The sequence below is a fragment of the Typopeltis vanoorti genome, chromosome 10 (assembly GCF_054136105.1).
Source record: "Typopeltis vanoorti isolate ZY-2024b chromosome 10, IOZ_Tvanoo_1.0, whole genome shotgun sequence".
Classification (NCBI taxonomy): Eukaryota; Metazoa; Arthropoda; class Arachnida; order Uropygi; family Thelyphonidae; genus Typopeltis; species Typopeltis vanoorti.
The window spans coordinates 127,619,976-128,107,562 of record NC_143558.1 but is presented as its reverse complement, the minus strand read 5'-3'; the positions used below and the strand labels follow the sequence as shown (position 1 = coordinate 128,107,562).

Sequence of the window (487,587 nt, the reverse complement as noted above, 5' to 3'; positions counted from 1 at the left end):
CGTGGATGATTTTGTATCGAGATGAGGCTCACTCTCACCTGAATGGAGTTGTGAATACCCACAACTATTGGGTATGGGCTATGCAAAACTCACCTGCAATCTAAATTACTTGCATTCTCAAAGTTACTATCTGGTGCAGATTTACAGCTTCATTTATGATTGGACCATTCTTCTTTGAAGATATTTGCCAGGAAGGTCCTGTGACCAGCTCAGTTACTGCCAAGAGGTATCACGATATGAGGAACAATTTATTGTGGCACAAATACAGCAGCACCTGTGTGCAGGAATTCAGCCATTTTCATTTAGGATGGGGCCCCTCCACACATTGGTCAATCTGTATAGGGGGTTCTTCAAGAACATTACACAGAAGGCAGAGTGATTAGCCATGAGTTTCCCACTGCATGGCTTGCCTCACTCATCTGATCTAATCCTGTGACTGATATAAGGGAGAACCTGTGACTTCTGGAGATTTCTCAAAGACGGGGTTTATTGGGATCATCCTGATAAATTGTCAGTACTGAAAGACAGTGTAATGTAGCATGTCTGAACATCAGTCCTGACAGGTGAGTTCTGCCATTGAAATCTGTGCAATGGATGCAGTTTATGGCATACTGGGAAGGGCAGCACACTGAACAGTACAGCCTGTGAATGCATAATGGAAATAAATAAAAATGTGATATTTATGCTTGTGCTGCTTTTCTCCTTAAACACACAGAAAAATTACATCATAGTTTCCCTGGTGGCGAATTTTGGAACTAAATCTTTTCCCCTCGGATATCGCTTCTGCATGATGCACATTTATTCCTGTAAAGTTTCCAAGCATTTAGATCACTGGGTTGCACTCCACAAGGCACAGGGATACCTTAATTTTAATCACCCTGTACATGGAAAGTTTGTATCATTACTAGCTTCCTATCAACAACATTCCTTCACATTAGCCTGCTATCTATCAAATAACTGATATTCTCAAATCTTATATTTCAGTCTTCTAAGGTATTTCTTATTGTATTGTATCAATCCAACTGGATCTTTGTCTTTATGTGGGTCTTCCTGCCATGCTGGAACAAATATCTCTTTTGCTACCCTTTCCTCTCCCATTCTATGTAAGTGACCATACTACCTAATATCTCTATCCACACATTTCTGAATGTAAACAATGTCTAATGTCTTACTGATATCCTCACTTTTAATATGATTCTGCCATTGATGTCATCTGTTCACTCCTGTCTTTGATCAAGTGTTTTATTTCTAAGCCCAGCTCTCAGATCAAAAAGGTAAAATTGGTTTAAACACCATCTTGTATACAGCTAGTTTAGTGTTTCACTAATTTTGATTATTCCATATAAATTTATTTAGTTTTTTCCCTATCATAGGAAATTAAATAAATTTTCTATGATAGGAAATTTATTTCTTATCATAGGAATACTATCTTTGCTAATTCTGTTATTTATTTCCATATTTAATATGCTATCTTCTCTAAAACTTGTGCCTCAACAGCTTAACAGTTTTAATTGCAGGTCCTCCACTTAGGATGCAATTGTTTTCTATGTCCCTGCCTATTTTTCACACCAAACTAATTACAGCAACAGCGCAGATCATATGCACTTTTGTCTCGCATCTGAAAATGTGATTCATGTAGATGATGACTAGCATTGGAAGTAACAGGTATCTTTGTCTCACGCCTGATTTAGCATTAAGCCATTTTCCCACATCTCCTTCAATTCTAACTAAAATACTGACATGCAACTCAAATACGGACTATATATTGCTTCGATACAATATCCCATTTACACCATATAATTGAAGCACTTTGAACAATTTTTCCTCTTGGCACCTTGTCATATGCCTTGTGGTTCTACAAAACTTAAACACAGATCATTATTATATTCCCTATGATTCCTCAACTATTTATCTTGAAGTGAATAACTGAATCTAACATTATGTATTTGGTCTGAACCCAGCTTGTCCTCCAGTTCTCCTTCCACTATTTTTCTTAGCGTTTTCTCAAGTATGTTTAGCATAAATCAGAGCTTTGTGCCATCCTTCATATTCAATCACTATAGGGAAGAAATTTTTGATAGTATCAATGAGGTGGAGAAAGTAAAAACATGAGGATGAAATACAAATAATCTTTGTTAAGCAGGTGATACTGCATGGATTACTCTGTGGGAAGGAGAAGAAAGACTGAAAAAATTAACAGAGGAAATAAATGCTAAGTAAAAAAAAAAAGCCCTTATAATGCAAAAAAAAAATATGAATGTTATCATTGTAAGTAAAGACACATATTAGAAACTTAAAAATCAAAGATGAAAATGAAATTACAGAAACAAACAAGTCAAATTCTATACTTAGAACATCTAATTACAAAGGATGGAAGATTTTAATAGAGAAACAGAAATAGAAAAAAAACTTGTAACAGAATGAAAAACATGCTGACATCATGATAAATTTCTACCAATCAAAACTAAACCAAAATTATTAAATACTTTATATGGTCTTCTTTTTACTACAGAGTCGAAACCCAGACAATTTATAAGGCAGGTATTAGAAGAGGTACTTTTCAGTTGTGTGTGAAGAAAGAGAAAAACAAAGATTTCTGCACTGGATGAGCTTGAATAATGCACAGTTTATAAGTTTATGGCCTGGTTTGCTGAGTGATTAGTGTAACTGCTCTTCAGCCAAAAGGTTGCAGGTTCAAATCCCACTGTGAGCATGGATGTTTGTGATTGTCTGTGAAAATACTAGTGGTGGTGGCGGCAGGCAGTAGATGAGTTGTGAACGGAGAGTTGTAGAGTAGGTGCCCTCCCCTGATGAATTTGGACTCCTTAGAGGTCTCACATAATAGTAATAATAATAAACTACAAAAATTTTGACTGACTATTACTACAGATATATCAAAATCTCAGCTGCAACATGACACAGGAAATATGCTTCATTCATTTGTTGTTGTGTGTAGGTGAGAATTAAGTAGTAGAGGAGACAGAGGAATGTGTGTAGTTGAGTGCCCTCCTGTGATGAGTTCTTGGAGGTGTCACACAATAATACTTTCCGTCAAGATTTCTTTTGAATCAACCTTAGAGATGTTGGTGGTACCTAGGTAAATGTTCCACAAAAATGTCTGTATACAAAAACAACTATCAAGGAAACATAACATGAATATGTTAGCAAGTTACCATTTGGAAAACTGATTAGAAGTACGAGAAAAGAAAGTTATTAATGAAATTTACTTCCAAAACGATTTTAAGTTTAAAGAAAATTAATTAAGCATTCAAATACATAATTATCTAATAATATGTATGTATAACTTACATATTTCTCTGTGGCACAGTCAAAACAACGTATGTCCTTTAGTTGAAACAGCTGAGATTTGAATCCTGTCAAAGATGCAATGAACATTTTCTAGGTCTCCCACAAAACAGACACACAGGGTATCAAATATATAACTGTTAGACATAACATACTAATGCTGCGCCTTATTAACACTGGCATTAAATCCAAACAGCATATCATCATCACATTGAATGCAGGTATTAAAAATATTCTAATTTCTTTCTGGGAAGAGAAGAATATTTTTTGAATTGCTACTTAATCTTTATGGTTCTGGATTCACTGCAGATACATAGATATCATTTTCATCAGGCACAAACCAAATAGCTATTTATGGTAATTGGCAAAGACATTTATCAACATTAAACAAAATAAATACAATAGCTATTCAGTATGAAAATGCTACAAAAATACTATGCCAGCGCACTGCTATCCAATGCATAACATACGCCATACACAGCTTGGTGTGAACACACAAAAAAACATTGTGTCAGGGAAATGAAAAGTATCTTTCACTAAAACCATGGAATTTTTTTCACTATCTGACAATGACAGTGGTATGGAGAATTTGGAAGTTCCATACCATCCCTTTTAATTTTCAATTTTAAAAACATTTATTGTATTTCTTATTTTAATATTTAGTAGCAAAGATGAGAAGCTACCAGTATCTGACAGGTAGATATTTGATACAGAATGTTTCAGTGACTTCTGAGATGTTCTGATATTAATCTCTTACTAAATTAATGAACATATTAAGTTATATTTTCATTCAAGCACAATACAGTATATTCAGTCATTTCCTAACAAACATTGCAACCTTGATGACCAAGAGGTTGAGACACTGTGACATGGGATGTTTGTGAAAGTCTTCAGGTGTTGATTTTCAATGCTTAATATTGCACCAGTCACTTAGCTGGATGGAGGCCTGAGCAGCTAGGAAAAATCATGTTTGGTCACCAGAGTTAGGATTCCTAACTTAATTAATTCATGCACAGTCCACAGTATACTAACATGCTATACTTACCTCCATTCTTTGAGAATGTGATTTAAAAAAAATACTTGAAAGCAACCAGAGAACATGTATAATAATCAAACTTCATCAATAAAATAATAAATTTACTTTAATCCTTTATCCAAGTGTGAGCAAACAAAGTTTGCGCCTGAAAGCATCTTCAGGACTGGGGAAAGGTAGTACAACACCGAACAACTCGTTGCAAAGGTGGAGCAAGCTAACATCACTCCTATCTCAGCATCTCCCATAATGCAAAACACATCTCCTTGCGGATATGCATAATATTATGCATTAAGGGGAGGGCCACTACCCAGACTAGTTTCGACCTTTATCGAGGTCTCTTCAGTGGGAGCCAGGCCCGGACATGGAGATACCAGGCAGAAGCAATAGCAAGGTCATCTCTACCTATACGAGTTGCCAAAAGGTGTGCCACCTTTTTATTAAATTACTCTGGATTTAGAGAAAGATGTTGAAAGTTTATTTTTCACTTCCATAACACTGTAATGAAAATGCTTTTTAATTTTACCAACAATAGCTGACAAATCTACAGAGCCATGTTGATTGGATTTTAACGGTATAGATGCGAACACAGATTGATAAGAAAATAACTATTTATTAACTTAAATGCTAATATTTCGCTGGTATTATATCCAGCATCTTCAGATCATACAAAGAAAGTCTGTTACAGCAGCGAGACAACCGCAATCCAGTGTAGCAGTGGGACTAGTGTGGGTAATTGTAGCATGCAACACGAAGACTAACGTCTTAATTAGGTGCCATCCAAGTATACAGAAAATAAAAAAAAAAAAAAATTTATTTGGTCTTAGGATGACATTTCTTTGATAGATTTATACAGCCATACTTGTTGAGGTTTTGAGTATGTTTCAGGACTTCTGTGCAGTACTTTTGTTTGTTTGTTTTTCAATTGATCCTATGTGCAGAGGTATCCAAAGCATGGTCTGCGAGACCATTTTTTCCTGACTTGCCATAGCGAAAGCCCACAGTTCTTCCAGTCTGTCCATAGTAGGCTCGATGACATGAACAGGGCACTTCATAGATTCCTGGATGCGATAAAGGAGAGAATCTGTCCTTAGGTGAATGGATGAGAGTTGCTAATTTCACATAAGTTTACATACAGTGCGTAGTTGGTGTTTGTTAAGCACCCTAGATATCTTTTCAGATGTGCCTTTAATGTATAGGATGGTGATAGTTTTGTCGTAGTTTTCTGTAGTAGATAGTGGGGGGGTGGGGTAATTTTTGGGGAGTATTTAGTACTTTTTCTATGTTATGGGAATTATAGCCATTGGTCAGGAAGGTGAGAAAGTTCAGCAGTGAGAGCAATGTCATTAGAACAAATTGCTCTAGCTCTGTGGGTTAGTGTTTTTAAGGTACCATATTGTTGAGAAGGGTGGTGGTCTGATTGTTTGTGTAAATATCTCCCTGTATGTGTGGATTTTCTATAAACTGAGAATGATAAGGAACCTCCTGGAAGACGTGTGATAAGTGTGTCCAGGAAGGATAGACAGTCATTGGCTATTCAGATGCACTAAAAATGTATTCAATATGTCTGGGCCATGTGGCTTTTGGTGATAGCTAGCTTTTCCAGATGTTCTATGTAGAAGATGGCTAATGGGGGGAGGGGGATCCCATAGCTGTCCCATCTAATTGTTTGTATATTTTCCCTTTCCATGTAAAATAACCTGCCTGTACTGTGAATTTAAGTAAGTTAAGAGTTTCAGTTAATGATACATTCATGAATAATGAGAAGATCGCAAAACTCACCATTAAGTCTGAACTTTTTAAGGTGTGGTTTTCTAAAATACTTTTTAGATGGGTAGAATTGTTTGTGCAAGTGGCTAGTAGTTTGGCTATATGTTTAGCAAGTTTATATGTGGGATTGTTTATACTATCTACAACAGGGCATAAAGGTGTACCTTGTCTGTGAATTTTTGGAGCTCCATATATCCTCGGTGTTTTAACGTGGAGGGGGTTTGTTGACTGTTTCTTTTTGCCAGGAAGTGACTTTTTTCAATAACTTGCAAACCTTATTCTTTTGTGAGTTGGTGGGATCTCTATCTATAATTTGATATGTCGATGGGTCTTGGAGAAGCGCATGCATTTTGCTTTCATATTCTGTTGTATCCATCACTACAGTTGTCTTTCCTTTGTCTGATTTGGTTATGGTAATGGGGTTATTATTGCGTAGCCCTTTTAGAGCCATGATTTCTTTATGTGGGGATATTATTTTTGGGAGACTTAGAATGGATTAGGATGTTGGCCCCATCTATTTGAATATTATTGGCCACTGTTGGAGACAGGTCGTATATCCAACGTTCAACGGAAGCCATTATTTTGGCTTTTGGAACTTCTTTAGGTGTAACGGCAAAATTGTGTCCCCGACTTAACGCACTCGTGGCTTCTTTGGTTAAGGTTACCGGCGATAAGTTCACAACGACGCCAACTTGATGTAATTGCTGCCGCTGTGTAGCAATGCATTGTTAGAGGTTATGCAGCGAACGCAATCACATCAAGATGGTGTCTTTGTGAACTTATCATCGGTAACCTTAACCAAAGTAGCCACGAGTGTGTTAAGTCGGGGACACAATTTTGCCATTACTCCTAAAGAAGTTCCAAAAGCCAAAATAATGGCTTCCATTGAACGTGGGATATATGACCTGCCTCCAGCAATAGCCAATAATATTCAATTAGATGTGGCCAACATCCTAATCCATTCTAAGCCTCCCAAAAATAATATCCCACATAAAGAAATCATGGCTCTAAAAGTGCTATGCAATAATAACCACATTATCATAACGAACTCAGTCAAAGGAAACGAAACTGTAATGATGGATACAACAGAATATGAAAGCAAAATGCATGCACTTCTCCAAGACTAGTCAACATATCAACTTATAGATAGAGATCCCACCAACTCACAAAAGAATAAGGTGTGCAAGTTATTGAACAAAGTCACTTCCTGGCAAAAAGAAATAGTTCAACAAACTTAAACCACTCCATGTTAAAACACCCAGGACGTAATGGAGCTCCAAAAATTCACAAACAAGGTACACCTTTATGCCCTATTGTAGATAGTATAAACAGTCCTACATATAAACTTGCTAAACATTTAGCCAAACTACTAGCCACTTGCACAAACAATTCTCCCTCTTTTGTTAAAAATTCTACCTACCTAAAAAGTATTTTAAAAAAGCCACACCTTAAAAAGTTCAGACTTAATGGCGAGTTTTGATATCACCTCATTATTCACGAATGTACCATTAACTGAAACTCGTAACTTACAAAATTCACAGTACAGGCAGGTTATTTTACATGGAAAGGGAAAATATACAAACAATTAGATGGGACAGCTATGGGATCTCCTCTTTCTTCCCCATTAGCCAACTTCTACATGGAACATCTGGAAAATCTAGCTATCAACACAGCCACTCTCAAACCTAGTCTCTGGCTATGCTATGTTGATGTTTGTTATTTGGCCACATGGCTCAGACACATTTAATACATTTTTAGTGCATCTAAATAGCCAACACTCTAAAATCCACTTTACAATGTAACTAGAAGCCAATAACTGCCTACCCTTCCTGGACACACTTATCACACGTCTTCCAGAAGGTTCCTTATCATTCTCGGTTTATAGAAAACCCACACATACAGGGAGATATTTACACAAAAAATCACACCATCACCCTTCTCAACAATATGGTATCTTAAATCACTAACCCATAGAGCTAGAACAATTTGTTCCAATGACACTGCTCTCACCTGCATCACACCTTCCTAACCAATGGCTATAATCCCCATAACATAGATAAAATACTAAATGCTCCCCAAAAATCCCCCCCCCACAACTATCTACCACAGAAGACTACAAAACTATCACCATCACATACATTATTAAAGGCACATCTGAAAAGATATCTAGGGTGCTTAACAAACACCAACTATGCACTGTATTTAAACTTTATGTGAAATTGGCAACTCTCATCTGTTCACCAAGGACAGATTCTCTCCTTTATCGCATCCAGGAGTCTATGAAGTGCCCTGTTCATGTCATTGAGCCTACTATGGACAGACAGGAAGAACTATGGACATCCACCTTGGTGAACACAAAAATTATATCAGGCACTTTCACTATGGCAAGTAGGGTCTCGCAGACCATGCTTTGGATATCCCTGCACATAGGATCAATTGGAAAAAAAAAACCAAAAGTACTGCACATAAGCTTTTACAAGTCAGACAGGTTGTTCCTGGAATCAACAAAAGCCCCACAACATACTCCAAACCTCAACAAGCATGGCTGTATAAATCTACCAAAGATTTGGAAGACAGTTCCAAAGACCAAATTAATATCTGTTTTTTTTTTTTTTTTTTTTTAAAACTTAGATGGCACCTAATTAGGACTTTAGTCTTTGTGTTGCATGCTACAATTACTCATACTAGTCCCAGTGTTACACCGGATTGCGGGTGACTCGCTACTGTAACAAACTTTGTTTGTATGCTCTGAAGATGCTGGATATAATACCAGCGAAATATTAGCGTTTAAGTTAATAAATAGTTATTTTCTTATCGATCTGTGTTCGCATCTACACCGTTAAAATCTACTCAACATGTGTGAAGAACACATAAGCCTTTCCACACGATCTAAAGAGCCATGTATTATTAACAAATTAAGTAGGGCGAGGCCATTTACCCCTAACTTTTGAAGACTAGTAAGGCAGCAAACTGATAGTCTTGGACTAGCAAAGAATATCTGGCACAAGACCTTCAGTGATTTTAACTAGCAATGGGGATGAGAGTGCAGAAGACAACTGTAACCATCTTGTGGTCCATAACACAACATATTATTGTTTGGAATTTTCTTTCGTTTTCGAGAGGAAAAGCCCACATATCCATACCAGAGATCAATTCATTTGGGAACCTCAGAAGGCATGAATTAAGGCTTAGAAAAAGTTCCTCTATTTGATGACTAGAACTTAGTCTGACAGCCTACCACTATGAATGTAAATGCTATTTCCACAGATTCCAGGAAATATATAAAACTTATATTATTCTGCATAACTACTATATGAATGTTTTACTTTTAATAAAAGATGCAATATCAGCACTTGGCAAAATTGTTTGAATGTCAATGTATAGTTTCTGGATCACTATTAATAAATAAATAACTTAAGGCAGATATACAGTATTAGATCACAGAATTGGTATAAGCACAATTAGATCCAAGATGAATATATATATATATATATATATATATTTTTTTTTTTTTTTTAAAATAAAACAAATGAACTAAAGGAACTATTTAGAATATTTATTTCCTTCATTCACTGAAATTTCTCCCAAATAATTTCTCAAATTTCAGCAAACTTCCACAGTTGTGAAGCTAGTAACATAAGGTATAACAGTATTAATATATTACAAATGTTTAGCATTAAGAATTTCTTGCACAGGTTTCAATTTGTAGCTTATTGTCAGATTTATAGTTGGACTTTTTTTAAAAAAATTATGAATATTAATTTCAATAAAAAAACAATTACAAACTTCTGAAGGTACCTCTTTTCCATGAAATACTTGGAAGAGGATACACACCTCTCCATTTTTGACATTACAAATGATATCTCACAAACTGCTTATATTTGACACAGTTTTATTTCATATGATTCCCACCCATGAAAGGTTGTAAACCTATGGTAAATTAGTACTGTGAGGGGTGGGTGGGAAACTAAGGTTTTTTTATTTACTTGGTTTGTGTATATATATATATATATATATATATATATTTTTTTTTTTTACATATCTGGAAAATCTACTTTAGAGATCAGACATTAAATTTTTTCAAGCCACTTGAGGCCTCCATGAAGCTGAGCAGCAGTCTCATACTAAATGAAATTCATTTCTCACCTAAAGATTAGTTAAGTACTTATTCTCCAAGGTGTGAACCTCAGTCCTAGATATTAGATTTACTTTTTGAATTGTGTTATAAATATCTAATGAACAAAATCCTGTTGTGTATAATATAACATTAACTATACAAGGCATTATCAAATAGTCAATTAAAGACAGCTCAAACAAAATGATATATGAAACAAATGTTTATGGTACTATTCATGATAGTACTTTAAAGTATAAATAACAAGTGATGAACAAAATAAATAAATATACTGATGTACAAATATTTTGCTAATTTGAAATCAGCATCCTCAGGGCTAAAATTAAAACTATGAAAATCTATGCAGCACTCAATTAGATTGTTAAAAAAAAAATTCCTAATTCTAGCTAAAAGTAGGTAGTAATATCCAACAAGACACCAAATGAAGTTAATTTAGAGAATTCAGTCAAACATGGTCTTAGAATCTATAGTAATTTTTCTGCTATGGAAGAAGACATCTGCAGAACAGATGTCTTCTTCCGTTTAGTCCTGTATGAAGGTGTATCCAGAACATGTCCTGGTTATGTCCAAAGAATGAGGACAAAACCAACCCTTCAGAGAACAGATAACACTTGCTAGCCAGATGGTTATATAGGATAGGAATCATTTGTGTGTACATGTAGCATGTCAGGGAGGAGGATGAAATACATGCAGTATTATTCATCATCATAACACTAATTACGGGTATAGACCATATTGGTCTGTTCCAGTCTCATTATCCATCCAATATCTGTTTTTGAGATCTACCCTGCCTTCTCTTTCCAATCGGCTTATTTATGTACAGGAATTGGTTATTTTCAAGACTTTTTTTCATTAAAGGACACAATCCTTTGCCAAAAAGCTTCGTTTATCTTGAAAAATGGTATGTTGAAAATAACTAAGTTGTTTGGAAAAGAATTATGTCAGTAAAGCAAAACAGTTGTGGCTTTGTGTGTTTTGAGGATTCTGTACTGTTGAGATGGATGGCAGTGACTGTTATCAAGTCCAGTGTATGTGCCCTATATATATAATGTAATGTAATATAATAAAAAGAAACATTTGGTGGTCATGTAGCTAGCATTGAAGGGAGAATAGCTGTTAATTTTTCTATAGTTAAATGTATTTTTGGATGTTGGTTGTTTGAATGCACTAAAAATGTATTTGAATGTATTAGGCAATGAGAAAAAAAAATAGCAAACACATAATCTGCATAGCCAGACTGTTCATTAAGTACTTCATAAACTGGATATTAGGAAGGTCCATTGCAGCACTTCCATCTAGTTCGTATATTTTTCTTTTCAATGAAAAATAACCCAAGCACATGGTGAACTTGAATAATTCAAAAATAGCTAGAAGAAAGGATGTGGCTTAATCAGGCCAAGAGTTTCTATGAGTGGTACAATGCAATAACAAAGAAATATCAAAAATGTCCAAATTCATTAGATTAAGATTTTAAAGTGAACAGAATATTTAATGGAGAGAGAGAGCTATGGGTTGAAAATAATTTTGCTAACTTCTGACAAAGGGGGATATTAGGTTTGTGAATTTCTGGGACATATATCTAGAGTGGTTTAATATAGTAAAATTTTAGTTTTTTAATAATTTCTCTCATTAATATCTCTCTCTCTCTTTTTTTTTTTTTTTTTTAACATTCAAATTAAGTGGATACTGATCTATAAACTGGCAAGTAGAGGAGTCTTTTAGAGGATTATTCATTTTATTATATTTTGTTTGGTCCATTATACCAACTACATTATCCTTATTGGTTTTGATTATAATATTTTTGTTGCCATATAAGTTTTTAACTGCTATTCTTTGGATAGATTGGGAATGTTGCACTTGAGGAGGGGAGAGATTAGATTATACCAGATTGCTGACCACATCCAAATGAATTGTTGCCAATGTGAGAGATAAATCATAGATCCAAGTGCAACACTGGTCATGATGTCAAAAACAGGTGTAAACATTGCAGACGTAAACTTCTGTGGCTAATTGGTTCAAAAGACATATTTCAGTGATTACACCACATTTTTTTATTATTCAGTTATATATAACACTGAAATAATAGTTCCCGACAAGTTTCGTAAATCGTAGGATTTACATCTTCAGGGGTAAACAGTATAACTTAAAGTTTAAACAAGAGAATTAATAAATACAAATCATAACCGTCTGGCTATTCATAAAACTCAAATAACAGAATGCAGATATATAATGTTATTGACGTTGAACAATACTGGACGATGTCATGTGTGCTTGTTCTCATTCATACAGTCCGAGCTCAGATTGAGGCTGACCACACTTGGAGAATTAAATCTTGATTTTTATTGCATTGGGTTGGGTTTTTTATTAATTTGGCTAGCTTGTCTGTAACATTTTTGATATAAGGAAGCAAGATTGCATTTTTGTAATCCTGTTTTATTGTGTTGTTAGCTGGAGGCATTTTAAGGATTCTCTTGATGGTTTTTGTTTCATATCCATTCTGTTGGAGGATTTGTGTTAAGTATTTTAATTCTTCATTACATCTTTCTTGTGTGTTGGAGATATTGTATGCTCTGTCTCGAAGAGTTTTAATTAAGCTTATTTTTTGTGAAGGATGGTGGTGTGAGGTTGCATTTAGAAATCTTCCAGTGTTTGTCGGCTTCCTATATACTGAGAAGAAGAGTTTACTTTCTTCATTAACTTCTAATAGAATATCCAGAAAAGGAAGTTTTTTTTTTTCTTGTTCTCAAGTGAATTTTATGGTGTTGTGCAAATTGTTGAGATAATCTTTGAAATTGATAAGTTCATCGGTTGTTCCACTGAATATGATGAAAATATCGTCCATGTAGCGTAGCCATATTTTTGGTTTTTTATGGTAATGCTTAAGAGCATTGTTTTCAAATTTTTCCATAAATAGGTTTGCTAACACTGGTGATAAAGATGAACCCATGGCCAGCCCTTCTTTTTGTTCCCAGATTCTATCTTTATAAGTGAAAAAAAGTATTGTTTATACAATGTTTAAAAAGATTCAAAATTTCTTGTGTCAGGACGTTTGTAAACAAGCTGATAATGTCGAGACTTGCTAAGATGTCTGTTGGACCAATATGTATATCTTTCACTTTTTCTATGAAATGTTTACTATTTTTTATGAAGGAAGATGTTTTTCCTATATGTTGTGAGATCATGTTGGCGAGGTATTTCGCCAAGTTGGAAGTCGGTGAATCTCTTCCATCTACTATTGGTCTCAAAGGTATATCTGTCTTATGGATCTTTGGAATACCATATATTCTTGGTATCAAAGGATGTTTTGATTGTAAGCATTTTTTAAGTTCTTCTGTCCAGAGAAGCACTTTTTTTTATTAGATCGTTTGTTTTTTTGTGTGTAGGCCAAGTCGGGTCTCTGTCTATGGGTTTGTAGGTGTTGGTATCTTCCAGGAGACTTTTCATTTTGTTATCATATTCTGTAGATTTACGAAACTTGTCGGGAACTATTATTTCAGTGTTTTATATAACTGAATAATAAAAAAATGTGGTGTAATCACCGAAATATGTCTTCTGAAGGTGTAAACATGTTTTTTACACCTTCAAAAGTTTGTTGGAGGGCTTTAAATTTTTTCAAGTTGATTGCTGGCTTTTTTATTTTTTTTTTTTAAATTCTTTAGTTGCTGTTTTCAGATAAAGCTGAATACATAAACGAAACTTAGGTTTAATTATAAACAGGCAGCATGAAGATTATATTTATAAATATAATCTTCATGCCACTTTCAAACAATACATCCAGCTAGCAATCTTCACATGTTCTTTGAAGAATCCGCCTTATCCTTTTTACACATCCTGAAATGTATAAGGTTTCATATATCTTCAACATAGCCTACTGTGGACAGACAGGTAGATTTGTTAACATCTATCTACCTCTAAGAATATAAGCACTACATTCATAATCATATATGGCAAATCAGGACTAGTAGACAATGCTCTTGATATTCCTTTATACAGGATTAAATGGAGAAAGAAACTGTGCTGCATATAAGTCACTATGGGTATGAAAGACTATTTTTAGAATCAGCATTGGATATGAAACACTCCCCTAATCTCAAATAAGTGTGCATTAATTTGTCTAAGCTCTGGGAGACCATCATTCTAAGATCACATTTAGCTTGAATTCTCTGAATTAATTTTATTTTTTATCTGCACCCTCCCTAGAGGGATACAGTGCAGAACATTAGAACTTATTTATTTATTTTGTTCTTCTGGTGTTTTTTATACTGTAAAGTACTATCATGAATAGTGATCAATGCTTAATCGTATCATTATGCTCATGGTACTAATTTATGTTTTTGAAAAGTGATGAAATCAAAATACCATAACGTCATTCGAAAGTTAGTGGGATGATTTAGTTCAAAAATGGTCAATAAGGAGCAAAACAAAAAAAAAAAAAAAAATTATTCTTGTCTCAGCCACAAGTAAGTCTGTAGTTAAGTTAATATCTTCAGTAGATTTTTAATCCTTTAATGTTAATGATAATTTTCCATTTCAGGTGCTATGATGAATTCCCCCACAAAGTAAATACCAATTTAAACAGTATGATGTAATGCCAGATAGCATTGAGAGTGAGATTAAATTTGACACGATTGAGAGAGAGAGAGAGTAAAAACGTTGAAAGAATAGTGTTGTAATACTGATGCAAAGAATGAAGGGTTGGCTGCAATGAGGGAGATAGTTCAGTTGTGCAAAGTGACACATAGGGCGAAGCGAGAGCTGGAGCGAATGCAAAAATGCCTGGCGAGTGGGTCAGCTGATAACAGAAAGAAAGAAATGTAAGATAAGAAAATGAGGGCTTGACCAAAGAGAAAGATAAATCAAGGAGCGAGTGTTGCAAGGGCGATTCATTCACAAAAGGTTTGATCGATGAGAGTTTGACAAAAATGTGCTTTCCTGGTGTGAAAATTAATGATGTTAGTGAGGCAATTAGAGCACACAAAAGGGTAGGGTCAAAGAAATGATCGTAGTGGCTGGAATGAATGATTTAAAAGGAGAAAAGTATGCATGAGAAAGGACGTGAAAGAATTACTGGAAGTAGCAAAAGAGAAGAGTGAGAGTTAAGATAGTGAGTTTGTTGCTGCGGTATGACAGAGTAGAGATGAGATGGAGGGCCATAATAGCGAATGACTTGATGCATAGGTTATGCAGGAGGAATGGTATGGAGTTTGTGGGTGGGTGGAGTGAGATTGATGGGCAAAAGGACTAATACAAGAAGGATGGTTTGCAACTGAATGGATTTGATGTTTGGACTCTGGAAAAAGTGTTGTTCAATGAAGTAAAAGTGAATGTGCAGAATCAGGAAAACTAGAGCTTTTGGGAGACAGTAAGCTGTTGAGTGGATATGCAGACATCAGTGAGGCAGTTGAGTGTAAGAATGTGTATAATATGCCTAAGTTAGTACCACTAGTAACAAACCAGAATGGGCTAATTAGTATAAAACGTCAGGATAGAGGTGGGGGCCTAAGGGGCTCTTGCACTTTATGTACATTAATGCAATGAGCATTTGGAATTAGACATAGAGAGAAAAGAATTGGGGAGGAGTGTTATTGATGATAGCCAATGAACTGCAACCAAAGAGAATAGAAGTTCAACTGCAGGCCAGTGAAAATAAGCACATTTGAGGCTTTCTGGTGGGAGACTGAAGCAGCAGAACAACATATACAGTTGAATGCTGCTATAGACAAGTGGATAATAAAGATGAGGGAGATAATATGCATCAGCAAATAGACTCAATGAGTGGAGGACAAATAATTTTTATGGGGGATTTCAACAGTGGGAACTTAGATTGGAAGGAAGAAAGCACACATAGGAAGAAAATGGAATTTATGCAGTTACTAAGGGATAATTACCTGAGACAGAATGTGATGGAATATACTAGGGATTCGAGAGTGCTCAATCTGGTAATTGCATTTGAGCATTTGTCTATAACGAATATGACCATGTTGCCACCAAATGGTGAGAGTGATCATAAGATTCAGTATATGTGAAATTACACAGCTGAAAGTATGATAAGCTTAGGAGATTGCTTGGATCTGTGCAACAGCATATAAAACTGCAAGGGCTGGATGTTGATGGTGCATGGGAAGTGGTAAAGGAATGTTTGAGGGAGGTAATGGCTAACTTCATACCTAGAGTCAGGAGAGTAAATCAAGTGGGAGTTAAATAGAGGAATATCATAATTAAGCTGGAGCTGCAAAAAAGGAAACAATTGTGGAGGGAATTTAAGGAGAAAGGTGACCTGCAAGCACATAAACACTACAAGGCACAGGCAACAAGGGTAACTAGTATGGTAAGAAAGGCAAAAGCAGATTATGAAAGGAAGTTACCAATGCAGGCTAAAGAGAATCTGAAACAGTTCTTTCCATATGCTGCAAGTAAAAGAAAGAATGTATATGGCAGAATGATTTTAAGGAATGCTGATGATAGGGAGGTAACTGAATCAGTCGAAATAGTAGAATTATAAGTGAACATTTTGAAAGTGTATATCATCCAGGTGGTGATATTGCAAGAATGGGACAGCCAAAGGCTTATACGAGAACTGAGGTAAATGAAATGGAGGTGCATAGCATATTACAGAACCTTAATGTGAATACAGATGTAGGATTGGATGGTATACCAGTTCGAGTTTTACGTGAAGCAGAGAGAGAATTGTCAGTGCCATTGACCATATTGTTTAATCTAAGTCGGAGCTCTGGGTTAGTCCTGTGTGTGTGGGGGGGGGGGGGGGGATAGTTCTATTCCGTAAAGGAGGTTCCATGACTGATGTAGCAAATAATCGACCAATCAGCATATCAGGATCTATGAAAGTATTGGAGAAATTGGTCAAGAGCAAAATATAGGAATGGATAGATGGAAATGGGATACTGTGTGTGTGTGGGGGGGGGGGGGTGAAGGGTAGGTCATGCCTAATTAACTTGCTCATGTTTTATAATACAGTGACAGCTGAGTTGGATAAAGATAATGGGTTTACAGTGATACTGCTGGACTTTACAAAGGCCTTTGACAGGATACCACCCTCCTATCCATTGGTGAAATGGATAGGAGGGTGGATGATGGAAAGATATCAGAAAGTATTTTATTCAGGAATAGAGTCCAAAAGAAGACCTGACTAGTGGCATACTACAGGGGTTCTGTTCTTGAACCACTACTGTTTAATTTGTTCATTAACGATATAGGAAAGGATCTGAGAGTAACTGTACAGTTATTTGCCGATGATGCAAAGTTGGGTACAGCAATAGTTAATACAGCTGATGACAAAATTTTGCAGGATGATTTGGATAGATTGGTAGACAGAGCTAAGGAGAATGGATATCAGTTTAATGTGGCAAAGTGTAAGGTTATGCATTTTGGGGTGAAAAGATAACCAGCTGTATACCACATTGGTGGAACTCTACTCCAAGAAATTGATGAAGCCAGAGACTTGGGAGTATCCTTACAAGAACAGGTTGAAGATTTGTGGGTTACAGGAACTGGTTGATAGGCAGAAAAGGGGTGATACGATTGAGACATACAAATTACTGAAGGTTTTTTTTACAAGATTAATTCAGAAGAAATTTTTCAGAACAGGAGTGTTGGTGGGAGAACTAGGGGCCATTCATGGAAACTGAATAAGAATGTAGTTAGCAAGGATGTTAGAACTAGGTTTTTTGCTTGGAGATAGTAAATGAGTGGGTGCCATGATGATGAATGAGTTCACTGAGAAAATGTTGGATAGTTCTTGACATGATGTTTAGGGCCTTCCTTGATAAGGACTCCTTGGAGTTGCCATAATAATAATAATAAATAGCATTCTGATCTTGAAAATATAGAAACGATGACAATATCAATAACAGAACAATTACTGATATCATATGAAATATTAGGTATAGGTTGGAATAGTTATTTTGAATTATAATAGAACTGTATGCATTTTTTGATTGCATGCTCTTCTGGCTGGTTTGCCTGCTCCTGCTTTTGGAGGTAAATTGACTTTTTCTTTTTGTGAGGGTGTTCGGCTGCCAATTAGATGCTAGTTGACAAGAGTATGAACATCTGCTTCAAATAAAACACACATCTTTAATGACAAAAGCAACTTGGGAAGTATCTTGGTAGTGTATAGAGTAGATCTTGCATGCTTCTCTCTCTCTTTTTTAATGCAAATCCCACCTAAAAATGGTTGTAAAACCTACCGTCCATTGGCACACTTGGGCTAAGGGTTAAATAACATAAAAAACCAACTCAAGAGACCAAAAAATTGAACTTTTTAAGCACCTCCATGGCTTGAATAAGGAGGAGTCTTATATCAGGCAATGAGATTTATTTCCCACCTAAAGCAAGGGTGGACAACTTGTGGCCTGCAGACCTCGCATGCAGATTTGTATAATCTAGTCCATGAATGTTTTCAAAATATACATATATATAATAAATGACATGCCAAAGAATATATATCATGAAATAATGTATGCTGTAATTTTTATTATATTCACTGTCATTAAATTGTTTTAAACATTTTGAGTGCAAAGTATGCAAATCATTTGAAATTGTGTCTATGTCATGACTTGAGTAAGCAGTAGCACTGCAAAATAGTAAGCAAGCATGACTTCTGGCAACACACATAGTCATTAATGGTTCCTGGACTCTTGGCTCTGCAGAATGTAACTAGAGTGCAAGTTTCAAATTATTTAAATAATTTGGAGAGAATTTACCATTTTATTTTCATGAAGGTATTTATTCAAACCTATCAACGATCAGCAACACCATATAAACAAAGAAAGGTAGAGACGACATGCCTTTCAAGAAAAGTGGACATATATAACTATATTGTGATAGAGAGAAATAATAAACCAATGCGTTTGTTTAGACATAATTTCAGTTAACAAAGACGTTATCAAAGGAAGCTATACAATAATTATATAAAGTTTATGGGACAAGAAAAGAATTATAAAAACTGAATTTTTTTTTTTTTAAATGTATAATTAAACAGAGGACTATTTTTAAAATTACACAAAAATCAAAAGCTATGGTGCAAGTACACTATAAATTGTTTTAAAAATTGCAAAAGTTTCATTTTTTTTTTTTTTTTTTTTTTTTTTTGAATGGTAAATTTGTTTAATAATGTATGCTAGTTGCAGTGTAAACGTATGCTGTGAAAATCAAAAAAATTTTTAAAGGTGCTGATTTAACACATGCAGCTCAACTATCTATTTTAATCAGAGGAAGAGACAGAAATTCTAATGTAAAAGAAGACTTATCATTTACTCAACTCTGGTCATCATGAATTTATGGAACTCCTAAAAGATGTGAAATCTGAGTATTCTGATTTTGCTTATTATTGCACAGTTCAATGGCTGCTGAAAGGAGAAATGTGTTAAAAAAGATTCCATGAAATGAAAAACGAAGTCAAACCATTCATGGATCTCAGAGGAAATCCCATTCCTGAGCTAAGTGATAAAGGAGTGGATTTGTGATTTTTTAGTGGATTCATTCAAACAAATTAAAAGTAAAATTATAAAATGAAATGAAAACCAAACTGTACAAAGCTGTGCAAGCATTCAAAATGAAATTACCATTGTGAGTAACCAACCGAAAAATAATAATTTCTCAATGTTCCCTTTGTTGAGCAATTCATGCAAGAACAATATCAAAACCACAATTTATTGATATTTTAAAAAATATGCATAAAGAGTTCTAAGAAAGACTCATGAGTTTGTGATAAAGAGACATTCTTGAAATTTTCAATGTCATTCAACATTCCCAATATTAACACAATTCTTGATAAATATCAAACTGAAAATACTGGAAATGCAAGAAAAAAGAGAACCAAAAATGAAATTTTTGATTTATCCTAACATGAAAATAAAAATTTAAAACAAGAATTTTTACAGGTGACAGATAAATGATGTGAAGAAAATACTAGCATTATTTGGAAGCACATACAGATGTGAACATACACCCACCCAGCCCACAAATGACATTGATGAAATCAAGAATCCCAAATTTATATTGAAAATTTAGAAAATCCTCCACATGTTGCTATGAGAAATATTGATCCAGATATCAATTCAGTGATAAAAATTAAATAATGCAATGTTTCTTATATATATTTTGTTTCTATAACTGTATTATTGTCATTTTATCTTGAATTTGTATTTTGTTTTCTTCAATTTAAAACCAATTATGTATTTATCCACATGTATAAACATTACAATAAATAATATAAAATTGTTCATGACAATTTTTCATTATGCACCATTTTAATAATCTTAAACATAATTCTATAAAAATGGAAAGATGAAAAAAAAATTTGGCCCAACACTTAAAAAGGATCATCATAATGACAAAGATATATGTTTTCCATCTATTTTATTTATATATGATTTTATTTTATTTATTTATTTATATTTATTTATTTTATTTATATATGATTTATTATATATGATTTCCATCATTGCTATAATTCAGTATATGCTGAATTATAGCAATGAAATTAGAGCAAATTAGATGTGTCTATATATTTACAGACACATCTGTTTGACCACAATATTCAATGTATACTATGGAGAGGCTGTACAGATAGCTTATTTATATATATACCTTAAAAAGAATAGGAAGGGAAAAATTAAAGAAATTCTTAACAAAACAACCTTTAAGCTTCCTGGCATTGTTTGTGTAATAATGTAGAAAATGAAAAAGGATTTGATATTTAACACTGATTGTTTAAAACCTATACGGCAACACTTAAACTGAGCCGACATTGAGCAATATTTTTTGAATAATGAAAACTATTTTCAATGCTGTCACTTCCAGACTGTATTATAAAAAGTATTAGGTGAAGCGTGTGTTTCTTATAAACACACTCTTCACATAACAAATAAGAAGAAAGCATCAAATTATAGTAAACAATTATAAATTTTTTTAAAAAAGAAATCCACAGATGAATCTTTTATGAATTAAAGAGCAATAAAGAAACAAAAGCATTATTTTACAATTCAACAATTAATTCAGGAGATGTTACCAAATATGCCAGTCGTGTTTCATTTACTATCAGATAATAATTACTAATTGGTATAAGCAAATATGCTTCTTCAACAACTAATTTTTTCAGTCAACTTTAAATTACAAACAACAACAACATACATTACATGAAAAAAGGACAATAATAAAAATGGACACATGTTACTGAGATTAAAATTAATGTTAAGTTAAAATATTTTACACTGAGTAATCAAACTTGTTATGCAAAGAATGCTGAAGCAGATATACATAAACCTAACATAAAACAGAAAAATGAAGAAAATATTTTTATGATCATTTAGATCCAGGATACTTCATTGGCACCAGGCATATTTCTGGCCCCAAGCATTCTGATTTACAACTCTCTCCAGTTTTATGCATAGGAATGAATATGTTTATGAGTCCAAATTGAGTGCATTTATGTATAAAACTTATCTGAAATCTGCAGAATGCATGCATAATATATAATATTGAAACAAGTTATTTTGTTAAAGATATTTTCCTATTTCCTATCAAAGTTATACAGTAATCCTAACAAAAAAATAGTAATAAATGATGAAAACTACAGGACATCCAAAAAAAGAAATGCGGCCAAAGGAAGAATTTTAGATAGGTAACTATTCCATTACTGAAAATGATTGGTTTGTTAATTGGAGATTTGATCGACATTTTTTAAAGTGTGTTTTCAAAAACGCTGTCCTTAACTTAGCCATATTTGTTTTAAATTGTTAAAAATAAAAATGGCACAGCCATATGCAAAATTATTAATTTTTGAGGTTACATTCAAAGTTATTTAAATATAATCTTTCTATATTTTGAAACATCTACCACACCATCTTGTTTAATACGCTTGTAGCACAGTCATTCCACAGAAAGTCTTCAAGAGGATTTTCTGTTAACTGAATTTTACACATTTCTTTCTGAAGTTAGAATGATATCAAAGAGATAATAATGGTCAACAGTGAACCTCATACTGTAAGTGTACAAAGCTTTGTAAAATGACAAAGTGACTCCTTTACAAGTCAATGGAACTGTTTGCATACCTAGCAATTTCTTGGCATTCTTAAACTTTGTGCTTCACAATCAGCTGATCAAAAGGATGATAGCTACAAAGAGGCATCGTGTTATATGGAGATTTCAAGAATACTATGTATTCAAATAATTCTAAAGGAGAGGAAAGGTTATAATTCAATTCATATGACAGTAGATGGCATGTTAATAATGTTCAATTTTGTCTCTACTAGCTGCTGTAGCTGGTTTTCATCAGAAACATGTTACTAAAAATTAATCATGAAACGCTAAATACAGTTGTATGTAAAGTAGCTTCATATTAAAGCTTAGAATAACTGTCACAAGTACAGATTTATGACTTCTACGAAAAATTTGCATTTTTTGGCATCTTCAGATTCATTAAAAAGAGAAAAAGTATATTCATTCTACGAAAAAATTGCATTTTTTTGGCATCTTCAGATTCATTAAAAAGAGAAAAAGTATATTCATAGCACTAAAAAATAAAGTGCCCATAGTATAGGATACAGTATTCACAGCAAGCAGACTAGCAACTAAGGATTATTGTTATCATCAGAGACCTCCCAGATTTATCAAAGAATGCCATACATTACTTGCACTAGTTGTCATGCCTTCTCTTCAACTCATTCACACAACAGATGTACTCACCACTTCAACAGGGCAAACTGTGTTACTCACTCTTCTCTGCAAGAGAAAAATCTACCTCTTATTCTTCTCCTTACCTTATATATAATGAAAAACTTCATCAACCAATATCCTATATAACATGCTTTCAAAAGTTTATTGGCCTTTATCATCACATACTTTTTCTCCTATTTACCAGTGTCTGCAATATCATCTTTGTAACTGTTTTTGTATCTTTGAGACCAAATCTGCGCACTGTAGTCCAGGTGCAATCATGTCAAAGACTGGTAACAAGGAAAATGACTTCCATATCATTTCAGTATCAGAAATTAATCTCTGAGTTGTATTTGCAATTTTTACTATATGGCTTTTGCACTTCAGCTTGCTATCCACCATTTCTCCATGCATAATCCAACAAATATGATGTTCCACTGGAAATCTTATCATGCCAAAGTGCATAACTTTACATGTACTAACATTGAATTGACAAACCCTTGTCATTTACCACAGTTTTCCAGGCCTATTCAAATCATTCTGAAAGTGTGTTTTATCATTTGCATCACTGATTGCACTATCTTTACATCATTAGCAAACAATTGAACATCTCCTATCAGGTCCTTCCCAGTAAATTAATGTATAGACTGAAAAAACAATGGTCCACGGAGGACTGATTACTGGGGAACACCACTGGTCATTTTAAATCTGGCCGAATTAGGACCCCCCCCACACACATACACTATTTCTGATACCTGTCCATCAGCCACCAGCTTATTCAACTCAATAGTTTATATTCTAATTTTATATCTTCCAATTTATGTAACAGCCTTTTATGTGATATCCTATCAAATGTCCTAAAAATTGAACAGTATCGGTGTATCCATTCCCTTTATCCACTCAGTCATAACATTATTACAAAATATGAGCAAACTGATCAGATATTACTTCCCTTTAGTAAGCCTATACTAATCTTTGCAAAGTACATCTTTGTCAATGTCTATATAAGCTCTTAACAACTTCTCTAAAATCTTCACCACCACTCCAGAGATGTGGATAGGCAAATAGTTATATACATCAGTTCTTATACCACCCTTGTACAATAGGACTAACATAAAATTCTATTTCTGTGTGACCTTTCCTGAGATGAGATCACAGGAATTATACAAGCAAAATTAGAAATTAAGGGATACAGAATAATGGAGGGCTACACATGGACTGTTAAGGTTTGTATACTAAAGCACAGATCATAAAAAATGGTACCAAGTATGTGGACTAATCAAGGTGGTATGCTTAAGGATTATTGGTTGTTTAGAAATGCTTATAACATTGAGTCTAAAAAGACTTCTGCAAAATAGGATTGTTTCATCATCAGTGCAATATCATGTGCTGAATAAAATAACACAAACATTAAGGTGTTATTAACCCCAGTCATAAGATGGCTTCCTTCTTCTGGTTACATTTTTTTCTTTATTTCATTTTTTAATACAAATCCCACAGTATACTGGTACTGTGTGTATAGTTCAAGGAAATGATGTTTTGTGAACAGCTGAAGATTTTCATACACTGGGGAAAATAGCACAAGAGAAGTAAACAGATTAAAAGAGATGAACAAGAAGTTTGTCTGTAACCTACCAATTTCTTATCCCTCTGTGAGAACAAAGCAGCTTGTATTTTAACAAGTTGAAGTGAAACGCGATGGTGACCAGTTCAGTGAAACAGTGCTCATAAAAATATCTACAGAAAAAAACAAACAAAAAAAAAATCATAACTTCTATTAGAAAGTGATTTGACTGAATATTTGAGAAACAGAGGAAGAGGGATTCAGCAATGTGTCAACCTCCTGAATACAAGATGAGGTACAGTAGGTTGAGTGCACACTGGAGCTTTTCTCTCAAACATTTGTAATATTCAGACTTCCCTCATCTCCACAACTATCTTGGCATGTTCATTTGAATGCTAAATCTTTAATAAATAGTCACAAGTTATAAATATAATGGGAGATGAAGGCCTTCATTCTGGCAAAAATTATTTCAGTTTTTCAGTCAGAGCAGAAACAGTCATAAATCATGGATGGGAGAAACAGAAATCACTGAGGTGATGTAGTTTGGTAGCATTGCAGCACAAAAAGATATGAGATCAAACTAGAGAGTGGTTTGGATGAAGGACATTCCAGAGAAAAGAAAATTTGCACAAAGTTATGGAGTAAGTGTAAGAAAGCCAATATGCAGAGTATATGAAAGAGAAGAGGTTAAGAAAAAAGTTGGGCGTGTTAGGAGGATGGTAAGGATCTAGTATTCTGAACAGATTTCTGCTAACAGTAAATACCTCCCTATTCCTTCAAGCTCGATTAATGAAATTACAGAAGGGACGTTTCAAATATGGACATTGAAATCTCCAAGGAAGATGGCCTCACTGTTTGGGTATTTGGACTGCAGAACATCAGGCTTCAGAGTAGGAATGCACTGAATATTTGTTTTGCTTTAGTGTATGATCAATTCAGCGTATTTTTCAGATATTCGGCTTCAGCTGAATCAGTAGATAGAAAGATTCAGTTGAAGCAGAAAAATTCCTGTGTGACATGCATCAAAACAAACACAAAGAATGGGTAAAAGCCACCCCTTATCTTGCACCACTTCATATAAAGACTTCTTGCATTTGCTTATAGGAACTTTCTTTGGTGTTTTTATTTTTTTATATATTATACATCTTAAAAGTTGTTATACTATGAAGTATTAAAATTTGTCTTAAAATATTTGAAAAGAGTAAAGTTTTGGCAATGAATAATAATAATAAAAGCAATATTTGGAGGTTTTACAATTAACGTGAAAATTCAAAATTTGCAAAATGTAAAATATGCAAACAACAAAATATTTGGGTGACACAGGAAAAAGTACCCATCCATAATTAATCAAGTAAAAATGCAAACACAGCAATGAATTTGTAAAACAAATGAAAGTGAAATATCAAACCACAATGCAAGAACAAGTAAGTAGTCAGAATCTAAAGTAAATTAATCAAAACAAATGTCATTTGACATTAATGAATAATCTATAAAAAAAAAAAAAAAGGATGTAGATGACAAACAAATGAAATCTTTACATTGGCTAACAGGCCATACTCAATTGTTAAAAAGGATTTCCAAAGCTAATGAATAAAGTTATTTTGCAGTACCATTTCTCAAGAAAATTTCTCTTAGCACCAGCTTCATCAAAAAAGTGTTTTAAAAGAGGAAATATTTCCCCCATCATAATTTATAGCAAATTCATTTTTGATTAATAAATCTATAATTATTCTCTTTTATTTTGCAATTTAAACAAATCCGTTAATATTTCTATTTTGTTATTTGAGAAAATAAATTCCATATTTGTTCTGATTTTTATTATGTACTTTTTTTTTTTTAAATGACTCCTATAAAATTCAATGACAGTTTTATTATACTGAAATGGAAAATGTTATGGATCCAACCATATTTTATAGCCACATGTAATAAGAAACTGAAAGTTTCAAAAATTTACCAGTGTTTATATAAGAGAACATAATCTTCAGCATAGGAACCTTTATATTCACCTTTTACTAGTGCGTGGATTAGGTTTCACTGGCCTCATTGGTGTTATGAACTGTTCATTCTCATCACAGACCATATGGAAACCTTAAAAGAGCAACAATTCTCTGTTAAATAGACCACAGAAATCCTATGTTAAAAAGTTTAATTCAACCTAAGTGAACTCTCACTAAGTGCATAATCAAATATTAAAGTATAAAGCAAAGAGGCTTTAATTCAGAAGAAATAAGACAAAATAATGGAGGACACAATGGATCCATTTATATTTTATAGTCAAATATAGAAAAAACTTAAAATTTACTATATGCTTTAACATTCTCTGGTAAATTTTTCTACATTTGGCTATAAAATATGGATTGATCCATAGTATTCTTCTTTCACTATCTTACCACTGTCAAATTGAAGCCTCTCAGATGTACTTTTAATATTTGACAGTTTTACTATATTTACGGAAAGCAAAAAATTTATTTTGCTTTTTATCAAAGAGCCTAAAAGTCTACATTTAAGCAATATAAAATAATGCTTAATAAACAGAAATAGAGGATATTAAAGATCCATGCTTATTTCACAACCGAATATACATAAGCTTCAAATAAAGACCAGATAATGTATGAGAATTCAATCATCAACAGTAGAGATGCCTTAGTCTTCTCTACTTAAAAAAATTTCAATATATCAGGGGCAAATATTCAGGGTGTGCAGTGCTTATCCATCGAATAGCAATATCACCGATATTATATTTTTGCATTTATTCCCATTAAAGACTCCCCAAATCGTTTCCAGACTTTACGTGATTCCTAAAAGTAATCACAATGCACTAATGCTTCATGAAGAGGATACTTTTTGATGCATAAACACTGCACCACATTCGCGTTAATAGCTCAGGTGTGCATTCTAAAATACATACACCTTTGAGCTTTGTAAAGATGTACAGATGGCACAGCAGGTCAAATTCTTAACATTGTAGTAGTTTTAAATCACTCAGAAGGTGAGCTCTGAGACCATAGGATCTAGAGGTGATTGGCTATTGTGACAACCAATCCAACTGAATGTTGTCACTTGTCATGAGTTGCTATTTTTGTTGTCTGAGTTTCATCTGTTTTGCGTACGTGAAGTGTGAACTGACACGGTATGCAAGTTTTTATATATAATATAGACAATTTTTAATATATAATTTTTATATTTTTAACTTTTTTTGTCCATATTTACAATGGGAAACAGTATTGTAGTCGAAGGAGGTAAGCCTCATCCTTCTCTTCCAAATTTTACATCTTTGGGTAATTCAAATAAAACAACCAAATATTCCTTATTGTTTTCTAATATACAGTATTTAAAACAAACACATTGTCTCCCAATCTATGCAGATATAGTTAAAATTAATTGATAATTTAAAGTATTCAAAGTTATCTTACAATTAATTGCATTAGACCAATTAATATGAGCAATCATACGGGTCAAACTGACGTGAACTTTGTAGTTTGGGTTGCATAAGCCACGACAACACACCCAACCGAAATAAGCACACGACACTACTGATATATACGTCTAGCTATGAAATATGGATGGATCTGTTTATTTTACAAAGTCAAAATGAAGATTTTTAGGCTCTTCTCTGATAATTACTCTTATCACCAACTGCAGTCCATTTATGAAAAATACAACTCTCTGACACAGGATTGCCTTCGTAGTGAATGAGGGCAAAGCCCTCATTCAGTACGAAGTGTGATAAGGGTGCTAACTGGTCTCTGAAGAGCACCAACAGTTCAAAACAGCTGTCAGGTCGGCAAAACTTTAATAAAAAAATCCTTAAAAAAAAAAAAGGTGAATGTAGATGATTGGGCAGCAATCACGTCTTTTAAGTAGTGCAAACTGAAGCAACTCTGATGCCATGGGATGCACCCTGATAAGCTCCCTGGTCTTTTTTTTGAAACTTTGCTGCAAATTTCTATACATATAGTTGGTTATGAAATAAGGATGGTTCTTTCTATTTTTGCATTTTCATGAAGGATCATTATATTTTTCAATCTTCCTTCATTCTGCAATTAGGCCAAAACACTGAATATTCAACTGAGGCATAGAGAATTATATTTTAAGCATTCTGAAATAAATTTTATGAACAAAAAATATACATGTAGCAAAATTACGTTATAATATCAGTAAATTTTATATTCATTTATATTCATAGGTGAATTAAATTTTATAAACATTTGTTTATAAAATTTAATTCACCTATGCTTTGACCATATATTCAGTGCTTTGGCCAAATCATGGTTTGGTGCAGTCTTCAGAGATAAATAATCAAAGAGGTCAAAGTTGTTATTAGAATTTGGAGATTCATAAAGCAAATGAATGGAGTAAGGAAATTTTCGGCTAGGGCAGATAAAAAGAGAAGGGAATACTAGGTTTGACATTCTCCGACATAAGGAATTACACAGGGTGTAGTTCAGATAGTCAAGGGGAACAGCAGTGGGTGGCAGCAGTTAACATTATGTTATAAATAACCTGTCAGAGGTTAATATATCTGTAAGGGATGATAATACTGTTTATATCAAGGCTACAAAAATGTTTAGAAGTTTTTTTTATTGCAATTTTTAATATTTTTTGGTTAAATTGCTGTTTTTATAATTTGAGAGGGGGGGGTATCTGTACTGAATTTATTTATAATATCTTTCATGGTTAATGATGGAGAGGAATTAAAGAGTAAGGGTATGCAACAGCGTAGGAATGAAAGTCTCATGAACATTCTCTCTTTCTCTCGCACACACCCACCCACCCACATACACAGAGGTAAAGTAAGTGGCAGCAGGAATAGAAGTCTCTGGTGCATTACTATCATTTCCAGTGCTATGCACCATTCAAGGCTGCCAAATAACTTTAATGTTTTTTTTTTTCAAATGGGAGAACTGACTCGCTACAATATGTATGCTGTGCATAGACTGCTCTGCAGACCAATTACAAACTTTCTCTCCAGGTCTCCAAGATGGTGGTATTCCATTAGGCAATGAGTCATCTACAATCTGTACATCCTTCAGAGAAAAAAAACACAAGTGTGTGTGTGTGTGTATATATATATATATATAAAACAGATCACGTTTGTGTGTGCACCTGTTAGTAAGTTAGGCAGAATTGCATAAAACAGACAGGAAGACAATATGAAGTATGTTATGTGAAAGCAGTAAAGATGCAAAATACAAAAGAAGAGAAATCAGGACTGCTAATGTGCCACCATATTTCAATAATATTCTAAAACAATTTCCAATAATGTTATCTAATTATGATATGATCTGGAATCTTGAAATAAAAGCAATTAAAAGATTACACAAATAACATCAAGTCAATCAATGATTCTTATTGATTGAAATACAACAACATGATGTGGGTCATGTGAGCAGAATGCATCAAATGAATCCCAACACAGAACTGAACTTGTGAAGAACGTAGTCTCATAGAAATCATTTGAAGCAAAAAAAAAAAAAAAAAAAACTACAAAGATACCAAGGCTGTTTCATATTGCACTCCATGTACAGAGTGTTATTTTGTGTATTTGTTAATTTACTTTTTTAGTAACATGATGCTGAGAAAATCAGCAAAAGCTATTTCCAGAATTATATGTTCATAATTCTACAGTGAAGAATAAAATCTGCCAACAAAGTAACTGTTTCTTCCATGGAATCAACATCTTTTGAGAAAGTAATATATCATAAATCATTCTCAATAAGCAGTTTTATAACCTACGTTACAGTTATCTTTAAACAAGTCACATTTTTAAATCTGAAAATCACATGGATTTTATACTTTAAAATTACATGAAACTTCATTATTAAAATTCCAAAAACAAAAGTAGGATAAGAAAATGGCAAAAATGTGAAAAAATTCTGTATCAGCTGAAACTAAACTTCTTGGATAATTTCTGCCCTGGAACGTTTTGCTTAATGTTGTTTTAAATTATTTTGTTAGTTCGACATCCAAATTTATTTTATCTTTTGTTGAGTTTCCAAAGTAAATTCCATTCACTATTTTCCCCACCCCCTAAATACAGCAGTGATACAGTAACATTAAGAAGAGTAACCTGTAAACTTTTTACCAATAAGAAAGCGCAGCTCTTTAAGAAGCAAAGGAGCATAATAATTAGTGAGGCTAGTTATAAAGCCCACTTTTCAGCAAACTAAATTATTACTGTGGTCATTTTAAGAACTGATGTTAAATATCTGGTGTTCCAATATTTTCTGGAAGTCACATTTTGCATTTAGCTTCAGAAATATTTAATTCAAAGACTTTTAACAAAATTTACAATGTGAAAGTACAAAACTTTCAATCTGCATTACACTAAATTGGTCATATTAATTTGTTTATTTTGGTGTAAAGGCTTTTTTGTTTGTTTGTTTGTTTCACAACCAAATTTTACAAGCTTATTCAATTTTTCTTTTCTTCAAAACTTTACAAATTTTGAGTAAAACGCTACAAACTGATTATTGCTAGTTGTTAAAAATGACCTGAAATGTAAAACTTAAATTTCAATAAGTAATAGGTTAAATTTTGTTATACTATTACAGTCTGCAAAATAAATGAAAGACTAATTTTCATATAATTTTCAGATATTATAGATTTTTTTCCCCACTGAATACTTACTTATACAACAGTTTTATAATTTTTAATTTATATATGCAGTTTTAATCCAGAGACATATGAAAATGGAATGCTCTTATTTCTCTCAGATGATTCACCTAAAAAAAAAAATAAAAAGAGCTAAACAACTGTGAAACATTAATGCCATGGAGAAGAGGGTCACTGTATTCTTGTAGGGCACTAAAGAGAATCTCATACTCTTCCCCAAATTATTCAATATACAGGATGTGCTGCCACTATTTCAAACCAATTTCCAAATCCTAATATTATTAAACTATTATTTTCACAGCACAAAAACATTTTGCTGTATATTGTTATAATTTAGTCACTTGTAAAATTCATTAATACAATATGCACATGCTAAAATTAAATATTTTAAAATGTCCTGATTTTATAAAGAGCAGCCTTTTTGTACACCTGATATAAATGGTTCCCTAACTTCCTCGTAATAAAAAAGTAATAAATTTAACAAACAAAATATCACACTCCAAAATGTGAGCAAAGATAACCAAGTAATGACAGGACATAAAAATGATGGTGCAAAGTCTGTATGTATGTATGCATGTATGTATGAAAGAAAGTGTGTGTATAAAATACATACACTAACACATACACAAATACACATATATATACATAATGTTTTGCAAAAGTATGAATGAAAAGCGGCTAAACACCTCTAAAAATCTAAATAAAATATACTAGTATGATGAATAAACTCTGCACATTTTAACTATAATTTCTATTATCACAATAAAAAATTTAGCGGAAATATAAATTCTTAACATCTGATATTTAACATACACCTTTAAATTTCTACATACACTGGTAGCATATAAATAAGGAATGATGTTCTGAAAACATTTTGCTGTGTGTGAGCCTTATTAAAAATTAACAGAATTTAAAGTGCAAATAAAGTTATTGAAACACTTGGAAGTCCTTTTATGTACACACACAATATATATATATATATATATATATACACACACACACACCCATGCATGCATGCACGCACGCACACACACACACACACACACACATATATATATATATGTATATATATTATACACACCTCATGTCACCTATACATTTCACATAACCACGGTTCAAAGACATTTACAGCACTAGATTACCTTATGGTATACCTGTCATCAATTTTATTCACTTGAATCATAATTTGTGAAGCAGCATGAAGGATTAGTGGCAGCACACTGTACATTTTTACACACCTTCAGTTGCAACAAGGCATCAGTCTGGGAGAGTGAGAGGTACAAGTGTAAACTTCAAACAACTGTCGAAAAAATTGCACAGACTGGGGCCTGTATCAGGAACAATAAATAGCAATTGATACTGCATGACTTATTTACATAATCTGCAAAACAAATTAAAAAAAAAGTGTTTCTGCATCACTACAAGTTCATTTACACTGTCATATGTGTCAGCTTTCTGCTTGTTTTTATGGCACCACACAAATTACATGCTGCCATACACAGATAGCCTGCTTGCCGGGGCAGTGTTCTTTTGGTATAATAAGTTAGTGAGTCCAACGACTTCTTTCAGATTTTTTTTCTTTCTTTTTTTCTCTTTTTTTTTCTCTATTTTTTTTTTTTTTTTTTTTTTTTTTTTTTTTTTTTTTTTTTTTACAATACTGCAATATGACAACCATCTCTTAAAAAAAAGGAGGGAGGGACTGGAAAGAAAAAGTGAACAGCAAGTTCTTCCAATTAAGAATGGAGACTGCAGTTTCCCATTTTAAATATTTTTTAAAACAAGCGCTCAATGATCTATTACTTATTTGTACTGGTAAGGAATGCAAATTTATAACCACAGCTCTGGTAATACCAAAGCTAAAAACTTCTATACATCTTTCTACAATTCCATTAACAGGGATCTTGTAACCAAATTCACACTAAATTTTTAGTGAAATACTGAAGATCCAGGTTAGTGGTTGATGTATGCATAACAGGATGAATATACCTAAGGAAATGTGTCAGTGAGTGGTTAAAGAATTCTGTTCCACACAGACACTAATCATAGGGGAACTGTCCCCTTCTTCGGACTGTTTCTGAGGTGTCACATCATGAGATATATAACTGGAAGCCTGTGGTGCTGTGTTTGAAGTGGAAGCAAGTCCAGAATCAGGAAAGTTTGTGCCAAGGTATGGAGGGTTTTGTCCACTATATACAGTCCCAGCATGTATTAAAGGCTGGTAACCTTCCAGATGAAGACTCAAAGAACCTGTCTGTGCACAATCCAAAGGTGTAAACAAATTACCCGTGGTACTGATGTCCATTGGCATTATTTCGGAAGACAAAGTAGCAGAAGAACAAGGTTGATTCCTACTGCTGGAACTAGTTACACTTGATGGTGGCTGGTACACTTGAAGAGGGTCAAGACTAGATGCACTAATATGAGAAACTGGTGCAGCAGTTATACGAGACTGATTAGGTAAACCTGTCTGAGAATGATGAAGATGCCGTCGGTAAGAATGACTGTGGTTATGTACGTGTGCATGTCCTGTGCCACCAAGGCGACTTGATGATGCACCAATGTGAACATGATGTCTAGTAGTAGCATTACCAGCTACCGACACAACCACAGGCACAGGAGTTCCTGTTGTAGCTGCTGTTCCTGTCATTCCAAGTGCACTCCAAGCTTGAAATTTTTGGGATGAACGGAAAACACTGGAAACTGCCACACTTACAACAGGACTCTCACATTCCATAACAGATGAGGGTGCTGTAGAAATGCCTGCTGACCCACTCAAATGCATGTTGTATGCACCTGTCTGAGTATAGCTGTGCTGCAGCTGTCCATGAGGATGCTGGTGAGTTGGGTCAGAGCGTGCTCGACCTATTGCATGTGATGGAACAGATGATGCTGTGAAAAAAAAATAAAATAAAATAAAATAAAATAAAAAATAAAATTAGGAAACAATTATACCCTAATAATAAAATATTAAAAGTTATATTTTGCATTATATTTTTAAAAATATATATTCTATGTGCATGTCACAAAATCTTGCATGTAAAGTATTGCTTTAGTACAGCTATAAAAAAGCATACAGTAAAAGTTTTGGTATGAATCCTATCTAGTCTCATATGGAGTTAGTAGGACTATTCCTTTTCCCATGGTTATCACAATCTACTTTTTTATATTTTATTATAAAGTTATATTATATATAAAATAAAAAATAAAATGATAAAAAGACACAAAATACAGCAAACATTTCTACAGTGCACTCTCTATAACAAACTACAGAAAAGTCAACCTAAAAATTTTACAACATAAAAGACATACCACTGAGTTAAGGCATTCTGTTTTTGAGTTACAGCATTGCACTGTCAATATCTATAATACCCATACTACACAACAAACAAATTTTCACCATCCTGTTTTCTGCACAGGATGGAGAATAATAATGTATTTAGACTCCTTAGGCCAAATGCATGGCAACTTCAGTTTTTTGATGATAAATCTATTTGTCTCAGTTTCTGTCTAATCAATCTGAACTCTAATTCTAAAAAAAATAATAATAAAGCTGAATTCACCATGCTGGATGCATTTTCCATTCTCTCTATGATGCATTTAAAGGATCCTAGGGCTGCATACATATTTATTTCACTTCACTTTAATGCAAAAATAGCATTATTCTGCATTAAAAGACAGAAATTTCTGAAAAGTATGATTACAGCAAATGCCTACACAAAAATTATAAGGTTAAGATATAAATATTTGTAATGAACATTGTTTTTTAATGCAGATAAAATTGATCAGTGACAAACCAAATGAAGCACTTTGTAAGTTCAAATATATTCCATTGAAGCACACTTTAATTGAAAATTTTAGTAATTGTCACTTTTATAAATGAAAAATAAAATTTTATTTCATTGGATCGAAAAGCATTACATTAACTATACATAATAATAACAAAAAGACCATTGAAATTCAAATACATTAATTTAATAATGCAGCCTACAAGAGTGATGGCAGTTAACAGTCATCAATAATGAAATAACTGTATGGAACGATAGGCAAATCATTATTCAGTGAAAACTGAGTTTCACAAAGCAACGACTAATCTGCCTATAAAAAAAATCTGCTGATATTACAGATATCACATCCAATAACTAGGGAACTGGCACAATATATGCTTCCATTTCTTAGCAGAAGGAATCAGAGTAGTCTTTTGCAGACCACATCAGTTCATTTAGTTGGACCTGATGAAAGCAAAAAAATGAATACCAATCCTCTTGCAAACTAATTCCTTTCATTCCATATTTTTAGAACTTTTTATATTTGCAATTTGCAATCTTAATTTGTTTTCATCATCAACAAATTGCTGAATTTGTGCTCTCAAGGTGTGTAGAATACTATGACACCACATGTTGGGGTCACATTATTACTAACTTCTTAACCGAGTTTTTGTTTTCATTTAAATATTTCATTTTTTTCCTTTGTGCAATGGTTAATTAGTACCTCTACACTTTTATTAACATTTGTCCTACTAGAATCATTCATTTCAACACCAATATAGCATAATTTAGGTCACTCACAGCAAATTTCATAATACTAAATTAATTCACCTACCAAAAACGATTTAGCTTCACATATTAAAGATGAAATTTCCCTTTATACCAATATAATACCAACTTCTTACCAATTTGCATGTAATTCCACATTTGTCGATGTTAAATTTTTACACAGTTTGAGTTCAAGAATTGCACACTAGTAAGAAACTAGTTCAGTTCAGAAGATCACAGCTTTAATTAATAAACTTCAATTGTAAAAAAAAAAAAAAAAAAAAAAAAAAAAAAAAAAAAAAAAAAACTTTGTCTCTGGTCAGACTAATATGGAATTATGATTCACCCAGATTTGACCCAACACATGGAATGTAGCAAGACTTATAACACAACAGTGCCATATGTGAGTAAGTGATTAAGAAGAAAGAACTAATTTATTAAAAAGTTTCTTGAAGAGCTGAGGATTCTACTCATCGGGAAAAACAATATGATGAGGACTGTTCAAAAAAACAGAGGTAGATGGAATGAAGGAAGATAACAGTATGTTGGGTTACCATGTTTGGAGTCTGGACTGCATAGGCATGCTGTATAGCAGCTACTTCAATTCTTACAAGGAAAGTGGAGAATTGGTAGTGGCCAATTCAGAAGAACAATGCCCATAAAAAAGCAATAATGCAAAACTGCACCTACATGGATTTAGTATCTATAATGCAGTATCTACGTATAAACACATTTATAATCAAATATCTTTGAATAAATTAATGTTTTGTAAAAATTTAAAAACGTTATGCAATTTGTCTGTGTCCTATAACATCTGCCTGAGTGTAAGAGTCAACCAGATAAGTAAATATGTCATTTCTCTCTTGTGTGAAGTGCTGACTAATGGTCAGATGGAAGTTGCATTTCTAACACATAGGTGGGTCATCAGACCTCAGTAAATAAGAATGTGTGAGATTACTGTGACCTATTTGGAGCCTAGCAAGAACAACTTCCTCTCTTCTGTTCCTACATTGACTAGACTGCAATGCTTAATCTCATGCAATTTGTTCATCAGTGCTTCCCACCAGGAGTACCACCACTGGGCAATTATTTTGATTTTATAAACTGTTTGTAGTTAGTATATGATACAGTCAAACAGTATGTCAAAAAACTATGAGATGCTTCCCTTAATTCTGATGTGGCTGGGAATCCAACGGAACCGAACATCAGTCTTTATTACACAAGAGTTGAAGCACCTCACAAAGCACTGGATGTGGATTATATACACTGGAGAGGAGTAGCCTGCAAAGAACTTAAAGAGTGTGTTATAAATTATACACTTCTGGTAGGAGTTTTCTTTGATATCCACAAGTGCAAGTTGAATGGCATGCAATCTTGTAGTATAGTTACTGCAATCGAATGGGATCTAGCTGAAGATTGTAATGTTAGGAAAAGACAGCAGCACAGCCAACAGAGATCTCTGATTTTGAACCATCAGTAAATAGGCAAGGAATCAGACTGGGCTGCTCTGTGTGCAATAAACAACTGAAGGTAGACAGATGAGTGTGTATGAGACTTCTGTGGTTGACAAAGTGAGAGGTTGCAGGATGAGGTGCAAGACTGCCATGGAGGAATGCTGTTTTGTTTATCAGCACAAAACAACACAAAGGTAATGTTGTAAACACTCATTCCAATAGCTTCCATAGCCTCTTTAACATGAATACCAAAAGGACAGATGGCAGTCGACATGTATAATACAGGACCTCCCAACGTAGAGAAAAGAGACAAGTCCATGCATGATGATCTGAAAGGGAGTTTATTTTTAGGGCATAATCAAGAGACAAATGTTTTTTTTTTTTTTTTTTCTCTAAGTGATAGAGGGTGTTCATTTGATTCAACATAAAGGCTTTGAATAGGTGATGTGCAAAGATCAGGGTAGCTAATCAGATGCCCTGATGATGGACTGGGTGCAACCAGCAGAGCATGCTCTCCTTCGATGGACTGTAAACCTGGAGCCTATAATCAAACATTGAATGTATAAGTGCACAATAAATGCTGAGCAAGGGAGAGCATGCTCTCCATTGCTCAGCACGAATGCCACATTGTGTGCTGGAAAGAAAGTTGTTGCCTTTCTAAGTACCAGAGAAGCCTTGCATTTACCATTTTTCAAGATCTTACAAAAACAGCTAGTCAGAACAATGAAACATTAATTGTTGGCCTTGGCTGGATCTTTGCCTGACTTAGGGAATAGCAATGCCAATTAACTTATGCCTGCCAAGAGAGTGCAGAAACTCTTCCTCTGTAAAAAAAAAAAGTCATTAGGCCAACTGTGCTAAGTGGGAGATGGTGAAAAAGCTCTTTTGAGTTACTCCTTAAGAAATGGCTGACTGTATGAATCAATCCCCTTGGTGCAAAAGCTTAGTCACTGTTTCTCTCGTTGTTCTTTTAACAGGAATTTAAAAAAAATTAGGAGAACAGGAATCTGTTGCCGAGATCCTAGCAAAGTTTTCTCCCACAGTGTCTGCAATAGCTCTGGGATCAGTTGCAAATACATTCATTATGATCCAAGGTAGACAAACAGTGTGTTCTGTATCTACCTTTCATCTTCTGGATTTTATCCCATACAATTTTTGAAGTGGTTGCTTGATTAATCGATGATGTAAATTTATTCCAGGATGTTTTTGACTCTAACATCTCACATAACGTGCTTTAGGCCGAGCATGTTTAAATGCTATTAAGTAGGATATGTACGAAATATATTCCAATGCTCTATCTTGATCTTTTTTAGCTGCTTGGCACTCTCAGTTCCACCAAAGCTTTGGATAGAGTAGAAATCGGGATGATGTTTCTGGAATTGCTGTGGTGGCTGCATGGACAATACAATCTGTGATATACTTCACTGCTTCATTAATAGGTGTATGGCTGACTGCTTCAGTGTTAAATTTTGCAAATTGGCAACTGGTATTCCAGTTAGCCTGGTCTATTTTCCACCAGCATTCACATTCACGTAGGAGGACATGGATTCTGTGAAGACATAGTGCTGATAAGAGGAAAATGGTTGCATCCATATATGTTTTCATCAACATCCCATGTGAGCAGTGAAAAAATGGCAGGGGAACAGCTTGTTAGATCGAATGCACATCAAAGTGAATGATTGAATGCACATGAAAGACAGTATTTACTCCATTATTAGTAAGGGAGAAGTCATGGTTGTCAAGCATTCGCTTGTCAATGATACAATTTCGTCTATTCGTGTTGGAGTTATCTCACAAAGTGTTATGTTCATTCAAGTCACCAATTAGAAGCAAGGGCCAAAGCAATTGCATAATGAGACTATCGAGTTTTCCATTTTATTTAATTCAGAACCTGGTGGTAAATATAGTGATCATATTGTGATTTTTGATTAGAAACCCCACAGCTAGGCAAATCACTACTGCTTCCAGAGCAGTATTAAGCTAAACATGATGTAAAGAAGTATGGCTGCTCATGAGAATAGTTACTCCACCACGTGCAGGGCCATCTCCAGTTCTGTCCTTTCATACAAGAATGATATTAATGAAGGTAGGATCTTCGCTGGGTTTTAAATAAGTTTCCTGCAAACAGAAACAAAAAGATTTGCGTTTCTGCAGCAGGTGCTTGATATCATTGATATTCTGGTGAAACCCACACAGTTCCATTGTAAAAATTTTCATATTGCTTAAGCCTTGTAGACTTGTCTGATTTCTGGGAGATTGAGGGCTTACCCTTATCTGGTTTGTATTTCTCTTCAGATTTTGAGAGGTATGGACAACCAGTGTCCATCGCTTCCTCTGGAAAAATATCCAATACATTATTGGATGTGTCAGGATCACTGGATAAGTTCAAGTTGCTTTTGGTGGATACTGAAGTAGCCATTTTTTCTGTGGAAGGGTCTGGTAGTTTGTCTTTAAATGATAACCTTGGCAAAATTTTTTTCACAAGTGGATTCTCATTGAATGGAACCATTTTCAGAGGAGGGACTGTACACTGCAATTGATGCCCTCAACAAAGAAACAGTTGCAATCATAAAATTCAGGTGAAATTATCAACTGGTGGAATAGACATATGAGTTTGTATTGCTGTAGACATTTTCTTAAGTGTTACCTTCTCAGCATTGGAGAATCTGAGAGCAGGTGTGGTGGTGATGGCTAACTTTCTTTTTGCATCCCAATATGATGTTTTGTTCTGTTCTGTTCTTTTTTTTTTTTTTTTTGTATTTCTTTCTCATCTTTCCACTTCTCACATGCACAGGAGTATGCTTGATAATTTTCCTGACAGCTTATACATTTAGCTTTCTTTGTACAGCAAGATTGGTTATCATGCTCTTTACTACCACTTCAGGCACAGGAGTCATGACAAGCACTTTAAGCTTGTCCATATTTTTGGCATTTTGAAATATCTTAGTGCATTAGGGATCTACAGTCAAACAGGACAACTGAGATACCCTGCTTTAACAAATGTTGGAGGCTTAGGAGTATTAAAAGTAAGGATGGTATTTCTGGTCCAGGTGACCATCAATGAATCATGATGCTCCTCGTCAGAAACATCTAGGAGATCCCATTCTGATATCACAACTCTACATGAATTGAGCATTTTATGGGATGCAACTGTTATAGGCATTCCACCCATTGATGTTGCTCCGAGCAGTTTTTCAGAATGTTGTCGACATGATGTTTCTATGAGGACATCACCAGAACATAGTTTTGTAACTGTTTTAGGAGAACCTGTCATTTCTTCTATACCTTTTTTGAATGAAGGAGGATGATATTTTCCCTATTGGTTTTTCACCTATAGCATGGATGATTATAAAAAACTGGTAAATTTATACTGGTATCATGTTTTTTTTTTTTTTTTCTTTTGTTTGTTTCTTACTTCTGTTATCAAAAGGAGTATCAATGGTATCGATACTTAGTTGTTTGGACTTTGTTAAGGCCCCTGAAACAATTGAGAATGAAGGATTCATGCTCGAGTGGTTTTTTTGTTCAGTGCCAGACCTCCCTACCCACCACAGAGCTACATATGGATGTCCACTATCCGTCAAGCAATGACTGTGCTTGGGAGTGAAATGCCAGGGTTATCGCAGATGCTATCTGAGCACCACAGCAAGCCTTGGGCCCTGTCCCTAGACAACAGGGAAGGAGACTGCAACACCCTTGAGCCTTAGAGGCAAGCCCATTATTCTACTGATCATGACCTGGCCATCTAGGACTGTCTCAACTTGTCAAAGCAGAGGCCAAAGTAGTGCAAGACTACCAGCCATGGATCGCACTGCACGGTGTTGGATCCCAGTGATAGTAGCCTGGAAGATAGTAAAAAAAGACAGGAGAAGTAGAGCAAAGAATACTTGCAGAATCCATACTAGCAATCACTAATTTACAGAAGAGCCCACAGTAATGATGAAGAAATTGGTTATTGATTACTGTCTCTATCGCTTTCGAAAGTAGAGGTGAGAGGAACTGGATAATGGTGTCACAGTGTGCTTTTATTTCCCCCCCCCATCCTTTTTTTTTTTTTTTAGGTACAAGCTGGATAAAGACTTGCTTCCCACTCTGCTAGGTAGATTCAAGATGAATATAACAGCTTAATATATGCAATACATGTGCACAAAACATATAACTATGATACATTTTAAGCACAACCAGAGGAATATCACCTGGACCAAGAGACATTAGTACCAAGACTAGGATTTTTGTGATGTCCTTCTACAAAAAAGACCAGAGGAGGCATGTGGTAAGCAGCTTGTAATACTGAAAGAGGCGATTTGCTTTGAATGTCTTAACTAGAATTGAAGGAAAAGGACTAATGGTAAGAGGTCTGTCTAATCTTTGGGTGATGATACCACATTATCATGATGTGTGGTGGTGCTGTGTGTGTGTGTGAGAGAGAGAGAGAGAGAGAGAGAGAGAGGGAGGGAGGGAGGGAGATGGAAACAATGAAAAGCAGAAGTTATGTCCAACAGTGAGGAACAAGAAAGCTTGACTGCCAGATGAGTAGGAGATAAACTTAGTGCATTTTATCCTTATCTCAATATTTTATTTATTTTTTACACTTGTTTCAAGGCTATAGTGTAGGTTAAGAGAGAGAAGTTGGAGTTTTGACTTGAGCCAGTGAACATATGCTGCATTTTTATCATGAACTGGAGAGGTACAATTTTTAGGGAACCAGGGTTTTAGATTGGCAGAGGAGGAGGGGGGGGGGGCTGCAAGTGGAGTGAGGAATGAAGGTCCTCACTCCACTTGCAGAAAAAACTTCCACTTCCAAAGAAAAAACCATACCCCCCCCCCAGGGGGTTCATTTACTACATAGGCTTCAATTTTTTCGTGGATGGGAGTTCACATAATCTGACCAAGGAAAAGAGGTGCAGAAATCATGGAAGACATCCTAAGTCCAAAGTTTGTTATATTTCTTGGTATGTATGTATATATATATATATATATATATATATCAGTTCCCTTCCCCACCCCCCCTAACAGCCTATAACAAAAGAGTGCCAAATGATTAAGGAAAAAGAAGGAATCTGTTGATATGAGGCCATGACTAGCTGGGAGGAGATCAATATGCAGAAAAGGGGATATGGATAAGATTATTTGCCGGCCTGGTTGGCTTAAAGAAACAGGCTGCAGGTTCGAATTTCACCATGGGCATGGATGTATGTGATTATCCTTAGATGGAAGATGAATTTCCACACCAGGTTAAAAATAAATAAATAAACAAATGAAGAATAATAAAAGAAAAAACCATACCCTCCCCCCCAGGGGGCTCATTTACTACATAGGCTTCAATTTTTTCGTGGATGGGAGTTCACATAAAAAAACATCTACATCTGCAATGTATCTGGAGAGAGGGCTGATTGGTAAAAAAGGTTGAGCATTGGAAGAATGATGACTGTTTGATATTCTGGTTGGTAGGTCAAGACTGATGCAAAAATGATTTGGGTTCCCCTCCAGCTTGATCTGTGAAGTTAGAGAAGAGCTAGTTTGTGTTATAAATGTTAAAGACATCTAGCTTCTTCATAATTTGGGTAATTAGACTGTATGAGATCAATTTTTAGAAATAAGAAGAGTCAAAAAGGGCAGCATGGTTATCTGAATTAGGAGAGCAGTAAATGAAAGCTATAGTCAGGTAAGAAAATTCTGACCCAGAGCATATTGAAAAGAAGAGATTCCAGGTTTTGAACAGATTTTTTTTGCAAGGAATATCCAATTTGCTATTTGACTTTGAAAATATTCCAAGACAATTTACTAGATGCATGAAGAACTATACATTATTTATATGACACGAGATATTGAGGTTTATTTATTTATTCTATTACTTTTTTTTTAATGTGAATTTCACCCACAAAAGCTTGTAAACACGAAGTATTGTGTATCATATACAATGTAACTAGCATTATTGAGGAGGGGGAAGCTGAGGTTAGATAATTTGGAAATCCTGATATAGAGACCAAACATGGAACTTAATATATATATATATATATATATATCAGCCCCCCCCCCCCACACACACACACATTGCTTTGATGGATTTTTATAAATTTTATTTGGTGGAAGAAAAATATATAAATTTACGTGCCTTTTCAAGAAAAATCATTTGTCTTTTCAGCAGCACATATATGTGTGAACAGTTTTTTTGAGGATGAAATACAAGAAATCAAAAATTCGGACAAGAATAACGGACGAAAACCTTGAAAATTCTATGCGATTATCCTTAAGTAATAGTAACGTCAATATTGATAGTCTCGTAGTTGAAGTACAAGGCCAAGCTTCACATTAAATTGTTATGTCGTTCATTATATTATAAAATTTATGTAGAGTTTTATACCAAAGCATTATATTATAAATAAATGAAATATGAAGTAACAACTTGTTTTAATTCATTTAATATTAATTTATTTTATTTAATAATTTGGTCTGGCCCTTGACTCGAAGACAGAATGATAATTTGGCCCCCTGAACTAGGAAAGGTTGCCCATGCCTGATCTAAAGCATACACTTGCATGCTTTTGATTGTGTATCTAATTCCTAATTAAAACATGCTGCTGATGATGATGATGCAAAAAAGGGTCTATATTCAATATTAAATAAAGAAATGGGTCTCGACAGTTGATTAAATGTCTTTATTGTATTTGGAATGAAAACAATATGCCTGTCTACAAATTTACTTGGGTATATGACCTGCAGAGAGAGAGAGAGAATTAAAATATATATATATGACAAAAGTGGGAAGAATAAAATCTTATGCATTATGGTAAAATCTGTCATGGATTGCATCTTGTTGTGGGGATTTCCTTGTGACTTTCTTTATGGGCTATTTGGAGTTATGACTAAAGCAACCAAACTATAAATCCAGCATAGCCATGTCTGTTAATTGTGTATGTCTTTCTGGCTGATTTGTCTGTTTTGCAACAGACAAACCAGCCAGATCAAGTTACTTGTGATAAACCCTTGCCACAGCTGTATTAGACTGGTAAGTCACCTTCAATTGAAAAGCCCTTATAGGGACTCTTTGTGTTCTAGATGTCACCCAGGTCTTTCCAGTCAAAGGGCATCATTATCTTTATGAGGTTCAGCTGCTATAATGAGTTTCTTGAGTTAGGTTTGGATAGGAACAGGAAATACATTAATTTTCCAAGAGTTGTTAATTTTCTACAAAATTTTTTCATGGTATCATTGTTTTCAAACAGATGCAGACAGTGTCTGCATCTGTTTGAAAACAATGAAGAGTCCTTTCTTTACAGAATTTGTTGAAATGCCTGTTGACAAATGCAGGTGAAGGGGGGGGGGTATCAGCTAAGCCATACTGTATTGTTATTTTAAAATTCCTATTTTCTATATTTCTGCCTTCCCAGTTCTATCTCTAGATTGATATGTCTGATAATGATCAGACATATCAATCTGATATTTCTTTCTTCATACATCGTAGAACTGTATGATGAGGTCTCGTAAGTGGAAGCTGGGTACTGTGAATATACAGAGAGCTAAATCAATGGAAGAAATAATTCCTTATATAATAGCAAAATAGCATTATCAGCATATCAGAGAGATAGTTGTATAAGTTTTTCTGCTGGATCAGAGAGTATATACTTGATTTAAATGCAAGCAAACAAAAGGCTACATGTATACAGAAGCAGCTGACTTCACTTCCTAGTAGTTTAGTCATAAAGATACTTCATGTGCAAACTTTGTTTCTTCATGCTTAGGTAAAAGATGAAAACAAGAATATAATTTCTTGTCAAGTATAGTTTTTCGGTGTGATTAGATATCCAATGTCATATTATATTGGTGAGGTCATACTAGAAGAAACTGATGAGGTTAGGGATCTTGAAGTGTTAATAGATAGGAAGTTGAAGTTCATGGCCATGTAGCAAAGATTGCAAATATAACTCAAAAGATAATTGCAATGCTGAAACGAACATTCACATGTAAAGATAAGGATATCATATTCGCTCTTTACAAGGCATTGATAAGACCTCACTTGGACTATTGTGCAGGTTTGGTCTCCTGGTTTCGGTTGTGATTCTGATATATTGGAGAGAGTGCAAACGAGTGTTAAAAATAATGTCAGTATTGTGGAATAGCGATTATGAAAACAAATTGAGAATTTGTAGACTGCAGACACCAGCAAACAGGAGAACGAGAGGTGATATGATTGAGACTTACAAACTTCTGGAAGGGTCATACAAGATTTCAGATAATGGAATTTTTATGGAGGGTGGAGGAAAGGACGAGAGGGCATCCTTGGAAGCTGAGAGAGTGAATGCCAGTAAGAAGGGGTAAGGGCTAGATTTTTCTCTCACAGGGTGGTGCATGTGATTGGAATAGATTGCCATTGGATGTTGTGAGTGCAAGCAGGTGAATGAATTCAAGAATAAGTAAGACAGATGGTGCGTATAGGATGTGGCCTCCCTCAATGAGTCCCTGAACATGGAGGTCTCACTTAATAATAATAGTTTTACTTTCTAAACCAACAAAGAAACTACAATGAATTCTCACATATACTGCAATAATAACATGATGACCCAACATTTGCTACCCATATAGGGAAATGTAACCTCTGCCACTGATTTTGTTCACATTTTCAATGGGTATAGTATGTAGAATTATCTCTATACCATAGGATTCATAGTTAAAAAGGAGTTAAAAATCTTATGACTGAAAGGTTTCTTTTAGGGTAAAATTAGTAACATGAAAATAATATCTTAAATGAAGATCGCAACTGGTTTTTTTGGCAAAGTGTCATCTATAAAATGAACAGTAAATGCAATAGCAAATTTTGTTATAGGTACAACATGGGGAACCATTTAGGGATACAGAGAAGGTACTTGCATTGGTTCATATGATTACCTGTGCAGTAATTATCCTCAAGCTAAATGTTTCAACTCTGGAGAGATCAAACATTTCCAGACAATCCTTCAAGAGGAGACAGATTGTGATGCAATATATAGAACTTTCACCTTTTTTCCCCTAGTTTGGTGGTTTACATGTTAAACTGAATTGCAAAAATAACCCCCACTCTAAATAAATAAAAACTCTACAAACAATATATTTCAACAAAATCCTTGAATTATTATTTATGTAAATATATTCAATATATAAGAGTGTATTTCTGCACACATTCTTTCCAAATGTTACAGTTCACAGAATGAAACTTATTCTCATAAACAAAGAATAATATTTTAACACCTACTACTACTCACATGAGCTTCCTGAACTGGATGTAGAGCCAGCTAAACTGCCACTTGATCCTGTGCCTACATTTCCCATTGTACCCTGTTCCATCGCTGGACTTGTACTGGCACTATGGGAAGTGTTAGTACTTTCATCAGTAGTTCGTTTAAAGAAACTATGCTGTAAAGCATGAAAAGGAGTAATACGTGTCTTAGGATCATAGTCCAAAATTCGCAAAATCAAGTCTTTAAACTTGAGATAATCTGAAACGGTATGACCAGGTTCACCAAGGCGACGGCCCCCAGGACCTCCTGTTTCAACACCAATGATGTCATGCAACTTCCTTGTACCAGGTGGTTTATACTGGAGGAAGAAAGATATAAAAGAAAAAGTAGTGAGCTATAAATTCAATATAAAAAAATAGTAGAAATTTCGATGTGAATAAATTCTTTATACAATTCAATAAGTAATGTAAATCATTCAAAGGAAATGGAATGATATATTTATGTATGTCACATGCTATATATTTCCTATAAAAGGAAATTTTATTAGCAGACAATGTAGAGTGCTTTGAACAATGATTGAACCACTGAAATCAGCAGCCTATTTTTTTCTCTGCCAATACTTCACAAACAATCCTGATCATCATATGAAAAGATGATCTACTTTAATTAAATAAACTCCAAATAAAGCTGAATGTCCAGCTTCAAATGGTCCTTATGCTTATTTTACACTATGTGAAAATCCTGTTAATAACAGGCTGGGAATTTTTACCAGATAAAATTCTTAAAACCACTGGAATGAAGATACCGGAAATCTTGTCATCTTAGAGAGTGAAACTGTAAAATGATAAACCAAAATTTATTAATCATTACAAAGATAATTTCTGTTCTCTGGAAAATAATAATAATATTGCATGCCAATTTTATAAATAATAATATCCAATAAGAAAATACAAATTATAGGGAGACTAAGTTAAAAGCATGCCACAAGAGGTATATCATTTTTTGTTTTTTTATTCAAGAAAATAATGAAGACTGCAACAAATCATGTTATCTGATTGCATGTATTTCTTGAACACTTCTAATTTAGCTAAATGAGATTTAATTCTTTAGCTAAAATCAATTAATGAATAACTGAAACAGCGATAAAGTGATGCTAGCCCTGCGTCCATCCACAAAAAAATAAAAAAAAACAGTACTTGTCTTAATTGAAACGCGTAGATTAAAAAAAAAACAAAAAAAGCAAACAACTCAAGAGCCACACACACACATGCTGAACGAAATGATGTGCATGTGTGTGTATATATAAATAGACTTTGCCAGTTCATGATATGTAACTAAGAGTTTATAAGGAATGAAGGCTAGGATGTACACCAGAATAAGATGATAACAATTGTTTTAATTCACAACAAGTTTCATTCTAATTGCACAAGATTTCTTCAGGTGTAAACATACAAACTAGTAAACAAAACAATAAGGACTAACAAAGTTGACTAAAAAGACTGATGTTATTTTAAAACATTTATTCATGTGTACATGTTTGACTAATGAAGGCTAGGGTACTCATCAGACAAGTTGATACTTGGGTTAATATTTAGAGTTTAGGACATAATTTTATTTCCAAAGACTCCCAGATTTTTTTCTCTCTGTTGTATTGGTGTAATAGTTGATTTATCCCATAAAAACTTGATGTCTCATTTGCAAAAGGTCAGCTGAAGAGAGCACGTGATGACAAAGCTGAGGCTTCACTCCTATTGTATTCAATTGATTTTTCTGTCTGTCCATAATAAGATGACCAGCAATTGCACCATAGCCGATAAACACTTGGATACTGAAGTGGGCTACATCGAGATTTTGTGGATCAGAGTAGAATTTTCATCTTGATAAAGGGATGAATACTACTTTGATTTTACATTTCTTAAGTATTTTTGCAAGTTTTATGAAAATAGAGCTAATATATGCAAGCGTAATGAATCCTCTGTTTTCTTCTTCATTAGAAATTTCTCTGGTCTCATTTTTCTAGTTTGACTCAGATGACTATGACTATAAAGTTAGATTGCTTATTAATACTGACACTTACTCCATCATGGATCATGACCCTACTAGAGAACTTCAAAACCACACTAATAACTTTTTGAAAACAACCTATGAGTTTAACAGAGAAACCAGACTAGTTCTCTGATCTCTTCATCCTCTTCCTTCACATCTATATGGGATGACCAAAATTCAAAAAGCAGACACACGTCCAATAGTAGAAGGGATAGATTCTCTGACATACCTTCTTGCCAACATCTAGCTAAACTAAAGGACCTGACAGGACAATCACCATCCTTTATTAAAAACTCCGAGTATTCTGTTTCAAGCATCAGTAATATTATCCTTGAATCTGTTTACCGATGTTCCTACTGATGATCTACTTGCACTGCTACAAGATAAATTCTCTAAGAAGGTTATCACACTCCTCAAACACTGTATTTCACCTGGATATTTCAAATATAAAAATACAATATACAAATAAAACTCTGGTTTAGCTATGGGCAGTCCTCTTTCGCCAGTTTTTATATGGAGCAAACGTTTATATGGAAACATTCAAAAACAAGGTCTAGAAGAATACCATCATAAACCAAAATTATGGAAAAGGTGTGTTGATGATATGTCTAGAGCCATGGTGTATCTTCACTTCTGCTTTTTTTTTTTTATGAGTATCTCAATCGTCAACACCCTAACATAAAATTCAACTATGAATTAGAATCTCATTGTTCACACCCATTTCTGGAACTTCTACTAAAAAATAGAATAAATTAAGTCTCTATATTTCGAAAGCCTAAAGCCTACACATACTGACAGATAACTACATGCCTTTTCCCATCATTATAGACCACAGAAATTGGGTATTATTTCCACACTAGGAGCAAGAACCTGCTGAACATCATTGATAAGGATGAACTAACCGAAGCAAGTTATTCAGTATCTCGAACATATTCTTCAATATGTTCGAGATACTGAATACCATAGGAGTGAAGCCTTGGCTTTGTCATAACACGTGCTCTCCAGGTGACGCAAAAGACACTTCACAAATGAGACATCAAGTTCTATTATGGGATAAATCTAGGAGTCTTAGGAATAGCATTCTTAACAGTAATAAAATTGTGCGTCGCAATCTCTAGAGGCGCGCCAATAAAGTGAAAATATCTGGTAAAGGAGAATTTGACATGGTTACCAAGGTAACGCATAGAGAAAACAGCAAAATATAAAAAATAAATTAATAATAAAATAACATTAAAATAGTAAAACAAGATTAAGCCGAAGAGAAGGTGGTCGTCCGTTTTGGAATGTAAATGATGCGTATAATATTTCGATTGCTGTTTTAATAGTTTAATTCCATTGTAGGTTTATTGAGTAAAATATAATTCTATCGATAGTCAATGTACTATTGTTTCAGCAGCGGTCTTCACGGTTGAACGAGAAAATGAAACAATTTCTAATACTTTCTCTAAACATCTAAATATTAATCAAGTATCAACTTGTCTGAGTACATCCTAACCTTCATTAGGCAAACACACATACAGCCTTCTGAACAATTAGAAATATTTTAAAATAACATCTGTCTTAATTGCATAACAGCACCTTTGTTAGTCCTTACTGTTTTGTTTACTAGTTTGTATGTTTACACCTGAAGAAATTCTGTGCAATTAGCATGAAATGTCATGTTGTCAATTAAAATAAATGTTATCATCTTATTCCAGTGTTCTGCCTTAGAAACTCTTAGCAATATACCCACCCTCTGTCCAAAAAAAAACCGAACTTTTGATAGAAAAAAAACAAAAAAAAACAGGCGATTTGAATAATTTATAATTATTCAAATAATTTATTTCAATCAATATACTCTCCCTCAGTTCCGATACAGTGTTTAGCATGGTCAACTAATTCGTTAAATGAGTTATATCGGTTTTTGGGATACTGTTGAGGGTCCTGGTTACTACCACTTGTACGTTTTCAATGGTGTCGTATCACTTTCCTTTCATCAGCAAATGAAGTTGGGGGAAGAGAAAGAAGTCACAGGGAGCTAAATCAGGTGAATACAGCAAGTAATCCAACACACAAACTTGGTTTTTGCTCAAAAACTATCTCACAATGTTCGAACGATGAGATCGCGCATTATTGTGCAAAAGTGACCAGCTGCCTGCATCACGATATTCATGCTGTATGCCACAAATTCTCCTATCAATAGCTTCAAAACTTTGAGATAAAACTCACCATTGACTAGTTGGCCAGGCAGAACGAATTCTTTCTGGATAATGCCCTTGGAATCGTAGAAACAAATCAGCATTGCCTTTACTTTTGACTTCTCCAAGCGACTTTTTTTTTTAGGTGCCCTTCTTCTGGTGATCTTCACTCAAACACTCTGGTGCTTTGTTTTGGGCTCATACTCAAAACACCATGTTTTGTAACTAGTAACGATCGTTTCAAGGAAGTTTGTGTCCTTACGAGCAGTTTTAATGAGGTCCTTACAGTGTTCAATTCGATATTTTTTTTGGTCATCGGTCAATTTGTGGGGAACAAATCACAAATTCAATTTACGAAGGCTCAAACTCTCAGTCAAAATGTTGAGCACAGTTGATTTTGGAATTCCTAATTCATCTTCAATCAATCTCATGGACGATTTTGGGTTTTCTTTGATGAAATTGTGCACTTTTTGGGCGTTAACTTCAGTCCAGTTTTGGATGTCCCGGCTTTTCGTTGTCCTCAAGTGTCTCACGACCATATCTGAAATCGCTTAAACCACTCGTAAACTTGAGTATGGGATAAGCATTCATCACTGTATGCTTTTTGAAGCATTTGATGCATTTCGGTAAACCTTTTACCAAGTTTAACACAAAAGTCAATTGCAGCTCTCTGTTTGAAACCCATTTTCCAACCATTCGTCAAAACAACACACTGTCACTCTTGGCACTATAACTTGGCTTCTAATGAAACAAATGTCATAAACAGTTGACACAACACTAATGAAAGTTGCTGCTTTCAACAACAAAAAGATACAACAGGTATCTTTGACCAGGTGGCGCCACTGGTTTCTTCTATTTATGAAAAATTCGGTTTCTTTATGGACAGAGGATGTATTACATGCACATACACCAATCCACCTTCCAACAAAGTGAAATGTTACTTTGATATTTCTTTACTAGTACTGAAAATTATTCATGTAATTCCAGTTAAATTTTCGCAACATACAAATTACTTATATCCCTTCAATAATTATTTCATTTTTCAAGAACAGTGGTAACAAGAATAATTATGTAACTACTTTTCTACTATGTATGCAGGTGTCTGATGAGAGTTCAGGTAGCAATATGTGAGGAAGGAAGGGGGGGGGGGGGACCTTGCAAAGGTGTTGATCAGCAAAGAACTTGTGTGAAATTCTCCAAATGTATGGCTTAGCAAAGAATTGATTATCGTATATTGCATGTTCTCCCAATTTCAACTCACAAAACATGAAAAATGCAGTGGTATACACAAATGAGATCTGGCACAAAAGCGGAAGTTCTGGTGATTGCAAAATTCTTGGACATGACTGCAAGAGACATAATTTAACCAATGAATTCAGGTGGCAAGCCACTGTAAGACTAGAAGCCAGCTAGTCAGGAGGAGGTAACCAGATGGTTGCATGTGCACTGTTTTGTGGTTCACAGAACATGGAACCAATTCCAACAGTACAGTCACAAACAGTATCCTGGAGTTATGCTGAAGGTGGATCAGAGGCTACAACCACAGTGAGTGACCAATATCTATGGTTATGGGCTCACCAGAACAGGAGTGCAATCCCTAATCAGATTGTAGGTGGCACAAGATTAGCTCCAATCTGATCTTGCACCAGCTACAGGAACATTAGTATCTACTTGAACTGTGTGCAGGAGGTTTCACAGATAGTAGTCTGCATGCACTTATCTCCATGCCACATGAAAGAACGTTGAGGAGCCAAGACCAATATGAGTTGGTACTGTTTACAAACAGTTCCAATTTGTTCTACAAAGCGATACCAGGTATGCTTTGATCTGGAGAGAACCAGGGACATGATATTATTCCTGTAATATCAGTGAAAGTGACACTTATAGTGGAGGTAGTTGGGGAAGGCATCTCATTAGGTGGATGCATTGGTCTGTATGTGCTGCAACCTATGGAGATGAGGTGGTCCTAGACCCTACGTTCATTTGTATGTGAATGAGATAAGAGAGATTATTCTACAAGATGATAACGCTTGTCCTCATCGAGCAAATCTCATGGACCTATATCTTCAAGAAGAAACTATCATATGTATGGACTGGCCAGAAATGTGTTACTGCTCTCAATAACCCCCCCCCCCCCATTCCCAAGAGAACTTTGCAGGAACAATGGCAATTACCAACTGAGCTCCTGGATACTATTATAAATAGTAGGAAACATTGAGTGCTCTATTCCAGTGAGGGATGACCACATTCCTTATCAAGGTACTTTGATAATTTCTTTTTGATCTCTTGTTTTTGAGACCATTGTCTTCATGTACGCATTTGTTACTGATTTAAACTATTTATTTACAATTTTTGTGAAAGTTTCTTTCACATCTCACACCAGACTGCTTTTCACTGAATTGCACAAAAATTCATCACATACAACTGGATATGAACCACAATAATGTTCATTTCCATTTATCTCCTTTTCCCACACAGAAAACACACTTCCTTTTTCTAAAAGAAAAATCAAATTTCAGCAATACTCTTCAAGTGTATTGAATTCAATACAACCTAGAAACTGGCCTATACTACGGCTCTATCTCACTTACCTCAGTCCTGTCTAAAGTAATGGAAAAAATCACCAATTCCCAACTCCTACACTGCCTTGAAGGCACCCATCTAATAAATGACTGCCAGTATGGATTCTGTCGCTGACGATCAACAGGATATCTGCTCACATATGTCACCCATCTCTAGACAAATGCCAGAGAAGTTTGGCAAATCTCAAGTGGTTGTGAAAGTTTCTTCCACATCTCACATCAGACTGCTCATTTGCACTTGATATCTCCAAAGCTTTTTACTGGGTCTGGCACAAAGGCTTGCTAAGCAAACCCCCATCATTTGAACTGTCTCAGGACTTCTGCAGCTGGATTGTCAGTTTTCTATGTGGATGCACACTGTGTAATGATAGGAAGTTCCTTTTCCTCTCACCAACAAACTAATGCTGGGTTCCACAAGGTTCTGTTCTCTCACCAACCCTCTTCCTTCTGTATATCAATAACCTACTTCAGTTGACCTCCAATCCAATACACAGTTTTGCAGATGACAGCACATTGCACTCCTTCCTTTCATGTGATCAACTTTACTCTACACAACTCACTTGAACCTACATAACATCAACCACCACTACCCTCAATTCTGATCTCCAAGCCATCCTCCGATGGGACTCAGATAACCTTGTCAATTTCAATGCTAGTAAAACCCAGTTCTGTCTTTATTTCTCACAAAAAAAGAACCATTTCCCCTCAGTATTATTTTTGATTAAATTTCTCTTCTTGGAATTACCCTGACACCAAGCCTCTCCTGGCATAAACACATCACAACCATTGCATCCTCAGCTTCCCAAAAAACTAGGATTTCTGTTTTGCTCAAAATGTTACTTCACCTCTGAACAGCTGGTAACCTTATATAAATCATAAATCCATCCAGCTATTGAATACTGCTCTCACATATGGAGCCCCCCCCCCCCCAAAAGCTCCCTCAAAATGCTTGACTCAATACAGAGGAGAGTAGTTAGACTTATTAATGACCCATCTCTTACCAACTCACTCGCCCCACTTGCATACAGATGCCTGGTTTCTGCAATATGTATATTCTACAAATATTTCCATGGGAAATGCTCATCTGAAATATCATCAATAATTCCTCCACTTAGTACTAAGTTCATTGGAACATGTGCAGCTACTGCTCAACATCCCTTCACAGTGCACCTTGAAACAAACAGAACAAGTTTCTTTTCCTCTTCCTTCATCCCTGCAACTGCTGCATTGTGGAACAGTCTTTCTCCTGTTAGGTTTCCCAAGGAATACAACAATATACCGTCTTTCAAATCAAAAGCAAACAAGTTCCTCCTTTCCATTAAGACAAATAGTTGAAGGTATTGACTCACCTACTTACAGCCTGTCTAAATACCTCACCATTTCCTTAAAACATCTCATTGGTAATTCCTCCTCTTATATCAAAAACTCTGAAGATTTCATTTCGAATACAAAAAAATTTAAAACTCGAGGATCTGACAGAATGGTTAATTTTGACATTATCTTTATTATTACAAATGAGCCAAGAGAAAAAGTACTCAATCTACTTAAAAACAAAGTTTCCAAGAAAATTTTTGCTCTATTAACGCACTGCATAAACTCCGGCTATTTCTCTTTTGAAGGAAAAATATACAAACAAACCAACGGCTTAGCTATGGGCAGCCCATTATCTCTGGTCTTAGCCAATATTTTTCTAGAAGACTTTGAAGAGGGAGCTATTTCAAACGCTACACTAAAACCTAAACTGTGGCTGCGATACATGGATGACATCTTCCTTATCTGGGAATATGGTCTAGAGGAGCTACAAAGCTTCCTAAATCATTTAAATAATCAACACCAGAACATCAAATTCACGTCAGAACTAGAGATGAACGGCGTCCTCGTTTTTTGGACTTAAAGATCACTAGAATGCCTGATTGCCTTAAATTTTCGATTTTTTGAAAAAATACTGACACAGATAGATACTTGCATGCCTCTTCTTCTCATCACTTCCCTCCACAGAAACGTGGTATTATTTCCACTCTAGCCCATCGAGCAAGATCTCTTATTTCAGTAGAAGACCTTCAAACAGAACTCAACCAGCTGAAAAGCACATTCTTAAACAATGGCTATTTTTCTCGAAGCATCACTAAACATTTACATCCACATATCCAACCTTGACAAGAAGATAACTCCAATCCCATTACTCGCATCCAATTGCTGTTCATAAGCTCTCTATCTCCAAAACTGGCAAAAAAATGAAGAAATTCAACATTAAAACCTACTTCACCACCCTACCAAAGCTTCATTCTTTTCTCAGTCACCCCAAAACACAACCAATTCAGTTTCCAGGAGTGTATAAAGTCGTTTGCAACTGTTGTAAACCTTATTATGGACAAACTGATAAGTCTATTTCACTACGTCTTGAGGAACACCAGCGTGACATCTCTTACAAATGAACCCTTGCAAGCGCACTCTCCAGTCATGTTCTTTTCTCTGCTAACTCTAATCTAGAAGAGCTTCAACACCAGATAGACTGGAATCTTGCGACCGATATCTATAAGTGCGGTGACAAACTTGAGAGACGCATTGTAGAATCAAAGGAAATAGTTCTGGACTCATCACACATAAACAACAATTTAAGCTACAGTTTGCCTGCCGCCCACAGCGCAGTGATTGAGTTCTGGCGCTCTGAAATAAGTTGCCACTCACTTGCAACTCCTGCCACGCGGACACCAGTTAAAATATGACTGTTGCCATTCTATTTTGTTAATTTGAGAAGTCTTTTTTTTTTACCTTGTCATTTTCCCAGTTTTTTGTTATTATTTACGCACCTGAAGAAGTCGACGTTCCAACGACGTCCTGTTATATTAAAGTTTTTCTTACCATTCTCGGTGTTCTTAGTCAGTATATCATTAATTTTTAAAATGTCAACAAGCCGAGTCAATGTTAGTCACAATATATATATATATATATATATACACACACACACACACACACACACACACATCTCAGAGGGAAAACTTAGATTGCCTTCTTTTTATTTTTTTTGAAATCTGAAAAATGAAATCTGACAAATCTGAAAAAACACCCCAACTCGACATCACCAGAGTTAAAGATCGGTACTATCAACACAAGAAGCCTGAATGGCAAAGAAATGAAGCTAGCTGAGGAATTAGATAAGTACCAGATCGAAATAATAGGGGTGACTGAAACAAAAAAGACAAAAACTGGTGAGATCTTTCTGAGCAATAAATACAAAATGTTATATCCAGGCAATGACAATCAAGGAAAAGAAGGATAGCAATTGTATTCAACACTAAATACGAGGCTAATCTTCTTGAATGGCAGGCAGTCTCAAATAGAGTGATGTGGGCAAATATCAGAATGGGGAACTGGACAATGAGACTTATTTGGGCCTATGGTCCCACAGAAGGTTCTACTAAGGTAGAAGTGGAGGAATTTTTTAATGCTTTAGAGAAAGCATCTGACACAATGAAAAAGGAAAAGTTGGTCCTTGTTGGGGATTTAAATAGCAGAGTAGGAAATGATTGTCAGACATACAAAAATATATTGGGAAAATTTGGAGAAAAGAGCAAAGCTAATAATAATGGCAAATACTTGTTGGATTTCTGCTCAGGACATGGACAGGTTATTACTAACACCATGTTCCCACATAAAAATGTACACAAATTCACATGGAGAGAAGAGGCAAGGAATAAGAAAAGTCTCACTGACTATGTTATTGCTGACAGTGATGTTTTCTCGGAAAATTCCTCTGCAATTCTCACATTCAGGTTTATTTACCTTTTTATAGATGGGTATGATGAGAGTTCTACTTCAATCATATGGAATTTGATCTTCTCACCATGACTTCTGGATTATGTAATACAGCAACTGTAAAATTTTATACCTCCATGTTTGAGCATACAAATATCATCTGCTTCACCTACCTTTTCACTAAATCAAAAATGAAATATGAATAAACAGTAAACAAAGAAGTTGATTTCATCATCCTCCCTGTTTCGAATATTCAATGAATTCCTTGTTTCGGCTATTCACTGCAGGTATCTAAATTTCACATAGCTGAGTTTTGTTCTCAACAGCTTTCTCATACTGTACAGTTTAACTCATAAGTTCAGCTCCAAATATCTTGTCACCTCTTTCTGTCCACTTTCTGAAACTGGGCTACTAAGTGTGTTCTTATAACCATTCCTAATATAATTTAAATTTTTATATTATATGTAAATTTGCCTTTGGTTGGTAAGGGAGATAGCTTTATCTCCAAAATATGCTTAACTATTTCCATCATCAACCTCTTGAATTATGCTGTGTGTGTAGATAAAATGGTATCTATTCCAGCTGTCTTTTCATATTTTAAATTTCTCACAGCATTGTCCATCTTTGATGATGAAATGGAATGTATTTAAGAGAGAGAGAGAGAGAGAGAGAGAGAAACAGCTCAGATTAGCTGCCTTAATTTGAGGTGGCACTGTCCAGTGTTGTTGGCCAAATGTTAATACACTCACTCACTCTCCAACCAACAAGTCATGGGTTCAAATCCCACTGTGGGCATGGATGCTTGTAAGTCTGCTCTGGATGAGCTTGTATAGCTCCTTGAGTTTATAAACATATTTTGTTTTAAATACATTTTTGATGGTTAATGATGTCAAGATCCTTCTAACTTAATTTTTAATATGATTCTGCCATCTACTCACCATCTTAATATTTCTTGGAACTCCCATACTTATGGTATTTAATCTCCAATAAAATGTTTTATCTCAACTGTAATTAATATGTTAAAATTTGTATGAACATGGTCCTTGAATATTGCAAATCTAAAGCTTTCTCTAATTTTTTTTTTTACTTCATATAAAATTATTCAATACGCTGCAGTTATATGGTGTCAATGCGGCATTATATCAAGCAATACTTAGTCCTGATTTGAGTTGTAAGTCAGCAGTTAGAATTGAAGGAAGTACAGGAAGATGGTTTAATGTTAAATCTGGTGTGAGACAAGGATGTACATTATCCCCTCTGTTATTCATTATCTATATGGATCACATTACGAAGGAAAGTGGTATTAAACATGATATCAAAATTGGAGATGTTAATGTCAGCTCTTTGCTTTATGCAGATGATGTTATACTTCTAAATAAATCCGCTACAAGTCTGCAAGATTCTCTGACTAAATTGAATAGCTATTGTAATAGATATGGTATGAAGGTCAGCAATAAAAAGACAAAGACAATGAAAATAGGCAGAATCATTGAAAATGTCAACTGTGTTGTGAATGGAGAACCTGTGGAACAAGTAAAACATTTCAGCTACTTAGGCACGATTTTTACTGAAGATGGTAAATTAAATATGGAAATAGAAAACAGAATCAGCAAAGCTGGTATGGTGGGAAGTCAATTGAATAAATTCATATGGAATAAGAGAAAAATTAGTCGGAACACTAAATTAGCTGTATACAAGACAGTGTTCAAATCAGTTTTAACTTATGGATCTGAGAGCTGGGTCAGAAGTAAAACACTTGACCAAAGACTAGAGACCGCAGATATGAGAGTCCTGAGAAAGATTAGAGGCGTGAACAGATGGCATCAATGGCAATATCATATTAAAAATGAGGATATTAGGAAAGAACTTGACATTGTCTGCATCCAGGAATGCATTAGCAGAGCTAATCTCAGGTGGTATGGTCACCTAAACAGAATGGGCGAGGAAAGATTAGCAAAACAAGTGTTCTCTACCAGGTTGGCAGCAAAACGACCCAGAGGAAGACCAAGATATAGGTGGATTGATAAGGTACAAAGTGCCTTAGACGATAGAAATATAAGATCTGATAATGTTGGAGTCTTGACAAGTAACAGACTGATTTGGAGGAAAATTGTAGATAGGAAGTTAGTAATGATATAATTTTTTCATGTAGTACTATCATATCCTGTACACCCCTTGTAGGTACATGGCAGGAATTTAATGATGAAAATTATTCAAAATGCCCGCCCCCCTTTTTTTTTATCAGATTTCTTATTCTTCTATCTAGTATTCAATCTGGAGGAATGCAAACATCCAGAACTGCATTTCTAAAGGATATTTTAATACTACTGTTCATCTCATTTAATAATCTTTCAGAGTACTCATTCCTGACATCTAGCATAATCTTTATCTTCGGTTTTTTAAGTCTGATTATAATTTTTGATTCCTTTTACAGTAGTCTTTTCTTTATTACTAAACTTTTTCAACAGTCCATATGTTGTTGAGTTCAAGATATTTATATTTTCTATATTTGTCCCAAAGCCTCATTACTGTTAGATAATTTTATAAGTAGAACAAAGAGAAAAATTTAAGAAAGCTAAGCTATCAGATTACATGAAGACTTAGAGCTCATAATTCAACCAGTCTTGATGAAGCTATTTAGCTGGAAAGACCATGGTTTGAATTCTGTCTAGGATGCAAAGAACTTTTACCAGGACTTTCAATTGAAGATGAGTTAGTATCTCATATAGGGGTGGAAGTTTTTCCTCCAAGAAAGTTGAGTTTTTCTTCTTACAACCATGCAAACTGGCCAGGAGAACAGATGGTTAGGCATGAGAGTAACCACCTTATAGTAAAATTATAGCTCCAAAAGCCAAGTAGACCACAGACCTTAAGGACCTGTAAGTACTATGGATTATATTTTCTATGAACTTTAGCACCACCTCAATACCACCCTTTTTAACTTCTTGAATCCATAACATGACATCCCGATTTCTCTGTTTTGAAAACAACTTCACCACATGCCTCCATGTCTAATTTAATCCCTTCCCCCTACCATTTTCATATTTTGCCACTGGATCTTCAATTATTTTCTTTCCTAAATTGTTATTTATTTTTTCTCCAATAATGTTTGCTACATTACATGAGGCTACAGCTCACTTCTGAAAGTTGCTTGTCTTAATTCATTTTAAATGTATGTATATACTTTTCTTTTAAATTTGATGCACATTTTAATCCTGAACCAGTGAGAAGATATCTTTCTGTGCATTTATGCACAGCTTTATATTGGAACTTAGTTATCAGAAATGACTAAAATTATTATTATAGTCAACATCATTAGCTTTACCCTTTTCTCCAAATTCCATCAAAATGTTTCTTTTTGTCTATGATTCATTTTCTATTCTGTTATTCATCACTCCAACACGAATCGGTATTTCCTTTTTCATTATGCCATTTGCCCTATCTAAGGACTCAAATAATCTCTCTACCTCTTCCTTCTGTAGCATTAAAATTTAAAAAGTTTCTGCCCAATTTTCCATTCTGAAATTTGCCTAGATCTCTACCTGAAAGCTTCAAGAAGTTTAACTTCATCTTTTAGTGCTGAATATGAACGCATACTAATCCAAATTCTGGAGAAATATTCAGTCATTGAGTGACTAAGAAAGAAACCACTTGAAGTAATTAATAAATTGAAATAGAACAAATTATTTGAACCAGAATTTTAAAGAAATACATATAAGTTCAGATCAGATCAGTATGATCTATTAATATAGCAGACTACATCTGTCAGCTTGGATTCCCATGAAGTTTCTCATCTGTGGAAGCCTAGAAGTAATTCTAATATATTTTCACATGAAAATTAAACAATAGCAAGACAATTAAAAATGTTTTATACACACCTTTTTCCCATCTTTACTTTTCTTTAGTACATAAGTTCCATCAGGAAGTCGATCAAAGTACTTCCTTGCTTTGTGGGCTTGGTCAAGGATATGATTAGGAGGCATACCTAAGACCTCCACTATTTTATTCATTTGATCAACCTAAAAAGGTTGTAAAAAATAAATAAATAAATAAATAAGTCTCTATAACTAAAATTCGAATGTTAAAAAACCATAAAAAAAAAATAATAAATTATGTGCTATGTATAACATCAATTTTGACATATAACACAGAATGTATATTGAAATAAATAATCTTTGAGAACAGTGTCTGATATTTTGCCATCATCGGAGACAAAATGCCCAACTAAGATGTTGTGAAACATATATGCAAAAATGTGTTATAAAATGTGATGTAGTGGTTTGCTGGATTAGCTTCTCAGAAAAGTTTCTCAAACAGAGAGAAATAAGAAAGCCATTTTTGTCTGTTTATTTCTGCAGACTTCTCAGAGCATCTCCATCTTTTTTTTCAAGGGATTCTGTTTTTAGTGAAAAATGACATGATCCCAAAGGTTTAGTTATTTTGGTTAATGACACAGCAATTTTGACTGAGATATGAATGTAAAGCCTGTCAAGTGCCTCATTTGACCAGCCTGTTTGCCTGTTTCAGAACAGTAAAAAGTTTCTAGGAGAAAACTCCTCTTCCCTCCACAGTGATTAGGGACTAACTATACCCAGAAAATATTTCTCACACTTTCATAGGATCTAAGCACATGATTTTTAAAAAGCTTTTTTAAAAACTTTAGGCGATAAGATCCTGTAATTCTTATTTCTGCTATCAGTTCAAGCCACAGTAAGAAATAACATACAGTAGATGCATGCCATAGTGAACACCACTATAATGAAAAGATGCACTAAAATTATGAAAAGTCCAATAGAACAAATTCAATTTTAAGCCCACCATTACAGACAGTAAAAGTTCAAAATAGCACTGGTTCCATGGGACTAAATTTCCTAGCAAGTGATATCACAATCAGTAGTCTAACGAAATGGTAGGAAAAACAAAACACAGGAACTGGAGAAAAAGAGAGAGAGAGAGAAAAGGCAATAGCATGAAATTGCATGCTGACAACAGAAACAGAGAACTGGAAGGAAACAAACATAAAGAACACAAAACAATGCATGAAAAGGTAGTCTAAATGAAAACAATAATAGAAAATATTAATGCCAGCTGTCCCTCATTGAGTCTCTGTCCAATGAGAAAGCAGACACGATCCCATCAGTTGGGTTAATCACTTTTCTCCTCCCCTTGTTTGTAAATAGAGGTGACCATTAATGATGGTTTCCACTGACTGATAGTTTCTTTATTTTTATTTTATTATGGAAGTTTCAGGTAAGTGACATTAATTAAAGCTAAAGTAATACAGGCATCCCTTGCTTAACACGAGATTTGATTAACGCGGCGAAATTAATTGCGGCAATCCCTTGATATACGCGGCGAGAGTTTTGATTAACGCGCCTTTAACCCTGCGGCATTCGCAGCTGATCTGATAGATACATGCAAAATGTTTAGTATAAATATTCTTACACAATTCAGTGTATAGCCTGGCGGTCATGGGTAGCTGTGCATTCATGAAACGAGTGAGATTCTGCACTGTTTTTTGCTGTCAGTTTGGTTTAACATGTTATGTAAAGGTTTGTGATTTTCTTCTTCCTCAACCTTTTGGTTCTGTCGACTGCTGGATGAAGGTCTCCCCCATGATTTACCAGATCACTCAGTTTTCTGCCTCTCCCACCCATCTCACTCCTGCAATTTGTTCCAGTTCATCCCTCCACCTTCTTCTCAGTCTTCCTCTTTGTCTTGCTCCATCCATTGATCTCTACTCTGTTTTTTTTCTAGTCCATCTCCCATCACTGCATCTGGCAATATGGCCAGCCCATCTCCACTTAGCCTGTTTAATGTATTTTACAATATCTATGACACCTGTTTGAGATCTTTTCCAGGTATTTGTCTTCCTATCTCAATGTTATTTTAAGCATACTTCTTTCCATGCGATGTTGTGTTGTTCTCAGCTTTTTGTTTAGGGCTTCTGTTAAAGTCCACGTTTCTCCTCCATATGTTAGAATAGGAAGTATATGCACTAGTCCAAAGCTTTCCTTTTTAGACTCATAGGGATGTCACTGCTGAATATGTCTCTCATTTGTGATATTTGACAGTAAATTGTATCTGAGAGATACCGTGACCTTCAATGTCAGTATAGTAAGTTTTTTTTTTTTTCCCCAATAATTTCGAGATTGTAAATGAAAATAAATAAACCATCATGTATTACTGAAATAGAGAGCCAAAGGCTTATTTATCATACATGTCCTCTAAGAGATGTGCTTTACATTATGGAAAATACTAAGGTAAGTGATCTGGAGCTTACTCCACCTTTACTATGTGTTGCCAATAAGATTGCTTATGCTTGCATCCACCGAAACTTTTAGTTTCTATATACTCGGCACAAAACTCTTGAAGTTTCTATATTCGGCTATGAAATAATGTTGGATTATATCCACTTAATTTGTACCATCATGTATTATATTTGCAGTGTTTTTTCTTTATGTTTTATTGCTTGTTTGCCAAGGTCTGGAGAGTCATTTTGCTTGTTATCGTAGAATTTATGCCGATAAGAAAAAAACAAACTGTTCAAACGATTCTTGATAACTTCTTTTGATAAAAAAATTGCATTAACTAATGTAGGTACAAGTATTTATTAAACATTTACTTTGCATTCGTTTTTTATCTTTCCTACAAGATTTGATTAACGCGATTTTCATATATGCGGTATCGTCGAGGGATTAATTAAGAGCGTTAATCGAGGGATACCTGTATTTTAATATCTAAATTTAAATTCTGGATTTTCACTTTCTATTCTCTTCTTTCTTATGTCTCGCATTATTGCAAGCTAGTAGAAATGAAATGTTCCACCAGCTTATAAAGGAGTACTTGAGAGAAAAAATGTTGGACTGCATTCCTGGTAAGGAAGATAAATTAGATGGGAGTTAAACAGTTAAGCAAACACATCTAGCAGAGTTGCATAAAATAAAAATGTTCTAAAAGAAATATAATGAAAAGGATATGTAATCATGCAAGCCAGAAGAGTGCCAAGCATTGTTAAAATGGGAAAATTATATTATTATTTTTATTATTATTAAGAGAGATCTCCAGGGAATCAGGGAGGCCACATACTATACACACCAGCTATCATACTTATTCTTGAATTCATTCACACTGCTTGCACTCACAACATCCAATGGCAATCCATTCCAATCACGCACCACCCTCTGAGAGAAAAATCTAGCCCCCTCACACCTTTCATTCTCAGCTTCCAAGGATGCCCTCTCGTCCTTTCCCCACCCTCCATAAATTGAAAAATTCCATCAACTGAAATCCTGTATGACCCTTTCAGAAGTTCAGAAGTTTCAATCATATCACCCCTCTTTCTCCTATTTGCTAGTGTCTGCAGTCTGCAAATTCTCAATCTGTCTTCATAATCAATTTATGATTGTGGAATATGAAGACAATCTGTCTTCATATTCCACAATCATGATATCGTTTTTAACTGTCCTTTGTACTCTCTCCAATTTATCAGAATCACAACTGAAACCAGACCTGCACATAATAGTCCAAGTGAGGTCTTATCAAGGCCTTGTAAAGAGGCAAAATAACGTCCTTATCTTTACATGTGAATGTTCATTTCAGCATTGCAATTATCTTTTGAGTTGCATTTGCAATCTTGCCACATAGCCCCTAAACTTCAACTTCCTATCTATTAACACTCCAAGATCCCTAGCCTCATCAGTTTCTTCTAGCCTAATCCCACCAATATAATACGACATTGGATATCTAATCATGCCGAAGTGAATGAATTTACATTTACTGACATTGAACCGACACCCATTTTCCCATGCCCACAATTCCAGCCTATTCAAATCATTCTACAAAGACTGCATATCAGCAGCATTCCTGATTACCCTAGCTATCTTTGCATCATCAGCAAATAACTGTATGTCGCTTGTCAAATCCTTTCCAATATCATTAATCTACAGACTGAATAACAGCGGACCAAGCACTGATTCTTGTGGTACACCACTTGTAATCTTAAACCTTGCAGACTCAGATCCCCCATATACCACTTTTTGATATCTGTCAGTCAGCCATCCTCTTACCCATGCTAATATTGTATAACCCAAACCCATTTTTTTCAATTTATACAGCAGTCTTCCATGCTGTATTCTGTCAAAAGCCTTAGCAAAATCCAAAAGCATCACGGTGGTGTATCCATTCCCCTTGTCTAGTTCAATGGTAACATTGTTATAGAATGTGAGCAAGTTGCTAAAACATGACCTTCCCTCAGTAAACCCATGTTGTTCATTGCAGAGTACAGATTCACCACCAACCCATTTCTGAATGTGGGCCCTAACCAATTTTTCCAAAATCTTCACCACCACTCCTAAGATACTAATTAGTCGATAGTTGGATACATCGGTCTTTGCACCACCCTCGTGTAATGGAATCACCATACATTCCTTCCATTCCTGCAGAATCTTCCCTGTTCTGAGACTCATATTAAACATCCTGGTCAAATGAATGGCCAGTTCAGCTGAACATTCTTTGCGCACACATACTGATATTCCATCAGTCCCTATTGCTGAATTTCAATTTTAGCAACAGCTCTAATACCCCAGCCTCATAAACCTGCGTTTCTTCATCTAGTGAAGAGGTAACAATGAGCTCAATGTTACGTTCACCAGGTTGATAGCTTTTAACGAAATGGGCACTCATTAACTGAACCTCTTCTACATCTGTAACTCTCACACCATCTGGATTTAGAAGAGTTATTCTTCCATATTCATTCTTTCTTTTACTTGCAGCATATTGACAGAATTCTTGTGGGTTGTCTTTAGCATGCAGAGCCAGTTTCTTTTCATAATCAGACTTTGCTTTCCGTACAACAGTTGTGACTATTCTAGCCTGCTGCTTATACCGTTCATAACGGACGTCATCCTTATGCAAACGGTATTCCTTCCACATCGTCCTTTTCTTACAAATCTCTTGCTTAATAAGATTACACATCGATTTGACTCCTACTCTATTTATTCTTCGATCTCTCGGGACACATTCTGATATTGCATCATTTAAGTATTGTTTATATGCTTCCCATGCACTGTCGATATTCTTTCCATCAAGCAACCGATCCTATTCCACTGAACTCAGTATACTCCTTAGTTGGTCATAATTTCCTGCTTGTAGTTCAGCATGTAACTTTTTCTGAATGGAACATTCATAAACTTAGTCACTTCCCAAGTGAGTACTGCATGGTCACTGTCACCAACTGGAGGCAGAATAGTTATGTCTTTAATTGAAACACCCTCTGACACTATAATCAAATCTAACACTCTTTGCCCTCGAGTTTCTTCTGTCACATGCTGCTTGAGGAAGTTGTCCCGCAACAGCTCAATAAATGCATTTTCATTCTTCTCATGAGATTCTACTGCTACCCAATCAATATTTGGATAATTAGTCTCTCATTATGATTACTCTTTTCATGCTCACCTTTTCTATTTGATGATACATTTCTTCATCACCAGCAACCGATCCCCCAGGTCTGTAACAACACCCCACTATGTAATTTGTCTTGTTAGATTCCACCTCACACCAGATGGCTTCAAACTCACTGCCAGATGAAATATTGTTAGTAGTATTACTACATTCATGGGTCTCAACTCTAACTGGATTTAAATCATCCAATATCATTAACAGCACCCCCTCCTCCTCCTCTCCTATCCACTCTATCCTTCTTAAAAATACTGTACCCATGACACTCGATACCAGTTAGTAGGTCTGATTCTGATAGATTATGAGAAAAAAATCACCTGGGCAGGCCAAAAGGAATCTTGGTGAATCATTTGGCATGTAGTGAGAAAAAAGAAGAATGATTTATGGAAGGGTAATTTTAATGAAATACAATGGTAAAATGTGACAGCAGCAGTAGACTTTTTGAGTGATCATCTTTTCAGAGTATTCCATCAAGGATAGAGTCATGATTTAATATGGTGTATATTACACCTAAAGCAATTAACACTATGGGTTCAGTATAAATAATTATTGTTGTATGTGTGTATTCATCTGGCAAATTTGTCTGTTATGCAGATGAAAAATACTCATTTTTCCAAGATAAAAAACCTTCCAATTTCCGTATGAGACTGACTGGCTAACTCACCTACTGTTATAAAAAATAAATAAAATAAAAAGAGTTTTACATCCTACATGGAATTTGAACTAATATTTGCCTTTTCCAAACAAAAAACATATTGTGTGGCAGTTTCATGAATAAACACATTTTTAGACAATGAGCTTTCTGTTTCAATGTGATCAACAGAGATGAAAGAAGAGACTGACTAGAAGGTTTGATTTCTAATGGTGTGCTAGCATCTTAAGCTATAATGCAATGCAAAATCAAAGGTTAAAATATATGAAAATATAACTCTAAATAAACAATGTCAACTGGTATATGAAAGAATTTCTAAGCTGTGTAAATATTAATGCAATATGTCTGACCTAAAAAATACTACACACAAATATAAAGATGAATTATTTTCATAGAAATTTAAATGAGTCAGATAAAATCTTCATGGATGTGTATATTGTTCATTCAAATTGGTAATAGCAATGGTAGCTACCAAACATTGGCATGTGAGAGTTCAATTAGCCATGGTGTGTAAGATGACTATGGGCTATGTGGAACTGAGCAGGGGCAACTTCCTCTTTATGCAGACTGCTACAGTACGATTTAGCTTAATCTGGTTAGTTTGTCAGTAGTCCTCTACTCCACTGATGCTTGCACTCATATATTAGTTTTTGTTTTATGATCAGCCTGTAATTAGTGTAGAGTATACATAGATAAAGATCATGTAGGGGATGAGCTGACTTAACTGCAGCCTTGTTTCCCTTGATCCCAGTGTGGTTTTGGATACAAGATAGACAAATGAACAGAAGGAGCCTCTTTATGTGATGGAACAGATGGATCTGAGAGAGCATTAGCTATGGGTGATAAACCACATTTGTCAGCACTACAGAATGTGTGGAGGATGTTGAATGCTCTCTGACACTTCTCTTAGCTGAGATGGAGTATGATTGTTAATTCTTTGTTATTTAAGTTCCAAGAACTTTACTGCTGTTACAAATGGGATCATATTTAATTAAAATTTACACAAATGGTGTTTTTTGATGACAGTCCTAAACATATTTGCAAGCAGGAGGTAGAAAACTGATCAAGGGAATACTGCAAATTATTTTCTATGACCCTCATATTACATGAATGACAAAAAACAACGTCATTAATATGGAGGGCAGTGCTTACAGCTGGAGGAAGCCAGTCTATTATTGGGTTAACTTTATGCCTTGTTAGATCACTTTAATTTAAATGGGCCTGACCGATGTCTTATCTATGTCATCTGTATGGAACATTCTTGAGCAGTCAATTTTTATTTATTTATTTATATTTCTTATCTCTAGTGTGTGTGGTGCATGCCTAGAATAACCAACTGTTAAACATGCCGATTAGTTTGCATTAGCTTGTTGTATTGGTTACACTAAAGATGCGCTACCTGATTTTTAATTATCATTAAGTTAACTTGATATATTTTATTACTGTGTTCATACATGCTTCAGATACTAGTGATAGTTAGCAATTTAACTCATGGATGCAACATTAATCTGCAACTGGAAAGAAAACTGCTAATTTAGCAGGAAACTTCTCTCTCTCCCCCTCTCAATTGTATAATTTAAAAACTTCTAAACAAGCATCAGATAAGTATATGTAATAAGTCAGGTTTTTATCAACCATCCTGTATTTTATAATAGTAAATAAATATGCCAATTCTAAATATTTAAATATAAAATTAATAAGCTGCACTAAGAGTCTACAAATATTTCCAATTTTCTATAAACAATACTTTTAATTATAATGCTCAACAGATCAAGTATAAAAAACAAAATTCAATTCTACCTCATTAGATCCACTAAATAAAGGCTCTCCAGTATGCATTTCTACAAGTATGCAGCCCAAACTCCACATATCAATAGCCATATCATATGGAATCCCTAAAAGAACTTCTGGTGATCGATAAAATCTGCTTTGGATATACTGGTATATCTGAAGGAGTATATATATATATATATATATATATATACATATATATATATATATTTATACATTAAAAAATTTGCATCCTATACACAGATTTACAGTATAATTTTCACACAGACATATACACTATTTTTTAAAGGGAAAAAAAAGTACATTGCAGAGCATCTCCAATACAGCTTGAACACTTTGTTTTACAGTATAATTTCCCTATTTTAATTCTTAATCAAAAAAATTGTTGAAAAGCTTTGAGGTATACATCATATGGGTAAAAACAGTTATTTCTATGATATTTAAGATATATCTAATTTACAGTCAATACTATAAAAAACCAATTATATGATAAATCACTTATTTCATTTAGTAATTTCTCCAATATTACTCTAACTCACTCCAACTTAGTGTACTATAATTAGTTACTTTAAACATGCCATGTAACCACTGGGGTAACAGTATTGGAAAGAAGACTGTTCCAGGCAGTAGAGGTACAGGGAATGGTAAAGGATAAGAAGTTGGTTAGATAATTTTTGGGGTGAACAGTATGTGGACATTGACTAGCAGCTGCTCATGTTCGTATATGATAAGAAAAATGGAGGGATGATAGTAGCCAGTTCAGTGAAGCATCATCCATGAAAAGACTTATAAAAGACATAACAGATTAACAACAGTTAGTGGAAAGTGACTGGATGGTATCAGTGAAAGTTCATCAATAAAGTGAATAGCTCGCTTCTGAATACAATCAAGCATTCTGAGGGAGGTCATAGGTGCACCGCTGTAAATGTGATGATGATGATAATCTAAGGTCAGTAGATTTAAGATTCATAAAGTATCAGCAGATGAGAAATACCATTTAAGAACGAACAAGAATACTAAACTTTCTGGAGGCTGATGAGGCTATCAGCACGATGTGCTTGTACTAGGATAGGCTACATTAGAAAGTCACTGCAACAAGGGAAAACTGATCATGGTTGGCAATCAGAATACCATCATAAGTGAAGGAGAGAATAAAGAAGGTATTTCTTCCAGGAAATGAGAGAGGATTGCATTCTTGTGACATTAAAAGTTATTACCAGGTTATCCTCAACCCATCTGAGAATGGCAAGGAGATCAGTGTTTAAGGTATTGGTTATTGAGGAGTTTGAAGCTCGAATCACCTGAACACTGCAATGTTTAGGAGAAGAAAAAAAAACAAACAAAAACAAAAAAAAAAAACATGGAGTGTACTGTCATCAACAAGGCTATGAATAGGACCGGATGTTGTAGACAGAAGATTACTGATGAATAGAAAGAAGTGTGTAGGTGATAGTACAAGGCCCTGGAATACACAAGCATTGACTGAAAAATCTGATGAAAGGAAATCATCCACCATGATCCACAATGAACAACTGGAGAGGAAGCAGCAATCTGCTCACAGAGAGTAGGAGAAATACCGTACGATGGCAGTGTGATAAAAGGGCCACAATGTGAGACTTGATCAAATGCCTTGGAAAACCAACTGACTTTGTCCAAACTTTTCCATGACTTCTGTTCTACAAGAGGTGGATAAGTTTAACTAGGAGATCTGCTGTGGAACAAGAAATGGCAGAAGACATATTAGTGATCGCTTCACTGGTGAAGCATTGACTGCAAAATCTGATGCAAAATATATCTTGACTTTTTTCATTAAGATATATTTTCCCTGTAAGAGCAATTGTGGAATCTTAAATGATCCCTGAGATTGATGATAAGGGTTCATCTAATTGCACTTTCAATGAAAGTGCACAGATCTGCAAAAACACTATATGGATATTTTCAACTCTTTTATCATGTAGTAACTGAAAACTAAATAAGCAAAGCTGGCATACCAGCTCTGCTTATTTAGTGGGGAGCCAGAAGAATAAATTTAAAGGGAATAAGATAGAAAGTAGCCAAAACACCAAGCAGTATACAAGTCAGTCTTCAAGCCAAATTCTCTCGTTCAAAGTCTCTAGCTTTGATGTAGTAAGGTTTTTTTCTACTAGAGGTCAGGCCAGTAGTTTTAATCGTTGACCAAATCGTTTTGACTTTATCATACCACATAGATTGTAACACAGCTTGTTTCTTTGTGTATGTGTGTGTACTCCAGATGACGATCTTAATATGAAGGTCGAAATGAAGTTTTACTATGACACCATAGTTGTTTTTGCATTCTGTTTTCACCAAGTTACCTCTAAACCAGGAGTTAGCAAACTTTTTCTGAGAAGGCCAGATAGTTAATATTGTAGGCTTCGTGGGCCAAGAAGTAAGATTGAGGGTATCACATATTTATAAGATAGAAAACAACTTCACAAATTTTTTAATTAAACAAATACAACACATAATTGTCAGCTTTTTGGAAAATTCGCAAGAAACGTGGAATATATTTTTTATGAGACAATAATAATATTTAATTGGGGTTCAAATTTGGTGTTTCCAATCATCAAAATCAATTGCAAATGCTCATCAGATAAGGCTTATCTGCAACAAGAATTTAGTATTTCATCTTTGAAAATGTCTTTTAACATGGTGATGTTCACCAACATAAACTTGCGATATGTGTGACTGAGAAATCAGTGGCATTCAAAACATTATCAAGTAAGCACTGAGTGCAAGTGGAACTGGTGACAGCACCTGGCAACAAAAACGGGCATGGCTGCTTCACATTAACACTATGGACACTGAAACAAAAAATTCATTATTCTGTCAGAACATTCATTTAAAAGACCTTCTTAGCTAGTAGCTCAGATCTGGCCCAATGATCACAGTTTGTCTACTCCTGCTCCAAACCATTCTACAGCATTTCATTAAATACAATCAGTTAAATATATAGCAAACGAATAGCCAAATTTCTTTACCTTAATAAATTTTTTTATTACAATGGTGTCATAGCTCTCATTGCTCAACACAGAAGAGACAAGTTTATTTGACCATGACAGAGAAAAACCTTAGCGTGCACTTTTATAGTTTGTTCAAGGTCAACCTTTTCTGTCATAGTGTTCCCTTTTCAAATCTGATTATCAGTTAAGTAACTTTATAACATCTGTCGATCTGCCATGATAATGCATTTGGATTCCCCATGAGCTTTAACAAATTTATATCCATAATTATTAAAATATTTTCATATAAACACTGATCTTCAAAAAAAAAAAAAAATTTCTTTAACTACCAAACTGGTTATAAATATACCACGAACTGTACTCTCCTTATGCATTCCAAAACTGTTGTGCACTCAATTGAGCCACTATTGGCCAGTGATGTGCAATAGTGGTTCATCAACATGGACAACTTTGCATAAGTCATCCTAGGTGGTAGACTACTTATCATCCAGTGGAATGCTATCAGCTTGCTTATTGAGTACTTGAAGTGGCTGAAGGCAGGCTGTGTAATTGTATGGGGAGAGAGGTGGGGGTATTGTCGATGCCATGTTATGGTTTGGAGACTAGATGCTGCTGTTGCCACATTTGGTTCCAAGAGCAAGGATTCAAGTTTTTGTCCTGTCCCCCCCCCCCCCCAGTCTTTAACATGCAGTGTGAGTGACACCAATCAAGGGCATGTCAGACATAGAGACCCAGAAGCTCCCCCATCTTCAAAGATACAACAGTAAAACTTCTTCAGACTGGCTGGCAGTTAGTGCACAGGACTGAACCAGAAGGTAATGTGTTTTAGGAGACTTCCTGTTCAACTGGTAGATAATCTCATTGCCATCTACACTGCCATCATGACTGGAGGCAGGCTGTGTAATTGTATGGGGGAGGGTGGTATTGTCAAGGCCACATCATGGTTTGGAGACCACATGGTATTGGTGACATCACATCATGTCAAGAGCATGTTTTCTCCCACTGCATGTTTCCCCCTTCTCTTTCTGATTCATCTTTGAAACATTAAATATGAGAATAAACCTAAATAATTATAGCAACTGCAGATAAACTATAAAAAAAGTAAACCACCTTCAAAAATTCCCCTAAAAAACTCGATTTTACAAAAAAACATTTCTATATCCACTTGACCAACATTTATGGTATCTAACTTAAATGACATCCAAGCCTGATGTTTTCCATTTCAGATTGAATCCCTAAATTTCCACTACTTCAATTATAGCGTATCTTCACTGTCCAAATTACATCCTGTGTGATTCCTTCTGTCACAAAGTGTTTGGGCCTTTGTGCAATCTCATATTCCTTACCAAAGGATGTCCAATCTAGAATTTCATTTATTTTTTTTTCTAATCTTCTGTGGCTTAACATATCTTTGTCACATTTTGTTTCATTTATCTGTTGTCTTTACTGTTCATCCAATTCTAAAAATCATTCCGACCTTTCTGACTTCTTATCGTTAAAGCTTGATTTCATTTGGTCCAAATTCCCAAACAGTGAAGTCATCTTTCTTGATTTTAATGCCCACAATTCTAACTAGCTTCCTTTCTCCAATTTCACTGACCAAGTGTCCATGCGGTTAGCCTAGTGGCTTTGCGCTTCACAACCATATGACTGGGGAAGGAGAGTCTCAGGTTCGATTCCCGTTGAAGATGTGAGGAATTTGAGGATCTTCCTCAGCCATAGCCAAGTTAGCCGGTCTTGGCTAGGTTTTTTCTGCCAGTTTATCTGGCGTTTTTCATCCCGCAAGCAGGCAAACCAGCCCCGTGAACACACACGGATCTACAGCCATAAATACTTAACCCCCATGAGGGGACTCAACTCACCCCAATAGGGACGAGGGAGAAAAAGGGAGGAAACTCCATACGAATAAATAAAACTGACCAAGTTGGAAGAGAGGTACAGATTTTTGCTGTATGCAGTGACCTAAAACAGATCATTCATCTCCCTCTCAGAATTCCCAACAATCCTCTTTACTCACCCCAATATCTTTTTTTAACTAGTTCTCCTTCCAGGTACCCTTTTTTAGGTGATGGCTCCTTCTTATAATTCAGATCATAATCTCAACTCTGGTGAAACATCCTTCCCTCAACCATTCCCAACTACCTCAAATACTCCAGCATTACAACAATGCCAAGTGTGACTTCCTTTTCATGGTAAAACTACTGTTTTTATTCTACAGATCCATATATTTGTTGTGATCTGTTATAACCCATAAATAATCCATATTGAAACTGAGGCTTTCATTCCTTATTCTCTCTAAAATTCCTACCCTATACCTAACCAAAATTTTCCAAAAAAAAAGGTGTGCTAGGGCAACCCAAGAAAAGAAAGCAGCATATCATGTCACTTGAGACCAAAACCCCAGCTTCCTTAATATCTTATACAGATGCCCACAGCACAAATAGACAAAAGTCTATTTGTGCTACCTCCTCTTTTTCACCCTAATAGTAACACTGTACATCACCTAAAGATAAGGCTGACATCATGGCTTCATCCTGATCTTCCAACTCCTCCGCAGAAGACCGTGGCAAATTACCTCCTCCTTTGCCTGGAATATTGCATTTCATGCCTCCTGTCACCTTCTGCCAAAAAGACATTGGAAGAAACTTGAATAACTTGGATAGAGAGACAGCTGGTCCTGATGGAATCCTGCCTATTGTGCTCTGGAACCCATGCCTGTTTTTTATTTATTTTTTTAAATCATCATCTATATATTATATTGCATCATCCAACTCAGGACTCATGCATCCACCCCACAACATGGGAAGAAAGTCCATATACAGACAATCCCCCCCCCCCCCAAAGGCGATAAATGTCAACCATTAAACTATTGACTTATTGTTCTCACTTCAAGCTTTATCCAAAGTAAGTGAACAAGTTATCAACAGTCAATATCTGGGGAGCAGAATGCTGATTAGTGACAACCAGCGTGGATGTTGCCAATTTCAATCCGTAGTAGATCACCAGGCCTACATCACCTACCTCAGGACTCATGCCATGGAAAGGTTTGGAGAAACTGTGCCATTCCTCAACATTTAATACAATTTTTGCATCAAGGGGTTCTCTTCCTCTGTTTGTAATTATATTGCAGATTTTCTCTTGGATCAATCTCTACATGTAATAGGTAATTGTGTTCCCTGTTAATGCAGGTGTCCCTCAGGATTCTGTCATTTCTGTCACATCTTTCTGATTTACATAAATGACCTGCTCTCATTTGACTGCAAACTCCATTTATAATTTTGCTGATAAAAGCACTTTTCATCCATCCATCCAGCACATTTCATCCACTGTACAAACATCTCAAGCTTCAAGATCATCTGCAATAAGTGCCCTGAATACTGATCTCCACAATATCCTTGATAGGGTTAAAAGCAACCTAATCCCCTTCAATGCTTCTAAAACTTTGCTGTTTTGCTGTTTACCCACAAAAAATGGCCACCAATCTTCTCTGCTTCCTTTTGATAATGCTCAGCTCAACAGTCTAGACCAAATCTATCTTCTTGGACTGACACCTTTCCTGGAATAATCACTTCACTTCTGTGTTATAGTGAGCTTCCAAAAATCTTTGATTCCTTTTCTGCTAAAGATGGTATTTATTTTCTAACCAGTTACCTGCTCTGTATAAATCTTGAATCCAGCCAACCTTGGAATACTGCTCTCATGTTTGGGGGGTGGTGCACCTAGGACCTCTCTAAAAATTCTTGATGCTGTTCAAGAAAAGGGCAGGTTGATTCTTTTAGAGACTCTCTTCAGCCACTTTCTTATAGAAGATCAGTTTCCACATTGTGTCTCTTCTACAGATACTTCCATGGCCACTATTTAGCAGAACAAGCATCCATTATGCCTCCCATTTCCATCTACAGAAACTAAAGCAACAGTTGTTAAACATTCATTATAGTCAAACTGCATACGCACCAAACCTGCTTCCATCATCTTTCATTATATCCATCTCAGGTCTGTGGGGCAGCCTCCTACATAGTAGCATTTCCAAAGGATTACTATCTCCAGATATTTAAGAATATTAACAGATTACCCTGCATTTGAACTCTGCCCACACATGCAGCATTTATTTGCTATCGTTCTCGTATGTGTGGTGTGTGTGCATCTGTGTGTAAACTTTGTACTCACATTTTGATTGAGATGTACATATCATTGCTGGTACAGTGGTTAAATTGGTTTACTATTCTGATCAAAATAATGTAATTTCAGCTTATCTATAGGTGCTGTGATGAGCACATAAGGAAGTTTAATGTATCTTAAAAGAACAAGACAACCCGAATACTTCTTCTATTGGCACTACAGTCCCATGTAGGGCCTTGGCCTCTTTTTTTTTTTTGATTTCATAACTCACTATGAGGTGGGGTCATTATCCTCATGTTCAACCATGTATAACTGTCTGTGAAGCATTGTGTTCTTAAGACTGGTTTGCCTGATTTGCAGGAGGAAAAAAAACCCTACAGTCCACGCCCAAGATAGGCTAACTTGGGTATATCTGAGAAAGATCCTTAGCTCCTCACGTCAGCAACGAGAATCGAATGCAGAACACTCCTTTCCCAGGCATATGGTTAGCAAGCATGTAACCACTCAGCTAACCGCATGGACAGACAACTTGACTTAAATCTTTTAAATTTGTTAAAATATACTCTAGCCTGCTGTCACAATCCTTCCTATGCTGTTTAATTAATACACTGATAATTTTAAATCTTCTCTATTAAATTAACACGGTATTCATTTATGCCTTCAAATCCCAAGAATTTGAAAAAAAATCCCTTAAGTAACATAGAATCAATACAAAAAGAACAAATGAAGGTTTCTCCTTAATCTTCTTCCTCTTTATAGAGCTTCTATCCCATCTTTGTGCAGGGTCTTCTATGATTATGTGACTGGGAAACCTGAACTGAGCTTGTCGAAGAGTTTAGCGCTGTGATGGAACAATTTTTATGACTGTAGATGTGCGTTCACGGGGCCAGTTTGCCTGTTCTGGGGATGAAAAAACCCCTACCTCCATATGAAGCTAGCTAACTCACCTTTAGTTGAAAGAGACCAGATAAAGGTTCCTCACTTCTTGAACAGGAATTGAACCCAGGTCTTCATCTATACCAAATGAGCTATGGAGGCTCGAGGGTTTCTCCTTAATATTACAGTAAAATGAAAAATTACCAAGTAAACCTACTTGCCTAAGTGGATAGAATACCTGCTCTCCAACTAATAAGATATGGATTTTAATCCCACCCTGTGGTCTTGGATGTTTGTGAATGTCTGGAAGCAGTAACTACCCAGTGTGTGATACCACCTCACTTACTGAATGCCTGAAGTGAAATGGCAGGGGAAAATAGCCCATGTTTCATGTACAAGAGCAGGGTTTTCTGATAAAACTTACCTTGCTAACAGTGTTAATACTAATGTACTGTAGGCTTTATAACTTTCAAGGATGGGATTCAGATAAAAAAAATAGCATCTTAAAAGTATAGATCAAATTCATTTTATATATGACAAATCAATAATCTGAAAATCCATTTTTCATATTCTGCCTGCGTGTTCACACCAAAATCTGTTCTGAGATTGGAAAGCTATCATTAAGAGTTTCTAAATAACATTTTAAACATCATGGATCAATAAAATTAATTAAGAGTTAACCTGATCAGTCAGAGGCGTATAAGGACTGTCATATTTACACATTGCTCCTACAAATACTCTAGCTATAGTACGTGTTTTTGATCCTTTAGGGCAAAAGATAAGATATCTCATGTTCATATGTGCTACAACAAAAATAAATCGTTCCTCTATCAACTACTGGAAGAGAATTAATAACATATGACACATTTTGAAATGGCTCCACTGTTAAGTGGACTGATCGATGGAAAGTTTAAACTCAAAAGCCATGTCATGTCTGACACTCATGACATAAAACATTTTCCTGTATTTAGTGAAATATTTTATTAACCCGAAATGTCCAGCTAAATTTTCTGGGTGACACTGATTTCACTGCACACATCTTTAGAACTTCTAGTACTTTTATTTTATAATCTAACTTTTGTTTATAGATAAAGATTTCCTTTTCACCAATAAACAAGTTATCTGAGTTGGTAAGGGTTCTCTGGGATTCTTCAAATTTGGATAATCTCAAACTTTTTCCTAAAATGGACAGTGACTAAACTGAGACCATTTGGTGTCTTAGAGTCCACAAGTTCTCAAGCTCAGCTTCCTCAGGTGTATTTTTCTAGAAAGCTTCCATCCTTTTCTAATGCCATTTCCTGCATTCCTTTAGATAGGCAAACTACAACCACATTGTTTTTTTTTCAGGAACAAGTTAATATTAATGTAATGTTTTTGGAATTTCTAATCCCTATCTAAGAGATCTGATTTTTCATTCTTCATATTTTTCAGAAAACATGACAGAATTTCAAGCAAGTGGGCATCACCTGGTGATGCCCACTTGCATGTCAAACTAGGCCAAGCACTATTTTGTCTTTTTCTTGGACTGCCATCAGTGAACCAGAACAAAAAGCGAAAAGGCATCTACTGGAACAAATCTCAACTCAACTTTCACAAAACTCAAGATTGTCACTATGAATATAAGATGTAACAAAGGCAAAGAAATGCAACTAGTAGAAGAATTGGATAAGTACCAGATTGACATAATACACGTTATATCCATGTAATAATCATCATGGAAAAGGAGTAGCTATAATATTCAACACTAAATATGAGGATAATCTTGAATGGCAGGCAATATCAAGTAGTGATGTGCACAAATATCAGAATGGGAAACTGGACTATGAGACTTATTTATGCTTTATGATCTCACAGATGGTTCTAATAAGGATCAAGTGGACGAATTTTTCGAGTCAATTTTTTTCAATCTGTGTAGTCAGGTGAAAATCAGAGTATTCAATTCTATGAGCTTCAAAGAGCTGTTGGTAGACAACAGGAGGGGTGGAATATTTTGGTAGCCAGCAGAAAGAAATCTGCATAGTGGTATTTAAGAGTGCCAGATGGTAGTGTGCTTAGTGGCATGTGGGCTGCATTGTCCAATATGCAGAGCTTGTAAGATAGATGTTATTTCACTAACCAAAGTGTTTTATGGCAGTCTGTCGAGGGTTTTTTTTATATTTGATTTTTATGGTGAAAAGACATCAAAACTCATACTGCACCAGGAACAGTCATAGCAGTACATATTGTAATTGGTTAGCAGGACCATCACAAATATCCATGCCCTTGGTAGGATTCAAATCTGCAGCCTTTTGGCAGGGGAGAGGATACACTAACCACTCAGTCAAACTTTCTCCGGCTCTGTTGAGTGTTCCACAGGTTCTCCTATCAGAAACAAAAAATAGTTGGTCTGGCATAGATTTTATTTTCATTGCACATAAGGAGACTAAGGTGCACTAAGGAGAACTATTGCCATTAAAGAAACAAGAGTAAATTCATTTACTTAAATTGTTCATTGCGTAGAGACTAGGAATAGGTGAAATATGAAATGCTCCATTTGTAATTCTGATGGCTTGATGGGTCCAGCCATCACAAAGTACTTTCTCTGGCAGAAGCATAGATTCGGGACAAATAATCAGGTTTTGATAAGTGTGTGTGTGATACACAGTTATGAGACAACTGTTTTAAGGCAGTTGTCTCATAACTGATGTATGTGAGGAAGGAAACTCATATTTCCTGTCAAACTTGAGTCCCAAGAACTTGACTTCTGATTCAACTGTGATTAATGTTTTCCTAGTCAGAGTTCTGGGTAAGGATGAAGACCACATCTGCAGCAAAAGTGACACAAACTGTCTTCTACAGTGAAAATATGAATCCAACTTGCAAGTGCTCATTTTGAGAGATGGTCGATGGCTAGTTTCAGCTGTCTTTCTATGACCCTCATATTACATGAATAACAGAAGATAGTGAAGTCAACCATACAAGGCATTACTTACTGTAAGGAAGTTGTTCTGTAATTGAGTTAACCATAATTGCAAAAAAGCATGAAAGGTAGAACTTCCTCCTCTTGGTTATATGATCGAGAGAGATAGGGGTTCTCGCTCGGACTTGGAAGATTTGATTAGATAAGAAATTCTTAATAAAATGAGGGGATGGGATTGGAGGAGATTTCCTCTAAGACTAAAATTGTTTACATCTTTCATTGTTACAAATTGCCAAGCAGTGTTATATGCTTTTTCCATATCAAAGAAAGCAGATACTAAATGTTAACAATTTTAGAAAGGCATCTCTAACAGATGCCTCCAGTCAGATTAGATCATCAGTGGTGGATGCTATTTTCAGAAGCCAGATGGTGTTCTGGAAATAATGTTGTTTCTTTCCAGAAACCATAAAAATGAGAGCTAACCATTTTTTTCTAGAATCTTGCACAAGCAGCTGGTCAGAGCAATTGGATGGCAATTATCTGGGGATTATTGCTCAACATATGCAATTAAACATATTCCTGGTTACCTGGCAAAAGCAATAATAATTGCCTTTTGCCAGGTATCCAGGAATATGTTCTGACAGAAAATTCTGTTGTAAAGGTGACACAGCTGATCCATGTTGGTGACATATAGCTTACCATCTCATAATGGACATTATCTAGTCCAACAGTAGTTGCATGTGGCACATTTCTTCTTTAGTGACAGCCTATTTGTACTCTTCAGTGTTGTTCAAAGGAAACTGGATTTGTTTTGCTTTTATGGCCAAGGAACTTGGGGAGGGGAGGGAGGGCACTGTTGATGTTTCAGCAAAAATCTCCCTGAATGTGTTGGCAATCACTGTTGGATCAGCAACTGTGCAGTCAGTGTGTTCAAAGATAGAGAACTGGTGATTGGTATATCTGCCCTTAATTCTCCAGATTTTGTCCAAGACTTCTTTTGTGTTGGTTGTTCTTATGGAGGATGTACACTGGATCCAGGATGCCTTTTGACTGACAGCATGTGTCTTCCTTGAGCATGTTTGAAAGCAATGAAGGTTGTTGTGGGGTATCTTCAAAAAAATTCTCCAAACATATTTTTTAGTTGCTGCGGAAATCATCATCCCATCATGGATTAGGGAAACATGAAACTGACTAATGTTTTAGAAAATGCAGTTTTGGTGGTTTGTGTAATATGCTCTGTCAGATGATTCTATGCAACTATGACAGAAGAGCTGACCATGTGAGCCAGCTTGCTCAATCTTCCATTGCGATATCTGTGATGATGTGCATGGTTGCCCATCCAGAAATGTAGATATTATGGGAAAAGTTCTCTCCAGTTTTGCACTTGGAGTGGGAAATGGGAGGGCAAGCAGATAGTTAAGCCAATGGCAGTGAATATTTGGATAAGCATACAGAAGAACATATTGCTTCCTGTGTTTAGTAGGGAGAATTTATTTGGAAGTAAATTTTTTGACTGTGGATTAATCGATGCTTCAATAAGTATCTCCTGAACAAGCTTCTTTACAGTCTTTAGAAATCCTGCTTCTGGATGGAGAAATGAGGCATTTTATGAGGACATTCTCCTGTTGAATGTATTATCAAGAAAAGTGGTGAAATGATTGCAACTTCTGTTTACTGCTTCTTATTCAGATTTTCTGTTGGTGTGTCTATGGTAAGGGCTTGTTGATGGCCCCTAATAAACAAGCAAATGAAGAAATGTTCATTCTCAGGAGGAGTTAAATTCAATGTCAGAACTCCCACCTATCACTGAGCCACCCATTCTCCAGCAAACAATGACTGTGCTTGGGAGAGCAGAGTGCCAGAGCTACCCAGGAAACTATGCAAGCATCACAGCAAGCCTTGTGTCCTGTCCATGGATAATGGAGAGCATTGTCTACTGCAACACTCCTGATCTTGCAAGCAAGCCTAATAAGTGATTGATCCTAGTAAGGACATCCAGGACACTCCCTCCCTTCCAGATGTCCACAGGTTGCCCACACAATAAACATGGTGGCAACACACTGGATGGTAGTAAGAGAGGATAGTAAAAATTACTCAGAAGCAGAGCAGGGCATACAGAAAAGAGTAACTATGAAAAGGATCAGTATCATCATGGAAGAAATTCAGAAGGCCTAGTCAGAGGGTACTTAGAAAAGGCTAAGGAAAATTGTGGAAGAGAAGCTTGAAGAATAAGCTCATTTCAGACCAAATAATAGAGGTTGTCAAGATCAGAATTTATTTTAGGACAAATACTTGATAATCGTTTTGTAGATCTAAAAAATGCACATCACAAGGTGCCAAGCAAAGGAAAAGCTCTTCAAAACTCAGCAGTTATATGGTATAAATGGGACATTATATTGAGCAATGCATAGTCTGTATTTGAGTTGTAAGTCAGAACTGAAAATTAAAGACGGTTTAATGTTAAATCAGGTGTGAGAAAAGGATGCACATTATCTCCACTGTTATTCATCATCCATAAGGATCACGTTTAAAAGAGTGTGAACCTGGTATCAAAACTGGAGATAGTAATATCCGCTTCTTTCTTATGCAAATGATGTACTCCTAATCAAATCTGGTAGAAGTCTGTAGGATTCCCTGACTAAATTGAATAACTGCTGTAATAAATTGGTACAAAAATCAGCAATAAAAAGAGAAAAACAATAAAAGTATCATCTGCATCCTGAATGAAGAATCCACAGAACAAGTAAAATATTTCAACTATTCAGGCACAATTTTTTTGTGAAGATGACAAATTCAATATGAAACCAGACAACAGAATTAGCAAAGCTGGTATAGTAGAAATTCAATTAAATAAATTTATATTTAATATGAGAGAAATTGGTCAAAACACTAAACTAGCTGTATACAAGACTGTGTCAAAATCAACTGTAACTTCTGGATTTGAAAGCTGTGTAAGAAACAAAATTCTTCATCAAAGACCACAGATATGAGAGTTCCAAGAAAGATTAGGGAAGTGAACAGATGGCATCAATGGCACTATCATATTAAAACAAGGATGTTAGGAAAGAATCTGACATTGTTTGTATTATGGAATCTCAGGCAGTATGGTCACATAAAAAGCAGAATGTGAGGGGAAAGGTTCAATCAGGATGGCAGGAAATAGACTCATAGGAAGACCAAAATATAAGATCTGGTAATATTGGAGTTTTGATAGATAACAGATTAACTGAGAAGAAAATTGTCATTAAGAAGTTAGTAATGATGTACGAGAGTGTGTCATAAGCATCCATGTGAAATTGCAAGTCATTCTATCAAGTAGTTTGTTTTATACAGCTGTCTGAAGCAAAAATGTTGTCTGTATCCCTTGGAATGGATAAAATTAAGTATCATGCGGTTATAAAATTCTTTATAAAAGAAGGTTTAACCCCAAAAGAAATTCATTCGAAGTTCATAAAAGTTTATGGGCACTCTTCTCCTTCGTTGTTGTTGTTGTTGTCTTGTCCTTTGAAGAGTCTTAGATGTTTCCGTGCGCTCTTTGTACTGCTTTGGCTATGTCTGTGATTTTGTTTGTATAGAGCTGTTGTTCAGGATTAGGATCTATTTCTTGCAAGGCTGCTGTAATTGCTGGACAGGTAAAGATGTGAGTGGGTGTCAGTTCCGTATTGGGGCAGTTGTTGCAGTTTCTATATGTTCTCGTATCATCTGTATTGATCTTCATTCCTCTATAATGTCCTGTTCGTAGTCTTGCTATCGTAGTGGAGGTCCTTCTGTCAGCATTGATCTCGGGAATTTGATGTTGTATCACTGATTTCAATGGAATTAGTTTAGCTTTTGCTAGTGCATTGGCATCAGCAAGAGTTATCATATGAGTTTCTTGGTTGAGTTCTCTGGCCTCTTTTGCTAATTTATCAGCTGCTTCGTTGTAATCAATGCCTACATGAGCAGGAATCCATTGTAGAATGCAACTTTTACCTAAACACTTTAGATGATTTAAGAGTTTATGGATGTCTTGTGTGAGCTTGGTATTGCCATTTTTGATTGCCTCCATAGCTGATCTTGAGTCACTGTAAATTATAATTCCTTCAGATTGTTGAGATGATGATAGATTTAAGTAGGCTTCTAGTGCTTTAATTATTGCGTAGAGTTCGCTGGTAAAATTGGAAGCGATTCTCCCAGATCCAACTTTTATTGAAAGTTTTTCACCTTTCGGGAGTAGAAGGAGAACACCAGCGCCTCCATTAATCATATTGGTGTCTGATGATCCATCGGTATAACAAATAACCTGTTTGGAGGATGAAAGAAGGTTGATGGTATTTAGGCCTTTTTCTTTAAGCATTTCTTTTGGTTCTTTTTTTGTACAGAGTTTGGTAAGGTTTAGATTTATGAAGGTATTTGAAGGTAAAGGACTGGAAAATAGAGGTTCTTTGTTTATGTGGACATTTAGCTGATCAAGACCTATTTCTTTCCTGATAGTGTCATCATATTGTAAAGTCGATGATCTGTGAAGTCTGCAAATTTGGTTCCAATGTTCATAGGTTTTTAGGGAGACATGATCACTTTGGTAGCTTCTGATATTATTTATGAATTTTATGGTGGCAAATTTTCGTCTGTCCTCCAGCAGGTCAAGCCCACATTCCTGTTGGGCTCTGATGTTGTTAGTGGATGAGACTGCACCAATGATAATCTTGGATGCTTTTGCTTGTATTTTGTCTAGGTTTTTCTTTACCGATGAAGCCGAAGGTGACCAGATAGGTGCTGCATATTCCATTATTGGCCTTATTAGTGTAGTGTAAGTAGTTTTGAGGATTTTTGGCTTTGCACCCCAATTTGTTCCACAAAGCCTTTTCAGTATATTTAATTTTTTTAGAGCTCTGTTGGAAGTGTTAGAGATGTGTTGTGCAAAACGTAATTCCTGATCAAGCGTAATACCAAGGTATTTTGGATTTGTGACTTTTTCAATTAGCTTGTTATTGATCATGACTTTGGGATTGTAGGAATGTCTATTTTTCCTGTCTGTACTAAATGTACTTAGTTTTGTTTTGTCTGGGTTGATTTTAAGTTTGAGTTCGTTTGACCATTTTTCTAATCCTCTCATGGATTTGTTTAGAATTTCCTCTGATTCTTTGATTTTAGCACTAGTGTGCCAGATGGCTATATCATCTGCATAGCAAGTTACTTTTGTGTCTTCTGTAAGGTAGGGATGAATATTATTGACATATAGAAGGAATAGTAAGGGACTGAGTACTGAGCCCTGGGGAACACCAGCCCAGGTTCTCCGCTCTTTTGATATTGCTGTATTGATTCTGACTTTGATCTTTCTTCCTCTGATGAAATCAGCAATCCAGATTAAAGCGTTTCCTCTAATTCCAATATCATGTATTGTTTGTATTAATTTTTTGATCCAAACACGATCAAAAGCAGCAGTCATATCAAGGAATATGGCAGTTGTCTTTTTTGTTGGTTTTTCCTGAAATGAGTCTATTATTGTTTGGCAGAAATGGAATAATTGATCTGTTGTCGAATGACGAGTTCTATAAGCAGTTTGGTAGTAGTTGATTTTCTTATTTTTTGTCAGCCAGTGCATAAGCCTGGAGTGTATGATTCTTTCAGTAATTTTACAAAGTATGCTAGTTAATGCGATAGGTCTGTAACTTTGACATTCTGCAGCATTTTTGTCAGGTTTCAGGATGGGTACAATAACTGATTTTTTCCATTCTTTTGGAAGTTTGCCCGTTCGCCAAGAGGTATTGAGAATGTCCAGAAGTTGTTCTTTGGCATTTTTGCCAAGGTGTTTGACCATATGACCAAAGATAAGATCATTACCAGGGGATTTATTAGGTGCAGTTTTCTCGATTGATGAATTTAGTTCACTTAGTGTAAATTCTTCGGAGAAGATGTCATTAGTTTGGTATGTTCTTGCTTGTTTTAGCATTTGACTTGTGAGTTTATTGAGGGGCTTGTCCTCTCTGTTATACTGAAGTTTGGAGTTGTTTGAATAGGTTTTTGCCAGTGTGTTTGCAATTTCTTGATCTGTAATAGCTTGTTTGCTTCTCCTTCGTTTTCAACAATTAAGAAATGGGCTTCCAAGTTTAAACGTGGTTTAAACTTGTTTAAAACAATAACAACGAATATTATTCCGATCTTTTAACCAGACTAGATGAAAAAATTCATGAGAAAAGATCTGGTTTGCTGGGGAAAAAAAATCATGTTTCATCAGCACAATGCAACTGCCCACAAAGGTGTTTTGGCAATGGGAAAATTAAGGGATCTGCACTAGGAATTGTTGGAACATCCACCCTATTCCCCAGATTTCGCTCCCTCTGACTTATCTCTCTTCCCAAAACTAAAGCTCTTCCTTACTGGTCAGCGTTTTTCTTCGAATCAAGAGGTGATTGCAGCTGTAGAGGGGTATTTTGCAGATCTTACTGAGAACCACTACATGGACAGGGTAATGGCACTGGAGCATCACCGGAATAAATGTATTAGTTTTAAGGGAGATTATGTTGAAAAATAATAATCATTTTGAAATTATAAATTCATTGTTAAGCTGAGAACTTTTCAGACCACCCTCGTAATATTTTCAAGTAGTTATGTGATAATATCCTGTACATCAATTGAGGGTACATATCAGGAATTTGATGATAATGATATTTTTCAAATAGGACATTGGTCTGCAATCAGAATTAACTTCAAAAAAAAAAGTTTTCTAAAGAAAAGACAGTGTGTGTGTGGGAGGGGGTATAATAACGTAGAGCAGCTTAGTATGAACTTATAAAAATTTGCAATAAACTGTTGAGCTGTCATACTACAGAAAGGTGGTTTCAAATTACTTATGGTTTCTACATTCAATTCATTGAAATTCCATTCCATCTTTGTTACTCTTATGACTTTTTTTTTGATAGAAAGATGTCATATTTTAAGCATTTATCATCATCATCATCATCAAATTATTGCCATGTACCCTCAAGGGGTGTACAGGATATGACAGTACTACATGAAAAAATTACATCATTACTAACTTCCTATCTACAATTTTCCTCCAAATCAGTCTGTTACTTGTCAAGACTCCAACATTATCAGATCTTATATTTCCATCGTCTAAGGCACTTTGTACCGTATCAATCCACCTATATCTTGGTCTTCCTCTGGGTCGTTTTCCTGCCAACCTGGCAGAGAACACTTGTTTTGCTAATCTTTCCTCGCCCATTCTATTTAAGTGACCATACCATCTGAGATTAGCTCTGCTAACGCATTCCTGGATGCTGACAATGTCAAGTTCTTTCCTAATATCCTCATTTTTAATATGATATTGCCATTGATGCCATCTGTTCACGCCTCTAATCTTTCTCAGGACTCTCATATCTGCGGTCTCTAGTCTTTGGTCAAGTGTTTTACTTCTGACCCAGCTCTCAGATCCATAAGTTAAAATTGGTTTGAACACAGTCTTGTATACAGCTAATTTAGTGTTCCGACTAATTTCTTTCTTATTCCATATGAATTTATTCAATTGACTTCCCACGATACCAGCTTTGCTGATTCTGTTGTCTATTTCTATATTTAGTTTACCATCTTCAGTAAAAATTGTGCCTAAGTAGCTGAAATGTTTTACTTGTTCCACAGGTTCTCCATTCACAACACAGTAGACATTTTCAATGATTCTGCCTATTTTCATTGTCTTTGTCTTTTTATTGCTGACCTTCATACCATATCTATTACAACAGCTATTCAATTTAGTCAGAGAATCTTGCAGACTTGTAGCGGATTTATTTAGAAGTATAACATCATCCACATAAAGCAAAGAGCTGACATTAACATCTCCAATTTTGATATCAGGTTTAATACCACATTCCTTCATAATGTGATCCATATAGATAATGAATAACAGAGGGGATAATGTACATCCTTGTCTCACACCAGATTTAACATTAAACCATCTTCCTGTACTTCCTTCAATTCTAACTGCTGACTCACAACTCAAATAAAGACTAAGTATTGCTTGATATAATGCCCCATTGACACCATATAACTGCAGCGTATTGAATAGCTTCTCTCTTGGCACCTTGTCATATGCCTTTTCCAAATCGACAAAACTTAAATACAGATCTTTGTTATATTCCCATGCTTTCTCGACTATTTGTCGTAAAGTGAAGATCTGATCCTGACAGCCTCTATTTGGCCTGAATCCAGCTTGTTCTTCATCAAGCTTTTCTTCCACAATTCTTCTCAACCGTTTCTCAAGTATACTGGCATAGATCTTGCCAGGAACACTCAGTAGGGAAATACCTCTGTAATTCTCACATTCAGTTTTATTTCCCTTTTTATATATGGGTACTATGAGAGCTCTACTCCAATCATCGGGAATTCGTCCCTCTGTCCAGGCTTTCTGAACTATGCAGTGCAGCCACTGTAAGACTCTTATACCACCATACTTCCGCATTTCTGGTCGAATATCATCTACTCCTGCTGCCTTTCCACATTTCAAGCCTTTGATGGCTTTTTCTACTTCAAATATGGATATGTATTCCTGACTGCATGCCTGGTCAGTGTTTTTTATCACTGTGCTGTCATCACTGCTTTTTTCATTTAGCAGTTTTTCAAAGTAATTACTCCATACTTCAAGGATATCTTTTTCTCCTGTTTTCATTTCACCTTTATCATCTCTAATTCCTTTTACAGCACTCTTTCCTCCATTCCTAAGCTTCTTCAACAACCTCCAGAATATTTTGCCACCTTCTTGATATTTATTTTCTATATTCTTGCCAAAGTCCTCCCATGACTTTTGTTTAGCTAGTTTTACACACTGTTTAGCTTTCTTACATTTGTCTCTGTATTCTGTAAGAGTAAAAGCTGACTTATTTGCCAGGAACTTTTGATATGCTTTCTTCTTTTCCTTCACTGCCTCTTTAACTTCCTGTGTCCACCAGGGAGTTCTGATTTTTTTATCTTTGCACACAACCTCACCACATGCCTCTCTGGCAGAATCAATCAATGTTTCCTTCAGAGTTTGCCACTGAATCTCCAAGGTTTGATTCCTGTTCTCAAACTCTTTCATTTTCTTTTCAATAATATTTCTGTATTTTAGTCTACAGTTTACATCTGAGAGCTGCTCAACTTTTATTCGCTTTAAAACTTTCTTACATGTTATTCTTTTCAATATGAAATTCAATTTTATCCTGCTCAAGACTAAATAGTGATCACTTCCAATTTCAAATCCTCTGTACACTCTGGTGTCCTGCACCAGGGAGAAAACATCACTATCAACAATAACATAGTCAATGAGACTTTTCTTATTCCTAGCCTCTTCTCTCCGTGTGAATTTGTGCACATTTTTATGTTGGAACATGGTGTTAGTAATAACCAGTCCATGTCCTGAGCAGAAATCCAACAGATATTTGCCATTATTATTAGCTTTGCTCTTTTCTCCAAATTTTCCCAAAATCTTTTTGTATGTCTCACAATCATTTCCTACTCTACTATTTAGATCCCGAACAAGGACCAACTTTTCCTTTTTCATTGTGTCAGTTGCTTTTTCTAAAGCCTCAAAAAATTCCTCCACTTCTAACTTAGTAGAACCTTCTGTGGGACCATAGGCACAAATAAGTCTCATTGTCCAGTTCCCCATTCTCATATTTGCCCACATTACTCTACTTGAGACTGACTGCCATTCAAGAAGATTAGCCTCGTATTTTGTGTTGAATACTATGGCTACTCCTTCTTTTCCTTGATTGTTATTGCCTGAATATAACATTTTGTATTTATTGCTCAGAAAGATCTCACCAGTTTTGGTCTTTTTTGTTTCAGTCACCCCTATTATGTCGATCTGGTACTTATCTAATTCCTCAGCTAGCTCCATTTCTTTGCCATTCAGGCTTCTTACGTTGATAGTACCGATCTTTAACTCTGGTGATGTTGAGTTGGGGTTTGTTTTCAGATTTGTTCCAGTAGCTGACTTTTCGCTGTTTGCCCTGGTTCCCTGGCGAAAACAACGGGGGCCTTGTTTAACCGGGCGACGCCCCAGCCGGCATGAAATTTTGTCATGTTGTACCATCATTTTTTATTTTGGTTTAACCAATAAGAATACAATTTGGTCGGCTAAATCCCAAATTGCCAGCCCATCCTCGTTCGTTCAGTATCAAAGTAGATACCCAACAGGGTGCACCACGAGAAGGTGAGGATTGGACATTAGGTCAGAAGCCCTGGTCGGTTCTCCGCATTCCTTTAAAGGCTATGTGGAGGTCTCCTCTCAGTTATACAACTTTGACCCTTTAAGCATTTAAGCTTTAGCTTAAGGGATCCCTGTATAGGAAGAACTTCTTATGAGAAGTTACTAAGATCAAAGTTAGATAAGAGGAAGAGGATTTCCCACAGCCAGTAAGGAACATGAAAAAATGATCTGTGAATTTCTAATAGAAAGCTCCATCTTCACCATGGGATTTGACCAACTAAATTGTTTTCTGTCTTGGCTTATTCCAACAACGAATCTGATAGTATCATTTGATGAAATGCCATGTTAGCCACAGAGTCACATGGTTAAAGATAGTACTCCCTGTTTTTGTCAAGGAAAGCAGTGAAAATTCAGCAGAATTGAAGATTGGCACTAGCAATATGAGAATCATCAATGAAACAGTGCATTCAGCATAACTGGTGTTACTGAATCTAAGACAAATAAAACAGGTGAGATACTGCAAATAACCACAAACAAAGGCAGATCAAGTGGGTGTCAGACCTGGTGGTTGCCAGGGCAGCTCAAATTCGAAGAGCAATTTTTTCCCCATATTATTCTAATATTTTGAACCACGTTTTAAAAATTATTCTAATTCTGTGAATGTTTTCAAATAACAGTTTTCTTATAATTTATATTACATTTTACATGGGTTATAAATAAATCTACAAAGTACATAGAATTAGATGATGCTAATTCATATTTGGTAATAATTACTTTCTATGCAATAAATTATAATTGCAAATCATTCAACACATATTTTTTGATTATTCTAATTTTTTGATTCAAAGGTAATATCTTGCATTGCAAAAAATGTAGATACAGCACGGAGAGGTGACAGCAGAGTATGCACACATGAATATATGTGTATGTTGGGGGTGGAAAGTTCTGATAAACATCTAGAACAAAAATGATATTAAAGTACTTGATATAACAACAAAAAAGAACAGAGTTATGAAGGTAACTTATGTTCTTATATTCTCATATGCTCTTTCTTGTGTTTATATCAGTTGCTTAATATCATTTTCATTCTAGGTGTTTATCATAACTTTCCAGATATCCCCCCCCTCCCTGTCGTATGTAAAATACACACTCACACAGATATACCACTGATCTTCCAGCAATGGATTATCTATTGCCTTGTTTAGTTCAGACAAAATGACAAGAGTGCACTTGAAATCCTTGTGGCGATCTGACTAATTCACTTCGGCTGCCACAAATGATGATGCATGTGGTGCACACTTGTTTAATTATTTACATCTGCACTTGATAGTGATTTCGATTTCATTTCTAATATTATTTTGCTTACATTTACACTTAGCTAGGGCTTCTAAACAAGGACAAATTCACAGTGGTACTGTCAAGCTTAAGCACAAGCCCATATCTACTTACAGAGTATCATTTACACTAATGCATTTCATTTTAACACCTAATGTTTCTAGCAGTCATGGTACTTTAGCAACAGCAGAGGTATAATTGGTGGATCAGAAGTGTACTGATGAATTATTATTATTATGCAACCTCCCTGGGTAAGGCAAGGAGGTTGCATAATATAAACCAACGTTGCCTGGAAATCAGTGGAGTACCTGGGTATATAGATACAGGTACACCAGGTACATACAGTATTGTGCAACAATATATATAATATACGAGTATGTTATGGAATACTGGTCGGTACTCCCCCCCCCCCCATACTGTATATATGTTTCAAATATCCTATTCAGAGCAATCTGTAGAGAGAACAAATAGGCTAAATACTAAATACAATTTCAAAATTTGGAAGGTATCTTAACCAGATCATGAGGGAGAGGTTTAGACAATAAAAAAAAAAATCAGTTCAAAAATGATTCATAGGGGAAATATGGTGTGGTGAGTGAGAGAAAATTACATTAATGTGAACTGGATGGTATGTGGTTGTGAAATGATTCAGATTACTTAAAATTATAATAACGGAATTAACTCACGTAAAATATTATTTATTAGTAGAATTTTCGCCCGAGTATCACAGGCATCTTCACTACATGCAAAAAGGCTAATTAAACAATAACTGACAATTCCAAAGGGCGGCATCTAAGTAGTTCATGTAAATAACTAAAACAGATCAATAAGTTTCCTAATTTATATACCGGTATATATATATATATATATATATATATATATATATATATATATATATATATATACACAAACACAGACAACCGCACATAAAAAATTGCACAAAAAAAGCCTAACTTATGTTGAAAAAATACGGATACGTTCCTTAATTTTCTAAAACCGCATAAAACTGAAGCAATGAATTAAAATAAACTTAAAATCGCATAAAATAGATTTATGAAAATTCAGGAAAATAAGAATGCCTAAGTTTGTTTTAAAGCTTTATCATTTAATTTTATTGAAAAGTAACAATTTTTTTTTTTTTTTATCAGAATTATCATCGCTGTTAGACACAATTCAGCAACGTTTGTGAACTGGTGCAAAATCACTTTCATCACCAGAAGAGATGGTCAGCACATCAGATCTGTATGGTAAGGGCAATGGTTCTTCACAAACAGAATTAGCTTCACCCTTTCTGTGCCTGATTTTTTTCTTCTGACAATGTAATAAGCGATAAAACTTTGCAATGATGATTTCACTAATTTTTTTATACAGCTTGTGATATCCAGACATACAATTCTTCAGCTCACGATGGAATTTAAAGGCTCTTTCAGAATTTGTGTCATTAATAAGAAAATGATTTTCCAATTTATTGCACAGTTCAAGACCTTCTCGAATTATATTTGCAGTGAGGGGGACAGGTTTTTCTTCCTCTTCACTATCGTTTTCTGGATCTTCGACGATATCTAAAGTTAATCGATATCCAATAATATCATTGTCACTTAAGGCATTATCCACAAACAATTCGTCTACATCGTTCTGGCTAAATGTATCAAAACCTTCTCCACCAATTTCATGTGCCAAAGTAATGATTTCCGCTGATAATGTAGATGTTTACATGGTTGCACTGTTTGCATGTGTGCTGTCACCTCATCTTTTTAACATCTACTCAGAAGCCATATTTCAAAAAGTCTTGAAAGGAAGAAAGGAAGGGATGTGTGCTGTCACCTCATCTTTTTAACATCTACTCAGAAGCCATATTTCAAAAAGTCTTGAAAGGAAGAAAGGAAGGGATTAGTGTAAATGGTGAAATCATCAGTAACATCCGATATGCCGATGATACAGCTCTTCTGGCTGACAATATTCAGGATCTTCAAAATCTTTTGGAACTAATAAATGCAGAGAGTGAAAAAATGGGATTAAAAATAAATATCACCAAAACTAAATTCATGGTCATAAGTAAGAAACCGATTCTTAATTTAGCACTTTCTTTAAATAGGAAACAAATAGAAAGAGTGGCAAAGTTTAAATATCTCGGATGCTGGTTAAATGAAGATTGCAATCCAGAAATGGAAATAAAAGTTAGAATTGAAATGGCAAGAAAAAATTTTCTCTTGATGAAATCAACACTGTGTAACCGCAGTTTAAACTTAGAGCTTAGAGTACGCATGGTTAAATGCTATGTATGGTCTGTACTGCTGTACAGTGCAGAAACTTGGACCTTGAAGACAACATCAATAAAAAGACTTGAAAGCCTTTGAGATGTGGTTATACAGACGAATGTTAAAAATCTCATGGACAGCAAAAATATCCAATCAGGAAGTACTGGAACAAATGGGGAAATCACGTGAACTTTTAGATACCATAAAAAGAAGGAAAACTGCATATCTTGGTCACCTACTTCGTAATGAAAAATATAAGATACTTCAATTGATTATAAAAGGGAAGATAAATGGAAGAAGAGGACAAGGAAGACGAAGAAAATCTTGGCTGGTAGATATCAGACAGTGGACTGGTATGAACTCTGAGAGACTGCTCAGAATAGCTGAGAATCGCTCAAAATTTGCCAAGGTGGTCGCCGACCTCCGATAGGAGATGGCACTCAAAGAAGAAGTGGGTCTTAGAATCCGATTTACTAGGAGGGGGTTTCAACATTCAATCTCCTGATGCATTGCTACAAAGTAACAATGTTACTCAATCTTTGCTTGCTTTAAATCCACTTGCTTTTTTCTCAGACTTTGCAATGTAAGTTCGACATTAGGCATTTTGTTCCAAAACGATCCTGTTTCATCAGCGTTAAACACTTGATCGGGACAATAGCCACTATCTTCAATAATTCAGACTAACTTCTCTTGAAAATTTTTGGCTGCTTCTTCATCTGCTGCTGCGACCTCGCCTGTAATCTTCATGTTATGAAATGCATTCCTTTTTAAAAACCCGGTTAATCATCCTTTGCTAGCTGAAAATTCTTTACCAGTCTGGGAAGCAGAAGTAGATGGCTCCAATTGCTTCATCTGTTCATAAATCCGAGAGCTTTTTGTTTAATTAAATAACCACTTATAGGAATTCTTCTTTGAGTTAATTCTTCAATCCAAATTACGAGGGCTCGTTCCGTGTTTTCTAATAAAGCATCTCTTGAGTACGATGATAATTTGGTACTTAGTTTTGTGTCAGAAATGACAATTTTCTTATTGCGACTTCATTCTTTTTAATTGCTCTTATAGTAGATTCGCCTAAATTAAAATGTTCACCAATCACCGTAGATCCCTCTCCTTTTGCTAAACGATCTAAAATTGCAATTTTCATTTCCAAAGAAATTGTTTTCTTTGGTGCTGTTTTTTCTCCATTGGGCCAAGTTTAATTAATTATTAATTAATAAAGAATGATCAATTATTAATTAGTAATAAAAAATCAGCTAAATTAACAATAATTATTAATTAATAGATTACAAAATAATCAAGTAACATGAAAATTTCAGGATTTGAGAAGTGTTCTGTCATAGGAAAAGTTTGGGAAACGCTGGATTACCCTATTATCGGAATGGATTCTCCTTCTGTTGACATGCTCAGAAGTGTCGAAAGGTCTCGTATCTGTGGGCGTACTATACATAAGTTTTGAAGTTACGCACCGCATAACTTCAAATCCGCATAAAAAGAGACACGAGTGTGTGTGTGTGTGTATATATATATACAGGGTGTTCGGGATAAATTTGACAGTTTCGTAAGGAAAAAGAAAATCTTCTTTGTATCTATTAAATTTAATGAATTGACAAAAAAACATTACAGGCAGAGTTAATTACAATACTATCAACAAGATTTACTCAAAATAACCACCATTAGCATCGATCACAGCTTCAATTCTGCTTCGGAACCTCGAACAACTGATGCTACAGTCTCCCTGGGAAGGGCCGCAAAAACTGTTTTAATTTTATCCATTAACTGGGCTTTTGTATTACTGGAAGTGCGATTGGTGTCTTTTTCAACTGCGCCCCATACAAAATAATCCATGGGGTTAAGGTCTGGGGAGTTTGGAGGCCAAACATTTGGACTGGTGAAGTCGTAGAAATTTTCAGACAACCATTTTTGACTTTTCCCAGAGGTGTGGCAAGGGGCCGAATCCTGCTGCCATACATACGGCCTACCATTGGCTACCCTTGTTATCCAGGGCTTGACTACAGTTAGCAACTCCACGAACAAAGCCCGAATTCCAATGCCAGGGTTCTTCAACACCTGTTCCTGCAGATTTGCGAGGAATTCTGCTGTACGAACGCAATCAGATCGTCTGCTAGGGATCTTTCTTCTTGCTACATCCTCGTAGTCACCATTGCAAGTCTCTAGTTCATTCCTGATTGTTTTTACTGTATTCAGGGAGCATTGGGCAGCAGTCGTAATATCCTTATTTTGATGGAGGGCACGAATCATCATGATACAAGTTATTCTCTTCCATGATTCAGGTGGGTTCCAGCTATCCATCCTTTCTGACATCTTGTATATGAATGAAGAAGGGTCCAAACTTTTAAATGAAGAGAAGTGTGTGTTAATACATGTAACTTACGGAAAAATATAATTAATTATAAATATGTCAAATTTATCCCGAACACCCTGTATATATGTCCAGACACACAATTAAAAGTTAGGAAAGATTAGCTGATTTAAAAAGTACTATCTCCCATATAGGGGATAGATGTAGACCATCATTGGATCTGTTTAAGTTGGGTGAGTGAAGTAAGGTTTCTCATGCTTCTTTATAAAACCATTCCATGGTGCCCTTTGGAATTGTCATTTATTGTTTAATTAGCTTTTTTTACATGTACTGAAGATGCCTGTGATACTCAGTAAAATATTACTAATAAATAATATTTTACGTGAGTTAATTCCGTTATTATAATTTTGAGGAATATGTCTACTCACGGTATTTCCTTACTGAAACAGAAATGATTCAGTCAATGAAAGACAAAGTATAAACATCACCATTTGGTGATGTTTATATTTTCTTTTTCTTCTTCAACTTATCTCCCCTTATGATGGTAGAGTCTCCTGATTAGGGGTGATGATGAATTGATGCAGTCAGCACTGAGTTATTTTATTCATTTCATAAAATAATGTAATATATAAAACATATTGCATAGAACTGAAGTTCAATGTTATCCTTTGTATGGCACCAATAGCTGATGCCACCATACAGCATTGATTACAGTGGAAAGCAACTGAACTGTCAAAAGGTTTCCCTACATTATGTGCGATTTTTTTTATTTCAAATCTGGCAAGTGAAGAATTTTGCATGAATACACCATGGTTTTGAGGTAACCGCGAATACCAAAAGTCACAGGGTTTCAGTTCTAGTGAATGCGTGGGCATTTTATAGAAAATTAGAGAATGATTACTCTGTGCTCTGTGAAACGTCAACACAATAATTACTGAACTTCACATCTTATATGAGGAGGTGCTCCATATCTTGCATCAATACAACAGTGATGATGCAAGTGAAATAAATATCAAATAGCTTCATTTGTCATTGATTCTGAATCATTTCACAATCATATACCATCCAGTTCACCTTAATACAATTTTCTCCTGCTCACAGCGCCATATTTCCCCTATCGGTCATTTCTGAACTACTACTACTTTTTTTTTTTTTTGGTCAAAATCTCTTCCCCATGGTTAGGGTAGCACCAAGTTTGAGCGTATTTTGTCCACTGATTCTCTCTACAAATTGCTCTGAATAGGAGTAGCTTTTTTTTTTTTTTTTTTTTTTTTGTGACTCATCAAAGCAAGGCTTTTAAGGATATTTTTATATTTTTTGTATTTCCATTTATTTTTAAATAGTGCAGAAACCCTGCTCTAGTGACCAAATATAAAACTTTTTCAAGTCACTTCAGACTTTCACTACTGTTTAATGAATGGTGTTTCGAATAAGCAGCTGAAAATATCATCATCATCAAATTCCTGCCATGTACCCTCAAGGGGCGTACAGGATATGATAGTACTACATGAAAAATTTACATCATTACTAACTTCCTATCTAAATTTTCCTCCAAATCAGTCTGTTATTTGTCAAGACTCCAACATTATCAGATCTTATGTTTGTATCGTCTAAGGCACTTTGTACTGTATCAATCCACCTATATCTTGGTTGTTTTCCTGCCAACTTGGAAGAGAACAATTGTTTTGCTAATCTTTCCACGCCCATTCTGTTTAAGTGACCATACCACCTGAGATTAGCTCTGCTAACACATTCCTGGATGCTGACAATGTCAAGTTCTTTCCTAATATTCTCGTTTTTAATATGATATTGCCATTAATGCCATCTGTTCACGCCTCTAATCTTTCTCAGGACTCTCATATCTGCAGTCTCTAGTCTTTGGCCAAGTGTTTTACTTCTGACCCGGCTCTCAGATCCATAAGTTAAAACTGGTTTGAACACTGTCTTGTATATAACTAATTTAGTGTTCCGACTAATTTCTCTCTTATTCCATATGAATTTATTCAATTGACTTTCTACCATACCAGCTTTGTTGATTCTGTTGTCTATTTCCATATTTAATTTACCATCTTCACTAAAAATCATGCCTAAGCAGCTGAAATGTTTTACTTGTTCCACAGGTTCCCCGTTCACAACACAGTTGACATTTTCAACAATTCTACCTATTTTCATTGTCTTTGTCTTTTTAATGCTAACCTTCATACCATATCTATTACAATAGTTATTCAATTTAGTCAGGGAATCTTGTAAACTTGTAGTGGATTTATTCAGAAGTATAACATCGTCCTCATAAAGCAAAGAGCTGACATTAACATCTCCAATTTTGATATCATGTTTAATACCACTTTCCTTCATAATGTGATCCATATAGATAATGAATAACAGAGGGGATAATGTCCATCCTTGTCTCACACCAGATTTAACATTAAACCATCTTCCTGTACTTCCTTCAATTCTAACTGCTGACTTACAACTCAAATAAAGACTAAATATTGCTTGATATAATGCCCCATTGACACCATATAACTGTAGCGTATTGAATAGCTTCTCTCTTGGCACCTTGTCGTATGCCTTTTCCAAATCGACAAAACTTAAATACAGATCTTTGTTATATTCCCATGATTTCTCCATTATTTGTCGTAAAGTGAAGATCTGATCCTGACAGCCTCTATTTGACCTGAATCCAGCTTGTTCTTCACCAAGCTTTTCTTCTCAACCGTTTTCTCAAGTATACTTGCATATATCTTACCAGCAACAGTCAGTAATGAAATGCCTCTGTAATTCTCACATTCAGTTTTATTTCCCTTTTTATATATGGGTACTATGAGAGCTCTACTCCAATCATTGGGAATTCGTCACTCTGTCCAGGCATTCTGAACTATGCAGTGCAGCCACTGTAAGACTTTTATACCACCACAGCATTTCTGGTAAAATATCATCTACTCCTGCTGCCTTTCCACATTTCAAGTCTTTGATGGCTTTTTCTACTTCAATTATGGATATGTATTCCTGACTGCATGCCTGGTCATTGTTTTTTATCACTGTGCTATCATCTCTGCTTGTTTCATTTAGCAAATTTTCAATACTCCATACCTCAAGGATATTTTTTTCTCAAGTTTTCATGTCACCTTTATCATCTCTAATTCCTTTTACAGCACTCTTTCCTCCATTTCTGAGCTTCCTCAACAACCTCCAAAATATTTTGCCTCCTTCTTGATATTCATTTTCTATGTTCTTGCCAAAATCCTCCCATGACTTTTGTTTAGCTAGTTTTACACACTGTTTAGCTTTCTTACATTTGTCTCTGTATTCTCTAAGAGCACAAGCTGAATTATTTGCCAGGAACTTTTGATATGCTTTCTTCTTTTCCTTCACTGCCTCTTTAACTTCCTGTGTCCACCATGGAGTTCTAATTTGTCTATCCTTGCAGACAACTTCACCACATGCCTCTCTAGCTGAAAATATATGTTCATATTTTCACAGGATTCAACAAAGACAAAGCCTTACAAGAGGTTGGTGACTGAATAGTGCTGCTGCTGCTGTTGGAAGCTGGGGAAGAAGAAAGCCTGGATTTTTCACAAGTTATGCATCTGGTGTACCATTCTAAGAATGCTTTTGATGACCTGGTTTCCTCTGTCTCCTCCAATAATCGTCCGATTAATGAAGCTACAAGTTTGAAGAATTATTCTTGCACCATGTGTTTCAAGTTGATCATTTCATTTGTAAATGCAGAGAAGTACTACATTCATGTGCTTTATTATAATCAGTGTACAGTAATTTTATGTTAGAATTTGTACATTGTATTATTTTGCTATACACAGAAAATAGAATGTTAAAATATAACCTACACATTTTAACATTCATCCATATAATTGTTAACATATCTTTATGGTTCTTATAGTGATTTTTGACTTATGATCTTTTCGACTTACAATATTGTTGGAACAATGTCATAAATTGAGGATTGACCATACAGTCAAGTGAATTCCTGCCAGATGTGCAACATACATGTGAGGCACAGCCACCAAGAAGTAAGTAAAACAGTTAACTAGCTGTTCTTGAGTTCCCTACAAGTTTGACATAGAGGCAACTCTATAGCTTAAAAAATTTAATGCCACTATTACAGTAGCATATGCTATCCACATGAAGAAGAATGAGGATCAGCTTTCTAAAAATTCATCTACAGTTTTTCCTGGTCCTTAAGCACTGATAATCATCCAAGGTATCCTTGGATTTCACAACCATGATTCCAAGATAAGGTGGTTAAGCCTATGCCTGTTGCAGGATGAAAAACTCAAGTTTCTGGTAGGAAAACCTTTCCATATCTGCATGAGACCAGCTAACTCATCTTCACTTGAAAATTCTTGATAAAGATTCTTCACATCCTAGACAGGATTCAAACCCAGGTCTTTCCAAGTGAAGGGCATTGTCAAAACCAACTGAGCTACAGAGGTTCCCATGCTTCTTAAATAACAATATTAATAATAACAATGAATATAAGTAGTATCTTTGGTGACCTCAAAGTAATAACATTGACAATGAACATGTAACTAGGTTTCCCAAAATATTTCATGTGAGTGTATAATATTCTAACTAAAGACTGCCATTACAAGATTAAAAAATTGAATTTAGTGCCTTGGGAGAAAATTTCAGATCTTGCCGCCTCAGCACATTAAATTCAGTCTGATGAAATATTTTATTAAGACTGGATAAAATTTTGATTTGTTGATCAGAAGACAACTTTTCATCAGAAGAAGTGAATAAATTTATCCACTTATGAAGGAGAGTTAGGTCTTCTGATGACATCATAAATGAAAATGATGAATTAAAGGCTTTCAAACCCTATTACTTCCAAATTTTTAGTGTCTGTTAATACAGTGTTATTTAAATACAAGTAGTATCTTTTGGTGACTTCGAAGTGATAACAATTACAATGGACATGTAGCCAGGTTTCACGAAATACTTTATGCTCTTGCATAAAATATTCTCATTATTATATGAGAATATAGTATATATATTTGCCATATGAGATTTGTCTACAAGTTCTGGCAGCAGATGGGTAAGGATATGTGTGACCAAGCATTTGTATTTAACTTAAAAATTTCTCTTGGAAATTAAATACAGTTAACTCAGAGTATTCTAAAGAACTATTGAAATAAGAAATACAGTAATATGTTTGTTCAACAGCAATTAAAAACTAATAGATAAGTAGACATATTTAAAATCAATTTAAAACTCTTCTAACTGCTTTCCATTAACCAAGTTGCTTAAGAAAAACTTTACTTACCCTTTGTCCAAGTTGACATGAGCTACCAAAGTCCACAATTTTTATGGCACTACGTTTAGGATTGCACAGAAGAATGTTTTCTGGTTTTAGGTCACAGTGTATAATGTTCAGATCAGGATTTGACAGAAACATTAAGGCAGTACACATCTGATGAGCAAATTTTCGTGTTAAGTTCAAAGAAACTCCTCTAAAACTGGTGTTCCTCAGAAGATCATATAGGTTATATGAAAGCAGCTCAAATACAAGGCAGAGATGGTTCCTCCACATAAAATGCCCTTTCAGCTTCACTAAGAGAAAATAATCCAGACAATTAACTTATAATCCCTTCTTATCGTTCATGTTTAAGTTCATTCACTATCTCGTAAATAAAAATTAAAAGTAACAACCCTAATTTTTCATCAATTATGAAAAATGTCACTTGAAATAACTAGGCTTGTTGCTCATTTCATGAACTTTAATGATGGTTGTTTATGTATATAGAATAGAAGCTCAAAAGCAAAGAGTTATAACAAAATGGTATGCTATTGCAATCATCAGAAGTATCACAGAAATAATGTTATTTTAAACTCGCTATTGAAAACCACTTAACCTACATTTATTAGTCAACAAATCTACCTATGCAACAATACTATCCAACAGCTGTGTGGACATGGTGACAAATGAGAAAAGAAATTATTACACTCTAGAAAGAAAGATAATTCCACCTAATGTCTACAGTGAGTGGCTACTAAAATGTCATGCTCAGAATAGTTTTATTATAAACAATATCTGAGCAATATTACACAAAGGAAAACAGAAATTTAACAAAGTTTTAAATCCCTAAACATATGGTTATGATATTACTTAAAAATTTATAACTGGTACCAGAATTAAGTGTAATAGACCTAGGAGGTTAGGTAAATCTACAAGAGTTTGAGTCCAACTCAACAGTTCTTAGCTTTTACCATTTATATACAGTTGATTATCACTATAACAAACTATTAAAAAGTTCTGACTGAAGCCTCACAGATACAATAATATGCTGAAGAAAATTCACCAGCAAACTACCCAAGCTGTTTCTGTTGTCCCTATGAATTGTTTATGAGAGTTGTAGGACTACAAAACGGTTCTAAAATCCAGACCTGTTGTGGGTAACGAGGTACAAATATGATCAACACAACTTTTATTATGTTTTAAGCTATGATATATATATATATATATACATATATAATTATATATATTAAAAATGAGACTTTTTGTGGTTATGAGACTATCGATCGGTCTTTATTAATATAATCCTGCCTACTAGTTTCGCAAGCGACTGTCTAGCTTTGTCAAGGCTGAACGGTACACACAAAAATATGAGAGAATACAGAAACTTTGAGTGACAATGTGTGCATGTGTTGAGAAGCTTCAGTTAGTTCTATTGGATACGTGCTCTATGCACACGTGTTACATGATTTTTCGCGTATTGTAGTTCCGTTAAACTGAGTGAGTTCAGTTTTTCCATATATCTTTCGGTAATGCACCCTGATTTCTGTTGAAGTTGTCACCCGTTCTTAATACCACTGCTGCTTCCTTGAAAATTCTGTAACTGTAATCATCATCCAAATACGGCATAGAGCTATTTTCCCAGTCAATGGTTGGAAGTTGCAAAGTGATGTGTTAAGCCTGAGAAGACTGTCCTGTTGTGATTGACATCCCCAACATGCTCCTTCTGTCTGATTTCCAGGCTTCTTGAAGTTTGCCCAATATATGAAAGGCTGCACGTACATGGAATTCTATAAACATCTGGATATCTGAAAAATGGTACACTGTCTTTAGGAGATCATAATACTTGTCTGATGATAGTGGTAGGCTTAAATACCACTCTGATGTCATGAGATTTTAAAATTCTTGCTAATCTTGAAGAGATTGAATCTACATAAGGGATGACTATTGTTGAAGCGTATTGGGTGACTGTTCCTTGTAGTTGGAGGTTGTCTTTATACAGGAACTTGATGATGTTTGTAGGAAAACCATGTGCATGCGGCCTTTCATATATTGGGCAAACTTCAAGAAGCTTGGAAATCAGACGGAAGGAGCATGTTGGGGATATCATTCACAACAGGACAGTCTTCTCAGGCTTAGCACACCACTTTGCAACTTCCAACCATGCAATTGACTGGGAAAATAGCTCTATGTCGTATCTGGATGATGATTATGGTTACAGAATTTTCAAGGAAGTGGCAGTGGTATTAAGAACAGGTAACAATCTCAACAGAAATCATGGTGCCATACTGAAAGATATATGGAAAAACTTAACTCACTTAGTTTAACGGAACTACAATACGTGAAAAATCATGTAACACGTGTGCATAGAACAAGTATCCATGATACTGACTGAAGCTTCTCAATACATGCACGCATAGTTTCAAACTTAACTGCCTAACAGTTAGCAAAGTTTCTGTATTCTCTCATATTTTTGTGTGTGTACCGTTCAGCCTTGACAAAGCTAGACAGTCGCTTGCAAAACTAGTAAGCAGGATTATATTAATAAAGTACTGATGGTCTCATAACCACAAAAAGTCTCATTTTTAAGTATTTTATGACCAAATATGTATAATTTAAATTATATATATATAATTACCACTGATTCTACACACACACACACGTGTGCGAAAAGCACTGCAAAAATTATTAGACAACAAAGTTACATCCTAGCCACCTGAAACAATCAAAAAAAAAAAAAAAAAGAAAAAAAAAACACTACTTATAATTCCAGTCCTCTCTGGACTACTAAAAATAAAAGTGGTCAAATACTTAGTGCAAGATTTTCTCTCTCTCTCTCTTCTAACATTAAAAACTCTGTGCATTTTGAATCTTGCTTCTTGATCTTAAAGATACTGACATGAGGTCACTTTTGGCATAGCCTCCCTATTCGGAAACATACCCTTAAAAGATACCCCAGAACTAATTTAGACCCTCCCCCTCCCCTCCCCAACACAGCAGTTGTATTTGCTTTTACTGGGAATTTAGGATATTTTATATGGCAAGGAAAATAACCTACAAGCAGACTGAAACACAGCTATGGGTCCCCTCCATCCCTGCAAATATTTTCATGGAACACTGAAAACATTGACCCACAGAGTCGCGATACAATGGAAATGCTTTTAAGCACACCTCAACAGCCAACACCTAAAGATCTGTTTCACCATTAAAAAGGAAAACAAGAGTTGTCTGCCCTTTCATGACACCCTGTACAGAATGGATCTTTATCCTTTTCTGTCAACAGAAAATCTATCCACACTGGAAAGTATATATACCACCTGTCACATGACCCCTCCCAGCAATATGGTATATCAAAACCTTAGCTAACCGAATTAAAACCAACTGCTAATACTATGCTAGTCTATTCATAAAAATTAATCACATCTGTGACATTTTTTAGCCAATGGCTTTCCACTTCACAAAATCAACAGAACAATCTACCCACTGCCCCATCCCCACAAAATTGCAAGCTTCTTCCAAAACTTTTTATTATTTCTAACTGATATAAAGAATCAAAGGTTTTCTCAAAATCTACGAAAACTAAACATGCAGGAAGATAATATTCATTTACCTTTTCCATCATTAGTGTGTGTGTGTGTGTGTGTCTCCTACTTTGAAGCCTAATTCGGTTAAAAAAAAAAAAAAAAAAAGATAAAAAATTGTATACAATTGTGAAAGTAAATAGACTTTTGTTATTGATTGAATCTCTGCTGCAATCATGTGACACATTAGATTCTTTTTAGTCTGTGTGGAGAGGTTCTCAAATACTATGAGCTACCAGAATTGCTGGCTGATCACCTACACACTTTCATGGACTTCATGAATCCTGCAGCCGATGACCTGTTTCAGAAGGACAATGTGCTGCCCCACTGGGCCTCAACCACTCAGGCATGGTTTGAGGAACATTCATTTGAGTGTGGCACCATCCAGTAGCCCCGGGGTCGCCAGATTTAAATCCGATCAAATCTCTCTCTCTCTCTGGGATTTCATACAGCAAGACATCAGATCCATGTATCCAGGTCTGATGTCTAAGGTGCAGTTGTGGACAATGATGCAACAGACATGGCTGGAATTACCTCCAGCATCTGCTGGAATCAATGTGCCCCAGAGAGTACAGGTTGTTATTCAGACTAGAGGAGGACCAACACTCTACTGTGCAAGTATCTCTAATGTTTTATCCATTGAGTGTATACCTGGGTATTAAGTGAATGAGCATGAGATGACAATCTGGGATTTAGCCAACGAAACTGTATTCTTATTGGCTTAAACAATCTAACATGATGGTGTAACATGACAGAATTTCGTGTCGGCTGCACCATCGCCCAGTTAAACAAGGCCACAATGTTTTTGGCAGAGAATCAGGGAATTAAGGAAATTTAAACAGCAGAGTAAGATATGATTACCTGACATACTGAAATGTTTTGTAAAATTTTGACCTAAAGACCCAAAGCTAGTAATAATAGAAGTAAATTAAAAATACCAAGAAATTGTATTCTTGTATTTTTAATTTAATTGTATTCTTTTATCCAAGTGTAAGCAAACAAAGTTTGCATGTGAAGTTTCATCACAACTGGGTTACTTGTATATAGAACCTTATTACTTCACATTAATTGCCTTAGTATCCCAAAATGCAAAGTTCAATTTCTTTTCCATCGATGCTTCTCTTGTTAATGGTCGCAGTCTTAACTCTGCTTATGCTGAGTTGGGGTTTGTTCCAGTAGCTGACTTTTCACTATTGTCCCTGATTCTCTGCCAAAAAATCCTTTTGGGTGTGTATAATAATGCTATGCATTATGGGAAGAGCCACTACCCAGAATGGCTGCTTACTAATGGTATCATATTCACCTGAAAGAATGCATGCTTTGCATTATGGAATGCTAAGGCAATTAATGTGAAGTTATTAGCTTCTATATAAAAGTAACCAAGTAAACAAGCAAACTTTGTTTGCTTACACCTGGATAAAGAATTAAACATGAATAGAATATAACAAGATTAAGCACAAAACTGTTTGAAATTATTCTGAATTTGTTGACATTGCTGAGTGCACTGATTTTTTTGCTGCTGAATTATAGTTAAATAACAGTTTGATAACATGGTGGAAGCTCATGGTAGTCATCCTCCTGGAAGGAGATGATACCTGACAAAACAAGACATATTCAGGTAGTTTTTAAACATATTTACTTTCAACATATTTAATTGTGAGATGTAATAGTTAAATATAGCTAATTAAGCCCCCCCCCCCCCCTCAAAAAATAGCACACATTTGTCTTATTTGTTTTAAAAAGACTGACGAAATTCATCCTACTCAAGTACTTCATCTGGTGAAGATGAAGTACTTGAAGAACAGAAGTAAAAATTCAGAAAAACAAAACATTACATTAAATATATATATAAACCTGCTTTAGTTTGAAATTATTCTGAACTTGACATTGCTGAGTGCACTGATTTTTCTGCTTTTTTACTGCTGCTGAATTATAGTTAAATAATAGTTTGATAACTTGTTGCTGAATTTTGCATTCACAGGATTAGGAATGAAAATCCCTGAAAACATGGATTTTTGTATCTTTATTTTAATCACATGATAACATCAGCATTAAGATCTTGGATACATCCCACCTTACTAGGTGTCTAGTAGATTAACTGGTTATCACTTGGATTTGCAGAATTTAGTAATTGGATAGAGATGCAGCACTTATCTCCCGTACGTGATGTTCTCTAGCATGCACCTCTATTTTTATTTGTTCATCATATGGAACACTGCAATCACACCGAAGGCAGCAAAACAATGGTTACATCAGGATGCTATATTTTGGTTCCTTTGAAAAAAGAAGCCACCATAGTTTGGTTAGAGAGATGAAGGGGTTTGGATTTAACTTGATTCTAACAGCTGATGATTGAGTGAGAGAGAGAGAGAGATGTAGCCTCTTATTTTACTATTATCAATTTCTTGGTATGCTGTGAATGGAAACAATCTGATAACAGTTCTTTTTAAAGCTATTCATTAGGAATGCAACTGAAAGAAACTCACGTTCTTGGCCTATTTCTGCTTCTTCATCATCATCATTAATGATGAACATAGGCTCAAGTTCAATGTTGATATGATCCTTAATAATGATGAGATTGAATTAGATTGAGCATGTAAATATCTGTTAGCGTAAAATACAATAAATCAACTACACATTAAGTTTTTAATTCAAAGAGCTGACATCACATTTTTATTATACACTCTGAATCAAGCAGAATACTTTATGATTTTTATTTGAAACTGAGGCTATTGCCCTAGCAGACACCATGCTTTTTGCAAGTGATACCTCCATCCCAAGCACTCTGTACTGATAATTTTTAAATCTTGATAGACAACCCATTAATTTCAATAGGTTCCTGCCTACCACTGAAAAGTGCCAGCAGTTGAAACCCGTAGTGTCTGTTAGTGGAACCTGAAAAATGAACTAATAAAACATGATTATATTGATTCTCTGGAAACAGTATCTTCTACTGGTTCAGCATGATGACTGCATTTTTAGAGTTACCCATGCCTCTGACTATAAGGTTAATGCACAACTCATATACTATTTCACTTTATAATTACATAAATTAATGATAAATGACTAAACTTATTTAAAGAAATAAGTTGAATATTTTCATTGAAGATGTTTGGATCTTAAATGGAATATTTTTGACAATATTCTCAGACTTGTGTAACATTACTCATAAGTGTTGTATATGTTCTAGGGATTCATGAATCCAAAAGTTATGTTATTTATAACATACAGTTTCAATGGCAACGCTTCCATCTTGTTTTGACCAGATGAGCTCTAAAACTTATAGCACAGTTACAAATGTGATTGCATGATGCCAAAGACTGGCTTGACTGAATTATAACAAAAGAAAATAAAGCTAATGACACTAGTATATTATGTTTGTTAATTACATGTATACGATGATTAATTTACTCATTTGCTGGATGAAAAGCTCTTCAATCTGTATATGAGACTGCCTAACTCATGTTCCGAAGAAAAGTCCTTCTGAAGGTTACTTGTATCTCAGATGGAATTCGAAACAAAGACTTTACCAAATTAGCTACAGTGTTAAGGAGACAGAAGTGGATAAGAAGCTATTAGCTCAGAAAAAGAAACAATGTTATGTGAAATAATATGAAATGGAATGATCGAAGCAAAGAGAAATGGAATTAAGATAATACAAAGAAAACCATTTTGTCATATTCGTAATGATGCTTAATGATATTAACAACATCAAGATTAAAAAATATATTTATTAAAACACTAATATTTCACTGCTTTTCTGCTCAGCATCATCAGAGCACAATGATATCTAATAGGCACACAGCACTAAATTAAGTAATTGTGGCATCGATTTAAATTGTAACTGACAATGTCCTTACGTGGCACCCTCTATGGGTCAGTTAGCTACAAAGTTACTTTAGAAAAGTCTGAATATCAGGTCTTAAAATGAGTCTTGATACAGCCCTTAAAACTGAGCTCAGTGACCTTTGCAACATCTCTTTTGCCAATGGCTACAGTCCCCATAAAATAGATAAAATATTGCCTGTACCTCCCTCCTACACTTAACACACAGGATCACAACAAAACCATTCCCATTCCATATGTTATTGTTACATCAGAAATAATAGCCAAAGTTCTCTGCAAATATGATCTCTGTAGCACTTTCAAACCTTTCACATTCAGCTAGCTACCTTCAAATGTTCTCCTAAAGATTGATACATCCACTTGAACATCCTGGAATGTATAAAGTTCCTTGTGTGAGCTACTTTGGACAGAATGGTAGATCCTTGAAGAATACAAAAATCTCATTCAATACCATATCTGTGTGGCAAATCATGCTCATGTTCCGGATACTCCTTCACTTAGGCTCAGATGGAAAAAAGCATCTATATTACACAGATGTTGTTATAGTTCTTGGACAATTTTTAGGATTAACATCAGCTATGAAACACTCTCCCAACTTCAACAAAGATCTGGGAGACTCATTTTAAGACCTAGCCAACCCACAGAGTGCACCATGTAAGGATATCAAGTGTCAGTTACAATTTAAATTGCTGCTACAATTATTTAGACTTGAGCTGTGTGCCTATTAGAGGTATTATAGCTCTTGGACAATTTTTAGGATTAGCATCAGCTATGAAACACTCTTCCAACCTCAACAAAGATCTGGGAGACTCATTTTAAGACATAGCCAACCCACAGAGTGCACCATGTAAGGATATCAAGTGTCAGTTACAATTTAAATTGTTGCTACAATTATTTAGATTTGAACTGTATGCCTATTAGAGGTATTATTGTGCTCTCAAGAAGAAAACCAGCGAAATATTAGTGTTTTAATAAATATATTTTTCCCCCTCTGAAAGCTGTTTATACCAGTAAACATTATTATGAATAATAAGCAACAACTAAGCCTTTCTTTACACATTCTGTCCTGTGTTTCATCCAACGAAGAAAAGTCCTTATTGTACATATTAAACAGTGCTTCAATATGACAACAGCTAATCAAGAAGGGCTTCACAAAGAGTCAGAACCAATTAGTAATCTTTCTTGAATATCAAATGATTTCATTACACATTCATGAATCCAAAAGTTATGTTATTTATAACATGCAGTTTCAATGGCAACGCTTCCATCTTGTTTTGACCAGATGAGCTCTAAAAGCTTATAGCACAGTTACAAATGTATGTATGGTTTCTTTCGGTACTAATTTCTATGAAGCATAATTATGGACGAGACAGAGTAAAGACAAACCAATGAAAAGTATGAATATCTATTATCCTCACAAAATATTATTAACATTGATATGACTGAGGCTTGCTTAAGGATCATCAAAGCCAAGTAACCAGGAGGAGAATTCCACATCACCTTTCAGGAATGATGAGAACAGAATGAGGCTTCTGACCTAATATCCAATCATCACTTTCACGAGGTGCACCCCATTAGTAGGTAACTACTAGGTACTGAATGAATGACAATGGGCTGTGAATTTGGTACTTAGCCAAAATATTGTACTCTCTACTGGCTTAAACCACAAATGCACATGATGGTACAACATGATGAAATTTTGTGCTGGTCATCATCCAGTTAAACCCCCCCCCCCCCGCTGTTTTCGTTGGGGCACCAGGATGAACAGTGAAAAGTCAGCTATTCGAACAAGCTCCAACTTAACATCTACAAGGAGAAGAATAAACCCAAAGTCAGAAGAACTGAAGATAGGAACCATCAACATAAAGAGTATTAATGGAACAGATACTGAAAGGATATTGCAGAAGAATTGGAAAAGTACCACGTGGGCATTATTACTGAGACAAAGAAAACAAAAACATGTGAAATCTTACCAAATAAGTACAGGTATCCCTCACTTAACACACTGAAATTAATTGCGACATCCCCTTTATATACACAGCAAGAGTTTTAAATTTAACGTGCCTTTAAATTTACTCCAAAAAACATGCAAGCCTCGAGGAGCATTTCCTGGCCTATTTTCTTAAAAAGACATTCTCAAAGGAAGTAGAAACAACAAGAAAAAATGTAATTACATTCCAAAAATTTTGGAAAAATTTTAACATTAAGCACGCAATTGAAAACATTCATGACTCGTGGGAGCTAGAAAACCAGTGTCTTCTAGCTGCATGAGAGCTGTTTGAAAAAACCTTTTGCCAGAATGCGCTAATGACTTGGGTGGTTTTCAAAATCGTGTGAACAACAAGGTTAAAGAAATCATTGCAATTGGTGAAGACCTTGGTTTTGATGGTGCTGATGCAGAAGATGTTAAAGAATTATTGCATTCAAATTCAAAAGATTTCAGGCACAATGATCTTGAAACTGAACAACAATGCACATGTGAAGACAACGAACAAATGGAATGTGAAGATGAGGTTCCAAAGGAGATAACAATCAAAGAACTGGATGGAATATTTCACAGTTTAAAATTGCTTAACCAGCTTACCAGCCATTATGGATCAAATATGCATCCTCATATGCTTCGTATCCATCATATATTTCAATGTAATATTCAATGGTATTACAATTTTAATATGCACTTCGCATCCATGATAACCTCGACGTCTTGGCTGGTAGAGTGGTTTTAAGCAACAAGTATTGGATATAGATCCAGATGTTAATTGAAGAATGCATGTTTGCCGAGTTCTGGAGAGTCAATTTGCTTGTTATCGTAGAATTTATGCTGATAAGAAAAAAACTAAAACTGTTCAAATGACTCTTGATAACTTTTTTTGATAAAAAAATGCAGTAACTAATGCAGGTACAAGCATTTATTAAACATTCACCTTGTGATCATTTTTTATCTTTCCTAAAAGAGTACCATATAAAATGAATTATTAATACAGTAATCGATCATGGACGAATTGTAATTTTTACCATTGATTATTATATTTGATTAACGCGATTTTGATATAAGAGGTAACACATCGAGGGATTAATTAATCATGTTAATCAAGGGATACCTGCATAGGATGGTATATTCAGGCAATAATGATCAAGGAAAGGAAGGAATAGTGATGAATGACACCAAAATGAAGATAAACTTCTTGATTGAAAGTCAGTTTCAAGTAGTGATGCAGACACACTTCAAAATAGGGAAATGGACAATGAAACTTATTTGTGCCTATGGTCCCACAGAAAGTTCTGCTAAGAAGCAAGAGGAAGAATTTTTCTAGTCATTAGAATAGGCACTGACATAAAGAAAATGGGGAAAAAAAATGGTCCTTGTTGGAGATCTAAACAGAAAAGTAGGAAATGACTCCCACAAGACATATAGGAATGTTTTGGAAAAATTTGGAGAAAAGGATAAAGCTAATAATATAAATATTCACTGGATTTCTGCTCAGAACATGGACTAGTTATTACTAACACCAAATTCCAACATAAAGATATGCCCAAGTTCAAATGGAGAGAAGACACAAGAAATAAGAAAAGCCTCGTTGACTACATCATTCTTGGTAGCGATATCTTCATGCTGATTCAAGTTGAGCAGTTTTTAGAGGTATACTGTAGATGTGATTATACAAACATTATTGAAGAAAATTTGAAACAGTTTGAAAACAAGAAACAAACCTTGGAGTCTCAATGGCAAACTCTAAAAAAAAAAAAAAAGACTGATTCAGCTAGGAAGTTCTCTATGTGGTGAAGTTCTCTATAAAGAAAGAAAAATAAGAACCCCATAAAAAAGCATACGAAAAGTTACTAGCAAATAAGTCAGCAGATGCCCTAAAAGAATATAGAGGAAAATGTAAGATAGCTAAGATAGTAGCTAAATAAAAGTCATGGGAACACTTTGGCAAGAATATAAAAAATAAATATCAGGAAGGTAGCAAAATGTTCTAGAGGCTATTGAAAAAGCATAGAAATGGAGAAAAGAGTATGGTAAAAGGAATAAAAGATAAATATGATATGAAAACTGATGATAAGGATATCCTAGATGTCTGGCGTAATTACTTTGAAAGAGTTGATAAACAAAACAGGCAGTGACAGAACCATACTAGAATGCTTTCTACAGGAATGCAAAGAGGAGGACACATCTTGATTTTACATCTAGTTTGGTCACCCTTAATTCATTACGACACACTTGTATCTTTCTTTCTTCCTTAATCCTCCTACCTTTTACAGTGTTGAGGTTTCTTATTGTTGCAATCACAACCATCTCGAGGATAAGGTGGTTGGCCCTATGCCTCCTGATGTGGTCTATGTCTGTATATGCACGTGTTCACAGGGCCGGTTTGCCTGTTCTGGGGACAAAAAAACTTGAATTTGTGGGTTAAAAAAATCCCCACATCCGTGTGAGACCAACTAACACCTTTCGTCGAAAGAGACTAGATAAAGGTTCCTCGTGTCACTGACGGGAATCAAACCCCAGGTATTTCTTACTAAAGGGTTTCATCTATAAAGACTCAGCTATGGTGGCTCCACACACTTGTATCTACCAGTACTATACAGCAGTCTAAAAGCCAGCAGCCAGCACAATAACAAATGCACATTTTCAAATAATTATCACCAGAAATGTTAAGTGTTATTACTTGCTTTCTAGTTTTAAATTTGTGTTTATTTCCTTATGAAGTGAAACAAAGTGTTTCACAACATTAGTCGAAATAAAACATAGCTTTAAAAATGTCCCACAGAAGCCTACACAACAAATATGAATAACTGCCATAATAAATTTGGTATGAAAAGTAGTAATAAAAAGACAATAATGAGAATAGGAACATCAACTGCATCCTCAATGGAGAATCAATAAAATAAGTAAAACATTTCAGCTATATAGGCACAATTTTTAGTGACACAAATTAAATATAGATGAAATGAATAAATTTATATGATAAAGGGAGAAATTGGTCAAAACACTAAACTAGATGTATACAAGACAGTGTTCATACCAATTTTATGATTCAACTTATGGATCTGAGAGCTGGGTTAGATGTAAAACACTTGATCAAAGACTGGTGACCAGTCTTTGATCAAGCCAGTTGTTCAACACCAAAAATGACAAAGTCAGTTCCATCAGCAGGAAAGGTCATGGCATCGGTATTTTGGAATGCTATTTGTTTATTAATCATCTTGAAAAGGGTAAAACAATAACAAGGAATATTATTCTAATCTTTTAACCAGACTAGATGAAAAAAATTCATGAGAAAAGACCCGGTTTGCAAGGAAAAAAAATCATCTTTCATCAACACAATGCACCTGCCCACAAAGGTGTTTTGGCAATGGGAAAATTAAGGGATCTGCACTATGAATTGTTGGAACATCCACCCTATTCCCCAGATTTGGCTCCCTCTGACTTCTTTCTCTTCCCAAAACTAAAGCTCTTTCTCGCTGGTCAGCGTTTTTTCTTAGAATCAAGAGGTGATTGCAGCTGTAGATTGGTATTCTGAAAATCTTACTGAGAACCACGACAGGAATGGGATAATGGTGCTGGAGCATCACTGGAATAAATGTATTAGTCTTAAGGGAGATTATGTTGAAAAATAAAAATAATTTTCAAATTATAAATTCGTTTCTTCATTTTTAGGCCAAGAACTTTTCAGACCACCCTTGAATAAATATTATAAATATAGAAATAAAGCACTTTGGATTGAGTGTTTTATTTCCAACTATCAGATCCATAACTTAAAATTGGTATGAACACTGTCTTGTTATTCTTGCATTGTTTATATTATATTCCATATAAATTTATTCAAATTTATATGGAACGTGCTGGCTACCCACCACGTCAGATTTGTGCCTGAATAGCTAAAATATTTTACTTGTTCAATAGGCTTTCCATTCAGAATGCAGCTGAAGTTTTTGATGTTCCTGCCTGTTTTCATAGTTTTGGTCTTTTTATTGCAAATTTCAAGCCCAATTTGTTACAGCTGTTATTCAATTTAGTTAGAGATTTCTGTAGACTTCATCTGATGATGCAGATAATGATGTACTCATCATCTGCATAATGCAAAGAGCTAAGCTTAATATTTTCAATTCTGATATCAGGTTTAATGCCACTTTCTTTCATAACATGATCTATTATAGATGATGAAATAAGAGCAAAGATAATGTGCATCTTTGTTTTTACATCAAACTATCATCCTGTATATTTCCTTCAATTCTAACCACTGACTTACAACTTGATCAAAAACTATGTATTGCTCTGTATAATGTTACATTTATCCCATATGATCATAGTGTTTTGATAAGCTTTTCTGTGGGCACCTTGTCACATACCTTTTCCAGATGTGCAAAAAATAAGTAAATATCCTCAACATATTTCCATGATTTCTCAACTATTTCTTGTAAAGTGAAAAGCTAATCCTGATGACCTCTATTTGGCCTGAACCCAGCTTGTTCTTCTCAAAGTTTCTCTTCCAATCCTTCTAAACCTCTTTTCAAGTATGTTGCATAAATCTTACCTGGAACACTTAGTGGAGACTAAGTGTTTTAGGCTGAATTCTCACATTCAGCTTTATTCCTTTTTTTTAATAGATGGGAAATATTAGAGTTCTCCTCTAATCAAGAACTAGGGGATGTGCCCTACTAAAGAGGATATTGAAGATACAGAGGATACAGAAAATGATTTAACCTCTCAAAGGTAAAAACAGATTATTAGACAGACATGGGAATTGCAGAAAATCAAGCAGAATTTAAAGAACATAGGAAGGATAAGAAAATTAAGCAGCAAAATAAGAAACAACGAAGTATAGAATCAGGCAAGTTATTGTGTAACGAAAGTCATTTAAGTAGTCTACTGAAAAAAGAAGGATATTATTTGGTATGGTGAGTTTCATAAAGCATGTAGTTGATGCCCAGATACATCATAAAGTTTTCCCGGAAAACAGAAAAGCAGAGAAAAGTAATTCAGTAGGCACAAATGACTTAACTAATGATAAGTTCAATATAGAAGATATGAAAGAATTGTTGGGAGAAGTGAGAGTGAAGAGTGAGAAAGTGAAAATCTTAAGTATATTATTATAAGAAGAAAGGGTATGATGGCAAACAATTCAGTGCATAGACTGTGTAGAAGGAATGGATGCAAGTTTTTGGATGTGTGAAATGATTCTGAAAGAAGAATGGATTTATATAATTAGAGGGAAAGCCTAGACTAGAATGTTTTTGGTATCAGGATCATTCAGAAATTATTAATTTGTATGAGACCTAACACACACACACACACACACACACACACACACACACACACACACACACACACACACACACACACACACACACACACACACACACACAGAGAGAGAGAGAGAGAGAGAGAGAGTGTGTGTGTGTGTGTGTGTGTGTGTGTGTGTGTGTGTGTGTGTGTGTGTGTGTGTGTGTGTGTGTGTGTGTGTGTGTGTGTGTGTGTGTGTGTGTGTCAGGGAAACTAGATTATGATGGGAAGAATGGTGAGAATCTATGTGTAAGAGTTGCCAAGTCATGTAACTGTGTAAAATGATAGGAATGGGTATTATCGTTGGAAGTTTTTCCACTTGGTTATACTATAAATTAAAGATACCAAGAAATTATATACTTGGTTTAATCCTTTATCCAAGTGTAAATGCATAGTATAACCAAGTGGAAAAACTTTCAACAACTTTCTCTAATCCAGAATATTTTAATAATATGGCGTGACACCTTTTGGCAACTTGTATATGAAAATATGACTTCTGCACTAATTCAACCTTAGTATCACCTTTAGGTCTGGTTCCCACTGATCAGACCTCAATAAAGGTCGAAACCTGGTCTGGGTAGTGGCCCTTCCCATAATGCATAGCATTATACATATCCTCAAAGAGATGTGCTTTGCATTATGGGATACTAAGGCAAGTGATGTGAAGTCATTAGCTTCTTTATGAGTTTCCCCACTTCTGAAAATAGTTCAGGCACAAACTTGTTTGCTTACACTTGGATAAAGGATTAAACCAAGTATATAATTTTTTGGTACCTTTAATTAATGGGTATTATCATGGATATGATTATGTTGAGAGCAATTTGGGTTCATCCTGTTCCGAATTACTGAGCATGTTTGCACAGTATGTGCAAACATGCTCAATAAGGCAATAGATAAGAACAAAGATCTACAAGTTGTACAACTATGTTATGCAGACTACAGAGATGAGTAAACAAAAAATGCATGCAGGTTACTTATTATGTCTGTACACAAATTATGAGTATCAGAAACAAAGAGTTGCCTTGGTGACTACATCTGGACCTCAGATTGTAGGCATTTGTAAGAATTGACAATCTGAGGCAGATATACTAACTAGTATTCAGTGTAAAGGATACAGTTATTTTAGGAAGGATGGAAAGGACAGGAGAGGAGGGGTGTGCTGCTAATGGTATTGGATGACTAAAATCCAGTTAGTGTTGAGACCTATAATTATAATACCAGTAACAGTTCTTTGTGTGGCAGTTAGTATGAAGCCATCTGCTTTGAGGTAGAATATAACAAAATCAAGTACATAGTGGGGTGTTTTTACAGACCTGGGGATCGGTTGCTAGTGGCAACCGATCCCCAGGTCTGTAAAAAAGGAAGATGCAAATAAGGAAGATGGGTGTGAAATCAGTAATCATAACAGGAAATAACTTCAAACATTGATTGGATGGCAGAAAATCTCATGAGAAGAATGAAACTGAATTTATTGGGCTATTACGAGACAACTTCCTCAGGCAGCATGGGACAGTAGCAATTCAAGGTAAAAGAGCATTAGATTTGATTATAGTGCAGGGGGGGGGGGGGAGTTCAGTTAAAGATATAACTATTCTGCCTCTGGTTGGTGACAGTAATCATATGGTACCCACTTAGGAAGTAGCTAAGTTTATGAATGTTCCATTCAGAAAAGGTTACATGCTGAATTACAAAGCAGGAAATTATGACCAATTGAGACTATGCTGGGTATTGGTTGTTGGATGGGAAGGATATCAACATGCTTGGGAAGCATTTAAAGAATGCTTCCCAAGCATGTTGATAGGGAAGCATTTAAAGAATACTTAAATGAGGTAATATTGGAATGTGTCAATTCCTAAGAAATAAACAGGGTAGGGGACAAAATAGATGTGTAATCATATTAAACATCTGTAAGAAAAGATAATGTGGAAGGAATACTGTGTATATAAGGATGATGTCAGCTATAAAAATTATAAAGATCAGGTCACAAGAGCTACAACTGTTGTATGGAAAATTATGTCTGAGTATGAAAAGAAAGAATCAATATGAAAGAACAATTATAATGAATACAGATGGTGTGTGATAGATGCAGATGACATTGTTCAACTACTGTGCCCATTTTGTTAAATGGCTATTAACCTGGTATATGCAACACTGAGCTTGCTGAACCTCTTTACTGGATGAAGAAACTCAGTTGTATGAGGAGGTACTAGAACTATTGCATAAACTGAATAAGATTTGATGGAACATTGGCATGGATGATAAAAGAGTGTTCAGCCGAACTAGCCATTCCTTTGAAGAGACTATATAATTTAAGTCTCAGAACATGGAAGATTCTACATAAGTGGAAAGAATGTATGGTGATCATAGTGCAAAAACTGATGTATCCAACTATCGATTTATCACTATCTCTGCAGTGGTGTGAAGATTTTGGAAAAGTTGGTTACTGCTCGCACACAAAAATGGGTTGACAGATAATCTAAGCTTTACAACAAAAATCATGGGTTTATTAAGGGAAGGTCACATTTCAGCAAACTACTCACATTCTATAATAATGTTACCATTGAGTTAGATGAAGAGGAATGGATACAGAATGACTCTTGGATTTTTGCTATGGCTTTTGACAAAATACAACATGAAAGACTGCTGCATAAATTAGAGAATGGGATTGGATTATAAAATATTAGTGTGGATGAGAAAATGGCTGACTGACAGATAGTAAGAGGTGGTATATGGGGAAGGCCAGTCTGCAAGATTTGAAGAAACCAGTGGTGTACCACAAGGATCAAGTCCTCGGTCTATTGTTATTCAATTTATACATTAATGACATTGGGAAGGATTTCACATGAGACAAACAGCTATTTGCTGATGATGCAAGGAGAGGAAGGATAATCAGGAATGTGTTGCTGATATGCAGTACTTGCAGAATGATTTGAATATTTGTTGGCATGTGAAAATGGCTGTCAGTTATCTAATCACACTTTAGGTGTGATTAGATATCCTATGTAATATCATATTCGTGGGATTATACCAGAAGAAACTGATCAGGCTAGGGATCTTGGAATTTTAGTACACAGGAAGTTAAAGTTCAAGGGCCATATAACAAAAACTGCAAATACAATTTGCAGTTTTTAGGATAATTACAATGCTGAAACGAACTTTGACACGTAAAGATAATGGTGTCGTCCTGCGTCTTTACAAGGCCCTTGATAAAACCTCACTTAGACTATTGTGTGCAGGTTTGATCTCCTGATTTTTTTTTTGTGATGATTCTGATACAGAACTTTCAACACTCTACTTTGCATGGAACAAATGCAAAGTAGAGTGTTGAAAATGATATCAGGATTGTGAATAGAGATTATGAAGACACAATAAGAATGTGTCAACTGCAAACACAAGCAAACAGGAGAAAGTGGACTGATGTGACTGAGACTTTTAAACTTCTGAAAGGGTCATACAGTATCAGTAGATGGAATTTTTTATTTTATGGAGGGTGGAAAAAGGATGAGATGGCATCTTTGGAAGATGAGAATAATGCCATCAAGAAGGGAGCACGAGCTCGATTTTTCCCTTATAGAATAGTGAATGATGGGAATGAATTTCTATTGGATGCACTAAATGCATGTAGTGTGAATGAATTCAAGAACAGGTATGAGAGCCAGTGTGGGTAATATGTGGTTCCTCTAAATGAGTCCCTGACTACCTGGAGGTCTCTCTTATAAGTTCCAAAACTTGGTAAAATAAAAAACAAACCTAAATAAAAGGGACAAGACAGTGAAATGATAATTCATATAATATACTAACATGAATACTACTGATAGATTAAGTAGGAATTATCAAGTTCATAAAAATCCAAGTATTCATTGACTAGTTCCCCTACCCCTCTCTCTTTTCAATGAACAAATTATCTCATACTTATTGAGATGGAGCTTATATATTTCAGCATCCTGGCAGCATCAATGATAATTGCATGGTATATAATATTATGGTGACATAACCGGTATGGTATTATACATTATCTGCTATGTAATCTGTTTTTAATCGAAACTTTAAACACAGCAGTGTCTATCTAAGTTTATGTTGCTCCTATCCCATGAAAGTATGTAAGGTATTTAAAACTAACCAAGTGAACAGTTACCTATTTTGTCTTTTCCTATCTGACAGTTACCACTGTCATGATTGTTCATAAGTTCAAGGAGCTTCACTTCAATTTGTGCTTGATTCAGAAATGGTTTTTTGTTCTTTATTATCTTGATGGCTACATAACACTGTTCTTCGTGATCATATGCTTTTACAACCTTAAAATAAAAATAACATATACTTAATGATTTAATAAGTTAACTATACATTCATGATCATATCCAATTTTCTATAAATAATTTATTAAATAGTTGACTCTCACTACAGAGCCTGTAAACACTAATTGGATATTTTTTTATAGGGGATGGGGTTGTATAACCTTTTAGAGCACTGATCATTGATGATACAGGGCTTTAGTCTGGTGCACTATAGTGTTATTTGCTGTACTAAAAATTTACCGTACTTTAAAATCCATTCAGGAGGGTGAGTATAATAAAATAAAAATACAGAAGCAGAGAAAATTAAGTTATTTAATTTAAACAAATGACTTCACTTAAATTTTAGTAAAGATCTTGTACAGCAAATTTCATCAAAACCCATTTATACACCTAAGCAAGAATGCTTAACAAAACAACAGTTTACTCTAATATTTTTAGCACACAAAAGTGTAATAGAAAACGGTTCAAATGAACAATTGCCTACCAGTGAATCAATTAAAGTTTGACTGATTCAATATCAGGGAATCCAAAGCTAACTTATATCATAGAGTAAATGGAGCCTGATAAGAAAAGAGGACTAGCTATTCTCATATATATATATATATATATATATATATATATATAAGAATAGCTAACTTATTCAGTGAAATTCATCAAGAATATCAGGTGTACAAATGGGCCAGTAAGAGGTTCAAGTGCTGGGTACAAGGGATTGTGCACCTGGATCTAGAAGGGTATCACAGGAAGAACATGGAAGTGGAGATATTGAGAAATATCACAAACCATACTGCATGGCTAAAAATTTTGGAATCCATTTGAGGAACAGTAAAATGAAGAGAAAAGTGAATATGGAACTGGGGGATGCATGATGTTGACAACCATTCACCCCCCACTCCTCAATTATCTCATGACTGAAAGTATGAAACTACCAAATATTTCTGGGTGCTTTCCAAAGAAGGCCACCCAACCAAGCTGAATTTTTCATATAACTTCACAGCATCCCTCAAATGCAGTGGTTCCCAACCTTTTTCCACCTGTGTACCCCTTTTAAACCCATTTCTATAAATTGTACCCCTTGTTTTTAAAATAGCAGTGATTCAAACTTAACATAAGGGGTGGGGGTATACATATCACTGGTTGGGAACCGATGCTCTAATGTAATCTTCTAAGTAAATACAGAACTTATTATATTATCAATATGCTGGTTTTTCATCTACACTGGATTATGCTTTAATCCAGTGATTACACTGATATAATTTAATTTTTATGCATTTTTTTGTTTTATCTATGCATATATTTAATCATTTCTTTTTGCTTTTGCATTCAATACATTGATAATTTCATAATAGTGATTCATGGTATAAACACCACCAAGAGAGGGGAGGAAAAATTAATTTATTGAACTTACTTATCTAACAGTGATACACCAGTTTGTCCCAAGTCAGCCAAATTATAACTATGACAAGCACACAGACATCAAATGAAACAATTCAAATTATAAATGAAAAACATGATGCCCTCTATGGGCCAGAAAAACCAAAAAATTAATTTGGAGAAGGCAGTCTACCTGGTCTCAGGATGACTTTCTCCCAGATTTTTGGCAAGCTGATGCTGATTCTAAAAACAGGCTTTCAGACCTACATTAATTTCTGTGTAGTACTGATGCCTTCATCCATTTAATTCTATATGAAGGAGTACCCAGAGAATGGGCTGCTAATCCCCAATTGCCACAAAGATGACCATGGATGTACTTTTTGTGTTCTTCAAGGCAGATAGTAAATAATCTACCAATCTGTCCAAGACCAAACTATTGTAGTGTATCTGTTTTATACACTTTTTGGCAAAAAGGTGCTGTGAAGGTGCCTGAGCTCAGATGCAAGAGCTGTGTCATTTGGAGAAATAGCCCTGGATAAGTGTTTGGAGGATGTAATGGTAGTGACTGCTTAAGTAAACACATTGCACTATGTTTGAATTTTCTGTCAAAGAAAAAGGATGATGTTTAGCCATTAGGAAGTCTTTTCACTTGTGTCTGAAAGGGGAAGACAACAGTCACTTTCTTTAGGTATTGTGAAGTTTATTTTAGGATGCTGGCTGTAGAGTTGTGTTAAAAATCTATCAGGTGTGTCTGGCCATGAGGCCAAATAGCAAACACATCATCAACATAATGCAGCCTGACCAATGGTTTAAGTGTAGCTGTATTGAGTGCAAGTGCTTAGTTTTCAAAAATTTTCCATGTAGAAGTGGAAGGCTAGTGGAAGGGAGGGGGGGATCCATAGCAGTCCCAATCCAGCAGTTTATATATATATTTCTTTTCCATAAGAAGTAACCAAAATAAATAATGTATCTGAATAACTGAATTATATCAGAGAGGAAATGTGGCTTAATAAGGTCACGGCTCTGTGACAAATGTACACTGGTGAAGTAATGTCAAGGCTGACCACAATGTCAGAATATATCAAAGTTATATTTTTTATTAAATGTTTTCAAGTGCAGTGAATTTTTAGTAAAAGAAGCAGAGTTGCCTGTGAGAGGACAAAGTAATTTGGATAAATGTTTGGTCAGTTTATAGGGAGGAATGTTTATGCTGTTAACTACTGGATAAAGGAGTTTCTGAAATACTTAATGTTGAACTGCAGTCAATTCTATAGACCATTTTGGAAAATGCTGTCATCGCTGAAGAATTTAAGTAAGTTAAGGATAACCATTTGAAAAAATTTAAAGCTATTCAACATCATAACACTTCCTGACGTACAGTAAGAATATGTTGTGGTGAATCTATCATCACAGGCACTCTGAGATGACAATGTTATCACGCTTAGTCAAAAGTATAATTTCACCATAACACCCAAAACAGTACCAGTTTCACTCACCCACAGTGGCTAATAACATTCATCTTCTTGTGGCAACTATTACAATGAAATCTAAACAACATTCCACTTAAAGTAATATCAGCACTTAAAAAGTTATACAGGAACCAAAAAATTACTATAATCAAAGCTAATAAAGGAAATTCTGTTATTATGCCAGACAAATGCTGGTCTGATTGGCAGAGAGGTTAGCATTCCCACTCTCCAACCAACAGGTTATGGGTTTGAATCCTACTGTGGGCATGGAAATTTGTAAAAGCCTGCTCTTGATGAGCTTATATAGCTTGTCCAGAGTTTATATCTTGTCTTAAAAAAAATAATAAAAAATCATTTCCCTACCAACTCTTCTACTTTCAACTTAAAGATTGGGATGCTACTACATCTTAAAGAGAAAAAAGTATACAAATAATTAAAAAAAAAGGTACATCTTGGCCAACAGAGATAACCAAAAAGACCTTTTCATGTCAAATCATCCAGGTGGTGTCCCAAAATTCATATATCTAATAACCCACCTTCATCCAATAGTTGACAGCACAGAGACAGCCCCACCTATAAACTGGACAAACATTTATCAAAATCACTTTTCCACCACACAGCAAATCTCCAATTTTTATTAAAAATTCACTGCACTTTTAAAACTTTAATTAATATAAATGAAATCTTGTCATATTCTGATTCACAGAAAATTGCAAAACTGCTAAGACCTCACGAGATCCGAGTGGCCTTCAAACCAATAAAGACAGTTCACAACTTGTTACAATCACAAAAGGACAAGATTGCTCTTGCGGTTTAAATTATATAGGACAAACTTCTAGAAGTATAGAATATAAGAAAATATTCTTATATTCTATAAAAATATTTATAAGATAAGAAAAAGAGAACACATTAGGGATGTTAATAACAACAGAGATGACAATTCCGGTTTAAGCTCTCCATTTTTCTAATACCAATCACAACACTAAATGGAATAAAAGTAGTATGCCGTACTTAGAAGCCAAAGACTTTCATACCCGCACATCAAAGCTGCAGTAGTGATCCATTCAAGAGGCAGCCTTAACAGAAACCAAGGGATGAACCTTGGCGACATATGGAAAACACTCATAAGATCACTCAACACATCAGAGTTCGACTTTGCAGCCAATTATAGAATGCACCTGAATAACAATGACTGATAACATACATGCCTTTGGTTTAATGTTTCATTTGAATTTTGATAATATTTAGCATTCAGTTATGTTTTAAGCAGTTTTGTTGCTTTTGGCATGCCCAGATGAAGTCAACAGTCAAGTCAGCAAAACTAGTAGGCTATATCTCTGTAAAAAAATCTCCAACCAATTAAAACCCAGTTTTATATGTTTCACTGTATAATATTCAGTGGTCGAAACTTGATGGGGAAATCAAAACTTCTGAATCAACTCACGTTTTTAAAAAGATGCAGAAACAACAACATTATTCACAAATTTCTACTTATGAGAAAACAGTTTCACTCTAGAAGAGCTAAACAGATTAAAAATGTCTTTAGCGTTATTACGCAAAAGGATACAACACACTAGATTTGTCCTGAGCCACTGAATTCGTCATGCTTTCATTATATACGTTTTTTCTAACAGTATAGAGGCTAACATGGTTCTATTTAGACAACATGATTAACGATAGTTTTAATAGGACATTTTTAATTAGCAAGAATAGACAGATCAAAAAATTCAACACTTTATAGGAAAAAAAAAAAAAGAAGCTGTAATTCAAGACCAAACCTTCCAGATAACAAATGTTTTCAACTTCTCGGACCACACTTTAACACCTACAGAAGTCAGCATCCTTAAAAAAAGGTTTTAACTTTGCACTCGCTCCAGAGTTTATTCCAAAAATAGATATTATGTGCAGAGTGGAGTAGGGACTTCATTCTTTACCCAAACCGGTTGGTTGCTAATGATTTGAGATTGAAGATCGCAATCATCCTCTTGTCTTCATGACCACTGAACAAGAACATCAACCCTTTAGAAAATAGAGCACTGACCAATTTAAAGAAAAATGAAGGAATAATTATCTTCAAGGCAGACAAAGGAAACTCTACCGTCATTTTAAACACCAGAGATTATACATCGAAGATCTCGGTGTTGCTCTCAGGCACATCCACTTATTGTGAATTAGACTCAAGACCCCACCTGGGCAAACCACACAGAAACAAACAACCTTTTATGCAATATGGACAATTGGCCGACAGATCTTAAAAAGAAATCGAAGTCGTTACATCTGTTAATTCCATGATTATATGGTTCACCGAAAGTTCACAAAACTGGGATACCTCTTCGTCCAATAGTAGATGGGATAAATTCCCCTACTTACTATCAAAATACTTAGCTCATCTTCTGAAAGCACATATTCGTAATACAGACACATATATCAGAAATACACAACATTACATTGAAAAGCTAAGAAACATCGCAATATCAGGAACAGACAATCTTAATAGCCTAGATGTAGTGTCTTTGTTTACCAATGTCCCAGTGAATGAAGTCATAACCATCATAGACAATCTATTTCCTCAAGATATTGTTCAACTTATGGGGAAGTCAAAAGTAAGGTATGTAGATTATGTATGTTGAAAACAAATTTATTATCTGGAAGGTTTGGTCTTGAATTACAGCTGTTTTCATATAAAGTGTTGAATTTTTTGATCTGTCTATTCTTGCTAATTGAGACATTGCCTCAATTCAAATTACTTCAAATGGAATGGAAAGATCTATAAACAACTATCAGGTCTTGCGATAGGTAGTCCTCTATCTCCTCCATGTGTGGACTTTTCAAATAGACATGAGTTTTTCAAATAGATAGTATCTATTTGAAAAAGATATCTTGTCACATATGGATCGAAAACCATCAGTATGGTAGAGATACGTCTATGACATTTTCATCATATAGAAACATAGTGAAGTAGAACTATTCAATTTCTTAACTTCAATAAACTCATTTCCTCAAAAAATCAAGTTTACCTTAGAACTCGAAAGGGAAAGAAAATTACTGTTTCTAGACGCATTAATCACAAAACAAACGGATGGTAATACTGATCTAAAGGCCGAAAGCCGACCCACACTGGCCATTACCTGCATTTTTCTTCATCATATCATATTTCACAAAAGTTGCGTACTATACATATGCTGAAAAACAGGACAGTTTGTATCATAAGATGACAAACTTTTAACAAACAATGGTTATCCGAAAAAATTGATTAAAAGATTATTTTCTCCAACCCCTCCCAATAGCACACCCAAGTAACTCACTACAGGTCTTCTATTTCCATTTCTTTTGCTGGCATAGTTTCACAGAAAATTGAAACTGCTAAGACCTCACAAGATCTGAGTGGCCTACAAACCAATAAAGACAGTTCGCAAATTGTTACGATCACAAAAGGACAAGATTGCTTATATCCTGGAGTTTACAACATTCCTTGTGGTTTAAATTATATAGGACAAACTTCTAGAAGTTTAGAGATAAGAAAAAAAGAACACATCAAGGATGTTAACAACAACAGAGAAGACAATTCCGGTTTAGCTCTCCATTTTTGCAATACCAATTGCAACACTGAATGGGATAAAAGTATTATGCAGTACTTAGAAGAAGACTTTCATACCCGCAACATCAAAGAAGCTGCAGTAGTGATCCATTCAAGAGGCAGCCTTAACAGAAACCAAGGGATGATTCCTGGTGACATAGAAAACACTCATAAGATCACTCAACACAAAGTTCAACTTTGCAGCCAATTATAGAACGCACCTGTATAACAATGACTGCTAACATACACGGTTCATGTATTTGGCGTAACATTTCATTTGAATTTTGATAATATTTAGCATTCGGTTATGTTTTAACCTGATACTTTAGCTTGTTTCTGTTCTGTTTTAAGCTGTTTTGTAGCTTTTGGTATGCCCAGATGAAGCCAACAGTCAAGTCAGCGAAACTAGTAGGCTATATCTCTGTAAAAAAATCTCAGACCAATTAAAACCCAGTTTTATATGTTTCATTGTATAATATTCAGTGGTTGAAAATAACATTATCAAGCTACATTTCCCCTCTGATGTAATTCAATTATTCAGATTCACTATTTATTCTGGTTACTTCTTATGATGGGACTGCTATGGACACCCCCCCCCCTGCCCACTAGCCAATTTCTTGGGAAACATTTTTTAAAACCAAGCATTCAATACAGCCACACTCAAACCAATGGTCTGGCTACACCAAGCTGATGATGTGCTTCCTATTTGGTCTCATGACCAAGAAATATTGGTTACATTTTTAGCATATTTCAACAACCAGCATCTTAAACTAAACTTGATGATAGAAAAAGAAAGTAACAATTATCTCCCCTTTCTAGACACAAGTGAAAAGACTTCTTAATGGCTAATCATTATCCTTTCACATTTACAGGAAATCCACATATATAGGAAGGTATTTACATAAACAATCACACCACCATCCATCCCAACAGGATGGCATCCTCAAAACAGTTACTCAAAGAGACATGGTTATTTGTTCTAACGACGTAGCCCTTGAAACTGAGCTCAGAGACACAGATAAAATGATACATACACTTCCCCAAACTTCCATCAATAAAAACATGCCAGAACATCCTATGTATTAAAGGCACATAAGAAAAGACAAGCTCAAGTTCTCTATAAATATGATATCAACAACTTTTAAACCATTTCTAACGAATCTTCATGCACATGGTAGAGGGTATAAAGTTTCGTGTCTGCAGTTTGCCATACTTGGGAAAGACTAGTAGATCATTTAACATAAAAATTGAAGAACACAAAAATTACATCTGTTGTCATGACTAGAAGACTTTCCAGATACTCCTTCGCATAGGATTAAATGCAGGAAGACTAGTATTACACAGAAGTTAATATAGATCTGAAAGAATGTTTTTAGAATCAGCATCTGCTATGAATCACTACCCTAACCTCAACAAGTATGGTCACATTAATATGCCATATCATTCTGATACCAGGCCTGACTTACACAAATTAACAGCTTAGAGAGTATGCCATGTTGGAACATTAGTTCTGTTTAAGTTACAATTTATTGTTTCTAATGGTTTCATTTAGTGCTTGGCGCTTTCATAGTTATAATTTGTACTCTGAAGATATGGGTAGAAAATCAGCAAAATATTAGTACGTTCAATAAATTAATTTTTTTTTTTTTTTCCTCTCTTGGTGTTGTTTATGCAATAGGTAGCCATATCTGCCCTGGTTAGGATTTGATAGATGACCAAATCTTCCTAGGAAGGGCAAAACCAGGCTGCAGAGCACAGGGATCTTCAACCAGGAAACCATCTGTTGGACCAGTGTTTTCTCCACGTGCCAGGTGTTGATGGTAAGGCAACTGAAGAGAGTTTGACCATGGACCAGAAAGGGTTTCTTGATTTTAGGCGAAGATTAGATGGATTTATAAGTCTGGTGCAGAGGCAGTTACTCATTACTTTGTTAAATACTTTAATCGAGGCTTGTCTTCTCCGTATATATATATATATATATATATATATATGTATGTATGTTAAAGATACCAAGCAATTTTAAACTTGGTTTTTACTCCATTTTTCCCAAGTAAGCAAACAGACAAAAATGTCAAGTTTGCGCCTGCAAGTGATGCAAGACAAGCTGATCCTACAGGTAGTGCAAGACCAGGGCAACTCGTGGAACAAGCTCCGATCACTAATCTTAATATTTTCCCTTAATGCCAAAACACATCTCCAATAAGGGGATGTATGATGTTTTGTATTAAAGGCAAGGGGCCACTACCCAGACCGGTTTCGACCTTTATTGAGGTCTCATCAGTGGGAGCTAGGCTAGAAATATCAATATCAAGATTTAGTAATACAGAGCTTGTAAGTATTTTACCAAAACAAGTTACCATAAGGTGTTCTAACCTTATTAAATAAAAATCTCAGGAGGAGATCTAAATGTACATCATACATCCCCTTATTGGAGATGTGTTTTGGCATTAAGGGAAAATATTAAGATTAGTTAATACAAAACATCATACATCCCCTTATTGGAGATGTGTTTTGGCATTAAGGGAAAATATTAAGATTAGTGATTGGAGCTTGTTCCACGTCTACCACGAGTTGCCCTGGTCTTGCACTACCTGTAGGATCAGCTTGTCTTGCATCACTTGCAGGCGCAAACTTGACATTTTTGTCTGTTTGCTTACTTGGGAAAAATGGAGTAAAAACCAAGTTTAAAATTGCTTGGTATCTTTAACATAATTATACCCAAGGTAAAAATACTTTCTACATATATATATATATATATATATATGGTGGAGCAATGTTAGATAGGACAGAGTGCTTCTCCATGTCTTACTAATTATGCGCATGGTAGAGTTTAACTGGTGTCCATAATGTTAGTGTGCACACCAGACAGGCTCATAGTATTCTGCTGCAGAGAATGCGAGGGCGGGCTAGTGCAGACGACCTTAAGGCATCAGCACCACAACCCCAGGTTGTTCCAGCAAGCTACGAGATATTATTTCTCATTTTAATTTTGCTGGATAGGTTGGTGATGTGCCTTTTATAGGTTTAGGCTTCTGTTCAGGCTCACTCCAAGGTATTTTGGGTAAGGCTCACACTCTACCTTTTTGCCACAGAAAGAGAGGTTGAGGTGTCAATTCGCCTCTGCATTGTTCAGGTGAAATGCTTTGGACACAATTTTTGTTGGATTTGGCTTCAAATACCACTGCTTAAAATACACCTCCAGGATGTTCAGGTCTGTGTTCAAGGTTGTTTCCAGGTTGGCAAAGGAAGTAGACTGGTGTAGGATTGCAAGATCATTGGCATATATATATATATATATATTTGCTTGAGCTGGTATGTGGTAAGGCTGACAAGTAGATGCTAAATAGTAAAGGGATAACACAGAGCCTTGTGGAAGGCCATTGTGGAAGATGGGTCTGCTCCTTTTTCCACCAATATGGACCCGGATCTTTCTGTTGGAGAGAATGGATTCAAAAAGGTGGAAAGTTGTTTTGCACCTTATGATACTCCTTAGCTTTAAGAGGAGGCCCCTTATCCACACTGTGTCATAAGCTGATGTTAGGTCAATAAAAGAGGCTTCGGATTTAAGTTTCTTCTGGAAGCCTGCTTCAATCTGTGTTATCAGGGCCAGGACCTAGTCACAGCAGCTTCTTCCCAGCCTAAAGCCAGCTTGTTCAATTGGGAGTGCTCTTTCGATGATGAAATTCTTTTAAGGAGAATTCATTCAAAGAGCTTAAAGGTGGAGCAATGCAAGGAGATAGGTCGTAGATTTTTGACATTATTTTATTTGGATCTTTCCCTGGTTTGGGCACAGCAATTATTTTAGCTTCTCACTACAGTTTTTGTAGTTGTCCAGTTATAATATTTGAGAAAAGGGTGGCCAGCCATGTTTGGCCTCGTTGGCCGAGATGTTTTAGAAACTCAGGGAGCATACCATCCACTCCTGCAGCCGTACCATTCTTGGTGAGTTTTAAGACTTCCTGTACTTCAAGAGAAACTGGCTGTACAAATTCAGGAAACTCGGAGGCCATCTTCAGATTTTTTCTGATGGAAGATTGCACAGTTATTTTATTATTAGCCCCAGCTCTACCAAGAAGTGGTAGAGCTGGGGCTAATCTTGGAGGTTTTCAGTAAATGATTAGCCATTTGATCAGGGTTATCTCTGGTGGTTTGTATGTTGTTGGTTCTGCTTCCCCTAATTTTCTCAGAAGTGACCAGCTTTTCCAGCTAGATTTGGTGAAGTCAAGTTCATGGATGGTTGAGATCCATATTTCCTTTCTGTTTATGTCGAGCATTGTTATGAGCTCCTTAGCAGTAGTTGGGTCTTCAGTTTGTTCATATTTGGCTAAAAGTTCCTGTGTATCCCTGCTCCAGGGATACAGAGGAACTTTGATTGTTATTGCCTAAATATAACATTTTGCAATTATTACTTAGAAAGATCTCACCAGTTTTTGTCTTTTTTGAAAGTTTATTTTTCACTTGGTTAGACTATAATAAATTTAGTTTAATCCTTTATCCAAGTGTAAGCAAACAAAGTTTGCGCTTGAAAGTATCTTCAGGACTGGGGTAAGGTGGTACAACACCGGACAACTCGTTACAAAGGTGGAGCAAGTTAACATCACTTCTATCTCAGTATCTCCCATAATGCAAAACACATATCCTTGCGGATATGTATAATGTTATGAATTAAGGGAAGGGCCACTACCCAGACTAGTTTCGACCTTTATTGATATTGAGGTCTCTTCAGTGGGAGCCAAACCCAAGTGGAGATACCAGGCAGAAGCATTAGCAAGGTCATTCAAATATACCAACCAAATACAGCAATCTCCTTAATTATTGTTTTCTAATATATCCAAAAACAAACACATTAGCTCTACCTCCACACACACAGATTTGATTACAATCTAAGAACCGCAAAGATACGTAGAACAACCAGCAATACACAAGCATGAAATGACTGTGGGGTAGGATGTTTTCTCTTGCCGCTGATAGAATTCTCACATTGCCATTCTCATGGCAATGTGAGAATTCTATCACCACACATTAAGTATCATAATCAAATAGAAAATCTTCAGCTTCATTCCCACTTAGTGGGTTTGATGCAGCAGATCAACTCCCTCTGCTTAGGCCATATTCTCCTATAGTCCAAGGTTTTTGAGATCCCCTCTCAACACTTCAGTCATCATTGTTTAGATCTCCCCTTATTTCTTTTGCCTGGTGGCTTCATCTCCAGCACTCTCCTTCCCACATAGCTTTTATTTCACCACATAACATGACCAAACTACCTTAACCTTGATTCCACAATCTCTCCAAATACTTGGGTTACCATCATTGTTCCCCCAATCAGTGAGTTTTTGATCTTGTCCAACCTTGTTGCACCACTTGCAAGTCCTAGCATTCTGATGAGACTTGCAATCTCCTCCTATCTCTGGGTAATCTGTCAGATCTCACTGCTATACATCAGTATAGGTCTTACTATCATTTTCTAGATCTTTCCTTTCAACTTGCTAGACAGTTTTGTATCACACAAGATACCTGAAACCTTTTCCCAGTTTATCCACCCTGATTGGATCCTGCAATTGAGTTCTGAGTCCAGATATCAATCCCTTTGATCCTAGACACTTGTGGCATGTCTGTGCCCTGCAATGTTATACTTCCTGCTGCTCCAAATAACTACACTACAAATAACCAACATGGTATATTTATTTATCCCCCTCCCACCAATGTTAGACAGGTTTCATATTCAGATAACAGGCAAAACTGCAAATGGATATCAAAAGTGGTTCTATGTTCAGATAATCATGATAACTGCAAATAACAGATATCAAAATGATCAATTCTCAATATGCTAGGTGGTTAATAAATGGAAGGTCACAAGTCATGTAACCCACTATAACACTTTTTGTTCTTAAATGAAAAAAGGTATATACATTTTAAATGAATTGTGAGACCACCATCCTGTTTACAGGGAATATCTGTTTTTTTCTTCAAAGAGCACCTTATTTTGTCTTCAGAACAGGGGAACCAGATTACCTGAACTCAGCCCATTCATGGCACTAAAATGCATGACAAGTTAACCAGGTAAGAATCACAATATATATATAATAAATAATAATAATAATCTCTTTTATAAATATACTATAAATCACCCCCCCCCAAGACTAATGGTTCTTGAATAATTATTTTTCTTCATTTCTAAAATTCAAATAAAATATTTCATCAAAACTTTTTTCCTATTAAAATCTAGCTGCAGAAGCTCACAGCTCAGTCTGATTTTCAAATACAAATTCAAAGTAATTTGTTTTCCTTATGAGTGTCCAAATTTTATGAAGATAAGTATCTTTCTTAAGAAAAGAATTTTGAAGATGACAAAATATAACGATATATGGTAAGATTGTTTTTATCACCTTGCTATTCTCTGTGAATAATACACTAAGTGAGAAAAAATAAAATAAAACACTGAGAACATGGATATGACACCACAAGGCTGAAAGTAGTTAGTTGTAAGTGTGTGGGATGGGATAGTGGTTGTAATACATATCTAATACATTAGATATATTATCCTTTACAGCACTAAGTTAATTAAACTTTTATTTTTCTCCTACTCTTTCTCTCCTTTTCCCAAGAAGAGAGGAAAGAGATGGTAAGAGCAGGTGAAAAATATTTTAAATTACCCACCTGGCCAAAAGATCCTTTCCCAATTAGGGAATCAATTTCATAACGATCTAGGAACTTCTCTCCTGTCCTTATAATATAATCATGGTTTTCATCATCATAACCATCATTATACAACTTCCTTTCCTTCTTATAATTGGAATCTTCTCCTTGAGTTTGCTGTGCTCTGCGTTTCTTTTTAGCATAATAAACCTATCAAATAAAAATAATAACAATAGTAATAATAAAAGCGGTTTATTTTCTGAATAATCTGAGCAATTATTATGTCAATAACTCAATATGAAAACAAAGGCGATACATGTAAAACTGTTTTTATAATGTCATAAAACTATAAACAGTGTGGAGAGACAACCAGATATTCCAATTCATTATATGCAATATTGTGGTAAATTTCTCATTTAGAGTGAGTCACCTATTATCCAACTACCAAAATATCATCCAGGCTGGTTAATCACAGGCTCCTCATAACAGCATTTCTTCACAACAGCTGGCTAGAATTTACATACACATGAAAACAAACAATATGCAATATCATAAATTAAAGATGCCAAGAAATTATATTCTTGATTTAATCCTTTATCGAAGTTTATCTCTAACAGTCAACATCTATCTCAACTCCAGAGTATTTTAATAATAAGGTGTGATACCTTTTGACTATATGTATATGAAAAATATACAAGGGGGTTTGGAAAATTCTGATAAACACCTAGAACAAAAATGATATTAAAGCAATTGATATAACCACAAGAAATAACATACAAGGATATAAAAATATGAGAACATAAGTTACCTTCATAACTCTGCTACTAGTATGTTCTTTCTGGTGGTCTTATCAGTTGCTTTAATATCATTTTTGTCTAGGTGTTTATCAGAACTTTCCGAATGCCTTCCCCTTGTATTATTCAACCTCAGTATCTCTTCTTGGTCTGGCTCCCATTGATGAGACCTCAATAAAGGTCAAAACTAGTCTGGGTAGTAGTCCTTCCCATAATGCTATGCATTATGGGATACTAAGGCAATTCATGTGAGGTCATCAGCCTCTATATACAGGGTGTTCTGGATAAATTTGACATATTTATAATTAATTATATTTTTCCGTAAGTTACATGTATTAACACACACTTCTCTTCATTTAAAAGTTTGGACCCTTCTTCATTCATATACAAGATGTCAGAAAGGATGGATAGCTGGAACCCACCTGAATCATGGAAGAGAATAACTTGTATCATGATGATTCGTGCCCGCCATCAAAATAAGGATATTACGACTGCTGCCCAATGCTCCCTGAATACAGTAAAAACAATCAGGCATGAACTAGAGACTTGCAATGGTGGCTACGAGGATGTAGCAAGAAGAAAGATCCCTAGCAGACGATCTGATTGCGTTCGTACAGCAGAATTCCTCGCAAATCTGCAGGAACAGGTGTTGAAGAACCTTGGCATTTGAATTCGGGCTTTGTTCGTGGAGTTGCTAACTGTAGTCAAGCCCTGGATAACAAGGGTAGCCAATGGTAGGCCGTATGTATGGCAGCAGGATTCGGCCCCTTGCCACACCTCTGGGAAAAGTCAAAAATGGTTGTCTGAAAATTTCTACGACTTCACCAGTCCAAATGTTTGGCCTCCAAACTCCCCAGACCTTAACCCCATGGATTATTTTGTATGGGGCGCAGTTGAAAAAGACACCAATCGCACTTCCAGTAATACAAAAGCCCAGTTAATGGATAAAATTAAAACAGTTTTTGCGTCCCTTCCCAGGGAGACTGTAGCATCAGCTTGTTCGAGGTTCCGAAGCAGAATTGAAGCTGTGATCGATGCTAATGGTGGTTATTTTGAGTAAATCTTGTTGATAGTATTGTAATTAACTCTGCCTGTAATGTTTTTTTGTCAATTCATTAAATTTAATAGATACAAAGAAGATTTTCTTTTTCCTTACGAAACTGTCAAATTTATCCCGAACACCCTGTACATGTAGTCCAGTCGTGAAGTGATTTCATATGAAAACTTTGTTTGCTTATACTTGGATAAAGGATAAAACCAAGAATATAATTTGTTGGTATCTTTAATTTATATGTCACTGCTTTTTGTTTAACACTCTTTCAAAGAAATTACTCCAGATATCTAGGATATTCTTATACTCAGTTTTCAAATCACCTTTATCATCTTTGATTCCTTTTTCAGTACTCTTTCCTCCATTTCTAATCTTTTTCAATAGCCTCCAAAACATTTTGCCACCTTTCTTATATTTATCTTCTATATCCTAATCAAAGTCTTTCCATAACTTTTATTTAGGTACCCATGAGGGAATTCACATACTACTCTGTTCAGCTATCTAACAAGTACTATTTTTTTCTATTTTCTTTATGTTAACAACCTGCTCTAATGACTCAAAAAATTCTTACAGTTCTTCCTTAGGAGAACCTTCTGTGGGACCATAAGCACAAAAACATTTCACCCCATTTAGATTTTGAAGTTTACTTACATAACTCTTACTTGAAACTGCCTTCCAATCAAGAAGTTTATCTTCATGTTTGGTGTTGAATGCTATTGCTACTTGTTTCTTTTCTTGATCATTATTGCCCAAATATAGCATCTTATACTTATTATTTAGTAAGATCTCACCTGTTTTTGTCTTCTTTGTTTCAGTGATGCCAATTATTGTCAATGTGGTGCATTTCCAGTTCTTCTGCAAGCTTGATTTCCTTTTCATTAATACTCATTACATTGATATTTCTTCTATTGTTGGGTTTGTTCTTCTTCTTCAAATTGTTAAACTCTCACTGCTGGTCCTGGTTCCCTGGGGAAAAATAGTGGGAGAATTGTTTAACTGGGTGATGTTCCAACTGGCATGAAATCTAATGATGTAATACATCATGCATATTTCTGGTTTAAGCCAACATAGAGTACAATTTGATCGGCTAATGCCCAAATTGCTAGCCCATCCTTATTTAGTCAGCATCCAGTGAATACCCACTAACAGGATATACCACTCGAAGATGAGGATTGGACATTGGGTCAGAAGCCCCCAGTGAGCTCTTCACATTCCTTAAGGCTATATGAAGGTCTCCTCTCAGTAATCTGGCTTTGACCATTAAGTAATCCCACAGGACAGTTGCAGAAAATATTCATGTGGCATACAATTAGAACTATATATCAATACTTGAGAGTTAGAAAAGGCTATCAGAAACCTGAAATGTGTAAAGGCAACTGACCAGAAATGCACAAATATAGAGGCATAAAAGTTTTACAGTGGATGTACTTGAATAATTCAGAAGGTCTCATCAGAAGATGGAATTTCAGACAATTGGAGTAATACTCTCATAGTTCCCACATACAAAAAGAAATAAAACTGAAATTGGGAATTAGAAAGGAATTTCCCTACTAAGTGTTACATTTTTTTCCCAATTAAGCATTAAAGGTAAAATTTAAGCCAGATGTGAAGAAGGAAAGAAAAAACTCTAGAAGGGAAAGTTAGAAAAGAATAAGCTGAGTTCAGACTTATAGAGTTGGTTGTCAGGATCATGTTTTTACTTTACAAAACAGTTAAGAAATCACAGTAATATAACATGGATCTGTACTGAAGTTTTAAAGATCTGAAAAAAAAAAAAGCATATTTGAAAGTGCAACAGAAAAACTTTCAAAATGCTATAATAATATGGAGTAAATGGAACATTATATGGAGCAATAAATAGTCTATGTTTAAGTTGTAGTCATCATCATCATCATCATCATCAAATTCCTGCCATGTACCCTCAAGGGGTGTACAGGATATGACAGTACTACATGAAAAAATTACATCATTACTAACTTCCTATCTACAATTTTCCTCCAAATCAGTCTGTTACTTGTCAAGACTCCAACATTATCAGATCTTATATTTCTATCGTCTAAGGCACTTTGTACCGTATCAATCCACCTATATCTTGGTCTTCCTCTGGGTCGTTTTCCCAGAGGAAGACCAAGATATAGGTGGATTGATTAAGTTGTAGTCAGCAGTTAAAATTGAAGGAAACACAGGAAGATGGTTTGATATAAAATCAGGTGTAAGATAAGAATGCACACTATCACTCCTCTTATTTATCATCTATATGGTTTGCATTAAACCTGATTCCTTCTTAATTACATTAGAAAGTTCTTACTGCATTCTCTAATCTGGATGTGAGTATCACATGGATTCTATTATTCATGAATGACATTTGCAGGGTATAACTAGCCAGTCTTTAAGTCTCTGATGCCAAACACAATGAAAAGTCCTGGAAATGATAAGTGTGGCAGCATGTGTTTCTCTAAACCTTTCCATGATACACAACCAGTATTGAGTAATGTAGGCTGAGATCAGCATGGATCTAGATTGAAAGAATCCATACTGGTAGCTGATTAATTGGTGAGACACCAGGTAGTGGAGAAGTTGAATATAAATGACTTGCTTCGTTATTCTGGAGAGAATCAAGGTGATGGCGACTGGTCAGTAGTTGGATGAAGTGTTTTTATCTCCCTTATGTGCTGGGCCGTTCAGGGGTACATGAAAACTAATCAGTAATGGCAGGAAAAAAACAAGTAAAGTAAACAAAATGTTAGTTATTGTTACACCTGATATCTTAAGAATATAGAATTCTCAGCTATCATGGTGTAACATGAAGAATAAATAAAATAAATTAAAAACCCTGCATAAAAGATAATAGTTGAATTGATAAAAAGAAAAAGAAAGATTCTTGCATCCAATAAAATATATATAATATAAAGGTCTTGTTAAACTAACTAACAAAAGAAATATATTAATATTGTGATATGATTTAAAAGAGAAAGTTTAACTAAATAAGACAGAAAAGGATTAGTCATAAGAGGTGGTATGTGAGAGGCTAGAGATTAAGTTATTAAGTAAATTCATAGAAAAATTTTGGAAGGGGGATTAAATTAGAGGCTAGCAAAAGAAAAACAACAGACTATCGCTCAGGGCCGATTCCCGGATTGAGACATCGTTACGGACTCGCTGATCAAAGGACGTTTGGCAGAAAAACGCCACCCTAATTGGTCGGTGAAGTAAAATCAAGTAGGGGGCGAAGAAAAGAAGTTAGAAAAAGTGCCGTTAGGAGAACAGGTATAAAAGGGTTGGAAACCCCCCCACGAGGCTTTTTTGGTTTTGATTTTGTTCCAGGAGAGCCCTTCGCAAGCTCTTTCGTAGGGATTTCACGGTGAATTCCTGAGTGGCGAGAATGGAGTTATATCTCTGACGCCACAACATGGAAACAAAGGTGAGCGGAATCTCGGTTCCGTATTTCCTATGTGAGAAGCGAAGAATGCCATATAGTCGAGGAAAAGAAAGCATATTCTTTGTGTTTCGACTTCAGTGACAACTACGAGAAGGGGAAAGAAGTAAAGAAATCGATGTCCACGTGGTGAGTTGCACAGCCGATATATAGATGATTCAGAGTGTGTCTAAGCATAGTTCAACTCAAAGGGGAACGTAGGAGTAGCAGATTATCGGTGAGGTTATATCAAGATAGTTCAATCAGAAGAAGGTAAAGATCCATATGAAAATCCCAAGAAAGAAAGGTACTGTAAAATATCTCTAATGTTAACTAAAAATGTGTCTGTGATCTTCTTCTCCTCTTCTTCTTCTGCAGCTTCTCCCACTTAAGTGGGGTCACTGTTTATTATGAGTCTCCTCCACACCTTCCTGTCTTGGGCTGTCACCACATCCAAGTTCTTCATCTTCAAGTCCTCTTCTACCAGCTCCCTCCATCTCTTCTTTGGCCGCCCACGCTTCCGCCTTCCTTGCACATCCATCTGCATGACCCTTCTTCCCACATATTCGTCCTCTCTCCTCATCACATGACCAAACCATCTCAACCTTGCCTCCTGTATTTTCGCTCCTAAGTTCGTAACTTTCACTGTTCCCCTGACATAGTCATTTCTCAGATGATCCTTTCTGGTCACACCGCACATCCACCTAAGCATTCTCATCTCTGCTACTTCCATCCTGCTAATGTTATTTTTCCTCAGGGCCACAGTTTCTATAGCATATGTCATAGCTGGCCTCACTACTGTCCTATAAATTTTGCCTTTCAGATTGATCGGCACCCTCTTATCACATAACACTCCAGCCATCTCCCTCCAGTTCCTCCAACCTGCTTGTATCCTGCATCCCACTTCCTTCTCACATCCTCCATCTTCTTCCACTGTCGAACCTAAGTATCTAAAGTCTCTCACCTTCCTGATGACATTTCCTTCCAGCTCCAGGTCTGTCTCCTGGCCACCGCCCACTGCACAACACATATACTCTGTCTTACTTCTGCTCAGTCTCATACCTCTCTCTTCCAGTACTTTTCTCCATCTTTCCAGTTTAGTTTCCGCTTCTTCTCTTGAATCTACACACAGCAAGATGTCATCTGCATACAGCATTGTCCAAGGTGCATCTTCTCTCACCTCCTCTGTTACCACCTCCATCACAATATTAAACGGAAACGGACTTAATGCTGACCCTTGATGCAAGCCAACTGTTACTTGAAAACTTTCTGTCTGTCCCAAACAGGTCCGAACACTTGTCTTCACATTTCTGTACACTTCGTGCACCAACCTGACATATTTCTCCGGCACCTTCTTCTCCCTCAGACACCTCCAGACTTCTTGCCTTGGCACTCTATCGTATGCTTTCTCCAGATCAATAAATACCAGATGTAGCTCCCTTTGTTTCTCTCGATATTTTTCCATCATCTGTCGTAACCCAAAGATAGCATCTGTTGTTGATCTACCAGGCATGAAGCCAAATTGTTCCTTTGCAATCTCCACCCCCTCCCTCAATCTACCATCAAGAACCCTTTCTAGGATCTTCATTGTGTGGGACATCAACTTTATTCCTCTGTAATTTTTACAGTCTTGTGCATCCCCTTTACCCTTGTAGATGGGAACAAGAGTACTCTCCCTCCATTCCTCGGGTATATTTTCCTGTTGGCAAACTTTCATGAACAGGTCCCACAGCAGGTCAATTCCCTCTTCCCCCAGTGCCTTCCATGCCTCCACTGGAATTCTGTCGGGGCCCACCGCTTTTCCATTCCTCATCCTCTTCATGGCCTCCGTCACTTCCATTCTACTGATGTTCTGCACCATCCCCTCAGAAGGCTGCCCATCTCCTCTGTGAGTCCTTGCATTTTCCTCATTCAGAAGTCCCTCAAAGTATATTTTCCATCTGTTTCTTATGTCCACATCCCTCCATAATACTCTTCCTTCAGCATCTTTGATCTGCCTCACATGTAAGATGTCCTTAGCTGCTTTATTTCTACATTTCGCTAGTTGGTAAATTTTTCTCTGTCCTTCCTTTGTTTCTAATTGATCATACAGATCTTGATATGCCATGGCCTTCGCCTGTGCCACAACTCTCTTGGCTTCTTGCTTTCTCTCTTTGTACACCTCTCTGTCCTCTTCCACTCTTGACTCATCCCACTTCTGCTTTGCCTTCCTCTTAGCTGTCACTGCCACTTGTACATCATTATTCCACCACCAACCCTCCTTCTGCTCTCTAATCTTTCCAGATGTCTCACCAAGCACCTCGATTGCACAGCTCAGGATTACTTTTGAATTATGTTTCCACCAATCTTGTACACTTTCCAGTCCATCCGAAATCCTCTCTAACACTCTCTCCCTAAAATGATTCCTCACACACTCTCTTCTTTTAAGCGAAACCACTTAATTGTCTTCATCCCATGGCAACCAGAAGTTCTTATCTTCGATCTTAATTTAAAGTCTGCGCACAGCAGTCGGTGTTGTTGTGCTACTTGATCTGTTGGAATTACCTTACAATTTGTCACAACCTTAAGATGTTTTCTTCTAGTCAAAATGTAGTCAATTTGTGAGCTGTTGTAAAGATCCATATGAAAATCCCAAGAAAGAAAGGTACTGTAAAATATCTCTAATGTTAACTAAAAATGTGTCTGTGATAAGTATCATTATTCTAATACTGAACTGATAAAGTGACCAAGGAAAATTTATACTAGGACTTTAGTATCTGACAGAATATATTAAAAGTAGGCTGGCTAGTGTTAATGTTATGTGAATAATTAAGTGTCCTGAGAATTTTGCATGTCTACTGTAATGTATTGGAAAGTTAAAATGTCATAGTTATGTGTTAGTACAGTAAATGGTTTAGTTAATCTACTTAAGTTTGAATAGTTACATAGTGTGAATTAATCTTATTTGTTCATGTCAAATGAATTTACGTGTTGAATATGTATGGCGGCATGATCGAAATACTAGTTATGTGTTAGTACAGTAAATGGTTTAGTTATTCTACTTAAGTTTGAATAGTTACATAGTGTGAATTAATCTTATTTGTCCATGTCAAGTGAATTTATGTGTTGAATTGTTATGGCGGCATGATCGTAATACCCATTGAAGGATCATAGCCTAATTACTTGTAATATGCTAGTGTTAGTTTGTAAGTATTTAGTTTAGCATTAAATTGAGTAATCAAAAAAAAATTGATTTGTACCATGTTAAGGAATTTAATAAACCTTTGTTCAATGATAAAAGAGTTGTCTGAAATTGCTGTCCAATGCACCACTTGAAAAATTACGAACCTAATCACGCGGGAAATTAATGTTAAGAAACGAGATAAAGTGTCACGACTGCAACATTGTTTCACTTTCAGACATATTTGAGTTCTTTCTCCTTGTTTTTGAATATAATATCTTAAACTAAATATCCTCCCAAAAGGCGCAGTATAAATACAAATATTAGGGGTACTAAGGGGAGAAATAACTTAGATTTTAGTATAAGTTTTGGTGGTATCTCGTGCATTGGTAATAGAAGAGCATAGATAAGCGGAAATTATAAAATAGAATAAAAATCGTAAAATGGACACAACATTATGGAACAATAAATGTTAAGTTTGAATCACCGCTATTTTAAAAACAAAGGGTACAAATTTATAGAAATGGGTTTAAAAGGGGTACACAAATGTTAAAAGGTTGGGAACCACTGCTCTAAAGCATGATGTCTGAGTACAACTGGAGTGATGGCATCGGAATTGGAGGATCTTTTAGTATCCAAGATATTTTCCTGTTTTTTTTTTTTTTTTTTGCTTAAAAAGCACAGGAGGTATATAGTACTCAGTTATTGGCATGGTAGGAGGTGATCTTTTGTCATCTTGGCAGGATTGGAGGAAAAGAGTGATGCCAGGAGGTTTGTTTAATCTTTGAGTGCTGTAAGAGTGGTGCCATTTCAATGAAAGAAGTAAAAGTGCAAGTAAGCAGAACCTGCATCAAATGGTCTTTTCAAGGGACCATAAAGCACAGCTTTTGCTTAGACAGCAGGCGAGTTTTCTATTATTGATTGTTATAAAGTCTGATTTGGATTTGCTGATGTTGTTTCACATTTATTGTGTGCTTCAACAGCGTGGCTGTGAATGAAGCTAGGGTTCTTATTGTAGCCATGTGCAATAAGCTCGGTTTTTTTTTTTTTGTTTTCTTTCAACAGCTCTCATACATCTGTTGAACCAATCCATGGAAAGTGAATGAGAATTTTGGGGAGAAGATGAAGGCCTTCCTAGTGAGAATAATTTCTGACTTGCTCAGTGCAGGTGTCTGAGTCAGAAAATCAGAAGCAATAGTCAGACCAAGGAATAGTAGTTGCTGAGAGAACATTCTGTGAGTGGAAGTTTGCACAAATCTTACCTGATATTTACCTTGTATACTCTTACCAAATTTACTACTTTGGTAAGAACACAAGATATCAGGAAGGTAGCAAAATGTTCTGGTTGCCACTGAAAAAGCATAGGAACAGAGCTGTAAAAGAGATAATAAAAGTGACTTGAAAACTGAAGATAAGGATATTCTAGATGGTTGGAGTGACAGAATGGAGGAAGAAAAAATGAACAGGAACACAATTAGGGGTACATATCAATACCTGAGGTAGAAAAAAGCCATCAAAATATAGAAATTTGGTAAGGCAGCTGGAACAGATTATATGAAATCCCTAATTTCTCTGGTCATCAACAGATACCATATGGTCACTCTGCACCAACAATTCTTGTCAGATGATCCCTACTGTTGGTTTTTCTTCAAGCTTCAACTCTCCAAAGACCAAATCCAGACACCATACTTCAACCTCACTGAATTCTACTAAATCCCTAATTTAGAAAAAGCATATGAGAATAAGCTAAGAGAAAAGCTGACTAAAATGCTACCATTATACAATGTAAATAGGATATTATGTCGAGTTATTCATAGCCTATGTATGAGCTGTAAGCAGTCAGAATTTAAGGAGATAAGGGTGCACATTACCTCTACTGTTATTTATTATCTACAGATCACATTATGAAGGAAAGTGACATTAAACATCATATCAAAATTGGAGATGTTAATCACGGCTCTTTACTTTATGTAGATGATGTTATACTACTAAATAAATCCATTACAAGTCTGCCGATTCCCATAACTACTGCAATTTGATTTGAAAATCAACAATAAAAAGACAAAGACCATTAATATAGGCAGGAACACTGAAAACCTCAACTGCATCATAAATGGAGAACCCACAAGCAAAGAAAAAAAATTTCAACAATTTAGCTACTATTCAAGTTGTGGAGCTAGGTTAGAAATGAAACACTCAATCAAAGAATGGAGACCAAAGTACGAGAGTTTTGATTAGACTAGGGCAGTGAACAGATAGCAGTAATGGCAGAATCATATTAAAAAACAAGGATATTTAGAAGGAAGCTGACAATGCATTCAGGAATGTGTAAGAAGAGCTAATATCGGGAGGTGTGGCTACTTAAAAGAGAATCTGGTGTTCCTTGAGGAAGACCAACAGACAAGTAGATTGATATAGTAAGAAGTACTTTGGAAGACTGAAATATAACCCCCCCCCCCAATGAAAAATTTGATAATGTAAATTGATCTGTCAGTCATGTACACTGCTTAGAACTAAGAAAAAAAAAAAAAAAAGGCAAGTAGTGGAGTCAACATTAATGACTGATCACAGAGTAGTTTGCCATAAACTGCAAGCAGTGAATTCCAGAATATATAGTTATTACCTTCAGAAAAAGCTGAGTAGTTAATCATGGAAGATTGGCAAATAAGTCAGAGATCACCAGCACTTAAACTGAATATTGGATAAGCACAAATCAATAAAATTACAAAATTGGGTTGCAATGAAATGCAATAAGCAGGTTTCAAAGATGTGGCGACGGCAGGTCAGTGAGCCCAACATGCAAGAGAAATTGGAATAAAGTGTATACACAATGGGTGTGCCATGTCAGTTGACTAGCAATGTGAAACACATTACAAAATGTGGTTGCCGATTGCTTTAATGCAACCAATGGGAAGGTAGTGCATTTCTTCATAAAATCGTGAACGAGGACGAAAGTTAGATTGATTAGACTAGGGCAGTGAACAGATAGCATTAATGGTAGAATCATATTAAAAAACAAGAATATTTAGAAGGAAGCTGACAATGCATTCAGGAATGTGTAAGAAGAGCTAATATCGGGAGGTGTGGCTACTTAAAACAGAATCTGGTGTTCCTTGAGGAAGACCAACAGACAAGTAGATTGATACAGTAAGAAGTACTTTGGAAGACTGAAATATAAGCACCCCCCCATGAAAAATTTGTTAATGTAAATTACAAAATTGGGTTGCAATGAAATGCATTAATCAAGTTTCAAAGATGTGGCGACAGCAGGTCAGTGAGCCCAACATGCAAGAGAAATTGGAATAGAGTGTATATACAATGGGTGTGCCATGTCAGTTGACTAGCAATGTGAAACACATTACAGAATGTGGTTGCTGATTGCTTTAATGCAACCAATGGGAAGGTAGTGCATTTCTTCATAAAATCGTGACTGAGGACGAAAGTTAGATCTATCGTTATGAGGGATGCAACTCCAAAATAAAAATTTAAGCTATGAAATATCACCATTGTATTCCATCAAAGGCCAGAAAATTCAAATCTCTTCTTCCTTTCCAGGCTTATAGGTCAAGTGGCCTGTTCTGGACTCAATTCCATCTTTTTTCAAGGTCTCCCTCTGCATCAGGTACCCTTTGGGTGGCAATTTAGAATTTGTTTAGGTATTCTGTTTCTATTCATTCTCAGTATGTGTTCTTTCCATTTTTCTCTATAGCAAATGTCTGTTTCATGTAGGAAGTTTGTCATTTCAAGTTTATTTCTGATTTCACTGCTTTTCATTTTATCCATTATTGTGACTCCTTTACTTCAGTGCAGAAATTTCATTTTGGATGATTCAATTCTTCTTTCATCTACCTTTTTTATTGTCTATATCTCACTGCCATAAAGTAAGGTAGGTCTAGCTACTGTATCGTAGATTCTTATTTGTGTGTGTTTCTGTACATAATTGGGTTTAAAAATTTTATTTATAATGCCTGTAACTTTTAAAAAGTTTGATAGCTTCGGTTCTATATCAGCTTCATTTTCATATGACATTGTGCATCCTAAATATTTGAATGTATTTACTTGCTCTATTATTTTGTTGTTTATTACTATTTTGCTTCTTATTGAAGGCCATGCCTTTTGTTTTGTCTGTTGATATTTCCATACCATATATTTTTATCAGATCATTTAGATTAAGAATCTCAACCTTGATATGAAGTGAATGCTGACATGGGGCAGTAAAGGTGGCATCATTAATGAGAAGTGTACAATGTAAAGGATGATAAATTTGCAGAGCTACGTGAAAACCCCTTGAACGAGTTGTAACAACAAATCTGACATATCCTCATTGTGGAACAACCACTGTAAAGATATTATTTTGAAAATAACAAACGGAAGTATTATCTGTTTGCCATTTCAAAAGTTTTAGAATAACAGCTTTGACAAATCATAAATGAAAATAGATACGTTTTCACTGAAATATCCTGGTGGGGAGCTACTACAATTCAGGCATTACTTCTAGAATGCTTTCATATTTTTTTCTGAGAGCAACTTGCATCACCGTTGTAGGACAAAATATACTGTAAATTTATTGATAACTATTTTGACTATATACCTGGATGCCTGGTTAAGGAGGCTTTTGCATTCTGTGGACACCTGAATCCAGTGAAATATTATCAAATTTATTACTACTGAAATGTTAGGCGAATGATAACTAATATCTACATCATGCTAAAGTTTTAAGGAAAAGCATGATAGGCAATTATTTACAATTAGGTTTACCTTCTTCAGTGAAACTTATGACATGAAGTGATTGTAATAATGATTATCTTTCAGACAATAACAAAAACTGGATACCAGATCTGCAAATCTTAACTTCCTAACCACTATAAGAAGATGACTTTTCAGAAAGGATGATAAATGCACCAAAGAAGAATGAAAATAGAATAAATAATGTCAGTACTAATTCTGACAATTGTTGAAGACAAAAATTTGTGCATTTCTCAACATTCAAGGTTCATATCAATGTTATTCTAATTACTGATTAAGTATGTTGATTATATCATGACAAACTTAAACCATATGGAATCAGCTTACCTCATTAATATGTTTGTATGTTTTAATGAGATCTATACTGAGTTTCCTTAATGGGGCAATGCTAGGGTCACGTGATTTGTATGACACTGGTGAATGAAGCACCATAAATTCATTTTGTGATCCCTGTGGTCCAGTTGCCATGGCAACCAGCTGATCCTGTGTGACCAAATGTCCATACATGGAGCTATTTTGCTTAGCAGACTCTGAAATTATACATCATAAATACTTTGTTATAGACTTAAATAATCACCTGCACAAAAAAAAAAAAAAATTAATTAAATAAATACAAGTTAAATCTTGCTTTTATATATAAGAGAAGCTACAAAAACAATGTGATACACATATATACAGGTATCCCTTGCTTAACGTGGGATTTGATTTAAGCAGTGAAATTAATTGCAACAATACCTTAATATACACGGCAAGAGTTTTAATTAAAGTGCCTTTAAATTTACCACACAAAAACATGCAAGCCTTGAGGAGTCTTTCCTGGCTGAGAGAAATGAAGTCGTGAACATGATGATGCCAAAAGGGCTTTGAAAGCCAAGTTATTTCTTGTGGGAGGAAAATGGCATATTTTCCTCCCACAAGAAATAACTTGGCTTTCAAAGCCCTTTTGCTTTTAGATAACGCACCTGGTCCTCCAAATTCCCTTAATGATCTGTGTGAGAATGTGAAGTTTTTTTTCCCACCAAATACATCATTGCTACAACCCATGGAGATGAGCGACATTGCAACTTTCAAAGCCTATTTTCTTAAAAAGACATTCTCAAAGGAAGTAGAAACAACAACAGGAGAAAATGCAATTACACTCCAACAATTTTTGCTGCATGAGAGTGGAAAAACCTTTTGCCAGAATGCACTAATGATTTAGGTGGTTTTCAAAATCCTGTGAACAACATCGTTGAAGAAATCGTTGCAATTGGTGAAGACCTTGGTTTTGATGGTGTTTATGCAGAAGATGTTAATGAGTCATTGGATTCAAATTCAAAAGACTTGAGATAACAATCTTCTTGAAATTGAACAACAACATGCATATGAAGAGACAACAAAAAATGGAATGTGAATATGAGGTTCCAAAGGAGATAACAATCAAAGAACTGGATGGAATATTTCGCAGTTTAGAATTGCTTAAGCAGCAAGTAATGGATTTGGATCCAGATGGTAATCAAAGAATGCTTGTTTGCCAAGGTCTAGAGAGTCATTTTGCTTGTTATCATAGAATTTATGCTGATAAGAAAAAAACTAAAACTGTTCAAACAACTCTTGATAACTTTCTTTGATAAAAAAATTGCAGTAGCTAATGTAGGTAGAAGCATTTATTAAACATTTACTTTGCATTCATTTTTTATCTTTCCTAAAAGAGTACCATATAAAATGAATTATTAATACAGTAATCAATCATGGATGAATTGTAATTTTTACCATTGATTATCATATTTGATTAACATGATTTTGATATAGGCAGTAACATTGAGGGATTAATTGATTGAATTAATCAAGGGATACCTGTATATATAAATGTTTAGTTTTAGTTTACAATCATATAACTTCTTAAAAAAGCCCTCAAACTTCATAAAAGAGTATGTTATAAAGTATTAAAGGCACTTCATTTTTTAAAAAAAGAAAACTACCCGAGTTTTAATGAATTTTTGTATATCTGAATGGTAAATGAACTTTTGACTAACATTTTTATAAATAAATAAATAATGGATAATTCATGACCATTAAGTCATACAGTTTCAAAACTGAAGAGCATGTGTCAGCCCTGTTTGTTATTCCTAGGTGGAACCTCAGTTGGCAACCTGAATTACTGCCCACTTCAATTATCCAAACTACAAACAAGGTTCTACAATCTTGGGAAAAGAAGGAACCTTGTTCCTTCTTTTCCCAAGATTGGGATTGTGTGCATTCATTAGGACTGGCATCCCATTACAAAGAACAGCAACTCATTGCATTTTCCCCCCAAAAGTGTGATTTGCTCCGACTCAAAATTTCTATATATCAACTAACTGAAACATAAGCAGACATTTAAAGTAAAAAAATCAATACAACTTAAACCTTTGTTTGAACTTTGCATGGCATAAAAATTTTCATATATCAAAGTATCAAGGTTAATCAACATGAATTCAAAATTAAACAAGGCACAAGTAACAAAGCTTCAACAGTATCCCATATCAATAAAGTAGAATAGCATAGTCCAAACTGCTCTTGTCAAAATAACATTTTTATATATGTTATAGAAAAAAGAAAATCATTCATAAAGGAGAAACTGTTCTTCATAATTCTTCTACTTCTGTATGTCATCAATCTATTCAGACTATAGTGATGCAGCTCTGGTTTCTTTATAAAACTACTTTATAAGAAAACAGCTTTTACATAGGACTTGAGTCTTTTTTCCCACAGAATGCTATATTTCAAAGAGATTGCATGCTTACAAACCAGAATGATCTGGATTCTGGTTTGAGACATAATTTTCGCTAAAGCATAATTTTCTTTAGTCCAAATAACCCAAGGCCATTTTCCTTGGTGACTGCAATGTTCATAACTCAAACTGATTTCCCTTTTTCCAACTGCATGGATCAAATGGTAGGAATACTGTGGCATTTGCTGTTAGCAATGACCTAACAAACTATCTATCCACCAGAATACTAGATAATTTCATCATCAGGAGTCGTTGTTGAGGTCTTGGAGAAAGTAGTCAAGGGTAAAATACAGGAATGGATTGATGCAAATGAGATACTGTATGGGGGACAGTATGGTTATGTGAAGGGTAGATCATGCCTCAGTAACTTGCTCAGGTTTTATAACACAGTGACGGCTGAACTGGATAAGGGTGATGGGTTTACAGTGATACTGCTGAACCTGGCTAAGGCCTTTGACAGGATACCACATGGAAGTCTAATCTGTAAACTGCAACATATGGGAATGGATATAGGGTTGGTAAGTTGGATAGGAGGGTGGTTGGAGAGATACCAGAGAGTAGTTTACTCAGGAGTAGAGTCCAAAAGACAGCCTGTGACTAGTGGTGTGCCGCAGGGTTCTGTTCTTGGACCACTGCTGTTTAATTTGTTCATTAACGATATAGGGAAAGACCTGAGAGGAATGGTTTATTTCTTCGCTGATGATGCTAAGTTGGGTAGGGCAATAGTGAATGCAGAAGATGTCAAAATTTTGCTGGATGATTTGGATAGATTGGAGATATGGGCTAAGAAGAATGGATGTCAATTCAATGTTCCAAAATGTAAGGTTATCCATTTTGGGGTGAAAAGATTAGCAGCAGTATCACATTGGTGGAACTGTACTCCAGCAGATTGACGAGGCCAGGGACTTGGAAGTGTTGGTGGATAGGGAGTTGAAGTTTAGGGGGCACATTGCAAAAGTGGCTAAATCAGCTAATCAAATCACTCGGATGCTGAAGAATACTTTGACGAGCAGAGATAAGCAAGTTATTGTTCCTCTGTATCGAGCCTTGATAAGACCCCATCTTGATTACTGTGCCCAGATCTGGTCACCTTGGTTTCTTCTTGATGGGGAGAAGATTGAGAGGATCCAGAGGTGAGTGACCAAGATGACAGCAGGTCTATGGAATGAACCTTATGAAAACAGGTTGAAGATTTGTGGGTTGCAGAAATTGGTTGATAGGTGGAAAAGGGGAGATATGATTGAGACATTCAACTTGCTGAAGGGTTTCTATAGGATTAATTCAGAGGATATTTTTGAGAACAGGACTGGTGGTGGGAGGACTAGGGGACATCCATGGAAGCTGGGCAAGAGTGTGGTTAGTAAGGGTGTTAGAGCTGGGTTTTTTACTTTTAGAGTGGTGAATGAGTGGAATAAACTGCCAGAGTCTGTTGTGGGTGCTATGACAGTGAATGAGTTCAAGGCAAAGTATGATAGATACTGTGTGAATGTCGAATAGTTGTGATGGACATGATGTTTAGGGCCTTCCTCGATGAGTCTAAGGACTCCTGCCCGTAATAATAATAATAATAACATTCTTGACCTTCCCTTCATTATCCCTGCTTCCTAACACAATGTAGATAAGTTTTAATCTTGGTAAATCACACCATAACCTCAGCCAGGCTTCCTTTACCATGGACCACCTTTCACCCAGCAATTCTCGGTCTACTATGTGGAATTACAATGGTGCCAATGATAACTCTAACTTCTGTTCCTTTTTTCCATAAGTATTATTACAATTTCCATTCTTCTCATCCAAACGCCTGCTCTGACTGAAAAATAGAAAGAATTCTAATAGTTATAAGAGGAATGAAAGCCTTATTCAGCATTCTACCCAAAATCCTCAACCACTATCCAAACTTTGGTTTTGCAATGAACGTACAAAGCAGTCCAAGAAAAAATTCAGCACACCAAAAGTGGCAGAAGTCCAAAACTCCAGTTTCATACTCAGCTTACACTGCAGCTCTCAAGATATGCAAAAAAACATTCGAATCTGATTTTGAAAAAGCCAATACAGAAAATCCCATTCGAATATCAGTCAAGCATTATAGTCCCTTGCAGAATCATTGGGTACTAATTCTGCCCATCCTTGCTCCCAGCCTCTTACTCATCATGATGGTACAATTGCAGTATTACCCAAAGAAAAGGCAGATCTTTTCTTTGGATATCATACTTCTCCTCAGGATCTTACACTCATGTTGATGACAAATTGTCATCCTGATTACCAGGAATAGCACATACCTGCCTCTTCTAGTCTTCTGTCGAAAAAGAAACTAGGAGAATGTTAAACAGCTTGAACACCAACAAGTCCTCTGGTCCTTATGTTATCTTCATAGTGTTATTTGTTTTCTGGAATAAGCACATTATATTTTGCAGAAGGTGAGAAAAGGTTTACCATCAAACTATCATCCAATAACTACTTTCACTTCAGCTCTTTCAAAAATCATAGAGAGGATCAATAGCAAACTTCACCACTTGAAGGTGAAAATGCTAAGTGAAGATCATTGCTAATCTCAGAGCTATCACCATATTTGGACAAACAGCATGGAAATGTTTGTAAAAACTCATGCAGTCACTCTTGACATTTGATCAGGTCTGACACAGATCAAGGATCTGTCTCAGTGAAAATATTTGATCTATGCAACTTCTTCCCTTTCTGAATCCATCTTGCTTATCGTCATCAGTCTTTTATCCTATTGCATATAATAACACAGAGGACTTGACCTGGCCAATAAGGTGATTCCCATATAATTCTCAAACAATGAAAACAATCTCCTTTCTCAAAAATGGGCACTGCTATACTTCTAGTGAAAGTCAGGGAACCTTACCATGTCCATGGAAAATGTTTAAGGATCTCAGTCAGCCAAATCACTCTCCCCCTCCTTTTAGCAAATGGAACTCGTCTATTCACTAATGATAACTGGATCACAAAACTAAAGATTGTTTAAAAGATTATCAAAATGCTCCACCCACCTTATCATGATGACATCTTGACCTTCAACTATGTTCTTATTTTTAATGAGCTCACTCTATTCTTCTTCCTTCATATCCTATTAATAACGTCATATAGTTTTTAATTATTCTCTCTAGCTGCATTTTCTGCTTTGTTGTTAAACCAGGAGTTTTTATCTATTTATAATAGTATTTCTTACTTGTTTATTAACTTCCCTGAACCTTAGTCTACTCTCATTATTTGGATGCTGTTCCAGCCTCTTCCTACACTCTTTTACAAATATTCTGTTTTGTTTTGTTTTTCAAATCCTAAAACCAAACACATAGTTTCATGAAAAGCCTTCTTGAAGCTATGCCATCATACTGTGCATGCGCACCCACCCACACTTTCTACATCATAATGTTGTAGGCTAGCTCTTTCATAATACATGATCAACTCACCTAAATCTAGCAGTATCAAAATGCCCGATGCTTCAATGTTAAAGGAGACAGTGCTGGCCTTGGGATATATTTTCACAGCTTCAATTGCAATATGCTCTTAACAATGTTCAGATTCCATCTTTGCACCTCTGTATGTTATGTCTTAAGGTGATGCACAGTACTTGCCCATGTACTATTAATTAGAACATAATCAATAATGTTCTTAATGATTCTATCATGTGAGACCAAACTGTACTTATAAATATCCTTATGCTTGAAATAGGTGTTGGTTATTCTCAATCCATTTAGCTTACATAACTGGATAAATCTCTCAACTATATTCACTGCAATCACCAATCCCAAACAGTTCAAGTTATTGGAATCAGCAGCAACCTTAATATTTAAATCTCCTGAAGTAACTGTATCTTTCTTAAACTGCCTAGCATATCTTTGTAGTTGGTTAAAGAAGCACTCTTTCTCTCTATCTTCTGAGTTCTCAGAAGGAGCATAGCAACTATCCATATTCAGAGCTTAAATTAGCAGTTAGCCTTGCATTTAATACAGTTATATCCAAGAAGAGCATTACTTGTATTTCTATTAAGTAACAGTCCTACTACATCTTGCAAATGTTTGTCATCCTCGCATCCTGGGTATATGAATCAAATGCTATCCTTCTGAATGTCACATTTTCCTACCTTACTTCTTGCATAACCAAGAATTAACTAGACTGTGAAATTCTTTTGTGAGGACATCAAGCAAAAAATCTTGGCTCAGTGTACTTATGTTCCAGGTCCTTGTGGAAAAAAAAGTTTTACTAGGTCCGTGAAAGACTTTTTTTTTTTTTTTGCTTGTTTCAGACCCAAATAAAATAGCTCCCTAATCACAAGCATGGAGACAACTGCTTATCTTCCAACTCCATGTAGCTTAAACCACATAAATCAATTATCAATGCCAAATTAGTTGAAGTCTGGTTATGCTTCCAGAAGATGACCTCAACTATGAATTAGCTGTGCTGATATTACATATCCCATGTATCAGTCTAGCTGAGTTGGGCAGCATGAGCAAACAAACAGAGGTACACAGATACGGTTTCTTGGTCACAAAGGCCTATCAGTGCAGCAGTGTTTATTCTACATCAAATATTAGGGTACCATTAATCTTGATAATTCTCAGATATCTAAACTTGATCAGATTTCTGTTCACCTGACTTTCACCAACACACACCTAGCACAAACACATTTCAACCAAACCTAGGTGAATCTTCTGCTCATGACACTACTCACCCCTACAACTACTAACCTGTTAAATCCACCGAACCTTGGATACCACTGCGCACACATTTGATGTTAATCAGATGAAGGCAACCCAACTTACTGACAGTGCCTCTTACACAGATTCACTTCAATATCTCTCTCTCACACTCATGTTATTTTTTTTTTTTTTTAATCTCTTCTATAGATACTTCCATGGAATGTTTAGCTGAAATGGCCAGCAGTTTCATCAGAATGGAAAAGTAAACAACGATTAAATTAAAAAATATATATCAGATGAACTGTTAGAATAACAATCAGAACATAAGAACAAGTGATGCCTGGCAGGCATCACCTATTTTCTAGAACTATCACTCGTAGAAAACATGAAAATCAAGTATGCTGAGAGACCTAATTAACAAGGAAATCACTTAAAACGATTCCCTTGTTTCTGTTGAAGGAGTTATGATTAATGACAGCAGTATATTTCTTATCTCAAGCTGAAAGAAAATGAAGTTGTCTTCTAAATAGAACAAGGCAAGAATTCAACCTGAGTTCTAATATCAACACAGTATTCTGTGCTTCCAGTTTAACTTTTTGAAAGATAATTGCTCATCATTATCAGGTTAGAAACCCCAGAAGACTGATGCCGTGACTTTGCTAGCTGATAGAACTGCTTTCGCCTTTTGTGGAGGCAGAGATTCAGGATGTTTCCATTGTTTTGATTCTTCTTGTCTCTAATTTGTAGTGGTAGATCCAAGTCTCATCAGTAGTCACAAATCTCCTCAGAAAATCAGATGAATTCTTCATGAAACACTCCAAAGCTCTTTCGAAATTTGACATCAAACATGTTTTTGTTCAAATGTAAAAAAACATGAGACCCACCTTGCAGACACCTCTGACATACCCAGTTTAGGGGTTAGGATACAGCTGAGATGACTATAGCCTCACCAATCTCTCACACTTTAATTTGTCATCTTTCAACACCATAGCACAGATTTTTTTTTTAAATTGTTTTTCATATGTTGCTGTGGACAGTCGACCACAGCAAGGGTCATCTATATCTACCAGTTTAAATGGAGCTGTTTACTTTCTTTACTGCAGATTCCCCTAAGTATGTTCCCATCTGCTTTAATTTAAGTTAGTTATACCATTCTTTAAAAAATATTTGATGAAAGCAAAATGCTCGATATTTTCTTTTTTTTTATAAAGCACATAAGACATTTAGTTCAATGGGCTACACAACATAACTACTTGACAGATGATTATGATTTTCTCACATGTTCATACTAAAGAAAAATTAGAATGCCAAAAGTGTTTTAGTGATTTTCTTGTCAGGCCACAAACTTTTTGAACAGCCTTTGTATCATTTTTATTCATTTTGCTTTGCAAAAGAGATTTCTCACATTTCTAGATTTACTTACTTAATCCTCCTCTTTTACCTTTATAGTGCCGAGGATTAATTCTTGCAAGTGCAACCGTACTCGAGGATAAGGCGATTAGCCCTATGCCTCCCAGTGTGTCCTATGCCTGTAAATATGTGTGTTCACAGGGCCAGTTTGCCTGTTCTGGGGGACTTTCTCACCCTTGCAACTCCCTTTTCTTTCTCTTCTGTGTGATACCAAGCACGGTGCATTTTTCCAACCACTAAATCTCACGTTTTGTTCTGTGGGAACTCATAAACGTGCTATCTTTTCCATTACCATCTGGTCATTCTCTGAATTTTCCACCATCTCTTACTTAGAGTTACTAATTCCACTTGTATCAAGTATCTCAAAAATTGCATTTTAAAGCATTGTGTCTATCAACTTACTGCTATCATTCTTCTTACTCACCTCCCACTTCTGGCACTCACTCAAGAAACACTTCTAACAAATGCACTCTCCATTTCAATTTTCCTTCCATAAATCGCTTCTTGTACAAATTGTATATATTTTGTATATGCTGCAGCAAACAAAATATGCATGTTGAAATCACCCTCCAATGCACAATACAGCATACAATTAATTCTCGGAGACAGGCTTATACGTTGGTTATGCATTACTAAATCACACTTTAATAAATATTTCCGATATTTCGGCAACATCACGTTGCCATCTTCAAAAGGAACTTACAAAAAACGCATGTGTGCATAGGCACTACAACACAGTAACTGAGAATGAAGTTATTGTTCTCCTAAAAGTCCTGAAAGGAGTAATGTAAGGATGCCCATTATCCCCATGCAACATATATCTAGAAGAAGTTGTACAGAAAGCAATAGACAATGAGCCTGGAATCAATGTCAACGGTTTAAACATAAATAATATCAAATATGCAGATGATCTCGTCCTTCTTGCAAGAACCCCAAATGAACTACAAAAGTTGATCAACAAGCTAAATGAAACCTGTAAAACATATGACATGACAATAAATATACAAAAGACAAAAGTGATGAAAATAGGGAGGAACAGAACTAACATCTCGGCAACCCTAAGAACAATTAGAACAAGTAGACAACTTCATATACCTTGGATCAAAACTAACAGAAGCAATAGATGAACTCAAAACAATCAAACACAGAATAGCGATAGGATGGACCACCATGGGAAAATTACAGAAAATTTGGAAAACAAACAAGATATCCAAACAAGCCAAAATCAAATTATATGAAGCAATAATTATACCAACAGTCATCTATGGAGGAGAAGCGTGGACAGTTAAAAAAAGAGAGGAGAAAAAACTGCAGGCATTTGAAATGAAATGCTTAAGAAAAATAAATAGAACAAATTGGATAGAAAAGAAAACAAACATCACAGTCAGACAAGAACTATTGTATAAAAAGACAATAATAGAAAAAATTAGAAAACAACAACTGAGATGGTTTGGACACACTGTACACATGGATGCAGACAGACTTCCTAACGTCCTAATCAATACTTTTCCAACTGAAAAAAGAAGACCAAGAATTACCTGGCTGAAATTAATAAAGAACATCTCGGGATGCAGAACATATAAGGAACTTTTTCGAACAGCAAGGAATAAAGAAGACTGGAAGATCCTGCTCCACCCGTCTTAGACGGAAGAGAAGAAGGGAGAGAGAGAGAGAGAAAAGTACTGATGGTGTCCCCTAGCGGGCTAAGTAGGTGTTCTTGGCTGTTGGGCTGAAGGTCTGTTGATGTAAGTTTCCCAAATTTGAGGCAGTCTCATACAACCAAATTTCTTGAGGTTTGGAGAGTTTCTTAGGGCTGATTCCATTAATAGTCTTTCGAATTTGTATTTGCTACAGCGTATTACTGTGGTTTTCTTCCACCATATTCTGTGGCGTGTATCCAGAGCATGGTCTGCAAGACCAGAGTGGCTGTACTTGTGAAAACGGATGTAGTCCTTGTGTTCCGAAATTCTGATATCCACTGTCCTGCCTGTTTGGCCAAAGTAAGACAGTTTACAGTTGCAATGGACCTGGTATACACCAGGTAGGTCTAGGGGATGTGGTTGGTCTTTAGTGGAGCAGATAAGGGATGCCATGTCGACAGATCAAAAAATTCGAAAAATTAAAAAAGAACTCTACCATCAATCCAAAACTTCCTACCAACACTGTAATCAACCTTTCTTCAGTCACACTGAAGCACTCAATGCGCTATCACGTGGCCACAACTTCGCTATTGCTCCCATAAAAATACCTATTCAGGATATTATGATCCAAATCGAACATGGAATCCGCCACCTTCTGAATCAAATTGCCAACAATGTAAGACTGGATGTAGCTTGTGTCCTCTCGAAAGCAAGACCACCAAAAACCAACATATCCAATAAGGAATATAAAGCTCTGCAGGAAATGAGGAATAATAAAGAAATAGTTATCACCAAAGCGGATAAGGGAAATGCAACTGTAGTACTTAACCAAAAGGACTACACAGGTAAGCTTAAGCTCTTCTATTAGATCGGGCTACTTACCTCCCTATCGAATACAATCCCACCAACTCACAAATCAGAAAACTTCACAGGCTCCTTAAAAAAGTCACTTCTTGGCCTGTAGAAGTTACCAACAGATTAAAGCTGTTTAACTATACCCCCCCCCCCGTATTTATGGACTCCCAAAAAAATAAAATAAAGAAAATGTGCCATTATGTCCCATAGTGGATGGCATTGATTCCCCCCACATACAAATTAGTTTAACATTTGGCCAAAGTGCTTACACTCTATACTGGCAACACACCATCACACATAAAAAAAACTCAGCCCACTTCGAAGTCAGCATAGAAAACCTTACACTCCAACATACTGACATAATGGTCAGCTTTGACGTCTCCTCCTTATTCACAAATGTCCCACTCAAGGAAACTTTAGAGCTAATCCAAGCTAAATTTTCTCCCGATATCTCAGCCTATTTCATTTGGCAGGGAAAATTCTACAAACAAATAGATGGGACAGCCATGGGTTCACCACTCTCCCCACCCTTGGCCAATTTCTTTATGGAGACCTTTGAAGAAAAAGCCTTAGCCTCTGCCCCACAAAAACCAACCATATGGCTTCGCTACGTTGATGATGTGTTCGCTATTTGGCCACATGGCCCAGATTCACTCCTCTCCTTCCTAACACACTTAAACAACCAACACCCCAGAATCAAGTTTACCCCTGGAAAAAGAGGAAAACAACAGCCTCCCTTTCCTAGACACACTAGTCACCCGCCAACCTGATGGAACCTTGGTTTTCTCAGTTTATAGAAAACCCACCCATACAGGCAGGTACATTCACCAACAATCCCACCACCCCCCTCCACAACAATATGGAATGGTGAAAACACTATACAACAGGGCTAAACTAATCTGTTCTAACGACAAGGCCCTAAACACTGAACTAAATCGTATCCTCAACACTTTCTCAGCCAATAGCTACCCCCCCCCCAAAAAAAAAAAAAAAAACATTGAAACCAACAAACCACAACTCCCCTCCACAACAAGGATTACTCTAAATCCATCACCATTCCCTACATCCAAGGCACCTCCGAAAAAATTACCAAAATATTAAAAAAACAGGACTTGACCTCCTGTTACAGACCATACAGAAAATTGGCATCCCTTATCTGCTCCACTAAAGACCAACCACTTCCTCTAACCTACCTGATGTATACCAGGTCCCTTGTAGCTGTAAACTGTCTTATTTTGGCCATACAGGCAGGACAGCGAATATCAGAATTTCGGAACACAAGGACTACATCCGTTTTCACAAGTACAGCCACTCTAGTCTTGCAGACCAAGCTCTGTATATACGCCACAGAATACGGTGGAAGAAAGCTGCAGTAATACACCTTAGCAAATACAAATTCGAAAGACTATTCATGGAATCAGCCTCAGCCCTAAGAAGAAACTCTCCAAACCTCAACAAATTTGGTTGTATGAGACTGCCCCAAATTTGGGAGACTTCCATCAGCAGACCCTCAGCACAACAGCCCAAAACACCTACTTAACCCACTAGAGGTTATCATCAGGACTTTTAGGAGAACAACAGCTTCATCACTTCATTCTCAGTTACTGTGTTGTAGTGCCTACGTGCGCGTGCCTTTTTTGTAAGATGACATCGTGATGTTGCCGAAATATCGGAAATATTTATTAAAGTGTAATTTAATTTATATTCTTATCTACATTGTCAATTCCATATGTGATTTAGTAAAGCATACAACTAAACAAAAATAAATGTTTTGAAAACTGCGAAATTAAGCACGCAATCCTTCCAATTAATCAGACAAACGCAAATATAACAATGCAAAAAGAATAAGTTAATTATTGATAAATACTTTCAAAAAGAACTTATCTCTATGGCACCAAATATCACCCTCTAGTGACAAATATACAAAGTCATGAATGCTAACAGTCAAGTTCCTTTCTATAGCTTCATTTTTAATATGATTCTGCTACTGATGCCATTCATTTACTCCCCTAATCTTTCTCAGAATTCTCATATCTGTGGCCTTTAATCCTGATCACCTGTTTTATTTCTAACCCAACACTCTGTAAGCGTGAATTGATTTGATCAGTGTATAGAGTTATTTTACAGTTTATTCACTTTTTCCACCACTATCCGAGTTTTGCTTATTCTGTTGTCTATTTCAACATTTATTTCTCATATTCACTAAAATTTGTGCCTAAATAGCCGAAACATTTTACTTTATTTCTATAGGTTCTCCATTAAGAATGCAACTAAAATTTTCTATATTCCTGCCTATTTCAATAGTTTTGGTCTTTTTATTGCTAATTTTAATGCCAAATTTGTCCAAGATGTTTACTCAATTCACTTAAAGAATCCTAGCGAGTATAACATCATATCTAAAGCAAAGAGCTAAGTTTGTTCATGTCACTTTTTTTTATAATGTGATCCATCTAAAGCATGAATAACAGTGGAGATGGTGTACATCCTTGTCTAATCCCTGATTAGTAAGATGAGGGCAGAAAAGATAAGAGTTCAGTTTGGAGAGAGAGAGAGCTAATGGTTAATGATGCAGAGACAATGAAATTATACCCAACTGTTTCTTTAAAGGTTACACTGTGATCAGCATTCATATTTAAGAATTTAGGGACATAAAACACACGTGTTGAAATGATTATTTTACTAATTATTAATAATTAGTAAATAGTAAAATTAGTAATTAGTAAAATTAATAAAATAATCATTTCAACACGTGTTTTGTGTCCATAAATTCTTAAACATGTATTCCCAACTGTGTTAAGTTGAAAAAAATTTCATTCACCTACAAGGGTGAATGAAAAAACGGATTTATTATTTCAAAATTAGGCAGAATAGAGCATATCCTGAATTTTTTGGAGTTTTCATAACAAAGAATTCCTAATCTTTAGAATGTCAGAAAATACCATAAAACAGTTTTGGAGAACTCGGACTTTGAAAATTGCACTCTTTGTGGTCCAACAACTCTTAGTCTTAAACATACTGCTTACTACTCTGAGATAAACTCTGGCCTCTGGCCAACTACTATAATATGCAGACCTAATACATTTATTCCAGTGATGCACCAGCACCATTATCCTGTCCCTGTAGTGGTTCTCAGTAAGATCTCCAAAATACCCCTATACAGCTGCAATCACCCCTTGATTCGAAGAAAAACGCTGACCAGCGAGGAAGAGATAGAAATCAGAGGGAGCCAAATCTGGGGAATAGGGTGGATGTTCCAACAATTCATAGTGCAGATCCCTTAATTTTCCCACTGCCAAAACCCAAAGCTGTTTTGGCAATGGGAAAATGGACCTGCCACCAAATAACTATTTTGTAGCAGGTGCATTGTCCTGATGAAAGATGATTTTTTTCTTCTGCAAACCGGGTCTTTTCTCATGTATTTTTTTCGTCTAACATGGCTAAAAGATCGGAAAAATATTTAACGGTTATTGTTTTACCCTTTTCAAGATAATTAATAAACAAAATGCCTTGAGCATATACAAACACAGATGCCATGACCTATCCTGCTGATGGAACTGACATGTGCCTGCATGTGTCATGCAGACTGCAATCAAGAGTATAAAAAAGAACATGCAGGTAGATTATTAGGTTTGGGTTCTGGTATGTAATGGTGAATCCAAGTCTCATCCATAGTAATAAATCAATGCACAAAATCAGCTTTATTCTTGTTAAAACGCTCCAAGCACTGTTCAGAGATTTTCGGGCCAGAGATCACGGGTATCATCTATTTGCGATCACTACAGAAGCTCAGTCATAGGTCGTGTGCAATGTGTAGTGTGTATTTTCAAATCGTCTGCTCAACTCGCTCGTCCCCCACCCAAGATTATCTTGAGTACTCGGTCCCCTCCAAGATTAAATCTTGAGTGCGCCACTTGTGCAAAATATATCCTACAAGTTCTTTTGAAATGCCTATAGTCTCAGCAATTTCACGCACTTCGACTTGCCAGTCATCCAATACCATATCGTGCACTTGAACAATGATTTCTGGTGTTGTTACACTTTTTGTACGTGCTTCTCGTGGATCATCTTCAAGGCTGGTAAGGCCACGTTTAAACTCAGCAGCCCATTTCTTAATTGTCGAAAATGAAGGAGAAAAGTGTCCATAAACATTTATGATCTTCGAATGAATTTCTTTTAGCGTTAAACCTTCTTTTGCAAAGAATTTTATAACCGCACGATACTAAATTTTATCCATTTCAAAGGATACAGACAACACTTTTGCTTCAGCCGGCTGTATAAAACAAACCACTTGATAGAATGACTTACAATTTCACATGAATGCTTATGACAGATGTACCAACTTCAGGGGGGGGGGGTGCCAATAGTGTTGCCATCTATGGCCAAGTCCTTTTCAGACTACCCTCGTAAAAACTAGTGTATCAAAAGATGCACTAGCTTTGCTTTGAGAACAGATCACGTCACTCAATATAACTTATCTGGTAGCTCCCCCCCCACACACACACTCAGTAGCATTCAGAACAGCTTTTCTCTTGAATTTGTTATATGCTTTTTCCAGATGTACAAATTTTTTCATGATTTCTTGACTAATTGTCTCAAAGTGAAAACTTGATTATGAAATCATTGATTGGTTTGAACCCGGCTTGTTCTTCTCTCAGTATCTCTTCTGCCATTTTTCATAGCCTCCTCAAGTATGCTTGTATAAATTTTCAATGAAACTGTATAGAACTTTCTGTAATTCCCATATTCAGAGTTATTTTCCTTTTTTATATATTGGGAATATGAGAGTGTTAATTCAATTACCCTGAATTCAACCATCTGACAAGGCCTTCTGAATTATGTAAGTGTAGTAACTATTAAACTTTTATTCCTCCATATCTGCACATAAGGTTGGATAACATTTACTCTAACTGCCTTCCACATATTTTTAATACCCTTTTCCACATCAAGTTGTTATGTACTCGATTGCATTTCTCTAAAATGATTTTTAACCAACATACTCTCTCTCTTCATGACATACTTAGCAATCCTCAGATATCTAAAAATCTCTTTAGTTTCAGTTTTCTTGTCACCTTTATCATCTCGTGAAATAGCAAAATTAAAGCAGATCATCAGAGAGAGACAACACAGGAATTACAAAAAGTCAAGAGGCGCTTAAATGAACATAGGGAGGAAAAGAAAATTAGGGCAGCAAAATAAGAAACGACAAAGCACAGAAACAGAAAAGTCAGGAAGCAATGGAAATCAGTTAAGTGAAGTTGTTTGTAAAAAAGAAGAATGTTATTTGCTATGGTGATTCTATAATAAAACATTCTACTCACAAATGAGCTGATATTATTATTACGTGACACCTCCAGGGAGTCCAAAGACTCATCGAGGGAGGATCCACTCCACAATGCTCCATCTCCATCACACAATCCACCAACTACAATGAACCGCAACTAATATCATCATCATCTAAATGTGTGGAATAAGTTTGAGGGAAGATTGGATTTGTATATGGGGGACAGCCTACATCTGAATGCATTTGGTATCAGGATCTTGAAAACCTAATAACTGGTATGAAAAATAACATACAGAGTCAAGAAAAATAAATTATAAAGGGAGGAGTGGGCTTTATCATGGAAATGTTGATCAGGAGAGAACAATTTTTAAATTGTATTTGTCCAGTTCAGACCCGTCAAACATGTGCAAAGATGTGTGCATGTATAAGGCATTAGAGAATATAATCTGCAAGTTGTCCAACTGAGTCATGCAAATGGAGACAAGAGTATAAAAAAGAACATGCAGGTAGATTATGTCTGTACTTGAATGTTGGAAGTATCAGAAACTAATCGACCAATTAGTATCTCAGGAGTGGTGGTAGATTTTGAAAAAATTGGTTAGGGCCCACATTCAGAAATAGGTTGACAGTGAATCTCTACTTTGCAATGAGCAACATGGGTTTACTAAGAGATAGTCATGTTTTAGCAACTTGCCCACATTCTATAACAATATTACCATTGAACTAGATGAGGGGAATGGATACACCATGACACTTTTGGATTTTGCTAAGGCTTTTGACAGAATACAGCATTGTCATAAATGACACAACACTAAATGTGTCATTTATGACAATGTGTCATTGTCATAAATGACACATTTAGTGTTGTAAAATTGTAATTTGTTACTCCATCTTTATGATATGTAAAATATAAAAAAATTCCATTTTGGATTTAATGGTGGCCGCGGTGAATTAACATTCGCTACAGGGGCTCCGCAACATACTAACATTCACTACAGGGGGTCCGTGACATCAAAAAGGTTGGGAAACACTGGTTTTAAGGTAACCAGTAATGTACCACAGTGCTTGGTCCATTGTTATTCAATCTATACATTAATGATATTGTGAAGGATTTGACAAGTGACATACAGCTATTTGCTGATGATGCAAAGATAGTAGGGTAATCAGGAATGCTGCTGATATGTAGTATTTGCAGAATGATTTGAACTGTGGGCATGGGAAAATGGATATTAGTTCAACGTCAATAAATGTAAAGTCATACACTTAGGCTTGATTAGATATCCAATGTCGTATTATATGTGGGTTTATGCTAGAAGAAACTGATGAGGTTAGGGATCTTGAAGTGTTAGTAGATAGGAAGTTGAATTTCAGGGGCCATGTAGGAAAGATTGCAAATACAACTCAAAAGATAACTGCAATGCTGAAACAAATGTTCACATGTAAAGAAACAGATGTCATTTTGCCTCTTTAAAAGATCTTAATAAGAACTCACTTGGACTATTGTGCACAGGTCTGTGGAGCAAAAGAGGAACCTGCTATTATCCTTCTAATATCCATAACAGAGACACTTATGGCAGAGACAGTGTGATGATTTGGGGTGGAATCACATTGGTGGACACATGACCTGTGCGCTTCCTATCAGAACCATGAATGATGCATCTTAAAGAGATGAGGTCCTAGATCCTCATATTCGTCTATATGTGAGTGTGATAGGACGAGCATTATCATCCTACAAGATGATAATGCTCGTCCTCATCGAATGAAGCTTGTGAATCAATATCTTCAAGATCACGAGTATTGTACATATGGACTGACCACCCAGGTCTGCTGACCTTAATTCTATTGAGCATATCTTTGATGCTCTAGATAGATGAGTTACTGCTCTCCTCTCCCTGTCCTCAAAAACCATAGAAGGACTTAGGAAAGCTTTTGCAGGGGAAATGGTTGTTATTACCATCTAAGCTCCCAGACTATTATAAACGGTATGAAACATTGTTATGAGTGCTGCTTTACTGCCGTGAGAGGTGACCATATTACTTATTGAAGCAGTTTTACAATCTCATTTTGACCTCTTGTTTTTGACCATTATCGTCATGTGCCCATTTGATGTGAATTAAACTATTTATTTACTATTTTTGTGGGTGTTTCCTTCTCCAGATTTGGCATTCCCTGAATTTGGAATATGAAATTTGATCAATATACAAATATCACTCTTAAGATGGAAGGAATCATTCAGAGTGTAGAGTGAATAATTGAGTTAGAAAGTAGATTATTAGAAATACACTAGTTTTCATGGAACAAAGAGGAAAAATCACGATAACACACACAAAAAAAGTTCATGATAAATTTTTATGCAAATCAGACATGACATAAAATCGTCCAGATTTCCTATTCTACACAATATGCTTTGCTTATTCTCATGTACGTATGACAGTGAAGTAATTTCTACTCATCCCTTTGATTGATTACTTCCTTGATCCAAACCTCTCTCTCTGATCAATTAACTGAAATAATTTCATACTAAAATAAACTCGTTCTTTCTCCACTACACTCCAAAACTGCTCGCCATTATCCAAGCTTAGATTTTTCCATAAAAGTAAACCTATACTCAGCCCAGTCCTCACCTCTCTCAATAATAATGGAGAAGGTCATCAACAGCACACTTTGCCACTAACCTACTAATGAAAATTCTGCCACGCTTGGTCTACAGCAGATCACCTACCCAACTTTAATCACAAGTCATTACAAGGATAAAAGACACTGGTGCAGTGATTGTTGATGTCTCCAGAGCACATGTCATAGCATAGACATCAGTCATTAGAGAATACTCGACTGACAAAACATTTGCAACTTTCACTCAACTTAAAAAGGGAATGGGTTAATTTTTGTTGTTTTGTATATTTGCATGTGTTCTTCTGACTAGTTTCCCTGCTTCATAGAATGAAAAACCTGCACATACCTGTATGAAACAACAAGACAAAACTGCATACCCATTATTCACACAATACCTCATACTTATTCATAGTTCGGGTGCTCATAACCGCTTCTGGCAATCCATTCCACTCATTCACCACTCTCCAAGTAAAGAATCTAGTCCACACACCTTTACTAACCACACTCTAAGGCAGGGATCTTTAACCTTTCAGACAGTGCAGGCAGCATTAAAAATTTCAATGAATCCGCGGGCCATTAAGCTATACTGCGGTATTTAGAATTGTAAGATGTTTTCCAGATTCACAAGGAATGCTGTGCATAAAATCCTATAAAAATAAACAAACTCAGCTTTAAGACCATAGATAGGAGTCGAGTTCATGATAAGTAAATACAATCAATACTTGTAAAAAGATAATTTAATGAAGAAAACATTCATTTTTTACAATGTCAATGGGCAACTTGGCAATGTTTTTCCTTGACCAGCTTGTCGATGTTAGCATTAATGTTGGAAGTCGCTATGCACAGAGTATTCTTGAGATGTTGGTCGGTAATCTGAGTTCTTGTCTTGGACTTCACATGCTTCACTCTGGAGAAGAACTGCTCACATAAGTATGTGCTTCCTAACAAAGCGCACATCTTCAAAGCATGCCGGCAAAGATTAGGGAATGCATCCCCAGAAATGTAGTCTTTGTAAAATGTAAGCAAAGGCACACTGAATAATATTTCTCTCAAAGAAAGAACACTGTTGATTATGAAGATCACTAAATCTCTCTTCGAATTCACTTCGAAACATGGCTAATTTTGTAGCGTAGACGAACAGTTGGACTCAGCGAGAAGCTGAAAATGAGTTGTCTTTTTTTTTTTTTTTTTTTTTTTTTTTTTTTGCGAGTTGTGCCTCCCAAAGTTTGAGCTTGGCCACAAAAGCTTTGATGTGATCAAACAGAGTGTGCACCAGTTGATCTTTGGATTGTAGCCGCGTATTTAACAACAAAAAAATAAAAAAACAAACTCGGATTTTTAAACACTTCCTTATTATTTGGGCACAGGATATCCCCAGCAGCGATGAGACACTCTTTCACAAACTCACCATCCAAGAGGGCTTTTGATTTTTTAGCAATTTTTTCAACTATTACACAACTTACTTTGATGCAGGCTTTGCTCTCTTCGTTCTGGCTTTTAAACGTACCTGGCTGGCATTTTAAATCAATTTGGAGACGGTTCACACACAAAGATGCCCTTGAAGGTGATCGAAATTGGATGTATGCTTTGTCTCATAGTGTCGATTTATATTGTATTCTTTTGATACTGACACTGACTCACGACAAATTAAACGTACTGGCTTATCGTCGATCGGCACAAAAAAGTACAAATTGGTCCACTCTTCATTAAAAACCAGACAAGAACACTTGATTTATGTTTTTTACTCGTAGATGCCATAGTGATGGAAGGTGAACCCAAAAAATGATCCAAAATAGCCATGTAATGGTTATTATCCACTGAATATGTCTCACACTAATGAAAAAAGTCCAATATAAAACCACAATAGGCTATGGCTGACATGAACGAACCTGCATGTGGTTATACACGAATATCACACTGCTCACGATTGACTGACTGACTGTGGATGAGATCCTCTTGCATTTATATGAAAATAACGACGTATCAAGAACCTTCGAGTTGTATCTGGAAGACACTAGACAGCGCACTCAAACAAACTACTGCTTCAGCCATCTACCTGCGATGTTAGTACTAGTACTTAAGTACCGCTTGGCGCTGGTAGGTGGCTGAATTTAGCATGTCTATTTAATATTTATTTTTGTAGGATTTTATGTAAAGTATCAAATGCACAGCGTTCCTTGTAATCTGGAAAGCATTTTACAATTCTAAATAGCACAGTATAGCTTAGTGGTCCGTGGGCTTCATTAAAATTATTTTTTATTTAATCACGTTTTAATGTTAAGTAGTTATTTTTTCAAAATAGCCGGCAGGCCATGGAAAAGAGCTCCGCAGGCCATGCGTTGAAGACCCCTGCTCTAAGACAACTTCCCTTGTGATACCATTACTCTTCATGTATTGAAAAATTTATTCTCTGTCAATCTTCTTTTTCATGTAGCTTCCTCAATGTGAGGGTGTAGTACTATGTCCTTCCAGTCCTCTCTGTTGGCAGCTCTTCTATTTGCTTCAGCATAGTCACGTGATCCTATATCATCAAACCATGTTGTTGTTTTTTTTAACCTCTTGATCCTCTTCCCATAATCTTTCCTTCTAAAGCTCTTAGTGTCCTCTGTCCTGCTGATCCCCTCAATACATGTCCTGCCAGCCTCATCTTTCTCTGGATCATTTCCTGAAATAAAGATTTCTGTGTTTTCATTCTCTGTAGAACCTCTGCATTTGTCAGAGGTACTACAGAGAATCTCTGTAGTATCTCTGACATCTCATGGTACCTCTGTAGTACCATGAGATTTTCAGGGCTCTTCTGTAGCACCATATTTCAAAGGCAACTATCTGTTGTCTTATTTTCTTCTTGAATACCCAGGTCACACTTCCATATGTGGAAACTGGACCAACTAATGTTCTTATCATTCTCTTCTTTGTCTCTATACCCACAGAACTTCTGAGCAGAGCTGTATTTTTCCAGAAGGCATCTTTAGCTATGGCAGTTCTTATTTTTATTTCTTTATCTTGTTTTCCATCTGCAGTAAAGTAGGTACCTAAATAATTGTATTCTGTTGTATACTCAACTTTTATATTGTTTATGAATATTTTTGGCTCAAATCTATTTTCTTTTGAGATTCTCATAAATTTGGCCTTTTTTGCATTTAAATATCTTTACCTTCTTCAATTAGTTGGCACAGTAATTTGATTAATTTGTTTCTGTTTTCTATAATTAGAATGGTATCATCAGCATATCTAAGATTGTTGTATTTTATAACATTGCCAATGATTCCTATATTTTGTTTCTCAATCTTTTTCATCACTGTCTCACTGTAAATATTAAATAGATTTAGTGAAAGGAGGCAGCCCTGTCTAACTCCTGTTTTTATTTTCACTTCAGAAGTCTCAGAGTCAAACAGCTGCATTTTCTGCTTGGAGTAAATCATTTTTATAAGTTATGTACATAATCTTCTAAGTTTAATTTTTTCTAGAAAATTAAACAGTTCGTGTTTTACTTGTTCGAAGGCTTTCTGAAAGTCTATGAAGCATATGTATATGTTCCTTTCAAGTGATCTTTCCAGTAATATTTTTAGTTCCAGGGTAGCATTAATGGTTCCCATTCCTCTTCTGAAGCTTTTCTGTTGTTCACTTAGTTCACCGGTTAAAGCTCTTTCAATTGCTTTGTTGACAGTGGTTAAAATGATTTTAGATGCATGAGAGATTAGGCTCACAGTTCTATAATCCTCACAATTTTGGGCATTATTTTTCATTGGAATTGGTATGCAGGGCACTGCTGTAAAGGATTCAGGTAATTCTATTGTTTTATAGATGTGCTGGATGGAGTCCACCTACTTAGTGGACTCCATTCAGCTCAGCAGTCAAAGCTTTCAGGTTCGGCAGGGATTTTATCACACTCAGGGGATTTATTATTAGGAAGATTCTTGATTATGTGTTGTATCCCATTTCTTGTAGGTAGAGTGATATTAGTTGCTGCACATAACCTAAGGCAATGTAAATCATTGCTCATGTTCTCATCATCACAGAGATTTGATATATATTCCACCCATCTTTCATTTATCTTTTCATTATCAATGATTGTTTCCTTCCCCTCTATGTCCTTGATGTTGTGAGATAGCATTTGTTTTGCTTTTCCATTAAATTCTTTCACTTTCAGGTGCTTCTCTAGTTTTGTTCTTTTTTTGTAACACCTCTATCTCACCGCATTGGTTATTTATCCATTCTTCTTTCAATCTCCTGCATAATTCTTTGATTCTCTTATCCATTGTTTTATATCTTAATCTTTCTTCTTCATTTGCTCTTTTTTTCCATGTTCTTCTTTCATCGATAAAGTCAATTACTTCTTGCGTTATTCATGGTTTTTTCTTTCTTTCTTCATGTTTACTGATGTGGTTCTTAGCAGAAGTTATGATAGCTGTTTGTAGTTTGTTCCATTGGGAAGGTTCACTTTCATTTTGTAACTGTGCAGCTAGTAGTTCTGAAATATTTTCATTAAATTTTGATTTTACTGTTGCATTTTGTAGAATCTATAAATCCTATTTATGGGTTTGTTTCCTTTTAAGGAAGATAACGATGAATATTTATCATCAGTGGCAGTTCGTGGCTTGAAATCGTGGGGGTGCTGCAACTTTTGAAATATACATACAATGTATATTTTGAAATATAAATATACATACAATGTATACGTGTTTGGATTTAATATCAAAATTACGATAAAAATTTTTTAAAAAATTAAACATGAAAAAATATCGTCTATTATCGATAAAATCAGACAGTTTAGTATAACTCAAAATTGCTTAAAAATAAAATGCATTATCATAAACCCCAATAATGTTCTAAAATAAAAACTATAACAAATGTTGTGTTTAACTGTAATGTCAAAATATTTAAAGAGACAGAGTAAACACGATAAGCACTACGAACACTCTCCTACTGGCGCAAACTGCATATAAACAACAGCGGAACTGCGCGATGGACAGTACCACATTATGCTAATAGCTCGCATCTCACTATCACATGCATATGCTCGCGCACATAGCAAATACTAGCAATATGGCACTGTGATAAACACAGTGCTGCTAGCGTCCTTCGCCCTCCTAAGTGCTATAAGATGTATTTTTATTATTTTTTATACAAAATAAGAGAATTATATACGATTGTTGATGATAAAATTAAATATTACAAGCAAATATAAATAAATTAATAAATATATTTATATATCAAGAAAAATTGGGGTTACTGCAGTTCCGCAGTGTCTATGCACGAGCCGCCACTGTTTATCATTATTAGGACTAGTCTATGGTCAGATTCCAGTCAGCACTTGGCATGACATTTCAGTTCCATACTCCATTGAAGTAACGCTTATTGATCATAATATAAACTAACTGATTTTTATATCTTCCATCAGGGCATTCCCAGGTGTATCGGCGATGTAAAAATTATAAAAAGCAAGTCTGATTTTCATACTTTTTGCATCGCCGAACTAAAGCCTTTTGGCTTTTTATTTAGTCAATTCTTTTAGGCATCGACTGAGAGTTCGCTTACGAAAAACATACCTCTCCGATGTTTCAAGTTCCTTACTATTGAAAGATAGTTTTTGTCCTCTTAAGGTTTCTGCCTGGTCTCTGACAAAAGCCAACCAGTTTGAAACAGCTGTGAGGCCAGTGAAACCTTATCAAAATGGACCAGTAGGAGGCAAATATATGGATGTTTGGGCATAGGGATCATGTATCCTATAAGGTCCAGCTAGGGCAACGAGTAAATGCCAGTAACTCTCTGGTCTAATTTCATACGAGACTTGATTTTTATCATTTTTGCATCGCCGAACTGAAGCCTTTTGGTTCTTTATTTAGTAAATAATCTGAGCTATTTTGTCAACTCTTGCACAGCGTGTCCACTGAGTTTCAATTCTCCATCCACCATCATCCCAACCCATACCCATATCAATTTCCTTTAATCAAATACCACCAATATGATACACAGTATGTAATCTTTTCATCCCGATATGCATTACCTTACATTCTGCAGCATTAAAATTACAACCATTGTCCTTTGCCAGTTTATTTAAATCATTCCTTCAGGATATCTAATCACCATGAAGTCTGCAGGTACCTACGCTCCCGTAGCATATTCTTGTTTCCTCGGAACCATCATCGGAAAATATAACCTCTCCTTAACCTGCGTCAGAAGCATGTTCTTGGGACCAGACAGCACTGGGAACCTACTATCTGGAGACAAAAAAAAAAAAAAATCCGAGAGCGAGACAAAAGCAGAAAAGCGAAAGCCCTTCTGGTTTGTTTTCGTCCCCCTTTATACAATTCTGAGTCCTTTGTTCTTTACCTAGTAGTTTACAGAATTAGCCTTCAGCGTGATGACGCCATTCTTGTCCCCACCGTTCTTGGTCTTTTTTCTAACATCGCATGACCTTGCAACCTCTTGATGTTGCCTCGTCATCACGATAATTTGGGTTAATCCTTTACTTATCTTTCTACATACAGGTCAATTTACATTGATATTTTATGCACTTTTACAACAGAATTATTTACTCGTTTGCATGCAATAAATTTTTAAATTCAAAATATTCAGAAAAACCCTGTAAAATCGAACGCAAAAGTTTTAACAAAAAAATTAATTATGCGAGAGATTTTACAGAGGCTGTGAGCAGAGGAGTAAGAATCGGTTTCTTTACATGGAGAGTGGAATGCATTGCCTGAGTGTGTTGTGAATGTAGACACATTGAATCAGTTTAAGGCACAGTTGTATGAGCTTTGTGTGCGATAGTTTGTACCTCCCATGATGGTCTCCGACTCCATTGAGGTCATATGTTAATAATAATAACAATAATAATATTCAGTTGTTTGCTGATAATGCAAAACTGTGGAGGGCAATAGCTGATAATAGTGAATTTTACAACTGCAATTCCCCAAGAGGTTCCTGAAATCTTCCGTACCAGGACCGCCAAAATTGTCCTAGCAGCTACAATCATGCAGGAACAGGACGCAATGTCGAATCGATACAACTAAAGGTTGTACTAACAGGTTGGACTGTCTATCCCAGGGTTTATGTAAGCAAGCACCGTTTTTGTTAATGTCAAGGGCTTACAAATCGATATTGTATGTGTGCTTATAGGGAATTGTATGTAACCAAGCGGTAAACTCAGTGTCTTTAAAGGGAGTTTAAATGTTAATTTGTTAATTTAATGAATGAATATGTGCTTAGTTGTGATGTAGGGAACTACTATTTGTTTAAATCAAGTTAGTTAGTATTGTAAATCGAGGTGACTAAGCAATGGGTGTATTGAGAACTTGAATGTTAATATTGCTATCCTAGTAGGTGAAAGGGCTTAGAAAGATTAATTCTCTTATTTGCACTTATCATACATTTTTTGCTTAGAATAAAATGTTTTGGTTTGTAACTACCTTGCCTGTTCACTAGCCAATGCACTATCTCCAAAAAAATTAGTGAACCTGCATGCATATTAAATTTTGGTTAGCCACGGCTTGCATTAAGGTAAAATTGTGTATAGTTAAAATTCCCCGTTTTCCTCACCTTAACTCTCAAACTATATTAATTTTATCGGAACAGTGCAGTCGATAAAAAAATAAATTTTTCTGATTGATTTGTGAATTGTTGGTGAACTGCATATATATTAAATAAGCTGACAACTTTAGGTCTGTTTAATGGCAGGGGAAATGAAATTAGACTTGATAGGATTAACTTGGGGGGGGGGGGGGATTAGCTGTGTTCTCCTACCCTGGTCTTGGCTGACTAGCCATCAGTCATGCTTGTAGCATGTTGAGCCTGGGATGGATTTCCGTGGTGGGCTGGCAGCCTACAACACGGTCAAAAACCCTGATGGAAAAGATATAGATGGCAGTGCCAATATTTCGGTGAAGTCTAGAGGGACCTCCACGTGGACTTCCCCGGAAACATGGTGTTGTAATGAGCCATGGCAAAGTTGACACTGAGCAAAGAGCTGGCAGAAAGCTATAAAATGCATCTCCCAAGACATTATGTGGCCAACATGCCACAACCCATCCACTACAATGCCGAGAAGAAGAAAGAAAGGCCATAAAGCCCATGGCCAGAATGGGCAATCACTGGATGTGACTAAATTTCCCCAACAATATGACTACTCTAATCGAAATCATTTATGGAGACCAGAGTATGATGCAGTGGGGAAGCTTTCCCAAATAATAAGCAATACTGGAATAGCCCAAAGAAGTCATATATATATATATATATATATATATATATAACAGTAATCAATACAATCCTCTTTTCCTCTATATAGGAACATTTAATTGTTGAACACTTAAAGAAGAGGAAGACCTTAGCATCTTACAGCAAGAACTAAAGCATATTAAATGGAACAACATAGGTTTAAGTAAAGTTTGCAGGCAGGATGAACATTTAATAAAACTATACTATTATGGGAAAACTAAAGGACAATACGGAGTGGGATTTCTAATTAAGAAAACAATTACACACCTTATAGAAGAATTTAATTATACAGATGAAAGAATAATAGAAACTGCACTTAAAATAAACTCTAAACTTAAAATCAGGATCATCCAAATATATGTCCTCCCACACTGATGAAGAGATAGAAGCATTTTATGACTCACTGCAGCACACTCTAGATAAAAAAAAAGAAATAGCAATCAAATCTTTACTATAGTAATGGGCAATTTTAATGCCAAAGTAGGTCATCCCATTCACCAAATAGATACAATAGGCCCATACATATATGGTACAAGCAGCAACTCAGGAATGGTTCTTACAGAATTCTCTAACAGTAACAAGCTTTATATTATGAATACATTTTTTAAGAAAGCCCTCAAAAGAAAATGGACATGAAGAAGTCCAAACGGAGAAATAAAAAATGAAATAGATTATATGCTGTGTAATAATAAAGAAATAGTTCAAGATACCTCAGTACTAAATCAAGTAAAAACAGGAAGTGACTACAGACTGGTCAGAGCCAAAATTAAAATAATCCCAAATTGGAAAGAATAAAATGGCTAAACAACAAAAAATCAAGAAGTTTTGACTTAAAATCTCTCGAAAACAAGAAGGATTATAAAGAAAAACTCAATCAAAAACTAGACTTAATAAATATATTTGAAGAAGTAGACATAAACAAAATTAGCAAAAACCTAATGGAAATAATAATCTCAGCAGTCAATGAATTCAAAAGCAACAAACAACAAAAAGGCCATAAACTTTCAGAGGAAACATTACAACTACTAAAAAAGAAATGAAATATGAAACAAGACAAAAAAATTCTAAAAGAGAATATGCAGAACTATGCAAAACAATAAGGAAAAAGATGAGAAATAAATAAGATCTTCTTATAATACTAAAAAAAAAAAAAAAAAAAAGAACAATTTAAAACAATAAAAATACGAAAATACTAAGAAAACATTTATCAGCTGACAAAAGTCAAATAACTGCAATAAAAGATAAGAATGGAACTACAATAAGAAACCAAAAACAAATCCTAAGCAGGCTAGAAGAATTTTATAAATATAAAATTCTTCTAGAATAAATATAATGTAGATAAATCAAATATAAATAACTCTTCTTCTCCATTGCATATGGAATTCATCCCCCCATTCACTCAGATGAAATAAAACAAGCATTAAAACAAATGAAAAATATAAAATGTCCTGGTGAAGACCAAATTCACAGAGAATTAATTAAATGGAGAAGAAACAATATAATTCACCATGTCACAAACTTACTAAATCTATGCCTAGAAAAGGGGAAGTACCAGAAAATTGGAAAAATGCTACTCTGATACTGTTATTTAAAAAAAGGGGACAAAGAAGAAGTAAAGAACTATAGACCAATTAGTATTCTCTCTAATCTGTACAAAATTCTCACAAAGGTAATAACAAACAGATTAACACCTCTTCTAGACTGAAATCAACCAGGATTCCATAAAGGCTTTAACACAATTGTTCATGTTCATGCAGTAAAACAAATAATAGAAAAAGCAGAAGAAAACTAACTGCCTCTCTATTTAGCCTTCATTGATTATGAAAAAGCATTTGATTCCATCAAAACGTATGCAATAATCAAAGCACTTCAGAATCAGGGAGTTCCTGGAGAATATACGGACCTCCTCCAAGCAATATACCTCACTGTAACAGCAATCATCCAACTTCACACGAGTAGCAATAAAATATCAATTAAAAAAGGTGTCTGACAAGGAGACTCTCGATCACCCAAAATCTTTACAGCAGTCTTTCAAGAAATATTTAATAATATAAACTGGACAAATCTTGGTATAAAAATTAATAACAGAAACTTAACACACCTAAGATATGCAGATGATATCATAATTTTTGCAAACAGTCCAGAAGACCTATATCATGAAAGCAGAAAAGTGGATCTAAAGATAAACAGAGAAAAAACTAAAATCATGATTAATCATTTTTGTAACACCAAAAAACATAATAATAGAAAACAATTTTTTGGAAAGAGTCTCTTCATATACATACTTAGGTCATCTCATTGATCTAAACTGTGGAATTCAAAAGGAAATAAATAGGAGAGTTCAACTTGCCTGGAGTGCATTCAGAAAATTGAAAAGCATTTTTCAAAACAATGATGTCCCACTATTTAAAAAGGAAGACATTTAACCAGTGTATACTTACAGTCATCTCATATGGTTGTGAAACTTGGTTGCTAACAAAAGCACTGGCAAATAAATTAACACAACTCAAAGAAAAATGGAGAGGTTGATGCTAGGCATCACATTAAAAGATAAGAAGCAAAACACCTGGATAAGAAGCCAGACTCACATTACTGACACTATTCATCACCACAAGCGATTAAAATGGAAATGGGCCGGACATCTATCCAGAAAAGAAGACGAAAAATCGTGTTTTGTAAAATTTTCTTAGCAATGTATTCCGTTTGGTGTTCTTTGAAAGAAAACTGAAAATATAGACTCCTGTCGGTCTTGATTTCTTTACTAATGAACCGGATTCCTAAAGAAGGGAAACGAGGCCGAGGACATCCTAAAAGAAGGTGGAGTGATGAATTGTCAAATTTTGTTGGGGAAAATTGGGCAACCATTGCCAAGAAGAGAAGGGTGGAAAGAACTGGAAGAGGCCTTCGTCCAGCAGTGGAGAGAAAATGGCTGAAAAGAAGAAGGATTAACTGGTAAGCAGGTTAATGTTTTGTAACATCGTGTTTTGTAAAATTTTCTTAGGAATGTATTCCGTTTGGTGTTCTTTGAAAGAAAACTGAAAATATAGACTCCTGTCAGTCTTGATTTCTTTACAGGTAGGTTACATCATTATACATCAGATAGCAAACTAATCTCCAAAACATCAATTTGGCACTTGGTCAAGTGATGTATAACGCCGTCCATATATAAATAGAGACATATACATTTTCACAATGACAGAGATGACATTATTTAACACCTCCTTATACAGTTTCATGGCTTCTTGTTCTTCTTCCCCCCTCTTCCATTCTATGAAGAATCTCTTCCATGTCAACAACCCCTGACTGGCTTATATGTATCCCCTTCCTCCTCTTATTCACGAGGCTTTGCAACTTACATTCTCTCTCAATCTGTCCTCGTATTCCAGATTCCAAAGACCACTTTTGGGAATCTTCCCTGGATCCTTTCTAACATATCCCTCATCACCGTGAAAACCCCATGACCAAATCTGTATAATAATCCATATTAGGCCAGATCAAAGCCTTATATAATGGCATCATCAGCTCCTTATTTCTACATATTAGGATCCTCCGCATCATTGTATTATCCAATGTGATGTCTTCAAAACGTGTGCAATGTGGCTCCTGAATTATAGGCCCTTGTCCAACACCACTCCCAGATCTTTCATCCTCTAGCTTCTTTAGAGTTTCCTCACCAAGTGTATGCTTTGCATCCTATCGTTGCTTACCAAATTTCAAAATCTTACACTTTGCAACATTGAACTGACAATTCCACTTACCTGCATATCCATGTAATCTATTCAAGTCCTCCTGTAAGGGCATAACATCTGCTTGACTCTGTACTACTCTCTCCAAATTTGCATAACCTAATCTGCATATTGCTAGTTAAACACATCCCAATATTATTAATATACAAATTGAACAACAATGGTCCCAAAACTGACCCCTGTGGCACACCACTAATGGCCTTCTTCTTTTGGGATATAACACCCCCATATACAAATTTCTGATACCTATCTGACAGCCAGTCACTGATCTAACTGAGAAATCTGTCATCCAACCATATCCGTTTCAATTTATTTAACAGTGGCAATCCATCAGAAGCTTTTGCAAAATCTAAGGATACCACTCTATATACATCTCCCTTGTCCAATACATTTGTCACCTTGCTATAGTACATAAATAAGTCAGAAAAACATGATCCTTCTTTAACAAACACATGCTGATAACCAGAGAATACTGCTGTTATCAATCCATTTCTGCATCCAACTTCTCACCAATCTGTCTAGTGCCTTCACCACAACTCTAGATATACAGATTGGCTATAATGTGTAGCCACAGCCTTATCACCACCTTTATGCAGTGGAACAATTTTACCTTCTTTTCACTCCCTTGGAACCTGTGCTGTTGTAAAATTCATAATGAACAGGCATTCCAATGCTACTGTCAATTTCCTGGAACTAATAACGTGTTGTCTACCTCTCTGTGCAGTCACAGCTCAGAGATAATTCAACCTATGCTCGCTGCAGCAACTTTGTCAGTTCATGCTCATTCCATGGAGGAGGATCAGAAGTTCTAACACCCAGTTCTAGCATATCCCGCACATGTTCAATTGGGTTACAGTCAGAGCGTGTGTGTGTGTGAGGGGGGGGGGGGGGAGACAATGTGCCAAATTCATTCTTGTGTTCCTTCAACTACTCAGTAGTCATAAGCCTGATGAATAGGTGCATTGTTCTATTGAAAAATTGGCACTGTGGTTCTGCAGATATGGATGGAGATGGTTGGCTAACAGGTCCCTGTAGCGTTGACCATTCAGTGTTTGTGGGATGATAACCAAGAGACCTAGCAGATGTCAGGGAAAAAGCTCCCACCTCCACCAGCCTGTTGAACCCCCAGCTATGTAACCAAGCATAGGACTTCATGCTATTTATGCCAAATGCAAACCTGGCCTTCAGCATGGTGCAGCAGGAAATGGGACTCATCACTGTAGGTGACCTTCAATCTGTCAAGGGGTCCGATTGCTGATATCACTTGGCCCATGCGAGTTGTTTGAAATGTCTGGCCACCATCATGGGTACGCTTGTTGGTCTCCAGCTGTGGAACCTCCAGGCAAAGCAAAGTATCATGCATGGTGCAAGTGGAAATGGGCCGAACATTTCTGCTGTTGAACTGGTGGGCGAGCTGTGTGACTGTTGCACATCATTGCTGAGATACTAGACGTGACATATAATGCTCACCTCTAGAATGTGAGCCCTTCTGCTGGATGTCTGTTCATGGGTAATCCAATCCTGATACCAACAAGTGTGACTGTTTCCGAAATACTGGCACTTACTCTCTGTGACCAAACTGTCTGTCTATAATCAAATCGGCTTACATCCAGAGTATTGTAGTAATAAGGTGTGATATCTTTTGGCTACTTGTATATGGAAATATAACATCTGCATTGCTTCCACCTTGGTATCACTTTTGTGTCAGGCTCCCACTGATGAGACCTCAATAAATGTAGAAACTGGTTTAGGTAGTGACCCTTCCCATAATGCATAGCATTATACATGTCCATAAGGATGTAGGCTTTGCATTATGGGATACTAAGGCAAGGAATGTGAAGTCATTAGCTTCTATATACAAGTTGCCCAGTCAAGTTTCTTTAGGCACAAACTCTGTTTGCTTACACTGGGATAAAGGATTAAACCAAGAATATAATTTCTTGACATCTTTGATTTACAGTTTTAAGTTATGGATCTGAAAGTTGGGTTTAGAAATAGAGCACTTGATAAAACACTAGATGAGACCTTTGATGTGAGAGTTCTGAGAAAGATAAGTGGAGTCAATGGATGGCATCAATTGCAGTATCACATTAAAAATGAGGATATTAGGAAAGAACTTGCCATTGATTAGCTCTGCTGACACATTCAAGAATGTGTCAGCAGAGCTAATCTAAATTGGTACAGCCACTTAAATAGAATGGGGATGAGGAAAGGTTAGCAAAACAGGTGTTTGATGCCAAGATGGCAGGAAAGCGACCCAGATCTAGGTGGACTGATATGGTCAGAAGCCTTAGAAGCTTGAAATGTTAGATATGACAATATTGGAGTACTCACATGTAATACTAATTTGGAGGGAAATTGTTGATAGGAGATAATAATGTAAATTTAATTGATGTAGTGTGTCATAGTAACCTAAAGACCCCCTTGTGGGTACATATTTGGAAATTGATGATGGAAAGGGTAACTGTCATTTAATTCAAATGAATTCATGATGTGAAACTTTTCTCTCACACTTAAAGTGTGCATGATTTACTGTTTCAAGGGTTGGATTAATGATAATGCGTAATGACAGCTCATTTTTCTTGCTTCATTAGTGAAATGAAAACTGGAAGTGTGATGTTTAATGGAGCCTACGTCAAGTGAATGGAACACTATAATGCTGCTGTGAATGAAACAAGAAGGATTTTTAGAACTTAATAGCAAATATTTCTCAGATTTTTCATATATATATAAAAAAAACAGTTGAAAGTTATCAGTTGTCATGATATGTCAATGACGACATAACTGTTGGGGAAGAAGATACCTCACATTAAATTTTCAATGACAATTTCTTTTCTCTCGTAAAAAGAAAAATAAAGTTCTGAATCCCTTAAAGGAGATAAATGTTTAAAGGAAGTGAAGATGACTGTTTTACGTTTTAGACTTTTAGAGAAAACTGGTGAATAAAATTGCAATTGTTTTTTGTGATTCTTTAAAAACGAATGCTGTAGTGTTCAAGTTAAGCATTTCAGATCCAGTAATTTTATTTCTAACTTTCTGGAATAAAACCTCTCTCTGATAAATTTGGTCACAGCTATTTCTTTGCCATTCAGGCTTCTTATGTTGATAGTATACCGATCTTCAACTCTGATGATATTGAGTTGGGGTGTGTTTTAGGGTTTGTTCCAGTAGCTGACTTTTTGCTGTTCCCCCTGGTTCCCTAGCAAAAACAATGGGGTCCTTGTTTAACCGGGTGACGTCCCAGCTAGCATGAAATTTTGTATTTTGGTTTAAGCCAATAAGAATACAATTCGGTCGGCTAAATCCCAAATTGCCAGCCCATCCTCGTTCGTTCAGTATCCCAAATTGCCAGCCCATCCTCGTTCAGGTAGATACCCAACAGGGTGCACCACGAGTAGGTGAGATTGGACAGGTCAGAAGCTCTGGTGGGTTCTCCACATTCCTTTAAAGGCTATGTGGAGGTCTCCTCTCAGTTATACAGCTTTGACCCTTACGCACTCCCATTTTATAAAACAATGTAAATCATACAAAGAAAATAGTAATTAACATATTTAGAACAAAGCTGAAAATTCACTCATCACTTGTCTCTTGATAATTTGCCTGTGATGGGTGGATTTCTGGAGTCCTATATATAGAGTCTTGATGTCCAAATAACCACAATTTTTAGGGATTACCTCCGTGTCTACTACTCCTAGCCAATTACAGAAAAATTAATCACTTTCAGTCTTTATAAAACTATTTTATTAACATATATTTCTATCATATCACCTCTTTTCTGCCTAACATCCATCTTACGCAAACTCACAAATCTTCAGAGCATTCCACACACTGCTTAGTATTGTGGTTCCTTGCTGCTGGATCCTTGCCAGCACTTCCTCAACTACAAGGAAACCCAAATGACCAAAGCTGTGCAAAACTAGTCAAGATGTGGCCATATTTCAAAGCCTTCTAAAGAAGAAGAGGAAGAATGATAACTGCCTTATCGATTGTTGGGGTGCTCTTCAATAAACAAGGGATTCTGTTAGCTACTTTGACCACTTTGCAGCATGCCTTGAACTTCAACTTTTCCAAATCTATAGCTTCAACAATTTCCTGCAGTACAGCTTTGTCATAGTAGTACATAGTCTGTAATCTTTCTATCCTGTAAATAACTTTACACATATCAACATTAAATTCTCGTCCATTATCCTTGCCCATAATGTCAGTTTGAGTCATTCTGTTCATCAAGTTCTTCCATCATCAGATGGAACCTACGGCACACTATTAGTCACTTTTTTACGTGTCACTGTCACTAACACCCATGAAAGATTGGTAAGCTATAATCCATAAGTACCGTGAGTGGACAGAGGATTTTTATTAAATTTATATATATACATATATATATACGAGGGTGGTCTGAAAAGTTCTCGGGTTAACTATGGAAAAACAAATTTATAAGTTCAAAATTATTTTTATTTTTCAACATAATCTCCTTAAGACTAATACATTTATTCCAGCGATGCTCCAGCGCCATTATCCTGTCCATGTAGTAATTCTCAGTAAGATCTGCAAAATACCCTTCTACAGCTGCAATCACCTCTTGATTTGAGGAAAAACACTGACTAGCAAGGAAGAGTTTTAGTTTTGGGAAGAGAAAGAAGTCAGGGGGGAGTAAAATCTGGGGAATAGGGTAGATGTTCCAACAATTCATAGTGCAGATCCCTTAATTTTTCCATTGCCAAAACACCTTTGTGGGCAAGTGCATTGTCCTGATGAAAGATGATTTTTTCCTTCTGCAAACCGGGTCTTTTCTCACGAATATTTTCATCTAGTCTGGTTAAAAGATCGGAATAATATTCCACCGTTATTGTTTACCTTTTTCAAGATAATTAATAAACAAAATGCCTTTAGCATCCCAAAGCACCGATGTCATGACCTTGCTTTCTGATGGAACCGACTTTGTCTTCTTTGTCGCTGAACAACCGGCTTCTGTCCACTGTTTTGACTGCTGTTTGGATTCTGGTGTGTAATGGTGAATCCAATTCTCATCCATAGTAATAAATCGACACACAAAATCAGTTTTATTCTTGTTAAAATGCTCCAAGCACTGTTAAGAGATTTACATGCTAGTGCGTTTTTGATCTGCTGTGAGCAAACACGGCACCCATCTTGCTCCAAGCTTTTTCATTTGCAATTCATCGTGCAATATATATCCTACACGTTCTTTTGAAATGCTTATAGTCAGTAATTTCACGCACTTGCCAGTCATCCAATACCATATCAGGCACTTGATCAATGATTTCTGGTGTTACACTTTTTGGACGTCCTTCTCTTAGATCATCTTGAAGGCTGGTACAGCCACATTGAAACTCAGCAGCCCATTTCTTAATTGTCGAAAATGAAGGAGAGAAGTGCCCATAAACTTTTATGATCTTCGAACGAATTTCTTTTGCCGTTAAACCTTCTTTTACAAAGAATTTTATAACCGCACGATACTCAATTTTATCCATTTCAAGAAATGCAGACAACACTTTTGCTTCAGACAGCTGTATAAAACAAACTACTTTATACGACTTGCAATTTCACATGGATGCTTATGACAACATACCAACTTAGCAAAAAAAAATCTTGCCTTCTATTGTCGAGGCCGAGAACTTTTCAGACCATCCCCGTGTGTGTGTGTGTATATTATTGTTTGGAAAGAAGTCAACTGACACCATAGAGGACAAACAGCCAATCGATGCCCACCTTAATAAGATATAGGCTCTCCTTTCACTTTGATGACTGCAGCAATCCTATAGAGCAGGGGTTCTCAAACTTTTTAAATTTTGTACCACTTAAATAAGAATCAAAAAATATATGTACCACCATACTTTTTCAAAATAAATATTAAATATGAAAACCTTTATGACATGATAATGAGACTCCGAAATTCACATAAAACTGCAATAAAATTTATTTGTTCGTTTCATTCTAATCGTCAAGCTAAATTCTTGGAACAGTCTACTCATTACAATATTAAAATACATTTATTTATATATCTTGTGTAAAAATTGTACCACCAAAAATAATGTAACATACCATTAGTGGTACATGAGAAACGATGCTATAGGGCATACTTTCCACAAGTGTATGATAGTGATCAGTGGTAATTTTGGGGCATTCTTCCTGTTGTCATGTAATGAGGTTCGGGACTATTGTGGGGCTTTTGTTCATTGACCTTGCCCAATGCAGTTAATTCTACAATTGTTCAATAGAGTTAAGACCAGTCAAGCATGGTGATGTTCATATCCGCAAACCATGCAGTTACAGTAGCAGCAGCAGCAGCTTTATGACACGCCAGATTGTCTTAATGAAAGAGACAATGCTTAATTCTGTAGAAAGCCACAAAGTAGAAAGCATTCCATTGTAGGAGGTACCACAAGCAAAGGTATGAGGCCAAACAAGGACCATACTATTACACCGCCACTTCTGAATTTCATAGCTGAGTTAAGCACTCTAGTAAGAGACATTCACAGGGCATCCGTGATGCCCTGTGAATACTTGCATATTCCAGTCCAACCATGGAAACTTAGATTGTGAGCCTTAGTTCTGAATGTCTTTGTGAAGATTCGTGTTTCAGTCGATGCCCAGAAAGCCATGCCGAATGGAGGATTTTTACATATTATCCTACGTAGCACCCTCCAGTCACATTTGGTGAATGTGGTGGGTCATCCACTGCAGGTAGCACTTGCAGTTGACTTTCTGCACTTCCATCACGGTATTTTATTGCTGATTGTTGACATGTGATAGTCCAATTTGTGAGCAGATAGGTTTGCAACATAGCATCCTATCACAATGCCTCTTTCAAACTCTGTCAGTTCCTTCTCGCAACCATTTTACCCTGACACAGCTGCATTGACTGGAGAATATCATATTACTCCAATTTATACCAGCTAGAAACACATGACCCATTATATGGCACGATGCATCTTGCCCATACCTATGTGTTTGTTGACTTCTTTCTAAGCACTGTGTGTGTGTGTGTGTGTGTGTGTGAAGTAAATTTAATGATTACAAGTTGAGAGAAAACAAAATAGAAAACAAAAAATTTTTATTATTTGAGTGCACAACTAGTTTCATTTTTTTAGAACACTCATTATGTGCATAATACGAAAAGAGAAATACAAAAATATACTTTACAAAAGGTAGCTATAAATTAACTTACAAACGTATCGGTGACTCTTGAAGCCATTCTGGATTTTTCATGCAGGCATGATATCCTGTATGCCAAAGTTGTATTAGCTAAAGAGTGACAATCAGATATGTTATAGCTAAGGTTAGTATTAAGATGGACCTGATTGAGTACAATTTCTGTTGATTATACAGTTCTTCTCTCCAGTTCATCTTAGCATCCCAAAATGTTTTGTGATTTGTTCCAGGTCATTGAATAAATGGTAGAATCTTCCACATTAGGGAAAGCAGAATTAAGAACGTCATTAAATAGCATTCTGGCTAGTTTTGCTTTATGTTATGTCTCTCATGTTCTTCCATATGCAACGTAATGGATTTCTCTCTCTGACCAAAATAAGGCACATTGCAGGTACACCAAAGACAAACTCCTGGGTACTTTAGGCTGTCATATTCTGGTTTAGGTGTACCAAGTAAGAAATGTTGAAAGTTTATTTTTCACTTGGTTAGAAGATGTATTTTGCATTATGGGAGATACTGAGATAGGAGTGTTAGTAGCTTGCTCCACCTTTGCAAGGAGTCATCCTGGTGTTGCACCACCTTACTCCAGTCCTGAAGATACTTTCATGCGCAAACTTTGTTTGCTCACACTTGGATAAAGGATTAAACTAAATTTATTATACGAGTAAGAAATGGGGTTTGGAAAAAGGAGTAATAGAATTATGGATTTAAAATTTCTTAATAATTTTACCTGGTGTTGCACCACCTTACCCCAGTCCTGAAGATACTTTCATGCGCAAACTTTGTTTGCTCACACTTGGATAAAGGATTAAACTAAATTTATTATACGAGTAAGAAATGGGGTTTGGAAAAAGGAGTAATAGAATTATGGATTTAAAATTTCTTAATAATTTTAGCTAAGTTTAGTGAAATGGAGCTGATATATGGTAGAGATATATAAAGCCCTTTACATCAGTACTATCTTCAGTACAGTGAGCAGGTGGATTAAAAAATAGCTTACCAACAGTCTGTATAGGATAGCCATTTTTCTGAAAGGTTGTAAGAAGAAACTAGTTTTGTGGTGATCTCTTCTTCTTCACTGAGAAGGGAGTGAAAACATTTACCCAAAGTAGAAATGATGCTAAGCTTTGGGGTGGATAACGATGTGATTGCACATGAAGGTATCTCGTGGTACGTGTGGGTTTTTTATAAATAAGAGATCATCAGTTTTTCTGCCGCACAAGTGAGTTTTACTTCCAGGAACAGGAGAAAACCATTAACTTCCAGTTCTGAGGTAAATTGTGTTCTTGGGCATTGACTGTTGAGATTTTTCAGCAACACTGAACTAGCATCCCCATTCCTATGCCCACTCACTCAATCTGTAAGTCTTCTTGTAAGGCACATCTACTATACTCCTCATAGTTTGTCCGAACTTCGCATCATCTGTAAATAACTGAATATCTCCATTCAAATCTTCCTCAATATCATTAACATACAGATTAAACAGCAAGTGGTGTGACTCAGGGTTCATTGTTATGAACCCTGAGGCACACCAGTGGCTTTCCTCATATTGCTTCCCCACACACGACTTGTTGATATCTATCAGAGCCAATCTCCAATCCCATGCCCTAGTCTAATATCCAACCCCATCTGCTCTAGTTTGACTAAGAACTTGTCATGTGGCAATCTATCAAAAGCCTTTTTGTGAAGTCAAAATATACTACTGTGTATCCATCTCCCACATCCAATGCTGCTGTCACCTTATTGTAATAGGTAAGTAGATTATTAAAACATGACCTCCCTTTAGCAAATCCATGCTGTCCATCAAAGATAATACCATTGTTGTCAACCCAATTCTGGAAGGAGATTCTCACCAGTCTTTTCAACACTTGAACCACAACATCTGACACACACAGATTGGCCTACAATTTGATGTTTGACTTTTGTCACCTCCTTTATGAAGCAGTACAACCTTGTCTTCCTTCAACTCCTTCGGAACTTGACCCATTAAGACTGATATTAAACAAATATATCAAGGCAGATGTCAACTCACTGACACATTTCTTCAAAATATGCGGTGATATATCGTGAAGTCCCACAGCCTTATTAATATCAAGTTTGCTTAATTTCCCATATACTTCTTCATAACCGCAGTCAGTCTCTCCTCTTCATCATTTACTGCTCTCAAACTCCTGCATGTTGTCTTCACATTCACAAGGATGAAAGATCTTTATGAACTGCTCATGAAATATCTCAAGCATATCCTCTGCAGCAGTTCTTTTACCATTTTTTCCAATCAGTGCCATTTACCATAATCGTTCTTATTTTTGCTGGCGACATATTAAAAGAAGCCCCTGGTTTTTTCTTTTTTTTTTGCTTCATTAGCTAACTTGCTGCTCACACTGTACTTCTGCAACCTTACAATCAAGTTGCCCTCCTTGCCTGTTCATTGTATTCCTCATGGAATTGATTATTACCACTTCCTATGTTGCTTCCATAATGCTTTTTTTTTACTCTGTATTGCATGCTTAATCTCTTCATTCATCCATTTCACACCTGAATTATTTAATCTTTTATCACTCATATATTACTGTCCTCATTCAGTATCCTTTACACCTCCATGATTATTATCACTAATACCTACATTATAAAAAATAAGAAATAACTGAAAATCAAATTATATAAAAGATATTGAAAGGAGAAAATGGCACGTGTGAAATGTAAATGGAATTTATACACTTAAGTATAAAGAGCTAATAAGCTTCATTTCGGCAATGAAAACATTACTTAAATTTAGGGGATATTAAATCCCACATAGTTTTAAAACTGAATGAGAAACTCAAAGATTGGAATCAGAGAGTTTCTTGCCAAATATAGTAAACTATAAAGTATCGGCGACACTAGCGTTAGCAAATGCAAGTGATCCTAGTACGTAGTACAATACCGGACGACTCGTTGCAAAGGTGGAGGAAGTTCAGATCGCTATTCTTACGTATTTTCCATAATGTAAAAACACATTTCCTAGGAAATGAATGCTGTTATTACATTATGGAGGGAGGTCACTACCCAGACCGGTTTCAGCCTTTTTTGAGGCTTCATCAGTGAGTGGCTAGACCTAATACCGAAGTGTATAGCGAAAAGAACTTATATACTCTGCGAACGAGTTTTCCAAACAGGTGCAACCATTAAGTTACTTAAGTATAAAGAGCTAATAAGCTTCATTTCGGCAATGAAAACATTACTTAAATTTAGGGGATATTAAATCCCACATAGTTTTAAAACCGAATGAGAAACTCAAAGATTGGAATCAGAGAGTTTCTTGCCGAATATAGTAAACTATAAAGTATCGGCGACACTAGCGTTAGCAAATGCAAGTGATCCTAGTACGTAGTACAATACTCCCTCCATAATGTAATAACAGCATACATTTCCTAGGAAATGTGTTTTTACATTATGGAAAATACCTAAGAATAGCGATCTGAACTTCCTCCACCTTTGCAACGAGTCGTCCGGTATTGTACTACGTACTAGGATCACTTGCATTTGCTAACGCTAGTGTCGCCGATACTTTATAGTTTACTATATTCCGCAAGAAACTCTCTGATTCCAATCTTTGAGTTTCTCATTCGGTTTTAAAACTATGTGGGATTTAATATCCCCTAAATTTAAGGAATTTATACAGTTAATAAGGGATAATTATCTGAAACAGCAGTAATGGAGGGGGACCATTAGTTTGAGAGTGCTGGATCTAGTAATAGCATCAGAAAATCTATCTATAACTGCAGTAGTAACTCTACCTATAACCGGAAAAAGTCACCATGCAGTCTTGTCCTGGGAGTGTGCTCAAATGTAGAAATTTCAGTCAAGAAAGGGTTTATGCCGAACTACAAAGCTAGCGATTATGACAAACTTAGTAGGCAACTTGGAGCAGTGCCATGGTATAAGAAATTACATGAAATGAATGTCATTAGTACATGAAAAGTGGTCAAGAATTGGCTGAGTGAGGCAGCATCAATGTGCATACCCAGGGGTCAGGAGGATGAACCGAGTAGGAATTAAGTAGATGTCTAACAATATAAAGCAGGAGCTGCACAAAAAAACAAAGCATTGTTGAAGGAATATAAGCAACAAGGTGATCTGCGAGCTCTTGAGCAGTATAAAACAAAAGCAAGAAAGGTAACTAGTGGTAGGGAAGGCTAAATCAGATTTTAAAAGAAAATTAGTTAAGTAGGCCAAAGTAAATCCAAAATAATTTTTTTGCTATGTAGCAAGTAAGAGAAAGAATGAATATGAAAAGATAAATATACTCAGCACTGATGGTAAGAAAGTTACAGAAGAAGAAGAAATAGTCCAGTTACTAAGTGATCACTTTGCAAGTGTGTATCATCCAGGTAGTGACATTGCAGTTACTGAGGTGACAGAGATTGATGTAAGCATTGAGATAGATGAAATGTAGGTACTCAGTATTTTGAAAAATATGAATGTGAATACAGCAGTGGGGCTGGAACAGTATTCAGTTCGTGTGCGACAAGAATATGCAAATGAACTAGCAGTTGTTTAAGTCTCATCTCTGGCAAGGTTCCAAGGGAGTGGAAAGAGGGTAACATAGTTCAATACATAAAGGTGGCTCCAAGACAGAAGTAGCAAATCACAGACCAATTAATATCTCTGGAGTGGTGGTTAAAGTATTGAAAGAGTTGGTTAAAAGTAAAATTCGGGAATCGGTGGATAGGAATATGATATTCTATAGGAAGTAGCATGGTATGTAAAAAGTAGGTTCTGCCTCAGTAATTTATCATATTTTATAATAAGGTGAAAGCAGAAATGGATAAAGGAAATGGACTTTTCAAAGGCATTTGACATAATACATACTGAATGGAAAACTATTACATAAGTTGGGGAAAATGGGAATGAATATAGTGGTGGGAGATGACTGATAAACAGATTAGAGGGTCTTCCATGATGGAGTGGAATCAATGCAAATGAGGGCAACTAATGGAGTGCATCAGGGATCTGTACTAGGGCCACTACTCTTTAATTTGTATGTTAATAATATAGTGGAAGATCTGAGGGGGGGGAATATTTTGGATCTGATCATTTCATTATAGGATGTAATTGTGTGTGGGATTTTCTCTCCAGTTGATGAGAGTGATCATGAGTGATCACCTGGTTTGTGGCTAGCTATATGCATTCTGTGAGGAATGGATATATATGGAAATATAAGGCTGGTGATTATGACAAGCATAGGAAGCAGCTTGGAGCTATGATATGGAAATAAATGCTGCTTGGGAACTAACAAAGAAATATATAACAGCATCAATCTGTGCATGTATTCTTAAGGTCAAAAGGCTGAATAAGGTGGGTGTAAGCATGAAATCTGAAAGAAGAAAGCACTACATGTATAAGATGAGGCAGTACAAGATGAATAATGGTAATAAACATGACGAGTATAGAGAAGAAGCAAGTGGAAGGGAGAATAATTATTGTTAGATGATGTTAATGGATGAAAACTGTAGAATGGTAACTGCTGCATATAAGGGTGTTTCATCCACGCCATGGTGATGCAAAACTTAAGTGTAGAGGACAATAAATCATGTAACTCTGTTACATGATTCGCCACATTGTTGACAGAAGATGAGCTGACAACCACAGAATCGAATTATGATAATGAAGAAAATGTGGACTGGTCAGGTTGGTCAATTTTCCATTGTTATATCCGTAATAATGTAGTGGTTGCCAGCCAGAAAAGGATATCATGGGAAGTCGATCATTCTCAAGTAAGTTGTCATCAATATTCCACTTACATAGTGGGGAATGAAAGGGTGAACAGAAGTTATGATAGTACCCAAACAATCATTACGATAGTAGTGAATGTTTGGGTAGGAATATGATAGAAGATTTTTCTTCCTTTGTTTAAGAGGGAGTGATTGCTGTTGCTGAGCACAACTCGAGAATTTGATGTTTGTTCAAGCACTACCACACACAGTGTAGTAGTGTGTGATACCACACATAGTGTTGCATTCGTTTAAATCCCCCTATTAAAAATAAGGGGGGGATGGCATTAACAATATGACAAAGTCATCTAGAGAAATATCTGCAGCAAGACAGCAGGGGCAAAGCTACATGTAGCATATTGTTATTATATTTTCAACTGAGAATCAGACAGCAACTTTTACATTGTTGTATTTGCTGGAAGAGGTTATGGTTGTCCACAAGGATCACAACTCCACTATGGTCAGATCCATCTCCTCATCTAGAGTCTTTACAAATGATGGCAACATTACAGAGAGCTTGATCATCACTCGGTTTCACATATGTTTCCTGCCAGCAGAAGTATATTGGATTGGTTTACACTTCTGCAAGAGAGCCTTGATGTTGTAGATATTTTGTCAAAATCTAAGACAATTCCATTGTATGAATGTTTTTATTATTTCTTTCTGGTCATCTTGCTTCCTATGTTTGAAGGTTTTTTTTTCAATAGTCTTGATTGTTTTCTTTTTTGAGAATTGTTAATGGCCAGTATCCATTACTTTTTTTTATCCTGGAAAAATATTCAAGATCTTATCAAATCTATGTTAGAGGTTTAATGGAATATTAACAGCACTGAGAAAGGATTAAAACTAATTTTAATACTTCCAATATTTCATCTCTGTCACAGAGGCGACTTCGGGGATTACAAAAACTTTCTGTAACAACACACACATACACAAATACAATACAGAGTGAAACTAAACTCCTATCTAGATGGTGCACCCTCTATGGGCATTTGCAGGTGGCATGGGATGTAAAGAGAGAGCTCTGATAATTAAAGTTTCCCAAATTGACGGAGACGAAATATTGGAAGTATTAAAATTAGTTTTAATCCTTTCTCAGTGCTGTTAATATTCCATTAAACCTCTAACATGAATTCTTCACAGCACTTAAGCCTCAACACACGTATTCTTATCAAATCCCATTGCCTCTAGGGCACAAGTATATTAATTGTTTTATCTTCCAGAGAAGAGCAGAGTATCTATCTGTTGACAGGCAATCTAATAAAGTGTTTGGAGGCATGTCTTTGATCCTCTATGGCGCATGCTCCATTACGTTTTTAATAATAGGGTTTTTGTGTAGTGGGACCATTTTTGGCCTGTCTTCAAGAGTGAGTCTGTATTAATTTTTCTCCTTAATTCACTCTAGGGAGATAGCGAGAAAGTCATATCTTTCAAGACTGTTCTGGTTTTGATTATTAATGCTTTATTATTATTCTCTCTCTCACACACACACACACACACACACACACACAGTCTTCTCCTAATGTGTTTCCCAAGGAATACAATATACAGTCTTTTAAATCAAATGTAAACAAGTTCTTCTTTTCACAACCCACTATCCATATATGGTACTAATGTACTATAGACTCAACATAAAAACACACACATGCGACAGCTTAAAAAAAAAAAAAAAAAAAAATCAAACCATCATTTGCATTAAAAATGGATCAATTTAAAAAAAAAACCCTACGAGGATCGAGAGTTTCAGATCTGATCATTTCACTGAGGATGTGATTGCAAGTTAGGTTTCGCACTTAGAGAAGTGTAAAATTGGCAAGTAATCATGAAGTGATTATGCTTGACAACTGGGTTATGGACAGCCATATATGAAAAACGTTGTAAGTAAAGGACAGACACCACAGTGTGAGGAACTAATAGCCATGGCGCCCACCTTAATAAGATGTAGGACCTACTTTTGCTACAATCACTGCAAAAATTCTATACTTTCCACAAGCATAACAGATCAATAGGCATTTTGGACCATTCTTCCTGCGGATACATATTCAGATCCTGGACTGTTGTGGGCGCCGACATCCTTCGACCTTAACCTCACTCTTTCATTCCATAGATGTTCAATAGGGTTGTGATCAGGGTTCTGTGGAGACTATTCAAGTGTGATGATGTTCATGTCCACAAACCACACAGTTACAGCAGCAGCTTCATGACATGGTGCATTGTCTTGCTGAAAGAGACTATTGTCAGTTCTGTAGAAACGTCACAAAAGGGAAGAATTGCACTGTCCAGAATATTCAGATATCTTTTAGAGTTCAATGTTCGCAAAAGAGGTCCAAGGCCAAACCAGTAAGAACAGGACCATATATTATCTCCAAGTTTCATAGTTGGGGATTACGTACTTTGGTAAGAGATGTTTGCCAAGGCATTTGCCACACCCGTACCCATCCATCTACTCAGGAGAAGGTGAAGTAGCATGATTAGTCACTCCATGGCACAGGTTTCTAAGCTTCCATGTCCCACTGTACACAATCTTTGCAACACTAAAGATGATACTACAAGCTGGTTCAGGTAATGTGGAACTTGCAGACCACAGGTTTCCGACAAGGGAAACCCATGTTGTAGTTCTCAGTTCTGAATGTTTTTGTGCAGATTCATGTTCCAGTCAATGCCTAAAACTCTGCATTTAATGTGTCAGCCAATGAATGCCGGTTTTTACATATTATCCTTCATTGCACCCTATGGTCATGTTCAGTGAGTGTGGTGGGTCATGCAGTACAGGTAGAACTTAAAGTTGACTCCCTGCACTTCCATCTCAGTATGGTATCAGTAACTGTTAACCTGGGATGTCCCAATTTCTCAGTAATTTGTGGAACAGATAGGCCTATAAGAACCCATCTTTCAACCTCCCTCAATCCCTACTCGCAGCCATTTCACCCGGAAGCAGTCACACTAACTTTGAAACATCACATTCCTCAAATTTATACCAGCTACAAACACGTGACTTGTAACACGGTATGATGCACCTTGCCCATGGAGGTGTCAATTGTCTGCTTTCAAGCAGTCAATGGACACCCCCCCCCCACACACACACACCACTCCCATGCAGAATTACAATGCTGGTGATTATGAGAGGCTTGTGAGATGGCTTGGAGCTATAGCACAGAATGATTAGCTGAACAGAAAAGAAATAAATGTTGTTTGGGAAATGACAATGAGATACTTAAGGGCATCAACATGTGAATGTATTCCAAAGATCAAAAGGATGAATAAAGTAAGTGTCAAATTGATGAACAAGGGGTTAAGCATGAAATCTAGAGGAAGGCACACTGGGGGAAGCACAAGGTGAATGATGATAATAATCACTTGAATGTAGAATATAAACTGGAGAGTGATTCAGTTGATAAGGACAAGAAAATTGCAGTACGAGTAGAAAATAGCAAATCAGGCAATGCCGCATATTAAAACCCTAGAGTTTTAATATGCAGCAAGCAAAAAGAAGAATGATTATTGAAAGATAGTGTTAAATGGATGACAGTGGTAGATTGGTAATTGTTGCAGAGTGCAACAAGGTATTCAGTGAGCAATTTATCAGCATGTTTCATCCTCAGCTGAAGTGTAGAGAATGAGTAGGGGTGGCAGAGTACTGGACCTGGTCATAGGATCAGAAGAGCTATCCATAACCAAGATAACAATATTGCCTCCAACTGGCGAAAGTGACTATGCGGTCTTGACTTGGGAAATTGTAAAACAAAAGGAATATTCCATCAAGAAGGGATATTTGTAGATGCTTAGGAAGATACTTAAATTAGTACCGTGGCATAAAACACTGCAAGGTAATTGTAAAATGTTAGTAGTGCATGGGATATACTTAAGGGTCATCTAGAGGAAGCAGTATTAATTGTATACATGGGGTAAGGAGGGTTAATTGGGTAAGAGTTAGATGGATGAATAATATCATTAAGCATGAGTTGCAGAAGAAGAAAAATGCTGTGGAAGGTACATAAAGTGAAAGCTGACTTGTACTCATGAAGAGTACGAGGCTTAGGCAAGTAAGTTGACCAACATGGCAAGGAAGGCAAAATCAGATTATGAAAAAAAATTAGCAAAGCAGGCCAAAGGAAATCCCAAAGATTTCTTTCATTATGTGGCAAGTAAGAGGAAGAATGACTATGGAAGATTAACCTCAATGAATGATGATAGTCATGAGAAGACAGTGGCATTGCTAGAGCTTTTGCCACCTGCGGTGGTCCATGAGTTTGCCGCCTCTTTCAATACTATAAAAAGTCAAAACAACGTATAGGGTAAGGTTCAAAGTGCCACCTGGGGTGGACCGTCCCCTCCAGCTACACCACTGCCAGAAGCGGATAAAAATAGTTGAGTTACTGAGTGACCACTTTGCAAGCACATATCTTCCTAGTGAAGTTACTGCTTTAACCTATGTGACAGACTAATGTGGGAACAGAGATGAATGAATTGGATGTTCACCACCACTCTCAAGAAACATGAGATCAATAGATGTATCAATCTCTGCAGCATCTTATACAATGGGATTATCATAGATTCTTTCCACTCCTGTGAATTTTACTCATATAAAATATATATATATGTGTGGAAAGTTTTTTAACTTGGGTATATTATGTATTCAAGATACCAAGTAATTTTGTATAAATGAGGTCATGTTTTGTCAACTTGCTTATGTATTATAACAAGGTGAGAAATGTAATGGAGAAAGGAGATGCATAAACAGTAGCATACTTAGATTTTGCAAAGGTTTTTGATAGCTTCCTACACCACAAGTTGGTAATTATGCTGGAGCAGGGATTGAATAATGAATAATTGAATGGAATTGAATAATTGAATAGATTAGTGAGTTAGATAGGCAACTGGCTCTTAGATAGATATCAGCAAGTTGTGCATGTGGATGCAATAACCCAGAAGAAGAAAGTCACTAGTGGTGGTCTGCAGGAGTCTGTTTTGGAACCATTGCTATTTAATTTGTATATTAATGATAAGGGGTGGGATGCTTAAGGGGCAAAGCTGTATAACTGAGGGAAGACATCCACATAGCCTTTAAAGGAATGTGGAGAACCGACCAGGGTTTCTGACCTAATGTCCAATGCTCACCTTCTCATGGTGCACCCTGTTAGGTATCTACCTGGATACTGAACGAACAAGGATTGGCTGGCAATTTGGGATTTAGTCGACCAAACTGTATTCTTACTGGTTTAAACCAATAAAATGATGGTGCAACATGACAGAATTTCATGTCAGCTGGGGTGTCGCCGGGTTAAACGAGGCTCCTGTTGTTTACTCCAGGGAACCAAGGTGAACAGCGAATAGTCTGCTACTGGAACAAATCCTAAAACACACTGCAACTCAAAATCACCAGAGTTCAAGATCGGTACTATCAACATAAGAAGCCTAAACGGCAAGGAAACGGAGCTAGCTGAGGAATTGGATAAGTACCAGATCGACATAGAGGTGACTGAAGCACAAAAAGACAAAACTGAGCAATAAACACAAAATGTTATATTCAGGCAATGACAATCAAGGAAAAGAATGAGTAACCATAGTATTCAACACTAAATATGAGGCTAATCTTCTTGAATGGCAGGCAATTTCAAATAGAGTGATGTGAGCATACATCAAAATGGGGACATGGACAATGAGACTTATTTGTGCTATGGTCCCACAGATGGTTCTACTAAAGTAGAAGTGGAGCAGTTTTTTGAGGCTTCAGAGAAAGCAACTGACACAATGAAAAATGAAAAGTTAGTTCTTCTAGTGGATCTAAATAGCAGAGTAGGAAATGATGGTCAGATATACAAAAAGATTTTGGGAAAATTTGGAGAAAAGAGCAAAGCTAATAATAATGGCAAATACTTGTTGGCTTTCTGCTCAGGACATGGACTGATTATTACTAACAAAATGCTCTAACATAAAATTGTGCACAAATTCACATGGAGAGAAGAGGCAAGGAATAAGAAAAGTCTCACTGACTCTGTTATTGTTGATAGTGATGTCTTCTCCCTGGTGCAGGACACCAGAGTGTACAGAGGATTTGAAATTGGAAGCGATCACCATTTAGTCTTGAGAAGGATAAAATTGAATTTCATACTAAAAGGAAGAACATGTAAGAAAGTTTAAAGTGAATAAATGTTGAGCAGCTCTCAGATGTGCTCTGTAGACTATATACACTAACATTATTGAAGAAAAAATGAAAAAGCTTGAAAACAGGAACCAGGAGATTCAGTGGCAAGCCATGAAGAAAACATTGTTCGATTCAGCCAGAGAATCATGTGGTAAAGTTTCCGTAAGGATAGAAAAATCAGAACTCCATGGTGGACACAGGAAGTTAAAGAGGCAATGAAGGAAAAGAAGAAAGCATATCAAAAGCTCCTGGCAAGTAAGTCAGCTTGTGCACTTAGAGAATACAGAGACAATTGTAAGAAAGCTAAACACTGTGTAAAACTAGCTAAACAAAGGTCATGGGAAGACTTTGGTAAGAACATAGAAAATAAATATCAAGAAGGTGGCAAGATATTCTGGAGGTTTTTGAAGAAGCTCAGAAATGGAGGAAAGAGTACTGTAAAAAGAATTAGAAATGATAAAGGTGACATGAAAACAGGAGAAAAAGATATCCTTGAAGTAAGGAGTAATTACTTCGAAAAATTGCTAAATGAAACAATTAGTGACAGCACAGCGGTAAAAAAACACTGACCAGGCATGCAATCAGGAATACACATCCATACTTGAAGTAGAAAAAGCCATGTAAAGCCTGAAATGTGGAAAGGCAGCTAGAGTAGATGATATTCGACCAAAAATGCTCAAGTATGGAGAATATAAAGTCTTACAGTGGCTGCACAGTAGTTCAGAAGGCCTAGACACAGGGACGAATTTCAGATGATTGGAGTAGAGCTCTCATAGTACCCATATATAAAAAGGGAAATAAAACTGAATGTGAGAATTAGAGGTATTTCTCTCTGAGTGTTCCTTGTAAGATTTACGCAAGTATACTTGAGAAACGGTTAAGAAGGATTGTCGAAGAGAACTGTAAGTCAGCAGTTAGAATTGAAGGAAGTACAGGAAGATTGTTTAATGTTGAATCTGGTGTCAGACAAGGATGTACATTATTTCCTCTGTTATTCATTATCTATATGGATCACATTATGAAGGAAAGTGGTATACCTGATATCAAAATTGGAGATGGTAATGTCAGCTCTTTTTTATGTGGATGATGTTATATTTCTAAAAATCCGCTACAAGTCTACAAGATTCGCTTACTAAAATGAATAACTGTTGTAATAGATATGGTATGAAGGTCAGCAATAACAAGACAAAGACAATGAAAATATCAAATGCATTGTGAATGGAGAACCTATGAAACAAGTAAAACATTTCAGCTATTTAGGCACAATTTTTAGTGAAGATTGGAAATTAAATATGGAAATAGACAACAGAATCAACAAAGCTGGTATGGTAGGAAATCAAATGAATAAATTTTTATGGAATAAGAGAGAAATTAGTCAAAACACTGAATTAGCTGTATACAAGACAGTATTCAAACGAATCTGTGTTAGAAGTAAAACACTTGACCAAAGACTAGATACTGGAGATATGAGAGTCCTGAGAAAAAATTAGGGGTATGAACTATAAGATCTGATAATGCTGGAGTCTTGACAGGTAACAGATTGATTTGGAGGATAATTGTAGATAGGAAGTTAGTAATGATGTAAATTTTTCATGTAGTACTATCATATCCTGTATAACCGCTTGAGGGGACATGTCAGGAATTTGATGATGATGATATGGAGGATGGATTTAATTGGGGATATATGGCTGTTTGAAGATGATGCAAAACTGTGGAGTGTGATGAGCTATCAAGCATGGCCTTATAAGACTTGTAGAGATTGTATGAGTGTACAACAATATGGAAAAGTCAGTTCAAAATTTCTCCACCAAGTATACAGTTTTCGTAATCCATAGCTTGATCAGCCATATGTGGATTATGGTGCACAGATATGATCACCTGGTTTTCGAGGTAATGCAAACATACTGGAAAGGATCCAGAATAGGCAACTAAGGTGATAACTGATATTTGAAGTGTGGGATATGAAGACAGATTGAGGGAATGCAGTTTGTAAAGCCTTGTGAATAGGAGGAAGATAAGGGATATGGTCAAGACATTGAAGTTGGTAATGGGTTGTTACCAGATGGAAAAAAATTTTTCATAGAATGGCAGAAATGTTAGAACAAAGGGAGATCTCTGGAAGCTGTATAAGGACGGTGCAAGTTACTTTTTACTTTGAGTGGAATGCACTGCATAACGTTGTGGTGAATGAGGATACACTGAATGAGTTTCAAGCATGGTTTGATGGGCTTTGTTTGTAACAATGTGTGCTTCCCATGATGAGTCTTTTTACTACATGTAAAAATGGAGTAAAAAGGTCTCGTGTTAAAAATAATATTAATCACAATAACCTGAGATGATCTGACAAATGGCAGAGATCTTAGATGCTAAATTTCTTTGACTTCCATCCAGTCAAACATAGTTGTCATTATCAATGATTTGGAACTTTTGCAACTAGAAATAGTCTGATTTAAACTGAATCCACTACCAAAGTTTCAAGATGTGACCATAAGATGACTAGTGTTCTGAATCTCTAGAATATCTACTTTTAGAACCTTATGTTCAGACCACTGTTCAGTAGAGCTCTGACAGGTTTGTAAACTGTAATGCTAACAAAACCCAATCATATCTTACTTCTTGGAAAAATAACGAAATAAAATTTCAGAAGGGGGGGGAGAGTATTAGGCCTTCATTTTTTGCTTGGAAAGTGGTGAATGGATTGCAATGCCAGCAAAATTCTTTTATTCTTACTTTTGACAATATCCAAATCTCTAGGCAAAGGTCATCATATATGGCAGTGGTGTTCAACCTTTTTTACTATGCGAGCTACTATTCTATAAAAAGTTATTCGGCGATCTACTCTCTTATATAGATCACGTTCCCCCAACCTGATATCTGATTACGCACAAATAAACAACTAAAAACTTTATTTGTGTATTTAAATTTATCACTTTTAATTATTTTAATACAAAAAAAAAAAAAAAAAAAAAATCTTGGAATAAAATATTTATTTCTCTATTTTGGAAAACCAAAGTTAGAAAAAACAACAGATCGATTACAAACTCACAAGTTACAGGAAATGCTGGTTGATTAAAAAAAAAAAAAAAAAAGTTAATGTGAAATTTGGCATTGTTTGGACCTCGCAATATTTTCATAGTCAAGTTGATATGAAGAAGTGGCCAATCGCAGACAATCATCCAAATGATCATTTGTAATTTGATTTCTTAATTGATTTTTTATGACGTTCATATTTGAAGAAGCAGATTCTGACAAGTATGTCGATCCAAAACACGACAGAATTTTTTGCACAATATCAGTTAATATCGGGAATTTTTCATGTGCATACTTCCAAAATGACTTCACTGTTCATTGATTTTAAATGTAAACTATTCTGAATGTTTATTATCTCAAGTTCTACTTCAGCTTGGTTTATATCAAACAGCCCACTAAATTTATTTGAAATTTCTGTGATGCTCAAGTTTTCTTGAAATGGATTATTGATAAAAGATACAATCATTTCAGTTTTATTAAAATCTTTAAATCTTGAATTTATTTCTTCCTCAACTAATTCTATTTCACGAATAAATTCTTTTAAATCATAGCAAAGCATTTCTTGATTTTGTTCAAAAAATTTTAATATGGGAGATGTCTAAATTTGCGATCATTTATATTTTTCTTTAGTAAAAGTTAAGTATTGTTGGAAAGTTTTTATTGAACTTAATTTGTCAATTAAATTTTTATCTCTACCTTGTAACTCTAAATTTAAATTGCTTAATTTCGTACAGAAATCTACTAAAAATGATAAGTGTAACAACCATCTTTTATCACTCAACTGTGGATAAATATCTCCTTTTTCATGAAGAAAAATTTTTATATCATTAATTAATACAAGAATTCTTTCTAAAAATTGCCTTAAAAAAAAATCAGCAGTTTTTAGAAAGAAAGCTTTCTAAAAACTGGTGAGCCAGCGAACATTATTGTACAACAGAAGTTCCCTATCATCATCTGCCTGTAATTTAAATAACCGGCGTTGCAGGGCTTTTCCTCGAACAGAATTTACTATTTTAAATGTAATATCCAAACCATATTTTGTGTTTAATCTTTTGTACTTGTTGTAATCTCACAATACTTGTTGGTGAATAAAACAGTACGTTAAAAAATCTGGATATTTTGTCATCATTTTTACATAATGAAATGAAGCCTGATTTATTACCTATCATTGCAAGAGCACCATCAGTAGTAATAGACACAAGTTTAAAATGCAGAAGTTTGTGTTGTTTCACAAATTCATCAAATGCCGAAAAAACTCTTCTCCCCTAGTCCTTCCCAATAATGGTATAATTTTAAACAGTTCTTCTTTACTTGAATAATCTTGAAATACCATTAACTGAGCAATATCAGTGAAGTCGTTTGATTCATCAAATTGTAATGAAAACGCAGCACACTGGTGAATGTCTGACATTAACATGGCCTGGAAACTTTTCTCCGACAATTGGAACTTTTCCTTTTGGCAATTTGAAACCTTGTCTGCGGCTTAGATGTAGTCTCTCTCTGTCTCTAGTGTCGTCTCAAACCGAGAAGCTCCTTTCTGGAAGCAGGAAACTCCTCTCTCAAGCAAGGTGGATCCGGGCAGTTTCTCTGACGGCGATTCTGGACTGGGCAGCCTCATCTCTGAGAGCAATTCTTGAACCGGGACCCTTTCTGCTTACTTCAGTCCCTTTCTATTAGGCCTCCTCTGAGAGCTTGCATGAAGTTTGGCAACCCCCAAAGAATCGGTATGAGTGTTTCATCTTAAGTTTCAAGTTCGGCACCCGTTTTGTTCTCCTCCGCTTTCTTTTGATTGTAAGTTGCCGGCCATCGGAAAGTTGTTTGAACTCTTTCCGACTGACTTCGGAGATGTTTACACTTAAAGCCTGCAAGCCATTCTCATACATACAAGTTTCAATAACAATCTTTTTAATGCTGCTATGTACAGATTCAGCGACAAAAACATTGCCTTTGTTTTTAACATTCTAACATACTCTTATTAAAGCAGTATATACAGTTAGCTTCAAAAGAGTTATTTACAAAAACATCTAACACAAACTATACCAAGGCAAACAAAGTTTATTTTCTTACAATATTCACATGGGACTTAACCTAAGTAAAAAATCGATGTAACGTGCTTTGGAATATTTAATATTTAAGCTACAATTGAGTTTTTACACTTTGCTTATAATCGTATTCACTCGGCTCGCTGTTTGACTTCCACTGATCCAAATTAATTCATTTCCCCAGACTTATAAGAAAATTACTGATTTGACAATTTTAATGAAAAATAAATAAACAATAGCAATACACTGAAAGCGAATTAAAAATAATACAAAATAATGATAAATAAAATATGTTTTCAGTTTTAATTAAATTTGTAAGTAAGGAGGAATACACAAGAGATCGACCAAAAATTCACTCCACGATCGACCGGTCAATCGCATCGACGGGTTGAACACCCCTGATATATGGCATCAGTAATATCCTTCTTCTGACTCTGTCCGAAGTTTGTTAAAACACAATGACAGATCCAATGCTCACCACCACCACTAGTATTTTCACTGACAATCACAAACATCCATGGCAGGATTTGAAACCAAAGACTTTTGGCTGGAGAACAGATATGCTAACCACTCGGCATTATGCTGCTCAGCATCTATATATTATTAACAAAAAATATTATTAAATCACTTAAGGAATTGAACAACGTAGATACGAATATAAATTAAATTACACTAATAAATATTTCCAATATTTTGGCAACGTCACATTGCCATCTTCAAAAGGAACTTACAAAAAAAGGCACGTGCACGTAGTAGGCACTACAACACAGTAAATTAGAATGAAGAGATGAAACTATTGTTCTCCTAAAAGTCCTGATGGTGGGGCAGTCGCATACATCCAAATTTGTTGAGGTTTGGAGAGTTTCTTAGGGCTGAGGCTCATTCCATAAATAGTCTTTCGAATTTGTATTTGCTACGGTGTATTACTGTAGCTTTCTTCCACTGTATTCTGTGGCATGTATCCAGAGCATGGTCTGCAAGACCAGAATGGCTGTACTTGTGAAGACGGATGTAGTCCTTATGTTCAGAAATTCTGATATTCACTGTCCTGCCAGTTTGGCCAAAGTAAGACAGTTTACAGCTGCAAGGGACCAGGTATACACCAGGTAGGTCTAGGGGAAGTGGTTGGTCTTTAGTGGAGATTTTTTTAAGATTTTGGTAATTTTTTCCGAGGTGCCTCGGATGAAGGGAATGGTGATGGATTTCGAGTAATCTTTGTTGTGGAGGGGGGGAATGTGGTTTGTAGGTTTTAATATTTTTTTTGGGGGGGGTAGCCATTGGCTGAAAAAGTGTTGAGGAAGTGATTTGGTTCAGTGTTTAGGGCCATTAGTTTAGCCCTGTTGTATAGTGTTTTCACTGCTCCATATCATTGTGAGGGGGGGGGGGGGGGTTGGTGAATGTACCTGCCTATATGGGTGGGTTTTCTATAAACTGAGAAAACCAAGGTTCCATCAGGTTGGTGGGTGACTAGTGTGTCTAGGAAAGGGAGGCTGTTGTTTTCCTCTTTTTCCAGGGGTAAACTTGATTCTGGGGTGTTGGTTGTTTAAGTGTGTTAGGAAGGAGAGGAGTGAATCTGGGCCATGTGGCCAAATAGCGAACACATCATCAACGTAGCAAAGCCATATGGTTGGTTTTTGTGGGGCAGAGGCTAAGGCTTTTTCTTCAAAGGTCTCCATAAAGAAATTGGCCAAGGGTGGGGAGAGTGGTGAACCCATGGCTGTCCCATCTATTTGTTTGTAGAATTTTCCCTGCCAAACGAAATAGCCTGAATTCATCGTGAACTGAAATAGGGCTGAGATATCGGGAGAAAATTTAGCTTGGATTAGCTCTAAAGTTTCTTTGAGTGGGACATTTGTGAATAAGGAGGAGACATCAAAGCTGACCATTATGTCAGTATGTTGGAGTGTAAGGTTTTCTATGCTGGCTTTGAAGTGGGCTGAGTTTTTTTTGTGTGTGATGGTGTGTTGCCAGTATAGTGTGCGAGCTCTTTGGCCAAATATTTAGCTAATTTGTATGTGGGGGAATCAATGACATCCACTATGGGACGTAATGGCACATTTCCTCTGTATATATTTGGGAGTCCATAAATACGGGGGGGTGTAGATTTAAACGGCTTTAATCTGTTGGTAACTTCTACAGGCCAAGAAGTGACTTTCTTAAGGAGCCTATGAAGTTTTCTAATTTGTGAGTTGGTGGGATTGTATTCAATAGGGAGGTAAGTAGCCCGATCTGATAGATGAGCATTAAGCCTTACCTGTGTAGTCCTTTTGGTTAAGTACTACAGTTGCATTTCCCTTATCTGCTTTAGTAATAGCTAATTCTTTATTAATCCTCATTTCCTGCAGAGCCTTATATTCCTTGTTGGATATGTTGGTTTTTGGTGGTCTTGCTTTGGAAAGGATACATGCTACATCCAGTCTTACACTGTTGGCGATTTGATGTGGAAGGTGTCGGATTCCGTGTTCGATCTGGATCATAATATCCTCACTAGGTATTTTTCTAGGAGCAATGCCGAAGTTGTGGCCACGTGAAAGCGCGTTGAGTGCTTCAGACTTCAGGGTGACTGAAGAAAGGTTGATTACGGTGTTGGCAAGAAGTTTTGGATTGAAGGTAGAGATCTTTCTTAATTTTTTGAATTTTTACATCTGTCGGCCTCATATTTATTTTTTCAAATTCTTTGTCTGCCACAGTACACGAGCCGATAAACACTGAACTAAAAATCACATCCTCAACACTTTCTCAGCCAATGGCTACCCCCCCCCCCCCAAAAAAATCCAAAAAATATTAAAACTTACAAACCACAGCCCCCCTCCACAACAAGGATTACTCTAAATCCATCACCATTCCTTACATCCAAGGCACCTCTGAAAAAATTACAAAATCTTAAAAAAACATGACCTGACCTCCTGTTACAGACCATACAGAAAATTGGCATCCCTTATCCACTCCACTAAAGACCAACCACTTCCCCTAGACCTACCTGGTGTATACCAGGTCCCTTGCAGTTGTAAACTGTCTTACTTTGGCCAAACAGTGAATATCAGAATTTCTGAACATAAGGATTACATCCGTCTTCACAAGTACAGCCATTTTAGTCTTGCAGACTATGCTCTGGATACACGCCACAGAATACGGTGGAAGAAAGCTATAGTAATATACCGAAGCAAATACAAATTCAAAAGACTATTTATGGAATCAGCCTCGGCCCTAAGAAGCTCTCCAAACCTCAACAAATTTGGATGTATGCGACTGCCCCAAATTTGGGAGGCTTACATCAGCAGACCTTCAGCCCAACGGCCAAGAACACCTACTTAGCCTGCTAGAGGGCACCATCAGGACTTTTAGGAGAACAATAGCTTCATTCTCAGTTACTGTGTTGTAGTGCCTACGTGCACATGCCTTTTTTTGTAAGTTCCTTTTGAAGATGGCACGTGATGTTGCCAAAATATCGGAAATATTTATTAGTGTAATTTAATTTATATTCATATCTACGTTGTTCAATTCCTTAAGTGATTTAATAATGCATAACCAACGTATAAGCCTGTCTACGAGAATTAACAAAAATTTATATTCACTATTTTTGTAAAAATTTTAATATTCCTGCATACCTTACGTTACATAATTCAAGTGAATTTAACCAAAAATAAAAAATTTATGAACCATATCAAAAACCTTAAATAGGCAGAAAATGGTAGAAATGATAATAAGTAGGACCAAAATTTAAAATAGGTTAATTCATCAGCAAATATAAGCGTTTGTATAGTTATATGAAAGCAAATGCTTTCCTATGGAGAAAGCAATGCTTTTTCCACAACAATAATGCAGCATAACTATATGTAATATCAGTGTTCTGCTTTATATTCAAGACAGTAAATGCATTTTATTACCATATTCATTATAAGCTTTTAGCTGTTAAACCTCATGTTTAATTATATAAATCTATCTAGTGAAACGACTACTTATAGAGTATTGTAGTACTTTCATTTACATTAAAAAAGGTTTGCAGAATCAACTGCAAACAATGACAGTGGTGGTGGTTGGGGTTGATGAAAATTTGAATACAGTTAGATGTTAAAAGGTGTGTTATATTTTTATGGAGTCGTTAACTGAACTGAAACACACCTAGCCAACCAAACTGTACTTTCTATTGGCTTAAATCACAAATGTGAAATCTCATCATGATGGTACAACATGATGAGATTTCATGCTAGCTGGGGCATTTGCAAAGTTGAACAACTCCTCAGCTGTTTTCATCAGGGAACTAGGGAGAACAGTGAAAGTCAACTACTGGAACAAGTTCCAACTCAATATGTAGAAGAAGAATCCCAAGGTAAGAAGAATTGAAGACAGGAACTATCAATATAAGGAGTATCAATGGAAAAGAATTTGAACTTGCAGAAGAATTGGAAAAGTACCACGTGGGCATAATTAGCATTATCAGAGATGAACAAAAAAAAAAAAAAAAACCTGGTCACTGCCTTTCAATCAAACTTCTTGATTGAAAGGCAGTTTAAAGTAGAGTGATGTGGGCACACTTCAAAATGGGAAAATGTACACTAAAACTTATGAGAAGGTATTGGGAGAATTTTTCAAGTCATTAAACAGGCAACTGACATAAAGAAAATGGAAAAAATGGTCCTTGTTGGAGATCTAAATATCAGAGCAGAAAATGAATCCCACTAGGCATATAGGAATGGTTTGGGAAAATTTGGAGAAAAGGGCAAAGCTAATAATAATGTAAATATTTGCTGGATTTCTGCTCAGGACATGGACTAATCATTATTAACACCAAGTTCCAATATAAAAACAGCCAGTTTCTATTCACTTCTGGACAATGACTTCACTCAAAATCCTCCATTCAGTCCTATCCCGAGCTTTTGTATGCCACTGAGTTCCCGCTATCTCTTTGGTTTTCATGAAGATCTCTTTCGATTTCTAGGATTCTGATACCAACTTTGTCCGTTTTTTGGGTCTTACTTCTTGCAATATCACCTGTCTACTGGCATTTGGATCTTTTAATGGCTGTTATATCAATCACCCTAGTCTGAGCTCTGATCCAAGTATTGTGCTTTCTATCTACAATAGTAATACCAAGTAATGATCTTTCCATTTTCCTCGGGGTAATCCACAACTTGTTGATTAATTTCAATGTCCATGTTTCTTTTCCATATGTCTTGATATATGGAAGTGAAACATTGACTTTGATTGTCGAATTTATTTTCTTTTAAAGCAGATTGGGATGTTTCATTTGAGTGCTTCACAGTGTTTTTCAAAAGGCTATCCAACCAAGTTGAATTCTATGTATAATTTCCTCTTTACAGTCATCCTGTACTGTGATCATCCCGTCTAGGTAAACATAGAAGGTTACTATATCAATTTCCTGATGTTCCATTTATATTGGCTTTTTTTTTTTTTTTTTTTTTTGGTAATGTATTTATTATACATTATTTTTTTTTTGTCCTTGTTTAAATTTAATTCTTTTTTGTTACTTTCTGCATTTAATTCAATGATCATTTGTTGAATTTCTTCTAAATCTGTAATTTTATTTTATTAAAAATATATTATTTATTTTCTTATTAGCCTTGTGTAGTGAATTAAGCCACATTTAAAAAAAAAAGAAAAAAGTCAACATTGACTACCAACACATGAGCCTTTCTACCCATTCAAACCTGTAACAATCATTTTTCTGTCAATCTAGTCTTGTGTGAGTTACCACAAGACACAGTAGTCATCCAGGTCAAGTGTTCTTCGACTATAGAAAATCGGTGCAGGTTTGAAAACCAAAATGCCTCTTTTTTTGGGGGCATTCCTACTTCGCCACATTCTTTATAAATGAGGTTTTTATTTTTAATGAAATAGGTAATTTCTGTATTATAATATATATACAGTACACACACACACACACACACAGATTATAGGGCTCGACAAATATATATGTGTATATTATAATATATATATGGTCCTTGTATATACAAACACATTATAGGCCACAACAAATATGCTCGTCCATGGCAAGTAGCTGTAGACTGGACAAAAGGGAAAATTTCTTTTGTTATAAAAATAACTTTCTACACAAAATCTTTTTAACTTTAAAAAATAAAGAGGCAGCACCAGTGATTAATTAAACTCCTAGATAAATTGTCAAGCCCTATATATACACAATCTTGCAATACTGATACAACCTTTGCACACATACCCATACTGTCCACAGAATTGTGCTAACTTGGTTCCATTAGTGGCACTGTGCGCAGCCAACATTTGGATGTTTATCAGTAGAGAGAGTGTTGTCGAGCTGTATGGGTTAAGATGCAGTGGGAATACATAAGAACCATGTAACTCTATTATCACTTAACAAAGTTGGAATGCAGCCACCTGTTATTTTCAACATGCTAAAAACTCTCAGGATCAGTGTATCAGACTATTAACCATTATAACAATAAAGGAGATGTATCTGACTGCCAAAAAACGGGCTGACCATGCTGATCATGTGGCTTTAGAATGTAACAGCTTGTGAGGGCTGTGAAGGCACGCCTCTCCCATAATCCTGTGAGAATGCAGAAAATAATGTCACAATACTTTCTAACATCACAACTTATGAAGCAGAGGGTGATAAAATCAAAATCGCTTCTCCTGCAGAACAAAAACAAAGACACAGAGATCTCCTCTTCACAGATGACAAGATTTTTACCATCAAAGAGTCATTTGGAGTAAGCATTTCTGTTGGATAGTATGCAAGCTGCCATTGATATGTGGCCTTGCAGACTTTGGGCATGCATGAAGGCAAAAGAGAGACATTTCAAACTTTGAATGCTGTTAAGTGCATGTGGTTTATATATGCTGAAAGCTATAAATGATTAACTGATAAGATTAAATTTATGTGCTGATCAAGTTTTAACAGTATTTATGGCTAAACTAAGTATATACATATCGCTGGCCTGGTTTGGTGAGTGGTTAGCATATCCGCTCTCCAGCTAAAACGCTGTGGGTTTGAATCCCACCATGGGCATGGATGTTTGTAATTGTATGTGGAAATACTGGTGGTGGTGGTAGACGGAAGATGGCGCTGGTGTAGTTGCGCAGTTCATCGTAGTTGGTGGATTGAGTGGTGGAGACAGAGTTGTAGAGTAAGTCCTCCCTCGATGAGTCTTTGGACTCCCTGGAGGTGTCATGTAATAATAATATATACACATAGAAACACCATATTCTGGGCATGAAAGAAGGCTATATCTTTTAATGCACTTTGTGATCCTCAGTAAACGTTGCTAATTTAAGATAATAATGGGAGGAAATCATTGGCATCACTCTCTTGATCTGATTTTGAGATTAACTATTATAAAACCAATGATACTAAATTAAGTAAGATGCTGTTTGACATTCTACTTAACGTAGTATTATTACATTGGTGTCTTCTTTATAAAACTGCATTTGTGAATCGTACAATTTTCCGAACATTGTATTTATATAAATTACCAAGGGGATAACCATGGTGGATGGGATTTCATTCCAACTACCACAAGTTTCAATTTCCCTACTGAGTGTTCCTGGTAAGATTTATGCAAGTATACTTGAGAAATTGTTGAGAAGGATTGTGGAAGGGAAGTTTGGTGAAGAACAAGCTGGATTCAGGCCAAATGGAGGCTATCAAGATCAGATTTTCACTTTACAACAAATAGTTGAGAAATCATGGAAATATAACAAAGATCTGTATTTAAGTTTTGTAGATCTCAAAAAGCATATGACAAGGTGCCAAGAGAGAAGCTATTCAAAACACTACAGTTGTATGGTGTCAGTGGGGCATTATATCAAGCAATACTTAGTCTTTATTTGAATTGTAAGTTAGCAGTTAGAATTGAAGGAAGTACAGAAAGATGGTTTAATGTTAAATCTCGTGTCAGACAAGGATGTACATAATCCCATCTGTTATTCATTTTCTATATGGATCACATTATGCAGGAAAGTGGCATTAAACCTGATATCAAAATTGGAGAAGTTAATCTCTGCTCTATTTTTATACACACAGTTATACCTTTAAATAAATCCAGTACAAGTCTGCAAGATTCTCTGACTAAACTGAATAACTGCTGTAATATATATGGTATGAAAATCAGCAACAATAAGACAAAGACAACGAAAATAGGCAGAAACATTGAAAATATCAACTGCATTATGAATGGAGAACCTATTCATTTCAGATACTTAGGCACAATTTTTAGTGAAGATGGTAAATTAAATATAGAAATAGACAACAACAGAATCAAGAAAGCTGGTATGATAGGAAGTCAACTGAATAAATTTATATGGAAATAGGAGAAATTAGTCAAAATGTTAAATTAGCTGTATACAAGAAAGCGTTAAAGCCAATTTTAACTTATCGATCTGAGAGCTGTGTTAGAAATAAACCACTTGACCAAAGACTAGAGACCACAGGTATGAGATTCCTCCATATCAAAAACGAGGATATTAGGAAAGAACCTGACATTGTCAGCAGAGCTTCTCGGGTGATATGGTCACTTAAACAGAATGGGAGAGGAAAGATCAAAAAAGTGTTTTCTCTTATGTTGACAGAAAAAAAGACCCAGAGGAAGACCAAGATATAGATGGCTTGATACAGTAAAAAGTGCCTTAGAAGACAGAAATATAAGATTGGATAATGTTGGAGTCTTAACAGATAGCAGAATGATTTTGAGGAAAATTAGTTAGTTGGAGGCAAGTTAGTGATGATGTAAGTTTTTCATGTAGTACTATCATATCCTGTACACCCCTTGAGGATACACATCAGAAATTTGATGATGATGAGGACAAATATACAATGGCTATACGAACAAAGAATTAACCAAGATTTAGATAAAATAAAACAAAATGTAGAAATAGAATGGCTTAATATAAAAACAATACTAAATACAGCAGCAAATTAAAGCTTAGGGAAGACCAAAAAATTCAATAAAAAGAAAAAAACTGAAGATATGGGACAATACAATCAAAATGAAAAAAGAAGCATATCATAAATGGTTAAGCAGTAAAAGATTGGAAGATGAAATAGAATATATAAGAATAAGAGCCTTAGCTAAAAGAGCAGTCAGAAAAAGACAGAGAATCATGAAACAAATTTGTTTCTAATTTAGAATATGATTTATATAATATAAGACCCAATGTATATAAGATTTAAGTATAGATACTAAAGAAGATGTAAAATTAAGCACCGAATTGAAATTAGAAAAAATTCTAAATTTCCATACAGAATTGTGGACAGATAAATATTTTAAAAAAGATAACTGACAAACATTTAATGGAAATGAAATAACTAAAGAAGAATTAGAAATTAGCCTGAAAGAATCAAGAAATGGAAAATCACCTGGAGAAGGTAAGTTAGGTTCAGAATTATATAAATATGCAGGAATAAGGTTCGAAGAAAGACTCCTATTATTTTTAAATAAAATGTATTTAACAAGTAACGACTAACAGCAATGGGGGGAAAAAAGCAATTGTGATCCCTATCTTTAAAAAAAGGTAGTAGAGATAACCCTAAAAATTATAGAGGTATAAGTATTCTAAATCCTGTTACAAAATATATTATTATTATCTAAGACCTCCATGGAGTCAAGGACTCGTTGAGGGAGGCAGTAAATTACCCAACACAGCTATCATTCCTTCCCTTAAATTCATTTACACTAGATGCACTCACTACCCCTTAGGGCAAATTATTCCACTCACTCACTGCTCTCTGGGAGAAAAAACTAGCTCTTACTCCTTTCTTGACTGTGAACAAACTTAACTTCCATGGATGTCCACGTGTTCTCTCCCTGCCTTCCATATAACGAAAAATTTCATCATTTGAAATGCTATAACACCCATTCAAAAGTTTATACACCTCTATCGTATCACCCCTTTCTCCTGTTAAGCAAAGTCTGCAATCTGTGCACATAATCTAAATCCCATAATCCAGATATAATCTTTGTAACTCTTCTTTATCCCCTTGGAACCAGGGAGACCAAATCTGCGCACAGTAATCCAGGTGTGGTCTTATCAAAGCCTTATAAAGACGCAAAATTACTTCCTTATCCTTACATATCAGGGTTTGCTTCAACATACTATTATCCTCTGAGTTGAATTTGCAACTTTGCTATGTGACCTTTGAACTTTAAATTCTTATCCACCAAGATCCCTTGCCTCTTCAGTTTCTTGTAGCATAACTCCTCCGCTAATATAATATGCCGGTGGAACTCTAATCACGCCAAAGTACATAACTTTACACTTACCGACATTAAACTAACAGCCGTGTTCGCTTGCCCAGATTTCCAGTCTATTCAAATCATTTTGCAATTGCTGCATATTAATAGCATCCCTGATTGCCCTGCCTATCTTCGCATCATCAGCAAACAATTGCAAATCTGATGATAGACCCTACTTGATGTCATTAATGTATATATCGAACAATAATGGCCGAAGGACTGAACCCTGAGGTACACCACTGGACCTTAAATCTGGCAGATTCACACCCACTGTATACCACTTTTTGATATCTATCTGTCAACCATCCCCTGATCCAAATCAATAGATTATATTCCAAACCCATATTCTCCAGTTTACGCAACAGCCTATCATGTGGTATCCTATCAAATACATTAGAAAAATCCAACATTATCATAGGATACACATTCCCTTTATCCAACTCGGCTGTAACATTGTTATAAAATATGAGCAAATTGCTAAAACATGACCTTCCTTTAGTAAACCCATGCTGTTCCCTCCAAAGTATAGAATGCTTGTCTACCCATTTCTGTATACGAGTTCTTACCAACTTCTCTAAAATTTCACTACCACACCAGAGATACTAATAGGTCGGTAGTTAGAAACATCAGTTTTTGCACCAGCCTTGGGCAATGGAACTATCATACATTCCTTCAATTCCTGAGTTGAGACTCAAGTTATACAAATGTGTGAAAGGCCTAGCCAATTCAGCTGAACATTCCTTTAGCAAAAGGGCTGATATTCCATCTGTCCCTATTGACAAATTCTTATCCAGGTTATGCAAGAGCTCTTCATCCTCATTTTCATGAACCTCTAACTCTTCATCCAATGTTGACAGATAAATATAGCAGAATTTTAAATAACAAACTAATAAAATATTTTGAAAACTTTATTTTAGAAGTACAGAATGAATGTAGAAAAGGACGAGAATGTATAGACCCAGCCTTTTGCCTAAAATTAATAATAGAGAAAAGCAGAGGATACAATTTAGAAACACATATTTAGAAGCATTTTATTTAGCATATTAAAAGGAAGACAAATACCAAATAATATTCTAAAAGCAATCATAACTATATATGAAAATAATCAAATGCAAATAACATTAAATTATAAGCTACCATGTATGAGAGATAAATGAAGAGTCCAACAGGGATGTCCACTTTCAGCAACTCTTTTTAATAGTTATCTACATGAAATAATAATAAAATGCAATAAAAATTTCCATCAAGGTATTAAACTTTCTCCTACTGTGAAACTTAAACACTCTCCTTTTTACTGACCACCAAATAATAATTACAAATTCTGAAGATAACTTACACAAAGGTATTTTAAATTTAAATGGGATAGCCAAAGATTATGGAATGATAATATCAACAGAAAAAAACAAAAACAATGGCATTTAAAGGACAAGATCCAGTAAGAACTAAAATAGTAATAGAGAAGATTTTGGAACAGGTGAATTTATTAAATACCTAGGATGTATGATTACATATAAAAATGAAAAAGATATAAACTAAACAATTTTGAAATATTTAAAAAATAACAGGTGTAATTAACTCTATATTTAAACCTAACCTAGTTCAAAAACAAACTAGACTAAAAGTATACAATACAGTAGCCCTATCAGTCCTATTGTACAGAAGTGAAATCTGGACAATAAGACAAACAGAGATTAATTACACAGCTGAAATGAAGTTTGTGAGAAAAATTGCAAAGGATACTCTATTCGATCACAAAAGAAATTATGAAGGAATTAAACCAGAAATCAGTAATAGAAAAAATTAAAAAATACAAACATAAATGGATGAAACATGTTGAAATAATGAAAACAGAAATATTATCAAAACAAGCCTTAAATTACAAACCCACTGGGAAAAAGAAAACCAGGACGTCTTCTTAAGAGATTCAACGATGACTTCTAAGGCCGGAACAGGCCAAATCCTTGACAAGTAAGATGATATCTAACGAAATTATTGAAATGCTTACATATGCCACATTCCTGCAGCTGCTACCTATATATACATTATTATTATCATCATCTGACTCCATAGATTTAAAGACTCATGGGAGGTAAACACTTCTGCAAGCAATGCTCAATCCAACCATGCGTTAAATTCAATGTGTCTACATTGACAACACACTCTGGCAATGCATTCCACTCACCAACCACTCTCCACGCAAAGAACCTGCTTCTCACTTCTCTGCTCATGCCTTCTTGTTCTACCCACCTCTCCCGTGTCAACCTGATAATAACCCGATTAGCTTATATGTCTCAATCACATCTCCCCCCTCCTCCTCCTCTTCTTCCTATTCAAGAGGCTTTGCAACTTACATTCTCTCAATCTGTCCTCGTACAGTCCATTCCAAAGACCACTGACCACCTTTGTGAATCTTCTCTGAATCCTTTCCAACATATCCTTGCCACCATGAAAATCTGGCAACCAAATTTGTGCACAATAATCCATATGACGCTTAATCAAGGCCTTATACTATGGCATCATAATCTCATTATTTCTGCATGTCAGGATCCTCTGTGTCATTGCCATTATCCGATGCGACGTCTTCACAACTTGTGCAATGTGTCCCCTGAATTTCAGGTCCTTGCCCACCATCACTCCTAGATTTCTCATCTCCTCCACTTCCTTTAAAGTTTCCCCACTAAGTGTGTACTTTGCATCCCATCGTTACTTATCAAATCTCAAAACCTTACACTTTGCAACACTGAACTGCCAATTCTACTTACCTGCCCATTTATGCAATGTATTCTCAAGTCCTCTTGTAAAGCCATAACATCCGCTTGACTCTGCATTGCTCTCCCCAGTTTTTCATCAATTGCAAACACCTGCATATCACTAGTTAAACCCATCCCAATATCATTAACACACAAACTGAACAACAATGGTTCCAAACTGACCCCTGTGGAACACCACTAGTGACCTTCCTCTTTAAGGATACTGCACCCCCTATATACAACTTTCTGATACCTATCAGACAGCCAGTCACTGATCCAACTCAGAAGTCTGTTATCCAGTCCTATCTATTACAATTTATTTATCAGTTTATCGTGTGGCAGTTTATCAAAAGCTTTTGCAAAATCCAAGTACAATACTGTATATGCATCTCCCTTGTCCAATACATTTGTCACATTGCTATAGTACATAAGTTAGAAAAACATGATCTCCCTTTAGCAAACCCAAACTGATAACTGCTGTTATCAATTCATTTCTGTATCCTACCTCTCACCAATCTCTCTCCAGTACCTTCACCACAACTCCAGATATACAGACTAGCCTATAATTTGAAGCTATAGCCTATTAACCACCTTTATGCATTGGAACAATTTTACCCTCCTTCCACTCCCTTGGAACTTGTACTGTTATAAGATTCGTATTAAACAGGTATGCCAATTACCTGGAACATTCCCTTAAGATGCGAGGTATATCAAGGTTTATTTATTTCCTCAAATACCTCACTTACAATTAAGCCATCGTCTCCTATGTCCTCTACACTTAAGTTACTCATGATTCCACCCTGATCAGGATGAAAAAACCCTTATAAATTGATCACTGAATACCTCAATAATGTTTACTGCAGCAGTTACCATTCTACCATTTATTTTCCATTAACATCATCTTACCATGATCATTCTTCCTTCTACTTGCTACATATCTAAACAACTCTCTAGGGTTTTTCTTTGCCTGATTTGCCAATTTCTGCCCATAGTGCACTTTGTTTTCCTTACCGAGTCACTCTCCTGGCTTGTTCTTAATACTCTTCATATAACTCATTCATCTTTTACTGCCTCCAAAGTACCTTCTTCTTTCAGATTTCATGTTTAAGCAATTCACTGATCCATTTCTCACATAATTCAGCATTTTGGCCATTGGAATACATTCACACATTGATGCTGTTATGTATTTTTTTGTCAGTTCCCAAGCAGCATTTATTTCCTTCCTGCTCAATTCCTTGTTCCATGCCATAGCTCCTAAGCTTGTCATAATCAACAGCCTTATTATTATTGTTATTATTACTTGATACCTCCAGGGAGTCCAAAGACTCATTGTGGGAGGACACTCTACTTTGCTAAATGCATCTCATCCTCTTCACTACTACTTAATTCGGAATGGAGAGATAGCATTTGGGAATAAGGAAAATGAATTTTTCTAATTCTTGAGAGATAACTATCTCAGGCAGCATGTAAAGGAGGGCACATGAGGATCAGGAGTTTTAGATCTGATCATTTCATCAGAGGATGTAATTGTGAGTGAGATTTCACACTTTCTTCCAGTTGGTGAGAGTGATTATGAATTAATCACTCATGTGAGGAAAGGTTATATGTGGAATTATGATGAGGGAATCCTTATATGGGCTTTATTAATTGAAGGTGAGTTAGCTGATCTCGATACATAGGTAGCAGGGCTTTTTTCTCCCAGAAACTTGTTTTTTATCCCATGTACAGACAAATCGGCCTTCAGAATACACACAATTTACAGGAAAAAAATACTGTTGTTGGTGATGGTGGGCGGTAGATGGTGTTGATGGTAATAGTATCTATACCGCCAAAATTAAAATCACCCATAATAATTATCCTTTCTTTGTTCACTAATCCAAGTTGTTTATACATTTCCTCATCCCCACTCTCCACATTTCTGGGACTATAGCAACATCCGACTAAATGTCTTTCTGTCAACCTCCACATTGCACCACACTGTCTCATAACCATTGCCACTATTTCCCTCTTTCATGTCTACCTTATGTGGATCTAATTCCCCTGCTATCATCAGCAGCACTCCTCCTACCTTCTTGTGCATTCTATCTGCATGAAAAATACTGTTTCCTGCCATTTCTATTCCCATGAGAATATCATCTTCATTCAATCATGTTTCACTTATTCTAATGATTTTGGGGCAGATAAACTCAATCAATGACCATTTCATCTCTCTTATTTCTAATACCTCTGACATTTGTAAACAAACAGTAATTCATTTTTAGATCAATAACCAGTCCTATCCAAACCATTTGGTTGTGATTTCTCCACCACACCTGCACACAATTATTTTTATCACCACTTACCACATATACTGCACAGTCTCAACTTCCCTGCTCATATCTCAATATACTCCATCTTCATAGACGCATTCACTGCCACTTTCAACATCCACCCCTCAATGGGACCATATGACAAACACTTCATCAACAGAGAATAATCACACTAGGGGCTCGTATGCATGCTTGTGTTGATGAAGTGCTTGCCATTGGGCTGCATGGACAAGACACATTGGATATGTTTGTCATCTAACTAAACATCCAACACTCCAAAATCCACTTCACAGTAGAAAAAGAATCTAACAATTGTTTACCTTTTCTTGACACATTAGTCACCCACCTTTCAGATGGATCACTATCTTTCTCCATTTACAATCACATCATCATCCAGTCCAACAGTATAGCATTTTAATAACACTTAGAGCCAGAGCCATTTTTTCTAACGATACAGCTCTGTCTACAGAACTCAAATATCTGTACTATATTTTCTTGGCCAATGGTTACAATTCCTACAAAATAGATAAAATACTGCACAGCCCCATTACTTCTCCCTCTTCTAATACACAGGAACACAACATTATTTCTATTCCCTATGTCAGAGATATACATCAGAAAAGATCGCCAAAGTACTAATAAAACATGCCTACGCACCACATTCGAACCTCATGTTAAATTAAAATTAGCAACTCTGATCTGCTTGCCTAAGGATAAACTTCACCATCTAGCACATCCTGGAGCGCATGACATTTTTTATATCAAAGTCTGCCTTGTGATAGGCTAGATGTATTAAATCAAGACATTTAATGTTTTTTTTTTTATATGGGACGAAAAAATACAAAATTTCGAGTTCCTTGTGACTTGGCTACTGTGGGCAGACAGGACGGTTTGTTAACATCCATCTGGAAGAACATAAAAAATACATTTGCTACCATTATTATGGCAAGTCAAGACTGACAATGCTCTGGACATCCCCTCCCTCACACACAATTAGATGGAAGAAAATTAATGCGCTACTTAGAAGTCGTTACAGATCCAAAAGATTATTTTTTGTCAGTCATGGCTATGAAGAATACTCCTAACCTGAACAAATATGATTGCATTAATTTACCAAAAATTTGGGAGACTGTTATCTTAAGAGCAACTCCCACATAGCTGTCATTTTATTTTATTTTATTTTTTATTTATACAACATTAGAGGGTGCCAAAATAGGATTTTAGATCTTTTATCTGTTACAATGTATTGTTTCACTTAATCACTGTTGCATATACATGTGGTGTTCTGCTCTGATGATGCTAATTTGAAATTCAACGAAATATAAGCAGTTAATAAAACTGCTTTTTTATAAACTAGTTTGTTTGGTGTTGTTAATACCATTAAAAATAAGTCATGAATAACCATCAACAACTAAGCTTATCTGTTAGATAATTGCTTTCACTGCCAAGCACTTCTGTCTCTTCAATATTATTCTTCTGATTTTTCACATAATCTCGTGCATGCATCACACACACACTGTGCTTCCATCTAGCAACACTTTCTCCAGTGCACTCACTCCAAAGCCAGTCAGATGCAACACATCATGCATGCAAAGAAACTTCTCCTCACTCCTCTGCTCACACTCTCCATATACAGTTTCCAGTGATGGCCTCTTGTTCTACCTCTCCCATTCTATGAAAAATCTCTTGCATCTCAACCTGATAACTCCTGTCTGTGTTCACTGGGCATCTACAGATGCCGTATGGTCACTTCGATGCTCGATGATGTTCCACACTAGGCCTCGCCATGTAGTCCTGTTGTTTGCCCTTCTGGCAGCCTCAACTCTCTGAAGATCAGTCATTCCACACATGCCATCCATCCATCTCATTGATGGTCTACCCCTGCCTCTTTTTCCAGGAACTTTACCTTCTATTACTGTTCTGAGAAGTCCTCCTTCCATCCTTTCTATGTGTCCAAAATATTTTAATTTTCTTCTGTCAATATCCTTAAGGAGCCTTAAAGTTCTACTAATCTTTTCTAACACCCATTCATTTGTACGCCTTTCAGTGTATGATATCCTCAACAGCCTTCTGTAACACCACATCTCAAAAGCAGATATCCGTTTCTTATCTGACTTCTTTAGGTTCCAAGTCTTGCATCCATAAGTCGCTATTGGAAAAACAACTGCATCCAAAATCCTCAACTTTGTTCCCATGGAGATAGATCGATCCTTCCAGATTTTAGACAGGTCTCTGACTGTTGTTTTAGCCATTCCTAACCTTTTTCTGACATCTTCTGAACAGCAATTCTTCACATTAATAATGGATCCCAGGTACTCAAACTTGCTGACTTCCTCAATACTTTCTCCATTAAGATACATTTGTTTCTCAAGAGCTTCTCTGTTTGTTTTTCCTTTGAGAACCATGATCTTTGTCTTGCTAGAATTGAGTTGAAGTCCTCTGTTATTACTGATCTTGTTAACTTTGTCAAGAATTAGTCCTAGTTCTTCCATGTCATTACAAAGGAGTACTGTATCATCAGCGTACCTCAGATTACTGATCAATCTACCTCCTATCGTAATTCCTGTCCTGAGCTCATCCAATGCTTCACGCATAATGTCCTCTGCATATATACTAAACAAGTGAGGAGAAAGTAAAAATCCTTGTCTAACTCCTTTTCCAACTTGAAGCCAGTCAGTCAATCCAACACCTGTTCTTACTGTGGCTTCTTGCTCCTTATACAAGTTGGCTATCAACCTGATAGTGTGTTGAGGAAAACCCATTCTTTCCCACAGTTTCACATGCTCAACACAGTCAAAAGCTTTAGAGTAGTCTAAGAAACACATTACCAGAGGGAGTCTGAATTCTTTATATTTTTCTATGATCTATCTAAGGCAAAGTATCTGATCTCTGGTGCCCCTACCTTTCCTAAAACCTGCTTGTTCCTCGGGCATCTCTGCCTCAACTTTGGCCTCAATCCTATTTAGCATGATCTTTAATAAAATTCTGCTTGCATGAGATATCAAACTAATAGTTCTATAATTCTTGCATGCCTTCATATCACCTTTCTTGTGTAGTGGTATGAAAACTGACTTCTTCCAGTCTCTAGGCCATGATCCTGTCTCCCATATCCTTGTAATCAATCTATGAAACACTCTTATCCCTCCATCTCCTGTGGCCTTAATTAACTCTGCTGGGATTTCATCTACACCTGGGGCCTTATTGCTGTTGAGCTGCTTAACTGCTCTTTCAACTTCATGCCTAAGTGGAGGAGGTTCCAAATCAATTCAATTCCAATTCAAATTGGTGGGAGTACTCCACATTTTCTTTATCCACTCTGCTGTACAGTTCCTCACAGTATTCTTTCCATCTGTTTTTGATTTCCAACTCTTCTGTTAGTAATGATCCATTCCTGTCTTTGATGACATTCAATTTAGGCTTGAACTTGTGCTTTAAGTCACGAACTAAATAAAACATCCTTTTATAATTATGCCTTCTCATCTGGAACTCTATTTCTTCACATTTATTAGTATAGAACTTTTCCTTATCCTGCTTGATGGCTCTTCTGATTTCTCTATGTAATCTCTTGTATTCTTCAGTTGTTGTGTCTCTTTGTTTTTCCAACCGCCTTCTTTTGATTAGTTCCCATGTTGAATCTGATATCCATGGGTCTCTTGGTTTTCTTATTGGGCCGAGATACGTCTTCGCTGTATCCTGTATTATCAGCTTGACTCTTTCCCAAAGCATTTCTGGTGAGATTTCCTCATTGGTCTCCAAAAAATCATCCAGCCGAGTTGATGTTTCTTCTGTGAATCCACTAGGAATTACTCTAACATCCAATCTAGTGGAATGCGCCTGACCTGGAAGTCTTCGGAGTCTTAGTCTTACTTTGGCTCTTACCAGCTGATGGTCTGTGCCACAATCTGCTCCAGGAAGTATGCACATCAGAAATGCTTGTCTTCCACTGCTGGAGAGCCAAGATGTAATCAATCTGGTGCCTTGACCTATCAATGTTGGATGTCCAAGTATAGGTCCGTCGTGGATGTTTCTGGAAACAGGTATTGGTAATAACTAATCTGTCAGCACGGGCAAATTCCAACAGTCTTTCACCATGGGTGTTACGTTCACCCAGACCAAACATGCCACACTCCAGCTTGACTCTCATACTCTTTCCCACTTTTTGCATTTAAGTCTCCTAAGATGTACAGTATGTCTCTCCTTGGTAGGCAGTCCAAAACAGTTTGCAAGTTTTCATAGAATTCTTCACTCTCTTCTTCAGGCCTATCCATGTGGGGTGCATAAACTACCACAATTGATACATTGGTAGGCTGAGCCTTAAGTCTAATGGAGAGTATCCTATCATTAATGGGGTTATAACCAAGAAGGCTTCTTGCCTGAGTTGTCTTCAGTATCACAGCTACCCCATGATGTTTTGAGTCACCACCTGAGTAAATAACTAGCTTACCATCCTGTCTTTTGAAGTGATCTTCTCCATTCCATCTGGTCTCTGTAATTCCCAAGATGTTAATTTTATACCTATCCATCTCTTTACAGACAATCTCAAGAGTACCCATCTGTAAACCCCGGACATTCCATGTACCTATGTAAAATTCTTTTCTAAGATTAATCTTATACATTTTGTGTTGCTAATTCACGGCATCACTGACTTTTGATGGAGACTGTAATATACTTCTTGAACAGGACCCTCTGCCTAAGCCCTTAACGCGGCTCTGATAATTCTGCGCGACAGCCAATGCAGCATGAGATGAGTTATTAGGCACAATCATAGTACCATTTTGGAGTGAAGTCACTGCAAGAAGAAAGTGGTAGGGTTGCAGAGACCCTTTCCACATAAGATGAAATAGCAAAATAGGAAAGATTCACCCCTAGCCCTCGAATACTCTAATAGCATTGGGGGGGAAGGTAGCAAGAAGAAACGAAAGAAGGAAAGAAAAAAAAGGGGAGGGACCAGTCTACAGATAATATACATGATAACTCCTGACTAGCTTATATGTCTCAATCATATCCCCCCACTGTTCCTCATATTCACGAGTTGCATTTATTTGATGAAACATATTTACTCATCTGTATGGCATAATTAAATAAATTTAATGACTAGAAACAAGACATACCAAAATAGAAAAAATACTATTCATTATTTGAGCATACAACTAGTTTCATCTTCTCATAAGACTTCATTGGGTGCATAACATGAAAAGAGAAATACAAAAATATATATTACAAGAGACAAACAGCTATAAATTAACTTCGTAAACGTATTACCAACATTTGAAAGCATTCTGGATGCCAAGGTACTGACTGTTAAGCACATTCAAGCAGGCAGATCTCATGTATAACAAAGCTGGATAGCTGAAGAGTGACAATCAAATAGGTTATAGCTAGTGTTTCCAAATTCCCGACATTTTGGAACCTTCGGGAATCGAGAACGGGAAATCGTATTTTCTGAGAATTCCCGAAACAATATTTTTTTAAAATTTTCGTTGATCATCTGTAATAACGGCTATAACAGTAAATGCTAATAAACAGAAAAGCCATAGAGAAGGTGGGGCAACCGGAGTTCGTAGCCCCAGTACAGTCTTTCAGAGGTTTCGAGACACTCCTATATGTAAAAGGTCGAAGCAAAAAATGAGTAAATAAAATTTCCTAAATGGAGGTCGACCAGAATGTTATATTTCAGGTTTTCTAAAAATATAAACAATGTAATTAATGCAAACTTTTTTTAACCAAACCTTATAGTATACAGTGAGTTTTTACATATATCACACAATGTATTGACATTCCCAATCTCATTTAAATATTTTATTTATTAAATTAAACATTAATAGAAAACAAATGCAAATATTATTCGTTTGAAAATTAAAAAATACTTCAAATAGTTTTTATTTGTTATTTTTAAAATGAAACTTTAAGAAACAGAGCATTAATTGCCCGATCAGAAAATCATGATCTTCGCTTTGTAACAAACATACTTGATGTGGAAAAATTTCTTTCATTTTCTGTAGACGTTGCTCGAATTGTTAAGAGTGCGTCTAAAAGCATCTTCAAGTTGGGAGATGCTTTTAGAGAGAATGCGTTGCTTCATATAAGCTCATTTCCTTCCTTAGAGAAGCAAATAATAAATTTAGTTTAATCCTTTATCTAAGTGTGAGCAAACAAATTTTGCGCCTGAAAGTATCTTCAGGACTGGGGTAAGGTGATAAAACACCAGCCAACTCGTTGCAAAGGTGGAGCAAGCTAACATCACTCCTATCTCAGTATCTCCCATAATGCAAAACACATCTCCTTGCAGATATGTATAATGTTATACATTAAGGGAAGGGTCACTATCCAGACTAGTTTTGACCTTTATTGAGGTCTCTTCAGTGGGAGCAAGGTCATCTCTACCTATAGGAGTTGCCAAACGGTGTGCCACCTTTTTATTAAATTACTCTGGATTTAGAGAAAGATGTTGCAAGTTTATTTTTCACTTGGTTAGACTATAATAAATTTAATTTAATCCTTTATCCAAGTGTGAGCAAACAAAGTTTGCACCTGAAAGTATCTTCAGGACTGAAGTAAGGTGGTACAACACCAGGGAACTCGTTTCAAAGGTGGAGCAAGCTAACATCACTCCTATCTCAGTATCTCCCATAATGCAAAACACATCTCCTTGCGGATATGTATAAAATTATGCATTAAGGGAAGGGCCACTACCCACACTAGTTTCGACCTTTATAGAGGTATCTTCAGTGGTTTTAATTATTTAATATTAATAAATAAATTAATAATTAGTAATTTAATGAAAAGGTGTCACACTGTTTGGCAACTCCTATAGGTAGAGATGACCTTGCTAATGCTTCTGCCTGGTATCTTCATTTGGGCCTGGCTCCCACTGAAGAGACCTGAATAAAGGTCAAAACTAGTCTGGGTAGTGGCCCTTCCCATAATGTTTTACATTATGGGAGATACTAAGATAGGAGTTGAAACGAGTTGCCCGGTGTTGTACCACCTTACCCCTGTCCTGAAGATACTTTCAGGCGCAAACTTTGTTTGCTCACACTTGGATAAAGGATTAAACTAAATTTATTATAGTCTGACCAATTGAAAAATAAACTTTCAACATCTTTCTCTAAATCCAGAGTAATTTAATAAAAAGGTGGCACATCGTTTGGCAACTCCTATAGGTAGAGATGACCTTGCTAATGCTTCTGCCTGGTATCTTCACTTGGGCCTGGCTCCCACTGAAGAGACCTGCAGTCCTTTGCTTGTGAAACTTTCCCTAATTCCATTATACATATCTGGAAGGAGATGTGTTTTGCATTACATTATGGAAGATACTGAGATAGGAGTGATGTTAGCTTGCTCCACCTTTGCAACGAGTTTCCCAGTGTTGTACCACCTTACCCCAGTCCTGAAGATACTTTCAGGCGCAAACTTTGTTTGCTCACACTTGGATAAAGGATTAAACTAAATTTATTACAGTCTAATCAAGTGAAAAATAAACTTTCAAGATCTTTCTATAAACTAAGAGAAGCAAATATTTTGTCTGCATGCATAGGGCTAGGCTTTGATGTCGAAATTGATATTGCTTTAGTCAATTCACTCTTCAGATCAGATTCTGATTTAATGTTAGAACTCTCTGTAAGGACATCCTTTATTTCTTTTATTGGAACTTCTGCTATAAATGTTCCTTTAAAAAGTCTTTGCATTAATGACTCCGCCAATCGTGCAATTTCATTCTTACTTCACAAGGCAAAAAATTCATCCTCTTCCATCTCACATAAACAACTAATGTTGCTTGTGTACTTTGTGAGAGACACAAGATCTCTATTTCAACGTTTAGCCAATTCAAATTTTATTTCCTTTAAAAGCATTTGGCTCATTGAAGAATTCAGTTGTTTCACTTTACTATAATAATTATGTATTAGTGTCATAACTGAAGATGGACTACTTGGCAACTGCAGTCCTTTGCTTGTGAAACTTTCCCTAATAAACTCACTTTTTGTGATGGTGTTAACTGATATCCCATTCAAGGCTGCTAATTTGCTTATTGTTTCTTCTAAATCCAGTCCCTTGACAAAATGTAAAATTGTCGTTTGTCTCTTAGAAAATGAAGGCATTGGCTCATCATTATTCAATTCAGATTTTTTTTTTCCTTTTCATTCCATGAATGTAGACCGCTGGTTGATGATGAAGGAATTCTCGCCCGGAAACCCTAGTTACAGCTAAGGTCAGTATTAAGATGGAGCGGATTGATGACAATTTCTGTTGATTCCAGAATTCTTCTCTCCAGCTCATCATAGCATCTACAAATGTTTTCTGATTTGTTCCATATCACTGGATGAATGACAATCATCATCATTACGTTGGGGAATTAAGAACATGATTAGACAGTATGCTTGCTCTAGTCCTGCTATAAACTGTCTCTCATATGTTCTTCAAAATGCAACTCAATGGATTTCTCCATCTGACCAAAATAAGGAACATTGCATTTACACCAAAGACAGTAAACTCCAGGATACTTTAGGCTATCATGTTTCAGTTTAGATGTACTGTGTACAGGATAGAGTAGGATATATTTTGCATGAAGAATTGCAAATGAAAAAGCTCTGTGCAAGATAGGTGCTGTGCTTGCTCACAGCAGATCCAAAACATGCTCGCATGAAAATCTCTGAACAGTGCTTGGAGCATTTTAGCACGATTAAAACTGATTGTGTGCATAGAATTATTACTATGGACGAGACTTGGATTCATTATTACACACCAGAATCTAAATAGCGGTCAAAACAGTGGACAGAAGCTGTTTGTTCAGCGCCAAAGAAGATAAAGTTGGTTCCATCAGCAGGAAAGGTCATGCCATTGGTGTTTTGAGATGCTAAAGGCATTTTGTTTATTAATTATCTTTAAAAGGGTAAAACAAGAACTGGAGAATATTATTCCGATCTTTTAACCAGACTAGACAAAAAAATTCCTGAGAAAAGACCCCGTTTGCAGAAGAAAAAAATTATCTTTCATCAGGAAAATGCACCTGCCCACAAAGATGTTTTGGCAATGGGAAAATTAAGGGATCTGCACTATGAATTGTTGGAACATCCACCCTATTCGCCAGATTTGGCTCCCTCTAACTTCTCTCTTCCCAAAACTAAAACTCTTCCTCGCTGGTCAGCATTTTTCTTCGAATCAAGAGGTGATTGCAGCTGTAGAGGGGTATTTTGCAGCTTACTGAGAACCACTACAGGGATGGGATAATGGCACTGGAGCATCACTGGAATAAATGTATTAGTCTTAAGGGAGATTATGTTGAAAAATAAAAATAATTTTGAAATTATAAATTCGTTCTTTCATTGTTAGACCTAGAACTTTTCAGACCACGCTCGTGTTTTGGTATTTCTCAGCTTCTAGTCATTAAATTTATTTAATTATATATACATATCCAGAAATATCATTTAAATCTACTAGTCACAAAAAAATTTTACTTGCTCATACTATGAATTCGGGTAAAACAAGAATAGCTTGTTCATTTCATTTTTAATTGTATAAAAGTAAACTGTAGCTGAGTTTTGGGGAGGAATTCAATTTTAGTCTACTCATCTCACATAATAGATGAATTTATTTTCATTTGAAATATCTGTTGAAGTATCTAAAAGAAGATTCACTAGTCAAGTCTTTGATTTCCTTAACTAATTTTTGTTTAACATCAGTAATAACTGACAAATTTTTGACATTTCATGTAATTTTGGTACTGTTTAAGAACAGCCAAATTAAAAGTAGGTGCAATAATTTGACTACTGGCCTTTTCAAAATCAATAAATTGATTTTGAATTTAGCTTTATAACAGCTGTATTAAAAAGACACTTCAGGTGATCAAACATTTTACAATCCATCTTTCTTTGGCAGTAGCCAGGTAATTGATTGATTGATTGATTGAGAGAGAGAGAGAGAGAGTGAGTGAGAGAATTGTGGCTCATGAATCCTGTATGTCTCCACTTGGAAAGAGCGTTGAAAATCTTGTAGTAATATAGAATTTCTTTCAGCTGCCGCAGAATACTATTTATACATAATACCTCATCTTTGTAGTACAACCACTTGAATTCCTTGAGCCACTTGTCTTGGAAAGCAAGTCTTACTGTTTTTAGCTGATGATACAACAGAACACAGTGATTTTAATACTTTCTGGCCTCTTACTTTACAAACAATTTTAAAATGAAGACTAAATAAAAAAAAGTGTAGTATGCATTTCCTTTCATTTAGTGCATAATGAAGGGTGAATTTATTTCAATTATCCATAAAAATAATTCAACAAAAAAGACATTATAAAACTTAAAACAGTCAACACTAGTAGCAACAGGCAGACTAACTTTTCATGATATCATGTTAATAACGAGATTTGGTCTCCAATTCAATTTTACAAGATAATTATGTTTCTTAAATAGCAGTACTGATTATAAAACCTTTTCATAATGTAAAATGTTCAAGCATGTAAATACACAAAGCTAATTCATTCATTCATAATCTTATGCCAGTATTACATTGCAACTGACTATCTATTTAAGAGTTAAGTGTTGGGAAAATAAGAATACAAATTTCTCTTATTTTGCATAACAACTGGTAGTTAAACAAATGAAAATCAGTCTTGTTTTTCATTTATTATTATTATTTTGTTTGTTTAATAGTATTTCTGATTTTTATAATGACAATAACTTACAAGTTATGTGAAATAAAATATATTGTTTGAAAACAGTTGACTATTTATTTAAAAATTAATCTATGGATGCAAAGTAGTCTTAAGTTTAGAAAAGAGGGTGAGAGATAAATAGCCTGTTATCATGGAGAATTACTTCAAATTTCAGAAATAGCAACAAGGTATTTGAGGATACCCTTGAATAAACTAACTTTGGGTATGGGCAAACAGTCTATGAGGAAATTAATTTATTAAATTAATTACATATGATACTATCTTCTGGTTAAAAATAAAACTATTGCATTCATTGGAGGCCACCTGTGATCAAATAACTTTACAGGGAATGTGATTTTTTAAAATGAAAAGAAAAAAAAACCATGAAAATTATGCAAAGAAAATAAGGCAATATATTTTGAGCATTCAAGAACAATGTTGAAAATTCACTCGCAACTTGTTTCTGATAACTAGACTGTGACAAGTGGATTTCTAAAGTCTTGGCTATAATCATATTAGTAATTTTTCTGGACTATATCTGATAATCTTCTATTAGCATGGTATGTACCTTAATAAAGTATACTACATGGATAATCTAATATCAGTCCTTAGTTAAGAGCACTATATATCAATGCTACATATTAAAAAAAGGCAAATTTTCCTGAACGGTCAAAGATTTCAGAATCATGAAATTTTTTTTTTCAGATAACAAGAAAAAAAAAAAAAAAAAAAAAAAAAGCACAAAAACATGAAATTAAAATTTACATGATATTCTATGTATCCTATACTATTTTTACATGTTCACTTTATTTAAACATGCAACCAGTCATGACAGATGATATAGATCAACCATCTTAGGCTTTGTAGCCACGTTTAAGTTATGTAAATTCACATCATAAACAGCAGGGTGGTTAAATATCAATGTATTTTATTATGTTCTACCCTTCTTTTGCAAATTAAAGTGATATATGCCAAAATGACATTGTGAAATATCCCAGTTTCTGTATGATGCTCTTTTTTTTCTTCTTTTTTGTTTTTACTCCTACCCATGAAAGGTGGTAAACCTATAGTATATTAGTACTGTGGGTGGGATGAGGATTTTTTTTATTTATTTATCTATTTATTTTTTACATAATCCTGCTCTAAAGACCATCTTGCTTATTGGAAGCCTAAAGTGGCTTGAAAAGGCACTTTAGGTTTCCAATAAGCAAGATGATGGTTTCACACCATGTGATGAAATTAATCTACCATCTAAAATCAATCATAAGCATTTATGCCTACAGCAGGATTCGAACTCCACAGTCTACTGGTTGTAGAGTGGATGCACTAACCACTTGGCCAAATGCCTTAAATGAAATAGAAAAACTGTAAAAATAGATAAAAATAGAAAAGATGCTTTAGGTGGAATACAGGACTTCTTCCTTGTGTTATATCCAGAATGATAATTTGAATTTCAGAAATCATCTGCATTATGCTGTAGATATCACAAACAGAATATATTTTTAACATCCTTACCATACAGTTTCATGGCCATCATCATGAACCCTACCAATGCTGTTTTACTGTCAGACCTTTTGCAGCAGATCATGAATGCTGTTATTTTTAGGTCAGTAAGACCAAGGCATATTTATATTTATGTCTTGGTCGTAAACGTAAATTCTTTGGCAGGTTTTCTGTCTTGAGGGAAGGAAAAACCTTGCTGCATTTGTGTCTAAAAGCAGATTAATAGCTCCTTTAAAGAGAAATAAAATATTCCTTTCATCACCAATGATTCTGATCATGGTCGCTTTTCACACAATGCATGATGAAACTATTCAGCCAAAGGAGTATCACTACAGCTTATGATGTAATATTTACAATAAAGCAAAATACTGATGAAAATATGCAAAAAAGAATAATTAAGTGAAAAATTCATTATATTTTTACATTAAATTCGTATGCAAAACATTAAGCAAACTCACCCACTAATACAAAACAATTCCATGGCATAAATTACTATGTATTTATTTATCTATTTGTTATTATTTTTATTTATTATTTTTTTTTTTTTTAAAAAAGCCTCATAAACTTGAGGAGCTACATAAGCTTGTCTAGAGCAGCTTTTAAAAACATCCGTGTCTTATGTGGGATTCAAACCCACATTCCAAATATCTTTCATAAAAAAACAACCAAATATAACATGCTTCAATTCCTTTTAAGGGAATTACAATGCATCTCAATAGTTGTATTTATATAACAAGTGCCTTAATGTTAACTTATCAGGTCTCACATAATGTAAAAACTGTTCAGCTCTATCTCATTTTCATTGACAGGAAAATACGTTCATGTTGCAGGATATTTTTGATACAATAACTAGCACAACATTTGGTGAATCAGCAGCCATTCGATATCAAGCTGATACTATTAACCAGCCATGTCATCAATCTGTCACTTGACAAGCTAGCATCTTGACAGACATAAGCTAGTCTGTCAACATTAATCACTAATTATATGTTTTACAGCACAAGAAAGAAACGAAAAGTTTGCTTTCCTATATAAACTTTTTTTTTTAGTATTCTTTGTTCACAGTTTCCTATTTAACAATTATGTGAATAGGTTTTCTTTTAATTTCATAAATACTACACACTGGCAATAACTACGTTTTCAAGTTTCAACAACTTTTTTTTTTCTGTGAATCCAACACATAAAAGGCTTTTTCACTATATTGATATAGGTATCAATATAGTGAAATTTTCACTATCAATATAGTGAAAAGTGAAATCACTATATTGATATCAACATTGATATTGATATGGCTATAGGCTATTTCACTATAAAAGGCTGTAAACCTTATTAGTACAAACATGATTAAATAATATGGACACTAAAGACTAAACATAGAACTATTTCAAGCTGTTTTACGGATTCCAATAAGCATGATAATAGTCTTACAGAGAAAGAAATTCATCTATTACTAAAAAATATTCACAAACCTCCGTGCTTGCAGTGCAATTCAAACCCACAGCCTGTTGGTTGGAGAGGAGATATGCTATTCAATCTGCCAAATAGACCAGCAATTAAACCCATACTTAATGACTTATGTTCTTAGGCATTTGAGCACAGTCATTTGTGTTTAAATGGCTACAATATTGATTACTAATCTGGATATATTTATACATAAAAATAATGTATGCATGGGATGACACATTTGAAAAGTGATTTAATAGAACAGAGAATGTCCCTGAAAATTGTATAAAGGCAGTTCTAGACAAAAGGAGCACATTTTATGATAGAAAGTGGTAGGTGAATGAAAAGCACTGCCACAAAAAAAAAAAGACGATAAGTACATATAAATATAAAAGATGTTCTAAAATGTGAGAAACATCTTAGAGGAACATCTGTTAAAGGGGGGGGGGGGTCTTTCACTATTAATCCAACTTGAATGCAATAATAAAAATATATATATCTAGGAAATTCTTCACAGCTAACTTCAAAAAATAGTACTTTTTCATTCTGCATACAAAAGAAAAATTTTTCTATTTGTATATGAACAATTTCCTTTCACAGTTTAATAAACCAATATGTTATGACAAGTCTGAATATTATATATTTTCAGGATGTTTTCATCATGTAATATAAAAAAATTTACTGGTTATTAAATGACAATCATTACAGAAATAAATACATGATAGAAAAATAGATTGTGAATTCCACAATTAAATTAGCAAAACACACACTGTTTTACAGCAATATTTGCACAGAGATTAGTAAAAGTCGGTATTGTGCAAAACAAAAAGTTTCTTATTTCCATACTAACAATTTCCTTTTATAGTTTAATGCACCAATGTGTTTTAACAGATGTAAATATTATCTGAACATTTCAATTAATATTAATTTTTACCCAATGGACCTAATTAAAGTTGATCATGTTTACTTCATAAATAATTTGAAGCTTAATAAATGTTCATTTCATCATCAAAAAGTCAAGAGTAATTTTGATAATGTGCCTCAATTATGCCAAATGATGGTTTGCTTGATTTTTGAAATAAAGTCTGTGTCAATCTGAATTCTGTGAGTATTTAAAAATTGAAAGGAGCAATTTACACAGCATGGCAAATTATATCTTTTAACTTATTTTATATTTATTATAATACTTTTGATGATTTAATATCAATATATATGCATATGTATTAATAAAAACTATCTCTAAACACAGTTTATCACTACATTTATGCAGATAAATACACAGATATTACATAGATATATATATACATATAGATAGATAGATAATAGATATAAATAGCATAGTATATATATATATATATTTGAAACTTACGTTTAGCACGTGAGGACTCCAGATAGAACATTTCTTGTTCGTTTTTGGCCCAGTCGGTCCGCTTGGCTAGCAGAACCGAGCTATCTGGGGCGTCCATGGAGTGCCGCCGCTCCGGAGCCGGGCCTTCAGCACTGACCAGCACCATGGAAGATCAAAGGAATCATTCAGTTTAAGTTCGTGTTTCCTCAAACAGATTTTATAATACTTCTTTAAAGATTCGTAATAACGAAAATAGAGCAGCAAAAGTGCAGTCGTAAATCCATACACGCTCATGAATATATCTCAAAGCATCGAAATCCCTAATATTGAAGTATAAATATTTTTGATAAAGATGAGTCCCAAACTTGATTCACTCAGAGTTCAAACGCCGTTATAAGATTCGAATATGGGATGACCGGCACGTAAGATTCTCATTAAAATGACGCTCTTCTTCTATTATTTTAAACACAATATGTTCAAAAATAATTGTCACCCACACATAGCAGTAACACAAAAATTACGAAAATACTGCTACGCCTAACATTTTGTAACAAGATGGTTATTTTACTATAACTATACATTTTACTTTTAATTCCAATCGGCTGTCAGATTCCAGACTTACCAGAAATGTAATAATACACCGAAATTTGTGATAAATTCTTAGTTTCAATAACACGCATTTACGCACTAAATCACACCTTATGAAACACACAATCCACTGCGGTAAAGGTCAGCAACCGTAGCCGAGGTCGCGCTTTACGCAGCTTTCCTCAGATGCTATCAGCTGACAGTCAACACAGACGAGAGAGAGGAAGAGAAAAAGGGTCTAACAGCCGCCATGCGAAAGAAAATCTTGATGGAAAACATGAACGGCAGCGTCGTTGCGGTGACCGACTCACCACGTCACCACAATGAAACGTGTTCCAAACTGGCTATTTTCACTACACGATCATAAAAACAACATCCGTAAAGATTTAAATCCAACCTTGATCTCTGAAAATTTGTAAAAACATGAAGTTAAAAGACTAAGGTAATGCAAATGACTCCCTATCGTCACAGCGACGGGTGCTGTTTTGTCTGTCTAGGGAAACAGCAAGAGTGATTATGACCGTGTATTTTTTTTTATTTTTATTTATTTATTTATTTTATTTTATTTTTTTGGTGCATTAAGGGCCGGAAGTGAAATTATGGTAATATAAAAACACCGAAAAGAGAAAAAAAAACGTAATTAAAATTTTAATAGACAAGGGGGAGGGGGGAAAGAAGAAGAATGGGAGCAAAAAATTAAAGAAATGGAAAAGGAAAACGGGGTTTTACATTTGTATTTTGAAAAAAAAAGCTCTTCATTGAAAATGATACTGTTGACCATTTTTCTGAGTAACTAGAACAAAAATTTACTGAAAACGCATCTTTATCCACACAATAACCATTAAGTTAAGAAATACTACAATCTACTGAATAATGCTCTACCAGTATTAAAATTTGGTCTAACTTGCTTATAATTTGATTAAAATGTACACATCAAATTTGAAACATTGCACCAACTTCAACATAATAAAAATACAAATAATCGTGAAGCAACTTAATCAAACCTTATATGGTTTCAGTGCCACTTTTTGCAGGAAACTGGCCCAAAAATGATATTCATGTGATAACATAAATTAAAATTATTCAAACGATTAATCTATTTCATGATATTGTGAAATTATCTTAAAATTTAAGCATCAGATATTCCATATAAAGAAAGAAATACAATTTTCAAATAAAAGGGAAAAGTAAAATTCATATCTATCAAATATTTGCCCCAATTCCTGAATGTCAAGTTACAATGTAGGATATAACTAAGTTACAAAATATGGTCATGAATTGCTCAAAATTAATACCTGCAATTGAAATTTGCAGGTATTTCAATAATACCTACAAATCCATGATTTACAGGTATTATTGAAACTAAGAAAATAATGATGATGAAGTATTTATATACTGGAGCATCTGATATATAGTTTGGGAAATCTGAAATCAGTTGAAATTGTGTAAATCTCTAACAAAAATGCAGTTACAAATTTTTGTTTTAAAAAATAAGTTGTGTTACAGCTTTACTATAAAAAGGCATGCCTTGATCAGGCTGGTCTTTGCAAGATTTTAACAAGGATGCAAAGAAGAGTGACTAATGTAATGTAGTTTGGTCTGCAATGTTGCCTATTAAGACACACTTAGAGAATGTCATATACAGAGTTGGCAGTAATATGACAGATATATGAGTTGGTGAGGAGCTAATACCAGCAGTGAAGAAAGACAGAGACATCCCTACAAGTTGATAAAGAGGCATGAGCAAGGTAATGAGCAGCAGGTTACTGCATGTAGATGAGTGGAAAACGCTGGCAGATAACCATCACCTGCAACGAATGTTTTGACTCCATGGAGGTCTCAGTGGCTTCAACACCTTGAGTGATTCATCTAAGGAGACACGACAAAGTTGTCAGCAAGGATAGAAAAATAAGAACACCATGGTGGACACAAGAAGTTAAAGAAGCAACCCTGGAAAAGAAGAAAGCATACTGAAATACAGAAAACAATGTAAGAGAGTAAAGATGTGTGTAAAAGTAGCTTAACAAAAATCATGGGAAGACTTCAGTAAGCAATATAGAAGATAAATACCAAGCAATTGACAAAATATTCTGGAGGTTATGGAAAAAGCTTAGAAACAGAAGAAAGTGCATGTAAAAAGAATCGAAGATGATAAAGGAACATGAAAACTGAAGATATAAGGATATTCTGTATGTCTAAAATAAATTACTTATGAAGACTATTAAATGAAACAAGCATGATAATAGGTAGAAAATATTCAAGAAGAATGAAAACAAGAGTGCTACCAGAAGCCTGAAATCTGGAAAGGCAGATGGATCAAATGATAATCTAACAGAAAGGCTCAAATATGAAGGAATAGAAGTTTTGCAGTGGCTACCTGCATAACTCAGAGAACCCAGTCAGAAAACGATGAATTCCATATGACTGGGGTAGAGCACTCATAGTTCCCATCTATAAACATAGGAATAAAGCTGAATTTCTCTACTAAGTATTCCAGGTAAGATTTATGCAGGCATATTTGAGAAGAGTCTGAGAAAAATTGTGGAAGAGAAACATGGAGAAGAACAAGCTGGGTTTAGGCCAAACAGAGGCTGTTAAGATCACATTTTCACTTTACAACAAGTGAAATCATGGGAATATAACAAGGATCAGTACTTAAGTTATGTGGATCTGGAAAAGGCATATAAGATGTTTGATGTAACATTAGACAAAGGTGCACATTATCTCCACTCTTATTCATCACAATTGCATTATGAAAGAGAGTGGCATTAAATCTAGTGTTAGAATTGGTGCTATCAAATTTAGCTCTGCTTATGTAGATAATGCTGTACTCCCAAATCCAGTGCAAGTCTCCAGGATTCTAAATATATTGAAAAATAGCTGTAACAAATGTAGCATGAAACTCAGCAATAAAAAGACCAAAACTAGAAAAATAGGCAGGAAATTAGAAAACTTCAGCTGCATAAATCTTACTGCATAAAACTTATAGAACAAGTACAATATTTTAACTATTTAGGCACAGATTTTAGCAAAGATTAGAAATTAAATACATATTAAATACATAAATTAAATAAATGGATATAGACAACAAAATAAGCAAAGCTGGTATAGTGAGGAGCTAGTTAAATAACTTTATATGGAATAAGAGAGAAATTAGCCAAAGCACTAAACTAACAGTATACAGGACAGTGTTCAAACCAGTTTTAAGTAATGAATCTGCAGTTAGAAATAAAGCACTAGATCAAAGACTAGAAACCACAGATGAGAGTTCTTCAAAAAAAATTAGGGGCCTGAACAGTTGACATCAAATGGCAGAATCATATTAAAAATGAAGACTTGAAAGGAAATTGGCAAGGTTTTCATTCAAGAATGTGTGAGTAAGGCCTAATCTAAGTGATATGATCATTTAAATAGAATGGGAGAGGAAAGGTTAGCAAAACAGGTGTTTGATGTCAAAATGGTAGGAGGAAGACCAAGATCTAGATGGATTAATTCAGTAAGAAATCTCTTAGAAGACTGAAATGTTAGATACAACAATATAGAAGTGCTGACAAGTAATAGACTAATTTGGAGGAAAACTGTTGATAAGAGATTAGTAATGATGGTAACTGGAAGTCTGATATAATAATAATTTCCAAAAAAAAAAAAAAAAACCAGTGCCAGTGTACTGCTTCCAACAACATAATAATAATAATACAATATTATTATTATTATTATGACACCTCAGAGCCTGTGTAGCTCAGTGGATGTGGAGTTTGCACACCACAGCGCTTAACCACACAAAGGAAGACTTTGTTTCGAATCTAGTCGTCGACTAGAGGAAATTTTTTTCGACTGGTTCCCGAGTTAGTCGATCTCTGGCACGGGCAAGCCAGTTTTTTCGTCCCGCAAACTCAACAAAACCGACCGTAGAACCCACATTATTTTAGACATTAAATATATTGTGTTAGGGACCACAAGATGGCGGCACTTGTTGAGCCGTCTCTCTTCACTGCGTGCTGCTTAATTAGTGATAGCCTTGGGCCAGCTATCTCTGATTGGCTGTCAGTGGAGATTGAACTGCCCACTCAGTCTCCAAAAGTTAGATAGGGCAAAACGGTCTCGTCTACTCCCTATACGGGAATAAAAAGGTGTTAGCCGATTTTTTTTTTTTAATGACACCTCCAATGATTGGGCTCATCATGTGAGAGAACACTACTCCACTAAACAACTTACTGTCTCCTCTACTTAATCCTCCTGTTACACTATGACACTACTACCATCAACACACAATGCCTTCCACCACCACCAACAGTATTTTGTGTCTGCAAATTATAAAATATATATAAAAAACAAAAAAAAAAACTAAGTCCAAATTCAAAACAAACTATAAGTCAAAGAATATTTATCAAAGAACAGCTTTAGATTAAAACAAAAACAATGATGATTACACATCAGTCATAAATTTTTGTTGAATGATACAAATACTATTATTTTTACAGCTATTTTTCCTGCTTTCATTTAGGAGTGCCCCCTTTTTTAACGTCAATTTAATGATACAAATACTATTATATATTATTTATAAGAGCAATCAATAGTATTCTATGTTTACCAAAATATCCATCAATCACTTTGAAAAATACAGGGTTAATAAGAGATAACAAGAGGTCTTGGAAGAGCGCCAAAGATAAAAAGTTGAATATTTGACCTCAATGGGTGAGTAGTTTCATCTGGTAAAACAACTTAGCCTTTGTGACCTAGGTTTAGTTTTCAAATGTTATCTACAAGAGAATTTAATTAGATTTTTAGACATAACCAGGATGGCCAATATTAGGAGATGATAGCTATTTTATTGTGCAAAATAAAAAATGCTGAATGATCATAAATGATCATTCATTCAGCAGAAATAACTGAACTGTTAGAACAAAACTCCATGTTCAAACCAGTTTTAAGTAATGAATCTGCAGTTAGAACTTAAAACCATGAGAACTTAAAGAACAACATCTTACAGATGAGGTTTGAGTACAAGAGCTGTGCTGGTGTTAATGGGCACAAATAATTTTGGCGAAGCTGGTCTAATTATTTGAAACGGAAATGTGAGTGCAGTAAATTTATATCTTTTGCTTGGATTTGCAAAGCATACAGAACTCCATAGATAAAACTAAAGAAAATTGTTAGGAGGCCAGAAAATAAAACAAAATAAAGACTTATTGTTACATAGACCATATATTTATAACGTACTTGTGTTCTCACAAATTGCCTACCGGTTTCGCTAGTAACTGACTAGCTTTCTCAAGGCTTGCAAAGTACAAAAAAAGGTAAATGCAAAAAAGGTTTAAAAATACAAAGAACCATTAGTATCTACAGATACTAACGGTTCTTTGTATTTTTAAACCTTTTTTTGTACTTTGCAAGCCTTGAGAAAGCTAGTCAGTTACTAGCGAAACCGGTAGGCAATTTGTGAGAACACAAGTACGTTATAAATATATGGTCTATGTAACAATAAGTCTTTATTTTGTAACACTTTATGACCAAAAATATGTACAATTTAAATAGGGCAGAAAATAATTACTAAACAAAGAGCCAAAAGGCTTCATTTTGGCAATGGAAATACGAGGTCAATTTATGAAACTTTCATAGTTTCTACAAGCATTCGGCTTTGAAATAATGTTGGGTCTAGTATCCACTTTGCCTATCTAATTTTACATCTTTTGACTCTTTCTTTAGTAATTACTTTTACAGACTGACTGAGAGTTCACTTATGAAAAATACATTTCTCTGATATTTCAATTTCCTTAGTACTAAATGAGAGTTTTTGTTCTCTGAAGGTTTCTGCCTGGTCTCTGAGGAGAACCAACCAATTCGAAACACCTGTCAGGCCTTTATCATTTGATAAAGGTTTCAACTGATTGAAACCTTTATCAAATGCATTAATAAAAGGCGAATATATGGACACTTGGGCAGTACAAATGTCTTATAAGTAGTGCAAGCTAAGGCAACTCAGGGATGCCAAGGATTGTATTACTAGAATAAAGCTCTCAGGTAAATTTACGAAACTTTCATAGTTTCTACAAGCATTTGACTAGAAGATCATTTTCTGGAACAGTGTATACTGAATGGCAGAGGTAAAGTATTAATATAGAACCTCCATGAAGTTCAACAACTTATCACAGAAGACCACACTATTGCATTATCCATTCAAGCTCATTTAAAAGTATTTTTGCCTGTTAATTATATATTCTGTTGACAAGGAATGACTATGGGAAACACTCAAACTTTATGGCATTCCACTAAAAATTATCAGGGCAATCACGGCACCTACCAGGGATATCAAGCCACAGTACTAGTTAATGGAGACAAAACAGACAGTTTTCCCATTACCACAGGAAGATACTCTGGCCTCATATTTATTCATCATAGTAATTGACAATATTTTTAAATTGATTCAAGTTAAATCTGGAATCCTCATCAAGGATCCATATATATACAGATACAGCTTGAAGACCTGAGCTTTGCAAATGATATAGTCTTCACTGATTCCAACATTACAGATGCCCAAAACCAATTTAACAGCCTTAGGAGAACAACAGAAATATTTGGACTAAAAATAAACTCCCATAAAACAAAGATATCAAAAAATCAGATAGATGAACACATCTATATAAATTAAAATGATCACCTTGATGAAGTAGAGGACTTTGTATATACCTAGGATCACATATTTCAGATTCCTTAACAGACATTAAGACAAGAAAACAGAAAACACTCCAGTTCCACAGCAATATTAATAAAGTATGGAAGTCAAGCCTCATCTCAAAAGAGATGAAGATTCGTCTTTACAAGTGCACCAGCCAGTCTATCTTTCTATACAGCTCTCAGACCTGGAACATCTCAACAAAAGCAGCAACCAATATTATAAATAGCTATGGAACTACTTGTCTAAGAAATATCCTGGATTACTCTTGGCAAGACCACATTTCCAACTCTACTATATTAGATGAAACCCAGCAAGATCCTCTAGTCAGCACTGTTCAAAGAAACTAAATAAAATGGCTCAGCCACCAACTCAGACACCTACCCACTGTACCTTTTGATGCTCTGGTCCTCTACACCCCTACAGATGGAAAAAGAAAAAGAGGCAGACCCTGAACTCAATATTGAAAGTTCATCAGCAATATTCTCCCCAACTCTCTGCATCAAAGCACATGACAGAGAAGCATGGTTTTCTTTCACATCATAAGAACCTCCAAGTTCTATCTTAGTGTATACAGACTACTTATTTGTTTTGATTAGTTTCCCTATTTATAATTGTAAAATTATGAATTATATGTGATGAATTGCTATCTTGAATTATATTTCTCTCTGGTCAGTTTGACTGTTCCATGGGACAAAAAACCAGTCACCTTGGTAAAGGAACACTTACCATCAAATAAAATCATGACATCAATGCAATCTTTATATTACGACAAGATTCAAACTAAGTTTATTTTTCCACATGGAAGAGTACAAATTGCAATGTCCTTTCAAATGTGAACCATGGGATTCAGGAAAGCCTTAAAAAGTTGCAACATCACAGAATCCGGGTGCTCTGGTTCTGGAATGATGCTTACTACATAAAACCACCGAGGTAGTGAATAACTTCAAATTTAGAATTTCGAAGTATTTGTTACTTCAGAAGCATATTATTATTATCCAGGCCTCCATGGAGTCAAAAGACTCATCGTGGGAAGTCCTTCCTAAGAAACACAAAGTCTATCAAGACTCACTGAAGGGAGGCCCCCCCTGCCCCAAGAAACACGAAGTCTATCATACCACTCCTTAAACTCATTGACCGTTCTCACTCTCACCATTCCATGGTTCAACCATCCTCCATGCAAAGAAACCACTCCTCACCCTCTTGCTCACGGTTTCCTTTCGTAACTTCCAGGGATGGCCTCTTCTCATTACTCCTTCCCGCTGTTCAACCAAGCGAAAGAACTCCAAACTATCCACCAAACTCTGCAGTCCACATTCCATCAGCCGATCCTCATAACTAACATTGTACAGTCCTGAAACCATCTTTGTTATCCGCCTTTTGTACCCTTTCCACAGTTAATTTATCCCCTTCAAATCCTGGGGACCAAATCTGAGAACAATAGTCTAAGTGTGGTCTGATCAGAGTCTTATACAACGGAATGATAACCCTTTAATCTTTGGTCAGTGTCCTTCTCATTATTGCAGCAATCCTCTGCGTTACCTTCACCATCTTTGCAATATGTCTCCTAAATTTCAGGTTTCTATCAATCATCCAGCCCAGATCTCTTGTCTCCCCTACTTCCTCCAGTATAACTCCTCCCATAGAGTATGCAGCGTCCCATCGATGTTTCCCAAACCTCAAGACCTTACATTTTGCTGCAGTAAACTGACAACCCCATTCATTTGCCCATCAATCTAGCTTATTCAAATCCTCTTGCAGGGCTACCACATCTGCACTATTACTAATGATCCTTCCCAGCTTCGCATCATCTGCAAACAACTGAATATCCCCTTGCAATCCACTGACAATGTCACTGATATAAAGGTTAAACAATATAGGTCTCAGTACTGAGCCCTGTGGGACCCCACTTGTAACTCTCTGCCTCCTTGAAACTGCTTCACCATACACAACTCTCTAATACCTATCGGACAGCCAATCCTGAATCCAGACCCATGTGCTGCAATTTAAATATCAGCTTATCATATGGCACCCTATCAAATGCCTTTGCTAAATCAAAGAAAATGGCAGTATATGCCTTTCCCTCATCTAATGCTCTTGTAACTATATTATAAAAGGCTAGCATATTGCTAAAACAAGAGCGCCCCTTCACAAATCCATGTTGACTCTCACAGATAACATTACCCTCATCTACCCAATGCTGTATACGGTCTCTCACTACTTTCTCCAAGATCTTAACTACTGATGACACACAAACTGACCTATAATTAGACACTTCCAGTCTGCTACCGCCCTTATGCAATAGCACTATCGTACCTTCTTTCCATTCCATGGGCACCTTTCCCGCAGCCAGACTTTCATTGAAAAGCCAGGTCAAAGGCACTGTCAGTTCCCTAGCACATTCTCTCAAAACTCGTGGTGAAATACCATCCAGTCTCACAGCTTTACTGACATCCAGAGTACTCAGTATTTGAAACATACTCTCCTCCTGTACCTCTAAACTGCCCTATCCCTCTAGTATTAAAACTGACTCCTCGAGGATGAAATACTCCAATAAAGTGCTCAGTGAACAACTCCACTATGTCCTCTGCATCAGTCGCTCTATTCCCATTTTTATCCCACAATATCATTCTTCCACAGTCGTTTCTCCTCCTACTGGCTGCATAGCTAAAAAATTCCCTAGGATTTTCTTTGGATCTTAGAGCCAATCTCCTCTCATATTCCAGTTTCGCCTTCCTTACCATACTAGTCACTCTTCTGGCCTGTGTCTTATATTCTTCATGCTTCCTCTCTTCACCCGTCTCCTTATATCTCTTCCATAGCCTCTTTTTCGCATGCAATTTCTGTTTAATATTGTTTGTCATCCACTTTACTCCAAATTGTGTCCTCTTCTTCACTCGTGGTATGCAACTTACTATTGCTGCTAACAAATATTCTTTCACAATTTCCCACGCACTAATGATATCCCAGCCTTCCAATTCCTCCCTCCATGAAACTTCCCCAAGTTGACGTCTTAGAATATTATAACACCTGCCTTATAATTCCACATACGTTCCTGTCTCTTTGATATTCCTGCATGTCTATTCATTTTCCAAGTCAAAACCATATGGTCACTCTCACCAACTGGTGGGAGAGATGTCATCTCAGTTATTATCAACTCTTCTGATGCTATAACCAAATCCAAAACCCTTGTACCTCTTGTTCTCTCTATTACATGTTGTCTAAGACATTTGTCCCTTAAGAATTCTAGAAATTCCATTGCCTTATTGCTATATGCATCTTTCTCTTCCCAATTTGTACTACTGTAGTTAAAATCTCCCATAACTATCATTCTTCTTGCACTTGCCAAACTCAACTGTCTAAACATCTCCTGTCCCCACCCTCTGTGTTCCTGGGTCTGTAGCAATACCTCACTAAATATCCTGTCATATTACTTCAGTGATCATGCATAATGTGTGCCAACTATCTCTCTCTCTCTGAGATATATATATATATGTGTGTGTGTGTGTGTAGAAAATATTTTACCTTGGGTATAATAAATGTTAAAGATACCAAGCTATTTCTTTTAAACCTGGTTTTATTCCATTTCCCAAGTAAGCAAACAGACAAACAAGTTAAGTTTGTGCCTGCAGGTGTTGCAAGTCTAGCTGACCCTGCACATGCAGGGTCAGCTAGACTTGCAACACCTGCAGGCACAAACTTAACTCGTTTGTCTGTTTGGTTACTTGGGAAATGGAGTAAAACCAGGTTTAAAATAACTTGGTATCTTTAACACACACACACACACACACACACACACACACACACACACACACACACACACACACACACACACACAGAGAATCAGTAGCATCAAAGATGTGGTGTCAGATAAAACAAGAAAATTAGGCATTGATTAAAAAACACAGAAGCAGTCTCAACTAGGATGGCAATGTCATGTTAATAGTAATATGTATGCAATTTCTAAATGAAGTGATACAGCTTTAGACAGTGATGAGTTGACTGGTGTGAATTTTATTCAGCTATTGAGAACATGTGTACTACATCTTAGGTTTAAAGCAGTATACACAAAATAAAATGTTACATAAAAATAAATGTATTCAGTAAATATAAGGAAGTAAATAAATTAATTCATCATATTTGTTGGCTGAGTGATGAGCATATTACTTTCCAACCAAACAAGGCTGCAGGTTCTAATCTAGCCATAGGCATGGATATTTGTGATTGTCTTTAGGTGAGAGATGCATTTCATCATCTGGTTTGAGACCACTTACTAGAAGCCTGAAGTGGCTTAAAAAAGTTCCATGTTTGATTACTAGAGCAAAGTTTCTAGATTATGTAAAAAATAAATAAAAATATAAAATAAAAAAATGTGGAAAAATATCCTCACCTCACCTACAATCGAGAGGGTGACAAAAAATTATATGTGATACATATCTGCAAGGATATGTGCATTGCATTTTGGGAATAATTAATGAGAAAGGCTGTTCCAGAGGACAAAAGTGGATGGAAAAAAAGAGGAAGAGGAGAAGCAAGTTTGGTGTGTTTGCAGTTGCACAGTAAATGGATGTTAGACAGCTGCTGCTCTTATATTAACAGGTGCAATAGAAAGTGGAAGAAAGATGGTTGCCAATTCACTGGAGCATTGAACATGGAAGTACTTGCAGAATAGACACAATGCCGAAACACTTTGTTGAAAGTTGATGAAATAATAAATTTAGTTTATTCCTTTATCCAAGTGTGAGCAAACAAGGTTTGCACCTGAAAGTATCTTCAGGACTGGGGTAAGGTGGTACAACACCAGGGCAACTCCTTGCAAAGGTGGAGCAAGCTACCAACACACCTATCTCGGTATCTCCCATAATGCAAAACACATCTCCTGGAGGATATGTCTAACGTTATGCATTAAGGGAAGGGCCACAACCCAGACTAGTTTCTAATTTTATTGAGGTCTCTTCAGTGGGAGCCAGGTCCAAGTGGAGATACAAGGCATTAGCAGGTCATCTCTACCTATAGGAGTTGCCAAATGGTGTGCCACCCTTTTTTAATAAATTACTCTGGATTTAGAGAAAGATTTGAAAGTTTATTTTTCACTTGGTTAGAGTATAATAAATTTAGTTTAATCCTTTATCCAAGTGTGAGCAAACAAGGTTTGCGCCTGAAAGTATCTCCAGGACTGGGGTAAGGTGGTACAACACCAGGGCAACTCCTTGCAAAGGTGGAGCAAGCTACCAACACGCCTATCCCAGTATCTCCCATAATGCAAAACACATCTCCTTGCGGATATGTCTAACGTTATGCATTAAGGGAAGGGCCACAACCCAGACTAGTTTCGACCTTTATTGAGGTCTCTTCAGTGGGAGCTAGGCCCAAGTGGAGATACCAGGCAGAAGCATTAGCAGGTCATCTCTACCTATAGGAGTTGCCGAAACACTACTTCTCTGAGATAGAGGATGAAGTGAATCTCTAAGAAAGGGATCACTTATGAGCCTAAATGTTTGCTCGTAAGTGATCCTCCTTAAATGCTCTGGACAGCATTTAAGGATTTTAAGGAAAGTTTTAGATGCACCATCCCAAACACGTGAGTCGTATTCTAAGCATGGGTGGATTTGGGATTTGTATATAGTTAAGAGTTAGCTGAGTGTAAAACAGTCTCTTGAACAAAAGAGAATGCCTAGTTTTTTTAGATGCTGAGGAGGATACTGATGTGATATGTTTATAACAGAAGAGACTGGAGGTAAACATTACCATATTTAACACTACCATATTTCAATAATAACAAGAATCAGAGAAAAACAGTTACAGTGGTATGGACATGTGTACAACATGCCTACTAAAAGATTTTGTCAAATTCTCCAAAACAGAGGAGTAGAGGGAAAGATACCACAGGGAAAACCTAGAAAGAAATATAGAAAACATCAAAAGCATAAGTGGTTTTGATGTTTTCTATCCATTTCTGTAAAGTTTTGAACTTTACATTTACAGAAAATTCTATACAGAAAAATTGTACATTTATCAAATATGACATTCCCCAATCAAAGATAATGCCAAACCCAGAATCTCTTATTTTACTCTACCCTGGCTTTAAATTTCCTTCTTTAATTCTGTTGCATTCATTTACTAACTTTGTCACTTACCAAAATCTGATACCCACTCTGATCCATGATTTTTTGCAATCCAAATACCCAAACAATGAGGGCATCTTGTTTGGATACTACAATGACTATAATTTCCCTTTTCCAATGCCACTGATCATGCTGGAAGAAACATTCAGGAATTGCTGTTAGCAAAATGATCTAACAAAAATTCATCTACCCACCAGAATATTCGATAATCCTCACGATCCTGCCAACATCCTTGACTGCTTCTGAATTTAATGTCTTCCAAATATCCTGTAGATAACTTGTCTCTTAATCAAGCCATTCATAGCCTCATCAAGTATCCTTTTCTATGGAACATTCTTCACTCAAAGATTCTTATAGTTTCATGTTATCTGGCATTACAATGATGCAAAAAAAGATGACTTTAGCAATTTGTAGTCTCACTGCTGTTGCCACTTTCCTGATTCAAACATATACTCTGACTAAATAATGACTAAACTTCATTTAGGCAAGAATTATTACAAAACTACAACAACTATCCAGGCCTTCATTTTTCAATAAGTGGGCCAAGGCTATCCAAGAAAAAAATTCCACATACAGCAACATAGAAAAATCCAACTTTGCACCCAGCCTACAATTTTGTCACAATAGTTGCTAAAAAACATCAACAAATCCAAATCCAACTTTCAAAGGACAAGAAACTCTTACTTCCTGCCACAAAGAACAACCATGTCAAGCCATCTGGTACATAGCCAAGACAGGTTGTGACTTCTGCCCTTTCATGCTTTCATCTCCAGATGGTATCAATGTAACATCATGAAAAGATAAAAAATAACCTCCACTCTTCTCTTACAACTCTTGCACCTGTCTCTGATGAATGGCTTTCATCCCCACAAAACAGGAAAATGAGCCAGAAGAACACCTGCAATTTACAAACATAATTATAGTGGTCTTACAGCCTTAGTTCCTTCAGCCATAAATCCAAAACAATCACAACTTCCAACTACTGCACAGATGATTAAGGCAAATCATTTCTCTTTTTCTCTCTACACACAAAAGTACAGCTCATTATAAACAGTAAGATACTAAGAATACTGACATAGTGTTTATTGTCAATTATATATTAACAGGATAATCAGGATGGATAATTAGAAAATAAGTGTAAAAATCTCAGTAGATTTTTAAAGTTATGTTTTTACACATAAAACATTTTCATTTCTATAAAAACATAAATGAAACATTTATGTTTTCCATCCATCCAATTCTCATCTGTTCAATAATTATAGATTTAACCGAGCCCCCTGATTAGAGGTTTTAGGGAATTAATGCAGCTGGCTTGCGATTTCTCTGCTGAATCCCCTAAGGGCAAATATTTATGACTAGATCTGTGTGTTCACCTCCATCCTTAATATGAAATCAGCAATCTGCTAACTCACCATTTGATTGAAAATACCTGATAAAGGTTCCTCACATAATAGATAAGATTCAAATCTGGATCATTCCAACCAAAGGGCTCATCATCAATACTAACTGAGCTACAGATGAGAGATATATCAATAAAGGTCGAAACCGGTATGGGTAGTGACCATTGCCCTTAATGCATAGCATCATACATCTCCGCAAGGGGATGTGCTTTACATTAAGGGAAAAATACTAAGGAAGGTGATCAGAGCTTAATCCACCTTTACCACGAGTTGCCTCAGACTTGCACTACGTTCAGGCGCAAACTTGACTTACTTGTCTGTTTGCTTACATGGGAAATACGATTAAAAAACCAAGTTTATATAAAATTACTTGGTATAGTTTGCCCACCGTTTGTAGATCTCTCCTTGGCATTTTACCAAGAATAGTTGATTCATGCTGAAGGGGAGAAAGAAATGAAGGATGTACGAATTGGTCGCCAACATGCGAAATCATGTGCTTTCTTGTCTGTCGCTGTACTAGCTCGATTTTTGATGTCACTTTTTTGCATTATTTTATTATTAATTTGTATGATAGATCCAGTACAGTCAACAAGTTCTGTTGTTAAACGTTTCAGTAGCTCTTGCAAAAGAATATTGAATAATGTGCTGACATTCTGCGAAAAAGAATCGTCTCCTTGTTCTGTTCCCCTTTCTCAAGTCATAAAACGTGCAAGTGCAATTGTGGGCGTATCGGGGTCGACTGTTAAAAGAATTCGTAGGGAATCAAAAGGTGAAAGTAAGCCAAAATTTAAATCTCCTAAAAAAAGCGCCAGAGTAAAGAAAACCATCGAAACCGTAGCTTTGAATAATTTTGATGTAGACGTTATAAGAATAACTATGCATGAATTTTACGTGGTCGAGAAAAGAGTGCCATTGCAACGTAACTGGAGATATTGACATGTCGAAACTTTTTAAGCTTTCAGAACAGGCGATTGAAAGTATTACAGTTCAAAACTGGGGAAAATATTGCTTTCATGTCACCTCATTGGAAAATATGTATTGGGACAGAGATGGAATTATCGAAGAATTATGCGAACCTTTGGTGATCAGTTTAAGTGAAAGTGATGGCGATTTGGACACCGATTCAGATGACTATGAAGATTAAAAGGATTTGATAATGGTGCTTTTTTCCAACCTTTTTTTGCACGGGTTTGTTAAAAGAGTCACAACAAGTCATAAATAATTAATCGGTTCAGGACATTAAAGTGTCTCAGTTCTCTCAACTGTAAGTTTAGAATATCTAAGTTCATTTGAAAAAATTTCTGTTTTTCTGTATAATTATTTTTATTTTATAGAAAACTTTCTTAAAAATAAACTTAGTTAAATTTTTGTTTTATGCTATACCTTTTTTAATTTTGTTAATACTCTACATACATTTTTCCAACTGTTATACAAGCAAAATAGTTACACTTTAAAAACTACAATGTTCGTAAAAGAAAAGCTAAATTTTCCGACCTGTATTAATAAACAAACACATCCCAGAAGACAGATTGATTACCCTGTTATCAGAATGGATTCTCCTTTTTCTGACATACACAGAAGTGTCGAGGGACCTCTAATCAGTGGGCGAACTATATCTTGAATATATATATATATATATATTATATTTTTAGTTTTATGAAGAATTGAATGACTAGAACCGAGATTTAAGTAAAAAGGTTTTAATACAAAAACACTACTAGTTTCGGCCTGTAACAGCCTTCTTCAGGTGACATTATAAAAGAAGAAAAAACACTAAACATTGAGGGTTAAAAGACTATGAACAACATAGACAGTCTCTATACATAATTAGCATGAAAACGTTGTAGTTGTATCTGAAGCTGATCTTTCGTTTGTTGCATTGTTGGAAGAGTGTGTGCTTGCGGCATCGTGTGAACTGGCATTCATGTGATGCCGCAATGAATGACTATCTGGGATGCGCAAATGAATGACTATCTGGGAGGTTGTAGCTCAAGTTGTTATTTAGATGAACAGGATTGAAGATGATTTCTCTAGATTCCACGATTTTTCTCTCTGGTTCGTCACTGCAACGGAAGATGTTAGTAGATTTTTCCCAGCAGACTTTGTGACTTTGGTTTTCATCATTAGGATTAGCCGAGAAAAAGATATGACTTGATAATGCACTCGCTCGCTGTCACTTGTAAGTAATATCTCTCACGTGTTCTTCCATACACAATTAGACAGATTTGTCTGTACGCCCAAAATAAGGAATATCACAATCACACAACATTTTATATACACTTTTAACATATATATATATATATTCATATTTATATATACTGACTATAACCGAGACTAGAATAACAATTAAATTTATTCAAAACGCAACATGTTTCATTGGATTGTCCGACTTCTTCAGGCGTGGGAACATAGAAAGCAAGTAAACACTATAAGAAACATCATATCACTATAAAACAACTATTATAAAATCAGTTTAGCTTTGAACTGTAGCTACAGTACGTGATAAAGTTCTATTGTTAAGTAGCTGCGTGCAACCAACCCCTAATAATGAAGATTATTAGGGGTTGGTTGTTCTTGTGTTCTCTTTAGGGAATTAAACTTTCTGATAAGCTTATGTTTGTTTAAGTTTTGAGATGTTAATGCCCGATGTGTAAGAACAACCAACCCCTAATAATCTTCATGCAAGAAATAAAAAATTAGTGATAAACCATTCATTATATGTTCTAAATCACAACGAAGAACAATTCTTAAAAAAGGTGTCAATTTTGTCCTTGCACTTAAAACTATTCCCAAGGAAATGTTTTTAACTAAGATGGAGAAAGCTGCATCACTACTTCCTGCCGCAGACGCCAGTTTACTTTGCATGGAAGCAATACTTGCGATTAATAATGCAAGATCTCCATCTGATAACATCTCCCTTGGCGAAAGGCTAGCAATAAAAAGTCTTAACAACAACAAAGACATCGTTATCATACAAGCTGACAAGGGCAACGCAACTGTAGTACTAAATAAAACAGATTACCATGAAAAAATCTTGGCATTATTAGAGTCAGATACATACTTGGAAATTGCGAGAGAGATCCAATGAGGGAGATACATAACAAAACAAACAACCTCTTACAAAAAGCCATAGAACTTCCAAGAAACATACGCTTTGCCGCTCGCTCTTTACATCCACTCATCCCAAGGTTATATAGTCTCCCAAAGATACACAAGGAAAACTACCCACTGAGACCAATAGTAGATAGTACTGACTCGCCTACAGCTTATCTAAGTTTCTGGCTTCATCTTTAAAAGGTTTTAGAGGAAATTCTTCTTCATATATAAAAAAACAGATTTCGTCTCGAAAATCAAAAACTTCAAACTCCAGTCTTCAGATATCATGGTGAGCTTTGACATGGTGGCTCTCTGTACAAACGTACCAATTCAAGAGGTTCTCGATATTTTAAAGAACAAAATTTCAAAAAAGGTTGTTTTCCATGCTATCACATCGCATTCGCTCCGACTACTTTCAATATGAGAAGAAAATCTACAAACAAAATAAAGGATTGGCAATGGGAAGCCCCCTGGCTCCTATATTAGCTAACATCTTTTTTGAAGATTTCGAACAAAAGGCAATCTCCTCAGCTACTCTTAAACCAAAAATTTAGCTAAGATTTGTAGATGACATATTTCTTATCTGGGACCATAGCACCGATAACCTTCAGTCTTTTTTAAATCATTTAAACAACTTCCACTAAGATATCAAATTAACAATGGAGGTTGAAGAAAATGGATCTCTTCCCTTCCTGGATGTAAGACTTACTAAGTCATCTGATTCTATTAAAATATCAATCTTTAGAAAATCTACACACACACAGATAGATACCTGCATGCGTCCTCACATCACTATCCTGCACAGAAAGTGGATATCATCTCAACCCTAGCACATCGTGCTAGATCTATACTATCAGATGATGAAGATCTAAAAAATGAACTACAACATCTACAAAGAACCTTCACAAGTAATGGCTACTCGTCGAAAACTATTAATAAGCATCTATACCACCCCCATCAAAACAACTCAGAAACACAAGACAATCCAAAAGGTTATATCTCCTTACCATATATCAGCTCGCTCTCCACGAAACTAAGAAGAATTTTAAGAAAGTTCAACATAAAAACCTGTTTCTCTACTCTTCCTAAACTAAGATCAATTTTAAGCAAGCATAAACAAGCTCACAACCATCTACAATTCCCAGGAGTGTACAAAATCACGTGTGACTGCGGGACGCAATACTATGGCCAAACTGAAAAATCCATCCTCCTACGTCTAGAAGAACACCAGAGAGACATTGCCTACAAAAGAACTAGAGCAAGTGCCCTGTCAAGCCATGTACTGTTTTCAGTAAACACAAATGATGAAGGCCGTCAACATGAGATAAACTGGACAACAACCTCAAACCTTCATGTATGCCGTGACGAGGTGGAGCGATGCATAGTCGAGTCTAAGGAAATTGTTATGGACCCTCATCACATAAATAATAACCTCAGCTATAACCTACCGGACTCTTTCAGCTCTGCTATCCGATATTGGCACACGCATGAAATCAGATGCACGCAGCTACTTAACAATAGAACTTCAACACGGACTGTAGCTACAGTTCAAAGCTAACTGATTTTATAATAGTCATTTTATAGTGATACGATGTTTCTTATAGTGTTTACTTGCTTTCTATGTTCTCACTCCTGAAGAAGTCAGACAATCCGATGAAACATGTTGCGTTTTTAATAAATTTAATTATTATTCTAGTCTCTCGTATAGTCTATATATATAAATATGAACATATCCCAGTACTGAGTTAATACTACAAATTGCTATATATATATGTTAAAGATACCAAGCTATTTTAAACCTGATTTTATTCCATTTCCCAAGTAAGCAAACAGACAAGTAAGTCAAGTTTGAGGCTCCAAGTATTGTAAGTCTGGGTGACCCCACACGTAGTGCAAGTCAAGGCAACTCATGGTAAAGGTGGATAAGCTCTGATCACTATTCTTAATATTTACCGTTAATGCAAAGCACATCTCCTGGAGGAGATGTATGATGCTACCCGGACTTGCAATACTTGCAGGTGCAAACTTGACTTACTTGTCTGTTTGCTTACCTTGGGAAACTGAGTAAAACCAGGTTTAAAATAGCTTGGTATCTTTAACATTTATTATACCCAAGGTAAAATACTTTCTACATCTATCTCTCATCCTGAGATTTTTATTTAATAAGGTCAAAACATCTTATGGTAACTTGTTCTGGTAAAATACTTATAAGCTCTGTATTACTACAATCTTGGTATTTCTAAGCCTGGCTCCCACTGATGAGACCTCAATAAAGGTCGAAACCAGTCTGGGTGGTGGCCCCTTGCCTTTAATACATAGCATCATACATCTCCTCCAGGAGATGTGCTTTGCATTAAGGGTAAATGTTAAGAATAGTGATCAGAGCTTATCCACCTTTACCACGAGTTGCCTTGACTTGCACTACGTGAGGGGGGTCATCCAGACTTGCAACACTTGCAGGCGCAAACTTGACTTACTTGTCTGTTTGCTTACTTAGGAAATGTAGTAAAACTAGTTTAAAATAGCTTGGTATCTTTAACATTTATTATACCCAAGGTAAAATACTTTATACATATATATATATATATATATATAAATATATGTAATCATAGACTTCTACTCGGTTGTTGTGATACATTTTTAAAAAATAGATTTAATGACTTAAACCAAGATAACTTATAAAGTTTTAATGAGAATAGTACAACTAGTTTCGGCTTATAACAGCCTTCATCAAGTATTCATTAAAGGAAGAGAATAGTAATAAACATTGAAGTATCTAAAAAACTGGGAATTACAGGTAAAAATTGCAACACATAATTGAAACAAAAACCGTATTTTTTAAGATGTTCTAACTAGCATGCTATTGTTAAATGCCTGTGTGCGTGCAGGCTTTCATGAACGCCAAAATTGAATAACTGCAGTATGGCTATTTGAGATGTTATAACTTAAATTGCTGTTTAAGTGTTCAGGATTCAGAATGATTTCCCTGGATTCTACAATTTTTCTTTCAAACTCATCACCACAGCGAAAAATATTTTCTGATTTATCCCAGCAAACGGAGTGACTTTGGAGATCATCATTAGGATTGTTTGAGAAAAAAACATGACTGGACAACACAGTTGCACGTGATCTTTTATAGGAAATGTCTCTCTTATGCTCCTCTATACGTGGTTCAATAGATTTGTTGGTTTGTCCAAAATAAGGGATATTGCAATCGCACCATAATTTATATACACCTGGATATTTTAGGTTGTCATGAATAGGTTTTTGGATGGCTGATAAGAGAACGGATTTTTGGAAGTGTGGTGAAGAACGTCCTGATGTTGTATTTTTTAAGGACCTTAGCCAATTTGTTAGAGACTGTGCTAATGTATGGGATGATGATGCCACCTTTAAAATTATTATTAGTTTCTGTGGTGCACTGCCTAGGAGGAATTTATATATATATATATATATATATTTTTTTTTTTTTTTTTTTAATGTAACTCCATCCACACACTTTTAGACTTATTATAGTATGATGGATGACCTAAGGATTTTTTTCTTCTTTTATTTTTTTTAATATTTTTATTTATTTTGTACATAGTCCAGAAATCCTGCTCTAGAGACCAAACATCAAACTTTTTCAAGCCACTTCAGACCTCCAATAAGAGGAGCAATGAAAATCATCTTCCCACTTACCTATATCAATGTCATGGATATGGGTAATGTCAATTACCCATATCCATTTCTGGACATGGATATTTGTGATAAAGACCATCACAAATATCCATGTCCAGGCCAGGATTCAAACCTGTGGCCTTCTGAGTGGAAAGCAGATATGCTAACTACTCGCTAACCAGGCCAATAATAACCTTCTTTCATTAGCCTCATAATTTTCTTGATCACAGCTCTATTTTTTTCATTTGAAAAATCCTCAGGTGCTTGAAAATTCCAAGCTTCAAATTTTTCTATAACCAATGCCTTAAATAAACACAAATCTCATTTCCATTCTCCAGCGATGCAAGGACAGCCCTGTGAATGTCGATATGACCCAAAACACAGTCCATCTTATTTCTCCGAAAATCTCACTTCACTTATCTTTGATGATGCACTCAAATCCACCAACAATGTCAGATTACTTTTCTTGGCCTGACTTAGGACTTGAGCCTTCTTATCTTAAGTACATCACATCACATCACATCCACATCTCCAACATAATCAGTGTCCTTTTTTGTTAAAGAAATCAATTCTCATCTGTGACACTTTTAAGCATCTAAGAGATGTTCTGATTCACTTTTATACAATTTTCATGAATAATGTTCCTATCAAGTGATCAACATCAATGTTCTACTTTTTCCTGAAACTTATTGAACACAAGCGGCTGCTGCTTAACACCCATTTACCATACATATTAGAGCCTAATGAGTCAATGTCTTATCCTCCTCTTTCATTCCATTTAACTCTGTTCTTTGGAACAACCTTCCTCACATTGCTTTCACTAAGCACTACAATCTCTAACTATTCAAAAATCATATCAGCAGATTCCTTCTTTCTCCATAAATATGCCACCAAAGGTGTTTACAAATTGTGGGGGAGAGGAGGGTGATACGAAAAAAAAATTGTTTTTGAGTCAGTTGGCATGTTTTGTGAAAGAATGATTTTTAGATGATAAAATGTCTAGCATCTTTGCCTAAGACCAGCTAACTTGGCCCAACCTAAAGAAAGTTCCTCCTGAAAGATAGGTTTTAAATTCAAGACTCTTATTAAGTAGAGTGATGCATGTGGAAACTATTTATAAGGAGTAATGGTATCACTTACATGAATATCATTTATACTTCCAGATGTAAGAAACTGTTTATTGTATATAAAATATCAAAACTTACCATTAGAGAAATGGAAGATTAAACATAGTCTTTCACATCACACAAATGTACCTTCTGAAGCACGGTTCTAGAAATATCCTGCAACAAAATCCATTTATATATATATACATGTACACATACACACAGATAAATTATCAGATGATATGTTGCAGACATTTATAATGTAATATAGAATTTTCCAGAAATATTACCTATCTGCCTAAATACCAGCCACTGAATTAGAAACCTTTATGCAGGTGTACGTAAATGTCACTTATGCAGCATACGTGCAAAATACTTAGTCATGTGTGTCACATGTTCTAAGCAACTATTTCAGAATGCTGCTGGCCAGTAATCATTCATAGTGTATTTCACAATGGGAAAAACAGGATTTTTCGGAGTTAAATAAATGCCATATTATGGGTGTCCATCTGGCTGGAGCCACGATTTTGAAAACAGCAGAGCTGACTGGCTTCTCAAAAGATATTTAATCGGTGAAAAAATAGTCCACATTGCTTGTTTAATAGGCATAACTGTGGTCCTATTAAACAAGCAATGTGGACTATTTTTTCAGAAATGAGCCTACCATACTCTGAGAAGGCTTGTACAGACAAACAGAACTTCCTGTGTGCAGCAATCGAAAGCATTTATTGAACACTGTTCACGACCTACATCTCAGCAAACCATGCATATAGAATTGAAGAGGATCGGTACTGGCAGTCACATGCCTACACAGAAACCACTGATTTCTGCAAAGTAAATAAAATTTTCTAATTCAGTGGCCAGTATGTGTATGATATAATACGCTTATAATATGTTTATTTATTCATGACAATACCGAACAGTTGACCATTGAATAATACGGAGGCTAGGAGTGCCAATCCCTCAAGCAGTTGAAAATCCATTTATAAATTTTGACTCCCCAAAAACTTAACTACTAATAGCCTACTATTGACTGGAAACCTTACTGATGACATAAACAGTCCACTAACATATTTTGTATGTTATGTATATTATATACTGTATTCTTACAATAAAGTAAGCTAAAGAAAGAAAATGTTATTAAGAAAATCATAAGGAAGAGAAAATACATTTACAGTCCTGTACTGTATGTAAGTTTACGTCACCTGTATACAAGATGAATTGTTTGTCTGCCTGTCAGTATCTACATATAATCATATAATGATTCATGCACTGATAACAAAGCAGCAGCAATATGATTGCTTTATGATAGCCTAGCCTATATATTAAAGAATGAAATGTCATAAAATTTTTATTTTATACTAATTAATTTTAACTAAATAATAAATTTATGCAATTATGATTTAATCCTGCATCTTTATGTTTGTTTACATTGCTCTCCATTGCAAACGGCACCACGTACGGTCTGTAAGTGTTTGTGTGCATAAGTTTTGATAAATTTTAACTTTTTATAACAGATCTATGTATATTTTATGGTAGTAAATGATAAAATAGACTAATACTACATATATTTTATGCATTCGTGACATACCTAACTTTTTTTGTTAATGTGTTTGATATGTCTATGCTATGCAGTTCATCTGCGAGTTTTTTCAAAAAATTTTCCAATAAATTTATTGAAAAAAAATTCTGTGTATAAATGAGCCTGTGCAGTTCAAAGCCATGTTGTTCAAGGGTCAATTGAATATATATGCTCCAAATGCAAAAGTATATGTGTGATGGCCAGTTATTAAAGACAATATGTTGATAATTCCTTAAATAGTGTACATAAACTACTATGTTACACTACTATATCACATATGACATAATTCCAGACAACATCATGGAATTTTTTTGCAATTTCTAATTTGCAGTTTAAAAAATTGCTTGGGTAATAACAACATTATCTTATCAAGTATGATCTTTTTGTATAAACTAGTTTCTGTGAATACCTCCACAACATAAGACTGAGCAATCTGAAAAGATTCACCAATATTTCGCATTTCCATAAGGCGTATTTGCATAAAAATATATGTATAGAATAAGTAATGCTGAAAACTCTATAATGTGGTTGGAAGTTTATTTTGCAGTTGGTTAGACTATACCTCGCTACAGTCCTGAAGATATTTTCAGGAGCAAACTTTGTTTGCTCACACTTGGATAAAGGATTAAACTAAATTTATTATAGTCTAACCAAGTGCAAAATAAACTTCCAACCTCTTTCTCTAAATCCAGAGTAATTTAATAATAAGGTGGCACACCTTTTGGCAACTCCTATACGTAAGGATGACCTTTCCTATTGCTTCTGCCTTAGTATCTCCACTCTGGGCCTGGCTCCCACTATTGAGACCTCAATAAAGGTTGAAACTGGTATGGGTAGTGTCCCCCCTTAATGCATAGCATTATACACTGCAAAGACATGTGCTTTGCATGGTGAGAGATACTGAGGCAAGGAGTGATGAGAGCTTGGTCCACCTTTGTTCCGAGTTGCACCACCTTGCTACAGTCCTGAAGATATTTTCAGACGCAAACTTTGTTTGCTCACACTTGGATAAAGGATTAAACCTAATTTATTATACTCTATAATGTGGAAAATTCCAGTGAGAGGGAAAGAGGGGGGGGGGGGGTGAAGAACTTGAGAAAGTAACAATAAGCATGAAGAATGAAATGATGCATGTAGTGGATGAAACTGGACATTGGAAGAACAGTGAATGACTGATGGCAAAAAAGTGATTATGATAAGGCAGAGTGATAAAATGTAAGGCAGTAAAGGAGTGGATATAAATATGTAACAGTGTTAAGACAGTAATCCAAGGGGGAGGGGGCATAGGATAAAACAAGGGAAGGAAGAAAGATGGTGTGGTGGAATGGAGAGGTTTGCAAGATCATGAACTGATGAGGCAATGTAAGAGAATAATGACTTATGCAACTTCACATGGACTCTTATGCTTGTGTACTAATATAAGGATTATCAAAAATAAGGGAAATAAGATTGGAATATCAGATCAGAAATAAGGAATATATGATTGTTGCAGTAAATGAATTGGTGTGTTCAGAATAACCAGTATAAACAAAACTTAGTTAATTGAGGATAATATGAAAGAGTGCTATAAAAGGAATTAGAGATGATAAAGGTGACATGAAAACTGGAGAAAAAGATATCATTGATGTATGGATAATTACTTTGAAAACTGCTAAATGAAACAAGCAGTGATGACAGCACAGTGATAAAAAACACTCAACCGATATGCAATCAGGAATGCATATGCATACTTGAAGTAGAAAAAGCCATCAAAAGCCTGAAATGTGGAAAGGCAGCTGGAGTAGATATCTGACCAGAAATGCTCAAGTATGGAGGTATAAAAGTCATACATTGGCTGCAATGCATAGTTCAGAAGGACTGGCAGAAGGATGAATTCCAGATGATTGGAGTAGAGCTCTCCATAGTACCCATATATATATAAAATGGGAAAGAAAGCTGAATGTGTGAGAATTACAGAGGTATTTTTCTACTGAGTGTTCCTGGTAAGATTTATGCCAGTATACTTGAGATACGGTTGAGAAGGATGGTTGAAGAGAAGATTGATGAAGAACAAGTAGGATTCAGGTCAAGTACAGGCTGTCAGGATGAGATTTTCACTTCGAGACAAATAGTTGAAAAATCATGGGTCTATAACAAAGATCTGTATTTAATTTTTGTAGATCTGGAAAAGGCATATGACAAGTTGCCAAGAGAGAAGCTATTCTACAGTCGCATGGTATCAATGGGGCATTATATCAAGCAATATAATGCCTCATTATATTGCTTGATATAATTAGTCTTTGTTTGAGTTGTAAGTCAGCAGTTAGAATTGAAGGAGGTACAGGAAGATGGTTTAATGTTAAATCGGGTGTAAGAAAGAATGTACATTATCCCCTCTGCTATTCATTATCTATATATACAGATCACATTATGAAGGAAAGTGGTATTCAACCTGATATAAAAAGGAGATGTTAATCTCAGCTCTGCTTTATGCAGATTATATTTCTAAATAAATCTGCTCCAAGTCTACAAGAGTCCCACTAAACTGAATAACTGTTGTAATAGATATGGTATGAAGGTTAACAATAACAAGACAAAGACAATGAAAATAGGCAGAAGCATTGAAAATATCAACTGCATTGTGAATGGAGAACCTATAGAACAAGTAAAACATTTCAGCTACTTGGGCATGATTTTCAGTTAAGATAATTTTTTTTTTTTAAATATTTTTTCTAAGGTAGTTTCATCCATGAAAGGGTACGATATGTGAACCTATGATACGTGAGCAAGTGTCTTGGGTGTGCTGAGGAAATATGGAAATCAACAAAGCTGACATGGTAGGAGACCAAATGAATAAATTTATATGGAATAAGAGAGAAATTAGTCAAAACACTAAATTAGTTGTATACAAGACAGTGTTCAAACCAATTTTAATTTATGGATCTGAGAGCTTGGTTAGAAGTAAAACACTTGACCAAAGATTAGAGACCGCAGATATGAGAGTCCTGAGAAAGATCAGGGGGGGGTGAACATATGGCATCAATGGCAATATCATATTAAAAATGAGGATATTAGGAAAGAACTTGACATTGTTAGCATCCAAGAATGTGTTGGCAGAGCTAATCTCAGGTGGTATGGTCACTTAAACAGACTGGGAGAGGAAAGATTAGCAAAACAAGTGTTCTCTGCCAGGTTGGCAGGAAAGAGCCTGAGAGGAAGACCAAGATATAGGTGGATTGATACGGTAAAAAGCGCCTTAGAAGATAAAAATATAAGATCTGATAATGTTGGAGTCTTGACAGGTAACAGATTGATTTCAAGGAAAATTGTAGATAGGAAGTTAGTAATGATGTAAATTTTTCATGTAGTACTATCATATCCTGTACACTCCTTGAGGGTACATGTCAGGAATTAGATGATGATGATGAAAGCAGGAATAGAAATGGAGGGATTAAGAATGTTCTTTGCACATCCAGGAAGATAAGGTCAAAAGGTGAGAAGAAATACTGTTACTGAAAGAAGACAAACTGTACAGGTATCCCTTGCTTAATGTGGGATTTGATTAATGCGGTGAAATTAAGTGCGGCAGTCCTTGATATATGCGGCAAGAGTTTTGATTAATGCGCCTTTAACCCTGCTGAGCTTGCAGCTGATCTGACAGATACATGCAAAATGTTTAATATAAATATTCTTACACAATTCAGTGTATAGCTTGGAGGTCATGAGTAGCTATCCATTCATATGATACGAGTGATATTTCGCACTGTTTTTTGCTGTCAGTTTGGTTTAACATATGTTATGTAAAGGTTTGTGATATTTGACAGTAAATTATATCTGAGAGATACCACAACCTCCGATGTCAGTATAGTATGGTTTAGTTTTTTTATTCTTTGTTCAATAATTTGTAGATTGTAACTGAAAATAAATAAACTATCATGTATTACTGAAATATAGAGCCAATGGCTTATTTATCTTACATGTCCTCTAGGACAGGGGTTCTCAACCTTTTCCAGTAGCATACCACTATATTTAATTCAAGATATTAGATGTACCAGTAAGGCAGTGGCTCACGTACCACAGGTTGAGAATTCCTGCTCTAGGAGACGTGCTTTACATTATGCAAAATACTAAAGAAAGTGATCTGGAGCTCCACCTTTACAAATTGCCCATAAGGTTGCTTATGCTTGCATCTGCCGATACTTTTAGTTTCTATATATTCGGTACGAAACTCTTGTAGTTTCTATATTCGGCTATGAAATAATGTTGGATTCAATATCCACTTAATTTGTACAATGATGTATTATATTTGCAGTGTTTTTTCTTTATGTTTTATTGCTTGTGTGCCGAGATCTGGAGAGGCATTTTGCTTGTTATCATAGAATATATGCCGATAAGAAAAAAAACTAAAACTGTTCAAACGACTCTTGATAACTTATTTTGATTAAAAAAATTGCAGTAAATAATGTAGGTACAACTATTTATTAAACATTTACTGTGCATTCATTTTTTCTCTCTCCTAAAAGAGCACCATATAAAATGAATTATTAACACACTAATTGATCAGGGACGAATTGTACTTTTTACCATTGATTATTAGATTTGATTAACGCAATTTTGATATATGCGGTAACATTCAGGGATTAATTAACAGCGTTAATTGAGGGATACCTGTATTCAGAAAAGAGGGAGAAAATTGCAGTACATGTGATGACTTTGAGGCATTGTGATGAAAAATTTTGAAATAAACAAAATAGTATAATTAACAGGATGTTGTTACAGACCTGAGAATGAGGTCAATAATTATTGACCACATTCTCAAATCGATAATAGACAAACAAACCGATTTGTTTAAACATTTTTGATTATAATCAGAAATGTTTAAACATATTTATTTATATGGAAAATTTTAGGTGTGAATATGGATTGGAAGAAGGAGATATTATGTGGCAAATGGTGAATTTCTAAAGTTCTGAGGAACATAAGCTTTCAAATGATGGATTTAGCGATAGCTTCACAGTATTAAATTGTGAATGAAGTATTAACATTACTACCACTTGGAAAGAACAATCATCAGGTACTAACTTGAAAGTTGACTAGGAAGGGGAAACTACATGAATGAAGGGATATATATGGAATTATAAAGTAGGTGATTATGGAAATCTCTGTAGTCAACTTACATCAATATCTTGACATGGTAAGCTGTGGAAAAAGAAGTTGAATAAGCAGAATAATTTAGAATGCAGTGTGCCAATGTATACCAAGCATCAAATGAATAATAAAGCAGGCATAAAACAGATGAACAGCAAAATTGAGCATCAGAAAAGATATCATTATGATAAAATGCAAGTTGGAAAAAGTAATGAGAATAATAAAGAAAGAAAAATGCAATATGAAAGAAGAGTTTCCAAAAAAAAAAAAAAAATCCAAGGGAATTCTTTTTTTTTTTTTTGGCAAGCAAGAGGAAGTATAATTACTGTGGTAGATGGCAACAGCTGCAAAGTAATCACAACTGAAGATGCAGTGGAGTTGTTTAATGAGCATCATATTAGTGTGTTTCACACCGCTATGAACAATCCCATGCAAGCCTAGAAGTGAAGCAAATGTTACAGAGGCTAGACATGAAAGATTCTTATCAAATGTATGAAATGTTCAGTAAGCTGCATCAAGAAAGCTATAGAGCAGGATAAAATATCATCATATATTCTCAGAATACATGGTCATATGTGCATTTAGAAAACATGAAATGAGATGGCTGTGCCCATGACCTGGTTAATAAGTCCTGCAGCTGTGATTAAGGTTTATCAAAGATAAGTTGATATGAACACATAGGACTGAATTGGTAGATACAAAAGCGTCTACAATGGCCAGAATGATTTGTAAAAGGTAGGACTTATATTTGCATTTTATGATAAAGTGAATGCAGCAATATTATTTGATAAATCATCTCGTGGTAAGTTGATGTTCAAGATGGGAAAGGTGGAAATGAATAACAGATTAGTCAGATGGACAGAAAACTAGGCTGTTTGATCAATATCATCAAGTTGAATATAGAGGAGGAATAGTATACCAAACCCAAGAAAGATACCAAATAGTATACTACACTTCTGTCTTTGCCTTTTTTCAAATTTACCTTATTTGATGATATTTCATCACTTGACAGCAAATATTATGAGCCCCCCCCCCCGCCATTGATGATGCAGAATTTATTCTATCTCTACAAAATCCAGTTTGTTTCAACATATTTAGTCACCATATTTTATTCAGTGAAATAGGAATACCAATGGAGGCAACAAAGATAGTGCTATGGATATACGTGGATAGTCTGAAAGGTTCTCGGCCTAACAATGAATTTATAATTTCAAAATTATTTTTATTTTTCAACATAATCTCCCTTAAAAGTGTTTTAAGAGCATTATCGCATCCAGGGATGGGATAATGCTCCAGCGCCATCTTCCCATCCCTGTAGTGGTTCTCAGTAAGATCTGCAAAATACCCTTCTATAGCTGCAATCACCTCTTGATTTGAGGAAAAACGCTGACCAGTGAGGAAGAGTTTTAGTTTTGGGAAGAGATAGAAGTCAAAGGGAGCCAAATCTGGAGGAATAAGGTAGATGTTCCAACAATTCATAGTTCTGATCCCTTAATTTTCCCATTGCCAAACCTTTGTGGGCAGGTGCATTGTCCTGATGAAAGATGATTTTTTTCTTCTGCAAACTGGGTCTTTTCTCACAAATTTTTTTGTCTAGTCTGGTTAAAAGATCAGAATAATATTCCCTGTTTATTGTTTTACCCTTTTCAAGATAACCAATAAACAAAATGCCTTTAGCATCCCAAACCACTGATGCCATGACCTTTCCTGCTGATGGAACCGACTTTGTCTTCTTTGGCACTGAACAACCGTCTGTTTTGACTGCTGTTTGGATTAGTGCCAAATCCAAATAGTAATGGTGAATCTAAGTCTCATCCATAGTAATAAATCGACGCACAAAATCAGTTTTATTCTTGTTCAAATGCCCCAAGCACTGTTCAGAGATTTTCATGCGAGTGCGTTTTTGATCTGTTGTGAGCAAGTGTGGCACCCATCTTGCATAAAGCTTTTTCATATGCAATTCTTCATGCAAAGTATATCCTTCATGTTCTTTTGAAATGCCTATAGTCTCAGCAATTTCACGCACTTTGACTCGCCGGTCATCCAATACCATATCATGCACTTGATCAATGATTTCTGGTGTTGTTACACTTTTTGGGCATCTTTCACGTGGATCATCTTCAAGGCTGGCACGGCCACGTTTTAAACTTGGCAGCCCATTTCTTAATTGTCGAAAATGAAGGAGAAGAGTGCCCATAAACTTTTATGAACTTCGAATGAATTTCTTTTGCCATTAAACTTTCTTTTGCAAAGAATTTTATAACCACACGATACTCAATTTCATCCATTTCAAGGGATACACTTTTGCTTCAGACAGTTCTATAAAACAAACTAATCGATAGAATAACTTGCAATTTCACATGGATGCTTATGACTGATGTACCAACTTAGACAAAAAAAAAATCTTGCCGAGTGTTGCGATCTATGATCGAGGCCGAGAACTTTTCAGACCACCCTCGTATTACTTGGTTCATACTTTGGTGAATATATGGTAGATGAAATATATTATTATTATTCGACACTCCAGGGAGTCCAAAGACTCATCGAGGGAGAGTGTGCCAACAGCATCGAACGATTGGGCCCCTTCCAACTACTAACTGCACTCAAACTTGCTTAACTGAGCCATTAGTAGCAGAGGCTCTACCAATCGACCAACCTTTGCCTAAGTCACAGACATTTCTACTGATCAGCACGACCAATATTCACTGATTCAATATACTAAAGCCATGATCTAATAAAATTATATTCACGCTATTTTTTATCAAATATATTTTGCAACATGCAATGGATGATAAACACATCAATAGCTTCCTCAGATTCTAAGAAACTAGGCAAACCTTTCTGCTCAAGATGTTACTTTTCACCCATTCAGTTAACTCTACAAATCACAAATTACCCATTTTAAGTTTCTCATCTGTTTTTTATCCAGTGACCTTTTAATTGTTCCACAGATTTTCTGAAATTTCTATATTTTTTCATCTATATTTTTATCTTTAGAAATGTTATCATGCAGCCCAAATAATTAAACTGTGTCATATGTTCTATTATTTTATTTTTTATCACTATTTTTGATCTAACATGATCTCAAACTTTAAATGCAATGTCTTTTGTTTTCTTTTGTGAGATTTTTGAATTGTACTGTTGGCTTATTTTGTTTAATTGCTAAACTGATTTTTGCAGGTCATCTTCATTACCTTGTACATCTGCACATAAAAAAATTAAAATAATAAAATCAAATACGTTGAATGATTTGCAATCCTAATTAGCATGTGGGCGTGAATTTGAGCTGTGCAGAAGAAAGTGATTTTTAATTGGTGAATGGTCCGTTTTTTGGAAGTTAGTTGCTGTCGCGATATAATATATTTTGGTTACCATCAGAATCGAATGCATAATGGTGGAAGACAAAACGAAGCTAAGTTTTCATTACTGTATTTAGTTATATTTCATTTTATTTAGTGTACTTAAATGTTTTGTTTTGCTTGTAATTGTTTGTACTTTTTTTTTTCTATTTATTTAACGGAATTTATTAATTGAATAATTAACGATTACGCTACTCGGCAGTAAGGAATAATGGCGGATTCAGCTGCAGTTGCAAGTGGCGTATCGCCAAGTCCTTCGCCATTTAAGAACTCGATTATAAGAAATATCATAAGGGACTTTGTGGCATGCAGTACTTGCGGTGTATGCGTCTCGAGAATTAGATATGTGGCTTGTTAAAGAGAGCGGAGAGTGTATGTGTGCAAAATGCAGGCAATGGGAGGAAATAAGTGTCGAATTATCAATATCCGACCTTGTTGCTCCAGGAATGGGGAATGAATGTAGGAAGACAAGTAGCATGATAGGAGAGAATGAAAAAAATATATGTATGAATGAGAAAATAATAGTTGATAGTGTGGAAGGCATGAGTGACTGTGAAAGTTTAGGGAATGGTTTTGTTTGGGAGAGTGAATTTAGATTAAGAGTGACTGACCTGCAGAGGGAGATAGATGAGCTGAAAGAGGAGGTGGAATGTCTTGTGAATGAGAGCAGAAGTATGAAAGATAAGATTAGGAGAATGGAAGAGATAAATGCAAGCCGAATCAGAGTTGGGGAGAGAGAAATTTGGGAGTGTTAGAAGAGGAGAGAAAGGAAAGAGAAGAGAGGGAATGAGTGAGAGGTATGGGAATGCTAGCAGACGAGAGGATGGAAACAGTAGGAAAGATGGAATGAGAGAGGGATATGGAAGTGCTAGAAGTGGAGAAAATGGAAACAGTAGGAGAGAGGGAATGACAGAGATGTATGTGAGTGCTAGAAGAGGGGGAGAATGGAAACAGTAGAAGAGAGAGGTATGGGAATGCTAGAAGAGAGAATAGCAGTAGAAGAGAGGGAATGAAAGAAGAGGGGAGAATGGAAACAACAGGAGAGAGAGAATGGTAAGAGGTATAATGTATGGCGACTCAATGATCAGTGGTGTTCAAGATAGGATGCGTCAGGAGTGTTTGCCAGGAGGAACAATAGAAAGGGTGGCTATGGCAATTAAGAGAGGTGAAAGGGTGGATGAGATGATTGTGATGGTAGGAACAAATGATTTGAGTGGTAATGTAAGTTGGGCAGCAAGAAATATGAGATTTTTGCTCGACGCTGTACGGAAGAAGACAGAGAGAGGAAAAATAGTGTGCGTATTGCCTAGTTATGATAATGATGAACTGAGCAGAAGAGCGGTGATATTGAATGGCATAATAGCGAGAATGTGTGACAAGAGAGGACTGGTATATGTGGATGCTTGGAGTGCGTTTGAGGAAAGAGAGGAATTGTATGCAAGAGACCGCTTACATTTGAATGAGGAAGGACATAGGCATCTGGAGAGACTGCTGTTCTGAACGAGTCGGTGTGTCCCAGGGAGGATGATAGCAGGGGTGGCCTCTTGTGGGAATGGATACTTGGGAGAAGGGAGACGATGTCATGTAGCACCGAGCCAAGTGGAGTCTAGAAGGGATAATGCTGGGGATAGAAACAATGGCATTTATATGTTTTATACTAATGCCAGGAGTATCCGGAATAAGGGAGAGGAATTGGTGGCACAGATAGCATCAGCCTTGCCAAAAATTATTGGGATCACTGAGACGTGGTTGACAGAAGGGGATATAATAACAGGAACAGAAGTCGCTGGGTATAGCATTTTTCATCAGGATAGGAGGGGAAAGCGTGGTGGTGGTGGGGTACTGCTTATGATAAGTGATGACCTATGTCCTCTAAGAGTGGAGGCTTTGGAAGGAAGTGAGAAAAATGATTTTGAGAGCATATGGTGTGACGTAGAGGTAGGCAAGATAGGATATTTAGTGGGGGTGTTGCTACAGACCCAGGAGCACAGAGGATGGGGACAAGGAGATGTTTAGACAGCTAAGTTTGGCAAGTGCAAGAAGAATGACTGTTATGGGGAATTTTAACCACAGTAGTATAAATTGGAGAGAGGAAGATGCATGTAGCAATAGGGGAATGGAATTTCTAGAATTCTTGAGGGACAAATGTCTTAGGCAACATGTAACAGAGCGAACAAGAGGTTCAAGAGTTTTGGATTTGGTTATAGAATCAGAAGAGTTGATAATAACTGAGATGACATCTCTCCCACCAGCTGGAGAGAGTGACCATATGGTTTTGACTTGGAAAATGAATAGACATGCAGGAGTATCAAAGAGACGGGAACTTATGTGGAATTATAGTCTTAGATGTCAATTTCGGGAAGTTTCGTGGAGGGAGGAATTGGAAGGCCGGGATATTATTAGTGCGTGGGAAATTGTGAAAGAATATTTGTTAGCAGCAATGGTAAGTTGCATACCACGAGTGAAGAAGAGGACACAATTTAGAGTCAAGTGGATGACAAACAATATTAAACAGGAATTGCATGCAAAAAAGAGGCTATGGAAGAGATATAAGGAGACAGGTGAAGAGAGGATGCATAAAGAATATAAGACACAGGCCAGAAGAGTGACTAGTGTGGTACAGAAAGCGAAACTGGAATATGAGAGGAGATTGGCCCTAAGATCGAAAGAAAATCCTAGGGAATTTTTTAGCTATGCGGCCAGTAGGAGAAGAAATGACTGTGGAAGAATGATATTGTGGGATAAAAATGGGAATAGAGTGACTGATGCAGAGGACATAGTGGAATTGTTCAATGAACACTTTATTGGAGTATTTCATCCTAGAGGAGTCAGTTTTAATGCTAGAGGGATAGGGCTGGTTTGAGGTTTAGAGGTACAGGAGGAGAGTGTATTTCAGATACGAGTACTCTGGATGTCAGTAAAGCTTTGGGACTGGATGGTATTTCACCACGAGTTTTGAGAGAATGTGCCAGGGAACTAACAGTGCCTTTAACCTGGCTTTTCAATGAAAGTCTGGCTTCGGCAAAGGTGCCCAGGGAATGGAAGGAAGGTAAGATAGTGCCATTGCATAAGGGTGGTAACAAACTGGAAGTGTCTAATTATAGGCCAGTCTGTGTGTCATCAGTAGTTGTTAAGATCTTGGAGAAAGTAGTGAGGGACCGTATACAACATTGGGCAGATGAGGGTAATGTTATCTGTGAGAGTCAACATGGATTTGTGAAAGGGTGCTCTTGTTTTAGCAATATGCTAGCCTTTTATGATAAAGTTACAAGAACATTAGATGAGGGAAAGGCATATACTGCAATTTCCTTAGACTTAGCAAAGGCATTTGACAGGGTGCCACATGATAAGCTGATATTTAAGTTGCAGCACATGGGTCTGGATGTCAGATTGGTCAACTGGATTCAGGATTGGCTGTCTGATAGGTATCAGAGTTGTGTGTGGTGGAGCAGTTTCAAGGAGGCAGAGGGTTACAAGTGGGGTCCCCACAGGGCTCAGTACTAGGACCTATATTGTTTAACCTTTATATCAATTACATTGCCAATGGATTGCAAGGGGATATTCAGTTGTTTGCGGATGATGCGAAGCTAGGAAAGATTATTAATAATAGTGCAGATGTGGTAGCCCTGCAAGGGGATTTGAATAAGCTAGATAGATGGGCAAATGAATGGAGGTATCAGTTTAATGCAGCAAAATGTACGGTCTTGAGGTTTGGGAAACATCGATGGAATGCAGCATACTGTATGGGAGGAGTTATGCTGGAGGAAGTAGAGGACACAAGAGATCTGGGGTTGATGGTTGATAGAAACCTGAAGTTTAGGGGGACATATTGCAAAGGTGGTGAAGGTAACACAGAGGATTGCTGCCATTATGAGAAGGACACTGAACTGCAGAGATAAGAGGGTTATCATTCCGTTGTATAAGTCTCTGATCAGACCACACTTGGATTATTGTTCTCAGATTTGGTCTCCAGGATTTGAAGGGGATAAATTAACTGTGGAAAGGATACAAAGACGGATGACAAAGATGGTTTCAGGACTGTACAAGGATAGTTACGAGGATCGGCTGAAGGAATGTGGACTGCAGAGTTTGGTGGATAGAAGAAGGAGAGGTGATATGATCGAGACTTTTAAATTGTTGAGAGGTGGTTACAGGGTTGACACTGGGGAGTTCTTTCGCTTGGTTGAACAGCAGGAAGGAGTGATGACAAGAGGCCATCCCTGGAAGTTACGAAAGGAAACTGTGAGCAAGAGGGTGAGGAGTAGTGGTTTCTTTGTGTGGAGGGTAGTTGAACCGTGGAATGCATTGCCTGATGGAGTGGTGAGAGCGAGAACGGTCAATGAGTTTAAGGAGTGGTATGATAGACTTTGTGTTTCTTAGGGGGGGGGGGGGGATCTCTCCTCGATGAGTCTTGACAGACTTTATGTTCTTAGGAAGGACCTCCCACAATGAGTCTTTCGACTCCATGGAGGCCTGAATAATAATAATTTATTGCCTAGAAAATAATTATTACCAAATATGAATTAGCATCATCTAAATCGGCATACTATGCAGATTATATAACCATGTAAACACATAAAAATGTAATATAAATTATAAGAAAACTGTCATTTGAAAACATAAAATTAAAATAATTTTTAACGTGGTTCAAAATATTAGAATATTCCAAATTTTTCTGATTAGTTTTGAGGAGTGCATAGAAATAGCATATATTTCAGTAGCTGCAGGACTGCCTCGTGTGTGAGGAATTGTTTGCACATGGATTTCAGTTAATCATTTGCTAAACATGGTCGAACAAGTGACATATCGAAAGCTAAGAAGTTGCATATGGTGTCTCTACACAAAGAAGGCCAAACTCAACAGTTTATAGCTAAGGAATTAAAATATTCTCAAGCAAGCATGAGTTGAGTATTAAGACAGTATTCTAATAACCAGAGTTTTCAAATTAATCACTGAAATAGCAGTCGAAAAGTAATAACTACATCAAGAGGTGAGAGGAGGTTGAAGGATATCGTGAAGAAAAACCACTTCCAAAGTGTAAGGTATTTTCACAGGAGATGGAAAGAACTATTTGTGAATATGTCTAAATCTATGACTTTGAGACAACCTCATAAATTGGGTTTTACATCACGTGCCTAAGATGAAGCCACTTATGACTTCCAATCAAAAGGCAGCAAGAGTGCAATGGTGTAAGCAAAGACTGTTGTGGGGTCACGAAGACTGGGAAAAGTTACTTTTTAGTGATGAAAGTATGTTTTGTGCATCCAATGAACATCAAGGGTGTCTGGCATCTTAAGCAAGAAGCATTTTATAAAGAACGCGTGAAATGTTTGGCGAAATTTGCAACCATTGTCATGGTATGGGCTTGTATGACCGCAGAGGGTCAAGGTAGGCTGTGTATTGTGTACAAAAGAGTCAATTCCAAAGTGTATCAAGAAATTCTTGAGCACTTTACGTTATTGGCATCAAAAGATTTATGCGATGGTGATTTCCTTTTCAACTTCTTGTCACATTTCCAAAGCTACTACTAGATGGGTCAAAGAAAGGCAAGTCAATGTAATTCCTTGGCCAGCAAACTCACCAGTTTTAAACCCACTGAGAATTTGTGGCGAATTATGAAGAAACATCTCATGACAAAAATGAACTCATTTCTAGTCTGCAGACCATATGGACATGTTTTGATAAAAAAAAGAAGACTGTGAAACGCTAGTAAATAATATGCCCAACTGTTTACGAACAGTCATAAAATATAAGTTGGGGGGGGGGGGGCAACAAAGTACTAATTATCATGCTTTTCTCTGACTAATTTTTGTGCATTTATTTGTGCATTATTCTAACCACGTTAAAAATTATTCTAATTTTGTGAATGTGTTCAAATAACAGTTTTCTTATAATTTATATTACATTTTTATGTTTACATGGTGATATAATCTACAAAGTACGTAGATTTAGATTATTTAGAATCTAAATCTACGTAATGCTAATTCATATTTGGTAATAATTATTTTCTATGCATAAATTAGAATTGCAAATCATTCAACATATTTTCTTTGATTATTCTAATTTTTTGATTTGGAGGTGTAATACAGTACAATCTGATGATCTGTATATCGCATTGTATCGATAACAGTTCTGCTGTTGAAGTGGTTACCTTGTTTTATTGTTGTTTTCCACATTTTAATAATCTGATCAATATATATTATTATTATTATTATTACATTATACCTCCAGGGAGTCCAAGGACTCATCATGGGATGGCAATCTACTCTACTTCGCTAAATACATCTCACCCTTCCCTCTCCACTACCACTTAATTCTCCTACTATAACACTATATGTTGAATAGAGTTGGAGATAAGCTACATCCCTGTCTGACAATTTGATTTATGTCAATCTTTTCTGTTAATTTATTACCTAACTGTATTTTTGTATCTTTATATAAACTTTGTATAGCTTGTACCAAATGTAATGAATATCCTTGTTTTTTCATTATATTCAATAGTTTTTCTTTGTGAATTTTATTGAAGTTTTCTCGTAAGCTATGAAGGCAATATGAGTCTCTAAATTAAATTCTGATCTTTTTTCAATTATCTGTTTTAACACATAATGTCTATACATGACCTTCCATGTCTGAAGCCATTTTGTTCTTCTGAGAGTAAATTGCTTGCAATATTTTGAAGTCTTTTATTCAGAATTTTACTGTAAATTTTGTAACCTCTATTTAATAAACTTATTCCTCATGTAATAAAAATAACTAACACTATGTTCTTCTGTAATTTCCACAATCATCTCTGTCTCCTTTCTTAAATATAGATATAACCTTAGCTTTTAACCAATCTGACAGAACCTCACATTTCCCCTAACAGTTATTTATTAATTTTAAGAATCTGTGATGTAAACATTAGAAGAATTTAAAGAAGTCAGGAATATATACAACTTAAAATATGCAGATGATACAGTATTGCTAGCTGAAAATAAAAAAGATCTTCAAAACCTACTAGAAGAGATGCTGAAGCTAATTGAAAAATATGGACTTAATTTCAACTTCAAAAAAACTAAAACCATGCTGGTAACAAGAGAAAAAGGGAAAATACCTGATATAAATATTAAGATCAGAGGAAATACTTTAGATCAAGTAGAGAGTTATATATATTTGGATCAACTAATTACAGAGAATGGAAAGTGTGATAAGGAAATATTAACAAGAATAGAAATTGCTAGATCAACCTTTATTGATTAGCATGAAAAACATTCTGACCTCAAAGGAAATTCACACAAAAACAAGAATTAAACTGTCCAAATGCTATGTATGGTCAACACTGCTATATGGAGCAGAAACCTGTACAATATCAAAATATTGCGAAAATAAACTAAAATCCTTTGAGATGTGGATCCTCAGAAGAATTCTTAGAGTCCCATGGACTGTAAAAAAAAACTAATTTAGAAATATTAAAGATGATTGGAGAAGATAGGAATCTGTTGAAAACCATTAAGTATGTGACCTACCTTGGTCACATACTAAGGCATGAATCCCTACAAAAAAAAAACTTCTAGAAGGAATGATACAAGGAAAACAAAGAACAGACTGGCTGAGAAATATTAAGGACTGGACCTTTTTTGTCCTATGAAGAATGCAATAGAGAAGCACAAAACCGCACATGGTGGAAATTCATGGTAGTCAACCTCCTGGAAGATGACATCTGACAAGACAAACATTCTCCACCATATTTCCAAAGTTCTGTATTTATGCCATCTAATCCAGTTGAGTTCCTATTTCTTGATACCTTTATTGCTTCTTTTAGTTCTTCCAATTTTATTGGTTCTATATAAGTACTGATTTCTTCATTATTATTTTCTGTTATTAAATTTGGATCATACCATAAATTCTTATAATGTTCTATCCACTGTTTCTCTTGTATCTGTTGATTTATGCTGTTTCTCTTGTATTATACTAATTTATGCTGTTTCTCTTTCTTTGTTTAATTTCCTTAATATTTTGTAGGCTATGTTTTGTGTTCCATGTATGTCTTTATTCCAGATTTTTAATGTTTTTTTTTTTAATATTTCATTCCCCCCCCCCCCAAGTACTTCAGAGGCGGCTTTATGGATAATCTTTATTATGGAAAATCTTTATGTTAAATTCTTCTATACCTTCACTGATTTGAGCTTCTTTTAAGTAACCTGTTAATCGTGATTGATATAGCATTCTAATGCTTTCTTCTTGTAATAGATATACTTTGTATACTTGTTCTATTTCTTATTTACTTCCTTTCTCCATTTTGTTAGTATTTCTATTTTAGAGACTGCTAAGTAATGATCTGAAAAAATTTCACTTCCTCTAAACATGTACATCTCTCACTCATGGAGCTAGTTTCTGATTAGTAAAGATATAATCAATTATAGATCTTGTTCCTCTGCCATTCCAAGTATATATATTTTTTTTTTTTTTTTGAAAAAAAGTATTGGTTATTTCAAAATTATTGAAAGTGCATAAGTCTAATAGTTCTTGACCATTATTATTCATGCAAATTTCTCTATATTTTCCTAAGACATTTGGGACTGGATTAGTTCCAACTCTAGCATTAAGAACGCCTGCTATTAATATATAGTAATTTTATTACATTTAACTGATTTCATAGTTCCTTATATGAAAGGAACTATGAAATCAGTTAAATGTAATAAAGTTAAATCAGTTTCCTACCTCCTTCAAGAGAATATGCTCCTATGATATTCAAGTAACTTCTATTTGTTATAATCTGATCATTTACAAAACTGTACTTTCGTATTCTATTTTTCCATTTATTATCGATTAAAATAGCTACACCACTAGAAGCTCTGATATGTTGGTCCACTCCACTATATAGCATACTACAGTTGTGGCGAACTTGTGGCATGCGTGCCAGAGGTGGCACGTCCGAGAATTTTGCTGGCATGTCAACGATGTACATATGATATCCATTTATATGCTTATAAATTATTCAACTTTATTTTAAAATTGTTACAATACATATACGTACAAGTTAAATTTTGTTTTACAGGAGAGAGCAGCTATGAAGACATGAATTTGATTGGTGCGGTATTAACAAGAGATCACACGACCCAAAGACAAATGGAACCGACAATTTTTGAGTTGAAATGCTAATTCTCTTCAACCGAATTCCATGACATCTGCAACTGTCATAACATTCACTATATATTTCTTAGTTTTAACACATTCATGACAGGGTGTTGTTATCGTTCCGACAGAACTTCTCATTACCGGTGGGCTCAACTCACACAAAATTTCAACCCTTGGTTGATTTTTATTGCCTTGTTTGTGTTTGAGCTGGAAGGGGAACTCACACAAGCATTATATGGCATGTTTCAATTCATGGTAGAATTTTATTTGAAGTAAGCATTTGTGATCTGTCATAATGACATCGAGAATTTCAAATGCAGTCAAACAAACACTTATTTCATGTAATTGAAAAATTACATGAAATAATAAAGTACATGACAATAATTTTAGTTAGATGCTATGTTTCCAGTGCAACATATGGTTTTGCTTGCCTATACAGGGTAGATTCTGTGAGAGGGGTACACGTGATTCATTAGTGAGCGCTGTTTTTATTCCAGCTGTCTCTAATTGCACTATTTGTTGAGAAATATACAGACTGCAAAAGCCTCTGTACCTTATTCAGGGATACAATAAAACTATTTTGTTTTCTTGCATCTACAGTATATTACTACTGTTGGGGAGGGCGTGTTGTTTTTTGTGTGGGAGGTATATATGCAAAACCTTTTAATGTCTGTTTTCGTAAAGTGAAATCAGGGGTGTCAGTTATATTCGATGATAAGCATCGCCGACAAGTCTGCTTCCTGCTCCACTGACTTCAATGGTGAGTTACAACTCATAAATATATTTCTTACTACTGTTTTTTTTTTTTATTTCAAACCATCATTAAAATCAATTTAATAATACAATAATCAATTTCTTTCACTGAATAATATTATAAATTTATATATAGATAAATACTATAAATAAAATAAATTATTATTTATAGAATATTATAAATAAATATATTATAAATTTAAAAATAAATTAATTAATTACTTAAGTTAGATTCATTTTCTATTAATTTTTCCCCTATTAAAAACTGCCCGGCACGTCAGCAACTCAACTGGTAAATTTTGGCATGCGCCAACATGTCAGCAACTCAATTTGTAAATTTTTGGCACATGCACATAAAAAGGTTCGCCACCACTGGCATAGTAAAGCCATCTATATCTTTGGTTCCCTTTAATTTCTTTTTTGTTTCTGTTATCATGACTATATTAATATTTTTAGTTTTTAGTTGTTTTACTAATTCTAATTCCTTTGTTGTTATGCTTTGCACATTCCATGTGGCTACTTGTAAAATGTCCGAGATTCCTAATCGGTTACCTTCACCCTTACTTGGTCATTTTCCAGTGTTTAGGTCTGATGAATTTTTCAGTTCAAGTGTCTGAGTTATAGAAATTTTTTACCTTGGAAAGGTAACCAGCCTTACACAAAACCCCCAACCTAGAAGACCAGTAAAGGGTATCTCTCGACCTGTCCAGCTATGGGAGGCCCTACCAGTAGCTTAGCTACTGCTGACATAGTTCTTGAGGTCAGTGGTGTGTGCACGAGTCTCCTTACCGTGTCAAGGTGGAGATATCATTAAGGAAATATCACCAATTCTACGTCAATAATAACAAATAACATAAAATTATTTTATAATCTGTCTTTAGTTATCCTGAATCTGTGTATATGCAGGATACCTGCATATCACTCACCTTCAACAAAAAAAAAAAAAAAAAAAAAAAAAAAAAAAAAAAAAAAAATCCTTATAAAGATTCCTCAATGATGAGATGAATAATTAAATCAGTATCATTCAACATGTCCCCAGACAGCTAAATTTGTCTTAGGTTTGTAAAAACAATGGAATGCAAATTTCTGATTATGTAAAGAAATTACGTGCTAAATGTTATGAAAGTTTTTTTTTTCTCTCACTTAATTATATTGTGAGATTTGTATAATAATGCTTTTGTGTCATAGCCAGACTGGATATAATCATTGCACTGTGGTATTGCAGTTCTAAAAGTGTTTACTTCGAGTTATTTTGATTAATATGGATATGCTAGTTAACACTGCAAAAATGGCAGCAGTCGCAGTAAAGAAGTGTATAGCAGCAATGCGGAAGATCTCAACTCAGATATAGAGTTTTGTCCTGGACTTTTCACAGTAGATACGATGCAACAATTGTTTTATGTATGTGTCCAAAAATATTAAAGATTTATGGAGTGTTAGATTAAATGATAAAAAGGAACATATTATATTATGTGAGAAGTGCAATGAAAGGTTAGGATGTTCCAAAAATGAGAATGGTATTACCAGGATGAAAGTGCTTCGGACGGTAATAATAGAAGTGATGTGGAAGAGCTTAAGCAAGAATTAATGAAAATCCGTGTGTAGAGGCTTAAGTGCTATGAGGACATCATGTTGGAGTCTTAATGGATTGTATACAGCAGTCAGAAAAAATTCAAACAGAATTTAACACTTCCCATATTTCTTCTTAGTCACTGAGACATCTTCAGGGATTACAAAAAACTAATGTAACATATACACAAATAACACACAATACTAAACACAACCATGTGGGTGACACTAAAGTCCTATCTAGGTAGAGCACCCTCTAAGGGTGGTTGTAGGTGGTCTGGAATGTAAGGTGGGATTTCTGATGATAAGTGTTTCCCAAATCTTAGAAAGCTTAATGGAAACCATATTTATTAAGATTTGGTTGATTTCTGAGAGCTGCTGCTGATTCTAAAAATAGTCTCTTTTTTGAATTTGCTGTGGTGGAGCATGGTGGTTTTTTCCCATGAGATCCTGTGGGTTGTATCCAAGACATGGTCAGCCAGGCCTGACTGACCATAGTCGTGGTTGCAGATGTGTGACGTGTTCCTCCAGGCGGACGGTTGCTGATCTGCCTGTCTATCCAAAGTAAGCCAGCTTACAGGAACAGGGTACTTTATAAACTCCATAAATATCCCTCCTCTCTCTCTCTCAGTGCCTGGAGTTTATAAAGTACCCTGTTCCTGTAAGAAGGCGTACTTTGGACAGACAGGCAGATCAGCAACCATCTGCCTGGAGGAACACAAGTCACACATCTGCAACCACGACTATGGTCAGCCAGGCCTGGCTGACTGACCATAATGGGAATGTGGATTAAGAGGTTGCTGTATAGGAAGAAAAGAGGGTTAGAGACCTCCGAGTCCATCCCTGGACGTTGTATGAAGATGTGGTGAAGAAGGGCATGAGGAGTAGATTTTTTGCATGGAGAGGGACCGATGAGTGGAATGTACTGATGGAGTGTATTGTAAATGCAGGCAGTGTAAATAACTTCAAAGCTCACTATGAAAGACATGTTGCTGATTGAGTGGGCCTCCCACGATGAGCCTGAAGATCCCATGGAGTTTACTACAACAACTACTAATAATAATAAACTATAATAGTTGGACCTGTGCACAAGCATTCATTGAGCCAGAAAAATGTTTCAATTTTTTCTGGCTCAATGAATGCTTTGTGAGATTTTCCAATATGATAGTTCCACCACTGATGCAAAACATATTTACAACAAATTTATTTCCTGAGAAAAGCTGGGAAACAATTTCATCTATTCAATGCTTGCATTCAATTAAGTTTTTCAAGTTGCCATCACTTTTACATCTTGTATGTCTTCATCCCTCAAATCTTCCTCCTTTTCATTTTTATTTTTATTTGGGAGGGGGGAGGGGGTTAAGTTGATGCTATTTAACTAAATGAAGAAAAAACAAAACAAAATGCAAAACAGCATCGAACAATTGATCCCTTCCAACTACTAACTGCGCTCAAACTTGCTTAACTTTTTGCGAGCCATTAGTAGCAGAGGCTCTACCAATTGACCAACCCTTCTCGTAGCCATTGAGGATTTTTACTTGATCTAGAGACCATCCTTTTCAGGTCGTACTAATTTCAAACTCAGAAGATAAACTTCAAATTGCAAATAACCATCTAAATGAAATAGCAAAAAAATATAAAATAAAAATATCTGAAACAAAAACAAAGGCAATGTGTGGAAACACCATTCAAAATGTCAAAATTATGCTCAACAATAAAATAAGTTACAGAATTCAAATACTTAGGAAATATAATCTCGCAATACAATACTGATTCACAATTGGAAGCAAGACTACAAATTTATAATGGAATGAATGGCATAATTAAAAGAAATTTTAGAAAACAAATGACTAAAGAAACTCAATTGAGATTACATAATATGACCTCTGAAGGTAGAGGAAATAAGAGATCCGGGGGTGATAGTGGATAAGGATCTAAAATTTAGGGGACACATCGCCAAAATTGTGAAGACAACACAAAGGCTTCTGGGAATGATGCAGAGTACACTGACGTGTAGAAGTAGGGAGATTCTTGTTCCGATGTATAAGGCTTTGATTAGGTCTCACATGGACTATTGTGCGCAGATTTGGTCACAGGGTTTTCAGAAGGATAAAGAGATGTTGGAAAGGGTCCAAAGGAGACTGACTAAGGTAGTTTCTGACCTCTGGAATTCGAGTATGAGGAAAGATTGAGAAGATGTAATTTGCAGAGTCTGGTGGACAGGAGGAAGAGGGGAGATATGATAGAGACCTACAAGTTGGTAAGGGGTTGTTATACGATCAAGCTGGAGAAGTTTTACAGAGAATAGTGGGAGATCAAGAGAGAACCAGAGGTCATCCCTGGAAACTGTATAAAGAAGGTGTGAGTAGGGGAGTGAGAGGCAGGTTTTTTTCATGTAGAGCTGTGAATGATTGGAATGCCTTGCCTGAGAATGTGGTGTCTGCAAAGAGTTTGAATGTGTTTAAAACACGGTATGATGAGCTGTGTGTGTGATAAAAGGACCTCCCAGATGAGTCTTTGACTCCATGAGGTCATGGGGTGATAATAATAATAAATCATATTCAAATTTGGAAGTGAAACCTGGATTCTAAAACAAAGAAACAGAAAAAGATTGGAAGCAATACAGATGAAGTTTCTAAGACCTCTCCTGGGACTCAGTAGATTAGATAAAAAGAAAAACACAGAAAAAAGTGAATGATCAGATACAAAAAACATCGTACAAGAAATAGAATATCAGCAAAATTGGCTACACCACATAGAAAGGATGAATAACAATAGGATTCCCAAACTAGCATATAAATATAAACCTACAGGAAGAAGAGAAGACCACAGATGTCCAAGACTAAGATGGAAAGACCAACTTCATTTGCAGAGCAGGAACAGGACATAAAAAGCCTATACCTCAACTGCACAGATGATGATAACGATTAAAAAATCAGGTAGATGGGCACATCTATATAAATCAAAATGATCACCTTGATAAAGTAGAGGACTTTGTATACCTAGGATCACACATTTCAGATTCCTTAACAGACATTAAGATAAGAAAACAGAAAGCACTCCAGTTCCACAGAAGTATTAATAAAGTATGGAAGTCAAGCCTCATCTCAAAGGAGATGAAGATTCGTCTTTACAAGTGCACCAGCCAGTCTATTTTTCTATACGGCTCTCAGACCTGGAACATCTCAACAAAAGTAGCAACCAATATTATAAATAGCTATGGAACTACTCATTTAAGAAATATCCTGGATTACTGCTGGCAAGACCACATTCCCAACTCTAGTATATTAGATGAAACCCAGCAAGATCCTCTAGTCAGCACTGTTCAAAGAAACCAAATAAAATGGCTTAGCAACCAACTCAGACACACATCCTCTGCACCTTTTGATGCTCTGGTCCTCTATGCCCCTACAGATGGGAAAAGAACAAGGGGAAGACCGAACTCAACAGTGGAAATACATCAGCAATATTCTACCTGTTTCACCCCAACTCTCGGCATCAGAGATCTGTCAATTAGCATATGACAGAGAAGCGTAGTGTTCACGTCATAAGAACCTCCAAGTCCTATCTTAATGTACACAGACTACTTTTGTTTTGATTCGTTTCCCTATTTATAATTGTAAAATTATAAATAAACGATGATGATGACATGGTTATATAATGTAGAAAGTACTCTATTCTTGAGAGATACTTCTGACATTAAATTAAGAAATATAAACATGCTAGCACAAGGATATTTTAATATTTGCCAAATATTTCGGTCTGAAATTAACAGACGATTCTCAGTGGCTTGATAGGAACAGTTTTTACAAAGTGCAATACAAACAATTGATCATTCAAAAGTAGAACGAGTCATGTGATGTTACATTGCTAAGCACTAAAGTGAAGTAAATTTAATCAGTGATGAATAAATTGTACGTATTAATTCACAATTTCACATAATACTCTTAATTTATAAATTCAATTAAAGATAACATTAGACTAATGTAGGAATTAGAAGGATTAAAAAAAAAAAAAAAAAAAAACTAGTGTGTTATCCAGATTAAACTTTCCCATATTTTTGAAGGATAGGCAATCATTTCGACTCAAGTTAGGGCATTGAAATAAGGCCTCAGCACTCTCTTTGAATAGGCGTTCGAATTCATAACGACATCTGTGTAGAAGGCGAGTCCTGGACCAGAGAATGTTGTGGCTTGTCTCTATCCCGTGCAGGCCAATCCAGACTTATTGGATTTGTTGTGAAGAATGTATGATTGATGTTCTTCTATTCTTTTTTCTATAGAGCGTCCGATTTATCCAAAGTACGACAGATTGCAGTTACAAGGAACTTGATACACCAGGCCACGACACAGTTGAGAGTTTATCTTTAGAAGGTGGGAAATATGTGGATATTTTGTTAATAGGGATATAAGTGACTGTTAAATCATATTTCTTCAGAATTCTTGAAATTGGTTCTGAGATTTCGGAAATATATGGAATTGAAACTAGACGTATTGATTCTTTGTTTTTCTGGATAGGATTGTAGGAATCAAACAGATGTTGACATTTAATTTCATGTGATGTTTGATAGTTGAAAGTTCTTTCTGTAATTCGTGGAGAGTTAAACAATTAGTTCTAGTTCGTCGAATTAAACATTTTATAATTCCTGTTTTTTGATAGGGATGATGGGCAGATTCTTTGAGAATGTAACATCCAGTAAAAGCGGGTTTTCTGTCAACTGTTGTTGTCAGAATACTTGAAGGTGAGCAGATGAGAAGGATGTCTAAAAAGGATAACTTGTTGTCTTTTTCAATCTCCATGGTAAACTTAATACAAGGGTGCAGAGAATTGATTTTGGCTAAAAAGGAAGGTAAGGAATCTCTGTTGTGAGGCCACACTGAAAAAATGTCATCTATATCTAACCCAAAAGGATGGTTGAGGGTATATAGATGAAAAAAGGAAGTCTTCTAGATGTTCCAAATAAAAGTTGGCTAGAGCAAGTGAAAGTGGACTTCCCATGGCTGTTCCTTCCACTTGGTTGTAGAATTTATTTTAACACAAGAAATATCCAGAGTGCATCACAAAACTGAATAATTTTATGATATCTTGTGGGAAGATGTCAGCCAGTAAATGAAGGTCTCTTTGAGAGGTAAATTGGTAAATAGAGATTCTACATCGAAGCTAACCATAAGATCAGTAGGTTGTAATGAAATATTTTTTAATTCGTTTAAGAAATCAGAAGAGTTTTTCCAAAAAAAGAGCGTGATTGGCCTATATGAGATTTCAATAATTTTGCTAAACATTTGGCTATGCGGTAAGTAGGTTAATCAATAGTCAACTATAGGATGGGGAGGAATGTCTGTCTGACATCACTCCAAAACATGGTATGAACGCAAATTTAAAGAAGCCTGTGAGATTCTTATCAACCACTCCAATCTGAACAATAATGATAGTCTAAAAATCCCAAGCACATGGAAGGCACATATGCTACCCACGGAACCTTTCTCCCTAAGAGTTAACTATAAATAGGACTGTAGATAATCCAAAATCCTAAATCTAATATAACAATTGTAATGTTAAAAAAAGGACATCTTTGTTACTGTAAGAAAACTATAAGAAAGAATGTTTCTCTCATGTTATCTTAAATAGAATTTAGCTTTGATGTAGTTTGTAAATAATTAATTTGTAATTTTATCTGTATTTTTTTTAAATATTTTTTTTTTAATTTAATTTTTTATTTTTTTCCCCACTAGAGGTCATGTCAGTAGAATAACCGGTGATAAAATCATTGTTTCTTTAGCTTATTGTGCGAAATGTAACTCAGCTTGTCCATGTATATTTGTATATACTCCAGATGATGGCCTTAATATGAAAGTCGAAATGTCGGGAAATTAAAATAGTTATTTATAACATGGTTATAAAATCCATAATGGCTGGACAACATCTTTTGGACAGATGACAGTTAATATACATCGAATTTGGACACAGGACATACAGGAGCAGTTGCATTCATCCCATCTCACTGTCTGGTGCTGCTGCTTCACTGCATCCATCATTGTGGGTCCCATTTTCTTTGAAAAGTAGTGTGAAACAAGGGGCTGTTACGCGAAAACGTGGTACTGTGCTTGCGGGAAAAAATGTTCTTCACACAGTCACATTCATGCAGCATAAGGCGAGACCTCGTATCACATCTCCCACGAAACAGTTTCTCATCAACACATTTGGTCAAGAACGACTCATCAACTGTATTTGCAACTCCGCATGCCCCCCCCTCGATCCCCAGACTATATCAATAGATTTTTGGTTGTGGGGCAATTTAAAGTCCCGAACGTACCTCAGCAGCCCATCTTCCTTAGCGGATTTAAAAGATGTCATTTGCCGTAAAGTTGCTTGCATCCACCCAGATATGCATCATGCTTCTGTAAATGGCATTTCTCATTCGCTTGCAGCATGCAATTACTTGTGCCAGTAGACACACTGAACAATTACTATACATGTTTCGGCATATGAATAAATAAGTTTTCAATGCCATTCTGACTGTCGTCAGTGGGGTCACCTCTATCAGTGAAATTTTAAACTAAAATTTATTCCCCACAAAAAAAAAAAAATCCCCCTCCTGGCAATTCACTTTCATCCAAACCGCACTCTATTATATCAATTTTTCCAAATTTAATGAATTATTGAAATATTTACAAATTTATGTAACACCCTGTATGTATGTATATATATACAGTGGTAACTTGAGATACGAGGCCCCAACATACGAGTTTTTTGAGATACGAGCCATCACTAGGTCGATTTTTTTGCCTCGAGTTACGAGCCAGAATTTGAGATACGAGCCTGCTTCGGTGACGTCACAACCACCACTCTGATCAGATTCCCAAGTCTTGCGCATTGTTCAGTTCACATGTTTACCTCACTGCAGAAGCATTTCTGTCGTGTTGAGTTTTAATTGTTTTTTTTTTGTATGTACAGTTATTTAGCTAATTTTTTTTTTCGTATAACCGATGGTGAGTGTAAAGAACAGTGGTGAGAAAAGGAAAAAGGTGATATCCATGGAATTGAAGCATGAGATAATGGACAAACATGAGCAAGGCGTAAGAGTAATAGACTTGGAAAAAGGACCGGCATTCACTCCACTGTCAGGCATGGTGAGGCAGCGAGCTCTGATTCTAAGTCAGCTGAGGAATTTGTAAAAACCTTTGCTGAATTGATCTAAGCCAAAGGATACATCCCCCAACAAGTTTTCAACTGTGACGAGACAGGGCTCTTCTGGAAGAAGATGCCAAGCAAAACTTACCTAACGGCAGAAGAAAAGAAGATGCCAGGTCACAAGCTCATGAAGGTTGACTCTCGCACTGTGTGCAAATGCGAGTGGCGACTGCATCAAGCCGCTGCTCGTATACGACTCAGAAAACCCCAGAGCCTTCAAGACACATAAGGTTTTAAAAGAAAAACTGCAGGTTATGTGGAGGGCAAACCCAAAGGCGTGGGTCGCCAGGCAGTTTTTTGTACAGTGGGTCAACTTGGTCTTTGGTCCTGCTGTTAAGGAATACCTCAAGGTCAATGACTTACCTCTGCAAGCCCTTCTCATCCTTGACAATGCTCCTGCCCACCCACCAAACCTTGAGGACGACATCCTCGAGGAGTTCAGCTTTATAAAGGTTCTCTACCTTTCCACCCAACACCACTCCTATCCTACAGCCCATGGACCAACAGATGATCTCCAATTTCAAGAAACTTTTTACCAAACACATATTCCGACGCTGCTTTGAGTTTACGGAAAGCACAAACCTCACCCTTCGAGAGTTCTGGAAGGACCACTACAACACTGTCATATGCCTCAAAATTATTGATATGGCCTGGCAGGGGGTTACAAAAAAGGACCTTGACCTCTGCATGGAAAAAGCTGTGGCCTGAGGCTGTGGCTGAAAGGGACTTTGAAGAATTTAGACCTGAACAGGAAGTGCTGGAGGAGATTGTGTCTCTCGGAAAGTCCATGGGCCTGGAGGTGGATGAGGGAGACATCGAAGATCTTGTCGCCGCACATTCCCAGGAACTGACGACGGAGGAGTTGACGGAACCACATATGCAGCAACATACGGAGGTTTGGCAGGAGATTGGTACAACCGCAGAGGCAGAGGAGGTTATCTCTTCAAGTGAGATAAAGAAAGTGTTGGCAATGTGGGAAAAAGTTCCAGACTTTATTGAAAAGAAACACCCTGAAAAAGTTGCAACTGGTCATGCAGCAGCGCTATTTAATGACACTTGCCTAATTCATTTCAGAAACATTCTAAAAGGGAGGAAGAAACAAAGCTCCTTGGACAGGTTTCTATTGAAACACCCTGCAAATGAAAGTGACGAAAGCGTGGCAAAAGAGAAAAAAACTAGTGAAGAAGAAAATTAAGTTAAGCAAAAGTGAAGTGAAAGAAAAAATTAATACCATACACTAATCGGCTCTGCCAACATCTGTTTATTTCTTTAGATTCTCTTTTACATGCATATATGTATGTACACTATTTGGTTTTATTTTATTTGTATACAATATTTGTTCATTATAAATACATTATTATAAAAAAATTGGAGTGTTGGGGCTGGTACGAATTAATCTCATTTTAATTAATTTCAATGGGGAAAATTGATCTGAGATACGAGAATTTTGACTTACAAGCTCGGTCATGGAATGAATTAAACTCGTATCTCAAGGTACCAACCACTATATATATATACATATATATATATATACTGCCCGAAAATTGGTAAATCCTAGCATTTATCAGTCAGGTAGTAAAAGTCCGAGAAAGGCTTTCATTTCGGGCTTTTACTGAACCATTTAGGTAAAACCCGAGTATAGACGGGTGTAAGCGGCTACAATCTAGAATCAGTTTGTTTTTGTGCTAATATATATATATATATTTTTTATTTCCTTCATGAAAATGAGTGATATGTTTTACGATCTTTTGAGTGAATCAGTGAATAATAAGAAGGTAACAATTTTTATTTACCAAGTGAGAGATGCAATTCCCTCTTGAATGAAGTGAAAGAAGCTAAAAGTGTTAAAGTAAAACAAGCAGTTCACTATAGACAGTATTAGAAGGCAAAGAGAAACTTATAGTGCCACTATCTGCAGAAAAAAAAAAAAAAGAAATCCTGTACTATGTTACTTTTGACAAGCCTGTTTTGTTTACATCACATATGGGCAACCCGTGGGCCGGATCCGGCCCTAATCTATTTCAGCGAAGTTTGTCTGATTCATGGTGGGAGATAACATGGTGCATTCTACTAATTCACATTAAACTGACGTCATATGACTTGCGCAAAACACACTGTTTTCTTCAACCAAGATCTCTTTCTCACTTTGACTAGCGGCGTGTGTGAACGTGTTACAATGTGTCAGTTCGGTACTTACGTTGGTGTTGTGTTCTGTTCGGTGCCTGCGTTGATGTTGTGTTCTGTTCGGTGCCTGCGTTGATGTTGTGTTCTGTTCGGTGCCTGCGTTGATGTTGTGTTCTGTTCAGTGCCTACGGTGTAGAAGACAGTTTTGTTTGACAGTTCTGAATATCGCTTATAAATGTGGGACAATGTCAGGGGTTATTGCAAAAAAAAAGTAGATGCTGAGAATCGTCAATTTCAAGACAACTGGGTGGGGGATTATTATTTTATTCTGAATAAAGGTTTGCTGTGCAACGAATCCGTATCCGTCAACAAAGAATACAACTTGAAGAGACACTTTACTTCGAGACATGCGGATCATTCAAAAATTGATGGAAAACTAAGAAAAGATGAAATACAGAAGTTGAAGGAGAACTTGGATACCCAGCAGCAAATGTTCAACAAGCAAAGAACGCTGCACCACAACATTGTCTAAGTCAGCTTTGTGGTAAGCGAAAAAATCGCTAAGCATTCTAAGTCATTTGGTGAAGGAGAATTTATCAAAGAATGTCTGCTAGATGTTGGAAGTATAATATGCCCTGAAAAGAAAAAAGACTAATAGAATATTCGTTTGTCGAGACGTACTGTTGTCCGACGGATAGAAATTATGGCTGATGGTATCAAACAAAGTTTAAAAGAGAAGATTACTAGATTGGAAGCATTTTCAATTGCTTTGGATGACAGCACCGATGCCTCCGATACAGCACAACTAGCAATATTTATTTGACAAGTTGATATGGATTTCAACATCACAGAAGAATTATTGGCGTTTCGGCCATTAAAAAGGAACAACTACCAGTGAAGATATATTTGAAACAGTCAATACAGTCTTCGAGAGATTTGGGCTTAAGTGGAGTTCACTATCTTTCATATGCACTGATGGAGCCCCTGCAATGGTTGGTGCACAGAAGGAATTTATTGGAATAGTTCATGAAAGAGCAATAGAACTACGGATCCATCCTGAAAATTTAACAAATTTTCACTGCATTATCCACCAACAAAATCTGTGTGCAAAATCGATTCAATTCACAAATGTTATGGAAGTTGTAGTAGCCAGTATTAACTTTATTAAGTCACATGCACTTAATCACAGTCAATTTAAGCAGTATTTGGCAGACCTATTCTCGGATTATGAAGATGTGTCGTATTATTGTGAAGTGAGGTGGTTGAGTAAAGGTAAAATATTAATGTATGATCTGAGACAAGACATTGCAGATTTTATGGACATAAAAGGAAACACAATTAACCAAGTAAAAGATGATGAGTGGGTGTGTGATTTAGCATTCCTTGCAGATGTCACCAGATACCTAAACGAACTGAATCTTAAATTGCAAAAACAAGGACAATTGGTTCATGAACTGCATGGACATGTTAAAGCTTAACATGTCCATGATAAGATTGTTGGAAAGTCAGCTAAGAGCTAAAAATTGTTATCATTTTACTACTCTAGCAACTCATAAAAATATCCCTTATAATTGTTACAGAGATGAACTGAAGGCACTAATAGAGCAATTTGATACAAAGTTTGCCGACTTCAAAAACAAAGACTCCATCCACATTCGCTATATTTGCTCATCCGATGGATGCTGATGTAAATAATGTGCCAGAAAACTTACAGATGGAATTTATTGAGCTACAAGCAGATTTAGTGCTAAAATCACAATTTAACAACATTGCTTTGATGGATTTTTATAAATTTTATTTGGTGGAAGAAAAATATACAGATTTATGCGCCTTGTCAAGAAAAATCATTTGTCTTTTCGGGAGCACATATATGTGTGAACTGTTTTTTTCCAGGATAAAATTCTATGCGATTATCCTTACGTAATATTAACGTCAATATTGATAGTCTCGTAGTTGAAGTACAAGGCCAATCTTCACATTAAATTGTTATGTTGTTCATTATATTATCAATAAATGAAATATGAAGTAGCAACTTGTTTTAATTCATTTAATATCAATTTATTTTATTTAATAATTTGGTCTGACTCTTGACTCAGAGACAGAATGATAATTTGGTCCCCGAACTAGGAAAGGTTGCCCATGCCTGGTTTACATAATTTACCTTTGTCAATTTAAATTTCAAAACATAATGTCCAGAATAACATTAAACATAACTGCTTTATTGTTTTAATACATTTAATTAATGTATTATAAGAAAATGTTCATGAAATAAAAGTAACTTATTAATCACAATTTCCTTCAACATTATCAAATCATAATTAAACTTATTTGTTACAGCAAGGTGTTTAATGTTATTCTGGACATTATGTTGTGAAATTTAAATTGACAAAGATAAATTATTATAATGTAAATAAAAGGGGCTTTTATCAACTGGTATTGGTAAATGGCATTTACTGAAATGGTTTGATAAAAGCCTGAAATGGAAGCGTTTACAAGCATATTTCAGACTTTTACCACCTCACTATGATAAATGCTAGGATCTACCACTTTTCGGGCTTTTACAATGAAGCCCGCGGTCCACTAAGCTATACTGCGGTATTTAGAATTGTAAGATACAAAAGGAACATGTATGCATTAGATACTTTACATAAAATCCTATAAAAATAAACAAACTCGACTTTAAGAGCGTAGGTAGGAGTCGGGTTCATGATAAGTAAATACAATCAATATTTGAAAAAAGAGAATTTAATGAAGAAAACATTCATTTTTTACAATGTCAATGGGCAACTTGACAATGTTTTTTCTTGACCAGCTTGTCGATGTTGGCATCAATGTTGGAAGTCGCTATGAGTAGAGTATTCTCGAGATGTTGGTCCGTAATCTGAGTTCTTGTCTTGGACTTCACATGCTTCATTCTGGAGAAGAACTGCTCATATAAGTATGTGCTTCCTAACAAAATGCACATCTTTCATGCCGGCGAAGATTAGGGAATGTGTCCTCAGAAATGTAGCCTTTGTAAAACGTAAGCAAGGGCACATTGAATAATTTTTCTCTCAAAGAACAGTTGTTTTAAAGTTCAAGCAACTCCATTTGTACTGAGCCTGGCATTTTGGCAGAACTGACACTGAATGGCATTGAAAATAAATCTAAAGACTGTTGGTCACGAAAATCACTAAATTTCTCTTTCAACTCACTTCGCAACACGGCTAATTTTGTAGCATATTCATCAAGAGACGAACAGTTGGACTCAGTGAGAAGCTGAAAATGAGTTGTCTTTTTGGCAAGTTGTGCCTCCCAAAGTTTGAGCTTGGGCCACAAAAGCTTTGATGTGATCAAACAGTGTGCAGCAGTTGATCTCTGGATTGTAGCCACATATTTAAATCATTAATATGCAACAAGATGTCAGTCATAAAGGCAAAGTCTGTCACCCACTTCAGATCGTTAAATTATGCAATCGGATTCCTCTTGGTTTGCATGAAATGCTGTATTTCGCTCCTTAAGTCAAAGACTCTTTTAAGAACCTTCCCTCTGCTCAAACAACGTACATCACTATAATAAACCACACCGCTGTAATCCGCTTCTCACTCTAGGAATTAACATTGATTCAATACTCTTGCCCTAATAATGTTGACGACAGTCACAATAACGTTCATGATATTCTCAAATCCAATAGTTTTCACGCACAAATTCTCCTGGTGGATTAAACAGCGGTAATGGACAATATTTTTTCCTTCTAGTTCCGGTTCTTTCCGTAGCAGTGCAACAAACCCTTCGTTCTTTCCCATCATAGCTGGGACACCATCAGTTACCACACCCTCGAGGTTGGTTAAGCTGAGGTCGAAACGCTGGAACGTTTTCTTGGTGGCTTCAAGAATATCAGTGCCTTTTGTCGTTCCATTCATAGGTACGAGCGCTAGTTGTTCTGTCACAATGAATTGTTGATCAATGTCACAGACAAAGATAGCCAGTTGTGCTGTATCCTTCACATCTGTGCTCTCATCTAAAGCAAGTGAATATGACATAAATATGGACAACTGTTTTTTTAAAGTTCCTTCAATGTCATTGGCAAGGTTCTTCAACACATTGTGCTACAGTAACCCCACATAAACTTGATTTTTTAAACACTTCCTTATAATTTGGGCACAGAATATCCTCAGCAGCGATGAGACACTCTTTCACAAACTCGCCGTCCTTCTTGGATGGTGAGTTTATGAAACTTACTTTGACGCACTCTTTGCTCTCTTCCCTTTAAACGTACCTTGCTGGCATTTTAAATCAATTTGGAGGTGGTTCACTTTGTCCACACGAAGCTGCCCTTGAATGCGATCGAAATTGGAGGCATGCTTTGTCTCATAGTGTCGTTTTATATTGTATTCTTTTGATAATGACACTGACTCACGACAAATTAAACACAGTGGCTTATCATCGATTGGCACAAAAAAGTACAAATTGGTCCATTTTTTTTTATTAAAAACTCGACAAGAATCACTTGATTTACGCTTTTTACTCATAGACACCATAGTGATAGAAGGTGAACCCAAAAAATTATTCAAAATGGCCGTGTAACAGTTATTATCTACTGAATATGTCTCACACTAATGAAAAAAGTCTGGCAATATAAAACCACAATAGGCTATGGCTGACACGAACGAACCTGTGTGCACGTATACATGAATATCACACTGTTCACAATTGACTGACTGTGAATGAGATCCTCTTGTATTTATATGAAAATAACAAAGCATCGAGAACCTTTGAGATGTATCTGGAAGGGAGTAGACAGTGCACTTGAACGAACTACTGCTTCAGCCATATATATATGGCAGAAGCATGAATCTGGAAAGCATCTTACAATTCTAAACACTGCAGTATAGATAGCCTGCGGGTTTCATTGAAATTATTTTTTATTTAATTGCGTTTTAATGTTAAGTAGTTATTTTTTTCAAAATTGGCCAGCGGGCCATGGCAAAGAGCTCCGCGGGCCATGCATTGAAGACCCCTGAAGTAAGGTATTCAAAGAACAGAGATAAACAGAATGACGAAAGATGATGAGATACTGGTTCTATATGTTCGGAGATTGTGTGTGGATGTTGACCAGTCTAGTGGAGTTCTTACGTGATTATAGAATAACAGAGGAATGGTAGTGGCCTGTTCCCAAGAACAACATCCAAAAATATGTACAAAAAAAGGATAATGCAGAAACAGAGCACATATGAGAAATTTTCTGAAGGCAGTCTGTGAGCACGAGGTCACCTACTGGAGGAATGCTCTCTTCTGTATATAATCAAGAATTCTTAGGGAGATTTTGGTGACACAATTCCAAATGTGAAAACAATATTCTAAGGTTGATAGGATTTGAAATTAGTTTCATGCAAAAAAGAAAGTACTAGTTTTTGTTTAAAACAGTACATCTCTTAATTATAGTAAAACACAACTTTTTTAGAGACTGAGGAGACTACTGATGTAATATGTTTAATATTATTATTATACAAGCATCTCCGTGAAGTCAGAAGACTCATCGCAGAGGATCCATTATTCCTACAATATCTATCACCCCCCCCCTCATTTCATTTAGCGATGAAGAACTCACAACTACCTATGGCAACCCATTCACCACCCTCCAAGCAAAAAATCTGCTCCTAACACCCTTGGTAATCACACTCTTATACAATTTCCATGGGTGAATTCTCTTTCTCTTCCCTTACTGCCATGTCCTGAAAAAAAAAAAAAAAAAGTCTACAGTGTCAATCCTATAAAACTCTTTTAATAACTACTTCTATCATGTCTTCTCTTTTTGCCTATCAGCTAGTTTTTGAAGCCCACAGACTGTCAATCATGTCAAAAGTCATAAGCAGCATTCCATAGACCTACAATAATCTTCGTCATTCGCCTATGGATCCTCTCCAGCTCATCTTCATCCCCACAGAATCCAGGTTAACAGATCTACTCACAGTAGTCCAGATGTGACCTTATTACAACCTTATCTAGAGAAACAGTAATTTCTCTATTCCTATTTGTTAGTGTTTTTTAAACAACCATGTAAGCTGATAAGCTGTTCTGGCTACCTTTGCAATATGCCCTCTAAACTTCTACTTCATGTCCGCAATCATCACAAGATGTCCTGCCTCAACAGTTTCCTGCAGTTCAGTTCCAACAATATAGTACAGAGCTTGTGATTGCTTCTTCCCAAAGTGCATCACCTTACACTTGGCCACATTAAACTGGCAGAAATTTATCGTTGCTCATACTTCTAGACGATCTAGTCTTCCTGAAGGATCTTTGAATCACCTTCCTTTACCATCACTCTTCCCAGTTTTGCAACATCAAGCTAACAACTGTATATTCCTTGTCAAATCATTTCCTCTAAACCACATCACCAGATTCATATCCATCCCCATTTGTTCCAATTTATGCAACAGAATTTTATTTGGAATCCTGTTAAATGTCATTGCAAAGTCTAACAATATCAGTTAGTAGCCATTTCGCTTATCTGACTACATTGTTACTTTGCTAAGGCAAGACCTATCCTTCACAAAACCATGTTGTGCCTTGTAAAGGATCATATTCCTATCCAGTCATGAATTCTGCCTTTTCACCAATTTCTCCAACACCTTACCCAACACTCCTAATATTGTTGACTGGCCTATAATTTGCTACTTCTGTCTTGGAGACTCCTTTATGCAGTGGTACTATTTTGCCCTCTTTCCTCACCACTGGCACCTTCTTTATACTGAGGCTTAAATTAAACAGCTTGGTCAGAGGAGGTGATAATTCCCTTGCATATTCTTGTAACATACAAGCCAATATACCATCTAATTCCAAAGCTGTGTTCATATTGGGATTCTGCAATATTTTAAGCACCTTCATTACTTCCACCTCTATTCTTCTATCAGTCCCTACAAAATGCTCCCTCAGTAATTCAACTACCTAGTTTGCATCTGTTACCTCCCCACCATCAGCATTTTTTAAAGATCCTTCCATAGTCATTTATCGTTTTACTTGTCACATAGCAAAAGAATTCTTTAGGATGTCTTTGGATCTCATCAGCTAGCTTTCTTTCAAAATTAGCTTTGGCCTTCTTTACCATAGAGGTCACCCTTCTTGTCTATGTTTTGTGCTGCGCATGGCCATACTGATCACCTTTTTCTTTATAATCCCTCTACAACTTTGATTCTAGGTATAAATTTAGATATTGCTTTCTTCAAACACCCCTTGATCATCTCTCATACATCACCACCATCTCTCCACCTCCAAATTCTTATGACATGGCACTGCTAAATGCTGACTACTCAGTTTGTCATAACCATCAGCTTGTAATTAAACGTATACCCTTTTTACTAGAAAATTCTGCATGTCTGAGCCACTACCCAGACCAGTTTCGACATTTATTGAGGTCTCATCAGTGGATAAGACCACAATAAAGGTTGAAACCTGTCTCGATAGTGGCACTTCCCATAATGCTTAGCATTATACACACCCAAAAGGATGTAGGCTTTGCATTATGGGATACTAAGGCAAATAATGCAAAGTCATCAGCCTCCATGTAAAAGTAGCTTAGTCGTGAAGATACTTCACAAGCAAACTTTTTTTGCTTATGCTTGGATAAAGGATAAACCAACAATGTAATTTCTTCGCATCTTTAATTTAATTTATAACCAAGTGAAAACGCAACAAAATATTTTTTTTCAGGAAATCTTACTAGGCCAGCAATTTATACAGTGTTAATTTATAGCACCTTAAGTAGAAAAGTACAATGAGTTTTTGTCTGGTGCAGAAGATATGGCTGAGATGTGCTTGTGTCATGAAAAGCTGGAGGTGTAGGTCAGTCCAAGAAGAGAAATCTGGTCATGTTTCAAATCTGGGTATTATCGAAAGACAATACCCAGATTTAGAAGTGAAATTCCCATCTGGGTATTATTGAAAGATAATACCCAGATGGGAAGTGAATGAGATCTATCTGTGAGAAATCAAACAGGACTGAGATTTGGTAGCAATGAAGTATAACAAGGAGATCAAAGTGTAGAGCAGTGGTTATGATTGATCTTGAGGCTTCTAATGACTGAGTGCTAAACAATTTGTCAAATTAAAAAGAGTAATGGAGCATACTGTCATTGGCAAAGCTATGAGTAGGATGTGAAGTAAGGGAGAGCAAGTCATTTATGTATAGGTGGAAGGCAACGGATGAGAGTACAGTCTTCACATACTCCTGGCAACCCAACTGCAAATGGCAGACCACAAGATGCCAGTTTACTCAGTAGAACTCTTATGACAAACGTCATCAAATGACTTATGGTTTGAATCCAAAGGTGAGTGGTGCAGACTAGAAGACCAACTGTGGATAAAGAGTGGCAAAATCAATATTACCAATACTAATTCATGCCCCATGATAAAGAAGTTTCATGTTAATGGACTTCTCCATGATTTTTTAAGTCAGTGAGAGGTTATATGTGTACAGGAGAAAGAAAGTGGATGAAAGTACAGTCATGGAATACTCCTGTGTTGATGGAGAAACTCCAAAGAGAAAAAATAACCTGAAATGAGAACAACTGGATGGTAGTTTGTTGGCTAACTTTTATCATCTGTTGTATGCAGATTTAGGCATACAACAATGATAAGCTTTAAACTCTGATTTCGATTTATTGATGGAGTTTTTGCAGTTACTGCAAGCTGCAATGTAGGCCAAATATGATGCTAGAATTCTACTTTCAAATTAATTTGTAATATGCTGAATTATTTTCTTGGATTGCTTTAGCACACTTAGTTGAGAATTTGGAGAGCAGTTAGGAATTTGAGTGGAATGAGAGATAAAGCCTTTATTCCAGTGAGGATAATTTCTGTTATTTGTCAGAACAAAACAGTAACTGGACCAGGGAAAGAAGGAGTAGAAGTCACTTCCCAGAGCATTCTATATGGCACCCTTGTATAGGGATTGAAATACCAGTAAACTGATTTACCAATAAATGGTGCAAAAATACAACAATTTACAGTAATTCAGTGCTTTCTACTGGTATTTTAGTAAGTCAGAAACATTTTTAATGTGTGTTGTAATAATTTCATTGTCGACTTCTTTCTTCTTTCATTACGCATTATTCCCGCTTCCTAGGCGGGGTCCGCGTGTTACTTAGATGTGACTTCTTGTTAGTACCACTCCCAATCGACCTGTCGCCTAGTCTGCCGCTGAGGGGATATATTTTGACTGTTGTCAAAATATATCCCCCAGCGTTTAAACTGGCAGAAAAAACTCTACTGCCTGCGCCCAAGACCAGCTAACTTGGCTATGTCCCTCAAGTTCCTCAAGCATTCGACGGGAATCGAATCTGGGACACTCCTTCCCCAGGCATATGGTTGCGAAGCGCAAAGCCACTAGGCCGAGTGGACAATTTTATTGTCGACTAATTCTGTAAAATATAATTCCCTGTATGCCTTAACAAGTCTCGTGGCTGTATAGCCACATGCCCATGTTAGCAGTCAACATTTTACCTCAAACATTTCATGATTAATTCAACTTTGTAGTACTAGTAACTTATAAAGTTAACATAATCATGTCAAGCTGATCAACCTGTCTGTACATAATAATAAAGGCTGCATGAGATTGAAATTCTATAAACTCCAAGATGAGAAGTAGATGAGATGAGATGTAGTAAAAAAACGAGATGAGAAAGTAGAGGATATGAATGGAAATGAAACGAAAGCAAGAGAAACTGAGAGAGTAAAAGAATGTAAAGATGTAGAAGCAAAAGCAACAGAAAAAGTTACAAAAAACAGAAATGAAAGTTGGAGAAATTGAAGGGGTGAAAGAATGCAAAGATGTACAAGTGAAAGTTAGTGATAAGGGAGTGAAATAAAGTATGAATGAGGGAAAGAAAATAAAGTGTGGCTAAACGAGAGGTAGCGAGACAGAGAGCGAAATTGTCAGAATGCAAGATTTAATGAAACAATTATTGGAAATGAAAAATGAAATGAAGGATACGTGGAGTGATGTTAGACGTCTAGTGAAAACTAATGAGAGTGTGCAAGAGAACAGAATTTAAGAAAAAAGAGTAAAAGAAGTGACGAGTAATTCCAGGATAGCAGTATATAGAGACTCGAAAATTAGAGGGCTAGTTACACAGAGTCCATAAATTCTGCTATCCGGGTGGGAGAATGAGTATGATAATTAAGGCGTTGGACATGAAGAAGAAACAAGCAAGAGATTTAGTTGCGATTGTAGGGACGAATAATCTAAGTGGACATAAGAAGGATGTGAGGACGAATATCAGGAGACTATTGAGAAGAGTGAAAGATAACAGTGTAGTAGGAGAGGATGTCAGTGTGTTACCCTAGATATGACAATGATGAGTTACGACAGAGCCAAAATAATGAATGGTATGCTAGCAGAGCTGTGTGAAGAGAAGGGAGTGGAGTTTGTAGATATGTGGCATGAGGGTAGAATGAAATTATATAGGCATGCCGGGCTACATTTAAATGGCTTGGAGTGAGTGTGCTGCAGAAAGTGTTGCTGGATGGAAGTATAGCGTGTGATGCATACCAGAGTGGGGAAATCACATCTAACACATGGCTTGGATAGGACTGGCTATCTGCTGTGTTTGTTTACAAATGCCAGAAGTATCAGGAATAAAGGGGATGAAATAGTTTCAGTGATTGAGTTTATTTGCCCCCAAATCATTGGAATAAGTGAAACATGGTTGAATGAAGATGATGTCGTAACAGGAATAGAAATGGAAGGGTACAGTATTTTTCACGAGGATAGAAAGGGGAAGAAAGGAGGAGCAGTGCTGCTGATGATAGCAGGGGAATTAAGTCCACATAAGGTAGATATGAAAGGTGGAAATAGTTTCAATGGTCATGAGGCAGTGTGGTGTAATGTGGAGGTTGAGAGGAAGACATATTTAGTTCGATGTTGTTATAGGCCTGAGAAAGTGGAAGGTGGTGATGACGAAATATATAAACAACTTGGATTAGTGAACAAGGGCAGGATAATTATTATGGATGATTTTAATTATGGTGGTATAGATTGGAATGAAGAGATAGCATCTGGGAATAAGGAAAATGAATTTCTCGAGTTCTTGAGTGATAACTATCTCAGGCAGCACGTAAAGAAGGGAATGCGAGAATCAAGCATTCTAGATCTAGAAGAATGATCATGGTAAGATGAAGTTAAAGGATTAAAGTGGTAGAATGGTAACTGCTGCAGAAGACATTGTTGAGGTAATCAGTGATCAATTTATAAGGGTATTTCATCCTGATCAGGGTGGAATCATGAGGAACTTAAGTGTAGATGACATAGGAGAGGATGGCTTAATTGTGAGTGAGCAAGAGGTATTTGAGGAAATCTTGATGTCAATAAGGCAATAGGATTTGATGACATATCACCATGCATCTTAAGGGAATGTTCCAGGGAATTGGCAGTAGCATGCCTGTTTAATAAGTCTTACAACAGCACAAGTTCCAAGGGAGTGGAAGAAGGGTAAAATTGTTCCACTGCATAAAGGTGGTGATAAGGCTGTAGCTTCAAATTATAGGCTGGTCTGTATATCTGGAGTTGTGGTGAAGGTCCTGAAGAGAATGGTGAGAAGTAGGATACATAAATGGGTTGATAACAGCAGTATTCTCTGTGGTTATCAGCATGGGTTTGTTAAGGGGAGATCATGTTTCACTAACTTACTTATGCACTATAACAAAGTGACAAACACCTTGGACAGGGAAATGCATATACAGTGGTACTTAGATTTTGCAAAGGCTTTTGATAGACTGCCACACGATAAGCAAACTGAAACAGATGGGATTGGATAACAGACTTCTGAGTTGGATCAGTGATGGGCTGTCAGACAGGTATCAGAAAGTTGTACATGGGGGTGCAGCATCCTGCAAGAGAAAGGAAATTAGCAGTGTGCCACAGGGGTCAGTTTTGGGGCCATTGTTGTTCAATTTGTATGTTAGATATTGGGTTGGGTTTATCTAGTGATATCCAGCTGTTTGCAGATTATGCAAAATTGGGAAGAGCAATGCAGAGTCAAGAAGATGTTAAGGCTTTACAAGAGGACTAGAATAAATTGCATGATTGGGCAGGTAAGTGGAACTGTCAGTTCAATGTTGCAAAGTGTAAGGTTTTGAGATTTGGTAAGCAACGATGGGAAGCAAAGTATACACTTGGTAGGAAAACTTTAATGGAAGTAGAGGAGATGAGAGATTTAGGAGTGATGGTGGACAAGGACCTGAAATTCAGGGACCACACTGCACAAGTTGTGAAGACATCACATCGGATAATGGCAATGATGCAAAAAACCCTGACATGCAGAAATAGAGAGGTTATGATCCATTGTATAAGGCCTTGATCAGGTCTCATATGGATTATTGTGCTTAGATTTGTTTACTGGGTTTTCATGGTGACAAGGATATGTTGAAAAGGGTCTGGAGAATATTCACAAAAGTAGTCAGTGGTCTTTGGAATGTGGAGTATGAGGACAGATTGAGAGAATGTAAGTTGCAGAGTCTCGTGAATAGAAGGAAGGGGAGGATATGATTGGGACATTTAAGCTAGTCAGGGGTTGTTATCAGGTCGACATGGAAGAAATTTTTCATAGAGAGGGGAGTAGAACAATGGGCCATCACTGGAAACTGCATAAGGAGGGTGTGAACAGAGGAGTAGGTTCTTTGCATGGAGAGTGGAATGCATTGCCTGAGTGTGTGTTGTGTGTGCAGACACATTGAATCAGCTTAAGGCATGGTTGGATGAGCATTGTGTGCAATAGTGTGACCTCCCACGATGAGTCTCTGACTACATGGAGATCAAATGTTAATAATAATAATGATATTTATCTTTTAGAGAATTCAATTTCCAAATTGGGCATAAAGAAACTTGAATGTTAATTTCATGAAGAAATCTCTCAATTCTTTCCAACACTTCTTTTACATATGGATTAGAAATTCTGGAAACCTCTTCTAGAGAAGGATTTGGATAAGGGCAATAATCATTAATTATTTTGTTTAATATTTTGGTGTTGTATCCATTGGAGATGAATATAGCTCTGATAAAGAACAGCTTATTTAAAAGAGAATAAGTAGAGCAGAGCTTATGTGAACAATGAACCAAAGTTTTTTTTTTTTATAATGCCATATTTATGACAAGAATGATGAGATATAGCACTAATGTATTTTGTTTGAGTTGTTTTTCTGTATACAGAGAATTCTAGACTACAATTAGATTGTCCTAAGATGAGGACATACATCCAGAAATGTGAGGCACTTATTTTCGTCTACTTTCTAATGTAAATTTATTTCTTGGGATATATTGAATCAATTTCCTCAATAGGTTCATGAAGCCCAACAAGGAAAAGTTCCAAACAGCAAATATATTGCCACCATATTGATATCAAATAGAAGGCTTAGGAAGAAAAATGTCTTAAGAATGTATCCCAATAAATAAATAAATGTCAAAACCAGCTTTATAAATGTATAGTAGGAACACAGCTGTTCCTTCTATACATTTATAAAGCTGGTTTTGACATCTAGCAATCTCATGATAAACAGAGAAAGAAAGTTACCACCACTTAGATTGCTGTTTTTGAAAACTTCAATTATTCATTTGACACTGATGACTTAAGAAATTTAAAATCAAAATAGCTGCATCTAATTTTTTTGCCTTTATTAAATTTTTTATTGAATACACATTTTCTGATTGTATAAGGATCATATAAGATAATCTTTCCATTATATCTACCACCATAGGTCTAGTTGACATTTTCTACAAACCAGAGAACATATACCACTGTGGCAGCAATACTCTGGATATGCCAGATTAACATTTGTGAAAAGAGGTTATACCATGGGAAGGTAGAGTCGACTTAACTTGAGTGTGAGAATTATATATTGTCAATCAACAGCTGTATGTTAAGGCTTAAATGTTGGAAGGACATCATGCTGGGGGTTTAAAGGAATATTAACAGTACTAGGAAAGGATTAAAAACTAATTTTAATCCTTCCAATATTTCGTTTCAGTCACTGAGACATCAAGTAGTACAAACGCTTGTCACACACAAACAAACAAACAAACAGAAAAAAAAACTTAATGAAACACGTGGGTGACTCTAAAGTCCTATCCAGGTGGTGCACCTTCTATGGGTGTTTGTAGGCGGCCTAGGATGTAAACTGAGTCCTCTGACAATTATTGTTTCCCAAATTTTGGGAAGTTTTATGCATCTGCATTTGTTTCAATTGGGTACATAGTCATCCTTAATGCAAAGGAAAATAAAAAAATGGATATTATTCTCCGAGATCATGCTACCTACTTCCCATTAGATCACGATCCCACAAAAACGCAAGTTAAAAAAATTAAAAAACTTACTTAAAAAAGTATCTTCATGGCCATCTAAAATCTAAAATCTACAAACCTCTCCCCCCTATAATAGATGCCACTGATGCTCCATGCTCCAAATTATCAAAACAGCTGGCAAACCCTCTTATCCCCCTCACTGGACTAATCACATATCTAATATAAAAAAAACTCTCATTTTAAAACCTTGATTGAAAATCTAACTTTTACTAATACAGATATATTGGCATGAATTTGGAGCAGGTTTCAACATTAGGAAAAAATTGTGGTTATCTCTGATCGAATTTGAAGCTTTTAATGAAAGAAAAGGCAAGCTAAGAGTAGAAGCAAAATGGTTCAAGATAACCTTTATTATTGTAAATTTATTAATTTATTTATTTTATTTTTATTTTACTTTATTAATTTTCATGTGCGCGCATCTACAGAAGCTGCAGAAGAACCAATAAAAGATGAATTCTATGAAAAACTGGAATTATACCTAGAAAAAAAAAAATCCCCAGCAGGATATAATTATTTTATTAGGTGATTTCAGTGCAAAAAGTGGAAAAGAAATTTATATAAAAAAAAAATTTATTGGAAACCAAAGCCTTCATGAAGAGACAAATATTAATGGAAAAGGATTGATTAATTTGACCACCAGAAATTCTAATAAGCACTATGTTCATGAGGAAGAATATACACAAACAAACAAACAAACAAACATGGAAAATCTCTTGATGATTTTCCATTTTTGGAAAATAGACCATATCATAATCAGTAAAAGACATAGAAATTGCATCCAAAATATCCAGAGCTAAGTGTGATAGTGACCATTTTCTAATTGGTGCCTTACTTAAGATTAAAATAAACAGTAAATATTTTTCAGCATAAGCAAATCAACTGAGATATAATATTACAAACTGGATATAATAGAAGAAAGAAGAAAATATGAGTGTGTGTTAAAATAGAAATTGAAAAATATACAACCGAAGAATGAAAATACTGAAAACTTCTGGAATCATATCAAGGATAGAATAAACATAGCAGCAGAAAATTCAATTGAATTCAAAGTAAAATACAGCATTAAAAATGGTACAATGAAGAATGTGAATGAGCAGTAAAGAAAAGGAAAAGATAGATGCACTTGGCTTAATAACCCAGCTGATATTCATGCCTCTCTGTGATACAAAGTGAGCAGCATGGAAACCAATAAAATAATAAGACAACAGAAAAGAAAATTCTTTTGTGAACAGACTGAAGAAATCCAGAAATACTTTACAGTCAATAATCACAGAAAAATTTTCCATGAAACTAAAAGCCAAAAAACAGGCACACACACATATGAAAACAACACTAATCAACAATAGCAATGGACAAATAAGTATAAAGCTGCTCAAAAACAACAAGGCACCAGGGTACTGAATGGAATAGTAGCCAAACTCATTTATGGGGATAATGAATTAACCACTCATATATATATGCTGGTAAATTTAATATGCAAAAGAAGAATATAAATATGAATTTAATATGAAAAAGAAGAGGATACCCACAGAATGGAAAGAATTGCTAATCATTCCAGTTTATAAAAAGGGAAACAAATATGAATGTGAAAATTACAGGGGAATAGTGCTACTGTCAGCAGGCTACAAAATTGTATTTAATAGTATACTAAAAAGAATCTTACCTTATGCTGAAGAAAATATTGATGAATATCAAGCAGGATTCCAAAGAAATAGACTGACAGTTGACCAAATTTTTACACTTAGGCAAATACTGAGAAAAAAATGGGAATATAATATGCAGATCCATATTTTATTTGTAGACTTTAGAAAAGCATACAATAGCATTCATAGGGAAGGACTATGGGGAATATTAGATGAACTAGGAATACTTCATAAGATAATACAGCTAATCAAAACTGCACCACTGACAGCCAAAGCATGGAATTAGATCTGAATCTTTTGATATTAAGACAGGATTGAAACAAGAAGATGCCCTTTCACCCATCCTTTTTAATTCAGGATTAGAAAAATGCATTTGAAAAATTATAAACAGAACAGTAATATTAGGATATGCAGATGATATATACCTTGTTGGAGAAAATGCTGAAAACATTAGAACAACATTTAGAAAACTCAAAATTGCTGCTGAAAAACCAGGATTACAAATCAACCGGGATAAAACTGAATATTTAAATGTATGAAGGGAAAATGAACATTTTATTGATAATAGAAATTTAAGTGCAACCTCCTTCAACTATCTTGGAACACTGATTACTCAAGATAATAAAAATTGGACAGAAATAAAAGCTAGAATACGTGCCTCAATAGATTTATCATTCAGTACATCATTTATTATCTGCCAAAATTCTATCAAGCAGAGTCAAAACAGAAATATACAAGACAATCATCAAATCTATTGTTTCCTATGGATCAGAAACCTGGAGCATAACAGACCAAGATGCAAAAGTGTTCATATCTTTGAAATTAAAATCCTCAGAAAAGTGTATGGACCTGTAATAGATAACACAACACAACATGACAATGGAGAAGAAGACATAACCAAGAACTATATGAACTCTATAGATCCCCACTTCTAGTTTATGAGATTCGAGCAAGCAGACTGAGATGGCTTGGACATGTGTAAAGAATGGGTGAGGAGAGAATGGCTAAACAATCATTCAAGATGAAGCCTAATGGAAAGCAACCCAGAGGTAGACTCTGGGTGCGTTGGAAGAATAATATCTAAAGACTAAGATGAGATGGAAATTCAGAACTGGAATGTAAATGCTATAGTATTCAATACTAAATACAAGGCTAATCTTCTTGAATGGTAGGCAATATTCACGAGTATTCCTCACATCTTTCACCAAACCTTTAACCAACTTCCAGGGATGGCCTCTCGTTCTTCATTCTTTGTATAATTCCTTTTGCATTAATCTGGTAAATCTCATTAACTTGAACATCTCTATCATATCACCTCTTTTCCTCCCTTCCACTCTGCTATTTATCTCAAAGTAAAAATTCCACAAAACTAAACATGAAAAGCATTATTCTGTATCTGAAGTATCCAATCTAAACATCAGCTCTAGGTATGAATAAATTATAATATTTATAATTTATAATAATTATAGAATGATTATAATTATAATATGATAACTAGTAGTTTAAATTTATTATAGGTGAATAAACATGTGTTAGTCTGCATCTCTGTATAATCCTTCTGGTGTTTAAAATTACTCTAAAGAAAAGTGAAGCTAAGAATATTATAATCAACATATACCCAACAGCATAATTTCTAGTTGCCACCAAAATACCTTTATCCATAAAATAAGGATAACTGCTCAATTTTCATAAGATCCATTTTAAATTTGTTACAGTTTATGCTAATTTTTACTGAATATCTGTTTCTTTCTTTAATTAATTTACAGAAACTACTTATTTCTGACTAATATAATTGCATTGAGAGTGAATGAGAGGATGGAATATACTGTCAGAAGAGTAATGATTATACCACTCACCAGTTTTTAAAGCTAAGTATGATAAGTACTACGATAGTTAGTGATGATTAGTCATTATGTGAGAGCAAATCTCTCACAATGATCCTGTCCACTTTAATAAAGTGTACTGTCTTAAAGTGAAGTTACAGATGGTCAATCAGAAAATATTTGACCCAAATTAAACCCACCTAGCAATGTTTCCTCTAAGCTGTGCACATGCATACTGTTCAAAAATGGGAGTGCACCAGGGTAGTAACTGTGCACACAAAATTTTTCATTTCAGAATTCCTAATTTACATTCAATAATTTTCAATGTACTTTAAAACGAATCATATGATAAATCATGCTCATTACTTATTTTATTTACTAATTTCTCCAATGTCTTTTCTAATATAACTCTAAATTGGGGGGGGGGGGGGGACAACCTGTGCTGCATGTGCCAGAAGTGGTACATTGCATCTCAATGATAATAAAAAGTATGCTTATTTATGCAAAAAAGTATTAACCAAAAACTGATTTGTAGAAAAAAAGCTAAAACTTAGTTATTATTTTTAGAAATTTTATTGTTTCATGCACGTTCATTTGTTTTACCCTGAGGCCCCAAGTGTCAGCAACAACAGTGCATCACAAGTTAATGTCAGTCAGTTTATAACTGAACACTTTCTCACATAAAGACATGATCTTAACAGCATTATAAAACACATCAGACTGAAATAGAAGGAAAGCTGAAGCTAGTGCTTGGGTCTGAGTTACAGAGAGAATATGTGATTAAGTAAATGGAATAAATCAAAAGAAGAAATATGGTTGCTAAAAGAAGTTATGAAAGTTTGGCAATGAAAGAAGCATCCTATGAAATTGGTTTGGCATTGGCCAAAAAACAGAAGTCTTCCTCTAATGGAGAAGAAATTGTTAATCCTTGTCTCCAAATATTTGCAAAGATGTCCTGGTGATAAAAAATATCAAAAGGAAAGTAGACGAAATTGCTCTGTCAAAGGAAAGAGCTACAAGACACACCGAAAAACTCTCTCATGATGTATCTGAGCAACTGAAAGACCTTATCTGTGCTTATACTTTCATTTCTTTAGCTTTGGACATATCTGCTGACATATGTGATGTAGCCCAGTTAAGCATTTTTATAAGGGGAACTGATGATAATTTTAATGTTTTTGAAGAACTTATCGGTCTTGAATCACTTCATAGAAAAACAAGATCAGACATTTGTTCAGAGAAAGTGAAATCATGCCTAAAAATCTACAAGTAGATTCTAGTAAACTCATCAGTGTTTGTACCAAAGGAACACTGTCAATGATAGGTAAGTCACTGAGACTATACTTGAACTTTACTTGAAAACGTTTTCTCATAAAATATCACTGCATTATACACCAAAAGTCACTATGTGGAAAAACGTTAAATTTGCAGCAGGTTATGTTACCAGTTATGAAATGTGTGAATAAAATTAGAGCAAGAGAATTAAATAGAAGACAATTCAGGAAATATTTGGAATATGGCAATCTCGTTCTTCATTGTGAGGCATGCTGGCTTTCTAGAGGATAGATTCTGAGTAGATTTTGGATACTGAAATATACTGTTCATAATTTTCTAGAAGAAAAAAGTGAGCTGTATGAGGAAAGAGCCCTTTTATGTTATAATAACTGGCTGTTTGATTTAGCATATTTAGTTGATGTTACCAGCCATCTCAATGATCTAAATTTGAAACTGTGGGCAAGAACATATCGTTTCCTAGCTTAGTAAATGATATCAATGTGTTCAAGATGAAGTCAAAACTGTTTACCTCCCCGTTAGAAAATGAGGATTTGAGACAGTTTCTGCACTTAAAAGAGCAGAGTAAATGTGCTAAAGATAATGGCAATTTTACAAAATATATAGAAAAAATCAGTTTATTGCAAGAGTCAGCTGAAAGTTGTTTTCGTGACTTTGCTAAAGAAGACGACTGCATACATGCATTTATAAACCCATTTTCACTTGGTGAACAAAAACTTATGAAGATGCCTAGTAATACAAATAGAACTTATTGACTTGAAAACAAATTCATTACTGAACATGAAATTTAATGAGCTTCCTTCAGTCCCAAATACTTCCGACATGATTAATTTCTTTTTATAATAGAGTAACAGCAGAGTTGGATAAAGGAAATGGTCTACATGTTGATTTTGCTGGATTTTACAAAAGGTATTTGACAAAATACCACATGGAACACTGTTACGCAAATTAGAACAAATGGGGATGAATGTGACACTGGTTAAGTGGATAAGATGGTGGCTGCCGGACAGATATCAAAAAAGTGGTATATGGTGGGGCAGAATTCAGTCAAAAACAGGTAGCTAGTGGTTTTCCGCAAGGTTTGACTGGGACCACTACTGTTTATTTGTAAGGAAACAACATGAAAGGAAATATTCAGTTGTTGATGCAAAATTAGGCAGAGTAATACTTAATCAAGGCAATGTGGAGAGCTTGTAAGGCAATTTAAATAGACTGTCAGTATAGGCAAAAATGAGTATCAGTTTAATATGGAGAAATGTCAAGTGATGCATTTGGAGATAAATAGATTACAAGCTGTATCACACTGATGGCACTGTACTTCAGGAAATAGATGAAGCTAGAGATTTAGGCGTGGTGGTAGACAGAGAGTTCAAGTTTAGAGGACATATTGCTAAGGTTGAACATGAGATTACTTGGCTATTGAAGTAGCCAAGTAGTTATTAACAAGTAGAAATAAGGAAGTTGTTATTTCTCTTTATAAGGCCTTGATACATTCACATCTGGATTACTATGCTCAAGTCTGGTCTCTCGGGTTTCTTGGGGATGAGGATGACCAAGATGGTGGGTGGTCTATGGAACGTTCCCTATGAGGATAGATTGAGGGTGTGTGAATTGCAGAAGTTGGTTGACAGGAGAAAATGGGAGGAATAGAAACATTTAAGTTGCTTAAAGGGTTTTATAGGACTGATGCAGGGGAAATGTTTCAACACTTGGCTGGAGGAGTCAGAATAAGGGTCCTGGAATTTGAATAAAGGTGTGGTTAGTAGGGGTGTGAGGACTAGATCTTTTGGTTGGAGATTTGTGAATGAGAGGAATACATTGCCAGAGTCAGTTGTGAGTGCTCTGTCTGTTTATGGGTTGAAGGAGAGGTATGATAGATTGTTTGGATAGTTTGGGTCTCCCACGATGGAGGCGCCTGTACAACAACAACAACAACAATAATATCAGTTAGAGAATCTACTGTATAGAAGATGCTGTCACTTGAACTTGTGCAAATGGTGATAACTTTTTTGTAGTAGCTATGTAGATTTAAACAAATCATTTTAGTGCTTGAAATTTTATGTTATAGATAGATGGTAGAAGGTAACATTATTATAGGAAATATTACATCAGTGATTGAAATTACAACAGAAAAGAGCTGTGAAATTGTTTAAATCTGAATGGCTAGACAATGGTGCCATGATATGTTTATAAATTGCATATATATGTAGTATAATGGGGACCGGAAAGTAATAAATTATTTTTAATAGTTCATTTTTAGCCGATTGTATTTTTTTAAAAAACACATAAATGATTAATTTTGATTTTTATTTAAATATTAGAATTACTTTATTTTAAAAAATCTTTTTTTTTTTAATTAAAAATTTTTTTTTTTAATATGGTGGACTTTAAAGTTGAAGAGCAGCATTTACGTCATTGTATGGTGTTTTTGTTTCACCAAGGAAAGAATGCTACCGAGGCTACCAAAATCATTTGCTCAACTTATGGAGACGTATTGCAGGTTAACAAATGTCAGCGATGGTTTAGGAGATTTGCAGAAAAAAATTTTGATCTCTCTGATCTTCCTCGATCTGGAAGACCTCTTACTCTAGATGACAATGCTCTTAAGACTCTCGTTGAATCAGTTCCAAAACAAACCATACAAGAATTAGCAGAAAAACATAATTCATCATGGTCAACTGTCCAAGAGCACTTACATAAGAGTGGCAAGGTTCTTAAACAGGGTGTATGGGTACCGCATGAACTGTCAGACAACAATAAAGCACAGAGATGGACAATTTGCAATTCATTGTCGACCAGACAACAAAATGACCATTTTTTGGAACGAGTCATAACTGGCGACGAAAAATGGGTGCGGTATAAGAATATTAAATGCAAAAAACAGTGGCTTTCTCCAAATTAAACTCCAATTCCAACACCTAAAGATGGACTTCATCCACAAAAGGTTCTGTTGTGCGCTTGGTGGGATATTCATGAAATTATTCATTGCGAACTCATGGAACAAGGTAAGACTATCACAGTATAAACAATACTTTGAACAATTAGAGCGACTACATCAAGCATTGTTAATCAAACATCCCGCTTGTCAATAGAAAAGGGGTAATTTTGCAGCAAGATAATGCAAAACCACATTCTGCAAGAATGACTCAAGAAAACATTAGGCAGTTAGGATGGGAACTTCTACCTCATCCTCCATATTCGCCGGATATTGCCCGTAGTGACTATCACTTATTCAGGTCCTTAGAATACAGCATAAGAAATCAAACCTTCCGTTCACAAGATGATGTACAAAGGAATTTGATGTCATTTTTTGCCTCCAAAGAAAAAACTTTTTTCAAAAAAGGAATTCTAAACTTAGTAGATTGTTGGAATAAGGTTATAATTAACGATGGCGATTATATAATTGAATAATGTTAATTTTTTCTTTAATAAAATTTATATTAAAAATGTAGTTCAAAAAATTGATTACGTTCTGGTCCCCCTTATATTTTAGTAGCTGAAGGAGCAAGCATTTAGGTTTTCATTAAAGAAATATTTAGCATGCAACATATAACAACATACAATTAAAAGTTTGTGGCTTGTGACTTTAACTAATGTGGGGAACATAAGATTGTGCAAACTAAATGTGTGCAGCCTGCTGCACACATTTAGTCTGAGACTGGAAACTTGTGAACACGATGTTTATCATGCACACATGGGGCAGCAAAAATTAGAGGGAATATTGCCACTAAGCATCTGCAAACAGAACTTCATGCACAAAATTATCATCATCATACCCTACAATCAAAAGCAAATGACAGAGTCTGCTAACTGTCACAATATTCACAATAACACTGACACCTATCACTTTAAAATTAACTTTTTGATCTCATATCAAATTATATAATTTACAAATAAATGAATTTTAGAGTTCACTCACTTGGTACATGCTTTCTTTTTTAGAATTTCTATTGACAGCCTACTGTTTTTGTTTCATCTTTTTGTTCTACCCTTTAAAAATATCCTTATGTAAATTCCATTGATTGATTGATATAGATGTGTGCATATCTCAACTGCATGAACCCTTCTCCTATTTACTAGAAAGGTCAAGTGACCTTTAGACCTTCTCTCCTGGATCAGGTAATCTTTATAACAAACAAGAAATTATATTCTTGTTTCAATCCTTTACTAAGCGCAAACAAAGTTTGCACATAAAATATCTTCAAAGTATTTTAATAATATAGTGATAATCCTACATTCATTTAACCTCAGTATCTTCCCATAATACATAGCAATATGTCTGAAAGAATATGTACTGTGTATTACAGGATACTATTAATGGCCTTTATAAAATATAAAATTCAATGCCGTTTATATACACGTAGCCTAGTCAAACAAATACTGCTTGCACTTCTTTAAAGTGAAAAGTTTCATCTGTGGCATAACTGTAAAAATAACTTAACACGATAACCACAGTAATTGACTTTAATGAAAGGTACAAATATTTCGTACTGAAATTAACAGTACATCATCAGTGTAGAACAAACAGTTAAAAGGAATGGAATACAATCCTTTCTTTTAGGCGAATGGAATACTAAGTACAAAACAGTCGGTGGATTACCAATTAAAATTGTTGCTGCGTGCTAGAAAATGAATATTAATAAAATATTAAATAATTCTTAAAAACTATTTCTCTGATGGTTACATAGGATAAGAATCTCCCAAACTTTTGGGAGAGAGAGAGACAATCATTTCGATTCAAATTTGGCCGATGTAAAAGGGCTTCGCAACTTTCTTTTACAACAGATCAATAGCCTTCACCCATGCATTCAGTTCACCATGGACAAAGAAAAGGATGGTAGTTTACCATTCTTGGACATCCTCTGGTACTTTATAACAAACCAGTCATATCAACCAGTGTCTATCGAAAACCTACCTTTACTGGCAGATACATTCATCAAAGTCTGCTCATCATACCTCTCAAAAAAATTGGTGTTATCAAGTCTTTAATTAATAGAGCACATAAAGTGTGTTCCTCTCCCTCTAGCTTACAACAAGAACTTTTCACTATAAAAAAGTTAATAGAATTTAATGGTTACAACCCTAATCAAATCGAGCAGATAATTGACACTTATGTCCCAACACCTCAGGTTTCTTCACCAGACCACAGGGTTCCAATCCCTTATATTTCCGGCATCTCAGTACCTATTGGCAGAATTTTGAAGTATCATCTCATTCCTACATATTTTCCTATCAATAAAATTTCTCACTCGTTGACATCTGCAAAAGACAAATTGGCACCTCTATCATTAGCTGGCATTTACCAGATACCATGTGAATGTAATTTAACATGCTTTGGACAAACAGGCCGTTCTGTGGAAAAAAGAATGAAGGAACATCAGTATTTAAATTAAGGGGATATTAAATCCCACATTGTTTTAAAACTGAATAAGAAACTCAGAGATTGGAATCAGAGAGTTTCATGCCGAATATAGTATAATAAACTATAAAAGTATTGGCGACTACTAGTGTGAGCTAATGCAAGTAGTCCTAGTACGCAGTACAAACTCGGGCAACTTGCAGCAAAGGTGGTAAGGTTCTGATCGCTATTCTTGGTATTTACCATAATGTAAAACACATTTCCTAGGAAATGTATGCTGTTATTACATTATGGTGGGAGATCACTACCCAGACCGGTTTCAGCCTTTATTGAGGGTTCATCAGTGAGCTAGACCAAAATGAATACCAAAGGGTATAGCGAAAAGAACTTGTATACTCTGCTATACGAGTTGTCAAAGAGGTGCACCCATTAAGTTACTTAAATATAAAGAGTCAATAGGCTTCATTTCGGCGATATAAACATTATTTAAATTAAGGGGATATTAAATCCCACATTGTTTTAAAACCGAATAAGAAACTCAAAGATTGGAATCAGAGTTTCATGCCGAATATAGTGTAATAAACTATAAAAGTATCAGCGACTACTAGCTCGGTTTTAAAACAATGTGGGCTAGTAGTCGCCGATACTTTTATAGTTTATTATACTATATTCGGCATGAAACTCTCTGATTCCAATCTTTGAGTTTCTTATTCGGTTTTAAAACAATGTGGGATTTAATATCCTCTTAATTTAAATAATGTTTATATTGCCGAATTGAAGCCTACTGGCTCTTTATATTTAAGGAACATCAGTATTATATTGAATACATGAAACCTCAAAAGTCTGGTACAACATAGTATTGACACTAAACACAATATCCAGTGTTGTCTTCTCCACAGATGTAAGTTTAAATATGAATGCCTTTTCAAAGAAAGTTGCGAAGCCCTTTTACATCGGCCAAATTTGAAAGAAAATTATTGTCTCTCTCCCCCAAAAGTTTGGGAGATTCTTATCCTATGTAACCATCAAAGAAATAGTTTTTAAGAATTATTTAAATATTTTATTAATATTCATTTTCTAGCATGCAGCAACAATTTTAATTGTTAATCCACCGACTGTTCTGTACTTTGTATTCCATTCCTTTTAACTGTTTGTTCTATACTGATGATGTACTGTTAATTTCAGTACGAAATATTTGTACCTTTATTTCATTAAAGTCAGTTACTGAAGTTATCGTGTTAAGTTATTTTTACTGGTTACACTTGGATAAGGATATGATTTATCTATTATAAATTACTTTGTAACCAAGTGAAAAAACTTTCTACAAGTAATCTTTGTTAGCTGATCCAGAACCTTTTCAAAAACTATCTTCCCAGACAAATAAATCTATGCACAAATTTGTGACTTGAGCAAAATCTCCTACTGCTTTCTTATCTCTCATTAATTGTCAATAATACTGGAATTATTCCAGACTTAAGAGTTACAGTTCATTACAGGCTACCTTATTCTGCACAGAGTGTTCAGTCATGCTCTCTCCACTATTTAGCTGATAGGCTCCTCTCAATCATATCACCTCTCCACTTCAATATGCAAAAATTATTCCCTTATTATATCTTACCCATCATTCCACAACCCTGAGACACTCATAGTCTGGTGCATTGCATTTCAGTGCATTCTACTCTCCAAGCAAAAAAAAACTATTTTTTGTTCTCTTGTTCATGCCTTCTTTATATAACTTCAAAGGATCGCTTCTTGCTCTCTTGTGTACAGGGTGATCAAAATTGAAGTATTATCTCTGTTTAAAGCCTTGTGGAGCACCATACAGTGATCCAAATGCTGCAAAACTTTGAAGGAAATACATTGTGTATCATGAGGAAGTGATATCTGAGAAACAGAAAAGTAGTTCCAAAATTCACAACCAGAGGCACTGTAAACACCAAATGCAAGGAATTTGCCTATCACACAACTCTGTAGATACCAGGAAGGTTTAAAAAGATGGACACGTGATTTTTCCTTTTATTCTGGTTGTTAATACCATCCACAGTGATGGCACTAACCTTGTCCCAACATGCTTTGCTCATGAAGCTGTACTATCTAAACAATTGTAATGCTCTTGCTGCACTACATGAATTTCGTTGCCTGAAATTGTGTTGATGAGGTCCACTATCTCCATGTGTTCTGTGACAAACAGCTATTCATTTTGAAGAAGTGGGATCATTGAGAGTTAGACCTGGCAGAGGTCGCAAAGCAATGAGTTCACAAGTTAATGAAGTTGTTGCTGCCGTTGTGGAGCAGGCCATGAATAACAGCATCGGTTCCTGCAGTACACATGCTGTATCATTTCCCCACAAAATCCTTCATGACCACAAAGTGTAGTTAAAGTGAATATCATTCAACTTTCAAGATAACCTTGAAAGTTGAATGATATTCACCTTGCTCAAGTGAGCTAAACACTGTGTGGTCATGGAGGATTTTTGTGGGGAAATGAGGCTCACTTTCACGTGAACGGTACTGTGAATACACACAATGGTCAGGTATAGGCTACACAAAACCCACATGCAATCCAACAAATTCCTTTGCATTCATCCAAAGTTACCATCAGGTGAGGGTTTACAGCTTTGTTTATCATTGGACTATTCTTCTTTGAGGACATTTGTCAGCTGAATCCTGTGACCTGCTCAGTTACTGCCGAGAGGAATCGCAATATGATAAATAATTTGACTTGCCACAGATACAGCAGTACCTGTGCATGGATTTCAGTCATTTTTATGCAAGATGGGCCTCTCCACACATCGGTCAATCCATACAGGAGGTTCTTTAAGAACATTTCACCAAAGCCAGAGTGATCAGTCTTGTGGTTCCCACTGCATGGCTGCCTCCTTCACCTGATCTGACCTCCTTTGACTTCTGGCTCTGGGATCATCCTGATAACTTTCCAGCACTGAAAAACAACATAACACAGCATGTGTGCAACATCAATCCCGACCTGTATTCTGCTGCTGAAAATGTGCAAAGGATGTAGTTTGGGTGATACCAGGAAGGCAGCACACTGAACAATACAGCCGTTGAATGAATAATGGAAGTGAATAAAAATGTGTTATTTATCACTTTTCTCCTTATACACACACACACACAAATTACTACATCTACATGTGGTCATACAGAGCCCTCGGCGGTGAATTTCCGAACTACTTCTGTATTCTCAGATATTGCTTTTGCACGATGCACAATGTATTCCTACAAAGTTTCACATCATTTGGATCAATGGGCAGTGCTTAAACAGCAATACTTTAATTCTGATCACCCTGTATCTCCCTCTACTATATGAAAAATCTCTTCTGTATTAATCTGTTACAAAAAACTCCCTCACTAAATGTTTCATTCCCACTGTGTAGATGGCATTCCATCTATCTGTTCTCATTTGTACCAACATTCCAAAGACATGATGTTATCTTTATCATCTTCTCCTCTCTAGACTCTCAAAAATATCTTCATCTTCAAAAACAGATGTTCGTATCCACTAACAATAGTCCAAAGAATCTGTGCAATGTACAACAATCAAAGCCTCATACATAAATTACATAAACTGACATATTCAGAGCAAAACAACATATAATTTACAAGTGAAGTAAGTGAAACGATTCAAATTTTAACAGACAAAAGATCTGAAGTCCTAAGTTGGTTACCTCTATGTTGAATAATGTTGAATAAAAGAAGTATTGAAGTTAAGTGGGAGTTGCTCTTAAAATGGAAGTCTCCCAAATTTTTGGCAAATTAATGCCATACTTTTTAAAGTTAGGAGAACGCTTCGTACTATTACTGACTCTAAGAATAGTCTTTCTCTTCAATCTAATCATGTGTGAAGGAGTGTCCAAAGCATGGTCTGCTATTCTTAACTTGCTATAATTATGGTAGCGAATGCATTTCTTATGTTCTCCAAGGTGACTGTTAACAGCTCATTCTGTCTGTCCATAGTAGGCTAAGTCACAGCTATAGGTAAGTTTCACATGGAACACTTTGAGAACAAACTACTTACCACAGCTATGTTCAAACCCTTAGCATGGTTATGCTTCATTGATGATGTGCTTGCAAGTTGGCCCCCATGGGCAAAAACAAAAATAATCCAAGGTTCTTTTGTAACTTACCTTAACAGCCAACACTCCAAAAGTCACTTCACATTAGAAAAACATCAAGAAACTGTTTGCCTTTCCTTGACACTTAGTCACTTGCCTTTCAGATGATTCACTATCTTTTTCCATTTATTGAAAGCCAACACATATACACAAGAAGATATCTACAGTGGCAAACAAATTAATCCAAACACTCACATTTAAAAGAAAAATTTTAATTTTGCAAGAAAATAAGTACAATAATTAAACTTCAACTTTACCTAAGAATTTATATGTGCTCCTCTGTTCCTAATAAGTTCATTAATTCACTTAGGCATGGATTCTACCAACGTAGAACACATTTTTCTTATTTCTGCATCATGAAACCATACTTTTATAATGGATTATATTAAGTTATCCTTTGCATCGCAATTTAATTTTCTAAGTCTGTTTTCACTATGGCTCGAATTTTCTATTGGGTTAATGTCAGGAGAGTTATCTGGCCACTAAAGCAATATGATGTGATTTTTAAGGAACTCTTTCACTTTTTTTGAAGTGTGGCATGGAGCAAAATCCTGTTAGTAAGACGAGTTCTTTGTCCTTCTGGATCCGTGGAACCACTCTTTTCTCCAATATTTTTATGTAATGGTCATTTTTCATCCTATCATCAACAAGCACAAGTGATCCTGGTCTATCATATGCAAAACAACCCCAAAACATCTTATTAGCTGGGTGTTTAGGAGCTTGTTGAAGGTAGGTGAGAGAAGTCTTTTCAGCTGGTGATTTGCAAACACAGGGTACTTGCTCTCCTGGGCCAAAGAAATGGTTCTCATCTGAGAATATGACCTCCTTCCACTTCTCAACAGTCCAATCTTTGTACACTTTTGCCCACTGAAACCTCTTTTTCTGCATAGCCTTCATCAACAGTTGTTTCTTTTTGGTCTGTGGGCAGTCTTTCCTGCTTCCAACAACCTTCGACAAACTGTCATGTCAGAAACATTAATCCCACTAGCTGCTGTTCCTATTTAAATCTACAACAGACAATTCTGGATTCATTTTGCTTTTCCTAACTAGCAAAAAATATTGAGTAAGTGTAGTTTTTTTTCCCCTTTTCTATCAGAAGAAAAGGTACCTGTCTCTCTGAACCTCTTTAAAATCGCATTAATAGTATCCAAACCAAAATCACACTCATTGGCAATTTGTCTTTGAGTCATGGATGAGAAAGAGTACATATTTTTGAATGCTTTCTTGGAGATGTATCCATTTTATAGCTACACAAAATGAATAAAACACTACGAATGCCAACTTGTTTACACTATTAAAAATGCACAACACTATTAATAAACATCATAGAGACAGTTAAAACGCAGCACTCAACCAAAATAGTGAACTAAAACCAAAACCAAAAATAGTAAACTAAAAAACCAAAACCAAAATTATTGTGACAGAAACAAAAACAAAACTAAAAACCTAACAAAAATTTGGTTTATTCGGATTAATTTGTTCACTACTGTATATAAACAATTGCATCGTAATACAGACCAATAGTATGGAATTCTAAAAACACTTATACACAGAGCCAGAGAAATTTGTTCTAATGATGAATGTTCAACTATCTTTGTCAATGACTACAGCTCCACAAAATAGATAAATTACAACTACAGAAGATCTGTTAGCATTGGCCTTGGAAAACATAAGAAATACATTCGCTAGCATTATTATGGCAAGTCAGGACTGCCACACCATGCTTTGGACACACCTTCACACAGAATTAGATGAAAGAAAATCAGCATGCTATATAGAAGTTGTTACACATCAGAGACTATTTTTAGAGTCAGCAATGGCTAAGAAGCTAGCTCATGGGCTCACTTTAGCAAGTAGGGGCATGGCAAACCTGAGGTACCTGATGTTGGAGCATGCCTTACTTCATGTAATGTACATCTGTTACATTATCTGTAGACTGGTCCTCTACCCTTCTTTCTTCTATTCTTGCTCCTTACCCCTAATGCTATTAGAGTATTCGAGGGCTAGGGGTGAATCTTTCCTATCTTGCTATATCATTTCGCCTATTGCAGCCACTGAAGGGGGCAAGCTAGCCCCAATAGGTGCCGGTCCCAAGCCTGGATAAATGGCAAGGGTTGACTTCAGGAAGGGCATCCAGTCATAAAACTTCACTGCCAGCTCTAGATATGATTAAATGAGTCGAAAAGAAAGTGATACAAGGGCTAGGGTGTACCCCTTAGGCGATGCGCAGCCACATCACCCTACAGATGCGAGTAGTGGATCAAGGGTGGTTGCGGTTAAAGAAGCGAGCCCAGCAAGTGAAGAGAATGTTGCGTGTGGAAACGTTGAATGTTGGAAGCATGACTGGAAGGGGAAGAGAGGGGGCAGACATGATGAGGAAGATGGATATTTTATGTGTGCAGGAGACAAGGTGGAAGGGAGAAAAGGCAAAGGAAATAGGAGACGGGTATAAATTGTTCTACTCTGGAGCAAATAAAGAGGGAAGAAATGGTGTCTGAATTGTGGTGTGTGGCAGAATGAAGGGCGAAGTACTGGAAGTGGGCAGGAGGAACGACAGGATCATGCGAATGAAACTGGGTCTTTGAGAAGAGCAACTGATCGTCTTATGTGTATACACTCCACAAGTTGGCTGTACAGCAGAAGTGAAAGATGAATTCTGGAATGTGCTTGATGAAGAAATGAGGGAACTGGAAGAAAACGAGATAGAGATTGTCGGAGGAGACTTGAACAGACACATAGGGAGACAGAATAGGGACTGCGAAAGGGTGCATGGTGGCCATGGAGCGGAAATCATGCACCAGGAAGGAGAGAGGATTTTGGACTTTGCAGTAGCGTTTGATCTGGCAATTGTGAACTCCTTCTGCAAGAGGGAAGAACATTTGATAACATTTAAAAGTGGCTACAATAGTTCACACATTGACTACATTTTGACTAGAAGAAAACATCTTAAGGAGTAACAAATTGTAAAGTAATCCCAACAGATCAAGTGCCACACCGGCTGCTGTGTGCAGACTTTGAAATAAAGTCGAAGATAAGAACCTTTGGAAGCCATGAGAGGAAGAAAATTAAGTGGTTTCGCTTAAAAGAAGAGGGTGTGAGGAACCGTTTTAGGAAGAAGGTGCTAGAGAGGATTTCGGTTGGACTAGAAAGTGTACAAGACTGGTGGAGACATAATTCCAAAGTAATTCTAAGCTGTGCAATTGAGGTGCTTGGTGAAACATCTGGAAAGATTAGAGAGCAGAAGAAGGGTTGGTGGTGGAATAATAATGTACAAGATGCAGTGACGGCTAAGAGGAAGGCAAAGCAGAAGTGGTACGAGTCAAGAGTGGAAGAGGACAGAGAAGAGTACAGAGAGAAAAAGTGAGAAGCCAAAAGAGTTGTACAGGCAAAGGCCATGGTATATCAAGACCTTTATGATCAATTAGAAACAAAGGAAGGACAGAGAAAGATTTATCAATTGGCAAAATTTAGAAATAAGGCTTCAAAGAACATCATACATGTGAGGCAGATCAAAGACGCTGAAGGAAGAATATTATGGAGAGATGTGGACATAAGAAACAGGTGGAGACTATACTTTAAGGGACTTTTGAATGAGGAAAATGCAAGGACTCACAGAGAAGATGAGCAGCCTTCTGAGGGGATGGTGCAGAACAACAGTGGAGTGGAAGTGAAGGAGGCCATGAAGAGGATGAAGAATGGAAAATAGGTGGGCCAGGACAGGATTCCAGTGGAGGCATGGAAGGCTCTGGGTGAAGAGGGAATTGATCTGCCGTGGGACCTGTTCATGAAAGTTTGCCAACAGGAAAATATACCCAGGGTACAACAGATGATGGAAAAGTTTTGAGAGAAGCAACAGGAGCTACATCTGGTATTTATTGATCTGGAGAAAGCGTATGATAGAGTGCCAAGGCAAGAAGTCTGGAAGGGTCTGAGGGAGAAGAAGGTACTGGAGAAATATATCAGGTTGGTGCAGGAGATGTACAGAAATGTGAAGACAAGTGTTGGAACCTGCCTGGGAGTGACAGAAAGTTTTCCAGTGACAGTTGGCTTGCATCAAAGGTCTGCATTAAGTCCGTTCCTGTTTAATATTGTGATGGAGGTGGTGATGGAGGAAGTGAGAGAAGATGCGCCTTGGACTATGTTGTATGCAGATGACATCATGCTGTGTGCAGAATCAAGAGAAGAAGTGGCAGCCAAACTGGAAAGTTGGAGGAAAGTACTGGGAGAGAGAGAGAGAGAGAGAGAGGTATGAGACTGAGCAGAAGTAAGACCGAGTATATGTGTTGCAAAGTGGATGGCAGCCAGAAGACAGATCTGGAAATGGAAGGAAATGTCATCAGGAAGGTCAGTGACTTTAAATACTTAGGTTCAACAATGAAAGAGGATGGTGAGGCTGAGAAGGAAGTGGGATGCAGGATGGAGGAACTGGAAAATTTAGAAACATTACTGTCATTTCAGCACATGCACCAACTGAGGAGAAAGAAGAAATTGATAAATATCGATTTTATGAGCAATTTGACAAAGTCTGCTGTAAGACACAATGATATATATGATTTGATATTCTATTAATCATGGGAGACTTTAACTCTAAGATTGGGAGAGATAAAAATCTAGTGGCAGGAATATTTATGTTACATGAAACAATGAAAATGATGATTTATTGATGCAATTTGCAATCAGAATTATAAAAGTATAAGTCTTACAGTGGCTGCACTGCATAGTTTAGAAAGCCTGGACAGAGGGATGAATTCCCGATGATTGGAGTAGAGCTCTAATAGTACCCATATATAAAAAGGGAAATAAAACTGAATGTGAAAATTACATTCAGTTTTCTGGCAAGATCTATACAAGTATACTTGTATAGATCTTGCCAGAGAAAACCTCTGGCAAGATCTATACAAGTATACTTGAGAAACGGTTGAGTATTCGTATTTAGAAGAGCCATTCTGGAAAGCTGTAAGTAATTTTAACTTAAAGATAACAATTGATAATTGTAATTTCAATAATCACTGCTTGTATGTTTTTAGTAAGTGTAATTCTAATACTGAATAGTTTTTTTTTGTCATAAGAATAATCATAGGGTACATATTAGAGTATCAAAATGGATACATTAGGAACTTTTCATGTCTAATGTGTGTGTATTTAAGGACACTATTATAATAAAATTATTCAGAAAATCTAATCACACCCACCATCCCGACATACTCTAAGAATTCCCAGCCTTTAACAGTAAAGAAATACCCCAAAATGTATTGGAAAATTAGTACAACCATCTATAGAAGAAAAAAAAAAAGTGTGTTTGAGTTACATTAGTATTATATATAATTAAATTATTCAGAAAACCTAATCACACCCGCCATCACGACATACTTTAAGAATTCCCACCCTTTAACAGTAAAGAATTATCCCAAAATGTATTGGAAAATTAGTACAACCATCTATAGAAGAAAAAAAAAACTATGTTTGAAGTGACATAGCATATAATTAAATTATTCAGAAAACCTCGAAACTGTGAATTTCCAAAAGAATTGTGGAAGAAAAGCTTGGTGAAGAACAAGCTGGATTCAAGCTAAATAGGGCTGCCAGGATCAGATCTTCACTTTACGACAAACAGTTGAGAAAGCATGGGAATATAACAAAGATCTGTATTTAAGTTTTGTCGATCTGGAAAAGGCATATGACAAGGTGCCAAGAGAGAAGCTATTCAATACGCTACAGTTATATGGTGTCAATGGGGCATTATATCAAGCAATACTTAGTCTTTATTGGAGTTGTAAGTCAGCAGTAAGAATTGAAGGAAGTACAGGAAGATGGTTTAATGTTAAATCTGGTGTGAGACAAGGATGTACATTATCCCCACTGTTATTCATTATCTATATGGATCACATTATGAAGGAAAGTGGTATTAAACATAATATCAGAATTGGAGATGTTAATGTCAGCTCTTTGGTTTATGCGGACAATGTTATACTTCTAAATAAATCCACTACAAGTTTGCAATATTCCCTGACTAAATTGAATAACTGTTGTAATAGATATGGTATGAAGGTCAGCATTAAAAAGACAAAGACAATGAAAATAGTTAGAATTGTTGAAAATGTCAACTGTGTTGTGAATGGGGAACCTGTGGAACAAGTAAAACATTTCAGCTACTTAGGCACGACTTTTACCGAAGACGCGAAATTAAATATGGAAATAGACAGCAGAATCAACAAAGCTGGTATAGTGGGCAGTCAAATGAATAAATTCATATGGAATAAGAGAGAAATTTGTCGGAACACTAAATTAGCTGTATACAAGACAGTGTTCAAACCAGTTTTAACTTATGGATCTGAGAGCTGGGTCAGAAGTAAAATACTTGACCAAAGACTAAGGACTGCAAATATGAGAGTCCTGAGAAAGATTAGAGGCGTGAACAGATGGCAATATCATATTAAAAATGATTATATTAGGAAAGAACTTGACATTGTCAGCATCCAAGAATGTGTTAGCAGAGCTAATCTCAGGTGGTATGGTCACTTAAACAGAATGGGCGAGGAAAGATTAGCAAAACAAGTCTTCTCTGCCAAGTTAGTAGGAAAATGACCCAGAGGAAGACCAAGATATAGGTGGATTGATACGGTACAAAGTGCCTTAGACGATAGAAATACAAGATCTGGTAATGTTGGAGTCTTGACAAGTAACAGACTGATTTGGAGGAAAATTGTAGATAGGAAGTTAGTAATGATGTACATTTTTCATGTAGTACTATCATATCCTGTATTTCATCATCAAATTCCTACATGGCAGGAATTTGATGATCATGATAAAGATGACAAAAAAGAAGTCTGTGTTATGGGACATAGATAAACTTTGTAATGATGTAAAGGAAGCTAAGAAATACCAAAATAACTTGAAAACTAAATTAAATAAAACTGAAAATAACATAACTGATGGATTCAATAGTATTGATGGAAAATGGAATAGAGTAGAAAATATGATTAAAGAAGCAGCTGCTGAAATGATAGGTGAAAAGAAAAGAACTCATAATGAAGAATGTGATGCAGCTATAAAAGAGAAGAACAGAGCCAGAGCACAAATGATGCAGCTAAACACTAGAAGTAATCGGGATAGATATAATGAACTTAGAAGAAAAGCAAATAATATACTGGAAAAAAAAAAAGAAAATGATTATGAAACAAATAAGTGAAATAGAACAACTTAATACTCAAAAATGAAAGCAGAAAATATTATGCTGCCATCCAAAAAATGAAAAAAGGATTTCAACCAAGAATTAGTGGATGCAAAGATAAGAAAAGAAATTTATTAGGAGAGGAAAATAAAATAGTAGAAAGATGGGCAGAATATTTTAAGTATTTATTAAATAGAGAAGAAAATGGGGAAAATATTCAATTAGAAACAAGAAAGGACATTGATGTAGAAGAGAATACCCCTATAAAACCACCGACTAGTAAAATTGAAACTAAAATACAAAAAAATAATAAAGCACCGGAAGAATATATAGTTGCAGAATTACTGAAACACGGAGGGGATTCGTTATGTTTTGTACTACAGGATATATTTTCGGCAATATGGTCCAAGGAAGAAATGTCAGACAGCTGGAATGTTGGCATCATCTCTCCTATTTATAAAAAATGAGATAAACTCGACTGTAGTAGTTATAGGGGTATTACATTACTTAATGTAGTTTATAAAATTCTTACATCCATAATAAATGACATGCTTAGAGATTACTAAAAAGAAAACAGGAGAATATCGGTGTGGATTTAGATCAAACAGAAGTACCCCATTGATCAACTTTTCATTATCAGACGGATGATGGAAAAATGTTTTGAGCATGTAATAGACCTACATATGTTATTTATAGACTAAAGCAAGCATTTGACAGTCTAAACAGAGATAGTCTATAAAAGGCTATGAAAAAATTAGAGATACCACCAAAATTAATTATATTAATAATGATGACGATGAAAAAACAAAAGCAAAAGTTAAAATAGATAATAAATTTAGTAACCCCCTTCGAATTTAATAAAGGTGTAAAACAAGGAGATGGACTATCAACAACATTATTTATTATAGCTTTACATTATGCAATTAAAGATTTAGATCAAAGAGGGACAATTTTTAATAAATCAAGTCAATTATATGCTTATACTGATGATATAATCATCATGTCAAGGACTAAGAAATGGTTAATTGAAGTGTATAATGAACTGGAAAGAAAAACTAATGATATGGGATTAGAGATCAATGTAAATAAAACTAAATATATGGTGATGTTAACTTCAGAAAACCACAGAATCTATAAGTTGGACAGAAAAGAGCAGAGATTGCAATGGTTAGGTCATGCAGAGAGAATGGAACACTTCTGTATGCCATGAAGAATACTGAAAGAAAAGATATATGCAACAAGGAAAAAAGGAAGACTGAGATTAAGATGGATTGATAACGTAATCCAAAACTTGACTACTATGAAAGTGAAAGGCTGGAAAAGACTAGTCAAGGATAGAAGATCGTGGAAGCAAGTTGTACAGGAGGCTAAGGCTCACAGCAGGCTGTAATGCCAGATGGTGGGTAGGTAGGTAATGGCTATAAAGCATTCTCCTAACCTTAACAAGTATGGGTGTATTAATCTGCCAAAAATTTGGGAGACTGTCATTTTGAGATCAACTCCTACTCAACTGTAATACTTCTTTTAATCAATATTACAGGACTCCAAATTAGGACTTTAGATCTTTTCTCCATTACAATTTGAATTGTTTCACTTACTGTCACATGTAAACTGTAATATGTTGTTTTGCTCTGAAGATGCTGGTTTTGAAAAAGAAATCCAGCAAAATATAAGCCAGTTGATAAAAATCTTTTTACAATTTAGTTTTGTTATTATTATTATTTGACACCTCCAGGGAGTCCAAAGACTCATCGAGGGAGGGTGTTCCAACAGCATTGAATGATTGTCCCCTTCCAACTACTAATCGCGCTCAAACTTACTTAACTGAGCCATTAGTAGCAGAGGCTCTACCAATCGACCAACCTTTGCCAGCATTTGTTTTATATTGTAATAGTGTTAATATTAAACTAAGTTATAACTTCTTTCTTTCTACACATCAATTTTCTGTTTATCACCACCATAATCTGCTGTGCTGTCTTAACAATTCTTGCAATGTGAACGATAAATTTAAGATCCTACCCAAAATTTACCTCATCTACCTTTTTTACTTCCTTCAATAAACCCCCAGCAAATGAATATATAGCATACTAGGATGGACTTTCAAATTTCCGAACTCTGTAACAGTGAACTAGCAATCTGCTTATCTATCCTGACAAACTACTCAAATTCTCCTGAAATGCCACAACACCAGTTTAACTTCATATATCTCTTCCCAGCTTTGATTGATCTGAAAACAGCTGCATATCCACATTTGAACTTCTTCCACTAATATTAAAATACATAAGTTCTGGTGATTAATGTACGATTTCCTGCCGCCATTTTCTTTGTTCTGTATCCTGTGATTTCTTTTATTCTGTTTTATTTACATGATTTTCTCGTGCGTTATTTCCTGTGATATGTTTTGTTTCATTTCAAATGATTTCCTTTGTCTCCTGATTGTGATGTCATTTGCTAGGAAATTAGCTCACTATTACAAACAGTAAAAAGATTGAAGGTTTCCTTTTTTACTGTTTATGACAAGCTTAAAATAGCATTGGTTCTATGTGAGTTTTTCCCATAGATCGTATAGCTCAATGTCTTGTTATAGTGGTTCACTATTGTGTGCATCTACTGCATAACATTTTTGTTGATATAACCTCTCCTTTTACCTGCCAAGGTCTACAAAACCACATTTCTCAGTTTGTGGTCATACTCAACATTCCAGTCCTGAGAAGTCATTCATCTCTGTTTCCCTTATATTCCATATTTCTACTTCTTTATCCATGCTTGTCAGTGTCCATCACATTACAGTAACAATTATATGATGAATTTTCATAATTTCTGCAATATTTCCCCTATATTTCAACTTCCTGTTCACCATCATTCCTCAATCACTTGTCTCATCCACATCTGGAATGGATGAGAATGGAATGCATTCCAGACTGAGTGCATAAACTCAGCTTTTGCAATGCTGAATTGCCAAAGTATTCATTCAATTCAGTGTTTATAACATGGATAAAACTGAACTGAAGGTTTACAGGGCTTACAGTAAGACAGATATCTTAACAAGTAAGGCATCACAACCCGTGTGAAGTACTATATTTGCCTAATGTATCACCATTTTTTGTCAATCCTAAATCTGGTCAGTTTATAAGCTTTTGTTAATACTATGACTAATTTTTATCTTGTATAACTACCGATACTGAAGCAAATAACTACTTATATTAGACTGCTGGCCTGATTGGTCAAGTGGTTAGCATATGCACTCTCCAACCAGCAGGCTGCAGGTTTGAATCCTGCTGTGGGCATTGATGTTTGTGATTGTCTTTAAGTGGCAAATGAATTTCATCATCCATGTGAGACTACTGCTCCACTTGCTGGAGACCTGAAGTAGCTTGAAAAAGATCCATGTTTGGTAACTAGAGCAGGGTTTCCAGCTATGTAAAAATAAATAAAAAATTACAAAAAAAAAAAAAAAATATATATATATATATAATTGATAAAAATGGGGGAAAAATCTTTAGTCCATGCCCAATACAAATGTACTATAGGTTTAATAATAACCGTTCATGGGCAGTAACCACCTAAAAAAAAGAGAAGAAACAATTTAAGACCCAAATTCCACCTGCTTTAACTTTAACTACAACCAATGTCTTACACTACTTTACAACACTGGTATCACTGTTAAAAGCATCTTATCCTCCTATTGGGTGATTTATTAAACTGCAAAGCAAAGGATAATTTATTAAACTGCAAAGCTATCAAACCCATCCTCTTATTTCTCATGACTAAGATCTTACCCCCCCCTCAACAATACTTCTCACATGTCCACCTCCTAACATTATAATTCCCAAATCTATCCCACCTGAGAATACCGTTCTCCCATTTGAGGCAATGCACCAAAAAAAACCTTGAACTTGATGCTATTTAGTTATCCATATCATGTCTCTAACCTTATGAAAATCTCCTCCACATTAAATAGTAAAAACTATTGAACCCGCTCCTTCTCTAGTCCTGCTAACAGGCTCTGTAAAATGACATTCCCTCACTATGTCTTCATACTCAGCATTCCAGACTTGACATCAGTTTGTTGGCTGGTTAGCCAAGTGGACAGTACTTTCCAATCACTAGGCTAAGCATCCAAATTATACTGTAAGCATCACCATTTGTGAACGTTTTTAAGTGGTAGCTGGCCATTATGAGACCATTGCTAATGCTTATTACAGGGCCTAAAGTGGCCTGAAAAAGTGTCAGTTTTGGCTTAGGGTTAGGTTATCCAGGAGCAAGGTTCCCAAATAATCAATCCTTAGCCGCTCCACTGTGCTAATATCCTACTGGTGTTCATAATCCTTAGCCCCTCACTGTGCTAATATCCTACTGGTGTTCGTAATCTTTTGTGGGCAGGATTCACATAGGAAAAAAACAAAATTATAATATGATTAAAAATACATCCAGATGGTAATTTGCTTGAATACATTCCCTAAGGTGGAGGGATATTTTCCAACTATACTAGATGTCTAAAATTAATACTAGATGTTCAGGAGAATCTTAGTAAAGTCACTTGAGCTTGATGTACATAGAGTACTGTCAGAAATATTCATTTACAAAGTTTTGTGTATATATTTTAATATAATACTCAATCACATACAAAACCCCTACTGCACCTCACATTTATGTACTTAACAATATATAACCATCATTGCTGTATATTAGATCCATATTGGGTAGCTTATATGCTGGCTCACTGATCATTAGATCATATTAAAGCAACAAGGTTAGATGTAGGAAATTATTTTATTTTATTATGCATTTTACTTCCAAATTTTCTATTCCATTAATCTTATATCACTGTGCTATATGAATACAGTTATAAACTACAACAGCAACTGCAAATACTCCATTATAGTAAACTGGCATTACCTAATGACAACTATATTTAATAAATAAAATAGTCTCTCATCTCAATGGGATCTGTCTTTTTGTCTCTGACCTATTACAAAAGCCGCTACGTATGTAATAGTCCAAACATCTTGACCCACTTTAAGTATCTTAACAAATGATAGTTAACAAAACATTTCCAGTCTCAGTATGGTTCATAATATATTTCAATGGTTTATATCGATGCATAAAACTGGACTCTCGATACAGTTTTTATTTATTTATTTAATGCTATATATGAGAAGGTTATCTTATACTGTCCGGAATTAAGCAACCGAAGTTGAGCATCGCGGTTGCTAAGGCGACTAGCAATATGCTTGCTAAGAGTCGCTTTGCCTTTACATTCCTGTTTCCTCACTGTAAAATTAATCACATTTCTTTTCGCTCCTTAAAAACTTGCAATAAAAATAAACCGCTCCACAAATTAAATTTAAAAAAAGAAAAGAAAAAAGTTATGCACATGACGAATATAAAAATAAATAAATAAGGTTTTTCCAATTAACATATCTGCATCAACTATAGCATGTCAATGAGCGTTTCAGTCAACCATGTTGTAAAACATGATCATGATATCTGGGTGTCTCTTAAATTTAAAATTAAAATATAAAATTAATTCAGTTTTGTGTGTATAACAGGACAATACGATGTGCTTTTAATTACAGTTTGGAAGAACAAGTAAATAAAACAAAGGAAAAGATTGAGATATTTAACACTTATTTCAGTTATACAGTATACAATTATATTTAGTATGCATAACATATTATTAACGGATAGTACTGAATCTAAAAAGATAAGATCCAAATTCTTCCAAAAGTTATGATACATAAACACACCCTTGCATGCGCGCACACTATGCACAGACATGCAATTATATGTATGTGAATGTAAGCAATATACATTAAACACACAGATAAGCATGTATATATATTTATTTATTTATTGAATACAGTCACACAAACGTGTATGTGTACATTTATTATGAGCATATCTGGATAAGCGTATATAAGTGGATACACCAACACAAAGGACATTTTTAGTGCCGTTAGCCAGTTGTTACCAGGCTAATGGCGCACATGACTACCATGCACTACGCACGCGACGTAACATCCTATCCAAATAGCTAAAATTATAATAGTTCTTACCTTTTAGAAGCGATTTGAATTAACTGGTGAAATATATTGAATTTCCGGATTTAATCATGCAACTACTTTTGTTAACAACAACGTTTCAAAATGGCGCGCAAATGTTCAATTTGAATTTTGAATGTATATGACCACTGGGTATCCCCTCCGCCAAAAGGCGTATAGTTTTAGCCAATCATTCGTTTCGTAACCAAGAATAATTACCGAATATCAACATTTTAAATTTAAATGTATTAATTTTCATGACTTTGTAAAAAACTAAACCATGAAATTCCTAAAGATGATAACATTTATGTTGTTAAAGCTCTTCAACGCTATCATATGAAACAGCTCTGTATTCTAGAAATTCATTTAGCGAATTTGTTTCTACGTCCGAACTGTGGTTATAGTATTAGGTGATATAGATGTTAGCAGGAAAGAAGTTATAAAAAAATGCATAAACTATTTGCCTCAGATATATATATATATATATATATATATATATGTATATATATATATATATATATCTGAGGCAAATACATATATGTGTGTGTGTATACACGGAACACACACACATACCCATTTTTTTTTTTTTTTTTAATTCTGTAATAATAGATCGCATCTTATTAAAAACGGACTGGCGTACAATCTCTTATATATTCTAATGAAAATAAATGGAAGAGCGGTGTTTCGTCGCAGTAACTGACTATTGATTTTTCTCTAGATTATGATTTCTTTAGTTTACAGAGAACTATTATTGGATAATTATTTTTCATCAAGCATCGGGGACAAAAAAAAAAAGGAGTAGCAACTTCTGTGAGAATACGGGAATGTTTTAGTTGTTTGAAATTTGCAATGTATCTGTATTTGCTAATGAAACTCTCATCTGAAATTAAAAGTACACACACCATATAACAGAATATAAAATTTAGATAAGAGAATGACATTATTTCAACCAAAATACAACAAACTCTTTTAAGTTCGTCATGTTTGTGTGGTTGGATTCCTACAAAACTCGCATGGATTGGGAAGTTTTTTTTTTAAGAACTTTTATTTATTTAATAAAACTTCTGTTTATTTTTTATTTTATTTATTTAATAAAAAATAGAATGTCAAGCTGCTGTATAAACATTCCTTAAACAAAAACTGCTCCATGAGGGAAGAACCTGCTGCTTCAAATGTTCTTTACTTTTAGGTTATTCTTCATAAAATAATAATTATCTGTGGTACTCACAGATCCTTCCAGCCCACAGAATATCCAGATTGTCACTGGTAACCGTAATTTCCAGATAAGGTGCCTAAATATATATTCTCATGTGTAAATTTCATGTGTTTTCCTGGCTGGTTTGACTGACTGCATGAAGATAAATCAAGTTTCCTGTTTCAAGTTTCCATTGACTTCTTTCCAATCAGTGTATATGTGGAAATAGATTTCTGCACTACTTCAATCTTGGTATTTCCCTGGATTTACCTCCTTGATGACATTTTAATAATGTTCATCTTTTGATTCAGCATGTGGTAAGTTTTGAGTAAAGTGAGTCTCAGAGTAAAGCCACTGATGAGAGGAGTTGGATGAGTTTAGGAGTGATCCGTTTGGGTCAATCAGCGATATTCACGGTGATCATGTAGATCACTCCGAATTTTTGGAGAGGTAATACATACAATATACACTTCTGAAAGGATGTGTGCTATGTATCCACTCTCCAACCTAAAGGCTGCAGGTTCGAATCCCGCTGTGGGCATGGATGTTTGTGAGTGTGAAAATAGTAGTGCTGGTGGGCAGTAGATTGCATTGGTGTAGTTGGTGGATTGAGTGATGGGGACAAAGTTATAGAATAAGTGCCCTCCCTCAACAAGTCTTTGGACTCCCTGGAGGTGTCATAATAATAATAATGTACTATGGAATCTAAGGCAATTAATATGAAGTCATTAATCTCTATATGCAGGTGGCCTGGTCATGAAGATACTTTTCACACAAACTTTGTTTACTTACACTTGGATAAAGGATTCAGCAAAAATATAATTTCTTAGTAAGTTGAATTTAATATCTAACCAAGTGGGAAAACTTTCTACAACTCTGTGTCGGTGGCATGGCATTGTGATCTTGTTTACCATGCAATTAATGATCTTGCTTACCATGCCAGTGACACCCAACAAACTAGAGTTCTTTGGAATCAAACCAAGATTCTTCATTCCAGTAGAATTAAGTTGGTTGTTTTCTTGAAACTTGTGAAACTTTATGACACTGTCTACATCTTAACACCATAACCATTTTTTAATATAAAGCAACAAGAATCATACATCTCCTCTAGGAGATGTGCTTTGCATTAAGGGTAAATATTAAGATTAGTGATCAGCTCTTATACTACTTTTACCATGAGTTGCCTTGGTCTTGCACTACCTGTTAGAATCAGCTAGACTTGCAACACCTGCAGGCGCAAACTTGACTTGTTTGTCTGTTTGCTTACTTGGGAAATGGAGTAAAACCAGGTTTAAAATAGCTTGGTAACTTTAACATTTATTATACCCAAGGTAAAATACTTTCTACATACATACATACATATATATATATGAGAGGCGAATATTATGAGGAAGTTCACTCGCAGAGTGAACTTCCTCATAATATTCGCCTCTCATTACGCTCTCTACATCCTCTTATCCCACGCATCTATGGAGTTCCAAAAATTCATAAAGAAAACATCCCTCTTCGCCCAATTGTGGAAGGAATTGATTCACCTACATATAAACTTTCAAAATATTTAGCAAAGTACCTCAAGTGTTTCTCCAATAAATCTTCATCTTTCATCAAAAACACCACAGATTTTGTTTCTCATATTCCCGTCGATGAAAATGACATTCTAGCTAGTTTTGACATTATATCTTTATTTACTAATGTTCCTACGGACGAGGTACTTACATTACTACAGGACAAATTATCCAAAAAAATGTTCACTTTATTAAAGCATTGCATTCATTCTGGTTACTTCAGATATCAGGACTCCATTTACCAACAAAAACAAGGCCTGGCAATGGGCAACCCTTTGTCCCCATTGCTAGCTAACATTTTCCTTGAAGATTTTGAAAAGAAAGCCATATCTTCCTTCTCATTTAAACCAAAAGTTTGGAAAAGATATGTTGATGATATATTCATTATTTGGAATCACAGGCACACATCTCTCACAGATTTTCTTCATCATCTAAACATCCAACATCCTAATATAAAATTTACTGCTGATCTAGAAAATAATAACTCCTTACCTTTCTTAGATGTTATGCTTACACGATGCTCTGAAAGATTAAAAATCTCTATGTACAGAAAACCTACGCATACCAATAGATATCTGCATAATCTTTCTCATCATTTTCCACCACAAAAACTTGGAATTATATCTACCTTAGGACACAGAGCACGTTCTCTCTTAAATGAACAAGATGAACTACAAAAAGAAATGAATCACCTCACTCTTATTTTTAAACAAAATGGATACTCTGAAAAAACAATTAAGAAATTTCTTCTGAATCCTCCTAGGCAGTGCACAACAGAGACTATTAATTTTAAAGGTAGCATCTCCATTCCATACATTAGCACAGTCTCTAAGAAAATAGCCAAAGTCCTTAAAAAATATAAAATCAGGACCTTCTTCACCACACTTCCAAAAATCCGTTCTCTAATCAGCCATCCAAAACCTACTCATCGCAACCTTATGTACCCTGGAGTATATAAATTGTGGTGCGATTGCAATATCCCATACTTTGGTCAAACTAACAAATCTATTGAACAACGAATAGAAGAGCATAAGAGAGACATCTCTTACAAAAGATCTCATGCAACTGCGTTATCCAGTCATGTTCTTTTTTCAAATAATCCTAATGATGACCAACGAAGCCACTCTGTCTGCTGGAATAGATCAGAAAATATCTTTCGCTGTGATGATGAGTTTGAAAGGAAAATCGTAGAATCAAGGGAAATCCTACTGAACCCGGTCCCTTAAACAACAATTTAAGTTATAACATCCCAGATAGCCATGCTGCAGTTATTCAATTTTGGCGTTCACGTGAACCTGCATGCACAATTGCAACAAACAATGGCACGCCAGTTGGAACAACTTGAAAAAATACGTTTTTATGTATCGATTATGTGAGGCAATTTGTACCTGTAATTTCCAGTTTGTTAAATAATTCAATGTTTATTAGTATTCTTTTCCTTTATAAATACCTGAAGAAGGCTGCTATATGCCGAAACTAGTAGTATTTATCATTAAAATCTTTATATGTTATCTCGGTCTTATAGTAATTAAATCTATATTTTTTCAAATATATATATATATATATATATATATACACACACACACACACATACTGTACATTATTATTATTATTAATGTGTGACCTTCACTGAGCCAAAGACTCATCATGGGAAGTACACACTATCACATACAAAGCTTATTCAACTGTGTCTTAAACTGATTTGGTGCATCTACATTTACAACACAATCAGGCAGTTCCACTCACCATGCAAAGAACCGACTCCTCACTCCTCTGCTCACACTCTCATTATACAGTTTCCAGGGATAGCCACTTGCTTGTTATACCTCTCCCATTCTATGAAAAATTTCTTGCATGTTAACCTGATAACAATCCCTGAATAACTTATAGGTCTCAATCATATCCCCCACTTCTCCTCCTCCTATTCATGAGGCTTTGCAATTTACATTCTCTCCATCTGTCCTGCCTCCATGGCGCAATCGGTTAGCGCATTTGACAGTTAACCGAAAGGTTGGTGGTTCACCCAGGGTGAAAGGGATTCTTTTTCATTGCCAGCTTGGTTGGCTGGGTTGTTAGCATATCTGCTCTCCAGCCAAAAGGCTGCAGGTTCGAATCCCAATATGAGCATGGATGTTTGTGATTGTCTGTGAAAATACTAGTAGATGGTGCGGTTTGATGAAGTGGCAGTGGAGATGGAGAGTTGTAGAGTAGGTGTCCTCCCTCAATAAGTCTTTGGACTCCTTGGAGGTGTCATGTAATAATAATAAAATAATAATAATAATCAACATTCCAAAGATCGCTTGACCACCTTTGTGAATCTTCTCTTGATCCTTTCTAACGTATACTTGTCACAATGAAAACCTGGTGACCAAATCTGTGCACAATAATCCATGTCAGGCCTTGGAATCATAATTTTTTTTATTTCTGTACATCAAGGTCCTCCCGCATCATTGCTATTATCTGATGTGACTACTTCACTGTACAATGTGACTCGTGAATTTCAGGTCCTTGTACACCACTCCTAGATCTCTCATCTCTACCTCCTTTAAAGTTTCTCCACTGCACCAGGTGTATACTTTGCATCCCATCATTGCTTAGCAAATTTCAAAACCTTACACTTTGTAAATTCAACTGCCAGTTTCATACTACCCTTCTGTAAAGCTACAACATCTGCTTGACAATGCATGGCTCTCCCCAATTTTGCATCTTCTGCAGACTTGCATATCACCAGTTAAACCTATCCCAATATCATTAATATTCACACCGAACAAAACTGGCCCTGATACAGACCCCCGTAACATACCACTAGTGACTTTCCTCCTTTAGAATACTATACCCCCATATACAACTTCCTGACATACAGTCACCTATCCAACACCATCTGTTTCAGTTTATTTAACAGCTTGTCATGCGGAAGTCTATCAAAAGCTTTTGCAAAATCTAAGCATCCACTGTATATGAATCTCCCTTGTTCAAGACATTTGTCACCTTGTTATAGTAAGCAAGCTGGGAAAATATGATCTCCCTTTAACAAACTGATGTTGACAACTACAGAATACTGTTGTTATCAACCCATTTCTGTATCCCATTTCTGTGACAACTAGGATACAGAAATGGGTTGATAACAACAGTATTCTGTATCCTAGTTGTCACCAATCTCTCCAGATATACAAATTTGTAGCTACCTTTATGCAATGAAATAATTTTACCTTCTTTTCACTATCTTGGAACCAGTGCCATTGTAGGACCTAAATATATATATGCATGTCAATGCTACTGCCAATTCCCTGGAGCATGCCCTTAAGACACTTATCAAATCCTATTGCCTTATTGACATCAAGTTTATTTATTTCCTCATATATATTTCTTAGACTTAGCGAAGGCATATGACAGGGTGCCACATGATAAGCTGTTATTTAAGTTGCAGCACATGGGTCTGGATGTCAGATTGGTCAAATGGATTCATGATTGGCTGTCTGATAGGTATCAGAGAGTTGTGTATGGTGGAGCAGTTTCAAGGAGGCAGAGGGTTACAAGTGGGGTCCCACAGCGCTCAGTACTGGGACCTATATTGTTTAATCTTTATATCAGTGGATTGCAAGGGGATATTCAGTTGTTTGCAGATCATGCGAAGCGGGGAAGGATTATTAGTAATAGTGCACATGTAGTAGCCCTGCAAGAGGATTTGAATAAGCTAGATATATGGGCAAATGAATGTGGGGTGTCGGTTTAATGCAGCAAAATGTAAGGTCTTGAGGTTTGGGAAACATCGATGGGACGCTGCATACTCTATGGGAGGAGTTATACTGGAGGAAGTAGTGGAGACAAGAGATCTGGGCTTGATTATTGATAGAAACCTGAAATTTAGGAGACATATTACAAAGGTGGTGACAGTAACACAGAGGATTGCTGCAATAATGAGAAGGACACTGACCTGCAGAGATAAAAGGGTTATCATTCCGTTGTATAAGACTCTGATCAGACCACACTTAGACTATTGTTCTCAGATTTGGTCCCCGGGATTTGAAGGGGATAAATTAACTGTGGAAAGGGTACAAAAGGCAGATAACAAAGATGGTTTCAGGACTGTACAATGTTAGTTATGAGGATCGGCTGAGGGAATGTGGACTGCAGAGTTTGGTGGATAGAAGGAGAGGTGATATGATTGAGACTTTTAAACTGTTGAAAGGTGGTTACAGGGTTGACACTGGGGAGTTCTTTTGCTTGGTTGAACGGGAAGGAGTGATGACAAGAGGCCATCCCTGAAAGTTACGAAAGGAAACCGTGAGCAAGAGGGTGAGGAGTGGTTTCCTTGCATGGAAGGTGGTTGAACCATGGAATGCATTACCTGATGGAGTGGTGAGAGTGAGAACGGTCAATGAGTTTAAGGAGTGATATGATAGACTGTGTTTCTTAGGAAGGGCTTCCCACGATGAGTCTTTTGACTCCATGGAGACTTGGATAATAATAATAATGATAATAATATCTGCTCACTCACAATTGAGTCATCCTCTCCTATGTAGCAGACATACACTTGAGTTTCTCATGTTTCCATCCTGATGAGGACGAAATACCCTTATAAATTGTTCACTGAATACATCAACAATGTTTTCTGCAGCAGTTACCATTCTACTGTTTTCATCCATTAACATCATCTTACCATAATCACTCTTCCTTCTACTTGCTACATATTTAAAAACTCTAGGGTTTTTCTTGTTCTGATTTGCTCATTTCTGTTCATACTGCACTTTTTTTGTCCTTACTAATTGATTCACCTTCCTTGCCTGCTCTTTATACTCCTCATGCAGTTTATTGTTGCCATTATTCATCTTGTGCTGCCTCCAAAGTGCCTTCTTCCAGATTTCATACTTAATTCCCCCTCATTCATTAATATGAGGAGCAGAAAGGATATAAGTAAGTTTCCATATGCCATTACTTTTTACCTTTGTATTGGTAGTATCAAAAATCAAATGCAAGGAGAGAGAGAGAGATTTAGCTGTCAGTTGCGAATAATCTGAAGACCAAAAGACTGAATGAGGTAGATCTTTGGATTACATTCGCACATTGATGTTAAATATCTTTTGGTCAGTTCCCACACAGCATTTATCTCCCTCTTGATTAACATCTCATTCCAAGCTGTCTCCTATGTTTTTCATGAACAGCATCCTTGTAATTCAATATATATCCTTTCCTGACAGATGTCTTCATATGACTAGCCACAATCCAGGTGATTACTTCATGATCACTCTCACTAACTGGAGGGAAGTGCAAAACCACACTCGCAATCACATCCTATGATGATATGATCAGATCTAAATATATAATATTCATCATCATCATCAAATTCCTGCCATGTACCCTCAAGGGGTGTACAGGATATGATAGTACTACATGAAAAAAATTAAATCATTATTAATTTCCTATTTACAATTTTCCTCCAAATCAGTCTGTTACTTGTCAAGACAACAACATTATCAGATCTTGTATTTTTATCGTATAAGGCACTTTGTACCTTATCAATCCACCTATATCTTGGTCTTCCTCTGGGTCGTTTTCCTGCCAACCTGGCAGAGAACACTTGCTTTGCTAATCTTTCCTCGCCCATTCTGTTTAAGTGGCCATACCACCTGAGATTAGCTCTGCTAACGCATTCCTGGATGCTGACAATGTCAAGTTCTTTTCTAACATCCTCATTTTTAATATGATATTGCCATTTATGCCATCTGTTCACCCCTCTAATCTTTCTCAGGACTCTCATATCTGCAGTCTCCAGTCTTTGGTCAAGTGTTTTACTGCTGACCCAGCTCTCAGATCCATAAGTTAAAACTGGTTTGAACACTGTCTTGTATACAGCTAATTTAGTGTTCCGACTAATTTCTATCTTATTCCATATGAATTTATTTAATTGACTGCCTACCATACCAGTTTTGTTGATTCTGCTGCCCATTTCCATATTTAATTTACCATCTTCAGTAAAAATCGTTCCTAAGTAGCTGAAATGTTTTACTTGTTCCACAGGTTCCCCATTCACAACACATTTGACATTTTCAACACTTTACCTATTTTCATTGTCTTTGTCTTTTTAATGCTGACCTTCATACCATATCTATTACAACAGTTATTCAATTTAGTGAGGGAAACTTGCAAACTTGGAGCGGATTTATTTAGAAGTATAACATCGTCCGCATAAAGCAAAGAGCTGACATTAACATCTCCAATTCTTATATCATGTTTAATCCCACTTTCCTTCATAATGTGATCCATATAGATAATGAATAACAGTGGGGATAATGTACATCCTTGTCTCACACCAGATTTAACATTAAACCATCTTCCTGTACTTCCTTCAATTCTAACTGCTGACTTACAACTCCAATAAAGACTAAGTATTGCTTGATATAATGCCCCAGTGACACCATATAATTGTAGCGTATTGAATAGCTTCTCTATTGGCACCTTGTCATATGCCTTTTCCAGATCGACAAAACTTAAATACAGATCTTTGTCATACTCCCATACTTTCTCAACTGTTTGTCGTAAAGTGAAGATCTGATCCTGACAGCCTCTATTTGGTTTGAATCCAGCTTGTTCTTCACCATCAGTTTTATTTCCCTTTTTATACATGGGTACTATTAGAGCTCTACTCCAATCATCGGGAATTAGTCCCTCTGTCCAGGCTTTCTAAATTATGCAGTGCAGCCACTGTAAGACTTTTATACCACGATACTTCAGCATTTCTGTCAAATATCATCTACTCCTGCTGCCTTTCCACATTTCAAGCCTTTGATGGCTTTATCTACTTCAAGCATGGATATGTATTCCTGACTGTATGCCTGTTGAGTGTTTTTTTACCACTGTGCTCTCACTGCTTGTTTCATTTAGCAGTTTTTCGAAGTAATTACTCCATACTTCAAGGATATCTTTTTCTCCTGTTTTCATGTCACCTTTATCATCTCTAACTCGTTTTACAGCACTCTTTCCTCCATTTCTAAGCTTCTTCAACAACCTCCAGAATATCTTACCACCTTCTTGATATTTATTTTCTATGTTCTTGCCAAAGTCCTCCCATGACATTTGTTTAGCTAGTTTTACACAGTGTTTCGCTTTCTTACATTTGTCTCTGTATTCTCTAAGAGCAAAAGCTGACTTATTTGCCAGGAACTTTTGATATGCTTTCTTCTTTTCCATCACTGCCTCTTTAACTTCGTGTGTCCACCATGGAGTTCTGATTTTTCTATCCTTGCAGACAACCTCACCACATGCCTCTCTGGTTGAATCAATCAGGGTTTTCTTCAATACTTGCCACTGAATCTCCAAGGTTTGGTTCCTGTTCTCAAACTCTTTCATTTTTTCTTCAATAATGTTTGTGTATTTTAGTCTACAGTTCACATCTGAGAGCTGCTCAACTTTTATTCACTTTAAAACTTTCTTACATTTTATTCTTTTCAATATGAAATTCAATTTTATCCTGCTCAAGACTAAATAGTGATCGCTTCCAATTTTAAATCCTCTGTATATGGGGTGCTTAAGTTCTGGCAAAAGTTCTGGTGTCCTGCACCAGGGAGAAAACATCACTGTCAACAATAACATTGTCAGTGAGACTTTTCTTATTCCTTGCCTCTTCTCTCCATGTGAATTTGCGCACATTTTTTGTTGGAACATGGTGTTAGTAATAACCAGTCCATGTCCTGAACAGAAATCCAATAAGTATTTGCCATTATTATTAGCTTTGCTCTTTTCTCCAAATTTTCTCAAAATATTTTTGTATGTCTGACAATCATTTCCTACTCTGCTATTTAAATCCCCAACAAGGACCAACTTTTCCTTTTTCATTGTGTCAGATGCTTTCTCTAAAGCATTAAAAAATTCCTCCACTTCTACCTTAGTAGAACCTTCTGTGGGACCATAGACACAAATAAGTCTCATTGTCCAATTTCCCCATTCCTATATTTGCCCACATCACTCTACTTGAGATGCCTGCCATTCAAGAAGATTAGCTTCATATTTAGTGTTGAATACTATGGCTACTCCTTCTTTTCTTGATTGTCATTTCCTGAATATAACATTTTGTATTTATTGCTCAGAAAGATCTCACCAGTTTTTGTCTTTTTTGTTTCAGCCACCCCTATTATGTCGATCTGGTACTTATCTAATTCTTCAGCTAGCTCCATTTCTTTGCTATTCAGGCTTCTTATGTTGATAGTACCAATCTTTAACTCTGGTGATGTTGAGTTGGGGTGTGCTTGCAGATTTGTTCCAGTAGCGGACTTTTCGATGTTCACCCTGGTTCCCTGGTGAAAACAACAGGGGCCTTGTTTAACCTGGCGACGCCCCAGCCGGCATGAAATTTTGTCATTTTGTACCATCATTTTCTATATTGGTTTAAGCCAATAAGAATACAATTTGGTTGGATAAATCCCAAATTGCCAGCCCATCCTCGTTCGTTCATATCCAGGTAGATACCCAACAGGGTGCACCACGAGAAGGTGAGGATTGGACATTAGGTCAATTCTTCGCATTCCTTTAAAGGCTATGTGGAGGTCTCCTCTCAGTTATACAGCTTTGATCCTTAAGCACCCCATATATAATATTTTATTTATTATTTTTTTTTTTAATGAGAATTTTTAATGCTTTCTTTCCATGAAAGATCGTAAATTTGTAGTACATTAGTACCATGGATGGGCTAAGGGTTAAATGATCTGAAACTCTATAGACCAAACTTGGAACTTTCTCAAGCCATTTTGCCTTCAATGAGTGGTAGAGGTCTCACATTGGACAGTGCACTTCATCTTCAATCTAAGACATTCACAAACATCCATATCTTCTGTGGGATTTGAATCCACAACCTGTTGGTTGGAGAGTGGGTATGATCTTCATTTGTCAACTGAACTAGCTGTGATATACTGCAATTTTTCTGGATTTGGCAAAACCATATTATCATATGGTTTTGCCAAATCCAGAAAATAATTTAACCCACTTTCTACTGGGTTAAATTATTAGATCAGAGTGGCAGTTTTTTGTCTGTCAGAAATCAGTGTACTGGGGAGCCATATGAGGAGCAGGAAGGATATAAGTAAGTTTCCATATGCCATTACTTTTTACCTTTGTATTGGTGATATCAAAAATCAAATGCAAGGAGAGAGAGATTTAGCTGTCAGTTGATGTGAAGCTAGGAGTGTTATTAGGAATGATGCTAATGTAAGTAGTTCCGAAAGGTCTGGAAAACTGAATGTATGGCGATTTCAGTTTGACGTAAGTTAATTTAAGATTTTTAACTGTAGTCAGGAAGAGAGAAGACTGGGTATTCTTTTGGTGGAACTAATAAAGTTAATTCCACTCTGACCAAGTTGTTTAATCTAAGTTACTGAAATAAATGATGAAACTGGTCTGGGTAATAATGGCCCTTCCCATAATGCATAGCATTATGCACACCTAAAAGGATCTGTGCTTTGCATTATGGTATACTAAGGCAATTAATTGTGAAGTCACTAGCCTATATATAGAGGCCTAGTTGCGAAAATAATTTACATGCAAACTTTGTTTGCTTACTCTTGGATAAAGAATTGAACAAGAATATAATTTCTTGGGCTTTATAATTTAATTTATAACCAAGTGGAAAATACTTTCCATTTTAAAGTTATCTCCATAAGTAAGTAGGAGTTAAATGGATAAGTAGTATCATAATGCAGGAGCAGGAGCTGAAAAAAAAAAAAAAAAAACATTGTGACAGGAATATAAAGAAAAGATGATCAGCATACTCATGAACAATTCAAACTACAAGCAAAAAAAGATTATTAGAATGGTAAGCAGAACGAAATCAGAATATGAGAAAAAATTGGCTAAACAGGCCAAAAGAAATCTTAAATAGTTTTTCACTATTGCAACAAGCAAGCAAGAGGAAGAATGATTATGGAAAGATAACTTTAATCAATGCAGATGGTAGGATGACAGAAGCAGTATAAATATAGGCAGTTGCGGTTTAAGCTGGCTGAGGCCCCTGGCGGTAAAATTTACGGGACCCCTAAAAATCTTTATATGTATATGCTACAAAGAGAACTAGGGCTTCATTATAACAAAAAATTAAACAAGCATAACAAAATAACAAACATGCCAGCCTGGCTGGCCGAGTGGTTAGTGTGTCCGCTCTCCACTCAAGAAGCTGCAGGTTCGAATCCCACCGTGGGGATGGATGTTTGTGATTGTCTGTGGAAATACTAGTGGTGGTGGTCGGCGGTAGATGGCGTTTGTGTAGTTACGGTCAGTGGGTGGAGACAGAGTTGTAGAGCAGGTGCCCTCCCTCAATGAGTCTTTGGACTCCCTGGAGGTGTCTAATAATAATATATGATTTGATATTCTTATTTTAAAACATTACAATACAGTTTTCTTTATAATTACATCAGGCATAAAATATATATATATATATATATATAAAAATATTAAAATTACAACAAAATAATAAAATAATTTAAGAAAAAAAAAAAAGAAATTTATTTAGGTTGGAGTACAAAGTTAAATAAATTTTTCGTTGATTTTTCTTTAGCAAATTCGTCAATTATTTTTGAAGTATCAATGTTATTTAATATTTCTAGTCCCATATAGAAAAGCACCATACTGTTGAACCTTTCTTCTGACATTGTACTTAGTTTTTTACCCTTTTTAAGACACAGAAAGATCTTTCTCTCGATGAATTGGAAATAGGAATAGTTAAAAACATTTTAAAAGAAGTTCTACATTTGGGAAAATTGACTAAGGGCACTTTCGAGCTCGGGCCCCTTATGGCCACGAGGTCTGATACCCACTTGATCCACCTCTGTACATATATAGGTAAATCACTAAGTGATCACTCTGCGAGGCTGCATCATCCAGGTGGAGATACTGCTGTTGCTGATATGACAGAGACTGGTGTAAAAACTGAGGTAGATGTACTCAGCATACTGAGAAATATCAGTATAAATATAATGGTGTGATGGTAGGGCATCTCAGACCACATTGCAGATGTAGGTTCAGAATCAGTCCTGCATCTGAATGGTTTTGGAGTGAGTCATTTGGAAAGGATGCTGCTGGAAGGAAGTGTAATGAGTGATGCAAAGAAAGTATCAGTGGAAATCAAAGATGATGTGATGGTGTGAATGAGCAGGAGATTGAATTAGGCAAGACTGAGGTAGTTGTGAAATAGAGAAGAGAATGTGAGAACAGGAATGCAAGTTGTCCCTGGCCTGCAGTGGGCCACCAAAAAGGTCAGGGAGACATGATGTAACGAAAATGGATTCTGAAAGTGGTGTGGTAATGAATGCATGTATATAGATGGTCAGCATAGGAATAGAATAGTCAGGAATACATGGGGGGATTGGGTCTTGGGGGCTATATGGAGAAGAAGATGAACAGACAGGAGCAGGTGAGGCGAAGTTACAGATGGGAGACAGCATGAGTATTATTATTACGGGCGACTCTAGGGAGGCCCTAAACATCATGTCCACACAACTATTCGACATTCTCACAGTATCTATCATACCTTGCCTTGAACTCATTCACTGTCATAGCACCCACAACAAACTCTGGCAGCTTATTCCACTCATTTACCACTCTCTAAAAGTAAAGAACCCAGCTCTAACACCCTTGCTAACCACACTCTTGCCCAGAGTAGGACTGGTTATAGAATAAGAAATGAAATGTTGTTTCTTTAAAAATGCCAGGAGTATCAGAAATAGAGTAGTTGAAATTGTTGATTGAGTTTATATGTCCAAAAATATTTGAAATAAGTGAAACATGAAACATTGAATGACAATGACATCTTGATAGGAATAGAATTGGACAGATATGTTTTTCGTGAAGATAAAGGCAAGAAGGGAGGAAGAGTGCTGCTGATGATAGCAGGGTAATTACGAGGGTGGTTCCATAAGTTTCTGGCCTGACTAACTTTTAGAGGTGATAGAAAGAAAACAACTGTCTCACTTTTCAACATAATCGCGCTTTACTTCAACACACTTTTCACATCTTTGAAGCAAAGGTTGATCGATTGGTAGAGCCTCTGCTACTAATGGCTCATGCAAAAAGTTAAGCAAGTTTGAGCGCAGTTAGTAGTTGGAAGTAGTTGAAATTTTTAACATGTGGCACACTAAGTGGCTGTAATGTTAAAAGTTGAGTACTGTGCCATGATAAAGTTTTTCACCAAAGAAGGGCTTTCTCTAAGTGCTATCAAACAGTGATTGGATGGCGTTTATGGGGAAGCTTCTCCTTCATATTCCACTGCAAAGGAATGGGCTAAACAGTTTCGTCTAGGAAGAGAGAGCATTGAAGCATGAAACTGGTACACTAACCTCCCCATAAATGGCGCTATCTGTCATGCATGGTGTTTTAAAATTGGTGCAAATTTTGTATGTCAGGCCGAAAACTTTTGGAACCTACCTCATATGTTCATGTAAGGTTGAGATACAAGGAGAAAAAAGTGGCAGCAGTTTGGAAGCAGTATGGTGTGAATATAGAATGAGATATTTGGTGGGGATATTGCTATAGGCCAGGGAATGAAGGTGGAGACAAAGAAATGTATATGCAATTGGCTTAGTGAGCAAGCAAAAGATGATCATTGTGGATGATTTCACTACTGCAGTATTGATTGGAATGAACAGATAGCATCAGGAAATAAGGAGAATAAATTTCTTGAGTTCTTAAGGGGGCAACAATCTTAGACTGTACCTAACAGAGGGCACACTAGAGTTAACAGTCTTAGATCTGATTATATCACATCAGAGGATGTGATTGTGAATAGAGTATCTAATCTTCCCCTGGTTGGTGAGAGTGATCACCTGCATTGCAGCCAGTCAACTTCTATAAAAAAAAAAACGGGATATATGTGTAACTACAAGGCTAGTGATTATGGAAAGCTTGGGAACTACAGTGTCGAAAGAGGAGTTGAGTAGGAAGGATATAGACGCTGTGTGGGCATTGATCAAGAGTTATTTAATAGCAGCAATGTCTGATATATCCCAAAGGCAAAAAGACTAAACAAGGCAGGATTCATCCATTCTCGGTAGAGAATGGATGAATGAAGATGTTAAGTTTGAAATCTGGAAGAAGGAGACAACACAAGATGAATGTTGGTAATGATCAGTTGCACGAAAAGTACAAAGACAGCAAAAGTGCAATATGAGAAGTTAGCCAATCAAGTTATTATTATTTGATACCTCCAGGGAGTCCAAAGACTCATCGAGGGAGAGTGTGCCAACAGCATCGAACGATTGATTCCCTTCCAACTACTAACCGCACTCAAACTTACTTAACTGAGCCATTAATGGTTGATTGATTACCAATCATCTGGAGGATGATTGGTAATCAATCATCCTCCAGATTGGTAATCAATGTGGAGAATATAGTTGAATTATTCAATGATAAATTTATCAGTGTATTTCATCCTAGTGATGGCAATATCAGATGATATTGCCATCACTAGGATGAAATACACTGATAGATACTCAGCCATATCTTCTATAGCTGGAGTATAGAAGATATGGTGGAGGAGGGACTGATAGTGAATGAGCAGGAAGTATATGAGCAATTATAAGTAAATTTCATATTAATAAGGCAATGGGATTTGACAGTATATCCCAATGTGTCTTGAGGGATTACTCTATGGCAGTGTTTCTCAAAGTGTGGTATACATGGCAATGTTCGGCTATGCATCATTAACACATGGAATCATTATTAAGAAAAAAAGAATTATTTTAAACATATTTTCAGTTTTTTTCCAAAAACTTTAGTTTCTGAAAATCCCCGCATATATCTTACTCGCACCACAATTTTTTAGCTTTAATTTTGGGGAAAAAATGAGAGTTATATTCGAGTAAATACAGTAATTTTTTTAGCTTTCAAATTCTCAAGTATGGATCATTGGTTAAAGACTGGATTTATAAAATGCACAAAAGAGAGCAATATATCAAATATAAGTAGTTGTAAACAACAAGAAAACGTTGCTATTGTATCTGGATCAAATGAAATTGATAAGGGTGTGTCGTCTGACATCTCTAGAGAACCAACTAGGAAGAAGATGAAAATCTTCGTAAGTATGATATGAATTACTTGAAATGTGGATTTTCATGGATGGGAAATGAAGAGGAACCTATTCCAAATTTTGTTTTATTAAAAATAAATCATATTTTTTTGTTTACATGAACATATAAATTCAAATAAAATAGACATTTACAATGAAATATTATTTATTTATTTATTATTATTTTGATAAGGGGATACTTGGTAATAATGCAAATTTAAGAAGGGGTACGTGGATATCTGAAGTTTGAGAAACACTGCTCTATGGAATTAATGGCACCTTTGGCATAACTATTTAACAAGTCTTGCAACAGGGCAAGTCTGAAAAGGAATGAAAGGTGGGAAAAATTATTCAGTCTTCCTTTGTGAAGTGGAACAAGACTAAGGCTTCAAATTATAGGTCAATCTGTGTGTCTTGGGCTGTTGTTAAGGCATTAGAGAAGTTAGTGAGGACTAGGATTCAGAAGTGGGTTGATAATAGCAGTATTCTTTATGATGGTCAGCATGGGTTTGTTAGAGGGAGGTCATGTTTCAGCAGTCTGCTTACATAGTACAATAAGGTGACAATTCACTCGATAAAGGAGATGCATATACAGTGATATACTTGGATTTTTCAAAGGCTTCTGATAGACTGCCACATGACAATCTAGTAGTTAAATTGAAATAGATGCTATTAAATAACAGACTAGTAAGTTGGACAGCTGATTGACTGTTGGACAGGTATCGGCAGGTTGTATGTGGAGGAGTGGTATCCTACATTAATGACATTGGGAGTGGCAATGTGCAGCTGTTTGCCACTAATGCAAAGTTGGGAAGGGCTATGAAAAGTAGAGCAGATGTTGTGGCCTTGCAGGAGGATCTGAATAGACTATGAGTGGAGTTGAAAAGTGAGATCTTGAAATTTAGTTGGCAAGGTTGGAATGCAGAGTATAGAATTGATGGAGAAATTTTGAAGGAGGTGGAGGAGATGAGATATGGGAGTGATAGTGGATGACCCCCCTAAACTTCGAGTTTAGGGTCATACTGCTAAAACTGTAAGAATATCCCAATGGATTATGACAATAATGAGGAGGACATTGACATGTAGAAGCAAAGAAGTTAAGGCCTTCTTTGTATAAAGCTTTGATCAGGCCACATATGGACTGTTGTGAACAGATTTCGTCAGCTGTTTTCAGAGGATGTATTGGAGAAGGTCCAGAGCAGGTTTACTGAGTTAGTGTTCAGGTTATGGAATGTCAGATAAGAGGAGGGAGAGAGAGAGAGAGAGAGATTGAGGGAATGCAATTTACAGACCCTTATGAATAGAAGAGGGGATATAATTGAGACATTTAAGTTGGTGAGGGGGAAGGTTGTTACCAGATTAACTTGCAGAGAGAAGCAAGGTTAGATGAAATTGATGACAGAAAGTGTTAGTAGCGAGATTGTCGCGGGGAAAATGGATGCACATTTGAAAGAGAAGGATGGTGAGAAAGGGAGGCGAAAAAATGTTAAAAAATCAGAAAAAAAGAAAAAGAGCGATTTGAAAACTGTCACGGATGTTAAAAGGGACAAAAGTGAGGTGAGAGTGGCAGAAGGAAACGAAATTGAGAGAACGAATGAAACTAGAAATGGCGTGATGCAGAAATCGAAAGTGAAAAAAATCGAAAGAATGGATGACAGCGAAAGTTTGATGCATATTGGACTGAAAGAACAGAAACAAAGAAAGATGAACAAGTGTGAAAATGGGAAGAATGATAGCGAAAGCTGGATGCATGATGGACCGAAAGTACGGAAACAAAGAAAGATGAATGAGTGTGAAAATGGGAAGAATGATAGCGAAAGCTGGACGCATGTTGGACCGAAAGTACAGAAACAAAGAAGGATGAATGAGAGTGAAAGTGAGAAGAGGGGATCGAGAGTTAGAAAGATTGAATGATAGAGAGAATGTGTCGCGAGATTCGGAAGTTGAATTGGATTGGATGAGGCTAGAAATGAAATGGATGCGGAATGAAATTAAGAAAATTCAGGTAAAAACTATTAAAATAAATAATGATGGAATGAAAGAGTTAACGAAAGATGAGCGAGTGGTGTTGTATGGCGACTCCATTATTAAAGATGTGCTGGAGGATAAAATGCACAAGGTATGTTTTCCAGGCACTAAAATGAGTAGAGTGATTGAGGCATTGGATATGAGGCAGGAGCGAGCAAAAGAGTTAATAGTATTAATAAGTACGAATGATTTGAGAGAAGACAAAGAGTGTCTCAGAATGGATATCAGGAGGCTGCTTAGAAGGATAAAAGAGAATAGTATGACAGGAAGGGTAGTTAGTGTGTGAGGAGACGGGAGTACAATTTGTTAATGTGTGGAATGAGTTTGAGGGATGAAGTCAGCTGTATGGGAGCGATGGACTGCATTTGAGTGGTTATGGTGTGAGTCGCTTAGAGAGACTGCTGCTGGAAGGTAGAGAAGTGAATAGAAAGAATGAATCAGATCGAGTGGGAAGTGATGTGGAAGAGCAGGAGAGTAAGACAGGAGAGATTGAAGAGGTAGTTATGAATGGGGAAGTGAGTGGTATGCGTATAGAAAATGAGAGAATGGGTGTGCAAGAGGAGCAGGGAAACAGGGAGGCTCAGGGTGGACAGAGGTACACAGCATGAGAAAGGTGGATGCTCAAAGAGGAGGTGAGCATGTGTAGGCAGGAAAGGAATGACCAGGGATCAAGAGGAAACAGTTGGAATTGAAAAGGGTTTTAAAATGAAGAAGCAGAAAGGGAAATGGCCCCAGTCGAGCATGGAGAGATCACATCGAGTGAGTGGTAGTATCAGTGGAACTAGCTGTAGATCCAGAAATGAGCTGTTGTGTTTGTATACAAATGCTAGAAGTATAAGAAACAAGGCAGATGAAATGGTTGCACTAATTGCGTCTGTTCACCCACAGATTGTCGGAATAAGTGAGACATGGTTGAAAGAGGATGACATCCTGACAGGAATAGAGATGGAAGGGTATGATGTGTTTCTTGAGGACAGAGGGAGTAAAAAGGGAGGGGGAGTGCTATTGATGATAGAGAAGAGTTATGTCCATATAAAGTGGAGATGCAAGAGGGAAATAGTGCCAGTGGTTTTGAGACAGTATGGTGTGAGATAGAGGTGAATGGAATCAAATACTTGGTGGGATGTTGTTATAGACCAGGTAATGTGGATGGCGGTGATAATGAAATGTACAATCAAATTAGCCAAGTAAATAAGAAAAGGGTGATCATTATGGGTGATTTTAATTATGGCAATATAGACTGGAATGATGAGATAGCAACTGGAAGTAAAGAAAATGAGTTTGAGTTTTTGAGGGATAACTACCTCAGACAGTATGTAACAGAGGGCACACGAGGATTGAGGGTCTTGGTCATCTCATCAGAGGATGTAATTGTAAATGAGGTGTCAAATCATCCACCAATTGGTGAGAGTAACCATGAGGTGATTACCTGGGTGGTTGCCAGCAGTGCGAGGACCTCTGTGAGAAAAGGGTATATACTACAAGGGGGATGATTATGAAGAGCTACAGCTTGAGAGTGTAGCATGGAATGAGGAGTTAGCTGGAAAAGAGATCAATGCAGCTTGGGGGATTTTCAAAAACCGTTTAGTAGATGCAATGTCTAAATGTATTCCAAGGGTGAGAAAGTTAAATAAGGTGGGTGTGAGATGGATGAATAAAGAGATTAGCATGCGATACTGAGAAAAAGGGCATTGTGGAGGCAGCATAAGAGAAGTGGAAATAACCAATTCCATGAGGTCTACAAAGACCAAGCAAGGAGGGTGACTTGGTTGGTGAGGGTAGCTAAAGAGAGGTATGAAATGCAGGTGGCTAATGAAGCCAATAAGAATCCTAAGGAATTCTTTCGATATGTAGCCAGCAAAAGAAAGAATAATTATGGAAGGATGACAATGATTGGAGAAAATGGTATAAAGACAGCTGATGCAGAATGTGTGGTGGAGATACTTAATGAGCAGTTCATAAAGATCTTTCAATCTTGTGAATGTGACTTCATGGAGAGATTGAGAGCAGTTGATGAATGGGGAGGAGAGACTGACTGTAGGTGAGCAAGAGGTGTATGGGGAGTTGAGTAAACTAGATGTTAATAAGGCTGTGGGACTTGATAATATATCACCATGTATTCTGAAAGAATGTGCCAGGGAGTTCATGCCTCCCGTGACATTTTTTTAATATGAGTCTTGCACTCGGTCAAGTTCCTAAGGAGTGGAAGGAGGGCAAGATTGTGCCACTTCATAAAGGAAGTGATCAAACTCAAGCATCAAACTATAGGCCTATCTGTGTGTCAGGTGTTGTGGTTAAGTTGTTGGAGAAGCTTGTGAGAACTAAAATCCAGAGTTGGGTTGATAACAATGGTATTATCTTTGATGGACAGCATGGATTTGCTAAAGGGAGGTCATGTTTTAGTAATCTACTTACTTATTACAATAAAGTGACTGCATCCTTGGACAGAGGAAAAGGGTACACAGTAATATACTTGGATTTCACAAAGGCTTTTGATAGAGTACCTAATGATAGGTTGACAGTCAAACTAGAGCAGATGGGGTTGGATATTAGATTGGTGCATTGGATTGGAGACTGGCTATCTGATAGGTATCAACAAGTTGTGTATGGTAGAGCGATATCCAGGAAAAGGAAAGTCACTAGTGGAGTGCCTCAGGGGTCTGTTTTAGGTCCATTGCTGTTTAACTTGTATATTAAAGATATAGGTGAAGATTTGGATGGAGATATTCAGTTGTTTGCAGATAATGCAAAGTTGGGACGAACCATGAAGTGTAGTGAAGATGTTATGGCCTTACAGGAAGACTTGAATAGATTGTTTGCTGATGATGCAAAGTTGTGTAGTGCAATAAAAAATCAAGCTGATGTTGAAAGTTTGCAGGAGGATTTAAATAAGCTGGTAAAATGGGCAAAAGAAAATGGATGTCAGTTCAATGTGGAAAAGTGTAAAGTCATGCATTTTGGGATTAAAAGATTACCAGCTGTGTACTACATCGATGGAAAGGTACTCCAAGAGATTGATGAGGCTAGGGACTTAGGGGTATTGGTAGATAGGGAGATGAAGTTCAGAGGACACATTGCTAAGGTGTCCAAGATTGCACATAGGATTACTTGGTTGTTGAGGAACACACTGACATCCAGAGATAAAGAGGTTATTATTCCCCTTTATAAAGCATTGATACTTCCACATTTGGATTACTGTGCTCAGGTCTGGTCACCTGGATTCCTTGGAGATGAGGAGGCTGTGGAGAGGGTTCATAGAAGAGTGACCAAGTTGGTGAGTGATATAAAAAATGCTCCCTACATTGATAGATTGAGAGCTTGTGGATTGCAGAGATTGGTTGATAGGCGAAGAAGAGGGGATATGATAGAAACATTCAAATTACTAAAAGGTTTTTATAGGATTGATGCAGGGAAAATGTTTCAGCTGTGTGATAGTGATGGAAGAACAAGAGGTCATCTCTGGAAATTAAAGAAGAGTGTGGTTAACAAAGGTGTCAGAACAAGGTTTTTTGCCTGGAGGGTGGTGAATGAGTGGAATTCATTGCCTGACTTAGTTGTGAGCTCTTCGTCTGTAAATGAATTCAAGAAGAGATATGACAGATATTGTTTTGCTAGTTTGGGTCTCCCGCGATGAGTCTACTGACTCCATGGAGATACCCGAAATAATAATAATAATAATAATTGCATGATTGGGCATGGAAATGGGGATGCGAGTTCAATGTTGCAAAAAGATAGGTTTTAAAATTTGGAAAACAAAGATGGGATGCAGAATTTATGCTTGGTGAGAATATATTGTTGGAGGTAGAGGAAATAAGAGTCTGGGGTTGATAGCGGATAAGGATCTAAAATTTAGGGGACACATCGCCAAAATTGTGAAGACAACACAAAAGCTTCTGGGAATGATGCAGAGGATACTAATGTGTAGAAGTAGGGAGATTCTTGTTCCGTTGTATAAGGCTTTAATTAGGCATGGACTATTGTGCCCAGATTTGGTCACCAGGTTTTCAGAAGGATGAAGAGATGTTGGAAAGGGTCCAAAGGAAATTGACTAAAGTAGTTTCTGACCTGACCTCTGGAATGTCGAGTATGAGGAAAGATTGAGAAGATGTAATTTGCAGAGTCTGGTGGACAGGAGGAAGGGGGGGAGATATGATAGACCTACAAGTTGATAAGGGGTTGTTATGCTGGAGAAGTTTTACAGAGAATAGTGGGAGATCAGGGGAGAACCAAAGGTCATCCCTGGAAACTGTATAAAGAGGGTGTGAGTAGGGGAGTGAGAGGCAGGTTTTTTTCGTGCAGAGTTGTGAATGATTGGAATACCTTGCCTGAGAATGTGGTGTCTGCAAAGAGTTTGAATGTGTTTAAAACATGGTATGATGAGCTGTGAGTGTGATAAAAGGACCTCCCAGATGAGTCTGACTCCATGAGGTCTTGGGGTGGTAATAATAATAATAATAAGAAGAAGAAGAATGAAAGTGTGGTGAGTGCAGAAACTGTGAATGGGTTCAAAGCACGGTTTGATGATCTTCAGGCACAAGAGAACATAGACCTCCAATGATGAGTCCTTTGACTCCATGGAGGTCAGATGTTAATAATAACAACAATAATGTGTTACAAAAATGTGCAAGAAAAAGAACTGGCAATGCTTCTTCCCAAGCCTTATAAGTCTCAGCTCTGGCAAGGTGCCATGGGAGTGGAAAGAGAACAATATAGTTCCATTATATAACAGAGGCTCCAAAACAGACATAGCAAATTACAGACTAATTAGTATTTTAGAACTGTTGGTTATGGTACTGGAAGAGTTAATTAAAGACAGAATGCAGGAATGGACTGAGAGGAATATGACACCCTATGGCAGACAGCATGGTCTTGTGAAAGGGTGGACCTGTCTTAATAAGGATTAATACAGAGAGGATTGTATAAAGAGTAGAAGGTGAGAAGAGGAAGAACAAGAGGCCATACCTGAAAGTTGTGTAAAGGCTTAGGAAAGAAGGGTGTGTGAGGAGTAGTTTTTTTTTTTAAGTGGAGAGAAAATTGTGGGTGAGTGGAACACATTACCAAAATGCATTGTGAATGCTGGGAGTGTTAAGGAATTTAGGGTTCAATAAAATAAGTCTTTTTGGGAACCCTGTAACATCTAGAGCAGTGTTTCCCAAACTTATGGATATAAAGGTCCCTTTGGAAAAATTAAAATATTTCACGGCTCCCATCGAAAAAAAATTGTAATACAGACATATATTATTATAAAATTTATTGTATTTATATTCAATATAAAACATACACAGCGAATATTGCAAAAATCAAATGAAAATATTACATTTTTAGCATCTTACATACAGATTTGACATGGCACACTTAGTCTTAAAGCATTTTAAATTTGTTTTCATTATTTCACGGCCCCCCCCACAACAAGGAGCAATCATCTTGATTGTAAGGGAAGTGGCATTCCCATGGTCCCCCAGTGCAGAGCTTCTTAAACTGTGGATCACGACCCCAAATGGGGTCACGTAACTTAATGCGGGGATTGCGAAAAATTTGGCAATAGTAAAAGGTTTCTGAATGTGCAGTGATCAAAAATTAATTCAAAATCAAATGCGTAATGAATCTGAGGTGTTTCTGACAATGCTCGTCCGTATTGCATCGCGCTACTTCACTGCAACCTTGGTTCTGAACACACAACATGCGCACTTTGCACAGCGCATGCCGTCATGCTAACAAACACTGCCAAAAACACCTTGGCTCAGATTCGAGACTATTGTATTGTAATTCTTTATGTAAATGGTAAAATTATATGAATACCAAAGAATTGTTTTAAAATAAATTTATGATTTATCATCAGTAAATGTTTGATTTCTATACCTATTTTATATACCTAATTTATTACTACGTGACCCCTTGGAGGTGTCACAGTGGCGTATTTAGGTATTTCCCGCCCGTAGGCTCGCAGAAAGTGCTGCCCCCCCATATTTAATAAACATGTTGATTTACATGCATAACCTATTTGTATCGTTTCCTTTCGTAACTTTCAGGGATGGCCTCTTGTCATCACTCCTTCCCGTTCAACCAAGCAAAAGAACTCCCCAGTGTCAACCCTGTAACCACCTCTCAACAGTTTAAAAGTCTCAATCATATCACCTCTCCTTCTTCTATCCACCAAACTCTGCAGTCCACATTCCCTCAGCCGATCCTCATAACTAACATTGTACAGTCCTGAAACATCTTTGTTATCCACCTTTGTACACTTTCCACAGTTAATTTATCCTCTTCAAATCCTGGGAATCAAATGTGAGAACAATAGTCTAAGTGTCACCTCTTGATTAGAAGAAAAAGCAGACCAGCGAGGAAGAGTTTTAGTTTGGGGAGGAGATAAATGTCAAGGGGAGTCAAATCTGGAGGAATAAGGTGGATGTTCCAACAATTCATAATGCAGATCCCTTAATTTTCCCATTGCCAAAATACTTTGTGGGCAGGTGCATTGTTCTGATGAAAGATTATTTTTTTCTTCTGCAAACTGGGTCTTTTCTCACAAATTTTTTCGTCTAGTCTGGTTAAAAGATCGGAATAATACTCCCCTTTTACCCTTTTGAAGATAATTAATAAACAAAATGCCTTTAGCATCCCAAAACACCGATGCCATGACCTTTCCTACTGATGGAACCGACTCTTTGTCTTCTTTGGTCATGAATAACCGGCTTCTGTGTACTGTTTTTACTGCTGTTTGGATTCTGGTATGTAATGGTGAATTCAAGTCTCATCCATAGTAATAAATCAATGCACAAACTCAGTTTTATTCTTGTTAAAATGCTCCAAGCACTGTTCAGAGATTTTCACTCAAGTGCATTTTTGATCTGCTGCGAGCAAGCGTGGTACCCATCTTGCACAAAGCTTTTTCATTTGCAATTCTTCATGCAAAATATACCCTACACGTTCTTTTGAAATGCCTATAGTCTCAGCAGTTTCATGCACTTTGACTCGCCAGTCATCCAATACCATATTGTGCACTTGATCAATGATTTCTGGTGTTGTTACACTTTTTGGACGCCCTTCACATGGATCATCTTCAAGGCTGGTGCAGCCACATTTAAACTCGGCAGCCCATTTCTTAATTGTCGAAAACGAAGGAGAAGAGTGCCGATAAACTTTTATGAACTTCGAATGAATTTCTTTTGCCGTTAAACCTTCTTTTACGAAGAATTTTATAACCGTACGATACTCAATTTTATCCATTTCAAGGGTACAGACAACACTTTTGCTCCAGACAAACTGTATAAAACAAACTACTTGATAGAATAACTTGCAATTTCACATGGATGTCATAAGCATCCACGTGAAAAAAAATCTTGCCAATAATGTAGCCATCTATGGTCGAGGCCGAGAACTGTTCAGACCACCCTTATAGTTCTACATATACCCTTCCTCACAGAAGTTCTCATATGACTAGCTACAGCACAGGTGATCACCTCATGGTCACTTTTGCCAACTAGGAGACAATTGGATACTCCAATCACATCCCCTAGTGATATGAACAGATCTAAGACTCTCAACCCTCTTGCACCATCTGTTACATATTGTTTAAGAAGAATGCAAGAAATTTATTGTCTTTATTCCCTGATGCTATCTCTTCATTCAGATCAATGTTGTTATAATTAAAATCACCAATAATGATCATTCTTCTCTTTCTTAGTAAGTCTGTACATTTCTTTGTCTCTATCCTCAACATTCCCAGCCTATAGTAACATCCAATTAAATATCACATTCTCTCAACCTCCATTCCATTTCTATTCCATTCAGGATATCATTATCATCCAATTCAAACCATTTTCAAGAAAATAAACTCAATCAGTGCAACAATTTCATCTCCCTTATTTCGGATACTCCTGGCATATGTAAGTAAGCAAAATAATTCATTTCTTGGTCTATAGCCAGTCCTACCCATGCCAAATAATTCATTTCTTGGTCAATAGCCAGTCCTACCCATGCCAACCCTCATCTGTGACTGCTCCTGTCATCTCAATTTCATAACCATCTACCCTCTATACCTCAAATTCAACTACTTCCCATGCACCCCCAGGCTCTCCTTTTCCTATGCTGACCATCTCCATTCATTTTCTATAATTCAATCTCCTTCTATGTCTCCATGACTTTCTATTTCCCTGTTCAGCTTGCATTCCTATTCTCACCTTCTCATCCTTCACACTACTCTCCTCTCCAATCACAACCACTTCAGCTCGCCTAATTTATTTTTCTGCTTTTTCATATTGCCTCTGACTTCCTCTAATGCCATGTTCACATCACTCATGACACTTCGCTCTAACAGCATTATCTCCCATCGATTCACATCAAATCCATCTCTTTTATACAATTCCATTTATCCCTTGAATGCATTCCACACATCAACAAACTGCATCCCCCTTTCTCATGCAGCTCTGCTAGCAGAGTATTCATGATTTTCACTTGCCATCTCAACTCATTATTGTCATACCTAGAGGCAAAACACCAACTCCTCCTCCTACCACACTGTTGTCTTTTACTCTCCTCAATAATCTTCTGATATCCATCCTCACATTCTCCCTATGCCCAACCAAATCATTCTTCCCTACCACCACTTGCATGCTTGCTTCTCATATCCAAGGCATCTGTTCATCCCCCTCTTCCTGGAAAACAGATCTGATGCATCATCTCATTCAATACACTTTTAATAACAGAATCTCCATAGAGCACCACTCTTGAATGTTTCACTGCTTCTTTTTCTTTACTATATTTTTATTTATTCTTTAGCACTCTTCTATTTATATCCACCAAATGCCTAATCTCATTTCTCATCTTAATCGTCTCATTTTTTAACCCTTGAATTCAGGCGATCATGCTCTCTTTCATATCAGAAATCACTCCTACTTTTGCTCCATCAATCTGTTTTCCATTTCTGCAACCATTCTCCTTTTAGTATGTCAGTCATGCTCTCTTCCATTCCCACAATCAAGCCTACTTTTGATCTTTCAGTCTCTTCCATATTCACAACCATATTCTCTGTATTCACTTGCAATCCCTTCTGGTTGATACCTTGCACCCCTGCTCTCTACCTTTCTTCTGATATTCACTCTTCATTCTCAATTTTAAAATCCCACAGTCCATTAAATCACACTTTCTGCAGACTCACACCTTCTCACTTTCTTGTTCAATCTCTCAACAAACAAACACAATACATCTCCCATGCATGCATACTACACTCCCAACAATGAACCATCTTCAATAAATCCTTACCATTCACCACATTCAATTTTTGCACCACATCTGGTTGCTCTTGTTCTCCTAACCATTTTTCCTATATTAACTGTAAGCTGTATTACACAAAATTTGCTATAAACCTACCAAAAGTCTCAATAACTACTGTGCATTTAAACTCAATTAATTCAGTTTTAGCAGTGATGTTCTTACAAGCTATATGCCATTTATGTTTTATGTCCATATTCCTAGAGTTGATCCAAACTTTGGGATTGGGATCAACTGCTTTTTTACTTTCCCTCCATCAATTTATCTTTATTTCATAATCATTGTACCTACATTCCCAAGCCTATAACAGCATCCTATTAGATATTTTATTTAATGTACCCTTCTTCACAGTTATTTCATCCTCTTCAAGTCCCAGTGAACAGATCATGTTGCAAAGGTTGTCAAAATAACCTTTGCAACATGTCCTCTGAACTTCAGATCTATTTACTCTACTATCATTCCAAAGTCCTTTACTTCTTCCCATATAGCTTCACCAAGAGAGTATTCTAGTTTCAACAAATTAAGATGAATACTCCGAATTCTAGAGAACTCTGAATTTCGGGAGCAGTGGCTAAGTTTTACTAAACTTAGCCACTGCTCCAGAAAATGCTTATCTTCTGTGCCTCCCATGTGGAGGTCCTGATCCTGATAATGATTTACGCTCATGCGTAGACCCACACTTCACTGTGTAGGTGTTTGAAACCGAAAATTTTACAGAATAGGTTGGTTAATTCTTATTCCAGGAGTGCCTTATGTCTGTAGATATGTGTGTTCACGAGGCCAGTTTGCCTGTTCTGAAAGATGAAAACCCCAAGTTTCCGGGTGAAAAAACCCTCTACCTCCATATGAGGCCGGATAACTCACCTTTAGTTGAACGGGACCAGATAAAGGTTCCTCACATCATGGACAGGATTTGAGTCCGTCTTTCCTACCAAAGGGCTTTATCTATACCAACTGAGCTACGGAGGCTCTCATGTTGGGTACAGAAATAAAATTACAGTAATAACAAATGCTATGGTAAATGTTGTTACACCTGGCATTTGTATCATTCTGCAGCCAAGCTCTGCCAATCATCATCAAGTCTGTAAGTCACATCTTTAGTCTATCCTCACAGCTGACATTCCAGTATTCCAAAACATTTGGAATACTGGAAAGCAAACAACAGTTTGCTTATCTGCTAGATATCAGTTCACCAAATATGCGTACTGTAATCCAAATGTGCCTTGATTGTCTATATATTGTCTATAGCAGCAATATAGTTGGTCATACTTGCATACAAATTCTGGGAGTGCCAGGAAGGTGAAAGAGTTTGTTGCCTTAAATAAATCAGTTGGTCCATGAATTATTGGTGTCAGTGGGATATGGTTATCTGAAAGTGGTATACTGATGGGAATAGATTGTGAGAGATACTATGCTGTAGCATTTCTATGAAAACAGAAAGAATGGAAGATGAGTTGAAGTATTACTGATGGCTATATAAGAATTGTGTTCCCATCCAGTGAAGAAGAAGAAGAGAGAGAAATGTAACAATAGTGGCTTCGAGGCTGTTTGGTGTGATAAGTGACTTAAGTAATACCCAATAGTGGGGGGGGGGGGGGTGTTACTATAGGTCAGGAAACAGAGGGAAGACTGTGAAATGTTTAGGCAAACAATGTTAGCAAGCTGGCTTGTTTAACTAAGTGGTCAATGATTTTCCTCACTGCTGTGTGAGATTACCTCCTTGCCTTTTAGGGTTTGCAGTAACTGAAAAAAAAGCACTTTGATTGGTCTCTAGTTTCAGCATTATCACAATGCTGAGTGGGTTAAGAGTTAAATGATCTTAGTTTGCACCCTTTTTTGGGTGAAATTCACATAAAATAGTAACAGGTTTTTATTATGGAAGACTAAAATATTGTATGTGTAAGGAGAATAAGTTACCTGGGTTACTTATGGAACATAGCAAAAGGGTAGTATAAGAGACTCCTTTTGACAGAGAACTCATTTTACAGTTTTGATAGAGTTAGTCAGACAAGAAATAGTTGAAGCTTCTTTTTGTTTAATTAAATGAAGACAGCCAAGGAATGAATTAAATGTTGGCTTATGAGGAACAATGACAAGGTAAGGAAAGAGACAAGGATTCAAATCATGTGGCAAACTGTAGACTAGCTTGTGTTTCAGGTGTGGTGTTGAAAGTGCTGGGAGGGTAGTGAGATGTGAAACTGAATTGATGAAAATAGAAATCCTTATAGAGAGCAATGTAAGTGCTTGTTTCAATAATCCAGTTATATTTTATAATATGGATGCATAATGGTACTTTTTCTAGATCCTGCAAAGATGTCTTTTAGAATACTGCATGAAAGTTACTGATAAAGTTGAAGGATATGAGGGGGGTCGGGAAAGTTCTGATAAACACCTCGAACAAAAATGATATTAAAGCAACTGATATAACCACAAGAAAGAACACATTGGTAGCAGAATTATGAAAGTAACTTGTGTTCTTATATTCTCAAATGTTCTTTCTTGTGGTTATATCAGTGCTTTTAATATAATTTTTGTTCTAGGTGTTTATCAGAACTTTTCAGACCCCTTGTAGATAATAGAGAGATTTCAGTGTTTGCACATGGGATAAATGGTATCTTGGAGAGGACTGGTGACAGATGGTGTGCCCACAGGTTCTTTCTGAGGTAACTGTTGTTTCATTTATGTTTTGAGGATTAGTTTGAGGGGGAGATGTTTAATTGTTTACAGATAATGTTAAACTGAAGAGAGGAATGTAGATAATTTTGATGTGATGCTGCTTCAAGAGGATTTGAATAGGCTAGGTTGATGTGGGAAAATGAATGGGGATTACTTTCCAATGTTGGCAAGTATAAGGCATTATTATATTGCTGGTGAACAATTATTGTCCACAATTTGTCTTCAGTCCTCATTCCTTCTAGTATTTCTCTCCTTTTAGCCCTCAAGTCATCTGACATTGTTCCTGTTCAGGTTATCCTTGTACCTTACATTTCATCCCACTATCACTGACCTTACATTGAACCTGACAGCTTACATTCCCAGTATATCTATTTTTCATAAACACTCTGCTCCTTCTCCCAACACTACATCTGGATCACATTAGTTTGTTGGGGGAACTCAGACTCTTGATATGCATTTATTCATCACACCATTTCATAATTGTAACTCTTCTTCTTCTTCTGAACTCTCTACTATTATATCTTTGTAATACACTCGCAACTCTACTGTTCATGCTCTTGTACCCCAGCATCTCCAATAACATTTGAATTTCATGTCGCATCATTCATGTACCATAACAAATCATTTGTTACAACCAACACAATGAATTCCTTTGCTATTCTTATCATATTTTCTCATTTTAAACACCAATTCCACTATCGTATCCTTCATAATGGAATCTAGACAATAGAACTTGCTATCTCTCTCTTGCTCTTTCTCCTACACTCCTACTTTCTAATCTTCTGCTACCATCATTCATCTTCAACTCCTCTTTCACAGATGCCTTCAATTTTTCATTTTATTTCACCTCTGCTTTATTGCATTTCTCACTCATTGACTCTCATTCATTTCAGAAAGTGGATGAGATTCAAAATATGGAGTGATTGTCAATAGTGAAGTTGAAGTCTAAAATTTGGAAGGCACATTTCAAGTGTTGCAACCACTGCACATAACATTGCAGATAAGGAGATAGTTGTGCCACTGTATAAAGCATTCGTCAGACCACATATGAACTACTATACTTAAATTTGGTTACCTAGTTTTCAGTATTGTGTGGAAACAATGGATAAGGTGCAGAGATGAGTGATTAAGACAATATTATGAGGATTAAGGGAATGTATGTTTAAGAATTTAGAGGAGAGGCAGAAAAGAAGTGTTCTGATAGAGACATTAAGTTAATGACGGGATTTTATGAGATTAAGAAAAATGGGATTACAAAAAGAGTAGAAGGTGTAAGTGGAAGAATGAGAGGTCTTCCCTGAAAGATGTGTAAAGGTGTGGTGAAGAGGGGAATGTAGACTACATATTTTATATGGAGAATAGTGAATGAATGGAATACATTGCTAGAATGCGTTGTGCATGCCTGAAGTGCAAATGAGTTTAAGATTCAGTACGAGAGATATGTTGCTTGTAGAAGTGAAATCTCCCATAATGAAGAGTCCATCAAGGTTGCTAAAATAATATCTGGCCTGTGAAAATGTATGTGAGGACAGATCAAGAGCATATGGTATCTTCAAGGTTGTGGAAGTAGATAGAGAGGAAATACAACAGAGACATGAAGGTGGGTAAGGGAAATCTTAGAGTGTAGATTAGAGACATGTAGAGTAGGTGCCCTCCCTCAATGAGTCTTTGGACTCCCTGGAAGTGTCATATAATAATAATAATGTGTGATTTTGCAGTTTATGGCAGGTGGGGAAGAACTCAGGATCATCCTTGGAAGCTGAGTGAAGGCATGGTCAAGAAATATGTGATGTCCAGGTTCTTGTGATGGTGTGTGTGTGTGTGTGTAGAGAACATGTGGAATGGGTAACCAATGAATGTTGTCAGTGTATCTTTAGTGAATTTTGTGATTAGAAAGACCCTTCCTTCAATGAGTGATCATACTTCCTGGAGGAGCCACCATAATAATAATCACAAAAATATAAAATGCAGTTCTATGCAAATCTCTATATCTACAAATGCCTTTTTTTTTTGTTATTATTAGTATTAAATCTGACCTCCATGAGTCTCTGATTATCAAGCACAAAGTTCATCCAACCGTGCCTTAAACTGATTCAATGTGTCTACATTCACAACACACTCAGGCAATGCATTCTGCTCACCAACCACTCTAAATACAAAGAACCTGCTCCTTACTCCTCTGCTCACACCCTCCTTATACAGTTTCCAGGGATGACCTCTTGTTCTATCCCCTCTCCCATGCTATGAAAAAACTCTTCCATATCAATCCCTGATTAGCTTATGTGTCTCAATCTTATCGCCCCCCTTATCCTCCTCCTATTCATGAGACTTTGCAATTCGCATTCTCTCAATCTGTCCTCATACTCCACATTCCTAAGACCACTGACCATTTGTGAATCTTCTCTGGATTCTTTCTAACATATCCTCATCACCATGAAATTCAGTGACCAAATCCATATGAGGCCTGATCAAGGCCTTATACAATGGCATCATAACCTCTTTATTTCTGCATGTCAGGGTCCTCCACATCACTGTCGTCATCCGATGTGATAACTTCATAACTTGTATAATGTGGCACCTGAATTCAGGTCCTTGTCCACCACCACTCTGGGATCGCTTATCTCCTTTAAAGCTTTCCCACATGGGGGAACTTTAAAGGGGATAGAGGATGCATCCCAACATTGCTTACCATATTCCAAAACCGTATGCTTTGCAACACTGAACTGACAGTTCCAGTTACCTGTCCATTCATGCAATCTATTCAAGTTCTCCTAAGGCCATAACATCTGCTTGACTCTACATTGCTTTCCCCAATTTTGCATTATCTGCAAACAGCTGCATATCACCAGTTAAACTCTACCCAATATCACTAATATAAAAAGTGAATAACAATGGTCCCAAAACCAACTCTGCAGCATACTAATAGTGACCTTCCACTTTCAGAATACTGCACTCCCATATATCAAGTAACCAAAAAAAGCTCGTGCAGTTTTTCACAATAAAAATTAAACAACTGCAGAAATATTTATAAAAGGTTCTATTTATTAAAATAAGCACCTTCACAATCTACAACTCTTTCCCAATGAGATTCAAAATGTTTTATAAGAGTAAATTCCACTCTTATAAAACATTTTGTCTTTAGAAGTAATAAACCTAGAAACCTCCACTTCAATCTCTGTTTTATTGTGGAGCTGTCTATTTCACATGTGATTGTCTAGCGCCAAAAAAAAAATGTAATCACTTGGATAAATGTCAGGAGAATATAGCGGATGAGGGAGTATCTCCCATCCTAAAGCACAATCTTCTCATGAATAAGTTTTGCAGTATGAGGTTTTGTGTTGTCCTGTAAGAACAGCACTTTCTTCTGATTAACTAGTCCTGGCTGTTTCTGAAGGAATGCATCCTGCACATGCTGAGTTGCATCGAGTAGATCTTGACCATAACTGTTTGGCCTGCAGCAAGAAATTCATAGTATTCAAGACCAGCTCCAGTCCACCACACAAAAAGCATAGTCTTCTGGGGATGAAGCAGTGCCATTGATGTATATGGTACTGGAACGTTCGGTGACAACCAACGATAAGTTCACTTTCTGTTAGAATACAAGATCCATTTTTACTGGCCTGGTTGGCTGAGTGGTTAGCATATCCAGTCTCCAGCCAAAAGGCTGCAGGTTTGAATCCTGCCGTGAGCATGGATATTTGTGATTGTCTGTGAAAATACTAGTGGTGGTGGTCGGAGGTAGATGGCATTGGTGTAGATGATGAAAGTAGTTGTAGTTGGTGGACTGAGTGGTGGAGAAGGAAAGTTGTAGAGTAGGTGCCCTCCCTCGATGAGTCTTTGGAATCCCTGGAGGTGTCATGTAATAATGATAATAACAATTTTTCATCATAGGTGAGCAAGTAATCCAAAAATGGCTAATTTTTGACAAACACATCGCAACCATTGCATCCTCAGCTTCAAAAAAAACTAGGATTTCTATAATAAATTTAGTTTAATCCTTTATCCATGTGTAAGCAAACAAAGTTTGCACCTGCAGTATCTTCAGGCCTGAGGCAACTCATGGTAAAGGTGGACAAGCTCCCATCACTCCTTGCAGACATATGATGCTATGCATTAAGGGAAAGGCCACTACCCAGACCAGTTTCAACCTTTATTGAATGTTCAAGTACAGGCCAAACTCCAAAAACTCAGCATTCAAGTAAAGGTGGAGATACTTCAGGAGCAAACAAAGTTTGCTCCTGAAGTATCTCTACCTTTACCATGAGTTGCCTCAGTCTTCAAGATACTTCAGGTGCAAACTTTGTTTGCTTACACTTGGATAAAGGATTAAACTAAATTTATTAAAGTCTAACCAAGTAGAAAAAAACTTCCAACATCTTTCTCTAAATCCAGAGTAATTTAATAATAAGATGAGACACCTTTTGGCAACTCGTATAGGTAAAGATGACTTCTCCATTGCTTCCACCTTAGTAGCACCACCTCTGGGTCTGGCTCCCACTGACGAGACCTCAGTAAAGGTTGAAACCGGTTGGAAGCTTTGGTGATGAATGGCAATGCTGTACCCCATGAAGTTTTAACTGAGGCTTGGCTGTTGCTGTCACCCAGGTCCTGGGTGGGAGGGTAATGAATGGCAATGCTGTAGCCCATGAAGTTAACTGAGGCACGGCTGTTGCTGTTACCTCCTCAGATTACATATGAGCAAAGCGGCTCTGCTCGGTGGTGGGGTGAGCCTGCCACGGGGCAGAGCCAACGCTGAGAGTTCTTCTCAGTGGCAGGGTGAGCCTGTTACTGAGGGGAACAACATTGAGTTTTTGGAGTTTGACCTGTACTTGAACATTCAATAAAGGTCGAAACTGGTCTGGGTAGTGGCCCTTCCCTTAATGCATAGCATTACACGAGTCTGCAAGGAGATGTGCTTTGCATTATGAAAGATACTAAGACAAGTAGTGATGAGAGCTTGGTCCACCTTTACCACGAGTTGCCTCAGTCCTGAAGATACTTCAGATGCAAACTTTGTTTGCTTACACTTGGAGAAAGGATTAAACTAAATTTATTAGTCTAACCAAGTGGGGGAAAAACTTCCAACTAGGATTTCTCTTTCGCTCAAGACGTTACTTCACTCCTGAACAGCTGTTAACATTACTGAATACTGCTCTCACATATGGGGCGGGGTTCCTAAAAGCTCCCTCAAAATGCTTGACTCAATACAGAGGAGAGCAATTAGACTTATTAATGACCCAACCAACCCACTTCCCCCACTTTTGCACAGACATTTGGTTTCTGCAATATGTATATTCTACAAATATTTCTATGGGATATGCTCATCTGAAGTAACATCAATAATTCCTCCAGTGAGTACCAAGCTCGTTGGAACACGTACAGCTGCTGCCCAACATCCCTTCACAGTGCACCTTGAAACAAACAGAACAAGTTTCTTTTCCTCTTCCTTCATCCCTGCAACTGCTGTGCTGTGAAACAGTCTTCCGCAGTCTTAAAATTTTTTTGTGGCTTTTAGTTTTGTGGATTTAAGTTGCATACATAGTCTGTCTTCAAAACTTGAAGACAGACTATGTATTATACAATAACATTAAAAAACTATAAATGTCAATTTTGGAAAGAAAAGGGAGGGGAAAAGAAGTTTTTTTTTAATGGATACAAAATACAAACTTTTCTGTCAGGTCTTCAAACAGCCAAATTTCAAATATTTGCATATTTTACTATATTTATAATATGTACAAAAATAAAAGAGATAAAAATATACAGAGATTAACATTCCTTCCTGTGTGCTCCCTTGGACATCTTTTTAATGCAACTAACACAAATCCTTCAACTTATAAGTTTTTATCATATCACATCCTTCCTGCCTATCTGTTAATCTGTAGTAATTTTATGTGGATGTTGAGGAAATGCAATTGCATTAATCAGTCTCTCTCCATAACAAATGTTCTAATATGGCCCTATATTAGAACATTTGTTATGGAGAGATCTGCTTTTTCTCACAATGAATACCAAGCAACCAAATCTGAGCACAAGCATTCATGTATCATCTGATAAAACTTTATACAGTGGTACAGCCATCTTATCAGTATGCTCTTTATCATAGTAGCAATGCACATGTGTAATGTTCACAACACTTGTGGTGTGCCTTCTGAATTTCAGGCCCCTGATGACCATCTCCCAGATCTCAAATCTCATTTACCTGCTGAAACATGGTCCAACCCAATACAGTACATAGCCCTACACTTCAATGACCGAAAGCTGTTGCACTCCACAGCCCAACACTTTTCATTTATTAACATTAAAATCTCTCCTTCCTAGACAAGCTCCTCCATCTAAGCTAAGCCTATTTAGATCTTCCTAAAAAAAGAATTTAATATGAACTAGGGTTTGAATTAAATCTTCATATATTATTGAGAAGCATCTCATCTTTTTGTTTCCTGGTCTCAGTCACAACAGCTTGGCATGTCTCTCCATTGATAATGTTCAATAAGATATTTGATGAGTCAATGAACTCCATCGAATTACATGTATAATAATAATATTAACAATAATTCTTGTGGTGATGGTAGCTATCTTTAATTCTGCTGAAGTTTGTTAATTTGCCCATGAAAGTTGTAAACCTATAGTATGTAAGTACTAGCACCATTTGTAGTCTTAGGGTAAAATATGAAACTTCTTTCAAACCACTTCAGACCTCCAGTGACAGTGAGCATGACAGTGGTCTCACCCCAGGTAAAGAAATCATCTCCTAACTAAAGATAGACCAATACAGAATACAATATACAATAGAAGTAATACTAATAAGGTGCATAAGCCTTTGATGTCATTGTACAGCTTTTCAGAACAAGGAGAGAAATGAACACAAAGCTTAGTATGCAAGAGACAGCAAGATATTACAAATGAAGTGTACATCAGAATTGCCAAAATGAACTTACCAGGTACTGAACAATTTCTGTGGAAATGCTATACAGTAATGTGTATTAACAAGGAAATAAATGACAAATAGGGCATTTGTATTTATAATAGGTGAGAAGATTGTACTGGCTAGCAGAGAGGAGGTGAGTGACCATAAAGAGAGAGAGATAAAATGTAATTTAAAGTGTAGCATAACAGACACTGTGACAATCAGGATGGGCTTCATGCAAGTCTAGTGACATTATTGATGATCTTAATAATGACACCACACAACCATGTCACTACCATCCTATTTATTCTTCCAACCAAGGATACTGTAAGATGTACCTCTCTTCAAATGTTCTGTTTGTTAATTAACTTTCATATATAACTGATCTGTTTTTACTGCAACTTTCATGGAATAGTACCGCTATAATGATGATTGTCTGTATTTCACTACTTCCAAGTTATGAACACAATGAGGTCAAAATTGTTCTGAATCAGAAACGACATTATTATTATTATTATTCAGGTCTACATGGAGTCAAAAGACTCATCATGGGAGGTCCTACCTAGGAAATACAAAGTCTATCATACCAATCCTTTAACTCATTGACTGTTCTTGCTATCACTACTCTATCAAGAAATGCATTCTACAGTTCAACCACCCTCCATGAAAAGAAACCACTCCACACCCTCTTGCTCACAGCTTCCTTTCGTAATTTGTTACATTCTCTAATTATAAAATCTAACACTCTTGACCTTTGTCTTCACTTTTATCACATAATCCTATACAAGAAAGTGAAAAAAAGGTATTTTTTATTTATCATTTCCTAGAGTATACCTTAATTATTATGCCATACCATATTCACTACTTTTTTATCAAGTTTTTTTTTTTTTTTTTTAATAGTGATGTATAATCTATCAGACATTAATCTGATTAGCTCGCAACTTCAGAATCATTTTTAAATGATGTCACACTTCAAGAAGGAGGCAAGTGAAGGCACTTGTAAATGTTTTCTTTCTTATAAGGAAAAGATGGATGGATGGTTTAAATCAGGTTTTTCACTCTTTTATAGCAAAGCACTTGCATAGAAAATTGTTTACATTTTTCAAAAATATGGAGGTATTTAAATTTTTTTTAATCGTTGAATATAAACGCAATCTTATCAGTGAGGCTTGAAGGGTGGAGACAGGCTGCCCACTTTCTTCAAACGCCAGGGGCTGAAGGCACTCCAAATAACTTCATTGGGGAATAATAAGTCCGCATCAAGGCATTAGAGGATTTATTTATTTTATTCTGGGTTATCTATAACTTCCGAATATGCGTGTAAATATGACTGCCTGCCATGAATGAAGTTAGCAAAGCCATTACTAAATTTGGCAACGAATTTATCTAAACTTTTAAATTGAAAAAAAAAAAAAAAACCCATCTATTTACATACATTTAACTGACATGATGAATGAATGGTGGATAGGTATTTTATTACAAAAAATGAAACGGTCAGAACGAAAAAAGCAATAAAAAAAAATCCAAAAATGTACGATCTGAATAACAACTTTTCAGCGCACTTCCTTTCTCCGTCACACCGTCTTTCAACAGCTGTTTTATTTATGCACAACTCTAAAATCCACATAAGAATGGAGGTGGGGGGAAAAGAAAAAGGTTTAAAGGCTGTTTAATACTTTCTTCATGTTTATTCACCCTGAAGCAGCCCTCCAGTCCTTACAATGAAAAACTAAGTGTTCTTTATGAGTTTTTAATTGTTCACAATCAATAAAAATTAATTATTTTCATAACTATTAGTGGTCGCAGTTTCCATTATCGGTAGTTTGCTATTGTGGCAGATTTCCCTGTTGCAGTAAATGTATTCAGTTAATTTGCCACGACTGCCATACATTTATACATTATATTACTATTCTCCATATTTGCTACCGTTATACATACATCTTAACTTCCAGCTGCGCCCTCGGTAGAACTGATATAACTCCAAAAGTTATATCAGTTCAAATATCCACAATAACAATCATTGCAGAAATTATTTCTTAAAAATGTGAAATAATAACCAAAATCGTTGTAGTTGGACTAAACCAGAGAAACACATAAACCAATGAATGAATGACAATGAAATTGTTAAAATCTTAAATTTAAAATTTAAGATTAATTTTAAATTTAAAATTAATTTAAAGATTTGATTTGACTTAAATAAAAAAAATACATTTACAGACAAAAAATGGTGATGGGAGAACTAAGGGCCACCCTTCGAAATTGAGTAAGAATACAGTTAGGAGTCTGGGAAATAGATTTTTTTTTGCATGGAAAGTGCGAGAGTGAAATAGGTTGCCAGAGTCTGTTGTGAGTGCCACTGAGAATGAGTTCAAAGCCAAAAAGGGTAACAATATCTCGAGGTGGCAGGTATGTAGAGGGCAATTCATTTGAGTCGGTTTGATGTGAGATAGAGATCAACAGGGCGGCGGTTGCTGCTATAATCCAAGAAGTATAAGGGAGAATGTAGATAGTACGCACTGGCAAATTAGCTTGATGAGTGAAGGTAGAGTAATTATTATGGAGGATTTTAACTTTGGGGGGCATAGATTGGGAGAAGGAATAATCACAAGGAACAAAGGAAATGGAGTTTATACAGTTGTTAAGAGATAACTACCTGAGACAGCATGAAATTGAAGGGACAACAGATTCGCGAATATAGATCTGGTCATAGAATCGGAGAACATATCAATAAGTAAGATGAAAAGCCAAACGGCTATTGTTTCTGGCTAAGTTAATTAAATTAAGGGGATAAAAATCCCTTATTATTTTATAGCCAGTATGCGAAACTCTACGATCGAAAATTACGATCTAAGAGTTTCATGCCGAAGAACTATCGGCGAATCCAAGCGCAAGTGACCGCCTGGTAGTACAACACCAAGGCAATTTGAAGCAAAGGTGGAGCAAGCTCCCTCAAAGTAATTTAGTTACACTGTCTCCACTTGGGGAAAGCGATCATGTGGTCTTGACCTCGGAGATTGTAAGATGTGCTGACTATTCTGTTAGGAAGGGGTATATGTGGAATTACAAGGCTGGTGATTATGAAAAGCTCAGAAGTCAGCTTTTAGCAGTGCTAAGGTATGAGAATTTGAAGGGGGAGAGATGTTGATGGTGCGTGGGAGATTGTCAAGGAGTATTTAAGGAAAGCTGTATCAGACTATATTCCCAGAGTCAGGAGGAGAAATCAAGTAGAAGTAAGATGGATGAATAATAAGCAGGAGTTGCAGATAAAGAAAAGGTTGTGGTGAAAGTATACAGAAAAAGATGATGAGCATTCCAATGAGCAGTACAAGTTACAGGCAAAGAGTGTAAACTGTGTGATAAGGAAGGCCAAAGCTAATTATGAGGGGGAAGCTAGCTGATGAATCAAAAAGAAATCCCGAGGAGTTCTTTCGCTATGTGGAAAGTAAAAGAAGGAATAACTATGGAAGGATGACTTTAAAACATGTTGGTGGTAAGGAAATTACTATAGAAGGAAATCAATTGCTTTCCTTCTATGATCGTTTTGCAAAAGTGTACCATCTTGGTTGCGATATTGCAGAGCCGAATGTGTCATTGACTGATGAGAGTCTAGAGATAAACGAAATACAAGTGCATAGTATATTATAGACCCTTAATGCTAACACTGCCATTGGGTTAGATGGTATATCGGCCCATGTGTTACGAGAATGTGCAAGAAAATAATCACCTCCTCTAACCAGGCTGTTTAATTTAAGCCTTAGTTCTGGTAAAGGCATTCGACAGGATTCCACACGGAACTCTGTTGCATAAATTGGAGAAAATGGGTATGGATCCGAAGCTGGTGATTTGGATTAGAGGGTGGCCAGTGGATAGATATAAAAAGAATAGTTTATGAAGAAGCTGAGTTCAGGAGAAGGCAATGTACCATCTTGGTAGTGATATTACAGTGCCATTGACTGATGAGAGTCTAGAGATAGACGAAATACAGGTGCTTAGTATATTATAGAACCTTAATGCTAACACTGCCATTGAGTTAGATGGCATATCGGCCCATGTGTGATGAGAATCTGCAAGAAAATAAGCACCTCCTCTAACCAGGCTGTTTAATTTAAGCCTCAGTTCTGGTAAAGTTCCAATCGAGTGGAAAGAGAGGAAAAATAATTTCACTGCATAAGGGACCTCCAAAACAGAGGTAGCAAATTATAGACCAGTCAGTATATCTGGAGTGGTGGTTAAATTTTGGAGAAATTTAACCACCACTCCAGGTTTTGGAGAAATTGATAAAAAAAAAATTAGAATTGAGGATTGGGTGGACAGCAATATGATACTTTATAAGCGGTAACGTGTTTTGTTAAGGGCACGTCTTGCCTTAGTAGCATGCTTACTTTCTATAATAAAGTAACATTGGAGTTAGATAAAGAAAATCCTTACTCTGACACTGCTGGACTTTGCAAAGGCATTCGACAGGATTCAACACGGAACTCTGTTGCATAAATTGGAGAAAATTGGTATGGATCCGAAGATGGTGATTTGGGTTAGAGGGTGGTTGATGGATAGATATAAAAAGAATAGTTTATGAAGGAGCTGAGTCCAAGAGAAGGCAGGTGACTAGTGGTGTACCTCAGAGCTCAGTGCTTGGTCCTCTATTGTTTAATTTATACATTAATGATATTGGAAAAAATTTAAAGGAAATAGCCACTTGTTTGCTGATGATGCAAAATTAGGAAGAGCGATAGTCAATTCAGATGATGTAGATATCTTGTAGAATGACTGAAATATGCTGACGGTTTAGGCTAAAGCAAATGGCTGTCAGTTTAACATGGCTGAATGTAAGTGATGCACTTTGGGAGGATGAGATCACGTGCTGTTTCTATATTGATGGAACTGAACTGCAAGAAGTTGAAGAGGCAAGGGACTTGGGAGGTATTGTGGACATAGAACTTAGGCTTAGAGTGCATATTACAAAGGTTGCCAAAACTCACATCAAACTACATGGTTGTTAAAGAACATACTGACAAACAGGGATAAGGAAGTAATTGTTTCACTTTGTAAGACATTAATAAGGCTGCATTTGGACTCTTGGGCACAGATCTGGTCATCTGGCTTTCTTGGTAATGAAGAAATGATGAAGATTTAGAGGAGAATTATAAAGTTTGTTTCAGGTCTGCGGGATGTTTCCTACGAGGATAGTTTGAAGATCTGTGGGCTCCAAAAATAAGCTGATACACGTAGGAGAGGAGATATGATAGAGGCATATAAATTATTAAAGGGTTTTATATGATTGATACTGATGCCATTTTTAAAGCCAGTGCAGGAAGGAAGATAACGAAGGGGGGGCCCCTTCCTGGAGATTGTGTAAGAGTGTGATTAACAAGGGTGTTAGGACTTGATTTTTTTGCTTTAAGGGTTGTGAATGCTTCATCTGTGAATGAATTTAAGGAAAAGTATGACAGGTATTGTGTGAATGATGGTTAGTGTGTCAATTTAGGATCTACCACGATGAGTCTTTTGACTGCATGGAGACACCGTTATAATAATAATAATTCACTGCAATCATAGCAAATTCCATATACCAGTACTTATCAGATAATTAGATTTATCCAATTGAACAAAAAGGCAATTTTCAAAAATTTAGAGGAACAAAAGACCAGATCGTTATTAATAAAATGATTCTCAGAAACTCAAATATATGAAAAACTAACTTAAACTTGGCATGGATAGACTACAAGAAATCATTCGATTCCCTTCCACACTCCTGGATCCTAAAATCACTAAAAAATATTTGGAATCAGCAAAAACATTTGTTCGTTTCTGGCTGCGGCTTTGAAATCATGGAAAACAACATTAATAGCGAATAACGAATGATTTGGAGATATCAACATTAAACGTGGAATTTTCCATGGTGATTCTTTGTCGCCATTGCTCTTCAACATTTCTTTAATACCTTTGTCTATGATTCTGAAGAAAACAAAACTTGTATGTGAAATTCCTAAATGTAATATTAAAATTTCCCATCTGTTGTATATGGGTGACTTGAAGTTATATGGAAAATCGGCCCAGCAAATATTCTTTATTGAACATAGTTCGTATTTTCAGTCAGGACATTCAAAATGGAATTTGGTTTAGATAAATGCGCAATTTTATCTATTAAACAAGGAAAAATTAATGACACTAGCAGTTTTAATTTTCATCAAGAGAAATATATAAAAGCAATTTCAATTAACAAACATTATAAATACCTAGGAATATTATATTAGAAGCCAATGATATTCTCCACTTGAAGTTGATGAGACAAGAGACTTGGGAGTTATTGTGGACAGAGAACTTAAGTTTAAAGGGCATATTGCAAAGATTGACAAAACATCACATCAAATTACATGGTTGTTGAGGAACACACTAAAAGCAGGGATAGGGACGTTATTGTTCCACTCTATAAGGCATTAATAAGGCTGCATTTGGACTATTGTGCACAGATCTGGTCGCCAGGATTTCTTGGTGATGCGGAAGTGGTGGAGAGGATTCAGAGGCGGGTTACAAAGATTGTTGCAGGTCTGTGGGATGTTCCCTATGAGGATAGATTGATGATCTGTGGGCTCCAAAAACTAGCTGATAGACGCAGGAGAGGAGATATGATAGAGGTATTTAAATTGTTAAAGGGATTTCACAGGATTGATACTGATGATATTCTTAAGACCAGTGCAGGATGTGAGAGAACGAGGGGCCATCCCTGGAGATTGTGTAAGAGTGTGGTTAACAAGGGTATTAGGACTAGATTTTTCACTTGGAGGGTTGTGAATAGGTAGAATGCTTTGCCAGAGGTGGTTGTGAATGCTTCAACTGTGAATGAATTTAAGGAGAGGTATGACAGGTATTGTGTAAATAATGGTTAGTGTGTCAATGTCGGGTCTCCCGCGATGAGTCTTTTGACTCCATGGAGACACCGTTAAAATAATAATAATAAAGTGGAGAATTATAATAATAATAATAATAATAATTCTCCACTTTTAGCAAAGAACTATCCAAATTAATCGAGTAATTCATTGCATATATCCTTATATGCAAGGTTCATTGCATAATAATATACTTAGTATCAAGGAGATATTCATCTCTACATCCAGCCTTATTGCTACCCATGTGATTTGAGATAACAGTTTCGTCTTTCTGTATTTTGTCATTATAAATCTCGTCCCTAAATCAGCATTTTTTCTTACTGTCCATTTTTTTTTTTTTTTACTGCCACACACGAAAGGTTATTTGGAAACCTATAATAGATAGTATCATATATAGACTTGCAAAGTACTGTTTTACCTTCTTTTGAAATCACAACTGGATCATCCATTGCTTCAGAGGAATTGATCATGCTTAGTTCGTTTCTGTTATCCATTTTCTAACAAATATATAAAAGCCGAATAAGAAACTCAAAGAGTTTCATGCCGAATATAGTAGAAACTATATAAAGTTCGGCGATTCCAAGCGTAAGCAAATACCTGGATACTGCAGCAACTGACCCTTAAGGTAGTGCAAGCTGAGGCAACTCATAGCAAAGGTGGAACAAGATCCGATCACTATTCTTGATATTTACCCATAATGTGAACTTAGCTCCTAAGAGCTGTATTACTGTTCTACATTATGAGAGAAGGTCACTACCCAGGCCGATTTCAACCTTTATTGAGGTCTCATTAACTAGGTCTACCTACTCATCAATGAGTAGGTAGACCTAGTTAATATCAAGATTGTAGCGACAGAACTTACAACCCTTCCATGAGTATTGCCGAGAGGTGTCCTAATAAATTATTAGAAATAAGAAGAGCCAAAGGCTTCAATTTATTAGGAAGGGTTGTAAGTTCTGTCGCTACAAACTTGATATTAACTAGGTCTACCTACTCACTGATGAGACCCCAATGAGGGTCGTGCGAGGCGGATCTGGCTTTGAGAGGCTCCACTTAGAGGTAGGTTTTTGCCTGTCTCTGAGTGGGGCCACCGCTGAGATTTTGGCTCTGCTTGGTGGTGGGGTTGAGCCTGCTACTGGGTAGAGCCAATGCTCAGAAGTTCTTCTCGGTGACGGGGTGAGCCTGTCATCGAGTGGAACAACGCTGAGTTGGGCGATCTTTCGGGATCGTCTTATTTTTAGACCCCGCTTCACCTATACATAAGGTTGAAACCGGTCTGGGTAGTGACCTTCTCTCATAATGTAGAACAGTAATACAGCTCCTAGGAGCTAAGTTCACATTATGGGAAAATATCAAGAATAGTGATCGGAACTTGCTCCACCTTTGCCATGAGTTGCCTCAGCTTGCACTACCTTAAGGGTCAGGTGCTGCAGTATCCAGGTATTTGCTTACGCTTGGAATCGCCGAACTTTATATAGTTTCTACTATATTCGGCATGAAACTCTTTGAGTTTCCTATTCGGCTAAGAAACTATATGGGATGTAATATCCCTTAACTTAAACAAGTCTTATGTTTATTGAAGCCTTTGGCTCGTCTTATTTCTAATAATCTATATAAAAGCTTTCTCGAATTAATCCCATCGTTCCTATCTAGCCATAATTCGAAAAAATTATTTCTCTAATTATCCTATCTCAATTATCTCCTAAAAGGAAACGATTCAAAAATACTTCGTAACATTCATAGAGTTTTTATCAATATAGAGTTTTTCACTAATAACATTTAATTAGCATGTTTTGCTTTGTGCAGCAATGCGGAAGTGGCATATGCATTGATTGCGCAACCCAAAGAAACACCGTTATAAATTTGATTCGATAGTCACTAAGTAGATTAAATTTTTCTTCGACTGGTATTCGTCTATCTATGGTACTGATAAATTATCTGTGGTGCTGATAAATTGTACATATTTTAATAACACCTAATGGGTGTTATGATAAGAATGAGACCGAATTTATCTAGCTGTTGTGAAACAACTTCCTCTGGTATTACGTAACATAAGGATGTCGAACACGTAGTGTTGCAGCTAATTACAGTTTCAGAGGGGAATTCATTTAAAGGCGACATTGATCACCTTATACTGACTCATTGATCATCATTAACAGTAGCGCACTCAGGATTTAATCTTCGAGGCTCGAGTTGAGTAGACGATTTGAGAATACACATTACGCATTGCATACGACCTATGACTGAGCATCTGTGATTTCTTCTGGCCCGGCTCGGACAAACGAAGCAACGCTGGGTCTGCCCGAGCACTACTTCATTCGCTTTGCGTTCACAGCAGCCGTTATTCCCACCATATGTGATCGCCAATTCATAAATAGTATAAAAATAGAAGACACGACACAACATAAATAAAAAAAAAATTTTAATTAGGAAGATTTTTGGAAATATTTCTAGTGCTATTTTTCCTCTTTCTTTCGGGGGTGCTAGGGCCCCTTCCCCCTCCTCCCTTTGGGTGCGCCACTGATCATTGATCATCTTATACTGACTTGGGAAATGACTAAATATATCGATGTTTCATTTAGAGAAAATGTCAGATGCTGAACTACAAAGCCAGAAAGTATGAACAAATGAAGAAATCATTATGCTTCGTCCTATTCTATTTGTCGCTGGATGGTAAGGATATCCGGAAGAATTAAAAATACTAAAGACATGCAATACAGGAATGTGTTACTAGAGTTAAAAGAACGAGACACAAAAGAAAAAGATGATGTAGAAGGAATACTGAGTGCATAAGGATGGTGTGATTTATGAAACGTATAAGGTGCAGGCAAGAAAACTGACGAGTATTGAACGAAATGTGTAGTCTATGTATGAATCTAGATCTGCAAGATAAAGACCACCCATAACAAGGCTATGCAGCAAGTAAAAGAAAGAATGAAAGCAAAAGAATAATTCTACTGAACGCAGATAGCATGCAAGTGAGAGATTCAGGAGAAACTGTTCAACAAACGTGCTCATTTTGATAACAGCTATCAACTAAGTATATGGAACATTGAACTCAATGCTACCGCCACACTGGATGAAGAAACTCAGTTGTGAAAATCGGAGATAGTATTGCTGTTGGATAAACAATACAAATTTGCCAATTCAGCTAACTCGACATACATAGAGATGTAAACGAGTATTCAGTTGAACTGCATGTTCCTTTGGGCATGGCTGTATAATTTGAGTCTCAGTAGAGGAAACATTCTGCAAGGACCGATGTGTCCAACTATCAAGATAATTATTTATAAAGCAGTGGTGAAAATTTTGGAAATGTTAATAACAGTTTGCATACAGATATGGTTGACACAGAATATATATCTTGACATGAACAGAATGGATTTACTAACGGTATATCATGTTTGAGTAACTTGCTGATATTTTATAATAAAGTTACAGGTGAGGTATAAAAGGTGAATGGATACACTTTGCTAAAAGCTTTTAAGACGAAAGGCCATTGCATAACTTGAAAGACATGGGATTCGTTTATATATACTCCGCTTGAAGACGGGGATGACTGACTCACAGATATCCAAAGGATATGGGAATGTGTATATAAGATTTAAGGCGACCAGTGGTGTACATCAGCAAACAGGTGATATACATCTGTTTGCTGACGATGTGAAGATAGGCGGGTTAATCAGGAATGTGGCTGATATGCAGTACTTGCAGAATGATTTGCATAAGCCGGAAATGTAAACATGAAATGGCTATCATTTCAATGTTAGTAATTGTTAAGTTAAGCACTTAGGAGTAATAAGATATCCAGTGTCCTATCATACAGTGGTGGGATTATGTTAAAAGAAACTAATAGGCTAGGGATCGTGTAGTTTTAGTAGACAATGAGTTGAGATTCAAGGGCCACATTACAAATGCAACTCAGAAGATAATCACAGTGCTGAAACGAACTTTGATATGTGTTTGTAAAAAAGAAATTTACATGTTTACAAGGCCTGAATACTGTGTGCAGATTTGATAGGATGAAAACACAGTGAAGTGGCAAAAGAGGGTGTAAAGATATCAGGCCTGTGGAGTTTGGATTATGAGGAAAGATTGAAAATGCGTGAACTGAATAGTAACAAATGGGAGCGGGAGTGTGTGATATGGTAGAAACAAACTTTTTGGATGATTATACAGGATACCAGGAGATGGAATTTCTCATTTCATGGAGAGTGGAGAGAAAAATCCATGGTATTCAGAATGAGTTTAGTAAGAAAACGATCAGAGCTAGATTTTTCACCAGTATATTTCTAGAAATATACTGGTGCATTATTTGAATAGTTGCCACTGTTATGAATTTCATTACTCTTGAATAATCCCATAGAAATCCAAATGAAAATGTACGATAGTCACACGGCTGATCTCTGTGTAAGTGGAACTGTTGTCTGCAACATTTTATAGAAAGGCTATGATGAATAGTCTATTACTGCCATATTAAATAAGGGTCTGACGAAGCGCACTGTTAATTATTTTAAAAGACAAACTATAGGCCTATGTAGCTATAAGAAAAAGACTTTCCTTAGACTAGGATGTCTAAGGAAAGACCGTTTCAGTTCGAAGAGTAGAGGAACTTTTCTTTGTTTAATTTTTTTTTAAACTATGGAATATTATATTTCTTATCTATTTTCAATTCCTGAATTCTCAGTTGGTTTATACTCATAATTACAATATTAATTAGTATGCATATTATTTCTATTCATTTGGGAAACAGCAATAAAATTACTAATTGGTTTTCGATATTGAGAAAACTCACTGATAACAGGATTTAGTCGGTTACTTTTGTTATTGTCCGACATCTGAGAAGCCAGCACGTTACTTTCACTTTAAAGATCACCTTTTTTTTTTTTAAGTAGGTTAGTTATCTTGTTACCTGTCCTCTTTTTCTTATGTAAATGCTTAATATCATCATCATCATCAAATTCCTGCCATGTACCCTCAAGGGGTGTACAGGATATGACAGTACTACATGAAAAAATTACATCATTACTAACTTCCTATCTACAATTTTCCTCCAAATCAGTCTGTTACTTGTCAAGACTCCAACATTATCAGATCTTATATTTCTATCGTCTAAGGCACTTTGTACCGTATCAATCCACCTATATCTTGGTCTTCCTCTGGGTCGTTTTCCTGCCAACCTGGCAGAGAACACTTGTTTTGCTAATCTTTCCTCTCCCATTCTATTTAAGTGACCATACCATCTGAGATTAGCTCTGCTAACGCATTCCTGGATGCTGACAGTGTCAAGTTCTTTCCTAATATCCTCATTTTTAATATGATATTGCCATTGATGCCATCTGTTCACGCCTCTAATCTTTCTCAGGACTCTCATATCTGCGGTCTTTAGTCTTTGGTGAAGTCTTTTACTTCTGACCCAGCTCTCAGATCCATAAGTTAAAATTGGTTTCAACACAGTCTTGTATACAGCTAATTTAGTGTTCCGACTAATTTCTTTCTTATTCCATATGAATTTATTCAATTGACTTCCCACGATACCAGCTTTGCTGATTCTGTTGTCTATTTCTATATTTAGTTTACCATCTTCAGTAAAAATTGTGCCTAAGTAGCTGAAATGTTTTACTTGTTCCACAGGTTCTCCATTCACAACACAGTTGACATTTTCAATGATTCTGCCTATTTTCATTGTCTTTGTCTTTTTATTGCTGACCTTCATACCATATCTATTATAACAGCTATTCAATTTAGTCAGAGAATCTTGCAGACTTGTAGCGGATTTATTTAGAAGTATAACATCATCCGCATAAAGCAAAGAGCTGACATTAACATCTCCAATTTTGATATCAGGTTTAATACCAGATTCCTTCATAATGTGATCCATATAGATAATGAATAACAGAGGGGATAATGTACATCCTTGTCTCACACCAGATTTAACATTAAACCATCTTCCTGTACTTCCTTCAATTCTAACTGCTGACTCACAACTCAAATAAAGACTAAGTATTGCTTGATATAATGCCCCATTGACACCATATAACTGTAGCGTATTGAATAGCTTCTCTCTTGGCACCTTGTCATATGCCTTTTCCAAATCGACAAAACTTAAATACAGATGTTTGTTATATTCCCATGCTTTCTCAACTATTTGTCGTAAAGTGAAGAACTGATCCTAACAGCCTCTATTTGGCCTGAATCCAGCTTGTTCTTCACCAAGCTTTTCTTCCACAATTCTTCTCAACCGTTTCTCAAGTATACTTGCATAGATCTTGCCAGGAACACTCAGTAGGGAAATACCTCTATAATTCTCACATTCAGTTTTATTTCCCTTTTTATATATGGGTACTATGAGAGCTCTACTCCAATCATCGGGAATTCGTCCCTCTGTCCAGGCTTTCTGAATTATGCAGTGCAGCCACTGTAAGACTCTTATACCACCATACTTCAGCATTTCTGGTCGAATATCATCTACTCCTGCTGCCTTCCACATTTCAAGCCTTTGATGGCTTTTTCTACTTCAAGTATGGATATGTATTCCTGACTGCATGCCTGGTCAGTGTTTTTTTATCACTGTGCTGTCATCACTGCTTGTTTCATTTAGCAGTTTTTCAAAGTAATTACTCCATACTTCAAGGATATCTTTTTCTCCTGTTTTCATTTCACCTTTATCATCTCTAATTCCTTTTACAGCACTCTTTCCTCCATTCCTAAGCTTCTTCAACAACCTCCAGAATATTTTGCCACCTTCTTGATATTTATTTTCTATATTCTTGCCAAAGTCCTCCCATGACTTTTGTTTAGCTAGTTTTACACACTGTTTAGCTTTCTTACATTTGTCTCTGTATTCTGTAAGAGTAAAAGCTGACTTATTTGCCAGGAACTTTTGATATGCTTTCTTCTTTTCCTTCACTGCCTCTTTAACTTCCTGTGTCCACCAGGGAGTTCTGATTTTTTTATCTTTGCACACATCACAACATGCCTCTCTGGCAGAATCAATCAATGTTTCCTTCAGAGTTTGCCACTGAATCTCCAAGGTTTGATTCCTGTTCTCAAACTCTTTCATTTTCTTTTCAATAATATTTCTGTATTTTAGTCTACAGTTTACATCTGAGAGCTGCTCAACTTTTATTCGCTTTAAAACTTTCTTACATGTTATTCTTTTCAATATGAAATTCAATTTTATCCTGCTCAAGACTAAATAGTGATCACTTCCAATTTCAAATCCTCTGTACACTCTGGTGTCCTGCACCAGGGAGAAAACATCACTATCAACAATAACATAGTCAATGAGACTTTTCTTATTCCTAGCCTCTTCTCTCCATGTGAATTTGTGCACATTTTTATGTTGGAACATGGTGTTAGTAATAACCAGTCCATGTCCTGAGCAGAAATCCAACAGATATTTGCCATTATTATTAGCTTTGCTCATTTCTCCAAATTTTCCCAAAATATTTTTGTATGTCTCACAATCATTTCCTACTCTACTATTTAGATCCCCAACAAGGACCAACTTTTCCTTTTTCATTGTGTCAGTTGCTTTTTCTTAAGCCTCAAAAAATTCCTCCACTTCTACCTTAGTAGAACCTTCTGTGGGACCATAGGCACAAATAAGTCTCATTGTCCAGTTCCCCATTCTCATATTTGCCCACATTACTCTACTTGAGACTGACTGCCATTCAAGAAGATTAGCCTCGTATTTTGTGTTGAATACTATGGCTACTCCTTCTTTTCCTTGATTGTTATTGCCTGAATATAACATTTTGTATTTATTGCTCAGAAATATCTCACCAGTTTTGGTCTTTTTTGTTTCAGTCACCCCTATTATGTCGATCTGGTACTTATCTAATTCCTCAGCTAGCTCCATTTCTTTGCCATTCAGGCTTCTTACGTTGATAGTACCGATCTTTAACTCTGGTGATGTTGAGTTGGGGTTTGTTTTCAGATTTGTTCCAGTAGCTGACTTTTCGCTGTTCGCCCTGGTTCCCTGGCGAAAACAACGGGGGCCTTGTTTAACCGGGCGACGCCCCAGCCGGCATGAAATTTTGTCATGTTGTACCATCATTTTTTATTTTGGTTTAACCAATAAGAATACAATTTGGTCGGCTAAATCCCAAATTGCCAGCCCATCCTCGTTCGTTCAGTATCAAAGTAGATACCCAACAGGGTGCACCACGAGAAGGTGAGGATTGGACATTAGGTCAGAAGCCCTGGTCGGTTCTCCGCACTCCTTAATTAGACAAAAATAATTAATTAGAGGATTAAACGTAGAAAAATTTTGACCTGGTTACAAATCAAATTAAAATCTCAAAAAAATTATATATTTTTTTAAAGCTTTATCGAAGTGTAAGCAAAGAAAGTATTTGCACGGGAAGTATCTTCAAGACAAGGCTACGTGTACAGTGCTGCTGTCTAGAAAGAAGTCAATAGACACCGCATGGGCAAGATGCACGATAGTCACGTGTTTGTAGCCAGTATTAATTGAAGGAATATGATGTTCCCAAGTCGGTGCAACTATATCCAGGTGAAATGGCTACGAGAAAGGAACTGACGGAGTTTGAAAGAGGCGTTGTTATAAAATGCCATGTTGCAAGTCTATCTGTTCGGCAAATTGACAAATTTTGCCATCCCAGGTCAACAATCAGTGATATCATAATGAGAGGGAATTACAGGAAGTCAATTGCGAGTGGTACCGGCAGTGGACGACCCACTACAAATCACCGAACGTGATGGTAGGATGCTATGAATGATAATATGTAAAAACTGCCATTTGTCGGCAGACACGTTGAATGCATAGTTACAGACATCGACTGGAACGCGAATCTGCACAAAAGCATTCAGAACCAAGGCTTACAGCATGGGTTTCTATGGTAGGACCCACATCACCCGAACTAACATGCAGAGTCGTCTTCAGTGGTGCGAAGAGAGCGTACAGTGGGAGACGTGGAAACTTGGAAAGCTGTGTTATGAAGCGACGAATCACGCTACACTCTCCACCGAGCCGATGGACGGGTGTCGCGGATGTCCAGTGAACGTCTCTTACCAGAGTGCGCTACGATTACGAAATTCCAGGTAGTGGTGTGACGCTATATGGTCTTGGTTTGGGCTCGGACTTCTGTTTGTTGTGCCACGAATGACCAACTCCAAGAGGTGTTTGAAAATTCTGGACAATGCAATGCTTCCTTTGTGGCGTTTTTACGGTGAACTGACATTGTCACTTTTAGTATGACAATGTACCGTGTCCAAAGGCTGCTACTGTAACTGTGTGGTTTGTGGACGTGAACGTCACATTTGACTGGGCCACAGCGTACTGATTTCAGCACTACTTAATATCTGTGGGATGAACTCGAGAATCGAATAAGGTCAAGGGTTATCATGTATAAGGTCAAGACCTCATACATGCTTTTAGTAAAAATGGTTAAAATTTCCCATTGATCCCCATCGTACGCTTGTGGAAAATATTTCCCATAGTATTACTGCAGTCATCGCAGGTTCTATCTTATTCAGGTTGGCGCCATAGCTGTTTGTCCTCACACTATGGTATCCGATGACTATTTTGCAAACAGTATAGTTTGAACATTTGAGGGTGAAACGACTATTTCAATATAGGAACTGACATCCAGTTTGATGTATGTCTGTTTATTTATTGAAAAAAAAGAAAGAACCAAAAATACTCATGTCTGATTATAAACATTTGTGGAAATATCCTGGGGAGTGATATGTATAATCAGAAGCAAATTTTGTCCAACTAAATATTTAGGTGTGTGCGAAATGCTTCCTGTTCCTATGTAGTTTGCAGTCTAGTTTACTGAATATAGGAAATTACTCGAAGCTTTTTCTCTTCTGGTTACCATTTTTGGCACTGGCAAGCACGGTGGTTTCTCCTAGAAAATCGGGTTTTGAACCTCTCAACTAATACAGCGTTAGGGAAGATGCAATATGTGAGTTATCTGCTATTGTTTCTTCTCTTATACCTATGAAAATTATCGATAGCGTTGCGCAACTCTGTCTGTTGGCAATTATTTCATCATTTCACGCTTTATAAGCTATCTTGTTAAGAGTGCGTCCTGTGATAGAAAATTATTTGGGAGCATTTCGTTACACCTCCATCGTGTGACACGTATTTCTTAAATTACGAAAGTAATAATTAAAAATTAAAACAAAATACATAAGTAATGTTGTACTACAGTACTAAGTTCTATCCATAATGGCCAAAATATCAGACGCAACCTCATTGTTTTACCAGTCAACCACTAACACCCTTCTTGACACATGCATATATCTAAGTTTTCTGCTAAGTGGAGATGACACTTCTATAGAGTCTGAGGACTTATCGGAGGCATTATACACCACATAACTCAACATGATCTGCTGTCTATACTATACAATCCACCTTTTATTAAACAACAATAAAACAATCGCTATGAGGTACAAATTAGCATGGTGTTGTGCAGCCATTCTGACTAGCCGAAAACTATTCAATCAAAGTGAACCCTTTTATTGAAATAGTGCCATTTTAAATGGTGACTGTTACCCATAAATGAGTAATTACTGCGATGTGTTCAACTTATTATAATACGTAGCAATTAATTTTCCCGCTGAACACCAGTTAGATCTTTCTTCAAAATTAGATTTTGATTGAAATGTGAACACATATACAGGGCTCGACAAATCCTGGCATCCACTTGCCCACAGCGAGCAGCTTTTGCTGACTGATGGGTAACTGCGGACAGGACAAAATATAATATATTTTAATTAATAACTTTCTACACAAACTATTTAAGAAATACAGAAGAATAAGCATCATATATAGGGCCATTATAGTATCGAAAGTTAATGTAATAAATTATATTTATTTAAAAAAAAATGTCATCTTCATTCTCACACAATGGAATTCCTATTGACTTATTTGGGACATAATAGAGTGGCTTGGGATAGTAAATTTTGTTCATGGCGAATTGAATTTTACATAATTTGTCGAGTCATGACCTTATAATTTTATATGGATGTAGTGTTTTCTCTGATTTCAAGAAATTTATTACATATATATATATATATATATATATATATATATATATATATGCCATTCCTGGTAATAAAATTAACATTTTGATTAAAAATAATGTATACAAATAAAAACAAAAGTTTGAAATCTTAATATTTTTGTCTATAAATGGAGACTCGCTCAAGCAATTGTTTGGTATTTTTCTACCTCCTCATTACAGAAATGGAAATCAGAAGAAATCTCTCTTATGGTATTATGATAAAGTATTTTAAATTGTTTCTGAAATCATTAGATGTTTTATTATTATTAAGGTAGCAAGAGATCTCACTATCGCACACAACTACTCATACAGTGATTTATAAGCATTCGCCACCCATTTCAATCATCCATCATTCACCATGCAAAAAACCCTACTCTTCGTATCCTCATTATGCAGTTTCCAGTGATGACCTCTTGTTCTTTCCCTGTCTCCGGCCACTCTATGAAAATTCTGTCATATTAATCTCGTCATTACCTCTTACCAACTTATATATCTCGATCCCTCCCCTCCCCGCTGCTTCTATCTACTAGGCTCTGCAATTTGATTTACCTTAATCAATCTGTCCTTGTACTTGACATTCCAGAGATCAAAACACACCTTAGTCAATCGTCTTTGTATCTTTCCCAACATTTGTTAATCTTTCTTGAAAACCAGCCGAGCAAATCTGTGCACACAAATTTGGTCGCACAGCAATCCATAAGAGATTTGATCAAAGTCTTATCAATGGAATCATGAAATCCTTACTAGTACATATCAGTGTTCTCCACATCATTCCCATAATCTACTGTGCTGCCCTCACAATTTTAGCAAAATATCCTTGAGCTTTCAGGTCCCAGATTTTTCATCTCCTCCACTTCCTTTACAATATCCCCACCAATGTTATATTTTGCATTCTTTGCTTCCAAATTAAACATTACTCTTTGATTTATTGAACTGGCAGCCGAGTCACTCCTTTACCCAAGCAGTCTTTTCAAGTACTCTTGCAAGGCTACATCTCTTCTACTCCTCATAGCTCTCCTGAACTTCGCATTTTCAAACAGATGATGCGAAGTTAGGTATTTTAGTGTTTTGTTCTCTGGACTGTTACAACCTAATACTTTTCTTGCAATTTTTATCAGGTTTTTAATGTTTTCATCGGTTTCTTCTTTATTATTCCCCCTTCTCCCCAATAATATATTCTGTAATATGATATGATATGATATTATTAGGATTAAACATTTTTTTCTCTACTATTCTGATTGTATTTATGTTATAAATATTACTAAGTTATGCTTAGTATGTGTTTATGAATACACAAATCTCTTAATAATGAACTACAAAGAATATATACTAGCATAGTGTAGTAAAATACGAATCATATAATCATAATGATTGTTTAATTACAGGCATATTTAAACAGGTGGTTCGAGTAGGATTTAAATCTTAGACCTCGAGTCGGGTCGGGTCAGATCTAGGTTAGTTCATCTGCCTTCTTACTTTACTGTATCATTGCGCTAGTAATTCCGAAGTACAAGAAACTCCATATAATAATTTTTCTTACTGCTTTCACTGGGAGTAAAATGCCGTAGTCAGGTATTCTCAAAACTCCAACTTAACAATGAAATCTAAACAATCTGAAGAAAGACTCCATCTCTTCATACCTTTTTTTTTTTCATAAACTATACACCACTACTGAATGAGAAACTGGAATTACTCCAATCTCACGTTTCTCAGACACGTCTATTCACTAAAAATCTCCAACTTCACTGTGATGGTAAAGACCATCTTCCAGGATGGACCTTATACTATTTTCTTAACTTACTGGACCACTCCTTTTGCTGTTTAATCATTTGATTCACCTTTGATGTTTCTGTAACATTTGCAACCGTTTACTTTGTAAGTTTGTACACGGCGTTGTAGCATACTAGAACTGTTAAAATTACGATCACCAATGAATACTTTGAAGCTGAAAGCTCTAACCACGACATTTCCAGAATTTATTGGTTTTTGTCGTGTTTCGTTAAGATTGTTCATCTTTCCTCTGAACCACATACTACTACTTTAGGAACAGATTTCCAAATATATATATTTATTTAAAAAAAAAACCAACGAATGGGGCAGTCAAGTAACTTTTAACCAAGCACCAAATATATCAGTTATCCACTGATCTTGAATCTTGAGATGCTACTGCAGTTAGTACTAATTTCCTCTAATAGGTTTAGGTAGAGTAGAATCTATCTCATACACTTATATTTTCAAGCGTAAGGACTTTCCTTATTAGCGGACTTTATTCGATTCGCAAATCACTTAATTTTTTTAATTCATATATTATGTCCTCGGTTATAGTTTTGCGTTGTTTTATGTATAACATCAAGCGTCCAATTGAAACATTCTTCCTGTAGGTATGCAATGAGGTTCTGGAGTATTGTTGGGCGGACGTCCCTTTACCTCACCCGACACTTAAATTCATCCCACAGATGTTCACAGTAGGGTTGAGAACAGGGCTCTGCGGAGTTGTTAAGTTTGGCGACTTTCATGTTCACAAACCACGCAGCTACAGCAGGAGCCTTATGACATAGTGCATTGTTTTGCTGAAAGAGAATGCACAGTTCTGTAGAAACACCACAAAGTAGGAAGTATTGCTTTATTTATACCTCTCGGAGTTCAATTTTCGCGGCACCACAAACAGAGGTCCGCGGCCAAACTAGGACCATACCATCGCAACGCCACCTCTGAATTTCATAGCTGGGTTACTCACGCTGGTAAGAGACGCCCACCGGTCGTCCGCCATATCCGCTCGGTAGAGGGTATAGTGTGATTCGTAGCTCCTCCATAACACAGTTTTTCAAATATTTCCACTTCTCACTGTACACCCTCTTTGCGTCACTGGAAACGACGTTGCATATTGATTCGGGTAATGTGGGGCTTTAATATTGCGGTCCTTTCATGGAAACCCATGTTGTTAGCCTCGGTTCTAAATTCGCGTCCCATTCGATGCCCGGAATTTCGCATTTAACGTGTCGACCGACGAATGGCAGTTTTTACATATTATCCTTCGTTGCTCCCTACGGTCATGTTCTGTGTGGTAGGTCGTCCACTGCAGGTTGAACTTGCAGTTGACTCCCTGCGCTTCCATCTTATTATGGCATCACTGTTTGTTGATCTGGGATGGCGTGCAACATGGCATCCTATCACCACACCTTTTTCTATTCCTTTCTCGCAGCCATTTCACTCGGATACAGTTACACTGACTTGGGAGTATCATATTCCTCCAATTATACCGGCTACAAACACACGACTCGTTGCATGGCACGATGTACCTTGGATCGGTCTGTTGACGTCTTTCTGAGCAGTGCATATGGCTTTGAATAAATATTATCCACTTCCTTCCTTGCATTATTGTATGAATTAAAGAAACGGACTTTCCTGTTTTTTAGAAGTACATCCATGGGCACTGTTTTCATTGATCTGGCATACATCACTCCTCTGCTTTCAATAAAGCTGTTAAAACATGAGAAACTACCCAACATGTTTTTAGATTCCGCTACAAAATTCACAGATCATGTTTCTCTTCCTCTTTTATTTCATTCATATATTTTCTTTGAAGGGTTTTCCTGAACGCATTCCTAACTATATAACCTTAACTATTTAAAGACAGGTTGTTCTTCCACACTCCTGCCTACACACTACATTTATGTAGATACTAGAACAGTATCTAGCAATACACTGAAGTATAATATCCTGATTATGAAGTTTTCTAATGGAGATCGTCACTAGTCGAAAGCATCTGTTATGGCCAGCCATAACAGATGCTTCCTAACAGTGGTCGATCTTTGCCAGAAGTATTTGAAAAAATACACTGCTACAGACACTTTGATAAAGTTTTTCTGACCTATTTTCGATTTTTTGTGTACTGTAATTAACAGAAAATCATAGCCACTATTTTCAGTTAAAAGGCTTTCTGTGAGTTGGTTTCAAGCACTACAAATATTTCTGCTGAAATCCGATTATTGGAGCTTATCTGGTAAGAAAGTATTGAGATGCATTTATTGTCTTAATTGCTTTTAAGCTGTTTTTCTTTTCATTAGGAGCAAGGAAATTAAAGGGAAACACTTAAATATAAAGAGCCAATAGGCTTCATTTCGGCGATATAAACATTATTTAAATTAAGGGGATATTAAATCCCACATTGTTTTAAAACCGAATAAGAAACTTAAAGATTGGAATCAGAAAACTCTCCGATTCCAATCTTTGAGTTTCTTATTCGGTTTTAAAACAATGTGGGAAAACTCGCCTTCTGAAGCGGTTTAGTACCATCCTATTCGAGAGGGCTATTCGAATAAGTACTTGCTTCCAGTATGTAAGAAACTGTAGAATAGTTTTCACACTATGACATGGAGTATTCTTTCACCCGTTAATATTAATTGAAAAATTAACGTTCAAGTATGTGACCAAGTACAGACATGCGCTGTTGCAAAAAATTGTAATGACCAATTTTTGTTTTACTGAATGCTGTAAATCAGTGACAAATTACGCGCCACAGAAAGTGCACGTTAGCCTACACGACGAGTGCATTATGTATACGAGTATAATAACGGAAATGTGCGCGGATTAGTAACGCTGCTCCCAGCAATGTAATGTCGTAAGCTACTTTAACCAGTTCCTGCGACTGCAGCACAGTTAGAGCATTGAGATCAACTGTGGCTGACATTAAAAATAAAGCTTAGCGTAAAGAGGGGGGGGGGGTAGCCCATAATTTCATGGAAGGAGAATGAGGATATCGCGTTTTTACTGTTATGCATTAGCGGATTTTTATATTTTTTTTTCAACCAGAAGTTGAAAATTCTGCAGCTGGTAATTTTGGGCCTGAACATTAACTCAACTGGATAATTCCTGTTTCGATTGTCACAAATCGGAGTTGTTCTGTCTGGTGAGCGAACCATTGAAATGTTGTATGGAGAGAAAGATAAACTAATCATCTAAGTCTTTAGGTTTGTTATGCGAGTTGTTAGAGAAACATTTACCAGAGTGTATCCTCATGGGTTAAGTGAGAAAGCAATGATGTTATGGTTTGAAGATACTTCTGGTTTGGAATGACATACTTTTGTCAACGCGTTTAGAAAAATAAGCGCTGAACGTGGTAGCACTGACAATTCGTTGATTAAGCAGTTACCTGAAAAATTATGCAACAAAACCTACAAGGGCTGCAACTCCATAGATTAAAGAAAATGCAGACGTTTGACTCTTCAGGCCAGCATCACTGTTCGAATCATTTTGTACCTAGTGAGAATGAGACGACACAATAGTAACCGAATGGAAGTTTGGTGGACAAACGAGTCCACAAAAAAAAAAAAAAACGGTATTTTTTTAACCGAATTTTGATGAAAAATATAGTACAAATCTAGCAACATCTGTAATCGCATGGTAATACATTCAAGTTGGACTTGACCACCACTGATCATATGTGAAGTCAATGGTGTCCAGATATTTTTTTTTCCCGTCAGTGCATGTTGAATAAAAATGGAGTATTTAACCATTTCAAATCTAAACAGGCCTTTGGGTTCGGCTTATTGTAAAATTTGTTTAATTTCTTTTAAAATGAAAGTCACACGGAGAGCTATAAAGTATCCGAAGGCCATTTCAACATGCACACATTTGATCTATTTCCCCCGGAAAATTTGTTATACGAGGCCTTAAAAAAAAAAAAAAAAGACCCAATCTCTCTCTCATCCAATTCATTCCATTATTTGGTCACCAGGGATCCACAATGGCATTTCCTGTTGAACACTCCTGTGGGCATGCACAATTTATCAAATCTGCAAACTAAAGCCGTTTTTTTTTTTTTGTTGTTCTCTCATGTCTGATCTTCACATGAATGAATCGAATAGAAACGCAAGACACCTGCACAAAATTTTGGGCTCGGATTCACCTACGGGGCAGCAGACTGGAAAAGAAATTATGATGGGCTGATTTTGCTTCGTAAACTAAACGCCCAAAGGTAATATCCCCGTGTTATTTATAAAATATTTTGTAGGCATGTATTGTTAGTACTACTCATCGTGTTTTGTAAAACAATAAGCAATATTCACAACGTAATTTTTATTTTTTTTCTGATTAGCTCACTCGCAACTGCGCTTTAGAGGTTTGGTTTCGTATACTCGCCTTTTGGAAACGACTTGGAATTTTCAGTTTCAGTATCCACTGTTATAAAGACTAATGTTTTGTCAGTGAATTCTTCATTTGTCAAAATTTGCTCGTCAGTTAAAGAATGCGAAATAAATTTCTCTTCAAATACGAAAAGCTTTATTCTTGGCTTATAATTCCTAGCTTCGGGGATTATCAGCACTTGTACTCAAGTGCTAACTATATATATATTTTTTTTTTCAATTTCTTTGTTTCCTTTAGAGGGGCAATTTTGGCACTACAATCATTGTAATGGGGGGGGGGGCAAGCGTACATTTTCGGTTGCTGAAATAACGTTATGTCGTATGTCCTTGCTAGATTAACTTAATACAGCCTAATTCATTTCTTTTAATTACTTCTCTGATATAAAGTTTGTCTCAAGCATTAAAAAAAATGCAACCCCAAAATCTAGTAAACTTTAGTTTTCTAGACCGATTGGATACGCTGAATAGAAATTCTCTTACCATTTAGGATATTATTATTACTATTTTATCTGCTAACGAAGCATCAGTCATATGTTTTTAGTTGTGCACAAATTAAAAAAAAAAAAATTAGGTAGCTCAGTAAAAATTGCAGATTGTAACACTGCTTGCCATTCTTTAAGAGCTGCAGCACAATAACAGTTTTAGAATACAATAGACATGTTTGAGAGATTTTGATAAATGATTGATTGCGAGTATTATATAAGTTATTCTTTAAGTAAGCCCCATGTAATATTGCCAGAACACACTAAGCCGTTATTACTTACGTAATGTGATGTATTGTTGATGCTATATTCTGAGTTTATTTGTGTGGTTATGGTTTACTTAAATCATGGTCTGAAATTTGCACATTACTCTGTACACTTTATTTACATAAATAAATTATATATCTGATCTGAAAACAAAATAAATATATAATTTTTCTTTCTTCATGTTTACTGTTCCAGGACATAATGATACTTGCTGTAATCATTTTATCTTATACTTTTGATTTTCTCGCTCCTGTTTCAATATCCCTCCAATGTTCCTTTAACATTAGAATTCTTTTCTTCGGCACAGCTGGTATCCTCTCCACGGCATTCGTCAAAATAGGAAGGCTGTATACGGTACATCCCAGTATCGGCTTGGAACAGTAACGTTTCAAGTATGCGCTCATTGCTGATTGTCTTGGTTGGAAGAACAACCTGGAGACAAAAGTAAAGAGCTTGATTGGATACGCTGAAGAGATTCTCTTACCACTTAGGATATTATTATTACTATTTTATCTGCTAACAAAGCATTAACAGATAAGACATTAGTAAGTAAAAATAATTTTAATATAAACAAACTTAGAACGCCATATTTAATTACATTCGGTGGCTACTTGTTAGCGACGTTCGCTTAGCATTGCATCGAATGACAAAGAATTTAAACGATTTCTGCGAAAGTCGCTTTGACATAATTGCATAAGACAAAACACCTCCAAGACGTCAGTTGCTGTATCGGAGAGGGTGGATCAATGCACCTGCTACTCATTAAACATTTGTGGGATGAGTGTGTAGAACATGAAACAAGACAGGTTAGGCACATATTCCCGGAACTACTTGCATTGCGCAGGTTCCATGGGATGGCAAATTGATCTGCTGGAAATTGCCATAAGAGTATTAAACCGCCAGAACAGGATGAACTTAGTCAGCACTATTCAATGTCGGAGGTCAAGTTTTGATTACTTGACATCAGGGAAACTAGCTTCTAAGAAAACGTCTTAATACCATTACACTGCTTATACTGCATTGCAACGTTTCACAAGTTGAGTCCACGGAGTGTGGGGATTTCATCATATTTACAGTATATTTGGAATCGGGATTGATTTTAAGACAGAAATCCAAACGATTTGTTATATCCTGTTTTGATGTTCAGTTCATCATATGGAGAATTCTGATATGACATAGCAGTAGTCTGTTATAGTCAAAACACACAAAGTGTTTGAAACATTTTTCGGTCTACTGTGTTATTTGACTGTGCATTTTTTTTTCCCCCAGAAACGTATATAGGAGGTATTTTTAGATCAAAAGCAAAATACTCATTATTCAACCTACCCCTCCACAGTGAGACTGCCAGACGAGTACTTCTATTAAAACAAACGTATATATCATGATTCGGATCTTGGTGAAAAGCTGGACCAGAGAATGAATTTTTATTTCTCTTCGATACAAGCCAAACTAGACGAATCGCTCAGAGAAATTTATATTCGCATGTTGCAGATAAATTATTAGCCGAAGGAGCATTTTTAAAATAATTGCGGAAGTAGGCAGTGATTAAAAAAAAAAAAAAAAAAAAAAAAAAAAAAAAAATCGGCTAAGCCTTTCATTCCCTAAAGGGGTAGGGCAAACCATTTAGCCCTAACTTTTTGAAGCCTTGTGGACAGCTAACCTCTACCCTTATCCAGCAACAGAATAGCTGGCCCAAGAAATGTTTTTTTTTTCCCCTTTCCAAATTGCAATTTTGTATAAATTGAGCCTGCTAGTCCTACTTTACAGATCGACATTTTTCACCTTTCTTTGGACTTGAATGCATTGTTCTATTGGCTCCAAGATCATCTTTTATCAGTTCTTGGCACTTCACAACATGATTTTAATCGTAGCTTGTCTTTTCTTCATTCGAAAATACTGCAAATCATTGTTTATGCTATGTAGTTTTACTTGCTGCGAGAAAATACTTCATACAAGGTGGCGCGTAGTAGTTATTTGAGATTAAGGCAGAGGCAACTAGGTCTACATGGTCATTGTGTTATGTCTATGAATTGCGTGCCCATTCCTAACGATCCTCTACGCGCCTTCTCATGTGGTGCGTAAGGGTAAATAAAAAGGAATGTATCGCAGGAGAGTAGCGAGAATATTTATGACGATTCTATGATCAGAAAGATACTTAACGAGGGCGTCACAATCTTCACTTTATTGTACGAAAATATCAGTCGGGTTGGAAATACGTAAAGTGAAAGAGTTGACTGTTCTGTCAGGCAATAATGACTTGAAATGTGAAAAATATAAAAGTTATTGGAAGAAGCGAAAAAGACGAGCGAGAATAAAGATCGAGTCTGCTGTCATGTTATAGCAGACAAGTTGAGGAGGAAGGTCATAACAAATTAGTGTTTGAGTGTGCAGAAGGAATATGTGGACTGAATTTGATGGATTGCACTTAAAATGAATTTGATATCTTGAGAAAGAATTGCCCGTTGACATTGCGGAAATGCAGTCAGAGAATGGTGTGTGTGTGTACACATGAGAAGAATGAGTAAAAAAGACCAAAAATGCGAACTATAGTCTCAGGTAATGAAATTAAAGGGAGTAGTCAAGAAAACGGGTAAAAGACAATTGTTGGGTTAAGGAATACCTTAATATGTGTATACTAATGCCAGAAGTATCAGAAACAGAGAAACGAGTTTGGGATACGGTTTAAGAGTAAAGATCACATAGCGAAAAGAAATTAATTTTTTTCCTTCCAAAATTATTTGGTGACAGGGTTTGAAAGAGCTGAATCTAGAGATAGAAGATAGGTCCATAACCACAGTAGTCAACTTGGGGAAATCATCATGTGGGCTTGATTTCGGAGGCATCCGACCATGCGGAAGGTTTAGTTAGGTTGTTGAATACATAACTATAGGGTAGGTGATTATGAGAAGCATAGGAGGTAGTTGGAAGCAGTGCCATGTAATAAAAACGTGCAGGAAATTGAGCGAGACGGCTAAGTGGTGTCTGAAGGAAGAAATATCAAAAAATAATATAAATAAAATTTGTTGAGCGTATACAGGAAGAAAGGATGATAATTGCTGAATACGTTGCACTTTAACAAGTGTACAAGGCACAGGCAAGAAAGATGACCAGCGATAAGGCAAAATCAGATTGATGAGAAATTAGTCTAGCAGACCAAAGAAAATCCCAAAGAGTTCTTTCTCCGTGTTGCACATAAGAGGAAGAATGACTATGGAACGATAACTATAATGCGTGCTGGCGTAGGTAGGATACAGAAGCAGATGAAACAGTTGAGTGATGTACATTGATAGAATGATATTCCAGGAAATGGATGAAACTAGAGATTTGGGGTGTTGGTGGAGAGGGAGTTAATGTTCAGAAGGCATAGTGCAACGGCAGATGAAGTAGCTCATATGATTACTTCATAATTGAACACACTAACATACAGAAAAAAAAAGTTATTACCCTAAATTTATAAGGCTTTAATACCGCCATAATCTGAATTATTGCACGGAAGCCTGGTCACGGGATTTCTTTGGGATCATGAAATAGTAGAGAAACCAGGTGCGAGTGGTTTGTGGAATGGTCTGTGCTACGATAGACTGACAGTTTGTGGATTTCAGAAGTCGGCTGATAAATGGGAGAGAAGGATATGATAAGACATTTTAAGTTACTAAAATGGTTTTATAGGATGATACATACACAAGAAAATTTTCGACACTTTGCAAATAAGCAGAACAATGAGTCACATCTCTTGAAAGCGAGTAATAATGTGGTTAGTAGGAGGGCTCGGGATTAGATTTTTTGCTTGGAGTAGTGAATTATTAAAGTAGGTTGCCAGTTTGCTCCGAGTACTTTGTTAGTAAATGCGTTCAAAGAAGTTAAGATAGGTATTGGTTGGATAATCTGCAGCTCCCACGATGAGTCTTAGGACTCAATGGCTATTCCATGGGTGCATAGAATACTTCTACATAGGTATATATGCAAGAGTTATTCATTGATAAATCTCGTACCTTTAATTTCTGTAGCGTTGTCACAATATCTTATTCGGTTAAAAGGGCTTAGGTTCAAAATTTCCACCTGAAACACGGAAGAACTTAGAAAACTAAAAGGTGAGTTAGCTTATGTCTTAAGTTCTAAGATGGGTTTCTCGTCCAGAAAACTCCGGTTTTATATACCTCAAAACATATTCAGCCAATCTCTTAGATGCTTCGTCTAGACTTCCAAGCAACCAATCATAGTTGTTGGAAATCAATCAAGCAGCAGAGGCATGCAAATGCGCGCGCTTACACAAATATTAACAACTCGAAAGAGCGATTAGTTCCAAGTCAGATAACTTAAAAAAAGAATTAGGTAATTCCATTCAGTAATAAATTGTAATTTGCAAATATTTTATAAAAGGTACTCTTTTCAGTATAAAATTGAATTAAAAAATAACCAATTTTTTTCATAATTATGATAAGTCATTTGTGTTCAGACTACGAGGAGAGCGACAACTGATGACAACAGCTGTTTAAATAAGCTTGTACTTAAATTTCATATCGTCACTACTGAAAGTATCATTTTCCAACATGTTTGCAGAACATAAACCTAATCTTCACATAACAAGAATAAGTGATTGTTTTTAAACAATCACTTATTCTTGAAAACATGCATGACTGTAATGAGAAACAAACATGATGTGGTGTGGGTATGGGAAACACCTGATATTTGTCAGCACATGATAACTGATGAGAAACGGTCCTCGAGACTGGTTTCTCTGAGTATAGCAAATGTTACCTATTATTCATGAACATCATTGCCAAAGTGGGATGCGATGTCACGACTTCATAGTGGGTGATGCTATTCACTCGGTCCAACAAACCGGGCAAGTGAATTTTGTTTATTAATACCCAGAAAGAACAGATGGTGAACTACCCCATCTCCAGTCATAAGCGCGGTAACCCTATAAGTTCTGAAACATTTTGAAAATACTACAGCAGCATTTTCCACAAATAACAACATCATATATACTTGCAGTATCGGTGTTTACATTCTTCTCTTTAATGTATTTAAAACAGTCTCAAATAGCAATCAGCTGAGTCAGCCATCTTAAGTTCTGAACATGCAAATGTTTCATTTATACTTTTCATTCTACAACAAAAGTGCGTTTTGGACTGGTGAAAGATTATGTTGAGAACCAGTCGAGTTTATATGAAACTTCTACAGAATGAGGAACTTAAATTTGCAGGGGATGATGCTGTTTAATAGAGATGATAAATACAGTTATTACTAAGTCAGTGATTTAGGAACGGAGAATACCACTGGCCAAATTCAATGACCGACATGTGTGGAGTACTGGAGTAAACCATCTGATAGAATTAGTGGTACACGATACAGAGAATCTGGCCTTAATCAGCTAACGAGCATTGAACCAAACAGGGTTCTATTAAGAGCAGCATTGTATTGACATGGCGAAATGGCTTTATGAATTGTTATTGTTTATTCAGCTTATCTACGATGATATTAACAGAATGACCTCGGAGGATTGCTGAAATTCTAGAGCTGAATTTTGGTAGCTTCAGAAGGACACCAGAGAGTATTTATTTATTTTGCTTACATAAAACTATTAATAAGTTGTATAATATAATTTTTTGAGATAGTGAAATGTGCTCATTTTATAAACATTATTATTACATTATCATCATTGCCACGTCTCCAGAATTCAGCGATTCATTCTGGAATACACTTTTGCTAAAATATTAAATACATCATTTGCTTCGTTAGGTTTGGGTATGTTCGTTATGTTTGAGAGAATTTATTGGACTCGCGAGAAATCTGCATTTATTTTATAAATTCGGTCTTATAACAAGATATTATATATTTTTAAATAAAATATAACTTAAAATTTAATAACTCATTTAAGCCATGCTTTAGCACAAAAACATACTAAAATCAGGCTAACAATTAGTTTGAACAAACTTTATCAGACCAAAGCGAAACTATGCTTCGCTTCAATGTGATAATGTTCGTTTAGACTGGATTATATTTAAAGAGCAGTAACAGATATCAGATGATTTTCCTTTATAAAATGGAAACCGATGAATCATTACGTAAGTAAATATAGGCAAAGGATAGAACATCTACATTGAATGAATCACAGCAGACGACCAAAATTATTGTATACATATAAAATAATTAAAAACGCGATTGCATAAAACCGGAACATCCTCTTGATCTAAATAATTTAGGAGATAAAGTCAGTTATCCCAGCCTTACCGAATCTTTTCAGCCTGGAGGAAGCCTTGAAATAATTTTCAAGTCTAATGGAACCCGTGCAGAAAAATGATTATATGTTTATATATTTAAAAACACGATCTCTAGAAGAACACTAGGGTTCCGTGGTGCCCCCATGTGAGAACACCCCGAGTTATCCGCACACCACTGGACACTTAAAGATTACAGTAGGCAGCTAGGGAAATGTAGTTATCCCCCTTCTTCCAATATTTCAGTGCTGTCATTTGTAAAGAAGAAAATTAACAGTGAAAATTAAGTTTCATCTATTAAAAATCCAATCTCTCTGCTCGCTGACTGAAAATGAAGCTGATCTCATCCATCTGTTCAAGCAAAACCAACGAAATCAACTTGAACTCTTTATTTAACTAGAACAGAATGGTAAAAAAAAAAATAGAAAATAAAAAAGCCTAAGAAAAGTTCCTCCAGTCTGTGACTAAAATCGAATAGCAATTCTTGGGAAAGTTAAGCTGAAGACTTACTTAGATGAAATTATTTCGGCAAATTCATTGACGCAAAATCGTTAAGTTACGACTAACAAAAACTGTAGAAAAAGTGATTTGCTTAATTTCAAAAACAGAAATAAGTTTCATGCAAAATCAAATTCTAGTTTTAATTTTAAAAAATACATTTTTGGTACACAGCTTACCATTTACCTTGATAAGGTCTTGTGGAGAAATCTTGTGGAGTTTTAAATCCCTCGTCAGTCTGTTCATTACGCACTGCATTTCGCGTATATCTGAGAGAGAAAAAAGTTCTCATTAACAGCAATATCTTGTTTTCGTGAAACCATAACTGCGATATAAACTGAATACCTTCAGGCCACTAAAAAGAATAAGGGACCTTTCACTCATTATGTGTGATAAAAACAATTTCTACAATTTATAAATTTCTGAGTAGTATTCAGGAAGGTCTAATTTAGTGTAGCGAATAATCAGAACAAAATCGAAAATGCCGTTGACTTGCTGTTTGTAATATCGATATTTTGATTTTTTTTTTAAATTTTTCACTGTTATATGTCTTTCGTTCATTCGAATTTTTAATTTCTTCACTTTTCCCCTTCAAAATATCATGTATGCACACATTTTTTTCTTTAATTCATGTATCTTATTTTAAACATAGCAATGCATTTTTTAAATTTGATTCTCGACGGATAGACCTTGTGTGTCCAACTTATGCTGATATGATATGCAAAAGTTTATATTTTCTAATTTATGTATTTTTTAGAAATAAAAAATAAAACATGTTTAATCCATGTTTGAGTATTTCTCCCCACCCTTGATGGCATCTTCACCTTAAAACGGTAAGGTGGCTTTTGCGTGCGTCATTGATGAACTACATTATTGGTAGCTAAGCCACTAATAGCATCACCCTACCTGGACAGATCAAGAGGTTTGGTACAGACTAAGACACTCTAGTCGTTCAGTGGGTGTGTAGGGGGGTGCAGTACGACCGATTGCCTTGGCAAATAAAAATTAAATCTGTACGTTTTAGATGGGAAATTTTCATTTAAAGAATAAATTATATTGTATACCCTGATCGATAGGATCTAATCGTTGCCACTCACTCTCCCTTGCAGAACACGCGATAAAGGAAAGAATAGATTAATTGTGAAACTGACATTTTAATAATGCCCTAGAATAAGCATAGGAGAAACGAATTATAAATAGTAAAATATCTTAAAAACAAAGATTAATACAGCAGAATGAAAAAAAGCCACAAAAGATACAGATGGTTATACAAGGATCATTCAGAAAGTTCGACACACCGCGCATGCATGGTCAGTAGGACAACGTAATACTTTTTATTTCAGGTCAGTTGTAAGCTTATTAAGTTGTACGCGTAGAGAAAGCATAAACTTACTTTCCGTATATATTTCCTACGTGTTTTTTTTTTTCCTTCTAAAATGTCCGGAAGCCATTTTAAATCATTTACATAAAGCTACCATTCTAACAACTTCCACTGATGATAATTTCATCAGCATATTTTAACGAATATGCTCAGAAAGAAAATGTTTTTCAAGTACAGAAATGTCAATGAATAAGATGAGTTCTGCCACGTATTTCGGATTTATGAGACAAGAAATTCTCGTCTTACGTTTATTCTTTGTCATTTTTTCACTGCTTTATAATTTTTCACGAGAGAATTAAAATATGAATATAATTAAACGGTCAATTTATCAATTGAAGTCCTGAAATCATCCATGTTGTTCATTTAATAAAGCAAATAAGAAAACAGATACTAACACAAGCGCGGAATAAAGGCTTAAAAAGACAGCCTGATTAAAACAACTAAGATAGTTATTCCATTATGAGCCCGTAAATAATAAGAAAGGAAATGTATTTTAAATGCAAATAATGTGACGAAACCCAGTATCTAATTATCCACTTCAACTCATCTTTGCTGAGAGCGTAAAGAAAGGGAAGCAAAACAGTTATGAAATACAAGCTTAAGAGTGGTTTTTTTTTTTTTTAATAGTCATTTTTCTCACATTTTAACTGCAATTAATTTATCTAAACAAACAATGGCGAAATAAGTTTGTTATTTTTGGATATGACTCAACCTAGCCTCATGTACAATTCCTCCAACAGTGTCATTAACTAACACTTACACCGATATTCTGAAGCGAGATATCCAATTCTCCTTGCATGCCATTTACCTCAAATGGGAGAATTTCATTCACAAGAAAAGAAAAGTCAACTCCAGTGAGACGACTTAACTCCCTTTGTTTGAAAAACGTCTAACGTCTAGAAAAATGAAGGGAATCGGAATATATATTCTTCAACTATTTTAAACCAAGTATTAAATAGTAAAACATTTAATCAAAAATAATATTGGGAAAAACTTCTTCAAATTATGGGATCTGTGTTATGGTTTTCTAGTGTGCTGATGATGCTCCGATTTCAGAATTACTGAAACAGGTAGATAATGCTTCAACTTGGAACATTTTGAAGAAATTATCGTACTGACTCTAAAACAACATTTATTCAGATGCAACCTTCGCTTAAAAAAAACGCTCAGTCGGATTAATCTGACTGAACTGTCACCTAGGTAATTTGGAAACATGGAATTAAAAAAAAGGTTTCTGAGTTTTGCATTCATTTTTTATATATTCTACATACCTGATCTTCCGTTCTTGCCAACTTTATTTGTGGCCCACTTTAACATTACTTCGAACTTCATCACTTCGGGGATATTAAGTTCCCTGCCCACTATCAATTGAAACATGGATTCGGACAACTCCAGGAATTCTGTTCTTGAAAATAATTGCACGGAACGGGTATCGATATACTGTAAAAGGGTGTTCACTAGTTCTGAAGCCGACGTATACCTCCAGTAATAATTTTCCAGTGTATTCAGCATAGCACATACCTAAAAGAAAAAGTTATAATTAACCGGAAAATTTTTATTTCAGAACTTCATAGATCATATATATTCTCTGAGGCCTTGAATAAATAAAAATTTATTTTTCTTAAAAATATTTCCAGTAGTTTTATAGCGACAGCATCAGTATTACAAAGAAGTCTCCCGTTTATCGCTGCTATCTTTTATTTTGGTGGGCCGCGTGAAAATTTTGTTGCTAAAATATTCTATTTTAGTTTGTCAATTTTGATACAGTTTAGAATACAATATATTAAAAATAATTAAAGCTTTTACATAATTCGTTTCATTTGAGTATAATAACATATGTATATCTAAAAACGTGAGTGCATAAAGTCAGCCGATGTGTCGCTACTGTATGCTGGGAAAACTCATCCTAATTTTCATCCTACATAAGTTTTCACTGAAAAATATTAAGGTTATGTACAGTATTCCAAGACCTCCACAATTTTGCACTTAACAGAATGCATATGAAGGTTCACCTCTGGTAGCGAAGTGACTGCACCTAGTGGGCCACGGGCAAAAACAAACTTTTTATACTTTCCTACTCGAAAAAATATCCTCTTCGAATTTGTTTAGTATCTACCTTTATTCTAGTTATTTTAAATATACATAACTAGAATATACAGGGGCATCACAAGTTTTCCAGCAATGGTCTAGCAACCCCTTTAATTCCGACAAAATTGCGATAATTCACTTGAAATTCTTACGATTTACTGTCCGACCACATATCCGAGACCTTAGTTTGGCAACGTGCCAAGAAGAGTCAACTCATGTTGAAAGGGAGAAAGAAATAAAGGATGTGCGAATTGGTTACCAACAAACGAAATCACGTGCTTTATACGTAACTTTTTAACTGTTGTACAAGCAAAATAGTTTACAATTTAAAACCTAGAATTTTCAAAAAAGAAAAGTTAATTTTCCGACGTGCGATAGTACAAAACTCATCCCACAAGACGGATTGATTACCCTATTATCGGAATGGATTCTCCTTCTGACATGTGCAGAAGTGTCTCGCATCTGTGGACGTACAGTACATCTGCACCATCAAGTGCTGATGTAAATAATTAACCGAGTGTACACGCACACAACCGGTGACACAGATGCCGAATTATTGATTTTGAGTGACTTGGCTTATTTTGCTGATTTTTAACCCGGGTTAGGGATTTCAAGCAAGGGCAGTGTACAGTGGGTGGTGTCAAGCGTATTGCAAAAATCTGTATCATATATAAAATATATTTAATCACTTAATTCTTAACTTACACTGAATATTTAAGTTTCTGGCAGATCACAGTGCTTTTGAGAAGGGGGAAAAGATATAATTAGTGGGTTAGAGTAATGATGTGTACTGATGAATTGTGAAATCCGTGGGTCCGGCAAAACATCAAGGCTCTGGAAACAAATCTCGTGGTGTGCCTGTATATTGTAATAACCCTAAATTAGACTAGCTAAACTAGTCTCGTTGAGTAAGTTGAACATACTTAAGCCTGTTTAGCGGAGTGGATAGTGTCTCCACTCTCCCAAAGGCCAGTGGGATAAAGCCACAGTAGTATAGATATTTGAGAATTTTAGGTAGGTATTATTAAGATGCCATCTTGTTTACTGGAGGCGTCACACAAGTGGTCCTAAAGATTTAATCTTTCGTCTCTAGTTAAGTATACGTCCAGATTTAACCTTTTGCCTACCAGAGCACCACAAGTTTTCAATCTTTCGTGAATGAATGCACATGAAATCTTTGAGAGTTTCTCACATAAAACCAGTTTGATAATTAACGAATCTCCTGTATTATTCACCAAACCGAACAAAAACTACACACTTGTACGAAAGGTGATATCGTGCCATGAATGATGCATGATATCCCCTGTGCAAATATCCAACCAAACCTCTCTGAGATGCATATAAAAGTGGAACGATTAAACGCAAAACAAATCCTGTTGATGGAATAGTCTCAGTTATTTAAACGCATTTTCATCAACACACACAAACAGTTCTTATCATTGAAAGCTTCTTCTGTATAGCTGATATTCCTTACTATGATTCCTGGATCTTATTGGGATAGCAAAATCATCCGGTTAGGTTGGATTTGATATACTCACCCCAATACTTATGTAAATATGTATGTACGCTGCGCAATGTAATGCTGGTTAGCACGTTTTGTGCAAATATAACGGCAGCCTCCTTCCAATGGAATAGCTTGGTTATGCCTAAAAATGGAATTCAGTCTATTAAGTGCTTTTATTAAGAGCACTTCATGAAAATAACTCGAGAAAAACTTAAAAAAAAACTCGTCCTTTATCCAGTTTTATAAACTAATTTGGTTCATAACATGTGAGGAAATTATCGTAAACAAATAAGACACGAATAGTTATGTTATTGTATCGAAATTCCATTTTCGTAGAGCACATTATCACAACAGTTGAACCTGGATTTTTTTTAATATATTCCTACTCTTCTCATTAATTATACCTACATAAAAGTAACCATTTCAAATAATTTTGCTAATAAAAATTATGAAAGAAAGCTAAAACAGTTTTAAAACTGACTAGTTGAACGACGATAGCCACTGCTCAATAGAATATCACTCAACTACAATGCTGTTACTGTGTTATATTGATCACAGATGAATTTGTTTTTTCATCTGTGAAAAAATTCATCTCTCTCTCTCTGTCGATTTTGAGTATCAAATGGTACAGTTAGTAAAAATCCAACGAGCGTTTCAAAAATTCTAATGCGTTATATTAAATTCGACCAATTTTTCACTTAATGTACTCAGATGTAGTCCACGCGATTAGCCTAGTGGCTTTGCGCTCCGCAACCATATGCCTGGGGAAGGAGAGTCCTAGGTTCGATTCCCGTCGGAGACGTGAGGAACTGAAGGATCTGCCATAGCCAAGTTAGCCGATCTTGGGCGTGAACAGTAGGTTTTTTCCCTCAGTTTATTCTGGGGTTTTTCATTCTACAAACAGGCAAACCAGCCCCGTGAACACACAGGATACAGCCATAGGATATAGTACGGCAAGGAAGGCAACGGGAAACCACCTTGCTCATAGTCACGATCCTAGTATGGTAGCATAGTTGCCCCTACCATCCGTATGGATGAAAGGAAACTAATCATCATCACTCAGATGTAACTGTTTAGCGGAATTCTGCAATGAAAGCGATACGAATGAAAGCAAAATCGAGACTACGGTAAAACTGAATAGAGATCCCAAATACTAAATTTCATTAAATTCCATCCAGCTCAGTGTGGAGCTATTGCAATATGTAGTTTCGACAAATTTCCACTTCAAATAGTACAATTGCAAGTAACCTTAGAATGCATCGATGACATTATGATTCCAAATAATTGAGTAAAAATCCATCTACCCACATTTGGTGCGATTACAACTAGCTTGCATCAGACATCCCAGCTTATTTTTCTGCTGACACTAGGCAAAATGAACTTTTACTAAAGTAAAAGTTCTCATTAAAAAAAGTGGATTTTCTCATTTTGAACTTTTCAAAATAGATTGGATGTTCGACTAAATTGTTTACGAAATCTAAGCTTTAGCAAGCAGAAAACTTATCAATATTTAGCTTATCAAATCCATAAGTTTTATGATCAAAAACAAGATTTAGATTTTAAAAAAAATTAAAATGAGGAATAGATTTTCATTCATATACGAATTGTGATGTGGAATGAATTAATTACTGAATAAATGCACAACAGCCAATGAACGTGATTACGAATGCAGAAATCTGATGTATGCAACATTGGCTATTTAGTCGAAAGCAAGCTGGAGCGCAATCAATTCGAGGATATACAGATGCACGACATGACGGTCTTTTGTTACCGACAACCACACTACACAGATATTCCCAACATTCTCATAACATTCGATTCAAAATAACATTTGGAGTTGCTTGCAATATACTACAACTAGACTATGGAACAGCACACAGTAAGTGAGCAGTAAAAGATGAAATGAATATGCAAGAATAACTACTGAATACAGATGGTGTGAGGGTGACAGATGCATAACAGATATTCAACTAACGAGTACCCATTTTGCTAAAGCTATCAAACTAGTGTGTGCGACATTGAGCTCATTGCTACCTATTCACTGGATAAAGAAACTCGGGTGTGTGAGGAGGATTCAGCAACAGGAACTGATGGGATATCAGTTCCTGTTGAAGCTCCAGTTAAGGGTTCAGCTTAATTGGCTATTCCTTTAACCAGGCTATATAATTTCTCTAGTCTATGATGTAACCATTCCCATTGTTTAGTTCAATGGTAACATTGAACAAGACAAGGGGAAATGGATAAACCATGATACTTTTGGATTTTGCTAAAGCTTTTGACAGAATACAGCATGGTAGACTGTTGCATAAACTGCAGACTATGGGCTTGGATTATAAAATATTAGTGTGGATAAGAGGATGGTTGACTGACAGATATCAAAAAGTGGTATACGGAGGATTGAGTCTGCAAGATTTAAGGTAACCAGTGATGTACCACAAGGATCGTTGCTTGGTTCACTGTTATTCAATCTATATATTAATCATATCGGGAAGGATTTGACAAGCGACATAGTTATTTGCTGATGATGATGTAAAGATGGGTAGGGTAATCAGGAATGCTAGTGATATGTAGTATTTGCAGAATGATTTGAATAGGCTGGAATTGTGGGCATGGGAAAATGGATATCAGTTCAATATCAGTAAATGTAAAGTCATGCACTTCGGTGTGATTAGATATCCAATGTTGTATTATATGGGTGGGATTATGCTAGAAGAAACTGATCGGGCTAGGGATCTTGGAGTGTTAGTAGATAGGAAGTTGAAGTTAAGGGGTCATGTAGCAAAGATTGCAAATACAAATCAAAATACAATTGCAATGCTGAAACAAACTTTGACATGAAAAGATAAAGGAATAATTTTGACTCTTTACAAGGCCTTGATAAAAACTCACTTAAACTATTTTGCGCAGGTCTGGTCTCCATTGTGATTCTGATACAGCGGATAGAGTTCAAAGGACAGTGTGTAAAAATGATGTCAGGATTGTGAAATACTAACGACAATGAATAAATTATGAAGACAGATTGCGAATTTGTAGGTTGCAGACACTAGCAAACAGGAGAAAAAGGGGGTGATATGATTGAAACTTGCGAATTTCTGAAAAGGTCATACGGGATTTCAGTTGATGGGATTTTTCATTTTATGGAAGGTGGGGAAATGACAAGAGGGTATCCTTGGAAGCTCAGAATTCAGGCTCTAAAAGGGGGATGAAATCTAGATTTTTCTCTCAGAGTGATGCGTTGATTGGAATAGATTACTATTGGATGTTGTGAGTGCAAGCAGTGTGAATGAATTCAAGAATAAGTATGATAGCCAGTGTGTGTAGTATGTGGCCTCCCTCGATGAGTCCCTCAAGGTCCGTCTTAATAATAATATTACACAATGTTGAAGTTTGGAATGTGGAGTTCCGTTAGATGTACTTCGAAATGGGTTATGTGGATAAAATGTACTGGGATCCGCATCGGAGATGACTGGATTTCTTTTCCAGTGCGAATTCTGAAGACGGGTCACTGCAATTTTCATAAACAGCGGCGGCTTTTGTGTATAATGAAAAGAAGAATACTATTATCATTTCAGTCACGTGACTAATCGACATCATTAATACAGAAATATTGAAGTTAAATGAAGTCTTTAGCTTTACTTCGTGTTCAAAACGAATGGCTACGTTATCAGACGCTTTGGTTATGGTACATAACGAAATGGACATTTGGGCGAATGAAATATTTACAGGCTTTTCATTCCCCACTAGTGATAATTCTACTATCCGTACATACTTTCAACTTCCTTTAGATTTCATTAATGGAGTAGTGCCGATCTTAACATTAAAATAATCTGTGCAGTAAAGACAAGCTAAAATAGAAGCTTTAAGACCTAACGCACCTTACACTACTCATTTCAGATATTCTTCCATCTGAAGGTTTAATTAAGTTTTTTTCACAAGCATTATAACTACCTACTGATAGAAGGAGACCATTTTGTTTGTCTAGAAACCTGTATAAGAGATGCATTCCTGAAACAAGAACATCTAGTTTGTTTTCTTTCACATAGAAAAAGCTTATGACACAGCCGACAGATATGGCATATTAAAAGACGTCTATAATCTAGGTCTCAGATGGTACCATTAAAAAAAAAAAAAACTTTGTCTGTAGGAGTCTTTGAAGTTCGATTGGTAAGCACAATATCTCGGTCACGTCATCAAGAAATGAGTGTCCTCCAAGACTCTGTCTTAAGTTGGACCTTCTCTGCTATCAAAGTCAACTCAATCACTGAACAGCTTCTTCCCGCTGGAGGCAATGCTCTATATGTTGATGACGTAACAATTTACCATCACTCATGTAACATGAGGATCATTGAAAGACAAACAGTCGATCATATTTCTTCACGAGGCTCTTAGCAATGGGTCCAGGTTTTCAGCAGAAGTGCCTGCGTAAACCTCTGCCAAAAATGCACCTTTCACCCAAAGAACCAGAGGTAAGAATTATCCAAGTAACATTCACAAACTAGGTGAATGTGTAAGAGCACTGAATATCCTTCGCCTTATCTCCACTGAGTGGTGCGTGGATCGATCCTTCATGCCTCGCCTTTATCGCGTGGTTGTTCGTTCAAAGTTGGATTATGGGTCCCAAGTCTACGGTTCTGAAAGGGGGGAGAGTAAGTGGCAACGATTAGATCCTATCGATCAGGGTATACAAATAGCTTCTGGTGCCTTTCGCACATCGCCCTTTCAAAGTATTTATGTCGAATCAAACGAACTGCTTTGTCGCTTCTACAGAAATCATTGCCTCTTAATTATGCCCTAAATGTCTCCTCTAAAGCAGAATATTACACACATTAGACTGCCCTACACCCCTTTGATATGCGTATTACAAACTATTCAAGCTAATGACATGAATTTAGACAAAATTACCCACAAAAATAACAGAATTCCTCCATGGCAGGTTTGCATTCCATCCTGCAACATCCCATTGTGCCAACTAAGGAAGTCTGATATTCCTTCATTCGTCTACCTGGGATTAATACTCACAGAGAAGATCACTGATTTCCTCATTACCCAATGGCAGTCATCATGGTAGGAAGCAGTGAAAATTTTCACGAAATTAATCATTAGCAGTCTAGTTAACGTAGAAACAGAAGATTGTTTTACTAGGCTCCGCATAAGTCAATAATTGTGATCATTTTTTATTTATCGTGGGGGTTAATGGCTCACGTAAGTCTGAGCTGCAACTTCTCACCATTTGCCATGTTCTGGTGGAGTACTAGCACTTCACTGCAGAAAGGAATGAAATATTTAATAGCCTGGCTGAACTACATACACTCAGACAAATCTTATCCGACTAGAACAAATTGCATAAAGTTCATTTTATTTTTACAAAGAATTGATTTATACAAACACATCTGATTATAAATTCTATTTATGTGTCGATACTGCACTGCGTAACTTTTTCTTTAATTTGCTTTTATGCACATAGTAAATTATATCCTAATTTACATCTTATTACTGCGTAACCTTTAGATAGACCTTCGCTGCCCTTGTGCCAATAAACCACAAATCAATCAACTAACTGGTAGAATGCTGTGTTTTTCCATCGTGCGCGAAATCAGTTTCTTCGGATATAAGGCTACTTCTCCCCGACTATTGGAATCTTTATATGCTACTGTTCGTATCTACTTATTATCTGCCAATACCACGAACACTCAGACTTCATTAATTTGACACTCATACGGTTACCAGTAAAAGAAGTGCAAAGTGTTGTTTACTGAGAAAAGGTAAAATACAACTTAAATGGGAGGGAGGGGGGAGCAGGCTGTTGCGACACTAAATGTATTATAATAGCACATATCCCACTAAATATTTTACACATTTTATTTTGTATTATCAGTTTGTTTCAAGGTTAGGTTTAGTGATTTCACAATCTTTTATTCCATTAACGAAATCTCATATTTACAACAAATATCACAAAAAGAACGAAAATATTACTGAACTTACCACAGATATACGAAGGTTTTGCTTTGCATGATGGAAACAAGCTTGGAGTAATTCAGGTAAGTCGTAATGCTCAGCTGCACAAATTAAACCAGGAATAGTTTCGCACGTGAGAGGACAAGAGCCACAATGCAAATAATCAAGCAAAATGCGGAAGGTGTCGCTGTCGAATTCAATGATGTTGAACTGCAATAAATATTAAATATCCTTATAAGAAATATTAAGATTTTAATAAAACCTTCTCTTTTTAATAAAAAGAGAAGAAAGAGACGGGGAATGGATTTTTGTTTTCCAATTTACTTTTTGTGCATATATATCAGTTGATAGCATATCAGTAATCAACTGATATGCTATCAACAAGTAACAAATATCCAGTACAGAACGAAATGCACTAAAGACATTTCGACAGACGTGTTCTCCCCTAGTTATGGCGCTGGCCTGTACGTGGGGATAAGTAGGGAATACAGCAGATTTTGTTAAACTTCAAGACGCCTCGAAAACCTAAAGTAACAATCCAAAGCTGTTTGGAACTCAATAATAATCGTTCCTTTGCTGTGAGCCATTGATATAAGCTGAATGTATTTACTTATTTATCCAATGAGAGAGAGGAAATGTTTTGTAGTACTGGTATTTTATTACTTTATTTCTCTGTTCTAAGGAAATGACATTAAAACTTTTTTTTTATTAAACATTTAAACGAAGAGTTCTGTAGTGTTAGTATGCTAATACTGTGTTGTGTACCTGGGGAAAATGAATTACGGCTTAGTACATAGGCTGACCATATTTCCTTGAGACAAAAACGGGACAGGGGTTATGTAATATTCTGTATTCATGAAAAGTAAGATGATAAAAATGTTTTATTACATAAACATATTGAGCTTACTATTATTTTTCAGTGACAGAACCCATACAAAAATTTAGGGAAACATAGAGGGGACTGTATTTCACCACGATCGTACCATGAATATTTCTCCGATGAAGTGATCTTACGCAGCAAATTTCGGTCTTTCAACACCTTATCATAAAACTTCCCACACTCCATCACACAATTTTGTCTTACAACTAACATAACCCTCATTGTCCCAACAATTAATCTAGATTTCTCCTTTGACTACATCCTGTTCATAATAGAAAATATTCTCTCAACAGGCGCTGTACTTCCTGGAAGACAGAATAAACTCTACAATATCACAAGTCTTGCAAGGCGTTTTTCACTCATTTTAGAAAAAGATTTGTACCCATCTATCAGATACAGGAATGTTTTCTTTATTCCATGTATCCAACTGGAAAAACAACTGTGTATAATGTGTGCCCCAATTTTCACAACTAATACCGATAATCTGCATCTTCAGTTCAGTTTCAACTTTTGCCACATATTATTTTTGCAAATCTTTTGCAACCATCAAAATTGGTGTTCGTGTTATCTGCACACAAAGCAAAAATTTTGTTTTGTAAGGCAAATTTGTCACTTCCTACAACATAGCACACTGTAGGTAGCTTGTTTCACCACGTACGGAAATAAAGTCTATGACTTTGTCCTGAGCACCACACTTTGGCAAAACGTACCGATGTCTTTTTTGTTTGATGCATCTAACCTAACTGTAATGCTTTTTGTTTTATTCAAATCCTCTATTACTTCGCCCAATATGTATGGTGATAAAACATAGGTAATTATTGCTTCTGATTTGGCGCGTGGTAAAAAAATTTTGGTTCATAGATTTTCTTTAACGACTAAACAAACACACGGAACTACAGTAATAAGTTTTAATAAGTACATATTTCATCCTAAGTATCTTAGGACATCGTCAGTACAGTTAATTCAAACAATACTAGGAATAGCATACAGTTAGGGCGCATGATTACAATGGAATCCCAATATGCGTGGGGAAGCGTGCTATAGAATAAATTAAAATATAATTGGAAGGGGGAAAAGTAAATTAAAATAAGATAACATATATAAAAATTATTTTACACAATTTTGTATGACAATTTCCCTACTTTAGAGATAGCAAGAACGTCATTACGGTTTAGATTTGGTCTGTGAAGTCAGCACTTTCTTTATATAAACGTTCATGTTTATATAAAGATCCATGTAGAAGTTTGGTCTTTTCCCAATGGATCCTATGGTTTGGGGTTTCAACTCCGTGTTGTGCGAGGCCAGATTCTGCGGTTTGATAAGACGGTCTTGATGTTCCGAAATGCGTTTCTGAACAGATCTACCTGTCTGTCCAAAGTAAGACAATTTACAGGAGCATGGAACCTCGTACACGCCAGGTAGCATCAGAGGTGAGAGTTTGTCTTTAGGAGAAGGTAACAAATTGCGGATCTGGTTGATTGGTTTGTAGATCACTTCCCCACACATCAACCTAGACAAGAACAAGACCGTAGGATTTCCATACCTTATGTCAAAAGGCATCTCCGAACGTCTTTCAAAAATTTTGAAGAAATACAAACTTGCTACTACCTACAAACCAATCAACCAGATCTATAACTTGTTACCTTCTCCTAAAGAAAAACAGTAACCTCTGATGCTACCTGGCGTGTACGAGGTTCCATGCTCCTGTAAATTGTCTTACTATGGACAGACAGGTAGATCTGTTAATAAACGCTATTTCCGAACATCAAGACCATATCCGTGTTATCAAACAGCAAAAATCTGGCTTCGCACAACACGGAGTTGAAAACCCAAACCACAGGATCCATTGGGAAAAGACCAAACTTCTACACAGATCTTTATATAAACATGAACGTTCATATAAAGAAAGTGGTGAAGCCCTACTTCACAGACCAAATCTAAACCGTCATGACGTTCTTGCTATTCCTAAAGTATGGGAAATTGTCATACAAAATTGTGTAAAATAATTTTTATATATGTTATCTTATTTTAATGTAATCTATTTTTTTCTCCAGATATATTTTAATTTAATTCTATAACACGCTACTGCATGCATAGAGGGATTCCATTGTAAGCATGCGCCCTAACTGTAATTCCTAGTATTGCTTGAATTAACTGTACTGAAGATGTCCCATGATACTTAAAACGAAATATTTACTTATTAAAATTTATTACTGCGGTAACGTGTGTTTGTTTAGTAATGAACACTCCACAGGTTTCATTGTACAATAAATAGATTTTCTTTATCAATGTCGAGAAGCCGTCGTTTGCGAGAAAACTTTGGCGGTGACGCACAGTATGATAAGTAACAAGAGCTTCACTTGCTGCAATTTTATCGCTTTAAACTATCACCATCACGTCTCACCATATACGAGCTGATGTTTTTAACTGAAGCCAGAGTCTTTTCAGCATCCTTATGTTTCTGGCTACGTAGATGTTGGTTGATGTCGCTTCTGCCTCCATGAGCAACAGAAAAATGGGCATTGCAATGTTATGCAGTTTAATCAATTTGAATTCTTTCTGGAGATCGTCATTAAAATTGCAGTTTCGCTTCTTTGGCAATGCAATGATAGACTTAAAGCTTTAAAAAGACTTAAAACTTTGAAAAATATGAAATTTAAACCACCAGTATTGAATAACAAAGCTACCGGTTAGCATACAGGCAAAACAAAAATTAACGCTACAGCAGAAGAGGTGAGCAAGTGTTTCCAATATGTATTTTTATATTTTCTCTGAATAAATCACTCCAATATCGAAATGTAGTATCGAACAATGCGACTCAATGGTTATACAAATTACTGGTATCCATGATATTGATATACAATTATAGATTATAAATAATAATTTATCACTGACCAATATGAAAGTATATTTATAGTTTTGTTTTTATTAAAAACGGGACAAAATGAACATTTTTATTAAAACGAGGGAAGGCCGGGAAATGTGAAAAAAAAACGGTACTGTTCCGTTCAAAACGGCACATATGGTCAGCCTATACATACTACATACATACTAAGTCATTTTTTTCAGGTATAAGTATAATATCCTCATATAATTTGCCTTTACAAAATCACATATCGAAGAATTACATTTTAATTAGATATAACGAAGACAGTCTCTTTAATAAATAAACACTAGTGAATTTTGGGTTCAAAGCTTTACTTAACAAATGGAATGATAGTTTCATTCGATCTGGAAATGGTGAACCTATTTTATAAAAAAATTGATTAAGAAGGATGGAACATTAATATTGTAATTATTATTAGCTGACCATCGTATAAGGCACATGCAGGACAGCATCTTTAATTCTTTGCCTTCACCATCTATGATAATACACTTTTCTCGCCCCCAACACTTTCTTCTTCCTCTTGTCCATGTCACTACGACGTTTGAAAAATTTCTTCCTTGCCTATCGGGTAGGCTCCTTTCAACGACTTTATGAAACAGTTATAGTACTTAACCTTCGATTTATTTCCTGACATCCCACAGTCCAATGCTACTTTCTCCTAACCTAGATCACAACATTTTCAGTTCCAAAATCACCTAAAAATACAGCCGACCTAACCTGCGCACAACATTCAAGATGTGGTGTAATCAAACCTGTTATAAAATGATATAACCAATACGTTTTCTTTACTTGTCCATGTTTTTCTTGTTATCAAAGTATTCCCATGTAATGCTTCAATACTCTGCAGTAAAGCCTTTTAATTTCAACTTTCTAAATAGCATCTCCAAAATATACTTTTGCTGAATTATCTCCAGTAATACAGCACGGCCAGTATGTACTATATCATAAATCTTCCATTTTTGAATTCGAGATCGCAAAATTCGATTACAAAGATCCCCAACTCATTCAAATCAAATTCGTCAACTCCCTCCACATGGAATAAAACTACCAATACTAGATATCCTAAAAGGTTGTCATTAAATAATTTCAATATATATCTTCTAGCACATGACATTTCCACCAACTCCATCCAACAACACGATCATGATTCTCCAATACTCAATCTCTCGGCTGCTTAAAAAAGGCATAACTTCTAGTGATTTCTTATTGTTTTTCTGGTCTCCCCCTCATATTCCATTCCTTACTTTACTTGTCATTCTTCAAGTTTGTACTGTTACTCTTCGTGTAATTGTGACTGAGTGACACCTTTTTATTCATCTCCCATAATCTCTCTTCTTCTGGTATTCTTGCTTAATTCTCTTTCCATACATTTTACTTCTACACTACTCCTCTGCTACTACTACTAATCAGCTACTACTATCGTCAAATATTTCTTGACTTTCATCCAGGAAGACTTTTAATACATTTCTCCTTTTGGTGTTCCTCCAACTGTCCCATAAGTATTATAATTACCTGCTTAATAGTTACAAACACACTCATAGAGTTCATTAGGTGTTACTACAAGTATATAACCCGCTGCGTCACAGATAATGCCAGGTTTTCGGCTAAGACTAGATAAAACAAATAGGAAAACAGATACACACCACTACAATAGGTAAAGAACGTGACATAAGTGACTTTGAGATCGGTATGATAGTGGGCGATAGACTGTTGCAAGTAATATGGAGTCAAACAGACGGACCACAATCGACTAAACGGCAATGGAATACAAATACGACAGGTTTGAACAGAAGAATATCGGAATACAGAATGCTCCAAAATGCATCATAAATGAAATGTCGCGACAGACGCCTACCGAGTTCCACTCCTGTCAACTAAAAATAATTAGGAACGCGTACATCTGATATGGCAATACCGACGCTTAACATATAAGGAGTGGAAAGAGTTCGTCTATCTGAATCTCGCTTCTAATTATCCAAAGCTATTGTGGTCTAGTGCCAGTAACATGAACTAATGAACGCATCTCAATGAATGCCGGAAGTATCAGAAATGAAGGAGAGTCGTTTTTAGCATTGGTCAGCTCAACTTGGCCAAAACTTACTGGCATAAGCGAGACCTTGGTGGTCCGAGAATGATGTAGTTACAGGGAGAGAATGTAATGGATATTGTATTTGAAGAGATATCAGAGAGTAGAGTCCAAAAGAAGGCCTGTGACTAGTAGGGTGCCACAGGGGTTCTGTTCTTGGACCACTGCTATTTAATTTGTTCATTAATGATATAGGAAAGGAACTGTTCACTTATTTGTTTGAGTTTTTCTGAAATTTGCCAATGATGCAAAGTTGGGTAGAGCAATAGTGAATACACATGATGTCAAAATTCTGCAGAATGATTTGGATAGGTTGGCAGACTGGTTAAGGAGAATGGATGTCAGTTTAATGTGGCAAAGTGTTAGGTTATGCATTTGGGGGTGAAAGATTATCACCAGTATACTACATTGGTGGAAATGTACTTCAGGAAGACGAAGCCAGAGACTTGGGAGTGTTAGTGGATAGGGAATTAAAGTTTGGGGGGCACATAGCAAAAGTGGCTAATGCACCTCATCAGATCGCTTGGTTACTGAAGAATATTTGACCAGCAGAAACAAAGCAGGTTATTGTTCCTCTTTATCGAGCCTTGATAAGACCCCATCTTGACTACTGTGCGCCAGGATTTTTTTGGTGATGGGGAGGAGGTAGAGAGAATCCACAGGCGAGTGACCAAGATGATAGCTGGTCTGTGGAATGAACCTTACGAGAACAGGTTGAGGATCTGTCGGGTTACGGAAACTGGTTGATAGGCGGAAAAGGTGATATGATATGATAGAGACATTCAAATTACTGATATGTTTTTACAACATTAATTCAGAGGAAATTTTTCAGAACATAAGTGATTTTGAGTAGTACTAGAGACCATCCATGGAAATTGAACAAGAGTGTAGTTAACAAGGGCGTTAGAACTAAGTTTTTTACTTGAAGAGTGGTGCATGAGTGGAATAAGTTGCCAGAGTCTGTTGTGGGTGCCGTGACTGTGAATGAGTTCAAGGCAAAGTATGATAGATACCGTGCGAATTCTGAGTAGTTTTTGACATGATGTTTAGGGCCTCCCTCGATGAGTCTAAGGGCTCATTGGAGTTGTCCGTAATAATAATAATAATATTCAGGGAAGATAGAAGAAATAGGGCAGCAGGAGTGGTATTATTAATGATAGCCGAAGAACTTCAACCAACAAAAATATAAGTTAAGGAAGATTGTAGATCTAATGGAAATGGTTCGTTTGAGGCTATCTGGTGTGAGATAGAGGACAATAGGACAAAATATATTGTTTTTGTTGATATACCCATTGGGGTCCAAAAGTGGACGACATGCATCAGCAGATTAGCACAATGCGTACTGGCCAAGCAATTAACAATGGAGAGTTCAGCTATGGTGATGTACATTAGAAAGAGAAAATGGCACATGGCAAAATGGAATTTATGCAGTTACAAAAGGACAACTACTTGAAAGAGCATGCCATGGAAGGGACCAGGGGTTTGAGAGTGTTGGATCTGGTAATAGCATCAGAAGATCTGTCTCTAACTACAGTAGCTACCTCAGATCACGGAAAGTGACCATGCAGTCTTGTCCTGTGAGGTTGCTCAACATGTGGAAATTTCAGTCAAGAAAGAGTTTATGCAGAACTATAAAGCTGGCAATTATGATAAACTTAGGAGGCAACTTGGAGCAGTGACATGGCATAAGAAACTACACAGAATGAATGTCATTAGTACATGGGAATTGGTCAAGGTTTGCTTGAGTGAAGCAGTATCAGGGTGTACACTCAGGATCAGGAGAATAAACGGAGTAGGAATAAAGTGGTTGACTAATAATATTAAGCAGGAGCTGAAAAAAAAACCATTGTGGAAGGAATATAAACAACAAGGTGATCAGCATACCCATCAGCAGTATAAAGCACAAGCAAGAATGGTGACTAGTATGTAAAGAAGGCTAAATCAGATTTCGAGAGAAAACTAACTGAGCAGGCCAAAGTAACTTCAAAAGTTTTTTTCGCTGCGTAGCAAGCAAGAGAAAGAATACTTATGAAAAGATAACTTCACTCAGTGCTGATGGCAGGAAAGTTACAACATGTTAAAAAGTAATAGACTTTTCTGTGAAATTTCATTGTGCTCGGTAAGATAAGGTATTAAATATACAAGAAAATTATCTATTTCGGATTATAAAGGGAAAACATTTTTAACACTGCATCTTTACTCAACCATCTCACCGCTGAATACCATTAATAAAGCATCAGCATATTGTTTCATTTCATTAATGATGATCCTAGAAAGGGTTCTTGATGGTAGATTGAGGGAGGAGGTGGAGATTGCAAAGGAACAATTTGGCTTCATGCCTGGTAGATCAACAACAGATGCTATCTTTGGGTTACGACAGATGATGGAAAAATATCGAGAGAAACAAAGGGAGCTACATCTGGTATTTATTGATCTGGAGAAAGCATACGATAGCGTGCCAAGGCAAGAAGTCTGGAGGTGTCTGAGGGAGAAGAAGGTGCCGGAGAAATATGTCAGGTTGGTGCAGGAAATGTACAGAAATGTGAAGACAAGTGTTCGGACCTGTTTGGGACAGACAGAAAGTTTTCAAGTAACAGTTGGCTTGCATCAAGGGTCAGCATTAAGTCCGTTTCTGTTTAATATTGTGATGGAGGTGGTAACAGAGGAGGTGAGAGAAGATGCACCTTGGACAATGTTGTATGCAGATGACATCTTGCTGTGTGTAGATTCAAGAGAAGAAGCGGAAACTAAACTGGAAAGATGGAGAAAAGTACTGGAAGAGAGAGGTATGAGACTGAGCAGAAGTAAGACAGAGTATATGTGTTGCGCAGTGGGCGGTGGCCAGGAGACAGACCTGGAGCTGGAAGGAAATGTCATCAGGAAGGAAGGTGAGAGACTTTAGATACTTAGGTTCGACAGTGGAAGAAGATGGAGGAGGTTAGAAGGAAGTGGGATGCAGGATACAAGCAGGTTGGAGGAACTGGAGGGAGATGGCTGGAGTGTTATGTGATAAGAGGGTGCCGATCAATCTGAAAGGCAAAATTTATAGGACAGTAGTGAGGCCAGCTATGACATATGCTATAGAAACTGTGGCCCTGAGGGAAAAATAACATTAGCAGGATGGAAGTAGCAGAGATGAGAATGCTTAGGTGGATGTGCGGTGTGACCAGAAAGGATCATCTGAGAAATGACTATGTCAGGGGAACAGTGAAAGTTACGAACTTAGGAGCGAAAATACAGGAGGCAAGGTTGAGATGGTTTGGTCATGTGATGAGGAGGGAGGATGAATATGTGGGAAGAAGGGTCATGCAGATGGATGTGCAAGGAAGGCGGAAGAAGAGATGGAGGGAGCTGGTAGAAGAGGACTTGAAGATGAAGAACTTGGATGTGGTGACAGCCCAAGACAGGAAGGCGTGGAGGAGACTCATAAGAAACAGTGACCCCACTTAAGTTGGAGAAGCTGCAGAAGATCTTTACTCAACCATCTCACCGCTGAATACCATTAATAAAGCATCAGCATATTGTTTCATTTCTTTCAAAGTTTTTTTAATTGATTTAAATGTAGTTCACTGTTGAAATGGCTATGTCCATACCTTCCTTAAATGGCATCTCTCAGCGCAGTATTCCGCGATGAAAGATGCAGTGAAAAGTGACTCATAACCTCTTCACAAATTAGTCCCGTTACATTTGTTCCAGAACCATTCATTTCAGCCCCTCGTCCTTTCGCCCTCTCATGTTACACTTTTAGTACTTTTCATCCTTTGAACTATCATTGTTCTATAATGGCAAGCACTATCCGTTCCACAAATAAAGATCAACAAAACCCTGCTGGCATGACTTTTGAAAAGGATTTTATCAGAAACCTAAACTGTTCGGATTAATTTTCTACCAATTCTTCTGCACACCTTTGCCCAAGTTCGATCAGACAGACTGTCTTGAAATGTTTTCTTATCTGGATACATTTATTCAGCCATAGATAATAAATGTTATTACTTCGAAAATTCTGAAGTGGTACCGAAAGGAATTCCAGATTTTGCAATTATTATTACATTGTTTGTATACGCTCCAAATTTATTATGAGTGCATTGTTTATTAAATCTGTTTTGTTGACCGATCAAACAGGTTTGAACGTGTTGATTTTGTTATCCCTAAGGTTACAATCAGAGGATCAATCTCATTATTTCGTAACATTTTTCATAGAGCTAGTTATTTTCTTTTTCTTCTAGCTTTAAGTTTTATCTTGTGATATCTTCAATATTTCTACTCAGGCAGTCCGTTCACCGTTTTCTTGGTTTTACTATCCTTCTTGCGTCCATTCTGTTAACACGTTTATTCCTTTTTAATCTCTGTCTTTATCCATTTATTATTTACTTTCGTTTATAAGCATTACCAATCAATGTCTTATCATTGGCTTTTGCTTTTTTCGATGAAAGGTTCAATAATAATAATAATAATATAAGAATGCACACACATAATTCAATTCATTGCAAAAAATTAGAAAGATAAACAAATGATTTTTTCTAAGGCATATTATCGTTCTCAGAAGTTGGTGGAACTTCGTGAATACGTGCAGAACAAGCTGGTCATTTTTACATTAGATTAAGGTGTTCGTTTTGTTTGTGCTCAAATACTAAGAAATTCACAGTAGTGTGTAATTAGAGTTAGAGACCAGCTCAAATGAAACCACTTCGAGTTACATGTTAGTATATCAAACAGGAATTTAAAAAAGAATCGAAACAAGAAAATATATTTTAAAAAGAACCGGGTTTCCAAATCAAGTGGCAGTCTCTTTATTGAAATCACAGACCGAATTCACTATTTTGCTGACATCTTTTGACAGTATTGAAAATAAGAAATGTCTAAAACAAATAACGAGGGTCTAAATCAAGTGACCAACTAACTTAGCAAAAGGCAGGGATGGCAAATTGTTTCTTAAAAACAGCTTGTCTAATAAATTTATTACTTTGTTCTACTACTTTTCAGTGGAAATCAAATATAGCATTTGAATGAATTCGAATTGTCCTATATCATGTATACTTGTCTCACCTCGTGCTGACAAAGCTTATTCCTGTCCACCTTGTGGGCATCCGCACAGACACTCAAAGCGACAGTAGTTCCTGTCAGAGAAGGCGCCCTGTCTCTCTCTATCTTGTCTTTGCCTGTAAGATTTTTTTTGTATAATCAGTACAAAAATATCAGTATATTTTAATTAAATCAATTAATAAAAAATGATTTATTTGATAACGGAATATTTTGCGAAATAAACGGTAAAAAATATTCGCTCACAATTTCGCAAAAAATGTTTGGCGTAATTATTAGTGTCGCTTTCTGTCTGTACGCATTTAATTTAATTTTAAAGACATCAAGCATTTAAAAATCTCATGAGTAACATGCTTGACATGTTACTTATTAGAACAAGCTAGGAAAAAAAATCTTTAAGCCAGTGACTTTTCTAGTATGAAAAATATACTAGATGAAAGTTTTTTGAATGTCAAGATTCATAATAGAAATGAAATAAAAGCAGTTTCAAATTCTTAACAATGAATCGGAATTGTGCACTGATTGTGTTCAATTTTGGATAATACTAGAGAGAAGGCTAGGTCTAGTATTCAATTCCATAAGCTCAAAGGCTTATCACGGCTAAGTAATCTCGCTTCTTATAAAACTGATTACTGTTTATGATAGGCCAGTTAATCCTATCTGCATGTGCAAATTGCGTATGTTCTTCTAGCCAATTTTCCTGATGAACAATCTGATTTTCAGGGAGGAAAAACCCTCCCACCTCTGTACAGACCAGCTAACTCATCTTTAGTCGTAAAGGCCTGATAATGGTTCCACGTGTCCTAGAAGAGAAACGAACCCAGATTTTTCCAATCGATGGGCATCGTCGATACCGACTGATCTAGGCTCTGTCTAGTATTCAACTTATTTCAGTAATTCTCGAAGCAGAAATGATAGATAATTAGCCTGACACAAGTAATCATGGGTGTGGACCACATAAAAAAATTTAGAAATATACAGTTTCAAAAATTTTCTTTTTCACTTATTTAACCAAACAGTTCCTTCATAATTATAAGAAGTTATCTACAATGTATATGTAAATACCGATGCTTTAGAATTCTAAATAATTTGATAATTTTAAAAGCTTTATAAATTTATTCTACCTTAATTTAGAAATCAGGAAACTCTTACGATGAAATAAAAAAAATGCATTATTAAACATGAAAACGAATTAAAGCTCTTATGACCGAAACGTCTTGTAGAACGTAATGGAAACATGTGTGTGATACATGCTTTTAATTATCCCTTAAAATATTGTTAAAAACTAATGAGAAGATCCAACTATCTAAGCTACTATAAATTATATATTTAGTTTAAGCCTTTATCCAAGTGTAAGCAAACAAAGTTTTCGCCTGAAGTATCTTCAGGACTGGGGCAACTCATGGCAAAGGTGGACTAAGTTCTCATCACTTTCCTAAGTATCCCATAATGCAAAGCACATCTCCTTGCGGACATGTATAATGCTCTGCATTATGGAAAGGGTCACTACCCAGATCGGTTTCGACCTTTATTGAGGTCTCTTCAGTGGGAGCCAGACCCAGAGGTGATACCAAGGTGCTTTGCATTATGGGATGCTAAGGAAAGTGATGAGAGAACTTAATCCACCTTTGCCACGAGTTGTCCCAGTCTTGAAGATCTTTCAGGCGCAAACTGTTTGCTTATACTTGATAAAGGATTAAACTAAATATATAATTTATAGTCTAACCAAGTGAAAAAAACTTCCAATATCTAACCTACTCGCCGATTCTAGAAACACAGGCACACATACGTATACTGTACACAGTGCCGTAACAAGGGCGTGGCGAAAGAGGCGCCACCACGGGCGCAACTAAGTTTGGGGCGCAAAACGTAAAAAATAAAAATAAATAAATAGATATAAACGTCCGCTATTTTATATTGTATTTTTACGTTTCGGCAATACGCCGCTTTAGACACACAAATTCTGCAACACACTGCAACTCATTTTCATGGGGTTAATAGTAAGTATTTAACATATTGCATTTAGTAAAATTTAACTTGTTACATTTAAATTTTTCAAAATTTTTGTCATTTTTGGGTTGGGGGAGCAAGTTAGACATTTGCCACAGGCGCTTCGTACCCTCGTTACTGTACTGTCTGTACACCCACAGATGCCCGACCCTTCGACACTTCTGCGTATGTCTGAAGAAGGACAATCTATTCTCGTAAAAGAGTAATCAACCCGTCTTGTGGGATGAGTTGTTTATTTACACGTTGGAAAATGAACTTTTCTTTTATGAACATTATAGTTTTTAAAGTGGGAACTATTTTGCTTGTATAAGAGTTGGAAAATTTTACGTATAAAGCAAGTGTTTTACGTGTTGGTGCCCAATTCGTACATCCTTTATTTCTTTCTCCCCTTCAGCATGAATCGACTATTCTTGACAATATGCCAGACCAGGTTCTATGAACTGTGGGCGTACAGTATATGTTTCTTCTGAGCGATGAAAACAATTGCCCTTTTCGAGAAAGTTCGTTGCATATCGTAGTCTGTTCCGCATCTCGAGCAATACCTCTTGCATTTGGTGCAGAGAAAGGATTTCTGCTAAAATCCTGACAAAATTCACGGAAGTATTATGAAAATTATGCTTGACTATCTTATCTAGTATCAAATCAGATAACCTTAATGATGGATCACGGAAAGGCCCACAAGATCTGCTGTTGGTCATTTTCTTCAAAACGAGCAAATTATCCATTACTGACTTTCATATTTGGCACAGAAGTGAGGAGATTTTGTAGAAAGCTCGGCTACTCAGGATACGTCAGCAGCTATGACATAGAGCTTTTTCAAGCTTGAAAATTTAAGAACCGATTAGCAGCTGGTTATTAGATAGGGCTGCGTTAAAAAATAACAGTAGTTTAGTTACATATGTACGAACTACTGTTCTCGAGATCATCTGAACTAATTTAGGTCATGAAACTAACTAATGTTACATAAACATAGCAAGAAACGAAAACTAATTTAGTTTATGAAAATGAGTACGAATGTTTGGAATTATTTCAGACGTTTAGATTAATATACGGATATATATTAAAATTTTCGGGATTGCATCCCCTCCTTTTTGAGATAATGGTATTTACGACTATTTCATACCGTCTGATTGGAAGTTTCTTTACAGCCTGATACAGTGGATCCAGAGTTCAAGCCGTTGTCGACAACATTTACAGAAGTCTTGCATTTTTCACTCGTAAAGTCTAGCTTGTGGATTTTTTCTTATTTTTCATTTGCGATACTGTCGTGAATTTTTTCCCTTTAGTGACAACTTCAGTCTTCGAAAAGCGAGAAAAGGCACAGGGTGCCAGCACAGCATTGCAGAAGACACAGACCGATACTCGTAGCATTCCATGTCTGTTTATTAGCCAAAATTCTTGTAAGAAAACAGGAATGCTGTTGCAATACTTCGCAAATGATTACTTAACTTGTGGCTAGTGACACGTTTTGTTTTCTGACAGAGTGCTTGATCACTGAAATACATTTCATCCATTACTCGTCAATATTCACCATCATCATCACCAACAAACATCACTATTGGTTTAGAAAATAAATCAACTGCATCACTTACACTCTTTAGTTGCTCTACATAAAATGTGTTGTACATTATTGTCGTTCTTGGATGAGCTAAGAGTCATGTGATCCGAAAACCCTACTCCAAAGAAAAAACATGCATCTTTTTCACACCTAAAATAGCATCAGACTAGCGAGAATCAAAAGTAACGCCCATGCTCCACTTGTCAAAGAAGTTTGGAAATTCTGGTTTAGATTTCCAGTTTCGGTTAGGAAGAGCATACAAACAGTATGAGATGCTGCCTTGATTTTCATGAAGGTATGTATACATATTTTCCCTTTTCAATGCTAATATTTGCACGTCTAAGTTTTTCTTTCTTCATTATTCTTCTTTTCTTTGAAAAAAAGAAAAGAAGATGATTTCTTGATTTCTTTTCAAAAATAATAACCTTCAAATATTTAAGTCAATAGCTTTCTTCCTTAGTTTTAACCGGTTACAGAATATTGACCTATTTGGATATCCGAATATCACTCTATTATAATATTATATTGCATTCAGGATTACTATAAAATCTTCAGCTAACAAAATTCATCAAGAGAACAGAGTTATTTAATAAATTATGCACACTGACATACTTTGTAGCACTTACAATCAAAATCGCTTTGCCATCTACGAAGTGCTGCATCAGCTGATAAGTTTGCCTTTGCTCGATTACCACCCCATCCAGCCCAGTTACCTAGTCGAGAAAAATAGCGAAACACTAGCATACCACTTGAATTACTTCTGCTTCTTCCAGGCTCATGAATATCAGGAACCTAAAAATTAAACAGCATTAACATTAACAGCTGTTTTTATCAAATAATAATTCAGATTGGAAATATTTAAAAACTAATATTACAAACAGTGTATACAACAGTTTTGAACTCAAGCCACTGGGAATTTTTTTCCCAGCGAAAATTGAAAATTTTATATGAAAATGTTTCACATATCTATGATTTTTTAAAATTTTCATTATCGGAATTTGATCGAAAGCTACTGATATTTGTGGCAAAACAACTTGAGAATATAAGTATTGTAATTAGCAGAGTAATATACTAGCTGGATAGTCATAATGCTTTGGAGTAATTCACCAAACCTCGGCATTTATTCTAATACACAAAATGAGATAAGTTTTCCTTAGTCCTAATTATGGGAATAAAATGCACAATTTGTTAACGAAGTATTCGTAACTCATCTTGAAGTTATTCATTGTAAGAACACTCACTGCCTACACTACACTGGAAATGAGTCACACACACACACACACACACACACACACACCATTGACCCTTCAAAAAAATCTATCCTTGCTTCTAGAAATGACCTCTTGTTTTTCCATCACTCACCGCCAGTGCAAGATCTCTCCTCCCTACATCAGTTGACACACGTCTTGTCCTCCTCGTATACTAACCTCAAAAACCTACACTTCTTTACGCTCAATATTTCACAGTCATGATACTATGTTTTCTACTCTTCCTGGATCTCCTCCGCAGTCCCTTATTCCCTAAATCAGTGTTTCCGAAACTTTCAATACATGCGTACCCGTTTTAAAATTTTAACACTAGCGTACTCTTCTCAGGCAAAGTCAATTTGAAAGGTTATAATATTTCATTGAAATACGAATAATTATAAAGGTATTCATTTTTTTAGATGGGCTATAATAAATCAATAGCTCACATTCATTACTTTCTTTACAAATTGATCCTGATGCATCAAGGTGTCCTTTTTCACATTTATCACAATCATTTTTATTTCCTTTACTATTTTCTATTATGCGTTACAAACATCCTATTTTTAACAGGTTATCCATATTAAAGGGTTTACGAAACAAAGTAAAGATGTTAATATTAATTAAATATGTTTAATATTAATTCTTATTACACTGCACTTTGAAATATGTTAATAACCAACAACACAATTGCTAAAAAAAAAAGTAAGAGTATTATCCACAGCGTATAACATGCGCATCCGTCACAAGTGTGGCACAAACACAATTAAACATGTATAAATATACGTAGTGAAACAATTGCTGAGGACCTTTACAATATGAGAACGAAATTTAGCGAAGAGTTCCGACCGTGTGGTTCGAATTATTTGAATTTAATACAAATAGTTTGAAGCACGCAGTTTGAAGGCGCTCATGCCGTTAACCAGATACGGCCTTAATGGAAGTCAGGAGACAGATGCCAAGAGATATAAAATTATTGAAAAATTAATTAGAGAAGCATATAAACCAAACAACAGCGAGCCAGAAGAAAATCTGGCGATACACCATTGTTACCTCTCCTTCTTCTTCAGAAGAGAGATGAGAGTAACAAAACTATGCCGTTCATCTGTATAATCTTACTTCTCCCAGTTCAAGGTTGTATTTTATTCGTAACAGACCTAGCTGCATCTTCACCATCACAGCTATACTGCCACTGCAGAGGAATCCAAACAAAGGAGTCAATTTTTCCAACTCCTCAGGATCGTCCCAAGCTGCAATACTTCTCAAGAACTCCTTTAGCTACTTTGAATATTACTTTCATGTAAGTAGTGGTATCCCATCCAGTCCCACAGTCTTCTTCATATCAAGATTGTTTAATATCTTCACCACTTCAGCAATTTCTAGGCTTCTTTTTTCTTATTTCTCTCATGTTAGACATAACGCTATTCTCGATTCCTGGCATGAAACTAATCCACTATATCATCTGCTGATGTTAACACTGTTTCTTGCAACTAGAATCATTGATACTGAATATATGAATTGAATATGAATTCAGCTATTGGCCTATCAGCTTAAGAACTATTATCAGCTACTTTTCGAATTTCCATTTTCTCCTTCCTTACTATACTGCCGCTTTTCTTGCTGAATCTTTATACTTTTCATGCAATTGCTGAAGAGTTTCTTTACTTCTCTGCAGATCCGCTTCCTCTGCCTAATCTCATTATTTATCCACTTAACTGTGTTTAATCTCATTAAATTAGGAATACAGTTAGGATATAGATGCCTTCAAATGGTCTTGAACAAATTTCAAGCACTGATCTATTTCCGAATCAGTTCCTTATGACATAATTAGTTCTCTCGCATCTTATTTAGCCTGTCATAATTGTTTGCTTTTAGTTCCTATTGGAGGCAGTATGAGAAACTTAAAACTTTATTTGCTGCCATCAAAAGACTATCACCAAGTGGAGCACGCGTTTCCCGCTGTCATCGGTTGTTTTAGGATATGGTCCATAAGTAACTCGAGAAACCAATTTTCTCTACTTCTGCTCTTTCCTCTTTTCCGCCAATGTCAATGATTTAAATCTTCTATCCTCTGCTTACTTGCTGATCTTAACTATCTCGTAGCTCAAGGTTCCTGAACATTTCCAAGTCTATGCCTATATTAATATTTTTTTTAAAATTAACACTATGACAATAAATATCTGCTCTCGTTAGGAGGACTTCTCGTCTTTTACTTTCGTGTCTTTACTCTGAAAATGCTAAACCTGCCACTTATGATTTCGTCAACTCGTTCTCCTGTGTCATTTTGCCTATAATCAGAGATCCATGATTTACCATGTTTCTCCAGCTCAACAGTATTTTCTTCAACCTCTCATTCTCAATCAGATGGATAATCTTCCTATCATACTGATCCGTCTCTTCTCAGATTTGACACATACATTGAATTCCAACTCTCTCTTCTTGCATATTCTAAGCCGCTATGCTCGTCTCCTCTCGTATACAACAGGGTAGTTTACCATTCCATTTCTTACAATTCTCTCTCTCTCTCTAATCCCAACAATATTCAGCGCCCATAATTCATACTATCATGCAAATCATCTGAGCGAAGTAACATAACCTTATTCTGCACTCTTTCACTCTTCCCTTAGTAAAAGCTTAAAGAATAATAAAAGTCACAAAAATATCCTATGATCATATCTATTTCGTACATATGATTTAACATATGTACGAAAATGTACATACAGGCAAACCAGCCTCGTGAACACACATATCTACAGCCATAAAATACACCCCCCCACACACACACACAATGCCAGGCTAGTTGGGGAAAGTCGCAGTATATTACATACTGGATTTCATTACATATATTACTTATATTACATACAGCAGACCCTGCACCTGGGGGATAAAAACGCTAGAAGAAGATGTATGTTCTAACATATGTACGAAATAGATACGGAATACAAGTTTGTTTATAGCAAACTTCATAGTAGCATTTAAAAGGGAATTTTCAAGTCTAGTTTCAACCAAGATAAAACAGACAGAGGCGTATGTATAACATTTAAAACAAACCAGTGATAGAACGATCAAAATTACAAGCAAGAAACTTCAAGTGCTTGTCCTTTCGAAAAAAACTTAAGAAGATGACTAAAATGTTTTCAGACCACTGAACTGGTTTCAATGATTTCAGGGAAACTGCTGGTTTCGATAAAGAAAAAAAAAATTCTTTTAAAGCACCTTTCATCAAAATTTTGTATCTCTTGATAATGAATTGTATAATTTATGATGTTGGATTCTTATATAACTGGAGCCAGTATACAATGAAAATATCCTCTCTCGTGAGAATCTAATGAATACCATATTTTATATAGTACTCTTACTACGAGGGAATTTTTTCAAGTAAATTTCCATGTAAGAATTGTACTCTTTCTTCTCTCTGCAACCTTATGGTTGGTGGGGACAGCAATATGCTACTTTACATAGTACAAGAATAGTGCATCATGTAAGAAAACGTTCTCACATTGACGTAGTCGAAAGAGCATCGATGAGCACTACTATGGAAATCACCAATAATCGAACAATGAAAAAGAAAAATCCCAAAATTAGAAATTAATATCGGTCTAAATCTCGTAAAGTTACAAATGATTTTTTAATAAGAAGATTTTCAGTGCAGTTTTTCCTTTCCTTTTATGTGGTTCTTGCAGCTTAAAACTGAACGCTTAAAGCATTCAGCTACATGCAAAAGAATTCTGTTAGATAAATTAGCAGCTAAAAAAATCCCTGGATGAACGGACAAGAAGAAAGGGATATGTAGTCGTTCTTGTGTTCAGAAAAAAACATTATTTCCTAAGAAAAACTTAAACAAAAAACATACCTGTAAGAAGTTGCTTGATTTCGGATTTGGCATCGTAATCAATTTCGTTTCCGGTTCTAAAGAAGCAGCACAAGCACCATATCCTGTAGTGAAACCGTACAGCATCTCTAAGAATACCCTGAAAGATCAATTAGCAACTGAAAATAATATTTTATAAAGCCTGCGATATGAAATTTTTCCTAATTTATATTATCATTTTCAAATAATTGAATCTCCCGATAATAACAATATACAGCTACGTCAGATTCTTAAGTTGTGAACATAGCTTTTCTTGGATCATAAGTTATTAAAATATATAATTTACAACTCAACGTTACTCAGAAAGCAATGATTTTCGAGTTTGCAAGTACTGTATTTAGTAACTCAATAACAGAACTCAATCCAAAAGACCTGTTTTCTAAGCAGTAAGGTATAAAAGCAAGTGAATGCACGATACTTGAAATAGGGCATGGTTTAGAGATAACCACAGGCTGCCACATTACTCATTAATACTTTCGTGTGAACAACTGCAGCACAATTAAAGTCCCGGATGAACTGTGGCTGATGCAAGGATAGAAACGTGGTGGTGAAAAGAAATCCAAAAAACAGTCGAGCAGACAAACTCTTGGATACAAGAACGCTGAAAGTTCTTCCATCCTATATTAATAAATTATCTCCACGGCTGAAGGAGTTTGCGCCATAACAATTTATATACTGAACTGCATAACCTCAGTTTCCCACATAAGGCTTCTGCGTATAGGTCCAACTTCTTGCTGTGTATGATATAGCTGATGCAGATTTCACGTGATTGACAAGATCACTAATAAGATTTAATGTGGAGCGAAGAATTACGATGTACACTCTTCAAATTAGATGACATATTTAATGGTGGCTTTTCTGGGAGAACGTTCTTTAGTAGAATTTACGCAATCTATTACGTACAGCAGTGATGGTGGTATGTTGTGAGAATACGTTTCCTGAGTTCTCATAGTACTCATACTCAGTCTCCGGGAAAAAAAAAGAAAAAAAGTTGCATTGCCATTCTTGAAACTATCAATTTTGTGTTGCATATTCTATGGTGATCCTATGAAGATCAATACCATACCATACTGCAGGAATTGTAGCGACGTAGTTTTTAGAAATAAGAGAGTAAAGATTAGGCTATTTAGCTCAAGACACATTTGAGAGGCGTTAAAATATCAGTTTAGACAGATGTCAAGACGTCCATCCTATAGGGATTGCCAAATTTGGATGGGCCAAAAGAATGTGTCCGTGTATAATAATTTAGTGAATGTACTGGGATGCCCGCGAATGAGAATGACATCGCGACATATTCAGCATAGGTTTTGTTTTGTCTGTGAATTGAAGGAGTTAATATCCTCATACTGTAGTAAGACGGGATTCGTCATTAAATGGAATCAAAATCTGAAAATGCATGATCTGTCCCATTGATCTGATCATTGAAATTGCATTTCAATGACCAAAGAAAATGCGTTTGACATCAAGATAAGCAGATGCTTAAGAATGTCCCGAACAATGGAGATAAAATGCTATTTCAAAATACTCGTCTCAGAACATTAAATAGGATGAAACGCCGCCTTCTATCCACCGAAAATACGTCTCACTTTCTCTTTCATGTTAGTCTCAATGGCCTGTCACTCCCAAGTAATTAATCTCGCTTCTTAGAAACCTTATACAGTTTATGACAGGATGGTTAATCCTCTTCATTGTTAGCTGTAAATTGCGTGTATTCCTTCCGGCTGGAAATATATATAATTATTTTTCGTAACAGTTCCACATTAATGCCATGGCTGAGCCAAGGTCATGATAATCCGAGAACCATTCTTTAGAAAACAAATGCAGTGCTTTTTTTAATCTACTTCAGGCCTCCCCCAATAAATAGTGTAGTCTAGCACCGGGCGATGAAAATCATCTATTACCTCGAGAAAGGCATCCTTATCAGTTCAAGACAGTCACTAGTAAAATAACTAAAAACGGGGTAAAAATAGAAAGAACAAATTTCCTAGTGACTAGAACATCCATTATCTGTTTTCGTCCTGTTTTTGTTGTTGTTGGTCCAACACTTGATGTATACAGCTATAATTGCAACACTTGTAAAAGAGCTTGTGAAATCGCACTGAACAAGTGAAAAAGCTACAGCAGGCCAGATATCATCCAAGAATTGATTATACCTGGTTTATTAGAATATTTTGAGTAGTAAATAAATAACAATTTCTTGCAATGTGTGTTCTGTGAGCTGCTTACAAAGAAGCCAAAAGGAAAATGGTGAGAAGATATCTGCTGATTGTAGTCCAGCTTCTAAAAATTAGTCATTAGTTTCATTGATGATATCCGAAATGATACTAAAGTGTCAAATATGTGGACCTCCCACAAATAAGTTTGGCTCTCTAAAATATTTTGGATTTCGTCATCTGAAACCTCTCTGCATTTCCTGCTGGATTCGTTTATCATTAAAAGGTCATATGACTTCTGTTAATGACAAGGGATCCCTCCTCAACTTTGGAAAGAAGAGGAAAAGGGGGAAAATAAAGAGCTGAAAAATGTGTTTTGATCAACAGAGAAATGAGAGTACTCCATGTACTCTCATTTCTAATAAGAATTTTTAATAAGAATTTATAGTTAAATTCTTATTAAAAAAGGTCTGATGACAAAATTAAGTTGAGAAGGGCTTTGTTTTCAGCAAACTCAATTTGTCAAGCGTCTGAGTACGGAGAAGATCATTAAAAACAATTCGAACTGAGTGTATCCTGTCGTCTCAGAATTTAATTCCACACAATAAATAAATAAAGTAACATATGTGGTCTAAAATTCGTGTCTTTCTTATTTTTTCTTAACACGCACACATTAATTAAATAAAATTAATAAAAACTTCGTAAAGTAAGTTTTTTTTTTTTTTTTAAAAAAAATAATATTTTTATACACACCTGCTACGCACTCCAAGGATTGCCCGAACAGCATGCACTTTTGTCCTGTCATTTCCTGCAAAATATTTAATAGTACAATCAACATAATAAAATTGCCAATCTAAAATAGCAACCACGGATTATATGTGCTTCAGCTCCAACATTATCTCGTAGTATAATGTAATTACTGTATATTTTGCATTATAATGTTTTAGTGTTATGTTCGTAAAATTTTCTGGTGGCTCTCATGGATGATTTTTAATTCGCTAGTTATTCATAGCGTATTCAATAAACCAATATTACAAAATTACGAATCCATATGATCTGGTGTTCATATGAATCGTAATACAAAATAGTTTAAAACAATGGCAATGCAAAGCCTGTGTAGCCCTGTGGAATTGGCGTTTGCCTTCATATGCGATACGCCGCCCGAAGAAAGAACGTTATAGGTTCGACAACTAGAATCGCATGATTGCCTAACTTTAGCACAGGCAAGTAAGTTTTTCTTCCCTCCCCAAAAATGAGTGAGTCTCTCTCTTACTACAGACAACAATGCAATTTTTTGTCAAAAGGTAGCATTAGTTTCTCTCTCACACAAACCTGCAAAGCCTCGATTCACTGATAGTTTGAACTCGCTTTCAGTAAAGGCCGAAGGATGTAGGCAGTCTTTAAAAAGTTAGTGAGGGATAAAGGATCTCTTTGGGAATAATAGTAATTGGAGGATTCATTTATCTAAAAATACTCACATGATACTTTTTGCATAATATTTTAAGTGGTTAAATGTTTAAATTAAAATATTACTAATAGATTCCACCAAATGAAATTTAATTATTTAGTTATACTCAAAGATATATTGTGATTTATATTTTACATGAATAGGAATGTTAAGATTGGAATAGCGATAATATGAATATGGAAAATATAGTTTGATATCATTTATTTTTCTTTGCGGATAGAGTATGGGATCTCAAAAAAATAGTCTAAATAAACCTAATATATCAATAAAGTCTCCAAATTAAATCTAAAATATTAAATGTTGTTGAATCTTTCCTTTGTTAAACAAGTTAGGTAAATAAAGTGAAAATTATCTTTTCTTTACTTCACCATCTTTTTAAGGTAAACCAAATATAATATGAAATTAATCTGAATACACAGGATGCGATCCTCTCAATTTTGCCATGTTCTTTAAGCGGAGTTTCACTGACATGCCTACTATAGATTACAACGAAACGTTCTCTACTTTGTGCTATGTTATGAATATGTTCAGGACTGGATAAATATTTCAAACGTTTTCACAAACTCATGAAACAGAAGCTTGGGAAATTTTAGCGTAAATAGTGAGCTAGTGGATTGAAATTTCTACCTGATCTCTAAGGAGAACTAATAAATTCGATGCAATAATCTCTGTCAACAGAATCCTTAATCAAGAAGGTCGTACATTACGAAAGTACTATTGGAAATAGTAGTGGATTATCATGCTGAAGGTTAAGACTAATGATTACCTTTTAATCTTCATATGAAGTTCTAATAGCTGAAACACTAGTGTGCATTTAATATATCATTTACTTTATGCTCTCTTTAATAAAGTCATAATTTAATAGTCATACGCAAAACATGATAAAAATTTTTAAATATATTAAAATAACAAAACTTGCCTTGCCCAACATTGAAAACGATGTCACAAAGATGGCGATTACTCTGGAATGCTTTGCTGAAGTCTTTGGCAAGCTGTTCAAATCCTTCGAACGTGTCTCGAACGCTATCCAATAGGGGACTGCAAGGCCTCATGTGACCGATTGGACGCCAGGAACCACGTCTACCAAGGAAGGAAGACAAATGAATGAATGGAAGAAAATCAAAATAAGATTCTATTATTGTATAAAATATTACGAAATTACATCCAAAGCTGTAACATGTAGGATGAGGACCTGAATCCAAAGAGATATACAATTTTCATAAGTTCCTAAATTTAAACAAAGCAGTTTTATAATGCAACATTTCCAGTACTGTAATATATTTTAAAACAATTATATTTCTAACATATATTTATTAGAAATAGAAATATATATATTAACATCTACTAACATCTAACTTTATATATATATATATATATATATATATATATATATATATATATATATATATATAGATATAGATATAGATATAGAAAGTTTTTTAACTTGGGTATATTATGTATTCAAGATACCAAGTAATTTTATATAAACTTGGTTTTTAATCCTATTTCCCAAGTAAGCAAAGAGACAAGTAAATCAAGTTTGCGCCTGCACGTAGTGCAAGTCTGAGGCAACTCGTGGTAGTGCCACTTACGCAACTCATGGTAAAGGTGGATTAAGTTCTGATCACTTTCCTTACTATTTTTCCCTTCATGTAAAGCACATCCCCTTGCGGAGATTGCCGACCATTGCCTTTAATGCATAGCATCATACATCTCCGCAAGGGGATGTGCTTTACATGAAGGGAAAAATACTAAGGAAAGTGATCAGAACTTAATCCACCTTTACCACGAGTTGCCTCAGACCTGCACTACGTTCAGGCGCAAACTTGACTTTTTTGTGTTTGCGTTTTTTTTCTTTCTCGTCGGCTTAATCAGCCCCCCAAACCAAAAATGCTATAAGAGAGTTCATCCACAGTTATATCCAACATATCAAAAACCAAAATGAAAAACTGAAAAAAAAATTACATTTTGACGATACTGAAACACAAGATATATCTTAGCTGTCAAGAATAAAATATTTAAAAAAATACTATTTAAATTGTTTAAAACTATCTATGAAGCAGAATAAAGTACCTGGCTTGTCCAAAAGTTGTACAATAAAAAAAAAAATCTTCGTTGTTGAATCAAGATTATGAACATGTGTCGCATCCATAAAATTTGAACAGAGTGGTGAACGGCTTTTAAACTTTTTAAACCATTAAATTTAATCATATCATTTATTTATAGCAGAGTTTTTATCTGCATCTCATTATATTTTTAGCTACAGATTTGTATTTTAGCTTATATCATTCTTAATAAATGGATCGTGTGAGCAAGCTTTATGTTGTACTAAGTAAGCAGAACAGAAAGTTCAGAAAGAAAATTATGAAAAATTACTTGGTAAATATATATATATATATATATATATATATATATATATATATATATATATATATATATATATATATATATGAGGAACCTATTTTACAGTTTCATGGACCAATTGCCAAAACAAATCTTAAAGGCAATTTAAGATGCACAGAATAACATATCCAATTTAAAAAGATTTAAGACTGCTGTTAAGCGGTGTGTCCCGGATGTGACCGATTTCATTGGAGAGACCAGTGTAATCCGAGTAGATGGTTCTAGCTTTATTAGCTATGGTTTTCATAACAGTGGGCGGAATAATGACGAGATAAAATGATGGCTGTACTTTTCTGTATTACGTTTTCGGTAGACAGATAAGGATCTGTTGGTTACCAGTGATCAAAGTGTCAAAAGGGACAGGAAGTTACTGTTTTCCTTTTCAATAGTGAAAAGGGTCCTCCAATGTTGATTCTTGAGGTGTTTGAAATGTTTCCAACATATCCAAGCTGCGGGGCCAAACTGAGGTAACGTCTTCAACAAGTCATATATGCGGTTTTGAGAGTAGCGGAGTTTATTGGATCATTTGCAAAATGATCCAATAACCAGCTTGTAGGGTTTTTTTTTTTTTTTCCCTACCAAGTAAAATAACCAGAGTGCATGTTGAAAGTGAATCAGGCAGATATGTCGGGAGGAGAGAGTTTGAATACGTTTTAAAGTTTAAGAGTGTATTAGTGAATAGGGAGGCTATATCAGCCTATTTTTCATGAATAAAAAAGTAGAGCAAATAGAAAACACTTCCATTCATTCTAAAATTTCTGTCTAACATTTCCACTCACAACTTCTAAATATTAACCGATTGTTTAAGAATGGCCTGAAAACCAACTACGGCTATTGGTCAATATACATTTACTAGTTTGTTAAGTAAGCGTATTTTTATCCGTCGGCTTGAGACACACATAGATACATATGTGTGTATGTGTGTCATGAATTTTAAAAATATGGCGTTATCTGTGACTCCAATTCTGTAATTATACTAATATAATTTTGCTTGAAGAAATTCTAGAAGACTTTCTCAGTTGATAAAAATTGACGGCGATTGGCATCGCATGATCACGTCGTATTAAGGTACATACTCAGTGGAAATGCGACAGCGTCGTATTGGTATGTTTTCCGCAGTGGGATAAAAAAAAAAAACAAAAAAAAAACGAGAAAGTTTTTACATTTTGTTGGTAGTTGTAATGCTTAATATTTATTATGTCTCAGTTTATTAAATCCAGTTCATGTCATATCATACTTTTATTGTATATTAAAAGCGTTGACAACCAAACAAAATTAAATAATTAGCAATACAAAAATCCGTATAAAGTTAATGAAGAGCTATTTTGGAACCTAGTTTCATACAAAAAATTCCTATAATGCTCAAAAATTTTATTTTCGTTATTAATAGTTATTTTCTTAAAATAAAGTGTCTTTTAAAAATTAGGAACAATAGAGTAGTGTTATTTTCTAGGCTCAGCAAGAATCTACGTTTAGATTCTTGATGAGCCTAAAAGCGTTTTTTTTTTTTTTTTTTTTTTTGTGGGGATGTTAACAAAGAATAAATAAGAGCACGAAAATTACCTGGAAGTTTTTTATTGTTATTATTTTTGATTCTAAACAACCATAAATTATTAACGGACTGTAACCATTATTATACTATATCAATACTTTTATACCGCTCATGGTACGCGAACAATTTCATATTTAGTACTTCGGAGCAAGTCACTAATTCACAATTTTCCTCACGAATCTCTTGTTGGCAGAAACAGTATCGGTAGAACGCAGTTTGGGTAACAGTTTAAACAATTCCAAAATAACACAACTCTATTGTTCCTAATTTTTGAAGAAAAGTTTAATTTTCTTCAAAAATTAAAACATTAAAACTTTAAAATATTATTTTAAGAAAAAAATACAAATTAATATCTGCAGATAAAACAGAAAATCAGGCAACAGTATATTAACTTGACTTTAAAATGAAACAGACACAGAACTAAGAAAAAGCTGTTTTGAGTAGCCAATACTAAAAACGGCTTTTACACACTCACTGTTTTTTTTTTTTTTTTTTAAATTATACGTAGTCATGATTTTATAATAGCGGTTTTCACTCACCTATAAGGCTTGGGGATTTGTCCGGTTTCTGCATGATTCTGGAGGTTAGTGACTATATCTTCTAACATCTGACTTCGAGTTCTATCCTGCGAATTAAATAATAATTCATTCTAACTTTCAACGGGAAGACTAGCCTATACACAAAAACTATTGAGAAAATGCTGAAAACCAAAAGTATACATATAGTCTAAAATAATGCAAAGATGATTATAGAGATAGCTAACAATATCAAACCGTTTAATTCGCTAAAAATATAACCAGCGAGAAAATAAGTTTCATTTGTGCAAAGTTTGAGAGTACGAAAATAATCTTGACATATTTATGAAAGAGTTTTGGGTGCGGACGGATGAGATCCACCTTTCCACAAGTCATTAGCATGTGTGTGTATGTGTGTGTGTGTGTGTTATTCTTAATGGTTTCAGTTCTATTATGTATGTATGTATCTCTCTCTCTTGTCATTAACATTTCAAATGTCAAAGATCATTTCTAATAAACCTACAGCGGAGTAGACAGCATATTCTACCACACCCAACCAACAGGCCCTGTTGATTAAATTACACTGCTCATTTAATGCATATGTAAACATTGCTATTTGTTATTCTTGAATATGTTTTTTATAAAAACAAGTGCAGACATCGTTTTATGTTATAAATGCAAACTGTGCAACGAGTATCGTTATCCGGTTGGGTTTTAGTATAGCAAAGTGATAGACTGATGCATTAAACAGAAGGCTAGATGTGCTTTTCGGCAACACTTGACGTTTCGTCAATCAGTGACTACATCTAGTTTTTTTCTGGTCTTTAGCTCGTTAGCTGTGCGGGCAATTTACATTTTCATCTCCGCTGTCATACAATAGTTCGCTCTATTTGTTCTAAAATAGCTTCGTTTTCCTGTTTAGTAACTCCTAATGAGAGAGAAGATTCTGGGAACACAACAACAGTTTCGTTGGCACCAAGAAAGGGGAACAGATGTAAGTGAGGGAAGAAGCTTTTTTCAGACACACGCTAGGAATAAAAAATTTAATCATTTCTTACTCTGCAGGAGTAAGAAATGTCATAACATCATTTGAATAATAAAGATTTACATAATTTTCCATGAATAATTAGTTGAATATCACCAGATGGGTGCTATAATCTTACGGATTTCTCCTTAAGAAGGAGGAATCTGTAATGGAATACTTGGAAAGTAAAGAAAACCGTGGTCTATTGTTGATGGATTGGTGATTTAAGCATGAGAGATCACTATAGTGATAATTATTCTTGAACCATGTTGTAAAACATCCCTCTAAATTGATTTAAGCACTTTATACTTTAAAAGAAATATCACGACAGTTTAAGGGAAAATGCCTTAATTATATAATTTTACTTACCTGCATACGGGCAAACTTTGGAGCGGAATAACTTGCACGTTCTCCATTAACAATCTTTGTCAGAAGCCACTCACGGAAAAGGGGACCCTTAAATATATATCACTGAGTCAATATAACATAACAGTTCTATTCCAGTGATGATGCGTGCGTTAAATTAAATGATAATTAAAATAGCAGGTAAAATAATATAATCTAACTGCATTTTATATTCAAATAATATCAGTGTCATGGTAATGATCATATATAAAATGATACCGTCAATGCATTTTTATGAAATGCAGCAAATCCTAGTACATCAAAGAAGACAGACAGACACCCTTCAAAAAATATTCCATTTCCTGTTAATTAATGCACCTAGTTAAGTAGCGTAACAGCCGATCTTTATAAAATAAAAATACAAATGATTAAAAAAAAAAAGGAATGGCCAACTAAGCAAAAATAAACGAATGCATTTTTCGGGCGTATTTCAAGTAATATTCTAACATGCAAATAAAATATCGTGTGAGGAAAACCTGTCATTTCTGACACCAGATTTTATATATATATATAATAATAATAAACTCCAAACATGAGTGATAATTAGTTCAATAACATAAATTGCGAAATATGTAAGAACACAGCATACCTTTGGAAACACAGAACGATGCCACAGATAAGGTTTGTAGGCGCCCACTTCATCTCTCGAAGTGACTGACACCTAAGGAACACCAAGTAAACTTCTTTATAACCGATTAGCATGTCAATTATTACGTTGACAAAGTTTAGAATATAGTCAATGTTCATTTAAACAGTCACCGAACAGGTATTACATTACAAGAATCCAAATTAGAAAATATACATTCATAATATGAGTAATCACTCGAAATGCGGGCTCTTTCTGTAACTGTAGAAAAGATATCTATTCCCGCATTAGGCGTTTTTCTTATTATTTTGTATGTGAATCTCTTGTACGAACAATTATGCATCTGGCATACATTAGTACCCTGCATGAGACTTTAAACCGCTTCGGACCTCCAATAATAACAGGATGGGGTTTCACGCATGGCGACGAAATTCATCTACTATTCGAAACACATTACGCAAACAAACATATCCTCTGTACGATTGTATCCCGCATAAGCATGAGTGTGCATGTAAATAAAATAACTTATTGAAGTCCACAAGTGGCGTTTGCACTCCAAGGCGCTTGACCGCACGACCACGAAGGAAGATTTAGGTTCAAATCTAGTCGCCGACTAGCGGAACATTTTCTAAGCACTTTTTCAACCGGTTCCCAAGTTAGTCGATCTCTGGCACGAGCAAACGGGTTTTTTCCTCTCCCGAAAATCGGGTTTTTCGTCCCGTAAACTCAAGAAAATCGATCGTCGAACCCACACTATTTTCAGACATTAAAAACATTGTGTTAGGGTTAGGGACCACGAGATGGCGGTACTTATTAATCGTCTCTTCACTACGTGCTGATTAAATTACTGATAACCTTGGGCCAGCTATCTCTGATTGGTTACCAGAAATTGAACTGCTCACTTAGTCTCCAAAAGTTAGACATTAAAAGGCGTTAGCTGGTTTCTTTTAAAATAGAAAATCACTTACAATGAAACGTAAAGATTAAAATCTTTAGTTCCTCCTGAGGAATGTTGCTCGCACACCGATCTCTCATGGACATGTCATTGATATTTGAGCGTGAACGGAGATGAGAATGTATCGCACAAATCTCAGAATGCCATTAACTCTCATCCCCTTCCTAAGAAACTAGTCGAAGCTATTTTAACTCTTAATGATTTTTATGAGAATATGGCAGACAAGTGCCCTTATTTCGGGATCCTAAACTCTAACACTCACACTGTTCTCACACAGTGGGCATCTCACACTGTTGCAGACAGTGTGAGATGCATAATAGATTTGCCTTCTTTAGTCGGAAAATGGCAAGAGAACAAAAATAGTGATTATTCCAAACACAGTTGGAAAAAAGAGAGTTGGTATAATTTCGCTTTCTCAAAGTGGATAAGTTAAAGGATGACCTTCAAGACAATAAGAATCTTTAATCAATGCTACTCGTTCAGCATTAATTCCTTTAAAAATATAAAGGAATTGGCAAACTACAACAAAAGAACAACGAAGAAAAAGGGCACAATTACAGATTTTTTTAAAACGAACTTCTGATTGAGATTGATAACGGGATATGAATCCTAAAAATTAATAATTGACGTGAATATTCAAATTGAAAGGATTTTTTTTTTTTTTTTTGTAATTAGTTTTTCTTTTGAACGTTATGAATTTGGGAAAGTTTATTGCAGCTGGAAATGCGGATGATATTTTCCAAGCTGAAAAATACTCTTTTTAAGAAACACTCGGCTTTCTAGCTCGTAAGAAATTGTACGAAATAAATAAGATGCTAGTAAACTGCAACCAAGTAAACATCTAATCATTAGGAACTATTAACTCTATCTTTGCCTCAGTTGCTATGGTAACTGTTTGCTTATTTTACATTTTACACGTAATTTTCTTTCTCTAATACACTTCTACTTGCAAAACAGCTTTCTAAAGAGAAAGATTTGATTCCAGTTGAAAAAATAAGAAAACATAGTCTAGCTTGGAATCTTTGGATTGTGCATCGTAAGTTAAAAATGTTACAATTTAGTTCATGGAACTGCGATTAATAGAAATGATACGGTAAATGTTTAAACATTTGCTAACGCTGAACACGTACGGTATATGCATTTCATGACATTAATCAAGGGGATCCGCAGATCCAGTCTCTCAGGGATTTGTTAATTCCTGCGAGAGCGCATAATAATTTATGTTTTCTTATAATGCATAATTCATAGAATTAGCTTTCATCACGCAGATTTTCACAATGTCTATTATTCACATGTCCCCTGTTTCTGACATATATCATTTACTTTCTGTCAAGAAAACTCTTACACCTTCGTATGAGTATGATCTTCAAGTTCCACCGCAATTTTAATTTATACCAGGTCATAAAATGTATGAAAATTATTATATATTACTTTCATTCTTAAGACTTAATTTAAATTTTGGAAGGAGATGCTGGAATGCACAAGGACGCCGACTCTAGTTAAACGTTTCATGAAACTACTTTCATGTGCTATCTTGTTAAATATAGGATTTTACTGAAATGAAATACTGCAGTTCACCAACAGCCAAATTATGCATGCTTTAAGAACCATTTCTTTCACCCAAATAACCTCGTGGGAGCTGGACACATTTCTAAACAGAAAAACAAATACTTATTTAAAAAGGCTTACAAGGTTTTAAACATTTTAAATACATTTTAAACATTTTTTATAACGAAAACTATTTCACAGTTTTCCTTCCATAACACACTTTTCAAGCAGTCATTAAGAAACAATGAAGAATTAACAACAAAGAAGAGTTGAGTCCATATAAGGTAGGACCGGCATAGACTAGTAACAACCGAAATTCATATTTATATTGTTACATTACGAAGAGTTTTCAAAGTCAGTTTTATATTTGGGAAAAAAGAAGGAAAACTAATCCCACAACCATCATCTAAGACCAACTAACTTAATGCTGAAAAAAAAAAAAAACAGATGTGCTAACTGATCATCACGTCAGTATCCTATAATCCTAACTGCCTCAGAATCCTATAATGCAAAAGCATTATGGGAAGTGTCCCAACCAAGATCTGTTGGTTGAGATCTTCCTGGGTTTAGTTTTCTCCCCCCCTCAGTGAAGGTCGAAAAAGATCTGGGTACTGGCTCTATCACATGTTTTCCCATAAACTAGAGCAATCTGGCTTCCAGTGTCAGCAATGGGCGTTTGATATTTAGCCGGCCTGGTTGGTCGAGAGATTAGTATATCTGCTCTCCAGCCAAAAGGCTGCGGGTTCGAATCCGTAGTGGGCATAGATGTTTGTGAAAATACCAGTGGTGGTGGTGGCGGCGGTCGGTAGATGGCGTTGGTGTAGTTGGTGGATTGAGTGGTGGAGACAAAGAGAGACGTAGAGTAGGGGTCTCCCCTCGATGAGTCTTCGGACTCCCTGGAGGTGTCACGTAATAATAATAATAATATATTGTCGCATATTAGTACATCCAGATGAAGATATAAATAATTTTTAGGACTTCAGTGGTGCGAGGTAAGAAAATTGCATGCTGAGAGTTTTTACATATCATATTAATATTAATTCTAATAAAATTAGAATAAGAAATTAAAACATAATTTTGTTACTTTCACGCAAGTATTACTATGGTGTGCAAATAACAAGTGTACTGCAATTTGAAATGCTTATAAAACTTTATCATGCAAAATATTTCATTTCAGTAATAGTTTAGTAATAGTTCAGTAGTATTATTATTGCTGTTGTTGGTAACAATAATATAAGTACTGTTAAGTAATCCTCTAACGTCTTTTATTCCCAATGGAAATAGACGTAGCCCTTTTAGCTCAAACTTACTTTTTGAAATTCAATAAGCACATTTCTACCTGTAGTTCTCATTGACAGCTGATTTCACAGCTGTTGATGATTTAATAGATACCAGAGAGAGAGAGAGAGAGAGAGAGAGAGAGAGAGAGAGAGAGAGAGAGAGAGAGAGAGAGAGAGAGAGAGAGAGAGAGCTCATGGCAAACAATTGAAGCCATCTCCTGGTCCTCACCATCACAATTACTGCCTGAAATAGTGAGTTCTAGAGTCAACTTTTTTGAGTCGCTGGATTAAAACCTCCAGTTTCCCTGAGAAGAGCGAACCCTACTTGCCTGTTCCAGTGATGGCGATAGACTAAAATAGCTTAAAAGCAAAAAAGGCCTATAACAAGTATTTTTACTCAGCAACCAGAATTGACTCTATGGCAGTTTTTTCCTGCGGAAGTCTAGCAATAAGAAGACAATTGCCATTTCAACAGGAGATCCACAATCACTCGAATCACGTTAATAAATGAGTAAAAAAAATCCTCTGTTGCCTTTTTATTTCCGAAAAGCTGTCAGAGGATATAAAACACTTATGATTCGAGAATGGAATAGGCTTCGGTGACAGCCAGACTGGATTCGTTAGTAAGATGTAGGAATTTCTTTTTAGGTTCCCATATCTTATTAGACAGTTTAAGAATCTTGTTTTACTTCACAAGAAAAAAAAATGATGTGATTATATTTGATCCATAACTTAACTTAAAATTTGCACATAAAATCTTAATGCATAAATTGCAGACTGATTTCTTTTTTCATTTTCTCTTTATATGGCTTCGCAACATGACAGACTACACAGCAATATTTGTTTAGCCTATCATGTCAATAAGAAAGACATTCTTATAAGCGAAACAATAAAATTCCTGCCTAAATTTCTGAAGTAAATGGAACTGAGGTGAATGCTCCGTTTTCACCTAATAAGTACTTAGAATTTTAATCATGTATCTTTACAAGTCATTCTTACTTTAGAATTTCCCAGATAACTTTGGACATTGTTATACCTCAGATTTTATTTCATGCTCCCTGTACACAATAATCCTAGCGGAAGCAGACATTTTGGACTGTGATAATTAAGTGCATCGTGTTGTTTACAAAGAATCCTGATTTGCAAAATTATGCTAAAAATTTACAAGTAAGTTCATGCTAAGTGTAGAATACCTCATAAATAACTGTATTGGCTTTACGTATGGGGTTAGTTCTCACCACAATAAACGTATGCAGGAAATGGGACTTGATGCAGGCTGGTGAAAAGGGTGTATCTTCGCTTTCTAAGAAAGCAACGCACACAATATCGTTTCCAATGTGCCTTTTCTTTTGGAGCTGCAATGAAAAGAAAAGCGGCTTATTGTAAAACATAATGATTTCAAACATCAAAAATACAATTAAAAAAAAATTACAGCACACAAAGAGCACCGTGCGAGGGAAGATTTTCTTAATAGAAAATGGCATCTTATAATTGTTTATTATTGAAAATTTCATATATGAGTAATAGTTACCCATAGTTCTTAGTAAAATATCAGTTCAGTAATTGAAATTGTGCTTATAAACGTACTTTATTCTTTTATAAAACTCTTTTTCTAGAATAAAGTCAGTCATACCTAAACATCGTATGAAAAATTATTTCCACCTCCTCACTTCATGATAGCTGTCCTCCTCATGGTCTGTTTCATGCCATAAAAAGTAATCTTCGTTTTACCTTTTTACGTGAAATGCCGAACTCCTAATATCCACCAGTACACTACGGCCCAACCGTAACATTGTTACTAGCCTACCAAGATTCAATAAAAATTTAATGCTGATATTGAACAAGATTTAGTTCTTCACGAAAAAAATATGTTTAAACTACAGCACGCAAAGAGTATTGTGTAGTTTAAGTTTTTCTTTTTCGAAAATTACACCTTATAATTGTTTCAAGCTCAAAATAGGAGAGGAGTTTATGCAGACCAATATAGCAGCTGTGCCGTACATATTCTTCTACGATGAACTTTTTTGTTTCTGTTAAAAGTTTTATGGAAACTAAAATTTCATGCACATTTTTCATGCGTGTGGAAAAGCACAGGTTTCTGAAACTTTTTTTATTCTCAAATAAAGAATGAAAAAGAAGCTAATGTGTTTTGTACATGACTAAAGAAAGAACATTACACGATCTACAGAATGCAGTTTGTACTGACTGCATGGAGGTTTCGAAATTTTATTCTACGTACTCTTCATTTTATAGCTTTATCAAATCGTTGTCGAGGGAGCACACCTATAAAAACCACACACAAATCCAAACAATATTCCTGTTCAAGTTAGGACTCTTGTTGTGTTTTCCAGATAGTGTGACATAACAAGAATCGTTATATCGATTACTGTTGTAATCCTCCATTGAAAATCGACAACACTCTCCCATTTTCCTCTGTGAACGATGTAATTTACGCAGTCATAACAGAAAATGTCCAACGATGTTAAGTCTGAACTTCTCGGAGATTATGCAGCGCTCTTCTTTCTGATGTGCAGGGCAAGGAAACGTTCAGCAATACCAGTGCATATTATCGTTGTAGAAATTTCGTAGTATTTCACACTGTTGGAAAATGAGGCATATGTATTCAAATTTTGGCGGAAACAGAAAATTCATCAAATCCAGGCAAAACTGCACTGGTGACGGTATCTTCCATGAAAAACAGATAAATAATGGGATCGAATATGTTGCTACGACGCAACTGTCTCTTCTGCTTTTTCACACATTTGCAATCACCATACGTAAATTTTTACGGACTTAAATTCTTAACGTTACAAAATTTACTCTGTGGCATGTCACGTGACAGGATGTTGCGTAAAGGTTGCAATTTATAGATCCATCTCTGACAATCTGAAAGACTACGCAAATCAGTAATATTTTCTTACTCATCTGTTGAATTAAAATACCATCTGCGTAGTTTTCGGATATTGTTTATACGAAAATAATCAAAGTTGTAAGACATTCGGCTAGATGTTTTTATTGCCATAGGGAAAAATATTCAATAGTACATTTGCAGAAAGCAAATTAATAGCTCTAACACAGAAAACAAAATTAATCTTTGCTTTTCCTAGTTTGTACGATGACGAGAAACGTCAAAGACATTGAATTCGTTATGAGAAGGCCACATGCAGATTTTGTGCAAATTATTTGGTCAAACGCACTCGTTTCAACTAAAAGCAAATCAACTGCAACAATTAAGTTTCGTTCAGGCACTTTTTCATGGAAACTATCTGGTTAGAGTATGTTTTAGTGATTAAAGCTTATTCTTGGAGATAATCACTTAAATTATTGCCGTATGGAGTTACTCCGCTTTTCTATTGACAGGCTGCAGGTTCTAATCTCACTGTGGCATGGATGTTTGTTAAAATCTTTAGATGATACCTTATTTTAATGCGTAGTGCAAGCTACCACCTTGCTGGCAGGTTGAAAAGTGGTTAACCTCTAAATATTTCGACTCTGGTGTATGATTTCCTGATTGTCCAATCCTTATGTTATTTATTTATTTAGTACATGATGATACAAAGATCGTGGGCCCATATGGGTGGGAACAACATAACATTATTAAATCAATCTATCGCTAAAAGTATTGTTTAGGGGTTTGTCTCTGTTTTGAGGTATGAAAAACCCTTTCCGCTCTCTTATAACACCGGTTAGCGCAAAGAATTTTTATAAGGGATTTTCATCTCTAGTTGAAAAGCTAAGGAGGCTCTCCCATGTAACTAATGTGATAATATGTTTCCAGATTGACAATTGTAGAAAAAATAATACGGAATAGTATTAATTCAAAATACAAGCAATGAATTAATAATGTGAACACCAACTTCATTACTTTTGATGTCTATTAATCGGCCGAAAAGTTTGGCCGATACTTATGGTAATTACTTGATATTTTATTTGTAATCAAATATAAAAGAAAAAAAAACTATCGGTGAAGTTCAGAGTGTACTGAACAGCAATTTATTTCTATATACACTTGTAAGCATATGTAAATATTAGCATTTCGGGTGGAATTAGGAGTTTTAAATCTTAAGTCCTCTAACGTCTTTGATTTCCTAAAGAAAGTAGGCCTAACTGCCTTACCTCTAACTAAATTTTTGGATATCAGTGGGCAGCTGGACTGTATTCCTAGCCATTAGCAGTTACTTAGGTGATGGCTGCCGAAGATTTCTAAGACTTCAGAGGATCGAGAGTACGACAGAGAACTACAGTCATCTCGTCTTTGGTCATTCTTTTCTGCATTTTAGAGTTAAAAATTCGAATTTCAGAAAAAAAAACTTTCTTGAGCCACAGATCGACTAACTCGGGCCGAAGTTGAAAAGCGGCTTTGAAAATTTCGCTAGTCAGATATCACAATAGAACCTATAGTAGTCTCTCTGCTGGTGGTATGCAAGTGAAAGTGCTGGTACAAGATGCACAGGCACCAAAGAAAATTTGAATTTTCCACATAAAATGCTATTATGGAATAAAATCACACTGGAATGGGGAAAATTAAGAAAATGAAATAATACTTCATGTAATGGTCGGTCACCTTTGTATCAAATAAGTTGAACAGCGTATGAATCTGAAAGATGCTCTTTCTAGCATAAAAGTCAACGCGAACATCAAGATGAATAATCATAAAATCTGAACAATCCCAAGATGACTATGAAGTCAAATATGGATTAGCGTAAGTAAAAAAATAAAGAAAACAATGAAATCATATTTATTTAATTTCACTAAGCTTGACGTATTCACTTGAGAAACAAGAAATTATTTTGCCATTAAAATTGTTAACCATAATCTTATTGTTAGTGCAGTAACAAATATGACCATGCTAGCTGGATATCGCACACCAGCAGTATAGTAAAGGAAATTTACGAATATATATATTTTACAGTAACCAACTGGACAAACGCATGAACTAATCATAATTTTACCACTTTCACCCAAAAAATGCACAAACCAAAAATACACTAGATAAATTAGATCCCCTTTCAAAATCCAATGAACTTCATTTTATAAATTTTGTGTGCGGTTTTTCATCTCTCTAAAGTTGCAGGCCATTAAAAATTACTTTAACCCAGCTAATTCCAAACTGCCCTTTTATGAGTAATATTGCGGTAATTTTGTGAGCAATACAATGAGTAAGTATATTAATATAACTAGAAAGAAGCCATGATATCAAAATATCACGAGTACTTTTAATAAAACGAACTACTTTTATAACTTTTACCTTTTGTGGATCATGTTCTTCGTGGGGTAAAAGCGTAGAAACATGAAACATAATCTCAATTCCTCTCCACTGAGTGTAAACAGACTCCGTTCCTGTCAGATCATGTAGTGTATCTAAACCTCCTTTATATTTATCGAAGCCTAGAAACATTTGAATATTATTTTTAAAACTATATATTATATATTAACTAATTGTTCTGTCTTCTGTTAAATGATAATCGTCACAGTAGTTTCTCTAATAAAAGTAAAGCTTAATTTTTTTTTAAGGAAAATAAGGAAAATTTCTGCGAAAGGGCATTTACGAAACAATCATATTAGAGTTCAATAATTAGTAATATACCCAATGCGTTTCTAAAGCTTTAAATGAAACAGTATACACTAAATAGTTATAATAATGTTTAAACAGATAAATTATTATATTTTCTATAAATTTACTTTGAGGATTTTCAAAAACGGCAGCTAAGATCAATAATATTTCTAAGGTAAGCGCAAAAATTTCCAAGGCAACCAAGGTTATGAGTTCGCTATTATGTTTGTCAACTGCATGTGTTCACCGTCTGTTTTCCTTTTATTTATCCGGAAGGATAAATCCTTCCATGTCTATATGAGATTGTCTAAATCGCCTCCTGAAAAGTCTTTATACGGGTTTCTTGTAAGTTCTAATCCGAGATGAGAGCGAAACTCACGAAAACCAGTGCAAATAGCGTCGTCTTTGGGACTGTTTTACAGTATATTATTATTGCATGAAAAACTAAAACCTCTGGCAACTGTTCACTTATTAGTTGTCAAATAAAGTAAATTATTCAGTGGTTTCATAAGAAATTGATAACTTCTCTCAAAAGAAAATGCAGCAATTGTCGGCTTGGGTGACGAGGTGAATAATGTTTTCAAGCAATTTCCTCTAAGTCAGTAAAAAAAAAAAAAAAAGCACAACCAGCAGCTAGTCGACATGCATGCACAGTTCAGCTTTAAATATACAGAAACAAGAGTCTTCCTCTTTCAGTATATCTACGTGTATACCTGTCAAATGGAACAGTGCTCTTCACGATGTTTTCCTGACTGTACCCTCTAGCTTTTCAAGGAATACGAAAAGTCTTCTTAACCACTTGCCGCTGACGTGATGTTACATGGATTTTCAACTTTTCACATGTAGGATTAATATACACGTATATATAAACAAGCTGCGAGTTTGAATCCCATCGCAACACTGAAGATTGTAACGACTTTCCAAGATAGATGATTTTTCATCGCAGAGCGCGAGAACATTGCTTTGTTCAGTGAAGTCCTGAAGGATTTGTCAAAGAACAATATTTAATCTCTAGAACCAGGTTTCCTGATTATCTGGCCATGTCCATCCAGGGTATACTATCTTGCTATAGGTTAACAATCTTTAATGGGCGGAACAGATAAAAATGCATTTAGTTCAAATTAACTAAAAAACACAGAAATTTCTATTTAATTATATTGTTTAAAGTTTATCCTAAATTTCTCTCAAGAAGATTAAAATTAGCTTACCACGAAGGTGCACTCTGTCACCCAAAACCATGAGAAAATCATCAAATAGAGGACTTTGCTCACGATTATCTAGTATTTGCTCCTCTGTATACTGACCATCCTTCACATAAATTACTCCTACTTTCAATTCAGATTTCATGAATACCTGAAATGCAAAGAAAAAAAAAGCAACTCTTAACACTTAATTTATTAACATTTTTCTATTAAGAGGTTTTACTATTTTATAACCTATATTACACAGTAACCTATAATTAACGAATCATGATGGTTTCTTTCAGAATTGCATAATATCCTAAATTTCTTAATCGTATTCTTCACGAGTGATACAAAATGTACTGTCATGGCGACTTTAAATTTCAAGTTGCTTAGAATCAATTCTGCCATGAAATAAAGTTCCACTATCAAACGGAAAACGGGTTTGAAATTGTGGCTGAAGGGTAGTATACTGAATTACGTCTGTTGACTACATGCATTTTTCTGGCTTTGCCTATTTTAGTAGGGGGGGGGGCACAAACTGTGTACCGGGGCGGATTAACTTACTTTCAAGCTGAAAAAAAGTGATATAAATGTTAATCGCATCCTAGATGAGACATGAATCTAGCTTTTTTTCAACCGAAAGGAAATTATGATGTCATCAACTGCAATACGAAGACATCATAGAGTGGGAAAAAAGTCGACAAAAAAAAAAGATTGAATTTTTAATTTTAGAAATTTGCAAGTCTACATTTACCTATAAAAAATTTCAAACATCCTTCAGAAAATGTTAAATGAGATGAAATTATAAAATCTATTCTCACTGAATGATAAAGACGTTGTTAATTCAGAAGCATCTATCTCTTGCATTGATCAATGTAAAAGCATTAGAAGAGTTAGATGAGTCAAAGCATGAAATATTCCATTTTTCAAAATTAAAAAACAAACGACAAATTTTCTTTGAAAAGAGGGATCAATCTGAGTGAAGCCACACAACGCAGTTCTAGTTGGAGTGAATAAGATAAAAGCCATCAAAATGACATTCTTAGAGTAAAGCGAGAAAAATATTTGTAAGCAAAATTCTGTTCTTTCAAATATCAGTACATCAAAGATGGAGACTTTATTTATTTATTTATTTTGGGGGTTTCATTCGTGTGTAATGAAATATATATGCTTTGCAGTTCCTCCCCTCCCATCCCTAAATCCCTTTTCATTTCCAGACATTAAAAAAGAAAAATATTCCAGATAAAAATATCCTGAGTAATGTTTAGAGAATAGTCTGGAACAAACAATTTGAGAATTAAATTTTCAATCGGAAAGTGATCAAGGAAAAGGTTAAAAGTATAAAGATTACTTTTCTCTTTCGCTTGTAGCTCTACGATGAAATATAACTGATTTTCTGCTTTGTATATATTTATAATTACTTTTTAAGTAGGGTTGGATAAAACAATATATCTCTAAGTTGTTGACCCTATATGCTTAATAATTTTTTATGAATAGGAAAACCGAATAACTTCACGATGACTGCCTTAATCCCAATTTGTATTTGAAAAAAAAAAAAAAAAGTGGTGGAATTAAAATATTAACATTTTAAAGGATTCGTGTTCTCACTAGAGCCGTGTGCAGAACTATAGTGTGAGAGCATTATTAATATCAGGAAAGAAATATGATTCAAAACGTTTTCCAATGTTAGTATAGAGTATAAGAAAATAAAATCTGGGTTAGCCAATTGATCAATGTGATCTATGGAAGGAAGTGAAGGAATTGGAAAAATTAAAATGATGGAAGAATTAAAATGAATAATATTTGGGGTTTTCTATTTAAGATTGTAATGAGGGGATTAGAAAACTGTTATTTATCTGTTAGTTGGACTAGCAGAAGTTTCGTGAGAGGAAATGAAACATGTTGGGGAAAGGAAGTCATTCTTTAATCGGAATAGCTGTTGTTGTTGTTCTTTTAAATTGTGGCTGAAGCAACTAAGGCTGTTATTGTCCGTAATTTATGTCTGCTAATTGCATGTGTATATGGGGGGGGGTAACTCTGCCATCTCCTTATGAGATATGCCAACTCGCCTTTATTAGAAAGGCCCTAAAAGGGATTCAAACCCTTTTCAACAAACGGCAGCCTCTTATCTACTGAGCTACGAAGACCCACCAATACCACTACCTGTAAAGTGGGGATTCATTTAAGATTCGCTAAGAATGAAGAGTTCCAGGATCTTAAGAGTATGGTGGAGAGAGAGAGAGAGAGAGAGAGACTGGATGATCTAGAAGCCAGTGATACTGAAAACAGGTATATGATATATTTGAACAAGTCCAAATTGTGGCATGTCTATGGAATGCTCCCTATGAGAATAGATTGAGAATATTACTAGGGGTTTATACAGGGTGTCCCAAAATTCACGCAAGAAGTAATTTTTATAGAAAACACAGGTTTTTAATTAAAAATTGTAATTTCTTATTGATTCATAAAGTATACAGTATAGGGTTATGCATGGAATAGCATATCGGGTAAATGGCCTCCACGGCTTTGCTGGCACATACGCACGCTTTTGTCGAAATTTTCCATGACCGTTTTGCATAAATGTGGCTGAATTTCGTTGATACAGCGCTCAATTTCCTCCTTCAAGGCGTGGGTGGTCGTGGGCTTGTTGGCATAAACCTTAGACTTCAAAAAAACCCAAAGAAAAAAGTCCAACGGCGTTAAGTCACATGATCTGGGCGGCCAATTCTGATCACCAAAACGGGAAATTACACGACCAGGAAATGACTCATGCAGTAATTAAATTGTTTCTCGGGCTGTATGGCATGTGGCACCGTCTTGTTGAAACGACATGTCGTCCACATCCATATCTTGCAATTTAGGCACAAAATACTGGATTATCATGTCGCGATAGCGAGCACCATTAACTGTTATTGCCTTACCAGCCGCATTTTCGAAGAAGAATGGACCGATGATGCCTCCAGCCCAAAATCCGCACCAAACAGTAACACGTTGTGGATGCATTTGTTTCGCAACAATCACTCGTAGAATTTCTGAACCCCAAATGCGACAATTTTGTCGATTAACGAAGCCATCAAGATGAAAATGAGCCTCATCGCTGAAGATGATTTTGTTCGAAAAATAAGCATCCACTTGTTGTTGTTCCATAATCCATTCAACAAACTCTCTTCGCTGTGTGTGGTCAGTAGGCTTCAGTTCTTGAGTCAATTGAACTTCGTAAGCATAAAGATGCAAATCTTTCGTGAGAATACGCTGTAGAGAGCTTCTCGAAATGCCCAATTCAAGACCACGGCGCCGAATTGATGTTCCTGGACTCTCAGCAACACTCTCACGAACTGCTTCGATGTTTTCTGTTGAACGACTTGTTGAAGGACGGCCAGAGTGTATAAGATCACTAATTGATCCAGTTTCTTTGAATTTTTTAATTAATATTTTCACAGTTGATGAAGTTAAATCACTATTCCGACCATATTTTGTACGAAAATTGCGAACTGTAGCTGCCAAACCTTCATTATTTTTAAAATATTGCTCAACAATGAAAATGCGTTGTTCCTTCGTGTAGCGCTCCATTTTTAATAGCCCTGAACTGTCAGCTGTCACGCTGTCTTTTTTTCTCGTTGGCAACACTTTACCGCACAAATGGCGCTAAATTTAAATCTTGCGTGAATTTTGGGACACCCTGTAGAACTGACATTGAAAACTTTTTTTTTTTTTTAGTGCATGGAAGGAAGGAACAGAAGGAAGGTCACCCGTGAAAATTGTGTGAGAAAGTGCGTTAGGACTAGATTTTGTGCATGAAGAGTGGAGAACGGTCGGAATGGTTCGTCACAGGTGGTTGTAAGTGCTTCTTCAATGAATGAATTTAAGAAGTATGATAGGTAATATGTGAATAATGAATCTCCCGAGATATATCTTCTGCCTCCATAGAGATACCTGTATAATGATGATGATGATGATACTAACAACAACAACAACATGTAATTGATTGCCGTTTTTGGCTTTTGCACTGTAGACAAACTATAACTGGTTTCCAAAATTTCAGTAAAACTAACAGATATTTTCTAGCTTAAGATTAAGGAAGTATTAAAACAAAGAATTCGAATTCCGACAGAGATTACTGAACAGAATAATACACATATCAAACTGGAATGTAAGAGGAATAGCATATATAAAGAAATAGAATTAGACCAGTTATTAAATGAAAGAAATTTTAAAATAGCAGTAATCACTGAAACAAAAAAGAAATTAAAAGGAACTATGAGAATTGAAAATTTTAATGTGATATACAGTGGAGTCGACAGAGACCAAAGAGCACAAGCAGGAGTCATGATTTGGATTTGTAACTCCCTTTCAAAACAGTTAAAACATTATAAATTATGGAATGAAAGAATAATAGAAGCTAGAATAAAAATAGATAGAGGCTATTTAACAATAAATGGTTTATATGCCCCAGAAGAAGGAAGAGAACAGGATAATATTGATTTTTATAATCAGCTACAAAACATATATAATAAAATAAATAAAAATGATTACATAATTTTAGCAGGAGACTTAAATGCAAGAATTGGAAACACGAAAATTAATAATAATATAGGAATACATGGAGAACACACTCTAAACAGAAATGGTAAAAAATTGATTGACTTTGTAGTTTATAATAACCTAAAAATAATGAATTCCTTCTATAAACATAAAGACATACATAAATATACTTGGGCAGCAAGAGGATGGAAATCAATATTAGATTACTTCATATTAAATGAAAAGACATCAAAATTTTCACTAGACGTTAGAGTTCACAGAGGATATGAAATAAGCAGTGACCACTTCCTTGTTAAAATAAAATTAAGATTACCACCTAAATGGCTACAAGTAACAAGAACAGAAAGAAAAATTGAAACATTTGTTTATAAAACTAGACTATTGAATGACACAAATGTACAATGGCTATATGAACAAAGAATTAACCAGTATCTAGATAAAATAAAACAAAATGAAGAAATAGAAATAGAATGGCTTAATATAAAAACGATACTAAATGCAGCAGCAAATGAAAGCTTAGGAAAGACCAAAAAATTCAATAAAAGAAAAAAACTGAAGATCTGGGATGATACAATCAAAGAAATAATCAAAAAGAAAAAAGAAGCCTATCACAAATGGTTAAGCAGTAAAAGATTAGAAGATGAAATAGAATATAAAAGAATAAGAGCAATAGCTAAAAGAGAAGTCAGAAAAAGACATAGAGAATCATGGAATAAATTTGTTTCTAATTTGGAACATGATTTATATAAAATAAGACACCATGTATATAAGATTTTGAAACACCTAAATGCAGATACCAAAGAAAACATAAAATTAAACACTGAATTGAAATTAGAAGAATTTCTAAATTATAACACAGAACTGTGGACAGACAAATATTTTAAAAAAGATAACTGGCAAACAATTAACGAAAATGAAAAGGAAATAACTGAAGAAGAATTAGAAATCAGCCTGAAAGAAACAAGAAACGGAAAATCACCTGGAGAAGATAAGCTAGGTTCAGAACTATATAAATACGCAGGAACAAGATTCAAAGGAAGACTCTTATTATTTTTAAATAAAATTTACTGAACTGGTATCCCCCCAATAGAATGAAAAAAACCAATTGTGATTCCTATCTTTAAGAAAGGTAATAGAGATGACCCTAAAAACTATAGAGGTATCAGTAAACTAAATTCATGTTACAAAATATACAGCAGAATCTTAAATAACAAACTAATGAAATATTCCGAAAACTTTATTCTAGAGGTACAAAATGGATTTAGAAAAGTACGATCATGTATAGACCCAGCCTTCTGCCTAAAATTAATAATAGAGAAAAGAAGAGAATATAATTTAGAAACACATATTGCATTTATTGACTTTGAAAAAGCATTTGACAAAGTTAAAAGAAACATATTATTTAACATATTAAAAGAAAGACAAATACCAAATAATATCCTAAAAGCTGTCACAAGAATATATGAAAATAATCAAATACAAATAAGATTAAATCATGAGCTATCATATACAAGAGAGATAAACCAAGGGGTCCGACAGGGATGTCCCCTCTCAGCAACTCTTTTTAATATCAACTTAAATGAAATAATAATAAAATGGAGTAAAAATTTACATCAAGGAATTAAACTTTCACCTACAGTTAACTTAAACACTCTCCTCTTTGCAGATGACCAAATAATAATTACAAATTCTGAAGATAACTTACAGAAAGCTATTTTAAATCTAAATGAGATATCCAAAGATTATGGTATGATAATATCAACGGAAAAATCAAAAACTATGGCCTTTAAAGGACAAGATCCAGCAAGAACTAAAATAGTATTAGATAACAAGATCTTAGAACAGGTGAATTCATTTAACTACCTAGGATGTATGATCAGTTATGAAAATGAAAAAGATATAAACATAACAATTACAAAATATGTAAAAATAACAGGAGTAATTAACTCTATATTTAAACCAAACCTAGTTCAAAAACAAACCAGGCTAAAAGTATACAATACATTAGCCCTACCGGTCTTAATGTATGGAAGCGAAATCTGGACAATAAAACAAAAAGACAAACAAAGATTAACAACAGCAGAAATGAAGTTTATGAGAAAAACTGCAAAGTATACCCTATTTGATCACAAAAGAAACGAAGATATTATGAAAGAATTAAACCAAGAACCAGTAATTGAAAAAATTAAAATATATAAACATAGATGGATGGAACACGTTCAAAGAATGAAATGAAAACAGAAAGATTACCAAAACAAGCCTTAAAGTACAAGCCATTAGGAAAAAGAAAACCAGGACGTCCTCTTAAACGATTCAACGATGACTTCTAAGGCCGGAACAGGCCATGCTAGGCCTAAATCCTTGATACGTATGATGATGATGATTACTGAACAGACTTTTGGTAAACGTTGAACAGATGAATGCTTCCACCAAGACACCATGATAACGGAGAAATGACATCAGGGAAAATGGGACTCTATGCTATGGGAGAATGTTGTTCGGTTCTTCAAAGAGACGCGAGTAAATAAGTAATACATTCTTTCTTACGGAAGAAAGAATTACTTAGAAGAGCATTTAAAATACATAGTATTTTTTTACACTTGTATTTATTTTCTTACTTATTGTAAATATACAAAAATGTCCAAATACTATTCATTTTTATTTTATAATTGTTTTTCCCAATTATTTTCTCCTTCATTCTTGAACTAATCATGTTCTGGCATATTTGCAACAAAGAACTCTGACATGCCGGACTAAAGCAAGTTAATTAAAAATCAGTTTCCTAAAATACGTAGAATCTACATCTACTTGATTTGATCCTTTTCACAAAATCTTTGTTGACCTACTAATGCGTACATGCTTGACACAGGAGCTCATCCATCATGGCGAAAAACAAACAAAGCTTGCTCTTACCCAACGAATCCCGCCATCTGCTCATAGGATCTCTACCCACAGTTTTAACTTTTCGATTTATGGTCAATTTTTTAAAATAAAACTTTTATTGTGAAGAAGGGATACTGACATTCATAATACAGTATAAATGGGGGAAAAAAGTCCCTCAAATACTGAGAATGGAATTAAATTAAATTCCGCGCACTTCAAACATATTTTAGTTCCATTTTTTCTTATGCCGTGTTATATGTAACATAATAATATGGAATGCAATTTATGCCTCGTGCGTATATGCGATTCATTAACAGATAAAGACTTGGAAAGTTATTTTAATACTACAAGTTTTTACTTCAAATTATACTCACTATAACAGAAGTGAACTGATTTCCTTCTTGGGAAAAACTATACGATTTAGAAAGCAAATACTAGGACAAAGAATTTTATTTTGTGCTGATCAAATATTAAAATATTTGTTAAATTTAGCTGGCAACATTATTCACAAACAACAAACAATTGAACGCGATATCTACCAATAAAAGTGAAGCGCCCTCTCACCAATATTTTCTAAAATGTGAGAAATGAATTAAATATCTGTATGTGAAATTCAAAGTAACTAAAATTTGGAAGCAATTTTAGAGTTTTTTGAATCATAATGATGACAGTAATTCCTTGGCACACACTCTGTTGATTCATAATATTCTCGGTCAGAATATCTTTGGGTTTAAAACTAATTCTATAAGTAGTTTGCGCCGCTGTGCGTATATTCATTTTGTTTTAACATATAAAAGTATCTGTTTGACCTGATTGCCTCTTCTTTCAATTATAAGGGTTATGTTTCCTCCATCGCTGACTACTGGAGATTTAATGCTGCTGGCTTGCTGTTTCTGTGGCATCCTCTTAATGCTTGTAAATTGCATTAAGAGGATGCCATGTTTGTAATATGTAATATGTTCGTATTATGTTTGTAAATTGCATGTATTTTCTGGCAGGCTGGTCTCAGTCCCCTCCGTATGAGATCGGTTAACTCTAGGCTGACCATACGTACCGTTTTGAACGGGACAGTACCGTTTTTTTTCATTTTCCCCGGCCGTCCCGTAGTTTTAATAAAAATGTCAATTTTGTCCCGTTTTTAATAAAATCTATAAATATATTTTCATATTGGTCAGTGATAAATTATTATTCATAACCTATAATCGTATATTAATATCATGGATACCAGTAATTTGTATAACCATGGAGTCGCATTGTTCGATACTAAATATCAATATCTGCATTGATTTATTCAGAGAAAATAATCAATACATTTTAGGAACACTTGCATCTCACACGCGGCGTTTGTTCTGCTGTAGCGTTAGTTTTTGTTTTTCCCTGCATGCTAACCCGTGGCTTTGTTGTTGAATGCCGGTGGTTTAAATTTCATAATTTTTAAAGTTTTAAGTTTTATTTTTTAAAGCTTTAAGTCTATCCTTGCAATGTCAAAGAGGCGAAACGACAGTTTCAATGACGATCTCCAGAAAGAATTCAAATTTATTAAACTGGACAAGCTGTGTAGTGATGCCAACATTGTAATGTCCATTTTTCCGTTGCTCATGGAGGCAGAAGCGACTTCTACATATCCAGAAACATAATAATTGGATAAAGTAAAATTTTTTTTTTATCATCTTACTTTTTCATAAATACAGAATATTACATACCCCGTCCCATTTTTGTCTCAAGGAAATATGGTCAGCCTAGTAAAGAACTGGTTTCGAATCCCAAACCAGTTCCTTACAACCGAATGCCAAGCTATCCTTGAGAATGAGCTACAAAGGACTAATCAAAACGACTATTGCATAGTTTAACCATATCAGTAAAGGTCAAGATTATAATAATCATGTTTATCCTAGATAAATGCACATTTATTTCGGTATGTGTGATTAAACTTAATTCCTGGTACTCTTCGAGAAGCAACGCTATTATCGTAATTAACTTCTGTCACGCCAAAAACGCATTGCTTGCTGCCTGATAGGCATTACAGACAAGTAGAATAAAGATTATTTCTATTTCTTTTCTGTGACTTTAATTGCTTTTACCTATTCCTGGGCAGAATGCACGAAAGAAGCACAAAAATAATCGATGACTCGCAATACTTCGCATTCAATTTTTGCTGAATGATATTAGCATTAGAATTTTACTTGGAAACATGAAAAAAAATGACTGCTTTCACAGAAGAGGGGAATCAGCAATGGCTGTTTAAAATGATCAAAAATATGATTAATTAAATTGTAAAGATGATGAAGAATTCTTCCAAAATTATTGAAGACTTCCATTTTTTTGTCATTTGCATCAAATCTCGATCATAATAATATTTCTTTCTAGGTCTTTTTTTCAGCCAATCTTTTTTCTTTATTTTTCTTTATATTTTTCCTCTCCCGGAAACTTTTTGTTGGGTGGAGACTTACTGCCAACACAATTATTTCCAAATATTTGAGCTAAAAGATTCATATTTCTGTGGATGAATAAAAAATAAAGGCTGGAAATGATTTACGTGCTTGAATCAAAATTTATCAAAATTTACCATCCGATTCACGAGAATCGGATGGTAAATTTTGATTCTTGAGAGCTCTTAGGATGTAAATCAGTCGCTGACTTTAAAACTGGCTTAACAGTAATAATAATAAAAAAAAATCTGCTGAAGTACTATTTAGTGCATATTTTTGTCTTAAGTTTATATTGCAAGTATATATATATATATATACATATATATTAAAACGGTTTTCACGAATCTTCCTGTAGCTCTAATCATGAATCAGATCGTTATCCTTTTAAAATGCATTACTGAGATTAGTTTTAAATGTTTGTATCTGACAATACAAGAATTTAACATAAAATTTCCCTCCAACAAATACAAAAATCTCCCTTTACGTTCAAAAATGTAAATACTCCATAAAAGTCGACCACATTTATAGAAAGGAAATATCCGGGTGACATTTCTACTGTAGACTAGGCAAACTGTTAATTAAACAGTCTGATATACCAAACAGTACCGATTGGACTTTTTGGTTATCTCTAAAATAACAGAACAGTTGAAGGCTAGCAAGCATTCGGGATAGGAGATTGTGTTTTCTAGTCAATGGATAGATATGTTTATTGTGCTTTCCCCATATTTCTTAGATATTGAGTACTGCTGAAATGAATTGTATGGGCTGACGAAGTGAGTCTCCCAAATTGAACAAGAGTTAATAAAATGATTATTACATAAAAAAGGTGATTTTCCGAAGTTCTTTATTCCATGACATTTCTGTTATAAACCTGCATGTTAAGAAACGTCACGATACGACACGTGAGACCAGCTAACTGATATTACTAGGTATGTACACAAACTGGCCACTGAATTAAAAAAAAAAAAAACTTTTATTTACTTAGCAGAAATCAGTGGTTTCCGTACAGGCATGCGACTGCCAATACCAATCGTATTCAATTCCATGCTTTGTTGTTCGTTGAGATATGGATCGGGGATGGCCTTCATTAAATGCTTCGGTCAATTGCTGCATACACGTTGTTCGTACAAGCCTTCTCAGACGATGGCGATCTCGTTCTTGATAGACTCTCTTAAGATCGGTTACGCCTCTTAGACAAGCAATGTTGTTTATTTTTCTACTGATTAAACGCCCGGAATATGTCACCTTTTTGAGAAATCAATCAGCTCTACTCTTTTCAAAATTGCGGCTTCAGCCAGACGGGCAACCACAATAAGCCCTTTATCGAACTCTGAAAGATCCTTTGTTTTTTCCCATTGTGATAAAAAATTCCAAATAATTTTGGAATTTTTAAAATTATGTATTATTTTCAATATCTGATTTATAAAAATATAGGAAAAATGATTGCCGAAGATCATAAAAAGATACATTTCATAATGTGCATTACGAAATAGTGCAGAACAAACTTCTTCGTAAAGTTTGTTTTGCCTAATTTAACCATTCGTGTTGTCTAAATGAAAAGATCACGAGTGATCCTAGATATCATTAAGACAGAGAGGAGTTATCGTCGCTCTGAATCACCGTAAAAATAAAAACACCCTCTGGTATAATTCCGTTTTCATTGAAACGATGGTAGCGAAACTCTTTTCACTATCCGTCCTCCCCACATAAAAGCAGTGCACTGTACCTGAAAAAGATACTGCATTTCTTCTTGGACCAAAATTGAATTGAATTTTAGTTTATTTTTATTTTTTTCATTTGTCAAATAGTTTCGAACTTTTGGGAATGTTTTAATCTTTGATTTTTTTAAGCAATATTTAAACTAGACTACTGGCTATTCTGGAATTATGGGCCGAAGCTACTAAGGCTATGAAGTCCATAACCTACGAGAAGAATTTCTAGTCATGTCTGGTTTGCGGAATTTAAAAAAAAAAAAAAAAAAAAAAAAAAAACGAGTTTCTAGAAGAAATCCTACCACCTTTGTATGAAACTGGCTAACTCACCTTCACTTGAAAACGTTAACCTAAAATTGATTTAACAACTAATTTTATATTGGTTGTTGAACTAATTTGAAGTTAAAGTTAATTAAAGTATGAAACTGTATAGAAATAAATTTGTAATTGTCGACAATCCCCATTGTTTTCGTGAGAATTGTGCTGGTGGTTGCCATAAACTTATATTATTGGAGAAAAGAAAACTTATGAAGCGCTGAGGTACCTAATAGTCCGACGAGTATATCACAAGTTACAGCGATTTTATGATCCGTCGACTTATTTTGGTTTAACGTACTGGAGAAATATACAGTTGATCCCTGCAGTTCAAAAGCAAGTTTGAAGTGCACTATTCCACTTTTATTTATTTATTTATTTATTTTTTTTATTGAATAAATATATTGGAATTATCATTTTTTTATTTTGAAATTTCGACCATTTGAAAAAACTCGCAGACGAACCGCGTACCTTAGAAATATCAAAAAATTAAGAAAATGTTAGGCATGTCACGAATGTATAAAATGTATGCATATATGTACTTACCAGTGGATTTTATCATTTACTACCGTAAAATATACACAAATCTACAATAAAGTTAAAATTTATCAAAACTTACTCACACAACAACTTTACAGATCGTATATGGCCATTCGCAGTCGAGAGAAACGTGCCAAAGATGCAGTATTAAACCATAACCGCATAAAATAACTGTTATAAATTAGTTAAATTAATTAATTAGAATAAAATAAAAAATATATATAACGTATCGATTGCACTAGGCTTCTTCGTTATCAAAACATGAATCGTTTACCTGTAAATAAATATGAATAATTTCTTTTTCACGTTATCTTTTCATTTTTGATGTCTAGTGTTAGTAATAAGTTTAACATCTACAGTGTTTTGGTATTATATAAGACAATACTGATAGGTCAGTATCGTCTTACGATTTGATTTTACGATATTGATTGGCATACGATTCATCTCGTAAACATACGAAGTAAAATTTCGGTATCGATAAATACAGTACAGTACTATCAATATATTTTATCTTCCTTATGATTTTCTTTAATAACATTTTCTTTTCTCTAGCTTACTTTATTGTAAGAATATAGCATATAATACATAACATACAAAATATGTGATAATCGACTGTTATCGGTAAGGCTTCCGGTCAACAGTAGGCTATTAGTAGTAAAGTTTTCGGGAAGTCAAAAGTTATACGTGGATTTTCGAACAACGAGGGGGGGGTGGGTCGGCGTCCCCTAACCCCTGCGTTGTTCATGGGTCAACTCCATTTCTGCCTAATTTTCTGCTATCAGTAAACCGCTTGCAACGATTCTACAAATTTAGCACAGATCCTAAATAATAAATTTCGTGAAATCTTTTTTTAGTCAATGCACAATTATTGATATCAGTTCAAATCATTTCGCGAAACTTTGCCAAGGCAAATATATTGATTGAAACAAAAATTCAATAGCACGGACCTTTTTGTTGTTGTATCCTAAATTTCAAATTTTATTGAATCAAATTCAGGGAGAGAAGAGTTGTTGTTACAATATATAATTTTGACAAATGGTAAGGCTCCAAACAGGTACAGAATACGCGTATTCTGTACCGCGTGGAAATCACTGAAATGCGTGTGTAATTTTACCCATGAAGAGTGCATTATCAGTAGTAACAGCAGTAATATAACTGTGCATAAAAGCACTAGGAATATTGGATACTGAAAAAAAAAGTTTCATCCAGCTTGCAAAGCAAAGTAGCGACTAACCTGATCCAGCTTTAGAAGCTCATCTGGAGTGGAGGGAAGCTGACCAAGAGTAAAAGGAGGTTTAATTGCAGCATCATTTCCCAGAGCTCTCACCACCGCTTCTCTGTCATATCTATCAGCACAAATACAGGATGCAGGCACCAGTCCATGCAGGCAATAGCTCACAGTTCTTAACATCACTCTGTTTAAAAAAACAACAAATTAGAAATCAATGGTTTCGAATGCTTAGTTTAGTCATTTAATTAATTTTTATTTTTGAGTGAAAGACTGATATTTTTCTCTTTCTTTTAATTAACCTTTCTAACTCACTTAAAAGGCACCCATTCTTCCAACTCATATTAAGTTTAAAACGTCTAAAATTCTACAAAAAGGAAATTATTTTTCCGAAACATTTCAAAGGCATTTCACAAAACATTCCACTGGCTGGTTGTTTGTGAAACTCATTTACGCCACGGTTTTGTTACTAGCAGGAGTCAGCGGAGCATGTCTTTGTAAAAACTGCAGTTAGTCGACCCGATGTTTAATGGCATTTTTTTAATGTATAAGTTAGCAATCCGGTAAAATGAAGGAACAATGGACAGCAGTGTCGAATGCACTTACTTATCAAATGATGATTTAAGACTTGGCAAGGGAGTACACTTCTTTTCTTTTAAAAAAAAAATCACAATTGCTAACAAGTTATTGAAGCTCAGTATTAAAAGATACCCCATATTGTACTTTTAATCGACTGTTTTAGCAGCAGCTCACTTTCCTTTCAAGAGTAGTACTGTTTAAATTGCTCCTTTTTTAAATTAAATCACAATAGCTAAGATGACACCACTTTGGAGCAATATCGAGCGGAAATGGCTTCCTATAATATCCGAAACAGTTCCACTATTAATGTCCTCACTTTTTGCTAATTGGCTCGTTAAAAAAGATCATCCTTTAATATTCGATCTGTAAAAAAGCCCTTCATTAAGTAACAATAGTGTAACTATGATTTCTCTTCAGCTCACTCAACAGAGCAGTATGTCCTTAGAATGGACGCTCTAGATGAGCCTTATCAGTTTTTGTAGGGATCTTAAGTGTTTTTTATTAGGTTCATTAAGTTGTTATCTCCTCCATCTTCTCGCTCTGCGGGATTTCGTGATGAGATAGTTATAATGCTGATGAGTGGCTGCTGGGACTGCCAAACCTCCTCCGGTGATGTCGAAATGAAGCCAAAACCAAAATCAATGGCATATCATGATTTGGCTATTTTGACTTCTCTGAAAAGCATAAAGCATGATCAAATACGGATAATAATCTGTAGGGTGACTATGCATTTTGCCCATTTTAGAAGTAGTTATCGATGAAATATTTTACAGGGAATGGTGCATGTGGTATCCCTTGAAGGTATAGCGGATAATGTAAGGTATAGCGGACCATGTAAGCTTCGAGAATGATAATGGAATTTCTTTGTATTAAAAATTTGAATGCAGATTTCCACACATGCCCTTCTACTTGAATCTCTTGGTCGTATATACTGCTGACAGTATTTTTGAAATTGGAACGCTAACTGATATTTAATAGTACGCAATCATTTGTTCATGGATGAAAAAGGGAAGTACTATTTAGTTTTAAAAATCTTCAGTATCTGTACGCGTTGCACTATTTTGCATGGTAGATACAGTATTACATTGATTTAAACGGTATCGTTGTTTTCAGATGATTCCTATTGAATCAGAGCAGCCCAGTTTTGCACCCTTTTCATATAAATGCATTTAAAAAAAAAACCTCCATAGTAAACTCCACTTGAAAGACCATTAGATGGCTAATATACATCATCACTGAACGATAACCTCGTGTCAAAGAACTACAGTGACCATAGCAACTGCGCTGCTAAGTTTTGTATGTTCTAATCACAGCTTTACTGAATGTAAAATGCATATAAAATTTAATAATCAAGTTATTTTTATTTGCTAAAACATGTAGTAGAAATAAATTACACAAAGTCATTTTTCCTTACCTGAATTGGTCCCTGTTGTTGACGTTTTCCTGCTTTATACTAAGTATGACTGGTCCTAGCGCTTCGTCATTAGAAAAGTAATTCCAGTGTTCAGATCCATGGAAGTACTTCTCGTACGTTTCTTCTTCTACGGACATCAGTTCGAACGACACCTCCACCTCTTCATTGAACCTGAGTTGCTTCGTTCCAGAAGCGGTTGCCGATTCTTCATTTTCGTTTTCATCGTTGCCTTTCGTTTGATTAGCCTTACTGCCGCTACATTCTATCCAGTAGCCAGGAACGATTTTAATAAAATGAGGAAAGCCTTTGCACACCCCGTTTCCGGGACAAGCTTGGACAGGAACTGGAAATTGGAGCGTCGTCGAACTTTTCCGGCGAGCTTCAGCACAGCCTAGACTCTGTCGCTTGAAGTCGCGAAGCTTTCTGAGGAATTCATCACCACTGCCAAGACCCGTAATATCCGCGTAGTGTAGTACGCAAAATATTTTATTGTGGTACCTTCGGGCCTTGAGGAAGTTGGATCCCGAAAGCCTGAAGCCACAAGTATCACACACTAAACAGTCTTCGTGGTAGGTATTACATCTCGAGTCGAAACTCTCCCTACGGTAGAGAGCATCTTCTCGGAATCGTTCTTCCTCGTCTTCGTCGTCGTCGCCATCGTCCTCCTCCTGTTCATCTTCATCGATGTCCTTTATGACCTCGGAAGAGGGTGAATAAATGGGCCACGTACCATACGTCTGGTGACTGAGGATAGGGAGTTCGCACACAAAGCACATTGATGACATTGCGCTTAGGAGAAATGGTGGGGAAGAACACTGACTGAAGCTCGTTCGACGTCTTCACTACTTCACTGCGCTACGGTCAGCAGGGCTGTCGCTTCTACTGAAAAGATATAAAAACAACACACTTTGATTAGCTAGCAGCATTGTGGCTTCGAAGATGCCTTTTATGGTTAGGTATAAACAGTGGCGCACTCAGGATTTAATCTTGGTGGGGGCCGAGTTGAGCAGACCATTTGAGAATAGACACTGCGCTTTGCATACGACCTATGACTGAGCATCTGCAGTGATCGCCAATACATGAAACCCGTGATCTCCTCTGGCCTGGCTCGGACAAACGAAGTAGCGCTTGGTCCGCCCAGCACTACCTCGTTCGCCTTATGTTCACTGCGGTCGTGATTCCCGAGAGTTATAGGGTATTTCCACCTCATGTGACTACTAATTCATAAGTAGTATAGAAACAGAAGACAACACAACATAAATAAAAAATAATAATTTTAATTAGGAAAAGATTTTTGGAAAATATTCTAGTGTTTTTTCCTTTTTCTTTTTTTTTGGGGAGGCGCCCCCCCTGGACCTACTGGGTGCGCCACTGGGTATAAACGTCGGATTAATTTTAAAAATAATAGCTTTTCCAATTCATCAAGATGTCAGCCATAAGTTATGCAACATTATTTTTCGGAATTTCAGATCTCTTCTCTGATAAACAAACAAACAAAAAAAATAAAGCCGTACATAATATAACGGACCTCAGGCTAATTGTCACAAAGGTCAATACGCATTTTTCATAATTTCTGGACGAGTCCCCACGAATATAGCAGTTTGAAGAAAAGTTATAACTTTTTACATCTGAGTATTCGATTACCAAGGATCATCAGATGACTGTTTTGTTAGATTAAAAAGAGCTTTCTATAATTAGTATCACCTTAAAATATTTAAAAGAATTCGCTAACGCATTTTATTACCTATAGAGTAGATGAGGTCGTTTTAACCTTTTGGAGACTGAGAGGACAGATCAATATCCACTGGTAGCCAATAAGAGATAGCCGATCCAAGATTAAGTCTTACTATCACTAATTATAAACGGTATCCAATAAAAAAGAGGCAAGTGCCGCCATCTGGTGGTTAACCTAACAATGCATATTATTTGTCTGAGACATTGTGGGTTATATGTGCAAATTAGGTCCTCAGTGGACTGAGAATCTTCTTCTTCTACGCGTTATTCCCGCTTCCTATGCAGGGTACACGTGTTACTTAGATGCGACTTCTTGTTAGTACTACTCCCAACCGACCCGTCGCCTGGTCTGCTGCTGGGGGGGGAGGGATATATTTTTTGACTGTAGAGGCGTATGTTCAAGGGGCCGGTTTGCCTGTTTGCGGGATGAAAAACGCCAGATACACTGGTGGAAAAAACCCTACTGACCGCGCCCAAGACCGGCTAACTTGGCTATGCCTGAGGAAGATCCTCAAATTCCTCACATCTACAACGGGAATCGAACCTGGGACACTCCTTCCAGGCATATGGTTGCGAAGTGCAAAGCCACTAGGCTAACCGCGCGGTCCCTCAGTGGACTGAGAATGATCTAGTCAAATTAAGTACAAACAAAAGCATCATCCTGGGAAGAAAAAAAATAATGAAAATAAAACGTCTCATTTCACCTTTGATAATTCCATATTCTTTGTCAAATACACTTCTTTTAGGAATGGCAGGGTTCGAATTCCTAGAGCACAATGGGTCTTTTTAAGGAATTTTCATCTGGGGAAAAATTAGTCGATCTCATATCAGGAGTTTTCCACGACGACAAAAAAACTGTTCCAAAACACACTTCATTAATAAACATAACTTTACTTGCTTTGGGCCTCAATTCTATCCAACTTCAACTTCTTGGTCCATTATGCACTTCCAGCCCCCCCACCCCATTATCACAATATGCATGTATCTTCCTCAAACTCCATGTTTCTCTCTTTCAAAAACTGAAAACTGTGTATAAATCTAAAGGTACCAAGAGTATTCCTAGAAATCTTTGACGATGTATACAGAAGAAAGTAGAACGGATATCTGATGATTCCACTCTCTTAATTTAAGTCACATTTTCATCATCCCAATTTCTATTTTAGCTTTTCTATGTATATTTCCATGGGCACCGTTCAACATAACAGGCATAAACCATTTCTTTACTTTTCTTTAAATGTATGATAATTCGAGAGGAATCTGATCAATAATCAAACATTATATATATATATATATATATATATATATATATATATATATATATATATATATATATATATATATATATATATATATAATTAAAATTATATATAGAGAGAAAACCTGAGGTTTTAAACATTTTAACTCGTTGAGAGTTGGAGTAATTTTCAAATTCTTTCCAAACGAATTACAAAAGTTCTCCGCGTCGAAGTTTTTTTAATCCCTCTTTTCAGGTATTATTTAGGATATTTTCACACAAGACTGGTAATCTTATCGATTGTGCCTCGGAGCATTCTGAATTTTCTCGATAAATCGAGTTCATTATGAAATGCGTGGCTTTTAAATAGCAGAAATATCCATTTTCAGTTAGAAAAGGGAGCAAAGCACAGATTACAAGGATTAATGGATGGCTTCTTAAATTGTCCAGATAAACAATTCAGTTAAAGTTGTTAAGATAAACCCTTAACAATATTTAAAAATTATACTTAGACTTTTTTATAAATTTATACTCTCTTTAAATTATTTTCCTACGTAATAACAAAATGCCTTTGCAAAATCACTCAACTAATATGGTCACAATTCTTTAATTTGCGCAATTACACGCACACATATATAGAGAAACAGCCGTTTTTCTTCATTAGACGTCTCCAGGAAAGTGTACCTTTCACTAAAAAAAAAAAAAAAAAAACAGTCGATCATCAGATTCTTCATATTATGCGTGAAACACTTCTGTAATTTATTTGGAACGTGTTAAGGTCTCATACTATCTAAGAAACAATGTTTATTTACACTTCCAGTCTTCGTAGTTCTTGGCTTGATTTTGAGCGCTAAGTTCAGAATCAACTTAAAAAAAAGAAAGAAAGAAAAAAGAAAGAAAGAAAAGAAAACGAAGTTACAGATTGCCACCGGCAACACATGTAGCCAATTCACAACAAATGTCATAGTTACTCATGAGATTACTTTTTTTCCCTTGTTTCAATTATTAAACAGAAAGAATAATCTGAGTTGAGGTTCCAATAAAGGCGTCCACTAATGTTGCAGTTACGTTTTCGATGCGTCTGACATTACGCTGGCCGAATGCCAAAACGCAACTTCCCAGCTCCTCCAAGAAGAATCACTTCATGCTGTAAGGACCGTTTAATAGGGCATAAGCAATCTATCAACCTACCATCGCTTTCATCTCAGTATGGGCGCATCCACTTATATAATTTTTCCTTTTTTTGTTTGAAGCCTTCGATTTGATAGTCTTTACTGCTTTGAGTACTATGAATTTTGCATGACTTGCTATGGCTCGCAGTCATCTTTCGAAAAATACAAAAGAGTTTATAATAAGGGCATCAGGAAATAGTGCCAATTCCCATTGAACATAATAAGGAAATAAAGTTTACGTGTTTATTCTATAGCGCAAATGCATATATCCTTTATTCATATGTCATATCCTTTAACATATCCATATACAAATATAGAATAAATGTGGTTATTTTTCATGGAGTAATGTACAGAACACGAATCTATTAGAATGATATGAAGAAAAATGAGTAATTATAAATAGTATACATGAAAAAAATTAATACAAAAAAAACGCTGGATTAATGAGGGTGGTATACAATGGATCCTCCCTGAATATGTTATCTTCAAATTTTGTAACTAGCGAGATTACCAAATAAAGTCACGTGTTCACGGACTTATTCCTGGGTGAGAAACAGTCCAGAGAAAATGTTTTGGAATAATGGAAAAGTAATTTTCCTTCTATATACAGTACATCCATTAGCGACTCAAACAATTAAAGTTCAAGAGATCTAGAAAAATAAAAGTAGATGCACTGGCTTATCATTGCTATTTTAGAAATACTATTTCTATTTTTAAATTTTTGAGTTTGTTATTGGTTGTTAGCACTTGATCATGTTAGCACTTGATCGTATATAACAAGGTTGGCCATGAAGCAAACGTATTATGCCTATCTTGATATGTTTGTGTTCTAACGTGTCAGTGATTCCAGGAAGTGTGGTTGGTTTGAATTAGGAATTCTTACAGGAGACTGTGTTCAAGGAAAGTGTGCCTCAAATAACTTTTATTTTACCTCCTCTGGCCTGCATTTTTTTCACTATAGCAAATGGATTCAGAGATCACTAGATTTGATCGATTGGATTAGATTTTTTTAAATCTTCAAGCAACGACTTTTGATATTATTTTGCTTACTTTGAGTTATGTCATTAATGTATAGTCTTTCTATTCCCTAACATACCTTTGGTAAGGCCTGTTATGGAAATGTCCTGCACTCAGTAGGATTTTCAGACTAGGAAAGAGGAAGAAATTGTGGGAAAATAAATCTGGTGACTAATAGAGGTGGGAACCATGGAAATGCTGTGCTTGGTTAAGAATTTTACTGCCCTAGCATTTGGCTGCATTTCTCTTTAGTCATATTCATATTGCAACGACATTTGTTTAGCCTTATGTTTCCGTGGACACATTGCGAAGTTAGCAACAGAGGAGAATGTGGGCTTACACATTAGATCATCTCACCCGAAAGAGTCAAGCTGCCACCTTCTTTTCTGATACATAAGATTACCAACGGACTATTATAGTTGCTACTTTAGTACTAATGGTGTTTCCCCTAAACATTCTGTTACGAGTATTAATTTTAGTCCTCCTAGATCATAAGGATAAAATCTATATCCTAAGCTTTGGCTGATTATGACATGTTTGTGTGATTTCCCTTTCACTTAAGACTTCATCTAATGTTTTCCGACCAATCATTTCTGCCATGTCATCTGTTGTAGAGGGCGCTAATCATTTTACCAATTCCAAGTCATTCTTTAGTATAATGTTTTTCTTTCCTACTCTCTTTGATGGTTCAAAGAATGGAATGTTTAAGGATTGCTTCTTTCCCCATATTCTCCACAGCTTCATCCAAATTTTATACCCGAGGAACGAACCGCAAAGTTCACAACCATGTTCATAAGCTGATTACTCGAGGAGAGACATATTTCGACTAACTGTTTATAGAATTATAAGTTGTAGGAATGATAGAAGCTTTCGAGATATCCTCGCAAATAGCAATAATGCGATTAACGCCAAGTGGTTGGATTAGAAAAACATTTGTTATTTCATTCTTATTGGTTGTTGATAAATTTGCAAGCAGAACTCAACACGTCCCATAAAAAAAGAAGTTATCATATTGCATGTTACGGCAATTCCATGACACATTAAATGGCTGAACAATCTACAGAACATTAGCACCACCAGTGGACCAAAGATCAAATAATCTGGGAATCTTGTTCCAGAAACCAAAAAAAAATTTTTTTTCATGTGAAGAAATAAACTTCAAAAGTTCAAATCAACACTGGAAACTTGCACGTAATACTAAAGTCTTGCCAATAGTGTAACTACGAGCATCTGTGCATTGATGCTCTACTGTAATATAAACACTTTCTGAACATCAGTGCAAAGATACGAAGTTAAGAAGATGGTCAACTTAAACAAGAACAGTTGCCTTTCTGCATCACTATATGAATTGGATCAAAATAATGAAAGTTTGTATATAATTAAATAGTACAACTGCACAAGGTTTTAATTTCATACAGATAGCGTCAGCATTCTTTATCTCCAACTTTCGGAAGATATTTGGGAATTGGTCACCAGCTCGCATTGTCCCAGGATGATGAGTACGTTTTCTAGCGGCGTGATATAATAAGGAGTTACAAGAATAAGACAGGGGTTAGGAACACGAGAGACAGCAGTAGTTACCTAACTAGTATATCACTGGAACCATCTGAAAAAAATCCTTCAATCCTTAATTCAGCTAGTCCTTTTCTGCCGATCTAGAGTCATGGAAATTACTAACACAGGCATTCCAATCGTCACTTTAGTTCTCGTATAGTTCGAGATTATCAAAGTTTAGCGTTCTCTTTGGGTGACTCATTAACTATTAGCGATCAATCATTAAAACCTTTGAATGTAAAAATATTACTGGAAAAAGGAAAGTTGTAATTCAAGGTACTTATTAGTTGACCAAAGTATTTCAATGTATAATGCAACAATATAATAATTCTGAAATTTTATTCAGATAATAAGCATGCTATTAAACTCGCTAGAAGAACACAACAAAAGCAATAAAATTATATAAATTTTCAACAGTAAGCAATCATGTAACAGGTGCTTTCCCCCATCAACTAAGAGAAATACATATAAGAATCTGATATGCAGTCTCCTTATTTTTAATAAAAATAAATAAAATAACAGATTAAATACTGTAGCCTATTTTTGAAAAAAAAAATAGATCAAACTAACATTTTAAATACAGGTACTTTCACAAAGCTCTACAGCTATCTTAAAATTAACTATTAAAAAACTTACACTACAGGAGATCCCCTACATAGGATTTGTCAAACAACTTCTAGATGTTAAGCATTTCATTATGTTCTCTAATCATTCTTTCCTCTCCGTTTTCTCTTGTGTTTCCTTCAAGTTGCGCACTTGCTAATTCCATCAAATGCCATGCAATTAATTTTCACAGCCGTTGATGTTCTCAGAGAGAGACGACTACTGTTTATGTTTTTTGACTGAGTCAAAAGCTTTTCTATACTTTCGCCGGTGCACTTAATTATCCGTAATTGGAACGCATAACAAAATTTATTCCAAGAATGAAAAAAAAAAAGCAAGTAAACGTCTCTATCCCTTTTCACTAAGATGTTCCTTCTCTGAAACTTTGGATAAGTAGATAAACCGCAAAATAAACAGCACGTTCCACCATCAAACTGAAAATTAATCTTTTTTTTTCCCCTGACCTAAATAAGCAATAAATGCCAAAAAGCGAAAAGCCTTTTAAATAAGGCAACATCAGATGGTTCATCAAGTTTTAACATTTAGGGATAATACTCACTACAGGAATCCCCTTTAATTAATGTTTTTTTGTATTTTATATACACTATTTATCAATAATTGTCAGGACACTTTAACAATTTACAATTGATACAATTGATAATATCGCGTAACCTTCGGCCTTGATCACCTCCTGCACTCTTTGAGGGAGGCTTTCCACTAATATGCAGCACACATCAGATGAAATTGTCTCCATTCCTCCATCAAAGCAGCACTGAGTTCAGTGACAGATCGAGGACGTGCTGCTCTTGACCTCAATCGCCGCTCCAATTCGTCCCACATATGTCCGATGGGGTTGGGATCAGGACTCTGTGAAGGCCAGGGCAGTCGTAACACCTGTCTTCATACCATTCCATAACAGCTGCAGTTTTGTGGCATGGGGCATTGTCGTCTTGATAGTAACATGGGTCCGTTCCATAAAATCTCCACAGTGTAGTCAGCACCTGATTATCCAGAATATCAAGGTACTGAGCTGCCTTCATAGAACCACGGACAACGACCAGTGGTCCCACTTCAAACCAGCTGAATGCACCCCACACCGTTACTCCTCCACCACGAAACTTTACTGTGGGTACAACACACTGTGGTAACAAGCGTTCATCAGGCTTCTCCAAACTAATACCCTGCCATCAGACTGTAAACAGGTGAACCTTGATTCATCGCTCCAGAGTATCGTTTTCCACTGGACAATGGTCCAGTTCACACACTCTTTGTACCTGACGAGCCGCTTTGTCCGTTGTTGTGATCTTCGGCTTGTGTGCCGCTGCACTTCCGTGGAAACCCAGTAAATGGAGTTCTTTTCGTACACCATTAGTGCTCACGATGGTGTTACTGGCGCTCTGAAACTCATCACAGATGCTCTGTGCCAATTATAGCCGGTTTTTGCGTGCCACCCATTTTAACACTCTGTTGTCTCCTTGGATGTTTTACTGCACTAGTGATGCCAGAACGTCTCCAACGGTTGATTCTGGATGCTTCAGTTGAGCGTCAATGGCACGTATGAATATACCACCAATGTGACAGCCCACATTTAAAAAATATAATTGACATTTTAACGTTGGAGTCCACCTTTAACACGTTCATTGCCAATCGCGTGTTGCGAGTTCTCACCGAGCGGCCGATCACGCGTTATCGCGTGGACGTCGCTAACTAAATAAAAAAATAAAAAAAATTTGGCCACCACACGAAATTCCAATTTTCAGCTCGGCAATGAACGTGTTAAATTCAAAGGCCCTGGAGTTTCATGGAAACACTAGCGAGATATAATCCAATTAATTAGCATGCTTTTCGTAGGTAGATAACAGCAAAGTGGTCAATGTCCTAAAATAAATTTTGGGATGGAGTGTATTTTATTTTTATTGTTGTCTTAGTATATGAATATTAATTTAGAACTTGGTGGTTTTTGCATAGTATAATTATTGAATAACCGGAGACGGAGAGAGATGATTTTAGAAGATATCTCTATCACAGAGATTTATTTGAAATCTGCGATGACATTTTCAGTTTTAACATTTAAACTTAAAAACTCCCCAATTTAATCAATTGTTTACCAGCCAAATGAACATTCTTCTTTAAATAAGAAATACAGCATACCAGCAATATATCCTAATCAGCCAGAGTCGAACGACCTAATGATCTCTTACTGATTACAAACTTCATTTCCAAAATCATTTTCTAAAATATTACTATTCTCCTCAATTCATGTATTAGAGGTTTTTATTTACGCTGGTGTCCAAACCTAAGGATGAAAACTATTTCTGAATATTACATCCGCAAATTCAGATGTATCAGCTTATGGCAATTTGTATATCTGACGATTTCGCTTGGGAGGCGAGTACACATTCAAATTTTCCAATCGCGCCCAAATGGGTCACGTGGTAGCACTCAACAGGATAAAAGACAAAAGGCTGCGTTAAGCAAATTATGTTTGAAGGAGGCTCTTATCGTCAAGGAATAAAGTTGCAAGATTGGGTATCTTGTAATGTCCCAAAGACACAATCCAAATGATTTCAAGCGAGGAAGAAATAAGAAAGCCACAGAATGACTTCCAGAGAGTTTGGTATCTCACACAGCGTTGTATTCAGATGATGGGCAGCGTTTCAAACCAATGGAATGTGTTCCAGACGATCGCTAAGAGGTTGCCTTCGCTCCGCCACGGAGCATGAAGACAGATTTTTGGTTATAACAGCAAAACGTAATCGGCGCACTACGGCAGGTCAGCTTGCAAGTCTTCTGGGACAAGTAGGCCTGTACGTCCGAAGGCATGTAATCTGCGTCCCTTTATCCACAGTTCATCGTAGAGCATATTTTTAGTGGTGTTGTATCCATAAAATCTGAGCAAGACACCAATGGGATAATGTGCTCTTTACAGATTATTGGTTTTAGTCTTTCATCCGATTCTAGACGACACTTGATCTGGCGTGAAAGTGGTACTGCTTACCAGAATGTTCTTGAAAGGGATATGATGTGGGGAGGCATTATGCTTAAGACGCACCGAGCTACGAGTGGAAGAATGGATTATGAGTGGTGAACGATATTGCAACGAAGTTCTTCAACGTCATGTTCGATTATTTCATGGTGCTTTAGGTGACATTTTTATGAATGACAATGCACATTAATCGTACACGAGCAGTGGGGATACTACTGGAAACCGAGGATATTTATCGAATCGAGTGGCCACCACGCTCCGCAGATCTCAACCCCATAGAACACGTTTGGGACGCAGTAGGAAGACGCAATGCTGCTCAAAATTCCCTTGTCGAAAACGAACAAGGACTTATCCTTGCTCTGAAAGAGCAGTGGGTCAGTTTACCGCAAGAACTCCTGAATCACTTGGTGCTAAGCATGGTAGGACGTTGTGAGAGCTGCATCGCAGTTCGGGGTTGACATCCCATACTGAAATGTTTCTCCGCATAGTTTTCTATAAGCACTGTACATTAATTTCTTAACTACGCCCTTAGGAAATTTGTAACTTTCGCCAAAAACGTACTGCAACTTAATTGTACGAAATTTTTAACATATTTTTTTATGGAATATAATTTATTACTATGCTGGCAATAAATTTATGTCCACATTTGACTGTTGTCATGAAAAGTTTTCATATACGGTAAAAATGTAGTTCATCCTTAGCTTTTGGACACCGATGTGCTTTTTCCACTAGATACAACATGCCCACTACCTAGTTAACTTCTGCGAATTTACTAAGCTTAAATAGTGCAAATAAAACTAACATTAGCTAAAAGTCACATTAATAGCAATCCCCGTAACCATAGAAACAAAGTACCCAGTTATCTGTAGTGATTAATCCCATGCTCAGTTTAGATGAAAAATGGAAAGACTAGTCACATTAGTGTACGCAAAGATAAAGATAAGCTTAGACAACAACCAGAATAATTTTAACTGCTGCTTTGAGCGACAATATTAAATAAAAACTTTAGTGAAAAGCGAGCAATGCATCTTATCGTCAAAAAGAATGATAGTCATACTATCAACAAGAGTAGCTGATTAGCATGACAAGCATAACACATTAGGTTAAAGACAGCATTGGTCCCTTAAAAAAAAGATTAAGGAACAGATTAATACCACGAAGAATGGAAATTTAGGTGTGCAATCAATACACAAAGAATAAAAGGTTACAGAACGACTTTTAAAAGACTATAGTCGTAAAAATACTTTGACATGTTGAAAGAAATTAATAATTTGTGGACACGTCTTAACTCTTAAACATTAACTCTTAACTCCTAGAGATAAGAGAGATTGTCTATGTTCATTGCATAGCGAGTCCCCACCCCGTCTATAAAATTTGTTACATGTCCAGAAGTCTTAACAATGTCCAGTTCCGAACGTCTGGCTTAAGTTGGTGTCACATGAAATCTCTATCATGAAACACTCAGAAAATTTCAAGTCCGTCGAACAACAAAGCCACTTAGAAACTATTCTAACATTATAGTTCTTATGTCACATTATAAATAGGGTCGTCTTCGTGGAGGTAAAGGGAGTAACCATATATGAGTCGATCTTGCCATGTTTATTAGTTATATATATATATACAGTATATATATAATATATATATACTGTATATATATGAGCATATCCCTTCCTTGCATGCGCCTATCTCTCACTCAGGGAAAATAGAGAAGAGACAAAAAAAGCACACTTTCTCGGTGCTCTTGTGTATGTGTGTGAGAGCCAAGATGATCCACGGAGTGTCTTTCGCTGACTGATGCCAATCATTGGACAATCGTTTGGATAGAGCTGATCGCGAGACTTTTCACTGTTTATGTCTACCAGTTACGATAATGAGAAATAGAGAAGAACTAAATCGAAGGACATATCAATCAGCCTTTGTCAAATGATGAAGTAAAATTGCTGAATAGTACCTACATGTATTCTGAGAAGTGTCCTAAGAAGAAGAAGAAAAAAAAGAAAGTGTTAGCCAGTCAGTAAACGAAGCCCGGAAGAGATATGAGAATCATAATAAAAAAGTTCATTGCATGCCAGGGTATCTCTTGCTATAGCAACTAAGATGAGAAGATGAGTTACGTATAAAACCTGTCGCCAAGTATGAAGATATACTCAATACCAAATTTTAAAGGAATTCGATCAACTAAGACTGGACTTACTCTATGCACACACATACTTGTTTTGTATTTCTAACTCCACTCACACGTACTCTTTGGTCGCCAGTCATATTCAATTTAAATCTTACTGCAAGATTGTGAACTGAATCCTGTCTATGGAATGCATGTTGACAGCAATTAGTTTATCACTGAAAATTCACTGCTTCCGAATTTACTTACCAGAAAACACTTATGAAGAACTCGTTCATAACTACGATATAAGAAATATAAAACGCTTTATTAACATTTTACAAATACAATGTCATAACCAGGAACTACATCTGCAGAGACGGAGAGAGGGAGTTTTCTCTGATGTGAACAAAATTTTAAATATAAAATTAAAATTTTAACAGTTAATAACATAAAATATCAGACTTTTAATCAAAACATTGAAACATCAGTTAAAATAAGTTTTGTTATGAATTTTGCTTGATTTATAAGCCTTCACAATGATACACGAAGTAATTTTAATTACCTTAGATTACTTTTTTATTACTTAACGTCTACAATGATATGTAAAGTAACTGTAATTATTTTTTTTCCAATAGATTACTTATTTTTTCTATTTCTTAAGGTCTACAATGGTATGTTAAGTAACTGTAATTACTTTTTACTATATAGAGCGGCTAACAACACTAGCTACTAATTCCTTTTGTTTGTCCAGTAAACTAATACACGCATGCAGCAAAATGTTTTCCAGTTGTGTTTCATCTTTCACTGTTTGTAGCCAAAATGGTAACTTTTCTTCAAGAATTTTCAGCTATTAAAAACGGAGGGCATAAACAAACCGATATTTTTGTAAACAGAGAACTACAGTAGTGTAGTTCCGCAGGTGGTATATTTATCCATGAAAAATATAAGAGAAACTTGAAAAAATGTAACAGAAAGCAAAAGTCGTCAGTCTTAATATTTGACCGATATGTCTTACAGCAGAAAAAACATCGCATTACGTTAACCGGGATGAATGAACGACGGCTATCAATTCCCACAAGGCGGTTGTATAAAGTAAGAAAATTTCGGTCAAGTTCACAAGAAAACAGTCCTTACATTCTGAAGTACGCTTTCTAGTTCATGACGCCTGTTTACAGCGCATAAAAGCCTGTTTAAAGCGCATGTAACTACCCTCTACAGAACTGGAGATAGTAACTATGTTCGTTTAGATTTCGTTCAACCCTGAGAAACATAATCGAAAAGTACAAGATTAGTATAGTTCTTGAAGGTCAATGTTTATTTAGCTTACATGTTAAAAAAGCGCTACATTGATTTCATTGACAACGTTCTCAGTGAGTCCCTATTAATTAATTAATAGATGTAACCGTACCTATTATGTTATATTAGATTCGAGTTTTAATACTGCACTGACAATCAGTGAAAATAATTAAAATTACTTTTTTTTTTTTTTAGGAAAAAAAATTTTTTTGTTTGGATTTGCTGTTTTGAGGACAACAACACACCAAAAGCCTTCCTCCCATTTCACGTATTGTTATAAATAAAGAAATGGAAGCCTAAAAAGCAGTTCCCAACAGCAACGTCATTTTCAAAGTAGTAAGTACTCGTAGGTAGGCAGCAGATCGATTATAGCGGAAATTCAAAGTGTGTATCAAGTGCGAAATAACTGTCCTGGTGGGTGGGTGGGGGGGGGGGGCATTTACCCATGGATAATACTATGACCTGAGATTGATGAGTTGTATGTGCTGGAAGGTCAGTGGATGGATGATTTGGGTGAACCAGACTGAAGTTTCGATTTAACAAATTCGTTTTATTTCAATGCGAATAGTTCTTTCACATCAGTCGGAGAACTACAGGATTCACAAAGCGAAATGAATTAGGTGACACATTGTCTCAGGTATTCTCTGGCATGACTTCAGTTTTATCATTAAAACAAAATAGTAACTACAAACGAAAAAAAAAAAAAAATAGAAAACAAAACGTGTGTGAGTGTGCCGACAAGGTTCATTAATAATCATAATAATAATTACAATAAAATTAATTATAATAATTATTTTATTATATAATTATATAATAAAAATTAAGTCAATAAAACATGTTAGGGTTGAAGTGTAAGTGGGGGAGAAATGGTAATGAAAATTACCAATATTCTTTCGAACCCAATAAATAATAATTTCTCCCAATTTTAGTATTTGATAAAATACCTCTGATTCAAGTATGATCGCTCCAAAGCCATAGAAAAAGTGAACAGAAAATTACTTTCTTCTGACGTTACATTTAATAAAATCGAGGAACTAAATGGGGGGGGGGACTACTTAAATGAAATGATATATTTCATAAACAGAAATTACAATTTTTCTACTTAAAATTAAAAAAAAATTAAAAAGAAAGCGCATTCTTACCGTTGAGTGTGTGGTTAATCACGTATGACATAAACCGATTTAACTAGTTCTTTGGACACGAACGTACCATAAACAGTCATTCATTGGTAATTTTTTCGTTTTCTGAATAAATCGAAATCTGTTTGCTTCAGTCGAAGTCCATTCATTGGCGCATGGAGTAGGTGGAAGTGGGAGTGTTGGCGAGCAAGTCTGTTTCTCAAAGTGGAGGCTGTTTTCCATTTGGTACTAAATATAGATTTCTGTTCTTCAGGGATTGGGGGTGTTGAACGGGAAAAAAAAAAAAAGAAACGTGGGCTAATCTTAAATACCTGAATTCAAGCTTAAAGGATGAAAAGTGCTCTCCATTCGGGAAAATGTTTTAAGATTTCGAAGTGATGGGGGAAGGACGTCACCGCTCTGCGCTATTTTGAGTTGATTTTTAAATTAACTTATGAGGTTCTAACACCCACGTGGAAGCAGTCATATGTCGCATAGTTTACCGTTATTCCCTGCACGAATAACTGCCAAATGTTATTGGACGAAGGCAAGAAAAGTATTTGTTCAGTGGGCTTCTTAGCGATGAAAATTTCTACTTAGAAACTTATCGCGACGCTAACATATTGTCCACTTACCTCCTCATTGTGATCAGCGGCTCCGTTCCCACTTCACACGAGGCCTTTTCACGCTACCATCTGTACTGTCTCGCGGTACGGACCACAGGTGGCCGACATAGTGGCTAACAACTGCAGCTTCAGTGCATTGACTAGTTCGGATAGGAATATTTTCATCCTGCATGTCTCGATATACACCGTTGCTTAGATCCCGCCATGTGGACATGAAGATACAAGAAACCAATACACAACACTTAAGACAGATAGAAGGTAAACGTTTCCCAAGACAAGCGATCAACGCGTAGCTGCACTAAATGCGGCGCTAGCATATACTACGGTTAAATTGCAACAGAGACCTCAGCGGTTGCCATAGTAACCCTCTCTGTCTCTCCATTGTTAAAAAACGCAAACGTCAATATAAGAATCAGTGATTCGAAGTAGCTAATACTACAAAAGCCAAAACATTGCATAGTGCTTTTAGTGACGAAAGGCAAGCTGAATGTGGTATAATTTGTTTATTCTCTGTGATTCATTTATCTGAAATGTCATTATGAGTGACGGGGAAAAAAAAATGCTATTCTGTCTAACCACTACTATGAGAAAAGTAGACAAACGTATCAGGGAATTTTTAAATACTGCATGTCAGGTGAGTCTTGGTAGCATACCAGAGCTAATGGGCAACATTGTCAGTGACAGTTATTTTCGTCCATCAGAACGCTTTCTCACTTACGCTTCTAAAGCCACAATCAGATGGATAAACAGCGCATTCACGTGCGATGGGTTTAAGGCAAAGCCACGAATCTATATTCAGTCGCTGCCCAGTTCTGTGTGGGCCTTCTGTCTTTAGAAATTATTTAAGTGAAAGTGAGGATAGAAGCACCATCGACATTTGGTTAGATCCTGTGTTCCACAAACAGATTATGAATCGGATTTAGAGCAGCAAGAAATAATATCTGGCATCATACAAGTCCAGTTTCTTCCCTACTAAATACATACAATTACGATTATTTACAGTGCAAAAAATGGAAATAATAGAAATTGTTGGAGCAGGAGGGAAAAAAAAAAAAAACTCTAGGTGCAACCATACAGGGGTTTTTATTTATTTTATTTTTTTTTCTTCAGCGGATAACTTTTTTTTTTTTTTGGCGTGAACATTTTAATTCAGAATTGAATTGTTATACTGCTGGATATGTTTTTTTAATTTTAAATCAGACTGTGCACGTCATTCGAGGATTGCAGAATGAGTGAGATGAAGTAGAGCAATTACACGTATTTCCAGAATCTCAGTAAATAGTTAAAAAATAAAATCGGCTTGCTTGTCAGCTTTTAATTACAAATTATACTTGGGAAGAAAATTATACTTGCGGTGAAAACTTCACGACTTGCTTTTTGTATACTGAAAGCAGTTGACTTTATCGAATTGCTCTTATTGTTATGAGATACGAAATATAGTGCCTACAAGATATTGCCTATGCCTACATGAATATTTTCTATGTTAACTGCCTATATGTTCTTCTGATCGGTTTGCATGTTTTGTTCAATTTAAAAAAAAAAAAAAAAAACCTAGCTACTTCTGTATAAGACCGGCTAATTCACCTTCACTTGAAAAGTCCTGACAGAGGTTCTTCGCTTCCTAGATGTTATTCAAACTCGGGTTTTTCCAATCAGAAAGTATTTTCTAAACCGACTGAATTACACCAACTTTCTTTCCTTCTTTTTTTCTTATATTAGGATCAAATATGGATGAAAACAAGAATAGAAATACTGCTCAATCTGGCAGGAAAAACCTTCCACAGCAATTTCGTAAATTTAAAATCAAAAGTGTGTGTGTGTATGTGTGTTCATTGTATGATGTATGCCCATCGAAAAGCTTTGAATTGCGTGAACTCGTGCATTTCAGAGTAGATTCACGATTCAATCTTTGATTAATTCTATTAGGTTTTAAAAAGCAGTTTTAGGAACTTCGATTAGTTTCGCCAGAAGATTAAACGCAAGAAGATAAGATTGGTGGAACTATCCTCTTCAAAGATAGGTCGATTTTCGAAGATAGCAATGGAAGAATTGCCGTTTTTAGTTGATGAACCAGCAATTAGATTGAAAGAGATACAGGAAGATAGTTAAATGTAAAATGAGGTTTTATACAACGGTGCAAACCGTTTTCACCATTATTATCGTTTACGTGGATGACATTATGAAGGCAAGTGGCATAATATCTGACATCAAAACTCAAGATGTTAATAAGATTTTCAAAAACGTTCTGTACGCGTTGTATGGAGGACAAACATAAGACAGAACATTAATAATACGCTATTATAATCACAAAATGAATGACTTCACTTCCTCTTAAAGCATATAATAATAATGTGTTTTTAAAAAAACTTAACTTTCGCTGACTACAAAATACCAAGAAATCGGAAGATGAATTCAACCTTACTATGACGCAGCTCCTTTAACAGTAGAAATCAAAGACGTTTGGGGCATTTTCAAACTTTCCGTTTTCATTTCCGTTTGTATTTACTTTTGTAGGTCCCAATAGTCGAAGATGCGTAAAACATAACCTCTCTCTATCCCAACCCTCTTTCCGAGTATTACCGCTGTGAGCATTATAGCTTTATTTAGAGGGGAGCCAACCATATTCATATTTCTCCTATGGGTTTAAATTTGAAGGATGACAAGTTGATAGGCGTTGAGGTAGCTCGCCTATCACTGAACTTTTAAACCACTAAAGTAGAACATTCGGACGTATTTTTCGATAAACGACTTCGAAATCAGAACAACAAATAATAGTGTATATTGTCTTCCTTCAAACTTGGAATGCAAGAGCTAATAATAAATAGAATTACACATAATATGCATATAATTAGATGACCAAAAATTATCATGTGCTATCAAAAGGAAGTTTCCATTTCCAATGCAAGAAATAACAAAAAATTTAATAATGCTATCGGAATATATGGAAAGATATTTTTTAAACGAAAATGATAAATAAAAAAAAAAATTGATTTTGTACTACTGAAATAAAGAGCCAAAAAGGCTTCGCTTCGACAATGCAAAATTATTCAAATTAAGTGGATATTGAATCTAACATTATTTCAAAGCCGAATAGAGAAATTACAAGAGTTTCGTGCCAAATATACCTAGAGTCCGGAGAGTAAATCAAGTGGGAGTTAAATGGATGAATTTAGCTTGAGCTGCAAAAAAAGAAACAACTGTGAATGAAATTTAAGGAGAAAGGTGACCTGCAGGCACACGAACAGTACAAAGCACAAGCCAGAAGAGTAACTAGTGTGGTAAGAAAAGCAAAAGCAGATTATGAAAGGAAATTAGCAATGCAAGCTAAAGTGAATCCCAAACAGTTCTTTCGATATGCTGCAAGTAAAAGAAAAAAATGTATACGGCAAAATGATTCTAAGGAATGCCGATGGCAGGGATGTAGCTGAATCAGCTGAAATAGTAGAATTACTAAGCGAACACTTTGCAAGAGTATATCATCGAGGATGCGATATTGCAGGAATGAGAGAACGAATGGCTGATACAGGAATTGAAGTGAATGAAATGGAGGTGAATAGTATATCACAGAACCTTAATGTGAATACATCTGTGGGATTGGATGGTATACCAGCTCGAGTCTTAGGTGAAGCGACAAAGGAATTGTCAGTTCCCTTCACCATATTGTTTAATTTAAGTCTCAGTTCTGGGTTAGTCCTGAGGGGGTGGAAAGAGGGGAAAATGATTCCATTGCATAAAGGAGGTTCCAAGACTGCTGTTGTAAATTACCGACCGATCAGCATATCAGGAATCGTTGTCAAGGTTTTGGAGATCTTAGTCAAGAACAAAATATAGGAATGGATAGATGAAAATGGAATACTGTATGGAGGACAACATGGTTTTGTGAAGCTTAGATCATGCCTCATTAACTTGCTCACGTTTTATAACACAGTGACGGCTGAACTGGTAAGGGTAATGGATTTACAGTTATACTGCTGGACTTTGCTAAGGCCTTTGACAGGATACCACATGGAATTCTAATCAGTAAACTGTAGCACATGGGTATGGATTTAGGGTTGGTGAGATGGGTAGGAGGGTGGTTGATGGAGAGATATCAGAGATTAATTTATTCAGGAGTTGAGTCCAAAAGAAGGCCTATTACTAGTGGTGTTCCGCGGGGTTCTGTTCTTGGACCAGAACCCCGCGGAATTTGTTCATTAAAGATATAGGAAAGGAACTTTTCATTTATTTGCTGATAATGCAAAGCTGAGTAGATCAATAGTGAATGCACATGATATCAAAATTTTGCAGGGTGATTTGGATAGATTGGCAGTCTGGGCTAATGAGAATGGATGTCAGTTTAATGTAGCAAAGTGTAAAGTTATGCATTTTGGGGTGAAAAATTAGCAGCAGTTATATCACATTGGTGGAACAGTGCTCCAGGAGGTTGAGGAAGCCAGATATTTTGGTGTGTTGGTGGATAGGTAGCTGAAGTTTATGGGGCACATAGCAAATGTGGCTAAAGCAGCTCATCAGATCACATGGTTACTGAAGAATACTTTGACGAGCAGAGATAAGCATGTTATTGTTCCTCTTTATCGAGCCTTGATAAGACCCCATCTTGACAACTGTGACCAGATCTGGGCCCCTGGGTTTCTTCTTAATGGGGAGGAGGTAGAGGATCCAGAGGCGAGTAACCACGACGATTTGAAGATCTATGGGCTACAGAAATTGGTTGAGAGGCGGAAAAGAGGTGATATAATTGAGACATTCAAATTACTGAATGTTTTTAAAGATTAATTCAGAGGAAATTTTCAGAACAGGTCTGGTGATGGGAGAACTAGGGGCCATCCATGGAAACTGAGCAAGAGTGTAGTTAGCAAGGGTGTTAGAACTTGGTTTTTTACTTTGAGAGTGGTGAATGAGTGGAAAAAGCTGCCAGAGTTTGTTGTGGGTGCCATGACTGTAAATGAATTCAAAGCAAAGCATGATAGATACTGTGCGAATGTCGAAATAGTTGTTTTTGATATAATGTTTAGGGCCTCCCTCGATGAGTCTAAGGACTCCTTAGAATTTCCAGTAATAATAATAATAATAATAATAATAATAATAATCATAATAATAATAATAATATAGAAACTATAAAAGTTTCGGCGGATGATCAAAGAGTAAGCAAACCTTTCTTGACAGGGGCAACTAGTGGTAAAGGTGGAGTAAGCTCTGATCACTTAGTATCCTTAGTATTTCTCATAATGTAAAGCACATCTCCTTGCGGACATGCATGATGCTATACATTATCGGAGGAAAGTCACTACCCACACCGGTTTCGACCTTTGTTGAGGTCTCATCAGTGGACAGGTAGACCCAGATGTAAATACCCAGGTTGAAGTAATGCAGAAGTTATAGTTTAGGCTCCTTTTGGCTCTTTATTTCAATAATTCTTGGTGCCTTTTGTCATGTGACACCTTTTGGCAACTCGCGTGGTAAAGTATAACTTCTGCATCACTTCAACGCGATGCAGATATTTACATCTGGGTCTATCTATCCACTGATGAGAACTCAACAAAGGTCGAACCCGGTCTGGGTAGTGATCCCCCCCATAATGTATAGCATCATGCATGTCCGCAAGGAGATGTGCTTTACATTATGAGAAATACTAAGGAAAGTGATCAGAGCTTACTCCGCCTTTACCATGACATGAGTTGTTCCTGTCGTGAAACGTTTGTTTACGCTTGGATCCTCCGAAACCTTTATAGTTTCTATATTCGGCACGAAACTCTTGTAATTTCTCTATTCGGCTTTGAAATAATGTATTGAATATCCACTTAATTTGAACAGATTTTGTAGTATATGATAACCTTAAAGTAATGAATTTCTTCTATAAATAGAAACTCGTACACACACTGCTTGGAAAGAAGTCGACAGACACCATAGGGTGAGGAAAAAACAACCATGGTGCCTACCACAATAAGATGTAGAACTTCCGTTCGATATAGTGAACTGCAGCAATATCCTATGGGACATGCTTTCCACAAGCATATGATAGCGATCAATGGGAATTTTGTACCATTCTTCCAGTGGGCATATATTGAGATCCTGGACTGTTGTGAGGCGGACGTCCTTTGACCTCACCCGACGCTTCAGTTCCTCCCACGGATATTCAATAATGTTAAGATCGGAGCTCTGTGGAGGACAGTCATATGTGGTGAGGTTCATGTCCAGAAGCCACTCAGTTACAGCAGCAGCTTTAAGACACGATGCATTGTATTGCTGAAGGAGACAATGGTCAGCTCCGTAGAAACGCCACAATAGGAGGCATTGCAACTCCAGATACCTCCCATAGTTTGATGTCCGTGGCACCACAAAGAGAGGTTCGAGGTCAAACTAATAAACATAGAATGTGTATTTATAATTCATAACACTACCTCAGGGCTCTTTTTTAGAATAGTGTTGTTTCAAGATTTCTGGTTTCAGATCGTAGTTTAACATATGAATAATATAAATAAATGATTTGGGGTGGTTTTGCTGTAATGATTATTATATTTACATGTGATATAGTTAGTTGTGCGAGGTCTTGTTATACAATGCATGGTGGCACCTATTCTGTGGTTAAAGATGCTGAGTATGATTACGCGAATGACATAGGTGTTTGGAAAGTTGTTAAGAGCTCGCATACAGAAATGGATTGACAAATTATCTATACTTTGCAATGAACAGCACTGGTTTACTAAGAGAAATGTTTGAGCAACTTACATTTTATAATAATGAGGTATATGGAGAATGTAAGAAAGTAGTATATGGAAGATGTGACTCTCAAAGATTTAAGGCAACCAGTGGTGTACCGCCGGGATAGTCTCTAATCCATTGTGATTCAATATTTGCATTAATAACATTGGGAAGGATTTGACAGATGACATAAAGCTGTTTGCTGATGATGGAAATATTTTCAGGATAATTAGCAATGCATCCTGATATGCAGCACTGGTGGAATAAACTGAATAGGAATTACAGATATGTGAAAATGGTTGTCAGTTCTATGTTAGTAAATGCAAACTCATGCACTTTGGTGCGATGAGCTATCCCATATCAGTTATATTCGAGGAATTATGCTAGACAAAACTAATCAAGCTAGGAATCTTGAAATTTTAGTAGATAGGATGTTGACGTTCAAGTGCCATCTAGCAAATATTGTAAATACAATAAATAGGATAATTGTAATGCTGAAAAGAACCTTGATACGTAAGGATAAGGAAGTCATTTTGAGTATAGGGAGAAAAGAAGGTTATGCAGGAAAATAAAAAACAACGGAGCACGGAAACAGGTAAGTCAGGAAGAAATGGAAATCAAGTAAGTGACGTTGTTCGTAAAAAGAAAGAAGTTGTTTTCGTATGGTGACTCTATAACAAAACATGCTATAGATGAGTGAGTTATAACATCGAGTTTTCCTGGAGCAAAAATTAAGAATATAAAGGAAGCAATTCAAAAGCAGAAAAGAAAAGTAAACGAAATCGTAATGGTCGTAAGTACTAACGACTTAACTAGTGATAACTCAGTATGAGAGAGGATATGAAAGGGTTGTTGGAAGAGGCGAGAGTGAAGAATGAGAAAGTGAAAATCGTTAGTACTTGACCTCGATATGATAAAAATGAATTAAAAAGAAAGGCTATGATGGCAAACGATTCGATGCGTAAGCTGTGCAGAAGAAATGGATGCGAATTTGTGGATGTGCGAAGTGAGTTTGAAGGAAGATTGGGTTTGTATAAGAGTGAGGACGGCCCACACCTGAATGCCTTTGGCATCAGAAGGCTAGAAAAACTAATAACTGATATGAGACCTAACAGACAGAGTCAGGAAAACTAGATTATAAAGGGAGGAATAGTGAGGATATGAATGTAAGAACGGCAATGTCAAATAACTGTGTTGATGACGGGAATGGGCTTTGTCATGGAAATGTTGACGAGGAGAGAATGATTTCGTCTTTGTGTGCGTCCGTTTCGGACCCATCCAATGTATAATAAGATATCACACTAGAGAAGAACAGAGATCTGCAAGTTGTCCAACTGTGTCATGCAGACTACAGACAAGACTATACAAAAGAACATACATGTAGATTATTATGTCTGTACACGAATGCTAGGAGTATCAGAAACAAAGGGGTAGAGTTTGTTGCCTTAGTCAATAAGTTGGGAGCTCAGATTGTGTGCATTAGTGAGACCTAGCTATCAGAATCAGACATACATACTAACTGGTATCGAATGTAAAGGGTACACTATTTTTAGGAAGGATAGAGAGGATAGGAGAGGAGGGGACATGTTGTTAATGATATCGGATGACTTCAATCCAGTTAGAGTTGAGACCTATGACTGTAGTACTTCTACCAACAGTATTTCATGTGGCAGTGAATTTGAAGTCATGTCATCTGGTGTGAGGTGGAATCTAACAAAATCAATTGCAGGGTGGGGTGTTGTTACAGACCTGATGGATCTGTTGCTAGTGTTGAAGAAATGCATCGCCAAATAGAAAAAAATTAGCGTGAAAAGAGCAATCATAATGGGAGAATTTAATTATCCAAATATTGATTAGGTAGCAGTCGAACCTCATGAGATGAATGAAAATACGTTTATTGAGCTGTTGAGGGACAAATTCCTCAAGCAGCACGTGACAGAAGGAGCTCGAGGTCAAAGAGTGTTAGATTTGATTATAATGTCAGAAAACGTTTGTTAAAGACGTACCTATTCTGCCTCCGACTTGTGACAGTGATCATGCGGTAGTCACTTGGGAAGTGACTAAGTTTATGAATGTTCCATTCAGAAAAGATTACATGCTGAACTCCACAGCAGGAAATTATGACCAACTAAGAAGTATACTGAGTTCAGTTGAATGGGATTGGTTGCTGGATGAGAAGAATATCGACAGTGCATGGGAAGCATTTAAACAATATTTAAATGATGCGATATTAGAATGTGTCCCGACAGTTCGAAGAATAAATAGGTTGGGAATCAAATGGATGTGTAATCATATAAAGCAAGAGATGAGTAAGAAAAGGATGATGTGGAAGGAATACCTTATACATAAGGATGATGTCCATTATGAAAATTATAAGCAGCACGCTAGAATAGTCACAACTGTTGAATGGAAAG

At 35.8% G+C, this 487,587-nt stretch overlaps 2 protein-coding genes across 5 annotated transcripts; both read right to left on the bottom strand.

The window, feature by feature from the left end:
* Positions 1-3,316: 3,316 nt before the first annotated feature.
* LOC150102781 (dual specificity tyrosine-phosphorylation-regulated kinase 1B-like) lies at positions 3,317-327,182 on the bottom strand. Of its 4 annotated transcripts, none has more exons than XR_016548908.1 (11): positions 231,780-232,594; positions 146,535-146,737; positions 133,063-133,251; positions 119,826-119,985; positions 101,006-101,292; positions 68,775-68,921; positions 60,742-60,882; positions 46,327-46,660; positions 31,117-33,990; positions 26,493-26,574; positions 3,317-3,374 (listed from the first exon to the last, which is right to left on the bottom strand). XR_016548908.1 is itself a non-coding variant. In XM_090398758.1 (11 exons), the coding sequence occupies exons 3-11, from the start codon at positions 231,874-231,876 to the stop codon at positions 33,101-33,103; spliced, it is 2,448 nt and encodes an 815-aa protein (XP_090254884.1). In that variant the 5' UTR covers positions 231,877-231,910; positions 254,506-254,583; positions 327,042-327,182; the 3' UTR covers positions 30,350-33,100. The 4 variants fall into 4 exon arrangements, 3 of the variants coding, with proteins under 3 accessions (XP_090254883.1, XP_090254884.1, XP_090254885.1); XM_090398758.1 differs by lacking the exons at positions 3,317-3,374; positions 26,493-26,574 and adding exons at positions 254,506-254,583; positions 327,042-327,182 and having other exon boundaries at positions 30,350-33,990; positions 231,780-231,910; XM_090398759.1 differs by lacking the exons at positions 3,317-3,374; positions 26,493-26,574 and adding exons at positions 254,506-254,583; positions 308,239-308,288 and having other exon boundaries at positions 30,350-33,990; positions 231,780-231,910.
* A 62,507-nt stretch (positions 327,183-389,689) lies between these two features.
* Positions 389,690-463,851, bottom strand: LOC150102780 (uncharacterized). Its single transcript, XM_090399067.1, has 17 exons — positions 463,028-463,851; positions 461,041-461,221; positions 447,410-447,554; positions 445,896-446,035; positions 441,841-442,002; positions 436,868-436,939; positions 436,243-436,329; positions 434,874-434,959; positions 431,299-431,459; positions 429,665-429,719; positions 426,741-426,858; positions 422,270-422,435; positions 418,082-418,194; positions 407,210-407,392; positions 398,907-399,156; positions 396,441-396,523; positions 389,690-389,964 (listed from the first exon to the last, which is right to left on the bottom strand). Exons 1-17 carry the CDS (start codon positions 463,810-463,812, stop codon positions 389,788-389,790), a joined length of 2,964 nt encoding a protein of 987 aa, XP_090255193.1. The 5' UTR covers positions 463,813-463,851; the 3' UTR covers positions 389,690-389,787.
* Positions 463,852-487,587: the final 23,736 nt, after the last annotated feature.

What these genes read in the sequence shown, in the direction of transcription:
- LOC150102781 (XM_090398757.1), bottom strand. Translation starts at nt 231,924, where the DNA reads ATGGTGCTGGTCAGTGCTGAAGGCCCGGCTCCGGAGCGGCGGCACTCC. An exon ending in CATGTCAACTTGGACAAAGG is followed by an intron (nt 68,922 to 101,005) that starts GTAAGTAAAGTT and finishes ATACTCCTTCAG; the next exon opens with ATATACCAGTATATCCAAAG. An exon ending in ATCCAGTTCAGGAAGCTCAT is followed by an intron (nt 33,991 to 46,326) that starts GTGAGTAGTAGT and finishes TTTTTTTCACAG; the next exon opens with CATCATCTGTTCCATCACAT.
- LOC150102780 (XM_090399067.1), bottom strand. Translation starts at nt 463,812, where the DNA reads ATGTCATCAATGTGCTTTGTGTGCGAACTCCCTATCCTCAGTCACCAG. An exon ending in CGTTTTCAATGTTGGGCAAG is followed by an intron (nt 429,720 to 431,298) that starts GCAAGTTTTGTT and finishes AATATTTTGCAG; the next exon opens with GAAATGACAGGACAAAAGTG. An exon ending in ATGGCAAAGCGATTTTGATT is followed by an intron (nt 418,195 to 422,269) that starts GTAAGTGCTACA and finishes AAAATCTTACAG; the next exon opens with GCAAAGACAAGATAGAGAGA.